The sequence below is a fragment of the Colletes latitarsis genome, unplaced genomic scaffold (genome assembly GCF_051014445.1).
Source record: "Colletes latitarsis isolate SP2378_abdomen unplaced genomic scaffold, iyColLati1 scaffold0013, whole genome shotgun sequence".
Taxonomy (NCBI): Eukaryota; Metazoa; Arthropoda; class Insecta; order Hymenoptera; family Colletidae; genus Colletes; species Colletes latitarsis.
The window spans coordinates 25,865,026-26,441,741 of record NW_027488368.1 but is presented as its reverse complement, the minus strand read 5'-3'; positions in this window follow the sequence as shown (position 1 = coordinate 26,441,741).

The window sequence follows — 576,716 nt, the reverse complement described above, 5'->3', positions numbered from 1 at the left end:
CCCTGCACAAATTGGCTACGTGTCTTTTCCGGCAAAACCAAAAAGGAGCTGCAATGCAATAAGCTGTGCGGTCCGGTACAGAATCCGCACATCTGCTTTTGCACAGGGCCAACCTGCCCTTCGGCGTCGGTTCTCGACCCTCGTGGCTGTGCAGCCGAGTCGGTTTCCAGAACGGCGTTATGGCTGCGCACGTGTCTCGAAGCAGATCTCGTTTCCCGAGTCCTGCTATGACTACGTGCGCTCAGTTTCGTGGCAGGCTCCAGCGCAGCCTCCCGACGCTTCTCGTCCATGGAGAGCAGTGCGCGGGAGTGCATCTCGATGAACCTCCGTACGTCCTCAAACGTAGGATATTCTGTCGAGAGGTTGAGCGTTTTCTGCCACTCTAACTCAAGCGCAGGCGAGAATTTTTGCTTCGCCAAATGCGCGAGTAACCAGTCCCGTTGCTGTTCGGGCGTGCCCTTCTTATCGAGGGCAGCGAGCGCCTGTGTACAACCCACGGTGATCTGCTGCATGCTAGCCAGATCACCGGTATCAATTGGTTTTAGGAACAGGAGCTTATCCAGCAATTTTCCCGTGACCATGCGTGGGAGGCCGAAGGTGTTCTTCAGCTTCGACCATGCCACTGGAAAATTACGGCCGACGATCTCGATCGAAGCAATGGACGCTAGAGCTGGTCCCTCTAGGTAGGCATTCAGGTAATGCAATCTTTGCACATCTGACAGTCCTGCATTTCGTACGACCCCGGAGGTGAACAGGTCCTCGAAATGTTCCCATTCCTGAGGATCCTCTCCGAACTTGGGTAATCGTTGCTTCGGGAGCTCGATTGGTATGTTACTTTGAACTTCCGGTGTTGCTGGTTTGGTTTCAGCGCTCAGCCGGCCAAGTTCAGTAAGGACAAGATCCTGGAAATCCTGGAAATCGTCCTCGGCATTCCTCATATAATTCAGCTTAAAGATGTCGTGAGACGGTCTTTCCGCTGGAGGAATTTGTTTCCGCACGTTAGCATACTTGGTGCGTATATCGCGCCAAGTTTCTTTAGCGTGCTCGAGTTTTTCCTCAAGCATTCGCTCTGAGTACTTCGCTCGTCCTAGTTTTTTAAGGTTTACGCCCAGCCGTTTTAGTTGACCACATAGATCGACCAAGTCTTCGATTTCGTCGTCGAGGTCGATTTCTATGGATAACTGTGCTACGGCCATAGTGTGCGTTTTCGAGGAGCAATCAACTCGAAAAAACCTCTTACGTGGTTAACTTCGCACGTGAAAAAATGTGCACCCTTTTTCCTGGCCCGATTAACCTCGTTTTAATCCGGCTCGAAGGACCTTTGTTTAAAGACCTTAACCGCCCTAAGGGGGGTTATTTTAGTCTGACGTGGTCCGGATTACGAGGGAAAGGACACTGGGAAAAAGTTTGAATAAATTGATGCACCTGATTCTTGCTCAATGAAATTAACGTTTATTTTTAATCAAAAAAAGAAAAAAAAGAAAAAGGAAAAAAAACCGCCTAGACGTCGGTCCGACGTCTGGGGGAAAAAACCTGGGCCGGCTGCTTCTGGCCAAGTTCGCGATGTGTTGTTCCGTAACAAGGAAAGACAAGGCTGGATTTAAATACCTATTAACGCTTGTCGCGTCGCCTGTCTCGCTCTATCTCGCACGCTCCTGTCTGTGCCGTTCGCACTCAAGAGCGGAGATTACAGACACGTCTCGACGAACTGAGATATGTATAAGTGGACTGTATATATGAACGTTCTCACAAATCGAGAACCGTTCGATCGCTGTGCGGAAGAAGAGATCTAATTTCTCAATTCTCCGCTTTTTAGCGATCGTTGAATGCCGCAGGAAAGGACAACAGGTGGAGGTCATAAAGCTCCAAATGCTGACCAAACCGCAGTTTCTCACCGTTCCCTGCGTACAAGACGCGGTGTGGTGTAGCCCTTAACGGCGCACGTAGCGTCTTACGTTTAAAGGAGCATACACCACGGTGCTCATTATGCGTTGCTCTACGCACAGGGTACGTACTCACTGGCGGTCAAGAAGTGTTGCTCGAGCAGGTTGAGCTAAGAAGTCCGGAATTTCTTAGCCCCGACCTGAGAAACGGTGAGCCCACGTAGGGTATCGGTCAGAGACCACCCTAGGGGTGATATACAAAACCGTGCGGACAATTCAACTTGTCGCACGACCGCGTCAAATGCAGCAGTCCGTACGACAAATTCTTACACGACCGCGAAACTCAAACGTCACGTGAAGATTAATCAGCCTCACACGACCGCGTCAAATGCAGCAGTCCGTGGAGCAATCAGTATTGAGTTGGCCGTAGCCACTGGCCGAAACTGGACTTCCGACGACCGCTGGTTGCAGCGAGACGTTGGAAAGTCAGCCTCACGACCGCGTCAAATGCAGCAGTCCGTGATAATGCCAGCCTCGCACGACCGCGTCAAATGCAGCAGTCCGTGGAGTCGTCAGTACTGATCGGGCCGTAGCCCTTGCTGAGACTGGAGTTTCGACACACGGGAAACGATTCATATCTCGATTCCCCTTTCATGACCGCGTAGCACAAACGTCACATGAAAGTTGGACGAAAACCCACACTCTTATTGTTAATAATCTCGCCAAGCGGGAACCGAAGTTTTTCAATTCCCTCACACGACCACGTAACTCGAGCGTCACGTGCTATTCGGCGAGATTGTACAGTCAATAATCGGGGCTGATAAAACGCCTCACCGATTTAGTTAATTTTGAGCAACAATTTAAAATTCTCAACAAAAGGTCCGAGTGTTCTCAGAACCTATATTCGGAGATTTGGTTTCGTCGCGGAGCGGAATCGTTTGTCGATCTGCTCGCTGCGCGGACTCGCTATCGAGTCTTTGAAGCTAAGAAGCGAACAGACATCCGCAGTCGCGGCCACGAGAGGGGTAATCACCACCTCGCGGCGCTATCCCTGCTCTTCAATGTCTATCTCTTCTTAATTTCAATATTCCTCTACCCTCTCTGTTTATGGATCTTCGACGATCGATCCCAAGTAAATATATTGGGTCGATCACGTGACTGAGAGCAACCAACACTCGCGTATGGTTTTTCTAACCTGTATCGTTCCGTGTACCGAACTACGCATCAGAGAGTCTCTGGAATGTCGCGTACACGAAAAACAATACCGTACGAGGAATTTATGGTTCTCAGTTATAATTCACGTTAACTTGAATATTTCTCTAAACGGTTCTCAAATCCGTCAATTAACGCGATATTTAAACAATCTGCCTCATACTTTCGCATTATCCGCATACTTGTTGGACAGATCCTGGGTTGTTTTCTTGTTAGGATAACGTACTAATGTGGTGCCACACAGAGATAGTCAATTCAACGTGGTTACGATCAATATTTTAGAGGTTAACACCGGTTATGTCTGGGTTGCGTCTGGTATTTGCAATCATCTTCCTCATACTTTCGCATTTTTCGCATTCTTGTCGGCAAGATCCTGGGTTTTTTTCTTGTTAGGATCACGTATTAATGTGGTGCCACACAGAAATAGCCAATTCCACCTGGATTCCATCAATATTTTAGAGGATAACGCCGGTTATGTCTGGGTTACGTCTGGTATTTGCAATCATCTGGCTCTTACTTTCGCATTAACCGCATACTTGTTGGACAGATCCTGGGTTGTTTTCTTGTTAGGATAACGTACTAATGTGGTGCCACACAGAGATAGTCAATGCAACGTAGTTTCGATCAATATTTTAGAGGATAACACCGGTTATGTCTGGGTTGCGTCTGGTATTTGCAATCATCTGCCTCATACTTTCGCATTTTTCGCATTCTTGTCGGCTAGATCTTGGGTTTTTCTCTTGTTAGGATCACGTCTTAATGTGGTGCCACACAGAAATAGTTAATTCCACCTTGATTCGATCAATATTTTAGAGGATAACACAGGTTATGTCTGGGTTACGTCTGGAATTTGCCATCATCTGGCTCATACTTTCGCATCTTTCGCAGACTCGTTGGCAAGATCCTGGGTTTTTTTCTGGTTATGATCACGTATTGATGTGGTACCGCACTGAAATCGTCAATAAAACGTGGTTCCGATTAATATTTTAGAGGATAACGCCGGTAATGTCTGGGTTAGGTCTGTTATTTGCCATCATCTAGATCATACATTCGCATTTTTCGCTTACTTGAATGGCCAGATCCTGGGTATTTTTCTGGTTAGGATCACGTATTAATTTGGTGCCACACTGAAATAGTCAATTCAACCTGTATTCGATCAATATTTTGGAGGATGACAGCGGTTAGGTCTGGGTTGCCTCTGGTGTTTGCAATCATCTGCCTCATAGTTTCGCCCCTTTCGCATACATGTTGGCCAGATCCTGGGCTATTGCTGACTTGGATCACGTAGTAATGTGGTACCACACTGAAGCTGTCAATTAAACCTGATTCCGATTAATATTTGCGAGGATAACGCCGGTTATGTCTGGGTTGGGTCTGGTATTTGCCATCATCTAGCTCATACATTCGCATTTCTCGCATACTTGTTGGACAGATACTTGGTTTTTTCTGATTTGGATCACATAGTAATGTGGTACCACACCAATACAGTCAAGTAAACCTGGTTGCGATTAATATTTTAGGGGATAACGCCGGTTATGTCTGGGTTATGTCTGCCATTTGCCATCATGTAGCTCATACTTTCGCATTTTTCGCATACTTGTTGGCCAGATCCTGGGCTTTTTCTGGTTTGGATCACGTAGTAACGTGGTACCACACCGAAGCAGTCAATTAAACTTGGTTACGATTAATATTTTACAGGAGAACTCCGGTTATGTCGGGGTTAGTTCTAGTATTTGCAATCATCTGGCTCATACTTTCGCATTTTTCGCATACTTGTCGGCCAGATACTGGGTTGTTTTCTTGTTAGGATCGCGTATTGATGTGGTGCCACACAGAAATAGTCAATTCCACCTGGATTCGATCATTATTTTAGAGGATAACATCGGTTTATGACTGTGTTACGTATGGTATTTGCAATCATCTGCCTCATACTTTCGCATTTTTCGCTTACCTGTTGGCCACATTCTGGGCTTTTTCTGATTTTTATCACGTAGTAATGTGGTACCACACTGGAACAGTCAATTGATCCTGGTTCCGATTAATATTTTAGAGGATAACGCCGGTTATGTCTGGGTTAGGTCTGCTATTTGCCATCATCTAGCTCATACATTCACATTTTTCGCATACTTGAATGGCCAGATCCTAGGCTCTCGCTGACTTGGATCTCGTAGTAATGTGGTACCAAACCGAAACAGGCAATTAAGGCTGGTTTCGATCAATATTTTAAGGGGAAACACCGGTTATGTCTGGCTTTGGTCTGGTATTTGCCATCATCTGACTCATACTTTCGCATTTTTCCCATACTTGTTGGCCAAATCCTGGGTTTTTTCTGGTTTGGATCACGTAGTAACGTGGTACCACACCGAAGCAATCAATTAAACTTGGTTACGATAAGTATTTTAGAGGAGAACGGCGGTTATGTCTGGGTTAGGACTGGTATTTGCAATCATCTGGTTCATACTTTCGCAATTTTCGCGTACTTCTTGGCCAGATCCTGGGTTTTTTCTGGTTTGGATCACATAGTAATGTGGTGCCACACCGAAACAGTCAATCAAACCTGGTTGGCGATTTATATTTTAGGGGATAACGCCAGTTATGTCTGGGTTAGATCTGCTATTTGCCATCATCTAGCTCATACTTTCGCATTTTTCGCATACTTGTTGGCCAGATGCTGTGCTTTTGCTGACTTGGATCACGTAGTAATGTGGTACCAGACTGAAGCAGTCAATTAAACCTGGTACCTATTAATATTTTAGAGGATATCACCGGTTAGGTCTGGGTTACGGCTAAGAATTGCAATCATCATCCTCTTGCTTTTGCATTTCTCGCATACTTGTTGGCCAGATCCTCGGTTTTTTCTGATTTGGAATACGTAGTAATGTGGTGCCACACCGAAACAGTCAATTAAACCTGGTTCCGATTAATATTTTAGAGGATAACGCCGGTTATGTCTGGGTTAGGCCTGGTAATTGCCATAATCTAGCTCATACTTTCGCATTTCTCGCATACTTGTTGGCCAGATCCTTGGTTTTTTCTGATTTGGATTACGTAGTAATGTGGTACCAAACCGAAACAGTCAATTAAACCTGGTTCCGATTAATATTTTAGAGGATATCACCGGTTAGGTCTGGGTTACGTCTGATAATTGCAATCATCATCCTCTTGCTTTTGCATTTCTCGCATTCTTGTTGGCCAGATCCTCGGTTTTTTCTGATTTGGATTACGTAGTAATGTGGTGCCACACCGAAACAGTCAATTAAACCTGGTTCCGATTAATATTTCAGAGGATAACGCTGGTTATGTCTGGGTTATTTCTGGTATTTGCTATCATCTGGCCCATACATTCGCATTTTTCGCATACCTGTTGGCCGGACCATGGGTTTTTTCTGGTTTGATTACATAGCAGTGTGGTACCGCACCGGAACAGACAATTAAACCTGGTTCCGATTAATAGTTTAGAGGATAACGCCGGTTATGTATGGGTTAGGTCTGCTATTTGCCATCATCTAGCTCATACTTTCGCATTTTTCGCATACTTGTTGGCCAGATCCTGTGCTTTTGCTGACTTGGATCACGTAGTAATGTGGTACCACACTGAAACAGTCAATTAAACCTGGTACCGATTAATATTTTAGAGGATAACTTCGGTTATGTCTGGGTTAGGTCTGGTAATTGCCATAATCTAGCTCATACTTTCGCATTTCTCGCATACTTGTTGGCCAGATCCTTGGTTTTTTCTGATTTGGATTACGTTGTAATGTGGTACCAAACCGAAACAGTCAATTAAACCTGGTTCCGATTAATATTTTAGAGGATAACGCCGGTTATGTCTGGGTTAGGTCTGCTATTTGCCATCATCTAGCTCATACTTTCGCATTTTTCGCATACTTGTTGGCCAGATCCTCGGTTTTTTCTGATTTGGATTACGTAGTAATGTGGTGCCACACCGAAACAGTCAATTGAACCTGGTTCCGATTAATATTTCAGAGGATAACGCTGGTTATGTCTGGGTTATTTCTGGTATTTGCTATCATCTGGCCCATACATTCGCATTTTTCGCATACCGGTTGGCCGGACCATGGGTTTTTTCTGGTTTGATTACATAGCAGTGTGGTACCACACCGGAACAGACAATTAAACCTGGTTCCGATTAATATTTTAGAGGATAACGCCGGTTATGTCTGGGTTAGGTCTGCTATTTGCCATCATCTAGCTCATACTTTCGCATTTTTCGCATACTTGTTGACCAGATCCTGTGCTTTTGCTGACTTCGATCACGTAGTAATGTGGTACCACACTGAAACAGTCAATTAAACCTGGTACCGATTAATATTTTAGAGGATAACGCCGGTTATGTCTGGGTTAGGTCTGGTATTTGTAATCATCTGAATCATACTTTCGCATTTTTCGCATTCTTCTGGGCCAGATCCTGGGTTTTTTCTGGTTTGGATCACATGGTAATGTGGTACCACACCGAAACAGTCAAGTAAACCTGGTTGCGATTAATATTTTAGGGGATAACGCCAGTTATGTCTGGGTTAGGTCTGCTATTTGCCATCATCTAGCTCATACTTTCGCATTTTTCGCATACTAGTTGGCCAGATCCTTTGCTATTGCTGACTTGGATCACGTAGTAATGTGGTACCTCACCGAAACAGTCAATTGAACCCGGTTCCGATTAATATTTTAGAGGATAACGCCGGTTATGTCTGGGTTAGGTCTGGTATTTGAAATCATCTGAATCATACTTTCGCATTTTTCGCATACTTGAATGGCCAGAACCTGGGCTTTTTCTAGTTTGGATTACGTAGTAATGTGGCACCACACCGAAACAGTCAATTAAACCTGGTTCCGATTAATATTTTAGAGGATATCTCCGGTTAGGTCTGGGTTACGTCTAATAATTGCAATCATCATCCTCTTGCTTTTGCATTTCTGGCATACTTGTTGGCCAGATCCTGGGCGTTTGCTGATTTGGATCACGTAGTAATGTGGTACCACACTGAAGCAGTCAATTAAACCTGGTACCTATTAATATTTTAGAGGATAACGCCAGTTATGTCTGGGTTAGGTCTGCTATTTGCCATCATCTAGCTCATACTTTCGCATTTTTCGCATACTTGTTGTCCAGATCCTGGGTTTTTCTGATTTTGATCTCGTAGTAATGTGGTACTACACTGACACAGACAATTATACCTGGTTCCCATTAATATTTTAGAGGATACCGGCGGTTATGTCTGGGTTAGGTCTGGTATTTGCCATCATCTGACTCATACTTTCGCATTCTTCGCATACTTGTTGGCCAGATCCTGGGTTTTTTCTGGTTTGGATCAAGTAGTAACGTGGTACCACACCGAAGCAGTCAATTAAACTTGGTTACGATAAGTATTTTAGAGGAGAACGGCGGTTCTGTCTGGGTTAGGACTGGTATTTGCAATCATCTGGCTCATACTTTCGCAATTTTCGCATACTTATTGTCGAGATCCTGGGTTTTTTCTGGTTTGGATTACATAGTAATGTGGCACAACCCCGAAACAGTCAATTAAACCTGGTTGCGATTAATATTTTAGAGGATAACGCCGGTTATGTCTGGGTTAGGTCTGGTATTTGCCATCATCTAGCTCATACTTTCGCTTTTTCCGAATATTTGTTGGGCAGATCCTGGGCTTTTGTTGATTTGGATCACGTAGTAATGTGGTTCCACACCGAAACAGTCGATTAAACCTCGTTGTGATTAATAATTTAGAGGATAACATCGGCTAGGTCTGGGTTAAGTCTGATAATTGCAATCATCATCCTTTTGCTTTCGCATTTCTCGCATACTTGTTGGCCAGAACCTGGGCTTTTTCCCGTTAGGATTACGTAGTAATGTGGTACCACACCGAAACAGTCATTTAAACCTGGTTCCGATTAATATTTTAGAGAACAACGCCGGTTAGGTTTGTGTTAGTTCTGGTATTTGCAATCATCTGCCTCATACTTTCGCATTTTTGCATTCTTGTTGGCCAGATCCCGGGTTTTCTACCGGTTAGGATCACGTACTAATGTGGTGCCACAATGAAATAGTCAATTCAACCTGGATTCGATTAACATTTTAGGGGATAACACCGGTTAGGTCTGGGTTCCGTCTGGTAATTGCAATTATCTTCCTCTTGCTTTCGCATTTTTCGCATACTTGTTGGCCAGATCCTGGGCTTGTTCTGACTTCGATCACGTAGTAATGTGGTACCACACCGAAACAGTCAATTAAACCTGGTTCCGATTAATATTTTAGAGGATAACGACTGTTATGTCTGGGTTAGTTCTAGTATTTCCAATCATCTAACTCATACTTTCGCATACTTCGCATACCTGTTGGCCAGATCCGTGGTTTTTTCTGGTTTGGATCACGCAGTAACGTGGTACCACACCGAAGCAGTCAATTAAACTTGGTTACGATTAATATTTTACAGGAGAACTCCGGTTATGTCGGGGTTAGTTCTAGTATTAGCAATCATCTGGCTCATACTATCGCATTTTTCGCATACTTGAATGGCCAGATCCTAGGCTCTCGCTGACTTGGATCTCGTAGTAATGTGGTACCAAACCGAAACGGGCAATTAAGGCTGGTTTCGATCAATATTTTAAGGGGAAACACCGGTTATGTCTGGCTTAGGTCTGGTATTTGCCATCATCTGACTCATACTTTCGCATTTTTCCCATACTTGTTGGCCAAATCCTGGGTTTTTTCTGGTTTGGATCACGTAGTAACGTGGTACCACACCGAAGCAATCAATTAAACTTGGTTACGATAAGTATTTTAGAGGAGAACGGCGGTTATGTCTGGGTTAGGACTGGTATTTGCAATCATCTGCTTCATACTTTCGCAATTTTCGCATACTTATTGTCGAGATCCTGGGTCTTTTCTGGTTTGGATTACATAGTAGTGTGGTACCACACCGGAACAGTCAATTAAACCTGGTTCCGATTAATATTTTAGAGGATAACGCCGGTTATGTCTGGGTTAGCTCTGCTATTTGCCATCATCTAGCTCATACTTTCGCATTTTTCCCATACTTGTTGGCCAAATCCTGGGTTTTTTCCGGTTTTGGTCACGTAGTAATGTGGTACCACACTGGAACAGTCAATTGATCCTGGTTCCGATTAATATTTTGGAGGATAACGCCGGTTATGTCTGGGTTAGCTCTGGTATTTGCAATCATCTGACTCATACTATCGCTTTTTTCGCATACTTCTTGGCCAGATCCTGGGTTTTTTCTGGTTTGGATCACATAGTAATGTGGTGCCACACCGAAACAGTCAATTAAACCTGGTTGGCGATTTATATTTTAGAGGATAACGCCGTTATGTCGGGGTAAGGTCTGCTATTTGCCATCATCTAGCTCATACTTTCGCATTTTTCGCATACTTGTTGGCCAGATCCTGTGCTTTTGCTGATTTAGATCACGTAGTAATGTGGTACCACACTGAAACAGCCAATTAAACCTGGTACCGATTAATATTTTAGGGGATAACGCCAGTTATGTCTGGGTTAGATCTGCTATTTGCCATCATCTAGCTCATACTTTCGCATTTTTCGCATACTTGTTGGCCAGATCCTGTGCTTTTGCTGACTTGGATCACGTAGTAATGTGGTACCACACTGAAGCAGTCAATTAAACCTGGTACCTATTAATATTTTAGAGGATATCACCGGTTAGGTCTGGGTTACGGCTAATAATTGCAATCATCATCCTCTTGCTTTTGCATTTCTCGCATACTTGTTGGCCAGATCCTCGGGTTTTTCTGATTTGGAATACGTAGTAATGTGGTGCCACACCGAAACAGTCAATTAAACCTGGTTCCGATTAATATTTTAGAGGATAACGCCAGTTATGTCTGGGTTAGGTCTGCTATTTGCCATCATCTAGCTCATACTTTCGCATTTTTCGCATACTAGTTGGCCAGATCCTTTGCTATTGCTGACTTGGATCACGTAGTAATGTGGTACCTCACCGAAACAGTCAATTGAACCCGGTTCCGATTAATATTTTAGAGGATAACGCCGGTTATGTCTGGGTTAGGTCTGGTATTTGAAATCATCTGAATCATACTTTCGCATTTTTCGCATACTTGAATGGCCAGAACCTGGGCTTTTTCTAGTTTGGATTACGTAGTAATGTGGCACCACACCGAAACAGTCAATTAAACCTGGTTCCGATTAATATTTTAGAGGATATCACCGGTTAGGTCTGGGTTACGTCTAATAATTGCAATCATCATCCTCTTGCTTTTGCATTTCTGGCATACTTGTTGGCCAGATCCTGGGCGTTTGCTGATTTGGATCACGTAGTAATGTGGTACCACACTGAAGCAGTCAATTAAACCTGGTACCTATTAATATTTTAGAGGATAACGCCAGTTATGTCTGGGTTAGGTCTGCTATTTGCCATCATCTAGCTCATACTTTCGCATTTTTCGCATACTTGTTGTCCAGATCCTGGGTTTTTCTGATTTTGATCTCGTAGTAATGTGGTACTACACTGACACAGACAATTATACCTGGTTCCCATTAATATTTTAGAGGATACCGGCGGTTATGTCTGGGTTAGGTCTGGTATTTGCCATCATCTGACTCATACTTTCGCATTCTTCGCATACTTGTTGGCCAGATCCTGGGTTTTTTCTGGTTTGGATCAAGTAGTAACGTGGTACCACACCGAAGCAGTCAATTAAACTTGGTTACGATAAGTATTTTAGAGGAGAACGGCGGTTCTGTCTGGGTTAGGACTGGTATTTGCAATCATCTGGCTCATACTTTCGCAATTTTCGCATACTTATTGTCGAGATCCTGGGTTTTTTCTGGTTTGGATTACATAGTAATGTGGCACAACCCCGAAACAGTCAATTAAACCTGGTTGCGATTAATATTTTAGAGGATAACGCCGGTTATGTCTGGGTTAGGTCTGGTATTTGCCATCATCTAGCTCATACTTTCGCTTTTTCCGAATATTTGTTGGGCAGATCCTGGGCTTTTGTTGATTTGGATCACGTAGTAATGTGGTTCCACACCGAAACAGTCGATTAAACCTCGTTGTGATTAATAATTTAGAGGATAACATCGGCTAGGTCTGGGTTAAGTCTGATAATTGCAATCATCATCCTTTTGCTTTCGCATTTCTCGCATACTTGTTGGCCAGAACCTGGGCTTTTTCCCGTTAGGATTACGTAGTAATGTGGTACCACACCGAAACAGTCATTTAAACCTGGTTCCGATTAATATTTTAGAGAACAACGCCGGTTAGGTTTGTGTTAGTTCTGGTATTTGCAATCATCTGCCTCATACTTTCGCATTTTTGCATTCTTGTTGGCCAGATCCCGGGTTTTCTACCGGTTAGGATCACGTACTAATGTGGTGCCACAATGAAATAGTCAATTCAACCTGGATTCGATTAACATTTTAGGGGATAACACCGGTTAGGTCTGGGTTCCGTCTGGTAATTGCAATTATCTTCCTCTTGCTTTCGCATTTTTCGCATACTTGTTGGCCAGATCCTGGGCTTGTTCTGACTTCGATCACGTAGTAATGTGGTACCACACCGAAACAGTCAATTAAACCTGGTTCCGATTAATATTTTAGAGGATAACGACTGTTATGTCTGGGTTAGTTCTAGTATTTCCAATCATCTAACTCATACTTTCGCATACTTCGCATACCTGTTGGCCAGATCCGTGGTTTTTTCTGGTTTGGATCACGCAGTAACGTGGTACCACACCGAAGCAGTCAATTAAACTTGGTTACGATTAATATTTTACAGGAGAACTCCGGTTATGTCGGGGTTAGTTCTAGTATTAGCAATCATCTGGCTCATACTATCGCATTTTTCGCATACTTGAATGGCCAGATCCTAGGCTCTCGCTGACTTGGATCTCGTAGTAATGTGGTACCAAACCGAAACGGGCAATTAAGGCTGGTTTCGATCAATATTTTAAGGGGAAACACCGGTTATGTCTGGCTTAGGTCTGGTATTTGCCATCATCTGACTCATACTTTCGCATTTTTCCCATACTTGTTGGCCAAATCCTGGGTTTTTTCTGGTTTGGATCACGTAGTAACGTGGTACCACACCGAAGCAATCAATTAAACTTGGTTACGATAAGTATTTTAGAGGAGAACGGCGGTTATGTCTGGGTTAGGACTGGTATTTGCAATCATCTGCTTCATACTTTCGCAATTTTCGCATACTTATTGTCGAGATCCTGGGTCTTTTCTGGTTTGGATTACATAGTAGTGTGGTACCACACCGGAACAGTCAATTAAACCTGGTTCCGATTAATATTTTAGAGGATAACGCCGGTTATGTCTGGGTTAGCTCTGCTATTTGCCATCATCTAGCTCATACTTTCGCATTTTTCCCATACTTGTTGGCCAAATCCTGGGTTTTTTCCGGTTTTGGTCACGTAGTAATGTGGTACCACACTGGAACATTCAATTGATCCTGGTTCCGATTAATATTTTGGAGGATAACGCCGGTTATGTCTGGGTTAGCTCTGGTATTTGCAATCATCTGACTCATACTATCGCTTTTTTCGCATACTTCTTGGCCAGATCCTGGGTTTTTTCTGGTTTGGATCACATAGTAATGTGGTGCCACACCGAAACAGTCAATTAAACCTGGTTGGCGATTTATATTTTAGAGGATAACGCCGTTATGTCGGGGTAAGGTCTGCTATTTGCCATCATCTAGCTCATACTTTCGCATTTTTCGCATACTTGTTGGCCAGATCCTGTGCTTTTGCTGATTTAGATCACGTAGTAATGTGGTACCACACTGAAACAGCCAATTAAACCTGGTACCGATTAATATTTTAGGGGATAACGCCAGTTATGTCTGGGTTAGATCTGCTATTTGCCATCATCTAGCTCATACTTTCGCATTTTTCGCATACTTGTTGGCCAGATCCTGTGCTTTTGCTGACTTGGATCACGTAGTAATGTGGTACCACACTGAAGCAGTCAATTAAACCTGGTACCTATTAATATTTTAGAGGATATCACCGGTTAGGTCTGGGTTACGGCTAATAATTGCAATCATCATCCTCTTGCTTTTGCATTTCTCGCATACTTGTTGGCCAGATCCTCGGGTTTTTCTGATTTGGAATACGTAGTAATGTGGTGCCACACCGAAACAGTCAATTAAACCTGGTTCCGATTAATATTTTAGAGGATAACGCCGGTTATGTCTGGGTTAGGCCTGGTAATTGCCATAATCTAGCTCATACTTTCGCATTTCTCGCATACTTGTTGGCCAGATCCTTGGTTTTTTCTGATTTGGATTACGTAGTAATGTGGTATCAAACCGAAACAGTCAATTAAACCTGGTTCCGATTAATATTTTAGAGGATATCACCGGTTAGGTCTGGGTTACGTCTGATAATTGCAATCATCATCCTGTTGCTTTTGCATTTCTCGCATTCTTGTTGGCCAGATCCTCGGTTTTTTCTGATTTGGATTACGTAGTAATGTGGTGCCACACCGAGACAGTCAATTAAACCTGGTTCCGATTAATATTTCAGAGGATAACGCTGGTTATGTCTGGGTTATTTCTGGTATTTGCCATCATCAGGCTTATACTTTCGCATTTTTCGCATACCTGTTGGCCGGACCATGGGTTTTTTTTGGTTTGATTACATAGCAGTGTGGTACCGCACCGGAACAGACAATTAAACCTGGTTCCGATTAATAGTTTAGAGGATAACGCCGGTAATGTCTGGGTTAGGTCTGCTATTTGCCATCATCTAGCTCATACCTTCGCATTTTTCGCATACTTGTTGGCCAGATCCTGTGCTTTTGCTGACTTGGATCACGTAGTAATGTGGTACCACACTGAAACAGTCAATTAAACCTGGTACCGATTAATATTTTAGAGGATAACGCCGGTTATGTCTGGGTTAGGTCTGGTAATTGCCATAATCTAGCTCATACTTTCGCATTTCTCGCATACTTGTTGGCCATATCCTTGGTTTTTTCTGATTTGGATTACGTAGTAATGTGGTACCAAACCGAAACAGTCAATTAAACCTGGTTCCGATTAATATTTTGGAGGATAACGCCGGTTATGTCTGGGTTAGGTCTGCTATTTGCCATCAACTAGCTCATACTTTCGCATTTTTCGCATACTTGTTGGCCAGATCCTGTGCTTTTGCTGACTTGGATCACGTAGTAATGTGGTATCACACTGAAACAGTCAATGAAACCTGGTACCGATTAATATTTTAGAGGATAACGCCTGTTATGTCTGGGTTAGGTCTGGTAATTGCCATCATCTAGCTCATACCTTCGCATTTTTCGCATACTTGAATGGCCAGAACCTGGGCTTTTTCTAGTTTGGATCACGTAGTAATGTGGCACCACACCGAAACAGTCAATTAAACCTGGTTCCGATTAATATTTTAGAGGATATCACCGGTTAGGTCTGGGTTACGTCTGATAATTGCAATCATCATCCTCTTGCTTTTGCATTTCTCGCATACTTGTTAGCCAGATCCTCGGATTTTTCTGATTTGGATTACGTAGTAATGTGGTGCCACACCGAATCAGTCAATTGAACCTGGTTCCGATTAATATTACAGAGGATAACGCTGGTTATGTCTGGGTCATTTCTGGTATTTGCTATCATCTGGCCCATACATTCGCATTTTTCGCATACCGGTTGGCCGGACCATGGGTTTTTTCTGGTTTGATTACATAGCAGTGTGGTACCACACCGGAACAGACAATTAAACCTTGTTCCGATTAATATTTTGGAGGATAACGCCGGTTATGTCTGGGTTAGGTCTGGTAATTGCCATCATCTAGCTCATACTTTCGCATTTCTCGCATACCTGTTGGCCAGATCCTTGGTTTTTTCTGATTTGGATTACGTAGTAATGTGGTGCCACACCGGAACATTCAAGTAAACCTGGTTGCGATTAATATTTTAGGGGATAACGCCAGTTATGTCTGGGTTTGGTCTGCTATTTGCTATCATCTAGCTCATACTTTCGCATTTTTCGCATACTTGTTGGCCAGGTCCTGTGCTTTTGCTGACTTGGATCACGTAGTAATGTGGTACCACACTGAAGCAGGCAATGACACCTGGTACCTATTAATATTTTAGAGGATAACGCCGGTTATGTCTGGGTTAGGTCTGGTAATTGCCATAATCTGGCTCATACTTTCGCATTTCTCGCATACCTGTTGGCCAGATCCTTGGTTTTTTCTGATTTGGATTACGTAGTAATGTGGTGCCACACCGAAACAGTCAATTAAACCTGGTACCGATTAATATTTTAGAGGATAACGACTGTTATGTCTGGGTTAGTTCTAGTATTTCCAATCATCTAACTCATACTTTCGCATACTTCGCATACTTCTTGGCCAGATCCTGGGTTTTTTCTGGTTTGGATCACGTAGTAATGTGGTGCCACACCGAAACAGTCAATTAAACCTGGTTGGCGATTTATATTTTAGAGGATAACGCCGTTATGTCGGGGTAAGGTCTGCTATTTGCCATCATCTAGCTCATACTTTCGCATTTTTCGCATACTTGTTGGCCAGATCCTGGGCTTTTGCTGATTTGGATCACGTAGTAATGTGGTACCACACTGAAACAGTCAATTAAACCTGGTACCGATTAATATTTTAGAGGATAACGCCGGTTATGTCTGGGTCAGGTCTGGTAATTGCCATCATCTAGCTCATACTTTCGCATTTTTCGCATTCTTGAATGGCCAGAACCTGGGCTTTTTCTAGTTTGGATCACGTAGTAATGTGGTACCACACCGAAACAGTCAAGTAATCCTAGTTGCGATTAATATTGTAGGGGATAACGCCAGTTATGTCTGGGTTAGATCTGCTATTTGCCATCATCTAGCTCATACTTTCGCATTTTTCGCATACTTGTTGGCCAGATCCTGTGCTTTTGCTGACTTGGATCACGTAGTAATGTGGTACCACACTGAAGCAGTCAATTAAACCTGGTACCTATTAATATTTTAGAGGATATCACCGGTTAGGTCTGGGTTACGTCTAATAATTGCAATCATCATCCTCTTGCTTTTGCATTTCTCGCATACTTGTTGGCCAGATCCTCGGTTTTTTCTGATTTGGAATACGTAGTAATGTGGTGCCACACCGAAACAGTCAATTAAACCTGGTTCCGGTTAATATTTTAGAAGATAACGCCGGTTATGTCTGGGTTAGGTCTGGTAATTGCCATAATCTAGCTCATACTTTCGCATTTCTCGCATACTTGTTAGCCAGATCCTTGGTTTTTTCTGATTTGGATTACGTAGTAATGTGGCACCACACCGAAACAGTCAATTAAACCTGGTTCCGATTAATATTTTAGAGGATATCACCGGTTAGGTCTGGGTTATTTCTGGTATTTGCTATCATCTGGCCCATACATTCGCATTTTTCGCATACCTGTTGGCCGGACCATGGGTTTTTTCTGGTTTGAATACATAGCAGTGTGGTACCACACCGGAACAGACAATTAAACCTGGTTCCGATTAATATTTTAGAGGATAACGCCGGTTATGTCTGGGTTAGGTCTGGTATTTGCCATCATCTAGCTCATACTTTCGCATTTTTCGCAAACATGTTGGCCAGATCCTGGGTTTTTCTGATTTTGTTCTCGTAGTAATGTGGTACTACGCTGAGACAGACAATTATACCTGGTTCCGATTAATATTTTAGAGGATAACGCCGGTTATGTCTGGGTTAGGTCTGGTATTTGCCATCATCTGACTCATACTTTCGCATTCTTCGCATACTTGTTGGCCAGATCCTGGGTTTTTTCTGGTTTGGATTACGTAGTAATGTGGCCCCACACCGAAACAGTCAATTAAACCTGGTTCCGATTAACATTTTAGAGGATCTCACCGGTTAGGTCTGGGTTACGTCTGATAATTGCAATCATCATCCTCTTGCTTTCGCATTTCTCGCATACTTGTTGGCCAGGTACTTGGTTTTTTCTGATTTGGATTACGTAATAATGTGGTACCACGCCGATACAGTCAATTAAACCTGGTTCCGATTAATATTTTAGAGGACAACGCCGGTTATGTCTGGGTTAGGTCTGGTAATTGCCATAATCTAGCTCATACTTTTGCATTTTTCGCATACTTGAATAGCCAGAACCTGGGCTTTTGCTGATTTGGATCACGTAGTAATGTGGTACCACACTGAAGGGGTCAATTAAACCTGGATCCGATTAATATTTTAGAGGATAACACCGGTTGTGTCTGGGTTGCGTCTGGTATTTGCAATCATCTGCCTCATACTTTCGCATTTTTCGCATTCTTGTCGGCTAGATCCTGGGTTTTTTTCTTGTTAGGATCACGTATTAATGTGGTTCATACAGAAATAGCCAATTCCACCTGGATTCGATCAATATTTTAGAGGATAACGCCGGTTATGTCTGGGTTACGTCTGGTATTTGCAATCATCTGCCTCATACTTTCGCATTATCCGCATACTTGTTGGACAGATCGTGGGTTGTTTTCTTGTTAGGATAACGTACTAATGTGGTGCCACACAGAGATAGTCAATTCAGCGTGGTTTCGATCAACATTTTAGAGGTTAACACCGGTTATGACTGTGTTACGTATGGTATTTGCAATCATCTGCCTCATACTTTCTCATTTTTCGCTTTCTTGTTGGCCAGATCCTGGGTTTTTTCTGGTATGGATCACGTAGTAATGTGGTACCACACCGCAACAGTCAATTAAACCTGGTTCCGATTAATAGTTTAGAGGATAACGCCGGTTATGTCTGGGTTAGTTCTGGTATTTGCAATCATCAGGCTCATACTTTCGCATTTTTCGTATACTTGTTGACCAGTTCCTGAGTCTCTTCTCGTTTGGATCACGTAGTAATGTGGTACCACACCGAAATAGTAAATAAAACCTGGTTCCGATTAATATTTTAGAGGATAACGCCGGTTATGTCTGGGTTACGTCTGGTATTTGCAATCATCTGTGTTTAAAGACCTTAGCCGCCCTAAGGGGGGTTATTTTAGTCTGACGTGGTCCGGATTACGAGGGAAAGGACACTGGGAAAAAGTTTGAATAAATTGATGCACCTGATTCTTGCTCAATGAAATTAACGTTTATTTTTAAGCAAAAAAAGAAAAAAAAGAAAAAGGAAAAAAAGCCGCCTAGACGTCGGTCCGACGTCTGGGGAAAAAAAACCTGGGCCGGCTGCTTCTGGCCAAGTTCGCGATATGTTGTCCTGTAACAAGGAAAGACAAGGCTGGATTTAAATACCTATTAACGCTTGTCGCGTCGCCTGTCTCGCTCTATCTCGCACGCTCCTGTCTGTGCCGTTCGTACTCAAGAGCGGAGATTACAGACACGTCTCGACGAACTGAGATTTGTATAAGTGGACTGTATATATGAACGTTCTCACAAATCGAGAACCGTTCGATCGATGTGCGGAAGAAGAGATCTAATTTCTCAATTCTCCGCTTTTTAGCGATCGTTGAATGCCGCAGGAAAGGACAACAGGTGGAGGTCGTAAAGCTCCAAATGCTGGCCAAACCGCAGTTTCTCACCGTTCCCTGCGTACAAGACGCGGTGTGGTGTAGCCCTTAACGGCGCACGTAGCGTCTTACGTTTAAAGGAGCATACACCACGGTGCTCATTATGCGTTGCTCTACGCACAGGGTACGTACTCACTGGCGGTCAAGGAGCGTTGCTCGAGCAGGTTGAGCTATGAAGTCCGGAATTTCTTAGCCCCGACCTGAGAAACGGTGAGCCCACGTAGGGTATCGGTCAGAGACCACCCTAGGGGTGATATACAAAACCGTGCGGACAATTCAACTTGTCGCACGACCGCGTCAAATGCAGCAGTCCGTACGACAAATTCTTACACGACCGCGAAACTCATACGTCACGTGAAGATTAATCAGCCTCACACGACCGCGTCAAATGCAGCAGTCCGTGGAGAAATCAGTATTGAGTTGGCCGTAGCCACTGGCCGAAACTGGACTTCCGACGACCGCTGGTTGCAGCGAGACGTTGGAAAGTCAGGCTCACGACCGCGTCAAATGCAGCAGTCCGTGATAATGCCAGCCTCGCACGACCGCGTCAAATGCAGCAGTCCGTGGAGTCGTCAGTACTGATCGGGCCGTAGCCCTTGCTGAGACTGGAGTTTCGACACACGGGAAACGATTCTTATCTCGATTCCCCTTTCATGACCGCGTAGCACAAACGTCACATGAAAGTTGGACGAAAACCCACAGTCTTATTGTTAATAATCTCGCCAAGCGGGAACCGAAGTTTATCAATTCCCTCACACGACCACGTAACTCGAGCGTCACGTGCTATTCGGCGAGATTGTACAGTCAATAATCGGGGCTGATAAAATGCCTCACCGATTTAGTTTATTCTGAGCAACAATTTAATATTCTCAACGAAAGGTTCGAGTGTTCTCAGAACCTATATTCGGAGATTTGGTTTCGTCGCTGAGCGGAATCGTTTGTCGATTTGCTCGCTGCGAGGACCCGCTATCGAGTCTCCAAGCTAAGAAGCGAACAGACATCCGCAGTCGCGGCCACGAGAGGCGTAATCACCACCTCGCGGCGCTATCCCTACTCTTGAATGTCCATCTTTTCTTAATTTCAATATTCCTCTACCCTCTCTGTTTATGGATCTTCGACGATCGATCCCAAGTAAATATATTGGGTCGATCACGTGACTGAGAGCAGCCAACACTCGCGTATGGTTTTTCTAACCTGTATCGTTCCGTGTACCGATCTACGCATCAGAGAGCCTCTGGAATGTCGCGTATACGAAAAACAATACATTACGAGGAATTTATGGTTCTCAGTTATAATTCACGTTAACTTGAATATTTCTCTAAACGGTTCTCAAATCCGTCAATTAACGCGATATTTAAACAATCTGCCTCATACTTTCGCACTATCCGCATACTTGTTGGACAGATCCTGGGTTGTTTTCTTGTTAGGATAACGTCCTAATGTGGTGCCACACAGAGATAGTCAATTCAACGTGGTTTCGATCAATATTTTAGAGGTTAACACCGGTTATGTCTGGGTTGCGTCTGGTATTTGCAATCATCTTCCTCATACTTTCGCATTATCCGCATACATGTTGGACAGATCCTGGTCTTTTTCTTATTTGGATAACGTATTAACGTGGTGCCACACAGAAATAGTCAATTCCACCTGGAATCGATCAATATTTTAGAGGATAACACCGGTTTATGACTGTGTTACGTATGGTATTTGCAATCATCTGCCTCATACTTTCGCATTTTTCGCTTACCTGTTGGCCACATCCTGGGTTTTTTCTGATTTGCATCACGTAGTAATGTGGTACCACACCGCAACAGTCAATTAAACCTGGTTCCGATTAATATTATAGAGGATAACGCCGGTTATGTCTGAGTTAGGTCTGGTACTTGCCATCATCTAGCTCATACTTTCGCATTTTTCGCATACTTGTCGGCCAGATACTGAGTTGTTTTCTTGTTAGGATCGTGTATTGATGTGGTGCCACACAGAAGTAGTCAATTCCACCTGGATTCGATCAATATTTTAGAGGATAACACCGGTTTATGACTGTGTTGCGTCTGGTATTTGCCATCATCTGGCTCATACTTTCGCATCTTTCGGATACTCGTTGGCCACATCCTGGGTTTTTTTCTGGTTATGATCACGTACTGATGTGGAACCACACTGAAATAGTCAATAAAACGTGGTTCCGATTAATATTTTAGAGGATTACGCCGGTTATGTCTGGGTTAGGTCTGGTATTTGCCATCATCTAGCTCATACATTCGCATGTTTCGCTTACTTGAATGGCCAGATCCTGGGTTTTTTTCTGGTTAGGATCACGTACTAATGTGGTGCCACACTGAAATAGTAAATTCAATCTGTATTCGATCAATATTTTGGAGGATGACAGCGGTTATGTCTGGGTTACGTATGGTATTTGCAATCATCTGCCTCATACTTTCGCATCTTTCGCATTCCTGTAGGCCAGCTCCTGGCCTTTTTCCGATTCGGATCACGTAGTAATGTGGTACCACACTGAAGCAGTCAATTAAACCTGGTTCCGATTAATATTTTAGAGGATAACACCGGTTATGTCTGGATTGCGCCTGGTATTTGCAATCATCTGCCTCATACTTTCGCATTTTTCGCATTCTTGTCGGCTAGATCCTGGGTTTTTTTCTTGTTAGGATCACGTATTAATGTGGTGCCACACAGAAATAGTCAATTCCACCTTGATTCGATCAATATTTTAGAGGATAACACCGGTTATGTCTGGGTTACGTCTGGTATTTGCAAATATCTGCCTCATACTTTCGCATTATACGCATACATGTTGGACAGATCCTGGGTTGTTTTCTTGTTAGGATCGCGTATTGTTGTGGTGCCACACAGAAACAGTCAATTCCACCTGGATTCGATCAATATTTTAGAGGATAACACCGGTTATGTCTGTGTTACGTATGGTATTTGCAATCATCTGCCTCATGCTTTCGCATTTTTAGCATTCTTGTCGACCAGATCCTCGGTTTTTTTCTGGTTAGGATCACGTATTAATGTGGTGCCACACAGAGATAGTTAATTCAACGTGGATTCGATCAATATTTTAGAGGTTAACACCGGTTTTGCCTGGGTAGCGTGTGGTATTTGCAATCATCAGCCTCATACTTTCGTATTTTCCGCTTACTTGTTGGCCAAGTCCTGGGTTTTTTCTGGTTTGGATCTCGTAGTAATGTGGTACCACACCGAAAAAGTCAATTCAGCCAGGTTGCGATTAATATTTTCAAGGAGAACGCCGGTTACGTCTGGGTTAGTTCTGGTATTTGCAATCATCTGTCTCATAATTTCGCATTTTTCGCATTCTTGTCAGCCAGATCCTGGGTTTTTTTCTGGTTAGCGTCACGTATTAATGTGGTGCCAGACAGAAATAGTCAATTCCACCTGGATTCGATCAATATTTTAGATGATAACACCGCTTGTGACTGGGTTACGTCTGGTATTTGCAATCATCTACCTCATACTTTCGCATTTTTTGCATACTTGAATAGCCAGATCCTGGGCTTTTTCTGTTCTGGAACACGTAGTAATGTGTTGCCACACTGTAACAGTCAACTAAACCTTGTTCCGATTAATATTTTAGAGGATAACGCCGGTTATGTCTGGGTTAGGTCTGGTATTTGCCATCATCTGGCTCATACATTCGCATTTTTCGCTTACTTGAATGGCCAGATCCTGGGTATTTTTCTGGTTAGGATCACGTATTAATGTGGTGCCTCACTGAAATAGTCAATTCAACCTGTATTCGATCAATATTTTGGAGGATGACAGCGGTTAGGTATGGGTTGCCTCTGGTGTTTGCTATCATCTGCCTCATAGTTTCGCCCCTTTCGCATACATGTTGGCCAGATCCTGGGCTATTGCTGACTTGGATCACGTAGTAATGTGGTACCACACTGAAGCAGTCAATTAAACCTGGTACCTATTAATATTTTAGAGGATAACGCCGGTTATGTCTGGGTTAGCTCTGGTAATTGGCATAATCTAGTTCATACTTTCGCATTTCTCGCATACTTGTTGGACAGATACTTGGTTTTTTCTGATTTGGATTACGTAATAATGTGGTACCACACCGATACAGTCAATTAAACCTGGTTCCGATTAATATTTTAGAGGATAACGCCGGTTATGTCTGGGTCAGGTCTGGTGTTTGCAATCATCTGAATCATACTTTCGCATTTTTCGCATACTTCTTGGCCAGATCCTGGGTTTTTTCTGGTTTGGATCACATAGTAATGTGGTACCACACCGAAACAGTCAAGTAAACCTGGTTGCGATTAATATTTTAGGGGATAACGCCGGTTATGTCTGGGTTATGTCTGCTATTTGCCATCATGTAGCTCATACCTTCGCATTTTTCGCATACTTGTTGGCCAGATCCTGGGCTTTTTCTGATTTGGATCTCGTAGTAATGTGGTACTACACTGAGACAGACAATTATACCAGGTTCCGATTAATATTTTAGAGAACAACGCCGGTTAGGTTTGTGTTAGTTCTGGTATTTGCAATCATCTGCCTCACACTTTCGCATTTTTGCATTCTTGTTGGCCAGATCCCGGGTTTTCTACCGGTTAGGATCACGTATTAATGTGGTGCCACAATGAAATAGTCAATTCAACCTGGGTTCGATTAACATTTTGGGGGATAACACCGGTTAGGTCTGGGTTCCGTCTGGTAATTGCAATTATCTTCCTCTTGCTTTCGCATTTTTCGCATACTTGTTGGCCAGATCCTGGGCTTTTTCGGAATTTTATCACGTAGTAATGTGGTACCACACTGGAACAGTGAATTGATCCTGGTTCCGATTAATATTTTGGAGGATAACGCCGGTTATGTCTGGGTTAAGTCTGCTATTTGCCATCATCTAGCTCATACTTTCACATTTTTCGCATACTTGTTGGCCAGATCCTAGACTTTTGCTGATTTTTATCACGTAGTAATGTGGTACCACACTGGAACAGTCAATTGATCCTGGTTCCGATTAATATTTTGGAGGATAACGCCGGTTATGTCTGGGTTAGGTCTGCTATTTGCCATCATCTAGCTCATACTTTCACATTTTTCGCATTCTTGTTGGCCAGATCCAGGGTTTTTTCTGGTTTGGATCACATAGTAATGTGGTGCCACACCGAAACAGTCAATTAAACCTGGTTGGCGATTTATATTTTAGAGGATAACGCCGGTTATGTCGGGGATAGGTCTGCTATTTGCCATCATCTAGTCCATTCTTTCGCATTTTTCGCATACTTGTTGGCCAGATCCTGTGCTTCTGCTGATTTTGATCACGTAGTAATGTGGTACCACACTGAAACAGTCAATTAAACCCGGCACAGATTAATATTTTAGAGGATAACGCCGGTTATGTCTGGGTTAGGTCTGGTAATTGCCATCATCTGAATCATACTTTCGCATTTTTCGCATACTTCTTGGCCAGATCCTGGGTTTTTTCTGGTTTGGATCACGTATATCGTGGTACCACACCGAAGCAGTCAATTAAACTTGGTTACGATAAGTATTTTAGAGGAGAACGGCGGTTATGTCTGGGTTTGGTCTGGTGTTTGCAATCATCTAGCTCATACTTTCGCATTTTTCGCATACATGAATGGCCAGAACCTGGGCTTTTTTTAGATTGGATCACGTAGTAATGTGGCACCACACCGAAACAGTCAATTAAGCCTGGTTCCGATTAATATTTTAGAGGATAACGCAGGTTATGTCTGGGTAAGGCCTGGTACTTGTAATCATCTGCCTCATACTTTCGCATTTTTCGCATACTTGCTGGCCAGATCCTGGGTTTTTTCTGGTTTGGATCATGTAGTATTGTGGTACCACACCGAAAAAGTCAATTAAACCTGGTTCCGATTAATATTTTAGAGGGTAACGCTGGTTATGTCTGGGTTAGTTCTGGTATTTGCCATCACCTAGCTCAAACTTTCGCATTTTTCGCATACATGTATAGCCAGAACCTGGGCTTTTTTTAGATTGGATCACGTAGTAATGTGGCACCACACCGAAACAGTCAATTAAGCCTGGTTCCGATTAATATTTTAGAGGATAACGCCGGTTATGTCTGGGTTAGGTCTGGTATTTGCAAACATCTGACTCATACTTTCGCATTTTTCGCATATTTGTTGTCTAGTTCCTGGGTTTTTTCCGGATTGGATCACGTAGTAATGTGCTACCACACTGAAGGGGTCAATTAAATCTGGTTCCGATTAATATTTTGGAGGATAACGCCGGTTATATCTGGGTTAGGTCTGGTATTTGCCATCATCTGACTCATAGTTTTGCAATCTTCGCATACTTGTTGGCCAGATCCTTGGCTTTTTCTGGTTTGGATCACGTAGTAACGTGGTACAACACCGAAGCAGTCAATTAAACTTGGTTACGATTGATATTTTAGAGGATAACTCCGGTTATGTCGGGGTTAGTTCTGGTATTTGCAATCATCTGGCTCATACTTTCGCACTTTTCGCATACTTGTTGGCCAGATACTGGGTTTTTTCCGGTTTGGGTCACGTAGTAATGTGGTACCACACTGAAACAGTCAATTAAACCTGGTTCAAATTAATATTTTAGAGAACAACGCCGGTTATGTCTGGGTTAGGTCTGGTATTTGCCATCATCCAGCTGATACTTTCGCATTTTTCGCATACATGAATGGCCAGAACCTGGGCTTTTTCTAGTTTGGATCACGTAGTAATGTGGCACCACATCGAAACTGTCAATTAAACCTGGTTCCGATTAATATTTTAGAGGATAACGCCGGTTATGCCTGGGTTAGGTCTGGTATTTGCCATCATCCAGCTCATACTTTCGCATTTTTCACATACATGAATGGCCAGAACCTGGGCTTTTTCTAGTTTGGATCACGTAGTAATGTGGTACAACACTGAAGCAGTCAATTAAACCTGGTTGCGATCAATATTTTAGAGGATAACGCCGGTTATGACTGGGTTAGGTCTGGTATTTGCCATCATCTGACTCATACTTTCGCATTTTTTGCATTCTTGTTGGCCAGATCCCGTGCTTTTGCTGATTTGGACCACGTTGTAATGTGATACCACACCGAAACTGCTGATTAAACCTCGTTGCGATTAATATTTTAGAGGATAACGCCGGTTATGTCTGGGTTAGGTCTGGTATTTGCCATCATCTGACACGTTCTTTCGCATTCCTCGCATACTTGTTGGCCAGATCCTGGGTTTTCTCCGGTTTGGATGACGTAGAAATGTGGTACCACACCGAAACTGTCAATTAAACCTGGTTGCGATTAACACTTTAGAGGATAACGCTGGTTATGTCTGGGTTAGTTCGAGTATTTGCAATCATCTGGCCCATACTTTCGCATTTTTCGAATACTTGTTGGCCAGATCCTGGGCTTTTTCTGATTTGGATCTTGTAGTAATGTGGTACCACACTGAAGGGGTCAATTAAACCTGGTTCCGATGAATATTTTAGAGGATAACGCCGGTCATGGCTGGGTAAGGTCTGGTAGTTGCAATCATGTGACTCATACTTTCGCATTCTTCGCAATAGTTGTTGGCCAGATCCTGGTTTTTTCCCCGTTAGGATTACGTAGTAATGTGGTACCGCACCGAAACTGTCAATTAAACCTGGATGCGATTAATATTTTAGAGGATAACGCTGGTTATGTCTGGGTTAGGTCTCGTATTTGCAATCATCTGGCTCATACTTTCGCATTTTCTCGCACACTTGAATGGCCAGATCCTGGGTTTTCTCTGGTTTGGATCACATAATAATGTGGTACCACACCGAAACAGTCAATTAAACCTGGTTCCGATTAATATTTTAGAGGATAACGCCGGTTATGTCTGGGTTAGGTCTGGTATTTGCCATCATCTAGCTCATACTTTCGCATTTTTCGAATACTTGTTGTCTATATCCTCGGTTTTTTCTGGTTTGGATTACATAGTAATGTGGTACAACACCGAAGCAGTCAATTAAACCTGGTTGCGATTAATATTTTAGAGGATAACGCCGGTTATGTCTGGGTTAGGTCTGGTATTTGCCATCATCTGACTCATACTTTCGCATTTTTTGCATTCTTGTTGGCCAGATCCCGGGCTTTTGCTGATTTGGATCACGTAGTAATGTGATACCACACCGAAACAGTCAATTAAACCTGGTTCCGATTAATATTTTGGAGGATAACACCGGTTAGGTCTGGGTTACGTCTGATGATTGCAATCATCATCGTTTTGCTTCCGCATTTCTCGCATACTTGTTGGCCAGATCCTGGGTTTTTTCTGATTGGGATTACGTAGTAATGTGGTACCGCACAGAAACAGTCAACTAAACCTGGTTCCGATTAATATTTTAGAGGATAACGCTGGTTATGTCTGGGTTAGTTCGAGTATTTGCAATCATCTGGCCCATACATTCGCATTTTTCGCATACCTGTTGTCCAGACGTTGGGATTTTTCTGGTTTGATTACATACTAATGTGGTACCACACCGAAGCAGTCAATTATTCCTGGTTCCGATTAATATTTTAGAGGATAAATGGCGGTTATGTCTGGGTTAGGTCTGGTATTTGCCATCATCTAGTTCATACTTTCGCATTTTTCGCAATACTTGTTGGCCAGATCCTGGGCTTTTTCTGATTTGGATCTCGTAGTAATGTGGTACTACACTGAGACAGTCAATTATACCTGGTTCCGATTAATATTTTAGAGGATAACACCGGTTAGGTCTGGGTTACGTCTGATAATTGCAATCATCATCCTCTTGCTTTCGCATTTCTCGCATACTTGTTGGGCAGATCCTGGGTTTTCTTCTGGTTTGGATCACGTAGTAATGTGGTACCACACCGAAACTGTCAATTAAACCTGGTTCCGATTAATATTTTAGAGGATAACGCCGGTTATGTCTGGGTTAGGTCTGGTATTTGCAATCATCTGATACATACTTTCGCATTTTTCGCATACTTGAATTGCCAGAACCAGGGCTTTTTCTAGTTTGGATCACGTAGTAATGTGGCACCACACAGAATCAGTCAATTAAACCTGGTTCCGATTAATATTTTAGAGGATATCACCGGTTAGGTCTGGGTTACGTCTGATAATTGCAATCATCATCCTCTTGCTTTTGCATTTCTCGCATACTTGTTGGCCAGATCCTTGGTTTTTTCTGATTTGGATTACGTAGTGATGTGGCACCACACCGAAACAGTCAATTAAACCTAGTTCCGATTAATATTTTAGAGGATAACGCCGGTTATGACTGGGTTAGGTCTGGTATTTGCCATCATCTGACTCATACTTTCGAATTTTTTGCATTCTTGTTGGCCAGATCCCGGGCTTTTGCTGATTTGGATCACGTAGTAATGTGATACCACACCGAAACTGCTGATTAAACCTCGTTGCGATTAATATTTCAGAGGTTAACACCGGTTAGGTCTGGGTTACGTCTGATAATTGCAATCATCATCGTCTTGCTTCCGCATTTCTCGCATACTTGTTGGCCAGATCGTGGGCTTTTTCTGATTTGGATCTCGTAGTAATGTGGTACCACACTGAAGGGGTCAATTAAACCTGGTTCCGATGAATATTTTAGAGGATAACGCAGGTCCTGTCTGGGTCAGGTCTGGTAGTTGCAATCATCTGACTCATACTTCCGCATTCTTCGCAATAGTTGTTGGCCAGATCCTGGTTTTTTCCCCGTTAGGATTACGTAGTAATGTGGTACCACACCGAAACTGTCAATTAAACCTGGTTCCGATTAATATTTTAGAGGATAACGCCGGTTATGTCTGGGTTAGGTCTGGCATTTGCCATCATCTAGCTCATACTTTCGCATTTTTCGCATACTTGTTGTCCATATCCTCGGTTTTTTCTGGTTTGGATTATATAGTAATGTGGTACAACACCGAAGCAGTCAATTAAACCTGGTTGCGATTAATATTTTAGAGGATAACGCCGGTTATGTCTGGGTTAGGTCTGGTATTTGCCATCATCTGACTCATACTTTCGCATTCTCCGGATACTTGAATGGCCAGAACCTGGGCTTTTTCTAGTTTGGATCACGTAGTAATGTGGCACCACACCGAAACAGTCAATTAAACCTGGTTCCGATTAATATTTTAGAGGATAACACCGGTTAGGTCTGGGTTACGTCTGATAATTGCAATCATCATCGTTTTGCTTCCGCATTTCTCGCATACTTGTTGGCCAGATCGTGGGCTTTTTCTGATTTGGATCTCGTAGTAATGTGGTACCACACTGAAGGGGTCAATTAAACCTGGTTGCGATGAATATTTTAGAGGATAACGCAGGTCCTGTCTGGGTTAGGTCTGGTATTTGCCATCATCTAGCTCATACTTACGCATTTTTCGCATACTTGGTGGCCAGATCCTGGGCTTTTACTGATTTGGATCACGTAGTAATGTGGTACCACCCTGGAACAGTCAATTAATCCTGTTTCCGATTAATATTTTAGAGGATAACGCCGGTTATGTCTGGGCTAGTTCTCGTATTTGCAATCACCTGGCTCATACTTTCTCATTTTTCGCATACTTGAATGGCCAGATCCTGGGCTTTTTCTGATTTGGATCTCGTAGTAATGTGGTACTACACTGAGACAGACAATTATACCTGGTTCCGATTAATATTTTAGAGGATAACGCCGGATATGCCTGGGTTAGGTCTGGTATTTGCAATCGTCTTGTTCATACTTTCGCATTCATCACATACTTGTTTGCCAGATCCTGGGTTTTTTCCGGTTTGGGTCACGTAGTTATGTGGTACCACACCGAAACAGTCAATTATACCTGGTTCCGATCAATATTTTAGAGGATAACGCCGGTTATGACTAGGTTAGGTCTGGTATTTGCCATCATCTGACTCATACTTTCGAATTTTTTGCATTCTTGTTGGCCAGATCCCGGGCTTTTGCTGATTTGGATCGCGTAGTAATGTGATACCACACCGAAACTGCTGATTAAACCTCGTTGCGATTAATATTTCAGAGGTTAACACCGGTTACGTCTGGGTTACGTCTGATAATTGCAATCATCATCGTTTTGCTTCCGCATTTCTCGCATACTTGTTGGCCAGATCCTGGGCTTTTTCTGATTTGGATCTCGTAGTAATGTGGTACCACACTGAAGGGGTCAATTAAACCTGGTTCCGATGAATATTTTAGAGGATAACGCAGGTCATGTCTGGGTTAGGTCTGGTAGTTGCAATCATCTGTCTCATACTTGCGCATTCTTCGCAATAGTTGTTGGCCAGATCCTGGTTTTTTCCCCGTTAGGATTACGTAGTAATGTGGTACCACACCGAAACTGTCAATTAAACCTGGTTGCGACTAATATTTTAGAGGATAACGCCGGTTATGTCTGGGTTAGGTCTGGTATTTGCCATCATCTGACTCATACTTTCGCATTCTTCGCATACTTGTTGGCCAGATCCTGGGTTTTCTCCGGTTTGGATGACGTAGAAATGTGGTACCACACCGAAACTGTCAATTAAACCTGGTTGCGATTAATATTTTAGAGGATAACGCTGGTTATGTCTGGGTTAGGTCTCGTATTTGCAATCATCTGGCTCATACTTTCGCATTTTTCGCACACTTGAATGGCCAGATCCTGGGTTTTCTCTGGTTTGGATCACATAGTAATGTGGTACCACACCGAAACAGTCAATTAAACCTGGTTCCGATTAATATTTTAGAGGATAACGCCGGTTATGTCTGGATTAGGTCTGGTATTTGCAATCATCTGGCTCATACTTTCACATTTTAAGCATACATGAATGGCCAGAACCTGGGCTTTTTTTAGATTGGATCACGTAGTAATGTGGCACCACACCGAAACAGTCAATTAAGCCTGGTTCCGATTAATATTTTAGAGGATAACGCCGGTTATGTCTGGGTTAGGTCTGGTATTTGCAATCATCTGACTCATACTTTCGCATTTTTCGCATATTTGTTGTCTAGATCCTGGGTTTTTTCTGGTTTGGATTACATAGTAATGTGGTACCACACCGAAACAGTCAATTAAACCTGGTTGCGGATAATATTTTAGAAGATAACGCCGGATATGTCTGGGTTAGGTCTGGTATTTGCCATCACCTGACTCATACTTGCGCATTTTTTGCATTCTTTTTGGCCAGATCCTGGGTTTCATACTGGTCAGGATCAGGTACTAATGTGGTGCCACAATGAAATAGTCAATTCAACCTTTATTCGATCAATATTTTAGGGGATAACACCGGTTAGGTCTGGGCTCCGTCTGGTTATTGCAATTATCTTCCTCTTGCTTTTGCATTTTTCGCATACTTGTTGGCCACATCCTGGGCTTTTTCTGATTTGGATCACCTAGTAATGTGGCACCACACCGAAACAGTCAATTAATGCTGGTTTCAATCAATATTTTAGGGGGATACACCGGTTATGTCTGGGTTAGGTCTGGTATTTGCAATCATGTGACTCATACTTTCGCATATTTCGCATACTTGTTGGCCAGATCCTGTGCTTTTGTCTGATTCGGATTACGTAGTAATGTGCTACCACACTGAAGGGGGCAATTAAACCTGGTTCCGATTAATATTTTGGAGGATAAGGACGGTTATGTCTGGGTTAGGTGTGGTATTTTCCATCATCTGACTCATAGTTTTGCAATCTTCGCATACTTGTTGGCCGGATCCTTGGTTTTTTCTGGTTTGGATCACGTAGTAGTGTGGTACCACACCGAAGCAGTCAATTAAACTTGTTTACAATTAATATTTTAGAGGAAAACTCCGGTTATGTCGGGGTTAGTGCTGGTATTTGCAATCAGCTGGCTCATACTTTCGCATTTTTCGCATACTTGAATGGCCAGTACCTGGGCTTTTTTTAGAATGGATCACGTAGTAATGTGGCACCACACCGAAACAGTCAATTAAGACTGGTTCCGATTAATATTTTAGAGGATAACGGCGGTTATGTCTGGGTTAGGTCTGGTATTTGCCATCATCTAGCTCATACTTTCGCATTTCTCGCATACTTGTTGGCCAGATTCTGGGCTCTTGCTGATTTGGATCACGTAGTAATGTGGTACCAAACCGGAACAGTCAATTAAAGCTGGTTTCGATCAATAGTTTAGGGGGAAACACAAGTTATGTCTGGGTTAGGTCTGGTAATTGCCATCATCTGACTGATAGTTTTGCAATCTTCGCATACTTGTTGGCCAGATCCTTGGATTTTTCTGGTTTGGATCACGTAGTAACGTGGTACCACACAGAAGCTGTCAATTAAACTTGGTTACGATTAATATTTTAGAGGATAACTCCGGTTATGTCGGGGTTAGTTCTGGTATTTGCAATCATCTGGCACATACTTTCGCATTCCTCGCATACTTGAATGGCCACATACTGGGCTCTTGCTGATTTGGATCACGTAGTAATGTGGTACCAAACCGAAACAGTCAATTAATGCTGGTTTCGATCAATATTTTAGGGGGAAACACCGGTTATGTCTGAGTAAGGTCTGGTACTTGCCATCATCTACCTCATACTTTCGCATTTTATGCATTCTTGTTGGCCGGATCCTGGGTTTTTTCTGGTTTGGATCACGTAGTAATGTGGTACTACACTGAAACTGTTTATTAAACCTGGTTCCGATTAATATTTTAGAGGATAACGCTAGTTATGTCTGGGTCAGGTCTGGTATTTGCCACCATCTGACTCATACTATCGCATTTTTCGCATACCTGTTGGCCAGATCCTGAGGTCTTGCTGATATGGATCACGTAGTAATGTGGTACCAAACCGAAACAGTCAAATAAAGCTGGTTTCGATCAATATTTCATGGGGAAACACCGGTTATGTCTGGGTTAGGTCTGGTATTTGCCATCATCTGACTCATAGTTTTGCAATCTTCGCATACTATTTTTTTTTTTTTTTTTTTTTTTTTTTGTCGTGGGGAAAATCTTCGAAAGACTCCCTCCCACCTGCTTGGGGAGAGGTGGGAGGGGTGTGTGGGATTCCCCGCGCCCGTACAACGACAGGCGCGGGACCTACCCACTAAAAACCCCACGGTGACCCTTCGGCACGCTTTGGGAGGATACCGGGAATCGCTCGAAGCATTCTTCCGGTATCCTCCCCGTGCCCGCGCTTTCGCGCCCATCCCCCGGGGGGACAATCGGTCCCCCCAGTAGACACACTGCCTTATAGCGGCGGGACGGGGCCACTCCATCCGGCCGCGATCCGTCCCGGGGCCGCGTTTAGTGGCGGCTGCGAGCCCCAACTCGCAACCGCCCGCGACCCCGTTTCCACCCCTCGGCGGCCGGGCGTTCATGGCCGCACCAGACCGCCGAGGGTGATCTTCGCATACTTGCTGGCCAGATCCTTGGTTTTTTCTGGTTTGGATCACGTAGTAACGTGGTACCTCACCGAAGCAGTCAAATAAACTTGGTTACGATTAATATTTTAGAGGATAACTCCGGTTATGTTGGGGTTAGTTCTGGTATTTGCAATCATCTTGTTCATACTTTCGCATTCTTCACATACTTGTTGGGCAAATACTGGGTTTTTTCTGGTTTGGATCACGTAGTAATGTGGTACCACACTGAAACAGTCAATTAAACCTGGTTCCGATTAATATTTTAGAGAACAACGCCGGTTACGTCTGGGTTAGGTCTGGTATTTGCAATCATCTGGCTCATACTTTCGCATTTTTCGCATACTTGAATGGCCAGATCCTGGGCTTTTTCTGATTTGGATCTCGTAGTAATGTGGTACTACACTGAGACAGACAATTATACCTGGTACCGATTAATATTTTAGAGGATAACGCCGGTTATGCCTGGGTTAGGTCTGGTATTTGCAATCATCTGACTCATACTTTCGCATTTTTCGCACATTTGTTGTCTAGATCCTGGGTTTCTTACTGGTTAGGATCACGTACTAATGTGGTGCCACAGTGAAATAGTCAATTCAACCTGTATTCGATCAACATTTTAGGGGATAACACCGGTTAGGTCTGGGCTCCGTCTGTTAATTGCAATTATCTTCCTCTTGCTTTCGCTTTTTTTGCATTCTTGTTGGCCAGATCCTGGGTTATTCCCGGTTTGGATTACACAGCAATGTGGTACCACACCGAGACAGTCAATTAAACCTGGTTGCGATTAATATTTTAGAGGATAACGCCGGTTATGTCTGGGTTAGGTCTGGTATTTGCCATCGACTGACTCATACTTTCGCATTTTATGCATTCTTGTTGGCCAGATCCTGGGTTTCTTACTGGTTAGGATCACGTACTAATGTGGTGCCACAATGAAATAGTCAATTCAACCTGTATTCGATCAACATTTTAGGGGATAACACCGGTTAGGTCTGGGCTCCGTCTAATAATTGCAATTATCTTCCTCTTGCTTTCGCATTTTTAGCATACTTGTTGGCCAGATCCTGGGCTTTTTCTGATTTGTATCACGTAGTAATGTGGTACCACACTGGGACAGTCAATTAAACCTGGTTGCGATTAATATTTTAGAGCATAACGGAGGTTATGTCTGGAGTAGGTCATGAATTAGGCTTCTTCGAGCTCATACTTTCGCATTTTTCGCATACTTGTTGTCTAGATCCTGGATTTTTTCTGGTTTGGATTACATAGTAATGTGGTACCACACCGAGACAGTCAATTAAACCTGGTTGCGATTAATATTTTAGAGAACAACGCCGGTTAGGTTTGTGTTAGGTCTGGTATTTGCAATCGTCTGCCTCATACTTTCGCTTTTTTTGCATTCTTGTTGGCCAGATCCTGGGTTTCTTACTGGCTAGGATCACGTACTAATGTGGTGCCTCAAAGAAATAGTCAATTCAACCTGTATTCGATCAACATTTTAGGGGATAACACCGGTTAGGTCTGGGTTAGGTCTGGTAATTGCAATTATCTTCATCTTGCTTTCGCATTTTTCGCATACTTGTTGGCCAGATCCTGGGCTTTTTCTGATTTGGATCACGTAGTAATGTGGAACTACACTGAAACTGTCATTTAAACCTGGCTACGATTAATATTTTAGAGGATAACGCCGGTCATGTCTGGGTTAGGTCTGGTATTAGCGCTCATCTGTCTCATACTTTCGCATTTTTCGCATACTTGTTGGCCAGATCCTGGGCTCTTGCTGATTTGGATCACGTAGTAATGTGGTACCAAACTGAAACAGTCAACTGAAGCCGGTTTCGATCAATATTTTAGGGGGAAATACCAGTTATGTCTGGGTTAGGTCTGGTATTTGCAATCATCTGACTCACACTGTCGCATTTTTTGCATTCTTGTTGTCCAGATCCTGGGTTTCTTACTGGCTAGGATCACGTACTAATGTGGTGCCTCAAAGAAATAGTCAATTCAACCTGTATTCGATCAACATTTTAGGGGATAACACCGGTTAGGTCTGGGTTAGGTCTGGTAATTGCAATTATCTTCATCTTGCTTTCGCATTTTTCGCATACTTGTTGGCCAGATCCTGGGCTTTTTCTGATTTGGATCACGTAGTAATGTGGTACCACACCGAAACTGTCAATTAAACCTGGTTCCGATTAATATTTTAGAGGATAACGCCGGTTATGTCTGGGTTAGGTCTGGTATTTGCAATCATCTGAATCATACTTTCGCATTTTTCGCATACTTGAATTGCCAGAACCAGGGCTTTCTCTAGTTTGGATCACGTAGTAATGTGGCACCACACAGAATCAGTCAATTAAACCTGGTTCCGATTAATATTTCAGAGGATATCACCGGTTAGGTCTGGGTTACGTCTGATAATTGCAATCATCATCCTCTTGCTTTTGCATATCTCGCATACTTGTTGGCCAGATCCTTGGTTTTTTCTGATTTGGATTACGTAGTGATGTGGTGCCACACCGAAACAGTCAATTAAACCTGGTTCCGATTAATATTTTAGAGGATAGCGCCGGTTATGTCTGGGTTAGGTCTGGTATTTGCCATCATCTGACTCATACTTTCGCATTCTTCGCATACTTGTTGGCCAGATCCTGGGTCTTCTGCGGTTTGGATGACGTAGAAATGTGGTACCACACAGAAACTGTCAACTAAACCTGGTTGCGATTAATATTTTAGAGGATAACGCCGGTTATGTCTGCGTTAGGTCTCGTATTAGCAATCATCTGTCTCATACTTTCGCTTTTTCCGCATACTTGAATGGCCAGAACCTGGGCTATTTCCAGTTTGGATCACGTAGTAATGTGGCACCACACCGAAACAGTCAATTAAACCTGGTTCCGATTAATATTTTAGAGGATAACGCCGGTTATGACTGGGTTAGGTCTGGTATTTGCCATCACCTGACTCATACTTTCGCATTTTTTGCATTCTTGTGGCCTGATCCCGGGCTTTTGCTGATTTGGATCACGTAGTAATGTGATACCACACCGAAACTGCTGATTAAACCTCGTTGCGATTAATATTTCAGAGGTTAACACCGGTTAGGTCTGGGTTACGTCAGATAATTGCAATCATCATCGTTTTGCTTCCGCATTTCTCGCATACATGTTGGCCAGATCCTGGGTTTTTTCTGATTGGGATTACGTAGTAATGTGGTACCGCACAGAAACAGTCAACTAAACCTGGTTCCGATAAATATTTTAGAGGATAACGCTGGTTATGTCTGGGTTAGTTCGAGTATTTGCAATCATCTGGCCCATACTTTCGCATTTTTCGTATACTTGTTGGTCAGATCCTGGGCTTTTTCTGATTTGGATCTCGTAGTAATGTGGTACCACACTGAATGGGTCAATTAAACCTGGTTCCGATGAATATTTTAGAGGATAACGCAGGTCATGGCTGGGTTAGGTCTGGTAGTTGCAATCATCTGACTCATACTTTCGCATTCTTCGCAATAGTTGTTGGCCAGATCCTGGTTTTTTCCCCGTTAGGATTACGTAGTAATGTGGTACCACACCGAAACTGTCAATTAAACCTGGTTGCGACTAATATTTTAGAGGATAACGCCGGTTATGTCTGGGTTAGGTCTGGTATTTGCCATCATCTGACTCATACTTTCGCATTCTTCGCATACTTGTTGGCCAGATCCTGGGTTTTCTCCGGTTTGGATGACGTAGAAATGTGGTACCACACCGAAACTGTCAATTAAACCTGGTTGCGATTAATATTTTAGAGGATAACGCTGGTTATGTCTGGGTTAGGTCTCGTATTTGCAATCATCTGGCTCATACTTTCGCATTTTTCGCACACTTGAATGGCCAGATCCTGGGTTTTCTCTGGTTTGGATCACATAGTAATGTGGTACCACACCGAAACAGTCAATTAAACCTGGTTCCGATTAATATTTTAGAGGATAACGCCGGTTATGTCTGGATTAGGTCTGGTATTTGCAATCATCTGGCTCATACTTTCACATTTTAAGCATACATGAATGGCCAGAACCTGGGCTTTTTTTAGATTGGATCACGTAGTAATGTGGCACCACACCGAAACAGTCAATTAAGCCTGGTTCCGATTAATATTTTAGAGGATAACGCCGGTTATGTCTGGGTTAGGTCTGGTATTTGCAATCATCTGACTCATACTTTCGCATTTTTCGCATATTTGTTGTCTAGATCCTGGGTTTTTTCTGGTTTGGATTACATAGTAATGTGGTACCACACCGAAACAGTCAATTAAACCTGGTTGCGGATAATATTTTAGAAGATAACGCCGGATATGTCTGGGTTAGGTCTGGTATTTGCCATCACCTGACTCATACTTGCGCATTTTTTGCATTCTTTTTGGCCAGATCCTGGGTTTCATACTGGTCAGGATCAGGTACTAATGTGGTGCCACAATGAAATAGTCAATTCAACCTTTATTCGATCAATATTTTAGGGGATAACACCGGTTAGGTCTGGGCTCCGTCTGGTTATTGCAATTATCTTCCTCTTGCTTTTGCATTTTTCGCATACTTGTTGGCCACATCCTGGGCTTTTTCTGATTTGGATCACCTAGTAATGTGGCACCACACCGAAACAGTCAATTAATGCTGGTTTCAATCAATATTTTAGGGGGATACACCGGTTATGTCTGGGTTAGGTCTGGTATTTGCAATCATGTGACTCATACTTTCGCATATTTCGCATACTTGTTGGCCAGATCCTGTGCTTTTGTCTGATTCGGATTACGTAGTAATGTGCTACCACACTGAAGGGGGCAATTAAACCTGGTTCCGATTAATATTTTGGAGGATAAGGACGGTTATGTCTGGGTTAGGTGTGGTATTTTCCATCATCTGACTCATAGTTTTGCAATCTTCGCATACTTGTTGGCCGGATCCTTGGTTTTTTCTGGTTTGGATCACGTAGTAGTGTGGTACCACACCGAAGCAGTCAATTAAACTTGTTTACAATTAATATTTTAGAGGAAAACTCCGGTTATGTCGGGGTTAGTGCTGGTATTTGCAATCAGCTGGCTCATACTTTCGCATTTTTCGCATACTTGAATGGCCAGTACCTGGGCTTTTTTTAGAATGGATCACGTAGTAATGTGGCACCACACCGAAACAGTCAATTAAGACTGGTTCCGATTAATATTTTAGAGGATAACGGCGGTTATGTCTGGGTTAGGTCTGGTATTTGCCATCATCTAGCTCATACTTTCGCATTTCTCGCATACTTGTTGGCCAGATTCTGGGCTCTTGCTGATTTGGATCACGTAGTAATGTGGTACCAAACCGGAACAGTCAATTAAAGCTGGTTTCGATCAATAGTTTAGGGGGAAACACAAGTTATGTCTGGGTTAGGTCTGGTAATTGCCATCATCTGACTGATAGTTTTGCAATCTTCGCATACTTGTTGGCCAGATCCTTGGATTTTTCTGGTTTGGATCACGTAGTAACGTGGTACCACACAGAAGCTGTCAATTAAACTTGGTTACGATTAATATTTTAGAGGATAACTCCGGTTATGTCGGGGTTAGTTCTGGTATTTGCAATCATCTGGCACATACTTTCGCATTCCTCGCATACTTGAATGGCCACATACTGGGCTCTTGCTGATTTGGATCACGTAGTAATGTGGTACCAAACCGAAACAGTCAATTAATGCTGGTTTCGATCAATATTTTAGGGGGAAACACCGGTTATGTCTGAGTAAGGTCTGGTACTTGCCATCATCTACCTCATACTTTCGCATTTTATGCATTCTTGTTGGCCGGATCCTGGGTTTTTTCTGGTTTGGATCACGTAGTAATGTGGTACTACACTGAAACTGTTTATTAAACCTGGTTCCGATTAATATTTTAGAGGATAACGCTAGTTATGTCTGGGTCAGGTCTGGTATTTGCCACCATCTGACTCATACTATCGCATTTTTCGCATACCTGTTGGCCAGATCCTGAGGTCTTGCTGATATGGATCACGTAGTAATGTGGTACCAAACCGAAACAGTCAAATAAAGCTGGTTTCGATCAATATTTCATGGGGAAACACCGGTTATGTCTGGGTTAGGTCTGGTATTTGCCATCATCTGACTCATAGTTTTGCAATCTTCGCATACTATTTTTTTTTTTTTTTTTTTTTTTTTTTGTCGTGGGGAAAATCTTCGAAAGACTCCCTCCCACCTGCTTGGGGAGAGGTGGGAGGGGTGTGTGGGATTCCCCGCGCCCGTACAACGACAGGCGCGGGACCTACCCACTAAAAACCCCACGGTGACCCTTCGGCACGCTTTGGGAGGATACCGGGAATCGCTCGAAGCATTCTTCCGGTATCCTCCCCGTGCCCGCGCTTTCGCGCCCATCCCCCGGGGGGACAATCGGTCCCCCCAGTAGACACACTGCCTTATAGCGGCGGGACGGGGCCACTCCATCCGGCCGCGATCCGTCCCGGGGCCGCGTTTAGTGGCGGCTGCGAGCCCCAACTCGCAACCGCCCGCGACCCCGTTTCCACCCCTCGGCGGCCGGGCGTTCATGGCCGCACCAGACCGCCGAGGGTGATCTTCGCATACTTGCTGGCCAGATCCTTGGTTTTTTCTGGTTTGGATCACGTAGTAACGTGGTACCTCACCGAAGCAGTCAAATAAACTTGGTTACGATTAATATTTTAGAGGATAACTCCGGTTATGTTGGGGTTAGTTCTGGTATTTGCAATCATCTTGTTCATACTTTCGCATTCTTCACATACTTGTTGGGCAAATACTGGGTTTTTTCTGGTTTGGATCACGTAGTAATGTGGTACCACACTGAAACAGTCAATTAAACCTGGTTCCGATTAATATTTTAGAGAACAACGCCGGTTACGTCTGGGTTAGGTCTGGTATTTGCAATCATCTGGCTCATACTTTCGCATTTTTCGCATACTTGAATGGCCAGATCCTGGGCTTTTTCTGATTTGGATCTCGTAGTAATGTGGTACTACACTGAGACAGACAATTATACCTGGTACCGATTAATATTTTAGAGGATAACGCCGGTTATGCCTGGGTTAGGTCTGGTATTTGCAATCATCTGACTCATACTTTCGCATTTTTCGCACATTTGTTGTCTAGATCCTGGGTTTCTTACTGGTTAGGATCACGTACTAATGTGGTGCCACAGTGAAATAGTCAATTCAACCTGTATTCGATCAACATTTTAGGGGATAACACCGGTTAGGTCTGGGCTCCGTCTGTTAATTGCAATTATCTTCCTCTTGCTTTCGCTTTTTTTGCATTCTTGTTGGCCAGATCCTGGGTTATTCCCGGTTTGGATTACACAGCAATGTGGTACCACACCGAGACAGTCAATTAAACCTGGTTGCGATTAATATTTTAGAGGATAACGCCGGTTATGTCTGGGTTAGGTCTGGTATTTGCCATCGACTGACTCATACTTTCGCATTTTATGCATTCTTGTTGGCCAGATCCTGGGTTTCTTACTGGTTAGGATCACGTACTAATGTGGTGCCACAATGAAATAGTCAATTCAACCTGTATTCGATCAACATTTTAGGGGATAACACCGGTTAGGTCTGGGCTCCGTCTAATAATTGCAATTATCTTCCTCTTGCTTTCGCATTTTTAGCATACTTGTTGGCCAGATCCTGGGCTTTTTCTGATTTGTATCACGTAGTAATGTGGTACCACACTGGGACAGTCAATTAAACCTGGTTGCGATTAATATTTTAGAGCATAACGGAGGTTATGTCTGGAGTAGGTCATGAATTAGGCTTCTTCGAGCTCATACTTTCGCATTTTTCGCATACTTGTTGTCTAGATCCTGGATTTTTTCTGGTTTGGATTACATAGTAATGTGGTACCACACCGAGACAGTCAATTAAACCTGGTTGCGATTAATATTTTAGAGAACAACGCCGGTTAGGTTTGTGTTAGGTCTGGTATTTGCAATCGTCTGCCTCATACTTTCGCTTTTTTTGCATTCTTGTTGGCCAGATCCTGGGTTTCTTACTGGCTAGGATCACGTACTAATGTGGTGCCTCAAAGAAATAGTCAATTCAACCTGTATTCGATCAACATTTTAGGGGATAACACCGGTTAGGTCTGGGTTAGGTCTGGTAATTGCAATTATCTTCATCTTGCTTTCGCATTTTTCGCATACTTGTTGGCCAGATCCTGGGCTTTTTCTGATTTGGATCACGTAGTAATGTGGAACTACACTGAAACTGTCATTTAAACCTGGCTACGATTAATATTTTAGAGGATAACGCCGGTCATGTCTGGGTTAGGTCTGGTATTAGCGCTCATCTGTCTCATACTTTCGCATTTTTCGCATACTTGTTGGCCAGATCCTGGGCTCTTGCTGATTTGGATCACGTAGTAATGTGGTACCAAACTGAAACAGTCAACTGAAGCCGGTTTCGATCAATATTTTAGGGGGAAATACCAGTTATGTCTGGGTTAGGTCTGGTATTTGCAATCATCTGACTCACACTGTCGCATTTTTTGCATTCTTGTTGTCCAGATCCTGGGTTTCTTACTGGCTAGGATCACGTACTAATGTGGTGCCTCAAAGAAATAGTCAATTCAACCTGTATTCGATCAACATTTTAGGGGATAACACCGGTTAGGTCTGGGTTAGGTCTGGTAATTGCAATTATCTTCATCTTGCTTTCGCATTTTTCGCATACTTGTTGGCCAGATCCTGGGCTTTTTCTGATTTGGATCACGTAGTAATGTGGTACCACACCGAAACTGTCAATTAAACCTGGTTCCGATTAATATTTTAGAGGATAACGCCGGTTATGTCTGGGTTAGGTCTGGTATTTGCAATCATCTGAATCATACTTTCGCATTTTTCGCATACTTGAATTGCCAGAACCAGGGCTTTCTCTAGTTTGGATCACGTAGTAATGTGGCACCACACAGAATCAGTCAATTAAACCTGGTTCCGATTAATATTTCAGAGGATATCACCGGTTAGGTCTGGGTTACGTCTGATAATTGCAATCATCATCCTCTTGCTTTTGCATATCTCGCATACTTGTTGGCCAGATCCTTGGTTTTTTCTGATTTGGATTACGTAGTGATGTGGTGCCACACCGAAACAGTCAATTAAACCTGGTTCCGATTAATATTTTAGAGGATAGCGCCGGTTATGTCTGGGTTAGGTCTGGTATTTGCCATCATCTGACTCATACTTTCGCATTCTTCGCATACTTGTTGGCCAGATCCTGGGTCTTCTGCGGTTTGGATGACGTAGAAATGTGGTACCACACAGAAACTGTCAACTAAACCTGGTTGCGATTAATATTTTAGAGGATAACGCCGGTTATGTCTGCGTTAGGTCTCGTATTAGCAATCATCTGTCTCATACTTTCGCTTTTTCCGCATACTTGAATGGCCAGAACCTGGGCTATTTCCAGTTTGGATCACGTAGTAATGTGGCACCACACCGAAACAGTCAATTAAACCTGGTTCCGATTAATATTTTAGAGGATAACGCCGGTTATGACTGGGTTAGGTCTGGTATTTGCCATCATCTGACTCATACTTTCGCATTTTTTGCATTCTTGTGGCCTGATCCCGGGCTTTTGCTGATTTGGATCACGTAGTAATGTGATACCACACCGAAACTGCTGATTAAACCTCGTTGCGATTAATATTTCAGAGGTTAACACCGGTTAGGTCTGGGTTACGTCAGATAATTGCAATCATCATCGTTTTGCTTCCGCATTTCTCGCATACATGTTGGCCAGATCCTGGGTTTTTTCTGATTGGGATTACGTAGTAATGTGGTACCGCACAGAAACAGTCAACTAAACCTGGTTCCGATAAATATTTTAGAGGATAACGCTGGTTATGTCTGGGTTAGTTCGAGTATTTGCAATCATCTGGCCCATACTTTCGCATTTTTCGTATACTTGTTGGTCAGATCCTGGGCTTTTTCTGATTTGGATCTCGTAGTAATGTGGTACCACACTGAATGGGTCAATTAAACCTGGTTCCGATGAATATTTTAGAGGATAACGCAGGTCATGGCTGGGTTAGGTCTGGTAGTTGCAATCATCTGACTCATACTTTCGCATTCTTCGCAATAGTTGTTGGCCAGATCCTGGTTTTTTCCCCGTTAGGATTACGTAGTAATGTGGTACCACACCGAAACTGTCAATTAAACCTGGTTGCGACTAATATTTTAGAGGATAACGCCGGTTATGTCTGGGTTAGGTCTGGTATTTGCCATCATCTGACTCATACTTTCGCATTCTTCGCATACTTGTTGGCCAGATCCTGGGTTTTCTCCGGTTTGGATGACGTAGAAATGTGGTACCACACCGAAACTGTCAATTAAACCTGGTTGCGATTAATATTTTACAGGATAACGCTGATTATGTCTGGGTTAGGTCTCGTATTTGCAATCATCTGGCTCATACTTTCGCATTTTTCGCACACTTGAATGGCCAGATCCTGGGTTTTCTCTGGTTTGGATCACATAGTAATGTGGTACCACACCGAAACAGTCAATTAAACCTGGTTCCGATTAATATTTTAGAGGATAACGCCGGTTATGTCTGGGTTAGGTCTGGTATTTGCCATCATCTAGCTCATACTTTCGCATTTTTCGCATACTTTTGTCTATATCCTCGGTTTTTTCTGGTTTGGATTACATAGTAATGTGGTACAACACCGAAGCAGTCAATTAAACCTGGTTGCGATTAATATTTTAGAGGATAACGCCGGTTATGTCTGGGTTAGGTCTGGTATTTGCCATCATCTGACTCATACTTTCGCATTCTCCGCATACTTGAATGGCCAGAACCTGGGCTTTTTCTAGTTTGGATCACATAGTAATATGGTACCACACCGAAACAGTCAATTAAACCTGGTTCCGATTAATATTTCAGAGGATAACGCTGGTTATGTCTGCGTTATTTCTGGTATTTGCTATCATCTGGCCCATACATTCGCATTTTTCGCATACCTGTTGGCCAGACATTGGGATTTTTCTGGTTTGATTACATAGTAATGTGGTACCACACCGAAACTGTCAATTAAACCTGGTTGCGACTAATATTTTAGAGGATAACGCCGGTTATGTCTGGGTTAGGTCTGGTATTTGCCATCATCTGACTCATACTTTCGCATTCTTCGCATACTTGTTGGACAGATCCTGGGTTTTCTCCGGTTTGGATGACGTAGAAATGTGGTACCACACCGAAACTGTCAATTAAACCTGGTTGCGATTAATATTTTAGAGGATAACGCCGGATATGCCTGGGTTAGGTCTGGTATTTGCAATCGTCTTGTTCATACTTTCGCATTCATCACATACTTGTTTGCCAGATCCTGGGTTTTTTCCGGTTTGGGTCACGTAGTTATGTGGTACCACACCGAAACAGTCAATTATACCTGGTTCCAATTAATATTTTAAAGGATAACGCCGGTTATGTCTGGGTTAGGTCTGGTATTTGCCATCATCTGACTCATACTTTCGCATTCTCCGCATACTTGAATGGCCAGAACCTGGGCTTTTTCTAGTTTGGATCACATAGTAATATGGTACCACACCGAAACAGTCAATTAAACCTGGTTCCGATTAATATTTCAGAGGATAACGCTGGTTATGTCTGCGTTATTTCTGGTATTTGCTATCATCTGGCCCATACATTCGCATTTTTCGCATACCTGTTGGCCAGACATTGGGATTTTTCTGGTTTGATTACATAGTAATGTGGTACCACACCGAAACTGTCAATTAAACCTGGTTGCGACTAATATTTTAGAGGATAACGCCGGTTATGTCTGGGTTAGGTCTGGTATTTGCCATCATCTGACTCATACTTTCGCATTCTTCGCATACTTGTTGGACAGATCCTGGGTTTTCTCCGGTTTGGATGACGTAGAAATGTGGTACCACACCGAAACTGTCAATTAAACCTGGTTGCGATTAATATTTTAGAGGATAACGCCGGATATGCCTGGGTTAGGTCTGGTATTTGCAATCGTCTTGTTCATACTTTCGCATTCATCACATACTTGTTTGCCAGATCCTGGGTTTTTTCCGGTTTGGGTCACGTAGTTATGTGGTACCACACCGAAACAGTCAATTATACCTGGTTCCAATTAATATTTTAGAGGATAACGCCGGTTATGCCTGGGTTAGGTTTGGTATTTGCAATCATCTAGTTCATACATTCGCATTTTTCGCAATACTTGTTGGCCAGATCCTGGGCTCTTGCTGATTTGGATCACGTAGTAATGTGGTACCAAACCGGAACAGTCAATTAAAGCTGGTTTCGATCAATATTTTAGGTGGAAACACCGGATATGTCTGGGTTAGGTCTGGTATTTGCAATCATCTGACTCATACTTTCGCATTCTTCGCATACTTGTTGGGCAGATCCTGGGTTTTCCTCTGGTTTGGATCACGTAGTAATGTCGTACCACACTGAAACAGTCAATTATACCTGGTTCCGATCAATATTTTAGAGGATAACGCCGGTTATGTCTGGGTTAGGTCTGGTATTTGCAATCATCTGGCTCATACTTTCGCATTTTAAGCATACATGAATGGCCAGAACCTGGGCTTTTTTTAGATTGGATCACGTAGTAATGTGGTACCACACCGAAACAGTCAATTAAGCCTGGTTCCGATTAATATTTTAGAGGAAAGCGCCGGTTATGTCTGGGTTAGGTCTGGTATTTGCAATCATCTGACTCATACTTTCGCATTTTTCGCACATTTGTTGTCTAGATCCTGGGCTCTTGCTGATTTGGATCAGGTAGTAATGTGGTACCAAACCGGAACAGTCAATTAAAGCTGGTTTCGATCAATAGTTTAGTGGGAAACACAAGTTATGTCTGGGTTAGGTCTGGTAATTGCCATCATCTGACTCATAGTTTTGCAATCTTCGCATACTTGTTGGCCAGATCCTTGGATTTTTCTGGTTTGGATCACGTAGTAACGTGGTACCACACCGAAGCTGTCAATTAAACTTGGTTACGATTAATATTTTAGAGGATAACTCCGGTTATGTCGGGGTTAGTTCTGGTATTTGCAATCATCTGGCACATACTTTCGCATTCCTCGCATACTTGAATGGCCACATACTGGGCTCTTGCTGATTTGGATCACGTAGTAATGTGGTACCAAACCGAAACAGTCATTTAATGCTGGTTTCGATCAATATTTTAGGGGGAAACACCGGTTATGTCTGGGTTAGGTCTGGTATTTGCCATCATCTACCTCATACTTTCGCATTTTATGCATTCTTGTTGGCCGGATCCTGGGTTTTTTCTGGTTTGGATCACATAGTAGTGTGGTACCACACCAAAACAGTCAATTAAACCTGGTTGCGATTTATATTTTAGAGGATAACGGCGGTTATATCTGGGTTAGGTCTGGTATTTGCCATCATCTAGCTCATACTTTCGCATTTTTCGCAAACTTGTTCGCCAGATCCTGCGCTTTTCCTGATTTGGATCACGTAGTAATGTGGTACTACACTGAAACTGTCTATTAAACCTGGTTCCGATTAATATTTTAGAGGATAACGCCAGTTATGTCTGGGTCAGGTCTGGTATTTGCCACCATCTGACTCATACTATCGCATTTTTCGCATACCTGTTGGCCAGATCCTGAGGTCTTGCTGATATGGATCACGTAGTAATGTGGTACCAAACCGAAACAGTCAAATAAAGCTGGTTTCGATCATTATTTTATGGGGAAACACCGGTTATGTCTGGGTTAGGTCTGGTATTTGCCATCATCTGACTCATAGTTTTGCAATCTTCGCATACTTGCTGGCCAGATCCTTGGTTTTTTCTGGTTTGGATCACGTAGTAACGTGGTACCTCACCGAAGCAGTCAAATAAACTTGGTTGCGATTAATATTTTAGAGGATAACGCCAGTTATGTCTGGGTTAGGTCTGGTATTTGCCATCATCTCCCTCATACTTTCGCATGTTTTCCATTCATGATGGCCAGATCCTGGGTTTTTTCCGGTGTAGATCACGTAGTAATGTGGTACCACACTGAAACAGTCAATTAAACCTGGTTCCGTTTAATAATTTATAGAACAACGACGCATTAGGTTTGTGTTAGGTCTGGTATTTGCATTCATCTGCCACATACTTTCGCTTTTTTTGCATTCTTGTTGGCCAGATCCTGGGTTTCTTCCTGGTTAGGATCACGTACTAATGTGGTGCCACAATGAAATAGTCAATTCAACCTGTATTCGATCAACATTTTAGGGGATAACACCGGTTAGGTCTGGGCTCCGTCTGATAATTGCAATTATCTTCCTCTTGCTTTCGCATTTTTAGCATACTTGTTGGCCAGATCCTGCGCTTTTTCTGATTTGTATCACGTAGTAATGTGGTACCACACTGGGACAGTCATTTAAACCTGGTTGCGATTAATATTTTAGAGGATAACGGAGGTTATGTCTGGAGTAGGTCATGAATTTGGCTTCTTCGAGCTCATACTTTCGCATTTTTCGCATACTTGTTGTCTAGATCCTGGATTTTTTCTGGTTTGGATTACATAGTAATGTGGTACCACACCGAGACAGTCAATTAAACCTGGTTGCGATTAATATTTTAGAGAACAACGCCGGTTAGGTTTGTGTTAGGTCTGGTATTTGCAATCGTCTGCCTCATACTTTCGCTTTTTTTGCATTCTTGTTGGCCAGATCCTGGGTTTCTTACTGGCTTGGATTACATAGTAATGTGGTACCGCACTGGTACAGTCAATTAATCCTGGTTCCGATTAATATTTTAGAGGATAACGCCGGTTATGTCTGGGTTAGGTCTGGTATTTGCAATCATCTGCCTCATACTTTCGCTTTTTTTGCATTCTTGTTGGCCAGATCCTGGGATTTTTCTGATTTGGATCACGTAGTCATGTGGTACTACACTCAAAACTGACTATTAAACCTGGTTCCGATTAATATATTACAGGATAACGCCAGTTATGTCTGGGTTAGGTCTGGTATTTGCCATCATCTGACTCATACTTTCGCATTTTTCGCATACTTGTTGGCCAGATTCTGGGCTCTTGCTGATTTGGATCACGTAGTAATGTGGTACCAAACCGAAACAGTCAATTAAAGCTGGTTTCGATCAATTTTTTAGGGGGAAACACCGGTTATGTCTGGGTTAGGTCTGGTATTTGCCATCATCTGACTCATACTTCCGCATTCTTCGCATACTTGTTTTCTAGATCCTGGGTCTTTTCTGGTGTGGATTACATAGTAATGTCGTACCACACCGAGACTGTCAATTAAACCTGGTTGCGATTAATATTTTAGAGGATAACGTCGGTTACGTCTGGGTTAGGTCTGGTATTTGCCTTCATCTGCCTCATACTTTCGCATGTTTTGCATTCTTGATGGCCAGATCCTGGGTTTTTTCCGGTTTGGGTCACGTAGTAATGTGGTACTACACTGAAACGGTCAATTAAACCTGGTTCCGATTAATATTTTAGAGAATAACGACGCATTAGGTTTGTGTTAGGTCTGGTATTTGCTATCATCTGCCTCATACTTTCGCTTTTTTTGCATTCTTGTTGGCCAGATCCTCGGTTTCTTACTGGTTAGGATCACGTACTAATGTGGTGCCACAATGAAATAGTCAATTCAACCTGTCTTCGATCAACATTTTAGGGGATAACACCGGTTAGGTCTGGGCTCCGTCTGGTAATTGCAATTATCTTCCTCTTGCTTTCGCTTTTTTTGCATTCTTGTTGGCCAGATCCTGGGTTATTCCCGGTTTGGATTACACAGTAATGTGGTACCACACCGAGACAGTCAATTAAACCTGGTTGCGATTAATATTTTAGAGGATAACGCCGGTTATGTCTGGTATTTGCCATCATCTGACTCATACTTTCGCATTTTATGTATTCTTGTTGGCCAGATCCTGGGTTTTTTCTGGCTTGGATCACATAGTAATGTGGTACCGCACCGAAACAGTCAATTAAACCTGGTTGCGAGTTATATTTTAGAGGATAACGCCGGTTATGTCTGGTATTGGCCATCATCTGACTCATACTTTCGCATTTCTCGCATACTTGTTGACTAGATCCTGGACTTTTTCTGGTTTGGATTATATAGTAATGTGGTACCACACCGAGACAGTCAATTAAACCTGGTTGCGATTAATATTTTAGAGGATAACGCCGGTTATGTCTGGTATTTGCCATCATCTGACTCATACTTTCGCATTTTATGTATTCTTGTTGGCCAGATCCTGGGTTTTTTCTGGTTTGGATCACATAGTAATGTGGTACCGCACCGAAACAGTCAATTAAACCTGGTTGCGATTTATATTTTAGAGGATAACGCCGGTTATGTCTGGTATTTGCCATCATCTGACTCATACTTTCGCATTTCTCGCATACTTGTTGTCTAGATCCTGGACTTTTTCTGGTTTGGATTATATAGTAATGTGGTACCACACGGAGACAGTCAATTAAACCTGGTTGCGATTAATATTTTAGAGGATAACGCCAGTTATGTCTGGGTTAGGTCTGGTATTTGCCATCATCTGACTCATACTTTCGCATTTTTCGCATACTTGTTGGCCAGATTCTGGGATCTTGCTGATTTGGATCACGTAGTAATGTGGTACCAAACTGAAAAAGTCAATTAAAGCTGGTTTCGATCAATTTTTTAGGGGGAAACACCGGTTATGTCTGGGTTAGGTCTGGTATTTGCCATCATCTGACTCATACTTTCGCATGTTTTGCATTCTTGATGGCCAGATCCTGGGTTTTTTCCGGTTTGGATCACGTAGCAATGTGGTACCACACTGAAACAGTCAATTAATCCTGGTTCCGATTAATATTTTAGAGAACAACGCCGGTTACGTCTGGGTTAGGTTTGGTATTTGCAATCATCTTGTTCATACTTTCGCATTCTTCACATACTTGTTGGGCAAATACTGGGTTTTTTCTGGCTTGGATCACGTAGTAATGTGGTACCAATCTGAAAAAGTCAATTAAAGCGGGTTTCGATCAATTTTTTAGGGGGAAACACCGGTTATGTCTGGGTTAGGTCTCGTATTTGCAATCATCTGGCTCATACTTTCGCATTTTTCGCATACTTGAATGGCCAGATCCTGGGCTTTTTCTGATTTGGATCTCGTAGTAATGTGGTACTACACTGAGACAGACAATTATACCTGGTTCCGATTAATATTTTAGAGGTAACGCCGGTTATGCCTGGGTTAGGTCTGGTATTTGCAATCATCTAGTTCATACTTCCGCTTTTTTCGCGTACTTGTTAGCCAGATCCTGGGGTCTTGCTGATTTGGATCCCGAACAGATGTGGTACCAAACCGAAACAGCCAATTAAAACTGGTTTCGATGAATATTTTAGGGGGAAACACTGGTTTTGACTGGGTTAGGTCTGGTATTTGCCATCATCTGACTCATACTTTCGCATTCTTCGCATACTTCTTGTCAAGATCCTGGGTTTCTTCTGGTTTGGATTACATAGTAATGTGGTACCACACCGAAACTGTCAATTAAACCTGGTTCCGATTAATATTTTGGACGATAACGCCGGTTATGTCTGGGTTAGGTCTGTTATTTGCTATTATCTGCCTCATACTTTCGCATGTTTTGCATTCTTGTTGGCCAGATCCTGGGCTTTTTCTGATTTGTATCACGCAGTAATGTGGTAGCGCACCGAAACAGTCAATTAAACCTGGTTGCGATTTATATTTTAGAGGATAACGCCAGTTATGTCTGGGTTAGGTCTGGTATTTGCCATGATCTGACTCATACTTTCGCATTTTTCGCATACTTGTTGGCCAGATTCTGGGCTCTTGCTGATTTGGATCACGTAGTAATGTGGTACCAAACTGAAAAAGTCAATTAAAGCTGGTTTCGATCAATTTTTTAGGGGGAAACACCGGTTATGTCTGGGTTAGGTCTGGTATTTGCCATCATCTGACTCATACTTTCGCATGTTTTGCATTCTTGATGGCCAGATCCTGGGTTTTTTCCGGTTTGGATCACGTAGCAATGTGGTACCACACTGAAACAGTCAATTAATCCTGGTTCCGATTAATATTTTAGAGAACAACGCCGGTTACATCTGGGTTAGGTTTGGTATTTGCAATCATCTTGTTCATACTTTCGCATTCTTCACATACTTGTTGGGCAAATACTGGGTTTTTTCTGGCTTGGATCACGTAGTAATGTGGTACCAATCTGAAAAAGTCAATTAAAGCGGGTTTCGATCAATTTTTTTGGGGGAAACACCGGTTATGTCTGGGTTAGGTCTCGTATTTGCAATCATCTGGCTCATACTTTCGCATTTTTCGCATACTTGAATGGCCAGATCCTGGGCTTTTTCTGATTTGGATCTCGTAGTAATGTGGTACTACACTGAGACAGACAATTATACCTGGTTCCGATTAATATTTTAGAGGTAACGCCGGTTATGCCTGGGTTAGGTCTGGTATTTGCAATCATCTAGTTCATACTTCCGCTTTTTTCGCGTACTTGTTAGCCAGATCCTGGGCTCTTGCTGATTTGGATCCCGAACAGATGTGGTACCAAACCGAAACAGCCAATTAAAACTGGTTTCGATGAATATTTTAGGGGGAAACACTGGTTTTGACTGGGTTAGGTCTGGTATTTGCCATCATCTGACTCATACTTTCGCATTCTTCGCATACTTCTTGTCAAGATCCTGGGTTTCTTCTGGTTTGGATTACATAGTAATGTGGTACCACACCGAAACTGTCAATTAAACCTGGTTCCGATTAATATTTTGGACGATAACGCCGGTTATGTCTGGGTTAGGTCTGTTATTTGCTATTATCTGCCTCATACTTTCGCATGTTTTGCATTCTTGTTGGCCAGATCCTGGGCTTTTTCTGATTTGTATCACGCAGTAATGTGGTAGCGCACCGAAACAGTCAATTAAACCTGGTTGCGATTTATATTTTAGAGGATAACGCCAGTTATGTCTGGGTTAGGTCTGGTATTTGCCATGATCTGACTCATACTTTCGCATTTTTCGCATACTTGTTGGCCAGATTCTGGGCTCTTGCTGATTTGGATCACGTAGTAATGTGGTACCAAACTGAAAAAGTCAATTAAAGCTGGTTTCGATCAATTTTTTAGGGGGAAACACCGGTTATGTCTGGGTTAGGTCTGGTATTTGCCATCATCTGACTCATACTTTCGCATTCTTTGCATACCTGTTGTCTAGATCCTGGGTTTTTTCTGGTTTGGATTACATAGTAATGTGGTACCACACCGAAGCAGTCAATTAAACCTGGTTGCGATTAATATTTTAGAGGATAACGCCGGGTATGTCTGGGTTAGGTCTGGTATTTGCCATCATCTGCCTCATACTTTCGCATGTTTTGCATTCTTGATGGCTAGATCCTGGGTTTTTTCCGGTTTGGATCACGTAGTAATGTGGTACCACACTGAAACAGCCAATTAAGCCTGGTTCCGATTAATATTTTAGAGAACAACGCCAGTTATGTCTGGGTTAGGTCTGGTATTTGCCATCATCTGACTCATACTTTCGCATTTTTCGCATACTTCTTGGCCAGATTCTGGGCTCTTGCTGATTTGTATCACGCAGTAATGTGGTACCGCACCGAAACAGTCAATTAAACCTGGTTGCGATTTATATTTTAGAGGATAACGCCAGTTATGTCTGGGTTAGGTCTGGTATTTGCCATCATCTGACTCATACTTTCGCATTTTTCGCATACTTGGTGGCCAGATTCTGGGCTCTTGCTGATTTGGATCACGTAGTAATGTGGTACCAAACTGAAAATGTCAATTAAAGCTGGTTTCGATCAATTTTTTAGGGGGAAACACCGGTTATGTCTGGGTTAGGTCTGGTATTTGCCATCATCTGACTCATACTTTCGCATGCTTCGCATACTTGTTGTCTAGATCCTGGGATTTTTCTGGTTTGCATCACGTAGTAATGTGGTACTACACTGAAACAGTCAATTAAACCTGGTTGCGATTTATATTTTAGAGGATAACGGCGGCTATGGCTGGATTAGGTCTGGTATATGCCATCATCTAGCTCATACTTTCGCATTCTTCTACATACTTGATGGCCAGATCCTGGGCTTTTTCTGATTTGGATCACGTAGTAATGTGGTACTACACTGAAAGCTGTCTATTAAACCTGGTTCCGATTAATATATTAGAGGATAACGCCAGTTATGTCTGGGTTAGATCTGGTATTTGCCAACATCTGAATCATACTTTCGCATTTTTCGCATACTTGTTGGCCAGATTCTGGGCTCTTGCTGATTTGGATCACGTAGTGTGGTACCAAACTGAAACAGTCAATTAAACCTGGTTGCGATTAATATTTTAGCGAACAACGCCGGTTAGGTTTGTGTTAGGTCTGGTATTTGCAATCATCTGCCTCATACCTTCGCTTTTTTTGCATTCTCGTTGGCCAGATGCTGGGTTTCTTACTGGTTAGGATCACGTACTAATGTGGTGCCTCAACGAAATAGTCAATTCAACCTGTATTCGATCAACATTTTAGGCGATAACACCGGTTAGGTCTGGTAATTGCAATTATCTTCCTCTTGCTTTCGCATTTTTCGCATACTTGAATGGCCAGATCCTGGGCTTTTTCTGATTTGGATCTCGTAGAAATGTGGTACTACACTGAGACAGACAATTATACCTGCTTCCGATTAATATTTTAGAGGATAACGCCAGTTATGTCTGGGTTAGGTCTGGTATTTGCCATGATCTGACTCATACTTTCGCATTTTTCGCATACTTGTTGGCCAGATTCTGGGCTCTTGCTGATTTGGATCACGTAGTAATGTGGTACCAAACTGAAAAAGTCAATTAAAGCTGGTTTCGATCAATTTTTTAGGGGGAAACACCGGTTATGTCTGGGTTAGGTCTGGTATTTGCCATCATCTGACTCATACTTTCGCATTCTTTGCATACCTGTTGTCTAGATCCTGGGTTTTTTCTGGTTTGGATTACATAGTAATGTGGTACCACACCGAAGCAGTCAATTAAACCTGGTTGCGATTAATATTTTAGAGGATAACGCCGGGTATGTCTGGGTTAGGTCTGGTATTTGCCATCATCTGCCTCATACTTTCGCATGTTTTGCATTCTTGATGGCTAGATCCTGGGTTTTTTCCGGTTTGGATCACGTAGTAATGTGGTACCACACTGAAACAGCCAATTAAGCCTGGTTCCGATTAATATTTTAGAGAACAACGCCAGTTATGTCTGGGTTAGGTCTGGTATTTGCCATCATCTGACTCATACTTTCGCATTTTTCGCATACTTCTTGGCCAGATTCTGGGCTCTTGCTGATTTGTATCACGCAGTAATGTGGTACCGCACCGAAACAGTCAATTAAACCTGGTTGCGATTTATATTTTAGAGGATAACGCCAGTTATGTCTGGGTTAGGTCTGGTATTTGCCATCATCTGACTCATACTTTCGCATTTTTCGCATACTTGGTGGCCAGATTCTGGGCTCTTGCTGATTTGGATCACGTAGTAATGTGGTACCAAACTGAAAATGTCAATTAAAGCTGGTTTCGATCAATTTTTTAGGGGGAAACACCGGTTATGTCTGGGTTAGGTCTGGTATTTGCCATCATCTGACTCATACTTTCGCATGCTTCGCATACTTGTTGTCTAGATCCTGGGATTTTTCTGGTTTGCATCACGTAGTAATGTGGTACTACACTGAAACAGTCAATTAAACCTGGTTGCGATTTATATTTTAGAGGATAACGGCGGCTATGGCTGGATTAGGTCTGGTATATGCCATCATCTAGCTCATACTTTCGCATTCTTCTACATACTTGATGGCCAGATCCTGGGCTTTTTCTGATTTGGATCACGTAGTAATGTGGTACTACACTGAAAGCTGTCTATTAAACCTGGTTCCGATTAATATATTAGAGGATAACGCCAGTTATGTCTGGGTTAGATCTGGTATTTGCCAACATCTGAATCATACTTTCGCATTTTTCGCATACTTGTTGGCCAGATTCTGGGCTCTTGCTGATTTGGATCACGTAGTGTGGTACCAAACTGAAACAGTCAATTAAACCTGGTTGCGATTAATATTTTAGCGAACAACGCCGGTTAGGTTTGTGTTAGGTCTGGTATTTGCAATCATCTGCCTCATACCTTCGCTTTTTTTGCATTCTCGTTGGCCAGATGCTGGGTTTCTTACTGGTTAGGATCACGTACTAATGTGGTGCCTCAACGAAATAGTCAATTCAACCTGTATTCGATCAACATTTTAGGCGATAACACCGGTTAGGTCTGGTAATTGCAATTATCTTCCTCTTGCTTTCGCATTTTTCGCATACTTGAATGGCCAGATCCTGGGCTTTTTCTGATTTGGATCTCGTAGAAATGTGGTACTACACTGAGACAGACAATTATACCTGCTTCCGATTAATATTTTAGAGGATAACGCCGGTTATGCCTGGGTTAGGTCTGGTATTTGCCAACATCTGAATCATACTTTCGCATTTTTCGCATACTTGTTGGCCAGATTCTGGGCTCTTGCTGATTTGGATCACGTAGTAATGTGGTACCAAACCGGAACAGTCAATTAAAGCTGGTTTCGATCAATAGTTTAGGGGGAAACACAAGTTATGTCTGGGTTAGGTCTGGTAATTGCCATCATCTGACTGATAGTTTTGCAATCTTCGCATACTTGTTGGCCAGATCCTTGGATTTTTCTGGTTTGGATCACGTAGTAACGTGGTACCACACAGAAGCTGTCAATTAAACTTGGTTACGATTAATATTTTAGAGGATAACTCCGGTTATGTCGGGGTTAGTTCTGGTATTTGCAATCATCTGGCACATACTTTCGCATTCCTCGCATACTTGAATGGCCACATACTGGGCTCTTGCTGATTTGGATCACGTAGTAATGTGGTACCAAACCGAAACAGTCAATTAATGCTGGTTTCGATCAATATTTTAGGGGGAAACACCGGTTATGTCTGAGTAAGGTCTGGTACTTGCCATCATCTACCTCATACTTTCGCATTTTATGCATTCTTGTTGGCCGGATCCTGGGTTTTTTCTGGTTTGGATCACGTAGTAATGTGGTACTACACTGAAACTGTTTATTAAACCTGGTTCCGATTAATATTTTAGAGGATAACGCTAGTTATGTCTGGGTCAGGTCTGGTATTTGCCACCATCTGACTCATACTATCGCATTTTTCGCATACCTGTTGGCCAGATCCTGAGGTCTTGCTGATATGGATCACGTAGTAATGTGGTACCAAACCGAAACAGTCAAATAAAGCTGGTTTCGATCAATATTTCATGGGGAAACACCGGTTATGTCTGGGTTAGGTCTGGTATTTGCCATCATCTGACTCATAGTTTTGCAATCTTCGCATACTATTTTTTTTTTTTTTTTTTTTTTTTTTTGTCGTGGGGAAAATCTTCGAAAGACTCCCTCCCACCTCCTTGGGGAGAGGTGGGAGGGGTGTGTGGGATTCCCCGCGCCCGTACAACGACAGGCGCGGGACCTACCCACTAAAAACCCCACGGTGACCCTTCGGCACGCTTTGGGAGGATACCGGGAATCGCTCGAAGCATTCTTCCGGTATCCTCCCCGTGCCCGCGCTTTCGCGCCCATCCCCCGGGGGGACAATCGGTCCCCCCAGTAGACACACTGCCTTATAGCGGCGGGACGGGGCCACTCCATCCGGCCGCGATCCGTCCCGGGGCCGCGTTTAGTGGCGGCTGCGAGCCCCAACTCGCAACCGCCCGCGACCCCGTTTCCACCCCTCGGCGGCCGGGCGTTCATGGCCGCACCAGACCGCCGAGGGTGATCTTCGCATACTTGCTGGCCAGATCCTTGGTTTTTTCTGGTTTGGATCACGTAGTAACGTGGTACCTCACCGAAGCAGTCAAATAAACTTGGTTACGATTAATATTTTAGAGGATAACTCCGGTTATGTTGGGGTTAGTTCTGGTATTTGCAATCATCTTGTTCATACTTTCGCATTCTTCACATACTTGTTGGGCAAATACTGGGTTTTTTCTGGTTTGGATCACGTAGTAATGTGGTACCACACTGAAACAGTCAATTAAACCTGGTTCCGATTAATATTTTAGAGAACAACGCCGGTTACGTCTGGGTTAGGTCTGGTATTTGCAATCATCTGGCTCATACTTTCGCATTTTTCGCATACTTGAATGGCCAGATCCTGGGCTTTTTCTGATTTGGATCTCGTAGTAATGTGGTACTACACTGAGACAGACAATTATACCTGGTACCGATTAATATTTTAGAGGATAACGCCGGTTATGCCTGGGTTAGGTCTGGTATTTGCAATCATCTGACTCATACTCTCGCATTTTTCGCACATTTGTTGTCTAGATCCTGGGTTTCTTACTGGTTAGGATCACGTACTAATGTGGTGCCACAGTGAAATAGTCAATTCAACCTGTATTCGATCAACATTTTAGGGGATAACACCGGTTAGGTCTGGGCTCCGTCTGTTAATTGCAATTATCTTCCTCTTGCTTTCGCTTTTTTTGCATTCTTGTTGGCCAGATCCTGGGTTATTCCCGGTTTGGATTACACAGCAATGTGGTACCACACCGAGACAGTCAATTAAACCTGGTTGCGATTAATATTTTAGAGGATAACGCCGGTTATGTCTGGGTTAGGTCTGGTATTTGCCATCGACTGACTCATACTTTCGCATTTTATGCATTCTTGTTGGCCAGATCCTGGGTTTCTTACTGGTTAGGATCACGTACTAATGTGGTGCCACAATGAAATAGTCAATTCAACCTGTATTCGATCAACATTTTAGGGGATAACACCGGTTAGGTCTGGGCTCCGTCTAATAATTGCAATTATCTTCCTCTTGCTTTCGCATTTTTAGCATACTTGTTGGCCAGATCCTGGGCTTTTTCTGATTTGTATCACGTAGTAATGTGGTACCACACTGGGACAGTCAATTAAACCTGGTTGCGATTAATATTTTAGAGCATAACGGAGGTTATGTCTGGAGTAGGTCATGAATTAGGCTTCTTCGAGCTCATACTTTCGCATTTTTCGCATACTTGTTGTCTAGATCCTGGATTTTTTCTGGTTTGGATTACATAGTAATGTGGTACCACACCGAGACAGTCAATTAAACCTGGTTGCGATTAATATTTTAGAGAACAACGCCGGTTAGGTTTGTGTTAGGTCTGGTATTTGCAATCGTCTGCCTCATACTTTCGCTTTTTTTGCATTCTTGTTGGCCAGATCCTGGGTTTCTTACTGGCTAGGATCACGTACTAATGTGGTGCCTCAAAGAAATAGTCAATTCAACCTGTATTCGATCAACATTTTAGGGGATAACACCGGTTAGGTCTGGGTTAGGTCTGGTAATTGCAATTATCTTCATCTTGCTTTCGCATTTTTCGCATACTTGTTGGCCAGATCCTGGGCTTTTTCTGATTTGGATCACGTAGTAATGTGGAACTACACTGAAACTGTCATTTAAACCTGGCTACGATTAATATTTTAGAGGATAACGCCGGTCATGTCTGGGTTAGGTCTGGTATTAGCGCTCATCTGTCTCATACTTTCGCATTTTTCGCATACTTGTTGGCCAGATCCTGGGCTCTTGCTGATTTGGATCACGTAGTAATGTGGTACCAAACTGAAACAGTCAACTGAAGCCGGTTTCGATCAATATTTTAGGGGGAAATACCAGTTATGTCTGGGTTAGGTCTGGTATTTGCAATCATCTGACTCACACTGTCGCATTTTTTGCATTCTTGTTGTCCAGATCCTGGGTTTCTTACTGGCTAGGATCACGTACTAATGTGGTGCCTCAAAGAAATAGTCAATTCAACCTGTATTCGATCAACATTTTAGGGGATAACACCGGTTAGGTCTGGGTTAGGTCTGGTAATTGCAATTATCTTCATCTTGCTTTCGCATTTTTCGCATACTTGTTGGCCAGATCCTGGGCTTTTTCTGATTTGGATCACGTAGTAATGTGGTACCACACCGAAACTGTCAATTAAACCTGGTTCCGATTAATATTTTAGAGGATAACGCCGGTTATGTCTGGGTTAGGTCTGGTATTTGCAATCATCTGAATCATACTTTCGCATTTTTCGCATACTTGAATTGCCAGAACCAGGGCTTTCTCTAGTTTGGATCACGTAGTAATGTGGCACCACACAGAATCAGTCAATTAAACCTGGTTCCGATTAATATTTCAGAGGATATCACCGGTTAGGTCTGGGTTACGTCTGATAATTGCAATCATCATCCTCTTGCTTTTGCATATCTCGCATACTTGTTGGCCAGATCCTTGGTTTTTTCTGATTTGGATTACGTAGTGATGTGGTGCCACACCGAAACAGTCAATTAAACCTGGTTCCGATTAATATTTTAGAGGATAGCGCCGGTTATGTCTGGGTTAGGTCTGGTATTTGCCATCATCTGACTCATACTTTCGCATTCTTCGCATACTTGTTGGCCAGATCCTGGGTCTTCTGCGGTTTGGATGACGTAGAAATGTGGTACCACACAGAAACTGTCAACTAAACCTGGTTGCGATTAATATTTTAGAGGATAACGCCGGTTATGTCTGCGTTAGGTCTCGTATTAGCAATCATCTGTCTCATACTTTCGCTTTTTCCGCATACTTGAATGGCCAGAACCTGGGCTATTTCCAGTTTGGATCACGTAGTAATGTGGCACCACACCGAAACAGTCAATTAAACCTGGTTCCGATTAATATTTTAGAGGATAACGCCGGTTATGACTGGGTTAGGTCTGGTATTTGCCATCATCTGACTCATACTTTCGCATTTTTTGCATTCTTGTGGCCTGATCCCGGGCTTTTGCTGATTTGGATCACGTAGTAATGTGATACCACACCGAAACTGCTGATTAAACCTCGTTGCGATTAATATTTCAGAGGTTAACACCGGTTAGGTCTGGGTTACGTCAGATAATTGCAATCATCATCGTTTTGCTTCCGCATTTCTCGCATACATGTTGGCCAGATCCTGGGTTTTTTCTGATTGGGATTACGTAGTAATGTGGTACCGCACAGAAACAGTCAACTAAACCTGGTTCCGATAAATATTTTAGAGGATAACGCTGGTTATGTCTGGGTTAGTTCGAGTATTTGCAATCATCTGGCCCATACTTTCGCATTTTTCGTATACTTGTTGGTCAGATCCTGGGCTTTTTCTGATTTGGATCTCGTAGTAATGTGGTACCACACTGAATGGGTCAATTAAACCTGGTTCCGATGAATATTTTAGAGGATAACGCAGGTCATGGCTGGGTTAGGTCTGGTAGTTGCAATCATCTGACTCATACTTTCGCATTCTTCGCAATAGTTGTTGGCCAGATCCTGGTTTTTTCCCCGTTAGGATTACGTAGTAATGTGGTACCACACCGAAACTGTCAATTAAACCTGGTTGCGACTAATATTTTAGAGGATAACGCCGGTTATGTCTGGGTTAGGTCTGGTATTTGCCATCATCTGACTCATACTTTCGCATTCTTCGCATACTTGTTGGCCAGATCCTGGGTTTTCTCCGGTTTGGATGACGTAGAAATGTGGTACCACACCGAAACTGTCAATTAAACCTGGTTGCGATTAATATTTTACAGGATAACGCTGATTATGTCTGGGTTAGGTCTCGTATTTGCAATCATCTGGCTCATACTTTCGCATTTTTCGCACACTTGAATGGCCAGATCCTGGGTTTTCTCTGGTTTGGATCACATAGTAATGTGGTACCACACCGAAACAGTCAATTAAACCTGGTTCCGATTAATATTTTAGAGGATAACGCCGGTTATGTCTGGGTTAGGTCTGGTATTTGCCATCATCTAGCTCATACTTTCGCATTTTTCGCATACTTTTGTCTATATCCTCGGTTTTTTCTGGTTTGGATTACATAGTAATGTGGTACAACACCGAAGCAGTCAATTAAACCTGGTTGCGATTAATATTTTAGAGGATAACGCCGGTTATGTCTGGGTTAGGTCTGGTATTTGCCATCATCTGACTCATACTTTCGCATTCTCCGCATACTTGAATGGCCAGAACCTGGGCTTTTTCTAGTTTGGATCACATAGTAATATGGTACCACACCGAAACAGTCAATTAAACCTGGTTCCGATTAATATTTCAGAGGATAACGCTGGTTATGTCTGCGTTATTTCTGGTATTTGCTATCATCTGGCCCATACATTCGCATTTTTCGCATACCTGTTGGCCAGACATTGGGATTTTTCTGGTTTGATTACATAGTAATGTGGTACCACACCGAAACTGTCAATTAAACCTGGTTGCGACTAATATTTTAGAGGATAACGCCGGTTATGTCTGGGTTAGGTCTGGTATTTGCCATCATCTGACTCATACTTTCGCATTCTTCGCATACTTGTTGGACAGATCCTGGGTTTTCTCCGGTTTGGATGACGTAGAAATGTGGTACCACACCGAAACTGTCAATTAAACCTGGTTGCGATTAATATTTTAGAGGATAACGCCGGATATGCCTGGGTTAGGTCTGGTATTTGCAATCGTCTTGTTCATACTTTCGCATTCATCACATACTTGTTTGCCAGATCCTGGGTTTTTTCCGGTTTGGGTCACGTAGTTATGTGGTACCACACCGAAACAGTCAATTATACCTGGTTCCAATTAATATTTTAGAGGATAACGCCGGTTATGCCTGGGTTAGGTTTGGTATTTGCAATCATCTAGTTCATACATTCGCATTTTTCGCAATACTTGTTGGCCAGATCCTGGGCTCTTGCTGATTTGGATCACGTAGTAATGTGGTACCAAACCGGAACAGTCAATTAAAGCTGGTTTCGATCAATATTTTAGGGGGAAACACCGGATATGTCTGGGTTAGGTCTGGTATTTGCAATCATCTGACTCATACTTTCGCATTCTTCGCATACTTGTTGGGCAGATCCTGGGTTTTCCTCTGGTTTGGATCACGTAGTAATGTCGTACCACACTGAAACAGTCAATTATACCTGGTTCCGATCAATATTTTAGAGGATAACGCCGGTTATGTCTGGGTTAGGTCTGGTATTTGCAATCATCTGGCTCATACTTTCGCATTTTAAGCATACATGAATGGCCAGAACCTGGGCTTTTTTTAGATTGGATCACGTAGTAATGTGGCACCACACCGAAACAGTCAATTAAGCCTGGTTCCGATTAATATTTTAGAGGAAAGCGCCGGTTATGTCTGGGTTAGGTCTGGTATTTGCAATCATCTGACTCATACTTTCGCATTTTTCGCACATTTGTTGTCTAGATCCTGGGCTCTTGCTGATTTGGATCAGGTAGTAATGTGGTACCAAACCGGAACAGTCAATTAAAGCTGGTTTCGATCAATAGTTTAGTGGGAAACACAAGTTATGTCTGGGTTAGGTCTGGTAATTGCCATCATCTGACTCATAGTTTTGCAATCTTCGCATACTTGTTGGCCAGATCCTTGGATTTTTCTGGTTTGGATCACGTAGTAACGTGGTACCACACCGAAGCTGTCAATTAAACTTGGTTACGATTAATATTTTAGAGGATAACTCCGGTTATGTCGGGGTTAGTTCTGGTATTTGCAATCATCTGGCACATACTTTCGCATTCCTCGCATACTTGAATGGCCACATACTGGGCTCTTGCTGATTTGGATCACGTAGTAATGTGGTACCAAACCGAAACAGTCATTTAATGCTGGTTTCGATCAATATTTTAGGGGGAAACACCGGTTATGTCTGGGTTAGGTCTGGTATTTGCCATCATCTACCTCATACTTTCGCATTTTATGCATTCTTGTTGGCCGGATCCTGGGTTTTTTCTGGTTTGGATCACATAGTAGTGTGGTACCACACCAAAACAGTCAATTAAACCTGGTTGCGATTTATATTTTAGAGGATAACGGCGGTTATATCTGGGTTAGGTCTGGTATTTGCCATCATCTAGCTCATACTTTCGCATTTTTCGCAAACTTGTTCGCCAGATCCTGCGCTTTTCCTGATTTGGATCACGTAGTAATGTGGTACTACACTGAAACTGTCTATTAAACCTGGTTCCGATTAATATTTTAGAGGATAACGCCAGTTATGTCTGGGTCAGGTCTGGTATTTGCCACCATCTGACTCATACTATCGCATTTTTCGCATACCTGTTGGCCAGATCCTGAGGTCTTGCTGATATGGATCACGTAGTAATGTGGTACCAAACCGAAACAGTCAAATAAAGCTGGTTTCGATCATTATTTTATGGGGAAACACCGGTTATGTCTGGGTTAGGTCTGGTATTTGCCATCATCTGACTCATAGTTTTGCAATCTTCGCATACTTGCTGGCCAGATCCTTGGTTTTTTCTGGTTTGGATCACGTAGTAACGTGGTACCTCACCGAAGCAGTCAAATAAACTTGGTTGCGATTAATATTTTAGAGGATAACGCCAGTTATGTCTGGGTTAGGTCTGGTATTTGCCATCATCTCCCTCATACTTTCGCATGTTTTCCATTCATGATGGCCAGATCCTGGGTTTTTTCCGGTGTAGATCACGTAGTAATGTGGTACCACACTGAAACAGTCAATTAAACCTGGTTCCGTTTAATAATTTATAGAACAACGACGCATTAGGTTTGTGTTAGGTCTGGTATTTGCATTCATCTGCCACATACTTTCGCTTTTTTTGCATTCTTGTTGGCCAGATCCTGGGTTTCTTCCTGGTTAGGATCACGTACTAATGTGGTGCCACAATGAAATAGTCAATTCAACCTGTATTCGATCAACATTTTAGGGGATAACACCGGTTAGGTCTGGGCTCCGTCTGATAATTGCAATTATCTTCCTCTTGCTTTCGCATTTTTAGCATACTTGTTGGCCAGATCCTGCGCTTTTTCTGATTTGTATCACGTAGTAATGTGGTACCACACTGGGACAGTCATTTAAACCTGGTTGCGATTAATATTTTAGAGGATAACGGAGGTTATGTCTGGAGTAGGTCATGAATTTGGCTTCTTCGAGCTCATACTTTCGCATTTTTCGCATACTTGTTGTCTAGATCCTGGATTTTTTCTGGTTTGGATTACATAGTAATGTGGTACCACACCGAGACAGTCAATTAAACCTGGTTGCGATTAATATTTTAGAGAACAACGCCGGTTAGGTTTGTGTTAGGTCTGGTATTTGCAATCGTCTGCCTCATACTTTCGCTTTTTTTGCATTCTTGTTGGCCAGATCCTGGGTTTCTTACTGGCTTGGATTACATAGTAATGTGGTACCGCACTGGTACAGTCAATTAATCCTGGTTCCGATTAATATTTTAGAGGATAACGCCGGTTATGTCTGGGTTAGGTCTGGTATTTGCAATCATCTGCCTCATACTTTCGCTTTTTTTGCATTCTTGTTGGCCAGATCCTGGGATTTTTCTGATTTGGATCACGTAGTCATGTGGTACTACACTCAAAACTGACTATTAAACCTGGTTCCGATTAATATATTACAGGATAACGCCAGTTATGTCTGGGTTAGGTCTGGTATTTGCCATCATCTGACTCATACTTTCGCATTTTTCGCATACTTGTTGGCCAGATTCTGGGCTCTTGCTGATTTGGATCACGTAGTAATGTGGTACCAAACCGAAACAGTCAATTAAAGCTGGTTTCGATCAATTTTTTAGGGGGAAACACCGGTTATGTCTGGGTTAGGTCTGGTATTTGCCATCATCTGACTCATACTTCCGCATTCTTCGCATACTTGTTTTCTAGATCCTGGGTCTTTTCTGGTTTGGATTACATAGTAATGTCGTACCACACCGAGACTGTCAATTAAACCTGGTTGCGATTAATATTTTAGAGGATAACGTCGGTTACGTCTGGGTTAGGTCTGGTATTTGCCTTCATCTGCCTCATACTTTCGCATGTTTTGCATTCTTGATGGCCAGATCCTGGGTTTTTTCCGGTTTGGGTCACGTAGTAATGTGGTACTACACTGAAACGGTCAATTAAACCTGGTTCCGATTAATATTTTAGAGAATAACGACGCATTAGGTTTGTGTTAGGTCTGGTATTTGCTATCATCTGCCTCATACTTTCGCTTTTTTTGCATTCTTGTTGGCCAGATCCTCGGTTTCTTACTGGTTAGGATCACGTACTAATGTGGTGCCACAATGAAATAGTCAATTCAACCTGTCTTCGATCAACATTTTAGGGGATAACACCGGTTAGGTCTGGGCTCCGTCTGGTAATTGCAATTATCTTCCTCTTGCTTTCGCTTTTTTTGCATTCTTGTTGGCCAGATCCTGGGTTATTCCCGGTTTGGATTACACAGTAATGTGGTACCACACCGAGACAGTCAATTAAACCTGGTTGCGATTAATATTTTAGAGGATAACGCCGGTTATGTCTGGTATTTGCCATCATCTGACTCATACTTTCGCATTTTATGTATTCTTGTTGGCCAGATCCTGGGTTTTTTCTGGCTTGGATCACATAGTAATGTGGTACCGCACCGAAACAGTCAATTAAACCTGGTTGCGAGTTATATTTTAGAGGATAACGCCGGTTATGTCTGGTATTGGCCATCATCTGACTCATACTTTCGCATTTCTCGCATACTTGTTGACTAGATCCTGGACTTTTTCTGGTTTGGATTATATAGTAATGTGGTACCACACCGAGACAGTCAATTAAACCTGGTTGCGATTAATATTTTAGAGGATAACGCCGGTTATGTCTGGTATTTGCCATCATCTGACTCATACTTTCGCATTTTATGTATTCTTGTTGGCCAGATCCTGGGTTTTTTCTGGTTTGGATCACATAGTAATGTGGTACCGCACCGAAACAGTCAATTAAACCTGGTTGCGATTTATATTTTAGAGGATAACGCCGGTTATGTCTGGTATTTGCCATCATCTGACTCATACTTTCGCATTTCTCGCATACTTGTTGTCTAGATCCTGGACTTTTTCTGGTTTGGATTATATAGTAATGTGGTACCACACGGAGACAGTCAATTAAACCTGGTTGCGATTAATATTTTAGAGGATAACGCCAGTTATGTCTGGGTTAGGTCTGGTATTTGCCATCATCTGACTCATACTTTCGCATTTTTCGCATACTTGTTGGCCAGATTCTGGGATCTTGCTGATTTGGATCACGTAGTAATGTGGTACCAAACTGAAAAAGTCAATTAAAGCTGGTTTCGATCAATTTTTTAGGGGGAAACACCGGTTATGTCTGGGTTAGGTCTGGTATTTGCCATCATCTGACTCATACTTTCGCATGTTTTGCATTCTTGATGGCCAGATCCTGGGTTTTTTCCGGTTTGGATCACGTAGCAATGTGGTACCACACTGAAACAGTCAATTAATCCTGGTTCCGATTAATATTTTAGAGAACAACGCCGGTTACGTCTGGGTTAGGTTTGGTATTTGCAATCATCTTGTTCATACTTTCGCATTCTTCACATACTTGTTGGGCAAATACTGGGTTTTTTCTGGCTTGGATCACGTAGTAATGTGGTACCAATCTGAAAAAGTCAATTAAAGCGGGTTTCGATCAATTTTTTAGGGGGAAACACCGGTTATGTCTGGGTTAGGTCTCGTATTTGCAATCATCTGGCTCATACTTTCGCATTTTTCGCATACTTGAATGGCCAGATCCTGGGCTTTTTCTGATTTGGATCTCGTAGTAATGTGGTACTACACTGAGACAGACAATTATACCTGGTTCCGATTAATATTTTAGAGGTAACGCCGGTTATGCCTGGGTTAGGTCTGGTATTTGCAATCATCTAGTTCATACTTCCGCTTTTTTCGCGTACTTGTTAGCCAGATCCTGGGGTCTTGCTGATTTGGATCCCGAACAGATGTGGTACCAAACCGAAACAGCCAATTAAAACTGGTTTCGATGAATATTTTAGGGGGAAACACTGGTTTTGACTGGGTTAGGTCTGGTATTTGCCATCATCTGACTCATACTTTCGCATTCTTCGCATACTTCTTGTCAAGATCCTGGGTTTCTTCTGGTTTGGATTACATAGTAATGTGGTACCACACCGAAACTGTCAATTAAACCTGGTTCCGATTAATATTTTGGACGATAACGCCGGTTATGTCTGGGTTAGGTCTGTTATTTGCTATTATCTGCCTCATACTTTCGCATGTTTTGCATTCTTGTTGGCCAGATCCTGGGCTTTTTCTGATTTGTATCACGCAGTAATGTGGTAGCGCACCGAAACAGTCAATTAAACCTGGTTGCGATTTATATTTTAGAGGATAACGCCAGTTATGTCTGGGTTAGGTCTGGTATTTGCCATGATCTGACTCATACTTTCGCATTTTTCGCATACTTGTTGGCCAGATTCTGGGCTCTTGCTGATTTGGATCACGTAGTAATGTGGTACCAAACTGAAAAAGTCAATTAAAGCTGGTTTCGATCAATTTTTTAGGGGGAAACACCGGTTATGTCTGGGTTAGGTCTGGTATTTGCCATCATCTGACTCATACTTTCGCATGTTTTGCATTCTTGATGGCCAGATCCTGGGTTTTTCCGGTTTGGATCACGTAGCAATGTGGTACCACACTGAAACAGTCAATTAATCCTGGTTCCGATTAATATTTTAGAGAACAACGCCGGTTACATCTGGGTTAGGTTTGGTATTTGCAATCATCTTGTTCATACTTTCGCATTCTTCACATACTTGTTGGGCAAATACTGGGTTTTTTCTGGCTTGGATCACGTAGTAATGTGGTACCAATCTGAAAAAGTCAATTAAAGCGGGTTTCGATCAATTTTTTTGGGGGAAACACCGGTTATGTCTGGGTTAGGTCTCGTATTTGCAATCATCTGGCTCATACTTTCGCATTTTTCGCATACTTGAATGGCCAGATCCTGGGCTTTTTCTGATTTGGATCTCGTAGTAATGTGGTACTACACTGAGACAGACAATTATACCTGGTTCCGATTAATATTTTAGAGGTAACGCCGGTTATGCCTGGGTTAGGTCTGGTATTTGCAATCATCTAGTTCATACTTCCGCTTTTTTCGCGTACTTGTTAGCCAGATCCTGGGCTCTTGCTGATTTGGATCCCGAACAGATGTGGTACCAAACCGAAACAGCCAATTAAAACTGGTTTCGATGAATATTTTAGGGGGAAACACTGGTTTTGACTGGGTTAGGTCTGGTATTTGCCATCATCTGACTCATACTTTCGCATTCTTCGCATACTTCTTGTCAAGATCCTGGGTTTCTTCTGGTTTGGATTACATAGTAATGTGGTACCACACCGAAACTGTCAATTAAACCTGGTTCCGATTAATATTTTGGACGATAACGCCGGTTATGTCTGGGTTAGGTCTGTTATTTGCTATTATCTGCCTCATACTTTCGCATGTTTTGCATTCTTGTTGGCCAGATCCTGGGCTTTTTCTGATTTGTATCACGCAGTAATGTGGTAGCGCACCGAAACAGTCAATTAAACCTGGTTGCGATTTATATTTTAGAGGATAACGCCAGTTATGTCTGGGTTAGGTCTGGTATTTGCCATGATCTGACTCATACTTTCGCATTTTTCGCATACTTGTTGGCCAGATTCTGGGCTCTTGCTGATTTGGATCACGTAGTAATGTGGTACCAAACTGAAAAAGTCAATTAAAGCTGGTTTCGATCAATTTTTTAGGGGGAAACACCGGTTATGTCTGGGTTAGGTCTGGTATTTGCCATCATCTGACTCATACTTTCGCATTCTTTGCATACCTGTTGTCTAGATCCTGGGTTTTTTCTGGTTTGGATTACATAGTAATGTGGTACCACACCGAAGCAGTCAATTAAACCTGGTTGCGATTAATATTTTAGAGGATAACGCCGGGTATGTCTGGGTTAGGTCTGGTATTTGCCATCATCTGCCTCATACTTTCGCATGTTTTGCATTCTTGATGGCTAGATCCTGGGTTTTTTCCGGTTTGGATCACGTAGTAATGTGGTACCACACTGAAACAGCCAATTAAGCCTGGTTCCGATTAATATTTTAGAGAACAACGCCAGTTATGTCTGGGTTAGGTCTGGTATTTGCCATCATCTGACTCATACTTTCGCATTTTTCGCATACTTCTTGGCCAGATTCTGGGCTCTTGCTGATTTGTATCACGCAGTAATGTGGTACCGCACCGAAACAGTCAATTAAACCTGGTTGCGATTTATATTTTAGAGGATAACGCCAGTTATGTCTGGGTTAGGTCTGGTATTTGCCATCATCTGACTCATACTTTCGCATTTTTCGCATACTTGTTGGCCAGATTCTGGGCTCTTGCTGATTTGGATCACGTAGTAATGTGGTACCAAACTGAAAATGTCAATTAAAGCTGGTTTCGATCAATTTTTTAGGGGGAAACACCGGTTATGTCTGGGTTAGGTCTGGTATTTGCCATCATCTGACTCATACTTTCGCATGCTTCGCATACTTGTTGTCTAGATCCTGGGATTTTTCTGGTTTGCATCACGTAGTAATGTGGTACTACACTGAAACAGTCAATTAAACCTGGTTGCGATTTATATTTTAGAGGATAACGGCGGCTATGGCTGGATTAGGTCTGGTATATGCCATCATCTAGCTCATACTTTCGCATTCTTCTACATACTTGATGGCCAGATCCTGGGCTTTTTCTGATTTGGATCACGTAGTAATGTGGTACTACACTGAAAGCTGTCTATTAAACCTGGTTCCGATTAATATATTAGAGGATAACGCCAGTTATGTCTGGGTTAGATCTGGTATTTGCCAACATCTGAATCATACTTTCGCATTTTTCGCATACTTGTTGGCCAGATTCTGGGCTCTTGCTGATTTGGATCACGTAGTGTGGTACCAAACTGAAACAGTCAATTAAACCTGGTTGCGATTAATATTTTAGCGAACAACGCCGGTTAGGTTTGTGTTAGGTCTGGTATTTGCAATCATCTGCCTCATACTTTCGCTTTTTTTGCATTCTCGTTGGCCAGATGCTGGGTTTCTTACTGGTTAGGATCACGTACTAATGTGGTGCCTCAACGAAATAGTCAATTCAACCTGTATTCGATCAACATTTTAGGCGATAACACCGGTTAGGTCTGGTAATTGCAATTATCTTCCTCTTGCTTTCGCATTTTTCGCATACTTGAATGGCCAGATCCTGGGCTTTTTCTGATTTGGATCTCGTAGAAATGTGGTACTACACTGAGACAGACAATTATACCTGCTTCCGATTAATATTTTAGAGGATAACGCCGGTTATGCCTGGGTTAGGTCTGGTATTTGCCAACATCTGAATCATACTTTCGCATTTTTCGCATACTTGTTGGCCAGATTCTGGGCTCTTGCTGATTTGGATCACGTAGTAATGTGGTACCAAACTGAAACAGTCAATTAAACCTGGTTGCGATTAATATTTTAGCGAACAACGCCGGTTATGTCTGGGCTAGTTCTCGTATTTGCAATCATCTGGCTCATACTTTCGCATTCTTCACATACTTGTTGGGCAGATCCTGGGTTTTTTCTGGTTTAGATCACGTAGTAATGTGGTACCACACCGAAACAGTCAATTAAACCTGGTACCGATTAATATTTTGGAGGATAACGCCGGTTATGTCAGGGTTAGTTTTCGTATTTGCAATCATCTAGCTCATACTTTCGCATTTATCGCATACTTCTTGGCCAGATCCTGGGTTTTTTCCGGTTTGGATTACGTAGTAACATGGTACCACACCGAAAAAGTCATTTAAACCTGGCTCCGATTAATATTTTAGAGGATAATGCCGGTTAGATCTGGGTTAGGTCTGGTATTTGCCATCTTCTAGCTCATACTTTCGCATTTTTCGCATACTTGTTGGCCAATTCCTGTGTTTTTGCAGATTTGGATCACCTAGTAATGTAGTATCACACTGAAAGGGTCAATTAAATCTGGTTCCAATTAATATTTTAGAGGATAACGCCGGTTATGTGTGGGTTAGGTCTGGCATTTGCCATCATCTGACTCATACTTTCGCAATCTTCGCATACTTCTTAGCCAGATCCTGGGCTCTTGCTGATTTGGATCACGCAGTAATGTGGTACCGCACTGGTACAGTCAATTAATTCTGGTTCCGATTAATATTTTCGAGGATACCGCCGGTTATTCCTGGGTTAGGTCTGGTATTTGCCATCATCTGACTCATACTTTCGCATTTTTCGCATACTTGTTTTCTAGATCCTGGATTTTTTCTGGTATGGATTACATAGTAATGTGGTACCACACCGAGACAGTCAATTAAACCTGGTTGCGATTTATATTTTAGAGGATAACGCCAGTAATGTCTGGGTTAGGTCTGGTATTTGCCATTATCTGACTCATACTTTTGCATTTTTCGCATACTTGTTGGCCAGATTCTGGGCTCTTGCTGATTTGGATCACGTAGTAATGTGGTAGCAAACTGAAACAGTCAATTAAAGCTGGTTTCGATCAATTTTATAGGGGGAAACACCGGTTATGACTGGGTTAGGTCTGGTATTTGCCATCATCTGACTCATACTTTCGCGTTCTTCGCATACTAGTTGTCTAGATCCTGGGTTTTTTCTGATTTGGATTACATAGTAATGTGGTACCACACCGAAGCAGTCAATTAAACCTAGTTGCGATTAATATTTTAGAGGATACCGCCGGTTATGTCTGGGTTAGGTCTGGTATTTGCCATCATCTGCCTCATACCTTCGCATGTTTTGCATTCTTGATGGCCAGATCCTGGGTTTTTCCCGGTTTGGATCACGTAGTAATGTGGTACCACACTGAAACAGTCAATTAAACCTGGTTCCGATTAATAATTTAGAGAACAACGACGCATTAGGTTTGTGTTAGGTCTGGTATTTGCATTCATCTGCCACATACTTTCGCTTTTTTTGCATTCTTGTTGGCCAGATCCTGGGTTTCTTCCTGGTTAGGATCACGTACTAATGTGGTGCCACAATGAAATAGTCAATTCAACCTGTATTCGATCAACATTTTAGGGGATAACACCGGTTAGGTCTGGGCTCCGTCTGTTAATTGCAATTATCTTCCTCTTGCTTTCGCTTCTTTTGCATTCTTGTTGGCCAGATCCTGGGTTATTCCCGGTTTGGATTACATAGTAATTTGGTACCACAACGAGACAGTCAATTAAACCTGGTTGCGATTAATATTTTAGAGGATAGCGCCGGTTATATCTGGGTTAGGTCTGGTATTTGCCATCATCTGACTCATACTTTCGCATTTTATGCATTCTTGTTGGCCAGATCCTGGGTTTTTTCTGGTATGGATCACATAGTAATGTGGTACCGCACCGAAACATTCAATTAAACCTGGTTGCGATTTATATTTTAGAGGATAACGGCGGTTATGTCTGGATTAGGTCTGGTATTTGCCTTCATCTAGCTCATACTTTCGCATTCTTCTACATACTTGATGGCCAGATCCTGGGCTTTTTCTGATTTGGATCACGTAGTAATGTGGTACTACACTCAAAACTGTCTATTAAACCTGGTTCCGATTAATATATTAGAGGATAACGCCAGTTATGTCTGGGTTAGGTCTGGTATTTGCCAACATCTGAATCATACTTTCGCATTTTTCGCATACTTGTTGGCCAGATTCTGGGCTCTTGCTGATTTGGATCACGTAGTAATGTGGCACCAAACCGAAACAGTCAATTAAAGCTGGTTTCGGTCAATATTTTAGGGGGTGACACCTGTTATGTCTGGGTTAGGTCTGGTATTTGCCATCATCTGACACATACCTTCGTATTCTTCGCATACTTGTTTTCTAGATCCTGGGTTTTTTCTGGTTTGGATTACATAGTAATGTCGTACCACACCGAAACTGTCAACTAAACCTGGTTGCGATTAATATTTTAGAGGATAACGCCGGTTATGTCTGGGTTAGGTCTGGTATTTGCCTTCATCTGCCTCATACTTTCGCATGTTTTGCATTCTTGATGGCCAGATCCTGGGTTTTTTCCGGTTTGGGTCACGTAGTAATGTGGTACCACACTGAAACAGTCAATTAAACCTGGTTCCGATTAATATTTTAGAGAATAACGACGCCTTAGGTTTGTGTTAGGTCTGGTATTTGCCATCATCTGACTCATACTTTCGCATTTTATGTATTCTTGTTGGCCAGATCCTGGGTTTTTTCTGGTTTGGATCACATAGTAATGTGGTACCGCACCGAAACAGTCAATTAAACCTGGTTGCGATTTATATTTTAGAGGATAACGGCGGTTATATCTGGATCAGGTCTGGTATTTGCCATCATCTGACTCATACTTTCGCATTTTTCGCATAGTTGTTGTCTAGATCCAGGATTTTTTCTGGTTTGGATTACATAGTAATGTGGTACCACACCGAGACAGTCAATTAAACCTGGGTGCGATTAATATTTTACAGGATAACGCCGGATATGTCTGGGTTAGGTCTGGTATTTGCCATCATCTGCCTGATACTTTCGCATCTTTTGCATTCTTGTTGGCCAGATCCTGGGCTTTTTCTGATTTGTATCACGCAGTAATGTGGTACCGCACTGGTACAGTCAATTAATCCTGGTTCCGATTAATATTATAGAGGATAACGCCGGTTATGCCTGGGTTAGGTCTGGTATTTGCCATCATCTGACTCATACTTTCGCATTTTTCGCATACTTGTTGTCTAGATCCAGGATTTTTTCTGGTTTGGATTACATAGTAATGTGGTACCACACCGAGACAGTCAATTAAACCTGGGTGCGATTAATATTTTAGAGGATAACGCCGGTTATGTCTGGGTTAGGTCTGGTATTTGCCATCATCTGACTCATACTTTCGCATTTTATGCATTCTTGTTGGCCATATCCTGGGTTTTTTCTGGTTTGGATCACATAGTAATGTGGTACCGCACCGAAACAGTCAATTAAACCTGGTTGCGATTTGTATTTTAGAGGATAACGCCGGTTATGTCTGTGTTAGCTGTGCTATTTGCCATCAGCTAGCTCATACTTTCGCATGTTTTGCATTCTTGATGGCCAGATCCTGGGTTATTTCCGGTTTGGATCACGTAGTAATGTGGTGCCACAATGAAATAGTCAATTCAACCTGTATTCGATCAACATTTTAGGGGATAACACCGGTTAGGTCTGGGCTCCGTCTGGTAATTGCAATTATCTTCCTCTTGCTTTCGCATTCTTCGCATACTTGTTGTCTAGATCCTGGGTTTTTTCTGGTTTGGATTACATAGTACTGTGGTACCACACCGAAACAGTCAATTAAACCTGGTTGCGATTAATATTTTAGAGGATAACGCCAGTTATGTCTGGGTTAGGTCTGGTATTTGCCATCATCTGACTCATACTTTCGCATTCTTCGCATACTTGTTGGCCAGATTCTGGGCTCTTGCTGATTTGGATCACATAGTAATGCCGTACCATACCGAAACAGTCAATTAAACCTGTTTGCGATTAATATTTTAGAGGATAACGCCGGTTATGTCTGTGTTAGCTGTGCTATTTGCCATCATCTGCCTCATACTTTCGCATGTTTTGCATTCTTGATGGCCAGATCCTTGGTTATTCCCGGTTTGGATCACGTAGTAATGTGGTACCACACTGAAACAGTCAATTAAACCTGGTTCCGATTAATATTTTAGAGAACAACGCCGGTTAGGTTTGCGTTAGGCCTGGTATTTGCAATCATCTGCCTCATACTTTCGCATTCTTCGCATACTTGTTGTCTAGATCCTGGGTTTTTTCTGGATTGGATTACATAGTACTGTGGTACCACACCGAAACAGTCAATTAAACCTGGTTGCGATTAACATTTTAGAGGATAACGCCGGTTATGTCTGGGTTAGGTCTGGTATTTGCCATCATCTGCCTCATACTTTCGCTTTTTTTGCATTCTTGTTGGCCAGATCCTGGGTTTCTTACTGGTTAGGATCACGTACTAATGTGGTGCCACAATGAAATAGTCAATTCAACCTGTATTCGATCAACATTTTAGGGGATAACACCGGTTAGGTCTGGGCTCCGTCTGGCAATTGCAATTATCTTCCTCTTGCTTTCGCATTTTTCGCATACTTGTTGTCTAGATCCTGGACTTTTTCTGGTTAGGATTACATAGTAATTTGGTACCACACCGAGACAGTCAATTAAACCTGGTTGCAATTAATATTTTAGAGGATAGCGCCGGTTATGTCTGGGTTAGGTCTGGTATTTGCCATCATCTGACTCATACTTTCGCATTTTATGCATTCTTGTTGGCCAGATCCTGGGTTTTTTCTGGTTTGGATCACATAGTAACGTGGTACCGCACCGTAACAGTCAATTAAACCTGGTTGCGATTTATATTTTAGAGGATAACGGCGGTTATGTCTGGATTAGGTCTGGCATTTGCCATCATCTAGCTCATACTTTCGCATTCTTCTACATACTTGATGGCCAGATCCTGGGCATTTTCTGATTTGGATCACGTAGTAATGTGGTACTACACTCAAAACTGTCTATTAAACCTGGTTCCGATTAATATACTAGAGGATAGCGCCGGTTATGTCTGGGTTAGGTCTGGTATTTGCCATCATCTGACTCATACTTTCGCATTTTATGCATTCTTGTTGGCCAGATCCTGGGTTTTTTCTGGTTTGGATCACATAGTAACGTGGTACCGCACCGTAACAGTCAATTAAACCTGGTTGAGATTTATATTTTAGAGGATAACGGCGGTTATGTCTGGATTAGGTCTGGTATTTGCCATCATCTAGCTCATACTTTCGCATTCTTCTACATACTTGATGGCCAGATCCTGGGTTTTTTCCGGTTTGGATCACGTAGTAATGTGGTACTACACTGAAACTGTCAATTAAACCTGGTTCCGATTAATATTTTAGAGGATAACGCCAGTTATGTCTGGGTTAGGTCTGGTATTTGCCATGATCTGACTCATACTTTCGCATTCTTCGCATACTTCTTGGCCAGATCCTGGGATTTTTCTGGTTTGGATCACATAGTAATGTGGCACCACACCGAAACAGTCGATTAAACCTGGTTGCGATTTGTATTTTAGAGGATAACGCCGGTTATGTCTGTGTTAGCTGTGCTATTTGCCATCATCTAGCTCATACTTTCGCATTTTTCGCATACTTGTTGGCCAGATCCTGTGCTTTTGCTGATTTGGATCACATAGTAATGTAGTATCACACTGAAGGGGTCAATTAAATCCGGTTCCGATTAATATTTTAGAGGACAACACCGGTTATGTCTGGGTTAGGTCTGGTATTTGCCATCATCTAGCTCATACTGTCGCATTTTTCGCATACTTGAATGGCCAGAACCTGGGCTTTTTCTAGATTGGATTACGTAGAAATGTGGCACCACACCGAAACAGTCAATTAAACCTGGTTCCGATTAATATTTTAGAGGATAACGGCGGCTATGTCTGGGTTAGATCTGGAATTTGCCATCATCTAGCTCATACTTTCGCATTTTTCGCATACTTGTTGGCCAGATCCTGGGCTTTTTCTGATTTGGATCACGTAGTAATGTGGAGCTACCCTGAAACTGTCAATTAAATCTGGGTCCGATTAATATTTTAGAGGATAACGTCAGTTATGTCTGTGTTAGGTCTGGTATTTGCCATCATCTAGCTCATACTTTCGCATTCTTCGCAAAATTGTTGGCCAGATCCTGGGTTTATTCCGGTTTGGATTACGTAGAAGTGTGGTACCACAAGGAAACTGTCAATTAAACCTGGTTGCGATTAATATTTTAGAGGATAACGCCGGTTATGGCTGGGTTAGGTCTGGTATTAGCACTCATCTGTCTCATACTTTCGCATTGTTCGCATACTTGAATGGCCAGAACCTGGGCTTTTTCTAGTTTGGATCACGTAGTTATGTGGCACCACACCGAAGCAGTCAACGAAACCTGGTTCCGATTAATACTTTAGAAGATAACGCCGGTTATGTCTGGGTTAGGTCTGGTATTTGCCATCATCTAGCTCATACTTTCGCATTTTTCGCATACTTGTTGGCCAGATCCTGGGCTTTTACTGATTTGAATCACGTAGTAATGTGGTACCACACTGGAACAGTCAATTAAACTTGGTTACGATTAATATCTTAGAGCATAACGGTGGTTATGTCTGGGTTAGGTCTGGTGTTTGCCATCATCTAGCTCATACTTTCACATTTTTCGCATACTTGTTGGCCAGATGCTGGGCTTTTACTGATTTGGATCACGTAGTAACGTGGTAGCACACTGGAACAGTCAATTAAACCTGGTTGCGATTAATATATCAGAGGACAACGCCGGTTATGGCTGGGTTAGTTCTGGTATTTGCAATCATCTGGCTCATTCATTCGCATTTTTCGCATACCTGTTGGTCAGACCCTGGGTATTTTCTGGTTTGATTACATAGTAATGTGGAACCACACCGGAGCAGTCAATTAAACCTGGGGGCGATTAATATTTTAGAGGATAACGCCGGTTATGTCTGGGTTAGGTCTGGTATTTGCCATCATCTGACTCATACTTTCGCTTTTTTGGCATTCTTCTGGCCAGATCCTGGGTTTCTTACTGGTTAGGATCACGTACTAATGTGGTGCCACAATGAAATAGTCAATTGAACCTGTATTCGATCAACATTTTAGGGGATAACACCGGTTAGGTCTGGGCTCCGTCTGGTAATTGCAATTATCTTCCTCTTGCTTTCGCATTTTTCGCATACTTGTTGGCCATATCCAGGGCTTTTTCTGATTTGGTTCGCGTAGTAATGTGGTACTACACTCAAAACTGTCTATTAAACCTGGTTCCGATTAATATATTAGAGGATAACGCCAGTTATGTCTGGGTTAGGTCTGGTATTTGCCATCATCTGACTCATACTTTCGCATTCTTCGCATACTTGTTGGCCAGATTCTGGGCTCTTGCTGATTTGGATCACGTAGTAATGTCGTACCATACCGAAACAGTCAATTAAACCTGGTTGCGATTAATATTTTAGAGGATAACGCCGGTTATGTCTGTGTTAGCTGTGCTATTTGCCATCATCTGCCTCATACTTTCGCATGTTTTGCATTCTTGATGGCCAGATCCTTGGTTATTCCCGGTTTGAATCACGTACTAATGTGGTACAACACTGAAACAGTCAATTAAACCTGGTTCCGATTAATATTTTAGAGAACAACGCCGGTTAGCTTTGTGTTGGGTCTGGTATTTGCAATCATCTGCCTCATACTTTCGCATTCTTCGCATACTTGTTGTCTAGATCCTGGGTTTTTTCTGGTTTGGATCACATAGTAATGTGGTACCACACCGAAACAGTCAATTAAACCTGGTTGCGATTTGTATTTTAGAGGATAACGCCGGTTATGTCTGTGTTAGCTGTGCTATTTGCCATCATCTAGCTCATACTTTCGCATGTTCTGCATTCTTGATGGCCAGATCCTGGGTTATTTCCGGTTTGGATCACGTAGTAATGTGGTGCCACAATGAAATAGTCAATTCAACCTGTATTCGATCAACATTTTAGGGGATAACACCGGTTAGGTCTGGGCTCCGTCTGGTAATTGCAATTATCTTCCTCTTGCTTTCGCATTTTTCGCATACTTGTTGGCTAGATCCAGGGCTTTTTCTGATTTGGATCGCGTAGTAATGTGGTACTACACTCAAAACTGTCTATTAAACCTGGTTCCGATTAATATATTAGAGGATAACGCCAGTTATGTCTGGGTTAGGTCTGGTATTTGCCATCATCTGTCTCATACTTTCGCATTCTTCGCATACTTGTTGGCCAGATTCTGGGCTCTTGCTGATTTGGATCACGTAGTAATGTCGTACCATACCGAAACAGTCAATTAAACCTGGTTGCGATTAATATTTTAGAGGATAACGCCGGTTATGTCTGTGTTAGCTGTGCTATTTGCCATCATCTGCCTCATACTTTCGCATGTTTTGCATTCTTGATGGCCAGATCCTTGGTTATTCCCGGTTTGGATCACGTGGTAATGTGGTACAACACTGAAACAGTCAATTAAACCTGGTTCCGATTAATATTTTAGAGAACAACGCCGGTTAGCTTTGTGTTGGGTCTGGTATTTGCAATCATCTGCCTCATACTTTCGCATTCTTCGCATACTTGTTGTCTAGATCCTGGGTTTTTTCTGGTTTGGATTACATAGTACTGTGGTACCACACCGAAACAGTCAATTAAACCTGGTTGCGATTAATATTTTAGAGGATAACGCCGGTTATGTCTGGGTTAGGTCTGGTATTTGCCATCATCTGCCTCATACTTTCGCTTTTTTTGCATTCTTGTTGGCCAGATCCTGGGTTTCTTACTGGTTAGGATCACGTACTAATGTGGTGCCACAATGAAATAGTCACTTCAACCTGTATTCGATCAACATTTTAGGGGATAACACCGGTTAGGTCTGGGCTCCGTCTGGCAATTGCAATTATCTTCCTCTTGCTTTCGCATTTTTCGCATACTTGTTGGCCAGATCCAGGGCTTTTTCTGATTTGGAACGCGTAGTAATGTGGTACTACACTCAAAACTGTCTATTAAACCTGGTTCCGATTAATAGATTAGAGGATAACGCCAGTTATGTCTGGGTTAGGTCTGGTATTTGCCATAATCTGACTCATACTTTCGCATTCTTCGCATACTTGTTGGCCAGATTCTGGGCTCTTGCTGATTTGGATCACGTAGTAATGTCGTACCATACCGAAACAGTCAATTAAACCTGGTTGCGATTAATATTTTAGAGGATAACGCCGGTTATGTCTGTGTTAGCTGTGCTATTTGCCATCATCTGCCTCATACTTTCGCATGTTTTGCATTCTTGATGGCCAGATCCTTGGTTATTCCCGGTTTGGATCACGTAGTAATGTGGTACAACACTGAAACAGTCAATTAAACCTGGTTCCGATTAATATTTTAGAGAACGACGCCGGTTAGGTTTGTGTTAGGTCTGGTATTTGCAATCATCTGCCTCATACTTTCGCATTCTTCGCATACTTGTTGTCTAGATCCTGGGTTTTTTCTGGTTTGGATTACATAGTACTGTGGTACCACACCGAAACAGTCAATTAATCCTGGTTGCGATTTATATTTTAGAGGATAACGGCGGTTATGTCTGGATTAGGTCTGGTATTTGCCATCATCTAGCTCATACTTTCGCATTCTTCTACATACTTGATGGCCAGATCCTGGGCTTTTTCTGATTTGGATCACGTAGTAATGTGGTACTACACTCAAAACTGTCTATTAAACCTGGTTCCGATTAATATATTAGAGGATAACGCCAGTTATGTCTGGGTTAGGTCTGGTATTTGCCAACATCTGAATCATACTTTCGCATTTTTCGCATACTTGTTGGCCAGATTCTGGGCTCTTGCTGATTTGGATCACATAGTAACGTGGTACCGCACCGTAACAGTCAATTAAACCTGGTTGCGATTTATATTTTAGAGGATAACGGCGGTTATGTCTGGATTAGGTCTGGTATTTGCCATCATCTAGCTCATACTTTCGCATTCTTCTACATACTTGATGGCCAGATCCTGGGTTTTTTCCGGTTTGGATCACGTAGTAATTTGGTACCACACTGAAACAGTCAATTAAACCTGGTTCCGATTAATATTTTGGAGAACAACGCCGGTTAGGTTTGTGTTAGGTCTGGTATTTGCAATCATCTGCCTCATGCTTTCGCATTTTTTGCATTCTTGTTGGCCATATCCTGGGCTTTTTCTGTTTTGGATCACGTAGTAATGTGGTACCACACCGAAACAGTCGATTAAACCTGGTTGCGATTTGTATTTTAGAGGATTACGCCGGTTATGTCTGTGTTAGCTGTGCTATTTGCCATCATCTAGCTCATACTTTCGCATTTTTCGCATACTTGTTGGCCAGATCCTGTGCTTTTGCTGATTTGGATCACGTAGTAATGTAGTATCACACTGAAGGGGTCAATTAAATCCGGTTCCGATTAATATTTTAGAGGACAACACCGGTTATGTCTGGGTTAGGTCTGGTATTTGCCATCATCTAGCTCATACTGTCGCATTTTTCGCATACTTGAATGGCCAGAACCTGGGCTTTTTCTAGATTGGATTACGTAGAAATGTGGCACCACACCGAAACAGTCAATTAAACCTGGTTCCGATTAATATTTTAGAGGATAACGGCGGCTATGTCTGGGTTAGGTCTGGAATTTGCCATCATCTAGCTCATACTTTCGCATTTTTCGCATACTTGTTGGCCAGATCCTGGGCTTTTTCGGATTTGGATCACGTAGTAATGTGGAGCTAGCCTGAAACTGTCAATTAAATCTGGGTCCGATTAATATTTTAGAGGATAACGTCAGTTATGTCTGTGTTAGGTCTGGTATTTGCCATCATCTAGCTCATACTTTCGCATTCTTCGCAAAATTGTTGGCCAGATCCTGGGTTTTTTCCGGTTTGGATTACGTAGTCATGTGGTACCACACCGAAACTGTCAATTAAACCTGGTTGCGATTAATATTTTAGAGGATAACGCCGGTTATGTCTGGGTTAGGTCTGGTATTTGCCATCATCTGGCTCATCCTTTCGCATTCTTCGCATACTTGTTGGCCAGATCCTGGGTTTATTCCGGTTTGGATTACGTAGAAGTGTGGTACCACACCGAAACTGTCAATTAAACCTGGTTGCGATTAATATTTTAGAGGATAACGCCGGTTATGGCTGGGTTAGGTCTGGTATTAGCACTCATCTGTCTCATACTTTCGCATTGTTCGCATACTTGAATGGCCAGAACCTGGGCTTTTTCTATTTTGGATCACGTAGTTATGTGGCACCACGCCGAAACAGTCTATTAAACCTGGTTCCGATTAATATCTTAGAGGACAACGTCGGTTATGTCTGGGTTAGGTATGGTCTTTGCCATCATCAAGCTCATACTTTCGCATCTTTCGCATACATGTTGGCCAGATCCTGGGTTTTTTCTGGTTTGGATAACGTAGTATTGTGGTACCACACCGAAAAAGTCAATTAAACCTGGTTCCGATTAATATCTTAGAGGATAACGCCGGTTATGTCATGGGTTAGGTCTGGTATTTGCCATCATCTAGCTCATACTTTCGCATTTTTCGCATACTTGTTGGCCAGATCCTGGGCTTTTGCTGATTTCGGTCACGTAGAAGTGTGGTACCAAACCGAAACAGTCAATTAAAGCTGGTTGAGAATAATATTTTAGAGGATAACGCCGGTTATGTCTGGGTTAGGTCTGCTATTCGCAATCAGCTGGCTCATACTTTCGCATTTTTCGCATACTTGTTGGTCAGATCCTGGGCTTTTTCTGATTTGGATCATGTAGTAATGTGGTACCACACAGAAACAGTCAATTAAACCTGGTTCCGATTAATATTTTTGAGGATAACGCCGGTTATGTCTGGGTTAGGTCTGGTATTTGCCATCATCTAGCTCATACTTTCGCATGTTTTGCATGCTTGTTGGCCGGATCCTGGGTTTTTTCCGGTTTGGACCACGTAGTAATGTGGCACCACACGGAAAAAGTCAACTAAACCTGGTTCCGATTAATATTTTAGAGAACAACGCCGGTTAGGTTTGTGTTAGGTCTTGTATTTGCCATCATCTAGCTCATACTTTCGCATGTTTTGCATGCTTGTTGGCCAGATCCTGGGTTTTTTCCGGTTTGGATCACGTAGTAATGTGGCACCACACGGAAACAGTCAACTAATCCTGGTTCCGATTAATATTTTAGAGAACGACGCCAGTTAGGTTTGTGCTAGGTCTGGTATTTGCAATCATCTGCCCCATACTTTCGCACTTTTTGCATTCTTGTTGCATGATCCTGGGATTTTTCTGGTTTGGATCACATAGTAATGTGGTACCACACTGAAACAGTCAATTAAACCTGGTTGCGATTTATATTTTAGAGGATATCGCCGGTTATGTCTGTGTTAGTTGTGCTATTTGCCATCATCTAGCTCATACTTTCGCATTTTTCGTATACTTGTTGGCCAGATCCTGCGCTTTTGCTGATTTGTATCACGTAGTAATGTAGTATCACACTGAAGAGGTCAATTAAACCTGGTTCCGATTAATATTTTAGAGGATAACGCCGGTTATGTCTGGGTTATATCTGGTATTTGCAATGATCTGGCTCATACATTCGCATTTTTCACATACCTGTTGGCCAGACCCTGGGTTTTTTCTGGTTTGATTACATAGTAATGTGGTACCACACCGGAACAGTCAATTAAACCAGGTTGCGATTAATATTTTAGAGGATAACGCCGGTTATGTCAGGGTTAGGTCTGGTATTTGCCATCAGCTGACGCATACTTTCGCATTCTTCGCATACTTCTTGGCCAGATCCTGGGATTTTTCTGGTTCGGATCACATAGTAATGTGGTACCACACCGAAACAGTCAATTAAACCTGGTTGCGATTTGTATTTTAGAGGATAACGCCGGTTATGTCTGTGTTAGCTGTGCTATTTGCCATCATCTAGCTCATACTTTCGCATGTTTTGCATTCTTGATGGCCAGATCCTGGGTTATTTCCGGTTTGGATCACGTAGTAATGTGGTACCACACTGAAACGGTCAATTAAACCTGGTTCCGATTAATATTTTAGAGAACAACGCCGGTTAGGTTTGTGTTAGGTCTGGTATTTGCAATCATCTGCCTCATACTTTCGCTTTTTATGCATTCTTGTTGGCCAGATCCTGGGATTTTTCTGATTTGGATCACGTAGTAATGTGGTACTACACTGAAACTGTCAATTAAACCTGGTTCCGATTAATATTTTAGAGGATAACGCCAGTTATGTCTGGGTTAGGTCTGGTATTTGCCATCAGCTGACTCATACTTTCGCATTCTTCGCATACTTCTTGGCCAGATCCTGGGATTTTTCTGGTTTGGATCACATAGTAATGTGGTACCACACCGAAACAGTCAATTAAACCTGGTTGCGATCTGTATTTTAGAGGATAACTCCGGTTATGTCTGTGTTAGCTGTGCTATTTGCCATCATCTAGCTCATACTTTCGCATGTTTTGCATTCTTGATGGCCAGATCCTGGGGTTTTTCCCGTTTGGATCATGTAGAAATGTGGCACCACACTGAAACAGTCAATTAAAGCTGGTTCCGATCAATATTTTAGAGAACAACGCCGGTTAGGTTTGTGTTAGGTCTGGTATTTGCAATCATCTGCCTCATACTTTCGCTTTTTTTGCATTCTTGTTGGCCAGATCCTCGGCTTCTTACTGGTTAGGATCACGTACTAATGTGGTGCCACAATGAAATAGTCAATTCAACCTGTATTCGATCAACATTTTAGGGGATAACACCGGTTAGGTCTGGGCTCCGTCTGGTAATTGCAATTATCTTCCTCTTGCTTTCGCATTTTTCGCATACTTGTTGTCTAGAACCTGGGCTTTTTCTGATTTGGATCACGTAGTAATGTGGTACTACACTCAAAACTGTCTATTAAACCTGGTTCCGATTAATATATTAGAGGATAACGCCAGTTATGTCTGGGTTAGTTCTGGTATTTGCCATCATCTGACTCATACTTTCGCATTTTTCGCATACTTGTTGGTCAGATTCCGGGCTCTTGCTGATTTGGATCACGTAGTAATGTGGTACCAAACTGAAACAGTCAATTAAAGCTGGTTTCGATCAATTTTTTAGGGGGAAACACCGGTTATGTCTGGGTTAGGTCTGGTATTTGCCATCATCTGACTCATACTTTCGCAATTCTTCGCATACTTGTTGTCTAGATCCTGGGTTTTTTCTGGTCTGGATTACATAGTAATGTGGTACCACACCGAAGCAGTCAATTAAACCTGGTTGCGATTAATATTTTAGAGGATAACGCCGGTTATGTCTGGGTTAGGTCTGGTATTTGCCATCATCTCCCTCATACTTTCACATTTTATGCATTCTTGTTGGCCAGATCCTGGGTTTCATACTGGTTAGGATCACGTACTAATGTGGTGCCACATTGAAATAGTCAATTCAACCTGTATTTGATCAACATTTTAGGGGATAACACCGGTTAGGTCTGGGCTCCGTCTGGTAATTGCAATTATCTTCCTCCTGCTTTCGCATTTTTCGCATAATTATTGGCCAGATCCTGGGCTTTTTCTGATTTGGATCACGTAGTAATGTGGTACTACACTCAAAACTGTCTATTAAACCTGGTTCGGATTAATATATTAGAGGATAACGCCAGTTACGTCTGGGTTAGTTCTGGTATTTGCCATCATCTGACTCATACTTTCGCATTTTTCGCATACTTGTTGGCCAGATTCTGGGCTCTTGCTGATTTGGATCACGTAGTAATGTGGTACCAAACCGAAACAGTCAATTAAAGCTGGTTTCGAACAATTTTTTGGGGGGAAACACCGGTTATGTCTGGGTTAGGTCTGGTATTTGCCATCATCTGACTCATACTTTCGCATTCTTCGCATTCTTTTTGGCCAGATCCTGGGTTTTTTCTGGTTTGGATCACATAGTAATGTGGTGCCGCACCGAAACAGTCAATTAAACCTGGTTGCGATTTATATTTTAGAGGATAACGCCAGTAATGTCTGGGTTAGGTCTGGTATTTGCCATCATCTGACTCATACTTTCGCATTTTTTGCATACTTGTTGGCCAGATTCTGGGCTCTTGCTGATTTGGATCACGTAGTAATGTGGTACCAAACTGAAACAGTCAATTAAAGCTGGTTTCGATCAATTTTTTAGGGGGAAACACCGTTTATGTCTGGGTTAGGTCTGGTATTTGCCATCATCTGACGCATACTTTCGCATTCTTCGCATACTTGTTGTCTAGATCCTGTGTTTTTTCTGGTCTGGATTACATAGTGATGTGGCACAACACCGAAGCAGTCAATTAAACCTGGTTGCGATTAATATTTTAGAGGATAACGCCGGTTATGTCTGGGTTAGGTCTGGTATTTGCCATCATCAGCCTCATACTTTCGCATGTTTTGCATTCATGATGGCCAGGTCCTGGGTTTTTTCCGGTTTGGATCACGCAGTAATGTGGTACCACACTGAAGCAGTCAATTAAACCTGGTTCCGATTAATATTTTAGAGAACAACGACGCATTAGGTTTGTGTTAGGTCTGGTATTTGCATTCATCTGCCTCATACTTTCGCTTTTTTTGCATTCATCTGGCCAGATCCTGGGTTTCTTACTGGTTAGGATCACGTACTAATGTGGTGCCACAATGAAATAGTCAATACAACCTGTATTCGATCAACATTTTAGGGGATAACACCGGTTAGGTCTGGGCTCCGTCTGGCAATTGCAATTCTCTTCCTCTTGCTTTCGCATTTTTCGCATACTTGTTGTCTAGATCCTGGACTTTTTCTGGTTTGGATTACATAGTAATGTGGTACCACACCGAGACAGTCAATTAAACCTGGTTTCGATTAATATTTTAGAGGATAACGCCGGTTATGTCTGGGTTAGGTCTGGTATTTGCCATCATCTGACTCATACTTTCGCATTTTATGCATTCTTGTTGGCCAGATCCTGGGTTTTTTCTGGTTTGGATTACATAGTAATGTGGCACCACACCGAAGGAGTCAATTAAACCTGGTTGCGATTAATATTTTGGAGGATAACGCCGGTTATGTCTGGGTTAGGTCTGGTATTTGCCATCATCTGCCTCATACTTTCGCATGTTTTGCATTCTTGATGGCCAGATCCTGGGGTTTTTCCCGTTTGGATCATGTAGAAATGTGGCACCACACTGAAACAGTCAATTAAAGCTGGTTTCGATCAATTTTTTAGGGGGAACAACCGGTTATGTCTGGGTTAGGTCTGGTATTTGCCATCATCTGACTCATACTTTCGCATTCTTCGCATACTTGTTTTCTAGATCCTGGGTTTTTTCTGGTCTGGATTACATAGTAATGTGGTACCACACCGAAGCAGTCAATTAAACCTGGTTGCGATTAATATTTTAGAGGATAACGCCGGTTATGTCTTTGTTAGGTCTGGTATTTGCCATCATCTGCCTCATACTTTCGCATGTTTTGCATTCTTGATGGCCAGATCCTGGGGTTCTTCCCGTTTGGATCATGTAGAAATGTGGCACCACACTGAAACAGTCAATTAAAGCTGGTTTCGATCAATTTTTTAGGGGGAAACACCGGTTATGTCTGGGTTAGGTCTGGTATTTGCCATCATCTGACTCATACTTTCGCATTCTTCGCATACTTGTTGTCTAGATCCTGGGTTTCTTCTGGTCTGGATTACATAGTAATGTGGTACCACACCGATGCAGTCAATTAAACCTGGTTGCGATTAATATTTTAGAGGATAACGCCGGTTATGTCTGGGTTAGGTCTGGTATTTGCCATCATCTGCCTCATACTTTCGCATGTTTTGCATTCTTGATGGCCAGATCCTGGGGTTTTTCCGGTTTGGATCACGTAGTAATGTGGTACCACACTGAAGCAGTCAATTAAACCTGGTTCCGATTAATATTTTAGAGGACAACGACGCATTAGGTTTGTGTTAGGTCTGGTATTTGCATTCATCTGCCTCATACTTTCGCTTTTTTTGCATTCATCTGGCCAGATCCTGGGTTTCTTACTGGTTAGGATCACGTACTAATGTGGTGCCACAATGAAATAGTCAATTCAACCTGTATTTGATCAACATTTTAGGGGATAACACCGGTTAGGTCTGGGCTCCGTCTGGTAATTCCAATTATCTTCTTCTTGCTTTCGCATTTTTCGCATAATTATTGGCCAGATCCTGGGCTCTTGCTGATTTGGATCACGTAGTAATGTGGTACCAAACCGACACAGTCAATTAAAGCTGGTTTCGAACAATTTTTTTGGGGGAAACACCGGTTATGTCTGGGTTAGGTCTGGTATTTGCCATCATCTGACTCATACCTTCGCATTCTTCGCATACTTGTTGTCTAGCTCCTGGGTTTTTTCTGGTTTGGATTACATAGTAATGTGGCACCACACCGAAGCAGTCAATTAAACCTGGTTGCGATTAATATTTTGGAGGATAACGCCGGTTATGTCTGGGTTAGGTCTGGTATTTGCCATCATCTGACTCATACTTTCGCATTCTTCGCATTCTTGTTGGCCAGATCCTGGGTTTTTTCTGGTTTGGATCACATAGTAATGTGGTGCCGCACCGAAACAGTCAATTAAACCTGGTTGCGATTTATATTTTAGAGGATAACGCCAGTAATGTCTGGGTTAGGTCTGGTATTTGCCATCATCTGACTCATACTTTCGCATTTTTCGCATACTTGTTGGCCAGATTCTGGGCTCTTGCTGATTTGGATCACGTAGTAATGTGGTACCAAACTGAAACAGTCAATTAAAGCTGGTTTCGATCAATTTTTTAGGGGGAAACTCCGGTTATGTCTGGGTTAGGTCTGGTATTTGCCATCATCTGACTCATACTTTCGCATTCTTCGCATACTTGTTGTCTAGATCCTGGGTTTTTTCTGGACTGGATTACATAGTAATGTGGTACCACACCGAAGCAGTCAATTAAACCTGGTTGCGATTAATATTTTAGAGGGTAACGCCGGTTATGTCTGGGTTAGGTCTGGTATTTGCCATCATCTGCCTCATACTTTCGCATGTTTTGCATTCTTGATGGCCAGATCCTGGGTTTTTTCCGGTTTGGATCACGTAGTAATGTGGTACCACACTGAAGCAGTAAATTAAACCTGGTTCCGATTAACATTTTAGAGAACAACGACGCATTAGGTTTGTGTTAGGTCTGGTATTTGCATTCATCTGCCTCATACTTTCGCTTTTTTTGCATTCATCTGGCCAGATCCTGGGTTTCTTACTGGTTAGGATCACGTACTAATGTGGTGCCACAATGAAATAGTCAATTCAAACTGTATTCGATCAACATTTTAGGGGATAACACCGGTTAGGTCTGGGCTCCGTCTGGCAATTGCAATTATCTTCCTCTTGCTTTCGCATTTTTCGCATACTTGTTGTCTAGATCCTGGACTTTTTCTGGTTTGGATTACATAGTAATGTGGTACCACACCGAGACAGTCAATTAAACCTGGTTTCGATTAATATTTTAGAGGATAACGCCGGTTATGTCTGGGTTAGGTCTGGTATTTGCCATCATCTGACTCATACTTTCGCATTTTATGCATTCTTGTTGGCCAGATCCTGGGTTTTTTCTGGTTTGGATCAGATAGTAATGCGGTACCGCACCGAAACAGTCAATTAAACCTGGTTGCGATTTATATTTTAGAGGATAACGGCGGTTATGTCTGGATTAGGTCTGGTATTTGCCATCATCTAGCTCATACTTTCGCATTCTTCTACATACTTGATGGCCAGATCCTGGGCTTTTTCTGATTTGGATCACGTAGTAATGTGGTACTACACTCAAAACAGTCTATTAAACCTGGTTCCGATTAATATATTAGAGGATAACGCCAGTTATGTCTGGGTTAGGTCTAGTATTTGCCATCATCTGACTCATACTTTCGCATTTTTCGCATACTTGTTGGCCAGATTCTGGGCTCTTGCAGATTCTGATCACGTAGTAATGTGGCACCAAACCGAAACAGTCAATTAAAGCTGGTTTCGATCAATGTTTTAGGGGGAAACACCTCTTATGTCTGGGTTAGGTCTGGTATTTGCCATCATCTGACTCATACTTTCGTATTCTTCGCATACTTGTTGTCTAGATCCTGGGTTTTTTCTGGTTTGGATTACATAGTAATGTGGTAGCACACCGAAACAGTCAATAAAACCTGGTTGCGATTAATATTTTAGAGGATAACGCCGGTTATGTCTGGGTTAGGCCTGGTATTTGCCATCATCTCCCTCATACTTTCGCATGCTTTACATTCATGATGGCCAGATCCTGGGTTTTTTCCGGTTTGGATCACGTAGTAATGTGATACCACACTGAAGCAGTCAATTAAACCTGATTCCGATTAATATTTTAGAGAACAGCGACGCATTAGGTTTGTATTAGGTCTGGTATTTGCAATCATCTGCCTCATACTTTCGCTTTTTCTGCATTCTTGTTGGCCAGATCCTGGGTTTCATACTGGTTAGGATCACGTACTAATGTGGTGCCTCAATGAAATAGTCAATTCAACCTGTAATCGATCAACATTTTAGGGGATAACACCGGTTAGGTCTGGGCTCCGTGTGGTAATTGCAATTATCTTCCTCTTGCTTTCGCATTTTTCGCATACTTGTTGGCCAGATCCAGGGCTTTTTCTGATTTGAATCACGTAGTAATGTGGTACTACACTCAAGACTGTCTATTAAACCTGGTTCCGATTAATATATTAGAGGATAACGCCAGTTATGTCAGGGTTAGTTCTGGTATTTGCCATCATCTGACTCATACTTTCGCATTCTTCGCATACTTGTTGGCCAGATTCTGGGCTCTTGCAGATTTGGATCACGTAGTAATGTGGTACCACATCGAAACAGTCAAATAAACCTGGTTGCGATTTATATTTTAGAGGATAACGCCGGCTACGTCTGGGTTAGGTCTGGTATTTGCCATCATCTGCCTCATACATTCGCATGTTTCGCATTCTTGATGGCCAGATCCTGGGTTTTTTCCGGTTTGGATCACGTAGTAATGTGGTACCACACTGAAACAGTCAATTAAACCTGGTTCCGATTAATATTTTAGAGAACAACGCCGGTTAGGTTTGTGTTAGGTCTGGTATTTGCAATCATCTGCCTCATGCTTTCGCATTTTTTGCATTCTTGTTGGCCATATCCTGGGCTTTTACTGATTTGCATCACGTAGTAATGTGGTACTACACTGAAACTGTCAATTAAACCTGGTTCCGATTAATATTTTAGAGGATAACGCCAGTTATGTCTGGGTTAGGTCTGGTATTTGCCATCACCTGACTCATACTTTCGCATTCTTCGCATACTTCTTGGCCAGATCCTGGAATTTTTCTGGTTTGGATCACATAGTAATGTGGTACCACACCGAAACAGTCAATTAAACCTGGTTGCGATTTGTATTTTAGAGGATAACGCCGGTTATGTCTGTGTTAGCTGTGCTATTTGCCATCATCTAGCTCATACTTTCGCATTTTTCGCATACTTGTTGGCCAGATCCTGTGCTTTTGCTGTTTTGGATCACGTAGTAATGTAGTATCACACTGAAGGGGTCAATTAAATCCGGTTCCGATACATATTTTAGAGGACAACACCGGTTATGTCTGGGTTAGGTCTGGTATTTGCCATCATCTAGCTCATACTTTCGCATTTTTCGCATACTTGAATGGCCAGATCCTGGGTTGTTTCTGGTTTGGATAACGTAGTATTGTGGTACCACACCGAAAATGTCAATTAAACCTGGTTCCGATTAATATTTTAGAGCATAACGCCGGTTATGTCATGGGTTAGGTCTGGTATTTGCCATCATCTAGCTCATACTTTCGCATTTTTCGCATACTTGTTGGCCAGATCCTGGGCTTTTTCTGATTTGGATCACGTAGTAATGTGGTGCTACCCGGAAACTGTCAATTAAATCTGGGTCCGATTAATATTTTAGAGGATAGTGTCAGTTATGTCTGTGTTAGGTCTGGTATTTGCCATCATCTAGCTCATACTTTCGCATCTTTCGCATACATGTTGGCCAGATCCTGGGTTTTTTCTGGTTTGGATAACGTAGTATTGTGGTACCACACCGAAAAAGTCAATTAAACCTGGTTCCGATTAATATTTTAAAGGGTAACGCCGGTTATGTCATGGGTTAGGTCTGGTATTTGCCATCATCTAGCTCATACTTTCGCATTTTTCGCATACTTGTTGGCCAGATCCTGGGCTTTTGCTGATTTCGGTCACGTAGAAGTGTGGTACCAAACCGAAACAGTCAATTAAAGCTGGTTGAGATTAATATTTTAGAGGATAACGCCGGTTATGTCTGGGTTAGGTCTGCTATTCGCAATCATCTGGCTCATACTTTCGCATTTTTCGCATACTTGTTGGTCAGATCCTGGGCTTTTTCTGATTTGGATCATGTAGTAATGTGGTACCACACAGAAACAGTCAATTAAACCAGGTTCCGATTAATATTTTTGAGGATAACGCTGGTTATGTCTGGGTTAGGTCTGGTATTTGCCATCATCTAGCTCATACTTTCGCATGTTTTGCATGCTTGTTGGCCGGATCCTGGGTTTTTTCCGGTTTGGACCACGTAGTAATGTGGCACCACACGGAAAAAGTCTACCAAACCTGGTTCCGATTAATATTTTAGAGAACAACGCCGGTTAGGTTTGTGTTAGGTCTTGTATTTGCCATCATCTAGCTCATACTTTCGCATGTTTTGCATGCTTGTTGGCCAGATCCTGGGTTTTTTCCGGTCTGGATCACGTAGTAATGTGGCACCACACGGAAACAGTCAACTAAACCTGGTTCCGATTAATATTTTAGAGAACAACGCCGGTATGTCTGGGTTAGTTCTGGTATTTGCCATCATCTGGCTCACACTTTCGCAATTCTTCGCATACTTGCTGGACAGATACTGGGTCTTTTTCTGATTTGGGTCACGTAAAAATGTGGTACCACACTGGAACAGTCAATTAAACCTGGTTGCGATTAATATTTTAGAGGACAACGCCGGTATGTCTGGGTTAGTTCTGGTATTTGCCATCATCTGGCTCACACTTTCGCAATTCTTCGCATACTTGCTGGACAGATACTGGGTCTTTTTCTGATTTGGGTCACGTAAAAATGTGGTACCACACTGGAACAGTCAATTAAACCTGGTTGCGGTTAATATTTTAGAGGATAACGCCGGTTATGTCTGGCTTAGGTCTGGTATTTGCAATCATCTGGCTCATTCATTCGCATTTTTCGCATACCTGTTGGTCAGACCCTGGGTATTTTCGGGTTTGATTACATAGAAATGTGGAACCACACCGGAACAGTCAATTAAACCAGGGGGCGATTAATATTTTAGAGGATAACGCCGGTTATGTCTGGGTTAGGTCTGGTATTTGCCAACACCTAGCTCATACTTTCGCATGTTTTGCATGCTTGTTGGCCAGATCCTGGGTTTTTTCCGGTTTGGATCACGTAGTAACGTGGCACCACACGGAAACAGACTATTAAACCTGGTTCCGATTAATATTTTAGAGGATAACGCCGGTTATGTCTGGGTTAGGTCTGGTATTTGTCATCATCTGACTCATACTTTCGCATTCTTCGCATACTTGTTGGCCAGATCCTGGATTTTTCTGGTTTGGATCACGTAGTAACGTGGTACCACACCGAAGCAGTCAATTAAACTTGTTTACGATTAATATTTTAGAGGATAACGGCGGTTATGTCTGGGTTAGGTCTGGTATTTGCAATCATCTGACTCATACTTTTGCATTTTTCGCATACTTGAATGTACAGTTCCCGGGCTTTTTCTGATTTGGATCACGTAGTAATGTGGTACCACACTGGAACAGTCAATTAAACCTGGTTCCGATTAATATTTTAGAGGACAACGCTGGTTATGTCTGGGTTAGGTCTGGTATTTGCCATCATCTAGCTCATACTTTCGCATTCTTCGCATACTTGTTGGCCAGATCCTGGGCTTTTGCTGATTTCGAAAACGTAGAAATGTGGTACCACACCGAAACAGGCGATTAAACCTGGATGCGAATAATATTTTTGAGGATAACACCGGTTAGGTCTGGGTTACGTCTGATAATTGCAGTCATCATCCTCTTTCTTTCGCATTTCTCGCATACTTGGCCAGATCCTGGGCTTTTTCTGATTTGGATCACGTAGTAATGTGGTACCACACTGGAACAGTCAATTAAACCTGGTTCTGATTAACATTTTAGAGGATAACGCCGGTTATGTCTGGGTTCGGTCAGGTATTTGCCATCATCTAGCTCATACTTTCGCATTTTTCGTATACTTGTTGGCCAGATCCTGGGTTTGTTCTGGTTTGGATCATGTAGAATTGTGGTACCACACCAAAACTGTCAATTAAACCTGGTTCTGATTAATATTTTAGAGGATAACGCCGGTTATGTCCGGGTTATTACTGGTATTTGCAATCATGAGGCTCATACATTCGCATTTTTCGCATACCTGTTGGCCAGACCGTGGGTTTTTTCTGGTTTGATTACATAGTAATGTGGTACCACACCGGATCAGTCGATTACACCTTGTTCCGATTAATATTTTAGAGGATAACGACGGTTATGTCTGTGTTAGGTCAGCTGTTTGCCATCATCTAGCTCATACTTTCGCATTTTTCGCATACTTGTTGGCCAGATCCACGGCTTTTTCTGATTTGGAGCACGTAGTAATGTGGTACCACACTGAAACTGTCAATTGAACCTGGTTCCGATTAATATTTTTGAGGATAACGCCAGTTATGTCTGGCTTAGGTCTGGTATTTGCCATGATCTGACTCATACTTTCGCATTCTTCGCATACTTGTTGGCCTGATCCTGGGTTTTTTCCGGTTTGGATTACGTAGTAATGTGGTACCACACCGAAACTGTCAATTAAACCTGGTTCCGATTAATATTTTAGAGGATAACGCCTGTTATGTCAGGGTTAGGTCTGGTATTTGCCATCATCTGACTCATACTTTCGAATTCTTCGCATACTCGTTGGCCAGATCCAGGGTTTTTTTCAGGTTTGGATTACGTAGTAATGTGGTACCACAACGAAACAGCCAATTACAGCTGGTTGCGATTAATATATTAGAGGATAACGCCGGTTATGTCAGTGTTAGTTCTGCTATTTGCCATCATCTGACTCATACTTTCGCATTCTTCGCATACTTGTTATCCAGGTCCTGGGTTTTTTCCGGTTTGGATTACGTAGTAATGTGTTTACCACACCGAAAGTGTCAATTAAACCTGGTTGCGAATTATATTTTAGAGGATAACGCCGGTTATGTCTGGGTTAGGTCTGCTATTTGCCATCATCTAGCTCATACTTTCGCATATTTCGCATACTTGTTGGCCAGATCCTGGGCTTTTTCTGATTTGGATCACGTAGTAATGTGGTACTACACTGAAACTGTCAATTGAACCTGGTTCCGATTTATATTTTAGAGGATAACGCCGGTTTTGTCTGGGTTAGGTCTGCTATTTGCCATCATTTAGTTCATATTTTCGCATTTTTCGCATACTTGTTGGCCAGATCCTGGGCTTTTTCTGATTTGGATCACGTAACAATGTGGTACCACACTGGAACAGTCAATTAAACCGGGGTCCGATTAATATTTTAGAGGATAACGCCGGTTATGTCTGGGTTAGGTCTGCTATTTGCCATCACCTAGCTCATACTTTCGCATTTTTCGCATACTTGTTGGTCAGATCGTGGGCTTTTCCTGATTTGGGTCACGTAGTAATGTGGTACTACACTGAAACTGTCAATTAAACCTGGTTTCGATTAATATCTTAGAGGATAACGCTGTTTATGGCTGGGTTAGGTCTGGTATTTGCCATCATCTGACTCATACTTTCGAATTCTTCGCATACTCGTTGGCCAGATCCAGGGTTTTTTTCAGGTTTGGATTACGTAGTAATGTGGTACCACAACGAAACAGCCAATTACAGCTGGTTGCGATTAATATATTAGAGGATAACGCCGGTTATGTCTGGGTTAGGTCTGGTATTTGCATTCATCAGACTCATCCTTCCGCATTTTTGCATACTTGTTCGCCAGACCCTGGGTTTTTTCTGGTTTGATTACATAGTAATGCGGTACCCCACCGGAACAGTCAATTAAACCTGGTTGCGATTAATATTTTAGAGGATAACACCGGTTATGTCTGTGTTAGTTCTGGCATTTGCCGTCATCTAGCTCATACTTTCGGATTTTTCGCATACTTGTGGGCCAGATCGTGGGCTTTTCCAGATTTGGGTCATGTAGTAATGTGGTACCACACCGAAACAGTCAATTAAACCTGGTTACGATTAATATTTTAGAGGATATCGCTGATTATGTCTGGGTTATTTCTGGTATTTGCAATCATCTGGCTCATGCTTTCGCATTTTTCTTATACTTGTTGACCAGATCCTGGGCTTTTTCCGATTTGGATCACGTAGTAATGTGGTGCCGCACTGAAACAATCAATTAAACCTGGTTACGATTAACATTTTACAGGATAACACTGGTTATGTCTGAGTTAGTTCTGGTAATTGCAATCATCTGGCTCATACTTTCGCATTTTTCGCATACCTGTTGGCCAGATCCTGGGTATTTTTCTGGTCTGATTACGTTGTCATGTGGTACCACACCGAAACAGTCAACTAAACCTGGTTGCGATTACGATTTTAGAGGATAACGCCGGTTATGTCTGGGTTAGGTCTGGCATTTGCCACCATCTAACTCATACTTTCGCACTTTTCGCATACTTGAATGGCCAGAACCTGGGCTTTTTCTGGTTTGGATCACGTGGTAATGTGGTAACACACTGAAAAGTCAATTGAAGCAGGTTCCGATCAATATTTTAGGGGGAGCACCGGTTATGTCTGGGTTTGGTCTGGTATCTGCAATCACTGTCTCATACTTTCATATTTTTCGCATACTTGTTGGCCAGATCCTGGGTTTTTTCTAATTTGGATCACGCAACAATGTGGTACCACACCGAAACAGTGAATTGAACCTGGTTGCGATTAATATTTTACAGGATAACGCCGGTTATGTCTGGGTTAGTTCCAGTATTTGGAATCATCTGGCTCATACTTTCGCATTTTTCGCATACTTGTTGGCCAGATCCTGGGTTCTGTCTGGTTTGGATCACGTAGCATTGTGGTACCACACCGAAAAAGTCAATTAAACCTGGTTCCGATTAATATTTTAGAGGACAGCGCTGTTTATGTCTGGTTTATTTCTGGTATTTGCAATCATCTGGCGCATACACTCGCATTTTTCGCATACCTGTTGGCCAGACCCTGGGTTTTCTCCGGTTTGATTACATAGTAATGTGGTACCACACCGGAACAGTCGATTAAACCTGGTTGTGATTAATATTTTACAAGATAGCGCCTGTTATGTCTGGGTTAGGTCTGGTATTTGCCATCATCTAGCTCATACTTTCGCATTTTTCGCATACTTGTTGGCCAGACCCTGAGTTTTTTCTGGTTTGATTACGTAGTATTGTGGTACAACAACGGAACAGTCTACTAAACCAGGTTGCGATTAATATTTTAGGGGATAACGCCGGTTATGTCTAGGTTAGGTCTGCTATTTGCCATCATGTAGCTCGTACTTTCGCTTTTCTCGCATACTTGTTGGACATATACTGGGCCTTTTTCTGGTTTGGATCACGTAGTAATGTGGTACCTCACCGAAACAGTCAATTAAACCTGGTTCCGATTAATATTTTAGAGGATAACGCCGGTTATGTCTGGGTTAGGTCTGGTATTTGCATTCATCAGACTCATCCTTCCGCATTTTTGCATACTTGTTCGCCAGACCCTGGGTTTTTTCTGGTTTGATTACATAGTAATGCGGTACCCCACCGGAACAGTCAATTAAACCTGGTTGCGATTAATATTTTAGAGGATAACACCGGTTATGTCTGTGTTAGTTCTGGCATTTGCCGTCATCTAGCTCATACTTTCGGATTTTTCGCATACTTGTTGGCCAGATCGTGGGCTTTTCCAGATTTGTGTCATGTAGTAATGTGGTACCACACCGAAACAGTCAATTAAACCTGGTTACGATTAATATTTTAGAGGATATCGCTGATTATGTCTGGGTTATTTCTGGTATTTGCAATCATCTGGCTCATGCTTTCGCATTTTTCTTATACTTGTTGACCAGATCCTGGGCTTTTTCCGATTTGGATCACGTAGTAATGTGGTGCCGCACTGAAACAATCAATTAAACCTGGTTACGATTAACATTTTACAGGATAACACTGGTTATGTCTGAGTTAGTTCTGGTAATTGCAATCATCTGACTCATACTTTCGCATTCTTCGCATACCTGTTGGCCAGACCCTGGGTTTTTTCCGGTTTGATTACATAGTAATGTGGTACCACACCGAAACTGTCAATTAAGCCTGGTTACGATTAACATTTTACAGGATAACACTGGTTATGTCTGAGTTAGTTCTGGTAATTGCAATCATCTGGCTCATACTTTCGCATTTTTCGCATACCTGTTGGCCAGATCCTGGGTATTTTTCTGGTCTGATTACGTTGTCATGTGGTACCACACCGAAACAGTCAACTAAACCTGGTTGCGATTACGATTTTAGAGGATAACGCCGGTTATGTCTGGGTTAGGTCTGGCATTTGCCACCATCTAACTCATACTTTCGCACTTTTCGCATACTTGAATGGCCAGAACCTGGGCTTTTTCTGGTTTGGATCACGTGGTAATGTGGTAACACACTGAAAAGTCAATTGAAGCAGGTTCCGATCAATATTTTAGGGGGAGCACCGGTTATGTCTGGGTTTGGTCTGGTATCTGCAATCAGTGTCTCATACTTTCATATTTTTCGCATACTTGTTGGCCAGATCCTGGGTTTTTTCTAATTTGGATCACGCAACAATGTGGTACCACACCAAAACAGTGAATTGAACCTGGTTGCGATTAATATTTTACAGGATAACGCCGGTTATGTCTGGGTTAGTTCCAGTATTTGGAATCATCTGGCTCATACTTTCGCATTTTTCGCATACTTGTTGGCCAGATCCTGGGTTCTGTCTGGTTTGGATCACGTAGCATTGTGGTACCACACCGAAAAAGTCAATTAAACCTGGTTCCGATTAATATTTTAGAGGACAGCGCTGTTTATGTCTGGTTTATTTCTGGTATTTGCAATCATCTGGCGCAAACACTCGCATTTTTCGCATACCTGTTGGCCAGACCCTGGGTTTTCTCCGGTTTGATTACATAGTAATGTGGTACCACACCGGAACAGTCGATTAAACCTGGTTGTGATTAATATTTTAGAAGATAGCGCCTGTTATGTCTGGGTTAGGTCTGGTATTTGCCATCATCTAGCTCATACTTTCGCATTTTTCGCATACTTGTTGGCCCCCCTCAGGGGCTGCCAGCCTTTCAGCTGCAGTACGGGCTTAACGAACCCGGGGTACCCGAGTCATACACACACCGTAAGCCTCCTGTTGGTCGTCACAACGACCCATTCACAATTCCCTATTGGTTTTGTGAATGGTACGTGACGGCAGGAGGAACGGGGGTCTTGGCTTAACCGCCTGGGCCACGAGTATGGCGACTCTATAAAATCGCCCTCCAATCCTAAGCTATGGTGCGCGGCGATGGGATGCATGGTTGGGGGAGAAGGCCCAATCCCAAGCGGCCACCTCCGGGGAACCTGCCGAACCCCCGGAGTATATAGGCTTACCCGGGTAAGGCGGCTCTGCCCGGGCGGACCTTTTCTTCCGACCTGCTCGTGGGAATATTATGGAGTTCAATATTAAAACGGGGATGGGACGGGGTAAGTCAGAGGGGGAGGACGAAGGCGGTGTTGGGACTGGAGTGACGGCGCTCGCGCCGCCTCCAGCGCCTGGCCCGGCTTCGTGGAAGGTGGAGGAGGACGACGAGACTGCGTCAGTCTCGTCCTTCTCCTCCACCAGGAGCCTTATAGGCTCTAAGAGGAAGAGGGCGGGGCAGGCCGTCGTCGAGGTGGGCGGGGCGATGAGCCCGTCGGTGAGGCTGAGTTGCCTCAGGGACGAGGTGACCGAGGAGATATCGGAGAGGATCTCCTCGTCCCTGAGGCGGGTGGAGAAAGTCGCCGCTGCCTGCGCCTTTAAGGGGCAGAAAAGCGGTGGCGCGGAGGCCCTGAAGGCCGCGGCGGAGGAAATGAGGGAGGCGGCGCGGGAGCTCGGAGGGCGGAACGCCCGTCTGCAGCTCCTGTTGGAGGAGGAGCGACAGGGGAGGAGGAGGGCAGAGGCGCTGTGGAACAGCGCGGCCCTCCCTCCCATCCTTCCTCCTCCTCCACCGCCGCGTCCCTCGGCGGAGGTAAATAAGCGGAGTGCGGCGGCAGTGGTGCGGGGCACCGCGGGCCCCTCCACCCGCACTCCGCCCGTGAAGAAGTCCCCGACCTCCTCAGAAGACGATCTTCTGAGGAGGATTGGGGACATGATTGATGGCAAGCTGGCCGCCTTCCGGGAGGAGCTCCTCGCCGGAAGAGCGGTCAGCAGGAAGGCGGTGCCTCCCCGACCTGTTCCGGTACAGTCGGGGAAGGCAAAGAAGGGCGGAGTGAAGGCTCCGCCCAGCGTTGCGGCACCAGGGCCCCGGGTCGCAACCCCCAAGGGGGGTGGTGTACCCGTGGTCGCGGTGGTCGCGTCCTCCACAGCACCCTCCCAAGGGGGGGTGGCGTGGAGTGAGGTGGTGGGGCGGAAGGCGAAGCGGGCGGCGAGGAAGGCCTCGCAACCGCAGGCTCCGCCTCCGCCGCCGGCGGCCAAGGTAAAGGCCGCGAAGGTCGGGAAGGCACGACCAGGTCGTCCCCCAAAAACGGCAGCGGTGACGCTGACCGTTGCGCAGGGGGGCGACCTGACCCTCGCGGAGGCGATGCGGCTCGCCAGGGAGAATATCTCCCTGGAAGAGCTGGGCATCGCCTCCGTGAGGGCGAAGAGGGCCGTGACCGGGGGTCTCTTGCTGGAGATCCCCGGTGCAGAAGGCGGCGCGAAGGCGGATCGTCTCGCCCAGAGGCTCCGGGAGCAGCTGGGCGAGCGAGGTGTCCGGGTCGCCCGGCCCACGAAGCGCACGGAGATGCGCGTTTGTGGGCTGGACGACTCGGTCAGCGCACAGGATGTGTCCCGTGCCCTTGCGAGGGCGGGGGACTGTCCTGTGGAGGACCTGCGGATCGGAGAGATCCGCAGGTCGCCCTCCGGCCTCGGGTCGGTGTGGGCCCGGTGCCCCCTCTCCGCCGCCCGTAAGGTGGCGGAATCCGGGAGAGTGTTGGTGGGGTGGGTTTCGGCGCGAGTGGAAATCCTCGCGCCGCGCCCGCTCCAGTGTCACCGCTGCCTCGAATTGGGGCACGTGAGGCAGTGGTGCACCTCGCCGGTGGACCGCAGCGGTCAGTGTTACCGCTGCGGTGCCAAAGAGCACCGTGCGAGCCAGTGCTCGGCGGCCCCCCACTGCCCGCTGTGTGCGGACATGGGGAGGCCAGCCGATCACAGGGTGGGGAGCAAGAAGTGCTCCCCCCCCTCCCGGAAGGAGAGGAAGAGGCGGGCTGCACCGGCTCCGGTGCCGAGGGCGGTGGCATCGTCCTCCATGGAGGTGGACGGTGCTACGGGGACGGACGGCCGGGAGGAGGCTGGCGCGGCCATTAATTAATGCCGCCCCGCCTCCTCCTCCAGGCCAACCTCAACCACTGCCGCGCGGCACAGGACTTGATGTCCCAAGTCCTCGCGGAGTGGGGGGTTGGCCTGGCGGTCGCCGCCGAGCCGTACCGCGTCCCTGATCACCCTCATTGGGTGGGCGACGCGGACGGCTTGGTGGCGACGGTATGGGGAGGGGGCGACGGGTCCCCACCGTTCTCCTTGTTGGAGCGCGGTCGGGGATTCGTCGCCGTGGACTGGGGGGGAGTCGCTGTGGTGGGGTGCTACATTTCGCCCCGTAGCGGTCACGCTGCGTTCGAGCTGTACTTGGCCGAGGTCGCGGCATGCGTGCAGCGCTACGCGGCCCAGCCGGTGCTGGTCCTGGGGGATTTTAATGCCAAGTCGGTGGCTTGGGGATCCCCCAGGACCTCCGTTCGCGGCGGGATCCTGGGCGATTGGGCGGCGGGGCTCGACCTCCGGGTATTGAACCGGGGGTCGGAGCACACATGCGTGCGGCGATATGGGGGGTCCATCGTGGATGTTGGATTCGCGACCCCCAACGCCGTGCGCATGGTGTCGGGTTGGCACGTGGTCGCGGGGGCAGAGACACTCTCCGATCACCGGTACATCCGGATGGAGGTCTCTGCCGCCGCGGGTGCATCCCGACACGGCCGCCTGCGTGGCACCCCACCACGCCGCTGGGCGCTTCGGCGCCTGGACAAGGACGCCCTGATGGCAGCTGCCCTCGCTGCAACTTGGCCGCAGGGAGCGGCCGAGTTGCCGAGCATAGAGGAGGAGGTCGCCCGGCTCGGAGCATTGGTCGCGGGTATTTGCGACGCGGCGATGCCTCGGGTCGGGCGGGCTTCTCCTCGCCGGGCGGTGTACTGGTGGTCGGACGCGATCGCGGAGTTGCGAGTCGCGACTGTCCGCGCCCGACGCCAGTATACCCGCGCGCGCCGTCGTCAACGTACAGGCGACGGAGTGGCGCGAGCGAGGGCAGCTGATGACCTGTATGGAGCATACCGCGTGGCGCGGGTTGCTCTGCAGGTCGCCATCAAACGGGCCAAGACCCAGGCATGGAAGGAGCTCCTCCAGACCCTTGATGACGATCCATGGGGGCGCCCATATAAGGTGGTGCTGAATAAGCTCCGCCCGTGGGCGCCCCCCGTCACCGAGGGTCTTGACCCCCGGCTGCTGGAGGACGTGGTCAATACACTCTTCCCAATTGGGGAGAGGGGACCGCGTCCTCCGGCGGCGGCGGCTGTCCCAGTGGAGTGGACGGCCGAGCTGGAGGTCACGCAGGAGGAGCTGGCAGCGGCCATCAGACGGCTCGGGGTTCGTAACACGGCCCCGGGTCCGGATGGTGTGCCCGGCCGGGTTTGGGTCTTGACCCAGGGCGTCCTTGGGGCCGACCTCAGGCGGTTGTTCGACCGCTGCCTGAGGGACGGGCGATTCCCCCCCAGTTGGAAGGTGGCGAGGATGGTCCTCCTCCGGAAGGAGGGTCGGCCCGCGGAGTCTCCCTCCGCATACCGGCCCATTTGTCTCCTCGACGAGGTGGGCAAGCTCTTCGAGCGTGTGATTGCTGCCCGCCTCGTCGGGCACCTGTCGCGGGGTGATCCCGGTCTGGCCGACTGCCAGTTCGGTTTCCGGGGGGGCCGATCGACTATCGACGCGATAGGTCGTGTGAGGGCCCTCTCGGAGGCGGCCGTCTCCCGGGGAGGGGTGGCATTGGCAATATCCTTGGATATTGCCAATGCCTTTAACACCCTCCCCTGGGAAGAGATAAGGAGGGGACTCGAATATCATCGAGTCCCCCCTTGTCTCAGGGCGGTCGTCGGGGATTATCTCCGCGGCAGGTGGATCGAGTATCCGGGCCGGGATGGTGATATGCGGAGGGAGGTGTACTGCGGTGTTCCGCAGGGGTCGGTCCTCGGGCCACTCCTGTGGAACATCGCGTACGACTCGGTGTTGCGGGCCGGTCTCCCCGACGGCGTCAGCACGGTGTGTTATGCGGATGACACACTGGTGCTGGCCGTCGGGGCGCACTGGGGGAGGGCCATGCGTCGCGCGGAGGAGGGGTCGCAACGCGTCGTCGACCGGATCAGGGGGATGGGGATGACGGTGGCGGTCCATAAGACCGAGGTGATTGCGTTTCATTCACCTCGGCAGGATCCGCCACCCCCTCTGATCCGGGTGGGTGGGGCTGACATCGAGGTGAAGCCCCAGATCAGGTATCTAGGGCTGATCCTCGATAGCCACTGGCGTTTCGAGGGGCATTTCCGCTGCCTGGTCCCCCGGTTGGAAAGGATGGTTGCGGCTCTGAGCCGGATCCTGCCCAACCTGGGGGGCCCGGCGGGCCGAGTTCGTCGCCTCTATGTGGCAATGGTCCAGTCGGTGGCCCTATACGGGGCCCCCGTCTGGGCGGACGACCTGGCTGCCTCCCGGCGCAGCATGACTATGCTGCGTCGGGTGCAGAGGCGCATGGCGCTCAGGGTCGTCCGCGGGTATCGGACCATGTCACATGAGGCGGCGACGGTTCTAGCGGGGATGCCGCCCATGGACCTGCTCGCGCGGTCGCACGCGGTGATGTACCGGCACCGCGTCGACCGTCGCGCGGGGGTGGGGGCGGTCCCGGGCGGGCAGGAACCTGCTTGGGGCGATTTGAAGCGCCAGGCCCGGCAGTCCGTGTTGCTCGCGTGGCAGGAGCGGCTGGCTCTGCCAACCGCGGGGCACCGGACTGTCGGGGCGGTTCGGCCACTCCTGAAGGAGTGGCTGGACAGAGGCCATGGCAGCCTCACCTACCGGATGGCACAGGTATTTTCCGGGCATGGCAGCTTCGGAAGATACCTGTGCCGGATAGGGAAGGAGCCGACGGCGCGTTGCTGCCACTGCGACGCTGAGCAGGACACGGCGGATCATACCCTGGAGGTATGCCCCGCGTGGGAGGGGGAGCGCCGTGTCCTGGTCGGCGTCGTCGGGCGGGATGTCTCGCTGCTGGGCGTGGTGCGCGCCATGCTCGGCAGCGAGGAGAAGTGGAGGGCCGTGGCCTCCTTCTGCGAGAACGTAATGTTGCAGAAGGAGGCCGCGGGGAGGGAGCGCGAGCTTCAGCGGCGCGCTGAAGCGCGGGCTCGTGCGGTGGCCCGAGGTCGTCGCCCGGTCGCGAGGCGTCGCGGGCGGCCGCCTCGGCGTGGCGGATGACCTAGGCTGGGAGGGGGGTCCTGAGGGGACCCTCCTCCCGCCAGGCGGCGCCGGGTCGGACCGGTTGGGGGTAGGAGTGTCTCCCCCTACCGGTCCGACGCAAGGGGAGGCACCCTCGGCGGTCTGGTGCGGCCATGAACGCCCGGCCGCCGAGGGGTGGAAACGGGGTCGCGGGCGGTTGCGAGTTGGGGCTCGCAGCCGCCACTAAACGCGGCCCCGGGACGGATAGCGGCGGGATGGAGTGGCCCCGTCCCGCCGCTATGAGGCAGTGTGTCTACTGGGGGGACCGATTGTCCCCCCGGGGGATGGGCGCGAAAGCGCGGGCACGGGGAGGATACCGGAAGAATGCTTCGAGCGATTCCCGGTATCCTCCCAAAGCGTGCCGAAGGGTCACCGTGGGGTTTTTAGTGGGTAGGTCCCGCGCCTGTCGTTGTACGGGCGCGGGGAATCCCACACACCCCTCCCACCTCTCCCCAAGGAGGTGGGAGGGAGTCTTTCGAAGATTTTCCCCACGACAAAAAAAAAAAAAAAAAAAAAAAAAAAAAAAAAAAAATACTTGTTGGCCAGACCCTGAGTTTTTTCTGGTTTGATTACGTAGTAATGTGGTACAACAACGGAACAGTCTACTAAACCAGGTTGCGATTAATATTTTAGGGGATAACGCCGGTTATGTCTAGGTTAGGTCTGCTATTTGCCATCATGTAGCTCGTACTTTCGCTTTTTTCGCATACTTGTTGGACATGCACTGGGCCTTTTTCTGGTTTGGATCACGTAGTAATGTGGTACCTCACCGAAACAGTCAATTAAACCTGGTTCCGATTAATATTTTAGAGGATAACGCCGGTTATGTCTGGGTTAGGTCTGGTATTTGCATTCATCAGACTCATCCTTCCGCATTTTTGCATACTTGTTCGCCAGACCCTGGGTTTTTTCTGGTTTGATTACATAGTAATGCGGTATCCCACCGGAACAGTCAATTAAACCTGGTTGCGATTAATATTTTAGAGGTTAACACCGGTTATGTCTGTGTTAGTTCTGGTATTTGCCATCATCTAGCTCATACTTTCGGATTTTTCGCATACTTGTTGGCCAGATCATGGGCTTTTCCAGATTTGGGTCATGTAGTAATGTAGTACCACACCGAAACAATCAATTAAACCTGGTTACGATTAACATTTTACAGGATAACACTGGTTATGTCTGAGTTAGTTCTGGTAATTGCAATCATCTGGCTCATACTTTCGCATTTCTCGCATACCTGTTGGCCAGATCCTGGGTTTTTTTCTGGTCTGATTACGTAGAAATGTGGTACCACACCGAAATTGTCAATTAAACCTGGTTGCGATTAATATTTTAGAGGATAACGCCGGTTATGTCTGGGTTAGGTCTGGTATTAGCAATCATCTATCTCATACTTTCGCATTTTTCGCATACTTGTTGGCCCGATCCTGGGTTTTTTTCCGGTTTGTATTACGTAGTAATGTGGTACCACACCGAAACTGTCAAATAAACCTGGTTGCGATTAATATTTTAGAGGACAACGCCGGTTATGTCTGGGTTAGTTCTAGTATTTGCAATCATCTGGCTCATACTTTCGCATTTTTCGCATACTTGTTGGACTGATCCTGGGAACTTGTTGATTTGGATCACTTAGCAATGCGGCACCACACCGAAACAGTCAATTAAAGCTGGTTTCGATCAATATTATAGGGGGAAACACCGGTTGTGGCTGGGTTAGGCCTGGTATATGCAATCATCTGCCTCATACTTTCGCATTTTTCCCAGACTTGAATGGCAAGATCCTGGGCTTTTTCTGATTTGGATCACGCATTAATGTGGTACCACACTGAAACAGTCAATTTAACCTGGATTCGATCAACATTTTAGGGGATAACACCGTTTAGGCCTGGGTTCCGTCTAGTAATTGCAATTATCTTCCTCTTGCTTTCGCATTTTTCGCATACTTGTTGGGCAGACCCTGGGCCTCTTCTGACTTGGATCACGTAGTAATGTGGTACCACACCGAAACAGCCAATTAAAGGTGGTTTCGATCAATATTATAGGGGGAAACACCGGTTGTGTCTGGGTTAGGCCTGGTATTTGCAATCATCTGACTCATACTTTCGCATTTTTCGCATACCTCTTGGCCAGATCCTGGGTTTTTTTTGGTTTGGATCACATAGTAATGTGGTACCACACCGAAACAGACAACTAAACCCGGTTGCGATTAATATTTTAGAGGATAACGCCGGTATTGTCTGGGTCAGTTCTGGTATTTGCAATCAGCTAGCTCATACTTTCGCATTTTTCGCATACTTGTTGGCCAGATCCAGCGTCTTTTTCTGGTTTGGTTTACACAGTAATGTGGTACCACACCGAAACAGTCAATTAAACCTGGTTGCGATTAATATTTTAGAGGACAACGCCAGTAATGTCTGGGTCAGTTCTGGTATTTGCAATCAGCTAGCTCATACTTTCGCATCTTTCGCATACTTGTTGGCCAGATCCTGGGCTCTCTCTGATTTGGATCAGGTAGTAATGTGGTACCACACCGAAACAGTCAACTAAACCTGGTTCCGATTAATATTTTAGAGGATAACGCCGGTTATGTCTGGGTTAGTTCAAGTGTTTGCAAGCATCAGGCTCATACATTCGCATCTTTCGCATACTTGTTGGCCAGATCCTGGGTCTTTTTCTGGTTTTGATTACATAGTAATGTGGTACCGCACCGAAACAGTCAATTAAACCTGCTTCCGATTAATATTTTAGAGGATAATGCCGGTTATGGCTGAGTTAGTTCTCGTATTTGCAATCATCTGCCTCATACTTTCGCATTTTTCCCATACTTGAATGGCAAGATCCTGGGCTTTTTCTGGTTTGGATCACATAGTAATGTGGTACCACACCGAAACAGTCAACTAAACCTGGATGCGATTAGTATTTTAAAGGATAACGCCGGTTATGTCTGGGTTAGGTCCGGAATTTGCAATCATCTGCCTCATACTTTCGCATTTTTCCCATACTTGAATGGCAAGATCCTCGGCTTTCTCTGATTTGGATCACGTAGTAATGTGGTACCACACTGAAACAGTCAATTCAACCTGGATTCGATCAACATTTTAGGGGATAACACCGGTTAGGTCTGGGTTCCGTCTGGTAATTGCAATCATCTTCCTCATGCTTTCGCATTTTTCGCATACTTGTTGGCCAGATCCTGGGCTTCTTCTGACTTGGATCACGTAGTAATGTGGTACCACACTGGAACGATCAACTAAACCTGGTTCCGATTAATATTTTAGAGGATAACGCCGGTTATGTCTGGGTTAGTTCCAGTGTTTGGAATCATCAGGCTCATACTTTCGCATTTTTCGCATACTTGTTGGCCAGATCCTGGGCTTCTGCTGACTTGGATCACGTAGTAATGTGGTACCACACTGGAGCAATCAACTAAACCTGGTTCCGATTAATATTTTAGAGGATAACGCCGGTTATGTCTGGATAAGGTCTTCCATTTGCCATCATCTGGCTCATACTTTCGCATTTTTTGCGTACTTGTTGGCCAGATCGTGGGCTTTTCCTAATTTGGATCACGTAGTATTGTGTTACCACACCGAAACAGTCAATTAAACCTGGCTGCGATTAATATTTTAGAGGATAACGCCGGTTATGTCTGGGTTAGGTCTGGTATTTGCCATCATCTGCCTCATACATCCGCATTTTTTGCATTCTTGTTGGCCAGATCCTGGGTTTTTTCCGGTTTCGATCACGTAGTAATGTGGTACCACACTGAAACAGTCAATTAAACCTGATCCCGATTAATATTTTAGAGAACAACGCCGGTTAGGTTTGTGTTAGGTCTGGTATTTGCAATCATCTAGCTCATACTTTCGCATTTTTCGCATACTTGTTGGCCAGATCCTGTGCTTTTGCCTTTTTTTGGATCACGTAGTAATGTAGTACCACACTGAAGGGGTCAATTAAACCTGGTTCCGATTAATATTTTAGGGGATAACGCCGGTTATGTCTGGGATAGTTCTGGTATTTGCAATCATCTGCCTCATACTTTTGCATTTTTCCCATACTTGAATGGCAAGATCCTGGGCTTTCCCTGATTTGGATCACGTAGTAATGTGGTACCACACAGAAACAGTCATTTAAACATGGTTTCGAGCAACATTTTAGGTGATAACACCGGTTAGGTCTGGGTACCGTCTGGTAATTGCAATCATCATCCTCTTGCTTTGGCATTTTTCGCATACTTGTTGGCCAGATCCTGGGTTTTGTTTGGCTTGATCACGTAGTAATGTGTTAGCACACCGAAACAGTCGTTTAAACCTGGTTGCGCTTAAAATTTTAAAGGATAACGCCAGTTATGTCTGGGTTAGGTCTGGTATTTGCAATCATCTGCCTCATACTTCCGCATTTTTTGCATTCTTGTTGGCCAGATCCTGTTTTTTTTCTGGTTTGGATCACGTATTAATGTGATACTACACTGGAACAGTCAATTAAACCTGGATTCGATCAATAGTTTACACGATAACACCGGTTAGGTTTGTGTTAGGTCTGGTATTTGCAATCATCTGCCTTATACTTCCGCATTTTTTGCATTCTTGTTGGCCAGATCCTGTTTTGTTTCTGGTTTGGATCACATAGTAATGTGGTACCACACCGAAAAAGTCAATTAAACCTGGTGCCGATTAATATTTTAGAGGATAACGCTGGTTATGTCTGGGTTATTACTGGTATTTGCAATCATCTGGCTCATACTTTCGCATTTTTCGCGTACCTGTTGGCCAGACCCTGGGTTTATTTCTGGCTTGATTACATAGTAATGTGGTACCACACCGGAACAGTCAATTAAAGCTGGTTGCGTTTTATATTTTAGAGGATAACGCCGGTTATGTCTGGGTCAGTTCTAGTATTTGCAATCATCTGGCTCATACTTTCGCATTTTTCGCATACTTGTTGGCCAGATCATGGGTTTTTCCCGGTTTGGATTACGTAGTAATGTGGTGCTACACTGAAACTGTCAATTATACCTGGTTCCGATTAATATTTTAGAGGATAACGCCAGTTATGTCCGGGGTAGGTCTGGTATTTCCCATCATCTGACTCATACTTTCGCATTCTTCGCATACTTGTTGGCCAGACCCTGGGGTTTTTCCGGTTTGGATGATGTAGTAATGTGGTACCACACCGAAACCGTCAATTAAACCTGGTTGCGATTAATATTTTAGAGGACAACGCCGGTGATGTCTGGGTTAGTTCTGCTATTTGCCATCATCTAGCTCATACTTTCGCATTTTTCGCATACTTGTTGGCCAGATCCTGTGCTTTTGCTGATTTGGATCACGTAGTAATGTAGTATCACACTGAAGGGGTCAATTAAATCCGGTTCCGATTAATATTTTAGAGGACAACACCGGTTATGTCTGGGTTAGGTCTGGTATTTGCCATCATCTAGCTCATACTGTCGCATTTTTCGCATCCTTGAATGGCCAGAACCTGGGCTTTTTCTAGATTGGATTACGTAGGAATGTGGCACCACACCGAAACAGTCAATTAAACCTGGTTCCGATTAATATTTTAGAGGATAACGACGGTAATGTCTGGGTTAGGTCTGCTATTTGCCATCATCTAACTCATACTTTCGCATTTTTCGCATACTTGTTGGCCAGATCCCAGGTTTTTTCCGGTTTGGGATACGTAGAAATGTGGTACCACACCGAAACTCTCAATTAAACCTGGCGGCGATTAATATTTTAGAGGATAACGCCGGTTATGTCTGGGTTAGGTCTGCTATTTGGCATTATCTAGCTCATACTTTCGCATTTTTCGCATACTTGTTGGTCAGATCCTGGGGTTTTGCTGATTTGGCTCACGTAGTAATGTGGTACCACACTGAAGGGGTCAATTAATCCTGGTTCCGATTAATATTTTAGAGAATAACGCCGGTTTGTCTGGGTTAGGTCTGGTACTTGCCATCATCAAGCTCATACTTTCGCGTTTTTCGCATACTTGTTCGCCAGATCCTGGGTTTTTTCTGGTTTGTATCTTGTAGTATTGTGGTACCACACCGAAAAAGTCAATTAAACCTGGTGCCGATTAATATTTTAGAGGATAACGCTGGTTATGTCTGGGTTACTACTGGTATTCGCAATCATCTGGCTCATACATTCGCATTTTTCGCATACCTGTTGGCCAGACCCTGGGTTTCTTCTGGTTTGATTACATAGTAATGTGGTACCACACCGGAACAGTCAATTACACCTGGTCCCGATTAATATTTTAGAGGATAACGACGGTAATGTCTGGGTTAGGTCTGCTATTTGCCATCATCTAACTCATACTTTCGCATTTTTCGCATACTTGTTGGCCAGATCCCAGTTTTTTTCCGGTTTGGGATACGTAGAAATGTGGTACCACACCGAAACTCTCAATTAAACCTGGCGGCGATTAATATTTTAGAGGATAACGCCGGTTATGTCTGGGTTAGGTCTGCTATTTGGCATTATCTAGCTCATACTTTCGCATTTTTCGCATACTTGTTGGTCAGATCCTGGGCTTTTGCTGATTTGGCTCACGTAGTAATGTGGTACCACACTGAAGGGGTCAATTAAACCTGGTTCCGATTAATATTTTAGAGGATAACGCCGTTTATGTCTGGGCTATGTCTGGTATTTGCCATCATCAAGCTCATACTTTCGCGTTTTTCGCATACTTGTTGGCCAGATCCTAGGTTTTTTCTGGTTTGGATCTTGTAGTATTGTGGTACCACACCGAAAAAGTCAATTAAACCTGGTGCCGATTAATATTTTAGAGGATAACGCTGGTTATGTCTGGGTTACTACTGGTATTCGCAATCATCTGGCTCATACATTCGCATTTTTCGCATACCTGTTGGCCAGACCCTGGGTTTTTTCTGGTTTGATTACATAGTAATGTGGTACCACACCGGAACAGTCAATTACACCTGGTCCCGATTAATATTTTAGAGGATAACGACGGTTATGTCTGTGTTAGGTCTGCTATTTGCCATCATCTGGCTCATACTTTCGCATTCTCCGCATACTTGTTGGCCAGATCCTGGGTTTTTTCCGGTTTGCATTATGTAGTAATGTGGTACCACACCGATACCGTCAATTAAACCTGGTTGCGATTAATATTTTAGAGGACAACGCCGGTAATGTCTGGGTTAGTTCTGCTATTTGACATTATCTGACTCATACTTTCGCCCTCTTCGCATACTTGTTGGCCAGATCCTGGGTTTTTTCCGGTTTGGATTACGTAGTAATGTGGTACCACACCGAAACTGTCAATTAAACCCGGTTGCGATTTATATTTTAGAGGATAACGCCGGTTATGTCTGGGTTAGGTCTTCTATTTGCCATCATCTGGCTCATACTTTCGCATTTTTCGCGAACTCTTTGGCCAGATCGTGGGCATTTTCCTAATTTGGATCACGTACTAATGTGTTACCACACGGAAACAGTCAATTAAACCTGGTTGCGATTAATATTTCAGAGGATAACGCCGGTTATGTCTGGGTTAGGTATTCTATTTGCCATCATCTAGCTCATACTTTCGCGGTTTTCGCATACTTGTTGGCCAGATCCTGTGCTTTTGCTGATTTGGATCACATAGTAATGTAGTACCACACTGAAGGGGTCAATTAAACCTGGTTCCGATTAATATTTTAGGGGATAACGCCGGTTTTGTCTGTGGTAGTTCCGCTATTTGCCATCATCTAGCTCATACTTTCGCATTTTTCGCATACTTGTCGGCCAGATCCTGGCTTTTTTCTGGTTTGGATTACGTAGTAATGTGGTACCACCCCGAAGCAGTCGTTTAAACCTGGTTGCGATTAATATTTTAGGGGATAACGCCGGTTTTGTCTGTGTTAGTTCCGCTATTTGCCATCATCTTGCTCATACTTTCGCATTTTTGCATACTTGTTGGCCAGACCCTGGGTTTGTTCTGGTTTGATTACATAGTAATATGGTACCACACCGGAGCAGTCAATTAAACCTGGTTGCGATTAATATTTTAGAGGATAACGCCGGTTATGTCTGTGTTAGTTCCGCTATTTGCCATCATCTAGCTCATACCTTCGCATTTTTCGCATACTTGTTGGCCAGATCCTGGCTTTTTTCTGGTTTGGATTACGTAGTAATGTGGTACCACCCCGAAACAGTCGTTTAAACCTGGTTGCGATTAATATTTTAGAGGATAACACCGGTTATGTCTGGGTTAGGTCTGGTATCTGCAATCATCTGTCTCATACTTCTAATTTTTCGTACATACTTGTTGGCCAGATCCTAGGTTTTTTCTGATTTGGATCACGTAGTAATCTGGTACCACACTGAAACAGTAAATTAAACCTGGTTCCGATTAATATTTTGGAGGATAACGCCGGTTATGTCTGGCTTAGGTCTGCTATTTGGCATCATCTAGCTGATACTTTTGCATTTTTCGCATACTTGTTGGCCAGATCCTGGGTTTTTTCCGGTTTGGATTACGTAGTAATGTGGTACCACACCGAAACCGTCAATTAAACCTGGTTGCGATTAATATTTTAGAGGACAACGCCGGTTATGTCTGGGTTAGTTCTGCTATTTGCCATCATCTGACTCATACTTTCGCATTCTTCGCATACTTGTTGGCCAGATCCTGGGTTTTTTCCGGTTTGGATCATGTAGTATTGTGGTACCACACCGAAAAAGTCAATTAAACCTGGTTCTGATTAATATTTTAGAGGATAACGCTGGTTATGTCTTGGTTATTACTGGTATTTGCAATCATCTGGCTCATACATTCGCATTTTTCGCATACCTGTTGGCCAGACCCTGGGTTTTTTCTGGTTTGATTACATAGTCATGTGGTACCACACCGGAACAGTCAATTACACCTGGTTCCGATTAATATTTTTGAGGATAACGACGGTTATGTCTGGGTTAGGTCTGCTATTTGCCATCATCTGACTCATACTTTCGGATTTTTCGCATACTTGTTGGCCAGATCCCCGGTTTTTCCCGGTTTGGGATACGTAGAAATGTGATACCACACCGAAACTGTCAATTAAACCTGGCTGCGATTAATATTTTAGAGGATAACGCCGATTAGGTCTGGGTTAGGTCTGCTATTTGCCATTATCTAGCTCATACTTTCGCGTTTTTCGCATACTTGTTGGCCAGATCCTGGGTTTTTTCTGGTTTGGATCATGTAGTATTGTGGTACCACACCGAAAAAGTCAATTAAACCTGGTGCCGATTAATATTGTAGAGGATAACGCAGGTTATGTCTGGGTTACTACTGGTATTTGCAATCATCTAGCTCATACTTTCGCATTTTTCGCAAACTTGTTGGCTAGATCCCGGGTTTTTTCCGGTTTGGGGTACGTAGAAATGAGGTACCACACCAAAACTGTCAATTAAACCTGGCTGCGATTAATATTTTAGAGGATAACGCCGGTTATGTCTGGGTTAGGTCTGGTATTAGCAATCGTCTGTCTTATATTTTCGCATTTTTCGCATACTTGAATGGCCAGAACCTGGGCTTTTTCTAGTTTGGATCACGTAGTAATGTGGCATCACGCCGAAACAGTCAATGAAACCTGGTTCCGATTAATATTTTAGAGGATAACGCCGGTTATGTCTGGGTTAGGTCTGGTATTTGCCATCATCTAGCTCATACTTTCGCATTTTTCGCATACTTGTTGGTCAGATCATGGGCTTTTGCTGATTTGGATCACGTAGTAATGTGGTATCACACTGAAGGTGTCAATTAAACCTGGTTCCGATTAATATTTTAGAGGATAACGCCGTTTATGTCTGGGCTATGTCTGGTACTTGCAATCATCTAGCTCATACTTTCGCGTTTTTCGCATACTTGTTGGCCAGATCCTGGGTTTTTTTCTGGTTTGGATCACGTAGTATTGTGGTACCACACCGAAAAAGTCAATTACACCTGGTTCCGATTAATATTTTAGAGGATAACGCTGGTTATGTCTTGGTTATTACTGGTATTTGCAATCATCAGGCTCATACATTTGCATTTTTCGCATACCTGTTGGCCAGACCCTGGGTTTTTTTCTGGTTTGATTACATAGCAATATGGTACCACACCGGAACAGTCAATTAAACCAGGTTGCGATTTATATCTTAGAGGATAACGCCGGTTATGTCGGGGTTAGTTCTAGTATTTGGAATCGTCTGGCTCATACTTTCGCATTTTTCGCATAGTTGCTGGCCAGAACCTGGGCTTTTTCTAGTTTGGATCACGTAGTAATGTGGCATCACGCCGAAACAGTCAATGAAACCTGGTTCCGATTAATATTTTAGAGGATAACGACGGTTATGTCTGGGTTAGGTCTGGTATTTGCCATCATCTAGCTCATACTTTGGCGTTTTTCGCATACTTGTTGGCCAGATCCTGGGTTTTTTCTGGTTTGGATCACGTAGTATTGTGGTACCACACCGAAAAAGTCAATTAAACCTGGTTCCGATTAATATTTTAGAGGATAACGCTGGTTATGTCTGGGTTATTACTGGTATTTGCAATCATCTGGCTCATACATTTGCATTTTTCGCATATCTGTTGGCCAGACCCTGGGTTTTTTTCTCGTTTGATTACATAGCAATATGGTACCACACTGGAGCAGTCAATTAAACCTGGTTCCGATTAATATTTTTGAGGATAACGCCGGTTATGTCTGGGTTAGGTCTGCTATTTGCCATCATCTAGCCCATACTTTCGCATTTTTCGCATACTTGTTGGTCAGGTCCTGGGCTTTTGCTGATTTGGATCACGTAGTAATGTGGTGTCACACTGAAGGGGTCAATTAAACCTGGTTGCGATTAATATTTTAGTGGATAACGCCGTTTATGTCTGGGCTATGTCTGGTATTTGCAATCATCTAGCTCATACTTTCGCGTTTTTCGTATACTTGTTGGCCAGACCCTGTGTTTTTTCTGGTTTGATTACATAGTAATGTGGTACCACTCCGGAACAGTCAACTAAACCTGGTTGCGATTTATATTTTAGAGGATAACGCCGGTTATGGCTGGGTTAGGTCTGCTATATGCATCATCTAGCTCATACATTCGCATTTTTCGCATGCTTGTTGGCCAGATCGTGGGCTTTTCCTGATTTGGGTCACGTAGTAATGTGGTGCCACACTGAAACAGTCAATTAAACCTGGTTTCGATCAATATTTGAGAGGACAACACCGGTCAGGTCTGGGTTACGTCTGGTATTTGCAATCATCTGCCTCATACTTTCGAATTTTTCGCATACTTGTTGGCCAGATCCAGGGTTTTTTCTGGTTTGGATCACACAGTAATGTGATACCACACTGGTACACAGTCCATTAGACCTGGCTTCGATCAATATTTTAGAGGATTACATCGGTTAGGTCTGGGTTACGTCTGGTATTTGCAATCATCTTCCTGATACTTTCGCGTTTTTCGCACATTTGTTGACCAGATCCTGGGTTTTTTCTGGTTTGGATCACGTAGTATTGTGGTACCACACCGAAAAAGTCAATTAAACCTGGTTACGATTTATATTTTAGAGGATAACGCCGGTTATGTCTGGGTTAGTTCTAGTATTTGCAATCATCTGGCTCATACTTTCGCATTTTTCGCATACTTGTTGGCCAGATCCTGGGTTTTTTCTGGTTTGCATCACGTAGTAATGTGGTACTAACCTGAAACTGTCAATTGAACCTAGATCCGATTAATATTTTAGAGGATAACGCCAGTTATGTCTGGGTTAGGTCTGGTATTTGGCATCATCTAGCTCATACTTTCGCATTTTTCGCATACTTGTTGGTCAGATCATGGGCTTTTGCTGATTTGGATCACGTAGTAATGTGGTATCACACTGAAGGTGTCAATTAAACCTGGTTCCGATTAATATTTTAGAGGATAACGCCGTTTATGTCTGGGTTACGTCTGGTATTTGCAATCATCTTCCTGATACTTTCGCGTTTTTCGCACATTTGTTGACCAGATCCTGGGTTTTTTCTGGTTTGGATCACGTAGTATTGTGGTACCACACCGAAAAAGTCAATTAAACCTGGTTACGATTTATATTTTAGAGGATAACGCCGGTTATGTCTGGGTTAGTTCTACTATTTGCAATCATCTGGCTCATACTTTCGCATTTTTCGCATACTTGTTGGCCAGATCCTGGGTTTTTTCTGGTTTGCATCACGTAGTAATGTGGTACTACACTGAAACTGTCAATTGAACCTGGATCCGATTAATATTTTAGAGGATAACGCCAGTTATGTCTGGGTTAGGTCTGGTATTTGGCATCATCTAGCTCATACTTTCGCATTTTTCGCATACTTGAATGGCCGGATCCTGGGCTTTTTCTGGTTTGGGTCACGTAGTAATGTGGTACCACACTGAAACATTCAATTAAAGCTGGTTACGATCAATATCTTAGGGGGTAACAGCGGCTTTGTCTGGGTTAGGTCTGGTATTTGCCATGATCTAGCTCATACTATCGCACTTTTCGCATACTTGAATGGCAAGATCCTGGGCTTTTTCTGATTTGGATCAGGTAGTAATGTGGTACCACACTGAAACATTCAATTAAAGCTGGTTTCGATCAATATTTTAGGGGATAACACCGGTTTTGTCTGGGTTTGGTCTGGTATTTGCCATCATCTAACTCATACTTTCGTATTTTTTGCCTACTTGAATGGCCAGAACCTGGGCTCTTTCTGGTTTGGATCTCGTGGTAATGTGGTGCCACACTGAAACATTCAATTAAAGCTGGTTCCGATTAATATTTTAGAGGATAACGCTGGTTATGTCTGGGTTAGTTCTGGTATTTGCCATCATCTAGCTCATACTTTCGCATTTTTCGCATACTTGAATGGCCAGATCCTGGGCTTTTTCTGGTTTGGGTCACGTAGTAATGTGGTGCCACACTGAAACATTCAATTAAAGCTGGTTACGATCAATATTTTAGGGGAAAACACCGGTTTTGTCTGGGTTAGGTCTGGTATTTGCCATGATCTAGCTCATACTATCGCACTTTTCGCATACTTGAATGGCAAGATCCTGGGCTTTTTCTGATTTGGATCACGTAGTAATGTGGTACCACACTGAAACAGTCAATGGAAGCTAGTTTCGATCAATATTTTAGGGGGAAACACCGGTTATGTCTGGGTTAGGTCTGGTATCTGCAATCATCTGTCTCAGACTTTCGTATTATTGGTACATACTTGTTTCCCAGATCCTGGGTTTTTTCTGATTTGGATCAGGTAGTAATCTGGTACCACACTGAAACAGTCAATTAAACCTGGTTCCGACTAATATTTTGGGGGGCAACGCCGGTTATGTCTGGGTTAGTTCTCGTATTTGCAATCATCTGGCTCATACTTTCGCATTTTTCGCATACCTGTTGGCCACATCCTGGGTTTTTTCCAATCTGGATCTCGTAGTAATGTGGTACTACACTGAAACTGTCAATTAAACCTGGTTCCGATTAATATTTTAGAGGATAACGCCGGTTATGTCTGGGTTAGGTCTTGTATTTGCCATCATCTGACTCTTACTTTCGTACTCTTCGCATACTTGTTGGCCAGATCCTGGGTTTTTTACGGTTTGGATTACGTAGTAATGTGGTACTCACGCCGAAACTGTCAATTAAAGCTGGTTACGATCAATATTTTAGGGAATAACACCGGTTTTGTCTGGGTTAGGTCTGGTATTTGCCATGATCTAGCTCATACGATCGCACTTTTCGCATACTTGAATGGCAAGATCCTGGGCTTTTTCTGATTTGCATCAGGTAGTAATGTGGTACCACACTGGAACATTCAATTAAAGCTGGTTTCGATCAATATTTTAGGGGATAACACCGGTTTTGTCTGGGTTAGGTCTGGTATTTGCCATCATCTAACTCATACTTTCTCATTTTTCGCCTACTTGAATGGCCAGAACCTGGGCTCTTTCTGGTTTGGATCTCGTGGTAATCTGGTAACACACTGAAGCAGTCAATGGAAGCTGGTTTCGATCAATATTTTAGGGGGAAGCACCGGTTATGTCTGGGTTAGGTCTGGTATCTGCAATCATCTGTCTCATACTTTCGTATTTTCCGTACATACTTGTTGGCCAGATCCTGGGTTTTTTCTGATTTGGATCAGGTAGTAATCTGGTACCACACTGAAACAGTCAATTAAACCTGGTTCCGACTAATATTTTGGGGGGCAACGCCGGTTATGTCTGGGTTAGTTCTCGTATTTGCAATCATCTGGCTCATACTTTCGCATTTTTCGCATACCTGGTGGCCACATCCTGGGTTTTTTCCGATTTGGATCACGTAGTAATGTGGTACCACACTGAAGCAGACAATTAAACCTGGTTGCGATTAATATTTTAGAGGATAACGCCGGTTATGTCTGGCTTAAGTCTGGTATTTGTCATCACCTAGCTCATACTTTCGCATTTTTCGCATACTTGAATGGCCAGAACCTGGGCTGTTTCTGGTCTGCATCACGTAGTAATGTGGTACCACACTGAAGCAGTCAATGAAAGCTGGTTGCGATTAATATTTTAGAGGATAACGCCGGTTATATCTGCGTTAGGTCTGGTATTTGCCATTATCTAGCTCATACTTTCGCATTTTTCGCATACTTGAATGGCCAGAACCTGGGCTCTTTCTGGTTTGGATCTCGTGGTAATCTGGTAACACACTGAAACAGTCAATGGAAGCTGGTTTCGATCAATATTTTAGGGGGAAACACCGGTTACGTCTGGGTTAGGTCTGGTATCTGCAAACATCTGTCTCATACTTTCGTATTTTTCGTACATACTTGTTGGCCAGATCCTGGGTTCTTTCTGATTTGGATCACGTAGTAATCTGGTACTACAATGAAACAGTCAATTAAACCTGGTTCCGATTAATATTTTGGGGGAGAACGCCGGTTATGTCTGGGTTAGTTCTCGTATTTGCAATCATCTGGCTCATACTTTCGCATTTATCGCATACCTGTTGGCCACATCCCGGGTTTTTTCCGATTTGGATCACGTATTAATGTGGTACCACACTGAAATATTCAATTAAACCTGGTTCCGATTAATATTTTAGATGATATCGCCGGTTATGTCTGGGGAGTTCTGGTGTGTGCAATCATTTAGCTCATACTTTCGCATTTTTCGCATACCTGAATGGCAAGATCCTGGGCTTTTTCTGATTTGGATCACGTAGTAATGTGGTACCACACAGAAGCAGTCATTTAAACCTGGTTCCGATTAATATTTTAGAGGATATCGCTGGTTATGTCTGGGTCAGTTCTGGTATTTGCTATCATCTAGCTCATACTCTCGCATTTTTCACATACCTGAATGGCAAGATCAGGGGCTTTTTCTGATTTGGATCACGTAGTAATGTGGTACCACACAGAAACAGTCATTTAAAACTGGTTCCGACTAATATTTTAGAGGATAACGCCGGTAATGTCTGGGTTAGGTGTGGTATTTGCCATCATCTGCCTCATACTTTCGCATTTTTCGCATACTTGAATGGCCAGATCCTGGGCTTTTTCTGGTTTGGGTCACGTAGTAATGTGGTACCACACTGAAACATTCAATTAAAGCTGGTTACGATCAATATTTTAGGGAATAACACCGGTTTTGTCTGGATTGCGTCTGGTATTTGCCATGATCTAGCTCATACTATCGCACTTTTCGCATACTTGAATGGCAAGATCCTGGGCTTTTTCTGATTTGGAACAGGTAGTAACGTGGTACCACACTGAAACATTCAATTAAAGCTGGTTTCGATCAATATTTTAGGGGATAACACCGGTTTTGTCTGGGTTAGGTCTGGTATTTGCCATCATCTAACTCATACTTTCGCATTTTTCGCCTACTTGAATGGCCAGAACCTGAGCTCCTTCTGGTTTGGATCTCGTGGTAATCTGGTAACACACTGAAACAGTCAATGGAAGCTGGTTTCGTTCAATATTATAGGGGGAAACACCGGTTATGTCTGGGTTAGGTCTGGTATCTGCAATCATCTGTCTCACACTTTCGTATTATTCGTACATACTTGTTTCCCAGATACTGGGTTTTTTCTGATTTGGATCACGTATTAATGTGTTACCACACTGAAATATTCAATTAAACCTGGTTCCGATTAATATTTTAGATGATATCGCCGGTTATGTCTGGGGAGTTCTGGTGTGTGCAATCATCTAGCTCATACTTTCGCATTTTTCGCATACCTGAATGGCAAGATCCTGGGCTTTTTCTGATTTGGATCACGTAGTAATGTGGTACCACACAGAAGCAGTCTTTTAAACCTGGTTCCGATTAATATTTTAGAGGATAATGCTGGTTATGTCTGGGTCAGTTCTGGTATTTGCTATCATCTAGCTCATACTTTCGCATTTTTCGCATACCTGAATGGCAAGATCATGGGCTTTTTCTGATTTGGATCACGTAGTAATGTGGTACCACACAGAAACAGTCATTTAAACCTGGTTCCGCTAATATTTTAGAGGATAACGCTGGTTATGTCTGGGTTAGTTCTGGTATTTGCCATCATCTAGTTCAAACTTTCGCATTTTTCGCATACCTGAGTGGCAAGATCCTGGGCTTTTTCTGATTTGGACCACGTAGTAATGTGGTACCACACTGAAACAGTCATTTAAACCTGGTTTCGATCAATATGTTAGGGGATAACACCGGTTAGGTCTGGATTGCGTCTGGTATTTGCAATCATCTTCTTCATGCTTTCGCATTTTTGGCATACTTGTTGGCCAGATCCTGGGTTTTTTCCGGTTTGGATTAGGCACTAATGTGATACCACACCGAAACAGTCAATTAAACCTGGATCCGACTAATATTTTAGAGGATAACGCCGGTTATGGCTGGGTTAGTTCTAGTATTTGCAATCATCTAGCTCATACTTTCGCATTTTTCGCATACCTGAATGGCAAGATCCTGGGCTTTTTCTGATTTGGACCACGTAGTAATGTGGTACCACACTGAAACAGTCATTTAAACCTGGTTTCGATCAATATGTTAGGGGATAACACCGGTTATGTCTGGGTTAGGTCTTGTATTTGCCATCATCTGACTCATACTTTCGCATTCTTCGCATACCTGAATGGCAAGATCCTGGGCTTTTTCTGATTTGGACCACGTAGTAATGTGGTACCACACTGAAACAGTCATTTAAACCTGGTTTCGATCAATATTTTAGAGGATAACGCTGGTTATGTCTGGGTTAGGTCTTGTATTTGCCATCATCTGACTCATACTTTCGCATTCTTCGCATACTTGTTGGCCAGATCCTGGGTTTTTTAGGGTTTGGATTACGTAGTAATGTGGTACTCACACCGAAACTGTCAATTAAACCTGGTTCCGATTAATATTTTAGAGGATAACGCTGGTTATGTCTGGGTTAGTTCTCGTATTTGCAATCATCTGGCTCATACTTTCGCATTTTTCGCATACCTGATGGCCACATTCTGTGTTTTTTCCGATTTGGATCAGGTAGTAATGTGGTACCGCAACGAAACGTTCAATTAAAGCTGGTTACGATCAATATTTTAGGGGATAACGCCGGTTATGTCTGAGTTAGGTCTGGTATTTGTCATTACCTAGCTCATACTTTCGCATTTTTCGCATACTTGAATGGCCAGAACCTGGGCTGTTTCTGGTTTGGATGACGTAGTAATGTGGTACCACACCGAAGCAGTCAATGAAAGCTGGTTTCGATCAATATTTTAGGGGATAACACCGGTTATGTCTGGGTTAGGTCTGGTATTTGCCATCATGTAACTCATACTTTCGCATTTTTCGCCTACTTGAATGGCCAGAACCTGGGCTCTTTCTGGTTTGGATCTCGTGGTAATCTGGTAACACACTGAAACAGTCAATGGAAGCTGGTTTCGATCAATATTTTAGGGGGAAACACCGGTTATGTCTGGGTTAGGTCTGGTATCTGCAATCATCTGTCTCATACTTTGGTATTATTCGTACATACTTGTTGGCCAGACCCTGGGTTCTTTCTGATTTGGATCACGTAGTAATCTGGTACCACACTGAAACAGTCAATTAAACCTGGTTCCGATTAATATTTTGGGGGATAACGCCGGTTATGTCTGGGTTAGTTCTCGTATTTGCAATCATCTGGCTCATACTTTCGCATTTTTGGCATACCTGATGGCCACATTCTGTGTTTTTTCCGATTTGGATCAGGTAGTAATGTGGTACCGCAACGAAACGTTCAATTAAAGCTGGTTACGATCAATATTTTAGGGGATAACGCCGGTTATGTCTGAGTTAGGTCTGGTATTTGTCATTACCTAGCTCATACTTTCGCATTTTTCGCATACTTGAATGGCCAGAACCTGGGCTGTTTCTGGTTTGGATGACGTAGTAATGTGGTACCACACTGAAGCAGTCAATGAAAGCTGGTTTCGATCAATATTTTAGGGGATAACACCGGTTATGTCTGGGTTAGGTCTGGTATTTGCCATCATGTAACTCATACTTTCGCATTTTTCGCCTACTTGAATGGCCAGAACCTGGGCTCTTTCTGGTTTGGATCTCGTGGTAATCTGGTAACACACTGAAACAGTCAATGGAAGCTGGTTTCGATCAATATTTTAGGGGGAAACACCGGTTATGTCTGGGTTAGGTCTGTTATCTGCAATCATCTGTCTCATACTTTGGTATTATTCGTACATACTTGTTGGCCAGACCCTGGGTTCTTTCTGATTTGGATCACGTAGTAATCTGGTACCACACTGAAACAGTCAATTAAACCTGGTTCCGATTAATATTTTGGGGGATAACGCCGGTTATGTCTGGGTTAGTTCTCGTATTTGCAATCATCTGGCTCATACTTTCGCATTTTTCGCATACCTGATGGCCACATTCTGGGTTTTTTCCGATTTGGATCACGTAGTAATGTGGTACCACAACGAAACGTTCAATTAAAGCTGGTTACGATCAATATTTTAGGGGATAACGCCGGTTATGTCTGAGTTAGGTCTGGTATTTGTCATTACCTAGCTCATACTTTCGCATTTTTCGCATACTTAAATGGCCAGAACCTGGGCTGTTTCTGGTTTGGATGACGTAGTAATGTGGTACCACACTGAAGCAGTCAATGAAAGCTGGTTTCGATCAATATTTTAGGGGATAACACCGGTTATGTCTGGGTTAGGTCTGGTATTTGCCATCATGTAACTCATACTTTCGCATTTTTCGCCTACTTGAATGGCCAGAACCTGGGCTCTTTCTGGTTTGGATCTCGTGGTAATCTGGTAACACACTGAAACAGTCAATGGAAGCTGGTTTCGATCAATATTTTAGGGGGAAACACCGGTTATGTCTGGGTTAGGTCTGGTATTTGCCATCATCTAGCTCATACTTTCGCATTTTTCGCATACTTGAATGGCCAGATCCCGGGTTTCTTCTGGTTTGGATCACGTAGTAAAGTGGTACCACACCGAAACTGTCACTTAAAGCTCGTTCTGATTAATATTTTAGGGGATTTCGCCGGTTATGTCTGGGTTAGGTCTGGTATTTGGCACCATCTGCCTCATACCTTCGCATTTTTCGTATACTGGTTGGCCAGATCCTTGTTTTTTTCTGGTTTCGATAACGTAATAATGTGGAACCACACTGACACAGTCAATGAAACCTGGTTTCGACCAAGATTTTAGGGGATAGCACCGTTTAGGGCTGGGATACGTCTGTTATTTGCAATCATCTGACTCATACCTTTTTTTTTTTTTTTTTTTTTTTTTTTTGTCGTGGGGAAAATCTTCGAAAGACTCCCTCCCACCTCCTTGGGGAGAGGTGGGAGGGGTGTGTGGGATTCCCCGCGCCCGTACAACGACAGGCGCGGGCACTACCCACTAAAAACCCCACGGTGACCCTTCGGCACGCTTTGGGAGGATACCGGGAATCGCTCGAAGCATTCTTCCGGTATCCTCCCCGTGCCCGCGCTTTCGCGCCCATCCCCCGGGGGGACAATCGGTCCCCCCAGTAGACACACTGCCTCATAGCGGCGAGACGGGGCCACTCCATCCCGCCGCTATCCGTCCCGGGGCCGCGTTTAGTGGCGGCTGCGAGCCCCAACTCGCAACCGCTCGCGACCCCGTTTCCACCCCTCGGCGGCCGGGCGTTCATGGCCGCACCAGACCGCCGAATCTGACTCATACCTTCGCATTTTTCGCATACTTGTTGGCCAGATCCTCGGTTTTTTCCGGTTTGGATTACGTAGTTATGTGGTACCACACCGAAACAGTCAATTAAACCTGTTTGCGAGTAATATTTTAGAGGATAGCGCCGGTTATGTCTGGGTTAGGTCTGGTGTTTGCCATCATCTAGCTCACACTTTCGCATTTTTCGCATACCTGTTGGCCAGATCCAGGGTTTTTTTTTTTTCTTGTTTGGATCACGCTGTAATGTGGTACGACAATGAAACAGTCAATTAAACCTGTTTGCGATTAATATTTTAGAGGATAACGCCGGTTAGGTCTGGGTTATGTCTGGGATTTGCCCTCATCTGGCTCGTACTTTCGCATTTTTCGCATACTAGTTTGCCACGGGTGCAGAGGCGCATGGCGCTCAGGGTCGTCCGCGGGTATCGGACCATGTCATATGAGGCGGCGACGGTTCTAGCGGGGATGCCGCCCATGGACCTGCTCGCGCGGTCGCACGCGGTGATGTACCGGCACCGCGTCGACCGTCGCGCGGGGGTGGGGGCGGTCCCGGGCGGGCAGGAACCTGCTTGGGGCGATTTGAAGCGCCAGGCCCGGCAGTCCGTGTTGCTCGCGTGGCAGGAGCGGCTGGCTCTGCCAACCGCGGGGCACCGGACTGTCGGGGCTGTTCGGCCACTCCTGAAGGAGTGGCTGGACAGAGGCCATGGCAGCCTCACCTACCGGCTTGCACAGGTATTTTCCGGGCATGGCAGCTTCGGAAGATACCTGTGCCGGATAGGGAAGGAGCCGACGGCGCGTTGCTGCCACTGCGACGCTGAGCAGGACACGGCGGATCATACCCTGGAGGTATGCCCCGCGTGGGAGGGGGAGCGCCGTGTCCTGGTCGGCGTCGTCGGGCGGGATGTCTCGCTGCCGGGCGTGGTGCGCGCCATGCTCGGTAGCGAGGAGAAGTGGAGGGCCGTGGCCTCCTTCTGCGAGAACGTAATGTTGCAGAAGGAGGCCGCGGGGAGGGAGCGCGAGCTTCAGCGGCGTGCTGAAGCTCGCGCTCGTGCGGTGGCCCGAGGTCGTCGCCCGGTCGCGAGGCGTCGCGGGCGGCCGCCTCGGCGTGGCGGATGACCTAGGCTGGGAGGGGGGTCCTGAGGGGACCCTCCTCCCGCCAGGCGGCGCCGGGTCGGCCCGGTTGGGGGTAGGAGTGCCTCCCCCTACCGGTCCGACGGAAGGGGAGGCACCCTCGGCGGTCTGGTGCGGCCATGAACGCCCGGCCGCCGAGGGGTGGAAACGGGGTCGCGGGCGGTTGCGAGTTGGGGCTCGCAGCCGCCACTAAACGCGGCCCCGGGACGGATAGCGGCGGGATGGAGTGGCCCCGTCCCGCCGCTATGAGGCAGTGTGTCTACTGGGGGGACCGATTGTCCCCCCGGGGGATGGGCGCGATAGCGCGGGCACGGGGAGGATACCGGAAGAATGCTTCGAGCGATTCCCGGTATCCTCCCAAAGCGTGCCGAAGGGTCACCGTGGGGTTTTTAGTGGGTAGGTCCCGCGCCTGTCGTTGTACGGGCGCGGGGAATCCCACACACCCCTCCCACCTCTCCCCAAGGAGGTGGGAGGGAGTCTTTCGAAGATTTTCCCCACGACAAAAAAAAAAAAAAAAAAAAAAAAAAAAAAAAATACTAGTTTGCCAGATCCTCGGCTTTTTCTCGTTAGGATCACGTATTAATGTGGTACCACATTGAAATAGTCAATTCAACCTGGATTCGATGAATATATTAGAGGGTAACACCGGTTAGGTCTGGGATAGGTCTGGTATTGGCAATGATCTGGCTCATACTTTCGCATTTTTCGCATAGTTGTTGGCCAGATCCTGGGTTCTTTTCCCGTTAGAATCACTTATTAATGTGGTACCACACTGAAAGAGTCAATTAAACCCGGTTCCGATTATTATTTTAAAGGATAACGCCGGTTATGTCTGGGTTAGTTCTGGTATATGCAATCATCTGCCTCATACTTTCGCATTTTTCGCATACATGTCGGCCAGATCCTGGGTTTCTTCTGGTTTGGATTAGGCACTAATGTGATACCACACCGAAACAGTCAATTAAACCTGGATCCGACTAATATTTTAGAGGATAACGCCGGTTATGGCTGGGTTAGTTCTAGTATTTGCAATCATCTAGCTCATACTTTCGCATTTTTCGCATACTTGTTGGCCAGATCCTGGGCTTTCTCTGATTTGGATCACGTAGTAATGTGGTACTACACTGAAACTGTCAATTAAACCTGGTTCCGATTAATATTTTAGAGCATAACGCCGGTTATGTCTGGGTTAGTTCTGGTATTTGCAGTCACCTGGCTCCTACTTTTGCATTTTTCGCATACTTGTTGGCGAGATCTTGGCTTTTTTCTGGTTTGGATTACGTAGTAATGTGGTACCACACCGAAACAGTCGTTTAAACCTGGTTGCGATTAATATTTTGGGGGATAACGCCGGTTATGTCTGGGTTAGTTCTCGTATTTGCAATCATCTGGCTCATACTTTCGCATTTTTCGCATACCTGATGGCCACATTCTGTGTTTTTTCCGATTTGGATCAGGTAGTAATGTGGTACCGCAACGAAACGTTCAATTAAAGCTGGTTACGATCAATATTTTAGGGGATAACGCCGGTTATGTCTGAGTTAGGTCTGGTATTTGTCATTACCTAGCTCATACTTTCGCATTTTTCGCATACTTGAATGGCCAGAACCTGGGCTGTTTCTGGTTTGGATGACGTAGTAATGTGGTACCACACTGAAGCAGTCAATGAAAGCTGGTTTCGATCAATATTTTAGGGGATAACACCGGTTATGTCTGGGTTAGGTCTGGTATTTGCCATCATGTAACTCATACTTTCGCATTTTTCGCCTACTTGAATGGCCAGAACCTGGGCTCTTTCTGGTTTGGATCTCGTGGTAATCTGGTAACACACTGAAACAGTCAATGGAAGCTGGTTTCGATGAATATTTTAGGGGGAAACACCGGTTATGTCTGGGTTAGGTCTGGTATCTGCAATCATCTGTCTCATACTTTGGTATTATTCGTACATACTTGTTGGCCAGACCCTGGGTTCTTTCTGATTTGGATCACGTAGTAATCTGGTACCACACTGAAACAGTCAATTAAACCTGGTTCCGATTAATATTTTGGGGGATAACGCCGGTTATGTCTGGGTTAGTTCTCGTATTTGCAATCATCTGGCTCATACTTTCGCATTTTTCGCATACCTGATGGCAACATTCTGTGTTTTTTCCGATTTGGATCAGGTAGTAATGTGGTACCGCAACGAAACGTTCAATTAAAGCTGGTTACGATCAATATTTTAGGGGATAACGCCGGTTATGTCTGAGTTAGGTCTGGTATTTGTCATTACCTAGCTCATACTTTCGCATTTTTCGCATACTTGAATGGCCAGAACCTGGGCTGTTTCTGGTTTGGATGACGTAGTAATGTGGTACCACACTGAAGCAGTCAATGAAAGCTGGTTTCGATCAATATTTTAGGGGATAACACCGGTTATGTCTGGGTTAGGTCTGGTATTTGCCATCATGTAACTCATACTTTCGCATTTTTCGCCTACTTGAATGGCCAGAACCTGGGCTCTTTCTGGTTTGGATCTCGTGGTAATCTGGTAACACACTGAAACAGTCAATGGAAGCTGGTTTCGATCAATATTTTAGGGGGAAACACCGGTTATGTCTGGGTTAGGTCTGGTATCTGCAATCATCTGTCTCATACTTTGGTATTATTCGTACATACTTGTTGGCCAGACCCTGGGTTCTTTCTGATTTGGATCACGTAGTAATCTGGTACCACACTGAAACAGTCAATTAAACCTGGTTCCGATTAATATTTTGGGGGATAACGCCGGTTATGTCTGGGTTAGTTCTCGTATTTGCAATCATCTGGCTCATACTTTCGCATTTTTCGCATACCTGATGGCCACATTCTGTGTTTTTTCCGATTTGGATCAGGTAGTAATGTGGTACCGCAACGAAACGTTCAATTAAAGCTGGTTACGATCAATATTTTAGGGGATAACGCCGGTTATGTCTGAGTTAGGTCTGGTATTTGTCATTACCTAGCTCATACTTTCGCATTTTTCGCATACTTGAATGGCCAGAACCTGGGCTGTTTCTGGTTTGGATGACGTAGTAATGTGGTACCACACTGAAGCAGTCAATGAAAGCTGGTTTCGATCAATATTTTAGGGGATAACACCGGTTATGTCTGGGTTAGGTCTGGTATTTGCCATCATGTAACTCATACTTTCGCATTTTTCGCCTACTTGAATGGCCAGAACCTGGGCTCTTTCTGGTTTGGATCTCGTGGTAATCTGGTAACACACTGAAACAGTCAATGGAAGCTGGTTTCGATCAATATTTTAGGGGGAAACACCGGTTATGTCTGGGTTAGGTCTGTTATCTGCAATCATCTGTCTCATACTTTGGTATTATTCGTACATACTTGTTGGCCAGACCCTGGGTTCTTTCTGATTTGGATCACGTAGTAATCTGGTACCACACTGAAACAGTCAATTAAACCTGGTTCCGATTAATATTTTGGGGGATAACGCCGGTTATGTCTGGGTTAGTTCTCGTATTTGCAATCATCTGGCTCATACTTTCGCATTTTTCGCATACCTGATGGCCACATTCTGGGTTTTTTCCGATTTGGATCACGTAGTAATGTGGTACCACAACGAAACGTTCAATTAAAGCTGGTTACGATCAATATTTTAGGGGATAACGCCGGTTATGTCTGAGTTAGGTCTGGTATTTGTCATTACCTAGCTCATACTTTCGCATTTTTCGCATACTTAAATGGCCAGAACCTGGGCTGTTTCTGGTTTGGATGACGTAGTAATGTGGTACCACACTGAAGCAGTCAATGAAAGCTGGTTTCGATCAATATTTTAGGGGATAACACCGGTTATGTCTGGGTTAGGTCTGGTATTTGCCATCATGTAACTCATACTTTCGCATTTTTCGCCTACTTGAATGGCCAGAACCTGGGCTCTTTCTGGTTTGGATCTCGTGGTAATCTGGTAACACACTGAAACAGTCAATGGAAGCTGGTTTCGATCAATATTTTAGGGGGAAACACCGGTTATGTCTGGGTTAGGTCTGGTATTTGCCATCATCTAGCTCATACTTTCGCATTTTTCGCATACTTGAATGGCCAGATCCCGGGTTTCTTCTGGTTTGGATCACGTAGTAAAGTGGTACCACACCGAAACTGTCACTTAAAGCTCGTTCTGATTAATATTTTAGGGGATTTCGCCGGTTATGTCTGGGTTAGGTCTGGTATTTGGCACCATCTGCCTCATACCTTCGCATTTTTCGTATACTGGTTGGCCAGATCCTTGTTTTTTTCTGGTTTCGATGGGGACCCTCCTCCCGCCAGGCGGCGCCGGGTCGGCCCGGTTGGGGGTAGGAGTGCCTCCCCCTACCGGTCCGACGGAAGGGGAGGCACCCTCGGCGGTCTGGTGCGGCCATGAACGCCCGGCCGCCGAGGGGTGGAAACGGGGTCGCGGGCGGTTGCGAGTTGGGGCTCGCAGCCGCCACTAAACGCGGCCCCGGGACGGATAGCGGCGGGATGGAGTGGCCCCGTCCCGCCGCTATGAGGCAGTGTGTCTACTGGGGGGACCGATTGTCCCCCCGGGGGATGGGCGCGATAGCGCGGGCACGGGGAGGATACCGGAAGAATGCTTCGAGCGATTCCCGGTATCCTCCCAAAGCGTGCCGAAGGGTCACCGTGGGGTTTTTAGTGGGTAGGTCCCGCGCCTGTCGTTGTACGGGCGCGGGGAATCCCACACACCCCTCCCACCTCTCCCCAAGGAGGTGGGAGGGAGTCTTTCGAAGATTTTCCCCACGACAAAAAAAAAAAAAAAAAAAAAAAAAAAAAAAAATACTAGTTTGCCAGATCCTCGGCTTTTTCTCGTTAGGATCACGTATTAATGTGGTACCACATTGAAATAGTCAATTCAACCTGGATTCGATGAATATATTAGAGGGTAACACCGGTTAGGTCTGGGATAGGTCTGGTATTGGCAATGATCTGGCTCATACTTTCGCATTTTTCGCATAGTTGTTGGCCAGATCCTGGGTTCTTTTCCCGTTAGAATCACTTATTAATGTGGTACCACACTGAAAGAGTCAATTAAACCCGGTTCCGATTATTATTTTAAAGGATAACGCCGGTTATGTCTGGGTTAGTTCTGGTATATGCAATCATCTGCCTCATACTTTCGCATTTTTCGCATACATGTCGGCCAGATCCTGGGTTTCTTCTGGTTTGGATTAGGCACTAATGTGATACCACACCGAAACAGTCAATTAAACCTGGATCCGACTAATATTTTAGAGGATAACGCCGGTTATGGCTGGGTTAGTTCTAGTATTTGCAATCATCTAGCTCATACTTTCGCATTTTTCGCATACTTGTTGGCCAGATCCTGGGCTTTCTCTGATTTGGATCACGTAGTAATGTGGTACTACACTGAAACTGTCAATTAAACCTGGTTCCGATTAATATTTTAGAGCATAACGCCGGTTATGTCTGGGTTAGTTCTGGTATTTGCAGTCACCTGGCTCCTACTTTTGCATTTTTCGCATACTTGTTGGCGAGATCTTGGCTTTTTTCTGGTTTGGATTACGTAGTAATGTGGTACCACACCGAAACAGTCGTTTAAACCTGGTTGCGATTAATATTTCAGAGGATAACGCTGGTTATGTCTGGGTTAGTTCTGGTATTTGCCATCATCTAGCTCATACTTTTGCATTTTTCGCATACCTGAATGGCAAGATCCTGGGCTTTTTCTGATTTGGATCACGTAGTAATGTGGTACCACACAGAAGCAGTCATTTAAACCTGGTTCCGATTAATATTTTAGAAGATAACGCTGGTTATGTCTGGGTTAGTTCTGGTATATGCCATCATCTAGCTCATACTTTCGCATTTTTCGCATACCTGAATGGCCAGATCCTGGGCTTTTTCTGGTTTGGGTCACGTAGTAATGTGGTACCACACTGAAACATTCAACTAAAGCTGGTTACGATCAATATTTTAGGGGATAACGCCGGTTATGTCTAGGTTAGTTCTGGTATTTGCCATGATCTAGCTCATACTATCGCACTTTTCGCATACTTGAATGGCAAGATCTTGGGCTTTTTCTGATTTGGATCAGGTAGTAATGTGGTACCACACTGAAACATTCAATTAAAGCTGGTTTCGATCAATATTTTAGGGGATAACACCGGTTTTGTCTGGGTTAGGTCTGGTATTTGCCATCATGTAACTCATACTTTGGTATTATTCGTACATACTTGTTGGCCAGACCCTGGGTTCTTTCTGATTTGGATCACGTAGTAATCTGGTACCACACTGAAACAGTCAATTAAACCTGGTTCCGATTAATATTTTGGGGGATAACGCCGGTTATGTCTGGGTTAGTTCTCGTATTTGCAATCATCTGACTCATACCTTCGCATTTTTCGCATACCTGATGGCCACATTCTGGGTTTTTTCCGATTTGGATCACGTAGTAATGTGGTACCACAACGAAACGTTCAATTAAAGCTGGTTACGATCAATATTTTAGGGGATAACGCCGGTTATGTCTGAGTTAGGTCTGGTATTTGTCATTACCTAGCTCATACTTTTGCATTTTTCGCATACCTGAATGGCAAGATCCTGGGCTTTTTCTGGTTTGGATTACGTAGTAATGTGGTACCACACCGAAACAGTCGTTTAAACCTGGTTCCTATTAATATTTCAGAGGATAACGCTGGTTATGTCTGGGTTAGTTCTGGTATTTGCCATCATCTAGCTCATACTTTTGCATTTTTCGCATACCTGAATGGCAAGATCCTGGGCTTTTTCTGATTTGGATCACGTAGTAATGTGGTACCACACAGAAGCAGTCATTTAAACCTGGTTCCGATTAATATTTTAGAAGATAACGCTGGTTATGTCTGGGTTAGTTCTCGTATATGCCATCATCTAGCTCGTACTTTCGCATTTTTCGCATACCTGAATGGCAAGATCCTGGGCTTTTTCTGATTTGCACCACGTAGTAATGTGGTACCACACTGAAACAGTCATTTAAACCTGGTTTCGATCAATATGTTATGGGATAATACCGGTTATGTCTGGGTTAGGTCTTGTATTTGCCATCATCTGTCTCATACTTTCGCATTCTTCGCATACTTGTTGGCCAGATCCTGGGTTTTTTACGGTTTGGATTACGTAGTAATGTGGTACTCACACCGAAACTGTCAATTAAACCTGGTTGCGATTAATATTTTAAAGGATAACGCCGGTTATGTCTGGGTTAGGTCTGGTATTTGCCATCATCTGACTCATACTTTCGCATTCTTCGCATACTTGTTGGCCAGATCCTGGGTTTTTTCTGGTTTGGATTACGTAGTAATGTGGTACCACACCGAAACAGTCGTTTAAACCTGGTTGCGATTAATATTTTAGAGGATAACGCCGGTTATGTCTGGGTTAGGTGTGGTATTTCCCATCATCTGCCTCATAATTTCGCATTTTTCGCATACTTGAATGGCCAGATCCTGGGCTTTTTCTGGTTTGGGTCACGTAGTAATGTGGTACCACACTGAAACATTCAATTAAAGCTGGTTACGATCAATATTTTAGGGGATAACGCCGGTTATGTCTAGGTTAGTTCTGGTATTTGCCATGATCTAGCTCATACTATCGCACTTTTCGCATACTTGAATGGCAAGATCTTGGGCTTTTTCTGATTTGGATCAGGTAGTAATGTGGTACCACACTGAAACATTCAATTAAAGCTGGTTTCGATCAATATTTTAGGGGGAAACACCGGTTATGTCTGGGTTAGGTCTGGCATCTGCAATCATCTGTCTCATACTTTGGTATTATTCGTACATACTTGTTGGCCAGACCCTGGGCTCTTTCTGATTTGGATCACGTAGTAATCTGGTACCACACTGAAACAGTCAATTAAACCTGGTTCCGATTAATATTTTGGGGGATAACGCCGGTTATGTCTGGGTTAGTTCTCGTATTTGCAATCATCTGGCTCATACTTTCGCATTTTTCGCATACCTGATGGCCACATTCTGGGTTTTTTCCGATTTGGATCACGTAGTAATGTGGTACCACAACGAAACGTTCAATTAAAGCTGGTTACGATTAATATTTTAGGGGATAACGCCGGTTATGTCTGAGTTAGGTCTGGTATTTGTCATTACCTAGCTCATACTTTCGCATTTTTCGCATACTTGAATGGCCAGAACCTGGGCTCTTTCTGGTTTGGATGACGCAGTAATGTGGTACCACACTGAAGCAGTCAATGAAAGCTGGTTTCGATCAATATTTTAGGGGATAACACCGGTTATGTCTGGGTTAGGTCTGGTATTTACAATCATCTGGCTCATACTTTCGCGTTTTTCGCATACTTGTTGCCCAGATCCTGGGTGTTTTCTGGTTTGGATCACGTAGTAATGTGGTACCACACCGAAACCGTCGATCAAACCTGGTTGCGATTAATATTTTAGAGGATAAAACCCGTTAGGTCTGTGTTACATCTGATAATTGCAATCGTCATCCTCTTGCTTTCCCATTTTTCGGATACTTGTTGGCCAGATCCTGGGTTTTTTCTGGTTTGGATCACGTAGTAATGTGGTACCACACCGAAACAGTCAATTAAACCTGTTTGCGATTAATATTTTAGAGGATAACGCCGGTTAGGTCTGGGTTATGTCTGGGATTTGCCCTCATCTGGCTCGTACTTTCGCATTTTTCGCATACTAGTTTGCCAGATCCTCGGCTTTTTCTCGTTAGGATCACGTATTAATGTGGTGCCACATTGAAATAGTCAATTCAACCTGGATTCGATGAATATATTAGAGGGTAACACCGGTTAGGTCTGGGATAGGTCTGGTATTGGCAATGATCTGGCTCATACTTTCGCATTTTTCGCATAGTTGTTGGCCAGATCCTGGGTTCTTTTCCCGTTAGAATCACTTATTAATGTGGTACCACACTGACAGAGTCAATTAAACCCGGTTCCGATTAATATTTTAAAGGATAACGCTGGTTATGTCTGGGTTAGGTCTGGTATTTACAATCATCTGGCTCATACTTTCGCATTTTTCGCCTACTTGAATGGCCAGAACCTGGGCTCTTTCTGGGTTGGATCTCGTGGTAATCTGGTAACACACTGAAACAGTCAATGGAAGCTGGTTTCGATCAATATTTTAGGGGGAAACACCGGTTATGTCTGGGTTAGGTCTGGCATCTGCAATCATCTGTCTCATACTTTGGTATTATTCGTACATACTTGTTGGCCAGACCCTGGGTTCTTTCTGATTTGGATCACGTAGTAATCTGGTACCACACTGAAACAGTCAACTAAACCTGGTTCCGATTAATATTTTGGGGGATAACGCCGGTTATGTCTGGGTTAGTTCTCGTATTTGCAATCATCTGGCTCATACTTTCGCATTTTTCGCATAGTTGTTGGCCAGATCCTGGGTTCTTTTCCCGTTAGAATCACTTATTAATGTGGTACCACACTGAAAGAGTCAATTAAACCCGGTTCCGATTAATATTTTAAAGGATAACGCCGGTTATGTCTGGGTTAGTTCTGGTATTTGCAATCATCTGCCTCATACTTTCGCATTTTTCGCATACATGTTGGCCAGATCCTGGGTTTCTTCTGGTTTGGATCGCGTAGTAATGTGATACCACACCGAAGCTGTCAACTAAACCTGGTACCGATTAATATTTTAGAGGATAACGCCGGTTATGTCTGTGTTAGGTCTGGTATTTGCCATCATCTAGCTCATACTTTCGCATTTTTCGCATACTTGAATGGCAAGATCCTGTGCTTTTTCTGGTTTGGATCACGTAGTAAAGTGGTACCACACTGAAGCAGTCATTTAAACCTGGTTTCGATCAAGATTTTAGGGGATAACAGCGTTTATGGCTGGGTTACGTCTGGTATTTGCAATCATCTGCCTCATACTTTCGCATTTTCCGCATACTTGTTGGCTAGATCCTGGGTTTTTTTCTCGTTAGGCTCACGTATTAATGTGGTGCCACACTGAAACAGTCATTTAAACCTGGTGTCGATCAGCATTTTAGGTGATATCACCGGTTAGGTCTGGGTTATGTCTGGTAATTGCAATCATCTTCCTCATGCTTACGCATTTTTCGCATACTTCATGGCCTGATCCTGTGTTTTTTTCTGATTTGGATCACGTATTAATGTGGTACCACACTGACACAGTCCATTAAACCTGGCTTCGATCAATATTTTAGGGGATAACACCGGTTAGGTCTGGGTTAGGTCTGGGATTTGCCCTCATCTGGCTCGTACTTTCGCATTTTTCGCATACTTGTTGGCCAAATCCTGGGTTTTTTCTGGTTTGGATTACGTAGTAATGTGGTACCACACCGAAACAGTCAATTAAACCTGGTTGCGATTAATATTTTAGAAGATAACGCCGGTTATGTCTGGGTTAGGTCTGGTATTTGCCATCATCTAGCTCATACTTTCGCATTTTTCGCATACTTGAATGGCCAGATCCTGGACTTTTTCTGCTTTGCATAACGTATTAATGTGGTACCACACTGACACAGTCCATTAAACCTGGTTTCGATGAACATTTTAGGGGATAACGCCGGTTGGGTCTGGGTTACGTCTGGTATATGCAATCATGTGCCTCATACTTTCGCATTTTTCGCATAGTTGTTGGCCAGATCCTGGGTTTTTTTCAGGTTTGGATAACGTATTAATGTGGTACCACACTGACACAGGCAATGAAGCCTGGTTTCGATCAATATTTTAGAGGATAACACAGGTTAGGTCTGGGTTAGTTCTGGTATTTGCCCCCTCAGGGGCTGTGTCCGGCCAGGTGTCCGGCGCAGTACGGGGCGTAGCGACCCCGAGGTACCTGATGCTAATCACACCGTAAGCCTCCTGTTGGTCGTCGCAACGACCCATTCACAACTCCATTTTTGGTTTTGTGTATGGTACTTGACGGCAGGAGGACCGGGGGTCTTGGCTTAACCGCCTGGGCTGCGAGGATGGTAACTCTATAAATTACCCTCTAATCCTAAGTTATGGTGCGCGACGATGGGATGCATGGTTGGGAGAGAAGGCCCAATCCCTAGCGACCACCTCCGGGGGCACCTGCCGAACCCCCGGAGTATTAGGGTTCCCCAGGCATGGCGGCTCTGCCTGGGGTGACTTCCTTTCCGACCACACTCGTGGGAACAATTATGGAAGTAAATCATTCTCAGAAACAAACCAACCGGACTGGAAACACGGAGAGCGGACAGGCAAGCACATCGGCAAATGGAAATGGTATTATGAACAATGGGAAGGATGGACCGCGTCCTGGTGGGTCTAACCCCACGGTCTGGAGTGTGGAGGTGGTTAATCCTTCGCTGGAGATCCACCTTGGGGGCGAAGTTGACCTCCATAGGGCCGGCCACGTCCCCATAGTCAGCTTGGAGCGGCTGAATGCCACAGAGTGGCGTAAGCCTGGGAGGGACTCACCTCCCCGGAAGAGGCACGATGCCCAGTTTGAAGAGGTGGCCTCTTCGTGCATCGAGGGGACATTTGGCCACCTCGGCCACGACTCTCAGGACGGCGGCGAGTGGGCGCCAAACCGTTACACCGCCGATGAAGGAGAGAGCGTTGACACCAGCGACGAGGATTACGGGCCTGGGAAGAGGAAGAGAAAGGGCCCCGGAGCAGGAAGGCCCAGGGGTATCTTTGTCGACCCGAAGAAGCTGGGCCCGGGCATGAAGCACCTGCCCAAGCAGGCAGACCTCCGCAATATTGCGGAGGTCATGAAGTCAGACGAACTCCTGGGCCGGCTGAAAGAGCAGTTGGAGTCCGTCGTCAGGGTGGCAGACACCGCGAGCCACTTGAAGACGACGGACATCCGCGGCCTACGTTTGGCTGCACGGGTGGCGTTGGTCAGCGCCGAAGAGCTGCACGGCAGAGCTGACCGCGCCGAAAACCCGAACAGGCCGGCCCGGGAAGTTGTCATTCGCCAAGGCGAATGGGAAAGGAGGGCGAAGGCCCTCGAGAAGAGACTGGAGGTGGCTGATTCCACCGCCACCACCCTGTCCGAAACCGCGAGGGTGAAGGACAGGGAGCTGGAGCACCTCAGGCGGGAAGTGGGGCGCCTGAGGTACAAACAGGAGCAGCGGAGGCTGCAGAGAACGGGAGAGGAGTTGGCCGGCGAGGAGCCGCTCGACCATGAGCTGCCTTGTGCCCCTCGGCCAAGGAGGAAGGACCTCCTTCCGTCCACGTTTGACGGGGGGGACCCTAGTATGGAGGTAGAGGCGGCGGTCCCTGGACCGCCGCCCGCAGATGGGGCCGCCCCACCGGTGAAGGAGAGCCCCGCGTCCGGAAGCCCCTTAATGGTCATGATGACCGAGATAGTCCAAAGGGTTTCCGAGATGGCGGGGCACATAGCGGCCGTGGAGAACCGGTTCGACGCCCGGTTGGAAGCGGTTTGGCGGGCTGTGTCCCGGCCGCCACTGGGGAAAGGCCCGGCACCCCCTCCTCCATCCGAGGGGGCGGCCCCGCCGGCTACGTTGAAAGGGAAAGAGGTGCCGAAAGGGAAGTCGAAGGGGACCGTGGCGACGAAGCTGGGGTGCGTCATGCCCCCGTGAACGCCTCCGCCCAGCCCCCCAGGAAGAAACGCGCAGCCAAGGCGCATGGTGGTACACCAGTGGCCGGGGTGTCGGTTATGGGAATGCCACCCGCCCCGAAAGATACGATGCATCCAAAGGCTACGCATCGTCAACCTCCACCACCCAAGGCGGTTAGTGGTATAATCGCTCCGCCTGCCCACATCAAAGCGAGGCCGGCTCCTGTCCCCGCTAACGAAGGGCAGGGCACTTGGGCGGAGGTGGTGAGGCGGGGAAAGAAGAAGGGTGGTGAGAAGGGCACGGCAACAACCGCATCAGCCACCAAGGACGGGAAACCGGTCATAGCGCGTCGGTCAGCTGCAAATACTGCGCTTGGCAGCATGCAGAAGAGTGGTACCCAGATAGCGGCGGTCAAGTTACCGAGGCTGCCAAAGAATGCGGCAGTCTCGGTGACCGCCGCTGCTTGGCGGGAAGTAGAACTGGGCCCCCTCCTCAACAGGGTGATGCCCGAGATCTGTAATGATCTCGGGATCACCGGGATGCGGCCCACAAGGGCGGTCACCGGGGCGTTGTTTCTAGCAATCCCCGGCGAAAAAGGAAAGGAGAAGGCGACCGCCCTGAGGGCGCGTCTTGAGGGGGCCCTACAGGTGGAGGGTGTTCGGGTGGCTTGCCCCCAAAAACAGGCCGAGATGCGTATTTCCGGCCTGTCGGAGGCAGCCACCCAGCAGGCTGTCAGGGAGGCCCTTGCCACAGCCGGGGGTTGCGGCGCAGCGGAGGTCAACGTTGGTGACCTCCGCAGGGACAGCTCGGGCATGTTTACTGCCTGGGCCCGCTGTCCCCTACGCGCCGCAACTAAGCTCGCGAAGTCCGGCCGACTGATGGTCGGCTTCTTCGAGGCCCAGCTGGCGGTGCTCGCCGCGAGGCCGCTGCAGTGCCACCGCTGCCTGGAGTTCGGACATGTCCGGCAGTGGTGCACCAGCACTGTCGATCGCAGCGGCCTCTGCTACCGCTGCGGAGGGGCCTCCCACACCGCAAGGGAGTGCACGGCCGCCCCTAAATGCCCCCTTTGTGTGGGCTTGGGGCGGCCAGCAGATCACCGCATGGGTGGGGCGGCGTGCCGTCCCCCCAAGCGCAAGGGGTAGAAAGGGAAGGGTGCGGTTGTGCCCCCATCCACGGTGCCGGCTGGTGTTGAGCCGGCGCCGGTGCCCGTCGCGATGGAGGTCCAAGCTGTGGTGTCGGGAGCTATTCCCGCCCCGGCATCTGTGGCGACGGCAGTGAAGATGGTGGGGTGTGCACCCGCACCGCAGCCAGTGACGGAGATGATGGAGGTGGATGTGGCGCCTTGCGACTCGGCACCCTCCACCTCTACGAAATCGGAAGGTGTTTTGTCCAGTGGGGGTGCTGCAGTGCCCCCACAACAAGCGGCAACCCAGTCGCCGTGCGCGTCGGAGCCCCTTTGTAGGGGGGTGATGGCCTCGTACGGCGGCAAAGATCCGGGGCACGTAGAGGCGCCCCTAAACACTGGAAGGGGAGGCCTGGAGGAGGCCGCGGGTGAGAACCGATAATGTCTCAACGCCTCCTCCAGGTCAATTTGAACCACTGGCGGGGGCCCAGGATCTTATGCTCCAATCCCTCCGACAGTGGAACATTGGGATGGCAGTGATCGCCGAGCCTATAGGGTCCCAAAGCACCCAGCTTGGGCGGGGGACATTAACGGGGTCTCGGCGATCACATGGCAGTACGGACGCGGCACGTTACCGTGTTCCGTCGTTGGCAGGGGCCACGGTTTTGTGGCGGTGAAGTGGGGGGAACTGGTGGTTGCCGGGTGTTACGCTTCGCCCGCTATGGGCCTCAGCGATTTTGAGGCGTACCTCGACGATGTGGGGAGATGTATCTCCCCACATCTCGCCAGTGGGGTACTCGTCCTGGGCGATTTTAATGCCCACGCTGCAGCGTGGGGCTGCCCCAGGACGACCGTCAAGGGCGACGCAATGCTCGTATGGGCGGCGGGTCACGGCCTCGTAGTGTTGAATGAGGGGGCCGTGAGCACGTGCGTGCACGCGCGAGGCGAGTCGATCGTCGACATATCGTTGGCGAGCCCCGCCATAGCGTGCCGTGTGTCCGACTGGAGGGTCGCGGAAGAGGTGGCCACGTTAAGCGACCACCTCTACATAACATTCTCCGTATCCGCGACCCCCGGCGTAAATGGACCCCGCCAACCGGGCAGGGAAGCACACCCGGCGCCACGCTGGTCCGCCAAAAGGCTGGACCCGGACGCCCTTGCGATGGCAGCCTCCGTTGTAGCATGGTAGGAGATGCCACGCCGGACCCTCGGCAATTCTTCTGCCGGGGCGCGTTGGTTCCGGGAGACTATAACGTCGTCAGCGGCGCGCTGAAGCTCGCGCTCGTGCGGTGGCCCGAGGTCGTCGCCCGGTCGCGAGGCGTCGCGGGCGGCCGCCTCGGCGTGGCGGATGACCTAGGCTGGGAGGGGGGTCCTGAGGGGCCCTCCTCCCGCCAGGCGGCGCCGGGTCGGACCGGTTGGGGGTAGGAGTGCCTCCCCCTACCGGTCCGACGCAAGGGGAGGCACCCTCGGCGGTCTGGTGCGGCCATGAACGCCCGGCCGCCGAGGGGTGGAAACGGGGTCGCGGGCGGTTGCGAGTTGGGGCTCGCAGCCGCCACTAAACGCGGCCCCGGGACGGATAGCGGCGGGATGGAGTGGCCCCGTCCCGCCGCTATCAGGCAGTGTGTCTACTGGGGGGACCGATTGTCCCCCCGGGGGATGGGCGCGAAAGCGCGGGCACGGGGAGGATACCGGAAGAATGCTTCGAGCGATTCCCGGTATCCTCCCAAAGCGTGCCGAAGGGTCACCGTGGGGTTTTTAGTGGGTAGGTCCCGCGCCTGTCGTTGTACGGGCGCGGGGAATCCCACACACCCCTCCCACCTCTCCCCAAGGAAGTGGGAGGGAGTCTTTCGAAGATTTTCCCCACGACAAAAAAAAAAAAAAAAAAAAAAAAAGGCAAGATGCGATCATGGGCGCCCCCGATCACAGAGAGCCTCGACCCCCAGATGCTCGGGGAAATTATGCGCGTCCTCTTCCCCGTTGGGGGAGAGGCGTTCCTGCATCCCCCCGAGCCACAGCCGGACCACCCGCCTTGGTGGTCCGACGAACTGGGGTTCACCGAGGAGGAGCTGGCCAGGGCCGTCCGGAGAATGGCTGCCAAGAAGACGGCGCCAGGACCGGACGGCATACCTGGCAGGGCCTGGGCTATAGCGGTGGGCGCTCTGGGGGCCGGATTGATACGCGTCTTTGACGCGTGCCTCCGGACCGGTCAGTTCCCCCCTATATGGAAGGTAGCGAGGTTGGTCCTCCTCCACAAGTCAGGGAAGCCCGCGGATTCTCCATCCGCGTTCAGACCCATCTGTCTGTTGGATGAGGCTGGAAAGCTTCTCGAGCGGGTCATTGTATCCCGGCTCGAGGAGCACCTGTCCCGCGTCGGCCCCGATCTGGCCGACCGACAGTTCGGCTTCCGCCGGGGCCGCTCCACAGTCGACGCCATAGCGACAGTGCGGACCCTGGCGGAATCGGCAATCTCCCGGGGGGTGTGGCGTTGGCAGTATCTCTCGACATAGCCAACGCCTTTGACACCGTCTCCTGGGGGGCGATAGGTCGGGCACTCCAGTACCACCGGGTGCCCGCCTATCTATGCCGACTGATCGGGGATTATCTGCGGGGCAGGGTAGTCCAATATCCGGGTCGAAACGAGATGGAGCAGAGAGCGGTGCACCGCGGGGTTCCACAGGGGTCGGTGCTCGGGCCGCTTCTGTGGAACTTGGCCTATGATGCGGTGCTGCGGGCTGATCTCCCCGTCGGCGTGTCGTTGGTATGTTACGCCGACGACACTCTGGTGATAGCCGGCGGGGATACGTGGAGGAGGGCCGTGGCCCTCGCGGAGGAAGGGACGGCGCGAGTCGTCGCCGAAGTAGAGCGTCTGGGGTTGCGCGTGGCACGCCAAAAGACCGAGGCCATCTGGCTGTGTAATGTCAGTGGTCGGGGGGTGCCGCGCCAGGCGTCACTGCGGCTGGGCGGAGCCCATGTCGGGGTGGGGCGCCGGATGAAGTATTTGGGGCTCACCCTCGACAGCTACTGGCGGTTCGGGCATCATTTGGAGGAGTTGGGTCCCCGTATCGAGAGGGCAGCGGCCGCGTTAGGCCGCATAATGCCTAATCTCGGGGGGCCCAACATGGTGGCACGGCGGCTGTATTTGGGAGTCGTCCGGTCCATGGCGCTTTATGGCGCGCCAATATGGGCCGGCGGTCTGATGTCCAACCGGCGGGGTGCATTTGTACTCTGTCGGTTACAGAGGTTGGTCGCCATCAGAGTCGTGCGAGGTTATCGCACGATCTCCTACACAGCCGCCACCTTGCTGGCAGGTTCCGCACCGTTTCACCTGCTGGCGAAAATGGACGCAGAGGTCTATCAAAACCACTGCGACCTTCGCCAGCGGGGCGTGGACCCGCACGGCGAGGAGGCCGCCAGGGCCCGAAGCCAGGCGCGGCGATGCGTCTATAGTCGGTGGCTGGTCTGGTTATCCAAGCCAGACCAGCGGGATGATCGCGTCGACGCGGCGGTTCGCCCAGTGTTTTATGCCTGGGTGGGCCGTAGCTGGGGAACGCTCACCTACCGCCTGACACAGGTACTGACCGGACACGGTTGCTTCGGTCGGTACCTGCATCGGATAGGGCGGGAGGCGACGGCCGCGTGCTGTCACTGCAGGGGAAGGGAGGACACCGCGCAGCACACGTTGGAAATTTGTCCGGCGTGGGCAGCTCAGCGCGATACCCTCGTTACAGCGATTGGGGCGGACCTCTCGCTGCCGGCCGTCATTCGTGCAATGGTCGGCAGTGAGGAGGCGTGGGCGGCCATGGCCTTGTTTTGTGAGGAGGTCATGGCCGCCAAGGAAGACGCCGAAAGGGCGCGAGAGGAGGTGGGGGGCAGGCGGCGACGCCGACCGTAAGACCCTCCACCGCTCCCCGTGGCAGGGGGAGCGCGAAGGGGTCGGTGATGGTGTTTGTGGTGCGAGGTGAGGGACTTTAGTCCCTCATTCCGCCTCGCACAAAGCCCATCACCGGACCGGGGGCCCGGTCGCGGCTAGTAGCAGCGGCACGAGTGGGGGCGACGTCGCGAGTGACCGCGCGGCGTCGCCGGGGGGCAATCAATTATGTTTGCCCCCCTTTGGGGGAGGAGAATCACATCTCCTCCCCCGGGAAGGGCCCGTAGTAGGGCGTTGCGCCAACGGGGAGAGTCACGGTAGTATCGTTAGTTTGGATCCCGTGACTCTCCCCAGATAAAGGGCGCAGGCGGTCACCGTGGTGTTTTAGCCGGTAAGAGTCCGGCACTACCCCCGCCACCCCCCCAGGGAGCCGGGGTGTCCATGAGGATTTCACCACGTTAAAAAAAAAAAAAAAAATAGGTTTGGTATTTGCCCTCATCTGGCTGGTACTTTCGCATTTTTCGCATACCTGTTGGCCAGATCCTGGGTTTCTTCTGGTTTGGATCACGTAGTAAAGTGGTACCACACTGAAGCAGTCAACTAAACCTGGATTCGATGAATATTTTAGAGGATAACACCGGTTAGGTCTGGGTTAGTTCTCGTATTTGCAGTCATCTGGCTCATACTTTCACATTTTTCGCATAGTTGCTGGCCAGATCCTGGGTTCTTTTCTCGTTAGGATCACGTATTAATGTGGTACCACACTGACACAGTCCGTTAAACCTGGCTTCGATCAATATTTTAGGGGATAACACCGGTTAGGTCTGGGTTAGGTCTTGGATTTGCCCTCATCTGGCTCGTACTTTCGCATTTTTCGCATACCAGTTGGCCAGATCCTCGGCTTTTTCTGGTTTGGATCTCGTAGTAAAGTGGTACCACACTGAGTCAGTCAACTAGACCTGGATTCGATGAAAATTTTAGAGGATACCACCGGTTAGGTCTGGGCTAGGTCTCGTATTTGCAATCATCTGGCTCATACTTTCGCATTTTTCGCATACTTTTTGGCCAGATTCTGGGTTTTTTCAAGTTTGGACAACGTACTAACGAGGTACCACACTGACACAGGCAATGAAACCTGCTTTCGATCAATATTTTAGGGGATAACACCGGTTAGGTCTGGGTTAGGTCTGGGATTTGCCCTCATCTGGCTCATACTTTCGCATTTTACGCATAGTTGTTGGCCAGATCCTGGGTTCTTTTCTCGTTAGGATCACGTATCAATGTGGTACGACACTGAAACAGTCAATTAAACCTGGTACCGCTTAATATTTTAGGGGATAACGCTGGTTATATCTGGGTTACGTCCGGGATTTTCCCTCATCTGGCTCGAACTTTCGCATTTTTCACATACTTGTTGGCCAGATCCTGGGTTTTTTCTGATTTGGATCACTCTGGTTGTGGTACGACACTGAAACAGTCAATTAAACCAGGTACCGATTAATATTTTATAGGATAATGCCGGTTAAGTCTGGGTTAGTTCTGGTATTTGCAATCATCTGGCCCATACTTTCATATTTTTCGCTGCTTGTTGGCCAGATCCTGGGTTTTTTCTGATTTGGATCACGCTGGTTGTGGTACGACAGTGGATCAGTCAATTAAACCTGGTTGCGATTAATATTTTAGAGGATAACGCCGGTTATGTCTGGGTTAGGTCTGGTGTTTGCCATCATGTAGCTCATACTTTCGTATTTTTCGCATACTTAAATGGCCAGATCCTGGGCTTCTTCTGCTTTGGATAACGTATTAATGTGGTACCACACTGACACAGTCCACTAAACCTGGCTTCGATCAATATTTTAGGGGATAACACCGGTTAGGTCTGGGTTAGGTCTGGTATTTGCCATCATCTAGCTCACACTTTCGCATTTTTCGCATACTTGAATGGCAAGATCCTGGGCTTTTTCTGATGTGGATCACGGAGTAAAGTGGTACCACACTGAAGCAGTCACTTAAACCTGGCTTCGATCAACCTTTTAGGGGATAACACCGGTTATGTCTGGGTTAGTTCTGGTAGTTGCCCTCATGTGGCTGGTACTTTTGCATTTTTCGCATACTTGTTGGCCAGACCCTCAGTTTTTTCTGGTTTGGATTACGTAGTAAAGTGGTACCACACTGAAGCAGTCACCTAAACCTGGATTCGATGAAAATTTTAGAGGATACCACCTGTTTGGTCTGGGTTAGGTCTCGTATTTGCCATCATGTAGGTCATTCTTTCGCATTTTTCGCATACTTCATGGCCAGATCCTGGGTTTCTTCTGATTTTGGATCGCGTAGTAATGTGGTACCACACCGATACTGTCAACTAAACCTGGTTCCGATTAATATTTTAGAGGATAACGCCGGTTATGTCTGGGTTAGGCCTGGTATTTGCAATCATCTGGCGCATTCTTTCGCATTTTTCGCATACTTCATGGCCAGATCCTGGGTTCTTTTCTCGTTAGGATCACGTATTAACGTGGTACCACACTGACACAGGCAATGAATCCTGGTTTCAATCAATATTTTAGAGGATATCACACGTTAGGTCTGGGTTAGGTCAGGGATTTGCCCTCATCTGGCTCGTACTTTCGCATTTTTCGCATAGTAGTTGGCCAGATCCTCGGCTTCTTCCGGTTTGGATCACGTGGTAAAGTGGTACCACACCCAAGCAGTCATTTAAACCTGGTTTCGATCAGCATTTTAGGGGATAACACCGGTTAGGTCTGGGTTATGTCTGGTAATTGCAATCATCTTGCTCATGCTTACGCATTTTTCGCTTACTTCATGGCCTGATCCTGGGATTTTTTCAGATTTGTATCACGTATTAATGTGGTACCACTCTGACACAGTCCATTAAACCTGGCTTCGATCAATATTTTTTGGGATAACACCGGTTAGGTCTGGGTTAGGTCTGGGATTTGCCCTCATCTGGCTCATACTTTCGCATTTTACGCATAGTTCTTGGCCAGATCCTGAGTTCTTTTCTCGTTAGGATCACGTATTAATGTGGTACGACGCTGAAACAGTCAATTAAACCTGGTACCGCTTAATACATTAGGGGATAACGCCGCTTATATCTGGGTTACGTCCGGGATTTTCCCTGATCTGGCTCGTACTTTCGCATTTTTCGCATACTTGTTGGCCAGATCCTGGGTTTTTTCTGATTTGGATCACTCTGGTTGTGGTACGACACTGAAACAGTCTATTAAACCAGGTACCGATAAATATTTTATAGGATAATGCCGGTTAAGTCTGGGTTAGTTCTGGTATTTGCAATCATCTGGCTCATACTTTCACATTTTTCGCTGCTTGTTGGCCAGATCCTGGGTTTTATCTGATTTGGATCACGTTGGTTGTGGTACGACAGTGGATCAGTCAATTAAACCTGGTTCCGATTGATATTTTATAGGATAACGGCGGTTATGTCTGTGTTAGGTCTGGTATTTACAATTATCTGGCTCCTGCTTTCGCATTATTCGCACAGTAGTTGGCCAGATCCTGGGTTCTTTTCTCGTTAGGATCACGTATTAATGTGGTACGACACTGAAACAGTCAATTAAACCTGGTACCGCTTAATATTTTAGGGGATAACGCCGGTTATATCTGGGTTACGTCCGGGATTTTCCCTCATCTGGCTCGTACTTTCGCATTTTTCGCATACTTGTTGGCCAGACCCTCTGTTTTTTCTGGTTCGGATTACGTAGTAAAGTGGTACCACACTGAAGCAGTCACTTAAACCGGGTTTCGATCAAACTTTTAGGGGATAACACCGGTTATGTCTGGGTTAGGTCTGGTATTTGCAATCATCTGGCGCATTCTTTCGCATTTTTCGCATACTGGTTGGCCAGATCCTGGTTTTTTTCTGGTTTCGTAACGTATTAATGTGGAACCACACTGACACAGTCAATGAAACCTGGTTTCGATCAAGATTTTAGGGGATAACAGCGTTTAGGGCTGGGTTACGTCTGGTATATGTAATCATCTGCCTCATACTTTCGCATTTTTCGCATACTTGTTGGGCAGATCCTGGGTACTTTTCTCGTTAGGATCGCGCAATGATGTGGTACCACACCGAAGCAGTAAATTAAACCTGGTTACGATCAACATATTAGGGGATAACGACGGTTATGTCTGTGATAGGTCTGGTATTTGCAATCATCTAGCTCATACATTCGCATTTTTCGCTTACTTGAATGGCAAGATCCAGGGCATTTTCAGATTTGGATCGCGCAGTAATGTGGTACCACACTGAACCAGCCATTTAAACCAGGTTTCGATGAACACTTAAGGGGATTACACCGTTTAGGTCTGGGATAGGTCTGGTATTGGCAATCATCTGGCTCATACTTTCGCATGTTTCGCATACCTGTTGGCCAGACCCTCGGTTTTTTCTGGATTGGATTAGGTAGTAATGTGGTACCACACCGAAACAGTCAACTAAACGTGGTAACGATTAATATTTCGGAGGATAACGCCGGTTATGTCTGGGTTAGGTCTGGTATTTGCCCTTATCTGGCTAATACTTTCGCATTTTTCGCATACTTGAATGGCCAGATCCTGGGCTTTATCTGATTTGGATCACGTAGTAATGTGGTACAACACTGAACCAGCCATTTAAACCTGGTTTCGATCAACACTTTAGTGGATAACGCCGGTTATGTCTGGGTTAGATCTGGTATTTGCAATCATCTAGCTCATACCTTCGCATTTTTCGCTTACTTGAATGGCAAGATCCGGGGCGGTTCCTGGTTTGGATCACGTAGTAATGTGGTACCACACTGAAACAGACAACTGAAGCTGGTTTCGATCAATATTTTAGAGGATAACACCGGTTATGTCTGGGCTAGGTCTGGTATTTGCCATCTTCAAGCTCATACTTTCGCATTTTTCGCATACTTGTTGGCCAGATCCAGGCCTTTTTCTGGTTTCGATCACGTAGTAATGTGGTACCACACTGAAACAGTCAATTAAACCTGGTTCCGATTAATATTTTAGAGGATAACGTCGGTTATGTCTGTGTTAGGTCTGGTATTTGCAATCATCTGCTTCATACTTTCACATTTTTCGCATACTTGCTGGCCAGATCCAGGTTTTTTTTCTGGTTAGGATCACGTATTAATGAGGTGCCACACAGAAATAGTCAGTTCAACCTGGTTTCGATTAATATGTTATAGGATGACACCGGTTAGGTTTGTGTTAGGTCTGGTATTTGCAAACATCTGCCTCATACTATCGCATTTTTCGCATTCTTGGTGGCCAGATCCTGGGCTTCTTCTGGTTTGTATCACGTAGTAATGTGGTACCACACTGAAACCGTCAATTAAACCTGGTTCCGATTAATATTTTAGAGGATAACGGCGGTTATGTCTGGGTTCGTTCTGGTATTTGTAATCATCTGGCTCATACTTTCACATTTTTCGCATTCTTGTTGGCCAGATCCTGGTCTTTTTCTGGTTTCGATCATGTAGTAGTGTTGTACCACACTGAAACAGTCAATTAAACATGGTTGCGTTTAATATTTTAGAGGATAACGCCGGTTATGTCTGGGTGAGGTCTGGGATATGCCCTCATCTAGCTTGTACTTTCGCAGTTTTCGCATACTTCATGGCCAGATCCTGGGATTTTTTCTGGTTTGGATAACGTATTAATGTGGTACCACACCGAAACAGTAAACTAAACCTGGATTCGATCAATATTTTAGAAGATAACACCGGTTATGTCAGGGTTACGTCTGGTATTTGCGATCATCTGGCTCATACTTTCGCATTTTTCGCATACTTTTTGGCCAGATTCTGGGTTTTTTCAAGTTTGGACAACGTACTAACGAGGTACCACACTGACACAGGCAATGAAACCTGCTTTCGATCAATATTTTAGGGGATAACACCGGTTAGGTCTGGGTTAGGTCTGGGATTTGCCCTCATCTGGCTCATACTTTCGCATTTTACGCATAGTTGTTGGCCAGATCCTGGGTTCTTTTCTCGTTAGGATCACGTATCAATGTGGTACGACACTGAAACAGTCAATTAAACCTGGTACCGCTTAATATTTTAGGGGATAACGCTGGTTATATCTGGGTTACGTCCGGGATTTTCCCTCATCTGGCTCGAACTTTCGCATTTTTCACATACTTGTTGGCCAGATCCTGGGTTTTTTCTGATTTGGATCACTCTGGTTGTGGTACGACACTGAAACAGTCAATTAAACATGGTTGCGTTTAATATTTTAGAGGATAACGCCGGTTATGTCTGGGTGAGGTCTGGGATATGCCCTCATCTAGCTTGTACTTTCGCAGTTTTCGCATACTTCATGGCCAGATCCTGGGATTTTTTCTGGTTTGGATAACGTATTAATGTGGTACCACACCGAAACAGTAAACTAAACCTGGATTCGATCAATATTTTAGAAGATAACACCGGTTATGTCAGGGTTACGTCTGGTATTTGCGATCATCTGGCTCATACTTTCGCATTTTTCGCATACTTTTTGGCCAGATTCTGGGTTTTTTCAAGTTTGGATAACGTACTAACGAGGTACCACACTGACACAGGCAATGAAACCTGCTTTCGATCAATATTTTAGGGGATAACACCGGTTAGGTCTGGGTTAGGTCTGGGATTTGCCCTCATCTGGCTCATACTTTCGCATTTTACGCATAGTTGTTGGCCAGATCCTGGGTTCTTTTCTCGTTAGGATCACGTATCAATGTGGTACGACACTGAAACAGTCAATTAAACCTGGTACCGCTTAATATTTTAGGGGATAACGCTGGTTATATCTGGGTTACGTCCGGGATTTTCCCTCATCTGGCTCGAACTTTCGCATTTTTCACATACTTGTTGGCCAGATCCTGGGTTTTTTCTGATTTGGATCACTCTGGTTGTGGTACGACACTGAAACAGTCAATTAAACCAGGTACCGATTAATATTTTATAGGATAATGCCGGTTAAGTCTGGGTTAGTTCTGGTATTTGCAATCATCTGGCCCATACTTTCATATTTTTCGCTGCTTGTTGGCCAGATCCTGGGTTTTTTCTGATTTGGATCACGCTGGTTGTGGTACGACAGTGGATCAGTCAATTAAACCTGGTTGCGATTAATATTTTAGAGGATAACGCCGGTTATGTCTGGGTTAGGTCTGGTGTTTGCCATCATGTAGCTCATACTTTCGTATTTTTCGCATACTTAAATGGCCAGATCCTGGGCTTCTTCTGCTTTGGATAACGTATTAATGTGGTACCACACTGACACAGTCCACTAAACCTGGCTTCGATCAATATTTTAGGGGATAACACCGGTTATGTCTGGGTTCGTTCTGGTATTTGTAATCATCTGGCTCATACTTTCACATTTTTCGCATTCTTGTTGGCCAGATCCTCGGCTTTTTCTGGCTTGGATCTCGTAGTAAAGTGGTACCACACCGAGTCAGTCAACTAGACCTGGATTCGATGAAAATTTTAGAGGATACCACCGGTTAGGTCTGGGTTAGGTCTCGTATTTGCAATCATCTGGCTCATACTTTCGCATTTTTCGCATACCTGTTGGCCAGATTCTGGGTTTTTTCAAGTTTGGACAACGTATTAATGAGGTACCACACTGACACAGTCAATGAAACCTGCTTTCGATCAATATTTTAGGGGATAACACCGGTTAGGTCTGGGTTAGGTCTGGGATTTGCCCTCATCTGGCTCATACTTTCGCATTTTACGCATAGTTCTTGGCCAGATCCTGAGTTCTTTTCTCGTTAGGATCACGTATTAATGTGGTACGACGCTGAAACAGTCAATTAAACCTGGTACCGCTTAATACATTAGGGGATAACGCCGCTTATATCTGGGTTACGTCCGGGATTTTCCCTGATCTGGCTCGTACTTTCGCATTTTTCGCATACTTGTTGGCCAGATCCTGGGTTTTTTCTGATTTGGATCACTCTGGTTGTGGTACGACACTGAAACAGTCTATTAAACCAGGTACCGATAAATATTTTATAGGATAATGCCGGTTAAGTCTGGGTTAGTTCTGGTATTTGCAATCATCTGGCTCATACTTTCACATTTTTCGCTGCTTGTTGGCCAGATCCTGGGTTTTATCTGATTTGGATCACGTTGGTTGTGGTACGACAGTGGATCAGTCAATTAAACCTGGTTCCGATTGATATTTTATAGGATAACGGCGGTTATGTCTGTGTTAGGTCTGGTATTTACAATTATCTGGCTCCTGCTTTCGCATTATTCGCACAGTAGTTGGCCAGATCCTGGGTTCTTTTCTCGTTAGGATCACGTATTAATGTGGTACGACACTGAAACAGTCAATTAAACCTGGTACCGCTTAATATTTTAGGGGATAACGCCGGTTATATCTGGGTTACGTCCGGGATTTTCCCTCATCTGGCTCGTACTTTCGCATTTTTCGCATACTTGTTGGCCAGACCCTCTGTTTTTTCTGGTTCGGATTACGTAGTAAAGTGGTACCACACTGAAGCAGTCACTTAAACCGGGTTTCGATCAAACTTTTAGGGGATAACACCGGTTATGTCTGGGTTAGGTCTGGTATTTGCAATCATCTGGCGCATTCTTTCGCATTTTTCGCATACTGGTTGGCCAGATCCTGGTTTTTTTCTGGTTTCGTAACGTATTAATGTGGAACCACACTGACACAGTCAATGAAACCTGGTTTCGATCAAGATTTTAGGGGATAACAGCGTTTAGGGCTGGGTTACGTCTGGTATATGTAATCATCTGCCTCATACTTTCGCATTTTTCGCATACTTGTTGGGCAGATCCTGGGTACTTTTCTCGTTAGGATCGCGCAATGATGTGGTACCACACCGAAGCAGTAAATTAAACCTGGTTACGATCAACATATTAGGGGATAACGACGGTTATGTCTGTGATAGGTCTGGTATTTGCAATCATCTAGCTCATACATTCGCATTTTTCGCTTACTTGAATGGCAAGATCCAGGGCATTTTCAGATTTGGATCGCGCAGTAATGTGGTACCACACTGAACCAGCCATTTAAACCAGGTTTCGATGAACACTTAAGGGGATTACACCGTTTAGGTCTGGGATAGGACTGGTATTGGCAATCATCTGGCTCATACTTTCGCATGTTTCGCATACTTGTTGGCCAGACCCTCGGTTTTTTCTGGATTGGATTAGGTAGTAATGTGGTACCACACCGAAACAGTCAACTAAACGTGGTAACGATTAATATTTCGGAGGATAACGCCGGTTATGTCTGGGTTAGGTCTGGTATTTGCCCTTATCTGGCTAATACTTTCGCATTTTTCGCATACTTGAATGGCCAGATCCTGGGCTTTATCTGATTTGGATCACGTAGTAATGTGGTACAACACTGAACCAGCCATTTAAACCTGGTTTCGATCAACACTTTAGTGGATAACGCCGGTTATGTCTGGGTTAGATCTGGTATTTGCAATCATCTAGCTCATACCTTCGCATTTTTCGCTTACTTGAATGGCAAGATCCGGGGCGGTTCCTGGTTTGGATCACGTAGTAATGTGGTACCACACTGAAACAGACAACTGAAGCTGGTTTCGATCAATATTTTAGAGGATAACACCGGTTATGTCTGGGCTGGGTCTGGTATTTGCCATCTTCAAGCTCATACTTTCGCATTTTTCGCATACTTGTTGGCCAGATCCAGGCCTTTTTCTGGTTTCGATCACGTAGTAATGTGGTACCACACTGAAACAGTCAATTAAACCTGGTTCCGATTAATATTTTAGAGGATAACGTCGGTTATGTCTGTGTTAGGTCTGGTATTTGCAATCATCTGCTTCATACTTTCACATTTTTCGCATACTTGCTGGCCAGATCCAGGTTTTTTTTCTGGTTAGGATCACGTATTAATGAGGTGCCACACAGAAATAGTCAGTTCAACCTGGTTTCGATTAATATGTTATAGGATGACACCGGTTAGGTTTGTGTTAGGTCTGGTATTTGCAAACATCTGCCTCATACTATCGCATTTTTCGCATTCTTGGTGGCCAGATCCTGGGCTTCTTCTGGTTTGTATCACGTAGTAATGTGGTACCACACTGAAACCGTCAATTAAACCTGGTTCCGATTAATATTTTAGAGGATAACGGCGGTTATGTCTGGGTTCGTTCTGGTATTTGTAATCATCTGGCTCATACTTTCACATTTTTCGCATTCTTGTTGGCCAGATCCTGGTCTTTTTCTGGTTTCGATCATGTAGTAGTGTTGTACCACACTGAAACAGTCAATTAAACATGGTTGCGTTTAATATTTTAGAGGATAACGCCGGTTATGTCTGGGTGAGGTCTGGGATATGCCCTCATCTAGCTTGTACTTTCGCAGTTTTCGCATACTTCATGGCCAGATCCTGGGATTTTTTCTGGTTTGGATAACGTATTAATGTGGTACCACACCGAAACAGTAAACTAAACCTGGATTCGATCAATATTTTAGAAGATAACACCGGTTATGTCAGGGTTACGTCTGGTATTTGCGATCATCTGGCTCATACTTTCGCATTTTTCGCATACTTGTTGGCCAGATGCTGGGTTTTTTCTGTTTTGGATCACGAAGTAATTTGGTACCACACCGATACAGTCAATTAAACCTGGTTCCGATTAATATTTAAGAGGATAACACCGGTTATGTCAGGGTTACGTCTGGTATTTGCAATCATCTGGCTCATACTTTCGCATCCTTCGCATACTTGCTAGCCGGATCCAGGTTTTTTTCTGGTTAGCATCACGTATTAATAAGGTGCCACACTGAAATAGTCAATTCAACCTGGTTTCGATTAATACTTTATAGGATGACACCGGTTAGGTTTGTGTTAGGTCTGGTATTTGCAATCTTCTGCGTCATACTTTCGCAGTTTTCGCATACTTGTTGGCCAGATCCTGGGCTTTTTCTGACTTGGATCAGGTAGTAATGTGGTACCACACCGAAACAGTAAACTAAACCTGGATTCGATCAATATTTTAGAAGATAACACCGGTTATGTCAGGGTTACGTCTGGTATTTGCCAACATCTAGCTCACACCTTCGCATTTTTCGCATACTTGAATAGCAAGATCCTGGGCTTTTTCTGGTTTGGATCACGTAGTAATGTGGTACCACACTGTAGCAGTCAATTAAACCTTGTTCCGATTAATATTTTTCAGGATAATGCCGGTTATGTCTGGGTTAGGACTGGTATTTGCCATCATCTACCTCACACTTTCTCATTTTTCGCATACTTGAATGTCCAGATCCTGGCATTTTTCTGTTTTGGATCACGAAGTAATTTGGTACCACACCGATACAGTCAATTAAACCTGGTTCCGATTAATATTTTAGAGGATAACGCCGGTTATGTCTGGGTTCGGTCTGGTATTTGCCATCATCTAGCTCACACCTTCGCATTTTTCGCATACTTGAATAGCAAGATCCTGGGCTTTTTCTTGGTAGGATCACGTAGTAATGTGGTACCACACCGAAATAATAAATGAAACCTGGCTCCGATTAATATTTTAGAGGATAACGCCGGTTATGTCTGGGATTGGTCTGGTATTTGCCATCATCTGCCTCATACTATCGCATTTTTCGCATTCTTGGTGGCCAGATCCTGGGCTTCTTCTGGTTTGGATCACGTAGTAATGTGGTGCCACACTGAAACCGTCAATTAAACCTGGTTCCGATTAATGTTTTAGAGGATAACGGCGGTTATGTCTGGGTTAGTCCTGGTATTTGTAATCATCTGGCTCATACTTTCGCATTTATCGCATACTTGTTGGCCAGATCCTGGGCTCTTTCTGATTTGGATCACGTAGTAATGTGGTACCATACAGTAACAGTCGACTAATCCTGGTTCCGATTGATATTTTAGAGGATAACGCCGGTTACGTCTGGGTTAGGTCTGGTCTTTGCCATCATCTAGCTCGTACATTCGCATTTTTCGCATACTTGTTGGCAAGATGCTGGGTTTTTTCTGTTTTGGATCACGAAGTAATGTGGTACCACACTGATACAGTGAATTAAACCTGGTTCCGATTAATATTATAGAGGATAACGCCGGTTAAGCCTGGGTTAGGTCTGGTATTTGCAATCATCTGGCTCATACTTTCGCATTTTGCGGATACATGTTGGCCAGATCGTGGGCTTTTTCTGACTTGGATCAGGTAGTAATGTGGTACCACACCGAAACAGTAAACTAAACCTGGATTCGATCAATATTTTAGAAGATAACACCGGTTATGTCAGGGTTACGTCTGGTATTTGCCAACATCTAGCTCACACCTTCGCATTTTTCGCATACTTGAATAGCAAGATCCTGGGCTCTTTCTGATTTGGATCACGTAGTAATGTCGTACCACACTGAAGCAGCCAAATAAAACTGCATCCGATTAATATTTTACAGGATATCGCCAGTTATGTCTGGGATAGGTCTGGGATTTGCACTCATCTGGCTCGTACGTTCGCATTTTTCGCAAACTTGAATGGCCAGATCCTGGGTTTTTTCTGGTTTTGATCACGTAGTAATGTGGTACAACACCGAAACAGTCAATTAAACCTGGTTCCGATTAATGTTTTAGAGAATAACGCCGGTTATGGCTGGGTCAGGTCTGGTATTTGCAATCATCTGGCACATACTTTTGCATTTTTCGCATTCCTGTTGGCCAGATCCTCGCTTTTTCTGGATTGGATCACGTAGTAATGTGTTACCACACCGAAACAGTTAATTCAACCTGGTTTCGATTAATATTTGTATAGGATGACACCGGTTAGGTTTGTGTTAGGTCTGGTTTTTGCAATCATCTCCGCCATACTTTCGCAGTTTTCGCATACTTGTTGGCCAGATCCTGGGCTTTTTCTGACTTGGATCAGGTAGTAATGTGGTACCACACAGTAACAGTCGATGAAACCTGGTTCCGATTGATATTTTAGAGGATAACGCCGGTTACGTCTGGGTTAGGTCTGGTGTTTGCCATCATCTAGCTCATACTTTCGCATTTTTCGCAAACTTGAATGGCCAGATGCTGGGTTTTTTCTATTTTGGATCACGAAGTAATATGGTACCACACCGATACAGTCAATTAAACCTGGTTCCGATTAATATTTAAGAGGATAACGCCGGCTATGTCTGGGTTCGGTCTGGTATTTGCCATCATCTAGCTCATACTTTCGCATTTTTCGCATACTTGAATGGCCAGATCCTGGGTTTTTTCTGGTTTGGCTCACGCAGTAATGTGGTACCACACTGAAACCGTCAATTAAACCTGGTTCCGATTAATATTTTAGAGGATAACGGCGGTTATGTCTTGGTTAGTTCTGGTATTTTTGATCATCTGGCTCATACTTTCGCATTTTTCGCATACTTGATGGCCAGATCCTGGGCTTTTTCTGGTTTGGATCACGTAGTAATGTGGGACCACACTGAAGCAGTCAATTAAACCTGGTTGCGATTAATATTTTAGAGGATAGCGCCGGTTATGCCTGGGTTAGTTCTGGTATTTGTAATCATCTGGCTCATACTTTCGCATTAATCGCATACTTGTTGGCCAGATCCTGGCCTTTTTCTTGGTAGGATCACGTAGTAATGTGGCACCACACCGAAATAGTAAATGAAACCTGGCTCCGATTAATATTTTAGAGGATAACGCCGGTTATGTCTGGGTTCGGTCTGGTATTTTTGATCATCTGGCTCATACGTTCGCATTTTTCGCATACTTGTCGGCCAGATCCTGGCCTTATTCTGGTTTGGATTATGTAGTAATGTGGTACCACACAGAAACAGTCAATTAAACCTGGTTGCGATTAATATTTTAGAGGATAACGCCGGTTATGTCTGGGTTAGTTCTGGTATTTGTAATCATCTGGCTCATACTTTCGCATTTATCGCATACTTGTTGGCCAGATCCTGGGCTTTTTCTGATTTGGATCACGTAGTAATGTGGTACCATACAGTAACAGTCGACTAATCCTGGTTCCGATTGATACTTTAGAGGATAACGCCGGTTACGTCTGGGTTAGGTCTGGTCTTTGCCATCATCTAGCTCGTACATTCGCATTTTTCGCATACTTGTTGGCAAGATGCTGGGTTTTTTCTGTTTTGGATCACGAAGTAATTTGGTACCACACCGATACAGTCAATTAAACCTGGTTCCGATTAATATTTAAGAGGATAACGCCGGTTATGTTTGGGTTCGGTCTGGTATTTGCCATCATCTAGCTCATACTTTCGCATTTTTCGCATACTTGAATGGCCAGATCCTGGGTTTTTCCTGGTTTGGATCACGCAGTAATGTGGTACCACACTGAAACCGTCAATTAAACCTGGTTCCGATTAATATTTTAGAGGATAACGGCGGTTATGTCTTGGTTAGTTCTGGAATTTTTGATCATCTGGCTCATACTTTCCCATTTTTCGCATACTTGATGGCCAGATCCTGGGCTTTTTCTGGTTTGGATCACGTAGTAATGTGGGACCACACTGAAGCAGTCAATTAAACCTGGTTGCGATCAATATTTTAGAGGATAGCGCCGGTTATGCCTGGGTTAGTTCTGGTATTTGCCATCATCTAGCTCATACTTTCGCATTTTTCGCATACTTGAATGGCCAGATCCTGGGTTTTTTCTGGTTTGGATCACGTAGTAATGTGGTACCACACTGAAACCGTCAATTAATCCTGGTTCCGATTAATATTTTAGAGGATAACGGCGGTTATGTCTTGGTTAGTTCTGGTATTTTTGATCATCTGGCTCATACGTTCGCATTTTTCGCATACTTGTCGGCCAGATCCTGGCCTTATTCTGGTTTGGATCACGTAGTAAAGTGGTACCACACTGAGGCAGTCATTTAAACCTGGTTTCGATCAACATTTTAGGGGATAACGCCGGTTATGTCTGGGGTAGGTCTGGAATTTGCACTCATCTGTCTCGTACTTTCGCATTTTTCGCATACTTGTTGGACAGATCCTGGGTTTTTTCTGGTTTGGATTTCGTAGTAATGTGGTGCCACACCGAAACAGTCAATTAAACCTGGTTCCGATTAATATTTTAGAGGGTAACGCCGGTTATGGCTGGGTTAGGTCTGGTAATTGCAATCATCTGGCTCATACTTTCGCATTTTGCGGATACATGTTGGCCAGATCGTGGGTTTTTTCTGGTTTGGATCACGTAGTAATGTCGTACCACACTGAAGCAGTCAATTAAACCTGGTTCCGATTAATATTTAAGAGGATAACGCCGGTTATGTCTGGGTTCGGTCTGGTATTTGCCATCATCTAGCTCATACTTTCGCATTTTTCGCATACTTGAATGGCCAGATCCTGGGTTTTTCCTGGTTTGGATCACGCAGTAATGTGGTACCCACACTGAAACCGTCAATTAAACCTGGTTCCGATTAATATTTTAGAGGATAACGGCGGTTATGTCTTGGTTAGTTCTGGAATTTTTGATCATCTGGCTCATACTTTCGCATTTTTCGCATACTTGATGGCCAGATCCTGGGCTTTTTCTGGTTTGGATTATGTAGTAATGTGGTACCACACAGAAACAGTCAATTAAACCTGGTTGCGATTAATATTTTAGAGGATAACGCCGGTTATGTCTGGGTTAGTTCTGGTATTTGTAATCATCTGGCTCATACTTTCGCATTTTTCGCATTCTTGTTGTCCAGATCCTGGCCTTTTTCTGGTTTCGAGCATGTAGTAGTGTGGTACCACACTGAAACAGTCAATTAAACATGGTTGCGATTAATATTTTAGAGTATAACGCCGGTTATGTCTGGTTGAGGTCTGGGATTTGCCCTCATCTGGCTTGTACTTTCGCAGTTTTCGCATACTTCATGGCCAGATCCTGGGATTTTTTCTGGTTTGGATTACGTAGTAATGTGGTGCCACACCGAAACAGTCAATTAAACCTGGTTCCGATTAATATTTTAGAGGGTAACGCCGGTTATGGCTGGGTTAGGTCTGGTAATTGCAATCATCTGGCTCATACTTTCGCATTTTGCGGATACATGTTGGCCAGATCCTGGGTTTTTTCTGGTTTGGATCACGTAGTAATGTCGTACCACACTGAAGCAGTCAATTAAACCTGGATCCGAATAATATTTTAGAGGATATCGCCGGTTATGTATGGGTTAGTGCTGGGATTTCCACTCATCTGGCTCGTACGTTCGCATTTTTCGCATACTTGTTGGCCAGATCCTGGGTTTCTTTCTGGATTGGATCACGTAGTAATGTGGTACCACACCGAAACAGTCAATTAAACCTGGTTCCGATTAATATTTTAGAGAATAACGCCGGTTATGTCTGGGTTAGGTGTGGTATTTGCAATCATCTGGCTCATACTTTTGCATTTTTCGCATTCCTGTTGGCCAGATCCTCGCTTTTTCTGGATTGGATCACGTAGTAATGTGGTACCACACCGAAACAGTCAATTCAACCTGGTTTCGATTAATATTTGTATAGGATGACACCGGTTAGGTTTGTGTTAGGTCTGGTATTTGCAATCATCTGCGTCATACTTTCGCAGTTTTCGCATACTTGTTGGCCAGATCCTGGGCTTTTTCTGACTTGGATCAGGTAGTAATGTGGTACCACATAGTAACAGTCGACGAAACCTGGTTCCGATTGATATTTTAGAGGATAACGCCGGTTACGTCTGGGTTAGGTCTGGTGCTTGCCATCATCTAGCTCATACTTTCGCATTTTTCGCAAACTTGTTGGCCAGATGCTGGGTTTTTTCTGTTTTGGATCACGAAGTAATATGGTACCACACCGATACAGTCAATTAAACCTGGTTCCGATTAATATTTAAGAGGATAACGCCGGTTATGTCTGGGTTCGGTCTGGTATTTGCCATCATCTAGCTCATACTTTCGCATTTTTCGCATACTTGAATGGCCAGATCCTGGCCTTTTTCTGGTTTCGAGCATGTAGTAGTGTGGTACCACACTGAAACAGTCAATTAAACATGGTTGCGATTAATATTTTTGAGGATAACGGCGGTTATGTCTCGGTTAGTTCTGGTATTTTTGATCATCTGGCTCATACTTTCGCATTTTTCGCATACTTGTTGACAAGATGCAGGCCTTTTTCTGGTTTGGATTATGTAGTAGTGTGGTACTGCACTGAAACAGTCAATAAAACCTGGTTGCGATTAATATCTTAGAGGATAGCGCCGGTTATGTCAGGGGGTAATTTCTGGTATGTGTAATCATCTGGCTCATACTTTCGCATTAATCGCATACTTGCTGGCCAGATCCTGGCCTTCTTCTTGGTAGGATCACGTAGTAATGTGGTACCACACTGAAACAGTCAAGTAAACCTGGTTCCGATTAATATTTAAGAGGATAACGCTGGTTATGTCGGGGTTCGTTCTGGTGTTTGCAATCATCTGGCTCGTACTTTCGCATATTTCGCATACTTGTTGGCCAGATCCTGGACTTTTTCTGGTTTGGATCATGCAGTAATGTGGTACCACACCGAAACAGTCAATTAAACCTGGTTCCCATTAATATTTTAGAGGATAACGCCGGTTATGTCTGGGTTAGTTCTGGTATTCTTGATCATCTGGCTCATGCTTACGCATTTTTCGCATACTTCTGGCCAGATCCTGGGTTTTTTCTGGTTAGGATCACGTATTAATGTGGTGCCACATTGAAATAGTTAATTCAACCTGGATTCGATCAATATTGTAGAGGATAACACCGGTTAGGTCTGGGTTACGTCTGGTATTTGCAATCATCTGCCCCATACTTTCGCATTTTTTGCATGCTTGCAGGCCAGATCCTGGGTTTTTTTTCTGGTTACGATCACGTATTAATGTGGTGCCACACCGAAACAGTGAGTTAAACCTTGTTCCGATTAATATTTTAGAGGATAACGCCGGTTATGTCTGGGATAGGTCTGGTATTTGCAATCATCCAGCACATACTTTCGCATTTTTCGCATACTTGATGGCCAGATCCTGGGCTTGATCTGGTTTGGATCACGTAGTAAAGTAGTACCACACTGAAACAGTCAATTAAACCTGGTTCCGATTAATATTTTATTGGAAAACGCCGGTTATGTCTGGGTTAGATCTGGGATTAGCCATCATCTAGCTCACACTTTCGCATTTTTCGCATACTTGAATGACCAGATTCTTGCCTTTTTCTGGTTTGGATCACGTAGTAATGTCGTACCACACCGATACGGGCAACTCAACCTGGTGTCGATCAATATTTTAGAGGATAACACCGGTTAGGTCTGGGTTACGTCTGGTATTTGCAATCATTAGCCTCATAGTTTCGCACTTTTCGCATGCTTGCAGGCCAGATCCTGGGTTTTTTTCTGGTTAGGATCACGTATTAATGTAGTGCCAAACTGAAATAGACATTCCACCTGGATTCGATCAATATTTTAGAGGATAACACCGGTTATGTCTGGGTTACGTCTGGTATTTGCAACCATCTGGCTCGTACTTTCGCATTTTCCGCATACTTGTTGGCCAGATCCTGGCTTTTTTTCTAGTCAGGATCACGTAGTAATGTGGTACCACACTGAAACAGTGGATTAAACCTGGTTTCGGTCAATATTTTAGAGGACAACACCGGTTATGTCTGGGATAGGTCTGGGATTTGCCCACATCTGCCTCATACTTTCGCATTTTTTGCATACTTGCAGGCCAGATCCTGGGTTTTTTTCTGGTTACGATCACGTATTAATGTGCTGCCACACTGAAATAGTTAATTCAACCTGGATTGGATCAATATCTTAGAGGATAACACCGGTTATGTCTGGGTTACGTCTGGTATTTGCAATCATCATACTTTCGCATTTTTCGCATACTTGTTGGCCAGATCCTGAGCTTTTTCTGGCTTGGATCACGTAGTAAAGTGGTACCACACCGAAACAGTCAATTAAGCCTGCTTCCGACCAATATTTTAGAGGATACCACCGGTTATGTCTGGGTTAGGTCTGGTATTTGCATTCATCTGGCTCATACTTTCGCATTTTTCGCATACTTGTTGGCCAGATCCTGGGTTTCTTCTGGTATGTATCAGGTACTAATCTGGTACCACACCGAAACAGTGAGTTAAACCTGGTTCCGATTAATATTTTAGAGGATAACGCCGGTTATGTCTGGGTAGGTCTGATATTAGCCCTCGTCTAGCTCATACTTTCGCAATGTCCGCATACTTGAATGGCCAGATCCTGGGCTTTTTCTGGTTAGGATCACGTATTAATGTGGTGGCAAACCGAAACAGTGAGTTAAACCTGATTCCGATTAATATTTTAGAGGATAACGCCGGTTATGTCTGGGTTCGTTCAGGTGTTTGCAATCATCTGGTTCCTACTTTCGCATTTTTCGTATACTTGTTAGCCAAATCGTGGGTTTTTTCTGGTTTGGATCACGTAGTAATGTGGTACCACACCGAAACAGTCCATTAAACCTGGTTCCGATTAATATTTTAGAGGATAACACCGGTTATGTCTGGGATAGGTCTGGTATTTGCCATCATCTAGCACACACTTTCGCATTTTTCGCATACTTGAATGTCCAGATCCTTGCCTTTTTCTGGTTTGCATCACGTAGTAATGTGGTACCACACCGAAACAATCAATTAAACCTGGTTGCGGTTAATCTTTCAGAGGATAACGCCAGTTATGTCTGGCTTAGGTCTGGGATTTGCCCACATCTGTCTCATACTTTCGCATTTTTCGCATACTTGTTGCCCAGATCCTGGGTTTTGTCTGGTTTGTATCACGTAGTAATGTGGTACCACACCGAAACAGTCAATTAAACCTGGTTCCGATTAATATTTTATTGGAAAACGCCAGTTATGTCTGAGTTAGTTCTCGTATTTGGAAACATCTGGCTCATACTTTCGCATTTTTCGCATACTTGTATGGCCAGATCCTGGGTTTTGTCTGGTTTGTATCACGTAGTAATGTTGTAACACACTGAAACCGTCAACTACACCTGGATTTGTTCAATACTATAGAGGATAAGACCGTTTAGGTTTCTGTGAGGTCAGGTATTTGTAATCATCTGGCTCATACTTTCGAATATTTCGCATACTCGAATAGCCAGATCCTGGGCTTCTGCTGGTTTGGATCACACGGTAAAGTGGTACCACACTGAAACAGTCAAATAAACCTGCTTTCGATCAATATTTTAGAGGATAACACCGGTTATGTCTGGGTTAGGTCTGATATTAGCCCTCATCTAGCTCATACTATCGCATTTTTCGCATACTAGTCGGCCAGATCCTGGCCTTTTTCTGGTTTGGGTCTCGTAGTAGTGTGGTACCACACTGAAACAGTCAATTCAACCTGGATTCGATCAATATTTTAGAGGATAACACCGGTTATGTCTGGGTTACGTCTGGTATTTGCAATCATCGTACTTTCGCATTTTTCGCATACTTGTTGGCCAGATCCTGGGCTTTTTCTGGTTTGGATCACGTAGTAAAGTGGTACCACACCGAAACAGTCAGTTAAGCCTGCTTTCGATCAATATTTTAGACGATACCACCGCTTATGTCTGGGTTAGGTCTGGTATTTGCATTCATCTGGCTCATACTTTCGCATTTTTCGCATACTTGTTGGCCAGATCCTGGGTTTTTTCTGGTATGTATCAGGTAGTAATCTGGTACCACACCGAAACAGTGAGTTAAACCTGGTTCCGATTAATATTTTAGAGGACAACACTGGTTAGGTTTGTGTTAGGTCTGTTATTTGCAAACATCTGCCTCATACTTTCGCATTTTCCGCTTACATGAATGGCCGGATCCTGGGCTTCTTTTCGTTTGGATCACGCAGTAATGTGGTACCACAACGAAACAGTCCATTAAACCTGGTTCCGATAAATATTTTAGAGGATAACGCCGGTTATGTCTGGGATAGGTCTGGTACTTGCCTTCATCCAGCACATACTTTCGCATTTTTCGCATACTTGATGGCCAGATCCTGGGCTTGCTCTGGTTTGAATCACGTAGTAAAGTGGTACCACACTGAAACAGTCAATTAAACCTGGTTCCGATTAATATTTTAGAGGATAACGCCGGTTATGTCTGGGATAGGTCTGGTACTTGCCATCATCCAGCACATACTTTCGCATTTTTCGCATGCTTGCAGGCCAGATCCTGGGTTTTTTTCTGGTTAGGATCACGTATTAATGTGCTGCCACACTGAAATAGTCAATTCAACCTGGATTCGATCAATATTTTAGAGGATAACACCGGTTATGTCTGGGTTACGTCTGGTATTTGCCATCATCCTGCACATACTTTCGCATTTTTCGCATACTTGATGGCCAGATCCTGGCTTGTTCTGGTTTGGATCACGTATTAATGTGCTGCCAGGCTGAAATAGTCAATTCAACCAGGATTCGATCAATATTTTAGAGGATAACACCGGTTATGTCTGGGTTACGTCTGGTATTTGCCATCATCCTGCACATACTTTCGCATATTTCGCAAACTTGATGGCCATATCCTGGGCTTGTTCTGGTTTGGATCACGTAGTAAAGTGGTACCACACTGAAACTATCAATTAAACCTGGTTCCGATTAATATTTTATTGGAAAACGCCGGTTATGTCTGGGTTAGATCTGGGATTAGGCATCATCTAGCTCATACTTTCGCATTTTTCGCATACTTGTTGGCCAGATCCTGGCTTTTTTTCTAGTCAGGATCACGAAGTAATGTGGTAACACACTGAAACAGGCGATTAATCCTGGTTTCGATCAATATTTTAGAGGATAACACCGGTTATGTCTGGGTTAGGTCTGATATTAGCCCTCATCTAGCTCATACTATCGCATTTTTCGCATACTAGTCGGCCAGATCCTGGCCTTTTTCTGGTTTGGGTCTCGTAGTAGTGTGGTACCACACTGAAACAGTCAATTCAACCTGGATTCGATCAATATTTTAGAGGATAACACCGGTTATGTCTGGGTTACGTCTGGTATTTGCAATCATCGTACTTTCGCATTTTTCGCATACTTGTTGGCCAGATCCTGGGCTTTTTCTGGTTTGGATCACGTAGTAAAGTGGTACCACACCGAAACAGTCAGTTAAGCCTGCTTTCGATCAATATTTTAGACGATACCACCGCTTATGTCTGGGTTAGGTCTGGTATTTGCATTCATCTGGCTCATACTTTCGCATTTTTCGCATACTTGTTGGCCAGATCCTGGGTTTTTTCTGGTATGTATCAGGTAGTAATCTGGTACCACACCGAAACAGTGAGTTAAACCTGGTTCCGATTAATATTTTAGAGGACAACACTGGTTAGGTTTGTGTTAGGTCTGTTATTTGCAAACATCTGCCTCATACTTTCGCATTTTCCGCTTACATGAATGGCCGGATCCTGGGCTTCTTTTCGTTTGGATCACGCAGTAATGTGGTACCACACCGAAACAGTCCATTAAACCTGGTTCCGATAAATATTTTAGAGGATAACGCCGGTTATGTCTGGGATAGGTCTGGTACTTGCCTTCATCCAGCACATACTTTCGCATTTTTCGCATACTTGATGGCCAGATCCTGGGCTTGCTCTGGTTTGAATCACGTAGTAAAGTGGTACCACACTGAAACAGTCAATTAAACCTGGTTCCGATTAATATTTTAGAGGATAACGCCGGTTATGTCTGGGATAGGTCTGGTACTTGCCATCATCCAGCACATACTTTCGCATTTTTCGCATGCTTGCAGGCCAGATCCTGGGTTTTTTTCTGGTTAGGATCACGTATTAATGTGCTGCCACACTGAAATAGTCAATTCAACCTGGATTCGATCAATATTTTAGAGGATAACACCGGTTATGTCTGGGTTACGTCTGGTATTTGCCATCATCCTGCACATACTTTCGCATTTTTCGCATACTTGATGGCCAGATCCTGGCTTGTTCTGGTTTGGATCACGTATTAATGTGCTGCCAGGCTGAAATAGTCAATTCAACCAGGATTCGATCAATATTTTAGAGGATAACACCGGTTATGTCTGGGTTACGTCTGGTATTTGCCATCATCCTGCACATACTTTCGCATATTTCGCATACTTGATGGCCATATCCTGGGCTTGTTCTGGTTTGGATCACGTAGTAAAGTGGTACCACACTGAAACTATCAATTAAACCTGGTTCCGATTAATATTTTATTGGAAAACGCCGGTTATGTCTGGGTTAGATCTGGGATTAGGCATCATCTAGCTCATACTTTCGCATTTTTCGCATACTTGTTGGCCAGATCCTGGCTTTTTTTCTAGTCAGGATCACGAAGTAATGTGGTAACACACTGAAACAGGCGATTAATCCTGGTTTCGATCAATATTTTAGAGGATAACACCGGTTATGTCTGGGTTACGCCTGGTATTTGATATCATCTGGGTCGTACTTTCGCACTTTTCGCATGCTTGCAGGCCAGATCCTGGGTTTTTTCTGGTTAGGATCACGTATTAATGTAGTGCCTCACTGAAATAGACAATTCCACCTGGATTCGGTCAATATTTTAGAGGATAACACCGGTTATGTCTGGGTTACGCCTGGTATTTGATATCACCTGGATCGTACTTTCGCATTTTTCGCATATTTGATGGCCAGATCCTGGGCTTTTTCTGGTTTGGATCACGTAACAATGTGGTACCACACATGAACAGACAATTAAGCCTGGCCTCGATCAATATTTTAGAGGATAACGATTGTTAGGTCCGGGTTAGGTCTTGGATTTGCCCTCATCTGTCTCATACTTTCGCATTCTTCGCATACTTGTTGGCCAGATCCTGGGCTTTTCCATGTTTGGATCACGTAATAATGTGGTACCACTCTGAAACAGTCGATTAAACCTGGTTTCCATCAATATTTTGGAGGATAACACCGGTTTGGTCTGGGTTAGGACTGGGTTATGCCCGCATCTGGCTCATACTTTTGCGTTTTTTTGCATACTTGTTGGCCAGATCCTGGGCTTTTTCTGGATTGGATCACGCAGTAAGGGGGTACCACACTGAAACTGTCAATTAAATCTGGTTACGATCAATATTTTGGAGGATTACACAGGTTTGGTCTGGGTTAGGTCTGGGTTATGCCCGCATCTGGCTCATACATTTGAGTTTTTTTGCATACTTGTTGGCCAGATTCTGGGTTTTTCCTGGTTCGGATCACGTAGTTATGTGGTGCCGCACAGGGACAGTCAATTATACCTGGCCTCGTTTTATATTTTAGAGGTTAACAATTGTTAGGTCTGGGTTAGGTCTGGGATTTGCTCGGATCTGGCTCAAACTTTCGCATTCCTCGCGTACTTGTTGGCCAGATCCTGGGCTATTTCTGGTTTGGATCACGTAGTAATGTGGTACCACAATAAAACAGTTGATTAAACCTGGACTCGATTAATATTCTAGAGGATAACGCCGGTTTGGTCTGGGTTAGGTCTGGGATGTGCCCCCATCTGGTTCATACTTTCACATGTTTCGCAAACTTGTTAGCCTGTTCCTGGGGCTTTTTCTGGTTTAGATCACGTGGTAATGTGGTACCACACTGAAACAGTCGATTAATCCTGGTCTCGATCAATATTTTACAGGATAACGCAAGTTAGGTCTGGGCTAGGTCTGGGATTTGCCCTTGTTACGTCGCTCGCACGACGTTTGATCTAGCATGTTTCCTATTACTATATTCTATACTTTGTTAATTAAAGTTAATATATTATTGTTCAATTCAATATATTCTCTTTTATTAGAAATAATATAATGAATTTATATTAATGTTGTAGGATTCTCATTTATTTTCAGTATTGCGAATTAATATATTAATATTCTCTTTTATTATAAATAATATTCAGTATTGCGAATTAATATTAAAGTATTCTCTTTTATTATAAATAATATTCAGTATTGCGAATTAGTATTATAAGTATTCTCTATTATTATAAATAATTGCGAATTAACATTGTAGCGTTCTCTACTATTATAAATAATTGCGACTTAACATTGTAGCGTTCTCTATTATTATAAATAATATTCAGTATTATATATTTATACCAATATTTTATGCATAATTAAAGAATGGAGCAAATGTGTACAACGGGTGTCCCAATTGAATTTGTACAATGTTCAATAAATGTTTGTTCATGATGAATGTTACTTAACTAAGCTGGTGCTTGATTGGGAATACAATTCTCCTACTCTTAATTAATAATAAAAATCCTCGCGTTTCTTCATTCTTAGTTAACAATTTAAACTCTCACATACGTCCATTCTTATTTAACAATTCAAATTCACGCGTACCTCCATTCTTTAATTATGCATAAATTATTGGTATAAATATATAATACTGAATATTATTTATAATAATAGAGAACGCTACAATGTTAAGTCGCAATTATTTATAATAGTAGAGAACGCTACAATGTTAATTTGCAATTATTTATAATAATAGAGAATACTTATAATACTAATTCGCAATACTGAATATTATTTATAATAAAAGAGAATACTTTAATATTAATACACAATAATGAATATTATTTATAATAAAAGAGAATATTAATATATTAATTCGCAATACCGAATATAAATCAGAATCCTAGAACATTAATATAAATTCGTTATATTATTTATAATAAAAGAGAATATATTGAATTGAACAATAATATATTAATTTTAATTAACAAAGTATAGAATATAGTAATAGGAAACATGCTAGATCAAACGTCCTGCGAGCGACGTAACACCTCCCGCAGGAAAAATTTCTTTCGCAATAAAATCTTTTAACTGTCTGAAGAATCATACGACTGCCACCGTGCTGAATATGAGGCAACGCGTTCCGCGTTATTTGCACATGAAGTTTGACTCACCGCATCAGTTTGTGGTGTGGCTTCGTTCAGTGGTGCGATGGCCAAATTCCTTGTGTTTGCTGGTTCTCGATTTTGACCATGGAAGAGAAGAGCAGTAGTCAATGAGCCCCATATTGCGCCCAAAAGATGTAGGCCTCAACCGTACGTTGCGTGTAATGCGAAGCCATTGACGATCGTGCTCAGGGCTCCTTTCACAAGTCGAACTATAATATAAATTCCAATCACCCCCGCGCTAAATGAACCGAAGGAAATGAACCCTTCCCACATCTTGGTCTCGACTGATTTGGCTATCTTCTCCAATGATTCTTCGTCGATGAGGTTGAACATGGAAATGGCGCCTGGTGTATATTGCCGATCCGTGGCCCCCTGTGCCAAGGAGTTGACTATCGCCCCCTTTTCGATGGGGAACATGATGTGTTCTTTCAGCTTTTCCAGGTCTTCGTGCGAGTAAATCCCGCCATTAGCGAGACTCTTGGGATCGACGTACTTCCATGTCGATTTCGTCAGCGGAGCTAAGGGTTGCGGTGGTAAACTTTCCACCAACCTCGGAGACAGCCTATACCATGTCCCCTGAAGCTTATACAAAGTGGGCATTAGTTCGTAGCAGGTTTCGCGTGTTCCTGTTCTGGAAAGGATGTGTGTGCGTGGTAAGAGAAAATAAGATGCATTATTATAAGTTACAAGAAGTTCGTTATAACATTCCTCTGTTTTTCGAGCTTGGCAGTTTACTGGAATACATTTTACTAAATGTATAGCTTCCCCCGATGGAATTATCATATAACCGGGTGCGCGGGCTATTGCGATCGCTACTTCTTCCGGCGCACTATGTATTAGTGCGAGCGCGTTTTGCAGCACACGCTGTTCCACGAGGCAACGTTGTTTCACCAAATCCTGGTACAACTGCTTAATCTGTACTTTCATATGCTTTTCCACATAGACGAATTTAGAGTTAACATACGTGAATATGTCCAAATTGCTAACCGGAATCCGTGCCTTTTCCTTGAACCTTCCGGACTTCGCGATTTCCAGGATGAATAACTTAGGATGTTCCGTTTTCGCTAGAGTATAACCACAGATAGTGGTACGGCTTGTCTCCGTCAACGCGAACATAGCATCTTCCGAGGCGACGGTGTACACTACGGGTCCCTTATCCCCCGGAGGTGTGATACGGGTGGCTTTTCCGTCGTATAAAACATCATATCCGTTAAAATTACAGGAGTCTACTGGTGCGCTGTCCCAATAGCTGAAACCGTCTTCCGAATCCAACCAATGCCCGAGCTGTAGTTTGCAACGTTGTCCCGAATGTAAAATTACCTCGTTCGTACTTAATTTTGCCGGGGCCACATAATTTTTTAATGAGATCCTAGCTACTGCTTGTACCACTATACTTGTCCACGTTCCGTATGGATCGCTGTATGTAGTTCCCGAACAGGTACCCTCCGAATTCACTATTCCGGCCAGGGTAAGGTTCCTTGTCGTTGTAGAGTTTGGCATCACGCCGGTGACCTGTATAGCGGCATTAATGAATATTGACCCCGTGTCATGCAGAGTCCTGCAGGTTTCCTTGGATATCGTGGATATGTATTGCTGCCTGCCGTTGTTTATTACTGACACATGTGAATGCATCCCGCAGTAGAAGATCGTCCTGTCAATTTCGATGTTACATTGCTCAACCGATGTCTCTTTAAAATCTGCCAATTGAAGCAGCTAAATATCCCGTACTTCGGTCGTTGGTTCGATTTCCTCAGAGTTATAGTCTGGTTCGTCGATGGCAGAGAAGGTGGTAACATTCAACGTTCGCTCCCCACAATGATAGCTAATGATGGCCAATGCGTGACCAAGAATAACATTTACGATTGCTACCCGAATATACATTGTTCGATTGTTCGCGAGAAACTGACTATCCCAAGGCACGAGCCTCATTTTATACCTAGGCCCTTTGTGGTGGGGGAAGACTTGAGTAACTCGGGCGTTCTTTTTGTCCCTACGCTTATGGTATAGTCGCTGAATATAATTTTCCTTGATATCAGATCGTATGTGGATTAATAAGACGTTTGCGTATTTGCAAATTCTTTTCTGCTCGTTCAAGTGATTAAAAGCATTTATGCCCGTTGCCCTGCCGTCATATGGCAGGCGATGTTTAGAAATAGTAGATATTTGTGATTCGAACTCGTTATTTTCGTTATGCCATACCGAAACAGATTCGGGTTTACAGGGATAATACCTTTCCTCCGCGTTCGAGTGACTTGGGGAAATTATATTCAGTACTTCTTTATGACTCGACGACGGAGAGTTTGACATAGTAGAACCGGTTTTAGAAATGATATCAGACGAAGAAACGGAGCTAAAGTGCACTTGTGATTCTGACTCTTTATCGAAAAATGCCGAAACGGATTCGGGCTCCCTAGAGTTATTAAGACTCGCCGGAGCGGATCCGGACTTACAGTGTTCAACGACGATTGCCGAAACGGATTCGGGCTTACTAGAATTATTAAGACTTGCCGGAGCGGATCCGGGCTTACAGTGTTCAACGACGATTGCCGAAACGGATTCGGGCTTACTAGAATTATTAAGACTTGCCGGAGCGGATCCGGGCTTACAGTGTTCAACGACGATTGCCGAAACGGATTCGGGCTTATTACATTCACGTGGCACATCCTTATTACTCTGAATTGATTCTACCTCTTCTATCTCCAAAAATGGCATCGGAAAAGTAACCGATTCGTTAGTTGTGTTCGCGCATTTAACATAAACGTACCCGTCGCGATTTTGGGCGAGTGAATCACAAATTAGCACTCCGCTCATAATTTCTTGTTTGCGTATAAAACCCACGGCGGGCCCGGTGGTCCCTGCTTCGATGCATGCTACCGTGCGAGCGGGAATTATTATTTGTTTTACATTGTGAAATGGGATTTCTGTTCCCTTCCATTGAATTGAGCCTTTCGCGTAGGATATTTCTGCGCCCTCCTTTAAAAAGATTGATCCCAAAATTCCACTAGTAGGTATTGGGAAATCCTCGTGAACCACACAAAACTTTACGGGGCAGGAATTGATTTTGATTAACGTTGTTTCCAGGGTTTTAACATGACCCTCTGTAATGCCACACAATTCAATTATTTCCGTCGGATCAATGGTGACCTCCTTTTTTAATGCGTTCTCTTTTATAAGATTTAGTTCTGCGCCCGTGTCGATCATAAAAATGGCAGCGTTAGTCAATTCGGGTGCGGAAACTAGAATTTGTGGCACTGTAGAATTTTTCAGTGTTCGGATACCGGCGACTCGGTAATTTCCGACGTTATCGGCCTGATTGCTTTCGAGTTTACCTCCTCCCGTCGCTGGCCGGAAGTCGAGGGGAGGGGTTGCCCGTTTCCCAAATTCCGAGCATTGAACTCCCTCTTCCTACACTCATGTATATCATGACCAGGAGTTTTGCAGTAATTACAGAATCGAGAATTAAAATTGTCGCGCCTGGGACCGGGATTACGTATGGGTGAAGTTATGCCGCGAACGGGCGTCTCGTATCGCGGAGATAACAGTTCTCGAGACGCGGAAGCTTGATATCGCGTGCGCTCCGTGCTAGAATATGACCAGTTGCTTTGTCTTGGAGGAATGCTATTCGCACGTACCGGGTGGTTAATAATATCGCGTCTTCCCTCCGAAAATTGAACGCGTTTCGGCGGCTCATAACGAGTTCTATCTAGCTCGTATTGTTTAAAAGCATCGATCGCCGCATCATATGCCGAACCTAACGTGGTATGTGGTCGCGACTTTACGTCTATACGCAAGACCGGAATTAAACCATTTACAAAACTGTCGTGCGTTAAGCGGTTTATGTCCATCGGATCTGGATTACTTCTCTCGCAATCGAGAATCGCGGTTCTTAAGTCCTTAACTCGGCTAATGTAATCTAAAATATGTTCTGACGGTCCTTGAAAAATATTTGCTAATTCCCCGCGGTAATGGTCTATAGTTTTGTTCGATTCAAAAACATCTTGTAGCCGGTTGCATAACTGTGAAATATTTCGGCAACCCTCGTCCTCTACGGCGGTATAAGCCCTTCCGCGTAATTTATTAATGACTAATTCTGTCAGAGTGCCTTCTACGTGAGACGATACAATATCTCGCGCGCGTCGACAAGCGCGATTGAAAGAAAATATTGGCATATTACATCCGTCAAAAATTGGTACTGATTCAACTGCCTCTTTTAACGAATAATTTCCCGGTTCTGGACTATCTACGTTTAATCTTGCTCGCGGTATATCCTCCATAATCCTTTCTTCTCGAAGTTCGCGTAAACGGTCAATTTCGCGCCTAGCTTCATTTAGTTCTACCCGGATTTCTTCTATATCAAAACCCGAAGGATTGGTTTTCGCAACTTTTAACTCGGAGTTTAATTTCTCTAACTCTAACTTTAATTCCGCGGCTTCCTGAATTTCGCGGCGTTGTGCTTCTAGTGCCTTGTCCTCTTTACGTAACCACTTCTCCTTTTCAGCTAACTGTTTCTGCAGGGCGATTAATTCTGCTTCCGAGACTAGAGATTGGGGACTGGCTGCCCCTTTCGAACGCGTATTCATATTATCTTTGCTGCTCATGTTGTAAAAGTTAAAATTAAAATTCGAAAACGTTTGTAGCTGCCACTAAAAATTTCTCACTGCCACCAAAAATTTACTCGTTACCTAAAATGTTTGTCCCTGACCTAATGTGCTTTTACTGTTCCGTACGGACCACTCGAAATTATTCCACCGCTGCCACCAAAAATTTGTCACGTCCCGGGTTTTCGTCGCGGTAAAATAAAAAGAGATCACCACGAGTCCGGATCGTCACGGTTTGAGTAGTCGTTTTTGGTCCACGAGGCACTTCCGTCCACGTCTAACCGGGAATTTAACGCACGGTAACAGGCTTCGAGCGTACAATAGGATAGGGACTCACCGGTCGATGATAAGTTGCCGGTACGCTGGTTGATGAAACAGCTCACGGCCGCTGGTGATGAAGAAAGCCGTCGGTAATGTGCCGGCTGTAGAACGGCGGTTGAAAAAGCAGCTCACAGCTACTGGTGATGCAGAAAGCCGTCGGTAATGTGCCGGCTGTAGAACGGTGGTTGAAAGAGCAGCTCTCAGCTACTGGTGATGCAGAAAGCCGTCGGCAATGTGCCGGCTGTAGATCTGGCGCTGCCCTGGTGTTCTTATGCCAGCTCTGGCATAGAAGGGTTGTTTGACTGCAGGCGAGGGTCGGTAACGGCTGCTGACGTCTGTTGCGTTGTGGCTGGTGTCGGTACAGCGAAATGCTGCCACGGCGTTACCCTGAATTCTTTGATGTCGGCTAACGAAGTTACAGCTGCGACGACAGGATACTGGATCTTCACTATGGAGGTGATGACTGGAACCTCGCGGATTCCCAACGGGTATCTCTCCACATCCGCCGGATTATATAGTTCCGCGAATACTTTTCGTAGCTGAATCTTACGACCCGCACGTCGTCTCTTAGGCATTGATTCTCACTAATATTGCTTTACCAATTACAAAATGAATTTACGCGATCAATGAAATACTCGCCTGAAGAATCTCTCAAAGCTGTTTAACTCTCCGTGAAACCCCGTGCCTCTGGTGGGCACAGATAGGTCCCCTTTGAATTAACACGATTCTGAGAGGAATGATGGAAAGATTCGCCACACTGTCCCGTGCCTCTGGTGGTCACAGATAGACAGGTATTGAATAGGAAATGGTATGAATTTTATAGGCGGAAACGGTTTTCCACAAATCCCGTGCCTCTGGTGGGCACAGATAAATATGTTTGAACCGTGATAGGATAATTTGGTAAAGGTGTGGTCGTTCTGGAACACACAGTCGAGTCACTATGATATTCAATCTTGACTTTAACTCGTTTAAATTCAATGCCGAAGATTCTTGACTTTGACTTATTCAAAATGAAGTTATAATAATTAATACGAAGTAAGAAGTTAGTCGTAGAATATAAGTTGCTACTTTATACGATTTGAGACCCCTTGCTCGGGCCGAGTAGTAATTAATTAATTATCGTCGAGGTTTAATTGTGTTTAAATATGTTAAAAAACTATTTAAAATCGCGTTAGTCTGAAACATTAAATTCTCGGCTGCGATTCCCGTATCCGTTTGTGTATGTGACACTGCGGAAGGTTAAGCGTTCGTCAGGTTCGTTGAACGTTCGGACGATTTAAAACCGCGGCCGTTTACGTGTTTTTGTACGCCGACCTCACGCGAAGATTCGCTTCGCACCGGTTTAAACGGTATCGTGACGTCAGCGTCGAGAGAGAGAACCGTATGATATATTGAAAAGAGATCGACAGCTGAATTCGGCAGCGCCGCGTCGCGACGACAAGGCGCGACCGAGTCTTCGTCTGTCGATCCGCGATGATATTCGCAATTATTCACGAGCCGACTGCCAACGGGAGCGGATCCCAGAAGATCTCGCTCCTCAAGTACGGACTCGCATATAACATTTGGACTTGTATAACAAAGAATTCTCTCCGTTGCTGCGGTTAGAGTTTCCCAGAACAATCTACCTGCGACAAAAGGGAGGTCGTAATACACGCTGCGCGTGGCGCGACCGCCTTCGCTAGGAAGGATTGTACGTTGCAGTCGTTGCCGCGACCGCGACGTAAGGGACTCAGGGTGCACCCACCCAGAATCCCTTTAAAGCTATACGGCTTTGGAGCCTCCCAAAGGTCATACCGTTGAATCGGTACCGCCTCGTGGAGTGCTCTTCGTGCAAAGGTCGCCGAAAAACCCTCTCCAAAAACCCGTCGGTGTACGAGTCGACCGTACACCCTACGGAGGAGTTCGGGTTCAAGGTCGCCTCACCTTCCGTCACGCCGCCTACCAAATACGGTCCCCGTGCAACACGGTCGCCGGGTAGGCTTTATAGTGCGGTTGGACCCGCGAGGGATTTTTTGCAAAGGACACTTTACTGTCACGGTCCCCGGTAGAAACGGTCGCCGTGCAGTAATTTTACAGTGTCGCAGAAAATCACCTCGCACGACGTTTCTACGTCACCCGCACGGAGAGCGTGCTCACGGGATCCACCCATTTGGAGCTTTACGACCTCCATTTGGTGACCCGTCCGTGGCTAAGTCGCTCCCGACAGATACGAGTGAATTCTCTTCTGTTCAGGGTAAAAGTCTCGCTGATAATTTCAATAAATAATTATCAGCGAACAAGTACAAATTTACAGTCCACTGATCCACGTTAAACGACAGCTGATTCCCCCCTCCCAGCGCACCGCTAGTCGCTAGGAGAGCGAGGCGAACAGCTGACGAGCGTGTGTTTACGATACGTGTACGCACGTATTTAATCTGAACGAACCTTTGTTACAGCAACCAAGGTCCATCCCAACCGGGGCCACGCCGGTGAAGCAACCCCCCGACCGGATTATAAAAAAAAAAAACTAATTCTTTTTTTGTAATTTTATATTTTTTTATTTTTTTCATTTTTTGTTAAATTTAAAATAGAAGGCTTGTCGCGAAGCGACAAGCGAAAATTACAAATAAAAACTTATCAATCACTTTCCCTAGTATTTCCCTCGTCCGGATCCCGGTTAGAACCCTTAGTTTCTAACAAATTGAATAGAGACGTTTAAGTCTTAAAATGTAGTTTATTTCGTTGTACAATTAAGGACCCTTTGCTCGAGTCGTGAAATAGAAATTATAACGTTGCGGACAATTAGCGTGACTATTAAGACGACGACTAAAGGCTACGCTCTTGATTGAGCGCTTAATTTATACGGTTTTTCCCTTCCAGGTTGGAAAGAAACGGCGTTGAGAACTCCTGGCTGGAGCGAGATGGAATTGCAACCTCAGCAGCTGGTGGTTAGCACGGTGCAGGTATTGAGAGAAAGCGATGCTGCGTCAGCAGCTACTGGTGCGAGAAGGATGGCTGCTCTGGTGCGTTCTCTCTCCCTCTAGCGACTGCTGATTCAGCGTCTGGGCTCCACGCGTGAGCTGACCGGATGCTGTTATCTTGGCACCACGTACCGGGTGCTCGGCGAAATGTGTACAACGGGTGTCCCAATTGAATTTGTACAATGTTCAATAAATGTTTGTTCATAATGAATGTTACTTAACTAAGCTGGTCCCTGATTGGCAATACAATTCTCCTACTCTTAATTAATAATAAAAATCCTCGCGTTCCTTCATTCTTAGTTAACAATTTAAACTCTCACATACGTCCATTCTTATTTAACAATTCAAATTCACGCGTACCTCCATTCTTTAATTATGCATAAAATATTGGTATAAATATATAATACTGAATATTATTTATAATAATAGAGAAGGCTACAATGTTAAGTCGCAATTATTTATAATAGTAGAGAACGCTACAATGTTAATTCGCAATTATTTATAATAATAGAGAATACTTATAATACTAATTCGCAATACTGAATATTATTTATAATAAAAGAGAATACTTTAATATCAATACACAATAATGAATATTATTTATAATCAAAGAGAACATTAATATATTAATTCGCAATACCGAATATAAATCAGAATCCTAGAACATTAATATAAATTCGTTATATTATTTATAATAAAAGAGAATATATTGAATTGAACAATAATATATTAATTTTAATTAACAAAGTATAGAATATAGTAATAGGAAACATGCTAGATCAAACGCCGTGCGAGCGACGTAACAAGGGCAAATCCCAGACCTACCCCAGACCTAACTTGCGTTATCCTCTAAAATATTAATCGAGAACAGGATTAATCGACTGTTCCAGTGTGGTACCACACTACCCCGTGTTCCAAACCTGAAAAAGCCCAGGATCTGGCCAACAAGTATGCGAAAAATGCGAAAGTATGAGCCAGATGAGGGCAAATCCCAGACCTAACCGGTGTTATCCTCTGAAATATTGATCGAGGCCAGGTTTAATTGACTGTTCCTGCGCGGTACCACATCATTATGTGATCCAAATGAGAAAAAACCCAGGATTTGGCCGACAAGTATGCAAAAAACGCAAAAGTATGAGCCAGATGAGGACAAATCCCAGACCTAACGCAGTCCTAACCGGCGTTATCCTCTAAGATATTGACCAAAACCAGGTTTAATTGAGTGTTTCAATGTGGTACCACATTAGTACGTGGTCCAAACGAGAAAAATCCCTCGACCTGGTCGACATGGTTGCTAAAAATGCGAAAGTATGAGACAGATGAGGGCAAATTCCAGACCTAACCCAGACCTAACCGGTGTTATCCTCTAAAATATTGATCGAAATCAGGTTTAATCGTCTGTTACAGTGTGCTACCACATTACTAATTGATCCAAACCAGTAAAAACCCAGGGTCAGGTCAACAAGTATGTGAAATATGCGAAAGTATAAGCCTGATGAGGGCACATCCCGGACCTAGCCCAGACATAACTTGCGTTATCCTCTAAAATATTAATCGAGACCAGGATTAATCGACTGCTTCATTGTGGTACCACATTACTACGTGATCCAAACCAGAAATAGCCCAGGATCTGGCCAACACGTATGCGAACAATGCGAAAGTATGAGCCAGATGAGAGCAAATCCCAGACCTAACGCAGACCTAACATGCGTTATCCTCTAAAATATTAATCGAGGCCAGGTTTTATTGACTGTCCCTGTGCGGCACCACATAAGTACATGATCCGAACCAGGAAAACCCCAGGATCTCGCCAACAAGTATGGAAAAGAACGCAAAAGTATGAGCCAGATGCGGGCATAACCCAAACCTAACCCAGACCAAACCGGTGTTATCCTCAGAAATATTGATCGAAACCAGGTTCAATTGACTGTTTCAGTGTGGTACCACATTACTACGTGATCCAATCCAGAAAAAGCCCAGGATCTGGCCAACAAGTATGCAAAAAATGCGAAAGTATGAGACTGATGAGGGCAAATCCCAGACCTACCCCAGACCTAACTTGCGTTATCCTCTAAAATATTAATCGGGGCCAGGTTTAATTGACTGTCCCTGTGCGGAGCCACATAACTATGTGATCCAAACCAGGAAAAACCCAGAATCTGGCCAACAAGTATAGAAAAAAACGCAAAAGGATGAGCCAGATGCCGGTATAACCCAGACCTATCCGGTGTTATTCTCTAAAATATTGATCGAAACCAGGTTTAATTGACTGTTCCAGTGTGGTACCACATTACCACGTGATCCAAACCTGAAAAAGCCAGGATCCGGCCAACAGGTGCAAAGAAACGCAAAAGTATGTGCCAGATGCGGGCATAACCCAGACCTAATCCAGACCAAACCGGTGTTATCATCTAAAATATTAATCGAAGCCAGGTTTAATTGACTGTTCCAGAGTGGTACCACATTACCACGTGATCCAAAACTGAAAAAGCCAGGGTCCGGCCAACAGGTGCAAAAAAACGCAAAAGTGTGTGCCAGATGCGGGCATAACCCAGACCTAACCCAGACCAATCCGGTGTTATCCTCGAAAATATTGATCGAAACCAGGTTTAATTGAGTGTTTCAATGTGGTACCACATTACTGCCAGATCCAAACGAGAAACAACCCACGATCTGGTCGACATGTTTGTTAAAAATGCGAAAGTATGAGCCTGATGAGGGCTGATCCCAGACCTAACCCATACCTAACATGCGTTATCCTCTAAAATATTAATCGAGGCCAGGTTTAATTGACTGTGCCAGTGTGGTACCACATTACCACGTGATCCAAATCTGAAAAAGCCCAGGATCTGGCCAACAGGTATGCGAAAAATGCGAAGGTATGAGCCAGATGTGGGCAAATCCCAGACCTTACCCAGACCTAACATGCGTTACTCTCTAAATTATAAATCGCGACCAGGTTTAATTGACTGTCCCTGTGCGGTACCACATAACTACGAGATCTAAACCAGGAAAAACCCACGACCTGGCCCTCAAGTATGCAAAAACACACAAAAGTATGTGCCAGATGCGGGCATAACCCAGACCTAAGCCAGACCAGACCGGTGTTATCCTCTAAAATATTGATCGAAACCAGGTTAGGATGTGAGAAAGGGGAGTTCTGGTGATTGGACTCCGAGGGGGGTGCGGGGGTTGGAGTGATGAGAGGGAGGGTGGTGATGATGGCGAGGGGTGGTGGGGTGGGGTCCTGCGCGTCGGAGTGGGGGGACCGAGAGGGTCCGGGGGGCGGTCGACGGACGGAGTGGTGGGTCTGTAACTATTACCGACAGTCGATAATTGGTATATACGGTCGGCAATTAGTATCTATGGTTGGTAATTAGTATCTATGGTCGGTAATTAGTGTCAACGATCGATAATTGACATCAGCGGCTGGTAATTGGCAGAGGTTAGAAAATGAAAGAGGGTAATTGTCCTGGTGTCGATGAAAAGGGAAGGGGAGATAAATTAGATGCATCTGGTAAAAAGAAGTGGTAATTATCAAAGGTAATTATCAGAGGTCGGTAAAGAGGAGGTGGGGCAAGAAATTGGACGCCTTTTGACTATTTCGAAAAAGTAATATATTTAATTTTTTATCACAATTCAGTGCAAGTATAAATTGTGTAATTTTATTCCACAAAAATTAGATACAGTTTTTATTTTTAATTATTAATAGCATCATATAAAATATTATCCAGCGCATATGCCAACAGCTCGCAATCTACAGGCGAATTTTTGTCGTAATATTCACGAAGGATTTTGTCTGCATCACGTTTACGCATAATACTATTGCGTTTTAAAATATTTGTAAATTCTTGGTATTTCTCACCAACATTGTGCGTATTTTGGCATAGCCACGAATATGCATGCTCGATACACTGTTCCAGTTCGAATAAAAATAATAGAGTTGTCGGTTTCATATACATGCAAGCATCATGCAATTTCACTTGTACAATGTTCATATCACGCATTGCAACAACCGTAAGCACCAAATCACAAATTGATAACGATGTTGGAATAGGAGCTGATAGCACATGTTGTTTGATATCCTCGCGTTTCTGAATAAACACCATCCATGTTGAGTAAGACAGCGACAATTTATTTCCTCGAGTATCGCCAAGTATAATTTCCACGGCGGATACAGGTCCTACACCGATTGCAATATCCAAATACTTGTATGCTGTGGATGTGAGGGCAAACTTCCTTCCCAGTATATGAGGCGTTGAATGCTGTTTCTTGCTACTGTTACATGTAGAAAAGTAAATAAAGAATAAAAGGTAAGTAATGACAATAAGTAATGACGATAAGAAAAGAATGCATAAGAAAAATGGTGATAATAATACTTACTCATTACTTGAGCATGCTGTATCGCAAGGAATGCAATAATTCATTTTTTCAGAAAAAATTTGAACGTAGAATTCAATAGATAATGTTTCACGACGATACTATCAAACGAGTGTGAATATTGTGCAGCACTTAAATGCAACGTTGCATCATATGTATCAGGGAAGCGGGTGGCGCGTAGTGGGGGGAGGAATTTTTTATATCACATGTTCTTCTGCGAAAAGTGCAACTTTTTGCAAAAATTGTCTTTTAGATTACCTTGAACATGTCTAAACATGCAACTTCTGCAAAGCGTATAACATTACATTCGCAGAATGATGCAACCAAATAATATTCTTCGCGACATAGATCATTTTTTTTCACGTTCACACTATACCCAATAATTTTTATGGGATCCACGAATTGTGCGAGCTATTGGGTCCTGATCATTTTACGTACACACTATTCATATTCTTATTTTATGTCGCATGTTCTTCTTCTGCGAAAAGCGCAACGTTTTTTTGCAAGACGTTTTAGATTACACTGAACATGTGCAAAAACGCAACTTCTGCAAAACGTATACATTGCATTCTCAGGCAAAGAATTCTGTAATATATATATATGGAGACCCTTACCATGGGAAAGAAATTAGATACCTTGTTTTGATGATTTAAACATATGATATATTTATTAAAGCAATGAATAATTATGTTACAAAACATTACTTTTATGGATCCACGAATTGTGCGAGTTATTGAGCCCCAACCATTTTACATACACATTGTTCCCCTTCTTACGCAATACTTTTTCAACTAGATACACGTCGGAATTTGCAACGTGTTGCAACTCGTGTTCGTAGAATCCTCCAGCAATTGGTTTTTCATAAATATCTTTCAGCAGATACGTTGCAGGATTAGTTTTCTGTACCTCGGCGATTGTAAATATTTCAGTGCTCCAATTCGGTGTGTAACTTTTTTCAAAAATTGTCTTGAATTTGCTCACGCGTACTGCATCTCCCACTTTGAGTCGTGCAGGAGCGGCAATTTTTATATGGTTATACGCCATTGTTAAGAGCTTAGCAGCGTTTCTTGGTGTAACATCAATTGGTCGCATAGCGATAGTTCGATGCTTTCGCGCGTTGTAATTTGATATGAGATGCTGCAACGAATCAATCCATTTATAATTTCCATTAAGCGTAAACAGTTTCCACATATCGTTTTTGAGTGTACGATTGAACCGCTCGACGACTGACGCCTTCATCACCGAATACGTTGAATAATGATTTATGGTGTATTTTGACAAAAGTTTTTGCATATTTGCGTTGTAAAATTCCTTTCCTTTGTCGGTCTGCAAATTTTTCGGATACCTCCCACTGTCTCGGATTATCTTTCCGATCGCTGTAGAATCTTCATTTCCATTCTTGGTTTTGAGTGGTATAGCCCACGCATGCTTACTCAGCACATCGATAACAGTGAGTATGTAATGGAAGCCTTTGTTATATCGCGTGTAAGGTCGCATCTCGACCACGTCCGCTTGCCATAGGTCGTCGTATCCATGTACTATGACGCGTCTTCGAGGAAAATGTCTTCTCGCTGGAGCATGCAATTCTTCCACAAGACATCGTTTCTCGATACTGGAGGTTTTCCTCTCGGCCATGTATGACTCGCCACTAATGCGAAGACCTAACGCACACGTCTTATCAATCAATGTTCAACGTCTCAACACCCCAACGTCCCCAACACCCCAACGTCCCCAACACCCCAACGTCCCCAACACCCCAACGTCCCCAACACCCCAACACCTCAACGCTCCAACATCTCAATGTCCCAACATCCCAACGTCCCAACGTCCCAACGTTCCAACGTCCCAACATCCAGCTATTGATGCATTTGATTTCGGAATTCGATAATATCCCTCTCCAAGTGATTCAGTTGATGTTTCAAATTCTGAACGTAATCTTGAAACATGATCATCTTCTTGTCGAATTCATCTTGTCGATTTTTTATAAATGTCATGTTTTCTTGCAAGTATAGTTTGTTGATAGCGTCACCATCCTCTACAGGTGGTGCTACTCGACGAATCTTGCGCGACTTTGCATCATAATCGGCACCGACAATACATAGAGCGTTGTTGCGCACATAATTTCTCACTACTCCATTCCAGCGATAGTATGATTCCATTGTTCCAAACGATGACCCAAACTTGTTGATTGGCATTTTGATAATGATTGACTGTATCGTCAAAGTGCAGCTTAATTTATAATGAGCTCTGCCTCGCGAAGTTCCTCGATAATCGATAACATCTCATTGTCGTGAGCATTGTAACCAGCTTGACGCGAAGCCTCGAGCAATCGAAGCTGATCTACGAGTTCGTTAGGATCATTCCAGTGAACGTATTCAATCTTGTTGCTGGTTAATCTCACCGAACTTGGTACACCCTTTCCAACTTTTCTATCTTTCAATAAAGGCTTGATTACATAGTTATACTTGTATCCTTTGTTGCCTAATGTTTTACCATACGAATCATGCTTGTACTTATGTGCACTCGTTGTCAGCTGTATGTCCCTATATTTGCATTCATCAGCCTCAGTATAAATGTCGTTATCTGGAATTTTCTTAAATATCAATTCATAAAGACCGGGTGTACCAGAATATCGTATGCCATCGATAATTATGTTATCGGCATTGTCCACATCAACATGTTTATTACCGAGCATCGGTTCATCATTACCGAGATACACGCCATACACATGATCCATACCAACCTCTATGTCTCCGCGTAATACAGGCGCGATGTATTTTTGACTCAGCGGACCTAGGTGATTCCGCAACATATTTCACCTTCCGACGTTTGCAACCGACTTCGAACAGATGTTGAGAAACTGCTTTTTGGGCTTTCAAAAACATCTTCGTTTGCTAAGCTTTTTGGACTTTCAAAAGTATCTTCGTTTCCTAAGCTTTTTGTTGCTGGTGTTGTTTTAATCGGTATAGAGGTCATCGTATTCATACCAGGTAAACTGCTTAATCTTGCTGCAGTTTTTATTGTTGGTACTATCTTAATCGGTGTAGAGGCCATCGGATTCGTATCGGGTAAACTGCTTAATCTTGCTGAGCTTTTTATTGTTGGCATCGTCTTAATCAATGTAGAGGCCGGTGTAGAAATCATGAGATTCATATCGAGTAAACTGCTTAATCTTGGTTTTTTTATTTTTAGTGGTTTCGAAAGATTTAGCCAGTAATTTGATTGTGTTTTATCCAATTCCTTGATATTCGGAGTGGCTAATGGTTCGCTTCCGGTATCTGTATTATTGTATAGATCATAATTTTTTGTCGCGTTATCAACAATTGCTTTCAGCGGTTCAGTAACAGGCTTAAAGTGTTTTTTCAGCGCAATCTCTTCCTCAATTTTACCAGTTTTCAATTCACGATACTTTTTGCGAATCAAATCACTCGTTCTCGCAATCTGTTTCGTTATCCTCTCACAATCTTCAATATTGTTGCTCATGTTGGAACACTGCTTTGTCAACGTATTGGAAATAACTGAACATGTTATGATATTGCAAAGTCATTAAATCCCTTTCTATAGCGACCATTCCATAATGCGCTGTCTTTATCAATCACTACAAATCCATATTTTTCTTGCCAACAAGCGGTACACAATTTGCAGAAATTCTCAAATGACATGTCAGTGTTAACATGATCGTTGTATACATGTTTTAGATTTGTACCATCTTGTTTGAACATGATCAGCAGGTTCGCGTTGTCGCGTATCAGATGCTTCGGTATCTTTGCATATGTCTGACAAAGATAGAAACAGTCAACGTCCGAGTGCCTACCCATTGCAAAGTATTCTCTTACCACGTTTTGCTTATCACATGCCACATCATCAAAGATAAAAATGGAATTCAGAAGTGCATCGCTCGGCGGAACGACATCGCTGTTATTCGAAAATGTAAAATAACCAATTTCGTCTATCGATGAGAATATATTTTCTAGATATCGATATTTCGGTTGGTGCAACGATTTCGAGTACACGTATACGTTTTCGAAACGAACACCGTGCGGACTTTCTAACAAACTAATCAACACGTTCGTTTTGCCGCAATTCGATGGACCGCAGATGATACCACGTATAGAGGCCGGCAGCATATTTCCATGTTTGCGTAACTCTTTCTCAGACTGTATCTTTCTGTCTAGATTAGTCACTTTGATCATAGGTGATTGGCGTATGAACTGTATATTTTATCAGCATTATACAAATGAAGATACTTTCGAAAGAGTGCTGGTCTATTTATAGCGATGCATAGAGCTGAAACGATCAGTATTCAAATATAACCTGTCGAGTCAGCAGAACACACATTGACTGTCTACCACCACCATCGATAAACAACTGTGACGAATGTCAGCAAAAATTGGGAAAGGCCTATTAAATCGCGTTATAAACACACTTCCGATTGAATTACATATTCCAGGTTATCAGTTTTGTGGCCCCGGAACACATTTAAAGAAACGTTTGGCGCGAGGCGATCAAGGTATCAATCCGCTGGATGCTGCATGTCGCGAGCATGATATAGCGTATTCACAAAATAACGATCTCGTAAAACGACACGCAGCTGACAACATCCTAGCAGCAAAAGCGCGAGAACGCATTACCGCGAGAGATTCCAGTCTCGGGGAAAAGGCTGCTGCTACAACCGTTTGGGCGGCTATGAAGGCCATAACAAAATTCGGCATGGGTTTGAAAAAGAAAAAAAAGAGTGCTGTGAAGAAGCGAATACTTCCAACGGCGAAACGTGGCGGTACCCTACCGATTTTACCACTATTGGGGGTTCTTGGCTCATTGGTCGGAGGGGCGGCAGGAGTCGCGAAGGTTGTGAATGATAAGAAGGCAATGCATCGCCAGCTAGAAGAAATGAAACGTCATAATCTCGCCATGGAAGGTCACGGACTTTATCTCGCGCCATACAAACGCGGGCGAGGAGTCTCAAAGAGGAAAAAAAAAAGTCAAAATTAAAATGCCTGAAGGCGTAACGACAAACATACAACTGCAGCAACTGGCAAAACGTATGCGTATTCCATATTTCAGAGATATTTTTATGCGCAATACTTTACCAATAGATGGGGTACGCAGGAATGAGAGCGGGATCGTAAATTTGGATACTGTTGAGGGACCAGGTACTCATTGGGTGGCATACGCAAAACGGGGAACATGCGCCATATATTTTGATAGTTTTGGCAATCTCTAACCACCGAGGGAACTGATACAATATTTGAAGAATAGTGTAATTGAGTATAATCACATGCCTTATCAGCGCTATAATCAAAGCAATTGAGGACAGCTGTGTTTACAGTTTCTGCTGACAGTTGACAATCAATTTAAGGATAATCATTGTACGCTTTAACTCCAGTATCCGTTGGAACATGTCGCTGACGCTAACGCTCACCGGGCAAAGTAGTATTCTCGCAGTAAGCTATTTTCCAGCCATCGATTTGAGCAATGGTGATTACGAACTCGGTCTTATGGACTTTGAAACATATTACACAATACCGAATGTAAATTTGTCAAATAATAAATTTTACTTTGATAATGATGATAAGGAAATCATTATTCCCGAGGGATCTTATGAACTGGACGACATTTACATGTATTTGCAACGATCGCTTTCATGGGATAATGAAGGGAACCCGCCCTTGATACTTAGAGCTAACAACAATACGATGAAGAGCGAAATCAGGTGTAATTATAGCATAAATTTTACCAAACCCAATACTATTGGCTCGTTACTGGGGTTTTCAACGAATCGGGTGCTACAACCACGAAAATGGCACGAATCGGATACATCAATCAATATAATGAATGTAAATATCATTCGCATTGAATGCAACGTGACAGCTGGCGCTTACAGCAATAACAAGTGTGCGCACACGATACATGAGTTTTCGCCTACCGTTCCACCATGATATAAGATATCGGAAAGACCAACACAGATCATTTACCTTCCGATTACTGCACGAAGCATTTCGGATTTGACGATTTGCGTTGTGAATCAAGACGATCAATTGCTCGATTTTCGAGGGAAACAGATCACCGTTCGATTGCATGTGCGGAGACAACGACTGTAGTAGGAGATGCTTGTGCTGACCGAAGGGGAACAAGTGAAACAGACGACGCATGAAAATAAAGAGAAGGCAATTCAATCGCTTGCACACCACACTGTATCGAATATTGACTGTCTAAAACCATCAGGCGAGAGGACAATTCGATCACCCACAAAACTTACTGCATCGAATGTTGAATTTCTGAAATCGTTGGGTTTTGTTGTACGAAATGGCTAATATCTTAAACATTGGAAGCGAACCGATCTTTGATGATCGCATTGTCAAGATTGAGACTCACACGTACAACCCATACGCCAACACAACGTTTGGATACAACGATGAGATACGAATACCTATACAACAGCAGGATTTATACACGCTACCATGTGAGAGCTTTCTATACGTTGAAGGAAGATTCATAGTAAAGAAGCCAAACAATGAGTTGGATGCATTCCTCGGAAATAATTGTGTTGCGTTTATGTTTGATGAAATTCGATATGAACTCAATGGTGTGGAGATCGATCGTAACAGAAACGTTGGGATAACAAGTACCATCAAAACATTTGTGTCCTCAACATATGACAAATCATTAATTTTACGGAATGCTGGATGGGCCGCACAATCAAACATACCGACAGGTTACTTTAACTTTTGTGTACCGCTCAATATGCTATTGGAGTTTTGCGAAGATTACAAACGTATAGTAGTCAACGCTCGACATGAACTCATCCTTATACGCGCTCGCAATGATAACAACTGCATCATTGCAAATTCCGCGCTGGAGCCGGAGATCGAATTACTAAGGATACAGTGGCGAATGCCGCGCATTATACTGAATGATACGAATAAACTATCGATGTTGCGGATTTTGGAAAGCGGACAATACCTAAGCATGAGTTTTCGTTCGTGGGACCTGTACGAGTACCCATTATTGCAAAGTACAACAAAACATTCGTGGGCTGTTAAAACTGCAACTCAGCTGGAGAAGCCGCGATACGTCATTTTTGCGCTGCAGACTGGTCGGAAGAACAACATGTCTAAAGATGCAAGCAATTTCGATGAATGTAACTTGACCAATGTGAAACTGTATCTAAACTCTGACTTTTATCCATATGATGACTTGAATCTTGATTTTGATAAAAACAGATATGCCATTCTTTTTGATATGTATGCACGTTTTCGTAAAGCTTATTATGGATACGACAGTTACGAAACGCTTTGCAACAGGGAGAACTTTTCGTTGTATGGACCGTTTGTAGTCATCGATTGTTCGAGACAGAACGAATCAATCAAGAGCGCTACCATAGATGTGCGAATAGAATTTGATTGTAAAGAAAACGTGCCAGCAAATACTACCGCCTATTGTCTTATTTTACATGATCGTGTTGTCGAATACTGTCCACTGTCCAACGTTGTGCGCAAGATTACATAAACTGTAACATCAGCAATGTTTGTAATATAATATATATATATATATAATATATATATATAATATATATATTACAAACATTGGATTATATATATATATATATATATATATATATATATATATATATATAACAGGCGGACACGCCGCATTGCAGCATAGTTTCAAAGATATTTTCATGATGGTACCAACATTTGTCGACATACAAGGATTCGTTAGCGACACAGAGTTTGTTGTAAAGGAAGTGGCAGTGCTGAAAAAAGGAAGCACTCTAGCGCATTATATCTTCCAAAGTCCATATCCATGGTGTTTATTATCTGCGCCCGATAAATCACGAGCTACTTGGGTGACGAAGAATCATCACGGACTGTCGTGGGACGACGGTTTTATATCCTACAGCATGAGCAAAATGCTTATTACATCGGCAATAGTAGATGAGTCAAACCCAATCGTCTATGTAAAAGGGCTTCAAAAGCGTGATTGGTTAACCAACATGGTGGCTGAACATATTAATGCTGAGAACATCGATGCTGATTATGGTGATATTGAATGCTTAAAAAATCTTGATTGTGCAAACACATGGCGATGTGGTAGCCATAAAAAGACATGCGCTATGCAAAATGTATTTAAATTATACAATTGGTGGTTAAAATATCAAAAATAAATGTACCTTTTTTGATTTGTAAAATGTATTTAAATTATGCAATTGGTGGTTAAAATATTGGAAATAAATGTATCTTTTTGAATCAATTTATGTCATTTAAAAAATACATCTAATTTCCCCATCCTCCTCCTTCCTAGCAATTTTTATAAAATTATGAACTTTCAGAATATGTCGAAAAATCTTTTAATGTTTTTGCAAGCTTCTGAAAAACATATACTTATTAGTGATGGTTGAAATATTGGATATAAATGTATTTTTTTATAAAATTATGAACTTTAGAATAAATCTAAAACCATTGATGCCGATTATGAAGATATCAAGTGTTTGAAAAATCTCGATCGTGCTAATACATTGTAATCCAACAACCATGAAAAGACTTGTGTTTTACAAAAATGTATTTAAATTATACAGCGAGTGGTTGAAATATCAGAAATAATAATTTTTTTTTTTTTTACTGTGAACTTTTCCTAATGTAAAATTAATAACAAATTGGGGTGAGGGAGATGTGTAGAGATACCATGTATATATAAATTGTTTTATTACATACTATAATTACATACATAAAAAATAGAAATAGAAATATGAATAAAAAATATAAAAATTACATAAAAATATAAATAAAAAATATATATATATATTGAAAAATGAATAAGAAATATAAAAATTACGTAAAAATATAAATAAAAATATATAATGAAAAAATGAATGAAAAAATATAAAAAATTATTAATATAAGTCGTCGCAAATTATTACTGCTTGCCTCGAAATTTTGTAGAGTGGGATTCTTTGAATTGCTGCAACGCACCCCATACAATGTAGCGGATCGGCGAGTTTATATATTTGTGTACCGCATTTACCACAATATAATATATTGTAACGGCCATCAAACATCGACGACATTGCCAAAACATGGGTCGGCTCTTTGTCATATTCCATACTTTCATAACTTGGCAGTGCGTCTAGGCATTCCTTGCAAATTCGGCATGGCTCCCGCCTCCGCCTATAGCACTTGCCTCCCCATAAGCAGTGTCTCTTATTAATAACATTGTATCTTACTGAAAGTAAGACAACTTCCGCATATGGACGAGTCCTATCTGCGCTAGCTCTTGCTGTGTGGGGGCGAGAATGTTCATATTAGAATATTATATTTTGTAATTGAGATTGTTAAAATATGATACAAACTAATGTGATAAAAATTATTTCTGCTTTACATACCTTCGACCCACTTGTCTGCAACCATTGTTAAACAAATTTTTTTTATTTTTTATGTAAAAAAATTTATGAAATCACTTTCGGCTATATATGGTATGGACTGGTCGTACAACTCTTTATATAGTGCATTACTCGGGTGGGGGAGGACTTGGTCTTCTTAGGAATGGGAGTGGTACTCGCTCGTATCTGCCAACATTAGTAGAATTGTATGCCTTCAGCTTCTCCCACAGCATTCTGCAAACTTTGCGTTCTTGGATCTTTTATGGCTTCTCCCACAGCATTCTGCAAACTTTGCATTCTTGGATCTTTTATGGTGGTACAAACATATGTATACTGGTATATCTAAAGCGGTATTTTGTAATGCCCCCATGGCAGCGTCACGGTTGAATATGGTACAACATATCGTTTGTCATCGTATGGACTCAAAGCAATTTTTGCTTCTGATACCGTGTACACTTCATGTAACATGGATCTTATACAGGATTGGTGACAAATCTTTTCAACCTCACCCATCAAACATTGCACATAATCATCAAATGTTATAGTTCGCGCTACAACATTACTCTTGACACCTTTCACCTTTTTCGTATCTTTCTTACCATCGACTTGTATGGCATACATTTTCGCTCTCAATCCAACAAATTCCGTCATAATCGCACCATTATTTTCATCTTTCATTAAACCTGGTACCTTCTTATTAGCAAGCGGAATACCATATCGATTATCTGTGGGATAATCGCTCGTGTCAAAGCGGGTAATATCGCGTATCATAAGTTCATAAATATCGTCACACTCGATGTGGTAGATTAGACTGTCTGTATCGGTGTACATAATTTTACATTTATTCCTATGTGTGGGTAACATGTAATCGTGATGGAGTTCATACAAACAAATCTTAGATATATCTAGTATACACATGCCCACATAGATTGGTTTGTTAAATTTTACGTACAATTTATGCAGTTCGATCGCAACTAGGTTTTTCGAAAATATGCTGCGACTGTGGAAATTTGGCTTAGCGATCAGTGCTTCTGCACCGTATCTCCCTCCCCATTTCGTTACTAATTTGACATCTACATGATTGCGCACATTCTCCATGGTTTTGCCAAACACTGCATTATTCATTAACTTATATAAATTTTTCTCAAAATCGTTTGTAGCAAGAGTTCTGAACTTTGTATTTAGTTCGATGTAATTGCGAAGCCATGGGGATTGGGAAAACTGTAATACGCGGTGAACTTCAGTTACGCGAAGGCCGTGACGAATACATTGCTGCAGATTGCGATAGTGTATTACGTAACGCTTCTTATCGTATAAAGTCGCTAGGAGCTTCTCCTGGCGCTTGCCAGGCGGTTTATCACGTGTTGGGCAGAACGGTAGGTCAGTGTGCGAATCATGCAGATGTTGCGGATACTCCAGGTCGACTTCCAAAATATATCCCGTCGATGAGTTTAACGCTACGGTCATTACATCTACATCTTTGTTGTTGACCCACTGAAAATTGGCGTATGGAAATGGTTGACACATTGCCCAGCCGTACAAATTATTTACATCGAAATACATTAAATATGATGACGGTTGCGATGGATCGTGCGATTGCATGTACTTGTTGGCTCGTGCGCGTCTGTTGGAACATTGACTCAAACCACCACGTATACCACGTTCGATAAATAGGACCATGTCGATATCGGTAAGAAGTTCGAAATTGATACGTGTATGCTTCAGCATGGCATCCCACGTAAAACCAGGCAAAGTATAATAGTGTGCGGGGTCGAGTCCATAACTTGCGATGCAACTATTGCGAAAATTTTCAAAAATATCAGCCAACAGCAAGACATCCGTCTTCAGATACAAATCGCTATACTCGCCGAGCGTTTCAATGGAGAACCGCTTCCACACGTTGACAGCGTGTGCGTAGTCGTTTTCGGATACTGTATCGCCAGTTAAGGAACTGTAAAATGAATTGCGTGATGGTAAACATGATTGGTCCAACTTTTCAACACAGTCAATGTTCTCGTATGGAAACACCCCTTTTTGCGTCAATAAATCAAAATCTTTCGCAGATAATTTTTGAAACTCGGACCGTGTAATTTCAAGTTTATCTTTACTAAGAAAAGATACCAATTTCTCGAGACTTGTATTTAAAAATTTAAATGAATCGATGAATTGCAATTTTATGCGCTTGCGCGAGTTTGATTCTTCATTCGCGTTTTCAACGTATTTTGTAAATGAAATGTACTTCTCTTTTGTTATCGGCAATACTGTGACATCACCCTCAAATGCTGTGGCTATCTCCTTGATAATAAAATGTGAATCATAACCGGATAAATTGTGAAAGACTATAGGGATGACAAATGCGTCTTTATAATTTAGATTGTGATTTGAATGTGCAGGACCTCTGTACCGACCGGTTAAGTGGCAATGATCGAGTACCCGCATATCGCGCGTATTAAAATTTCGTAATTGTTCAGCTGATAAATTTTCCATGGGTACATTGGTTGATAAGATGGACTTTACACGATGTGACAAATCTTGAAGTTGTCTCACAAACCATGATACGCAATCAGGATCGCGACGACATTGAAACGTAGATAACGAGTCGTCGTACGAGCACCGCACATAATATCCCACGCTAAATACTCGATGATGCTGGTACGTGTATCTTGACGCTTCTCGATCAGTATCCGTTTTCTCCAGGATGCATTCCAGATCGGCATACACGATAAACGGAACACGCTCTTTCCTGTTGTAGTTGCTGAAGCTGAGCCACTTACTGCAATCATCATTTGGCAATATGATTGCGCAATCGTTCATCTTCTCACAATCCATGGTGTGAGCTTCCAGCTTCTCATTCGAACTAAAGTAGTGTAAGCATCTGCAATAAGAGACATAATTTTTTATCTAACATAAAATATTTAAAAGATATATTATATACATACCTATCACAAAAGTATTTCCTGCCATTATGTTTACTCAATTGTGTGCATACGAGGCGAGATAAGTTCTTAATCCATGTGAAATGTCCCACGTCGTTTGCTCCTTCTAAATACAACAAATTGACATGCCTTTCCATTTTCTTATCGGTGACTCGTATTGGTAACACCTTATTCTCAATGGTATAGACATTGATAGAGATGTTGTTGATATGTTCAAACTTTTTAATTTGGTTCTATGTCATTGGAAATTCAATATCCTGGATATTCAACACTGTTGTATAATGAGGATATGACGATGCGAGAGATACGTGACTTTCGGCTGGATACAGAGCAGCCACCACCGACCACGCAAAACATGCATTGTCCGTCGAGCATACATTGATTACTGCTTTCTTTAGTCGTACCTCTCGCGGTAATTGTATGGCACATCCTGCATGCATTGGCATATATTTATTTACATTAACAATTAAATTCAGTATACGCGACAGCGCCCACCCACTATCGCGTTCCTGAAACTCGTCTAAGGATGCTAGAATGGGTTCGATGACACGTAAATCATACCATTCGCGTAGGTCAGACAAGCGAAAAAGTTCACAATTTTTCGTGTTAACACTTTTGTTTGCACATTTGTTACCAGCAACAAATTCACCGTTAAGTATAGTATTTATTTTTACATTATCATGTTTCAGCACAATGTTTCGCACATGATCGACTACAATATCCCTCGCATCTTCGAGAAAATTGCGAGGTTCTATGTGGTTAGAATTTATCACTGCACCGGTCAATATACGATTAACGAAAGCCGTATCAATTTCATGCCATCTGAGTCTTGGACTATGTCCAGCACCCGCATGTACAAATCGATTGCGTGTCGAATCTTTTAGACTTTCTAATCTAGCGATACGAGCAATCAATGATTGTTTTTCACCGATTGAGAGTCGCAGTCTCTTGATTCGGCTTCGTTCCTCCAACGAATCGAGATAGTCGCCAAATCGATGTTCCCATAAATTGTATTCTTCCATCGACCTTAATTGAGCGGCTTATTCGTACAGCTCCTGCTCTTGATGATCCATACTGCCGTCTTTTGTGTTAATGTGTATAGTGATGCATACGATATATTACAAAAAATCACTATTCCCGATGATGCTTTCGGTGATGCACGCGATATATTACAGAAATCTGTGTCAACGAATGCACTGTTATAGGTTTTGCAGAGGTTGTGTTTTTTGCGCGTGTTCGTCCACAAATGTATTGTATACGTTTTGCACATGTTCAATGTAATCTAAAACGTCTTGCAAAAAAACGTTGCGCTTTTCGCAGAAGAAGAACATGCGACATAAAATAAGAATATGAATAGTGTGTACGTAAAATGATTAGGACCCAATAGCTCGCACAATTCGTGGATCCCATAAAAATTATTGGGTATAGTGTGAACGTGAAAAAAAATGATCTATGTCGCGAAGAATATTATTTGGTTGCATCATTCTGCGAATGTAATGTTATACGCTTTGCAGAAGTTGCATGTTTAGACATGTTCAAGGTAATCTAAAAGACAATTTTTGCAAAAAGTTGCACTTTTCGCAGAAGAACATGTGATATAAAAAATTCCTCCCCCCACTACGCGCCACCCGCTTCCCTGATACATATGATGCAACGTTGCATTTAAGTGCTGCACAATATTCACACTCGTTTGATAGTATCGTCGTGAAACATTATCTATTGAATTCTACGTTCAAATTTTTTCTGAAAAAATGAATTATTGCATTCCTTGCGATACAGCATGCACAAGTAATGAGTAAGTATTATTATCACCATTTTTCTTATGCATTCTTTTCTTATCGTCATTACTTATTGTCATTACTTACCTTTTATTCTTTATTTACTTTTCTACATGTAACAGTAGCAAGAAACAGCATTCAACGCCTCATATACTGGGAAGGAAGTTTGCCCTCACATCCACAGCATACAAGTATTTGGATATTGCAATCGGTGTAGGACCTGTATCCGCCGTGGAAATTATACTTGGCGATACTCGAGGAAATAAATTGTCGCTGTCTTACTCAACATGGATGGTGTTTATTCAGAAACGCGAGGATATCAAACAACATGTGCTATCAGCTCCTATTCCAACATCGTTATCAATTTGTGATTTGGTGCTTACGGTTGTTGCAATGCGTGATATGAACATTGTACAAGTGAAATTGCATGATGCTTGCATGTATATGAAACCGACAACTCTATTATTTTTATTCGAACTGGAACAGTGTATCGAGCATGCATATTCGTGGCTATGCCAAAATACGCACAATGTTGGTGAGAAATACCAAGAATTTACAAATATTTTAAAACGCAATAGTATTATGCGTAAACGTGATGCAGACAAAATCCTTCGTGAATATTACGACAAAAATTCGCCTGTAAATTGCGAGCTGTTGGCATATGCGCTGGATAATATTTTATATGATGCCATTAATAATTAAAAATAAAAACTGTATCTAATTTTTGTGGAATAAAATTACACAATTTATACTTGCACTGAATTGTGATAAAAAATTAAATATATTACTTTTTCGAAATAGTCAAAAGGCGTCCAATTTCTTGCCCCACCTCATCTTTACCGACCTCTGATAATTACCTTTGATAATTACCACTTTTTTTCACCAGATGCATCTAATTTATCTCCCCTTCCCTTTTCATCGACACCAGGACAATTACCCTCTTTCATTTTCTAACCTCTGCTAATTACCAGACGCTAATGTCAATTATCGATCGTTGATAGTAATTATCAACCATAGATACTAATTACCGACCGTAGATACCAATTATCGACTCTCGGTAATAGTTACCGACACCCCCCACTCCGACTGTCGCCCCCCCCCCCCGAACGGACCTGCCGCGGGCCCCCCACTACGACGCGCAGGCCCCCTCCCCCTGCCCCGACCCTTATCACCCTCGCCCCCCCTTCCCCTCACCCTCATCACCCCATCACCCGCACCACCCTCGGAGCCCCCTGTCCAGAACTACCCTTTCTCGCCTACTCAGGCTCAATTGACTGTTTCAGCGTGGTACCACAATACTGCGTGATCCAAACCAAAACAAAGCCAGGATCTTGCCATTCAAGCATGTGAATAATGCGAAAGAACAAGCCAGATGATTGCAAATATCAGAAGAAACCCTGACCTAACCGGTGTTATCCTCTAAAATATTGATCGAAGCCATGTTTAATTGACTGTTTAGGTGTGGTACCACTTTACAACGTGATCCAAACCAGGAAAAGGCCAGGATCTCGCCAACAAGTATGCAAAAAATGCGAAAGTACGAGTCAGATGAGGGCAAATACCACAACCAACCCAGACATAACGGGCGTTATCCTCTAAGATATTGATCGCAACCAGGTTTAATTGACTGTTTCGGTGTGGTACCACATTACTGCGCGATCCAAACCAGAAAAAAAGCCAGGATGTTGCCATTCAAGCATGCGAATAATGCGCAAGAACAAGCCAGATGATTGCAAATATCAGAAGAAACCCTGACCTAACCGGTGTTATCCTCTAAAATATTGATCGACACCAAGTTTAATTGACTGTGTCAGTGTGGTACCACTTTACTACGTCATCCAAACCTGAAAAAGCCCAGGAGCTGGCCATTCAAGTATGCGGAAATTGCGAAAGTATGAGCTAGGTGATGGCAAATACCAGACCTAACCCAGACATAACCGGCGTTATCCTCTAAAATATTAATCGCAACCAGGTTTAATTGACTGCTTCGGTGAGGTACCACATTACTACGTTTTCCAAACCAGAAAAAGGCCAGGATCTGGCCATTCCAGTATGCGAAAAATGCGAAAGTATGAGCTAGATGAGGGCAAATCCCAGATCTAACTCAGACATAACCGGTGTTATCCTCCAGAATATTAATCCGAACCAGGTTTTACTGACTGCTTCGGTGTGCTACCACAATACTACGTGATCCAAACCAGACAAATCCCAGGATGTGGCCAACAAGTATGCGAAAAATGTGAAAGTATGAGCCAGATGATAGCAAATACCAGAACGAACCCAGACATAACCGGCGTTATCCTCTAGAATATTAATCGCAACCTGGTTTAATAGACTGTTTCAGTGTGGTACCACATTACTACGTGATCCAAGCCAGAAAAAGCCCAGGATATGGCCAACAAGTATGCGAAAAATGCGAAATTATGAGGCAGATGATTGCAAATACCAGAACAAATCCAGACATAAACGGCGTTTTCCAATAAAATATTGATCGAAAACAGGCTTAATTGACTGTTTCAGTGTGGCACCACTTTTCTACCTGAAGCAAACCAGAAAAAGGCCAGGATCTGGTCATTCAAGTATGCGAAAAATGCGAAAGCATGAGCAAGATGATTGCAAATAGCAGACGTAACCCAGACCTAACCGGTGTTATCCTCTAAAATATTGATGGAAAGCAGGTTTAATTGACCGTTTCAGTGTGGTACCACTTTACTACGTGATCCAAACTAGAAAAAGCCCAGGATTTGGCCATTCAAGTTTGCGAAAAATGCGAAAGTATGTGCCAGATGAGGGCAAATCCCAGACCTAGTCCAGACCTAACCGGTGTTATCCTCTAAAATATTGATCGAAACCAGGCTTACTTGTCTGTTTCAGTGTGGCACCCCATTAATACGTTATCCAACCCAGAAAAGACCCAGGATCTTGCCATTCAAGTATGCGAATAATGTGAAGGCATGAGAAAGATGATTTCATATAGCAGACGTAACCCAGACCTAACCGGTGTTATCCTCTAAAATATTGATCGAAAACAGGTTTAATTGACCGTTTCAGTGTGGTACCACTTTACTACGTGATGAAAAACCAGAAAAAGCCCAGGATCTGGCCATTCAACTATGCGAAAAATGCGGAAGTGTGAGCTAGATGATTGCAAATACCAGACCACACAGAAACCTAACCTGTGTTATCCTCTAAATTAACGATCACATCCAGGTTTAATGGACTGTTTCAGTGTGGCACCACATTACTACGGTACCCAAACCAGAAAAAAACGCAGGATCTGGTCATGAAGTTTGCGAAAAATGTGAAAGCATGAGCCAGATGATTGCAAATACCAGACCACACAGAAACCTAACCGGTGTTATCCTCTAGATTAACGATCACATCCAGGTTTCATTGTCTGTTTCAGTGTGGCACCACGTTACTACGTGATCCAAATCAGAGAATGCCCAGGAACTGGCCAACAAGTATGCGAAAAATGCGAAAGCATGAGAAAGATGATTGCAAATAGCAGACGTAACCCAGACCTAACCGGTGTTATCCTCTAAAATATTAATCGCAACCAGGTTTAGTTGATTGTTTCGGTCAGGAACCACATTACTACGTGATCCAAACCAGATAAAGGTCAGACTCTGTCCAACAAGTGTGCGAAAAATGCGAAAGTACGAGCCAGATGATTGCAAATATCAGACGTAACCCAGAGCTAACCGGTGTATCCTACAAAATATAGATCGAAAGCAGGTTTAATTGACCGTTTCAGTGTGGTACCACTTTACTACGCGATCCAAAACAGAAAAAGCCCAGGAGCTGGCCTACAGGAATGCGAAAGATGCGAAAGTATGAGGCAGATGATTGCAAATACCAGAACTATCCCAGACATAAGCGGCGTTATCCTCTAAAAGATTAATCGGAGGCAGGTTTAATTGACTGCTTAAGTGTGGTAACACATTACTACCTGATCCAAAACAGAAAAAGCCCAGGATCTGACAAACAAGTATCTGAAAAATGCGAAAGTATGAACAAGATGATTGCAAATATCAGACGTAACCCAGACCTAACCCAGACCTAACCCAGGCATAACCGTCGTCTCCTCTAAAATATTAATCGAAACCAGGTTTAATTGATTATATTTTAGAGTGGTACCACATTAATACGTGATCATAACCAGAATAAAACCCAGGATCTGGCCTACAAGAATGCGAAAAATGCGAAAGTACGAGGCAGGTGATTGCGATTACCAGACGTTGCCCAGCCATAACCGGTGTTATCCTGTAAAATATTGATCGAATACAGGTTGAGTTGACTATTTCAGTGTGCTACCACATTACTACGTGATCCAAAACAGAAAAAGCCCAGGATCTGGCCATTCAAGTATGCGAAAGATACGAAAGTATGAGCTAGATGATGGCAAATACCAGAGCTAACCCAGGCGTTACCGGCGTTCTCCTCTAAAATATTAATCGGAACCAGGTTTAACTGACTGCTTCAGTGTGGTACCACGTTACTACGTGATCCGAATCAGAAAATGCCCAGGAGCTGGCCTACAGGAATGCGAAAGATGCGAAAGTATGAGGCAGATGATTCCAAATACCAGACGCAACCCAGACATAACCGGTGTTATCCTCTAAAATGTTGATCGAATACAGGTTGAATTGACTATTTCAGTGTGGTACCACATTAATACGTGATCCTAACCAGAAAAAAACCCAGGATCTGGCCGATAAGAATGCGAAAAATGCGAAAGTATGAGCTAGATGATTGCAAATACCAGACGCAACCCACACCTATCCGGTGTCATCCTCTAAAATGTTGATCGAATACAGGTTGAATTGACTATTTCAGTGTGGTACCACATTAATATGTGATCCTAACCAGAACAAAACCCAGGATCTGGCCAGTCAAGTATGCGAAAAATGCAAAACTATGAGTCAGATGATTGCAAATACCCAGACGTAACCCAGACATAACCGGTGATATCCTCTAAAATATTGATCGAGTCCGCGTTGAATTGACTATTTCTGTGTGGCACCACATTAATACGTGATCCTAACCAGAAAAAATCACAGAATCTGGCTAACAAGAGTGCGAAAAATGCGAAAGTATGAGCCAGATGATTGCAAATGCCTCACCTAACCCAGACATAACATGTGTTATCCTCTAAAATATTAATCGGAACCAGGTATAATTGACTGCTACAGTGTGGTACCACATTACTACGTGATCCTAACTAGAAAAAAGCGGAGGATCTGGCCAACAAGTATGCCAAAGATGCGAATCTATGAGGCAGATGATTGCAAACACCAGAGGCAACCCAGACCTACCCGGGGTCATCCTCCAGAATATAGGTCGAATGCAGGTTGAATTGACTATTTCAGTGTGGCACCACATTAATACGTGATCCTAACTAGAAAAGAACCCAGGATCTGTCCATTCAAGTAAGCGAAAAATGCAAAACTATAAGGCAGATGATTGCAAATACCAGACCTAACACAGACATAACCGGCGTTCTCCTCTAAAATATTAATCGGAACCAGGTTTAGTTGACTGCATCAGTGTGGTAACACAACACTTCGTGACCCAAACCAGAGAGAGCCCCGGATCTGACCAACTAGTATGCGAAAAATGCGAAACTATGGGCCAGATGATTGCGAATACCAGACGTCATCCAGACATATCCGGAGTTATCCTCTAAAATATTGATCGAATCCAGGTTGAATTGATTATTTCTGTGTGGCACTAAATCAGTACGTGATCCTAACCAAAGAAAACCCGGGATCTGGTCAACAAGTTTGCGAAAAATCCGAAATTATATGGCAGATGATTGCAAATACCAGACCTAACGCAGACGTAACCGGCGTTCTCCTCCAAAATATTAATCGGAACCAGGTTTAGTTGAGTGCATCAGTGTGGTAACACAACACTACGTGACCCAAACCAGAGAAAGCCCAGGATCTGACCAACTAGTATGCGAAAAATGCAAAACTATGGGACAGATGATTGCGAATACCAGACGTCATCCAGACATATCCGGTGTTATCCTCCAAAATGTAGGTCGAATACAGGTTGAATTGACTATTTCAGTGTGGCACCACATTAATACGTGATCCTAACTAGAAAAGAACCCAGGATCTGTCCATTCAAGTAAGCGAAAAATGCGAAGGTATTAGGCAGATGATTGCAAATACCAGACGTAACCCAGACATAGCCGGTGTTATCCTCGATAATATTGATCGAATCCAGGTTGAATTGACTATTACTGTGTGGCGCCACATTAATACGAGATCCTAACTAGAAAAGAACCCAGGATCTGTCCATTCAAGTAAGCGAAAAATGCGAAGGTATTAGGCAGATGATTGCAAATACGAGACGTAACCCAGACATAGCCGGTGTTATCCTCTATAATATTGATCGAATCCAGGTTGAATTGACCATTACTGTGTGGCGCCACATTAATACGAGATCCTAACCAGAAAAAACCCCAGGATCCGGCCAACAAGTATGCGAAAAATGCAAAACTATGAGGCAGATGATTGCAAATACCAGACCTAACACAGACATAACCGGCGTTCTCCTCTAAAATATTAATCGGAACCAGGTTTAGTTGAGCGCATCAGTGTGGTAACACAACACTACGTGACCCAAACCAGAGAAAGCCCAGGATCTGACCAACTAGTAAGCGAAAAATGCGAAAATATGGGCCAGATGATTGCGAATACCAGACGTCATCCAGACATATCCGGTGTTATCCTCTAAAATATTGATCGAATCCAGGTTGAATTGATTATTTCTGTGTGGCACTACATTAGTACGTGATCCTAACCAAAAAAAACCCGGGATGTGGCCAACAGGAATGCGAAAGATTCGAAAGTATGAGCTAGATGATGGCAAATACCAGACCTAACCCAGACATAATCGGCGTTATACTCTAAAATATTAATCGGAACCAGGTTTTATTGATTATATTACAGTGTGGTACCACATTAATACGTGATCCTAACCAGAAAGAAACCCAGGATCTGGCCGACAAGAATGCGAAAATTGCGAAAGCATTAGCCAGATGATTGCGAATACCAAACGTAACCCAGACATATTCGGTGTTATCCTCTAAAATATTGACCGAATCTAGGTTGAATTGATTATTTCTGTGTGGCACTACATTAGTACGTGATCCTAACCACAAAAAACCCGGGATCTGGCCAACAAGATTGCGAAAAATGCGAAATTATGAGGCAGATGACTGCAAATACCAGACATAAACCAGGCGTTACCTGCGTTCTCCTCTAAAATATTAATCGGAACCAGGTTTAACAGACTGCTTCAGTGTGGTACCACATTACTACTTGATCCGAATCAGAAAATGCCCAGGAGCTGGCCTACAGGAATGCGAAAGATGCGAAAGTATGAGGCAGATGATTGCAAATACCAGATGCAACCCAGACATAACCGGTGTCATCTTCTGAAATATTGATCGAATACAGGTTGAATTGACTATTTCAGTGTGGTACCACATTAATACGTGATCCTAACCAGAAAAAAACCCAGGATCTGGTCAACAAGAATGCGAAAAATGCGAAAGTATGAGCTAGATGATTGCAAATACCAGACGCAACCCAGGCCTATCCGGTGTCATCCTCTAAAATGTCGATCGAATACAGGTTGAATTGACTATTTCAGTGAGGTACCACATTAATACGAGATCCTAACCAGAAAAAAACCCAGGATATGGCCAGTCAAGTATGCGAAAAATGCGAAACTATGATCCAGATGATTGCAAATACCAGACGTAACCCAGACATAACAGGTGTTATCCTCTAAAATATTGATCGAATACAGGTTGAATTGACTACTTCTCTGTGCCACCACGTTAATACGTGATCCAAACAAGAAAAAAACCCAGGATTTGGCTGACAAGAATGCGAAAAATGCGAAAGTATGAGCTAGATGATTGCAAATACCAGACGCAACGCAGACCCATCCGGTGTCATCCTCCAAAATGTTGATCGAATACAGGTTGAATTGACTATTTCTGTGTGGCACCACATTAATACGTGATCCTAACCAGAAAAATGCCCAGGATCTGGCCACTCAAGTGTGCCAAAAATGCGAAAGTATGAGCTAGATGATGGCAAATACCAGACGTAACCCAGACATAACCGTTGTTATCCTCTAAAATATTAATCGGAGCCAGGTTTAATTGACTGTTACAGGGTGGTACCACATTACTACGTGATCCTAACCAGAAAAAAGCCCAGGGTCTGGCCAACAAGAATTCGAAAAATGCGAAATTATGAGGCAGATGATTGCAAATACCATACGTAACCCAGACATAACCGGTGTTATCTTCTAAAATATAGAACGAATCCAGGTTGAATTGACTCCTTCTGCGTGGCACCACATTAATACGTGAGCCTAGCCAGAAAAAAACCCAGGATCTGACCAACATGAATGCGAAAAATGCGAAAGTATGAGCCACATGAATGCGAATACCAGTCGTAACCCAGACCTACCTGGTGTCATCCTCCAAAATTTAGGTCGAATACAGGTTGAATTGACTATTTCAGTGTGGCACCACATTAATACGTGATCCTAACTAGAAAAGAACCCAGGTTCTGTCCATTCAAGTAAGCGAAAAATGCGAAGGTATTAGGCAGATGATTGCAAATACCAGACGTAACCCAGACATAGCCGGTGTTTTCCTCTATAATATTGATCGAATCCAGGTTGAATTGACTATTTCTGTGTGGCGCCACATTAATACGAGATCCTAACCAGAAAATAACCCAGGATCTGGCCAACAAGTATACGAAAAATGCAAAACTATGAGGCAGATGATTGCAAATACCAGACCTAACACAGACATAACCGGCATTCTCCTCTAAAATAATAATCGGAACCAGGTTCAGTTGAGTGCATCAGTCTGGTAATACAACACTACGTGACCCACACCAGAGAAAGCCCAGGATCTGACCAACTAGTATGCGAAAAATTCGAAACTATGGGCCAGATGATTGCGAATACCAGACGTCATCCAGACATATCCGAAGTTATCCTCTAAAATATTGATCGAATCCAGGTTGAATTGATTATTTCTGTGTGGCACTACATCAGTACGTGATCCTAACCAATGAAAACCCGGGATCTGGTCAACAAGTTTGCGAAAAATGCGAAATTATGTGGCAGATGATTGCAAATACCAGACCTAACACAGACGTAACCGGCGTTCTCCTCTAAAATATTAATCGGAACCAGGTTTAACTGACTGCTTCAGTGTGGTACCACATTACTACGAGATCCGAATCAGAAAATGCCCAGGAGCTGGCCTACAGGAATGCGAAAGATGCGAAAGTATGAGGCAGATGATTGCAAATACCAGACGCAACCCAGATATAATCGGAGTCATCCTCTAAAATATTGATCGAATACAGATTGAATTGACTATTTCAGTGTGGTACCACATTAATACGTGATCCTAACCAGAAAAAAAACCAGGATCTGGCCCACAAGAATGCAAAAAATGCGAAAGTATGAGCTAGATGATTGCAAATACCACGACTAACCCTGACATAACCGGCGTTATCCTCTAAAATATTAATCGGAACCAGGATTAATTGACTGCTTCAGTGTGGTACCACAATACTACGTGATCCGAATCAGAAAATGCCCAGGAGATGGCCTACAGGAATGCGAAAAATGCGAAAGTATGAGGCAGATGATTGCAAAGACCAGGCGCAACCAAGACATAAACGGTGCCATCCTATAAAATATTGATCGAATACAGGTTTAATTGACTGTTTCGGTGTGGAACCACATTACTACGGGATCCAAACCAGAAAGAAACTAGGATCTGGCCAACCAGTATGCGAAAAACGCCAAAGTATGAGCCAGATGATTGCAAATACCAGAACTAACCCAGACATAACCAGCGTTATCCTCTAAAATAATAATCGGAACCAGCTTCTATTGACTGTTTCAGTGTGGTACCATATTACTACGGGATCCAAATCAGAAAAAAACCCAAGATCTCGCCAACAAGTATGCGAAAAACGCGAAAGTATGAGCCGGATGAGGGCAAGTCCCAGACCTAACCAAGATATAACCGGCGTTATCCTCTAAAATATTACTCGCAACCAGGTATAATTGACTGTTGCGGTTTGGTACCGCATTACTACGTGATCCAAACCAGAAAAAGCCCTGGATCTGGCCTACAAGTTTGCGAAAATTGCGAATGTTCGAGCCAGATGGGTGCAAATCCCATACCTAACCGAAACATAACCGGCGTTATCCTCTAAAATATTAATCGCAACCAGGTTTAATTGACTGTTTCGGTGTGGAACCACGTTATTACGGGATCCAAATCAGAAAAAACCCAGGATCTGGCCGACAAGTATGCGAAAAACGCGAAAGTATGAGCCAGATGATTGCAAATACCAGAACTAACCCAGACATAACAAGCGTTATCCTCTAAAATACTAATCGGAACCAGATTTCATTGACTGTTTCGGTGTGGTGTCGCATTACTACGTGATCCAAACCAGAAAAATGCCATGATCTGGCCAACAAGTATGCGAAAAATACGAAAGTATGAGCCAGATGATTGCAAACACCACGACTAACCCAGACATAACCGGCGTTATCCTCTAAAATATTAATCAGAACCAGGTTTAATTGACTGCTTCAGTGTGGTACCACATTACTACGTGATCCGAATCAGAAAATGCCCAGGATCTGGCCAACAAGTATGCGAAAAACGCGAAAGTAAGAGCCGGATGAGGGCAAGTCCCAGACCTAACCAAGATATAACCGGCGTTATCCTCTAAAATATTACTCGCAACCAGGTATAATTGACTGTTGCGGTTTGGTACCACATTACTACCTGATCCAAACCATAAAAAGCCCAGGATCAGGCCAACAAGTATGTGAAAAATGCGAGAGTACGAGCCAGATGAGGGCAAATACCGTAACTAACCCAGACATAACCAGCGTTATCCTCTAAAATACTAATCGGAACCAGCTTTTATTGAGTGTTTCAGTGTGGTACCACATTACTACGGGATCCAAACCAGAAAAAACCCAGGATCTGGTCAACAAGTATGCGAAAAACGCGAAAGTATGGGACAAATGATTGCAAATACTAGAACTAACCCAGACATAACCGGCGTTATCCTCTAAAATATTACTTGCAACCAGGCTTAATTGACTGTTTCGGTGTGGAACGACATTACTACGGGATCCAAATCAGAAAAAGCCCAGGATCTGGCCAACAAGTATTCGAAAATCGTGAAAGTATGAGCCAGATGATTGCAAATGCCAGAACTAATCCAGACATAACCAGCGTTATCCTCTAAAATACTATTCGGAACCAGCTCTTATTGACTGTTTCAGTGTGGTACCACATTACAACGGGATCCAAACCAGAAAAAACCCAGGATCTGGCCAACAAGTATGCGAAAAACGTGAAAGTATGAGCCAGATGATTGCAAATACCAGAACTAACCCAGACATAACCAGCGTTATCCTCTAAAATACTATTCGGAACCAGCTTTTATTGACTGTTTCAGTGTGGTACCACATTACTACGGGATCCAAACCAGAAAAAACCCAGGATCTGGCCAACAAGTATGCGAAAATTGCGAAAGTTAGAGCCAGATGGGGGCAAATCCCAGACCTAACCGAGACATAACCGGCGTTATCCTCTAAAATATTAATCGCAACTAGGTTTAATTGACTGTTTCGGTGTGGTACCGCATTACTACGTGATCCAAACCATAAAAAGCCCAGGATCAGGCCAACAAGTATGCGAAAAATGCGAGAGTACGAGCCAGATGAGGGCAAATAGCGGACCTAACCCAGACATAACCAGCGTTATCCTCTAAAATACTAATCGGAACCAGCTTTTATTGACTGCTTCAGTGTGGTACCACATTACTACGGGATCCAAACCAGAAAAAACCCAGGATCTGGCCAACAAGTATGCGAAAAACGCGAAAGGATGAGCCAGATGGGGGCAAATCCCAGACCTAACCGAGACATAACCGGCGTTATGCTCTAAAATATTAATCGCAACCAGGTTTCATTGACGGTTTCGGTGTGGTACCGCATTACTGCATGATCCAAACCAGAAAAAGGCCAGCATCTGGCCAACAAGTATGCGAAAAATGTGAAAGTATGAGCCAGATGATTGCAAATACCAGAACTAACCCAGACATAACCAGCGTTATCCTCTAAAATGCTAATCGGAACCTGCTTTTATTGACTGTTTCAGTGTGGTACCACATTACTACGGGATCCAAACTAGAAAAAACCCAGGATCTGTCCAACAAGTATGCGAAAAGTGCGAAAGTACGAGCCAGATGAGGGCAAATCCCAGACCTAAGCGAGACATAACCGGCGTTATCGTCTGAAATATTAATCGCAACCAGGTTTAATTGACTGTTTCGGTGTGGAACCACATTACTACGGGATCCAAACCAGGATAGACCCAGGATCTGGCCAACAAGTATGCGAAAAACGCGAAATTATGAGCCTGATGATTGCAAATACCAGAACAAACCCAGACATAACCAGCGTTATCCTCTAAAATACTAATCGGAACGAGCTTTTAATGACTGTTTCAGTGTGGTACCACATTACTGCCGGATCCAAACCAGAAAAAACCCAGGATCTGGCCATCAAGTATGCGAAAAATGCGGAAGTACGACCCAGATGGGGGCAAATACCAGACCTAACCCAGACATAACCGGCGTTATCATCTAAAATATTTATCGCAACCAGGTTTAATTGACTGTTGCGGTGTGGTACCGCATTACTACGTGATCCAAACCAGAAAATGGCCAGGATCTGGCCAACAGGTATGCGAAAAACGTGAAAGTATGAGCCAGATGATTGCAAATACCAGAACTAACCCAGCCATAACCCGCGTTATCCTCTAAAATACTAATCGGAACCAGCTTTTATTGACTGTTTCAGTGTGGAACTAGAATACTACGCGATCCAAACCAGAAAAAACCCAAGATCTGATCAACAAGTATGCGAAAAACGCGAAAGTATGAGGCAGATGATTGCAAATACTAGAACTAACCCAGATATAACCAGCGTTATCCTCTAAAATATTAATCGCAACCAGGTTTAATTGACTGTTTCGGTGTGGAACCACATTACTACGGGATCCAAACCAGAAAAAACCCAGGATCTGGCCAACAAGTATGCGAAAAACGTGAAAGTATGAGCCAGATGATTGCAAATACCAGAACTAACCCAGCCATAACCAGCGTTATCCTCTAAAATACTAATCGGAACGAGCTTTTAATGACTGTTTCAGTGTGGTACCACATTACTGCGGGATCCAAACCAGAAAAAACCCAGGATCTGGCCAACAAGTATGCGAAAAATGCGAAAGTACGAGCCAGATGAGGGCATATACCAGACCTAACCCAGACATAACCGGCGTGATCCTCTAAAATATTAATCGCAACCAGGTTTAATTGACTGTTTCGGTGTGGTACCGCATTACTACGTGATCCAAACCAGAATAAGGGCAGGATCTGGCTACAAGTATGCGAAAAATGCGAAAGTACGAGCCAGATGAGGGCATATACCAGACCTAACCGAGACATAACCGGCGTTATCCTCTAAAATATTAATCGCAACTAGGTTGAATTGACTGTTTCGGTGTGGTACCGCATTACAACGTGATCCGAACCAGAAAAAGCTCTGGATCTGGGCAACAAGTATGCGAAAAATGCGTAAGTACGAGCCAGATGAGGGCAAATACCAGACCTAACCCAGACATAACCGGCGTTATCCTCTAAAATATTAATCGCAACCAGGTTTAATTGACTGTTTCGGTGTGGAACCACATTACTACGGTATCCAAACCAGAAAAAACCCAGGATCTGGCCAACAAGAATGCGAAAATTGCGGAATTAAGAGGCAGATGATTGCAAATACCAGACCTAACACAGACGTAACCGGCGTTCTCCTCTAAAATATTAATCGGAACCATGTTTTATTGCCTATTTCAGTGTGGTATCACATTACTACGTGAACCAAAATAGAAAAAGCCCAGGATCTGGCCAACAAGTATGCGACAAACGTGAAAGTATGAGCCAGATGATTGCAAATTCCAGAACTAACCCAGACATAACCAGCGTTATCCTCTAAAATACTAATCGGAACCAGCTTTTATTGACTGTTTCAGTGTGGTACCACATCACTACGGGATCCAAACCAGAAAAAACCCAGGATCTGGCCAACAAGTATGCGAAAAATGCGAAAGTACGAGCCAGATGAGGGCATATACCAGACCTAACCCAGACATAACCGGCGTGATCCTCTAAAATATTAATCGCAACCAGGTTTAATTGACTGTTTCGGTGTGGTACCGCATTACTACGTGATCCAAACCAGAATAAGGGCAGGATCTGGCTACAAGTATGCGAAAAATGCGAAAGTACGAGCCAGATGATGGCATATACCAGACCTAACCCAGACATAACCGGCGTTATCCACTAAAATATTAATCGGAACCAGGTTTAATTGACTGTTTCACTGTGGTACCACGTTACTACGTGATCCAAATCAGAAAAAGCCCAGGATCTGGCCAACAAGTATGCGAAAGATGCGAAAGTGTGGGGAAGAGTATTGTAAATGCCAGACGCAACCCAGACATAACCGGTGTTATCCTGGAAAATATTGATCGAACCCAGGTGGAATTGACTATTTCTGTTGGGCACCACATTAATACGTGATCCGAATCAGAAAAAAACCCAGGATCTGGCCATTCAAGTATGCGAAAAATGCGAATGTATTAGCCAGATGATTGCGAATACCAGGCGTAACCCAGACATAACCGGCGTTATCCTCTAAAATATTAAACGCAACCTGGTTGAATTGACTGTTTCGGTGTGGAACCACATTACTACGGGATCCAAAACAGAAAAAACCCAGGATCTGGTCAACAAGTATGCGAAAAACGCGAAAGTATGAGACAAATGATTGCAAATAGTAGAATTAACCCAGACATAACCGGCGTTATCCTCTAAAATATTAATCGCAACCAGGTTTAATTGACTGTTTCGGTGTGGAACGACATTACTGCGGGATCCAAACCAGAAAAAACCCAGGATCTGGCCAACAAGTATGCGACAAACGTGAAAGTATGAGCCAGATGATTGCAAATTCCAGAACTAACCCAGACATAACCAGCGTTATCCTCTAAAATACTAATCGGAACCAGCTTTTATTGACTGTTTCAGTGTGGTACCACATTACTACGGGATCCAAACCAGAAAAAACCCAGGATCTGGCCAACAAGTATGCGAAAGATGCGAAAGTGTGAGGAAGAGTATTGCAAATGCCAGACGCAACCCAGACATAACCGGTGTTATCCTGGAAAATATTGATCGAACCCAGGTGGAATTGACTATTTCTGTGGGGCACCACATTAATACGTGATCCGAATCAGAAAAAAACTCAGGATCTGGCCATTCAAGTATGCGAAAAATGCGAATGTATTAGCCAGATGATTGCGAATACCAGGCGTAACCCAGACATAACCGGCGTTATCCTCTAAAATATTAAACGCAACCTGGTTGAATTGACTGTTTCGGTGTGGTACCACATTACTACGTGATCCAAACCAGAAAAAACCCAGGATCTGTCCAACAAGTAAGCGAAAAATACGAAAGTATGAGCCAGATGATTGCAAATACCAGACCTAACCCAGACATAACCGGCGCTATCCTCTAAAATATTAATAGCAACCAGGTTTAATTGACTGTTTCGGTGTGGCACCACATTAATACGTGATCCTAGCCAGAAAAAACCCAGGATCTGGCCAACAAGTAAGTGAAAAATACGAAAGTATGAGCCAGATGATTGCAAATTCCAGAACTGACCCAGACATAACCGGCGTTCTCCTTTAAAATATTTATCGGAACCAGGTTTTATTGATTATATTTCAGTGTGGTACCACATTAATACGTGATCCTAACCAGAAGAAAACCCAGGATCTGGCCAACAAGAATGCGAAAAATGCGTAAGTACGAGCCAGATGAGGGCAAATCCCAGACCTAACCCAGACATAACCGGCGTTACCTTCTAAAATGTTGTTGCGACGGTATGAAGATGCCGCGCAATACCGCGAAATTGCATCGTTGCAATGGTGTGAAGAGGCTTTGCGATGAGGTGAAGCTGCCACACGAAAACGAGCGGATGCGAGATCCCGAGCCTTCCGGTTGCCGAGAAACCGGCAACGATTTTGAAGATTAGAATTACGACAGATCGCAAGGCGAACAGACGTATTGAAAAGCACTGTTGTTAATAAAGTTCCTAGTTTACATTAGTGTGTTACGTTGTGCTGTTTTAATTGTGTTGTGATAATATGAGGCGAGCGACGAGCATTACTCCCCGGCGCAACAGTGGTGCCAGAAGCGGGATGTCGACCCGATCTACCGCCGGGGAGGGAGAGGCCGTTCATTCCTTGGAACTGTTGTTCGAGAGCCTGCAGAGGAGCCTCGCGGCGCAGTTCCAGGAGCAGCAGAGAACTTTCGAGTCCAGGTGGGAAGAGGTTCGGAAGCGGACCGAAGAGAGGCAGGCCGCGAAGGAGGCTGCCGCTTCGGCGAAGGAGGCTGCTGTGGAAGGAAGGATAAGGGCCATGGAAGACCGTTATCAGGTGCTTGCGGAGAATTTTAAAAGTGTGATCGATAACCTGTCGGCCGCGGCGTTCCGTAGCGAGGATCGCGAGTCCAGCCTTGTTAATAATTTTGTTAGGGATAATCCTGTTGTTGCTGGACTCGCGATGCCTTCCACTTCGCAGTCGGCTCCCCCATTGGAAGCGACTGGTGGATTTCTGGGGTACGTCCTAAAACCACCAGCGTTTGATGGAAGAGCTTGTTGGGAGGAGTACCGGGTGCAATTCGAGGCGATTGCGAAGGCGAATGGATGGGATGCACCAAGGAAAGCTTTGGCCTTGGTCGCATGTCTGGAGGGACCCGCTCGGAGTGTTTTGACTACCCTTTCCGAGGAGTCGCGTTGTGATTTTGGTGTCTTGGTTTCCGCTTTGGAGTTCCGTTTCGGAACCAAGAATTTCGCGAATCTAAATTACGTGAAATTCCAAAATTATACTCAACGGAAGAGGGAGTCGATTTCTGATTTGGCTTCGGAGATTGAGAGGTTGGCGCAGGCTTCCTTTGGTGATTGTCCAATGGAAGTCAGGGATAAGCTGGCCGCCTCTCAGTTCGTCTCCGCCCTGGCCAATGAGGAAATGAGGAGGACGCTGAGGCTAGGCGGTTTCAATACTCTCAGGGCGGCTGTGATCAGAGCCCTGGAGATTGAGGCCGTCGAGTCTGTGGCCCCTGGTCCTTGCCGTGTTAAGGACTGCATTCAGGGTGTCACTTGTTTTCCCAAGGGAAAGTTGGAGAAGAGGACTGCTGGGAAGCCGGTCTCGGAGTGCTGGAACTGCGGACAGGAGGGACATTTACAGCGGAACTGCCCGAAGAAGAGGAGGAGAGAAGAGGCCCCCTCGAAGAAGGGAAACTTGAAGAAGTCGGCGTAGAGGGGGAGACACCGGCTTCGTTTTCTTCAACCCTCGTCGTAAGGAAGACAAACTTGTCAGAAGATTCGACTAGCGTCGAGGGAACCGTCGAGGGAAGGAGGTGTCGGTTCGTCATCGACACGGGCTCAAGTGTGAACTTAATGAAATTTCACAAGAATGACAAGTCTTGCGCGGCGGGAGTACAAGAAAACATTAACATTTACTCTGTTTCCGGTGAAAAGTTACAAATTCTAGGAAAACAACGTTTCTTTGTTACCATTGGTAGCCTCCGAACCGAGGAAGATTTTCTTTTGATTGGAATGGTTGAAGAATGCATTTTAGGAACGAACTTTCTCCGAAAGCATTCTTGCCAGCTGGATTTCATCCTAGGAAAACTCCGGATTAAAGGACATCAAGATATGGATTTGAAGAGGAATCATCCTGAAGACCGGGTCTTGAGGCTTGCGGAAATGAAGAACAAAGCTTCTACTCCGGAATTTCTTCAAGATCTGTATGGACGTTGCTCTGTTGACCTTTCCGAACAGCAGAAGACTGAATTCCGAAAGTTATTAAACGAATTTCAAGACGTTTTCGCAAGGGATCCCGATCAGGTAGGAAGATGCGATATTGTTCAACACAGAATTGACACTGGGGATCATCGTCCGATTAAACAACCACCGCGGCGTTTGCCTATACATCGCCGTGGTGAAGTTGAAGAGCTGCTTGCGAAAATGGAAAGGCAGGGAGTAATTGAGAAATCAGGAAGTCCGTGGTCTTCTCCAATTGTACTGGTGAAGAAGAAGGATGGAAGCACCCGATTCTGTGTAGACTATCGTCGTCTTAACGAAGCCTCGAAGAAGGACTCCTATCCGCTTCCCAGGATTGAGGACACGCTGGACGCCCTGGCTGGTGCAACCTGGTTCTCGACGATAGATTTGCAAAGTGGTTACTGGCAAATTGCTGTACACGAAGAGGATAAGGAGAAAACCGCCTTTTGTGTTGGTGCTGGTCTTTGGCAATTCAAGGTGATGCCGTTTGGACTCTGCAATGCCCCTGCTACTTTCGAACGTCTTATGGATACAGTATTGACGGATTTAAACTGGAAAATCTGTCTGGTATACCTGGTCGATGTTATAATTTTCGGAAGAAGTTTCGAGGAGGAAATTGAAAATTTGAGGAAAGTTTTCACCCGCCTGCGCAAGGCGAAATTGGTCATGAGCCCGAAGAAATGCAATTTCTTTTGCCGGGAGGTTAAATACCTCGGTCACATGGTTTCCGAGCAAGGCGTTAAGACGGACCCCGAGAAGATAGCCGCGGTACGAGAATGGCCTGTACCCAAAAATCAGACGGAACTGCGAAGTTTCTTAGGACTTTGCACTTATTACAGGAAATTTGTCCGAAACTTTTCAGCGATTGCAAAGCCCTTGTATCGTTTGACGGAGAGTAAGGTTTCTTTCCAATGGACAGAGGAATGCCAGAAGGTATTCGAAGATTTGAAAACACATCTTGCAAAGTCCCCTATCTTGGCTTACCCCTTGCCTGATGCGGATTTCATCTTGGACACCGACGCATCGAGCAATGGAATTGGTGCAGTCCTTTCCCAGATTCAAGATGGGCAAGAAAAGGTGATTGCGTATTTCTCGAAGGTGCTGGGAAAGGCGGAAAGAAATTATTGTGTGACAAGAAGGGAACTATTAGCCATCGTAAAATCCATTGAGCATTTCCACCATTACCTCTATGCCCGCAAGTTCTTGGTGAGGACGGATCATGCTTCCTTAAGATGGCTCCTCTCTTTCAAGAATCCCGAAGGAGAAACTGCAAGATGGATAGAGCGTCTTCAACAGTACGAGTTCGAGATCAAACATCGTGAAGGAAAGAACCACGGGAATGCAGACAGCCTTTCCCGGAGACCATGCGAAGCTTTGCAATGCAAACGCTGCTTACGTCTGGAGCAAGATCGCGAAGAAGAGCATCTTGTTCTCAGGACTACCTGCGTATCTGCGAAGACGGAAGATTGGATTAAGGCCCAGGAAGAGGATGAGGATCTGCGATTTATTCGACAAGCGAAGATTGAAGAGAATAAGCCTACTTGGCAGGATGTTTCAGCACTTTCTCCTGAAGCGAAGTACTTCTGGAAAACGTGGGATTCCTTGGAAGTACAACGTGGATTATTGTTCCGGAGGTGGGAATCTGCTGATGGAAATGAGTTCAATCGGTTAGTGGTTGTACCGAAAAGCAAAATTGCCGAAGCCCTTCAGGAATGCCATGATGCGCCTTCTGGAGGACACTTTGGGGTGAGGAAGACATTGGCGAAAATTCGACAGCGCTTCTTTTGGCCGAACCACCGTCGGGACGTGGAAGATTGGTGTCGCCGGTGCCATAGCTGTTCTGCGAGGAAAGGACCTGCGGAGAAGGGAAGAGGAACCATGAAGGTTTATAACGTAGGAGCACCTTTTGAGAGGGTAGCGCTCGACGTTGTTGGTCCCCTGCCGAGGTCTTTCGCTGGGAACAGATTCGCGCTGGTTGTGATGGATTATTTTTCGAAGTGGCCAGAGGTTATTCCACTTCCCAACCAGCGGGCGACAACGATTTCCACGGCGTTGCTGAAGGAAGTGATAAGCCGACATGGAGTTCCGCTAGAGCTGCATTCTGATCAGGGTCGGAGTTTCGAATCAAGCATCTTCAGGGAACTGATGAAGATGCTTAGAATTAAGAAGACAAGGACAACTCCATTACACCCTCAGTCGGACGGGCTCGTTGAGCGGATGATTAGAACCTTGTTGCGATATTTGTCTCAGTTTGTTGCAGAACATCAAAAGGACTGGGACGAATGGATTCCAACGTTCTTGCTTGCTTATCGTTCCTCGCAACATGAAGTGACACAAAATACTCCGTCAATGGTTCTCACGGGACGGGAGCTGCGCCTTCCTCTGGATCTTCTAAGGGGAGCTGTTCCTGCTGAGAGAAAGGATGAAGATGATTTCATTGAGGAAACCAAGAAAAGGATTGAAGAAGTTCACAAATTCGTTCGACAGCGGATGCGAATTTGTTCGGAGAGGACGAAATCGTGGTATGATTCGTTCTCGAGATCAATTTCCTTTGCTCCAGGAGAGAAGGTGTGGTTATACAATCCTCGAAGGACGAAAGGAAGATGCCCGAAGCTCCAATACGACTGGGAAGGACCCTACGAGGTGAAAAATCGGCTGAATGAGTTGATCTACCGGATAGTCCGTTCCCCGAAGTCCAAACCAAGGGTGGTGCATGTGAATCGACTGGCCCGGTACGATTCACGAGAGGCCCCCTGCGCAGTAACTGCGAGGTGAGGATTGAGAAAGATGGCCGACATCTTCGCCCAAGAAGAGGACGTTTCATCGCAGAAGGCGAGGATCGGGTTTTCTTACCGGCCGCGGAGGACTCTCCATTTCCGCAGGTCAAAACGGCCGGGGAAGTGCGATTCTCCCCGGGGAAGGTCGCCCCCCAGTCATGCTCGACTCTAATAGCGGAGTGGGGCACAGACGGTCGGGCGGCGGAATTGTGGTATGTTCCACAACCGATCTTCGAGGAAATTCTCCTTGGAGATTGGGGAACATCCCATGGGAAGTTCTCTCGTGAGGCTGGGGGGGAATCCGCATCCGGGAAGACATCAAGAAAGAAGTACGCAAGTCGTAAGAGTCAAGAGGAGGGCGAGGAGCAGTCGGGATTTCCTCATCCCCGAAGATGTCTAAGTTCGGACGAAGTATTCCGAAGGTTACACCGGCGCCTTGCTCAAGGTTTTTGAGTCGTTTTCCTTGGGACGAAGGACGAATGTCAAGGTGCTGACTGTCTGATAAAGGCCACTCAGGTAAATGTTCGACCTATTAGTTTATCTACTTTACAGACAGAGGTGTACAGGTTCGACGCAGCTTCGCGACAACCCGGAGGTTAGGAGACTACGGGTTAAGTTGGCTGTTCGAACGGAATTTGCAGCGGTCGGGACGACCGCTCTGAAGGAAGAGGGAGCAGTGTTGCGACGGTATGAAGATGCCGCGCAATACCGCGAAATTGCATCGTCGCAATGGTGTGAAGAGGCTTTGCGATGAGGTGAAGCTGCCACACGAAAACGAGCGGATGCGAGATCCCGAGCCTTCCGGTTGCCGAGAAACCGGCAACGACCTTGAAGATTAGAATTACGACAGATCGCAAGGCGAACAGACGTATTGAAAAGCACTGTTGTTAATAAAGTTCCTAGTTTACATTAGTGTGTTACGTTGTGCTGTTTTAATTGTGTTGTGACAATATGAGGCGAGCGACGAGCAATACTCCCCGGCGCAACAATATTAATCGGAACCAGGTTTAATTGACTGTTTCATTCTGGTGCCACATTACTACGGGATCCAAATCAGAAAAAGCCAAGGATCTGACAAACAAGTAAGCGAAAAATGCGAAAGTACGTACCAGATGAGGGCAAATACCGGACCTAACCCAGACATAACCCGCGTTATCCTCTAAAATATTAATCGCAACCAGTTTTAATTGACTGTTTCGGTGTGGATCCACATTACTACGGGCACCACACCAGAAAAAGGCGAGGATCTGGCCAAAAAGTATGCGAAAAATGCGAAAGTACGAGCCTGATGAGGGGAAATACCAGACCTAACCGAGTCTTAAACGGCGTTATCCTCTAAAATATTAATCGCAACCAGGTTTGATTGACGGTTTCGGTGTGGCACCGCATTACTACGTGATCCAAACCAGAAAAAGGCGAGGATCTGGCCAAAAAGTATGCGAAAAAAGCGAAATTACGAGCCAGATGAGGGGAAATAGCAGACCTAACCCAGACATAACCAGCGTTAACCTCTAAAATACTAATCGGAACCAGATTTTAGTGACTGTTTCGGTGTGGTGTCGCATTACTACGTGATCCAAACGAGAAAAAGGCCAGGATCTGGCCAACAAGTATGCGAAAGACGCGAAAGTACGAGCCAGATGAGGGCAAATCCCAGACCTAACCGAGTCTTAAACGGCGTTATCCTCTAAAATATTAATCGCAACCAGGTTTGATTGCCGGTTTCGGTGTGGCACCGCATTACTACGTGATCCAAACCAGAAAAAGGCGAGGATCTGGCCAAAAAGTATGCGAAAAATGCGAAAGTACGAGCCAGATGAGGGGAAATACCAGACCTAGCCCAGACATAACCGGCGTTATCCTCTAAATTATTAATCGTAACCAGGCTTAATTGACTGTTTCGGTGTGGATCCACATTACTACGGGATCCAAACCAGAAAAGACTCAGGTTCTGGGCAACAAGTATACGAAAAACGCGAAAGTATGAGCCAGATGATTGCAAATAACAGAAATAACCCAGACATAACCAGCGTTAACCTCTAAAATACTAATCGGAACCAGATTTTAGTGACTGTTTCGGTGTGGTGTCGCATTACTACGTGATCCAAACGAGAAAAAGGCCAGGATCTGGCCAACAAGTATGCGAAAGACGCGAAAGTACGAGCCAGATGAGGGCAAATCCCAGACCTAACCAAGTCTTAAACGGCGTTATCCTCTAAAATATTAATCGCAACCAGGTTTGATTGACGGTTTCGGTGTGGCACCGCATTACTACGTAATCCAAACCAGAAAAAGGCGAGGATCTGGCCAAAAAGTATGCGAAAAATGCGAAAGTACGAGCCAGATGAGGGCAAATACCTGACCTAACCCAGACACAACCGGCGTTATCCTCTAAACTATTAATCGCAACCAGGTTTAATTGACTGTTTCGGTGTGGATCCACATTACTACGGGATCCAAACCAAAAAAGACCCAGGTTCTGGCCAACAAGTATGCGAATAATGCGAAAGTACGAGCCAGATGAGGGCAAATCCCAGACCTAACCCACACATAACCGGCGTTATCTACTAAAATATTAATCGCAACCAGGTTTAATTGACTGTTTCGGTGCGGAACCACATTACTACGGGATCCAATCCAGAAAAAACCCACGATCTGGCCAACAAGTATGCGAGAAAAGAGAAAGTATGAGTCAGATGATTGCAAATACCAGAAATAACCCAGACACAACCAGCGTTAACCTCTAAAATACTAATCGGAACCAGCTTTTATTGACCGCTTCAGTGTGGTACAACATTACTACGGGATCCAAACCAGAAAAAACCCAGGATCTGGCCAACAAGTATGCGAAAGACGCGAAAGTATGAGCCAGATGATTGCAAATAACAGATCTAACCCAGACATAACCGTCGTTATCCTCTAAAATACTAATCGCAACCAGTTTTAATTGACTGTTTCGGTGTGGATCCACATTACTACGGGATCCACACCAGAAAAAGGCGAGGATCTTGCCAACAGGTATGCGAAAAATGCGAAAGTACGAGCCTGATGAGGGGAAATACCAGACCTAACCGAGTCTTAAACGGCGTTATCCTCTAAAATATTAATCGCAACCAGGTTTGATTGACGGTTTCGGTGTGGCACCGCATTACTACGTGATCCAAACCAGAAAAAGGCGAGGATCTGGCCAAAAAGTATGCGAAAAATGCGAAAGTACGAGCCAGATGAGGGGAAATACCAGACCTAGCCCAGACATAACCGGCGTTATCCTCTAAATTATTAATCGTAACCAGGCTTAATTGACTGTTTCGGTGTGGATCCACATTACTACGGGATCCAAACCAGAAAAGACTCAGGTTCTGGGCAACAAGTATACGAAAAACGCGAAAGTATGAGCCACATGATTGCAAATAACAGAATTAACCCAGCCATAACCAGCGTTAACCTCTAAAATACTAATCGGAACCAGATTTTAGTGACTGTTTCGGTGTGGTGTCGCATTACTACGTGATCCAAACGAGAAAAAGGCCAGGATCTGGCCAACAAGTATGCGAAAAATGCGAAAGTACGAGCCAGATGAGGGCAAATACCTGACCTAACCCAGACACAACCGGCGTTATCCTCTAAACTATTAATCGCAACCAGGTTTAATTGACTGTTTCGGTGTGGATCCACATTACTACGGGATCCAAACCAAAAAAGACCTAGGTTCTGGCCAACAAGTATGCGAATAATGCGAAAGTACGAGCCAGATGAGGGCAAATCCCAGACCTAACCCACACATAACCGGCGTTATCCTCTAAAATATTAATCGCAACCAGGTTTAATTGACTGTTTCGGTGCGGAACCACATTACTACGGGATCCAATCCAGAAAATACCCAGGATCTGGCCAACAAGTATGCGAAAAAAGAGAAAGTATGAGTCAGATGATTGCAAATACCAGAAATAACCCAGACATAACCAGCGTTAACCTCTAAAATACTCATCGGAACCAGCTTTTATTGACCGTTTCAGTGTGGTACCATATTACTACGGGATCCAAACCAGAAAAAGGCGAGGATATGGCCAACAAGTATGCGAAAAAAGCGAATGTAGGAGCCAGGGGAGGGCAAATACCAGAACTAACCCAGACATAACAAGCGTTATCCTCTAAAATACTAATCGGAACCAGATTTCATTGACTGTTTCGGTGTGGTCTCGCATTACTACGTGATCCAAACCAGAAAACGGACAGGATCTGGCCAAGAAGTATGCGAAAAATGCGAAAGTACGAGCCAGATGAGGGCAAATACCAGACCTAACCCGGACATAACCGGCGTTACCCTCTAAACTATTAATCTCAACCAGGTTTAATTGACTGTTTCGGTGTGGAACCACATTACTACGGGTTCCAAACCAGAAAAAACCTGGGATCTGGCCAACAAGTATGCGAAAAACGCGAAAGTATGAGCCAGATGAGGGCAAATCCCAGACCTAACCCAGACATAACAAGCGTTATCCTCTAAAATACTAATCGGAACCAGATTTTAGTGACTGTTTCGGTGTGGTGTCGCATTACTACGTGATCCAAACCAGAAAAAGGCCAGGGTCTGGCCAACAAGTATGCGAATAATGCGAAAGTACGAGCCAGATGAGGGCATATACCAGACCTATCCCAGACATAACCGGCGTGATCCTCTAAAATATTAATAGAAACCTGGTTCAATTGACTGTTTCGGTGTGGCACCACATTAATACGTGATCCTAGCCAGAAAAAACCCAGGATCTGGCCAACAAGTAAGCGAAAAATACTAAAGTTTGAGCCAGATGGGGGCAAATCCCAGACCTAACCGAGACATAACCGGCGTTATCCTCTAAAATATTAATAGAAACCAGGTTCATTTGACTGTTTCGGTGTGGCACCACATTAATACGTGATCCTAGCCAGAAAAAACCCAGGCTCTGGCCAACAAGTAAGCGAAAAATACTAAAGTTTGAGCCAGATGATTGCAAATTCCAGAACTGCCCCGAACATAACCGGCGTTCTCCTTTAAAATATTTATCGGAACCAGGTTTTATTGATTATATTGCAGTGTGGTGCCACATTAATACGTGATCCTAACCAGAAAAAAACCCAGGATCTGGCCAACAAGAATGCGAAAAATGCGAAAGTATGAGGCAGATTATTGCTATTACCAGACCTAACCCAGACATAACCGGCGTTATCCTCTAAAATATTAATCGGAACCAGGTTTAATTGACTGTTTCATTCTGGTGCCACATTACTACGGGATCCAAATCAGAAATAGCCAAGGATCTGACAAACAAGTATGCGATAAATGCGAAAGTATGAGGCAGATGATTGCAAATTCCAGACCTATCCCAGGCATAACCGGCGTTATCCTCTAAAATACTAATCGGAACCAGATTTTAGTGACTGTTTCGGTGTGGTGTCGCATTACTACGTGATCCAAACCAGAAAAAGGCCAGGGTCTGGCCAACAAGTATGCGAATAATGCGAAAGTACGAGCCAGATGAGGGCATATACCAGACCTATCCCAGACATAACCGGCGTGATCCTCTAAAATATTAATAGAAACCAGGTTCAATTGACAGTTTCGGTGTGGCACCACATTAATACGTGATCCTAGCCAGAAAAAACCCAGGATGTGGCCAACAAGTAAGCGAAAAATACTAAAGTTTGAGCCAGATGGGGGCAAATCCCAGACCTAACCGAGACATAACCGGCGTTATCCTCTAAAATATTAATAGAAACCAGGTTCAATTGACTGTTTCGGTGTGGCACCACATTAATACGTGATCCTAGCCAGAAAAAACCCAGGCTCTGGCCAACAAGTAAGCGAAAAATACTAAAGTTTGAGCCAGATGATTGCAAATTCCAGAACTGCCCCGAACATAACCGGCGTTCTCCTTTAAAATATTTATCGGAACCAGGTTTTATTGATTATATTGCAGTGTGGTGCCACATTAATACGTGATCCTAACCAGAAAAAAACCCAGGATCTGGCCAACAAGAATGCGAAAAATGCGAAAGTATGAGGCAGATTATTGCTATTACCAGACCTAACCCAGACATAACCGGCGTTATCCTCTAAAATATTAATCGGAACCAGGTTTAATTGACTGTTTCATTCTGGTGCCACATTACTACGGGATCCAAATCAGAAATAGCCAAGGATCTGACAAACAAGTATGCGATAAATGCGAAAGTATGAGGCAGATGATTGCAAATTCCAGACCTAACCCAGGCATAACCGGCGTTATCCTCTAAAATATTGATCGAATCCAGGTTGAATTGATTATTTCTGTGTGGCACCACATTAATACGTGATCCTAACCAAAAAAAAACCCAGGATCTGGGTAACAAGTATGCGAAAAATGCGAAATTATGAGGCAGATGATTGCAAATACCAGACCTAACACAGACGTAACCGGCGTTCTCCTCTAAAATATTAATCGGAACCAGGTTTTATTGACAATTTCAGTGTGGTACCACATTACTACGTGATCCAAATCATAAAAAGCCCAGGAGCTGGCCTACAGGAATGCGAATGATGCGAAAGTATGAGGCAGATGATAGCAAATACCAGACGCAACCCAGACATAATCGGTGTCATCCTCTAAAGTAATGATCGAATCCAGGTTGAATTGACTATTTCTGTGTGGAACCACATTACTACGTGATCCAAATCATAAAAAGCCCAGGAGCTGGCCTACAGGAATGCGAAAGATGCGAAAGTATGAGGCAGATGATAGCAAATACCAGACGCAACCCAGACCTAACCGGTGTCATCCTCTAAAATATTGATCGAATACAGGTTGAATTGACAATTTCAGTGTGGCACCACATTACTACGTGATCCAAAACAGATAAAACCCAGGATCTGTCTATTCAAGTATGCGAAAAATGCGAAAGTATGAGCTAGATGATGGCAAATACAACACCTAACCCATGCATAACCGGCGTTCTCCTCTAAAATATTAATCGGAACCAGGTTTTATTGACAATTTCAGTGTGGTACCACATTACTACGTGATCCAAATCATAAAAAGCCCAGGAGCTGGCCTACAGGAATGCGAAAGATGCGAAAGTATGAGGCAGATGATAGCAAATACCAGACGCAACCCAGACATAACCGGTGTCATCCTCTAAAGTAATGATCGAATCCAGGTTGAATTGACTATTTCTGTGTGGAACCACATTACTACGTGATCCAAATCATAAAAAGCCCAGGAGCTGGCCTACAGGAATGCGAAAGATGCGAAAGTATGAGGCAGATGATAGCAAATACCAGACGCAACCCAGACCTAACCGGTGTCATCCTCTAAAATATTGATCGAATACAGGTTGAATTGACAATTTCAGTGTGGCACCACATTACTACGTGATCCAAAACAGATAAAACCCAGGATCTGTCTATTCAAGTATGCGAAAAATGCGAAAGTATGAGCTAGATGATGGCAAATACAACACCTAACCCATGCATAACCGGCGTTCTCCTCTAAAATATTATTCGGAACCAGGTTTTATTGATTATATTTCAGTGTGGTACCACATTAATACGTGATCCTAACCAGAAAAGAACCCAGGATCAGGCCAACAAGTATGCGAAAAATGCGAAAATATGAGCCAGATGATTGCGAACACCAGACGTAACTCAAACATAACCGGTGTTATTCTCTAAAATATTGATCGAATCCAGGTTGAATTGACTATTTCAGTGTGACGCCACATTAGTCGTGATCCTAACCAGAATCAAACCCAGGATCTGGCCAACAAGAATGCGAAAGATGCGAAAGTATGAGGCAGATGATTGCAAATACCAGAACTAACCCAGACATAACAGGCGTTAACCTCTAATGTGTTGATCGAATTCAGGTTTAATTGACTGCTTCGGTGTGGTACGTCATTACTACATGATCCAAATCTGAAAAAGCAAAGGACCTGGCGAACAAGTATGCGAAGATTGCGAAAGTATGAGCCAGATGATTGCAAATACCAGACTTAACACAAGCCTAAACGGTGTTATCCTGCAAAATATTGATTGAATCCAGGTTTAATTGACTGCTTCGTCCTGGTACCACGTTACTGCATGATTCAAATTAGAAAAAGCCCAGGATCTGGCGAACAAGTATTCGATAAATGCGAAAGAATGTGGCAGGTGATTGCAAATACCAGACGGTACCCAGACCTAACCTGTGTTATCCCCTAAAATATTGATCGAAACCAGGTTTAATTGTCTGTTTCTGTGTGGTACCACATTACTACGTGATCCTAACCAGAAAAAGACCCAGGATCTGGCCAGCAAGTATGCGAAAAATGCGAAAGCATAAGGCAGATGATTCCAAATACCAGACGCATCCCAGGCATAACCGGCGTTATCCTCTAAAATATTAATCGGAACCAGGTTTATTTCACTGCTACAGTGTTGTAACACATTACTACCTGATCCAAATCACAAAAAGCCAGGATCTGGCCAACAAGTATGCGAAAAATGCGAAAGTATGAGCAAGATGATTGCAAAAACCTGACGCAACCCAGTCATAACCGGCGCTATCCTCTAAAATATTAATCGCAACCTGGTGGAATTGACTGTTTCGGTGTGGTACCACATTACTACGTGATACTAACCAGAAAAAAACCCAGGTTCTGGCCAACCAGAATGCGATAAAAGCGATAGTATGAGCCAGATGATTGCGAATACCAGACGTACCCAGACATTACCGGTATTTATCCTCTAAAATATTCACCGAATCCAGGTTGAATTGACTATTTCAGTGTGGCACCACATTACTACGTGATCCAAACCAGAAGTAACCGAGGATCAGGCCAACAAGTAAGCGAAAAATGCGAAAGTATGAGCCAGATGATTGCAAATACCAGAACTAACCCAGACATAACTGGCGTTATCCTCTAAAATATTAATCGGAACCTGGTTTAATTGACTGCTCCAGTGTGGTGCCACATCACTATGTGATCCAAGCCAGAAAACGCCCTGGATCTGGCCAACAAGTATGCGAAAATTGCGAAAGTTCGACCCCAGATGGGGGCAAATCCCAGACCTAATCGAGACATAACCGGCGTTATCCTCTAAAATATTAATCGCAACCAGGTTTAATTCACTGTTTCGGTGTGGTACCGCATTACTACCTGATCCAAACAAGAAAAGCGCTGGATCTGGCCAAGAAGAATGCGAAAAATGCGAAAGTATGAGGCAGATTATTGCTAATACCAGACCTAACCCAGACATAACCGGCGTTATCCTCTAAAATATTAATCGGAACCAGGTTTAATTGACTGTTTCATTCTGGTGCCACATTACTACGGGATCAAAATCAGAAAAAGCCAAGGATCTGACAAACAAGTATGCGAAAAATGCGAAAGTATGAGACAGATGATTGGGAATACCAGACGTAACCCAGACATATCCGGTGTTATCCTCTAAAATATTAATCGCAACTAGGTTTAATTGACAGTTTCGGTGTGGTACCGCATTACAACGTGATCCGTACCAGACAAAACCCTGGATCTGGGCAGCAAGTATGCGAAAAATGCGTAAGAACGAGCCAGATTAGGGCAAATACCAGATCTAACCCAGACATAACCGGCGTTATCCTCTAAAATATTAATCGCAACAAGGTTTAATTGACTGTTAGGGGGTGGTACCACGTTAATACGTGATCCTAATCAAGAAAAAACCCAGGACCTGGCCAACAAGAATGTGAAAAATGCGAAAGTATGAGGCAGATGATTGCAAATTCCAGACCTAACCCAGGCATAACCGGCGTTCTCCTCTAAAATATTAATCGGAACCAGGTTTTATTGACAATTTCAGTGTGGTACCACATTACTACGTGATCCACACCAGAAAAAGCTCAGGATCTGGCCATTCAAGTATGCGAAAAATGAACCAGGTTTAATTGATTGCTTCGATGTGGTACCACGTTAATACGTGATCCTAACCAGAAAAAAACCCAGGATCTCGCCAACAAGAATGCGAAAAATGCGAAACTATGTGCCCGATGAATGCGAATACCAGTCGTAACCCAGATATAACCGGTGTTATCCTCTAAAATAATGATCGAATCCAGGTTGAATTGACTATTTCTGTGTGGAACCACATTACTACGTGATCCAAATCATAAAAAGCCCAGGAGCTGGCCTACAGGAATGCGAAAGATGCGAAAGTATGAGGCAGATGATAGCAAATACCAGACGCAACCCAGACCTAACCGGTGTCATCCTCTAAAATATTGATCGAATACAGGTTGAATTGACAATTTCAGTGTGGCACCACATTACTACGTGATCCAAAACAGATAAAGCCCAGGATCTGTCTATTCAAGTATGCGCAAAATGCGAAAGTATGAGCTAGATGATGGCAAATACAACACCTAACCCATGCATAACCGGCGCTCTCTTCTAAAATATTGTTCGGAACCAGGTTTTATTGATTATATTTCAGTGTGGTACCACATTAATACGTGATCCTAACCAGAAAAAAACCGAGGATCTGGCCAACAAGTATGCGAAAGATGCGAAACTATGAGGCAGATGATTGCAAATACCAGACGCAACCCAGACCTAACCGGCGTTATCCTGTAATATATTAAACGGAACCAGGTTTTATTGTCTATTTCAGTGCGGTAGCACATTAATACGTGATCCTAACCAGAAAAGAACCCAGGATCAGGCCAACAAGTATGCGAAAAATGCGAAAGTATGAGCCAGATGATTGCGAACACCAGACGTAACTCAAACATAACCGGTGTTTTTCTCTAAAATATTGATCGATTCCAGGTTGAATTGACTATTTCAGTGTGACGCCACATTAGTCGTGATCCTAACCAGAATCAAACCCAGGATCTGGCCAACAAGAATGCGAAAGATGCGAAAGTATGAGGCAGATGATTGCAAATACCAGACCTAACCCAGACATAACAGGCGTTATCCTCTAATGTGTTGATCGAATTCAGGTTTAATTGACTGCTTCGGTGTGGTACGTCATTACTACATGATCCAAATCTGAAAAAGCGAAGGACCTGGCGAACAAGTATGCGAAGATTGCAAAAGTATGAGCCAGATGATTGCAAATACCAGACTTAACACAAGCCTAAACGGTGTTATCCTGCAAAATATTGATCGAATCCAGGTTTAATTGACTGCTTCGTCCTGGTACCACGTTACTGCGTGATTCAAATTAGAAAAAGCTTAGGATCTGGCCAACAAGTATTCGATAAATGCGAAAGAATGTGGCAGGTGATTGCAAATACCAGACGGTACCCAGACCTAACCTGTGTTATCCCCTAAAATATTGATCGAAACCAGGTTTAATTGTCTGTTTCTGTGTGGTACCACATTACTACGGGATCCTAACCAGAAAAAGACCCAGGATCTGGCTAGCAAGTATGCGAAAAATGCGAAAGCATAAGGCAGATGATTCCAAATACCAGACGCATCCCAGGCATAACCGGCGTTATCCTCTAAAATATTAATCGCAACCTGGTGGAATTGACTGTTTCGGTGTGGTACCACATTACTACGTGATACTAACCAGAAAAAAACCCAGGATCTGGCGAACCAGAATGCGATAAAAGCGATAGTATGAGCCAGATGATTGCGAATACCAGACGTACCCAGACATTACCGGTGTTATCCTCTAAAATATTCATCGAATCCAGGTTGAATTGACTATTTCAGTGTGGCGCCATATTACTACGTGATCCAAACCAGAAAAAGCCGAGGATCAGGCCAACAAGTAAGCGAAAAATGCGAAAGTATGAGCCAGATGATTGCAAATACCAGAACTAACCCAGACATAACTGGCGTTATCCTCTAAAATATTAATCGGAACCAGGTTTAATTGACTGCTCCAGTGTGGTGCCACATCACTATGTGATCCAAGCCAGAAAAAGCCCTGGATCTGGCCAACAAGTATGCGAAAATTGCGAAAGTTCGATCCAGATGGGGGCAAATCCCAGACCTAACCGAGACATAACCGGCGTTATCCTCTAAAATATTAATCGCAACCAGGTTTAATTCACTGTTTCGGTGTGGTACCGCATTACTACCTGATCCAAACAAGAAAAGCGCAGGATCTGGCCAAAAAGAATGCGAAAAATGCGAAAGTATGAGGCAGATTATTGCTAATACCAGACCTAACCCAGACATAACCGGCGTTATCCTCTAAAATATTAATCGGAACCAGGTTTAATTGACTGTTTCATTCTGGTGCCACATTACTACGGGATCCAAATCAGAAAAAGCCAAGGATCTGACAAACAAGTATGCGAAAGATGAGAAACTATGAGGCAGATGATGGCAAATACCGGACCTATCCCAGACCTAACCGGTGTTATCCTCTAAAATATTGATCGAATCCAGGTTGAATTGACTATTTCAGTGTGGCACCGCATTAATACGTGATTCTAACAAGAAAAAAACCCAGGATCAGGCCATTCAAGTATGCGAAAAATGCGAATGTATGAGCTAGATGATGGCAAATACCAGACCTTACCCAGACATAACTGGCGTTATCCTCTAAAATATTAATTGGAACCAGGTTTTATTGATTATATTTCAGTGTGGTACCACATTAATACGTGATCCTAACCAGAGCAAAACCCAGGATCTGGCCAACAAGTATGCGAAAAATGCGAAAGTACGAGCCAGATGAGGGCATATACCTGACCTAACCCAGACATAACCGGAGTTATCCTGTAAAATATTAATCGCAACCAGCTTTAATTGACTGTTTCGCTGTGGAACCACAATACTACGGGATCCAAACCAGAAAAAACCCAGGATCTGGCCAAAAAGTATGCGAAAAATGCGAAAGTACGAGCCAGATGGGGGCAAATCCCAGACCTAACCGAGACATAACCGGCGTTATCCTCTAAAATATTAATAGAAACCAGGTTCAATTGACTGTTTCGGTGCGGCACCACATTAATACGTGATCCTAGTCAGAAAAAACCCAGGATCTGGCCAAAAAGTATGCGAAAAATGCGAAAGTACGAGCCAGATGAGGGCAAATACCTGACCTAACCCAGACATAACCGGCGTTATCCTCTAAAATATTACTCGCAACCAGGTTTAATTGACTGTTGCGGTGTGGTACCGCATTACTACGTGATCCAAACCAGAAATAGCCCTGGATCTGGCCAACAAGTATGCGAAAATTGCGAATGTTCGAGCCAGATGGGGGCAAATCCCAGACCTAACCGAGACATAACCGGCGTTATCCTCTAAAATATTAATAGAAACCAGGTTCAATTGACTGTTTCGGTGTGGCACCACATTAATACGTGATCCTAGCCAGAAAAAACCCAGGATCTGGCCAACAAGTATGCGAAAAATGCGAAAGTACGAGCCAGATGAGGGCATATACCTGACCTAACCCAGACATAACCGGAGTTATCCTGTAAAATATTAATCGCAACCAGCTTTAATTGACTGTTTCGCTGTGGAACCACAATACTACGGGATCCAAACCAGAAAAAACCCAGGATCTGGCCAAAAAGTATGCGAAAAAATGCGAAAGTACGAGCCAGATGGGGGCAAATCCCAGACCTAACCGAGACATAACCGGCGTTATCCTCTAAAATATTAATAGAAACCAGGTTCAATTGACTGTTTCGGTGCGGCACCACATTAATACGTGATCCTAGTCAGAAAAAACCCAGGATCTGGCCAAAAAGTATGCGAAAAATGCGAAAGTACGAGCCAGATGAGGGCAAATACCTGACCTAACCCAGACATAACCGGCGTTATCCTCTAAAATATTACTCGCAACCAGGTTTAATTGACTGTTTCGGTGTGGTACCGCATTACTACGTGATCCAAACCAGAAATAGCCCTGGATCTGGCCAACAAGTATGCGAAAATTGCGAATGTTCGAGCCAGATGGGGGCAAATCCCAGACCTAACCGAGACATAACCGGCGTTATCCTCTAAAATATTAATAGAAACCAGGTTCAATTGACTGTTTCGGTGTGGCACCACATTAATACGTGATCCTAGCCAGAAAAAACCCAGGATCTGGCCAACAAGTAAGCGAAAAATACTAAAGTTTGAGCCAGATGATTGCAAATTCCAGAACTGACCCAGATATAACCGGCGTTCTCCTTTAAAATATTTATCGGAACCAGGTTTTATTGATTATATTGCAGTGTGGTACCACGTTAATACGTGATCCTAACCAGAAAAAAACCCAGGATCTGGCCAACAAGAATGCGAAAAATGCGAAAGCATGAGGCAGATTATTGCTAATACCAGACCTAACCCAGACATAACCGGCGTTATCCTCTAAAATATTAATCGGAACCAGGTTTAATTGACTGTTTCATTCTGGTGCCACATTATTACGGGATCCAAATCAGAAAAAGCCAAGGGTCTGACAAACAAGTATGCGAAAAATGCGAAAGTATGAGCCAGATGATTGCGAATACCAGACGTAACCCAGACTTAACCGGTGTTATCCTCTAAAATACTGACCGAATCCAGGTTTTATTGACTATTTCTGCGTGGCACCACATTAATACGAGATCCTAACCAGAAGAAAACCCAGGATCTGACCAACAAGAATGCGAAAAACGTGAAAATAGTGAAACGTGAGCCAGATGATTGCAAATACCAGAACTAACCCAGACATAACCAGCGATATCCTCTAAAATACTTATCGGAACCAGCTTTTATTGACTGTCTCAGTGTGGTATCACATTACTACGGGATCGAAACCAGAAAAAACCCAGGATCTGGCCAACGAGTATGCGAAAAACGCGAAAGTATGAGCCAGATGAGGTCAAATCCCAGACCTAACCGAGACATAACCGGCGTTATCCTCTAAAATATTAATCGCAACTAGGTTAGATTGACAGCTTCGGTGTGGTACCGCATTACTACGTGATCCAAACCAGAAAAAGCCATGGATCTGGCCAACAAGTATGCGAAAATTGCGAAAGTTCGATCCAGATGGGGGCAAATCCCAGACCTAACCGAGACATAACCGGCGTTATCCTCTAAAATATTAATCGCAACCAGGTTTAATCTACTGTTTCGGTGTGGTATCGCATTACATCGTGATCCAAACCATAAAAAGCCCAGGATCAGGCCAACAAGTATGCGAAAAGTGCGAAAGTACGAGCCAGATGAGGGCAAATACCGGACCTAACCCAGACATAACCGGCGTGATCCTCTAAAATATTAATGGGAACCAGCTTTTATATTTTGCTTCAGTGTGGTACCACATTACCACGGGATCCAAACCAGAAAAAACCCAGGATCTGGCGAACAAGTATGCGGCAGACGCGAAAGTATGAGCCAGATGAGGGCAAATCCCAGACCTAACCGAGACATAACCGGCGTTATCCTATAAAATATTAATCGCAACCAGGTTTAATTGACAGTTTCGGTGTGGTACCGCATTACAACGTGATCCGAACCAGACAAAGCCTACGATCTGGCCATTCAAGTATGCGACAGATGCGAAACTATGAGCTAGATGATGGCAAATACCAGACCTTACCCAGACATAACTGGCGTTATCCTCTAAAATATTAATCGGAACCAGGTTTTATTGATTATATTTCAGTGTGGTACCACATTAATACGTGATCCTAACCAGAACAAAACCCAGGATCTGGCCAACAAGTATGCGAAAAATGCGAAAGTATGAGGCAGATGATTGCAAATACCAGAACTAACCCAGACATAACAAGCGTTATCCTCTAAAATATTAATCGTAACCAGGTTTAATTGACTGTTTCGGTGTGGTTCCGCATTACAAACGTGATCCAAACCAGAAAACGCTCTGGATCTGGCCAACAAGTATGCGAAGAATGCGAAAGTACGAGCCAGATGAGGGCATATACCTGAGCTAACCCAGACATAACCGGAGTTATCCTGTAAAATATTAATCGCAACCAGCTTTAATTGACTGTCTCGGTGTGGAACCACAATACTACGGGATCCAAACCAGAAAAAACCCAGGATCTGGCCAAAAAGTATGCGAAAAATGCGAAAGTACGAGCCAGATGGGGGCAAATCCCAGACCTAACCGAGACATAGCCGGCGTTATCCTCTAAAATATTAATAGAAACCAGGTTCAATTGACTGTTTCGGTGTGGCACCACATTAATACGTGATCCTAGTCAGAAAAAACGCAGGATCTGGCCAAAAAGTATGCGAAAAATGCGAAAGTACGAGCCAGATGTGGGCAAATACCTGACCTAACCCAGACATAACCGGCGTTATCCTCTAAAATAATACTCGCAATCAGGTTTAATTGACTGTTGCGGTGTGGTACCGCATTACTACGTGATCCAAACCAGAAATAGCCCTGGATCTGGCCAACAAGTATGCGAAAATTGCGAATGGTCGAGCCAGATGGGGGCAAATCCCAGACCTAACCGAGACATAACCGGCGTTATCCTCTAAAATATTAATAGAAACCTGGTTCAATTGACTGTTTCGGTGTGGCACCACATTAATACGTGATCCTAGCCAGAAAAAACCCAGGATCTGGCCAACAAGTATGCGAAAAATACTAAAGTTTGAGCCAGATGATTGCAAATTCCAGAACTGACCCAGATATAACCGGCGTTCTCCTTCAAAATATTTATCGGAACCAGGTTTTATTGATTATATTGCAGTGTGGTACCACATTAATACGTGATCCTAACCAGAAAAAAACCCAGGATCTGGCCAACAAGAATGCGAAAAATGCGAAAGTATGAGGCAGATTATTGCTAATACCAGACCTAACCCAGACATAACCAGCGTTATCCTCTAAAATATTAATCGGAACCAGGTTTAATTGACTGTTTCATTCTGGTGCCACATTACTACGGGATCCAAATCAGAAAAAGCCAAGGATCTGACAAAAAAGTATGCGAAAAATGCGAAAGTATGAGCCAGATGGTTGCGAATACCAGACGTAACCCAGACTTAACCGGTGTTATCCTCTAAAATACTGACCGAATCCAGGTTTTACTGACTATTTCTGCGTGGCTCCACATTAATACGAGATCCTAACCAGAAAAAAACCCAGAATCTGACCAACAAGAATGCGAAGAACGTGAAAATAGTGAAACGTGAGCCAGATGATTGCAAATACCAGAACTAACCCAGACATAACCAGCGATATCCTCTAAAATACTTATCGGAACCAGCTTTTATTGACTGTTTCAGTGTGGTACCACATTACTGCGGGATCGAAACCAGAAAAAACCCAGGATCTGGCCAACAAGTATGCGAAAAACGCGAAAGTATGAGCCAGATGAGGACAAATCCCAGACCTAACCGAGACATAACCGGCGTTATCCTCTAAAATATTAATCGCAACTAGGTTTGATTGACTGTTTCGGTGTGGTACCGCATTACTACGTGATCTAAGCCAGAAAAAGCCCTGGATCTGGCCAACAAGTATGCGAAAATTGCGAAAGTTCGATCCAGATGGGGGCAAATCCCAGACCTAACCGAGACATAACCGGCGTTATCCTCTAAAATATTAATCGCAACCAGGTTTAATTGATTGTTTCGGTGTGGAACCACAATACTACGGGATCCAAACCAGAAAAAACACAGGATCAGGCCAACAAGTATGCGAAAAGTGCGAAAGTACGAGCCAGATGAGGGCAAATACCGGACCTAACCCAGACATAACCAGCGATATCCTCTAAAATACTTATCGGAACCAGCTTTTATTGACTGTTTCAGTGTGGTACCACATTACCACGGGATCCAAACCAGAAAAAACCCAGGATCTGGCGAACAAGTATGCGGAAGACGCGAAAGTATGAGCCAGATGAGGGCAAATCCCAGACCTAACCGAGACATAACCGGCGTTATCCTATAAAATATTAATCGCAACCAGGTTTAATTGACAGTTTCGGTGTGGTACCGCATTACAACGTGATCCGAACCAGACAAAACCTACGATCTGGCCATTCAAGTATGCGACAGATGCGAAACTATGAGCTAGATGATGGCAAATACCAGACCTTACCCAGACATAACTGGCGTTATCCTCTAAAATATTAATCGGAACCAGGTTTTATTGATTATATTTCAGTGTGGTACCACATTAATACGTGATCCTAACCAGAACAAAACCCAGGATCTGGCCAACAAGTATGCGAAAAATGCGAAAGTATGAGGCAGATGATTGCAAATACCAGAACTAACCCAGACATAACAAGCGTTATCCTCTAAAATATTAATCGGAACCAGGTTTAATTGACTGTTTCATTCTGGTGCCACATTACTACGGGATCCAAATCAGAAAAAGCCAAGGATCTGACAAAAAAGTATGCGAAAAATGCGAAAGTATGAGCCAGATGATTGCGAATACCAGACGTAACCCAGACTTAACCGGTGTTATCCTCTAAAATACTGACCGAATCCAGGTTTCACTGACTATTTCTGCGTGGCACCACATTAATACGAGATCCTAACCAGAAAAAAACCCAGAATCTGACCAACAAGAATGCGAAGAACGTGAAAATAGTGAAACGTGAGCCAGATGATTGCAAATACCAGAACTAACCCAGACATAACCAGCGATATCCTCTAAAATATTAATCGCAACAAGGTTTGATTGACTGCTTCGGTGTGGTACCGCATTACTACGTGATCCAAACCAGAAAAAGCCCTGGATCTGGCCAACAAGTATGCGAAAATTGCGAAAGTTCGATCCAGATGGGGGCAAATCCCAGACCTAACCGAGACATAACCGGCGTTATCCTCTAAAATATTAATCGCAACCAGGTTTAATTGATTGTTTCGGTGTGGAACCACAATACTACGGGATCCAAACCAGAAAAAACACAGGATCTGGACAACAAGTATGCGAAAAACGCGAAAGTATGAGCCAGATGATTGCAAATACTAGAACTAACCCAGACAAAACCAGCTTTATCCTCTAAAATACTAATCGGAACCAGCTTTTATTGGCTGTTTCAGTGTGGTACCACATTACTACGGGATCCAAACCATAAAAAGCCCAGGATCAGGCCAACAAGTATGCGAAAAGTGCGAAAGTACGAGTCAGATGAGGGCAAATACCGGACCTAACCCAGACATAACCGGCGTGATCCTCTAAAATATTAATGGGAACCAGCTTTTATATTTTGCTTCAGTGTGGTACCACATTACCACGGGATCCAAACCAGAAAAAACCCAGGATCTGGCGAACAAGTATGCGGAAGACGCGAAAGTATGAGCCAGATGAGGGCAAATCCCAGACCTAACCGAGACATAACCGGCGTTATCCTATAAAATATTAATCGCAACCAGGATTAATTGACAGTTTCGGTGTGGTACCGCGTTACAACGTGATCCGAACCAGACAAAACCCTGGATCTGGGCAGCAAGTATGCGAAAAATGCGTAAGTACGAGCCAGATTAGGGCAAATACCAGATCTAACCCAGACATAACCAGCGATATCCTCTAAAATACTTATCGGAACCAGCTTTTATTGACTGTTTCAGTGTGGTACCACATTACTGCGGGATCGAAACCAGAAAAAACCCAGGATCTGGCCAACAAGTATGCGAAAATTGCGAAAGTTCGATCCAGATGGGGGCAAATCCCAGACCTAACCGAGACATAACCGGCGTTATCCTCTAAAATATTAATCGCAACCAGGTTTAATTGATTGTTTCGGTGTGGAACCACAATACTACGGGATCCAAACCAGAAAAAACACAGGATCTGGACAACAAGTATGCGAAAAACGCGAAAGTATGAGCCAGATGATTGCAAATACTAGAACTAACCCAGACAAAACCAGCTTTATCCTCTAAAATACTAATCGGAACCAGCTTTTATTGGCTGTTTCAGTGTGGTACCACATTACTACGGGATCCAAACCATAAAAAGCCCAGGATCAGGCCAACAAGTATGCGAAAAGTGCGAAAGTACGAGTCAGATGAGGGCAAATACCGGACCTAACCCAGACATAACCGGCGTGATCCTCTAAAATATTAATGGGAACCAGCTTTTATATTTTGCTTCAGTGCGGTACCACATTACCACGGGATCCAAACCAGAAAAAACCCAGGATCTGGCGAACAAGTATGCGGAAGACGCGAAAGTATGAGCCAGATGAGGGCAAATCCCAGACCTAACCGAGACATAACCGGCGTTATCCTATAAAATATTAATCGCAACCAGGATTAATTGACAGTTTCGGTGTGGTACCGCGTTACAACGTGATCCGAACCAGACAAAACCCTGGATCTGGGCAGCAAGTATGCGAAAAATGCGTAAGTACGAGCCAGATTAGGGCAAATACCAGATCTAACCCAGACATATCCGGCGTTATCCTCTAAAATATTAATCGCAACCAGGTTTAATTGTCTGTTTCAGTGTGGTACCACTTTACTACGTGATCCATACCAGAAAAAGCCCGGGATCTGGCCAACAAGTACGCAAAAAATGCGAAAGTATGAGCCAGATGCTTGGAAATACCAGGCCTAACCCATGCATAACCGGCGTTTTCCTCTAAAATATTATTAGGAACCAGGTTTTATTGATTATATTTCAGTGTGGTACCACATTAATACGTGATCCTAACCAGAACAAAACCCAGGCCCTGGCCAACAAGAATGTGAAAAATGCGAAATTATGAGGCAGATGATTGCAAATACCAGACCTAACACAGACGTAACCGGCGTTCTCCTCTAAAATATTATTAGGAACCAGGTTTTATTGATTATATTTCTGTGTGGAGCCACATTAATACGTGATCCTAACCAGAAAAAACGCCAGGCTTTGGCCAACAATTATGCGAAAGGTACGAAAGTATCAGGCAGATGATTGCAAATACCAGACGCAACCCAGACCTAACCGGCGTTATCCTGTAATATATTAAACGGAACCAGGTTTTATTGTCTATTTCAGTGTGGTAGCACATTAATACGTGATCCTAACGAGAAAAGAACCCAGGATAAGGCCAACAAGTATGCGAAAAATGCGAAAGCATAAGGCAGATTGTTGCAAATACCAGACGTAACCCAGACCTAACCGGTGTTATCGTCTAAAATATTAATCCGAGCCAGGTTTAATTGCCCTTTAGAGGGTGGTACCACATTACTACGTGATCCTAACCAGAAAAAAACCGAGGATCTGGCCAACAAGTTTGCGAAAGATGCGAAACTATGAGGCAGATGATTGCAAGTACCAGACGCAACCCAGACATAACCGGCGTTATCCTCTAAAATATTAATCGCAACCTGGTTGAATTGACTGTTCGGTGTGGTACCACATTACTACGTGATACATACCAGAGAAAACCCAGGATCTGGCCAACAAGTAAGCGAAAAATACGAAAGTATGAGCCAGATGATTGCAAACACAAGACGTAACCCAGCCATAACCGGTGTTATCGTCTAAAATATTAATCGGAAGCAGGTTTATTTGACTGCTTCAGTGTGGAACCACATTACTACGTGATCCAAATCAGATAAAGCCCAGGATCTGGCTATTCAAGTATGCGAAAAATGCGAAAGTATGAGCTAGATGATGGCAAATACAACACCTAACCCATGAATAACCGGCGTTCTCCTCTAAAATATTATTCGGAACCAGGTTTTATTGATTATATTTCAGTGTGGTACCACATTAATACGTGATCGTAACCAGTACAAAACCCAGAATCTGGCAAACAAGTATGCGAAAAATGCGAAAGTATGAGGCAGATGATTGCAAATACCAGACGTACCCAGACATCACCGGTGTTTTCGTCTAAAATATTAATCCGAGCCAGGTTTAATTGACCTTTAGAGGGTGGTACCACATTACTACGTGATCCTAACCAGAAAAAAACCGAGGATCTGGCCAACAAGTACGCGAAAGATGCGAAACTTTGAGGCAGATGATTGCAAATACCAGAGGCAACCCAGACCTAACCGGTGTCATCCTCCAAAATATTGATCGAATACAGGTTGAATTGACAATTTCAGTGTGCCACCACATTACTACGTGATCCAAACCAGTCAACACCGAGGATCAGGCCAACAAGTAAGCGAAAAATGCGAAAGTATGAGCAAGATGATTGCAAAAACCAGACGCAACCCAGTCATAACCGGCGTTATCCTCTAAAATATTAATCGCAACCTGGTTGAATTGACTGTTTCGGTGTGGTACCACATTACTACGTGATACTAACCAGAAAAAAACCCAGGATCTGGCCAACCAGAATGCGATAAAAGCGATAGTATGAGCCAGATGATTGCGAATACCAGACGTACCCAGACATTACCGGTGTTATCCTCTAAAATATTAATCGGAACCAGGTTTATTTCACTGTTACAGTGTTGTAACACATTACTACCTGATCCAAATCACAAAAAGCCAGGATTTGGCCAACAAGTATGCGAAAAATGCGAAAGTATGAGCAAGATGATTGCAAAAACCAGACGCAACCCAGTCATAACCGGCGTTATCCTCTAAAATATTAATCGCAACCTGGGTGAATTGACTGTTTCGGTGTGGTACCACATTACTACGTGATACTAACCAGAAAAAAACCCAGGATCTGGCCAACCAGAATGCGATAAAAGCGATAGTATGAGCCAGATGATTGCGAATACCAGACGTACCCAGACATTACCGGTGTTATCCTCTAAAATATTCATCGAATCCAGGTTGAATTGGCTATTTCAGTGTGGCACCGCATTAATACGCGATACTAACCAGTAAAAAACCCAGAATCTGGCCAACCAGAATGCGATAAATGCGATAGTATGAGCCAGATGATTGCGAATACCAGACGTAAGCCAGACATAACCGGTGTTATCCTCCAAAATATTGATCGGAAGCAGGTTTATTTGACTGCTTCAGTGTGGTACCACATTACTACGTGATCCAAATCATGAAAAACCCAGGAGCTGGCCTACAGGAATGCGAAAGATGCGAAAGTATGAGGCAGATGATTGCAAATACCAGACGCAACCCAGACCTAACCGGTGTCATCCTCTAAAATATTGATCGAATACAGGCTGAATTGACTATTTCAGTGTGGCACCACATTAATACGTGATTCTAACCAGAAAAAAACCCAGGATCTGGCCATTCAAGTATGCGAAAGATGCGAAAGTATGAGCTAGGTCCCCTCAGGGGCTGCCAGCCTTTCTGCTGCAGTACGGGCATAACGTACCCGGGGTACCCGAGTCATACACACACCGTAAGCCTCCTGTTGGTCGTCACAACGACCCATTCACAATTCCCTATTGGTTTTGTGAATGGTACGTGACGGCAGGAGGAACGGGGGTCTTGGCTTAACCGCCTGGGCCACGAGTATGGCGACTCTATAAAATCGCCCTCCAATCCTAAGCTATGGTGCGCGGCGATGGGATGCATGGTTGGGGGAGAAGGCCCAATCCCAAGCGACCACTTCCGGGGAACCTGCCGAACCCCCGGAGTATTAGGCTTACCCGGGTAAGGCGGCTCTGCCCGGGTGGACCTTTATTTCCGACCATCTCGTGGGATTATTATGGACACAGAAAATAAAATGGGGATGGGGCGGGATTTGTCGGTTGGGGAGGACGGAGACGGGGTTGGGGTTAGGGTGGCGGCGCTCGCGCCCCACTCAGCGCCAGGTCCGGCTTCGTGGAGGGTGGAGGAGGACGACGAGACGGCGTCGGTCTCGTCCTTCTCCTCCAGCACGAGCCACATAGGCTCTAAGAGGAAGAGGACGGGGCAGGCCGTCGTCGAGGTGGGCGGGGCGATGAGCCCGTCGGTGAGGCTGAGTTGCCTCAGGGACGAGGTGACCGAGGAGATATCGGAGAGGATCTCCTCGTCCCTGAGGCGGGTGGAGAAAGTCGCCGCTGCCTGCGCCTTTAAGGGGCAGAAAGCGGTGGCGCGGAGGCCCTGAAGGCCGGGGCGGAGGAAATGAGGGAGGCGGCGCGGGAGCTCAGAAGGCGGAACGCCCGTCTGCAGCTCCTGTTGGAGGAGGAGCGACAGGGGCGGAGGAGGGCAGAGGCGCTGTGGAACAGCGCGGCCCTCCCTCCCATCCTTCCTCCTCCTCCACCGCCGCGTCCCTCGGCGGAGGTAAATAAGCGGACTGCGGCGGCAGTGGTGCGGGGCACCGCGGGCCCCTCCACCCGCACTCTGCGCGTGAAGAAGTCCCCGTCCTCCTCAGAAGACGATCTTCTGAGGAGGATTGGGGACATGATTGATGGCAAGCTGGCCGCCTTCCGGGAGGAGCTCCTCGCCGGAAGAGCGATCAACAGGAAGGCGGTGCCTCCCCGACCTGTTCCGGTACAGTCGGGGAAGGCAAAGAAGGGCGGAGTGAAGGCTCCGCCCAGCGTTGCGGCACCAGGGCCCCGGGTCGCGACCCCTAAGGGGGGTGGTGTACCCGTGGTCGCGGTGGTCGCGTCCTCCACAGCACCCTCCCAAGGGGGGGGTGGCGTGGAGTGAGGTGGTGGGGCGGAAGGCGAAGCGGGCGGCGAGGAAGGCCTCGCAACCGCGGCCTTCGCCTCCGCCGCCGGCGGCCAAGGTAAAGGCCGCGAAGGTCGGGAAGGCACGACCAGGTCGTCCCCCAAAAACGGCAGCGGTGACGCTGACCGTTGCGCAGGGGGGCGACCTGACCCTCGCGGAGGCGATGCGACTCGCCAGGGAGAATATCTCCCTGGAAGAGCTGGGCATCGCCTCCGTGAGGGTGAAGAGGGCCGTGACCGGGGGTCTCTTGCTGGAGATCCCCGGTGCAGAAGGCGGCGCGAAGGCGGATCGTCTCGCCCAGAGGCTCCGGGAGCAGCTGGGCGAGCGAGGTGTCCGGGTCGCCCGGCCCACGAAGCGCACGGAGATGCGCGTTTGTGGGCTGGACGACTCGGTCAGCGCACAGGATGTGTCCCGTGCCCTTGCGAGGGCGGGGGACTGTCCTGTGGAGGACCTGCGGATCGGAGAGATCCTTGTTGGGAGGGAGTCTTTCGAAGATTTTCCCCACGACAAAAAAAAAAAAAAAAAAAAAAAAGAGTATGAGCTAGGTGATGGCAAATACCAGACGCAACCCAGACATAACCGGCGTTATCCTCTAAAATATTTTTCGGAACCAGGTTTAATTGACTGCTTCAGTGTGGTACCACATCACTACGTGATCCAAACCAGAAAAAGCCCAGGATCTGACCATCTAGTATGCGAAAAATGCGAAAGTATGAGCCAGATGATTGCGAATATCAGACGTACCCAGACATTATCGCTGTTATCCTCTAAAATATTGATCGAATCCAGGTTGAATTGACTATTTCTGTGTGGCACTGCATTAATACGTGGTCCTAACCATAAAAAAACCCCAGGATCTGGCCAACAAGTATGCGAAAGATGCGGAACTGTGATGCAGATGATTGCAAATACCAAAGGCAACCCAGTCCCAACCGGTTTCATCCTTCAAAATATTCATCGAATACAGGATGAATTGACTATTTCAGTGTGGCACCACATTACTACGTGATCCAAACCAGAAAAAACCGAGGATCAGGCCAACAAGTATGCGAAAAATGCTAAAGCATAAGGCAGACGATTGCAAATACCAGACGCAACCCAGACATAACCAGTGTCATCCTCTAAAATATTGATCGAATACAGGTTTTATTGACTATTTCAGTGTGGCACCGCATTAATACGTGATTCCATCCAGAAAAAAACCCAGGATCAGGCCATTCAAATATGCGAAAAATGCGAATGTGTGAGCAAGATGATTGCAAATACCAGACGCAACCCCGACATAACCGTCGTCATCCTGTAAAATATTAATCGCAACCTAGTTGAATTGACTGTTTCGGTGTGGTACCACATTACTACGTGATACAAACCAGAGAAAACCCAGGATCTGGCCAACAAGTAAGCGAAGAATTCGAAAGTATGAGCCAGATGATTGCAAATACCAGAACTAACCCAGACATAACCGGCGTTATCCTATAAAATATTAATCGGAGGCAGGTTTATTTGACTGCTTCAGTGTGGTACCACATTGCTACGTGACCCAAATCATAAAAAGCCCTGGAGCTGGCCTACAGGAATGCGAGAGATGCGAAAGGATGAGGCAAGATGATTGCAAATACCAGACCTAACCCAGGCATAACCGGCGTTAACCTCTAAAATATTAATCGGAACCAGGTTTAATTGACTGCTACAGGGTGGTATCACATTACTACGTGATCCTAACCAGAAACAAACCGAGGATCTGGTCAACAAGTATGCGAAAGTTGCGAAACTATGAGGCAGATGATTTCAAATACCAGAGGCAACCCAGACCTAACCGGTTTCATCCTCCAAAAAATTCATCGAATACAGGTTGAATTGACTATTTCAGTGTGGCACCACATTACTACGTGATTCAAACCAGAAAAAACCGAGGATCAGGCCAACAAGTAAGCGAAAAATGCGAAAGTATGAGCCAGATGATTGCAAATACCAGAACTAACCCAGACATAACCGGTGTTATCCTCTAAAATATTGATCGAATCCAGGTTGAATTGATTATTTCAGTGTGGCACCACATTAATACGTGATCCTAACCATAAGAAAACCCCAGGATCTGGCCAACAAGTATGCGAATAATTCAAAAGCATAAGGAAGATTATTCCAAATACCAGACGCAACCCAGACCTAACCGGCGTTATCCTCCTAAATATTAATCGGAAGCAGGTTTATTTGACTGCTTCAGTGTGGTACCACATTACTACGTGACCCAAATCATAAGAGCCCAGGAGCTGGCCTACAGGAATGCGAAAGATGCGAAAGTATGAGGCAAGATGATTGCAAATACCAGACGCAACCCAGACCTAACCGGTGTCATCCTCTAAAATACTGATCGAATACAGGTTTTTTTGACTATTACAGTGTGGCACCGCATTAATACGTGATTCCAACCAGAAAAAAACCTAGGATCTGGCCACTCAAGTATGCAAAAAATGCGAAAGTATGAGCTAGATGTTGGCAAATACAAGACCTAATCCATGCATAACCGGCGTTCTCCTCTGAAATATTAATCGAATACAGGTTGAATTGACGATTTCAGTGTGGCACCACATTACTACGTGGTTCAAACCAGAAAAAACCGAGGATCAGGCCAACAAGTATGCGAAAAATGCGAAAGCATAAGGCAGATGATTGCAAATACCAGACGCAACCCAGACATAACCGGTGTCATCCTCCGAAATATTCATCGAATACAGGTTTTATTGACTATTTCAGTGTGGTACCGCATTAATACGTGATTCTAACCAGAAAAAAACCCAGGATCAGGCCATTCAAGAATGCGAAAAATGCGAATGTATGAGCAAGATGATTGCAAATACCAGACGCAACCCCGACATAACCGGCGCTATCCTATAAAATATTAATCGCAACCTAGTTGAATTGACTGTTTCGGTGTGGTACCACATTACTACGTGATACAAACCAGAGAAAACCCAGGATCAGGCCAACAAGTAAGCGAAAAACGTGAAAGTATGAGCCAGATGATTGCAAATACGAGAACTAACCCAGCCATAACCAGCGTTATCCTCTAAAATACTAATCGGAACGAGCTTTTAATGATTGTTTCAGTGTGGTACCACATTACTACGGGGTCCAAACCAGAAAAAACCCAGGATCTGTCCAACAAGTATGCGAAAAACGCGAAAGTATGAGCCAGATGAGGGCAAATCCTAGACCTAACCGAGACATCACCGGCGATATCCTCTAAAGTATTAATCGCAAATAGGTTTAATTGACTGTTTCGGTGTGGTACCGCATTACTACGTGATCCAAACCAGAAAAAGCCCTGGATCTGGCCAACAAGTATGCGAAAATTGCGAAAGTACGAGCCAGATGAGGGCATATACCAGACCTAACCCAGGCATAACCGGCGCTATTCTCTAAAATATTTATCGCAACCAGGTTTAATTAACTGTTGCGGTGGGGAACCACAATACTACGGGATCCAAACCAGAAAAAACCCAAGATCTGGTCAACAAGTATGCGAAAAACGCGAAAGTATGAGACAGATGATTGCAAATACGAGAACTAACCCAGACATAACCAGCGTTATCCTTTAAAATACTAATCGGAACGAGCTTTTAATGACTGTTTCAGTGTGGTACCACATTACTACGGGATCCATACCAGAAAAAACCTAAGATCTGGCCAACAAGTATGCGAAAAACGCGAAAGTATGAGCCAAATGATTGCAAATACCAGAACTAACCCAGGCATAACCAGCGTTATCCTCTAAAATATTAATCGCAACCAGGTTTAATTGACTGTTTCGGTGTGGTACCGCATTACTGCAGGATCCAAACCAGAAAAAGGCCAGGATCTGGCCAACAAGTATGCGAAAAATGCGAAAGTACGAGCCAGATGAGGGCATATACCAGACCTAACCCAGACATAACCGGCGCTATCCTCTAAAATATTAATCGCAACCAGGTTTAATTGACTGTTTCGGTGTGGAACCACATTACTACGGGATCCAAACCAGAAAAAACCCAGTACCTGGCCAAGAAGTATGCGAAAAATGCGAAAGTACGTGCCACATGAGGGCAAATACCAGATCTAACCCAGACATAACCGGCGTTATCCTCTACAATATTTATCGCAACCAGGTTTAATTGACTGTTGCGGTTGTGGTACCGCATTACTACGTGATCCAAACCAGAAAAAGGCCAGGATCTGGCCAACAAGTATGCGAAAAACATGAAAGTATGAGCCAGATGATTGCAAATACCAGAACTAACCCAGACATAACCAGCGTTATCCTCTAAAATACTAATCAGAACCAGCTTTTATTGACTGTCTCAGTGTGGTACCACATTACTACGGGATCCAAACCAGAAAAAAACAAGGATCTGGCCAACAAGTATGCGAAAAACGCGAAAGTACGAGCCAGATGAGGGCAATTCCCAGACCTAAGCGAGACATCACCGGCGTTATCCTCTAAAATATTAATGGAAACCAGGTTTAATTGACTGTTTCGGTGTGGTACCGCATTACTGCATAATCCAAACCAGAAAAAGGCCAGGATCTGGCCAACAAGTATGCGAAAAATGCGAAAGTACGAGCCAGATGAGGGCAAATCCCAGACCTAACCGAGACATAACCGGCGTTATCCTCTAAAATATTAATGGAAACCAGGTTTAATTGACTGTTTCGGTGTGGTACCGCATTACTGCATAATCCAAACCAGAAAAAGGCCAGGATCTGGCCAACAAGTATGCGAAAAATGCGAAAGTACGAGCCAGATGAGGGCATATACCAGACCTAACCCAGACATAACCGGCGAGATCCTCTAAAATATTAATCGCAACCAGGTTTAATTGACTGTTTCGGTGTGGAACCACAATACTACGGGATCCAAACCAGAAAAAACCCAAGATCTGGTCAACAAGAATGCAAAAACGCGAAAGTATGAGACAGATGATTGCAAATACTAGAACTAACCCAGATATAACCGGCGTTATCCTCTAAAATATTAATCGCAACCAGGAATAATTGACTGTTTCGGTATGGAGCCACATTACTACGGGATCCAAATCAGAAAACACCCAGGATCTGGCCAACAAGTATGCGAAAAATGCGAAAGTACGAGCCAGATGAGGGCAATTCCCAGACCTAAGCGAGACATAACCGGCGTTATCGTCTGAAATATTAATCGCAACCAGGTTTAATTGACTGTTTCGGTGTGGTACCGCATTACAACGTGATCCGAACCAGAAAAAGCCCTGGATCTGGGCAACAAGTATGCGAAAAATGCGTAAGTACGAGCCAGATGAGGGCAAATACCAGAACTAACCCAGACATAACCGGCGTTATCCTCTAAAATATTAACCGCAACCAGGTTTAATTGACTGTTTCGGTGTGGAACCACATTACTACGGGATCCAAACCGGAAAAAAACCAGGATCTGGCCAACAAGTATGCGAAAAATGCGAAAGTACGAGCCAGATGAGGGCAATTCCCAGACCTAAGCGAGACATAACCGGCGTTATCGTCTGAAATATTAATCGCAACCATGCTTAATTGACTGTTTCGGTGTGGAACCATATTACTACGGGATCCAAACCAGGAAAGACCCAGGATCTGGCCAACAAGTATGTGAAAAACGCGAAATTATGAGCCAGATGATTGCAAATACCAGAACTAACCCAGCCATAACCAGCGTTATCCTCTAAAATACTAAACGGACCCAGCTTTTATTGACTGTATCAGTGTGGTACCACACTACTACGGGATCGAAACCAGAAAAAAACCAGGATCTGGCCAACAAGTATGCGAAAAATGGGAAAGTACGAGCCAGATGAGGGCAAATACCAGACCAAACCCAGACATAACCGACGTTATCCTCTAAAATATTAATCGGAACCAGGTTTAATTGGCTGTTTCAGTGTGGTACCACTATACTACGGGATCCAAACCAGAAAAAACCCAGGATCTGGCCAACAAGTATGCGAAAAATGCGAAAGTACGAGCCAGATGAGGGCAAATCCCAGACCTAACCGAGACATAACCGGCGTTATCCTCTAAAATATTAATGGAAACCAGGTTTAATTGACTGTTTCGGTGTGGTACCGCATTACTGCATAATCCAAACCAGAAAAAGGCCAGGATCTGGCCAACAAGTATGCGAAAAATGCGAAAGTACGAGCCAGATGAGGGCATATACCAGACCTAACCCAGACATAACCGGCGAGATCCTCTAAAATATTAATCGCAACCAGGTTTAATTGACTGTTTCGGTGTGGAACCACAATACTACGGGATCCAAACCAGAAAAAACCCAAGATCTGGTCAACAAGAATGCGAAAAAAGCGAAAGTATGAGACAGATGATTGCAAATACTAGAACTAACCCAGATATAACCGGCGTTATCCTCTAAAATATTAATCGCAACCAGGAATAATTGACTGTTTCGGTATGGAGCCACATTACTACGGGATCCAAATCAGAAAACACCCAGGATCTGGCCAACAAGTATGTGAAAAACGCAAAATTATGAGCCAGATGATTGCAAATACCAGAACTAACCCAGACATAACCAGCGTTATCCTCTAAAATACTAAACGGACCCAGCTTCTATTGACTGTATCAGTGTGGTACCACACTACTACGGGATCGAAACCAGAAAAAAACCAGGATCTGGCCAACAAGTATGCGAAAAATGGGAAAGTACGAGCCAGATGAGGGCAAATACCAGACCTAACCCAGACATAACCGACGTTATCCTCTAAAATATTAATCGGAACCAGGTTTAATTGGCTGTTTCAGTGTGGTACCACTATACTACGGGATCCAAACCAGAAAAAACCCAGGATCTGGCCAACAAGTATGCGAAAAATGCGAAAGTACGAGCCAGATGAGGGCAAATCCCAGACCTAACCGAGACATAACCGGCGTTATCCTCTAAAATATTAATGGAAACCAGGTTTAATTGACTGTTTCGGTGTGGTACCGCATTACTGCATAATCCAAACCAGAAAAAGGCCAGGATCTGGCCAACAAGTATGCGAAAAATGCGAAAGTACGAGCCAGATGAGGGCATATACCAGACCTAACCCAGACATAACCGGCGAGATCCTCTAAAATATTAATCGCAACCAGGTTTAATTGACTGTTTCGGTGTGGAACCACAATACTACGGGATCCAAACCAGAAAAAACCCAAGATCTGGTCAACAAGAATGCGAAAAAAGCGAAAGTATGAGACAGATGATTGCAAATACTAGAACTAACCCAGATATAACCGGCGTTATCCTCTAAAATATTAATCGCAACCAGGAATAATTGACTGTTTCGGTATGGAGCCACATTACTACGGGATCCAAATCAGAAAACACCCAGGATCTGGCCAACAAGTATGTGAAAAACGCAAAATTATGAGCCAGATGATTGCAAATACCAGAACTAACCCAGACATAACCAGCGTTATCCTCTAAAATACTAAACGGACCCAGCTTTTATTGACTGTATCAGTGTGGTACCACACTACTACGGGATCGAAACCAGAAAAAAACCAGGATCTGGCCAACAAGTATGCGAAAAATGGGAAAGTACGAGCCAGATGAGGGCAAATACCAGACCTAACCCAGACATAACCGACGTTATCCTCTAAAATATTTATCGCAACCAGGTTCAATTGACTGTTTCGGTGTGGTACCGCATTACTGCATGATCCAAACCAGAAAAAGGCCAGGATCTGGCCAACAAGTATGCGAAAAATGCGAAAGTACGAGCCAGGTGAGGGCATATACCAGACCTAACCCAGACATAACCGGCGCTATCCTCTAAAATATTTATCGCAATCAGGTTTAATTGACTGTTGCGGTGTGGTACCGCATTACTACGTGATCCAAACCAGAAAAAGGCCAGGATCTGGCCAACAAGTATGCGAAAAACGCGAAAGTATGAGCCAGATGAGGGCAAATCCCAGACATAACCGAGACATAACCGGCGTTATCCTCAAAAATATTAATCGCAACCAGGTTTAATTGACTGTTTCGGTGTGGTACCGCATTACTGCATGATCCAAATCAGAAAAAGGCCAGGATCTGGCCAACAAGTATGCGAAAAATGCGAAAGTACGAGCCAGATGAGGGCATATACCAGACCTAACCCAGACATAACCGGCGTGATCCTCTAAAATATTAATCGCAACCAGGTTTAATTGACTGTTTCGGTGTGGTACCGCATTACAACGTGATCCGAACCAGAAAAAGCCCTGGATCTGGGCAACAAGTATGCGAAAAATGCGTAAGTACGAGCCAGATGATTGCAAATACTAGAGCTAACCCAGATATAACCGCCGTTATCCTCTAAAATATTAATCGGAACCAGGTTTAATTCACTGTTTCGGTGTGGAACCGCATTACAACGTGATCCGAACCAGAAAAAACCCAGGATCTGGCCAAGAGGTATGCGAAAAACGCGAAAGTATGAGCCAGACGAGGGCATATACCAGACCTAACCCAGACATAACCGGCGTGATCCTCTAAAATATTAATCGCAACCAGGTTTAATTGACTGTTTCGGTGTGGTACCGCATTACAACGTGATCCGAACCAGAAAAAGCCCTGGATCTGGGCAACAAGTATGCGAAAAATGTGTAAGTACGAGCCAGATGATTGCAAATACTAGAACTAACCCAGATATAACCGGCGTTATCCTCTAAAATATTAATCGGAACCAGGTTTAATTCACTGTTTCGGTGTGGAACCACAATACTACGGGATCCAAACCAGAAAAAACCCAAGATCTGGTCAACAAGTATGCGAAAAACGCGGAAGTATGAGACAGATGATTGCAAATACTAGAGCTAACCCAGATATAACCGGCGTTATCCTCTAAAATATTAATCGCATCCAGGTTTAATTCACTGTTTCGGTGTGGAACCACATTACTACGGGATTCAAACTAGAAAAAACCCAGGATCAGGCCAACAAGTATGCGAAAAATGCGAAAGCATAAGGCAGATGATTGCAAATACCAGACGCAACCCAGACATAATCGGTGTCATCCTCCGAAATATTCATCGAATACAGGTTTTATTGACTACTTCAGTGTGGCACCGCATTAATACGTGATTCTAACCAGAAAAAAACCCAGGATCAGGCCATTCAAGAATGCGAAAAATGCGAATGTATGAGCAAGATGATTGCAAATACCAGACGCAACCCCGACATAACCGGCGCTATCCTATAAAATATTAATCGCAACCTAGTTGAATTGACTGTTTCGGTGTGGTACCACATTACTACGTGATACAAACCAGAGAAAACCCAGGATCAGGCCAACAAGTAAGCGAAAAACGTGAAAGTATGAGCCAGATGATTGCAAATACGAGAACTAACCCAGCCATAACCAGCGTTGTCCTCTAAAATACTAATCGGAACGAGCTTTTAATGATTGTTTCAGTGTGGTACCACATTACTACGGGGTCCAAACCAGAAAAAACCCAGGATCTGTCCAACAAGTATGCGAAAAACGCGAAAGTATGAGACAGATGATTGCAAATACGAGAACTAACCCAGACATAACCAGCGTTATCCTTTAAAATACTAATCGGAACGAGCTTTTAATGACTGTTTCAGTGTGGTACCACATTACTACGGGATCCATACCAGAAAAAACCTAAGATCTGGCCAACAAGTATGCGAAAAACGCGAAAGTATGAGCCAGATGAGGGCATATACCAGACCTAACCCAGAGATAACCGGCGCTATCCTCTAAAATATTAATCGCAACCAGGTTTAATTGACTGTTTCGGTGTGGAACCACATTACTACGGGATCCAAACCAGAAAAAACCCAGTACCTGGCCAACAAGTATGCGAAAAATGCGAAAGTACGTGCCACATGAGGGCAAATACCAGATCTAACCCAGACATAACCGGCGTTATCCTCTACAATATTTATCGCAACCAGGTTTAATTGACTGTTGCGGTTGTGGTACCGCATTACTACGTGATCCAAACCAGAAAAAGGCCAGGATCTGGCCAACAAGTATGCGAAAAACGTGAAAGTATGAGCCAGATGATTGCAAATACCAGAACTAACCCAGACATAACCAGCGTTATCATCTAAAATACTAATCAGAACCAGCTTTTATTGACTGTCTCAGTGTGGTACCACATTACTACGGGATCCAAACCAGAAAAAACCAAGGATCTGGCCAACAAGTATGCGAAAAACGCGAAAGTACGAGCCAGATGAGGGCAATTCCCAGACCTAAGCGAGACATCACCGGCGTTATCCTCTAAAATATTAATGGAAACCAGGTTTAATTGACTGTTTCGGTGTGGTACCGCATTACTGCATAATCCAAACCAGAAAAAGGCCAGGATCTGGCCAACAAGTATGCGAAAAATGCGAAAGTACGAGCCAGATGAGGGCAAATCCCAGACCTATCCGAGACATAACCGGCGTTATCCTCTAAAATATTAATGGAAACCAGGTTTAATTGACTGTTTCGGTGTGGTACCGCATTACTGCATAATCCAAACCAGAAAAAGGCCAGGATCTGGCCAACAAGTATGCGAAAAATGCGAAAGTACGAGCCAGATGAGGGCATATACCAGACCTAACCCAGACATAACCGGCGAGATCCTCTAAAATATTAATCGCAACCAGGTTTAATTGACTGTTTCGGTGTGGAACCACAATACTACGGGATCCAAACCAGAAAAAACCCAAGATCTGGTCAACAAGAATGCAAAAACGCGAAAGTATGAGACAGATGATTGCAAATACTAGAACTAACCCAGATATAACCGGCGTTATCCTCTAAAATATTAATCGCAACCAGGAATAATTGACTGTTTCGGTATGGAGCCACATTACTACGGGATCCAAATCAGGAAACACCCAGGATCTGGCCAACAAGTATGCGAAAAATGCGAAAGTACGAGCCAGATGAGGGCAATTCCCAGACCTAAGCGAGACATAACCGGCGTTATCGTCTGAAATATTAATCGCAACCAGGTTTAATTGACTGTTTCGGTGTGGTACCGCATTACAACGTGATCCGAACCAGAAAAAGCCCTGGATCTGGGCAACAAGTATGCGAAAAATGCGTAAGTACGAGCCAGATGAGGGCAAATACCAGAACTAACCCAGACATAACCGGCGTTATCCTCTAAAATATTAACCGCAACCAGGTTTAATTGACTGTTTCGGTGTGGAACCACATTACTACGGGATCCAAACCGGAAAAAACCTGGATCTGGCCAACAAGTATGCGAAAAATGCGAAAGTACGAGCCAGATGAGGGCAATTCCCAGACCTAAGCGAGACATAACCGGCGTTATCGTCTGAAATATTAATCGCAACCATGCTTAATTGACTGTTTCGGTGTGGAACCATATTACTACGAGATCCAAACCAGGAAAGACCCAGGATCTGGCCAACAAGTATGTGAAAAACGCGAAATTATGAGCCAGATGATTGCAAATACCAGAACTAACCCAGACATAACCAGCGTTATCCTCTAAAATACTAAACGGACCCAGCTTTTATTGACTGTATCAGTGTGGTACCACACTACTACGGGATCGAAACCAGAAAAAAACCAGGATCTGGCCAACAAGTATGCGAAAAATGGGAAAGTACGAGCCAGATGAGGGCAAATACCAGACCTAACCCAGACATAACCGACGTTATCCTCTAAAATATTAATCGGAACCAGGTTTAATTGACTGTTTCAGTGTGGTACCACTATACTACGGGATCCAAACCAGAAAAAACCCAGGATCTGGCCAACAAGTATGCGAAAAATGCGAAAGTACGAGCCAGATGAGGGCAAATCCCAGACCTAACCGAGACATAACCGGCGTTATCCTCTAAAATATTAATGGAAACCAGGTTTAATTGACTGTTTCGGTGTGGTACCGCATTACTGCATAATCCAAACCAGAAAAAGGCCAGGATCTGGCCAACAAGTATGCGAAAAATGCGAAAGTACGAGCCAGATGAGGGCATATACCAGACCTAACCCAGACATAACCGGCGAGATCCTCTAAAATATTAATCGCAACCAGGTTGAATTGACTGTTTCGGTGTGGAACCACAATACTACGGGATCCAAACCAGAAAAAAACCCAAGATCTGGTCAACAAGAATGCGAAAAACGCGAAAGTATGAGACAGATGATTGCAAATACTAGAACTAACCCAGATATAACCGGCGTTATCCTCTAAAATATTAATCGCAACCAGGAATAATTGTCTGTTTCGGTATGGAGCCACATTACTACGGGATCCAAATCAGAAAACACCCAGGATCTGGCCAACAAGTATGCGAAAAATGCGAAAGTACGAGCCAGATGAGGGCAATTCCCAGACCTAAGCGAGACATAACCGGCGTTATCGTCTGAAATATTAATCGCAACCAGGTTTAATTGACTGTTTCGGTGTGGTACCGCATTACAACGTGATCCGAACCAGAAAAAGCCCTGGATCTGGGCAACAAGTATGCGAAAAAGGCGTAAGTACGAGCCAGATGAGGGCAAATACCAGAACTAACCCAGACATAACCGGCGTTATCCTCTAAAATATTAACCGCAACCAGGTTTAATTGACTGTTTCGGTGTGGAACCACATTACTACGGGATCCAAACCGGAAAACACCCAGGATCTGGCCAACAAGTATGCGAAAAATGCGAAAGTACGAGCCAGATGAGGGCAATTCCCAGACCTAAGCGAGACATAACCGGCGTTATCGTCTGAAATATTAATCGCAACCATGCTTAATTGACTGTTTCGGTGTGGAACCATATTACTACGAGATCCAAACCAGGAAAGACCCAGGATCTGGCCAACAAGTATGTGAAAAACGCGAAATTATGAGCCAGATGATTGCAAATACCAGAACTAACCCAGACATAACCAGCGTTATCCTCTAAAATACTAAACGGACCCAGCTTTTATTGACTGTATCAGTGTGGTACCACACTACTACGGGATCGAAACCAGAAAAAAACCAGGATCTGGCCAACAAGTATGCGAAAAATGGGAAAGTACGAGCCAGATGAGGGCAAATACCAGACCTAACCCAGACATAACCGACGTTATCCTCTAAAATATTAATCGGAACCAGGTTTAATTGACTGTTTCAGTGTGGTACCACTATACTACGGGATCCAAACCAGAAAAAACCCAGGATCTGGCCAACAAGTATGCGAAAAATGCGAAAGTACGAGCCAGATGAGGGCAAATCCCAGACCTAACCGAGACATAACCGGCGTTATCCTCTAAAATATTAATGGAAACCAGGTTTAATTGACTGTTTCGGTGTGGTACCGCATTACTGCATAATCCAAACCAGAAAAAGGCCAGGATCTGGCCAACAAGTATGCGAAAAATGCGAAAGTACGAGCCAGATGAGGGCATATACCAGACCTAACCCAGACATAACCGGCGAGATCCTCTAAAATATTAATCGCAACCAGGTTTAATTGACTGTTTCGGTGTGGAACCACAATACTACGGGATCCAAACCAGAAAAAAACCCAAGATCTGGTCAACAAGAATGCGAAAAACGCGAAAGTATGAGACAGATGATTGCAAATACTAGAACTAACCCAGATATAACCGGCGTTATCCTCTAAAATATTAATCGCAACCAGGAATAATTGTCTGTTTCGGTATGGAGCCACATTACTACGGGATCCAAATCAGAAAACACCCAGGATCTGGCCAACAAGTATGCGAAAAATGCGAAAGTACGAGCCAGATGAGGGCAATTCCCAGACCTAAGCGAGACATAACCGGCGTTATCGTCTGAAATATTAATCGCAACCAGGTTTAATTGACTGTTTCGGTGTGGTACCGCATTACAACGTGATCCGAACCAGAAAAAGCCCTGGATCTGGGCAACAAGTATGCGAAAAAGGCGTAAGTACGAGCCAGATGAGGGCAAATACCAGAACTAACCCAGACATAACCGGCGTTATCCTCTAAAATATTAACCGCAACCAGGTTTAATTGACTGTTTCGGTGTGGAACCACATTACTACGGGATCCAAACCGGAAAACACCCAGGATCTGGCCAACAAGTATGCGAAAAATGCGAAAGTACGAGCCAGATGAGGGCAATTCCCAGACCTAAGCGAGACATAACCGGCGTTATCGTCTGAAATATTAATCGCAACCATGCTTAATTGACTGTTTCGGTGTGGAACCATATTACTACGGGATCCAAACCAGGAAAGACCCAGGATCTGGCCAACAAGTATGTGAAAAACGCGAAATTATGAGCCAGATGATTGCAAATACCAGAACTAACCCAGCCATAACCAGCGTTATCCTCTAAAATACTAAACGGACCCAGCTTTTATTGACTGTTTCAGTGTGGTACCACACTACTACGGGATCGAAACCAGAAAAAAACCAGGATCTGGCCAACAAGTATGCGAAAAATGGGAAAGTACGAGCCAGATGAGGGCAAATACCAGACCTAACCCAGACATAACCGGCGTGATCCTCTAAAATATTAATCGGAAACAGCTTTTATTGACTGTTTCAGTGTGGTACCACATTACGACGTGATCCAAACCAGGAAAGTCCAGGACCTGGCCAACAAGTATGCGAAAAATGCGAAAGTATGAGCCAGATGAGGGCAAATCCCACACCTAACCGAGACATAACCGGCGTTATCCTCTAAAATATTAATCGCAACCAGGTTTAATTGACTGTTTCGGTGTGGTACCGCATTACAACGTGATCCGAATCAGACAAAACCCTGGATCTGGGCAGCAAGTATGCGAAAAATGCGTAAGTACGAGCCAGATGAGGGTAAATACCAGATCTAACCCAGACATAACCGGCGTTATCCTCTAAAATATTAATCGCAACCAGGATTAATTGACTGTTTCGGTGTGGGACCACATTACTACGGGATCCAAACCAGAAAAAAACCAGGATCTGGGCAACAAGTATGCGAAAAATGCGTAAGTACGAGCCAGATGATTGCAAATACTAGAACTAACCCAGATATAACCGGCGTTATCCTGTAAAATATTAATCGGAACCAGGTTTAATTCACTGTTTCGGTGTGGAACCGCATTACAACGTGATTCAAACTAGAAAAAACCCAGGATCTGGCCAAGAAGTATGCGAAAAACGTGAAAGTATGAGCCAGATGATTGCAAATACGAGAACTAACCCAGTTATAACCAGCGTTATCCTTTAAAATATTAATCGCAACCAGGTTTAATTGACTGTTTCGGTGTGGTACCGCATTACAACGAGATCCGAACCAGAAAAAGCCCTGGATCTGGGCAACAAGTATGCGAAAAATGCGTAAGTACGAGCCAGATGAGGGCAAATACCAGAACTAACCCAGACATAACCGGCGTTATCCTCTAAAATATTAATCGCAACCAGGTTTAATTGACTGTTTCGGTGTGGAACCACATTACTACGGGATCCAAATCAGAAACAAACCAGGATCTGGCCAAGAAGTATGCGAAAAATTCTAAAGTACGAGCCAGATGAGGGCAAATACCAGATCTAACCCAGACATAACCGGCGTGATCCTCTAAAATATTTATCGCAACCAGGTTTAATTGACTGTCTCGGTATGGAGCCACATTACTACGGGATCCAAATCAGAAAACACCCAGGATCTGGCCAACAAGTATGCGAAAAATTCGAAAGTACGAGCCAGATGAGGGCAAATACCAGATCTAACCCAGACATAACCGGCGTGATCCTCTAAAATATTTATCGCAACCAGGTTTAATTGACTGTTTCGGTATGGAGCCACATTACTACGGGATCCAAATCAGAAAACACCCAGGATCTGGCCAACAAGTATGCGAAAAATGCGAAAGTACGAGCCAGATGAGGGCAAATCCCAGACCTAACCGAGACATAACCGGCGTTAACCTCTAAAATATTTATCGCAACCAGGTTTAATTGACTGTTGCGGTGTGGTACCGCATTACTACGTGATCGAAACCAGAAAAAGGCCAGGATCTGGCCAACAAGTAAGCGAAAAATGCGAAAGTACGAGCCAGATGCGAATACCAGACGTACCCAGATATTACCGGTGTTATACTCTAAAATATTGATCGAATACAGGTTTTGTTGACTATTTCAGTGTGGCACCGCATTAATACGTGATTCTAACCAGAAAAAAACCCAGGATCTGGCCAACAAGTACGCGGAAGACGCGAAAGTATGAGCCAGATGATTGCAAATACCAGAACTAACCCAGACATAACCAGCGTTATCCTCTAAAATACTATTCGGAACCAGCTTTTATTGACTGTTTCAGTGTGGTACCACATTACTACGGGATCCAAACCAGAAAAAACCCAGGATCTGGCCAACAAGTATGCGAAAATTGCGAAAGTTCGAGCCAGATGGGGGCAAATCCCAGACCTAACCGAGACATAACCGGCGTTATCCTCTAAAATATTAATCGCAACTAGGTTTAATTGACTGTTTCGGTGTGGTACCGCATTACTACGTGATCCAAACCATAAAAAGCCCAGGATCAGGCCAACAAGTATGCGAAAAATGCGAGAGTACGAGCCAGATGAGGGCAAATAGCGGACCTAACCCAGACATAACCAGCGTTATCCTCTAAAATACTAATCGGAACCAGCTTTTATTGACTGCTTCAGTGTGGTACCACATTACTACGGGATCCAAACCAGAAAAAACCCAGGATCTGGCCAACAAGTATGCGAAAAACGCGAAAGGATGAGCCAGATGGGGGCAAATCCCAGACCTAACCGAGACATAACCGGCGTTATCCTCTAAAATATTAATCGCAACCAGGTTTCATTGACGGTTTCGGTGTGGTACCGCATTACTGCATGATCCAAACCAGAAAAAGGCCAGCATCTGGCCAACAAGTATGCGAAAAATGTGAAAGTATGAGCCAGATGATTGCAAATACCAGAACTAACCCAGACAAAACCAGCTTTATCCTCTAAAATACTAATCGGAACCAGCTTTTATTGGCTGTTTCAGTGTGGTACCACATTACTACGGGATCCAAACCATAAAACGCCCAGGATCAGGCCAACAAGTATGCGAAAAATACGAAAGTATGAGCCTGATGATTGCAAATACCAGAACTAACCCAGACATAACCGGCGTTATCCTCTAAAATATTGAACGGAAGCAGGTTTAATTGACTGCTTCAGTGTGGTACCACATTACTACGTGATCCAAATCATAAAAAGCCCCGGAGCTGGCCTACAGGAATGCGGAAGATGCGAAAGTATGAGGCAAGATGATTGCAAATACCAGATGTAACCCAGACATAACCGGTGTTATCGTCTAAACTATTGATCGAATCCAGGTTGAATTGACTATTTCTGTGTAGCACCACATTAGTACGCGCACCTAACCAAAAAAAAACCAAGATCTGGCCAACAAGAATGCGAAAAATGCGAAATTTAGAGGCAGATTGTTAGAAACTAAGGGTTCTAACCGGGGTCCGGACGAGGGAAATACTAGGGAGAGTGATTGATAAGTTTTTTATTTTGTAATTTTCGGTTGTCGCTTTGCGACAAGCCTTTTATTTAATTTTAACAAAAAAAAATAAAAAATATAAATTACAAAAAAAAGAGAGAATTAGTTTATAATCCAGCCGGGGGTGGAGATTCAGCGGTGTTGCCCCGGTTGGGATGGACCTTGGTTGCTGTAACAAAGGTTTGTTCAGATTAAATACGTGCGTACACGTATCGTAAACACGCTCGTCAGCTGTTCGCCTCGCTCTCCTAGCGACCAGCGGTGCGCAGGGAGGGGGGAATCAGCTGTCGTTTAACGTGAATCAGTGGACTGTAAATTTGTACTTGTACGCTGATAATTATTTATTGAAATTATCAGCGATACTTTTGCCCTGAACAGAAGAGAATTCACTCGTATCTGTCGGGGGCGACTTAGCCACGGACGGGTCACCAAATGGAGGTCGTAAAGCTCCAAATGGGTGGATCCCGTGAGCACGCTCTCCGTGCGGGTGACGTAGGAACGTCGTGCGAGGAGATTTCCTGCGACACTGTAAAATTACTGCACGGCGACCGTTTCTACCGGGGACCGTGACAGTAAAGTGTCCTTTGCAAAAAATCCCTCGCGGGTCCAACCGCACTATAAAGCCTACCCGGCGACCGTGTTGCACGGGGACCGTATTTGGTAGGCGGCGTGACGGAAGGTGAGGTGACCTTGAACCCGAACTCCTCCGTAGGGTGTACGGTCGACTCGTACACCGACGGGTTTTTGGAGAGGGTTTTTTTGGCGACCTTTGCACGAAGAGCACTCCACGAGGCGGTACCGATTCAACGGTATGACCTTTGGGAGGCTCCAAAGCCGTATAGCTTTAAAGGGATTCTGGGTGGGTGCACCCTGAGTCCCTTACGTCGCGGTCGCGGCAACGACTGCAACGTACAATCCTTCCTAGCGAAGGCGGTCGTGCCACGCGCTGCGTGTATTACGACCTCCCTTTTGTCGCAGGTAGATTGTTCTGGGATACTCTAACCGCAGCAACGGAGAGAATTCTTTTTTATACAAGTCCGAATATTATGTGCGAGTCCGTACTTGAGGAGCGAGATCTTCTGGGATCCGCTCCCGTTGGCAGTCGGCTCGTGAATAATTACGAATATCGTCGCGGATCGACAGACGAAGACTCGGTCGCGCCTTGTCGTCGCGACGCGGCGCTGCCGATTTCAGCTGTCGATCTCTTTTCAATATATTATACGGTTCTCTCTCTCGACGCTGACGTCACGATACCGTTTAAACCGGTGCGAAGCGAATCTTCGCGTGAGGTCGGCGTACAAAAGCACGTAAACGGCCGCGGTTTTAAATCGTCCGAAAGTTCAACGAACCTGACGAACGCTTAACCTTCCGCAGTGTCACGTACACAAACGGATACGGGAATCGCAGCCGAGAATTTAATGTTTTCAGACTAACGCGATTTTAAATAGTTTTTTAACATATATAAACACAGATGGTTGCAAATGCCAGACCTAACCCAGGCATTACCGGCGTTAACCTCTAAAATATTTATCGCAACCAGGTTTAATTGACTGTTTCGGTGTGGAAACACATTACTACGGGATCCAAACCAGGAAAGACCCAGGATCTGGCCAACAAGTATGCGAAAAATGGGAAAGTACGAGCCAGATGATTGAAAATACCAGAACTAACCCAGACATAACCGGCGTTATCCTCTAAAATATTAATCGCAACCAGGTTTAATTGACTGTTTCGGTGTGGAACCACAATACTACGGGATCCAAACCAGAAAAAACCCAGGAACTGGTCAACAAGTATGCGAAAAACGCGAAAGTATGAGCCAGATGATTGCAAATACTAGAACTAACCCAGACAAAACCAGCTTTATCCTCTAAAATACTAATAGGAACCAGCTTTTATTGGCTGTTTCAGTGTGGTACCACATTACTACGGGATCCAAACTATAAAAAGCCCAGGATCAGGCCACCAAGTATGCGAAAAATGCGAAAGTACGAGCCAGATGAGGGCAAATACCGGACCTAACCCAGACATAACCGGCGTGATCCTCTAAAATATTAATCGGAACCAGCTTTTATAGACTGCTTCAGTGTGGAACCACATTACTACGGGATCCATACCAGAAAAAACCCAGGATCTGGCCAACAAGTATGCGGAAAACGCGAAAGTATGAGCCAGATGAGGGCAAATCCCACACCTAACCGAGACATAACCGGCGTTATCCTCTAAAATATTAATCGCAACCAGGTTTAATTGACTGTTTCGGTGTGGTACCGCATTACAACGTGATCCGAATCAGACAAAACCCTGGATCTGGGCAGCAAGTATGCGAAAAATGCGTAAGTACGAGCCAGATGAGGGTAAATACCAGATCTAACCCAGACATAACCGGCGTTATCCTCTAAAATATTAATCGCAACCAGGATTAATTGACTGTTTCGGTGTGGGACCACATTACTACGGGATCCAAACCAGAAAAAAACCAGGATCTGGGCAACAAGTATGCGAAAAATGCGTAAGTACGAGCCAGATGAGGGCAAATACCAGAACTAACCCAGACATAACCGGCGTTATCCTCTAAAATATTAATCGCAACCAGGTTTAATTGACTGTTTCGGTGTGGAACCACATTACTACGGGATCCAAACCAGAAAAAAACCAGGATCTGCCCAACAAGTATGCGAAAAATTCGAAAGTACGAGCCAGATGAGGGCAAATACCAGATCTAACCCAGACATAACCGGCGTGATCCTCTAAAATATTTATCGCAACCAGGTTTAATTGACTGTTTCGGTATGGAGCCACATTACTACGGGATCCAAATCAGAAAACACACAGGATCTGGCCAACAAGTATGCGAAAAATGCGAAAGTACGAGCCAGATGAGTGCAAATCCCAGACCTAACCGAGACATAACCGGCGTTAACCTCTAAAATATTTATCGCAACCAGGTTTAATTGACTGTTGCGGTGTGGTACCGCATTACTACGTGATCGAAACCAGAAAAAGGCCAGGATCTGGCCAACAAGTAAGCGAAAAATGCGAAAGTACGAGCCAGATGCGAATACCAGACGTACCCAGATATTACCGGTGTTATACTCTAAAATATTGATCGAATCCAGGTTGAATTGACTATTTCTGTGTGGCACCGCATTAATACGTGATACTAACCAGAAAAAAACCCAGGATCTGGCCAACCAGAATGCGATAAATGCGATATTATGAGCTAGATGATTGCGAATACCAGACGTAACCCAGACATAACCGGTGTTATCCTCTAAAATATTGATCGAATCCAGGTTGAATTTATTATTTCTGTGTGGCACCACATTAATACGTGATCCTAACCATAAAAAAACCCCAGGATCTGGCCAACAAGTATGCGAAAAATGCGAAAGCTTAAGGCAGATGATTGCAAATACCAGACGGAACCCAGACCTAACCGGTGTCATCCACTAAAATAATGATCGAATACAGGTTTTGTTGACTATTTCAGTGTGGCACCGCATTAATACGTGACTCTAACCAGAAAAAAACCCAGGATCAGGCCATTCAAGTATGCGAAAAATGCGAATATATGAGCAAGATGATTGCAAATACCAGACACAACCCAGACATAACCGGCATAATCCAATAAAATATTAATCGCAACCTGGTTGAATTGACTGTTTCGGTGTGGTACCACATTACTACGTGATCCAAATCATAAAAAACCCAGGATCTGGCCAGCAAGTACGCGAAAGATGCAAAACTATGAGGCAGATGATTGCAAATACCAGAGGCAACCCAGACCTAACCGGTTTCATCCTCCAAAATATTCATCGAATTCAGGTTGAATTGACTATTTCAATGTGGCACCACATTACTACCTGATCCAAACCAGAAAAAACCGAGGATCAGGCCAACAAGTAAGCGAAAAATGCGAAAGTACGAGCCAGATGCGAATACCAGACGTACCCAGATATTACCGGTGTTATACTCTAAAATATTGATCGAATCCAGGTTGAATTGACTATTTCTGTGTGGCACCGCATTAATACGTGATACTAACCAGAAAAAAACCCAGGATCTGGCCAACCAGAATGCGATAAATGCGATAGTATGAGGCAGATTATTGCGAATACCAGACGTAACCCAGACATAACCGGTGTTATCCTCTAAAATATTGATCGAATCCAGGTTGAATTTATTATTTCTGTGTGGCACCACATTAATACGTGATCCTAACCATAAAAAAACCCCAGGATCTGGCCAACATGTATGCGAAAAATGCGAAAGCTTAAGGCAGATGATTGACGCAACTCAGACCTAATCGGTGTCATCCTCTAAAATAATGATCGAATACAGGTTTTGTTGACTATTTCAGTGTGGCACCGCATTAATACGTGATTCTAACCAGAAAAAAACCCAGGATCTGGCCAACAAGTACGCGGAAGACGCGAAAGTATGAGCCAGATGATTGCAAATACCAGAACTAACCCAGACATAACCAGCGTTATCCTCTAAAATACTATTCGGAACCAGCTTTTATTGACTGTTTCAGTGTGGTACCACATTACTACGGGATCCAAACCAGAAAAAACCCAGGATCTGGCCAACAAGTATGCGAAAATTGCGAAAGTTCGAGCCAGATGGGGGCAAATCCCAGACCTAACCGAGACATAACCGGCGTTATCCTCTAAAATATTAATCGCAACTAGGTTTAATTGACTGTTTCGGTGTGGTACCGCATTACTACGTGATCCAAACCATAAAAAGCCCAGGATCAGGCCAACAAGTATGCGAAAAATGCGAGAGTACGAGCCAGATGAGGGCAAATAGCGGACCTAACCCAGACATAACCAGCGTTATCCTCTAAAATACTAATGGGAACCAGCTTTTATTGACTGCTTCAGTGTGGTACCACATTACTACGGGATCCAAACCAGAAAAAACCCAGGATCTGGCCAACAAGTATGCGAAAAACGCGAAAGGATGAGCCAGATGGGGGCAAATCCCAGACCTAACCGAGACATAACCGGCGTTATCCTCTAAAATATTAATCGCAACCAGGTTTCATTGACGGTTTCGGTGTGGTACCGCATTACTGCATGATCCAAACCAGAAAAAGGCCAGCATCTGGCCAACAAGTATGCGAAAAATGTGAAAGTATGAGCCAGATGATTGCAAATACCAGAACTAACCCAGACAAAACCAGCTTTATCCTCTAAAATACTAATCGGAACCAGCTTTTATTGGCTGTTTCAGTGTGGTACCACATTACTACGGGATCCAAACCATAAAACGCCCAGGATCAGGCCAACAAGTATGCGAAAAATACGAAAGTATGAGCCTGATGATTGCAAATACCAGAACTAACCCAGACATAACCGGCGTTATCCTCTAAAATATTGAACGGAAGCAGGTTTAATTGACTGCTTCAGTGTGGTACCACATTACTACGTGATCCAAATCATAAAAAGCCCCGGAGCTGGCCTACAGGAATGCGGAAGATGCGAAAGTATGAGGCAAGATGATTGCAAATACCAGACGTAACCCAGACATAACCGGTGTTATCGTCTAAACTATTGATCGAATCCAGGTTGAATTGACTATTTCTGTGTAGCACCACATTAGTACGCGCACCTAACCAAAAAAAAACCAAGATCTGGCCAACAAGAATGCGAAAAATGCGAAATTTAGAGGCAGATTGTTAGAAACTAAGGGTTCCAACCGGGGTCCGGACGAGGGAAATACTAGGGAGAGTGATTGATAAGTTTTTTATTTTGTAATTTTCGGTTGTCGCTTTGCGACAAGCCTTTTATTTAATTTTAACAAAAAAAAATAAAAAATATAAATTACAAAAAAAAGAGAGAATTAGTTTATAATCCAGCCGGGGGTGGAGATTCAGCGGTGTTGCCCCGGTTGGGATGGACCTTGGTTGCTGTAACAAAGGTTTGTTCAGATTAAATACGTGCGTACACGTATCGTAAACACGCTCGTCAGCTGTTCGCCTCGCTCTCCTAGCGACCAGCGGTGCGCAGGGAGGGGGGAATCAGCTGTCGTTTAACGTGAATCAGTGGACTGTAAATTTGTACTTGTACGCTGATAATTATTTATTGAAATTATCAGCGATACTTTTGCCCTGAACAGAAGAGAATTCACTCGTATCTGTCGGGGGCGACTTAGCCACGGACGGGTCACCAAATGGAGGTCGTAAAGCTCCAAATGGGTGGATCCCGTGAGCACGCTCTCCGTGCGGGTGACGTAGGAACGTCGTGCGAGGAGATTTCCTGCGACACTGTAAAATTACTGCACGGCGACCGTTTCTACCGGGGACCGTGACAGTAAAGTGTCCTTTGCAAAAAATCCCTCGCGGGTCCAACCGCACTATAAAGCCTACCCGGCGACCGTGTTGCACGGGGACCGTATTTGGTAGGCGGCGTGACGGAAGGTGAGGTGACCTTGAACCCGAACTCCTCCGTAGGGTGTACGGTCGACTCGTACACCGACGGGTTTTTGGAGAGGGTTTTTTTGGCGACCTTTGCACGAAGAGCACTCCACGAGGCGGTACCGATTCAACGGTATGACCTTTGGGAGGCTCCAAAGCCGTATAGCTTTAAAGGGATTCTGGGTGGGTGCACCCTGAGTCCCTTACGTCGCGGTCGCGGCAACGACTGCAACGTACAATCCTTCCTAGCGAAGGCGGTCGTGCCACGCGCTGCGTGTATTACGACCTCCCTTTTGTCGCAGGTAGATTGTTCTGGGATACTCTAACCGCAGCAACGGAGAGAATTCTTTTTTATACAAGTCCGAATATTATGTGCGAGTCCGTACTTGAGGAGCGAGATCTTCTGGGATCCGCTCCCGTTGGCAGTCGGCTCGTGAATAATTACGAATATCGTCGCGGATCGACAGACGAAGACTCGGTCGCGCCTTGTCGTCGCGACGCGGCGCTGCCGATTTCAGCTGTCGATCTCTTTTCAATATATTATACGGTTCTCTCTCTCGACGCTGACGTCACGATACCGTTTAAACCGGTGCGAAGCGAATCTTCGCGTGAGGTCGGCGTACAAAAGCACGTAAACGGCCGCGGTTTTAAATCGTCCGAAAGTTCAACGAACCTGACGAACGCTTAACCTTCCGCAGTGTCACGTACACAAACGGATACGGGAATCGCAGCCGAGAATTTAATGTTTTCAGACTAACGCGATTTTAAATAGTTTTTTAACATATATAAACACAGATGGTTGCAAATGCCAGACCTAACCCAGGCATTACCGGCGTTAACCTCTAAAATATTTATCGCAACCAGGTTTAATTGACTGTTTCGGTGTGGAAACACATTACTACGGGATCCAAACCAGGAAAGACCCAGGATCTGGCCAACAAGTATGCGAAAAATGGGAAAGTACGAGCCAGATGATTGCAAATACCAGAACTAACCCAGACATAACCGGCGTTATCCTCTAAAATATTAATCGCAACCAGGTTTAATTGACTGTTTCGGTGTGGAACCACAATACTACGGGATCCAAACCAGAAAAAACCCAGGAACTGGTCAACAAGTATGCGAAAAACGCGAAAGTATGAGCCAGATGATTGCAAATACTAGAACTAACCCAGACAAAACCAGCTTTATCCTCTAAAATACTAATAGGAACCAGCTTTTATTGGCTGTTTCAGTGTGGTACCACATTACTACGGGATCCAAACTATAAAAAGCCCAGGATCAGGCCAACAAGTATGCGAAAAATGCGAAAGTACGAGCCAGATGAGGGCAAATACCGGACCTAACCCAGACATAACCGGCGTGATCCTCTAAAATATTAATCGGAACCAGCTTTTATAGACTGCTTCAGTGTGGAACCACATTACTACGGGATCCATACCAGAAAAAACCCAGGATCTGGCCAACAAGTATGCGGAAAACGCGAAAGTATGAGCCAGATGAGGGCAAATCCCAGACCTAACCGAGACATAACCGGCGTTATCCTCTAAAATATTAATCGCAACCAGGTTTAATTGACTGTTTCGGTGTGGTACCGCATTACAACGTGATCCGAATCAGACAAAACCCTGGATCTGGGCAGCAAGTATGCGAAAAATGCGTAAGTGCGAGCCAGATGAGGGCAAATACCAGATCTAACCCAGACATAACCGGCGTTATCCTCTAAAATATTTATCGCAACCAGGTTTAATTGACTGTTTCGGTGTGGAAACACATTACTACGGGATCCGAACCAGACAAAACCCTGGATCTGGGCAGCAAGTGTGCGAAAAATGCGTAAGTACGAGCCAGATGAGGGCAAATACCAGATCTAACCCAGACATAACCGGCGTTATCCTCTAAAATATTTATCGCAACCAAGTTTAATTGACTGTTTCGGTGTGGTACCGCATTACAACGTGATCCGTACCAGAAAAAGCCCTGGATCTGGCCAACAAGTAATGGAAAAATGCGAAAGTACGAGCCAGATGAGGGCATATACCAGACCTAACCCAGACATAACCGGCGTGATCCTCTAAAATATTAATCCCAACCAGGTTTAATTGACTGTTTCGGTGTGGAAATACATTACTACGGGATCCAAACCAGGAAAGACCCAGGATCTGGCCAACAAGTATGCGAAATACGCGACATTATGAGCCAGATGATTGCAAATACCAGAACTAACCCAGACATAACCAGCGTTATCCTCTGAAATACTAATCGGAACCAGCTTTTATTGACTGTTTCAGTGTGGTTCCACATTACTACGGGATCCAAACTAGAAAAAAACCAGGATCTGGCCAACAAGTATGCGAAAAATGGGAAAGTACGAGCCAGATAAGGGCAAAGACATAACCCAGACATAACCGACGTTATCCTCTAAGATATTAATCGGAACCAGGTTTAATTGGCTGTTTCGGTGTCGTATCGTATTACTACGTGATCCAAACCAGAAAAAAACCAGGAACTGGCCAACAAGTATTTTTTTTTTTTTTTTTTTTTTTTTTTTTTTTTTTGTCGTTGGGAAAATCTTCGAAAGACTCCCTGCCACCTCCTTGGGGAGAGGTGGGAGGGGTGTGTGGGATTCCCCGCGCCCGTACAACGACAGGCGCGGGACCTACCCACTAAAAACCCCACGGTGACCCTTCGGCACGCTTTGGGAGGATACCGGGAATCGCTCGAAGCATTCTTCCGGTATCCTCCCCGTGCCCGCGCTTTCGCGCCCATCCCCCGGGGGGAAAATCGGTCCCCCCAGTAGACACACTGCCTCATACCGGCGGGACGGGGCCACTCCATCCCGCCGCTATCCGTCCCGGGGCCGCGTTTAGTGGCGGCTGCGAGCCCCAACTCGCAACCGCCCGCGACCTCGTTTCCACCCCTCGGCGGCCGGGCGTTCATGGCCGCACCAGACCGCCGAGGGTGACTCCCCTTGCGTCGGACCCGTAGGGGGAGGCACTCCTACCCCCAACCGGTCCGACCCGGCGCCGCCTGGCGGGAGGAGGGTCCCCTCAGGACCCCCCTCCCAGCCTAGGTCATCCGCCACGCCGAGGCGGCCGCCCGCGACGCCTCGCGACCGGGCGACGACCTCGGGCCACCGCACGAGCGCGAGCTCCAGCACGCCGCTGAAGCTCGCGCTCCCTCCCCGCGGCCTCCTTCTGCAACATTACGTTCTCGCAGAAGGAGGCCACGGTGGCCAACAAGTATGCGAAAAATGGAAAAGTACGAGCCAGATAACGGCAAATACCAGACCTAACCCAGACATAACCGACGTTATCCTCTAAGATATTAATCGGAACCAGGTTTAATTGGCTGTTTCGGTGTCGTATCGCATTACTACGTGATCCAAACCAGAAAAAGGCCAGGATCTGGCCAACAAGTATGCGAAAAATGCGAAAGTACGAGCCAGATGAGGGCAAATACCAGACCTAACCCAGATATAACCGGCGTTATCCTCTAATATACTAATCGGCACCAGCTTTTATTGACTGTTTCAGTGTGGTACCACATTACTACGTGATCCTAACAAGAAAAAGCCCAGGATCTGGCAATTCATGTATGCGAAAAATGCGAAAGTATGAGCTAGATGTTGGCAAATACAAGACCTAATCCATGCATAACCGGCGTTCTCCTCTAAAATATTAATCGGAACCAGGTCTTATTGATTATATTTCAGTGTGGTACCACATCAAAACGTGATCGTAACTTGAACAAATCTCAGGATCTGGCCAACAAGTATGCGAAAAATGCGAAAGTATGAGGCAGATGATTGCAAATACCAGACGTAACCCAGACATAACCGGTGTTATCGTCTAAACTATTGATCGAATCCAGGTTGAATTGACTATTTCTGTGTAGCACTACATTAATACGCGATCCTAACCAGAAAAAAATCCAGGATCTGGCGAACAAGATTGCGAAAAATGCGAAATTTGGAGGCAGATGATTAGAAATACCACACCGAATCCAGGCATAACCGGCGTTATCCTTTAAAATATTAATCGGAGCCAGGTTTAATTGACTGCTACAGGGTGGTACCACATTTCTACGTGATCCTAACCAGAAAAAACCCAGGATCTGGTCAACAAGTATGCGAAAAACGCGAAAGTATGACGCAGATGATTGCAAATACTAGAACTAACCCAGACAAACCAGCTTTATCCTCTAAAATACAAATCGGAACCAGCTTTTATTGGCTTTTCAGTGTGGTACCACATTACTACGGGATCCAAACCATAAAAAGCCCTGGATCAGGCCAACAAGTATGCGAAAAATGCGAAAGTACGAGCCAGATGTGGGCAAATACCGGACCTAACCCAGACATAACCGGTGTTATCCTCTAAAATATTAATCGAATCAAGGTTGAATTGACTATTTCTGTGTGACACCACATTAATACGTGATCCTACCCATAAAAAAACCCCAGGATCTGGCCAACAAGTATGCGAAAAATGCGAACGTATGAGGTAGATGATGGCAAATACCAGACGCAACCCAGACCTAACCGGTGTCATCCTCTAAAATAATGATCGAATACAGGTTTTGTTGACTATTTCAGTGTGGCACCGCATTAATACGTGATTCTAACCAGAAAAAAACCCAGATTCAGGCCATTCAAGTATGCGAAAAATGCGAATGTATGAGCAAGATGATTGCAAATACCAGACACAACCCAGACATAACCGGCATACTCCTATAAAATATTAATCGCAACCTGGTTGAATTGACTGTTTCGGTGTGGTACCACATTACACCGTGATACAAACTAGAGAAAACCCAGGATCTGGCCAACAAGTAAGCGAAAAATACGAAAGTATGAGCCAGACGATTGCAAATACCAGAACTAACCCTGACATAACCGGCGTACTCCTGTAAAATATTAATCGGAACCAGGTTTTATTGATTATATTTCAGTGTGGTACCACATTAATACGTGATCCTAACCAGAACAAAACCCAGGATCTGGCCAACACGTATGCGAAAAATGCGAAAGTATGAGGCAGATGATTGCAAATACCAGACGTAACCGAGACATAACCGGCGTTATCCTCTAAAATATTAATCGCAACCAGGTTTAATTGACTGTTTCGGTGTGGTACCGCATTACAACGTGATCCGAACCAGAAAAAGCCCTGGATCTGGCCAACAAGTATGCGAAAAATGCGAAAGTACGAGCCAGATGAGGGCTAATACCAGACCTAACCCAGGCAGAACCGGAGTTATCCTCTAAAATATTAATCGCAACCAGCTTTAATTGACTGTTTCGATGTGGAACCACAATACTACGGGATCCAAACCAGAAAAAACCCAGGATCTGGTCAACAAGTATGCGAAAAACGCGAAAGTATGACGCAGATGATTGCAAATACTAGAACTAACCCAGACAAACCAGCTTTATCCTCTAAAATACTAATCGGAACCAGCTTTTATTGGCTTTTCAGTGTGGTACCACATTACTACGGGATCCAAACCATAAAAAGCCCTGGATCAGGCCAACAAGTATGCGAAAAATGCGAAAGTACGAGCCAGATGTGGGCAAATACCGGACCTAACCCAGACATAACCGGCGTTATCCTCTAAAATATTAATCGCAACCAGGTTTAATTGACTGTTTCCGTGTGGTACCACATTACTACGTGATCCTAATCAGTGAAAGCCCAGGATCTTGCCACTCAAGTATGCGAAAAATGCGAACGTATGAGGTAGATGATGGCAAATACCAGACCTAATCCAGACATAACCGGCGTTCTTCTCTAAAATATTAGTCGGAACTAGGTTTTATTGACTATTTCAGTGTGGTACCACATCAATACGTGATCCCAACCAGAAGAAAACAAAGGATCTGGCCATCAAGTTCGCGAAAGATGCGAAAGTATGAGGCAGATGATAGCAAATACGAGACGCAACCCAGCCATAACCGGCGTTATCCTCTAAAATATTAATCGCAACCAGGTTTAATTGACTGTTTCGGTGTGGTACCGCATTACAGCGTGATCCGAACCAGAAAAAGCCCTGGATCTGGCCAACAAGTATGCGAAAAATGCGAAAGTATGACGCAGATGATTGCAAAAACTAGAACTAACCCAGATAAAACCAGCCTTATCCACTAAAATACTAATCGGAACCAGCTTTTATTGGCTGCTTCAGTGTGGTACCACATTACTACGGGATGCAAACCAGAAAAAACCCAGGATCTGGTCAACAAGTATGCGAAAAATGCTAAAGTACGAGCCAGATGAGGGCAAATACCAGACCTAACCCAGATATAACCGGCGTTATCCTCTAAAATACTAATCGGAACCAGCTTTTATAGACTGCTTCTGTGTGGTACCACATTACTACGGGATCCAAACCAGAAAAGTCCAGGATCAGGCCAACAAGTATGCGGAAGACGCGAAAGTATGAGCCAGATGAGGGCAAATCCCAGACCTCACCGATACATAACCGGCGGTATCCTCTAAAATATTAATCGCAACCAGGTTTAATTGACTGTTTCGGTGTGGTACCGCATTACAGCGTGATCCGAACCAGAAAAAGCCCTGGATCTGGCCAACAAGTATGCGAAAAATGCGAAAGTATGACGCAGATGATTGCAAAAACTAGAACTAACCCTGACAAAACCAGCCTTATCCACTAAAATACTAATCGGAACCAGCTTTTATTGGCTGTTTCAGTGTGGTACCACATTACTACGGGATGCAAACCAGAAAAAACCCAGGATCTGGTCAACAAGTATGCGAAAAATGCTAAAGTACGAGCCAGATGAGGGCAAATACCAGACCTAACCCAGATATAACCGGCGTTATCCTCTAAAATACTAATCGGAACCAGCTTTTATTGGCTGTTTCAGTGTAGTACCACATTACTACGTGATCCTAACAAGAAAATGCCCAGGATCTGGCTATTCATGTATGCGAAAAATGCGAAAGTATGAGCTAAATGTTGGCAAATACAAGACCTAATCCATGCATAACCGGCGTTCTCCTCTAAAATATTAATCGGAACCAGGTCTTATTGATTATATTTCAGTGTGCTACCACATTAATACGTGATCGTAACTAGAACAAAACTCAGGATCTGGCCAACAAGTATGCGAAAAATGCGAAGGTATGAGGCAGATGATTGCAAATACCAGACGTAACCCAGACATAACCGGTGTTATCGTCTAAACTATTGATCAAATCCAGGTTGAATTGACTATTTCTGTGTAGCACTACATTAATACGCGATCCTAACCAAAAAAAAATCCAGGATCTGGCGAACAAGATTGCGAAAAATGCGAAATTTAGAGGCAGATGATTGCAAATACCACACCGAACCCAGGCATAACCGGCGTTATCCTTTAAAATATTAATCGGAGCCAGGTTTAATTGACTGCTACAGGGTGGTACCGCATTACAACGTGATCCGAACCAGAAAAAGCCCTGGATCTGGCCAACAAGTACGCGGAAGACGCGAAAGTATGAGCCAGATGAGGGCAAATCCCAGACCTAACGCAGACATAACCGGCGTTACCCTCTCAAATATTTATCGCAACCAGGTTTAATTGACTGTTGCGGAGTGGTACCGCATTACTACGTGATCCAAACCAGAAAAAGGCCAGGATCTGGCCAACAAGTTTGGGAAGGCGCGAAAGTATGAGCCAGATGAGGGCAAATCTCAGACCTAACGAGACATAACCGGCGTTATCCTCTAAAATATTAATCGGAACCAGGTCTTATTGGTTATATTTCAGTGTGGTACCACATTAATACGTGATTGTAACTAGAACAAAACCCAGGATCTGGCCAACAAGTATGCGAAAAATGCGAAAGTATGAGGCAGATGATTGCAAATACCAGACGTAACCCAGACATAACCGGTGTTATCGTCTAAAATATTAATCGGAGCCAGGTTTAATTGACTGCTACAGGGTGGTACCACATTACTACGTGATCCTAACCAGAAAAAAACCCAGGATCTGGCCAGCAAGTTCGCGAAAGTTGCAAAACTATGAGGCAGATGATTGCAAATACCAGAGGCAACCCAGACCTAACCGGTTTCATCCTCCAAAATATTCATCGAATTCAGGTTGAATTCACTATTTCAATGTGGCACCACATTACGACCTGATCCAAACCACAAAAAACCGAGGATCAGGCCAACAAGTAAGCGAAAAATGCGAAAGTATGAACCAGATGCGAATACCAGACGTACCCAGACATTACCGGTGTTATACTCCAAAATATTGATCGAATCCAGGTTGAATTGACTATTTCTGTGTGGCACCGCATTAATACGTGCTACTAACCAGAAAAAAACCCAGGATCTGGCCAACCAGAATGCGATAAATGCGATAGTATGAGCCAGATGATTGCGAACACCAGACGTAACCCAGACCTAACCGGTGTTATCCTCCAAATTATTGATCGAAACCAGGATTAGTTGACCGTTTAAGTGTGGTACCACTTTACTACGTGATCCAAACCAGAGAAAACCCAGGATCTGGCTATTCAAGTATGCGAAAAATGCGAAAGTATGAGCTAGATGATGGCAAATACAAGACCTAACCCATGCACAACCGGCGTTCTCCTATAAAATATTATTCGGAACCAGGTTTTATTGATTATATTTCTGTGTGGTACCACATTAATACGTTATCCTAACCAGAACAAAACCCAGGACCTGGCCAACAAGAATGCGAAAGGTACGAAAGTATCAGGCAGATGATTACAAATGCCAGACGTAACCCAGACCTAACCGGCGTTATCCTGTAATATATTAAACGGAACCAGGTTTTATTGACTACTTCAGTGTGGTAGCACATTAATACGTGATCCTAACCAGAAAAGAACCCAGGATCAGGCCAACAAGTATGCGAAAAACGCGAAAGTATGACGCAGATGATTGCAAATACTAGAACTAACCCAGACAAACCAGCTTTATCCTCTAAAATACAAATCGGAACCAGCTTTTATTGGCTTTTCAGTGTGGTACCACATTACTACGGGATCCAAACCATAAAAAGCCCTGGATCAGGCCAACAAGTATGCGAAAAATGCGAAAGTACGAGCCAGATGTGGGCAAATACCGGACCTAACCCAGACATAACCGGTGTTATCCTCTAAAATATTAATCGAATCAAGGTTGAATTGACTATTTCTGTGTGACACCACATTAATACGTGATCCTACCCATAAAAAAACCCCAGGATCTGGCCAACAAGTATGCGAAAAATGCGAACGTATGAGGTAGATGATGGCAAATACCAGACGCAACCCAGACCTAACCGGTGTCATCCTCTAAAATAATGATCGAATACAGGTTTTGTTGACTATTTCAGTGTGGCACCGCATTAATACGTGATTCTAACCAGAAAAAAACCCAGATTCAGGCCATTCAAGTATGCGAAAAATGCGAATGTATGAGCAAGATGATTGCAAATACCAGACACAACCCAGACATAACCGGCATACTCCTATAAAATATTAATCGCAACCTGGTTGAATTGACTGTTTCGGTGTGGTACCACATTACACCGTGATACAAACTAGAGAAAACCCAGGATCTGGCCAACAAGTAAGCGAAAAATACGAAAGTATGAGCCAGACGATTGCAAATACCAGAACTAACCCTGACATAACCGGCGTACTCCTGTAAAATATTAATCGGAACCAGGTTTTATTGATTATATTTCAGTGTGGTACCACATTAATACGTGATCCTAACCAGAACAAAACCCAGGATCTGGCCAACACGTATGCGAAAAATGCGAAAGTATGAGGCAGATGATTGCAAATACCAGACGTAACCGAGACATAACCGGCGTTATCCTCTAAAATATTAATCGCAACCAGGTTTAATTGACTGTTTCGGTGTGGTACCGCATTACAACGTGATCCGAACCAGAAAAAGCCCTGGATCTGGCCAACAAGTATGCGAAAAATGCGAAAGTACGAGCCAGATGAGGGCTAATACCAGACCTAACCCAGGCAGAACCGGAGTTATCCTCTAAAATATTAATCGCAACCAGCTTTAATTGACTGTTTCGATGTGGAACCACAATACTACGGGATCCAAACCAGAAAAAACCCAGGATCTGGTCAACAAGTATGCGAAAAACGCGAAAGTATGACGCAGATGATTGCAAATACTAGAACTAACCCAGACAAACCAGCTTTATCCTCTAAAATACTAATCGGAACCAGCTTTTATTGGCTTTTCAGTGTGGTACCACATTACTACGGGATCCAAACCATAAAAAGCCCTGGATCAGGCCAACAAGTATGCGAAAAATGCGAAAGTACGAGCCAGATGTGGGCAAATACCGGACCTAACCCAGACATAACCGGCGTTATCCTCTAAAATATTAATCGCAACCAGGTTTAATTGACTGTTTCCGTGTGGTACCACATTACTACGTGATCCTAATCAGTGAAAGCCCAGGATCTTGCCACTCAAGTATGCGAAAAATGCGAACGTATGAGGTAGATGATGGCAAATACCAGACCTAATCCAGACATAACCGGCGTTCTTCTCTAAAATATTAGTCGGAACTAGGTTTTATTGACTATTTCAGTGTGGTACCACATCAATACGTGATCCCAACCAGAAGAAAACAAAGGATCTGGCCATCAAGTTCGCGAAAGATGCGAAAGTATGAGGCAGATGATAGCAAATACGAGACGCAACCCAGCCATAACCGGCGTTATCCTCTAAAATATTAATCGCAACCAGGTTTAATTGACTGTTTCGGTGTGGTACCGCATTACAGCGTGATCCGAACCAGAAAAAGCCCTGGATCTGGCCAACAAGTATGCGAAAAATGCGAAAGTATGACGCAGATGATTGCAAAAACTAGAACTAACCCAGATAAAACCAGCCTTATCCACTAAAATACTAATCGGAACCAGCTTTTATTGGCTGCTTCAGTGTGGTACCACATTACTACGGGATGCAAACCAGAAAAAACCCAGGATCTGGTCAACAAGTATGCGAAAAATGCTAAAGTACGAGCCAGATGAGGGCAAATACCAGACCTAACCCAGATATAACCGGCGTTATCCTCTAAAATACTAATCGGAACCAGCTTTTATAGACTGCTTCTGTGTGGTACCACATTACTACGGGATCCAAACCAGAAAAGTCCAGGATCAGGCCAACAAGTATGCGGAAGACGCGAAAGTATGAGCCAGATGAGGGCAAATCCCAGACCTCACCGATACATAACCGGCGGTATCCTCTAAAATATTAATCGCAACCAGGTTTAATTGACTGTTTCGGTGTGGTACCGCATTACAGCGTGATCCGAACCAGAAAAAGCCCTGGATCTGGCCAACAAGTATGCGAAAAATGCGAAAGTATGACGCAGATGATTGCAAAAACTAGAACTAACCCTGACAAAACCAGCCTTATCCACTAAAATACTAATCGGAACCAGCTTTTATTGGCTGTTTCAGTGTGGTACCACATTACTACGGGATGCAAACCAGAAAAAACCCAGGATCTGGTCAACAAGTATGCGAAAAATGCTAAAGTACGAGCCAGATGAGGGCAAATACCAGACCTAACCCAGATATAACCGGCGTTATCCTCTAAAATACTAATCGGAACCAGCTTTTATTGGCTGTTTCAGTGTAGTACCACATTACTACGTGATCCTAACAAGAAAATGCCCAGGATCTGGCTATTCATGTATGCGAAAAATGCGAAAGTATGAGCTAAATGTTGGCAAATACAAGACCTAATCCATGCATAACCGGCGTTCTCCTCTAAAATATTAATCGGAACCAGGTCTTATTGATTATATTTCAGTGTGCTACCACATTAATACGTGATCGTAACTAGAACAAAACTCAGGATCTGGCCAACAAGTATGCGAAAAATGCGAAGGTATGAGGCAGATGATTGCAAATACCAGACGTAACCCAGACATAACCGGTGTTATCGTCTAAACTATTGATCAAATCCAGGTTGAATTGACTATTTCTGTGTAGCACTACATTAATACGCGATCCTAACCAAAAAAAAATCCAGGATCTGGCGAACAAGATTGCGAAAAATGCGAAATTTAGAGGCAGATGATTGCAAATACCACACCGAACCCAGGCATAACCGGCGTTATCCTTTAAAATATTAATCGGAGCCAGGTTTAATTGACTGCTACAGGGTGGTACCGCATTACAACGTGATCCGAACCAGAAAAAGCCCTGGATCTGGCCAACAAGTACGCGGAAGACGCGAAAGTATGAGCCAGATGAGGGCAAATCCCAGACCTAACGCAGACATAACCGGCGTTACCCTCTCAAATATTTATCGCAACCAGGTTTAATTGACTGTTGCGGAGTGGTACCGCATTACTACGTGATCCAAACCAGAAAAAGGCCAGGATCTGGCCAACAAGTTTGGGAAGGCGCGAAAGTATGAGCCAGATGAGGGCAAATCTCAGACCTAACGAGACATAACCGGCGTTATCCTCTAAAATATTAATCGGAACCAGGTCTTATTGGTTATATTTCAGTGTGGTACCACATTAATACGTGATTGTAACTAGAACAAAACCCAGGATCTGGCCAACAAGTATGCGAAAAATGCGAAAGTATGAGGCAGATGATTGCAAATACCAGACGTAACCCAGACATAACCGGTGTTATCGTCTAAAATATTAATCGGAGCCAGGTTTAATTGACTGCTACAGGGTGGTACCACATTACTACGTGATCCTAACCAGAAAAAAACCCAGGATCTGGCCAGCAAGTTCGCGAAAGTTGCAAAACTATGAGGCAGATGATTGCAAATACCAGAGGCAACCCAGACCTAACCGGTTTCATCCTCCAAAATATTCATCGAATTCAGGTTGAATTCACTATTTCAATGTGGCACCACATTACGACCTGATCCAAACCACAAAAAACCGAGGATCAGGCCAACAAGTAAGCGAAAAATGCGAAAGTATGAACCAGATGCGAATACCAGACGTACCCAGACATTACCGGTGTTATACTCCAAAATATTGATCGAATCCAGGTTGAATTGACTATTTCTGTGTGGCACCGCATTAATACGTGCTACTAACCAGAAAAAAACCCAGGATCTGGCCAACCAGAATGCGATAAATGCGATAGTATGAGCCAGATGATTGCGAACACCAGACGTAACCCAGACCTAACCGGTGTTATCCTCCAAATTATTGATCGAAACCAGGATTAGTTGACCGTTTAAGTGTGGTACCACTTTACTACGTGATCCAAACCAGAGAAAACCCAGGATCTGGCTATTCAAGTATGCGAAAAATGCGAAAGTATGAGCTAGATGATGGCAAATACAAGACCTAACCCATGCACAACCGGCGTTCTCCTATAAAATATTATTCGGAACCAGGTTTTATTGATTATATTTCTGTGTGGTACCACATTAATACGTTATCCTAACCAGAACAAAACCCAGGACCTGGCCAACAAGAATGCGAAAGGTACGAAAGTATCAGGCAGATGATTACAAATGCCAGACGTAACCCAGACCTAACCGGCGTTATCCTGTAATATATTAAACGGAACCAGGTTTTATTGACTACTTCAGTGTGGTAGCACATTAATACGTGATCCTAACCAGAAAAGAACCCAGGATCAGGCCAACAAGTATGCGAAAAATGCGGAAGCATGAGCCAGATGATTGCGAACACCAGACGTAACTCAAACATAACCGGTGTTATTCTCTAAAATATTGATCGAATCCAGGTTGAATTGACTATTTCAGTGTGACGCCACATTAGTCGTGATCCTAACCAGAATCAAACCCAGGATCTGGCCAACAAGTATGCGAAAAATGCGAAAGTATGAGCCAGATGATTGCGAACACCAGACGTAACTCAAATATAACCGGTGATTTTCTCTAAAATATTGATCGAATCCAGGTTGAATTGACTATTTCAGTGTGACGCCACATTAGTCGTGATCCTAACCAGAATCAAACCCAGGACCTGGCCAACAAGTATGCGAAGATTGCGAAAGTATGAGCCAGATGATTGCAAATACCCGACTTAACACAAGCCTAAACGGTGTTATCCTGCAAAATATTGATCGAATCCAGGTTTAATTGACTTGTTCGTCCTGGTACCACATTACTGCGTGATTCAAACTAGAAAAAGCCAGGATCTGGCCAACAAGTATGCGATAAATGCGAAAGAATGTGGCAGCTGATTGCAAATACCAGACGGTACCCAGACCTAACCTGTGTTATCTCCTAAAATATTGATCGAAACCAGGTTTAAATGTCTGTTTCTGTGTGGTACCACTTTACTACGTGATCCTAACCAGAAAAAGACCCAGGATCTGACCTACTAGTATGCGAAAGATGCGAAACTATGAGCCAGATGATTGCAAATACCAGAACCAACCCAGACATAACCTGTGTTATCGTCTAAACTATTGATCGAATCCAGGTTGAATTGACTATTTCCGTGTAGCACCACATTAATACGCGATCCTAACCAAAAAAAAATCCAGGATCAGGCCCACAAGATTGCGAAAAATGCGAAATTTAGAGGCAGATGATTGCAAATACCACACCGAACCCAGGCATAACCGGCGTTAACCTCTAAAATATTAATCGGAGCCAGGTTTAATTGACTGCTACAGGGTGGTACCACATTACTACGTGATCCTAATCAGAAAAAAACCCAGGATCTGGCCAGCAAGTATGCGAAAGATGCGAAACTATGAGGCAGATGATTGCAAATACCAGAGGCAACCCAGGCCTACCCGGTTTCATCCTCCACAATATTCATCGAATACAGGTTGAATTGACTATTTCAATGTGGCACCACATTACTACCTGATCCAAACCAGAAAAAACCGAGGATCAGGCCAACAAGTAAGTGAAAAGTGCGAAAGTATGAGCCAGATGCGAATACCAGACGTCCCCAGGCATTACCGGTGTTATCATCTAAAATATTGATCGAAACCAGGTTTAATTGACTATTTCTGAGTGGCACTGCATTAATACGTGATACTAACCAGAAAAAACGCAGGATCTGGCCAACCAGAATGCGATAAATGCGATAGTATGAGCCAGATGATTGCGAATACCAGACGTAACCCAGACATAACCGGTGTTATCCTCTAAAATATTGATCGAATCCAGGTTGAATTTATTATTTCTGAGTGGCACCACATTAATACGTGATCCTAACCATAAAAAAACCCCAGGATCTGGCCAACAAGTATGCGAAAAATGCGAAAGCTTAAGGCAGATGATTGCAAATACCAGACGCAACCCAGACCTAACCGGTGACATCCTCTAAAATAATGATCGAATACAGGTTTTGTTGACCATTTCAGTGTGGCACCACATTAATACGTGATCCTAACCAGAAAAAACCGAGGATCAGGCCAACAAGTAAGCGGAAAATGCGAAAGTATGAGCCAGATGATTGCAAATACCAGAACTAACCCAGACATAACTGGCGTTATCCTCTAAAATATTAATCGGAACCAGGTTTCACTGACTGCTCCAGTGTGGTACCACATCACTATGTGATCGAAGCCAGAAAAAGCCCAGGATCTGACCATCTAGTATGCGAAAAATGCGAAAGTATGAGCCAGATGATTGCGAATACCAGACGTACCCAGTCATTACCGGTGTTATCCTCTAAAATATTGATCGAATCCAGGTTGAATTGACTATTACAGTGTGGCACCGCATTAATACGTGATTCTAACCAGAGAAAAACCCAGGATCAGGCCATTCAAGTATGCGAAAAATGCGAATGTATGAGCAAGATGATTGCAAATACCAGACACAACCCAGACATAACAGGCGTTATCTTCTAAAATATTAATCGGAAGCAGGTTTATTTGACTGCTTCAGTGTGGTACCACGTTACTACTTGATCCATATCATAAGAAACCCAGGAGCTGGCCTACAGGAATGCGAAAGATGCGAAAGTATGATGCAAGATGATTGCAAATACCAGACGCAACCCAGAACTAACCAGTGTCATCCTCTACAATATTCATCAACTACAGGTTGAATTGACTATTTCAGTGTGGCGCCACATTAATACGTGGCCCTAACCAGAAAAAAACCAAGGATCTGGCCATTCAAGTATGCGAAGGATGCGAAAGTATGAGCCAGATGATTGCAAATACCAGAACTAACCCAGACATAACTGGCGTTATCCTCTAAAATATTAATCGGAACCAGGTTTGATTGACTGCTTCAGTGTGATACCACATCACTACGTGATCCAAGCCCGAAAAAGACCAGGATCAGGCCATTCGAGTATGGGAAAAATGCGAAAGTATGAGCCAGATGATTGCAAATACCAGAACTAACCCAGACATAACCGGCGTTATCCTCTAAAATATTAATCGGAAGCAGGTTTATTTCACTGCTTCAGTGTGGTTCCACGTTACTACTCGATCCAAATCATAAAAAACCCAGGAGCTGGCCTACAGGAATGCGAAAGATGCGAAAGTATGAGGCAAGTTGATTGCAAGTACCAGACGCAACCCAGAACTAACCGGTGTCATCCTCTAAAATATAGATCAACTACTGGTTGAATTGACTATTTTAGTGTGGCACCACATTAATACGTGATCCAAACCAGAAAAAACCGAGGATCAGGCCAACAAGTAAGCGAAAAATGCGAAAGTATGAGCCAGATGATTGCAAATACCAGAACTAACCCAGACATAACTGGCGTTATCCTCTAAAATATTAATCGGAATCTGGTTTATTTGACTGCTTCAGTGTGGTACCACGTTACTACTTGATCCAAATCATAAAAAACCCAGGAGCTGGCCTACAGGAATGCGAAAGATGCGAAAGTATGAGGCAAGATGATTGCAAATACCAGACACAACCCAGACATAACCGGCGTTATCCTATAAAATATTAATCGCAACCTGGTTGAATTGACTGTTTCGGTGTGGTACCACATTACTACGTGATACAAACCAGAGAAAACCCAGGATCTGGCCAACAAGTAAGCGAAAAATACGCAAGTATGAGCCAGATGAATGTAAATACCAGAACTAACCCAGACATAACCGGCGTTATCCACTAAAATATTAATCGCAACCAGTTTTAATTGACTGTTCCGGTGTGGTACCACATTACTATGTAATCAAACCAGAAAATACCCAGGGCCTGTCCAACAGGTATGCGAAAAATGCGAAAGTATGAGCCAGATGAATGTAAATACCAGAACTAACCCAGACATAACCGGCGTTATCCTCTAAAATATTAATCGGAAGCTGGTTTATTTGACTGCTTCAGTGTGGTACCACGTTACTACTTGATCCAAATCATAAAAAACCCAGGAGCTGGCCTACAGGAATGCGAAAGATGCGAAAGTATGAGGCAAGATGATTGCAAATACCAGACGTACCCAGACATTACCGGTGTTATCCTCTAAAATACTCATCGAATACAGGTTTTATTTACTATTTCATTGTGGCACCGCAATAATACGTGATCCAATCCAGAAAATACCGAGGATCAGGCCATTCAAGTATGCGAAAAATGCGAAAGTATGAGCCAGATGATTGCAAATACCAGAACTAACCCAGACATAACCGGCGTTATCCTCTAAAATATTAATCGGGAGCAGGTTTATTTGACTGCTTCAATGTGGTACCACGTTACTACTTGATCCAAATCATAAAAAACCCAGGAGCTGGCCTACAGGAATGCGAAAAATGCGAAAGTATGAGCCTGATGATTGCGAATACCAGACGTACCCAGACATTACCGGTGTTATCCTCTAAAATATTGATCGAATCCTGGTTGAATTGACTATTTCTGTGTGGCACCACATTACAACGTGATCCCAACCAGAAAAAACCGAGGATCAGGCCATCAAGTAAGCGAAAAATGCGAAAGTATCAGCCAGATGATTGCAAATACCAGACGTAACCCAGACATAACCGGTGTTATCCTCTAAAATATTGATCGAATCCAGGTTGAATTGACTATTTCAGTGTGGCACCGCATTAATACGTGATTCTAACCAGAAGAAAACCCAGGATCAGGCCATTCAAGTATGCGAAAAATGCGAAAGTATGAGCTAGATGATGGCAAATACCAGACCTAACCCAGACATAGCCGGCGTTATCCTCTAAACTATTAATCGGAACCAGGTTTAGTTCACTGTTACAGTGTGGTAACACATTACTACGTGATCCAAAACAGAGAAAACCCAGGATCAGGCCATTCAAGTATGCGAAAAATGCGAAAGTATGAGCAAGATGATTGCAAATACCAGAACTAACCCAGACATAACCGGCGTTATCCTCTAAAATATTTTTCGGAACCAGGTTTAATTGACTGCTTCCGTGTGGTACCACATCACTACGTGATCCAAACCAGAAAAAGCCCAGGATCTGACCATCTAGAATGCGAAAAATGCGAAGGTATGAGCCAGATGATTGCAAATACTAGAACTAACCAAGCCATAACAGGCGTTATCCTCTAAAATATTAATTGGAAGCAGGTTTATTTGACTGCTTCAGTGTGGTACCACATTACTACGTGATCCAAATCATAAAAAGCCCAGGAGCTGGCCTACAGGATTGCGAAAGATGCGAAAGTATGAGGCAAGATGATTGCAAATACCAGACGCAACCCAGAACTAACCGGTGTCATCCTCTAAAATATTGATCAACTACAGGTTGAATTGACTATTTCAGTGTGGCACCACATTAATACGTGGCCCTAACCAGAAAAAAACCAAGGATCTGGCCATTCAAGTATGCGAAAGATGCGAAAGTATGAGCTAGATGATGGCAAATAACAGACGTAACCCAGACATAACTGGCGTTATTCTCTAAAATATTAGTCGGAACCAGGTTTTAGTGATTATATTCCAGTGTGGTACCACATTAATACGTGATCCTAACCAGAACAAAACCCAGGATCTGGCCAACAAGTATGCGAAAAATGCGAAAGTATGAGGCAGATGATTGCAAATACCTGACGCAACCCAGACCTAACCGGTGTCATCCTCTAAAATACTCATCGAATACAGGTTTTATTTACTATTTCATTGTGGCACCGCAATAATACGTGATCCAATCCAGAAAATACCGAGGATCAGGCCATTCAAGTATGCGAAAAATGCGAAAGTATGAGCCAGATGATTGCAAATACCAGAACTAACCCAGACATAACCGGCGTTATCCTCTAAAATATTAATCGGGAGCAGGTTTATTTGACTGCTTCAATGTGGTACCACATCACTACGTGATCCAAACCAGAAAATGCCCAGGATCTGACCATCTAGTATGCGAAAAATGCGAAAGTATGAGCCAGATGATTGCGAATACCAGACGTACCCAGACATTACCGGTGTTATCCTCCAAAATATTGATCGAATCCAGGTTGAATTGATTATTTCTGTGTGGCACCACATTAATACGTGATCCTAACCATAAAAAAACCCCAGGGTCCGGCCAACAAGTATGCGAAAAATGCGAAAGCATAAGGCAGATGATTGCAAATACCAGACGTAACCCAGACCTAACCGGTGTTATCCTCCAAAATATTGATCGAAACCAGGATTACTTGACTGTTTAATTGTGGTACCACTTTATTACGTGATCCACACCAGAGAAGGCCCAGGATCTGGCCATTCAAGTATGAAAAAAATTCGAATGTCTGAGCTAGATGATGGCAAATACCAGACCTAATCCAGACATAACCAGCGTTCTCCTCTAAAATATTAATCGGAACTAGGTTTTATTGACTATTTCAGTGTGGTACCACATTACTACCTGATACAAACCAGAGAAAACCCAGGATCTGGCCGACAAGTAAGCAAAAAATGCGAAAGTATGAGCCAGATGATTGCAAATACCAGAACTAACACAGACATAACTGGCGATACCCTCTAAAATATTAATCGGAACCAGGTTTAACTGACTGCCCGAGTGTGGTACCACATCACTATGTGATCGAAGCCAGAAAAAGCTCAGGATCTGACCATCTAGTATGCGAAAAATGCGAAAGTATGAGCCAGATGATTGCGAATACCAGACGTACCCAGACATTACCGGTGTTATCCTCTAAAATATTGATCGAATCCAGGTTGAATTGACTATTTCTGTGTGGCACCACATTACAACGTGATCCAAACCAGAAAAAACCGAGGATCTGACCATCTAGTATGCGAAAAATGCGAAAGTATGACCCTGATGATTGCGAATACCAGACGTACCCAGACATTACCGGTGTTATCCTCTAAAATATTGATCGAATCCATGTTGAATTGACTATTTCTGTGTGGCACCACATTACAACGTGATCCAAACCAGAAAAAACCAAGGATCTGGCCAACAAGTTTGCGAAAGATGCGAAAGTATGAGGCAGATGATTGCAAATACCAGACGCAACCCAGACCTAACCGGTGTTATCCTCTAAAATATTGATCGAATACAGGTTGAATTGACTATTTCAGTGGGGCACCACATTAATACGTGATCCTAAATAGATAAAAACCTAGGATCTGGCCATTCAAGTATGCGATGGATGCGACAGTATGAGCTAGATGATGGCAAATGCCAGACCTAACCCAGACATAACCGGCGTTATCCTCTAAAATATTAATCGGAACCAGGTTTAGTTCACTGTTACAGTGTGGTCTCACATTACTACGTGATCCAAAACAGACAAAGCCCAGGACCTGGCTATTCAAGTACGCGAAAAATGCGAAAGTATGAGCTAGATGATAGCAAATACAAGACCTAACCCATGCATAACCGGCGTTCTCCTCTAAAATACTAACCGGAAACAGGTTTTATTGATTATATTTCAGAGTGGTACAACATCAATGCGCGATCCCAACCAGAAAAAAACCAAGGATCTGGCCAACAAGTTTGCGAAAGATGCGAAAGTATGAGGCAGATGATTGCAAATACCAGACCTAACCCAGACATAACCGGTGTTATCCTCTAAAAATCGAATCCAGGTGGAATTGACTATTTCTGTGTGGCACCACATAAATACGAGATCCTAAGAAGAAAAAAACCCAGGATCTGGCCGACAAGTATGCGAAAAATGCGAAAGTATGAGGCAGATGGTTGCAAATACCAGACCTAACCCAGACATAACCGGCGTTATCCTCGAAAATATTAATCGGAACCAGGTTTAATTGACTGTTTCACCGTGGCACCACATTACTACGTGATCCAAATAAGAAAAAGACCGGGATCAGTTCAACAAGTATGCGAAAAATGCGATTGTATGAGGCAGATGATGGCAAGTACCAGACCTAACCCAGACATAACCGGCGTTATCCTCTAAAATATTAATCGGAACCAGGTTTAATTGCCTGCTTCAGTGTGGTACCAATATTACTACGTGATCCAAACCAGAAAAAGCCCAGGATCTGGCCAACAAGTATGCGAAAAATGCGAAAGTATGAGGCAGATGATTGCAAATACCAGACGTAACCCAGTCACAACCGGCGTTATCCTCTAAAATATTAATCGGAACCAGGTTTAATTGACTGCAACAGTGTGATACCACATTACTACCTGATCCGAATTAGAAAATGCCCACGAGCTGGCCTACAGGAATGTGTAGGATGCGAAAGTTCTGGCAGATGATTGCAAATACCAGACTTAACCCTTACATAACCGGCGTTATCCTTGAAGATGTTAATCGGAACAAGGTTTAATTGACTGTTTCACTGTGGTACCACATTACTACGTGATGCAAATCAGAAAAAGCCCAGGATCTGGCCAACAAGTATGCGAAAAATGCGAAGGTATGCGCCAGATGATTGCAAAAACCAGAACTAACCCAAACATAACCGGCGTTATCCTCTAAAATACTAATCGCAACAAGGTTTAGTTGACTGTTGCAGTGTGGTAACACATTACTACGTGATCCAAAACCGAAAAAGCCGAGGGTCTGGCTATTCAAGTATGCGAAAAATGCGAAAGTATGAGCCAGATGATTGCATATACCAGAACTAACCCAGACATAACCGGCGTTATTTTCGAAAAAATTAATCGGAACCAGGTTTAATTGACTGTTTCACTTTGGTACCACATTACTACGTGATCCAAACAAGAAAAAGACCGGGATCAGTTCAACAAGTATGCGAAAAATGCGAAAGTATTAAGCAGATGATGGCAAGTACCAGACCTAACCCAGACATAACCGGCGTTATTTTCGAAAAAATTAATCGGAACCAGGTTTAATTGACTGCAACAGTGTGGTACCACATTACTACGTGATCCGAATTAGAAAATGCCCACGAGCTGGCCTACAGGAATGTGTAAAATTCGAAAGTATCTGGAAGATGATTGCAAATACCAGAACTAACCCAGACATAACCGGCGTTATCCTCGAAAATATTAATCGGAACCAGGTTTAATTGACGGTTTCACTGGGGTACCACATTACTACGTGATGCAAATCAGAAAAAGCCCAGGAGCTGGCCAACAAGTATGCGAAATATGCGAAAGTATGAGCCAGATGATTGCAAAAACCAGAACTAACCCAAACATAACCGGCGTTATCCTCTAAAATACTAATCGCAACAAGGTTTAATTGACGGTTTCAGTGTGACGCCACATTAGTGCGTGATCCTAACCATAACAAAACCCCAGGATCTGGCCAACAAGTATGCAAAAAATGCGAAAGCTTGAGGCAGATGGTTGGAAATACCAGACGCAACCCAGACATAAACGGTGTCATCCTCTAAAATAATGATCGAATACAGGTTTTGTTGACTATTTCAGTGTGGCACCGCATTAATACGTGATTCTAACCAGAAAAAAACCCAGGATCAGGCCATTCAAGTATGCGAAAATTGCGAACGTATGAGCAACATGATTGCAAATACCAGACACAACCCAGATATAACCGGCATAATCCTATAAAATATTAATCGCAACCTGGTTGAATTGACTGTTGCGGTGTGGTACCACATTACACCGTGATACAAACCAGAGAAAACCCAGGATCTGGCCAACAAGTAAGCGAAAAATACGAAAGTATGAGCCAGATGATTGCAAATACCAGAACTAACCCAGACATAACCGGCGTTATCCTCTAAAATATTAATCGGAAGCAGGTTTAATTGATTGCTTCATTGTGGTACCACATTACTACGTGATCCAAATCATAAAAAGCCCCGGAGCTGGCCTACAGGAATGAGAGAGATGCGAAAGTATGAGGCAGATGATTGCAAATACCAGACGTAACCCAGACCTAACCGGTGTCATCCTCTAAAATATTGATCACCTACAGGTTGAATTGACTATTTCAGTGTGGTACCACATTAATGCGTGATCCCAACCAGAAAGAAACCTAGGATCTGGCCATTCAAGTATGCGAAAGATGCGAAAGTATGAGCTAGATGATGGCAAATACCAGACCTTACCCAGACATAACCGGTGTCATCGTCTAAACTATTGATCGAATCCAGGTTGAATTGACTATTTCTGTGTAGCACCACATTAACACGCGCTCCTAACCAAAAAACAACCAAGATCTGGCCAACAAGAATGCGAAAAATGTGAAATTTAGAGGCAGATGAATGCAAATGCCAAACCTAACCCAGGCATAACCTGCGTTAACCTCTAAAATATTAATCGGAACCAGGTGTAGTTCACTGTTACAGTGTGGTAACACATTTCTACGTAATCCAAAACATAAAAAGCCCAGGATCTGGCTATTCAAGTATGCGAAAAATGCGAAAGTATGAGCTAGATGATGGCAAACACAAGACCTAACCCATGCATAACCGGCGTTCTCCTGTAAAATATTAATCGGAACCAGGTTTTATTGATTATATTTCAGTTTGGTACCACATTAATACGCGATCCTAACCAGAACAAAACCCAGGATCTGGCCAACAAGTATGCGAAAAATGCGAAAGTATGAAGCAGATGATTGCAAATACCAGACGTAACCCAGACATAACCGGTGTTATCGTCTAAACTATTGATCGAATCCAGGTTGAATTGACTATTTCTGTGTAGCACAACATTAATACGCGCTCCTAATCAAAAAAAAACACAGGATCTGGCCAACAAGAATGCGAAAAATGCGAAAGTATGAGCCAGATGATTGCAAATACCAGAACTAACCCAGACATAACTGGCGTTATCCTCGATAATATTAATCGGAACCAGGTTTATTTGACTGCTTCATTGTGGTACCACATTACTACGTGATGCAAATCGTAAAAAGCCCAGGAGCTGGCCTACAGGAATGCGAAAGATGCGAAAGTATGAGCTAGATGATGGCAAATACCAGACCTTACCCAGACATAACCGGTGTCATCGTCTAAACTATTGATCGAATCCAGGTTGAATTGACTATTTCTGTGTAGCACCACATTAACACGCGCTCCTAACCAAAAAACAACCAAGATCTGGCCAACAAGAATGCGAAAAATGTGAAATTTAGAGGCAGATGAATGCAAATGCCAAACCTAACCCAGGCATAACCTGCGTTAACCTCTAAAATATTAATCGGAACCAGGTGTAGTTCACTGTTACAGTGTGGTAACACATTACTACGTGATCCAAAACCGAAAAAGCCGAGGGTCTGGCTATTCAAGTATGCGAAAAATGCGAAAGTATGAGCTAGATGATGGCAAATACCAGACCTAACCCAAACATAATCGGCGCTATCCTCTAAAATATTAATCGGAACCAGGATTAATTGCCTGCTTCAGTGTGGTACCACATTACTACGTGATCCGAATTAGAAAATGCCCACGAGCTGGCCTACAGGAATGTGTAAGATGCGAAAGTATCTGGCAGATGATTGAAAATACCAGACGCAACCCAGACCTAACCGGTGTCATCCTCTAACATATTGATCGAATACAGGTTGAATTGACTATCTCAGTATGGTACCACATTGGTACGTGATCCTAACCAGAAAAATACCCAGGATCTGGCCATTCAAGTATGCGAAAGATGCGAAAGTATGAGCTAGATGATGGCAAATACCAGACCTAACCCAAACATAATCGGCGCTATCCTCTAAAATATTAATCGGAACCAGGTTTAGTTGACTGTTGCAGTGTGGTAACACATCACTACGTGATCCAAAACCGAAAAAGCCGAGGGTCTGGCTATTCAAGTATGCGAAAAATCCCCTCAGGGGCTGCCAGCCTTTCAGCTGCAGTACGGGCTTAACGAACCCGGGGTACCCGAGTCATACACACACCGTAAGCCTCCTGTTGGTCGTCACAACGACCCATTCACAATTCCCTATTGGTTTTGTGAATGGTACGTGACGGCAGGAGGAACGGGGGTCTTGGCTTAACCGCCTGGGCCACGAGTATGGCGACTCTATAAAATCGCCCTCCAATCCTAAGCTATGGTGCGCGGCGATGGGATGCATGGTTGGGGGAGGAGGCCCAATCCCAAGCGACCACCTCCGGGGAACCTGCCGAACCCCCGGAGTATTAGGCTTACCCGGGTAAGGCGGCTCTGCCCGGGTGGACCTTTATTTCCGACCATCTCGTGGGATTTTTTATGGACTCAGAAAATAAAATGGGGATGGGGCGGGTTTTGTCGGTTGGGGAGGACGGAGACGGGGTTGGGGTTAGGGTGGCGGCGCTCGCGCCCCACTCAGCGCCAGGTCCGGCTTCGTGGAGGGTGGAGGAGGACGACGAGACGGCGTCGGTCTCGTCCTTCTCCTCCAGCACGAGCCACATAGGCTCTAAGAGGAAGAGGACGGGGCAGGCCGTCGTCGAGGTGGGCGGGGCGATGAGCCCGTCGGTGAGGCTGAGTTGCCTCAGGGACGAGGTGACCGAGGAGATATCGGAGAGGATCTCCTCGTCCCTGAGGCGGGTGGAGAAAGTCGCCGCTGCCTGCGCCTTTAAGGGGCAGAAAAGCGGTGGCGCGGAGGCCCTGAAGGCCGCGGCGGAGGAAATGAGGGAGGCGGCGCGGGAGCTCAGAGGGCGGAACGCCCGTCTGCAGCTCCTGTTGGAGGAGGAGCGACAGGGGAGGAGGAGGGCAGAGGCGCTGTGGAACAGCGCGGCCCTTCCTCCCATCCTCCCTCCTCCTCCACCGCCGCGTCCCTCGGCGGAGGTAAATAAGCGGAGTGCGGCGGCAGTGGTGCGGGGCACCGCGGGCCCCTCCACCCGCACTCCGCCCGTGAAGAAGTCCCCGTCCTCCTCAGAAGACGATCTTCTGAGGAGGATTGGGGACATGATTGATGGCAAGCTGGCCGCCTTCCGGGAGGAGCTCCTCGCCGGAAGAGCGGTCAGCAGGAAGGCGGTGCCTCCCCGACCTGTTCCAGTACAGTCGGGGAAGGCAAAGAAGGGCGGAGTGAAGGCTCCGCCCAGCGTTGCGGCACCAGGGCCCCGGGTCGCGACCCCCAAGGGGGGTGGTGTACCCGTGGTCGCGGTGGTCGCGTCCTCCACAGCACCCTCCCAAGGGGGGGTGGCGTGGAGTGAGGTGGTGGGGCGGAAGGCGAAGCGGGCGGCGAGGAAGGCCTCGCAACCGCAGCCTCCGCCTCCGCCGCCGGCGGCCAAGGTAAAGGCCGCGAAGGTCGGGAAGGCACGACCAGGTCGTCCCCCAAAAACGGCAGCGGTGACGCTGACCGTTGCGCAGGGGGGCGACCTGACCCTCGCGGAGGCGATGCGGCTCGCCAGGGAGAATATCTCCCTGGAAGAGCTGGGCATCGCCTCCGTGAGGGCGAAGAGGGCCGTGACCGGGGGTCTCTTGCTGGAGATCCCCGGTGCAGAAGGCGGCGCGAAGGCGGATCGTCTCGCCCAGAGGCTCCGGGAGCAGCTGGGCGAGCGAGGTGTCCGGGTCGCCCGGCCCACGAAGCGCACGGAGATGCGCGTTTGTGGGCTGGACGACTCGGTCAGCGCACAGGATGTGTCCCGTGCCCTTGCGAGGGCGGGGGACTGTCCTGTGGAGGATCTGCGGGTCGGAGAGATCCGCAGGTCGCCCTCCGGCCTCGGGTCGGTGTGGGCCCGGTGCCCCCTCTCCGCCGCCCGTAAGGTGGCGGAATCCGGGAGGGTGTTGGTGGGGTGGGTTTCGGCGCGAGTGGAAATCCTCGCGCCGCGCCCGCTCCAGTGTCACCGCTGCCTCGAATTGGGGCACGTGAGGCAGTGGTGCACCTCGCCGGTGGACCGCAGCGGTCAGTGTTACCGCTGCGGTGCCAAAGAGCACCGTGCGAGCCAGTGCTCGGCGGCCCCCCACTGCCCGTTGTGTGCGGACATGGGGAGGCCAGCCGATCACAGGGTGGGGAGCAAGAAGTGCTCCCCCCCCTCCCGGAAGGAGAGGAAGAGGCGGGCTGCACCGGCTCCGGTGCCGAGGGCGGTGGCATCGTCCTCGATGGAGGTGGACGGTGCTACGGGGACGGACGGCCGGGAGGAGGCTGGCGCGGCCATTAATTAATGCCGCCCCGCCTCCTCCTCCAGGCCAACCTCAACCACTGCCGCGCGGCACAGGACTTGATGTCCCAAGTCCTCGCGGAGTGGGGGGTTGGCCTGGCGGTCGCCGCCGAGCCGTACCGCGTCCCTGATCACCCTCATTGGGTGGGCGACGCGGACGGCTTGGTGGCGACGGTATGGGGAGGGGGCGACGGGTCCCCACCGTTCTCCTTGTTGGAGCGCGGTCGGGGATTCGTCGCCGTGGACTGGGGGGGAGTCGCTGTGGTGGGGTGCTACATTTCGCCCCGTAGCGGTCACGCTGCGTTCGAGCTGTACTTGGCCGAGGTCGCGGCATGCGTGCAGCGCTGCGCGGCCCGGCCGGTGCTGGTCCTGGGGGATTTTAATGCCAAGTCGGTGGCTTGGGGATCCCCCAGGACCTCCGTTCGCGGCGGGATCCTGGGCGATTGGGCGGCGGGGCTCGACCTCCGGGTATTGAACCGGGGGTCGGAGCACACATGCGTGCGGCGATATGGGGGGTCCATCGTGGATGTTGGATTCGCGACCCCCAACGCCGTGCGCATGGTGTCGGGTTGGCACGTGGTCGCGGGGGCAGAGACACTCTCCGATCACCGGTACATCCGGATGGGGGTCGCTGCCGCCGCGAGTGCATCCCGACACGGCCGCCTGCGTGGCACCCCACCACGCCGCTGGGCGCTTCGGCGCCTCGACAAGGACGCCCTGATGGCAGCTGCCCTCGCTGCAACTTGGCCGCAGGGAGCGGCCGAGTTGCCGAGCATAGAGGAGGAGGTCGCCCGGCTCGGAGCATTGGTCGCGGGTATTTGCGACGCGGCGATGCCTCGGGTCGGGCGGGCTTCTCCTCGCCGGGCGGTGTACTGGTGGTCGGACGCGATCGCGGAGTTGCGAGTCGCGACTGTCCGCGCCCGACGCCAGTACACCCGCGCGCGCCGTCGTCAACGTACAGGCGACGGCGTGGCGCGAGCGAGGGCAGCTGATGACCTGTATGGAGCATACCGCGTGGCGCGGGTTGCTCTGCAGGTCGCCATCAAACGGGCCAAGACCCGGGCATGGAAGGAGCTCCTCCAGACCCTTGATGACGATCCATGGGGGCGCCCATATAAGGTGGTGCTGAATAAGCTCCGCCCGTGGGCGCCCCCCGTCACCGAGGGTCTTGACCCCCGGCTGCTGGAGGACGTGGTCAATACACTCTTCCCAATTGGGGAGAGGGGACCGCGTCCTCCGGCGGCGGCGGCTGTCCCAGTGGAGTGGACGGCCGAACTGGGGGTCACGCAGGAGGAGCTGGCAGCGGCCATCAGACGGCTCGGGGTTCGTAACACGGCCCCGGGTCCGGATGGTGTGCCCGGCCGGGTTTGGGTCTTGACCCAGGGCGTCCTTGGGGCCGACCTCAGGCGGTTGTTCGACCGCTGCCTGAGGGACGGGCGATTCCCCCCCAGTTGGAAGGTGGCGAGGATGGTCCTCCTCCGGAAGGAGGGTCGGCCCGCGGAGTCTCCCTCCGCATACCGGCCCATTTGTCTCCTCGACGAGGTGGGCAAGCTCTTCGAGCGTGTGATTGCTGCCCGCCTCGTCGAGCACCTGTCGCGGGGTGATCCCGGTCTGGCCGACTGCCAGTTCGGTTTCCGGGGGGGCCGATCGACTATCGACGCGATAGGTCGTGTGAGGGCCCTCTCGGGGGCGGCCGTCTCCCGGGGAGGGGTGGCATTGGCAATATCCTTGGATATTGCCAATGCCTTTAACACCCTCCCCTGGGAAGAGATAAGGAGGGGACTCGAATATCATCGGGTCCCCCCTTGTCTCAGGGCGGTCGTCGGGGATTATCTCCGCGGCAGGTGGATCGAGTATCCGGGCCGGGATGGTGATATGCGGAGGGAGGTGTACTGCGGTGTTCCGCAGGGGTCGGTCCTCGGGCCACTCCTGTGGAACATCGCGTACGACTCGGTGTTGCGGGCCGGCCTCCCCGACGGCGTCAGCACGGTGTGTTATGCGGATGACACACTGGTGCTGGCCGTCGGGGCGCACTGGGGGAGGGCCATGCGTCGCGCGGAGGAGGGGTCGCAACGCGTCGTCGACCGGATCAGGGGGATGGGGATGACGGTGGCGGTCCATAAGACCGAGGTGATTGCGTTTCATTCACCTCGGCAGGATCCGCCACCCCCTCTGATCCGGGTGGGTGGGGCTGACATCGAGGTGAAGCCCCAGATCAGGTATCTAGGGCTGATCCTCGATAGCCACTGGCGTTTCGAGGAGCATTTCCGCTGCCTGGTCCCCCGGTTGGAAAGGATGGTTGCGGCTCTGGGCCGGATCCTGCCCAACCTGGGGGGCCCGGCGGGCCGAGTTCGTCGCCTCTATGTGGCAATGGTCCAGTCGGTGGCCCTATACGGGGCCCCCGTCTGGGCGGACGACCTGGCTGCCTCCCGACGCGGCATGACTATGCTGCGTCGGGTGCAGAGGCGCATGGCGCTCAGGGTCGTCCGCGGGTATCGGACCATGTCACATGAGGCGCCGACGGTTCTAGCGGGGATGCCGCCCATGGACCTGCTCGCGCGGTCGCACGCGGTGATGTACCGGCACCGCGTCGACCGTCGCGCGGGGGTGGGGGCGGTCCCGGGCGGGCAGGAACCTGCTTGGGGCGATTTGAAGCGCCAGGCCCGGCAGTCCGTGTTGCTCGCGTGGCAGGAGCGGCTGGCTCTGCCAACCGCGGGGCACCGGACTGTCGGGGCGGTTCGGCCACTCCTGAAGGAGTGGCTGGACAGAGGCCATGGCAGCCTCACCTACCGGATGGCACAGGTATTTTCCGGGCATGGCAGCTTCGGAAGATACCTGTGCCGGATAGGGAAGGAGCCGACGGCGCGTTGCTGCCACTGCGACGCTGAGCAGGACACGGCGGATCATACCCTGGAGGTATGCCCCGCGTGGGAGGGGGAGCGCCGTGTCCTGGTCGGCGTCGTCGGGCGGGATGTCTCGCTGCCGGGCGTGGTGCGCGCCATGCTCGGCAGCGAGGAGAAGTGGAGGGCCGTGGCCTCCTTCTGCGAGAACGTAATGTTGCAGAAGGAGGCCGCGGGGAGGGAGCGCGAGCTTCAGCGGCGGGCTGAAGCTCGCGCTCGTGCGGTGGCCCGAGGTCGTCGCCCGGTCGCGAGGCGTCGCGGGCGGCCGCCTCGGCGTGGCGGATGACCTAGGCTGGGAGGGGGGTCCTGAGGGGACCCTCCTCCCGCCAGGCGGCGCCGGGTCGGACCGGTTGGGGGTAGGAGTGCCTCCCCCTACCGGTCCGACGCAAGGGGAGGCACCCTCGGCGGTCTGGTGCGGCCATGAACGCCCGGCCGCCGAGGGGTGGAAACGGGGTCGCGGGCGGTTGCGAGTTGGGGCTCGCAGCCGCCACTAAACGCGGCCCCGGGACGGATAGCGGCGGGATGGAGTGGCCCCGTCCCGCCGCTATGAGGCAGTGTGTCTACTGGGGGGACCGATTGTCCCCCCGGGGGATGGGCGCGAAAGCGCGGGCACGGGGAGGATACCGGAAGAATGCTTCGAGCGATTCCCGGTATCCTCCCAAAGCGTGCCGAAGGGTCACCGTGGGGTTTTTAGTGGGTAGGTCCCGCGCCTGTCGTTGTACGGGCGCGGGGAATCCCACACACCCCTCCCACCTCTCCCCAAGGAGGTGGGAGGGAGTCTTTCGAAGATTTTCCCCACGACAAAAAAAAAAAAAAAAAAAAAAAAAAAAAGTATGCGAAAAATGCGAAAGTATGAGCCAGATGATTGCAAATACCAGAACTAACCCAGACATAACCGGCGTTATCCTTGAAAATGTTAATCGGAACAAGGTTTAATTGACTGTTTCACGGTGGTACCACATTATTACGTGATCCTAACAAGAAAAGAACCCAGGATCTGGCCGACAAGTATGCGCAAAATGCGAAAGTATGAGGCAGATGATTGCAAATACTAGAACTAACCCCGACATAACCGGCGTTATCCTTGAAAATATTAATCGGAACCAGGTTCTAGTGACTGTTTCACTGTGGTACCACATTACTACGCGATCCTGACAAGAATAAAACCCAGGATCTGGCCGACAAGTATGCGAAAAATGCGAAAGTATGAGGCACATGATTGCAAATACCAGAACTAACCCTGACATAACCGGCGTTATCCTCGAAAATATTAATCGGAACCAGGTTTAATTGACTGTTACACTGTGGTACCACATCACTACGTGATCCAAACCAGAAAAAGCCCAGGATCTGACCATCTAGAATGCGAAAAATGCGAAGGTATGAGCCAGATGATTGCAAATACTAGAACTAACCAAGCCATAACAGGCGTTATCCTCTAAAATATTAATTGGAAGCAGGTTTATTTGACTGCTTCAGTGTGGTACCACATTACTACGTGATCCAAATCATAAAAAGCCCAGGAGCTGGCCTACAGGATTGCGAAAGATGCGAAAGTATGAGGCAAGATGATTGCAAATACCAGACGCAACCCAGAACTAACCGGTGTCATCCTCTAAAATATTGATCAACTACAGGTTGAATTGACTATTTCAGTGTGGCACCACATTAATACGTGGCCCTAACCAGAAAAAAACCAAGGATCTGGCCATTCAAGTATGCGAAAGATGCGAAAGTATGAGCTAGATGATGGCAAATAACAGACGTAACCCAGACATAACTGGCGTTATTCTCTAAAATATTAGTCGGAACCAGGTTTTAGTGATTATATTCCAGTGTGGTACCACATTAATACGTGATCCTAACCAGAACAAAACCCAGGATCTGGCCAACAAGTATGCGAAAAATGCGAAAGTATGAGGCAGATGATTGCAAATACCTGACGCAACCCAGACCTAACCGGTGTCATCCTCTAAAATACTCATCGAATACAGGTTTTATTTACTATTTCATTGTGGCACCGCAATAATACGTGATCCAATCCAGAAAATACCGAGGATCAGGCCATTCAAGTATGCGAAAAATGCGAAAGTATGAGCCAGATGATTGCAAATACCAGAACTAACCCAGACATAACCGGCGTTATCCTCTAAAATATTAATCGGGAGCAGGTTTATTTGACTGCTTCAATGTGGTACCACATCACTACGTGATCCAAACCAGAAAATGCCCGGGATCTGACCATCTAGTATGCGAAAAATGCGAAAGTATGAGCCAGATGATTGCGAATACCAGACGTACCCAGACATTACCGGTGTTATCCTCCAAAATATTGATCGAATCCAGGTTGAATTGATTATTTCTGTGTGGCACCACATTAATACGTGATCCTAACCATAAAAAAACCCCAGGGTCCGGCCAACAAGTATGCGAAAAATGCGAAAGCATAAGGCAGATGATTGCAAATACCAGACGTAACCCAGACCTAACCGGTGTTATCCTCCAAAATATTGATCGAAACCAGGATTACTTGACTGTTTAATTGTGGTACCACTTTATTACGTGATCCACACCAGAGAAGGCCCAGGATCTGGCCATTCAAGTATGAAAAAAATTCGAATGTCTGAGCTAGATGATGGCAAATACCAGACCTAATCCAGACATAACCAGCGTTCTCCTCTAAAATATTAATCGGAACTAGGTTTTATTGACTATTTCAGTGTGGTACCACATTACTACCTGATACAAACCAGAGAAAACCCAGGATCTGGCCGACAAGTAAGCAAAAAATGCAAAAGTATGAGCCAGATGATTGCAAATACCAGAACTAACACAGACATAACTGGCGATACCCTCTAAAATATTAATCGGAACCAGGTTTAACTGACTGCCCGAGTGTGGTACCACATCACTATGTGATCGAAGCCAGAAAAAGCCCAGGATCTGACCATCTAGTATGCGAAAAATGCGAAAGTATGAGCCAGATGATTGCGAATACCAGACGTACCCAGACATTACCGGTGTTATCCTCTAAAATATTGATCGAATCCAGGTTGAATTGACTATTTCTGTGTGGCACCACATTACAACGTGATCCAAACCAGAAAAAACCGAGGATCTGACCATCTAGTATGCGAAAAATGCGAAAGTATGACCCTGATGATTGCGAATACCAGACGTACCCAGACATTACCGGTGTTATCCTCTAAAATATTGATCGAATCCATGTTGAATTGACTATTTCTGTGTGGCACCACATTACAACGTGATCCAAACCAGAAAAAACCAAGGATCTGGCCAACAAGTTTGCGAAAGATGCGAAAGTATGAGGCAGATGATTGCAAATACCAGACGCAACCCAGACCTAACCGGTGTTATCCTCTAAAATATTGATCGAATACAGGTTGAATTGACTATTTCAGTGGGGCACCACATTAATACGTGATCCTAAATAGATAAAAACCTAGGATCTGGCCATTCAAGTATGCGATGGATGCGACAGTATGAGCTAGATGATGGCAAATGCCAGACCTAACCCAGACATAACCGGCGTTATCCTCTAAAATATTAATCGGAACCAGGTTTAGTTCACTGTTACAGTGTGGTCTCACATTACTACGTGATCCAAAACAGACAAAGCCCAGGACCTGGCTATTCAAGTACGCGAAAAATGCGAAAGTATGAGCTAGATGATAGCAAATACAAGACCTAACCCATGCATAACCGGCGTTCTCCTCTAAAATACTAACCGGAAACAGGTTTTATTGATTATATTTCAGAGTGGTACAACATCAATGCGCGATCCCAACCAGAAAAAAACCAAGGATCTGGCCAACAAGTTTGCGAAAGATGCGAAAGTATGAGGCAGATGATTGCAAATACCAGACCTAACCCAGACATAACCGGTGTTATCCTCTAAAAATCGAATCCAGGTGGAATTGACTATTTCTGTGTGGCACCACATAAATACGAGATCCTAAGAAGAAAAAAACCCAGGATCTGGCCGACAAGTATGCGAAAAATGCGAAAGTATGAGGCAGATGGTTGCAAATACCAGACCTAACCCAGACATAACCGGCGTTATCCTCGAAAATATTAATCGGAACCAGGTTTAATTGACTGTTTCACCGTGGCACCACATTACTACGTGATCCAAATAAGAAAAAGACCGGGATCAGTTCAACAAGTATGCGAAAAATGCGATTGTATGAGGCAGATGATGGCAAGTACCAGACCTAACCCAGACATAACCGGCGTTATCCTCTAAAATATTAATCGGAACCAGGTTTAATTGCCTGCTTCAGTGTGGTACCAATATTACTACGTGATCCAAACCAGAAAAAGCCCAGGATCTGGCCAACAAGTATGCGAAAAATGCGAAAGTATGAGGCAGATGATTGCAAATACCAGACGTAACCCAGTCACAACCGGCGTTATCCTCTAAAATATTAATCGGAACCAGGTTTAATTGACTGCAACAGTGTGATACCACATTACTACCTGATCCGAATTAGAAAATGCCCACGAGCTGGCCTACAGGAATGTGTAGGATGCGAAAGTTCTGGCAGATGATTGCAAATACCAGACTTAACCCTTACATAACCGGCGTTATCCTTGAAGATGTTAATCGGAACAAGGTTTAATTGACTGTTTCACTGTGGTACCACATTACTACGTGATGCAAATCAGAAAAAGCCCAGGATCTGGCCAACAAGTATGCGAAAAATGCGAAGGTATGCGCCAGATGATTGCAAAAACCAGAACTAACCCAAACATAACCGGCGTTATCCTCTAAAATACTAATCGCAACAAGGTTTAGTTGACTGTTGCAGTGTGGTAACACATTACTACGTGATCCAAAACCGAAAAAGCCGAGGGTCTGGCTATTCAAGTATGCGAAAAATGCGAAAGTATGAGCCAGATGATTGCATATACCAGAACTAACCCAGACATAACCGGCGTTATTTTCGAAAAAATTAATCGGAACCAGGTTTAATTGACTGTTTCACTTTGGTACCACATTACTACGTGATCCAAACAAGAAAAAGACCGGGATCAGTTCAACAAGTATGCGAAAAATGCGAAAGTATTAAGCAGATGATGGCAAGTACCAGACCTAACCCAGACATAACCGGCGTTATTTTCGAAAAAATTAATCGGAACCAGGTTTAATTGACTGCAACAGTGTGGTACCACATTACTACGTGATCCGAATTAGAAAATGCCCACGAGCTGGCCTACAGGAATGTGTAAAATTCGAAAGTATCTGGAAGATGATTGCAAATACCAGAACTAACCCAGACATAACCGGCGTTATCCTCGAAAATATTAATCGGAACCAGGTTTAATTGACGGTTTCACTGGGGTACCACATTACTACGTGATGCAAATCAGAAAAAGCCCAGGAGCTGGCCAACAAGTATGCGAAATATGCGAAAGTATGAGCCAGATGATTGCAAAAACCAGAACTAACCCAAACATAACCGGCGTTATCCTCTAAAATACTAATCGCAACAAGGTTTAATTGACGGTTTCAGTGTGACGCCACATTAGTGCGTGATCCTAACCATAACAAAACCCCAGGATCTGGCCAACAAGTATGCAAAAAATGCGAAAGCTTGAGGCAGATGGTTGGAAATACCAGACGCAACCCAGACATAAACGGTGTCATCCTCTAAAATAATGATCGAATACAGGTTTTGTTGACTATTTCAGTGTGGCACCGCATTAATACGTGATTCTAACCAGAAAAAAACCCAGGATCAGGCCATTCAAGTATGCGAAAATTGCGAACGTATGAGCAACATGATTGCAAATACCAGACACAACCCAGATATAACCGGCATAATCCTATAAAATATTAATCGCAACCTGGTTGAATTGACTGTTGCGGTGTGGTACCACATTACACCGTGATACAAACCAGAGAAAACCCAGGATCTGGCCAACAAGTAAGCGAAAAATACGAAAGTATGAGCCAGATGATTGCAAATACCAGAACTAACCCAGACATAACCGGCGTTATCCTCTAAAATATTAATCGGAAGCAGGTTTAATTGATTGCTTCATTGTGGTACCACATTACTACGTGATCCAAATCATAAAAAGCCCCGGAGCTGGCCTACAGGAATGCGAGAGATGCGAAAGTATGAGGCAGATGATTGCAAATACCAGACGTAACCCAGACCTAACCGGTGTCATCCTCTAAAATATTGATCACCTACAGGTTGAATTGACTATTTCAGTGTGGTACCACATTAATGCGTGATCCCAACCAGAAAGAAACCTAGGATCTGGCCATTCAAGTATGCGAAAGATGCGAAAGTATGAGCTAGATGATGGCAAATACCAGACCTTACCCAGACATAACCGGTGTCATCGTCTAAACTATTGATCGAATCCAGGTTGAATTGACTATTTCTGTGTAGCACCACATTAACACGCGCTCCTAACCAAAAAACAACCAAGATCTGGCCAACAAGAATGCGAAAAATGTGAAATTTAGAGGCAGATGAATGCAAATGCCAAACCTAACCCAGGCATAACCTGCGTTAACCTCTAAAATATTAATCGGAACCAGGTGTAGTTCACTGTTACAGTGTGGTAACACATTTCTACGTGATCCAAAACATAAAAAGCCCAGGATCTGGCTATTCAAGTATGCGAAAAATGCGAAAGTATGAGCTAGATGATGGCAAACACAAGACCTAACCCATGCATAACCGGCGTTCTCCTGTAAAATATTAATCGGAACCAGGTTTTATTGATTATATTTCAGTTTGGTACCACATTAATACGCGATCCTAACCAGAACAAAACCCAGGATCTGGCCAACAAGTATGCGAAAAATGCGAAAGTATGAAGCAGATGATTGCAAATACCAGACGTAACCCAGACATAACCGGTGTTATCGTCTAAACTATTGATCGAATCCAGGTTGAATTGACTATTTCTGTGTAGCACAACATTAATACGCGCTCCTAATCAAAAAAAAACACAGGATCTGGCCAACAAGAATGCGAAAAATGCGAAAGTATGAGCCAGATGATTGCAAATACCAGAACTAACCCAGACATAACTGGCGTTATCCTCGATAATATTAATCGGAACCAGGTTTATTTGACTGCTTCATTGTGGTACCACATTACTACGTGATGCAAATCGTAAAAAGCCCAGGAGCTGGCCTACAGGAATGCGAAAGATGCGAAAGTATGAGCTAGATGATGGCAAATACCAGACCTTACCCAGACATAACCGGTGTCATCGTCTAAACTATTGATCGAATCCAGGTTGAATTGACTATTTCTGTGTAGCACCACATTAACACGCGCTCCTAACCAAAAAACAACCAAGATCTGGCCAACAAGAATGCGAAAAATGTGAAATTTAGAGGCAGATGAATGCAAATGCCAAACCTAACCCAGGCATAACCTGCGTTAACCTCTAAAATATTAATCGGAACCAGGTGTAGTTCACTGTTACAGTGTGGTAACACATTACTACGTGATCCAAAACCGAAAAAGCCGAGGGTCTGGCTATTCAAGTATGCGAAAAATGCGAAAGTATGAGCTAGATGATGGCAAATACCAGACCTAACCCAAACATAATCGGCGCTATCCTCTAAAATATTAATCGGAACCAGGATTAATTGCCTGCTTCAGTGTGGTACCACATTACTACGTGATCCGAATTAGAAAATGCCCACGAGCTGGCCTACAGGAATGTGTAAGATGCGAAAGTATCTGGCAGATGATTGAAAATACCAGACGCAACCCAGACCTAACCGGTGTCATCCTCTAACATATTGATCGAATACAGGTTGAATTGACTATCTCAGTATGGTACCACATTGGTACGTGATCCTAACCAGAAAAATACCCAGGATCTGGCCATTCAAGTATGCGAAAGATGCGAAAGTATGAGCTAGATGATGGCAAATACCAGACCTAACCCAAACATAATCGGCGCTATCCTCTAAAATATTAATCGGAACCAGGTTTAGTTGACTGTTGCAGTGTGGTAACACATCACTACGTGATCCAAAACCGAAAAAGCCGAGGGTCTGGCTATTCAAGTATGCGAAAAATGCGAAAGTATGAGCCAGATGATTGCAAATACCAGAACTAACCCAGACATAACCGGCGTTATCCTTGAAAATGTTAATCGGAACAAGGTTTAATTGACTGTTTCACGGTGGTACCACATTATTACGTGATCCTAACAAGAAAAGAACCCAGGATCTGGCCGACAAGTATGCGCAAAATGCGAAAGTATGAGGCAGATGATTGCAAATACTAGAACTAACCCCGACATAACCGGCGTTATCCTTGAAAATATTAATCGGAACCAGGTTCTAGTGACTGTTTCACTGTGGTACCACATTACTACGCGATCCTGACAAGAATAAAACCCAGGATCTGGCCGACAAGTATGCGAAAAATGCGAAAGTATGAGGCACATGATTGCAAATACCAGAACTAACCCTGACATAACCGGCGTTATCCTCGAAAATATTAATCGGAACCAGGTTTAATTGACTGTTACACTGTGGTACCGCATTACTACGTGATCCGAATAAGAAAAAACCGAGGATCAGGCCAACAAGTAAGCGAAAAATGCGAAAGTATGAGCCAGAAGCGAATAGCAGACGTACCCAGACATTACCGGTGTTATCCACTAAAATATTGATCGAATCCAGGTTGAATTGACTATTTCTGTGTGGCCCCACGTTAATACGTGATACTAACCAGAAAGAAACCCAGGATTTGGCCAACCAGAATGCGATAAATGCGAAAGCTTAAAGCAGATGAGTGCAAATGCCACACCGAACCCAGGCATAACCGGCGTTAACCTCTAAAATATTAATCGGAGCCAGGTTTAATTGACTGCTACAGGGTGGTACCACATTACTACGTGACCCTAACCAGAAAATAACCCAGGATCTGGCCAGCAAGTATGCGAAAAATGCGAAACTATGAGGCAGATGATTGCAAATACCAGAGGCAACCCAGACCTAACCGGTGTCATCCCCTAAAATATTGATCACCTACAGGTTGAATTGACTATTTCAGTGTGGCACCACATTAATGCGTGATCCCAACCAGAAAGAAACCTAGGATCTGGCCATTCAAGTATACGAAAGATGCGAAAGTATGAGCTAGATCATGGCAAATACCAGACCTTACCCAGATATAACAGGCGTGATCCTCTAAAATATTAATCGCAACCAGCTTTAATTGACTGTTTCGGTGTGGAACCACAATACTACGGGATCCAAACCAGAAAAAACCCAGGATCTGGCCAGCAAGTATGCGAAAAATGCGAAACTATGAGGCAGATGATTGCAAATACCAGAGGCAACCCAGACCTAACCGGTCTCATCCTCCAAAATATTCATCGAATACAGGTTGAATTGACTATTTCAATGTGGCACCACATTACTACCTGATCCAAACCAGAAAAAACCGAGGATCAGGCCAACAAGTAAGCGAAAAATGCGAAAGTATGAGCCAGATGCGAATACCAGACGTACCCAGACATAACCGGCGTTATCCTCTAAAATATTAATCGGAAGCAGGTTTAATTGACTGCTTCAGTGTGGTACCACATTACTACGTGATCCAAATCATAAAAAGCCCCGGAGCTGGCCTACAGGAATGCGAGAGATGCGAAAGTATGAGGCAGATGATTGCAAATACCAGACGCAACCCAGACCTAACCGGTGTCATCCCCTAAAATATTGATCACCTACAGGTTGAATTGACTATTTCAGTGTGGCACCACATTAATGCGTGATCCCAACCAGAAAGAAACCTAGGATCTGGCCATTCAAGTATACGAAAGATGCGAAAGTATGAGCTAGATCATGGCAAATACCAGACCTTACCCAGACATAACCGGTGTTATCGTCTAAACTATTGATCGAATCCAGGTTGAATTGACTATTTCTGTGTAACACCACATTATTACGCGCTCCTAACCAAAAAACAACCAAGATCTGGCTAACAAGAATGCGAAAAATGCGAAATTTAGAGGCAGATGATTCCAAATGCCAGACCTAACCCAGGCATAACCTGCGTTATCCTCTAAAATATTAATCGGAACCAGGTGTAGTTCACTGTTACAGTGTGGTAACGCATTACTACGTGATGCAAAACAGAAAAAGCCCAGGATCTGGCTATTCAAGTATGCGAAAAATGCGAAAGTATGAGCTAGATGATGGCAAATACAAGACCTAACCCATGCATAACCGGCGTTCTCCTGTAAAATATGAATCGGAACCAGGTTTTATTGATTATATTTCAGTGTGGTTCACATTATTACGTGATCCTAACCAGAACAAAACCCAGGATCTGGCCAACAAGTATGCGAAAAATGCGAAAGTATGAGGCAGATGATTGCAAATACCAGACGTAACCCAGACATAACCGGTGTTATCGTCTAAACTATTGATCGAATCCAGGTTGAATTGACTATTTCTGTGTAGCACAACATTAATACGCGCTCCTAACCAAAAAAAAAACCAAGATCTGGCCAACAAGAATGCGAAAAATGCGAAATTTAGAGGCAGATGATTCCAAATACCAGACCTAACCCAGGCATAACCTGCGTTAACCTCTAAAATATTTATCGCAACCAGGTTTAATTGACTGTTGCGGTGTGGTACCGCATTACTACGTGATCCAAACCAGAAAAAGCCCAGGATCTGGCCAACAAGTGTGCGAAAGACGCGAAGGTATAAGCCAGATGAGGGCAAATCTCAGACCTAACCCAGACATAACAGGCGTGATCCTCTAAAATATTAATCGCAACCAGCTTTAATTGACTGTTTCGGTGTGGAACCACAATACTACGGGATCCAAACCAGAAAAAACCCAGGATCTGGTCAACAAGTATGCGAAAAACGCGAAAGTATGAGCCAGATGAGGGCAAATACCAGATCTGACCCAGACATAACCGGCGTTATCCTCTAAAATATTTATCGCAACCAGGGTTAATTGACTGTTGCGGTGTGGTACTGCATTACTACGTGATCCAAACCAGAAAAAGCCCAGGATCTGGCCAACAAGTGTGCGAAAGACGCGAAGGTATAAGCCAGATGAGGGCAAATCTCAGACCTAACCCAGACATAACAGGCGTGATCCTCTAAAATATTAATCGCAACCAGCTTTAATTGACTGTTTCGGTGTGGAACCACAATACTACGGGATCCAAACCAGAAAAAACCCAGGATCTGGCCAGCAAGTATGCGAAAAATGCGAAACTATGAGGCAGATGATTGCAAATACCAGAGGCAACCCAGACCTAACCGGTCTCATCCTCCAAAATATTCATCGAATACAGGTTGAATTGACTATTTCAATGTGGCACCACATTACTACCTGATCCAAACCAGAAAAAACCGAGGATCAGGCCAACAAGTAAGCGAAAAATGCGAAAGTATGAGCCAGATGCGAATACCAGACGTACCCAGACATAACCGGCGTTATCCTCTAAAATATTAATCGGAAGCAGGTTTAATTGACTGCTTCAGTGTGGTACCACATTACTACGTGATCCAAATCATAAAAAGCCCCGGAGCTGGCCTACAGGAATGCGAGAGATGCGAAAGTATGAGGCAGATGATTGCAAATACCAGACGCAACCCAGACCTAACCGGTGTCATCCCCTAAAATATTGATCACCTACAGGTTGAATTGACTATTTCAGTGTGGCACCACATTAATGCGTGATCCCAACCAGAAAGAAACCTAGGATCTGGCCATTCAAGTATACGAAAGATGCGAAAGTATGAGCTAGATCATGGCAAATACCAGACCTTACCCAGACATAACCGGTGTTATCGTCTAAACTATTGATCGAATCCAGGTTGAATTGACTATTTCTGTGTAACACCACATTATTACGCGCTCCTAACCAAAAAACAACCAAGATCTGGCTAACAAGAATGCGAAAAATGCGAAATTTAGAGGCAGATGATTCCAAATGCCAGACCTAACCCAGGCATAACCTGCGTTATCCTCTAAAATATTAATCGGAACCAGGTGTAGTTCACTGTTACAGTGTGGTAACGCATTACTACGTGATGCAAAACAGAAAAAGCCCAGGATCTGGCTATTCAAGTATGCGAAAAATGCGAAAGTATGAGCTAGATGATGGCAAATACAAGACCTAACCCATGCATAACCGGCGTTCTCCTGTAAAATATGAATCGGAACCAGGTTTTATTGATTATATTTCAGTGTGGTTCACATTATTACGTGATCCTAACCAGAACAAAACCCAGGATCTGGCCAACAAGTATGCGAAAAATGCGAAAGTATGAGGCAGATGATTGCAAATACCAGACGTAACCCAGACATAACCGGTGTTATCGTCTAAACTATTGATCGAATCCAGGTTGAATTGACTATTTCTGTGTAGCACAACATTAATACGCGCTCCTAACCAAAAAAAAACCAAGATCTGGCCAACAAGAATGCGAAAAATGCGAAATTTAGAGGCAGATGATTCCAAATACCAGACCTAACCCAGGCATAACCTGCGTTAACCTCTAAAATATTTATCGCAACCAGGTTTAATTGACTGTTGCGGTGTGGTACCGCATTACTACGTGATCCAAACCAGAAAAAGCCCAGGATCTGGCCAACAAGTGTGCGAAAGACGCGAAGGTATAAGCCAGATGAGGGCAAATCTCAGACCTAACCCAGACATAACAGGCGTGATCCTCTAAAATATTAATCGCAACCAGCTTTAATTGACTGTTTCGGTGTGGAACCACAATACTACGGGATCCAAACCAGAAAAAACCCAGGATCTGGTCAACAAGTATGCGAAAAACGCGAAAGTATGAGCCAGATGAGGGCAAATACCAGATCTGACCCAGACATAACCGGCGTTATCCTCTAAAATATTTATCGCAACCAGGGTTAATTGACTGTTGCGGTGTGGTACCGCATTACTACGTGATCCAAACCAGAAAAAGCCCAGGATCTGGCCAACAAGTGTGCGAAAGACGCGAAGGTATAAGCCAGATGAGGGCAAATCTCAGACCTAACCCAGACATAACAGGCGTGATCCTCTAAAATATTAATCGCAACCAGCTTTAATTGACTGTTTCGGTGTGGAACCACAATACTACGGGATCCAAACCAGAAAAAACCCAGGATCTGGTCAACAAGTATGCGAAATACGCGAAAGTATGAGCCAGATGAGGGCAAATACCAGATCTAACCCAGACATAACCGGCGTTATCCTCTAAAATATTAATCGCAACTAGGTTTAATTGACTGTTTCGGCGTGGTACCGCATTACAACGTGATCCGAACCAGAAAAAGCCCTGGATCTGGCCAAGAAGTATGCGAAAAATGCGAAAGTACGAGCCAGATGAGGGCATATACCAGACCTAACCCAGACATAACAGGCGTGATCCTCTAAAATATTAATCGCATCCATGTTTAATTGACTGTTTCGGTGTGGAACCACATTGCTACGGGATCCAAACCAGAAAACACCCAGGATCTGGCCAACAAGTATGCGAAAAATGCGAAAGTACGAGCCAGATGAGGGCAAATACCAGAACTAACCCAGATATAACCAGCGTTATCCTCTAAAATACTAATCGGAACCAGCTTTTATTGACTGTTTCAGTGTGGTACCACATTACTACGTGATCCTAACCAGAAAAAGGCAGGATCTGGCTATTCATTTATGCGAAAAATGCGAAAGTATGAGCTAGATGATGGCAAACACAAGACCTAACCCATGCATAACCGGCGTTCTCCTGTAAAATATTAATCGGAACCAGGTTTTATTGATTATATTTCAGTGTGGTACCACATTAATACGTGATCCTAACCAGAACAAAACCCAGGATCTGGCCAGCAAGTATGCGAAAGATGCGAAACTATGAGGCAGATGATTGCAAATACCAGAGGCAACCCAGACCTAACCGGTTTCATCCTCCAAAATATTCATCGATTCCAGGTTGAATTGACTATTTCTGTGTGGCACCGCATTAATACGTGATTCTAACCAGAAAGAAACCCAGGATCTGGCCAGCAAGTACGCGGAAGACGCGAAAGTATGAGCCAGATGAGGGCAAATCCGAGACCTAACCGAGACATAACCGGCGTTATCCTCTAAAATATTATTCGCATCCATGTTTAATTGACTGTTTCGGTGTGGAACCACATTGCTACGGGATCCAAACCAGAAAACACCCAGGATCTGGCCAACAAGTATGCGAAAAATGCGAAAGTACGAGCCAGATGAGGGCATATACCAGACCTAACCCAGACATAACCGGCGTGATCCTCTAAAATATTAATCGCATCCATGTTTAATTGACTGTTTCGGTGTGGAACCACATTGCTACGGGATCCAAACCAGAAAACACCCAGGATCTGGCCAACAAGTATGCGAAAAATGCGAAAGTACGAGCCAGATGAGGGCAAATACCAGAACTAACCCAGATATAACCAGCGTTATCCTCTAAAATACTAATCGGAACCAGCTTTTATTGACTGTTTCAGTGTGGTACCACATTACTACGTGATCCTAACCAGAAAAAGGCAGGATCTGGCTATTCATTTATGCGAAAAATGCGAAAGTATGAGCTAGATGATGGCAAACACAAGACCTAACCCATGCATAACCGGCGTTCTCCTGTAAAATATTAATCGGAACCAGGTTTTATTGATTATATTTCAGTGTGGTACCACATTAATACGTGATCCTAACCAGAACAAAACCCAGGATCTGGCCAGCAAGTATGCGAAAGATGCGAAACTATGAGGCAGATGATTGCAAATACCAGAGGCAACCCAGACCTAACCGGTTTCATCCTCCAAAATATTCATCGATTCCAGGTTGAATTGACTATTTCTGTGTGGCACCGCATTAATACGTGATTCTAACCAGAAAGAAACCCAGGATCTGGCCAGCAAGTACGCGGAAGACGCGAAAGTATGAGCCAGATGAGGGCAAATCCGAGACCTAACCGAGACATAACCGGCGTTATCCTCTAAAATATTAATCGCAACCAGGTTTAATTGACTGTTTCGGTGTGGTACCGCATTACTACGGGATCCAAACCAGAAAAAACCCAGGATCTGGTCAACAAGTATGCGAAAAACGCGAAAGTATGAGCCAGATGAGGGCAAATACCAGATCTAACCCAGACATAACCGGCGTTATCCTCTAAAATATTAATCGCAACCAGGTTTAATTGACTGTTGCGGTGTGGTATCGCATTACTACGTGATCCAAACCAGAAATAACCCAGGATCTGGCCAACAAGTATGCGAAAAATGCGAAAGTATGAGGCAGATGTTTGCAAGTACCAGAACTTACCCAGACCTAGCCGGTGTTATCCCCTAATATAGTGATCGAAACCAGGTTGAATTGACTATTTTTGTGTGGCACCACATCACTATGTGATCCAAACCAGAAACAGCCCGGGATCTGGCCAACAAGTATGCAATAAATGCGAAAGTATAAGCCTGATGATTGCAAGTACGTGACCTAACCCAGACCTAAGCGGTGTTATCCGCTAAAATACTGATTGAAACCAGGTTTTATTGACTATTTCAGTGTGGTACCACATTAATACGTGCTCCTATCGAGAAGAAGACCCAGGATCTGGCCAACAAGGTTGCGAAAGATGCGAAGGTATGAGGCAGGTGATAGCAAATACCAGACGTGACCCAGACTTAACCGGTGTTATCCTCTGAAATATTGATCGAAACCAGCTTTAATTGACTGTTTCAGTGTGTTACTACTTTTCTACGTGATCCAAACCAGAAAAAGCCCCGGATCTGGCCATTCAAGTATGCGAAAAATGCGAAAGTTTGAGGCAGATGATTGCAAATAACAGACCTAACAGAAACCTAACCGGTGTTATCCTTTAAAGCATAGATCGAATCCTGGTTTAATTGACTGTTTCAGTGTGGTACCACATTATTGCGTGATCCAAACCAGGAAAACCTCAGGACCTGGCCGACAAGTATGCGAAAAATGCGAAAGTACGAGCCAGATGAGGGCAAATCCCAGACCTAACCCAGACATAAACGGCGTTATCCTCTAAAATATGAATCGCAACCAGGTTTTATTGACTGTTTCGGTGTGGTACCACATTATTACGTGATCAAAAACAGAAAAAGCCCAGGATCTGGCTATTCAAGTATGCGAAAAATGCGAAAGTATGAGCTAGATGATTGCAAATAACAGACGTAACCCAGACATAACCGGTGCTAGTCTCTAAAATATTGATCGAATCCAGGTTGAATTGACTATTTCAGTGTGACGCAACATTAGTGCGTGATCCTAACCAGAATCAAACCCAGGATCTGGCCAACAAGAATGCGAAAGATGCGAACGTATGAGGCAGATGATTGCAAATACCAGACCTAACCCAGACATAACTGGCGTTATCCTCTAATGTGTTGATTGAATCCAGGTTTAATTGACTGCTTCGGTGTGGTACGACATTACTACCTGATCCAAATCAGAAAAAGCGCAGGACCTGGCCAACAAGTATGCGATAAATGCGAAAGAATGTGGCTGGTGATTGCAAGTACCCGACCTAACACAAACCTAAGCGGTGTTATCCCCTAAAATATTGATCGAAACCAGGTGCAATTGTCTGTTTCAGTGTGGTAGCACTTTACTACGTGATCCATACCAGAAAAAGCCCGGGATCTGGCCAACAAGTATGCGAAAAATGCGAAAGTATGAGCCAGATGTTTGCAAGTACCCGACCTATCACAAACCTAAGCGCTGTTGTCCTCTAAAGTATTGATTGAATCCAGGATTAACTGACGGTTTCAGTGTGGTACCACATTACTACGTGATCCAAACCAGCAAAAGCCCAGGATCTGGCCACTCAAGTATGCGATAAATGCGAAAGAATGTGGCAGGTGATTGCATATACCAGACGGTACCCAGACCTAACCGGTGTTATCCTCCAAAATATTGTTCGAATCCTGGTTCAATTGACTATTTCAGTGTGGCACCACATAACTACGTGATCCAAATCACAAAAAGCCCAGGATCTGGCCAACAAGTATGCGAAAAATGCGAAAGTATGAGCCAGATGATTGCAAATACCAGACCTAACCCAGACCTAACCGGTGTTATCCCCTAAAATATTGATCGAAACCAGGTGTAATTGTCTGTTTCAGTGTGGTACCACTTTACTACGTGATCCATACCAGATAAAAGCCCGGGATCTGGCCAACAAGTATGCGAAAAATGCGAAAGCATGAGCCAGATGTTTGCAAGTACCCGACCTATCACAAACCTTAGCGGTGTTGTCCTCTAATATACTGATTGAAACCAGGTTTTGTTGACTATTGCAGTGTGGTGCCACATTAATACGTGCTCCTATCGAGTAGAAGACCCAGGATCTGGCCAACAAGGGTGCGAATGATGCGAAGGTATGAGGCAGGTGGTAGCAAATACCAGACGTAACCCAGACTTAACCGGTGTTATCCTCTGAAATATTGATCGAAACCAGGTTTAATTGACTGTTTCAGTGTGTTACTACTTTACTACGTGATCCAAACCAGAAAAAGCCCAGGATCTGGCCAACAAGTATGCGAAAAATGCGAAAGTATGAGCCAGATGATTGCAAATACCAGACCTAACCCAGACCTAACCGTTGTTATTCCCTAAAATATTGATCGAAACCAGGTGTAATTGTCTGTTTCAGTGTGGTACCACTTTACCACGTGATTCATACCAGAAAAAGCCCGGGATCTGGCCAACAAGTATGCGAAAAACGCGAAAGTATGAGCCAGATGATTTCAAATACCAGACCTAAGACAGACCTAACCGGTGTTATCCCTTAAAATATTGATCGCAACCAGGTTTTATTGATTATTTCAGTGTGGTACCACACTAATACGTGATCCTAACCAGAAAAAGACCCAGGATCTGGCCACTCAAGTATGCGAAAGATGCGAAGGTATGAGCCAGAAGATTGCAAATGCCAGACCTAACACAAACCTAAACGGTGTTATCCTCTAAAGTATTGATCAAATCCAGGTTTAATTGACGGTTTCAGAGTGGTACGACATTATTGCGTGATTCAAACCAGAAAAAGCCCGGGATCTGGTCAATAAGTATGCAAAAAATGCGAAAGTATAAGCCTGATGGTTGCAAGTACGTGACCTAACCCAGACCTAAGCGGTGTTATCCTCTAAAATACTGATTGAAACCAGGTTTTATTGACTATTTCAGTGTGGTACCACACTAATACGTGCTCCTATCGAGAAGAAGACCCAGGATCTGGCCAAGAAGTATGCGAAAAATGCGAAAGTATGGACCAGATGATTGCGCACACCAGACGTAACTCAGACATAACCGGTGCTAGTCTGTAAAATATTGATCGAATCCAGGTTGAATTGACTATTTCAGTGTGACGCAACATTAGTGCGTGATCGTAACCAGAATCAAACCCAGGATCTGGCCAACAAGAATGCGAAAGATGCGAACGTATGAGGCAGATCATTGCAAATACCAGACCTAACCCAGACATAACTGGCGTTCTCCTCTAATGTGTTGATTGAATCCAGGTTTAATTGGCTGCTTCGGTGTGGTACGACATTACTACCTGATCCAAATCAGAGAAAGCCCAGGATCTGGCTATTCAAGTATGCGAAAAATGCGAAAGTATGAGCTAGATGATGGCAGATACAAGACCTAACCCATGCATAACCGGCGTTCTCCTGTAAAATATTATTCGGAACCAGGTTTTATTGATTATATTTCAGTGTGGTACCACACTAATACGTGATCCTAACCAGAACAAAACCCATGACCTGGCCAACAAGTATGCGAAAAATGCGAAAGTATGAAGCAGATGATTGCAAATACCAGACGTAACCCAGACATAACCGGTGTTATCCTCTAAAATATTAATCGGAGCCAGGTTTTATTGACTATTTCAGTGTGGTAGCACATTAATACGTGATCCTAACCGGAAAAGAACCCAGGATAAGGCCAACAAGTATGCGAAAAATGCGAAAGCATAAGGCAGATGGTTGCAAATACCAGACGTAACCCAGACCTAACCGGTGTTATCGTCTACAATATTAATCGGAAGCTGGATTATTTGACTGCTTCAGTGCGGTACCACATAACTACCTGATCCAAATCACAAAAAGCCAGGATCTGGCCTACAGGAATGCGAAAGATGCGAAAGTATGAGGCAGATGATTGCAAATACCAGACGCAACCCAGACCTAACCGGTGTCATCCTCTAAAATATTGATCGAATACAGGTTGAATTGACTATTTCAGTGTGACACCACATTACTACGTGATCCAAAACAGGTAAAGCCCATGATCTGGCTATTCAAGTATGCGAAAAATGCGAAAGTATGAGCTAGAATATGGCAAATACAACACCTAACCCATGCATAACCGGCGTTCTCCTCTAAAATATTATTCGGAACCAGGTTTAATTGATTATATTTCAGTGTAGTACCACATTAATACGTGATCGTAACCAGAACAAAACCCAGGATCTGGCCAACAAGTAAGCGAAAAATGCGAAAGTATCAGGCAGATGATTACAAATACCAGACGCAACCCAGACCTAACCGGCGTTATCCTCTAATATATTAAACGGAACCAGGTTTTATTGACTATTTCAGTGTGGTAGCACATTAATACGTGATCCTAACCAGAAAAGAACCCAGGATCAGGCCAACAAGTATGCGAAAAATGCGGAAGTATGAGCCAGATGATTGCGAACACCAGACGTAACTCAAACATAACCGGTGTTATTCTCTAAAATATTGATCGAATCCAGGTTGAATTGACTATTTCAGTGTGACGCCACATTAGTCGTGATCCTAACCAGAATCAAACCCAGGATCTGGCCAACAAGTATGCGAAAAATGCGAAAGTATGAGCCAGATGATTGCGAACACCAGACGTAACTCAAACATAACCGGTGATATTCTCTAAAATATTGATCGAATCCAGGTTGAATTGACTATTTCAGTGTGACGCCACATTAGTCGTGATCCTAACCAGAATCAAACACAGGACCTGGCCAACAAGTATGCGAAGATTGCGAAAGTATGAGCCAGATTATTGCAAATACCAGACTTAACACAAGCCTAAACGGTGTTATCCTGCAAAATATTGATCGAATCCAGGTTTAATTGTCTGTTTTTGTGTGGTACCACTTTACTACGTGATCCTAACCATAAAAAAACCCCAGGATCTGGCCAACAAGTATGCGAAAAATGCGAAAGCTTAAGGCAGATGATTGCAAATACCAGACGCAACCCAGACCTAACCGGTGTCATCCTCTAAAATAATGATCGAATACAGGTTCCATTGACTATTTCAGTGTGGTACCACATTACTACGTGATTCAAACCAGAAAGAGCCCAGGATCTGGCCATTGAAGTATGCGAAAAAGGCGAGAGTATGAGCTAGATGATGGCAAATACCAGACGTAACCCAGACCTAACCGGTGTTATCCTCCAAAATATTGATCGAAACCAGGATTACTTGACTGTTTAAGTGTGGTACCACTTTATTACGTGATCCAAACCAGATAAAGCCCAGGATCTTGTCATTCAAGTATGAAAAAATTCGAAAGTATGAGCTAGATGATGGCAAATACCAGACCTAATCCAGACATAACCGGCGTTCTCCTCTAAAATATTAATCGCTACTAGGTTTTATTGACTATTTCAGTGTGGTACCACATTACTACGTGATACAAACCAGAGAAAACCCAGGAACTGGCCAACAAGTAAGAGAAAAATACGAAAGTATGAGCCAGATGATTGCAAATACCAGAACTAACCCAGACATAACCGGCGTTATCCTCTAAAATATTAATCGGAACCAGGTTTAACTGACTGCTCCAGTGTGGTACCACATCACTATGTGATCGAAGCCAGAAAAAGCCCAGGATCTGACCATCTAGTATGCGAAAAATGCGAAAGTATGAGCCAGATGATTGCGAATACCAGACGTACCCAGACATTACCGGTGTTATCCTCTAAAATAGTGATCGAATCCAGGTTGAATTTATTATTTCCGTGTGGCACCACATTAATACGTGATCCTAACCATAAGAAAACCCCAGGATCTGTCCAACAAGTATGCGAAAATGCGAAAGCTTAAGGCAGATGATTGCAAATACCAGACGCAACCCAGACCTAACCGGTGTCATCCTCTAAAATAATGATCGAATACAGGTTTTGTTGACTATTTCAGTGTGGCACCGCATTAATACGTGATTCTAACCAGAAAAAAACCCAGGATCAGGCCATTCAAGTATGCTAAAAATGCGAATGTATGAGCAAGATGATTGCAAATACCAGACACAACCCAGACATAACCGGCATAATCCTATAAAATATTAATCGCAACCTGGTTGAATTGACTGTTTCGGTGTGGTACCACATTACACCGTGATACAAACCAGAGAAAACCCAGGATCTGGCCAACAAGTAAGCGAAAAATGCGAAAGTATGAGCAAGATGATTGCAAATACCAGACGCAACCCAGACCTAACCGGTGTCATCCTCTAAAATAATGATCGAATACAGGTTGAATTGACTATTTCAGTGTGGCATCATATTAATACGTGATCCTAACCAGAAAAAAACCCAGGATCTGGCCATTCAAGTATGCGAAAAGTGCGAAAGTATGAGGCTGATGATTGCAAATTCCAGACGTAGCCCACTCACGAGCGGTGTTATCCTCTAAAATATTAATCGAATCCAGGTGGAATTGACTATTTCTGTCTGGCACCACATTAATACGTGATCCTAACCAGAAAAAACCCAGGATCTGGCTGACAAGAATGCGAAAAATGCGAAAGTGTGAGCCAGATGATTGCGAATACCAGACGTAACCCAGATATAACCGGTGTTATCCTCTATAATATTGATCGAATCCAGGTTGAATTGATTGTTTCTGTGTGGCACCACATTAATACGTGGTCCTAACCAAAAAAAACCCAGGATGTGGCCAACAAGAATGCGAAAAATGCGAAATTATGAGGCAGATGATTGGAAATACCAGACCTAACCCAGACGTAACCGGCGATATCCTCTAAAGTATTAATCAGAACCAGGTTCCATTGACTGTTTAAGTGTGGTACCACTTTATTACGTGATCCAAACCAGAGAAAACCCAGGCACTGGCCAACAAGTAAGAGAAAAATACGAAAGTATGAGCCAGATGATTGCAAATACCAGAACTAACCCAGACATAACCGGCGTTATCCTCTAAAATATTAATCGGAGCCAGGTTTAATTGACTGCTACAGGGTGGTACCACATTACTACCTGATCCTAACCAGAGAAAACCCGAGGATCTGGCCAACAAGTATGCGAAAGATGCGAAACTATGAGGCAGATGATTCCAAATACCAGAACTAACCCAGACATAACTGGCGTTATCTTCTAAAATATTAATCGGAACCAGGTTTAACTGACTGCTCCAGTGTGGTACCACATCACTATGTGATCGAAGTCAGAAAAAGCCCAGGATCTGACCATCTAGTATGCGAAAAATGCGAAAGTATAAGCAAGATGATTGCAAATACCAGACACAACCCAGACATAACCAGCGTTATCCTATAAAATATTAATCGCAACCTGGTTGAATTGACTGTATCGGTGTGGCACCACATTAATACGTGGCCCTAACCAGAAAAAAAACCAAGGATCTGGCCATTCAAGTATGCGAAAGATGCGAAAGTATGAGCTAGATGATGGCAAATACCAGACGTAACCCAGACATAACTGGCGTTATTCTCTAAAATATTAGTCGGAACCAGTTTTTAGTGATTATATTCCAGTGTGGTACCACATTAATACGTGATCCTAACCAGAACAAAATCCAGGATCTGGCCAACAAGTATGCGAAAACTGCGAAAGTATGAGGCAGATGATTGCAAATACCTGACGCAACCCAGACCTAACCGGTGTCACCCTCTAAAATATTCATCGAATACAGGTTTCATTTACTATTTCATTGTGGCACCGCATTAATACGTGATCCAATCCAGAAAAAACCGAGGATCAGGCCAACAAGTAAGCGAAAAATGCGAAAGTATGAGCCAGATGATTGCAAATACTAGAACTAACCCAGACATAACTGGCGTTATCCTCTAAAATATTAATCGGAACCAGGTTTGATTGACTGCTTCAGTGTGATACCACATCACTACGTGATCCAAGCCCGAAAAAGACCAGGATCAGGCCATTCAAGTATGCGAAAAATGCGAAAGTATGAACCAGATGATTGCAAATACCAGAACTAACCCAGACATAACCGGCGTTATCCTCTAAAATATTAATCGGGAGCAGGTTTATTTGACTGCTTCAGTGTGGTACCACGTTACTACTTGATCCAAATCATAAAAAACCCAGGAGCTGGCCTACAGGAATGCGAAAGATGCGAAAGTATGAGGCAAGATGATTGCAAATACCAGACGCAACCCAGAACTAACCGGTGTCATCCTCTAAAATATTGATGAACTACAGGTTGAATTGACTATTTCGGTGTGGCACCACATTAATACGTGGCCCTAACCAGAACAAAACCCAGGATCTGGCCATTCAAGTATGCGAAGGATGCGAAAGTATGAGTTAGATTATGGCAAATACCAGTCGTAACACAGACATAACTGGCGATATTCTCTAAAATATTAGTCGGAACCAGGTTTTATTGATTATATTCCAGTGTGGAACCACATTAATACGTGATACTAACCAGAAAAAAACCTACGATCTGGCCTTTCAAGTATGCGAAAGATGCGAAAATATGAGCTAGATGATGGCAAATACCAGACCTAACCCAGACATAGCCGGCGTTATCCTGTAAAACATTAATCGGAACCAGGTTTAGTTCACTGTTACAGTGTGGTAACACATTACTACGTGACCCAAAACAGAAAAAACCCAGGATCAGGCCATTCAAGTATGCGAAAAATGCGAAAGTATGAGCAAGATGATAGCAAATACCAGAATTAACCCAGACGTAACCGGTGTTATCCTCCAAAATATTGATCGGAACCTGTTTTAATTGACTGTTTCGGTGTGGTACCACATTACTACGTGATGCAAACCAGAGAAAACCCTGGATCTAGCCAACAAGTAAGCGAAAAATACGAAAGTATGAGCCTGATGATTGCAAATACCAGAACTAACCCAGACATAACCGGCGATATCCTCTAAAATATTTTTCGGAACCAGGTTTAATTGACTGCTTCCGTGTGGTACCACATCACTACGTGATCCAAACCAGAATAAGCCCAGGATCTGACCATCTAGAATGCGAAAAATGCGAAAGTATGAGCCAGATGATTTCGAATACCAGACGTACCCAGACATTACCGGTGTTATCCGCTAAAATATTGATCGAATCCAGGTTGAATTGACTATTTCTGTGTGGCACCGCATTAATACGTCATACTAACCTGAAAAAAAACCAGGATCTGGCCAACCAGATTGCGATAAATGCGATAGTATGTGCCGGATGATTGCGAATACCAGACGTAACCCAGACATAGCCGGTGTTATCCTCTAAAATATTGATCGAATCCAGGTTGAATTGACTATTTCTGTGTGGCACCGCATTAATACGTGATAGTAACCTGAAAAAAAACCAGGATCTGGCCAACCAGATTGCGATAAATGCGATAGTATGTGCCGGATGATTGCGAATACCAGACGTAACCCAGACTTAACCGGTGTTACCCTCCAAAATATTGATCGAAACTAGGATTACTTGACTGTTTAAGAGTGGTACCACTTTATTACGTGATCCAAACCAGAGAAAGCCCAGGATCTGACCATTCAAGTATGAAAAAAATTCGAAAGTATGAGCTGGATGATGGCAAATACCAGACCTAATCCAGACATAACTGGCGTTCTCCTCTAAAATATTAATCGGAACTAGGTTTTATTGACTATTTCAGTGTGGTACCACATTACTACGTGATACAAACCACAGAATTCCCAGGATGTGGCCAACACGTAAGCGAAAAATACAGAAGTACGAGCTAGATGATGGCAAATACAAGACCTAACCCATGCATAACCGGCGTTTTCCTATAAAATACTCACCGGAACCAGGTTTTATTGATTATATTTCAGGTTGGTACCACATTAATACGTGATCCTAACCAGAACAAAACCCAGGATCTGGCCATTCAAGTATGCGAAAAATGCGAAAGTATGAGCAAGATGATTGCAAATACCAGACGTAACCCAGACCTAACCGGTGTTATCCTCCAAAATATTGATCGGAACCAGGTTTAATTGACCGCTTCAGTGTGGTACAACATCACTACGTGATCCAAGCCAGAAAAAGCCCAGGATCTGACCTACTAGTATGCGAAAAATGCGAAAGTATGAGGCAGATGATTGCAAATACCAGACGCAACCCAGACCTAACCGGTGTTATCCTGTAAAATATTGATCGAATACAGGTTGAATTGACTATTTCAGTGTGGCACCACATTAATACGTGATCCTAAACAGAAAAAAACCTAGGATCTGGCCATTCAAGTATGCGATGGATGCGACAGTATGAGCTAGATGATGGCAAATACCAGACCTATCCCAGACATAACCGGCGTTATCCTCTAAAATATTAATCGGAACCAGGTTTAGTTCACTGTTACAGTGTGGTAACACATTACTACGTGATCCAAAACAGAAAAAGCCCAGGACCTGGCTATTCAAGTACGCGAAAAATGCGAAAGTATAAGCTAGATGATGGTAAATACAAGACCTAACCCATGCATAACCGGCGTTCTCCTCTAAAATACTAACCGGAACCAGGTTTTATTGATTATATTTCAGTGTGGTAACACATTAATACGTGATCCTAACCAGAACAAAACCTAGGATCTGGCCAACAAGAATGCGAAAAATGCGAAAGTATGAGCCAGATGATTGCGAATACCAGACGTAACCCAGACATAACTGGTGTTATCCTCTAAAATATTGATCGAATCCAGGTTGAATTGACTATTTCTGTGTGGTACCACATTAATACGTCATCAAAATCAGTAAAAGCCCAGGATCTGGCCAACAAGTATGCGAAAAATGCGAAAGCATGAGGCAGATGATTGCGAATACCAGACGTAACCCAGACATAACTGGTGTTATCCTCTAAAATATTGATCGAATCCAGGATGAATTGACTACTTCTGTGTGGTACCACATTATTACGTGATCCTAACCAAAAAAAAACACAGGATCTGGCCAACAAGAATGCGAAAAATGCGAAAGTATTAGCCAGATGATTGCAAATACCAGACGTTACCCAGGCATAACCGGTGTTATCCTCAAAAATATTAATCGGAACCAGGTTCTGGTGACTATTTCAGTGTGGTACCACATTACTACGTGATCCAATCCAGAAAAAGCCCAGGATCTGGCCACTCAAGTTTGCGAAAAATGCGAAAGTGTTAGCCAGATGATTGCGAATACCAGACGTAACCCAGATATAACCGGTGTTATCCTCTATAATATTGATCGAATCCAGGTTGAATTGATTGTTTCTGTGTGGCACCACATTAATACGTGATCCTAACCAAAAAAAACCCAGGATGTGGCCAACAAGAATGCGAAAAATGCGAAATTATGAGGCAGATGATTGGAAATACCAGACCTAACCCAGACGTAACCGGCGATATCCTCTAAAGTATTAATCAGAACCAGGTTCCATTGACTGTTTAAGTGTGGTACCACTTTATTACGTGATCCAAACCAGAGAAAACCCAGGCACTGGCCAACAAGTAAGAGAAAAATACGAAAGTATGAGCCAGATGATTGCAAATACCAGAACTAACCCAGACATAACCGGCGTTATCCTCTAAAATATTAATCGGAGCCAGGTTTAATTGACTGCTACAGGGTGGTACCACATTACTACCTGATCCTAACCAGAGAAAACCCGAGGATCTGGCCAACAAGTATGCGAAAGATGCGAAACTATGAGGCAGATGATTCCAAATATCAGAACTAACCCAGACATAACTGGCGTTATCCTCTAAAATATTAATCGGAACCAGGTTTAACTGACTGCTCCAGTGTGGTACCACATCACTATGTGATCGAAGCCAGAAAAAGCCCAGGATCTGACCATCTAGTATGCGAAAAATGCGAAAGTATGAGCAAGATGATTGCAAATACCAGACACAACCCAGACATAACCAGCGTTATCCTATATCTGGCTATTCATTTATGCGAAAAATGCGAAAGTATGAGCTAGATGATGGCAAATACAAGACCTAACCCATGCATAACCGGCGTTCTCCTGTAAAATATTAATCGGAACCAGGTTTTATTGATTATATTTCAGTGTGGTACCACATTAATACGTGATCCTAACCAGAACAAAACCCAGGATCTGGCCAGCAAGTTTGCGAAAGATGCGAAACTATGAGGCAGATGATTGCAAATACCAGAGGCAACCCAGACCTAACCGGTTTCATCCTCCAAAATATTCATCGATTCCAGGTTGAATTGACTATTTCTGTGTGGCACCGCATTAATACGTGATTCTAACCAGAAAGAAACCCAGGATCTGGCCAACAAGTACGCGGAAGACGCGAAAGTATGAGCCAGATGAGGGCAAATCCGAGACCTAACCGAGACATAACCGGCGTTATCCTCTAAAATATTAATCGCAACCAGGTTTAATTGACTGTTGCGGTGTGGTATCGCATTACTACGTGATCCAAACCAGAAATAACCCAGGATCTGGCCAACAAGTATGCGAAAAACGCGATATTATGAGCCAGATGATTGCAAATACCAGAACTTACCCAGACATAACCAGCGTTATCCTCTAAAATACTAATCGGAACCAGCCTTTATTGACTATTTCAGTGTGGTACCACATTACTACGGGATCCAAACCAGAAAAAAACCAGGATCTGGCCAACAAGTATGCGAAAAATGGGAAAGTACGAGCCAGATAAGGGCAAATACCAGACCTAACACAGACATAACCGACGTTATCCTCTAAGATATTAATCGGAACCAGGTTTAATTGACTGTTTCGGTGTCGTATCGCATTACTACGTGATCCAAACCAGAAAAAGGCCAGGATCTGGCCAACAAGTATGCGAAAAATGCGAAAGTATGAGGCAGATGTTTGCAAGTACCAGAACTTACCCAGACCTAGCCGGTGTTATCCCCTAAAATAGTGATCGAAACCAGGTTGAATTGACTATTTTTGTGTGGCACCACATCACTACGTGATCCAAACTAGAAAAAGCCCGGGATCTGGCCAACAAGTATGCAATAAATGCGAAAGTATAAGCCTGATGATTGCAAGTACGTGACCTAACCCAGACCTAAGCGGTGTTATCCGCTAAAATACTGATTGAAACCAGGTTTTATTGACTATTTCAGTGTGGTACCACATTAATACGTGCTCCTATCGAGAAGAAGACCCAGGATCTGGCCAACAAGGTTGCGAAAGATGCGAAGGTATGAGGCAGGTGATAGCAAATACCAGACGTGACCCAGACTTAACCGGTGTTATCCTCTGAAATATTGATCGAAACCAGCTTTAATTGACTGTTTCAGTGTGTTACTACTTTTCTACGTGATCCAAACCAGAAAAAGCCCCGGATCTGGCCATTCAAGTATGCGAAAAATGCGAAAGTTTGAGGCAGATGATTGCAAATAACAGACCTAACAGAAACCTAACCGGTGTTATCCTTTAAAGCATAGATCGAATCCTGGTTTAATTGACTGTTTCAGTGTGGTACCACATTATTGCGTGATCCAAACCAGGAAAACCTCAGGACCTGGCCGACAAGTATGCGAAAAATGCGAAAGTACGAGCCAGATGAGGGCAAATCCCAGACCTAACCCAGACATGAACGGCGTTATCCTCTAAAATATGAATCGCAACCAGGTTTTATTGAATGTTTCGGTGTGGTACCACATTATTACGTGATCAAAATAGAAAAAGCCCAGGATCTGGCTATTCAAGTATGCGAAAAATGCGAAAGTATGAGCTAGATGATTGCAAATAACAGACGTAACCCAGACATAACCGGTGCTAGTCTCTAAAATATTGATCGAATCCAGGTTGAATTGACTATTTCAGTGTGACGCAACATTAGTGCGTGATCCTAACCAGAATCAAACCCAGGATCTGGCCAACAAGAATGCGAAAGATGCGAACGTATGAGGCAGATGATTGCAAATACCAGACCTAACCCAGACATAACTGGCGTTATCCTCTAATGTGTTGATTGAATCCAGGTTTAATTGACTGCTTCGGTGTGGTACGACATTACTACCTGATCCAAATCAGAAAAAGCGCAGGACCTGGCCAACAAGTATGCGATAAATGCGAAAGAATGTGGCTGGTGATTGCAAGTACCCGACCTAACACAAACCTAAGCGGTGTTATCCCCTAAAATATTGATCGAAACCAGGTGTAATTGTCTGTTTCAGTGTGGTAGCACTTTACTACGTGATCCATACCAGAAAAAGCCCGGGATCTGGCCAACAAGTATGCGAAAAATGCGAAAGTATGAGCCAGATGTTTGCAAGTACCCGACCTATCACAAACCTAAGCGCTGTTGTCCTCTAAAGTATTGATTGAATCCAGGATTAACTGACGGTTTCAGTGTGGTACCACATTACTACGTGATCCAAACCAGCAAAAGCCCAGGATCTGGCCACTCAAGTATGCGATAAAAGCGAAAGAATGTGGCAGGTGATTGCATATACCAGACGGTACCCAGACCTAACCGGTGTTATCCTCCAAAATATTGTTCGAATCCTGGTTCAATTGACTATTTCAGTGTGGCACCACATAACTACGTGATCCAAATCACAAAAAGCCCAGGATCTGGCCAACAAGTATGCGAAAAATGCGAAAGTATGAGCCAGATGATTGCAAATACCAGACCTAACCCAGACCTAACCGGTGTTATCCCCTAAAATATTGATCGAAACCAGGTGTAATTGTCTGTTTCAGTGTGGTACCACTTTACTACGTGATCCATACCAGATAAAAGCCCGGGATCTGGCCAACAAGTATGCGAAAAATGCGAAAGCATGAGCCAGATGTTTGCAAGTACCCGACCTATCACAAACCTTAGCGGTGTTGTCCTCTAATATACTGATTGAAACCAGGTTTTGTTGACTATTGCAGTGTGGTGCCACATTAATACGTGCTCCTATCGAGTAGAAGACCCAGGATCTGGCCAACAAGGGTGCGAATGATGCGAAGGTATGAGGCAGGTGGTAGCAAATACCAGACGTAACCCAGACTTAACCGGTGTTATCCTCTGAAATATTGATCGAAACCAGGTTTAATTGACTGTTTCAGTGTGTTACTACTTTACTACGTGATCCAAACCAGAAAGAGCCCCGGATCTGGCCATTCAAGTATGCGAAAAATGCGAAAGTTTGAGGTAGGTGATTGCAAATAACAGACCTAACAGAAACCTAAACGGTGTTATCCTCCAAAATATTGATCAAATCCAGGTTTAATTGACTGTTTCGGTGTGGTACCACATAACTACGTGATCCAGATCACAAAAAGCCCAGGATCTGGCCAACAAGTATGCGAAAAATGCGAAAGTATGAGCCAGATGATTGCAAATACCAGACCTAACCCAGACCTAACCGTTGTTATTCCCTAAAATATTGATCGAAACCAGGTGTAATTGTCTGTTTCAGTGTGGTACCACTTTACCACGTGATTCATACCAGAAAAAGCCCGGGATCTGGCCAACAAGTATGCGAAAAACGCGAAAGTATGAGCCAGATGATTTCAAATACCAGACCTAAGACAGACCTAACCGGTGTTATCCCTTAAAATATTGATCGAAACCAGGTTTTATTGATTATTTCAGTGTGGTACCACACTAATACGTGATCCTAACCAGAAAAAGACCCAGGATCTGGCCACTCAAGTATGCGAATGATGCGAAGGTATGAGCCAGAAGATTGCAAATGCCAGAACTAACACAAACCTAAACGGTGTTATCCTCTAAAGTATTGATCAAATCCAGGTTTAATTGACGGTTTCAGAGTGGTACGACATTATTGCGTGATTCAAACCAGAAAAAGCCCGGGATCTGGTTAATAAGTATGCAAAAAATGCGAAAGTATAAGCCTGATGGTTGCAAGTACGTGACCTAACCCAGACCTAAGCGGTGTTATCCTCTAAAATACTGATTGAAACCAGGTTTTATTGACTATTTCAGTGTGGTACCACATTAATACGTGCTCCTATCGAGAAGAAGACCCAGGATCTGGCCAAGAAGTATGCGAAAAATGCGAAAGTATGGACCAGATGATTGCGCACACCAGACGTAACTCAGACATAACCGGTGCTAGTCTGTAAAATATTGATCGAATCCAGGTTGAATTGACTATTTCAGTGTGACGCAACATTAGTGCGTGATCGTAACCAGAATCAAACCCAGGATCTGGCCAACAAGAATGCGAAAGATGCGAATGTATGAGGCAGATCATTGCAAATACCAGACCTAACCCAGACATAACTGGCGTTCTCCTCTAATGTGTTGATTGAATCCAGGTTTAATTGGCTGCTTCGGTGTGGTACGACATTACTACCTGATCCAAATCAGAGAAAGCCCAGGATCTGGCTATTCAAGTATGCGAAAAATGCGAAAGTATGAGCTAGATGATGGCAAATACAAGACCTAACCCATGCATAACCGGCGTTCTCCTGTAAAATATTATTCGGAACCAGGTTTTATTGATTATATTTCAGTGTGGTACCACACTAATACGTGATCCTAACCAGAACAAAACCTATGACCTGGCCAACAAGTATGCGAAAAATGCGAAAGTATGAAGCAGATGATTGCAAATACCAGACGTAACCCAGACATAACCGGTGTTATCCTCTAAAATATTAATCGGAGCCAGGTTTAATTGACTGTTAGGGGGTGGTACCACGCTAATACCTGATCCTAACCAAAAGAACCCGGAATCTGGCCAACAAGAATGCGATAAATGCGAAAGTATGAGCTAGATGATTGCAAATTCCAGACCATACCCAGGCATGACCGGCGTTATCCTCTAAAATATTAATCGCAACCAGGCTTAATGCATGCGGAAGTATGAGCCAGATGATTGCGAACACCAGACGTAACTCAAACATAACCGGTGTTATTCTCTAAAATATTGATCGAATCCAGGTTGAATTGACTATTTCAGTGTGACGCCACATTAGTCGTGATCCTAACCAGAATCAAACCCAGGATCTGGCCAACAAGTATGCGAAAAATGCGAAAGTATGAGCCAGATGATTGCGAACACCAGACGTAACTCAAACATAACCGGTGATATTCTCTAAAATATTGATCGAATCCAGGTTGAATTGACTATTTCAGTGTGACGCCACATTAGTCGTGATCCTAACCAGAATCAAACACAGGACCTGGCCAACAAGTATGCGAAGATTGCGAAAGTATGAGCCAGATTATTGCAAATACCAGACTTAACACAAGCCTAAACGGTGTTATCCTGCAAAATATTGATCGAATCCAGGTTTAATTGACTTGTTCGTCTTGGTACCACATTACTGCGTGATTCAAACTAGAAAAAGACCAGGATCTGGCCAACAAGTATGCGATAAATGCGAAAGAATGTGGCAGATGATTGCAAATACCAGACGGTACCCAGACCTAACCTGTGTTATCCCCTAAAATATTGATCGAAACCAGGTTTAATTGTCTGTTTTTGTGTGGTACCACTTTACTACGTGATCCTAACCATAAAAAAACCCCAGGATCTGGCCAACAAGTATGCGAAAAATGCGAAAGCTTAAGGCAGATGATTGCAAATACCAGACGCAACCCAGACCTAACCGGTGTCATCCTCTAAAATAATGATCGAATACAGGTTCCATTGACTATTTCAGTGTGGTACCACATTACTACGTGATTCAAACCAGAAAGAGCCCAGGATCTGGCCATTGAAGTATGCGAAAAAGGCGAGAGTATGAGCTAGATGATGGCAAATACCAAACGTAACCCAGACCTAACCGGTGTTATCCTCCAAAATATTGATCGAAACCAGGATTACTTGACTGTTTAAGTGTGGTACCACTTTATAACGTGATCCAAACCAGATAAAGCCCAGGATCTTGCCATTCAAGTATGAAAAAATTCGAAAGTATGAGCTAGATGATGGCAAATACCAGACCTAATCCAGACATAACCGGCGTTCTCCTCTAAAATATTAATCGCTACTAGGTTTTATTGACTATTTCAGTGTGGTACCACATTACTACGTGATACAAACCAGAGAAAACCCAGGAACTGGCCAACAAGTAAGAGAAAAATACGAAAGTATGAGCCAGATGATTGCAAATACCAGACGCAACCCAGACCTAACCGGTGTCATCCTCTAAAATAATGATCGAATACAGGTTGAATTGACTATTTCCGTGTGGCACCACATTAATACGTGATCCTAACCATAAGAAAACCCCAGGATCTGTCCAACAAGTATGCGAAAATGCGAAAGCTTAAGGCAGATGATTGCAAATACCAGACGCAACCCAGACCTAACCGGTGTCATCCTCTAAAATAATGATCGAATACAGGTTGAATTGACTATTTCAGTGTGGCACCATATTAATACGTGATCCTAACCAGAAAAAAACCCAGGATCTGGCCATTCAAGTATGCGAAAAGTGCGAAAGTATGAGGCTGATGATTGCAAATTCCAGACGTAGCCCACTCACGAGCGGTGTTATCCTCTAAAATATTAATCGAATCCAGGTGGAATTGACTATTTCTGTCTGGCACCACATTAATACGTGATCCTAACCAGAAAAACACCCAGGATCTGGCTGACAAGAATGCGAAAAATGCGAAAGTGTTAGCCAGATGATTGCGAATACCAGACGTAACCCAGATATAACCGGTGTTATCCTCTATAATATTGATCGAATCCAGGTTGAATTGATTGTTTCTGTGTGGCACCACATTAATACGTGATCCTAACCAAAAAAAACCCAGGATGTGGCCAACAAGAATGCGAAAAATGCGAAATTATGAGGCAGATGATTGGAAATACAAGACCTAACCCACGCATAACCGGCGTTCTCCTGTAAAATATTAATCGGAACCAGGTTTTATTGATTATATTTCAGTGTGGTACCACATTAATACGTGATCCTAACCAGAACAAAACCCAGGATCTGGCCAGCAAGTTTGCGAAAGATGCGAAACTATGAGGCAGATGATTGCAAATACCAGAGGCAACCCAGACCTAACCGGTTTCATCCTCCAAAATATTCATCGATTCCAGGTTGAATTGACTATTTCTGTGTGGCACCGCATTAATACGTGATTCTAACCATAAAGAAACCCAGGATCTGGCCAACAAGTACGCGGAAGACGCGAAAGTATGAGCCAGATGAGGGCAAATCCGAGACCTAACCGAGACATAACCGGCGTTATCCTCTAAAATATTAATCGCAACCAGGTTTAATTGACTGTTGCGGTGTGGTATCGCATTACTACGTGATCCAAACCAGAAATAACCCAGGATCTGGCCAACAAGTATGCGAAAAACGCGATATTATGAGCCAGATGATTGCAAATACCAGAACTAACCCAGACATAACCAGCGTTATCCTCTAAAATACTAATCGGAACCAGCTTTTATTGACTATTTCAGTGTGGTACCACATTACTACGGGATCCAAACCAGAAAAAAACCAGGATCTGGCCAACAAGTATGCGAAAAATGGGAAAGTACGAGCCAGATAAGGGCAAATACCAGACCTAACACAGACATAACCGACGTTATCCTCTAAGATATGAATCGGAACCAGGTTTAATTGACTGTTTCGGTGTCGTATCGCATTACTACGTGATCCAAACCAGAAAAAGGCCAGGATCTGGCCAACAAGTATGCGAAAAATGCGAAAGTATGAGGCAGATGTTTGCAAGTACCAGAACTTACCCAGACCTAGCCGGTGTTATCCCCTAAAATAGTGATCGAAACCAGGTTGAATTGACTATTTTTGTGTGGCACCACATCACTACGTGATCCAAACCAGAAAAAGCCCGGGATCTGGCCAACAAGTATGCAATAAATGCGAAAGTATAAGCCTGATGATTGCAAGTACGTGACCTAACCCAGACCTAAGCGGTGTTATCCGCTAAAATACTGATTGAAACCAGGTTATATTGACTATTTCAGTGTGGTACCACATTAGTACGTGCTCCTATCGAGAAGAAGACCCAGGATCTGGCCAACAAGGTTGCGAAAGATGCGAAGGTATGAGGCAGGTGATAGCAAATACCAGACGTGACCCAGACTTAACCGGTGTTATCCTCTGAAATATTGATCGAAACCAGCTTTAATTGACTGTTTCAGTGTGTTACTACTTTTCTACGTGATCCAAACCAGAAAAAGCCCCGGATCTGGCCATTCAAGTATGCGAAAAATGCGAAAGTTTGAGGCAGATGATTGCAAATAACAGACCTAACAGAAACCTAACCGGTGTTATCCTTTAAAGCATAGATCGAATCCTGGTTTAATTGACTGTTTCAGTGTGGTACCACATTATTGCGTGATCCAAACCAGGAAAACCTCAGGACCTGGCCGACAAGTATGCGAAAAATGCGAAAGTACGAGCCAGATGAGGGCAAATCCCAGACCTAACCCAGACATAAACGGCGTTATCCTCTAAAATATGAATCGCAACCAGGTTTTATTGACTGTTTCGGTGTGGTACCACATTATTACGTGATCAAAAACAGAAAAAGCCCAGGATCTGGCTATTCAAGTATGCGAAAAATGCGAAAGTATGAGCTAGATGATTGCAAATAACAGACGTAACCCAGACATAACCGGTGCTAGTCTCTAAAATATTGATCGAATCCAGGTTGAATTGACTATTTCAGTGTGACGCAACATTAGTGCGTGATCCTAACCAGAATCAAACCCAGGATCTGGCCAACAAGAATGCGAAAGATGCGAACGTATGAGGCAGATGATTGCAAATACCAGACCTAACCCAGACATAACTGGCGTTATCCTCTAATGTGTTGATTGAATCCAGGTTTAATTGACTGCTTCGGTGTGGTACGACATTACTACCTGATACAAATCAGAAAAAGCGCAGGACCTGGCCAACAAGTATGCGATAAATGCGAAAGAATGTGGCTGGTGATTGCAAGTACCCGACCTAACACAAACCTAAGCGGTGTTATCCCCTAAAATATTGATCGAAACCAGGTGTAATTGTCTGTTTCAGTGTGGTAGCACTTTACTACGTGATCCATACCAGAAAAAGCCCGGGATCTGGCCAACAAGTATGCGAAAAATGCGAAAGTATGAGCCAGATGTTTGCAAGTACCCGACCTATCACAAACCTAAGCGCTGTTGTCCTCTAAAGTATTGATTGAATCCAGGATTAACTGACGGTTTCAGTGTGGTACCACATTACTACGTGATCCAAACCAGCAAAAGCCCAGGATCTGGCCACTCAAGTATGCGATAAATGCGAAAGAATGTGGCAGGTGATTGCATATACCAGACGGTACCCAGACCTAACCGGTGTTATCCTCCAAAATATTGTTCGAATCCTGGTTCAATTGACTATTTCAGTGTGGCACCACATAACTACGTGATCCAAATCACAAAAAGCCCAGGATCTGGCCAACAAGTATGCGAAAAATGCGAAAGTATGAGCCAGATGATTGCAAATACCAGACCTAACCCAGACCTAACCGGTGTTATCCCCTAAAATATTGATCGAAACCAGGTGTAATTGTCTGTTTCAGTGTGGTACCACTTTACTACGTGATCCATACCAGATAAAAGCCCGGGATCTGGCCAACAAGTATGCGAAAAATGCGAAAGCATGAGCCAGATGTTTGCAAGTACCCGACCTATCACAAACCTTAGCGGTGTTGTCCTCTAATATACTGATTGAAACCAGGTTTTGTTGACTATTGCAGTGTGGTGCCACATTAATACGTGCTCCTATCGAGTAGAAGACCCAGGATCTGGCCAACAAGGGTGCGAATGATGCGAAGGTATGAGGCAGGTGGTAGCAAATACCAGACGTAACCCAGACTTAACCGGTGTTATCCTCTGAAATATTGATCGAAACCAGGTTTAATTGACTGTTTCAGTGTGTTACTACTTTACTACGTGATCCAAACCAGAAAAAGCCCCGGATCTGGCCATTCAAGTATGCGAAAAATGCGAAAGTTTGAGGTAGGTGATTGCAAATAACAGACCTAACAGAAACCTAAACGGTGATATCCTCCAAAATATTGATCAAATCCAGGTTTAATTGACTGTTTCGGTGTGGTACCACATAACTACGTGATCCAGATCACAAAAAGCCCAGGATCTGGCCAACAAGTATGCGAAAAATGCGAAAGTATGAGCCAGATGATTGCAAATACCAGACCTAACCCAGGCCTAACCGTTGTTATTCCCTAAAATATTGATCGAAACCAGGTGTAATTGTCTGTTTCAGTGTGGTACCACTTTACCACGTGATTCATACCAGAAAAAGCCCGGGATCTGGCCAACAAGTATGCGAAAAACGCGAAAGTATGAGCCAGATGATTTCAAATACCAGACCTAAGACAGACCTAACCGGTGTTATCCCTTAAAATATTGATCGAAACCAGGTTTTATTGATTATTTCAGTGTGGTACCACACTAATACGTGATCCTAACCAGAAAAAGACCCAGGATCTGGCCACTCAAGTATGCGAAAGATGCGAAGGTATGAGCCAGAAGATTGCAAATGCCAGAACTAACACAAACCTAAACGGTGTTATCCTCTAAAGTATTGATCAAATCCAGGTTTAATTGACGGTTTCAGAGTGGTACGACATTATTGCGTGATTCAGACCAGAAAAAGCCCGGGATCTGGTCAATAAGTATGCAAAAAATGCGAAAGTATAAGCCTGATGGTTGCAAGTACGTGACCTAACCCAGACCTAAGCGGTGTTATCCTCTAAAATACTGATTGAAACCAGGTTTTATTGACTATTTCAGTGTGGTACCACATTAATACGTGCTCCTATCGAGAAGAAGACCCAGGATCTGGCCAAGAAGTATGCGAAAAATGCGAAAGTATGGACCAGATGATTGCGCACACCAGACGTAACTCAGACATAACCGGTGCTAGTCTGTAAAATATTGATCGAATCCAGGTTGAATTGACTATTTCAGTGTGACGCAACATTAGTGCGTGATCGTAACCAGAATCAAACCCAGGATCTGGCCAACAAGAATGCGAAAGATGCGAATGTATGAGGCAGATCATTGCAAATACCAGACCTAACCCAGACATAACTGGCGTTCTCCTCTAATGTGTTGATTGAATCCAGGTTTAATTGGCTGCTTCGGTGTGGTACGACATTACTACCTGATCCAAATCAGAGAAAGCCCAGGATCTGGCTATTCAAGTATGCGAAAAATGCGAAAGTATGAGCTAGATGATGGCAAATACAAGACCTAACCCATGCATAACCGGCGTTCTCCTGTAAAATATTATTCGGAACCAGGTTTTATTGATTATATTTCAGTGTGGTACCACACTAATACGTGATCCTAACCAGAACAAAACCCATGACCTGGCCAACAAGTATGCGAAAAATGCGAAAGTATGAAGCAGATGATTGCAAATACCAGACGTAACCCAGACATAACCGGTGTTATCCTCTAAAATATTAATCGGAGCCAGGTTTAATTGACTGTTAGGGGGTGGTACCACGCTAATACCTGATCCTAACCAAAAGAACCCGGAATCTGGCCAACAAGAATGCGATAAATGCGAAAGTATGAGCTAGATGATTGCAAATTCCAGACCATACCCAGGCATGACCGGCGTTATCCTCTAAAATATTAATCGCAACCAGGCTTAATTGACTGTTTCGGTGTGGTACCACATTACTACGTTATTCTAACCAAGAAAAAACCCAGGACCTGGCCAACAAGAATGCGAAAAATGCGAAAGTATGCGGCAGATGATTGCAAATACCAGACGCAACCCAGACCTAACCTGCGTTATCCTGTAATATATTAAACGGAACCAGGTTTTATTGACTATTTCAGTGTGGTAGCACATTAATACGTGATCCTAACCGGAAAAGAACCCAGGATAAGGCCAACAAGTATGCGAAAAATGCGAAAGCATAAGGCAGATGGTTGCAAATACCAGACGTAACCCAGACCTAATCGGTGTTATCGTCTACAATATTAATCGGAAGCTGGATTATTTGACTGCTTCAGTGCGGTACCACATAACTACCTGATCCAAATCACAAAAAGCCAGGATCTGGCCTACAGGAATGCGAAAGATGCGAAAGTATGAGGCAGATGATTGCAAATACCAGACGCAACCCAGACCTAACCGGTGTCATCCTCTAAAATATTGATCGAATACAGGTTGAATTGACTATTTCAGTGTGACACCACATTACTACGTGATCCAAAACAGGTAAAGCCCATGATCTGGCTATTCAAGTATGCGAAAAATGCGAAAGTATGAGCTAGATGATGGCAAATACAACACCTAACCCATGCATAACCGGCGTTCTCCTCTAAAATATTATTCGGAACCAGGTTTAATTGATTATATTTCAGTGTAGTACCACATTAATACGTGATCGTAACCAGAACAAAACCCAGGATCTGGCCAACAAGTAAGCGAAAAATGCGAAAGTATCAGGCAGATGATTACAAATACCAGACGCAACCCAGACCTAACCGGCGTTATCCTCTAATATATTAAACGGAACCAGGTTTTATTGACTATTTCAGTGTGGTAGCACATTAATACGTGATCCTAACCAGAAAAGAACCCAGGATCAGGCCAACAAGTATGCGAAAAATGCGGAAGTATGAGCCAGATGATTGCGAACACCAGACGTAACTCAAACATAACCGGTGTTATTCTCTAAAATATTGATCGAATCCAGGTTGAATTGACTATTTCAGTGTGACGCCACATTAGTCGTGATCCTAACCAGAATCAAACCCAGGATCTGGCCAACAAGTATGCGAAAAATGCGAAAGTATGAGCCAGATGATTGCGAACACCAGACGTAACTCAAACATAACCGGTGATATTCTCTAAAATATTGATCAAATCCAGGTTGAATTGACTATTTCAGTGTGACGCCACATTAGTCGTGATCCTAACCAGAATCAAACACAGGACCTGGCCAACAAGTATGCGAAGATTGCGAAAGTATGAGCCAGATTATTGCAAATACCAGACTTAACACAAGCCTAAACGGTGTTATCCTGCAAAATATTGATCGAATCCAGGTTTAATTGACTTGTTCGTCTTGGTACCACATTACTGCGTGATTCAAACTAGAAAAAGACCAGGATCTGGCCAACAAGTATGCGATAAATGCGAAAGAATGTGGCAGATGATTGCAAATACCAGACGGTACCCAGACCTAACCTGTGTTATCCCCTAAAATATTGATCGAAACCAGGTTTAATTGTCTGTTTTTGTGTGGTACCACTTTACTACGTGATCCTAACCATAAAAAAACCCCAGGATCTGGCCAACAAGTATGCGAAAAATGCGAAAGCTTAAGGCAGATGATTGCAAATACCAGACGCAACCCAGACCTAACCGGTGTCATCCTCTAAAATAATGATCGAATACAGGTTCCATTGACTATTCCAGTGTGGTACCACATTACTACGTGATTCAAACCAGAAAGAGCCCAGGATCTGGCCATTGAAGTATGCGAAAAAGGCGAGAGTATGAGCTAGATGATGGCAAATACCAGACGTAACCCAGACCTAACCGGTGTTATCCTCCAAAATATTGATCGAAACCAGGATTACTTGACTGTTTAAGTGTGGTACCACTTTATTACGTGATCCAAACCAGATAAAGCCCAGGATCTTGCCATTCAAGTATGAAAAAATTCGAAAGTATGAGCTAGATGATGGCAAATACCAGACCTAATCCAGACATAACCGGCGTTCTCCTCTAAAATATTAATCGCTACTAGGTTTTATTGACTATTTCAGTGTGGTACCACATTACTACGTGATACAAACCAGAGAAAACCCAGGAACTGGCCAACAAGTAAGAGAAAAATACGAAAGTATGAGCCAGATGATTGCAAATACCAGACGCAACCCAGACCTAACCGGTGTCATCCTCTAAAATAATGATCGAATACAGGTTGAATTGACTATTTCCGTGTGGCACCACATTAATACGTGATCCTAACCATAAGAAAACCCCAGGATCTGTCCAACAAGTATGCGAAAATGCGAAAGCTTAAGGCAGATGATTGCAAATACCAGACGCAACCCAGACCTAACCGGTGTCATCCTCTAAAATAATGATCGAATACAGGTTGAATTGACTATTTCAGTGTGGCACCATATTAATACGTGATCCTAACCAGAAAAAAACCCAGGATCTGGCCATTCAAGTATGCGAAAAGTGCGAAAGTATGAGGCTGATGATTGCAAATTCCAGACGTAGCCCACTCACGAGCGGTGTTATCCTCTAAAATATTAATCGAATCCAGGTGGAATTGACTATTTCTGTCTGGCACCACATTAATACGTGATCCTAACCAGAAAAAAACCCAGGATCTGGCTGACAAGAATGCGAAAAATGCGAAAGTGTTAGCCAGATGATTGCGAATACCAGACGTAACCCAGATATAACCGGTGTTATCCTCTATAATATTGATCGAATCCAGGTTGAATTGATTGTTTCTGTGTGGCACCACATTAATACGTGATCCTAACCAAAAAAAACCCAGGATGTGGCCAACAAGAATGCGAAAAATGCGAAATTATGAGGCAGATGATTGGAAATACCGGACCTAACCCAGACGTAACCGGCGATATCCTCTAAAGTATTAATCAGAACCAGGTTCCATTGACTGTTTAAGTGTGGTACCACTTTATTACGTGATCCAAACCAGAGAAAACCCAGGCACTGGCCAACAAGTAAGAGAAAAATACGAAAGTATGAGCCAGATGATTGCAAATACCAGAACTAACCCAGACATAACCGGCGTTATCCTCTAAAATATTAATCGGAGCCAGGTTTAATTGACTGCTACAGGGTGGTACCACATTACTACCTGATCCTAACCAGAGAAAACCCGAGGATCTGGCCAACAAGTATGCGAAAGATGCGAAACTATGAGGCAGATGATTCCAAATACCAGAACTAACCCAGACATAACTGGCGTTATCCTCTAAAATATTAATCGGAACCAGGTTTAACTGACTGCTCCAGTGTGGTACCACATCACTATGTGATCGAAGCCAGAAAAAGCCCAGGATCTGACCATCTAGTATGCGAAAAATGCGAAAGTATGAGCAAGATGATTGCAAATACCAGACACAACCCAGACATAACCAGCGTTATCCTATAAAATATTAATCGCAACCTGGTTGAATTGACTGTATCGGTGTGGTACCACATTACTACGTGATACAAACCAGAGAAAACCCAGGATCTGGCCAACAAGTAAGCGAAAAATACGAAAGTATGAGCCAGATGATTGCAAATACCAGAACTAACCCAGACATAACCGGCGTTATCCTCTAAAATATTAACCGGAAGCAGGTTTATTTGACTGCTTCAGTGTGGTACCACGTTACGACTTGATCCAAATCATAAAAAACCCAGGAGCTGGCCTACAGGAATGCGAAAGATGCGAAAGTATGAGGCAAGATGATTGCAAATACCAGACGCAACCCAGAACTAACCGGTGTCATCCTCTAAAATATTGATCAGCTACAGGTTGAATTGACTATTTCAGTGTGGCACCACATTAATACGTGGCCCTAACCAGAAAAAAACCAAGGATCTGGCCATTCAAGTATGCGAAAGATGCGAAAGTATGAGCTAGATGATGGCAAATACCAGACGTAACCCAGACATAACTGGCGTTATTCTCTAAAATATTAGTCGGAACCAGGTTTTAGTGATTATATTCCAGTGTGGTACCACATTAATACGTGATCCTAACCAGAACAAAATCCAGGATCTGGCCAACAAGTATGCGAAAACTGCGAAAGTATGAGGCAGATGATTGCAAATACCTGACGCAACCCAGACCTAACCGGTGTCATCCTCTAAAATATTCATCGAATACAGGTTTCATTTACTATTTCATTGTGGCACCGCATTAATACGTGATCCAATCCAGAAAAAACCGAGGATCAGGCCAACAAGTAAGCGAAAAATGCGAAAGTATGAGCCAGATGATTGCAAATACTAGAACTAACCCAGACATAACTGGCGTTATCCTCTAAAATATTAATCGGAACCAGGTTTGATTGACTGCTTCAGTGTGATACCACATCACTACGTGATCCAAGCCCGAAAAAGACCAGGATCAGGCCATTCAAGTATGCGAAAAATGCGAAAGTATGAACCAGATGATTGCAAATACCAGAACTAACCCAGACATAACCGGCGTTATCCTCTAAAATATTAATCGGGAGCAGGTTTATTTGACCGCTTCAGTGTGGTACCACGTTACTACTTGATCCAAATCATAAAAAACCCAGGAGCTGGCCTACAGGAATGCGAAAGATGCGAAAGTATGAGGCAAGATGATTGCAAATACCAGACGCAACCCAGAACTAACCGGTGTCATCCTCTAAAATATTGATGAACTACAGGTTGAAATGACTATTTCGGTGTGGCACCACATTAATACGTGGCCCTAACCAGAACAAAACCCAGGATCTGGCCATTCAAGTATGCGAAGGATGCGAAAGTATGAGTTAGATTATGGCAAATACCAGTCGTAACACAGACATAACTGGCGATATTCTCTAAAATATTAGTCGGAACCAGGTTTTATTGATTATATTCCAGTGTGGAACCACATTAATACGTGATACTAACCAGAAAAAAACCTACGATCTGGCCTTTCAAGTATGCGAAAGATGCGAAAATATGAGCTAGATGATGGCAAATACCAGACCTAACCCAGACATAGCCGGCGTTATCCTGTAAAACATTAATCGGAACCAGGTTTAGTTCACTGTTACAGTGTGGTAACACATTACTACGTGACCCAAAACAGAAAAAACCCAGGATCAGGCCATTCAAGTATGCGAAAAATGCGAAAGTATGAGCAAGATGATAGCAAATACCAGAATTAACCCAGACGTAACCGGTGTTATCCTCCAAAATATTGATCGGAACCTGTTTTAATTGACTGTTTCGGTGTGGTACCACATTACTACGTGATGCAAACCAGAGAAAACCCTGGATCTCGCCAACAAGTAAGCGAAAAATACGAAAGTATGAGCCTGATGATTGCAAATACCAGAACTAACCCAGACATAACCGGCGATATCCTCTAAAATATTTTTCGGAACCAGGTTTAATTGACTGCTTCCGTGTGGTACCACATCACTACGTGATCCAAACCAGAAAAAGCCCAGGATCTGACCATCTAGAATGCGAAAAATGCGAAAGTATGAGCCAGATGATTGCGAATACCAGACGTACCCAGACATTACCGGTGTTATCCGCTAAAATATTGATCGAATCCAGGTTGAATTGACTATTTCTGTGTGGCACCGCATTAATACGTGATACTAACCTGAAAAAGACCAGGATCTGGCCAACCAGATTGCGATAAATGCGATAGTATGTGCCGGATGATTGCGAATACCAGACGTAACCCAGACTTAACCGGTGTCACCCTCCAAAATATTGATCGAAACTAGGATTACTTGACTGTTTAAGAGTGGTACCACTTTATTACGTGATCCAAACCAGAGAAAGCCCAGGATCTGACCATTCAAGTATGAAAAAAATTCGAAAGTATGAGCTAGATGATGGCAAATACCAGACCTAATCCAGACATAACTGGCGTTCTCCTCTAAAATATTAATCGGAACTAGGTTTTATTGACTATTTCAGTGTGGTACCACATTACTACGTGATACAAACCACAGAATTCCCAGGATGTGGCCAACACGTAAGCGAAAAATACAGAAGTACGAGCTAGATGATGGCAAATGCAAGACCTAACCCATGCATAACCGGCGTTTTCCTATAAAATACTCGCCGGAACCAGGTTTTATTGATTATATTTCAGGTTGGTACCACATTAATACGTGATCCTAACCAGAACAAAACCCAGGATCTGGCCATTCAAGTATGCGAAAAATGCGAAAGTATGAGCAAGATGATTGCAAATACCAGACGTAACCCAGACCTAACCGGTGTTATCCTCCAAAATATTGATCGGAACCAGGTTTAATTGACCGCTTCAGTGTGGTACAACATCACTACGTGATCCAAGCCAGAAAAAGCCCAGGATCTGACCTACTATTATGCGAAAAATGCGAAAGTATGAGGCAGATGATTGCAAATACTAGACGCAACCCAGACCTAACCGGTGTTATCCTGTAAAATATTGATCGAATACAGGATGAATTGACTATTTCAGTGTGGCACCACATTAATACGTGATCCTAAACAGAAAAAAACCTAGGATCTGGCCATTCAAGTATGCGATGGATGCGACAGTATGAGCTAGATGATGGCAAATACCAGACCTATCCCAGACATAACCGGCGTTATCCTCTAAAATATTAATCGGAACCAGGTTTAGTTCACTGTTACAGTGTGGTAACACATTACTACGTGATCCAAAACAGAAAAAGCCCAGGACCTGGCTATTCAAGTACGCGAAAAATTCGAAAGTATGAGCTAGATGATGGCAAATACCAGACCTAATCCAGACATAACTGGCGTTCTCCTCTAAAATATTAATCGGAACCAGGTTTTATTGATTATATTTCAGTGTGGTAACACATTAATACGTGATCCTAACCAGAACAAAACCTAGGATCTGGCCAACAAGAATGCGAAAAATGCGAAAGTATGAGCCAGATGATTGCGAATACCAGACGTAACCCAGACATAACTGGTGTTATCCTCTAAAATATTGATCGAATCCAGGTTGAATTGACTATTTCTGTGTGGTACCACATTAATACGTCATCAAAATCAGTAAAAGCCCAGGATCTGGCCAACAAGTATGCGAAAAATGCGAAAGCATGAGGCAGATGATTGCGAATACCAGACGTAACCCAGACATAACTGGTGTTATCCTCTAAAATATTGATCGAATCCAGGATGAATTGACTACTTCTGTGTGGTACCACATTATTACGTGATCCTAACCAAAAAAAAAACACAGGATCTGGCCAACAAGAATGCGAAAAATGCGAAAGTATGAGCCAGATGATTGCAAATACCAGACCTTACCCAGGCATAACCGGTGTTATCCTCAAAAATATTAATCGGAGCCAGGTTCTGGTGACTATTTCAGTGTGGTACCACATTACTACGTGATCCAATCCAGAAAAAGCCCAGGATCTGGCCACTCAAGTATGCGAGAGATGCGAAAGTATGAGGTAGATGATGGCAAATACCAGACCTAACCCAGACATAATCGGTGTTATCCTCTAAAAATCGAATTCAGGTGGAATTGACTATTTCTGTGTGGCACCACATTAATACGTGATCCTAACAAGAAAAAACCCCAGGATCTGGCCAGCAAGTATGCGAAAAATGCGAAAGTATGAGGCAGATGATTGCAAATACCAGAACTAACCCAGACATAACCGGCGTTATCCTCGAAAATATTAGTCGGAACCAGGTTTAATTGACTGTTTCACTGTGGCACCACATTACTACGTGATCCAAATAAGAAAAAGACCGGGATAAGTTCAACAAGTATGCGAAAAATGCCAATGTATGAGGCAGATGATGGCAGGTACCAGACCTAACCCAGACATAACCGGCGTTATCCTCTAAAATATTAATCGGAACCAGGTTTAATTGCCTGCTTCAGTGTGGTACCAATGTTACTACGTGATCCAAATCAGAAAAAGCCCAGGATCTGTCCAACAAGTATGCTAAAAATGCGAAAGTATGAGGCACATGATTGCAAATACCAGAACTAACCCTGACATAACCGGTGTTATCCTCTAAAATATTGATCGAATCCAGGAGAAATTGACTGTTTCACTGTGGTACCACATTACTACGTGATCCGAATCAGAAAATGCCCAGGACCTGGCTATTCAAGTACGCGAAAAATGCGAAAGTATAAGCTAGATGATGGTAAATACAAGACCTAACCCATGCATAACCGGCGTTCTCCTCTAAAATACTAACCGGAACCAGGTTTTATTGATTATATTTCAGTGTGGTAACACATTAATACGTGATCCTAACCAGAACAAAACCTAGGATCTGGCCAACAAGAATGCGAAAAATGCGAAAGTATGAGCCAGATGATTGCGAATACCAGACGTAACCCAGACATAACTGGTGTTATCCTCTAAAATATTGATCGAATCCAGGTTGAATTGACTATTTCTGTGTGGTACCACATTAATACGTCATCAAAATCAGTAAAAGCCCAGGATCTGGCCAACAAGTATGCGAAAAATGCGAAAGCATGAGGCAGATGATTGCGAATACCAGACGTAACCCAGACATAACTGGTGTTATCCTCTAAAATATTGATCGAATCCAGGATGAATTGACTACTTCTGTGTGGTACCACATTATTACGTGATCCTAACCAAAAAAAAAACACAGGATCTGGCCAACAAGAATGCGAAAAATGCGAAAGTATGAGCCAGATGATTGCAAATACCAGACGTTACCCAGGCATAACCGGTGTTATCCTCAAAAATATTAATCGGAGCCAGGTTCTGGTGACTATTTCAGTGTGGTACCACATTACTACGTGATCCAATCCAGAAAAAGCCCAGGATCTGGCCACTCAAGTTTGCGAAAAATGCGAAAGTATGAGCTAGATGTTGGCAAATACCAGACCTAACCCAGACATAACCGGTGTTATCCTCTAAAAATCGAATCCAGGTGGAATTGACTATTTCTGTGTGGCACCACATTAATACGTGTTCCTAACGAGAAAAAAACCCATGATCTGGCCAACAAGTATGCGAGAAATGCGAAAGTATGAGGCAGATGATTGCAAATACCAGAACTAACCCAGACATAACCGGCGTTAACCTCGAAAATATTAATCGGAACCAGGTTTAATTGACTGTTTCACTGTGGTACCACATTACTACGTGATCCGAATCAGAAAATGCCCACGAGCTGGCCTACAGGAATGCGTATGATGCGAAAGTATCTGGCAGATTATTGCAAATACCAGACTTAACCCTGACATAACCGGCGTTATCCTCGAAAATATTAATCGGAACCAGGTTCTAGTGACTATTTCAGTGTGGTACCACATTACTACGTGATCCAATCCAGAAAAAGCCCAGGATCAGGCCATTCAAGTATGCGAAAGATGCGAAAGTATGAGCTAGATGATGGCAAATACCAGACCTAACCCAGACATAATCGGCGTTATCCTCTAAAATATTAATCGGAACCAGGTTTAGTTGACTGTTGCAGTGTGGTACCGCATTACTACGTGATCCAAATAAGAAAAAGACCAGGATCTGTCCAACAAGTATGCTAAAAATGCGAAAGTATGAGGCAGATGATTGCAAATTCCAGACGCAACCCAGACCTAACCGGTGTCATCCTCTAAAATATTGATCGAATACAGGTTGAATTGACTATCTCAGTGTGATACCACATTGGTCCGTGATCCTAACCAGAAAAAAACCCCGTATCTGGCCATTCAAGTATGCGAGAGATGCGAAAGTATGAGGTAGATGATGGCAAATACCAGACCTAACCCAGACATAATCGGTGTTATCCTCTAAAAATCGAATTCAGGTGGAATTGACTATTTCTGTGTGGCACCACATTAATACGTGATCCTAACAAGAAAAAACCCCAGGATCTGGCCAGCAAGTATGCGAAAAATGCGAAAGTATGAGGCAGATGATTGCAAATACCAGAACTAACCCAGACATAACCGGCGTTATCCTCGAAAATATTAGTCGGAACCAGGTTTAATTGACTGTTTCACTGTGGCACCACATTACTACGTGATCCAAATAAGAAAAAGACCGGGATAAGTTCAACAAGTATGCGAAAAATGCCAATGTATGAGGCAGATGATGGCAGGTACCAGACCTAACCCAGACATAACCGGCGTTATCCTCTAAAATATTAATCGGAACCAGGTTTAATTGCCTGCTTCAGTGTGGTACCAATGTTACTACGTGATCCAAATCAGAAAAAGCCCAGGATCTGTCCAACAAGTATGCTAAAAATGCGAAAGTATGAGGCACATGATTGCAAATACCAGAACTAACCCTGACATAACCGGTGTTATCCTCTAAAATATTGATCGAATCCAGGAGAAATTGACTACTTCTGTGTGGCACCACATTAATACGTGATCCTAACAAGAAAAAACCCAGGATCTGGCCGACTAGTATGCGCAAAATGCGAAAGTATGAGGCAGATGATTGCAAATACCAGAACTAACCCCGAGATAACCGGCGTTATCCTCGAAAATATTAATCGGAACCAGGTTCTAGTGACTATTTCAGTGTGGTACCACATTACTACGTGATCCAATCCAGAAAAAGCCCAGGTTCTGGCCATTCAAGTTTGCGAAAAATGCGAAAGTATGAGCTAGATGTTGGCAAATACCAGACCTAACCCAGACATAACCGGTGTTATCCTCTAAAAATCGAATCCAGGTGGAATTGACTATTTCTGTGTGGCACCACATTAATACGTGTTCCTAACGAGAAAAAAACCCATGATCTGGCCAACAAGTATGCGAGAAATGCGAAAGTATGAGGCAGATGATTGCAAATACCAGAACTAACCCAGACATAACCGGCGTTATCCTCGAAAATATTAATCGGAACCAGGCTTAATTGACTGTTTCACTGTGGTACCACATTACTACGTGATCCGAATCAGAAAATGCCCACGAGCTGGCCTACAGGAATGCGTATGATGCGAAAGTATGTGGCAGATTATTGCAAATACCAGACGTAATCCAGACCTAACCGGTGTCATCCTCTAAAATATTGATCGAATACAGGTTGAATTGACTATCTCAGTGTGGTACCACATTGGTCCGTGATCCTAACCGGAAAAAAGCCCCGGCTCTGGCCATTCAAGTATGCGAAAGATGCGAAAGTATGAGCTAGATGATGGCAAATACCAGACCTAACCCAGACATAATCGGCGTTATCCTCTAAAATATTAATCGGAACCAGGTTTAGTTGACTGTTGCAGTGTGGTACCGCATTACTACGTGATCCAAATAAGAAAAAGACCAGGATCTGTCCAACAAGTATGCTAAAAATGCGAAAGTATGAGGCAGATGATTGCAAATTCCAGACGCAACCCAGACCTAACCGGTGTCATCCTCTAAAATATTGATCGAATACAGGTTGAATTGACTATCTCAGTGTGATACCACATTGGTCCGTGATCCTAACCAGAAAAAAACCCCGTATCTGGCCATTCAAGTATGCGAGAGTTGCGAAAGTATGAGCTAGATGATGGCAAATACCAGACCTAACCCAGACATAATCGGTGTTATCCTCTAAAAATCGAATTCAAGTGGAATTGACTATTTCTGTGTGGCACCACATTAATACGTGATCCTAACAAGAAAAAACCCCAGGATCTGGCCAGCAAGTATGCGAAAAATGCGAAAGTATGAGGCAGATGATGGCAGGTACCAGACCTAACACAGACATAACCGGCGTTATCCTCTAAAATATTAATCGGAACCAGGTTTAATTGCCTGCTTCAGTGTGGTACCAATGTTACTACGTGATCCAAATCAGAAAAAGCCCAGGATCTGTCCAACAAGTATGCTAAAAATGCGAAAGTATGAGGCACATGATTGCAAATACCAGAACTAACCCTGACATAACCGGTGTTATCCTCTAAAATATTGATCGAATCCAGGTGAAATTGACTACTTCTGTGTGGCACCACATTAATACGTGATCCTAACAAGAAAAAACCCAGGATCTGGCCGACAAGTATGCGCAAAATGCGAAAGTATGAGGCAGATGATTGCAAATACCAGAACTAACCCCGAGATAACCGGCGTTATCCTCGAAAATATTAATCGGAACCAGGTTCTAGTGACTATTTCAGTGTGGTACCACATTACTACGTGATCCAATCCAGAAAGAGCCCAGGTTCTGGCCATTCAAGTTAGCAAAAAATGCGAAAGTATGAGCTAGATGATGGCAAATACCAGACCTAACCCAGACATAACCGGTGTTATCCTCTAAAAATCGAATCCAGGTGGAATTGACTATTTCTGTGTGGCACCACATAAATACGTGATCCTGAGAAGAAAAAAACCCAGGATCTGGCCGGGAAGTATGCGAAAAATGCGAAAGTATGAGGCAGATGATTGCAAATACCAGAACTAACCCAGACATATCCGGCGTTATCCTCGAAAATATTAATCGGAACCAGGTTCTAGTGACTATTTCAGTGTGGTACCACATTACTACGTGATCCAATCCAGAAAAAGCCCAGGTTCAGGCCATTCAAATTTGCAAAAAATGCGAAAGTATGAGCTAGATGATGGCAAATACCAGACCTAACCCAGACATAACCGGTGTTATCCTCTAAAAATCGAATCCAGGTGGAATTGACTATTTCTGTGTGGCACCACGTAAATACGTGATCCTAAGAAAAAAAAAACCCAGGATCTGGCCGGGAAGTATGCGAAAAATGCGAAAGTATGAGGCAGATGATTGCAAATACCAGAACTAACCCAGACATAACCGGCGTTATCCTCGAAAATATTAATCGGAACCAGGTTCTAGTGACTATTTCAGTGTGGTACCACATTACTACGTGATCCAATCCAGAAAAAGCCCAGGTTCTGGCCATTCAAGTTTGCACAAAATGCGAAAGTTTGAGCTAGATGATGGCAAATACCAGAACTAACCCGGACATAACCGGCGTTATCCTCGAAAATATTAATCGGAACCAGGTTTAATTGACGGTTTCACTGTGGTACCACATTACTACGTGATCCAAATCAGAAAAAGCCCAGGATCTGGCCAACAAGTATGCGAAAAATGCGAAAGTATGAGGCAGATGATTGCAAATACCAGACGTTACCCAGGCATAACCGGTGTTATCCTCCAAAATATTGATCGAATCCAGGTGAAATTGACTATTTCTGTGTGGCACCACATTAATACGTGATCGTAACCAAAACAAAACCCAGGATATGGCCATTCAAGTATACGATAAATGCGAAAGTATGAGGCAGATGATTGCAAGTACCAGAACTGACCCCGACATAACCGGCGTTATCCTCGAAAATATTAATCGGAACCAGGTTCTAGTGACTATTTCAGTGTGCTACCACATTACTACGTGATCCAATCCAGAAAAAGCCCAGGTTCTGGCCATTCAAGTTTGCGAGAGATGCGAAAGTATGAGCTAGATGATGGCAAGTACCAGACGTTACCCAGGCATAACCGGTGTTATCCTCCAAAATATTGATCGAATCCAGGTGAAATTGACTATTTCTGTGTGGCACCACATTAATACGTGATCCTAACAAGAAAAAAACCCAGGATCTGGCCGACAAGTATGCGCAAATAGCGAAAGTATGAGGCAGATGATTGCAAATACCAGAACTAACCCTGACATAACCGGAGTCATCCTCGACAATATTAATCGGAACCAGGTTCTGGTGACTATTTCAGCGTGGTACCACATTACTACGTGATCTAATCCAGAAAAAGCCCAGGATCTGGCCATTCATGTTTGCGAAAAATGCGAAAGTATGAGCTAGATGTTGGCAAATACCAGACCTAACCCAGACATAACCGGTGTTATCCTCTAAAAATCGAATCCAGGTGGAATTGACTATTTCAGAGTGGCACCACATTAATACGTGTTCCTAACAAGAAAAAAACCGAGGATCTGGCCGGCAAGTATGCGAAAAATGCGAACGTATGAGGCAGATGATTGCAAATACCAGAACTAACCCAGACATAACCGGCGTTATCCTCGAAAATATTAATCGGAACCAGGTTTAATTGACTGTTTCACTGTGGCACCAAAATTACTACGTGATCCAAATAAGAAAAAGAACGGGATCAGTTCAACAAGTATGCGAAAAATGCGAATGTATGAGGCAGATGATGGCAAGTACCAGACCTAACCCAGACATAACCGGTGTTATCCTCCAAAATATTGATCGAATCCAGGTGAAATTGACTATTTCTGTGTGGCACCACATTAATACGTGATCCTAACAAGAAAAAAACCCAGGATCTGGCCAGCAAGTATGCGAAAAATGCGAAAGTATGAGGCAGATTATTGCAAATACCAGAACTAACCCAGACATAACCGGCGTTATCCTCGAAAATATTAATCGGAACCAGGTTTAATTGACGGTTTCACTGTGGTACCACATTACTACGTGATCCAAATCAGAAAAAGCCCAGGATCTGGCCAACAAGTATGCGAAAAATGCGAAAGTATGAGGCAGATGATTGCAAATACCAGACGTTACCCAGGCATAACCGGTGTTATCCTCCAAAATATTGATCGAATCCAGGTGAAATTGACTATTTCTGTGTGGCACCACATTAATACGTGATCCTAACAAGAAAAAAACCCAGGATCTGGCCGACAAGTATGCGCAAATAGCGAAAGTATGAGGCAGATGATTGCAAATACCAGACGTTACCCAGGCATAACCGGTGTTATCCTCTAAAATATAGATCGGAACCAGGTTTAATTGACTGCTTCAGTGTGGAACCACATTAATACGTGATAGTAACCAAAACAAAACCCAGGATATGGCCATTCAAGTATACGATAAATGCGAAAGTATGAGGCAGATGATTGCAAGTACCAGAACTGACCCCGACATAACCGGCGTTATCCTCGAAAATATTAATCGGAACCAGGTTCTAGTGACTATTTCAGTGTGCTACCACATTACTAAGTGATCCAATCCAGAAAAAGCCCAGGTTCTGGCCATTCAAGTTTGCAAAAAATGCGAAAGTATGAGCTAGATGATGGCAAGTACCAGACGTTACCCAGGCATAACCGGTGTTATCCTCCAAAATATTGATCGAATCCAGGTGAAATTGACTATTTCTGTGTGGCACCACATTAATACGTGATCCTAACAAGAAAAAAACCCAGGATCTGGCCGACAAGTATGCGCAAATAGCGAAAGTATGAGGCAGATGATTGCAAATACCAGAACTAACCCTGACATAACCGGAGTTATCCTCGACAATATTAATCGGAACCAGGTTCTGGTGACTATTTCAGCGTGGTACCACATTACTACGTGATCCAATCCAGAAGAAGCCCAGGATCTGGCCATTCATGTTTGCGAAAAATGCGAAAGTATGAGCTAGATGTTGGCAAATACCAGACCTAACCCAGACATAACCGGTGTTATCCTCTAAAAATCGAATCCAGGTGGAATTGACTATTTCTGAGTGGCACCACATTAATACGTGTTCCTAACAAGAAAAAAACCGAGGATCTGGCCGGCAAGTATGCGAAAAATGCGAAAGTATGAGGCAGATGATTGCAAATACCAGAACTAACCCAGACATAACCGGCGTTATCCTCGAAAAAATTAATCGGAACCAGGTTTAATTGACTATTTCACTGTGGTACCACATTACTACGTGATCCGAATCAGAAAATGCCCACGAGCTGGCCTACAGGAATGCGTATGATGCGAAAGTATCTGGCAGATTATTGCAAATACCAGACGAAATCCAGACCTAACCGTTGTCATCCTCTAAAATGTTGATCGAATACAGGTTGAATTGACTATCTCCGTGTGGTACCACATTGGTCCGTGATCCTAACCAGAAAAAAGCCCCGGCTCTGGCCATTCAAGTATGCGAAAGATGCGAAAGTATGAGGCAGATGATTGCAAATACCAGAACCAACCCCGACATAACCGGCGTTATCCTCGAAAATATTAATCGGAACCAGGTTCTAGTGACTATTTCAGTGTGGTACCACATTACTACGTGATCCAATCCAGAAAAAGCCCAGGATCTGGCCATTCAAGTTTGCAAAAAATGCGAAAGTATGAGCTAGATGATGGCAAATACAAGACCTAACCCAGACATAACCGGTGTTATCCTCTAAAAATCGAATCCAGGTGGAATTGACTATTTCTGTGCGGCACCACATAAATACGTGATCCTAAGAAGAAAAAAACCCAGGATCTGGCCGGGAAGAATGCGAAAAATGCGAAAGTATGAGGCAGATGATTGCAAATACCAGAACTAACCCAGACATAACCGGCGTTATCCTCGAAAATATTAATCGGAACCAGGTTTAGTTGACTGTTACAATGTGGTACCGCATTACTACGTGATCCAAATCAGAAAAAGACCAGGATCTGGCCGACAAGTATGCGCAAAATGCGAAAGTATGAGGCTGATGATTGCAAATACCAGACGTTACCCAGGCATAACCGGTGTTATCCTCCAAAATATTGATCGAATCCAGGTGAAATTGACTATTTCTGTGTGGCACCACATTAATACGTGATCCTAACAAGAAAAAAACCCAGGATCTGGCCGGCAAGTATGCGAAAAATGCGAAAGTATGAGGCAGATGATTGCAAATACCAGAACTAACCCAGACATAACCGGCGTTATCCTCGAAAATATTAATCGGAACCAGGTTTAATTGACTGTTTCACTGTGGTACCACATTACTACGTGATCCGAATCAGAAAATGCCCACGAGCTGGCCTACAGGAATGCGTATGATGCGAAAGTATCTGGCAGATTATTGCAAATACCAGACTTAACCCTGACATAACCGGCGTTATCCTCGGAAATATTAATCGGAACCAGGTTCTAGTGACTATTTCAGTGTGGTACCACATTACTACGTGATCCAATCCAGAAAAAGCCCAGGATCAGGCCATTCAAGTTTGCAAAAAATGCGAAAGTATGAGCTAGATGATGGCAAATACCAGACCTAACCCAGACATAACCGGTGTTATCCTCTAAAAATCGAATCCAGGTGGAATTGACTATTTCTGTGCGGCACCACATAAATACGTGATCCTAAGAAGAAAAAAACCCAGGATCTGGCCGGGAAGAATGCGAAAAATGCGAAAGTATGAGGCAGATGATTGCAAATACCAGAACTAACCCAGACATAACCGGCGTTATCCTCGAAAATATTAATCGGAACCAGGTTTAATTGACTGTTACAATGTGGTACCGCATTACTACGTGATCCAAATAAGAAACAGACCAGGATCTGTCCAACAAGTATGCTAAAAATGCGAAAGTATGAGGCAGATGATTGCAAATACCAGACGTTACCCAGGCATAACCGGTGTTATCCTCCAAAATATTGATCGAATCCAGTTGAAATTGACTATTTCTGTGTGGCACCACATTAATACGTGATCCTAACAAGAAAAAAACCCAGGATCTGGCCGACAAGTATGCGCAAATAGCGAAAGTATGAGGCAGATGATTGCAAACACCAGAACTAACCCTGACATAACCGGAGTTATCCTCGAAAATATTAATCGGAACCAGGTTCTGGTGACTATTTCAGTGTGGTACCACATTACTACGTGATCCAATCCAGAAAAAGCCCAGGTTCTGGCCACTCAAGTTTGCAAAAAATGCGAAAGTATGAGCTAGATGATGGCAAATACCAGACCTAACCCAGACATAACCGGTGTTATCCTCTAAAAATCGAATCCAGGTGGAATTGACTATTTCTGTGTGGCACCACATTAATACGTGATCCTGACAAGAAAAAAAGCCAGGATCTGGCTGGCAAGTATGCGAAAAATGCGAAAGTATGAGGCAGATTATTGCAAATACCAGAACTAACCCAGACATAACCGGCGTTATCCTCGAAAATATTAATCGGAACCAGGTTTAATTGACGGTGCACTGTGGTACCACATTACTACGTGATCCAAATCAGAAAAAGCCCAGGATCTGGCCAACAGGTATGCGAAAAATGCGAAAGTATGAGGCAGATGATTGCAAATACCAGACGTTACCCAGGCATAACCGGTGTTATCCTCCAAAATATTGATCGAATCCAGGTGAAATTGACTATTTCTGTGTGGCACCACATTAATACGTGATCCTAACAAGAAAAAACCCAGGATCTGGCCGACAAGTATGCGCAAAATGCGAAAGTATGAGGCAGAAGATAGCAAATACCAGAACTAACCCCGACATAACCGGCGTTATCCTCGAAAATATTAATCGGAACCAGGTTCTTGTGACTATTTCAGTGTGGTACCACATTACTACGTGATCCAATCCATAAAAAGCCCAGGATCTGGCCATTCAAGTTTGCGAAAAATGCGAAAGTATGAGCTAGATGTTGGCAAATACCAGACCTAACCCAGACATAACCGGTGTTATCCTCTAAAAATCGAATCCAGGTGGAATTGACTATTTCTGTGTGGCACCACATTAATACGTGTTCCTAACAATAAAAAAACCCAGGATCTGGCCGGCAAGTATGCGAAAAATGCGAAAGTATGAGGCAGATGATTGCAAATACCAGAACTAACCCAGACATAACCGGCGTTATCCTCGAAAATATTAATCGGAACCAGGTTTAATTGACTGTTTCACTGAGGTACCACATTACTACGTGATCCGAATCAGAAAATGCCCACGAGCTGGCCTACAGGAATGCGTATGATGCGAAAGTATCTGGCAGATTATTGCAAATACCAGACGCAATCCAGACCTAACCGGTGTCATCCTCTAAAATATTGATCGAATACAGGTTGAATTGACTATCTCCGTGTGGTACCACATTGGTCCGTGATCCTAACCAGAAAAAAGCCCCGGCTCTGGCCATTCAAGTATGCGAAAGATGCGAAAGTATGAGGCAGATGATTGCAAATACCAGAACCAACCCCGACATAACCGGCATTATCCTCGAAAATATTAATCGGAACCAGGTTCTAGTGACTATTTCAGTGTGGTACCACATTACTACGTGATCCAATCCAGAAAAAGCCCAGGATCTGGCCATTCAAGTTTGCAAAAAATGCGAAAGTATGAGCTAGATGATGGCAAATACCAGACCTAACCCAGACATAACCGGTGTTATCCTCTAAAATATTAATCGGAACCAGGTTTAGTTGACTGTTGCAGTGTGGTACCGCATTACTACGTGATCCAAATAAGAAAAAGACCAGGATCTGTCCAACAAGTATGCTAAAAATGCGAAAGTATGAGGCAGATGATTGCAAATTCCAGACGCAACCCAGACCTAACCGGTGTCATCCTCTAAAATATTGATCGAATACAGGTTGAATTGACTATCTCAGTGTGATACCACATTGGTCCGTGATCCTAACCAGAAAAAAACCCCGTATCTGGCCATTCAAGTATGCGAGAGATGCGAAAGTATGAGCTAGATGATGGCAAATACCAGACCTAACCCAGACATAATCGGTGTTATCCTCTAAAAATCGAATTCAGGTGGAATTGACTATTTCTGTGTGGCACCACATTAATACGTGATCCTAACAAGAAAAAACCCCAGGATCTGGCCAGCAAGTATGCGAAAAATGCGAAAGTATGAGGCAGATGATTGCAAATACCAGAACTAACCCAGACATAACCGGCGTTATCCTCGAAAATATTAGTCGGAACCAGGTTTAATTGACTGTTTCACTGTGGCACCACATTACTACGTGATCCAAATAAGAAAAAGACCGGGATAAGTTCAACAAGTATGCGAAAAATGCCAATGTATGAGGCAGATGATGGCAGGTACCAGACCTAACCCAGACATAACCGGCGTTATCCTCTAAAATATTAATCGGAACCAGGTTTAATTGCCTGCTTCAGTGTGGTACCAATGTTACTACGTGATCCAAATCAGAAAAAGCCCAGGATCTGTCCAACAAGTATGCTAAAAATGCGAAAGTATGAGGCACATGATTGCAAATACCAGAACTAACCCTGACATAACCGGTGTTATCCTCTAAAATATTGATCGAATCCAGGAGAAATTGACTACTTCTGTGTGGCACCACATTAATACGTGATCCTAACAAGAAAAAACCCAGGATCTGGCCGACAAGTATGCGCAAAATGCGAAAGTATGAGGCAGATGATTGCAAATACCAGAACTAACCCCGAGATAACCGGCGTTATCCTCGAAAATATTAATCGGAACCAGGTTCTAGTGACTATTTCAGTGTGGTACCACATTACTACGTGATCCAATCCAGAAAAAGCCCAGGTTCTGGCCATTCAAGTTTGCGAAAAATGCGAAAGTATGAGCTAGATGTTGGCAAATACCAGACCTAACCCAGACATAACCGGTGTTATCCTCTAAAAATCGAATCCAGGTGGAATTGACTATTTCTGTGTGGCACCACATTAATACGTGTTCCTAACGAGAAAAAAACCCATGATCTGGCCAACAAGTATGCGAGAAATGCGAAAGTATGAGGCAGATGATTGCAAATACCAGAACTAACCCAGACATAACCGGCGTTATCCTCGAAAATATTAATCGGAACCAGGCTTAATTGACTGTTTCACTGTGGTACCACATTACTACGTGATCCGAATCAGAAAATGCCCACGAGCTGGCCTACAGGAATGCGTATGATGCGAAAGTATGTGGCAGATTATTGCAAATACCAGACGTAATCCAGACCTAACCGGTGTCATCCTCTAAAATATTGATCGAATACAGGTTGAATTGACTATCTCAGTGTGGTACCACATTGGTCCGTGATCCTAACCGGAAAAAAGCCCCGTCTCTGGCCATTCAAGTATGCGAAAGATGCGAAAGTATGAGCTAGATGATGGCAAATACCAGACCTAACCCAGACATAATCGGCGTTATCCTCTAAAATATTAATCGGAACCAGGTTTAGTTGACTGTTGCAGTGTGGTACCGCATTACTACGTGATCCAAATAAGAAAAAGACCAGGATCTGTCCAACAAGTATGCTAAAAATGCGAAAGTATGAGGCAGATGATTGCAAATTCCAGACGCAACCCAGACCTAACCGGTGTCATCCTCTAAAATATTGATCGAATACAGGTTGAATTGACTATCTCAGTGTGATACCACATTGGTCCGTGATCCTAACCAGAAAAAAACCCCGTATCTGGCCATTCAAGTATGCGAGAGTTGCGAAAGTATGAGCTAGATGATGGCAAATACCAGACCTAACCCAGACATAATCGGTGTTATCCTCTAAAAATCGAATTCAGGTGGAATTGACTATTTCTGTGTGGCACCACATTAATACGTGATCCTAACAAGAAAAAACCCCAGGATCTGGCCAGCAAGTATGCGAAAAATGCGAAAGTATGAGGCAGATGATGGCAGGTACCAGACCTAACCCAGACATAACCGGCGTTATCCTCTAAAATATTAATCGGAACCAGGTTTAATTGCCTGCTTCAGTGTGGTACCAATGTTACTACGTGATCCAAATCAGAAAAAGCCCAGGATCTGTCCAACAAGTATGCTAAAAATGCGAAAGTATGAGGCACATGATTGCAAATACCAGAACTAACCCTGACATAACCGGTGTTATCCTCTAAAATATTGATCGAATCCAGGTGAAATTGACTACTTCTGTGTGGCACCACATTAATACGTGATCCTAACAAGAAAAAACCCAGGATCTGGCCGACAAGTATGCGCAAAATGCGAAAGTATGAGGCAGATGATTGCAAATACCAGAACTAACCCCGAGATAACCGGCGTTATCCTCGAAAATATTAATCGGAACCAGGTTCTAGTGACTATTTCAGTGTGGTACCACATTACTACGTGATCCAATCCAGAAAGAGCCCAGGTTCTGGCCATTCAAGTTAGCAAAAAATGCGAAAGTATGAGCTAGATGATGGCAAATACCAGACCTAACCCAGACATAACCGGTGTTATCCTCTAAAAATCGAATCCAGGTGGAATTGACTATTTCTGTGTGGCACCACATAAATACGTGATCCTGAGAAGAAAAAAACCCAGGATCTGGCCGGGAAGTATGCGAAAAATGCGAAAGTATGAGGCAGATGATTGCAAATACCAGAACTAACCCAGACATATCCGGCGTTATCCTCGAAAATATTAATCGGAACCAGGTTCTAGTGACTATTTCAGTGTGGTACCACATTACTACGTGATCCAATCCAGAAAAAGCCCAGGTTCAGGCCATTCAAATTTGCAAAAAATGCGAAAGTATGAGCTAGATGATGGCAAATACCAGACCTAACCCAGACATAACCGGTGTTATCCTCTAAAAATCGAATCCAGGTGGAATTGACTATTTCTGTGTGGCACCACGTAAATACGTGATCCTAAGAAAAAAAAAACCCAGGATCTGGCCGGGAAGTATGTGAAAAATGCGAAAGTATGAGGCAGATGATTGCAAATACCAGAACTAACCCAGACATAACCGGCGTTATCCTCGAAAATATTAATCGGAACCAGGTTCTAGTGACTATTTCAGTGTGGTACCACATTACTACGTGATCCAATCCAGAAAAAGCCCAGGTTCTGGCCATTCAAGTTTGCACAAAATGCGAAAGTTTGAGCTAGATGATGGCAAATACCAGAACTAACCCGGACATAACCGGCGTTATCCTCGAAAATATTAATCGGAACCAGGTTTAATTGACGGTTTCACTGTGGTACCACATTACTACGTGATCCAAATCAGAAAAAGCCCAGGATCTGGCCAACAAGTATGCGAAAAATGCGAAAGTATGAGGCAGATGATTGCAAATACCAGACGTTACCCAGGCATAACCGGTGTTATCCTCCAAAATATTGATCGAATCCAGGTGAAATTGACTATTTCTGTGTGGCACCACATTAATACGTGATCGTAACCAAAACAAAACCCAGGATATGGCCATTCAAGTATACGATAAATGCGAAAGTATGAGGCAGATGATTGCAAGTACCAGAACTGACCCCGACATAACCGGCGTTATCCTCGAAAATATTAATCGGAACCAGGTTCTAGTGACTATTTCAGTGTGCTACCACATTACTACGTGATCCAATCCAGAAAAAGCCCAGGTTCTGGCCATTCAAGTTTGCGAGAGATGCGAAAGTATGAGCTAGATGATGGCAAGTACCAGACGTTACCCAGGCATAACCGGTGTTATCCTCCAAAATATTGATCGAATCCAGGTGAAATTGACTATTTCTGTGTGGCACCACATTAATACGTGATCCTAACAAGAAAAAAACCCAGGATCTGGCCGACAAGTATGCGCAAATAGCGAAAGTATGAGGCAGATGATTGCAAATACCAGAACTAACCCTGACATAACCGGAGTCATCCTCGACAATATTAATCGGAACCAGGTTCTGGTGACTATTTCAGCGTGGTACCACATTACTACGTGATCTAATCCAGAAAAAGCCCAGGATCTGGCCATTCATGTTTGCGAAAAATGCGAAAGTATGAGCTAGATGTTGGCAAATACCAGACCTAACCCAGACATAACCGGTGTTATCCTCTAAAAATCGAATCCAGGTGGAATTGACTATTTCAGAGTGGCACCACATTAATACGTGTTCCTAACAAGAAAAAAACCGAGGATCTGGCCGGCAAGTATGCGAAAAATGCGAAAGTATGAGGCAGATGATTGCAAATACCAGAACTAACCCAGACATAACCGGCGTTATCCTCGAAAATATTAATCGGAACCAGGTTTAATTGACTGTTTCACTGTGGCACCAAAATTACTACGTGATCCAAATAAGAAAAAGAACGGGATCAGTTCAACAAGTATGCGAAAAATGCGAATGTATGAGGCAGATGATGGCAAGTACCAGACCTAACCCAGACATAACCGGTGTTATCCTCTAAAAATCGAATTCAGGTGGAATTGACTATTTCTGTGTGGCACCCCATTAATACGTGATCCTAACAAGAAAAAAACCCAGGATCTGGCCAGCAAGTATGCGAAAAATGCGAAAGTATGAGGCAGATTATTGCAAATACCAGAACTAACCCAGACATAACCGGCGTTATCCTCGAAAATATTAATCGGAACCAGGTTTAATTGACGGTTTCACTGTGGTACCACATTACTACGTGATCCAAATCAGAAAAAGCCCAGGATCTGGCCAACAAGTATGCGAAAAATGCGAAAGTATGAGGCAGATGATTGCAAATACCAGACGTTACCCAGGCATAACCGGTGTTATCCTCCAAAATATTGATCGAATCCAGGTGAAATTGACTATTTCTGTGTGGCACCACATTAATACGTTATCCTAACAAGAAAAAAACCCAGGATCTGGCCGACAAGTATGCGCAAATAGCGAAAGCATGAGGCAGATGATTGCAAATACCAGACGTTACCCAGGCATAACCGGTGTTATCCTCCAAAATATTGATCGAATCCAGGTGAAATTGACTATTTCTGTGTGGCACCACATTAATACGTGATCCTAACAAGAAAAAAACCCAGGATCTGGCCGACAAGTATGCGCAAATAGCGAAAGTATGAGGCAGATGATGGCAGGTACCAGACCTAACCCAGACATAACCGGCGTTATCCTCTAAAATATTAATCGGAACCAGGTTTAATTGCCTGCTTCAGTGTGGTACCAATGTTACTACGTGATCCAAATCAGAAAAAGCCCAGGATCTGTCCAAGAAGTATGCTAAAAATGCGAAAGTATGAGGCACATGATTGCAAATACCAGAACTAACCCTGACATAACCGGTGTTATCCTCTAAAATATTAATCGGAACCAGGTTTAATTGACTGTTTCACTGTGGCACCACATTACTACGTGATCCAAATAAGAAAAAGAACGGGATCAGTTCAACAAGTATGCGAAAAATGCGAATGTATGAGGCAGATGATGGCAAGTACCAGACCTAACCCAGACATAACCGGCGTTATCCTCTAAAATATTAATCGGAACCAGGTTTAATTGCCTGCTTCAGTGTGGTACCAATATTACTACGTGATCCAAATCAGAAAAAGCCCAGGATCTGTCCAACAAGTATGGTAAAAATGCGAAAGTATGAGGCACATGATTGCAAATACCAGAACTAACCCTGACATAACCGGTGTTATCCTCTAAAATATAGATCGGAACCAGGTTTAATTGACTGCTTCAGTGTGGAACCACATTAATACGTGATCGTAACCAAAATAAAACCCAGGATATGGCCATTCAAGTATACGATAAATGCGAAAGTATGAGGCAGATGATTGCAAGTACCAGAACTGACCCCGACATAACCGGCGTTATCCTCGAAAATATTAATCGGAACCAGGTTCTAGTGACTATTTCAGTGTGCTACCACATTACTACGTGATCCAATCCAGAAAAAGCCCAGGTTCTGGCCATTCAAGTTTGCAAAAAATGCGAAAGTATGAGCTAGATGATGGCAAGTACCAGACGTTACCCAGGCATAACCGGTGTTATCCTCCAAAATATTGATCGAATCCAGGTGAAATTGACTATTTCTGTGTGGCACCACATTAATACGTGATCCTAACAAGAAAAAAACCCAGGATCTGGCCGACAAGTATGCGCAAATAGCGAAAGTATGAGGCAGATGATTGCAAATACCAGAACTAACCCTGACATAACCGGAGTTATCCTCGACAATATTAATCGGAACCAGGTTCTGGTGACTATTTCAGCGTGGTACCACATTACTACGTGATCCAATCCAGAAGAAGCCCAGGATCTGGCCATTCATGTTTGCGAAAAATGCGAAAGTATGAGCTAGATGTTGGCAAATACCAGACCTAACCCAGACATAACCGGTGTTATCCTCTAAAAATCGAATCCAGGTGGAATTGACTATTTCTGAGTGGCACCACATTAATACGTGTTCCTAACAAGAAAAAAACCGAGGATCTGGCCGGCAAGTATGCGAAAAATGCGAAAGTATGAGGCAGATGATTGCAAATACCAGAACTAACCCAGACATAACCGGCGTTATCCTCGAAAAAATTAATCGGAACCAGGTTTAATTGACTATTTCACTGTGGTACCACATTACTACGTGATCCGAATCAGAAAATGCCCACGAGCTGGCCTACAGGAATGCGTATGATGCGAAAGTATCTGGCAGATTATTGCAAATACCAGACGAAATCCAGACCTAACCGTTGTCATCCTCTAAAATGTTGATCGAATACAGGTTGAATTGACTATCTCCGTGTGGTACCACATTGGTCCGTGATCCTAACCAGAAAAAAGCCCCGGCTCTGGCCATTCAAGTATGCGAAAGATGCGAAAGTATGAGGCAGATGATTGCAAATACCAGAACCAACCCCGACATAACCGGCGTTATCCTCGAAAATATTAATCGGAACCAGGTTCTAGTGACTATTTCAGTGTGGTACCACATTACTACGTGATCCAATCCAGAAAAAGCCCAGGATCTGGCCATTCAAGTTTGCAAAAAATGCGAAAGTATGAGCTAGATGATGGCAAATACAAGACCTAACCCAGACATAACCGGTGTTATCCTCTAAAAATCGAATCCAGGTGGAATTGACTATTTCTGTGCGGCACCACATAAATACGTGATCCTAAGAAGAAATAAACCCAGGATCTGGCCGGGAAGAATGCGAAAAATGCGAAAGTATGAGGCAGATGATTGCAAATACCAGAACTAACCCAGACATAACCGGCGTTATCCTCGAAAATATTAATCGGAACCAGGTTTAGTTGACTGTTACAATGTGGTACCGCATTACTACGTGATCCAAATCAGAAAAAGCCCAGGATCTGGCCGACAAGTATGCGCAAAATGCGAAAGTATGAGGCTGATGATTGCAAATACCAGACGTTACCCAGGCATAACCGGTGTTATCCTCCAAAATATTGATCGAATCCAGGTGAAATTGACTATTTCTGTGTGGCACCACATTAATACGTGATCCTAACAAGAAAAAAACCCAGGATCTGGCCGGCAAGTATGCGAAAAATGCGAAAGTATGAGGCAGATGATTGCAAATACCAGAACTAACCCAGACATAACCGGCGTTAACCTCGAAAATATTAATCGGAACCAGGTTTAATTGACTGTTTCACTGTGGTACCACATTACTACGTGATCCGAATCAGAAAATGCCCACGAGCTGGCCTACAGGAATGCGTATGATGCGAAAGTATCTGGCAGATTATTGCAAATACCAGACTTAACCCTGACATAACCGGCGTTATCCTCGAAAATATTAATCGGAACCAGGTTCTAGTGACTATTTCAGTGTGGTACCACATTACTACGTGATCCAATCCAGAAAAAGCCCAGGATCAGGCCATTCAAGTTTGCAAAAAATGCGAAAGTATGAGCTAGATGATGGCAAATACCAGACCTAACCCAGACATAACCGGTGTTATCCTCTAAAAATCGAATCCAGGTGGAATTGACTATTTCTGTGCGGCACCACATAAATACGTGATCCTAAGAAGAAAAAAACCCAGGATCTGGCCGGGAAGAATGCGAAAAATGCGAAAGTATGAGGCAGATGATTGCAAATACCAGAACTAACCCAGACATAACCGGCGTTATCCTCGAAAATATTAATCGGAACCAGGTTTAATTGACTGTTACAATGTGGTACCGCATTACTACGTGATCCAAATAAGAAACAGACCAGGATCTGTCCAACAAGTATGCTAAAAATGCGAAAGTATGAGGCAGTTGATTGCAAATACCAGACGTTACCCAGGCATAACCGGTGTTATCCTCCAAAATATTGATCGAATCCAGTTGAAATTGACTATTTCTGTGTGGCACCACATTAATACGTGATCCTAACAAGAAAAAAACCCAGGATCTGGCCGACAAGTATGCGCAAATAGCGAAAGTATGAGGCAGATGATTGCAAACACCAGAACTAACCCTGACATAACCGGAGTTATCCTCGAAAATATTAATCGGAACCAGGTTCTGGTGACTATTTCAGTGTGGTACCACATTACTACGTGATCCAATCCAGAAAAAGCCCAGGTTCTGGCCACTCAAGTTTGCAAAAAATGCGAAAGTATGAGCTAGATGATGGCAAATACCAGACCTAACCCAGACATAACCGGTGTTATCCTCTAAAAATCGAATCCAGGTGGAATTGACTATTTCTGTGTGGCACCACATTAATACGTGATCCTGACAAGAAAAAAAGCCAGGATCTGGCTGGCAAGTATGCGAAAAATGCGAAAGTATGAGGCAGATTATTGCAAATACCAGAACTAACCCAGACATAACCGGCGTTATCCTCGAAAATATTAATCGGAACCAGGTTTAATTGACGGTGCACTGTGGTACCACATTACTACGTGATCCAAATCAGAAAAAGCCCAGGATCTGGCCAACAGGTATGCGAAAAATGCGAAAGTATGAGGCAGATGATTGCAAATACCAGACGTTACCCAGGCATAACCGGTGTTATCCTCCAAAATATTGATCGAATCCAGGTGAAATTGACTATTTCTGTGTGGCACCACATTAATACGTGATCCTAACAAGAAAAAACCCAGGATCTGGCCGACAAGTATGCGCAAAATGCGAAAGTATGAGGCAGAAGATAGCAAATACCAGAACTAACCCCGACATAACCGGCGTTATCCTCGAAAATATTAATCGGAACCATGTTCTTGTGACTATTTCAGTGTGGTACCACATTACTACGTGATCCAATCCATAAAAAGCCCAGGATCTGGCCATTCAAGTTTGCGAAAAATGCGAAAGTATGAGCTAGATGTTGGCAAATACCAGACCTAACCCAGACATAACCGGTGTTATCCTCTAAAAATCGAATCCAGGTGGAATTGACTATTTCTGTGTGGCACCACATTAATACGTGTTCCTAACAATAAAAAAACCCAGGATCTGGCCGGTAAGTATGCGAAAAATGCGAAAGTATGAGGCAGATGATTGCAAATACCAGAACTAACCCAGACATAACCGGCGTTATCCTCGAAAATATTAATCGGAACCAGGTTTAATTGACTGTTTCACTGAGGTACCACATTACTACGTGATCCGAATCAGAAAATGCCCACGAGCTGGCCTACAGGAATGCGTATGATGCGAAAGTATCTGGCAGATTATTGCAAATACCAGACGCAATCCAGACCTAACCGGTGTCATCCTCTAAAATATTGATCGAATACAGGTTGAATTGACTATCTCCGTGTGGTACCACATTGGTCCGTGATCCTAACCAGAAAAAAGCCCCGGCTCTGGCCATTCAAGTATGCGAAAGATGCGAAAGTATGAGGCAGATGATTGCAAATACCAGAACCAACCCCGACATAACCGGCATTATCCTCGAAAATATTAATCGGAACCAGGTTCTAGTGACTATTTCAGTGTGGTACCACATTACTACGTGATCCAATCCAGAAAAAGCCCAGGATCTGGCCATTCAAGTTTGCAAAAAATGCGAAAGTATGAGCTAGATGATGGCAAATACCAGACCTAACCCAGACATAACCGGTGTTATCCTCTAAAAATCGAATCCAGGTGGAATTGACTATTTCTGTGCGGCACCACATAAATACGTGATCCTAAGAAGAAAAAAACCCAGGATCTGGCCGACAAGTATGCGCAAAATGCGAAAGTATGAGGCAGATGATTGCAAATACCAGAACTAACCCCGACATAACCGGCGTTATCCTCGAAAATATTAATCGGAACCAGGTTCTAGTGACTATTTCAGTGTGGTACCACATTACTACGTGATCCAATCCAGAAAAAGCCCAGGTTCTGGCCATTCAAGTTTGCAAAAAATGCGAAAGTATGAGCTAGATGATGGCAAATACCAGACCTAACCCAGACATAACCGGTGTTATCCTCTAAAAATCGAATCCAGGTGGAATTGACTATTTCTGTGTGGCACCACATTAATACGTGATCCTAACAAGAAAAAAAGCCAGGATCTGGCTGGCAAGTATGCGAAAAATGCGAAAGTATGAGGCAGATGATTGCAAATACCAGAACTAACCCAGACATAACCGGCGTTATCCTCGAAAATATTAATCGGAACCAGGTTTAATTGACGGTTTCACTGTGGTACCACATTACTACGTGATCCAAATCAGAAAAAGCCCAGGATCTGGCCAACAAGTATGCGAAAACTGCGAAAGTATGAGGCAGATGATTGCAAATACCAGACGTTACCCAGGCATAACCGGTGTTATCCTCCAAAATATTGATCGAATCCAGGTGAAATTGACTATTTCTGTGTGGCACCACATTAATACGTGATCCTAACAAGAAAAAACCCAGGATCTGGCCGACAAGTATGCGCAAAATGCGAAAGTATGAGGCAGAGAATAGCAAATACCAGACCTAACCCAGACATAACCGGTGTTATCCTCTAAAAATCGAATCCAGGTGGAATTGACTATTTCTGTGCGGCACCACATAAATACGTGATCCTAAGAAGAAAAAAACCCAGGATCTGGCCGGGAAGAATGCGAAAAATGCGAAAGTATGAGGCAGATGATTGCAAATACCAGAACTAACCCAGACATAACCGGTGATATCCTCGAAAATATTAATCGGAACCAGGTTTAATTGACTGTTACATTGTGGTACCGCATTACTACGTGATCCAAATAAGAAAAAGACCAGGATCTGTCCAACAAGTATGCTAAAAATGCGAAAGTATGAGGCAGATGATTGCAAATACCAGACGCAACCCAGACCTAACCGGTGTCATCCTCTAAAATATTGATCGAATACAGGTTGAATTGACTATCTCAGTGTGGTACCACATTGGTCCGTGATCCTAACCAGAAAAAAACCCCGTATCTGGCCATTCAAGTATGCGAGAGATGCGAAAGTAAGAGCTAGATGATGGCAAATACTAGACCTAACCCAGACATAATCGTCGTTATCCTCTAAAATATTAATCGGAACCAGGTTTAGTTGACTGTTGCAGTGTGGTAACACATTACTACGTGATCAAAAACCGAAAAAGCCGAGGTTCTGGCTATTCAAGTATGCGAAAAATGCGAAAGTGTGAGCCAGATGATTGCAAATACCAGTACTAACCCAGACAAAACCGGCGTTATCCTTGAAAATGTTAATCGGAACAAGGTTTAATTGACTGTTTCACGGTGGTACCACATTACTACGTGATCCAAATCAGAAAAAGTCTAGGATCTGGCCATCAAGTATTTGATAAATGCGAAAGTATGAGGCAGATGATTGCAAATACAAGACGTAAACCAGACATAACCGGTGTTATCCTCTAAAATATTGATCGAATCCAGGTGAAATTGACTATTTCTGTGTGGCACCACATTAATACGTGATCCTAACAAGAAAATGACCCAGGATCTCGCCGGCAAGTATGCGAAAAATGCGAAACTATGAGGCAGATGATTGCAAATACCAGAACCAACCCCGACATAACCGGCGTTATCCTCGAAAACACTAATCGGAACCAGGTTTAATTGACGGTTTCACTGTGGTACCACATTACTACTTGATCCAAATCAGAAAAAGCCCAGGATCTGGCCAACAAGTATGCGAAAAATGCGAAAGTATGAGGCAGATGATTACAAATACCAGACGATACCCAGGCATAACCGGTGTTATCCTCCAAAATATTGATCGAATCCAGGTGAAATTGACTATTTCTGTGTGGCACCACATTAATACGTGATCCTAACAAGAAAATGACCCAGGATCTGGCCTGCAAGTATGCGAAAAATGCGAAAGTATGAGGCAGATGATTGCAAATACCAGAACTGACCCAGACATAACAAGCGTTATCCTCGAAAATATTAATCGGAACCAGGTTTAATTGACTGTTTCACTGTGGCACCACATTACTACGCGATCCAAATAAGAAAAAGACCGGGATCAGTTCAACAAGTATGCGAAAAATGCGAATGTATGAGGCAGATGATGGCAAGTACCAGACCTAACACAGACATAACCGGCGTTATCCTCTAAAATATTAATCGGAACCAGGTTTAATTGCCTGCTTCAGTGTGGTACCAATATTACTACCTGATCCAAACCAGAAAAAGCCCAGGATCTGGCCAACAAGTATGCGAAAAATGCGAAAGTATGAGGCAGATGATTACAAATACCAGACGTTACCCAGGCATAACCGGTGTTATCCTCCAAAATATTGATCGAATCCAGGTGAAATTGACTATTTCTGTGTGGCACCACATTAATACGTGATCCTAACAAGAAAAAAACCCAGGATCTGGCCGACAAGTATGCGCAAATGGCGAAAGTATGAGGCAAATGATTGCAAATACCAGAACTAACCCTGACATAACCGGAGTTATCCTCGAAAATATTAATCGGAACCAGGTTCTGGTGACTATTTCAGTGTGGTACCACATTACTACGTGATCCAATCCAGAAAAAGCCCAGGATCAGGCCATTCAAGTTTGCAAAAAATGCGAAAGTATGAGCTAGATGATGGCAAATACCAGACCTAACCCAGACATAACCGGTGTTATCCTCTAAAAATCGAATCCAGGTGGAATTGACTATTTCTGTGCAGCACCACATAAATACGTGATCCTAAGAAGAAAAAAACCCAGAATCTGGCCGGGAAGAATGCGAAAAATGCGAAAGTATGAGGCAGATGATTGCAAATACCAGAACTAACCCAGACATAACCGGCGTTATCCTCGAAAATATTAATCGGAACCAGGTTTAATTGACTGTTTCACTGTGGTACCGCATTACTACGTGATCCAAATAAGAAAAAGACCAGGAACTGGCCATTCAAGTTTGCGAAAAATGCGAAAGTATGAGCTAGATGTTGGCAAATACCAGACCTAAACCAGACATAACCGGTGTTATCCTCTAAAAATCGAATCCAGGTGGAATTGACTATTTCTGTGTGGCACCACATTAATACGTGTTCCTAACAAGAAAAAAACCCAGGATCTGGCCGGCAAGTATGCGAAAAATGCGAAAGTATAACTAGATGATGGGAAATACCAGACCTAACCCAGCCATAACCGCCGTTCTCCTCTAAAATATTAATCGCAACCTGGTTGAATTGACTGTTTCACTGTGGTACCACATTACTACGTGATCCGAATCAGAAAATGCCCACGAGCTGGCCTACAGGAATGGGTATGATGCGAAAGTATCTGGCAGATTATTGCAAATACCAGACGCAATCCAGACCTAATCGGTGTCATCCTCTAAAATATTGATCGAATACAGGTTGAATTGACTATCTCCGTGTGGTACCACATTGGTCCGTGATCCTAACCAGAAAAAAGCCCCGGCTCTGGCCATTCAAGTATGCGAAAGATGCGAAAGTATGAGGCAGATGATTGCAAATACCAGAACCAACCCCGACATAACCGGCGTTATCCTCGAAAATATTAATCGGAACCAGGTTCTAGTGACTATTTCAGTGTGGTACCACATTACTACGTGATCCCAAAAAGAAAAAGACCAGGATCTGTCCAACAGGTAAGCTAAAAATGCGAAAGTATGAGCTAGATGATTGCAAATACCAGAACTAACCCAGACATAACCGGCGTTATCCTCGAAAATATTAATCGGAACCAGGTTTAATTGACTGTTTCACTGTGGTACCACATAACTACGTGATCCAAACCAGAAAAAGCCCAGGATCTGTCCATTCAAGTTTGCGAAAAATGCGACAGTATGAGCTAGATGATGGCAAATACCAGACCTATCCCAGGCATATCCGCCGTTCTCCTCTAAAATATTAATCACAACCTGGTTGAATTGACTGTTTCGGTGTGGTACCACATTACTACGTGATCCAAACCAGAAAATACCCAGGATCTGGCCATTCAAGTTTGCGAAAAATGCGAAAGTATGAACTAGATGATGGGAAATACCAGACCTAGCCCAGACATAACCGCTGTTCTCCTCTAAAATATTAATCGGAACCTGGTTGAATTGACTGTTTCGGTGTGGTACCACATTACTACGTGATCCAATCCAGAAAATACCCAGGATCTGGCCAACAAGTAAGCGGAAAATACGAAAGTTTGAGCCAGATGATTGCAAATACGACAACTAACGCTGACATAACCGGCGTTATCCTCAAAAATATTAATCGGACCAGGTTTAATTGATTGCTTCAGTGTGGTACCACATTACTGCGTGATCCGAATCAGAAAATGCCCAGGAGCTGGCCTACATGAATGCGAAAGATCCGAAAGTATGAGGCAGATGATTGCAAATACCAGACGTAACCCAGACATAACCGCTGTCATCCTCCAAAATATTGATCGAATACAGGTTGAATTGACTATTTCAGTGTGGCACCACATTAATACGTGATCCTAACCAGAAAAAAACCCAGGATCTGGCTATTCAAGTAAGCGAAAAATGCGAATGTATGAGGCAGATGATTGCAAATACCATACGTAACACAGACATAACCGGTGTTATCCTCTAAAATATTGATCGAATCCAGGAGGAATGACTATTTCTGTAGGGCACTACATCAATACGCGATCCTAACAAGAAAACAACCCAGGATCTGTCCCACAAGTATGCGGATAATGCGAAAGTGTGCGGCAGATGATTGCAAATACCAGACGCAACCCAGACATAACCGGTGTTATCCTCTAAAGTATTATTCGGAACCAGGTTCTATTGACTGCTTCACTGTGGTACCACTTTACTACGTGATCCAAATCAGAAAAAACCCAGGATCTGTCCATTCAAGTAAGCGAAAAATGCGAATGTATGAGCTAGATGATGGCAAATACCAGACCTAACCCAGACTTAACCGGCGTTCTCCTCTAAAATATTAATCGGAACCAGGTTCTATTGACTATTTCAGTGTGGTACCACATTACTACGAGATCCAGACCAGAAGAAACCCAGGATCTGGCCAACAAGTAAGCGGAAAATACGAAAGTATGAGCCAGATGATTGCAAATACCACAACTAACCCAGACATAACCGGCGTTATACTCAAAAATATTAATCGGAACCAGGTTTAATTGACTGCTTCAGTGTGGTACCACTTTACTACGTGATCCGAATCGGAAAATGCCCAGGAGCTGGCCTACAGGAATGCGAAAGATGCGAAAGTATGAGGCAGATGATTGCAAATACCAGACGCAACCCAGACCTAACAGGTGTTATCATCTAAAATATTGATAGAATCCAGGTGGAATTGACTATTTCTGTGTGGCACCACGTTAATACGTTATCCAAATGAGAAAAAGACTAGGATCTGACCAACAAGTATGCGGATAATGCGAAAGTATGAGGCAGATGATTGCAAATACCAGACGCAACCCAGACATAACCGGTGTTATCCTCTAAAATATTAATCGCAACCTGGTTGAATTGACTTTTCGGTGTGGTACCACATTACTACGAGATCCAAACCAGAAAAAGCCCAGGATCTGGCCAACAAGTAAGCGGAAAATTCGAAAGTTTGAGCAGGTGATTGCAAATACCACAACTAACGCAGACATAACCGGCGTTATCCTCAAAAATATTAATCGGACCAGGTTTAATCGATTGGTTCAGTGTGGTACCACATTACTACGTGATCCGAATCAGAAAATGCCCAGGAGCTGGCCTACATGAATGCGAAAGATGCGAAAGTATGAGGCAGATGATTGCAAATACCATACGTAACCCAGACATTACCGCTGTCATCCTGCAAAATATTGATCGAATACAGGTTGAATTGACTATTTCAGTGTGGCACCACATTAATACGTGATCCTAACAAGAAAAAAACCCAGGATCTAGCCGACAAGAATGCGAAAAATGCGAAAGTATGAGGCAGATGATTGCAAATACCAGACGCAACCCAGACATAACCGGTGTTATCCTCTAAAATATTAATCGCAACCTGGTTGAATTGACTTTTCGGTGTGGTACCACATTACTACGTGATCCAAACCAGAAAAAGGCCAGGATCTGGCCAACAAGTAAGCGGAAAATTCGAAAGTTTGAGCAGGTGATTGCAAATACCACAACTAACGCAGACATAACCGGCGTTATCCTCAAAAATATTAATCGGACCAGGTTTAATCGATTGGTTCAGTGTGGCACCACATTAATACGTGATCCTAACAAGAAAAAAACCCAGGATCTGTCCAACAAGTATGCGGATAATGCGAAAGTATTAGCCAGATGATTGCAAATACCAGAACTAACCCAGACATAACCGGCGTTCTCCTCTAAAATATTAATCGGAACCAGGTTCTATTGACTATTTCAGTGCGGTACCACATTACTACGTGATCCAAAACACAAAAAGCCCCGGGTCTGGCTATTCAAGTATGCGAAAAGTGCGAAAGTATGGGCTTGATGATGGCACATACCATACCTAAACCAGGCATAACCGGCGTTCTCCTCTAAAATATTAATCGGTGCCAGGTTTAATTGACTATTTCAGTGTGGTACCACATCAATACGTGATCATAACCAGAAAAAAACCCAGGATCTGGCCAACAAGTATGCGAAAGATGCGAAAGTATGAGGCAGATGATTGCAAATACCAGACGCAACCCTTGACATAACCGGTGTTATCCTCTAAAATATTAATCGGAACCAGGTTCTATTGACTGTTTCGGTGTGGTGCCACATTACTACGTGATCCAAACCAGAAAAAGCCCAGGATCTGGCTATTCAAGAATGCGAAAAATGCGAAAGCATGAGGTAGATGATTGCAAATACCAGACGTAACCCAGTCACAGGCGGTGTTATCCTCTAAAATATTGATCGAATCCAGGTGGAAGTGACGATTTCTGTCTGGCACAACTTTAATACGTGATCCTAACCAGAAAAAAACCGAGGATCTGGCTGGCAAGAATGCGAATGTGCGAAAGTATTAGCCAGATGATTGCGAATACCGGACGTAACCCAGACATAACCGGTGTTATCCTCTATAATATTGATCGAATCCAGGTTGAATTGACTACTTCTGTTTGGCGCCACGTTAATACGAGACCCTAAACAGAAAAACACCCAGGATCTGGCCAACAAGTATGCGAATAATTCGAAATTATGAGGCAGATGATTGCAAATACCAGACCGAACACAGACGTAACCGGCGTTCTCCACTAAAATATTAATCCGAACCAGGTTTAATTGACTACTTCAGTGTGGTACCACATCACTACCTGATCCAAACCAGAAAAAGCCCAGGATCTGACCAACTAGTATGCGAGAAATGCGAAAGTATGAGCCAGATGATTGCGAATACCAGACGTAACCCAGACATAACCGGTGTTATCCTTTAAAATATTGATCAAACCCAGGTTGAATTGATTATTTCTGTGTGGTACCACATTAATTCGTGATCCTATCCAAAAAAAACCAAGGATCTGGCCAACAAGAATGCGAAATATGCGAAATTATGAGGCAGATGATTGCAAATACCAGACGTAAACCAGACATAACCGGCGTTATCCTCTAAAATATTAATCGGAACCAGGTTCTATTGACTATTTCAGTGCGGTACCACATTACTACTTGATCCAAACCAGAAAGAGCACACGATCTGGCCAACAAGTAAGCGGAAAACACGAAACTATGAGCCAGATGATTGCAAATACCACAACTAACCCAGACATAACCGGCGTTATCCTCAAAAATATTGATCGGAACAAGCTTTAATTGACTGTTTCAGTGTTGTACCACATTACTACATGATCCGAATCGGAAAATGCCCAGGAGCTGGCCTACAGGAATGCTAAAGATGCGAAAGTATGAGGCAGATGAATGCAAATACCAGACCTAACCCAGACATAACCGGCGTTCTCCTCTAGAATATTAATGCAACCTGGTTGAATTGACTGTTTCTGTGTGGTACCACATTACTACGTGATCCAAACCAGAAAAAGCCCAGGATCTGGCCATTCAAGTATCCGAAAAATGCGGAAGTATGAGCTAGATGATGGCAAATACCAGACCTAAATCCGGCATAACCGGCGTTCTCCTCTAAAATATTAATCGGAACCAGGTATTATTGATTACATATCAGTGCGCTACCACATTACTACGTGATCCAAATCCGAAAAAGCACAGGATCCGGCCGACAAGAATGCCAAAAATGCGAAAGTATGAGGCAGATGATGGCAAATACCAGACCTAACCCAGACGTAACCGGCGTTCTCGTTTAAAATATTAATCGGAACCAGGTTTAGTTGACTGTTCCAGTGTGGTAACACATTACTACGTGTCCAATAATGAAACAGCAGAGGATCTGGCTATTCATGTATGCGAAAAATGCGAAAATATAAGCTAGATGATGGCAAATACCGGACCTAGATCCGGCATAACCGGCGTTCACCTGTAAAATATTAATCGGAACCAGGTATTATTGATTACATATCAGTGCGCTACCACATTACTACGTGATCCAAATCCGAAAAAGCACAGGATCTGGCCGACAGGAATGCGAAAAATGCGAAAGAATGAGGCAGATGATGGCAAATACCAGACCTAACCCAGACGTAACCGGCGTTCTCCTCTAGAATATTAATGCAACCTGGTTGAATTGACTGTTTTGGTGTGGTACCACATTACTACGTGATGCAAACCCGAAAAAACCCAGGATCTGGCCAACAAGTAAGCGGAAAATACGAATGTATGAACCAAATGATTGCAAATACCAGAACTAACCCAGACATAACTGGCGTTATCCTCAAAAATATTAATCGGAACCAGGTTTAATTGACTGCTTCAGTGTGGTGCCACATTACTACCTGATCCGAATCACAAAATGCCCAGGAGCTGGCCTACAGGAATGCGAAAGATGCGAAAGTATGAGGCAGATGAATGCAAATACCAGACGCAACCCAGACCTAACCGGTGTCATCCTCTAAAATATTGATCGAATACAGGTTGAATTGACTATTTCAGAGTGGTACCACATTAATACGTGATCGAAACCAGAAAAAACCCAGGATCTGGCCATTCTAGTAGGCGAAAAATGCGAAAGTAAGAGCTAGATGCTGTCAAATACCAGACCTAACCCAGACATATCCGTCGTTATCCTCTAAAATATTAGTCGGAACCAGGTTTTATTTACTATTTCGGTGTGGTACCACATTACTACGTGATCCGAATCGGAAAATGCCCGGGAGCTGGCCTACCGGAATGCGAAAGATGCGAAAGTATGAGGCAGATGATTGCAAATACCATACGTAACACAGACATAACCGGTGTTATCCTCAAAAATATTGACCGAATCCAGGTGGAATTGACTATTTCTGTGTGGCACCACATCAATACGCGATCGTATCAAGAAAACAACTCAGGATCTGTCCAACAAGTATGCGGATAATGCGAAAGTATGAGGCAGATGATTGCAAATACCAGACGTAACCCAGACATAACCGGTGTTATCGTCTAAAATATTGATCGAATCCTGGTGGAATTGACTATTTCTGTGTGGCACCACATTAATACGTAATCCTAACAAGAAAAAAACCCAGGATCTAGCCGACAAGAATGCGAAAAATGCGAAAGTATGAGGCAGATGATTGCAAATACCAGAAGCAACCCTGGACATAACCGGTGTTATCCTCTACAATATTAATCGCAACCAGGTTCTATTGACTGTTTCAGTGTGGTGCCACATTACTACGTGATCCAAACCAGAAAAAGCCCAGAATCTGGCCATTCAAGTATGCGGAAATTGCGAAAGTAAGAGCTAGATGATGTCAAATACCAGACCTAACCCAGACGTAACCGGCGTTCTCCTCTAGAATATTAATGCAACCTGGTTGAATTGACTGTTTTGGTGTGGTACCACATTACTACGTGATGCAAACCCGAAAAAACCCAGGATCTGGCCAACAAGTAAGCGGAAAATACGAATGTATGAACCAAATGATTGCAAATACCAGAACTAACCCAGACATAACTGGCGTTATCCTCAAAAATATTAATCGGAACCAGGTTTAATTGACTGCTTCAGTGTGGTGCCACATTACTACCTGATCCGAATCACAAAATGCCCAGGAGCTGGCCTACAGGAATGCGAAAGATGCGAAAGTATGAGGCAGATGAATGCAAATACCAGACGCAACCCAGACCTAACCGGTGTCATCCTCTAAAATATTGATCGAATACAGGTTGAATTGACTATTTCAGAGTGGTACCACATTAATACGTGATCGAAACCAGAAAAAACCCAGGATCTGGCCATTCTAGTAGGCGAAAAATGCGAAAGTAAGAGCTAGATGCTGTCAAATACCAGACCTAACCCAGACATATCCGTCGTTATCCTCTAAAATATTAGTCGGAACCAGGTTTTATTTACTATTTCGGTGTGGTACCACATTACTACGTGATCCGAATCGGAAAATGCCCGGGAGCTGGCCTACCGGAATGCGAAAGATGCGAAAGTATGAGGCAGATGATTGCAAATACCATACGTAACACAGACATAACCGGTGTTATCCTCAAAAATATTGACCGAATCCAGGTGGAATTGACTATTTCTGTGTGGCACCACATCAATACGCGATCGTATCAAGAAAACAACTCAGGATCTGTCCAACAAGTATGCGGATAATGCGAAAGTATGAGGCAGATGATTGCAAATACCAGACGTAACCCAGACATAACCGGTGTTATCGTCTAAAATATTGATCGAATCCTGGTGGAATTGACTATTTCTGTGTGGCACCACATTAATACGTAATCCTAACAAGAAAAAAACCCAGGATCTAGCCGACAAGAATGCGAAAAATGCGAAAGTATGAGGCAGATGATTGCAAATACCAGAAGCAACCCTGGACATAACCGGTGTTATCCTCTACAATATTAATCGCAACCAGGTTCTATTGACTGTTTCAGTGTGGTGCCACATTACTACGTGATCCAAACCAGAAAAAGCCCAGAATCTGGCCATTCAAGTATGCGGAAATTGCGAAAGTAAGAGCTAGATGATGTCAAATACCAGACCTAACCCAGACATATCCGTCGTTATCCTCTAAAATATTAATCGGAACCAGGTTTTATTTACTATTTCGGTGTGGTACCACATTAGTACGTGATCCAAACCAGAAGAGACTCAGGAACAGGTCAACAAGTATACGAAAAATGCGAAAGTATGAGCCTGATGATTGCAAATACCAGAACTAACCGAGACATAACCGGCGTTATCCTCAAAAATATTAATCGGAACCAGGTTTAATTGAGTGCTTCAGAGAGGTACCACATTACAACGTGATCCAAATCAGAAAAAGCCCTGGATCTGGCCAGCAAGTATGCGAAAAATGCGAAAGTGTGAGGCAGATGATTGCAAATACCATACGTAAATCAGACATAACCGCTGTCATCCTCCAAAATATTGATCGAATACAGGTTGAATTGACTATTTCAGTGTGGCACCACATTAATACGTGATCCTAACCAGAATAAAACCCAGGATCTGGCCATTCAAGTAAGCGAAAAATGCGAATGTATGAACTAGATGATGGCAAATGCCAGACCTAACCCAGATATAATCGGCGTACTCCTCTAAAATATTAATCGGAACCACGTTTTATTGACTATTTCAGTGTGGTACCACATCAATACGTGATCATAACTAGAAAAAAACCCAGGATCTGGCCAACGAGTCTGCGAATGATGCGAAAGTATGAGCCAGATCATGACAAATACCAGACCTAACCCAGACATAGCCGGCGTTATCCTCTAAAATATTAATCCGAACCAGGTTTAATTGACTGTTGCGGTGTGGTACCACATTACTACGTGATCCAAACCAGAAAGAGCCCACGATCTGGCCATTCAAGTACGCGAAAAATGCGAAAGTAAGAGCTAGATGATGTCAAATACCAGACCTAACCCAGACATAACCGGTGTTATCCTCTAAAATATTGATCGAATCCAGGTGGAATTGAATATTTCTGTGTGTCACCACATTAATACGTGATCCTAACAAGAAAAAAAACCAGGATCTGTCCAACAAGTATGCGGATAATGCGAAAGTATTAGCCAGATGATTGCAAATACCAGAACTTACCCAGACGTAACCGGCGTTCTCTTCTAAAATATTAATCGGAACCAGGTTCTATTGACTATTTCAGTGCGGTACCACATTACTACGTGATCCAAAACACAAAAAGCCCAGGGTCTGGCTATTCAACTATGCGAAAAATGCGAAAGTATGAGCTAGATGAATGCGAATACCAGAACTATCCCAGACATAACCGGTGTTATCCTCTAAAATATTGATCGAATCCACGTTGAATTGACTATTTCTGTGTGGCACCACATTAATACGTGATCCTAACCAAAAAAAAACCCATGATCTGGCCAACAAGTGTGCGAAAAATGCGAATGTATGAGGCAGATAATTGCAAATACCAGACGTAACCCAGACATAACCGTCGTTCTCCTCTAAAATATTAATCGGAACCACGTTTTATTGACTATTTCAGTGTGGTACCACATCAATACGTGATCATAACTAGAAAAAAACCCAGGATCTGGCCAACGAGTCTGCGAATGATGCGAAAGTATGAGCCAGATCATGACAAATACCAGACCTAACCCAGACATAGCCGGCGTTATCCTCTAAAATATTAATCCGAACCAGGTTTAATTGACTGTTGCGGTGTGGTACCACATTACTACGTGATCCAAACCAGAAAGAGCCCACGATCTGGCTATTCAACTATGCGAAAAATGCGAAAGTATGAGCTAGATGAATGCGAATACCAGAACTATCCCAGACATAACCGGTGTTATCCTCTAAAATATTGATCGAATCCACGTTGAATTGACTATTTCTGTGTGGCACCACATTAATACGTGATCCTAACCAAAAAAAAACCCATGATCTGGCCAACAAGAATGCGAAGAATGCGAAAGTATGAGCAAGATGAATGCGAATACCAGTCGTAACCCAGACATAACCGGTGTTATCCTCTAAAATATTGATGGAATCCAGGTGGAATTGACTATATCTATGTGGCACCACATTACTACATCATCCCAACCAAAAAAAAACCCATGATCTGGCGAACAAGTATGCGAAGAATGCGTAAGTATGAGCTAGCTGATGGCAAGTAGCAGACCTAACCCAGACATAACCGGCGTTATCCTCTAAAATATTGATCGAATCCAGGTTGAGTTGACTATTTCTGTATGGCACCACATTACTACGTGATCACAAACCAGAAAAAGCACAGGAGCTGGCCTACAGGAATGCGAAATATGCGAAAGTATGAGCTAGATGAATGCGAATACCAGAACTAACCCAGACATAACCGGCGTTATCCTCGAAAATATTAATCGGTACCAGGTTTAATTGACTGTTTCACTGTGGTACCACATTAGTACGTGATCCAAATCAGAAAAGCCCAGGATCTGGCCAACAAGTGTGCGAAAAATGCGAATGTATGAGGCAGATAATTACAAATACCAGACGTAACCCAGACACAACCGGTGTTATCCTCTAAAATATAGATCGGAACTAGGTTTAATTGACTGCTTCAGTGTGGAACCACATTAATACGTTTTCGTAACCAAAACAAAACCCAGGATATGGCCATTCAAGTATACGATAAATGCGAAAGTATGAGCCAGATGATGGCAAATACCAGACCTAACCCAGACATATCCGGCGTTATCCTCTAAAATAGTAATCGGAACCAGGTATAGTTGACCGTTACAGTGTGGTAACACGTTACTACGTGATCACAAACCAGAAAAAGCCCAGGATCTGGTTATTCAAGTATGCGAAAAATGCGAAAGTATGAGTCAGATGTTTGCAAATACCAGACGTAACCCAGACATAGCCGGTGTTGTCCTCCAAAATATTAATCGGAACCAAGTTTAATTGACTGTAACAGTGAGGTACCTCATTACTACGTGATCATAAACCAGAAAAAGCCCAGGAGCTGGCCTACAGGACTGCGAAAGGTGCGAAAGTATGAGCTAGATGAATGCGAATACCAGAACTATCCCAGACATAACCGGTGTTATCCTCTAAAATATTGATCGAATCCACGTTGAATTGACTATTTCTGTGTGGCACCACATTAATACGTGATCCTAACCAAAAAAAAACCCATGCTCTGGCCAACAAGAATGCGAAGAATGCGAAAGTATCAGCAAGATGAATGCGAATACCAGTCGTAACCCAGACATAACCGGTGTTATCCTCTAAAATATTGATCGAATCCAGGTGGAATTGACTATATCTATGTGGCACCACATTACTACGTCATCCCAACCAAAAAAAAACCCATGATCTGGCCAACAAGTATGCGAAAAATGGGTAAGTATGAGCTAGCTGATGGCAAGTAGCAGACCTAACCCAGACATAACCGGCGTTATCCTCTAAAATATTGATCGAATCCAGGTTGAGTTGACTATTTCTGTATGGCACCACATTACTACGTGATCACAAACCAGAAAAAGCACAGGAGCTGGCCTACAGGAATGCGAAATATGCGAAAGTATGAGCTAGATGAATGCGAATACCAGAACTAACCCAGACATAACCGGCGTTATCCTCGAAAATATTAATCGGTACCAGGTTTAATTGACTGTTTCACTGTGGTACCACATTAGTACGTGACCCAAATCAGAAAAGCCCAGGATCTGGCCAACAAGTGTGCGAAAAATGCGAATGTATGAGGCAGATAATTGCAAATACCAGACGTAACCCAGACATAACCGTCGTTCTCCTCTAAAATATTAATCGGAACCAGGTTTAATTGATTATATTTCAGTGTGGTACCACATTAATACGTGATCCTAACCAGAACAAAACCCAGGATCTGGCCATCATGTATGCGAAAAATGCGACAATATGAGGCAGATGATTGCAAATACCAGACGTAACCCAGACACAACCGGCGTTATCCTCTAAAATATAGATCGAATCCAGGTTGAATTGACTATTTCAGTGTGGCACCACATTAACAGGTGATTCTAACCAGAAAAAACCAAGGTTCTGGCCATTCAAGTATGCGAAAGATGCGAAAGTATGAGCTAGATGATGGCAAATACCAGACCTAACCAAGACATAACCGGCGTTAGCCTTGAAAATGCTAATCGGAACCAGGTTTAATTGGCTGTTTCACTGTGGTGCCACATTACTACGTGATCCAAATCAGAAAAAGCCCAGGATCTGGGTATTCAAGTATGCGAAAAAAGCGAAAGTATGTGGCAGATGATTGCAAATACCAGACGTAACCCAGACATAACCGGTGTTATCCTCTAAAATATAGAATGAATCCAGGTTGAATTGACTATTTCAGTGTGGCACCACATTAATAGGTGATTCTAACCAGAGAAAACCCGGGATCAAGCCACTCAAGTATGCGAAAGATGCGAAAGTATGAGCTAGATGATGGCAAATACCAGACCTAACACAGACATAACCGGTGTTATCCTCTAAAATATTAATCGGAAGCAGGTTTATTTGACTGCTTCAGTGTGGTAACACATTACTGCGTGACCACAAACCAGAAATAGCCCAGGAGCTGGCCTACAGGAATGCGAAAGATGCGAAAGTATGAGCCAGATGATTGCAAATACCAGACCTAACCCAGACATAACCGGTGTTATCCTCTAAAATATTGATCGAATCTAGGTTGAATTGATTATTTCTGTATGGTACCACATTAATACGTGATCTTAACCAAAAAAAACCCAGGATCTGGCCATCAAGTATACGAAAAATGCGAAATTATGAGGCAGATGATTGCAAATACCAGACCTAACACAGACGTAACCGGCGTTCTCTTCTCAAATATTAATCGGAACCTGGTTTTATTGACTATTTCAGTGTGGTGCCACATTACTACGTAATCCACACCAGAAAAAGTCCAGGATCTGGCCACTCAACTATGCGAAAAATGCAAAAGTATGAGCTAGATGATGGCAAGTACCAGACCTATCCCAGGCAAAACCGGCGTTATCCTCGAAAATATTAATCGGATCCAGGTTTAATTGACAGCTTCAGTGTGGTACCACATTATTACGTGATCCAAACCAGAAAAAGCCCAGGATCTGGCCAACATGAATGCGAAGAATGCGAAAGTATGAGGCAGATGATTGCAAATACCAGTCCTAACACAGTCATAACCGGCGTTACCCGCTAAAATAAGAATCGGAACCAGGTTTAATTGAATATTTCTGTGTGGCACCACATTAATGCCTGATCCTAACAAGAAAAAAACCCTGGATCTGGCCAACAAGAATGCGAAAAATGCGAAAGTATGAGGCAGATGATTGCAAATACCAGACGTAACCCAGACACAACCGGTGTTATCCTCTAAAATATTGATCGAATCCACGTTGAATTGACTATTTCTGTGTGGCACCACATTAATACATGATCCTAACCAGAAAAAAACCCAGGATCTGGCCAATAAGTATGCGAAAATTGCGAAAGTATGAGGCAGATGATTGCAAATACCAGACCTAGCACAGACATAACCGGCTTTATCCTCTAAAATATTAATCGGATCCAGGTTTAATTGACTGTAACAGTGAGCTACCACATTACTACGTGATCATAACCAGAAAAAACCCCAGGATCTGGCCAACGAGTATGCGAAAGATGCGAAAGTATGAGCCAGATGATGGCAAATACCAGACCTAACCCAGACATAACCGGCGTTATCCTCTAAAATATTAATCGGAACCAGGTTTAGTTGACTGTTACAGTGTGGGAACACATTACTACGTGTTCCAGAACAGAAAAAGCCCAGGATCTGGCTATTCAAGAATGCGAAAAATGCGAAAGTATGAGGTAGATGATTGCAAATACCAGACGTAACCCAGTCACAGGCGGTGTTATCCTCTAAAATATTGCTCGAATCCAGGTGGAATTGACGATTTCTGTCTGGCACCACATTAATACGTGATCCTAACCAGAAAAAAACCCGGGATCTGGCTGGCAAGAATGCGAAAAGTGCGAAAGTATTAGCCAGATGATTGCGAATACCGGACGTAACCCAGACATAACCGGTGCTATCCTCCATAATATTGATCGAATCCAGGTTGAATTGACTACTTCTGTTTGGCGCCACGTTAATACGAGATCCTAAACAGAAAAAAACCCAGGACGTGGCCAACAAGTATGCGAATAATTCGAAATTATGAGGCAGATGATTGCAAATACCAGACCGAACACAGACGTAACCGGCGTTCTCCAATAAAATATTAATCCGAACCAGGTTTAATTGACTATTTCAGTGTGGTGCCACATTACTACGTAATCCACACCAGAAAAAGTCCAGGATCTGGCCACTCAACTATGCGAAAAATGCAAAAGTATGAGCTAGATGATGGCAAGTACCAGACCTATCCCAGGCAAAACCGGCGTTATCCTCGAAAATATTAATCGGATCCAGGCTTAATTGACAGCTTCAGTGTGGTACCACATTATTACGTGATCCAAACCAGAAAAAGCCCAGGATCTGGCCAACATGAATGCGAAGAATGCGAAAGTATGAGGCAGATGATTGCAAATACCAGTCCTAACACAGTCATAACCGGCGTTACCCGCTAAAATAAGAATCGGAACCAGGTTTAATTGAATATTTCTGTGTGGCACCACATTAATACCTGATCCTAACAAGAAAAAAACCCTGGATCTGGCCAACAAGAATGCGAAAAATGCGAAAGTATGAGGCAGATGATTGCAAATACCAGACGTAACCCAGACACAACCGGTGTTATCCTCTAAAATATTGATCGAATCCACGTTGAATTGACTATTTCTGTGTGGCACCACATTAATACATGATCCTAACCAGAAAAAAACCCAGGATCTGGCCAATAAGTATGCGAAAATTGCGAAAGTATGAGGCAGATGATTGCAAATACCAGACCTAGCACAGACATAACCGGCTTTATCCTCTAAAATATTAATCGGATCCAGGTTTAATTGACTGTAACAGTGAGCTACCACATTACTACGTGATCATAACCAGAAAAAACCCCAGGATCTGGCCAACGAGTATGCGAAAGATGCGAAAGTATGAGCCAGATGATGGCAAATACCAGACCTAACCCAGACATAACCGGCGTTATCCTCTAAAATATTAATCGGAACCAGGTTTAGTTGACTGTTACAGTGTGGGAACACATATTGCTACGTGTTCCAGAACAGTAAAAGCCCAGGATCTGGCTATTCAAGAATGCGAAAAATGCGAAAGTATGAGGTAGATGATTGCAAATACCAGACGTAACCCAGTCACAGGCGGTGTTATCCTCTAAAATATTGATCGAATCCAGGTGGAATTGACGATTTCTGTCTGGCACCACATTAATACGTGATCCTAACCAGAAAAAAACCCGGGATCTGGCTGGCAAGAATGCGAAAAGTGCGAAAGTATTAGCCAGATGATTGCGAATACCGGACGTAACCCAGACATAACCGGTGCTATCCTCCATAATATTGATCGAATCCAGGTTGAATTGACTACTTCTGTTTGGCGCCACGTTAATACGAGATCCTAAACAGAAAAAAACCCAGGACGTGGCCAACAAGTATGCGAATAATTCGAAATTATGAGGCAGATGATTGCAAATACCAGACCGAACACAGACGTAACCGGCGTTCTCCAATAAAATATTAATCCGAACCAGGTTTAATTGACTACTTCAGAGTGGTACCACATCACTACCAGATCCAAACCAGAAAAGGCCCAGGATCTGACCAACTAGTATGCGAGAAATGCGAAAGTATGAGCCAGATGATTGCGAATACCTGACGCAACCCAGACCTAACCGGTGTCATCCTCTAAAATATTGATCGAATACAGGTTGAGTTGATTATTTCAGTGTGGTACCACATTAATACGTGATCGAAACCAGAAAAAACCCAGGTTCTGGCCATTCAAGTATGCGAAAAATGCGAGAGTATGAGCTAGATGATGGCAAATACCAGACCTAACACAGACATAACCGGCGTTCTCCTCTAAGATATTGATCGACTCCAGGTGGAATTGACTATTTCTGTGTGGCACCACGTTTATACGTTATCCAAATAAGAAAAAGACCAGGATCTGTCCAACAAGTATGCGGATAATGCGAAAGTATGAGGCAGATGATTGTAAATACCAAACGTAACCCAGACATAGCCGGTGTTATCCTCTAAAATATTGATCGAATCAAGGTGGAATTGACTACTTCTGTGTGGCACCACATTAATACGTGATCCTACCCAGAAAAAAACCGAGGATCGGGTCGACAAGGATGCTAAAAATGCGAAAGTGTGAGGCAGATGACTGCAAATACCAGAACTAGCTCAGACATAACCGGCGTTATCCTCGAAAATATTAATCGGAACCAGATTTAATTGACTGCTTCAGTGTGGTACCACATTAGTACGTGATCCAAATCAGGAAAAGCCCAGGATCTAGCCGACAAGAATGCGAAAAATGCGAAAGTATGAGGCAGATGATTCCAAATACCAGACGCAACCCTTGACATAACCGGTGTTATCCTCTACAATATTAATCGGAACCAGGTACTATTGACTATTTCTGTGTGGCACCACATTAATACGTGATCCTAACAAGAAAAAAACCCAGGATCTGGCCAGTCAAGTATGCGAAAAATGCGAATGTTTGGGCCAGATGATGGCAAATACCAGAACTAACCCAGACATAACCGGCGTTATCCTTGAAAATGCTAATCGGAACCAGGTTTAATTGACTGTTTCACTGTGGTACCACATTACTACGTGATCCAAATCAGAAAAAGCCCAGGATCTGGCCAACAAGTATGCGAAAGATGCGAAACTATGAGCCAGATGATTGCAAATACCAGAACTAACCCAGACATAACCGACGTTATCCCCGAAAATATTATGCGGAACCAGGTATAATTAACCGTTTCACTGTGGTACCACATTACTACGTGATCCAAATCAGAAAAAGCCCAGGATCTGGCCAACAAGTATGCGAAAAATGCGAACGTATGAGGCAGATGATTGCAAATACCACAACTAACCCAGACATAACCGGCGTTATCCTGTAAAATATTAATCGGAACCAGGTTTAACAGACTGCTTCAGTGTGGTACCACATTCCTACCTGATCTGAATCAGAAAATGTCCAGGAGCTGGCCTGCAGGAATGCGTAAGATTTGAAAGTATCAGGCAGATGATTGCAAATACCATAACTAACCCAGGCATAACCGGTGTCATCCTCTAAAGTATTGATCGAATACAGGTTGAGTTGACTATCTCAGTGTGGTACCGCATTGACACGTGATCCTAACCAGAAAAAAACCCAGGATCAGGCCATTCAAGTATGCGAAAAATGCGAATGTATGTGCTAGATGATGGCAAATACCAGACCTGAGCCAGACGTAACCGGTGTCATCCTCTAAAATATTGATCGAATACAGGTTGAATTGACTATCTCAGTGTGGTACCACATTGACACGTGATCCTGCCAGAAAAAAACCCAGGATCTGTCCATTCAAGTATGCGAAAAATGCGAAAGTATGAGGCAGATGATTGCAAATACCAGACGTAACGCAGACATAATCGGCGTTATCCTCTAAAATATTAATCGCAACCTGCTTGAATTGACTGTTTCGGTGTGGTACCACATTACTACGTGATCCAAACCAGAAAAAGCCCAGGATCTGGCCAACAAGTAAGCGGAAAATACGAAAGTATGAGCCACTTGATTGCAAATACCAGACCTAACCCAGGCATACCGGCGTTATCCTTCTAGAATATTGATCGAACCCAGGTTGAATTGATTATTTCTGTGTGGCACCACATTAATACGTGATCCCAACCAAAAAAAAACCCAGGATCTGGCCAACAAGTATGCGAAAAATGCGAAAGTATGAGCCAGATGATTGCAAATACCAGAACTTTCCCAGACATAACCGGCGTTATCCTTGAAAATGCTAATCGGAACCAGGTTTAATTGACTGTTTCACTGTGGTACCACATTACTACGTGATTCAAATCAGAAAATGCCCAGGATCTGGCCAACAAGTATGCGAAAGATGCGAAACTATGAGCCAGATGATTGCAAGTACCAGACCTAACCAAGACATAACCGGTGTTATCCTCTAAAATATTGATCGAATCCAGGTGGAATTGCCTATTTCTGTGTGGCACCACATTAATACGTGATCCTAACCAGAACAAAACCCAGGATCTGGCCATTTAAGTATGCGAAAAATGCGAAAGTATGAGCCAGATGATGGCGAATACCAGAACTAACCCAGACATAACCGGTGCTATCGTCGAAAATATTAATCGGAACCAGGTTTAATTGACTGCTTCAGTGTGGTACCACATTCCTACGTGATCTGAATCAGAATATGCCCAGGAGCTGGCCTACAGGAATGCGTAAGATGCGAAAGTATCAGGCAGATGATTGCAAATAACATAACTAACCCAGGCATAACCGGTGTCATCCTCTAAAGTATTGATGGAATACAGGTTGCGTTGACTATCTTAGTGTGGTACCATATTGACACGTGATCCTAACCAGAAAAAGCCCAGAATCTTGCCATTCAAGTATGCCAAAGATGCGAAAGTATGAGCTAGATGACGGCAAATACCAGACGTATCTCAGGTATAACCGGCGCTCTCCTCTAAAATATTAATCGGAACCAGGTTTTATTGATTACATTTCAGTGTGGTACCACATTAATACGTGATCCTATCCAGAACAAAACCGAGGATCTGGCCATTCAAGTATGCGAAAAATGCGAAAGTATGAGCCAGATGATTGCAAATACCAGAACTAACCCAGACATATCCGGCGTTATCCTTGAAAATGCTAATCGGAACCAGGTTAAATTGACTGTCTCACTGTGGTACCACATGACTACGTGATCCAAATCAGAACAAGCCCAGGATCTGGCCAACAAGTGGCGAAAATTGCGAAAGTATGGGGCAGATGATTGCAAATGCCGGACGCAACCCAGACATAGCCGGTGTCATCCTCTAAAATATTGATCGAATCCACGTTGAATTGATTATTTCAGTGTGGCACCACATTAATACGTGATCCTAACCAAAGAAAACCCACGATCTGTCCAACAAGAAAGCGAAAAATGCGAAATTATGTGGCAGATGGTTGCAAATACCAGACCTAACCCAGACGTAACCGGCGTTCTCCTCTAAAATGTTAATCGGAACCAGGTTTTATTGACTATTTCAGTGTGGTACCACATTACTACGTGACCCAAACCAGAAAAAGCCCAGGATCTGGCCATTCAAGTATGCGCATAATGCGAAAGTATGAGCCACATGATTGCAAATACCATAACTAGCCCAGACATAACCGGCGTTATCCTCTAAAATATTAATCGGAACCAGGTTTAATTTACTGCTTCAGTGTGGTACCCCATTACTACGTGATCTGAATCTGAAAATGCCCAGGAGATGGCCCACAGGAATGCGAAAGATGCGAAAGTATGAGGCAGATGATTGCAAATACCAGACCTAACACAGTCATAACCGGCGTTATCCTCCAAAATATTAATCGGAAGCAGGTTTATTTGACTGCTTCAGTGTGGTAACACATTACTGCGTGACCACAAACCAGAAAAAGCCCAGGAGCTGGCCTACAGGAATGCGAAAGATGCGAAAGTATGAGCCAGATGATTGCAAATACCAGACCTAACCCAGACATAACCGGTGTTATCCTCTAAAATATTGAGCGAATCTAGGTTGAATTGATTATTTCTGTATGGTACCACATTAATACGTGATCTTAACCAAAAAAAACCCAGGATCTGGCCATCAAGTATACGAAAAATGCGAAATTATGAGGCAGATGATTGCAAATACCAGACGTAACCCAGACACAACCGGTGTTATCCTCTAAAATATTGATCGAATCCACGTTGAATTGACTATTTCTGTGTGGCACCACATTAATACATGATCCTAACGAGAAAAAAACCCAGGATCTGGCCAATAAGTATGCGAAAATTGCGAAAGTATGAGGCAGATGATTGCAAATACCAGACCTAACACAGACATAACCGGCTTTATCCTCTAAAATAGTAATCGGAACCAGGTATAGTTGACCATTACAGTGTGGTAACACGTTACTACGTGATCACAGACCAGAAAAAGCCCAGGATCTGGCTATTCAAGTATGCGAAATATGCGAGAGTATGAGGCAGATGATTGCAAATACCAGACCTAACACAGACATAACTGGTGTTATCCTCTAAAATATTGATCGAATCAAGGTGGAATTGACTATTTCTATGTGACACCACATTAATACGTGATCCCAACCAAAAAAAACCCATGATCTGGCCAACAAGTATGCGAAAAATGCGAAAGTATGCGCTAGATGATGGCAAGTAGCAGACCTAACCCAGACATAACCGGCGTTATCCTCTAAAATATAGATCGAATCCAGGTTGAATTGACTATTTCAGTGTGGCACCACATTAATAGGTGATTCTAACCAGAAAAAACCCAGGATCTGGCCATTGAAGTATGCGAAAGATGCGAAAGTATGAGCTAGATGATGGCAAATACCAGACCTAACCCAGACATAACCGGTGTTATCCTCTAAAATATTAATCGGAAGCAGGTTTATTTGACTGCTTCAGTGTGGTAACACATTACTACGTGATCACAAACCAGAAAAAGCCCAGGAGCTGGCCTACAGGAATGCGAAAGATGCGAAAGTATGAGCCAGATGATTGCAAATACCAGACCTAACCCAGACATAACCGGTGTTATCCTCTAAAATATTGATCGAATCTAGGTTGGATTGATTATTTCTGTGTGGCACCACATTAATACGTGATCCTAACCAAAGATAACCCAGGATCTGGCCAACAAGAAAGCGAGAAATGCGAAATTATGTGGCAGATGATGGCAAATACCAGACCTAACCCAGACATAACCGGCGTTATCCTTCTAAAATATTCTTCGAATCCAGGTTGAATTGATTATTTCTGTATGGTACCACATTAATACGTGCCCTTAACCAAAAAAAACCCAGGATCTGGCCATCAAGTATACGGAAAATGCGAAATTATGAGGCAGATGATTGCAAATACCAGACCTATCACAGACGTAACCGGCGTTCTCTTCTGAAATATTAATCGGAACCAGGTTTTATTGACTATTTCAGTGTGGTGCCACATTACTACGTGATCCACACCAGAAGAAGCCCAGGATCTGGCCATTCAAGTATGCGAAAAATGCGATAGTATGAGCAAGATGATGGCAAGTACCAGACCTATCCTAGGCAAAACCGGCGTTATCCTCGAAAATATTAATCGGAACCAGGTTTAATTGACAGCTTCAGTGTGGTACCACATAATTACGTGATCCAAACCAGAAAAAGCCCAGGATCTGGCCAACATGAATGCGAAAAATGCGAAAGTATGAGGCAGATGATTGCAAATACCAGTCCTAACACAGACATAACCGGCGTTACCCTCTAAAATAAGAATCGGAAGCAGGTTTATTTGACTGCTTCAGTGTGGCACCACATTACTACATGATCACAAACCAGAAGGTGCCCAGGAGCTGGCCTACAGGAATGCGAAAGATGCGAAAGTATGAGCCAGATGATTGCGAATACCAGACCTATCCTAGACATAACCGGTGTTATCCTCAAAAACATTGATCGAATCCAGGTGGAATTGACAATTTCTATGTGACACCACATTTATACGTGATCCTAACCAAAAAAAACCCATGATCAAGCCATTCAAGTATGCGAAAGATGCGAAATTATGAGCTAGATGATGGCAAATACCAGACCTAACCCAGACATAACCGGTGTTATCCTCTAAAATATTGATCGAATCTAGGTTGAATTGATTATTTCTGTGTGGCACCACACTAATACGTGATCCTAACCAAAGAAAACCCAGGATCTGGCCAACAAGAAAGCGAAAAATGCGAAATTATGTGGCAGATGATGGCAAATACCAGACCTAACCCAGACATAACCGGCGTTATCCTTCTAAAATATTCATCGAATCCAGGTTGAATTGATTATTTCTGTATGGTACCACATTAATACGTGACCTCAACCAAAAAAAACCCAGGATCTGGCAATCAAGTATACGAAAAATGCGAAATTATGAGGCAGATGATTGCAAATACCAGACCTAACACAGACATAACCGGTGTTATCCTCTAAAATATTGATCGAATCCAGGTGGAATTGACTATTTCTGTGTGGCACCACATTAATACGTGATCCTAACCAGAACAAAACCCAGGATCTGGCCATTCAAGTATGCGAATAATGAGAAAGTATGAGCGAGATTATAGCAAGTACCAGACCTAACCCAGACATAACTGGCGTTAACCTCTAAAATATTAATCGGAACCAGGTTTAATTGACTGCTTCAGTGTGGTACCACATTAATACGTGATCGTAACCAAAACAAAACCCAGGATATGGCCATTCAAGTATGCGAAAACTGCGAAAGTATTAGCCAGATGATGGCAAATACCAGACCAAACCCAGACATAACCGGCGTTATCCTCTAAAATAGTAATCGGAACCAGGTATAGTTGACCGTTACAGTGTGGTAACACGTTACTACGTGATCACAAACCAGAAAAAGCCCAGGATCTGGCTATTCAAGTATGCGAAATATGCGACAGTATGAGGCAGATGATTGCAAATACCAGACCTAACACAGACATAACTGGTGTTATCCTCTAAAATATTGATCGAATCAAGGTGGAATTGACTATTTCTATGTGGCACCACATTAATACGTGATCCCAACCAAGAAAAACCCATGATCTGGCCAACAAGTATGCGAAAAATGCGAAAGTATGCGCTAGATGATGGCAAGTAGTAGACCTAACCCAGACATAACCGGCGTTATCCTCTAAAATATAGATCGAATCCAGGTTGAATTGACTATTTCAGTGTGGCACCACATTAATAGGTGATTCTAACCAGAAAAAACCCAGGATCTGGCCATTCAAGTATGCGAAAGATGCGAAAGTATGAGCTAGATGATGGCAAATACCAGACCTAACCCAGACATAACCGGTGTTATCCTCTAAAATATTAATCGGAAGCAGGTTTATTTGACTGCTTCAGTGTGGTAACACATTACTACGTGATCACAAACCAGAAAAAGCCCAGGAGCTGGCCTACAGGAATGCGAAAGATGCGAAAGTATGAGCCAGATGATTGCAAATACCAGACCTAACCCAGACATAACCGGTGTTATCCTCTAAAATATTGATCGAATCTAGGTTGGATTGATTATTTCTGTGTGGCACCACATTAATACGTGATCCTAACCAAAGAAAACCCAGGATCTGGCCAACAAGAAAGCGAGAAATGCGAAATTATGTGGCAGATGATGGCAAATACCAGACCTAACCCAGACATAACCGGCGTTATCCTTCTAAAATATTCTTCGAATCCAGGATGAATTGATTATTTCGGTATGGTACCACATTAATACGTGACCTTAACCAAAAAAAACCCAGGATCTGGCCATCAGGTATACGGAAAATGCGAAATTATGAGGCAGATGATTGCAAATACCAGACCTATCACAGACGTAACCGGCGTTCTCTTCTGAAATATTAATCGGAACCAGGTTTTATTGACTATTTCAGTGTGGTGCCACATTACTACGTGATCCACACCAGAAGAAGCCCAGGATCTGGCCATTCAAGTATGCGAAAAATGCGAAAGTATGAGCTAGATGATGGCAAGTACCAGACCTATCCTAGGCAAAACCGGCGTTATCCTCGAAAATATTAATCGGAACCAGGTTTAATTGACAGCTTCAGTGTGGTACCACATAATTACGTGATCCAAACCAGAAAAAGCCCAGGATCTGGCCAACATGAATGCGAAAAATGCGAAAGTATGAGGCAGATGATTGCAAATACCAGTCCTAACACAGACATAACCGGCGTTACCCTCTAAAATAAGAATCGGAAGCAGGTTTATTTGACTGCTTCAGTGTGGCACCACATTACTACATGATCACAAACCAGAAGGTGCCCTGGAGCTGGCCTACAGGAATGCGAAAGATGCGAAAGTATGAGTCAGATGATTGCAAATACCAGACCTATCCTAGACATAACCGGTGTTATCCTCAAAAATATTGGTCGAATCCAGGTGGAATTTACTATTTCTATGTGGCACCACATTTATACGTGATCCCAACCAAAAAAAACCCATGATCTGGCCAACAAGTATGTGAAAAATGCGAAAGTATGAGCTAGATGATGGCAAGTAGCAGACCTAACCCAGACATAACCGGCGTTATCCTCTAAAATATTGATCGAATCCAGGTTGAGTTGATTATATTTCAGTGTGGTACCACATTAATACGTGATCATAACCAGAACAAAACCCAGGATCTGGCCAACAAGTATGCGAAAAATGCGACAGTATGAGGCAGATGATTGCAAATACCAGACGTAACCCAGACACAACCGGCGTTATCCTCTAAAATATAGATCGAATCCAGGTTGAATTGACAATTTCAGTGTGGCACCACAATAATAGGTGATTCTAACCAGAAAAAACCCAGGATCTGGCCATTCAAGTATGCGAAAGATGCGAAAGTATAAGCTAGATGATGGCAAATACCAGACCTAACCAAGACATAACCGGCGTTATCCTTGAAAATGCTAATCGGAACCAGGTTTAATTGACTGTTTCACTGTGGTGCCACAGTACTACGTGATCCAAATCAGAAAAAGCCCAGGATCTGGCTATTCAAGTATGCGAAAAATGCGAAAGTATGTGGCAGATGATTGCATATGCCAGACGTAACCCAGACATAACCGGTGTTATCCTCTAAAATATAGATTGAATCCAGGTTGAATTGACTATTTCAGTGTGGCACCCCATTAATAGGTGATTCTAACCAGAAAAAACCGGGGATCAAGCCATTCAAGTATGCGAAAGATGCGAAAGTATGAGCTAGATGATGGCAAATAACAGACCTAACCCAGGTATAGCCGGTGTTGTCCTCTAAAATATTAATCGGAAGCAGGTTTAGTTGACTGCTTCAGTGTGGTAACACATTACTACGTGATCACAAACCAGAAAAAGCCCAGGAGCTGGCCTACAGGAATGCAAAAGATGCGAAAGTATGAGCCAGATGATTGCAAATACCAGACCTAACCCAGACATAACCGGTGTTATCCTCTAAAATATTGATCGAATCTAGGTTGAATTGATTATTTCTGTGTGGCACCACATTAATACGTGACCCTAACCAAAGAAAACCCAGGATCTGGCCAACAAGAAAGCGAAAAATGCGAAATTATGTGGCAGATGATGGCAAATACCAGACCTAACCCAGACATAACCGGCGTTATCCTTCTAAAATATTCATCGAATCCAGGTTGAATTGATTATTTCTGTATGGTACCACATTAATACGTGACCTTAACCAAAAAAAACCCAGGATCTGGCCATCAAGTGTACGAAAAATGCGAAATTATAAGGCAGATGATTGCAAATACCAGTCCTAACACAGACATAACCGGCGTTAGCCTCTAAAATAAGAATCGGAACCAGGTTTAATTGAATATTTCTGTGTGGCACCAAATTAATACCTGTTCCTAACAAGAAAAAAACCCAGGATTTGGCCAACAAGAATGCGAAAAATGCGAAAGTATGAGGCAGATGATTGCAAATACCAGACGTAACCCAGACATAACCGGCGTTATCCTCTAAAATAGTAATCGGAACCAGGTATAGTTGACCGTTACAGTGTGGTAACACGTTACTACGTGATCACAAACCAGAAAAAGCCCAGGATCTGGCTATTCAAGTATGCGAAATATGCGAAAGTATGAGCTAGATGAATGCGAATACCAGAACTAACCCAGACATAACCGGCGTTATCCTCGAAAATATTAATCGGTACCAGGTTTAGTTGACTGTTTCACTGTGGTACCACATTAGTACGTGATCCAAATCAGAAAAGCCCAGGATCTGGCCAACAAGTATGCGAAAAATGCGAAAGTATGAGGCAGATGGTTGCGAATACCAGAAGCAACCCAGACATAACCGGTGTCATCCTCCAAAATATTGATCGAATACAGGTTTAATTGACTATTTCTGTGTGGCACCACATTAATACCTGATCCTAACAAGAAAAAAACCTAGGATCTGGCCGACAAGAATGCGAAAAATGCGAAAGTATGAGGCAGATGATTGCAAATACCAGACGTAACCCAGTCATAACTGGTGTTCTCCTCTAAAATATTGATCGGAACCAGGTAATGTTGACCGTTACAGTGTGGTAACACGTTACTACGTGATCACAAACCAGAAAAAGCCCAGGATCTAGCTATTCAAGTATGCGAAATATGCGAAAGTATGAGCTAGCTGATGGCAAATACCAGACCTAACCTTGACATAACCGGTGTTATCCTCTAAAATATAGATTGAATCCAGGTTGAATTGACTATTTCAGTGTGGCACCACATTAATAGGCGATTCTAACCAGAAAAAACCGGGGATCAAGCCATTCAAGTATGCGAAAGATGCGAAAGTATGAGCTAGATGATGGCAAATAACAGACCTAACCCAGGTATAACTGGTGTTATCCTCTAAAATATTAATCGGAAGCAGGTTTAGTTGACTGCTTCAGTGTGGTAACACATTACTACGTGATCACAAACCAGAAAAAGCCCAGGAGCTGGCCTACAGGAATGCAAAAGATGCGAAAGTATGAGCCAGATGATTGCAAATACCAGACCTAACCCAGACATAACCGGTGTTATCCTCTAAAATATTGATCGAATCTAGGTTGAATTGATTATTTCTGTGTGGCACCACATTAATACGTGATCCTAACCAAAGAAAACCCAGGATCTGGTCAACAAGAAAGCGAAAAATGCGAAATAATGTGGCACATGATGGCAAATACCAGACCTAACCCAGACATAACCGGCGTTATCCTTCTAAAATATTCATCGAATCCAGGTTGAATTGATTATTTCTGTATGGTACCACATTAATACGTGACCTTAACCAAAAAAAACCCAGGATCTGGCCGACAAGAATGCGAAAAATGCGAAAGTATGAGGCAGATGATTGCAAATACCAGACGTAACCCAGTCATAACTGGTGTTCTCCTCTAAAATATTGATCGGAACCAGGTAATGTTAACCGTTACAGTGTGGTAACACGTTACTACGTGATCACAAACTAGAAAAAGCCCAGGATCTAGCTATTCAAGTATGCGAAATATGCGAAAGTATGAGCTAGCTGATGGCAAATACCAGACCTAACCTAGACATAACCGGTGTTATCCTCTAAAATATTGATCGAATCCAGGTGGAATTGACTATTCCTGTGTGGCACCACATAAATACGTGATCCTAACCAAAAAAAAACCCATGATCTGGCCAACAAGAATGCGAAGAATGCGAAAGTATCAGCAAGATGAATGCGAATACCAGTCGTAACCCAGACATAACCGGTGTTACCCTCTAAAATGTTGACCGAATACAGGTTGAGTTGACTATTTCTGTGTGGCACCACATTAATACGTGATCCTAACAAGAAAAAGCCCAGGATCTGGCCGACAAGAATGCGAAAAATGCGAAAGTATCAGCAAGATGAATGCGAATACCAGTCGTAACCCAGACATAACCGGTGTTATCCTCTAAAATATTGACCGAATCCAGGTTGAGTTGACTATTTCTGTATGGCACCACATTACTACGTGATCACAAACCAGAAAAAGCCCAGGAGCTGGCCTACAGGAATGCGAAATATGCGAAAGTATGAGCTAGATGATTGCGAATACCAGAACTAACCCAGACATAACAGGCGTTATCCTCGATAATATTAATCGGAACCAGGTTTAATTGACTGTTTCACTGTGGTACCACATTAGTACGTGATCCAAATCAGAAAAGCCCAGGATCTGGTCAACAAGTGTGCGAAGAATGCGAATGTATGAGGCAGATAATTGCAAATACCAGACGTAACCCAGACATAACCGTCGTTCTCCTGTAGAATATTAATCGGAACCTGGTTTAATTGATTATATTTCAGTGTGGTACCTCATTAATACGTGATCCTAACCAGAATAAAACCCAGGATCTGGCCAACAAGTATGCGAAAAATGCGACAGTATGAGGCAGATGATTGCAAATACCACACGTAATCCAGACACAACCGGCGTCATCCTCTAAAATATTGATCGAATCCAGGTGGAATTGACTATTTCAGTGTGGCACAACATTAATAGGTGATTCTAACCAGAAAAAACCCAGGACCTGGCCATTCAAGTATGGGAAAGATGCGAAAGTATGAGGTTGATGATGGCAAATACCAGACCTAACCCAGACATAACCGGCGTTTTCCTCTAAAATATTAATCGGAACCAGGTTTAATTGCCTGTTTCAGTGTGATACCACATTACTACGTGATCGCAAACCAGAAGAAGCTCAGGATCTGGCCTACAGGAATGCGAAAGTTGCGAAAGTATGAGGCAGATGATTGCAAATACCAGAAGCAACCCAGACATAACCGGTGTCATCCTCCAAAATATTGATCGAATACAGGTTTAATTGACTATTTCAGTGTGGCACCACATTAATACGTGATCGCAAACCAGAAGAAGCTCAGGATCTGGCCTACAGGAATGCGAAATATGCGAAAGTATGAGCTAGATGATTGCGAATACCAGAACTAACCCAGACATAACCGGCGTTATCCTCGATAATATTAATCGGAACCAGGTTTATTTGACTGCTTCAGTGTGGCACCACATTACTACGTGATCACAAACAAGAAGAAGCCCAGGAGCTGGCCTACAGGAATGCGAAAGTTGCGAAAGTATGAGGCAGATGATTGCAAATACCAGACCTAACACAGACATATCCGGCGTTATCCTCTAAAATATTAATCGGAACCAGGTTTAATTGCCTGTTTCAGTGTGATACCACATTACTACGTGATCACAAACCAGAAGAAGCTCAGGATCTGGCCTACAGGAATCCGAAAGTTGCGAAAGTATGAGGCAGATGATTGCAAATACCAGAAGCAACCCAGACATAACCGGTGTCATCCTCCAAAATATTGATCGAATACAGGTTTAATTGACTATTTCAGTGTGGCACCACATTAATACGTGATCCAAATCAGAAAAAGCCCAGGATCTGGCCAACAAGAATGCGAAAAATGCGAAAGTATGAGGCAGATGATTGCGAATACCAGAACTAACCCAGACATAACCGGCGTTATCCTCGAAAATATTAATCGGATCAAGGTTTAATTGACTGTTTCACTGTGGTACCACATTAGTACGTGATCCAAATCAGAAAAGCCCAGGATCTGGCCAACAAGTGTGCGAAGAATGCGAAGGTATGAGGCAGATAACTGCAAATACCAGACGTAACACAGACATAACCGTCGTTCTCCTGTAAAATATTAATCGGAACCAGGTTTAATTAATTATATTTCAGTGTGGTTCCTCATTAATACGTGATCCTAACCAGAACAAAACCCAGGATCTGGCCAACAAGTATGCGAAAAATGCGACAGTATGAGCTAGATGATTTCAAATACCAGACCTAACCCAGACATAACCGGTGGTATCCTCTAAAATATTAATCGGAAGCAGGTTTATTTGACTGCTTCAGTGTGGTACCACATTACTACGTGTCCACAAACCAGAAAAAGCCCAGGAGCTGGCCTACAGGAATGCGAAATATGCGAAAGTATGAGCTAGATGATGGCAAGTAGCAGACCTAACCCAGACATAACCGGCGTTATCCTCTAAAATATTGATCGAATCCAGGTGGAATTGACTATTTCTGTGTGGCACCACATTAGTACGTGATCCTAACAAGAAAAAAGCCCAGGATCTGGCCGACAAGAATGCGAAGAATGCGAAAGTATCAGCAAGATGAATGCGAATACCAGTCGTAACCCAGACAAAACCGGCGTTATCCTACTAGAATATTGATCGAATCCACGTTGAATTGACTATTTCTGTGTGGCACCACAATAATACGTGATCCCAACCAAAAAAAAACCCAGGATCTGGCCAACGAGTATCCGAAATTGCGAAATTATGAGGCAGATGATTGCAAATACTAGACCTAACACAGACGTAACCGGCGTTCTCCTCTAAAATATTAATCGGAACCAGGTTTTACTGACTATTTCAGTGTGGTACCACATTACTACGTAATCCACACCAGAAGATGCCCAGGATCTGGCCATTCAAGTATGCGAAAAATGCGAAAGTATGAGCTAGATGATAGCAAGTACCAGACCTAACCCAGACATAACCGGCGTTATCCTTGAAAATATTAATCGGAACCAGGTTCTAGTGACTATTTCAGTGTGGTACCACATTACTACGTGATCCAATCCAGAAAAAGCCCAGGTTCTGGCCATTCAAGTTTGCAAAAAATGCGAAAGTATGAGCTAGATGATGGCAAATACCAGACCTAACACAGACATAACCGGTGTTATCATCTAAAAATCGAATCCAGGTGGAATTGACTATTTCTGTGTGGCACCACATTAATACGTGTTCCTAACAAGAAAAGAACCCAGGATCTGGCCGGCAAGTATGCGAAAATTGCGAAAGTATGAGGCAGATGATTGCAAATACCAGAACTAACCCAGACATAATCGGCGTTATCCTCGAAAATATTAATCGGAACCAGGTTTAATTGACTGTTTCACTGTGGTACCACATTACTACGTGATCCGAATCAGAAAATGCCCACGAGCTGGCCTAAAGGAATGCGTATGATGCGAAAGTATCTGGCAGATTATTGCAAATACCAGACGCAATCCAGACCTAACCGGTGTCATCCTCTAAAATATTGATCGAATACAGGTTGAATTGACTATCTCCGTGTGGTACCACATTGGTCCGTGATCCTAACCAGAAAAAAGCCCCGGCTCTGGCCATTCAAGTATGCGAAAGATGCGAAAGTATGAGGCAGATGATTGCAAATACCAGAACCAACCCCGACATAACCGGCGTTATCCTCGAAAATATTAATCGGAACCAGGTTCTAGTGACTATTTCAGTGTGGTACCACATTACTACGTGATCCAATCCACAAAAAGCCCAGGATCTGGCCATTCAAGTTTGCAAAAAATGGGAAAGTATGAGCTAGATGATGGCAAATACCAGACCTAACACAGACATAACCGGTGTTATCCTCTAAAAATCGAATCCAGGTGGAATTGACTATTTCTGTGCGGCACCACATAAGTACGTGATCCTAAGAAGAAAAAAACCCAGGATCTGGCCGGGAAGAATGCGAAAAATGCGAAAGTATGAGGCAGATGATTGCAAATACCAGAACTAACCTAGACATAACCGGCGTTATCCTCGAAAATATTAATCGGAACCAGGTTTAATTGACTGTTACAATGTGGTACCGCATTACTACGTGATCCTAACAAGAAAAAACCCAGGATCTGGCCGACAAGTATGCGCAAAATGCGAAAGTAGGAGGCAGATGATTGCAAATACCAGAACTAACCCCGACATAACCGGCGTTATCCTCGAAAATATTAATCGGAACCAGGTTCTAGTGACTATTTCAGTGTGGTACCACATTAGTACGTGATCCAATCCAGAAAAGGCCCAGGTTCTGGCCATTCAAGTTTGCAAAAAATGGGAAAGTATGAGCTAGATGATGGCAAATACCAGACCTAACCCAGACATAACCGGTGTTATCCTCTAAAAATCGAATCCAGGTGGAATTGACTATTTCTGTGTGGCACCACATAAATACGTGATCCTAAGAAGAAAAAAACCCAGGATCTGGCCGGGAAGTATGCGAAAAATGCGAAAGTATGAGGCAGATGATTGCAAATACCAGACCTAACCCAGACATAACCGGTGTTATCCTCTAAAATATTGATCGAATCTAGGTTGAATTGATTATTTCTGTGTGGCACCACATTAATACGTGATCCTAACCAAAGAAAACCCAGGATCTGGCCAACAAGAAAGCGAAAAATGCGAAATTATGTGGCAGATGATGGCAAATACCAGACCTAACCCAGACATAACCGGTGTTATCCTCTAAAATATTGATCGAATCTAGGTTGAATTGATTATTTCTGTATGGTACCACATTAATACGTGACCTTAACCAAAAAAAACCCAGGATCTGGCCATCAAGTATACGAAAAATGCGAAATTATAAGGCAGATGATTGCAAATACCAGTCCTAACACAGACATAACCGGCGTTAGCCTCTAAAATAAGAATCGGAACCAGGTTTAATTGAATATTTCTGTGTGGCACCAAATTAATACCTGTTCCTAACAAGAAAAAAACCCAGGATCTGGCCAACAAGAATGCGAAAAATGCGAAAGTATGAGGCTGATGATTGCAAATACCAGACGTAACCCAGACATAACCGGCGTTATCCTCTAAAATAGTAATCGGAACCAGGTATAGTTGACCGTTACAGTGTGGTAACACGTTACTACGTGATCACAAACCAGAAAAAGCCCAGGATCTGGCTATTCAAGTATGCGAAATATGCGAAAGTATGAGCTAGATGAATGCGAATACCAGAACTAACCTAGACATAACCGGCGTTATCCTCGAAAATATTAATCGGTACCAGGTTTAGTTGACTGTTTCACTGTGGTACCACATTAGTACGTGATCCAAATCAGAAAAGCCCAGGATCTGGCCAACAAGTATGCGAAAAATGCGAAAGTATGAGGCAGATGATTGCGAATACCAGAAGCAACCCAGACATAACCGGTGTCATCCTCCAAAATATTGATCGAATACAGGTTTAATTGACTATTTCTGTGTGGCACCACATTAATACCTGATCCTAACAAGAAAAAAACCCAGGATCTGGCCGACAAGAATGCGAAAAATGCGAAAGTATGAGGCAGATGATTGCAAATACCAGACGTAACCCAGTCATAACTGGTGTTCTCCTCTAAAATATTGATCGGAACCAGGTAATGTTGACCGTTACAGTGTGGTAACACGTTACTACGTGATCACAAACCAGAAAAAGCCCAGGATCTAGCTATTCAAGTATGCGAAATATGCGAAAGTATGAGCTAGCAGATGGCAAATACCAGACCTAACCTAGACATAACCGGTGTTATCCTCTAAAATAGAGATTGAATCCAGGTTGAATTGACTATTTCAGTGTGGCACCACATTAATAGGTGATTCTAACCAGAAAAAACCGGGGATCAAGCCATTCAAGTATGCGAAAGATGCGAAAGTATGAGCTAGATGATGGCAAATAACAGACCTAACCCAGGTATAACCGGTGTTGTCCTCTAAAATATTAATCGGAAGCAGGTTTAGTTGACTGCTTCAGTGTGGTAACACATTACTACGTGATCACAAACCAGAAAAAGCCCAGGAGCTGGCCTACAGGAATGCAAAAGATGCGAAAGTATGAGCCAGATGATTGCAAATACCAGACCTAACCCAGACATAACCGGTGTTATCCTCTAAAATATTGATCGAATCTAGGTTGAATTGATTATTTCTGTGTGGCACCACATTAATACGTGACCCTAACCAAAGAAAACCCAGGATCTGGCCAACAAGAAAGCGAAAAATGCGAAATTATGTGGCAGATGATGGCAAATACCAGACCTAACCCAGACATAACCGGCGTTATCCTTCTAAAATATTCATCGAATCCAGGTTGAATTGATTATTTCTGTATGGTACCACATTAATACGTGACCTTAACCAAAAAAAACCCAGGATCTGGCCATCAAGTATACGAAAAATGCGAAATTATAAGGCAGATGATTGCAAATACCAGTCCTAACACAGACATAACCGGCGTTAGCCTCTAAAATAAGAATCGGAACCAGGTTTAATTGAATATTTCTGTGTGGCACCAAATTAATACCTGTTCCTAACAAGAAAAAAACCCAGGATCTGGCCAACAAGAATGCGAAAAATGCGAAAGTATGAGGCAGATGATTGCAAATACCAGACGTAACCCAGACATAACCGGCGTTATCCTCTAAAATAGTAATCGGAACCAGGTATAGTTGACCGTTACAGTGTGGTAACACGTTACTACGTGATCACAAACCAGAAAAAGCCCAGGATCTGGCTATTCAAGTATGCGAAATATGCGAAAGTATGAGCTAGATGAATGCGAATACCAGAACTAACCCAGACATAACCGGCGTTATCCTCGAAAATATTAATCGGTACCAGGTTTAGTTGACTGTTTCACTGTGGTACCACATTAGTACGTGATCCAAATCAGAAAAGCCCAGGATCTGGCCAACAAGTATGCGAAAAATGCGAAAGTATGAGGCAGATGGTTGCGAATACCAGAAGCAACCCAGACATAACCGGTGTCATCCTCCAAAATATTGATCGAATACAGGTTTAATTGACTATTTCAGTGTGGCACTACATTAATACGTGATCGCAAACCAGAAGAAGCTCAGGATCTGGCCTACAGGAATGCGAAATATGCGAAAGTATGAGCTAGATGATTGCGAATACCAGAACTAACCCAGACATAACCGGCGTTATCCTCGATAATATTAATCGGAACCAGGTTTATTTGACTGATTCAGTGTGGCACCACATTACTACGTGATCACAAACAAGAAGAAGCCCAGGAGCTGGCCTACAGGAATGCGAAAGTTGCGAAAGTATGAGGCAGATGATTGCAAATACCAGACCTAACACAGACATATCCGGCGTTATCCTCTAAAATATTAATCGGAACCAGGTTTAATTGCCTGTTTCAGTGTGATACCACATTACTACGTGATCGCAAACCAGAAGAAGCTCAGGATCTGGCCTACAGGAATCCGAAAGTTGCGAAAGTATGAGGCAGATGATTGCAAATACCAGAAGCAACCCAGACATAACCGGTGTCATCCTCCAAAATATTGATCGAATACAGGTTTAATTGACTATTTCAGTGTGGCACCACATTAATACGTGATCCAAATCAGAAAAAGCCCAGGATCTGGCCAACAAGAATGCGAAAAATGCGAAAGTATGAGGCAGATGATTGCGAATACCAGAACTAACCCAGACATAACCGGCGTTATCCTCGAAAATATTAATCGGATCAAGGTTTAATTGACTGTTTCACTGTGGTACCACATTAGTACGTGATCCAAATCAGAAAAGCCCAGGATCTGGCCAACAAGTGTGCGAAGAATGCGAAGGTATGAGGCAGATAACTGCAAATACCAGACGTAACACAGACATAACCGTCGTTCTCCTGTAAAATATTAATCGGAACCAGGTTTAATAAATTATATTTCAGTGTGGTACCTCATTAATACGTGATCCTAACCAGAACAAAACCCAGGATCTGGCCAACAAGTATGCGAAAAATGCGACAGTATGAGCTAGATGATTTCAAATACCAGACCTAACCCAGACATAACCGGTGGTATCCTCTAAAATATTAATCGGAAGCAGGTTTATTTGACTGCTTCAGTGTGGTACCACATTACTACGTGACCACAAACCAGAAAAAGCCCAGGAGCTGGCCTACAGGAATGCGAAATATGCGAAAGTATGAGCTAGATGATGGCAAGTAGCAGACCTAACCCAGACATAACCGGCGTTATCCTCTAAAATATTGATCGAATCCAGGTGGAATTGACTATTTCTGTGTGGCACCACATTAGTACGTGATCCTAACAAGAAAAAAGCCCAGGATCTGGCCGACAAGAATGCGAAGAATGCGAAAGTATCAGCAAGATGAATGCGAATACCAGTCGTAACCCAGACAAAACCGGCGTTATCCTACTAGAATATTGATCGAATCCACGTTGAATTGACTATTTCTGTGTGGCACCACAATAATACGTGATCCCAACCAAAAAAAAACCCAGGATCTGGCCAACGAGTATCCGAAATTGCGAAATTATGAGGCAGATGATTGCAAATACTAGACCTAACACAGACGTAACCGGCGTTCTCCTCTAAAATATTAATCGGAACCAGGTTTTACTGACTATTTCAGTGTGGTACCACATTACTACGTAATCCACACCAGAAGATGCCCAGGATCTGGCCATTCAAGTATGCGAAAAATGCGAAAGTATGAGCTAGATGATAGCAAGTACCAGACCTAACCCAGACATAACCGGCGTTATCCTTGAAAATATTAATCGGAACCAGGTTCTAGTGACTATTTCAGTGTGGTACCACATTACTACGTGATCCAATCCAGAAAAAGCCCAGGTTCTGGCCATTCAAGTTTGCAAAAAATGCGAAAGTATGAGCTAGATGATGGCAAATACCAGACCTAACACAGACATAACCGGTGTTATCATCTAAAAATCGAATCCAGGTGGAATTGACTATTTCTGTGTGGCACCACATTAATACGTGTTCCTAACAAGAAAAGAACCCAGGATCTGGCCGGCAAGTATGCGAAAATTGCGAAAGTATGAGGCAGATGATTGCAAATACCAGAACTAACCCAGACATAATCGGCGTTATCCTCGAAAATATTAATCGGAACCAGGTTTAATTGACTGTTTCACTGTGGTACCACATTACTACGTGATCCGAATCAGAAAATGCCCACGAGCTGGCCTAAAGGAATGCGTATGATGCGAAAGTATCTGGCAGATTATTGCAAATACCAGACGCAATCCAGACCTAACCGGTGTCATCCTCTAAAATATTGATCGAATACAGGTTGAATTGACTATCTCCGTGTGGTACCACATTGGTCCGTGATCCTAACCAGAAAAAAGCCCCGGCTCTGGCCATTCAAGTATGCGAAAGATGCGAAAGTATGAGGCAGATGATTGCAAATACCAGAACCAACCCCGACATAACCGGCGTTATCCTCGAAAATATTAATCGGAACCAGGTTCTAGTGACTATTTCAGTGTGGTACCACATTACTACGTGATCCAATCCAGAAAAAGCCCAGGATCTGGCCATTCAAGTTTGCAAAAAATGGGAAAGTATGAGCTAGATGATGGCAAATACCAGACCTAACACAGACATAACCGGTGTTATCCTCTACAAATCGAATCCAGGTGGAATTGACTATTTCTGTGCGGCACCACATAAGTACGTGATCCTAAGAAGAAAAAAACCCAGGATCTGGCCGGGAAGAATGCGAAAAATGCGAAAGTATGAGGCAGATGATTGCAAATACCAGAACTAACCTAGACATAACCGGCGTTATCCTCGAAAATATTAATCGGAACCAGGTTTAATTGACTGTTACAATGTGGTACCGCATTACTACGTGATCCTAACAAGAAAAAACCCAGGATCTGGCCGACAAGTATGCGCAAAATGCGAAAGTATGAGGCAGATGATTGCAAATACCAGAACTAACCCCGACATAACCGGCGTTATCCTCGAAAATATTAATCGGAACCAGGTTCTAGTGACTATTTCAGTGTGGTACCACATTAGTACGTGATCCAATCCAGAAAAGGCCCAGGTTCTGGCCATTCAAGTTTGCAAAAAATGCGAAAGTATGAGCTAGATGATGGCAAATACCAGACCTAACCCAGACATAACCGGTGTTATCCTCTAAAAATCGAATCCAGGTGGAATTGACTATTTCTGTGTGGCACCACATAAATACGTGATCCTAAGAAGAAAAAAACCCAGGATCTGGCCGGGAAGTATGCGAAAAATGCGAAAGTATGAGGCAGATGATTGCAAATACCAGACCTAACCCAGACATAACCGGTGTTATCCTCTAAAATATTGATCGAATCTAGGTTGAATTGATTACTTCTGTGTGGCACCACATTAATACGTGATCCTAACCAAAGAAAACCCAGGATCTGGCCAACAAGAAAGCGAAAAATGCGAAATTATGTGGCAGATGATGGCAAATACCAGACCTAACCCAGACATAACCGGCGTTATCCTTCTAAAATATTCATCGAATCCAGGTTGAATTGATTATTTCTGTATGGTACCACATTAATACGTGACCTTAACCAAAAAAAACCCAGGATCTGGCCATCAAGTATACGAAAAATGCGAAATTATAAGGCAGATGATTGCAAATACCAGTCCTAACACAGACATAACCGGCGTTAGCCTCTAAAATAAGAATCGTAACCAGGTTTAATTGAATATTTCTGTGTGGCACCAAATTAATACCTGTTCCTAACAAGAAAAAAACCCAGGATCTGGCCAACAAGAATGCGAAAAATGCGAAAGTATGAGGCAGATGATTGCAAATACCAGACGTAACCCAGACATAACCGGCGTTATCCTCTAAAATAGTAATCGGAACCAGGTATAGTTGACCGTTACAGTGTGGTAACACGTTACTACGTGATCACAAACCAGAAAAAGCCCAGGATCTGGCTATTCAAGTATGCGAAATATGCGAAAGTATGAGCTAGATGAATGCGAATACCAGAACTAACCCAGACATAACCGGCGTTATCCTCGAAAATATTAATCGGTACCAGGTTTAGTTGACTGTTTCACTGTGGTACCACATTAGTACGTGATCCAAATCAGAAAAGCCCAGGATCTGGCCAGCAAGTATGCGAAAAATGCGAAAGTATGAGGCAGATGATTGCGAATACCAGAAGCAACCCAGACATAACCGGTGTCATCCTCCAAAATATTGATCGAATACAGGTTTAATTGACTATTTCTGTGTGGCACCACATTAATACCTGATCCTAACAAGAAAAAAACCCAGGATCTGGCCGACAAGAATGCGAAAAATGCGAAAGTATGAGGCAGATGATTGCAAATACCAGACGTAACCCAGTCATAACTGGTGTTCTCCTCTAAAATATTGATCGGAACCAGGTAATGTTGACCGTTACAGTGTGGTAACACGTTACTACGTGATCACAAACCAGAAAAAGCCCAGGATCTAGCTATTCAAGTATGCGAAATATGCGAAAGTATGAGCTAGCTGATGGCAAATACCAGACCTAACCTAGACATAACCGGTGTTATCCTCTAAAATATAGATTGAATCCAGGTTGAATTGACTATTTCAGTGTGGCACCACATTAATAGGTGATTCTAACCAGAAAAAACCGGGGATCAAGCCATTCAAGTATGCGAAAGATGCGAAAGTATGAGCTAGATGATGGCAAATAACAGACCTAACCCAGGTATAACCGGTGTTGTCCTCTAAAATATTAATCGGAAGCAGGTTTAGTTGACTGCTTCAGTGTGGTAACACATTACTACGTGATCACAAACCAGAAAAAGCCCAGGAGCTGGCCTACAGGAATGCAAAAGATGCGAAAGTATGAGCCAGATGATTGCAAATACCAGACCTAACCCAGACATAACCGGTGTTATCCTCTAAAATATTGATCGAATCTAGGTTGAATTGATTATTTCTGTGTGGCACCACATTAATACGTGACCCTAACCAAAGAAAACCCAGGATCTGGCCAACAAGAAAGCGAAAAATGCGAAATTATGTGGCAGATGATGGCAAATACCAGACCTAACCCAGACATAACCGGCGTTATCCTTCTAAAATATTCATCGAATCCAGGTTGAATTGATTATTTCTGTATGGTACCACATTAATACGTGACCTTAACCAAAAAAAACCCAGGATCTGGCCATCAAGTATACGAAAAATGCGAAATTATAAGGCAGATGATTGCAAATACCAGTCCTAACACAGACATAACCGGCGTTAGCCTCTAAAATAAGAATCGGAACCAGGTTTAATTGAATATTTCTGTGTGGCACCAAATTAATACCTGTTCCTAACAAGAAAAAAACCCAGGATCTGGCCAACAAGAATGCGAAAAATGCGAAAGTATGAGGCAGATGATTGCAAATACCAGACGTAACCCAGACATAACCGGCGTTATCCTCTAAAATAGTAATCGGAACCAGGTATAGTTGACCGTTACAGTGTGGTAACACGTTACTACGTGATCACAAACCAGAAAAAGCCCAGGATCTGGCTATTCAAGTATGCGAAATATGCGAAAGTATGAGCTAGATGAATGCGAATACCAGAACTAACCCAGACATAACCGGCGTTATCCTCGAAAATATTAATCGGTACCAGGTTTAGTTGACTGTTTCACTGTGGTACCACATTAGTACGTGATCCAAATCAGAAAAGCCCAGGATCTGGCCAACAAGTATGCGAAAAATGCGAAAGTATGAGGCAGATGGTTGCGAATACCAGAAGCAACCCAGACATAACCGGTGTCATCCTCCAAAATATTGATCGAATACAGGTTTAATTGACTATTTCTGTGTGGCACCACATTAATACCTGATCCTAACAAGAAAAAAACCCAGGATCTGGCCGACAAGAATGCGAAAAATGCGAAAGTATGAGGCAGATGATTGCAAATACCAGACGTAACCCAGTCATAACTGGTGTTCTCCTCTAAAATATTGATCGGAACCAGGTAATGTTGACCGTTACAGTGTGGTAACACGTTACTACGTGATCACAAACCAGAAAAAGCCCAGGATCTAGCTATTCAAGTATGCGAAATATGCGAAAGTATGAGCTAGCTGATGGCAAATACCAGACCTAACCTAGACATAACCGGTGTTATCCTCTAAAATATAGATTGAATCCAGGTTGAATTGACTATTTCAGTGTGGCACCACATTAATAGGTGATTCTAACCAGAAAAAACCGGGGATCAAGCCATTCAAGTATGCGAAAGATGCGAAAGTATGAGCTAGATGATGGCAAATAACAGACCTAACCCAGGTATAACCGGTGTTATCCTCTAAAATATTAATCGGAAGCAGGTTTAGTTGACTGCTTCAGTGTGGTAACACATTACTACGTGATCACAAACCAGAAAAAGCCCAGGAGCTGGCCTACAGGAATGCAAAAGATGCGAAAGTATGAGCCAGATGATTGCAAATACCAGACCTAACCCAGACATAACCGGTGTTATCCTCTAAAATATTGATCGAATCTAGGTTGAATTGATTATTTCTGTGTGGCACCACATTAATACGTGATCCTAACCAAAGAAAACCCAGGATCTGGCCAACAAGAAAGCGAAAAATGCGAAATTATGTGGCAGATGATGGCAAATACCAGACCTAACCCAGACATAACCGGCGTTATCCTTCTAAAATATTCATCGAATCCAGGTTGAATTGATTATTTCTGTATGGTACCACATTAATACGTGACCTTAACCAAAAAAAACCCAGGATCTGGCCATCAAGTATACGAAAAATGCGAAATTATAAGGCAGATGATTTTGCAAATACCAGTCTTAACACAGACATAACCGGCGTTAGCCTCTAAAATAAGAATCGGAACCAGGTTTAATTGAATATTTCTGTGTGGCACCAAATTAATACCTGTTCCTAACAAGAAAAAAACCCAGGATCTGGCCAACAAGAATGCGAAAAATGCGAAAGTATGAGGCAGATGATTGCAAATACCAGACGTAACCCAGACATAACCGGCGTTATCCTCTAAAATAGTAATCGGAACCAGGTATAGTTGACCGTTACAGTGTGGTAACACGTTACTACGTGATCACAAACCAGAAAAAGCCCAGGATCTGGCTATTCAAGTATGCGAAATATGCGAAAGTATGAGCTAGATGAATGCGAATACCAGAACTAACCCAGACATAATCGGCGTTATCCTCGAAAATATTAATCGGTACCAGGTTTAGTTGACTGTTTCACTGTGGTACCACATTAGTACGTGATCCAAATCAGAAAAGCCCAGGATCTGGCCAACAAGTATGCGAAAAATGCGAAAGTATGAGGCAGATGATTGCGAATACCAGAAGCAACCCAGACATAACCGGTGTCATCCTCCAAAATATTGATCGAATACAGGTTTAATTGACTATTTCTGTGTGGCACCACATTAATACCTGATCCTAACAAGAAAAAAACCCAGGATCTGGCCGACAAGAATGCGAGAAATGCGAAAGTATGAGGCAGATGATTGCAAATACCAGACGTAACCCAGTCATAACTGGTGTTCTCCTCTAAAATATTGATCGGAACCAGGTAATGTTGACCGTTACAGTGTGGTAACACGTTACTACGTGATCACAAACCAGAAAAAGCCCAGGATCTAGCTATTCAAGTATGCGAAATATGCGAAAGTATGAGCTAGCTGATGGCAAATACCAGACCTAACCTAGACATAACCGGTGTTATCCTCTAAAATATAGATTGAATCCAGGTTGAATTGACTATTTCAGTGTGGCACCACATTAATAGGTGATTCTAACCAGAAAAAACCGGGGATCAAGCCATTCAAGTATGCGAAAGATGCGAAAGTATGAGCTAGATGATGGCAAATAACAGACCTAACCCAGGTATAACCGGTGTTATCCTCTAAAATATTAATCGGAAGCAGGTTTAGTTGACTGCTTCAGTGTGGTAACACATTACTACGTGATCACAAACCAGAAAAAGCCCAGGAGCTGGCCTACAGGAATGCAAAAGATGCGAAAGTATGAGCCAGATGATTGCAAATACCAGACCTAACCCAGACATAACCGGTGTTATCCTCTAAAATATTGATCGAATCTAGGTTGAATTGATTATTTCTGTGTGGCACCACATTAATACGTGACCCTAACCAAAGAAAACCCAGGATCTGGCCAACAAGAAAGCGAAAAATGCGAAATTATGTGGCAGATGATGGCAAATACCAGACCTAACCCAGACATAACCGGCGTTATCCTTCTAAAATATTCATCGAATCCAGGTTGAATTGATTATTTCTGTATGGTACCACATTAATACATGACCTTAACCAAAAAAAACCCAGGATCTGGCCATCAAGTGTACGAAAAATGCGAAATTATAAGGCAGATGATTGCAAATACCAGTCCTAACACAGACATAACCGGCGTTAGCCTCTAAAATAAGAATCGGAACCAGGTTTAATTGAATATTTCTGTGTGGCACCAAATTAATACCTGTTCCTAACAAGAAAAAAACCCAGGATCTGGCCAACAAGAATGCGAAAAATGCGAAAGTATGAGGCAGATGATTGCAAATACCAGACGTAACCCAGACATAACCGGCGTTATCCTCTAAAATAGTAATCGGAACCAGGTATAGTTGACCGTTACAGTGTGGTAACACGTTACTACGTGATCACAAACCAGAAAAAGCCCAGGATCTGGCTATTCAAGTATGCGAAATATGCGAAAGTATGAGCTAGATGAATGCGAATACCAGAACTAACCCAGACATAACCGGCGTTATCCTCGAAAATATTAATCGGTACCAGGTTTAGTTGACTGTTTCACTGTGGTACCACATTAGTACGTGATCCAAATCAGAAAAGCCCAGGATCTGGCCAACAAGTATGCGAAAAATGCGAAAGTATGAGGCAGATGATTGCGAATACCAGAAGCAACCCAGACATAACCGGTGTCATCCTCCAAATATTGATCGAATACAGGTTTAATTGACTATTTCTGTGTGGCACCACATTAATACCTGATCCTAACAAGAAAAAAACCCAGGATCTGGCCGACAAGAATGCGAAAAATGCGAAAGTATGAGGCAGATGATTGCAAATACCAGACGTAACCCAGTCATAACTGGTGTTCTCCTCTAAAATATTGATCGGAACCAGGTAATGTTGACCGTTACAGTGTGGTAACACGTTACTACGTGATCACAAACCAGAAAAAGCCCAGGATCTAGCTATTCAAGTATGCGAAATATGCGAAAGTATGAGCTAGCTGATGGCAAATACCAGACCTAACCTAGACATAACCGGTGTTATCCTCTAAAATATAGATTGAATCCAGGTTGAATTGACTATTTCAGTGTGGCACCACATTAATAGGTGATTCTAACCAGAAAAAACCGGGGATCAAGCCATTCAAGTATGCGAAAGATGCGAAAGTATGAGCTAGATGATGGCAAATAACAGACCTAACCCAGGTATAACCGGTGTTGTCCTCTAAAATATTAATCGGAAGCAGGTTTAGTTGACTGCTTCAGTGTGGTAACACATTACTACGTGATCACAAACCAGAAAAAGCCCAGGAGCTGGCCTACAGGAATGCAAAAGATGCGAAAGTATGAGCCAGATGATTGCAAATACCAGACCTAACCCAGACATAACCGGTGTTATCCTCTAAAATATTGATCGAATCTAGGTTGAATTGATTATTTCTGTGTGGCACCACATTAATACGTGACCCTAACCAAAGAAAACCCAGGATCTGGCCAACAAGAAAGCGAAAAATGCGAAATTATGTGGCAGATGATGGCAAATACCAGACCTAACCCAGACATAACCGGCGTTATCCTTCTAAAATATTCATCGAATCCAGGTTGAATTGATTATTTCTGTATGGTACCACATTAATACGTGACCTTAACCAAAAAAAACCCAGGATCTGGCCATCAAGTGTACGAAAAATGCGAAATTATAAGGCAGATGATTGCAAATACCAGTCCTAACACAGACATAACCGGCGTTAGCCTCTAAAATAAGAATCGGAACCAGGTTTAATTGAATATTTCTGTGTGGCACCAAATTAATACCTGTTCCTAACAAGAAAAAAACCCAGGATCTGGCCAACAAGAATGCGAAAAATGCGAAAGTATGAGGCAGATGATTGCAAATACCAGACGTAACCCAGACATAACCGGCGTTATCCTCTAAAATAGTAATCGGAACCAGGTATAGTTGACCGTTACAGTGTGGTAACACGTTACTACGTGATCACAAACCAGAAAAAGCCCAGGATCTGGCTATTCAAGTATGCGAAATATGCGAAAGTATGAGCTAGATGAATGCGAATACCAGAACTAACCCAGACATAACCGGCGTTATCCTCGAAAATATTAATCGGTACCAGGTTTAGTTGACTGTTTCACTGTGGTACCACATTAGTACGTGATCCAAATCAGAAAAGCCCAGGATCTGGCCAACAAGTATGCGAAAAATGCGAAAGTATGAGGCAGATGGTTGCGAATACCAGAAGCAACCCAGACATAACCGGTGTCATCCTCCAAAATATTGATCGAATACAGGTTTAATTGACTATTTCTGTGTGGCACCACATTAATACCTGATCCTAACAAGAAAAAAACCCAGGATCTGGCCGACAAGAATGCGAAAAATGCGAAAGTATGAGGCAGATGATTGCAAATACCAGACGTAACCCAGTCATAACTGGTGTTCTCCTCTAAAATATTAATCGGAAGCAGGTTTAGTTGACTGCTTCAGTGTGGTAACACATTACTACGTGATCACAAACCAGAAAAAGCCCAGGAGCTGGCCTACAGGAATGCAAAAGATGCGAAAGTATGAGCCAGATGATTGCAAATACCAGACCTAACCCAGACATAACCGGTGTTATCCTCTAAAATATTGATCGAATCTAGGTTGAATTGATTATTTCTGTGTGGCACCACATTAATACGTGACCCTAACCAAAGAAAACCCAGGATCTGGCCAACAAGAAAGCGAAAAATGCGAAATTATGTGGCAGATGATGGCAAATACCAGACCTAACCCAGACATAACCGGCGTTATCCTTCTAAAATATTCATCGAATCCAGGTTGAATTGATTATTTCTGTATGGTACCACATTAATACGTGACCTTAACCAAAAAAAACCCAGGATCTGGCCATCAAGTGTACGAAAAATGCGAAATTATAAGGCAGATGATTGCAAATACCAGTCCTAACACAGACATAACCGGCGTTAGCCTCTAAAATAAGAATCGGAACCAGGTTTAATTGAATATTTCTGTGTGGCACCAAATTAATACCTGTTCCTAACAAGAAAAAAACCCAGGATCTGGCTAACAAGAATGCGAAAAATGCGAAAGTATGAGGCAGATGATTGCAAATACCAGACGTAACCCAGACATAACCGGCGTTATCCTCTAAAATAGTAATCGGAACCAGGTATAGTTGACCGTTACAGTGTGGTAACACGTTACTACGTGATCACAAACCAGAAAAAGCCCAGGATCTGGCTATTCAAGTATGCGAAATATGCGAAAGTATGAGCTAGATGAATGCGAATACCAGAACTAACCCAGACATAACCGGCGTTATCCTCGAAAATATTAATCGGTACCAGGTTTAGTTGACTGTTTCACTGTGGTACCACATTAGTACGTGATCCAAATCAGAAAAGCCCAGGATCTGGCCAACAAGTATGCGAAAAATGCGAAAGTATGAGGCAGATGGTTGCGAATACCAGAAGCAACCCAGACATAACCGGTGTCATCCTCCAAAATATTGATCGAATACAGGTTTAATTGACTATTTCTGTGTGGCACCACATTAATACCTGATCCTAACAAGAAAAAAACCCAGGATCTGGCCGACAAGAATGCGAAAAATGCGAAAGTATGAGGCAGATGATTGCAAATACCAGACGTAACCCAGTCATAACTGGTGTTCTCCTCTAAAATATTGATCGGAACCAGGTAATGTTGACCGTTACAGTGTGGTAACACGTTACTACGTGATCACAAACCAGAAAAAGCCCAGGATCTAGCTATTCAAGTATGCGAAATATGCGAAAGTATGAGCTAGCTGATGGCAAATACCAGACCTAACCTTGACATAACCGGTGTTATCCTCTAAAATATAGATTGAATCCAGGTTGAATTGACTATTTCAGTGTGGCACCACATTAATAGGTGATTCTAACCAGAAAAAACCGGGGATCAAGCCATTCAAGTATGCGAAAGATGCGAAAGTATGAGCTAGATGATGGCAAATAACAGACCTAACCCAGGTATAACCGGTGTTATCCTCTAAAATATTAATCGGAAGCAGGTTTAGTTGACTGCTTCAGTGTGGTAACACATTACTACGTGATCACAAACCAGAAAAAGCCCAGGAGCTGGCCTACAGGAATGCAAAAGATGCGAAAGTATGAGCCAGATGATTGCAAATACCAGACCTAACCCAGACATAACCGGTGTTATCCTCTAAAATATTGATCGAATCTAGGTTGAATTGATTATTTCTGTGTGGCACCACATTAATACGTGATCCTAACCAAAGAAAACCCAGGATCTGGCCAACAAGAAAGCGAAAAATGCGAAATTATGTGGCAGATGATGGCAAATACCAGACCTAACCCAGACATAACCGGCGTTATCCTTCTAAAATATTCATCGAATCCAGGTTGAATTGATTATTTCTGTATGGTACCACATTAATACGTGACCTTAACCAAAAAAAACCCAGGATCTGGCCATCAAGTATACGAAAAATGCGAAATTATAAGGCAGATGATTTTGCAAATACCAGTCTTAACACAGACATAACCGGCGTTAGCCTCTAAAATAAGAATCGGAACCAGGTTTAATTGAATATTTCTGTGTGGCACCAAATTAATACCTGTTCCTAACAAGAAAAAAACCCAGGATCTGGCCAACAAGAATGCGAAAAATGCGAAAGTATGAGGCAGATGATTGCAAATACCAGACGTAACCCAGACATAACCGGCGTTATCCTCTGAAATAGTAATCGGAACCAGGTATAGTTGACCGTTACAGTGTGGTAACACGTTACTACGTGATCACAAACCAGAAAAAGCCCAGGATCTGGCTATTCAAGTATGCGAAATATGCGAAAGTATGAGCTAGATGAATGCGAATACCAGAACTAACCCAGACATAATCGGCGTTATCCTCGAAAATATTAATCGGTACCAGGTTTAGTTGACTGTTTCACTGTGGTACCACATTAGTACGTGATCCAAATCAGAAAAGCCCAGGATCTGGCCAACAAGTATGCGAAAAATGCGAAAGTATGAGGCAGATGATTGCGAATACCAGAAGCAACCCAGACATAACCGGTGTCATCCTCCAAAATATTGATCGAATACAGGTTTAATTGACTATTTCTGTGTGGCACCACATTAATACCTGATCCTAACAAGAAAAAAACCCAGGATCTGGCCGACAAGAATGCGAAAAATGCGAAAGTATGAGGCAGATGATTGCAAATACCAGACGTAACCCAGTCATAACTGGTGTTCTCCTCTAAAATATTGATCGGAACCAGGTAATGTTGACCGTTACAGTGTGGTAACACGTTACTACGTGATCACAAACCAGAAAAAGCCCAGGATCTAGCTATTCAAGTATGCGAAATATGCGAAAGTATGAGCTAGCTGATGGCAAATACCAGACCTAACCTAGACATAACCGGTGTTATCCTCTAAAATATAGATTGAATCCAGGTTGAATTGACTATTTCAGTGTGGCACCACATTAATAGGTGATTCTAACCAGAAAAAACCGGGGATCAAGCCATTCAAGTATGCGAAAGATGCGAAAGTATGAGCTAGATGATGGCAAATAACAGACCTAACCCAGGTATAACCGGTGTTATCCTCTAAAATATTAATCGGAAGCAGGTTTATTTGACTGCTTCAGTGTGGTAACACATTACTACGTGATCACAAACCAGGAAAAGCCCAGGAGCTGGCCTACAGGAATGCAAAAGATGCGAAAGTATGAGCCAGATGATTGCAAATACCAGACCTAACCCAGACATAACCGGTGTTATCCTCTAAAATATTGATCGAATCTAGGTTGAATTGATTATTTCTGTGTGGCACCACATTAATACGTGACCCTAACCAAAGAAAACCCAGGATCTGGCCAACAAGAAAGCGAAAAATGCGAAATTATGTGGCAGATGATGGCAAATACCAGACCTAACCCAGACATAACCGGCGTTATCCTTCTAAAATATTCATCGAATCCAGGTTGAATTGATTATTTCTGTATGGTACCACATTAATACGTGACCTTAACCAAAAAAAACCCAGGATCTGGCCATCAAGTATACGAAAAATGCGAAATTATAAGGCAGATGATTGCAAATACCAGTCCTAACACAGACATAACCGGCGTTAGCCTCTAAAATAAGAATCGGAACCAGGTTTAATTGAATATTTCTGTGTGGCACCAAATTAATACCTGTTCCTAACAAGAAAAAAACCCAGGATCTGGCCAACAAGAATGCGAAAAATGCGAAAGTATGAGGCAGATGATTGCAAATACCAGACGTAACCCAGACATAACCGGCGTTATCCTCTAAAATAGTAATCGGAACCAGGTATAGTTGACCGTTACAGTGTGGTAACACGTTACTACGTGATCACAAACCAGAAAAAGCCCAGGATCTGGCTATTCAAGTATGCGAAATATGCGAAAGTATGAGCTAGATGAATGCGAATACCAGAACTAACCCAGACATAACCGGCGTTATCCTCGAAAATATTAATCGGTACCAGGTTTAGTCGACTGTTTCACTGTGGTACCACATTAGTACGTGATCCAAATCAGAAAAGCCCAGGATCTGGCCAACAAGTATGCGAAAAATGCGAAAGTATGAGGCAGATGGTTGCGAATACCAGAAGCAACCCAGACATAACCGGTGTCATCCTCCAAAATATTGATCGAATACAGGTTTAATTGACTATTTCTGTGTGGCACCACATTAATACCTGATCCTAACAAGAAAAAAACCCAGGATCTGGCCGACAAGAATGCGAAAAATGCGAAAGTATGAGGCAGATGATTGCAAATACCAGACGTAACCCAGTCATAACTGGTGTTCTCCTCTAAAATATTGATCGGAACCAGGTAATGTTGACCGTTACAGTGTGGTAACACGTTACTACGTGATCACAAACCAGAAAAAGCCCAGGATCTAGCTATTCAAGTATGCGAAATATGCGAAAGTATGAGCTAGCTGATGGCAAATACCAGACCTAACCTTGACATAACCGGTGTTATCCTCTAAAATATAGATTGAGTCCAGGTTGAATTGACTATTTCAGTGTGGCACCACATTAATAGGTGATTCTAACCAGAAAAAACCGGGGATCAAGCCATTCAAGTATGCGAAAGATGCGAAAGTATGAGCTAGATGATGGCAAATAACAGACCTAACCCAGGTATAACCGGTGTTATCCTCTAAAATATTAATCGGAAGCAGGTTTAGTTGACTGCTTCAGTGTGGTAACACATTACTACGTGATCACAAACCACAAAAAGCCCAGGAGCTGGCCTACAGGAATGCAAAAGATGCGAAAGTATGAGCCAGATGATTGCAAATACCAGACCTAACCCAGACATAACCGGTGTTATCCTCTAAAATATTGATCGAATCTAGGTTGAATTGATTATTTCTGTGTGGCACCACATTAATACGTGATCCTAACCAAAGAAAACCCAGGATCTGGCCAACAAGAAAGCGAAAAATGCGAAATAATGTGGCACATGATGGCAAATACCAGACCTAACCCAGACATAACCGGCGTTATCCTTCTAAAATATTCATCGAATCCAGGTTGAATTGATTATTTCTGTATGGTACCACATTAATACGTGACCTTAACCAAACAAAACCCAGGATCTGGCCGACATGAATGCGAAAAATGCGAAAGTATGAGGCAGATGATTGCAAATACCAGACGTAACCCAGTCATAACTGGTGTTCTCCTCTAAAATATTGATCGGAACCAGGTAATGTTAACCGTTACAGTGTGGTAACACGTTACTACGTGATCACAAACTAGAAAAAGCCCAGGATCTAGCTATTCAAGTATGCGAAATATGCGAAAGTATGAGCTAGCTGATGGCAAATACCAGACCTAACCTAGACATAACCGGTGTTATCCTCTAAAATATTGATCGAATCCAGGTGGAATTGACTATTCCTGTGTGGCACCACATAAATACGTGATCCTAACCAAAAAAAAACCCATGATCTGGCCAACAAGAATGCGAAGAATGCGAAAGTATCAGCAAGATGAATGCGAATACCAGTCGTAACCCAGACATAACCGGTGTTACCCTCTAAAATGTTGACCGAATACAGGTTGAGTTGACTATTTCTGTGTGGCACCACATTAATACGTGATCCTAACAAGAAAAAGCCCAGGATCTGGCCGACAAGAATGCGAAAAATGCGAAAGTATCAGCAAGATGAATGCGAATACCAGTCGTAACCCAGACATAACCGGTGTTATCCTCTAAAATATTGACCGAATCCAGGTTGAGTTGACTATTTCTGTATGGCACCACATTACTACGTGATCACAAACCAGAAAAAGCCCAGGAGCTGGCCTACAGGAATGCGAAATATGCGAAAGTATGAGCTAGATGATTGCGAATACCAGAACTAACCCAGACATAACAGGCGTTATCCTCGATAATATTAATCGGAACCAGGTTTAATTGACTGTTTCACTGTGGTACCACATTAGTACGTGATCCAAATCAGAAAAGCCCAGGATCTGGTCAACAAGTGTGCGAAGAATGCGAATGTATGAGGCAGATAATTGCAAATACCAGACGTAACCCAGACATAACCGTCGTTCTCCTGTAGAATATTAATCGGAACCTGGTTTAATTGATTATATTTCAGTGTGGTACCTCATTAATACGTGATCCTAACCAGAATAAAACCCAGGATCTGGCCAACAATTATGCGAAAAATGCGACAGTATGAAGCAGATGATTGCAAATACCACACGTAATCCAGACACAACCGGCGTCATCCTCTAAAATATTGATCGAATCCAGGTGGAATTGACTATTTCAGTGTGGCACAACATTAATAGGTGATTCTAACCAGAAAAAACCCAGGACCTGGCCATTCAAGTATGCGAAAGATGCGAAAGTATGAGGTTGATGATGGCAAATACCAGACCTAACCCAGACATAACCGGCGTTTTCCTCTAAAATATTAATCGGAACCAGGTTTAATTGCCTGTTTCAGTGTGATACCACATTACTACGTGATCGCAAACCAGAAGAAGCTCAGGATCTGGCCTACAGGAATGCGAAAGTTGCGAAAGTATGAGGCAGATGATTGCAAATACCAGAAGCAACCCAGACATAACCGGTGTCATCCTCCAAAATATTGATCGAATACAGGTTTAATTGACTATTTCAGTGTGGCACCACATTAATACGTGATCGCAAACCAGAAGAAGCTCAGGATCTGGCCTACAGGAATGCGAAATATGCGAAAGTATGAGCTAGATGATTGCGAATACCAGAACTAACCCAGACATAACCGGCGTTATCCTCGATAATATTAATCGGAACCAGGTTTATTTGACTGCTTCAGTGTGGCACCACATTACTACGTGATCACAAACAAGAAGAAGCCCAGGAGCTGGCCTACAGGAATGCGAAAGTTGCGAAAGTATGAGGCAGATGATTGCAAATACCAGGCCTAACACAGACATATCCGGCGTTATCCTCTAAAATATTAATCGGAACCAGGTTTAATTGCCTGTTTCAGTGTGATACCACATTACTACGTGATCGCAAACCAGAAGAAGCTCAGGATCTGGCCTACAGGAATCCGAAAGTTGCGAAAGTATGAGGCAGATGATTGCAAATACCAGAAGCAACCCAGACATAACCGGTGTCATCCTCCAAAATATTGATCGAATACAGGTTTAATTGACTATTTCAGTGTGGCACCACATTAATACGTGATCCAAATCAGAAAAAGCCCAGGATCTGGCCAACAAGAATGCGAAAAATGCGAAAGTATGAGGCAGATGATTGCGAATACCAGAACTAACCCAGACATAACCGGCGTTATCCTCGAAAATATTAATCGGATCAAGGTTTAATTGACTGTTTCACTGTGGTACCACATTAGTACGTGATCCAAATCAGAAAAGCCCAGGATCTGGCCAACAAGTGTGCGAAGAATGCGAAGGTATGAGGCAGATAACTGCAAATACCAGACGTAACCCAGACATAACCGTCGTTCTCCTGTAAAATATTAATCGGAACCAGGTTTAATTAATTATATTTCAGTGTGGTACCTCATTAATACGTGATCCTAACCAGAACAAAACCCAGGATCTGGCCAACAAGTATGCGAAAAATGCGACAGTATGAGGCAGATGATTGCAAATACCACACGTAAGCCAGACACAACCGGCGTTATCCTCTAAAATATTAATCGGAAGCAGGTTTATTTGACTGCTTCAGTGTGGTACCACATTACTACGTGACCACAAACCAGAAAAAGCCCAGGAGCTGGCCTACAGGAATGCGAAATATGCGAAAGTATGAGCTAGTTGATGGCAAGTAGCAGACCTAACCCAGACATAACCGGCGTTATCCTCTAAAATATTGATCGAATCCAGGTGGAATTGACTATTTCTGTGTGGCACCACATTAGTACGTGATCCTAACAAGAAAAAAGCCCAGGATCTGGCCGACAAGAATGCGAAGAATGCGAAAGTATCAGCAAGATGAATGCGAATACCAGTCGTAACCCAGACAAAACCGGCGTTATCCTACTAGAATATTGATCGAATCCACGTTGAATTGACTATTTCTGTGTGGCACCACAATAATACGTGATCCCAACCAAAAAAAAACCCAGGATCTGGCCAACGAGTATCCGAAATTGCGAAATTATGAGGCAGATGATTGCAAATACTAGACCTAACACAGACGTAACCGGCGTTCTCCTCTAAAATATTAATCGGAACCAGGTTTTACTGACTATTTCAGTGTGGTACCACATTACTACGTAATCCACACCAGAAGATGCCCAGGATCTGGCCATTCAAGTATGCGAAAAATGCGAAAGTATGAGCTAGATGATAGCAAGTACCAGACCTAACCCAGACATAACCGGCGTTATCCTTGAAAATATTAATCGGAACCAGGTTCTAGTGACTATTTCAGTGTGGTACCACATTACTACGTGATCCAATCCAGAAAAAGCCCAGGTTCTGGCCATTCAAGTTTGCAAAAAATGCGAAAGTATGAGCTAGATGATGGCAAATACCAGACCTAACACAGACATAACCGGTGTTTTCATCTAAAAATCGAATCCAGGTGGAATTGACTATTTCTGTGTGGCACCACATTAATACGTGTTCCTAACAAGAAAAGAACCCAGGATCTGGCCGGCAAGTATGCGAAAATTGCGAAAGTATGAGGCAGATGATTGCAAATACCAGAACTAACCCAGACATAATCGGCGTTATCCTCGAAAATATTAATCGGAACCAGGTTTAATTGACTGTTTCACTGTGGTACCACATTACTACGTGATACGAATCAGAAAATGCCCACGAGCTGGCCTACAGGAATGCGTATGATGCGAAAGTATCTGGCAGATTATTGCAAATACCAGACGCAATCCAGACCTAACCGGTGTCATCCTCTAAAATATTGATCGAATACAGGTTGAATTGACTATCTCCGTGTGGTACCACATTGGTCCGTGATCCTAACCAGAAAAAAGCCCCGGCTCTGGCCATTCAAGTATGCGAAAGATGCGAAAGTATGAGGCAGATGATTGCAAATACCAGAACCAACCCCGACATAACCGGCGTTATCCTCGAAAATATTAATCGGAACCAGGTTCTAGTGACTATTTCAGTGTGGTACCACATTACTACGTGATCCAATCCAGAAAAAGCCCAGGATCTGGCCATTCAAGTTTGCAAAAAATGGGAAAGTATGAGCTAGATGATGGCAAATACCAGACCTAACACAGACATAACCGGTGTTATCCTCTAAAAATCGAATCCAGGTGGAATTGACTATTTCTGTGCGGCACCACATAAGTACGTGATCCTAAGAAGAAAAAAACCCAGGATCTGGCCGGGAAGAATGCGAAAAATGCGAAAGTATGAGGCAGATGATTGCAAATACCAGAACTAACCTAGACATAACCGGCGTTATCCTCGAAAATATTAATCGGAACCAGGTTTAATTGACTGTTACAATGTGGTACCGCATTACTACGTGATCCTAACAAGAAAAAACCCAGGATCTGGCCGACAAGTATGCGCAAAATGCGAAAGTATGAGGCAGATGATTGCAAATACCAGAACTAACCCCGACATAACCGGCGTTATCCTCGAAAATATTAATCGGAACCAGGTTCTAGTGACTATTTCAGTGTGGTACCACATTAGTACGTGATCCAATCCAGAAAAGGCCCAGGTTCTGGCCATTCAAGTTTGCAAAAAATGCGAAAGTATGAGCTAGATGATGGCAAATACCAGACCTAACCCAGACATAACCGGTGTTATCCTCTAAAAATCGAATCCAGGTGGAATTGACTATTTCTGTGTGGCACCACATAAATACGTGATGCTAAGAAGAAAAAAACCCAGGATCTGGCCGGGAAGTATGCGAAAAATGCGAAAGTATGAGGCAGATGATTGCAAATACCAGAACTAACACAGACATAACAAGCGTTATCCTCGAAAATATTAATCGGAACCAGGTTTAATTGACGGTTTCACTGTGGTACCACATTACTACGTGATCCAAATCAGAAAAAGCCCAGGATCTGGCCAACAAGTATGCGAAAAATGCGAAAGTATGAGGCAGATGATTGCAAATACCAGAACTAACCCCGACATAACCGGCGTTATCCTCGAAAATATTAATCGGAACCAGGTTCTAGTGACTATTTCAGTGTGGTACCACATTACCACGTGATCCAATCCAGAAAAAGCCCAGGATCTGGCCATTCAAGTTTGCAAAAAATGGGAAAGTATGAGCTAGATGATGGCAAATACCAGACCTAACCCAGACATAACCGGTGTTGTCATCTAAAAATCGAATCCAGGTGGAATTGACTATTTCTGTGTGGCACCACATTAATACGTGATCCTAACAAGAAAAAAACCCAGGATCTGGCCGACAAGTATGCGCAAATAGCGAAAGTATGAGGCAGATGATTGCAAATACCAGAACTAACCCTGACATAACCGGAGTTATCCTCGAAAATATTAATCGGAACCAGGTTCTGGTGACTATTTCAGTGTGGTACCACATTACTACGTGATCCAATCCAGAAAAAGCCCAGGATCTGGCCATTCAAGTTTGCGAAAAATGCGAAAGTATGAGCTAGATGTTGGCAAATTCCAGACCTAACCTAGACATAACAGGTGTTATCCTCTAAAAATCGAATCCAGGTGGAATTGACTATTTCTGTGTGGCACCACATTAATACGTGTTCCTAACAAGAAAAAAACCCAGGATCTGGCCGGCAAGTATGCGAAAAATGCGAAAGTATGAGCCAGTCGATTGCAAATACCAGAACTAACCCAGACATAACCGGCGTTATCCTCGAAAATATTAATCGGAACCAGGTTTAATTGACTGTTTCACTGTGGTACCACATTACTACGTGATCCGAATCAGAAAATGCCCACGAGCTGGCCTACAGGAATGCGTATGATGCGAAAGTATCTGGCAGATTATTGCAAATACCAGACTTAACCCTGACATAACCGGAGTTATCCTCGAAAATATTAATCGGAACCAGGTTCTGGTGACTATTTCAGTGTGGTACCACATTACTACGTGATCCAATCCAGAAAAAGCCCAGGAGCAGGCCATTCAAGTTTGCAAAAAATGCGAAAGTATGAGCTAGATGATGGCAAATACCAGACCTAACCCAGACATAACCGGTGTTATCCTCTAAAAATCGAATCCAGGTGGAATTGACTATTTCTGTGCGGCACTACATAAATACGTGATCCTAAGAAGAAAAAAACCCAGGATCTGGCCGGGAAGAATGCGAAAAATGCGAAAGTATGAGGCAGATGATAGCAAATACCAGAACTAACCCAGACATAACCGGCGTTATCCTCGAAAATATTAATCGGAACCAGGTTTAATTGACTGTTACAATGTGGTACCGCATTACTACGTGATCCAAATAAGAAAAAGACCAGGATCTGTCCAACAAGTATGCTAAAAATGCGAAAGTATGAGGCAGATGATTGCAAATACCAGACGCAACCCAGACCTAACCGGTGTCATCCTCTAAAATATTGATCGAATACAGGTTGAATTGACTATCTCAGTGTGGTACCACATTGGTCCGTGATCCTAACCAGAAAAAAACCCCGTATCTGGACATTCAAGTTTGCAAAAAATGCGAAAGTATGAGCTAGATGATGGCAAATACCAGACCTAACCCAGACATAACCGGTGTTATCCTCTAAAAATCGAATCCAGGTGAAATTGACTATTTCTGTGTGGCACCACATTAATACGTGATCCTAGCAATAAAAACCCCAGGATCTGGCCGACAAGTATGCGCAAAATGCGAAAGTATGAGGCAGATGATTGCAAGTACCAGAACTAACCCTGACATAACCCGAGTTATCCTCGAAAATATTAATCGGAACCAGGTTTAATTGACTGTTTCACTGTGGTACCACATTACTACGTGATCCAAATAAGAAAAAGACCGGGATCAGTTCAACAATTATGCGAAAAATGCGAATGTATGAGGCAGATGATGGCAAGTACCAGACCTAACCCCGACATAACCGGCGTTATCCTCCAAAATATTAATCGGAACCAGGTTTAATTGCCTGCTTCAGTGTGGTACCAATATTACTACGTGATCCAAATCAGAAAAAGCCCAGGATCTGTCCAACAAGTATGCTAAAAATGCGAAAGTATGAGGCACATGATTGCAAATACCAGAACTAACCCTGACATAACCGGTGTTATCCTCCAAAATATTGATCGAATCCAGGTGAAATTGACTATTTCTGTGTGGCACCACATTAATACGTGATCCTAACAAGAAAAAAACCCAGGATCTGGCCGACAAGTATGCGCAAATAGCGAAAGTATGAGGCAGATGATTGCAAATACCAGAACTAACCCTGACATAACCGGAGCTATCCTCGAATATATTGATCGGAACCAGGTTCCGGTGACTATTTCAGTGTGGTACCGCATTACTACGCGATCCAAATAAGAAAAAGACCGGGATCAGTTCAACAAGTATGCGAAAAATGCGAATGTATGAGGCAGATGATGGCAAGTACAAGACCTAACCCAGACATAACCGGCGTTATCCTCGAAAATATTAATCGGAACCAGGTTTAATTGACTGTTACAATGTCGTACCGCATTACTACGTGATCCAAATAAGAAAAAGACCAGGATCTGTCCAACAAGTATGCTAAAAATGCGAAAGTATGAGGCAGATGATTGCAAATACCAGACGCAACCCAGACCGGTGTCATCCTCTAAAATATTGATCGAATACAGGTTGAATTGACTATCTCAGTGTGGTACCACATTGGTCCGTGATCCTAACCAGAAAAAAACCCCGTATCTGGCCATTCAAGTTTGCAAAAAATGCGAAAGTATGAGCTAGATGATGGCAAATACCAGACCTAACCCAGACATAACCGGTGTTATCCTCTAAAAATCGAATCCAGGTGAAATTGACTATTTCTGTGTGGCACCACATTAATACGTGATCCTAACAAGAAAAACCCCAGGATCTGGCCGACAAGTATGCGCAAAATGCGAAAGTATGAGGCAGATGATTGCAAGTACCAGAACTAACCCCGACATAACCGGCGTTATCCTCGAAAATATTAATCGGAACCAGGTTCTAGTGACTATTTCAGTGTGCTACCACATTACTACGTGATCCAATCCAGAAAAAGCCCAGGTTCTGGCCAGTCAAGTTTGCAAAAAATGCGAAAGTATGAGCTAGATGATGGCAAATACCAGACCTAACCCAGACATAACCGGTGTTATCCTCTAAAAATCGAATCCAGGTGGAATTGACTATTTCTGTGTGGCACCACATTAATACGTGATCCTAACAAGAAAAAAACCCAGGATCTGGCCGACAAGTATGCGCAAATAGCGAAAGTATGAGGCAGATGATTGCAAATACCAGAACTAACCCTGACATAACCGGAGTTATCCTCGAAAATATTAATCGGAACCAGGTTCTGGTGACTATTTCAGTGTGGTACCACATTACTACGTGATCCAATCCAGAAAAAGCCCAGGATCTGGCCATTCAAGTTTGCGAAAAATGCGAAAGTATGAGCTAGATGTTGGCAAATACCTGACCTAACCCAGACATAACCGGTGTTATCCTCCAAAAATCGAATCCAGGTGGAATTGACTATTTCTGTGAGGCACCACATTAATACGTGATCCTAACAAGAAAAAAACCCAGGATCTGGCCGGCAAGTATCCGAAAAATGCGAAAGTATAAGGCAGATGATTGCAAATACCAGAACTAACCCAGACATAACCGGAGTTATCCTCGAAAATATTAATCGGAACCAGGTTTAATTGACTGTTTCACTGTGGTACCACATTACTACGTGATCCAAATAAGAAAAAGACCGGGATCAGTTCAACAATTATGCGAAAAATGCGAATGTATGAGGCAGATGATGGCAAGTACCAGACCTAACCCAGACATAACCGGCGTTATCCTCCAAAATATTAATCGAAACCAGGTTTAATTGTCTGCTTCAGTGTGGTACCAATATTACTACGTGATCCAAATCAGAAAAAGCCCAGGATCTGTCCAACAAGTATGCTAAAAATGCGAAAGTATGAGGCACATGATTGCAAATACCAGAACTAACCCTGACATAACCGGTGTTATCCTTCAAAATGTTGATCGAATCCAGGTGAAATTGACTATTTCTGTGTGGCACCACATTAATACGTGATCCTAACAAGAAAAAAACCCAGGATCTGGCCGACAAGTATGCGCAAATAGCGAAAGTATGAGGCAGATGATTGCAAATACCAGAACTAACCCTGACATAACCGGAGCTATCCTCGAAAATATTAATCGGAACCAGGTTCTGGTGACTATTTCAGTGTGGTACCGCATTACTACGCGATCCAAATAAGAAAAAGACCGGGATCAGTTCAACAAATATGCGAAAAATGCGAATGTATGAGGCAGATGATGGCAAGTACCAGACCTAACCCAGACATAACCGGCGTTATCCTCGAAAATATTAATCGGAACCAGGTTTAATTGACTGTTACAATGTCGTACCGCATTACTACGTGATCCAAATAAGAAAAAGACCAGGATCTGTCCAACAAGTATGCTAAAAATGCGAAAGTATGAGGCAGATGATTGCAAATACCAGACGCAACCCAGACCTAACCGGTGTCATCCTCTAAAATATTGATCGAATACAGGTTGAATTGACTATCTCAGTGTGGTACCACATTGGTCCGTGATCCTAACCAGAAAAAACCCCGTATCTGGCCATTCAAGTTTGCAAAAAATGCGAAAGTATGAGCTAGATGATGGCAAATACCAGACCTAACCCAGACATAACCGGTGTTATCCTCTAAAAATCGAATCCAGGTGAAATTGACTATTTCTGTGTGGCACCACATTAATACGTGATCCTAACAAGAAAAACCCCAGGATCTGGCCGACAAGTATGCGCAAAATGCGAAAGTATGAGGCAGATGATTGCAAGTACCAGAACTAACCCCGACATAACCGGCGTTATCCTCGAAAATATTAATCGGAACCAGGTTCTAGTGACTATTTCAGTGTGCTACCACATTACTACGTGATCCAATCCAGAAAAAGCCCAGGTACTGGCCATTCAAGTTTGCAAAAAATGCGAAAGTATGAGCTAGATGATGGCAAATACCAGACCTAACCCCGACATAACCGGTGTTATCCTCTAAAAATCGAATCCAGGTGGAATTGACTATTTCAGTGTGGCACCACATAAATACGTGATCCTAAGAAGAAAAAAACCCAGGATCTGGCCGGGAAGTATGCGAAAAATGCGAAAGTATGAGGCAGATGATTGCAAATACCAGAACTAACCCAGACATAACCGGCGTTATCCGCGAAAATATTATTCGGAACCAGGTTTAATTGACGGTTTCACTGTGGTACCACATTACTACGTGATCCAAATCAGAAAAAGCCCAGGATCTGGCCAACAAGTATGCGAAAAATGCGAAAGTATGAGGCAGATGATTGCAAATACCAGACGTTACCCAGGCATAACCGGTGTTATCCTCCAAAATATTGATCGAATCCAGGTGAAATTGACTATTTCTGTGTGGCACCACATTAATACGTGATCCTAACAAGAAAAAAACCCAGGATCTGGCCGACAAGTATGCGCATATAGCGAAAGTATGAGGCAGATGATTGCAAATACCAGAACTAACCCTGACATAACCGGAGTTATCCTCGAAAATATTAATCGGAACCAGGTTCTGGTGACTATTTCAGTGTGGTACCACATTACTACGTGATCCAATCCAGAAAAAAACCCCGTATCTGGCCATTCCAGTTTGCAAAAAATGCGAAAGTATGAGCTAGATGATGGCAAATACCAGACCTAACCCAGACATAACCGGTGTTATCCTCTAAAAATCGAATCCAGGTGAAATTGACTATTTCTGTGTGGCACCACATTACTACGTGATCCAATCCAGAAAAAGCCCAGGATCTGGCCATTCAAGTTTGCGAAAAATGCGAAAGTATGAGCTAGATGTTGGCAAATACCAGACCTAACCCAGACATAACCGGTGTTATCCTCTAAAAATCGAATCCAGGTGGAATTGACTATTTCAGTGTGGCACCACATAAATACGTGATCCTAACAAGAAAAACCCCAGGATCTGGCCGACAAGTATGCGCAAAATGCGAAAGTATGAGGCAGATGATTGCAAGTACCAGAACTAACCCCGACATAACCGGCGTTATCCTCGAAAATATTAATCGGAACCAGGTTCTAGTGACTATTTCAGTGTGCTACCACATTACTACGTGATCCAATCCATAAAAAGCCCAGGTTCTGGCCATTCAAGTTTGCAAAAAATGCGAAAGTATGAGCTAGATGATGGCAAATACCAGACCTGACCCAGACATAACCGGTGTTATCCTCTAAAAATCGAATCCAGGTGGAATTGACTATTTCTGTGTGGCACCACATAAATACGTGATCCTAAGAAGAAAAAAACCCAGGATCTGGCCGGGAAGTATGCGAAAAGTGCGAAAGTATGAGGCAGATGATTGCAAATACCAGAACTAACCCAGACATAACAAGCGTTATCCTCGAAAATATTAATCGGAACCAGGTTTAATTGACGGTTTCACTGTGATACCACATTACTACGTGATCCAAATCAGAAAAAGCCCAGGATCTGGGCAACAAGTATGCGAAAAATGCGAAAGTATGAGGCAGATGATTGCAAATACCAGACGTTACCCAGGCATAACCGGTGTTATCCTCCAAAATATTGATCGAATCCAGGTGAAATTGACTATTTCTGTGTGGCACCACATTAATACGTGATCCTAACAAGAAAAAAATCCAGGATCTGGCCGACAAGTATGCGCAAATAGCGAAAGTATGAGGCAGATGATTGCAAATACCAGAACTAACCCTGACATAACCGGAGTTATCCTCGAAAATATTAATCACAACCAGGTTCTGGTGACTATTTCAGTGTGGTACCACATTACTACGTGATCCAATCCAGAAAAAGCCCAGGATCTGGCCATTCAAGTTTGCGAAAAATGCGAAAGTATGAGCTAGATGTTGGCAAATACCAGACCTAACCCAGACATAACCGGTGTTATCCTCTAAAAATCGAATCCAGGTGGAATTGACTATTTCTGTGCGACACCACATAAATACGTGATCCTAAGAAGAAAAAAACCCAGGATCTGGCCGGGAAGAATGCGAAAAATGCGAAAGTATGAGGCAGATGATTGCAAATACCAGAACTAACCCAGACATAACCGGCGTTATCCTCGAAAATATTAATCGGAACCAGGTTTAATTGACTGTTACAGTGTGGTACCGCATTACTACGTGATCCTAACAAGAAAAAACCCAGGATCTGGCCGACAAGTATGCGCAAAATGCGAAAGTATGAGGCAGATGATTGCAAATACGAGAACTAACCCCGACATAACCGGCGTTATCCTCGAAAATATTAATCGGAACCAGGTTCTAGTGACTATTTCAGTGTGGTACCACATTACTACGTGATCCAATACGGAAAAAGCCCAGGATCAGGCCATTCAAGTTTGCAAAAAATGCGAAAGTATGAGGTAGATGATGGCAAATACCAGACCTAACCCAGACATAACCGGCGTTATCCTCTAAAAATCGAATCCAGGTGGAATTGACTATTTCTGTGCGGCACCACATAAATACGTGATCCTAAGAAGAAAAAACTCCAGGATCTGGCCGGGAAGAACGCGAAAAATGCGACAGTATGAGGCAGATGATTGCAAATACCAGAACTAACCCAGACATAACCGGCGTTATCCTCGAAAATATTAATCGGAACCAGGTTTAATTGACTGTTACAATGTGGTACCGCATTACTACGTGATCCAAATAAGAAAAAGACCAGGATCTGTCCAACAAGTATGCTAAAAATGCGAAAGTATGAGGCAGATGATTGCAAATACCAGACGCAACCCAGACCTAACCGGTGTCATCCTCTAAAATATTGATCGAATACAGGTTGAATTGACTATCTCAGTGTGGTACCACATTGGTCCGTGATCCTAACCAGAAAAAAAACCCGTATCTGGCCATTCAAGTTTGCAAAAAATGCGAAAGTATGAGCTAGATGTTGGCAAATACCAGACCTAACACAGACATAACCGGTGTTATCCTCCAAGAATCGAATCCAGGTGGAATTGACTATTTCTGTGTGGCACCACATTAATACGTGATCCTAACAAGAAAAAAACCCAGGATCTGGCCGGCAAGTATCCGAAAAATGTGAAAGTATGAGGCAGATGATTGCAAATACCAGAACTAACCCAGACATAACCGGAGTTATCCTCGAAAATATTAATCGGAACCAGGTTTAATTGACTGTTTCACTGTGGCACCACATTACTACGTGATCCAAATAAGAAAAAGACCGGGATCAGTTCAACAATTATGCGAAAAATGCGAATGTATGAGGCAGATGATGGCAAGTACCAGACCTAACCCAGACATAACCGGCGTTATCCTCCAAAATATTAATCGGAACCAGGTTTTATTGCCTGCTTCAGTGTGGTACCAATATTACTACGTGATCCAAATCAGAAAAAGCCCAGGATCTGTCCAACAAGTATGCTAAAAATGCGAAAGTATGAGGCACATGATTGCAAATACCAGAACTAACCCTGACATAACCGGTGTTATCCTCCAAAATATTGATCGAATCCAGGTGAAATTGACTATTTCTGTGTGGCACCACATTAATACGTGATCCTAACAAGAAAAAAACCCAGGATCTGGCCGACAAGTATGCGCAAATAGCGAAAGTATGAGGCAGATGATTGCAAATTCCAGACCTAACCCAGACATAACCGGCGTTATCCTCGAAAATATTAATCGGAACCAGGTTTAATTGACTGTTACAATGTCGTACCGCATTACTACGTGATCCAAATAAGAAAAAGACCAGGATCTGTCCAACAAGTATGCTAAAAATGCGAAAGTATGAGGCAGATGATTGCAAATACCAGACGCAACCCAGACCTAACCGGTGTCATCCTCTAAAATATTGATCGAATACAGGTTGAATTGACTATCTCAGTGTGGTACCACATTGGTCCGTGATCCTAACCAGAAAAAAACCCCGTATCTGGCCATTCAAGTTTGCAAAAAATGCGAAAGTATGAGCTAGATGATGGCAAATACCAGACCTAACCCAGACATAACCGGTGTTATCCTCTAAAAATCGAATCCAGGTGAAATTGACTATTTCTGTGTGGCACCACATTAATACGTGATCCTAACAAGAAAAACCCCAGGATCTGGCCGACAAGTATGCGCAAAATGCGAAAGTATGAGGCAGATGATTGCAAGTACCAGAACTAACCCCGACATAACCGGCGTTATCCTCGAAAATATTAATCGGAACCAGGTTCTAGTGACTATTTCAGCGTGCTACCACATTACTACGTGATCCAATCCAGAAAAAGCCCAGGTTCTGGCCATTCAAGTTTGCAAAAAATGCGAAAGTATGAGCTAGATGATGGCAAATACCAGACCTAACCCAGACATAACCGGTGTTATCCTCTAAAAATCGAATCCAGGTGGAATTGACTATTTCAGTGTGGCACCACATAAATACGTGATCCTAAGAAGAAAGAAACCCAGGATCTGGCCGGGAAGTATGCGAAAAATGCGAAAGTATGAGGCAGATGATTGCAAATACCAGAACTAACCCAGACATAACCGGCGTTATCCTCGAAAATATTATTCGGAACCAGGTTTAATTGACGGTTTCACTGTGGTACCACATTACTACGTGATCCAATCCAGAAAAAGCCCAGGTTCTGGCCATTCAAGTTTGCAAAAAATGCGAAAGTATGAGCTAGATGATGGCAAATACCAGACCTAACCCAGACATAAACGGTGTTATCCTCTAAAAATCGAATCCAGGTGAAATTGACTATTTCTGTGTGGCACCACATTAATACGTGATCCTAACAAGAAAAAAACCCAGGATCTGGCCGACAAGTATGCGCAAATAGCGAAAGTATGAGGCAGATGATTGCAAATACCAGAACTAACCCTGACATAACCGGAGTTATCTTCGAAAATATTAATCGGAGCCAGGTTCTGGTGACTATTTCAGTGTGGTACCACATTACTACGTGATCCAATCCAGAAAAAGCCCAGGATCTGGCCATTCAAGTTTGCGAAAAATGCGAAAGTATGAGCTAGATGTTGGCAAATACCAGACCTAACCCAGACATAACCGGTGTTATCCTCCAAAAATCGAATCCAGGTGGAATTGACTATTTCTGTGTGGCATCACATTAATACGTGATCCTAACAAGAAAAAAACCCAGGATCTGGCCGGCAAGTATCCGAAAAATGCGAAAGTATAAGGCAGATGATTGCAAATACCAGAACTAACCCAGACATAACCGGAGTTATCCTCGAAAATATTAATCGGAACCAGGTTTAATTGACTGTTTCACTGTGGTACCACATTACTACGTGATCCAAATAAGAAAAAGACCGGGATCAGTTCAACAATTATGCGAAAAATGCAAATGTATGAGGCAGATGATGGCAAGTACCAGACCTAACCCAGACATAACCGGCGTTATCCTCCAAAATATTAATCGAAACCAGGTTTAATTGCCTGCTTCAGTGTGGTACCAATATTACTACGTGATCCAAATCAGAAAAAGCCCAGGATCTGTCCAACAAGTATGCTAAAAATGCGAAAGTATGAGGCACATGATTGCAAATACCAGAACTAACCCTGACATAACCGGTGTTATCCTCCAAAATATTGATCGAATCCAGGTGAAATTGACTATTTCTGTGTGGCACCACATTAATACGTGATCCTAACAAGAAAAAAACCCAGGATCTGGCCGACAAGTATGCGCAAATAGCGAAAGTATGAGGCAGATGATTGCAAATACCAGAACTAACCCTGACATAACCAGAGCTATCCTCGAAAATATTAATCGGAACCAGGTTCTGGTGACTATTTCAGTGTGGTACCGCATTACTACGCGATCCAAATAAGAAAAAGACCGGGATCAGTTCAACAAGTATGCGAAAAATGCGAATGTATGAGGCAGATGATGGCAAGTACCAGACCTAACCCAGACATAACCGGCGTTATCCTCGAAAATATTAATCGGAACCAGGTTTAATTGACTGTTACCATGTCGTACCGCATTACTACGTGATCCAAATAAGAAAAAGACCAGGATCTGTCCAACAAGTATGCTAAAAATGCGAAAGTATGAGGCAGATGATTGCAAATACCAGACGCAACCCAGACCTAACCGGTGTCATCCTCTAAAATATTGATCGAATACAGGTTGAATTGACTATCTCAGTGTGGTACCACATTGGTCCGTGATCCTAACCAGAAAAAAACCCCGTATCTGGCCATTCAAGTTTGCAAAAAATGCGAAAGTATGAGCTAGATGATGGCAAATACCAGACCTAACCCAGACATAACCGGTGTTATCCTCTAAAAATCGAATCCAGGTGAAATTGACTATTTCTGTGTGGCACCACATTAATACGTGATCCTAACAAGAAAAACCCCAGGATCTGGCCGACAAGTATGCGCAAAATGCGAAAGTATGAGGCAGATGATTGCAAGTACCAGAACTAACCCCGACATAACCGGCGTTATCCTCGAAAATATTAATCGGAACCAGGTTCTAGTGACTATTTCAGTGTGCTACCACATTACTACGTGATCCAATCCAGAAAAAGCCCAGGTTCTGGCCATTCAAGTTTGCAAAAAATGCGAAAGTATGAGCTAGTTGTTGGCAAATACCAGACCTAACCCAGACATAACCGGTGTTATCCTCCAAAAATCGAATCCAGGTGGAATTGACTATTTCTGTGTGGCATCACATTAATACGTGATCCTAACAAGAAAAAAACCCAGGATCTGGCCGGCAAGTATCCGAAAAATGCGAAAGTATAAGGCAGATGATTGCAAATACCAGAACTAACCCAGACATAACCGGAGTTATCCTCGAAAATATTAATCGGAACCAGGTTTAATTGACTGTTTCACTGTGGTACCACATTACTACGTGATCCAAATAAGAAAAAGACCGGGATCAGTTCAACAATTATGCGAAAAATGCAAATGTATGAGGCAGATGATGGCAAGTACCAGACCTAACCCAGACATAACCGGCGTTATCCTCCAAAATATTAATCGAAACCAGGTTTAATTGCCTGCTTCAGTGTGGTACCAATATTACTACGTGATCCAAATCAGAAAAAGCCCAGGATCTGTCCAACAAGTATGCTAAAAATGCGAAAGTATGAGGCACATGATTGCAAATACCAGAACTAACCCTGACATAACCGGTGTTATCCTCCAAAATATTGATCGAATCCAGGTGAAATTGACTATTTCTGTGTGGCACCACATTAATACGTGATCCTAACAAGAAAAAAACCCAGGATCTGGCCGACAAGTATGCGCAAATAGCGAAAGTATGAGGCAGATGATTGCAAATACCAGAACTAACCCTGACATAACCAGAGCTATCCTCGAAAATATTAATCGGAACCAGGTTCTGGTGACTATTTCAGTGTGGTACCGCATTACTACGCGATCCAAATGAGAAAAAGACCGGGATCAGTTCAACAAGTATGCGAAAAATGCGAATGTATGAGGCAGATGATGGCAAGTACCAGACCTAACCCAGACCTAACCGGCGTTATCCTCGAAAATATTAATCGGAACCAGGTTTAATTGACTGTTACAATGTCGTACCGCATTACTACGTGATCCAAATAAGAAAAAGACCAGGATCTGTCCAACAAGTATGCTAAAAATGCGAAAGTATGAGGCAGATGATTGCAAATACCAGACGCAACCCAGACCTAACCGGTGTCATCCTCTAAAATATTGATCGAATACAGGTTGAATTGACTATCTCAGTGTGGTACCACATTGGTCCGTGATCCTAACCAGAAAAAAACCCCGTATCTGGCCATTCAAGTTTGCAAAAAATGCGAAAGTATGAGCTAGATGATGGCAAATACCAGACCTAACCCAGACATAACCGGTGTTATCCTCTAAAAATCGAATCCAGGTGAAATTGACTATTTCTGTGTGGCACCACATTAATACGTGATCCTAACAAGAAAAACCCCAGGATCTGGCCGACAAGTATGCGCAAAATGCGAAAGTATGAGGCAGATGATTGCAAGTACCAGAACTAACCCCGACATAACCGGCGTTATCCTCGAAAATATTAATCGGAACCAAGTTCTAGTGACTATTTCAGTGTGCTACCACATTACTACGTGATCCAATCCAGAAAAAGCCCAGGTTCTGGCCATTCAAGTTTGCAAAAAATGCGAAAGTATGAGCTAGATGATGGCAAATACCAGACCTAACCCCGACATAACCGGTGTTATCCTCTAAAAATCGAATCCAGGTGGAATTGACTATTTCAGTGTAGCACCACATAAATACGTGATCCTAAGAAGAAAAAAACCCAGGATCTGGCCGGGAAGAATGCGAAAAAAGCGAAAGTATGAGGCAGATGATTGCAAATACCAGAACTAACCCAGACATAACCGGCGTTATCCTCGAAAATATTATTCGGAACCAGGTTTAATTGACGGTTTCACTGTGGTACCACATTACTACGTGATCCAAATCAGAAAAAGCCCAGGATCTGGCCAACAAGTATGCGAAAAATGCGAAAGTATGAGGCAGATGATTGCAAATACCAGACGTTACCCAGGCATAACCGGTGTTATCCTCCAAAATATTGATCGAATCTAGGTGAAATTGACTATTTCTGTGTGGCACCACATTAATACGTGATCCTAACAAGAAAAAAACCCAGGATCTGGCCGACAAGTATGCGCAAATAGCTAAGGTATGAGGCAGATGATTGCAAATCCCAGAACTAACCCTGACATAACCGGAGTTATCCTCGAAAATATTAATCACAACCAGGTTCTGGTGACTATTTCAGTGTGGTACCACATTACTACGTGATCCAATCCAGAAAAAGCCCAGGATCTGGCCATTCAAGTTTGCGAAAAATGCGAAAGTATGAGCTAGATGTTGGCAAATACCAGACCTAACCCAGACATAACCGGTGTTATCCTCTAAAAATCGAATCCAGGTGGAATTGACTATTTCTGTGCGGCACCACATAAATACGTGATCCTAAGAAGAAAAAAACCCAGGATCTGGCTGGGAAGAATGCGAAAAATGCGAAAGTATGAGGCAGATGATTGCAAATACCAGAACTAACCCAGACGTAACCGGCGTTATCCTCGAAAATATTAATCGGAACCAGGTTTAATTGACTGTTACAATGTGGTACCGCATTACTACGTGATCCAAATAAGAAAAAGACCAGGATCTGTCCAACAAGTTTGCTAAAAATGCGAAAGTATGAGGCAGATGATTGCAAATACCAGACGCAACCCAGACCTAGCCGGTGTCATCCTCTAAAATATTGATCGAATACAGGTTGAATTGACTATCTCGGTGTGGTACCACATTGGTCCGTGATCCTAACCAGAAAAAAACCCCGTATCTGGCCATTCCAGTTTGCAAAAAATGCGAAAGTATGAGCTAGATGATGGCAAATACCAGACCTAACCCAGACATAACCGGTGTTATCCTCTAAAAATCGAATCCAGGTGAAATTGACTATTTCTGTGTGGCACCACATTACTTCGTGATCCAATCCAGAAAAAGCCCAGGATCTGGCCATTCAAGTTTGCGAAAAATGCGAAAGTATGTGCTAGATGTTGGCAAATACCAGACCTAACCCAGACATAACCGGTGTTATCCTCTAAAAATCGAATCCAGGTGGAATTGACTATTTCAGTGTGGCACCACATAAATACGTGATCCTAACAAGAAAAACCCCAGGATCTGGCCGACAAGTATGCGCAAAATGCGAAAGTATGAGGCAGATGATTGCAAGTACCAGAACTAACCCCGACATAACCGGCGTTATCCTCGAAAATATTAATCGGAACCAGGTTCTAGTGACTATTTCAGTGTGCTACCACATTACTACGTGATCCAATCCAGAAAAAGCCCAGGTTCTGGCCATTCAAGTTTGCAAAAAATGCGAAAGTATGAGCTAGATGATGGCAAATACCAGACCTGACCCAGACATAACCGGTGTTATCCTCTAAAAATCGAATCCAGGTGGAATTGACTATTTCAGTGTGGCACCACATAAATACGTGATCCTAAGAAGAAAAAATCCCAGGATCTGGCCGGGAAGTATGCGAAAAGTGCGAAAGTATGAGGCAGATGATTGCAAATACCAGAACTAACCCAGACATAACAAGCGTTGTCTTCGAAAATATTAATCGGAACCAGGTTTAATTGACGGTTTCACTGTGATACCACATTACTACGTGATCCAAATCAGAAAAAGCCCAGGATCTGGGCAACAAGTATGCGAAAAATGCGAAAGTATGAGGCAGATGATTGCAAATACCAGACGTTACCCAGGCATAACCGGTGTTATCCTCCAAAATATTGATCGAATCCAGGTGAAATTGAGTATTTCTGTGTGGCACCACATTAATACGTGATCCTAACAAGAAAAAAACCCAGGATCTGGCCGACAAGTATGCGCAAAATGCGAAAGTATGAGGCAGATGATTGCAAATACGAGAACTAACCCCGACATAACCGGCGTTATCCTCGAAAATATTAATCGGAACCAGGTTCTAGTGACTATTTCAGTGTGGTACCACATTACTACGTGATCCAATCCAGAAAAAGCCCAGGATCAGGCCATTCAAGTTTGCAAAAAATGCGAAAGTATGAGGTAGATGATGGCAAATACCAGACCTAACCCAGACATAACCGGCGTTATCCTCTAAAAATCGAATCCAGGTGGAATTGACTATTTCTGTGCGGCACCACATTAATACGTGATCCTAAGAAGAAAAAAACCCAGGATCTGGCCGGGAAGAATGCGAAAAATGCGAAAGTATGAGGCAGATGATTGCAAATACCAGAACTAACCCAGACATAACCGGCGTTATCCTCGAAAATATTAATCGGAACCAGGTTTAATTGACTGTTACAATGTGGTACCGCATTACTACGTGATCCAAATAAGAAAAAGACCAGGATCTGTCCAACAAGTATGCTAAAAATGCGAAAGTATGAGGCAGATGATTGCAAATACCAGACGCAACCCAGACCTAACCGGTGTCATCCTCTAAAATATTGATCGAATACAGGTTGAATTGACTATCTCAGTGTGGTACCACAATGGTCCGTGATCCTAACCAGAAAAAAACCCCGTCTCTGGCCATTCAAGTTTGCAAAAAATGCGAAAGTATGAGCTAGATGATGGCAAATACCAGACCTAACCCAGACATAACCGGTGTTATCCTCTAAAAATCGAATCCAGGTGAAATTGACTATTTCTGTGTGGCACCACATTAATACGTGATCCTAGCAAGAAAAACCCCAGGATCTGGCCGACAAGTATGCGCAAAATGCGAAAGTATGAGGCAGATGATTGCAAGTACCAGAACTAACCCTGACATAACCGGTGTTATCCTCTAAAATATTGATCGGAGCCAGGTTCTGGTGACTATTTCAGTGTGGTACCACATTACTACGTGATCCAATCCAGAAAAAGCCCAGGTTCTGGCCATTCAAGTTTGCAAAAAATGCGAAAGTATGAGCTAGATGATGGCAAATACCAGACCTAACCCAGACATAACCGGTGTTATCCTCTAAAAATCGAATCCAGGTGGAATTGACTATTTCTGTGCTTCACCACATAAATACGTGATCCTAAGAAGAAAAAAACCCAGGATCTGGCCGGGAAGAATGCGAAAAATGCGAAAGTATGAGGCAGATGATTGCAAATACCAGAACTAACCCAGACATAACCGGCGTTATCCTCGAAAATATTAATCGGAACCAGGTTCTAGTGACTATTTCAGTGTGGTACCACATTACAACGTGATCCAATCCAGAAAAAGCCCAGGATCAGGCCATTCAAGTTTGCAAAAAATGCGAAAGTATGAGGTAGATGATGGCAAATACCAGACCTAACCCAGACATAACCGACGTTATCCTCTAAAAATCGAATCCAGGTGGAATTGACTATTTCAGTGTGGCACCACATAAATACGTGATCCTAAGAAGAAAAAAACCCAGGATCTGGCCGGGAAGTATGCGAAAAATGCGAAAGTATGAGGCAGATGATTGCAAATACCAGAACTAACCCAGACATAACCGGCGTTATCCTCGAAAATATTAATCGGAACCAGGTTCTAGTGACTATTTCAGTGTGGTACCACATTACTACGTGATCCAATCCAGAAAAAGCCCAGGATCAGGCCATTCAAGTTTGCAAAAAATGCGAAAGTATGAGGTAGATGATGGCAAATACCAGACCTAACCCAGACATAACCGACGTTATCCTCTAAAAATCGAATCCAGGTGGAATTGACTATTTCTGTGCTTCACCACATAAATACGTGATCCTAAGAAGAAAAAAACCCAGGATCTGGCCGGGAAGAATGCGAAAAATGCGAAAGTATGAGGCAGATGATTGCAAATACCAGAACTAACCCAGACATAACCGGCGTTATCCTCGAAAATATTAATCGGAACCAGGTTTAATTGACTGTTACAATGTGGTACCGCATTACTACGTGATCCAAATAAGAAAAAGACCAGGATCCGTCCAACAAGTATGCTAAAAATGCGAAAGTATGAGGCAGATGATTGCAAATACCAGACGCAACCCAGACCTAACCGGTGTCATCCTCTAAAATATTGATCGAATACAGGTTGAATTGACTATCTCAGTGTGGTACCACATTGGTCCGTGATCCTAACCAGAAAAAAACCCCGTATCTGGCCATTCAAGTTTGCAAAAAATGCGAAAGTATGAGCTAGATGATGGCAAATACCAGACCTAACCCAGACATAACCGGTGTTATCCTCTAAAAATCGAATCCAGGTGGAATGGACTATTTCAGTGTGGCACCACATTAATACGTGATCCTAACAAGAAAAACCCCAGGATCTGGCCGACAAGTATGCGCAAAATGCGAAAGTATGAGGCAGATGATTGCAAGTACCAGAACTAACCCCGACATAACCGGCGTTATCCTCGAAAATATTAATCGGAACCAGGTTCTAGTGACTATTTCAGTGTGCTACCACATTACTACGTGATCCAATCCAGAAAAAGCCCAGGTTCTGGCCATTCAAGTTTGCAAAAAATGCGAAAGTATGAGCTAGATGATGGCAAATACCAGACCTAACCCAGACATAACCGGTGTTATCCTCTAAAAATCGAATCCAGGTGGAATTGACTATTTCAGTGTGGCACCACATAAATACGTGATCCTAAGAAGAAAAAAACCCAGGATCTGGCCGGGAAGTATGCGAAAAATGCGAAAGTATGAGGCAGATGATTGCAAATACCAGAACTAACCCAGACATAACCGGCGTTATCCTCGAAAATATTATTCGGAACCAGGTTTAATTGACGGTTTCACTGTGGTACCACATTACTACGTGATCCAAATCAGAAAAAGCCCAGGATCTGGCCAACAAGTATGCGAAAAGTGCGAAAGTATGAGGCAGATGATTGCAAATACCAGACGTTACCCAGGCATACCCGGTGTTATCCTCCAAAGTATTGATCGAATCCAGGTGAAATTGACTATTTCTGTGTGGCACCACATTAATACGTGATCCTAACAAGAAAAAAACCCAGGATCTGGCCGACAAGTATGCGCAAATAGCGAAAGTATGAGGCAGATGATTGCAAATACCAGAACTAACCCTGACATAACCGGAGTTATCCTCGAAAATATTAATCGGAACCAGGTTCTGGTGACTACTTCAGTGTGGCACCACATTACTACGTGATCCAATCCAGAAAAAGCCCAGGATCTGGCCATTCAAGTTTGCGAAAAATGCGAAAGTATGAGCTCGATGTTGGCAAATACCAGACCTAACCCAGACATAACCGGCGTTATCCTCCAAAATATTAATCGGAACCAGGTTTAATTGCCTGCTTCAGTGTGGTACCAATATTGCTACGTGATCCAAATCAGAAAAAGCCCAGGATCTGTCCAACAAGTATGCTAAAAATGCGAAAGTATGAGGCACATGATTGCAAATACCAGAACTAACCCTGACATGACCGGTGTTATCCTCTAAAATATTGATCGAATCCAGGTGAAATTGACTATTTCTGTGTGGCACCACATTAATACGTGATGCTAAAAGAAAAAACCCAGGATCTGGCCGACAAGTATGCGCAAAATGCGAAAGTACGAGGCAGATGATTGCAAATACCAGAATTAACCCCGACATAACCGGCGTTATCCTCTAAAATATTAATCGGAACCAGGTTTAATTGCCTGCTTCAGTGTGGTACCAATATTACTACGTGATCCAAACCAGAAAAAGCCCAGGATCTGGCCAACAAGTATGCGAAAAATGCGAAAGTATGAGGCAGATGATTGCAAATACCAGACGTAACCCAGACACAACCGGCGTTATCCTCTAAAATATTAATCGGAACCAGGTTTAATTGACTGCAACAATGTGGTACCACATTACTACGTGATCCGAATTAGAAAATGCCCACGAGCTGGCCTACAGGAATGTGTAAGATGCGAAAGTTCTGGCAGATGATTGCAAATACCAGACTTAACCCTGACATAACCGGCGTTATCCTTGAAGATGTTAATCGGAACAAGGTTTAATTGACTGTTTCACGGTGGTACCACATTATTACGTGATCCAAATCAGAAAAAGCCCAGGATCTGTCCAACAAGTATGCTAAAAATGCGAAAGTATGAGGCAGATGATTGCAAATACCAGGCGTTACCCAGGCATAACCGGTGTTATCCTCCAAAATATTGATCGAATCCAGGTGAAATTGACTATTTCTGTGTGGCACCACATTAATACGTGATCCTAACAAGAAAAAAACCCCGGATCTGGCCGACAAGTATGCGCAAAATGCGAAGGTATGAGGCAGATGATTGCAAATACCAGAACTAACCCTGACCTAACCGCAGTTATCCTCGAAAATATTAATCGGAACCAGGTTCTGGTGACTATTTCAGTGTGGTACCACATTACTACGTGATTCAATCCAGAAAAAGCCCAGGATCTGGCCATTCAAGTTTTGCGAAAAATGCGAAAGTATGAGCTAGATGTTGGCAAATACCAGACCTAACCCAGACATAACCGGTGTTATCCTCTAAAAATCGAATCCAGGTGGAATTGACTTTTTCTATGTGGCACCACATTAATACGTGTTCCTAACAAGAAAAATACCCACGATCTGGCCGGCAAGTATGCGAAAAATGCGAAAGTATGAGGCAGATGATTGCAAATACCAGAACTAACCCAGACATAACCGGCGTTATCCTCGAAAATATTAATCGGAACCAGGTTTAATTGACTGTTTCACTGTGGTACCACATTACTACGCGATCCTGACAAGAATAAAACCCAGGATCTGGCCGACAAGTATGCGAAAAATGCGAAAGTATGAGGCACATGATTGCAAATTCCAGAACTAACCCTGACATAACCGGCGCTATCCTCGAAAATATTAATCGGAACCAGGTTTAATTGACTGTTTCACGGTGGTACCACATTATTACGTGATCCAAATCAGAAAAAGCCCAGGATCTGTCCAACAAGTATGCTAAAAATGCGAAAGTATGAGGCAGATGATTGCAAATACCAGGCGTTACCCAGGCATAACCGGTGTTATCCTCCAAAATATTGATCGAATCCAGGTGAAATTGACTATTTCTGTGTGGCACCACATTAATACGTGATCCTAACAAGAAAAAAACCCAGGATCTGGCCGACAAGTATGCGCAAAATGCGAAGGTATGAGGCAGATGATTGCAAATACCAGAACTAACCCTGACCTAACCGCAGTTATCCTCGAAAATATTAATCGGAACCAGGTTCTGGTGACTATTTCAGTGTGGTACCACATTACTACGTGATTCAATCCAGAAAAAGCCCAGGATCTGGCCATTCAAGTTTGCGAAAAATGCGAAAGTATGAGCTAGATGTTGGCAAATACCAGACCTAACCCAGACATAACCAGTGTTATCCTCTAAAAATCGAATCCAGGTGGAATTGACTTTTTCTGTGTGGCACCACATTAATACGTGTTCCTAACAAGAAAAAAACCCAGGATCTGGCCGGCAAGTATGCGAAAAATGCGAAAGTATGAGGCTGATGATTGCAAATACCAGAACCAACCCCGACATAACCGGCGTTATCCTCGAAAATATTAATCGGAACCAGGTTCTAGTGACTATTTCAGTGTGGTACCACATTACTACGTGATCCAATCCAGAAAAAGCCCAGGATCTGGCCATTCAAGTTTGAAAAAAATGCGAAAGTATGAGCTAGATGTTGTCAAATACCAGACCTAAGCCAGACATAACCGGTGTTATCCTCTAAAAATCGAATCCAGGTGGAATTGATTATTTCTGTGTGGCACCACATTAATACGTGTTCCTAACAAGAAAAAAACCCAGGATCTGGCCGGCAGGTATGCGAAAAATGCGAAAGTATGAGGCAGATGATTGCAAATACCAGAACTAACCCAGACATAACCGGCGTTATCCTCGAAAATATTAATCGGAACCAGGTTTAATTGACTGTTTCACTGTGGTACCACATTACTACGTGATCCGAATCAGAAAATGCCCACGAGCTGGCCTACAGGAATGCGTATGATGCGAAAGTATCTGGCAGATTATTGCAAATACCACACTCAACCCTGACATAACCGGCGTTATCCTCGAAAACATTAATCGGAACCAGGTTCTAGTGACTATTTCAGTGCGGTACCACATTACTACGTGATCCAATCCAGAAAAATCACAGGATCAGGCCATTCAAGTTTGCAAAAAATGCGAAAGTATGAGCTAGATGATGGCAAATACCAGACCTAACCCAGACATAACCGGTGTTATCCTCTAAAAATCGAATCCAGGTGGAATTGACTATTTCTGTGCGGCACCACATAAATACGTGATCCTAAGAAGAAAAAAACCCAGGATCTGGCCGGGAAGAATGCGAAAAATGCGAAAGTATGAGCCAGATGATTGCAAATACCAGAACTAACCCAGACATAACCGGCGTTATCCTCGAAAATATTAATCGGAACCAGGTTTAATTGACTGTTTCACTGTGGTACCAGATTACTACGTGATCCGAATCAGAAAATGCCCAGGTTCTGGCCATTCAAGTTTGCAAAAAATGCGAAAGTATGAGCTAGATGATGGCAAATACCAGACCTAACCCAGACATAACCGGCGTTATCCTCTAAAAATCGAATCCAGGTGGAATTGACTATTTCTGTGCGGCACCACATAAATACGTGATCCTAAGAAGAAAAAAACCCAGGATCTGGCCGGGAAGAATGCGAAAAATGCGAAAGTATGAGGCAGATGATTGCAAATACCAGAACTAACCCAGACATAACCGGCGTTATCCTCGAAAATATTAATCGGAACCAGGTTTAATTGACTGTTACAATGTGGTACCGCATTACTACGTGGTCCAAATAAGAAAAAGACCAGGATCTGTCCAACAAGTTTGCTAAAAATGCGAAAGTATGAGGCAGATGATTGCAAATACCAGACGCAACCCAGACCTAACCGGTGTCATCCTCTAAAATATTGATCGAATACAGGTTGAATTGACTATCTCAGTGTGGCACCACATTGGTCCGTGATCCTAACCAGAAAAAAACCCCGTATCTGGCCATTCAAGTTTGCAAAAAATGCGAGAGTATGAGCTAGATGATGGCAAATACCAGACCTAACCCAGACATAACCGGTGTTATCCTCTAAAAATCGAATCCAGGTGAAATTGACTATTTCTGTGTGGCACCGCATTACTACGTGATCCTAACAAGAAAAAACCCAGGATCTGGCCGACAAGTATGCGCAAAATGCGAAAGTATGAGGCAGATGATTGCAAATACGAGAACTAACCCCGACATAACCGGCGTTATCCTCGAAAATATTAATCGGAACCAGGTACTAGTGACTATTTCAGTGTGGTACCACATTACTACGTGATCCAATCCAGAAAAAGCCCAGGTTCTGGCCATTCAAGTTTGCAAAAAATGCGAAAGTATGAGCTAGATGATGGCAAATACCAGACCTAACCCAGACATAACCGGTGTTATCCTCTAAAAATCGAATCCAGGTGGAATTGACTATTTCTGTGTGGCACCACATAAATACGTGATCCTAAGAAGAAAAAAACCCATGATCTGGCCGGGAAGTATGCGAAAAATGCGAAAGTATGAGGCAGATGATTGCAAATACCAGAACTAACCCAGACATAACAAGCGTTATCCTCGAAAATATTAATCGGAACCAGGTTTAATTGACGGTTTCACTGTGGTACCACATTACTACGTGATCCAAATCAGAAAAAGCCCAGGATCTGGCCAACAAGTATGCGAAAAATGCGAAAGTATGAGGCAGATGATTGCAAATACCAGACGTTACCCAGGCATAACCGGTGTTATCCTCCAAAATATTGATCGAATCCAGGTGAAATTGACTATTTCTGTGTGGCACCACATTAATACGTGATCCTAACAAGAAAAAAACCCAGGATCTGGCCGACAAGTATGCGCAAAATGCGAAGGTATGAGGCAGATGATTGCAAATACCAGAACTAACCCTGACCTAACCGCAGTTATCCTCGAAAATATTAATCGGAACCAGGTTCTGGTGACTATTTCAGTGTGGTACCACATTACTACGTGATTCAATCCAGAAAAAGCCCAGGATCTGGCCATTCAAGTTTGCGAAAAATGCGAAAGTATGAGCTAGATGTTGGCAAATACCAGACCTAACCCAGACATAACCAGTGTTATCCTCTAAAAATCGAATCCAGGTGGAATTGACTTTTTCTGTGTGGCACCACATTAATACGTGTTCCTAACAACAAAAAAACCCAGGATCTGGCCGGCAAGTATGCGAAAAATGCGAAAGTATGAGGCTGATGATTGCAAATACCAGAACCAACCCCGACATAACCGGCGTTATCCTCGAAAATATTAATCGGAACCAGGTTCTAGTGACTATTTCAGTGTGGTACCACATTACTACGTGATCCAATCCAGAAAAAGCCCAGGATCTGGCCATTCAAGTTTGAAAAAAATGCGAAAGTATGAGCTAGATGTTGTCAAATACCAGACCTAAGCCAGACATAACCGGTGTTATCCTCTAAAAATCGAATCCAGGTGGAATTGATTATTTCTGTGTGGCACCACATTAATACGTGTTCCTAACAAGAAAAAAACCCAGGATCTGGCCGGCAGGTATGCGAAAAATGCGAAAGTATGAGGCAGATGATTGCAAATACCAGAACTAACCCAGACATAACCGGCGTTATCCTCGAAAATATTAATCGGAACCAGGTTTAATTGACTGTTTCACTGTGGTACCACATTACTACGTGATCCGAATCAGAAAATGCCCACGAGCTGGCCTACAGGAATGCGTATGATGCGAAAGTATCTGGCAGATTATTGCAAATACCACACTCAACCCTGACATAACCGGCGTTATCCTCGAAAACATTAATCGGAACCAGGTTCTAGTGACTATTTCAGTGCGGTACCACATTACTACGTGATCCAATCCAGAAAAATCACAGGATCAGGCCATTCAAGTTTGCAAAAAATGCGAAAGTATGAGCTAGATGATGGCAAATACCAGACCTAACCCAGACATAACCGGTGTTATCCTCTAAAAATCGAATCCAGGTGGAATTGACTATTTCTGTGCGGCACCACATAAATACGTGATCCTAAGAAGAAAAAAACCCAGGATCTGGCCGGGAAGAATGCGAAAAATGCGAAAGTATGAGCCAGATGATTGCAAATACCAGAACTAACCCAGACATAACCGGCGTTATCCTCGAAAATATTAATCGGAACCAGGTTTAATTGACTGTTTCACTGTGGTACCAGATTACTACGTGATCCGAATCAGAAAATGCCCAGGTTCTGGCCATTCAAGTTTGCAAAAAATGCGAAAGTATGAGCTAGATGATGGCAAATACCAGACCTAACCCAGACATAACCGGCGTTATCCTCTAAAAATCGAATCCAGGTGGAATTGACTATTTCTGTGCGGCACCACATAAATACGTGATCCTAAGAAGAAAAAAACCCAGGATCTGGCCGGGAAGAATGCGAAAAATGCGAAAGTATGAGGCAGATGATTGCAAATACCAGAACTAACCCAGACATAACCGGCGTTATCCTCGAAAATATTAATCGGAACCAGGTTTAATTGACTGTTACAATGTGGTACCGCATTACTACGTGGTCCAAATAAGAAAAAGACCAGGATCTGTCCAACAAGTTTGCTAAAAATGCGAAAGTATGAGGCAGATGATTGCAAATACCAGACGCAACCCAGACCTAACCGGTGTCATCCTCTAAAATATTGATCGAATACAGGTTGAATTGACTATCTCAGTGTGGCACCACATTGGTCCGTGATCCTAACCAGAAAAAAACCCCGTATCTGGCCATTCAAGTTTGCAAAAAATGCGAGAGTATGAGCTAGATGATGGCAAATACCAGACCTAACCCAGACATAACCGGTGTTATCCTCTAAAAATCGAATCCAGGTGAAATTGACTATTTCTGTGTGGCACCGCATTACTACGTGATCCTAACAAGAAAAAACCCAGGATCTGGCCGACAAGTATGCGCAAAATGCGAAAGTATGAGGCAGATGATTGCAAATACGAGAACTAACCCCGACATAACCGGCGTTATCCTCGAAAATATTAATCGGAACCAGGTACTAGTGACTATTTCAGTGTGGTACCACATTACTACGTGATCCAATCCAGAAAAAGCCCAGGTTCTGGCCATTCAAGTTTGCAAAAAATGCGAAAGTATGAGCTAGATGATGGCAAATACCAGACCTAACCCAGACATAACCGGTGTTATCCTCTAAAAATCGAATCCAGGTGGAATTGACTATTTCTGTGTGGCACCACATAAATACGTGATCCTAAGAAGAAAAAAACCCATGATCTGGCCGGGAAGTATGCGAAAAATGCGAAAGTATGAGGCAGATGATTGCAAATACCAGAACTAACCCAGACATAACAAGCGTTATCCTCGAAAATATTAATCGGAACCAGGTTTAATTGACGGTTTCACTGTGGTACCACATTACTACGTGATCCAAATCAGAAAAAGCCCAGGATCTGGCCAACAAGTATGCGAAAAATGCGAAAGTATGAGGCAGATGATTGCAAATACCAGACGTTACCCAGGCATAACCGGTGTTATCCTCCAAAATATTGATCGAATCCAGGTGAAATTGACTATTTCTGTGTGGCACCACATTAATACGTGATCCTAACAAGAAAAAAACCCAGGATCTGGCCGACAAGTATGCGCAAATAGCGAAAGTATGAGGCAGATGATTGCAAATACCAGAACTAACCCTGACATAACCGGAGTTATCCTCGAAAATATTAATCGGAACCAGGTTCTGGTGACTATTTCAGTGTGGTACCACATTACTACGTGATCCAATCCAGAAAAAGCCCAGGATCTGGCCATTCAAGTTTGCGAAAAATGCGAAAGTATGAGCTAGATGTTGGCAAATACCAGACCTAACCTAGACATAACCGGTGTTATCCTCTAAAAATCGAATCCAGGTGGAATTGACTATTTCTGTGTGGCACCACATTAATACGTGTTCCTAACAAGAAAAAAACCCAGGATCTGGCCGGCAAGTATGCGAAAAATGCGAAAGTATGAGCCAGATGATTGCAAATACCAGAACTAACCCAGACATAACCGGCGTTATCCTCGAAAATATTAATCGGAACCAGGTGTAATTGACTGTTTCACTGTGGTACCACATTACTACGTGATCCGAATCAGAAAATGCCCACGAGCTGGCCTACAGGAATGCGTATGATGCGAAAGTATCTGGCAGATTAATGCAAATACCAGACTTAACCCTGACATAACCGGCGTTATCCTCGAAAATATTAATCGGAACCAGGTTCTAGTGACTATTTCAGTGTGGTACCACATTACTACGTGATCCAATCCAGAAAAAGCCCAGGATCAGGCCATTCAAGTTTGCAGAAAATGCGAAAGTCTGAGGTAGATGATGGCAAATACCAGACCTAACCCAGACATAACCGGTGTTATCCTCTAAAAATCGAATCCAGGTGGAATTGACTATTTCTGTGCGGCACCACATAAATACGTGATCCTAAGAAGAAAAAAGCCCAGGATCTGGCCGGCAAGTATGCGAAAAATGCGAAAGTATGAGCCAGATGATTGCAAGTACCAGAACTAACCCAGACATAACCGGCGTTATCCTCGAAAATATTAATCGGAACCAGGTTTTATTGACTGTTACAATGTGGTACCGCATTACTACGTGATCCAAATAAGAAAAAGACCAGGATCTGTCCAACAAGTATGCTAAAAATGCGAAAGTATGAGGCAGATGATTGCAAGTACCAGAACTAACCCCGACATAACCGGCGTTATCCTCGAAAATATTAATCGGAACCAGGTTCTAGTGACTATTTCAGTGTGCTACCACATTACTACGTGATCCAATCCAGAAAAAGCCCAGGTTCTGGCCATTCAAGTTTGCAAAAAATGCGAAAGTATGAGCTAGATGATGGCAAATACCAGACCTAACCCAGACATAACCGGTGTTATCCGCTAAAAATCGAATCCAGGTGGAATTGACTATTTCAGTGTGGCACCACATAAATACGTGATCCTAAGAAGAAAAAAACCCAGGATCTGGCCGGGAAGTATGCGAAAAATGCGAAAGTATGAGGCAGATGATTGCAAATACCAGAACTAACCCAGACATAACCGACGTTATCCTCGAAAATATTATTCGGAACCAGGTTTAATTGACGGTTTCACTGTGGTACCACATTACTACGTGATCCAAATCAGAAAAAGCCCAGGATCTGGCCAACAAGTATGCGAAAAGTGCGAAAGTATGAGGCAGATGATTGCAAATACCAGACGTTACCCAGGCATACCCGGTGTTATCCTCCAAAATATTGATCGAATCCAGGTGAAATTGACTATTTCTGTGTGGCACCACATTAATACGTGATCCTAACAAGAAAAAAACCCAGGATCTGGCCGACAAGTATGCGCAAATAGCGAAAGTATGAGGCAGATGATTGCAAATACCAGAACTAACCCTGACATAACCGGAGTTATCCTCGAAAATATTAATCGGAACCAGGTTCTGGTGACTACTTCAGTGTGGCACCACATTACTACGTGATCCAATCCAGAAAAAGCCCAGGATCTGGCCATTCAAGTTTGCGAAAAATGCGAAAGTATGAGCTCGATGTTGGCAAATACCAGACCTAACCCAGACATAACCGGCGTTATCCTCCAAAATATTAATCGGAACCAGGTTTAATTGCCTGCTTCAGTGTGGTACCAATATTGCTACGTGATCCAAATCAGAAAAAGCCCAGGATCTGTCCAACAAGTATGCTAAAAATGCGAAAGTATGAGGCACATGATTGCAAATACCAGAACTAACCCTGACATAACCGGTGTTATCCTCTAAAATATTGATCGAATCCAGGTGAAATTGACTATTTCTGTGTGGCACCACATTAATACGTGATGCTAAAAGAAAAAACCCAGGATCTGGCCGACAAGTATGCGCAAAATGCGAAAGTATGAGGCAGATGATTGCAAATACCAGAACTAACCCCGACATAACCGGCGTTATCCTCTAAAATATTAATCGGAACCAGGTTTAATTGCCTGCTTCAGTGTGGTACCAATATTACTACGTGATCCAAACCAGAAAAAGCCCAGGATCTGGCCAACAAGTATGCGAAAAATGCGAAAGTATGAGGCAGATGATTGCAAATACCAGACGTAACCCAGACACAACCGGCGTTATCCTCTAAAATATTAATCGGAACCAGGTTTAATTGACTGCAACAATGTGGTACCACATTACTACGTGATCCGAATTAGAAAATGCCCACGAGCTGGCCTACAGGAATGTGTAAGATGCGAAAGTTCTGGCAGATGATTGCAAATACCAGACTTAACCCTGACATAACCGGCGTTATCCTTGAAGATGTTAATCGGAACAAGGTTTAATTGACTGTTTCACGGTGGTACCACATTATTACGTGATCCAAATCAGAAAAAGCCCAGGATCTGTCCAACAAGTATGCTAAAAATGCGAAAGTATGAGGCAGGTGATTGCAAATACCAGGCGTTACCCAGGCATAACCGGTGTTATCCTCCAAAATATTGATCGAATCCAGGTGAAATTGACTATTTCTGTGTGGCACCACATTAATACGTGATCCTAACAAGAAAAAAACCCCGGATCTGGCCGACAAGTATGCGCAAAATGCGAAGGTATGAGGCAGATGATTGCAAATACCAGAACTAACCCTGACCTAACCGCAGTTATCCTCGAAAATATTAATCGGAACCAGGTTCTGGTGACTATTTCAGTGTGGTACCACATTACTACGTGATTCAATCCAGAAAAAGCCCAGGATCTGGCCATTCAAGTTTTGCGAAAAATGCGAAAGTATGAGCTAGATGTTGGCAAATACCAGACCTAACCCAGACATAACCAGTGTTATCCTCTAAAAATCGAATCCAGGTGGAATTGACTTTTTCTATGTGGCACCACATTAATACGTGTTCCTAACAAGAAAAATACCCAGGATCTGGCCGGCAAGTATGCGAAAAATGCGAAAGTATGAGGCAGATGATTGCAAATACCAGAACTAACCCAGACATAACCGGCGTTATCCTCGAAAATATTAATCGGAACCAGGTTTAATTGACTGTTTCACTGTGGTACCACATTACTACGCGATCCTGACAAGAATAAAACCCAGGATCTGGCCGACAAGTATGCGAAAAATGCGAAAGTATGAGGCACATGATTGCAAATTCCAGAACTAACCCTGACATAACCGGCGCTATCCCCGAAAATATTAATCGGAACCAGGTTTAATTGACTGTTTCACGGTGGTACCACATTATTACGTGATCCAAATCAGAAAAAGCCCAGGATCTGTCCAACAAGTATGCTAAAAATGCGAAAGTATGAGGCAGATGATTGCAAATACCAGGCGTTACCCAGGCATAACCGGTGTTATCCTCCAAAATATTGATCGAATCCAGGTGAAATTGACTATTTCTGTGTGGCACCACATTAATACGTGATCCTAACAAGAAAAAAACCCAGGATCTGGCCGACAAGTATGCGCAAAATGCGAAGGTATGAGGCAGATGATTGCAAATACCAGAACTAACCCTGACCTAACCGCAGTTATCCTCGAAAATATTAATCGGAACCAGGTTCTGGTGACTATTTCAGTGTGGTACCACATTACTACGTGATTCAATCCAGAAAAAGCCCAGGATCTGGCCATTCAAGTTTGCGAAAAATGCGAAAGTATGAGCTAGATGTTGGCAAATACCAGACCTAACCCAGACATAACCGGTGTTATCCTCTAAAAATCGAATCCAGGTGGAATTGACTTTTTCTGTGTGGCACCACATTAATACGTGTTCCTAACAAGAAAAAAACCCAGGATCTGGCCGGCAAGTATGAGAAAAATGCGAAAGTATGAGGCAGATGATTGCAAATACCAGAACCAACCCCGACATAACCGGCGTTATCCTCGAAAATATTAATCGGAACCAGGTTCTAGTGACTATTTCAGTGTGGTACCACATTACTACGTGATCCAATCCAGAAAAAGCCCAGGATCTGGCCATTCAAGTTTGAAAAAAATGCGAAAGTATGAGCTAGATGTTGTCAAATACCAGACCTAAGCCAGACATAACCGGTGTTATCCTCTAAAAATCGAATCCAGGTGGAATTGATTATTTCTGTGTGGCACCACATTAATACGTGTTCCTAACAAGAAAAAAACCCAGGATCTGGCCGGCAGGTATGCGAAAAATGCGAAAGTATGAGGCAGATGATTGCAAATACCAGAACTAACCCAGACATAACCGGCGTTATCCTCGAAAATATTAATCGGAACCAGGTTTAATTGACTGTTTCACTGTGGTACCACATTACTACGTGATCCGAATCAGAAAATGCCCACGAGCTGGCCTACAGGAATGCGTATGATGCGAAAGTATCTGGCAGATTATTGCAAATACCAGACTTAACCCTGACATAACCGGCGTTATCCTCGAAAATATTAATCGGAACCAGGTTCTAGTGACTACTTCAGTGTGGTACCACATTACTACGTGATCCAATCCAGAAAAGTCCCAGGATCAGGCCATTCACGTTTGCAAAAAATACGAAAGTATGAGCTAGATGATGGCAAATACCAGACCTAACCCAGACATAACCGGTGTTATCCTCTAAAAATCGAATCCAGGTGGAATTGACTATTTCTGTGCGGCACCACATAAATACGTGATCCTAAGAAGAAAAAAACCCAGGATCTGGCCGGGAAGAATGCGAAAAATGCGAAAGTATGAGGCAGATGATTGCAAATACCAGAACTAACCCAGACATAACCGGCGTTATCCTCGAAAATATTAATCGGAACCAGGTTTAATTGACTGTTACAGTGTGGTACCGCATTACTACGTGATCCAAATAAGAAAAAGACCAGGATCTGTCCAACAAGTATGCTAAAAATGCGAAAGTATGAGGCAGATGATTGCAAATACCAGTACTAACCCAGACAAAACCGGCGTTATCCTTGAAAATGTTAATCGGTACAAGGTTTAATTGACTGTTTCACGGTGGTACTACATCACTACGTGATCCAAATCAGAAAAAGTCTAGGATCTGGCCAACAAGTATTTGATAAATGCGAAAGTATGAGGCAGATGATTGCAAATACCAGACGTAAACCAGACATAACCGGTGTTATCCTCTAAAATATTGATCGAATCCAGGTGAAATTGACTATTTCTGTGTGGCACCACATTAATACGTGATCCTAACAAGAAAAAAACCCAGGATCTGGCCGACAAGTATGCGCGAAATGCGAAAGTGTGAGGCAGATGATTGCAAATACCAGAACTAACCCTGACATAACCGGCGTTATCCTCGAAAATATTAATCGGAACCAGGTTCTAGTGACTATTTCAGTGTGTACCACATTACTACGTGATCCAATCCCGAAAAAGCCCAGGATCTGGCCATTCAAGTTTGCGAAAAATGCGAAAGTATGAGCAAGATGATGGCAAATACCACACCTAACCCAGACATAACCGGTGATATCCTCTACAAATCGAATTCAGGTGGAATTGACTATTTCTGTGGGGCACCACATTAATACGTGATCCTAACAAGAAAAAGACCCAGGATCTGGCCGACAAGTATGCTAAAAATGCGAAAGTATGAGGCAGATGATTGCAAATACCAGGCGTTACCCAGGCATAACCGGTGTTATCCTCCAAAATATTGATCGAATCCAGGTGAAATTGACTATTTCACTGTGGCACCACATTAATACGTGATCCTAACAAGAAAAAGACCCAGGATCTGGCCAGCAACTATGCGAAAAATGCGAAAGTATGAGGCAGATGATTGCAAATACCAGAACTAACCCAGACATAACCGGCGTTATCCTCGAAAATATTAATCGGAACCAGGTTTTATTGACTGTTTCACTGTGGCACCACATTACTACGCGATCCAAATAAGAAAAAGACCGGGATCAGTTCAACAAGTATGCGAAAAATGCGAATGTATGAGGCAGATGATTGCAAATACCAGACGTAACCCAGACACAACCGGCGTTATCCTCTAAAATATTAATCGGAACCAGGTTTAATTGACTGCAACAATGTGGTACCACATTACAACGTGATCCGAATTAGAAAATGCCCACGAGCTGGCCTACAGGAATGTGTAAGATGCGAAAGTTCTGGCAGATGATTGCAAATACCAGACTTATCCCTGACATAACCGGCGTTATCCTTGAAGATGTTAACCGGAACAAGGTTTAATTGACTGCTCCACGGTGGTACCACATTATTACGTGATCCAAATCAGAAAAAGCCCAGGATCTGTCCAACAAGTATGCTAAAAATGCGAAAGTATGAGGCAGATGATTGCAGATACCAGGCGTTACCCAGGCATAACCGGTGTTATCCTCCAAAATATTGATCGAATCCAGGTGAAATTGACTATTTCTGTGTGGCACCACATTAATACGTGATCCTAACAAGAAAAAAACCCAGGATCTGGCCGACAAGTATGCGCAAAATGCGAAAGTATGAGGCAGATGATTGCAAATACCAGAACTAACCCTGACATAACCGGAGTTATCCTCGAAAATATTAATCGGAACCAGGTTCTGGTGACTATTTCAGTGTGGTACCACATTACTACGTGATCCAATCCAGAAAAAGCCCAGGATCTGGCCATTCAAGTTTGCGAAAAATGCGAAAGTATGAGCTAGATGTTGGCAAATACCAGACCTAAGCCAGACATAACCGGTGTTATCCTCTAAAAATCGAATCCAGGTGGAATTGACTATTTCTGTGTGGCACCACATTAATACGTGTTCCTAACAAGAAAAAAACCCAGGATCTGGCCGGCATGTACGCGCAAAATGCGAAAGTATGAGGCAGATGATTGCAAATACCAGAACTAACCCAGACATAACCGGCGTTATCCTCGAAAATATTAATCGGAACCAGGTTTAATTGACTGTTTCACTGTGGTACCACATTACTACGTGATCCGAATCAGAAAATGCCCACGAGCTGGCCTACAGGAATGCGTATGATGCGAAAGTATCTGGCAGATTATTGCAAATACCAGACTTAACCCTGACATAACCGGCGTTATCCTCGAAAATATTAATCGGAACCAGGTTCTAGTGACTATTTCAGTGTGGTACCACATTACTACGTGATCGAATCCAGAAAAATCCCAGGATCAGGCCATTCAAGTTTGCAAAAAATGCGAAAGTATGAGCTAGATGATGGCAAATACCAGACCTAACACAGACATAACCGGTGTTATCCTCTAAAAATCGAATCCAGGTGGAATTGACTATTTCTGTGCGGCACCACATAAATACGTGATCCTAAGAAGAAAAAAACCCAGGATCTGGCCGGGAAGAATGCGAAAAATGCGAAAGTATGAGGCAGATGATTGCAAATACCAGAACTAACCCAGACATAACCGGCGTTATCCTCGAAAATATTAATCGGAACCAGGTTTAATTGACTGTTACAATGTGGTACCGCATTACTACGTGATCCAAATAAGAAAAAGACCAGGATCTGTCCAACAAGTATGCTAAAAATGCGAAAGTATGAGGCAGATGATTGCAAATACCAGGCGTTACCCAGGCATAACCGGCGTTATCCTCGAAAATATTAATCGGAACCAGGTTTAATTGACTGTTTCACTGTGGTACCACATTACTACGTGATCCGAATCAGAAAATGCCCACGAGCTGGCCTACAGGAATGCGTATGATGCGAAAGTATCTGGCAGATTATTGTAAATACCAGACTTAACCCTGACATAACCGGCGTTATCCTCGAAAATATTAATCGGAACCAGGTTCTAGTGACTATTTCAGTGTGTACCACATTACTACGTGATCCAATCCCGAAAAAGCCCAGGATCTGGCCATTCAAGTTTGCGAAAAATGCGAAAGTATGAGCAACATGATGGCAAATACCACACCTAACCCAGACATAACCGGTGTTATCCTCTAAAAATCGAATCCAGGTGGAATTGGCTATTTCTGTGCGGCACCACATAAATACGTGTTCCTAACAAGAAAAAAACCCAGGATCTGGCCGGCAGGTATGCGCAAAATGCGAAAGTATGAGGCAGATGATTGCAAATACCAGAACTAACCCAGACATAACCGGCGTTATCCTCGAAAATATTAATCGGAACCAGGTTTTATTGACTGTTTCACTGTGGCACCACATTACTACGCGATCCAAATAAGAAAAAGACCGGGATCAGTTCAACAAGTATGCGAAACATGCGAATGTATGAGGCAGATGATTGCAAATGCCAGACGTAACCCAGACACAACCGGCGTTATCCTCTAAAATATTAATCGGAACCAGGTTTAATTGACTACAACAATGTGGTACCACATTACTACGTGATCCGAATTAGAAAATGCCCACGAGCTGGCCTACAGGAATGTGTAAGATGCGAAAGTTCTGGCAGATGATTGCAAATACCAGACTTATCCCTGACATAACCGGCGTTATCCTTGAAGATGTTAATCGGAACAAGGTTTAATTGACTGTTTCACGGTGGTACCACATTATTACGTGATCCAAATCAGAAAAAGCCCAGGATCTGTCCAACAAGTATGCTAAAAATGCGAAAGTATGAGGCAGATGATTGCAAATACCAGGCGTTACCCAGGCATAACCGGTGTTATCCTCCAAAATATTGATCGAATCCAGGTGAAATTGACTATTTCTGTGTGGCACCACATTAATACGTGATCCTAACAAGAAAAAAACCCAGTATCTGGCCGACAAGTGTGCGCAAAATGCGTAAGTATGAGGCAGATGATTGCAAATACCAGAACTAACCCTGACATAACCGGCGCTATCCTCGAAAATATTAATCGGAACCAGGTTCTGGTGACTATTTCAGTGTGGTACCACATTACTACGTGATCCAATCCAGAAAAGTCCCAGGATCAGGCCATTCAAGTTTGCAAAAAATACGAAAGTATGAGCTAGATGATGGCAAATACCAGACCTAACCCAGACATAACCGGTGTTATCCTCTAAAAATCGAATCCAGGTGGAATTGGCTATTTCTGTGCGGCACCACATAAATACGTGATCCTAAGAAGAAAAAAACCCAGGATCTGGCCGGGAAGAATGCGAAAAATGCGAAAGTATGAGGCAGATGATTGCAAATACCAGAACTAACCCAGACATAACCGGCGTTATCCTCGAAAATATTAATCGGAACCAGGTTTAATTGACTGTTACAATGTGGTACCGCATTACTACGTGATCCTAAACCAGAAAAAGCCCAGGATCTGGCCATTCAAGTATGCAAATAATGAGAAAGTATGAGCGAGATTATAGCAAGTACCAGACCTAACCCAGACATAACCGGCGTTAACCTCTAAAATATTAATCGGTACCAGGTTTAATTGACTGCTTCAGTGTGGAACCACATTAATACGTGATCGTAACCAAAACAAAACCCAGGATCTGGCTATTCAAGTATGCGATAATGCGAAAGTATGAGTCAGATGATTGCAAATACCAGACGTAACCCAGACATAGCCGGTGTTATCCTCTAAAATATTAATCGGAACCAGGTTTATTTGACTGTAACAGTGAGGTACCTCATTACTACGTGATCATAAACCAGAAAAAGCCCAGGAGCTGGCCTACAGGAATGCGAAAGGTGCGAAAGTATGAGCTAGATGAATGCGAATACCAGAACTATCCCAGACATAACCGGTGTTATCCTCTAAAATATTGATCGAAACCACGTTGAATTGACTATTTCTGTGTGGCACCACATTAATACGTGATCCTAACCAAAAAAAAACCCATGATCTGGCCAACAAGAATGCGAAGAATGCGAAAGTATCAGCAAGATGAATGCGAATACCAGTCGTAACCCAGACATAACCAGTGTTCTCCTCTAAAATATTGATCGAATCCAGGTGGAATTGACTATATCTATGTGGCACCACATTACTACGTCATCCCAACCAAAAAAAAACCCATGATCTGGCCAACAAGTATGCGAAAAATGCGTAAGTATGAGCTAGCTGATGGCAAGTAGCAGACCTAACCCAGACATAACCGGCGTTATCCTCTAAAATATTGATCGAATCCAGGTTGAGTTGACTATTTCTGTATGGCACCACATTACTACGTGATCACAAACCAGAAAAAGCACAGGAGCTGGCCTACAGGAATGCGAAATATGCGAAAGTATGAGCTAGATGAATGCGAATACCTGAACTAACCCAGACATAACCGGCGTTATACTCGAAAATATTAATCGGTACCAGGTATAATTGACTGTTTCACTGTGGTACCACATTAGTACGTGATCCAAATCAGAAAAGCCCAGGATCTGGCCAACAAGTGTGCGAAAAATGCGAATGTATGAGGCAGATCATTGCAAATACCAGACGTAACCCAGACATAACCGTCGTTCTCCTCTAAAATATTAATCGGAACCAGGTTTAATTGATTATATTTCAGTGTGGTACCACATTAATACGTGATCCTAACCAGAACAAAACCCAGAATCTGGCCATCAAGTATGCGAAAAATGCGACAATATGAGGCAGATGATTGCAAATACCAGACGTAACCCAGACACAACCGGCGTTATCCTCTAAAATATAGATCGAATCCAGGTTGAATTGACTATTTCAGTGTGGCACCACATTAACAGGTGATTCTAACCAGAAAAAACTCAGGTTCTGGCCATTCAAGTATGCGAAAGATGCGAAAGTATGAGCTAGATGATGGCAAATACCAGACCTAACCAAGACATAACCGGCGTTATCCTTGAAAATGCTAATCGGAACCAGGTTTAATTGGCTGTTTCACCGTGGTGCCACATTACTACGTGATCCAAATCAGAAAAAGCCCAGGATCTGGCTATTCAAGTATGCGAAAGATGCGAAAGTATGAGCTAGATGATGGCAAATACCAGACCTAACCCAGACATAACCGGTGTTATCCTCTAAAATATTAATCGGAAGCAGGTTTATTTGACTGCTTCAGTGTGGTAACACATTACTGCGTGACCACAAACCAGAAAAAGCCCAGGAGCTGGCCTACAGGAATGCGAAAGATGCGAAAGTATGAGCCAGATGATTGCAAATACCAGACCTAACCCAGACATAACCGGTGTTATCCTCTAAAATATTGAACGAATCTAGGTTGAATTGATTATTTCTGTATGGTACCACATTAATACGTGATCTTAACCAAAAAAAACCCAGGATCTGGCCATCAAGTATACGAAAAATGCGAAATTATGAGGCAGATGATTGCAAATACCAGACCTAACACAGACGTAACCGGCGTTCTCTTCTCAAATATTAATCGGAACCAGGTTTTATTGACTATTTCAGTGTGGTGCCACATTATTACGTGATCCAAACCAGAAAAAGCCCAGGATCTGGCCAACATGAATGCGAAGAATGCGAAAGTATGAGGCAGATGATTGCAAATACCAGACGTAACCCAGACACAACAGGTGTTATCCTCTAAAATATTGATCGAATCCACGTTGAATTGACTATTTCTGTGTGGCACCACCTTAATACATGATCCTAACCAGAAAAAAACCCAGGATCTGGCCAATAAGTATGCGAAAATTGCGAAAGTATGAGGCAGATGATTGCAAATACCAGACCTAACACAGACATAACCGGCTTTATCCTCTAAAATATTAATCGGATCCAGGTTTAATTGACTGTAACAGTGAGGTACCACATTACTACGTGATCATAAACCAGAAAAAGCCCAGGATCTGGCCATTCAAGTATGCGAATAATGAGAAAGTATGAGCGAGATTATAGCAAGTACCAGACCTAACCCAGACATAACCGGCGTTAACCTCTAAAATATTAATCGGAACCAGGATTAATTGACTGCTTCAGTGTGGTACCACATTAATACGTGATCGTAACCAAAACAAAACCCAGGATATGGCCATTCAAGTATGCGAAAAATGCGAAAGTATGTGCCAGGTGATGGCAAATACCAGACCTAACCCAGACATAACCGGCGTTATCCTCTAAAATAGTAATCGGAACCAGGTATAGTTGACCGTTACAGTGTGGTAACACGTGACTACGTGATCACAAACCAGAAAAAGCCCAGGAGCTGGCCTACAGGAATGCGAAAGATGCGAAAGTATGAGGCAGATGATTGCAAATACCAGACCTAACACAGACATAACCGGTGTTATCCTCTAAAATATTGATCGAATCCAGGTGGAATTGACTATTTCTGTGTGGCACCACATTAGTACGTGATCCTAACCAGAACAAAACCCAGGATCTGGCCATTCAAGTATGCGAATAATGAGAAAGTATGAGCGAGATTATAGCAAGCACCAGACCTAACCCAGACATAACCGGCGTTAACCTCTAAAATATTAATCGGAACCAGGTTTAATTGACTGCCTCAGTGTGGTACCACATTAATACGTGATCGTAACCAAAACAAACCCAGGATATGGCCATTCAAGTATGCGAAATATGCGAAAGTATGAGCCAGATGATGGCAAATACCAGACCAAACCCAGACATAACCGGCGTTATCCTCTAAAATAGTAATCGGAACCAGGTATAGTTGACCGTTACAGTGTGGTAACACGTTACTACGTGATCACAAACCAGAAAAAGCCCAGGATCTGGCTATTCAAGTATGCGAAATATGCGACAGTATGAGGCAGATGATTGCAAATACCAGACCTAACACAGACATAACTGGTGTTATCCTCTAAAATATCGATCGAATCAAGGTGGAATTGACTATTTCTATGTGGCACCACATTAATACGTGATCCCAACCAAAAAAAACCCATGATCTGGCCAACAAGTATGCGAAAAATGCGAAAGTATGCGCTAGATGATGGCAAGTAGCAGACCTAACCCAGACATAACCGGCGTTATCCTCTAAAATATTGATCGAATCCATGTTGAATTGACTATTTCAGTGTGGCACCACATTAATAGGTGATTCTAACCAGAAAAAACCCAGGATCTGGCCATTCAAGTATGCGAAAGATGCGAAAGTATGAGCTAGATGATGGCAAATACCAGACCTAACCCAGACATAACCGGTGTTATCCTCTAAAATATTAATCGGAAGCAGGTTTATGTGACTGCTTCAGTGTGGTACCACATTACTACGTGACCACAAACCAGAAAAAGCCCAGGAGCTGGCCTACAGGAATGCGAAATATGCGAAAGTATGAGCTAGATGATGGCAAGTAGCAGACCTAACCCAGACATAACCGGCGTTATCCTCTAAAATATTGATCGAATCCAGGTGGAATTGACTATTTCTGTGTGGCACCACATTAGTACGTGATCCTAACAAGAAAAAAGCCCAGGATCTGGCCGACAAGAATGCGAAGAATGCGAAAGTATCAGCAAGATGAATGCGAATACCAGTCGTAACCCAGACATAACCGGCGTTATCCTACTAGAATATTGATCGAATCCACGTTGAATTGACTATTTCTGTGTGGCACCACAATAATACGTGATCCCAACCAAAAAAAAACCCAGGATCTGGCCAACGAGTATCCGAAATTGCGAAATTATGAGGCAGATGATTGCAAATACCAGAACTAACCCAGACGTAACCGGCGTTATCCTCGAAAATATTAATCGGAACCAGGTTTAATTGACTGTTACAATGTGGTACCGCATTACTACGTGATCCTAACAAGAAAAATCCCAGGATCTGGCCGACAAGTATCCGCAAAATGCGAAAGTATGAGGCAGATGATTGCAAATACCAGAACTAACCCCGACATAACCGGCGTTATCCTCGAAAATATTAATCGGAACCAGGTTCTAGTGACTATTTCAGTGTGGTACCACATTACTACGTGATCCAATCCAAAAAAGAACCCATGATCTGGCCAACAAGTATGTGAAAAAAGCGAAAGTATGAGCTAGATGATGGCAAGTAGCAGACCTAACCCAGTCATAACCAGCGTTATCCTCTAAAATATTGATCGAATCCAGGTTGAGTTGACTATTTCTGTATGGCACCACATTACTACGTGATCACAAACCAGAAAAAGCACAGGAGCTGTCCTACAGGAATGCGAAATATGCGAAAGTATGAGCTAGATGAATGCGAATACCAGAACTAACCCAGACATAACCGGCGTTATCCTCGAAAATCTTGATCGGAACCAGGTAATGTTGACCGTTACAGTGTGGTAACACGTTACTACGTGATCACAAACCAGAAAAAGCCCAGGATCTAGCTATTCAAGTATGCGAAATATGCGAAAGTATGAGCTAGCTGATGGCAAATAGCAGACCTAACCCAGAAATAACCGGCGTTATCCTCTAAAATATTAATCGGAAGCAGGTTTATTTCACTGCTTCAGTGTGGCACCACATTGCCACGTGATCCACACCAGAAGAAGCCCAGGATCTGGCCATTCAAGTATGCGAAAAATGCGATAGTATGAGCTAGATGATGGCAAGTACCAGACCTATCCTAGGCAAAACCGGCGTTATCCTCGAAAATATTAATCGGAACCAGGTTTAATTGACAGCATCAGTGTGGAACCACATAATTACGTGATCCAAACCAGAAAAAGCCCAGGATCTGGCCAACATGAATGCGAAAAATGCGAAAGTATGAGGCAGATGATTGCAAATACCAGTCCTAACACAGACATAACCGGCGTTACCCTCTAAAATAAGAATCGGAAGCAGGTTTATTTGACAGCTTCAGTGTGGCACCACATTACTACATGATCACAAACCAGAAGGTGCCCAGGAGCTGGCCTACAGGAATGCGAAAGATGCGAAAGTATGAGCCAGATGATTGCGAATACCAGACCTATCCTAGACATAACCGGTGTTATCCTCAAAAATATTGATCGAATCCAGGTGGAATTGACTATTTCTATGTGGCACCACATTTATACGTGATCCCAACCAAAAAAAACCGTTGATCAAGCCATTCAAGTATGCGAAAGATGCGAAATTATGAGCTAGATGATGGCAAATACCAGACCTAACCCAGACATAACCGGTGTTACCCTCTAAAGTATTGATCGAATCTAGGTTGAATTGATTATTTCTGTGTGGCACCACACTAATACGTGATCCTAACCAAGGAAAACCCAGGATCTGGCCAACAAGAAAGCGAAAAATGCGAAATTATGTGGCAGATGATGGCAAATACCAGACCTAACCCAGACATAACCGGCGTTATCCTTCTAAAATATTCATCGAATCCAGGTTGAATTGATTATTTCTGTATGGTACCACATTAATACGTGACCTTAACCAAAAAAAACCCAGGATCTGGCCATCAAGTATACGAAAAATGCGAAATTATGAGGCAGATGATTGCAAATACCAGACCTAACACAGACATAACCGGTGTTATCCTCTAAAATATTGATCGAATCCAGGTGGAATTGACTATTTCTGTGTGGCACCACATTAGTACGTGATCCTAACCAGAACAAAACCCAGGATCTGGCCATTCAAGTATGCGAATAATGAGAAAGTATGAGCGAGATTATAGCAAGTACCAGACCTAACCCAGACATAACCGGCGTTAACCTCTAAAATATTAATCGGAACCAGGTTTAATTGACTGCTTCAGTGTGGTACCACATTAATACGTGATCGTAACCAAAACAAAACCCAGGATATGGCCATTCAAGTATGCGAAAAATGCGAAAGTATGAGCCAGATGATGGCAAATACCAGACCAAACGCAGACATAACCGGCGTTATCCTCTAAAATAGTAATCGGAACCAGGTATAGTTGACCGTTACAGTGTGGTAACACGTTACTACGTGATCACAAACCAGAAAAAGCCCAGGATCTGGCTATTCAAGTATGCGAAATATGCGACAGTATGAGGCAGATGATTGCAAATACCAGACCTAACACAGACATAACTGGTGTTATCCTCTAAAATATTGATCGAATCAAGGAGGAATTGACTATTTCTATGTGGCACCAAATTAATACGTGATCCTAACCAAAGAAAACCCAGGATCTGGCCAACAAGAAAGCGAGAAATGCGAAATTATGTGGCAGATGATGGCAAATACCAGACCTAACCCAGACATAACCGGTATCCTTCTAAAATATTCTTCGAATCCAGGATGAATTGATTATTTCTGTATGGTACCACATTAATACGTGACCTTAACCAAAAAAAACCCAGGATCTGGCCATCAAGTATACGGAAAATGCGAAATTATGAGGCAGATGATTGCAAATACCAGACCTATCACAGACGTAACCGGCGTTCTCTTCTGAAATATTAATCGGAACCAGGTTTTATTGACTATTTCAGTGTGGTGCCACATTACTACGTGATCCACACCAGAAGAAGCCCAGGATCTGGCCATTCAAGTATGCGAAAAATGCGAAACTATGAGCTAGATGATGGCAAGTACCAGACCTATCCTAGGCAAAACCGGCGTTATCCTCGAAAATATTAATCGGAACCAGGTTTAATTGACAGCTTCAGTGTGGTACCACATAATTACGTGATCCAAACCAGAAAAAGCCCAGGATCTGGCCAACATGAATGCGAAAAATGCGAAAGTATGAGGCAGATGATTGCAAATACCAGTCCTAACACAGACATAACCGGCGTTACCCTCTAAAATAAGAATCGGAAGCAGGTTTATTTGACTGCTTCAGTGTGGCACCACATTACTACATGATCACAAACCAGAAGGTGCCCAGGAGCTGGCCTACAGGAATACGAAAGATGCGAAAGTATGAGTCAGATGATTGCAAATACCAGACCTATCCTAGACATAACCGGTGTTATCCTCAAAAATATTGATCGAATCCAGGTGGAATTGACTATTTCTATGTGGCACCACATTTATACGTGATCGCAACCAAAAAAAACCCATGATCTGGCCAACAAGTATGTGAAAAATGCGAAAGTATGAGCTAGATGATGGCAAGTAGCAGACCTAACCCAGACATAACCGGCGTTATCCTCTAAAAATTGATCGAATCCAGGTTGAGTTGATTATATTTCAGTGTGGTACCACATTAATACGTGATCCTAACCAGAACAAAACCCAGGATCTGGCCAACAAGTATGCGAAAAATGCGACAGTATCAGGCAGATGATTGCAAATACCAGACGTAACCCAGACACAACCGGCGTTATCCTCTAAAATATAGATCGAATCCAGGTTGAATTGACTATTTCAGTGTGGCACCACAATAATAGGTGATTCTAACCAGAAAAAACCCAGGATCTGGCCATTCAAGTATGCGAAAGATGCGAAAGTATGAGCTAGATGATGGCAAATACCAGACCTAACCAAGACATAACCGGCGTTATCCTTGAAAATGCTAATCGGAACCAGGTTTAATTGACTGCTTCAGTGTGGTACCACAGTACTACGTGATCCAAATCAGAAAAAGCCCAGGATCTGGCTATTCAAGTATGCGAAAAATGCGAAAGTATGAGGCAGATGATTGCATATACCAGACGTAACCCAGACATAACCGGTGTTATCCTCTAAAATATAGATTGAATCCAGGTTGAATTGACTATTTCAGTGTGGCACCACATTAATAGGTGATTCTAACCAGAAAAAACCGGGGATCAAGCCATTCAAGTATGCGAAAGATGCGAAAGTATGAGCTAGATGATGGCAAATAACAGACCTAACCCAGGTATAACCGGTGTTATCCTCTAAAATATTAATCGGAAGCAGGTTTATTTGACTGCTTCAGTGTGGTAACACATTACTACGTGATCACAAACCAGAAAAAGCCCAGGAGCTGGCCTACAGGAATGCAAAAGATGCGAAAGTATGAGCCAGATGATTGCAAATACCAGACCTAACCCAGACATAACCGGTGTTATCCTCTAAAATATTGATCGAATCTAGGTTGAATTGATTATTTCTGTGTGGCACCACATTAATACGTGATCCTAACCAAAGAAAACCCAGGATCTGGCCAACAAGAAAGCGAAAAATGCGAAATTATGTGGCAGATGATGGCAAATACCAGACCTAACCCAGACATAACCGGCGTTATCCTTCTAAAATATTCATCGAATCCAGGTTGAATTGATTATTTCTGTATGGTACCACATTAATACGTGACCTTAACCAAAAAAAACCCAGGATCTGGCCATCAAGTATACGAAAAATGCGAAATTATAAGGCAGATGATTGCAAATACCAGACGTAACCCAGACATAACCGGTGTTATCCTCTAAAATAGTAATCGGAACCAGGTATAGTTGACCGTTACAGTGTGGTAACACGTTACTACGTGATCACAAACCAGAAAAAGCCCAGGATCTGGCTATTCAAGTATGCGAAATATGCGAAAGTATGAGCTAGATGAATGCGAATACCAGAACTAACCCAGACATAACCGGCGTTATCCTCGAAAATATTAATCGGTACCAGGTTTAGTTGACTGTTTCACTGTGGTACCACATTAGTACGTGATCCAAATCAGAAAAGCCCAGGATCTGGCCAACAAGTATGCGAAAAATGCGAAAGTATGAGGCAGATGATTGCGAATACCAGAAGCAACCCAGACATTACCGGTGTCATCCTCCAAAATATTGATCGAATACAGGTTTAATTGACTATTTCTGTGTGGCACCACATTAATACGTGATCCTAACAAGAAAAAAACCCAGGATCTGGCCGACAAGAATGCGAAAAATGCGAAAGTATGAGCCAGATGATTGCAAATACCAGACGTAACCAGACGTAACTGGTGTTCTCCTCTAAAATAATGATCGGAACCAGGTAATGTTGATCGTTACAGTGTGGTAACACGTTACTACGTGATCACAAACCAGAAAAAGCCCAGGATCTAGCTATTCAAGTATGCGAAATATGCGAAAGTATGAGCTAGCTGATGGCAAATACCAGACCTAACCCAGATATAACCGGCGTTATCCTCTCAAATATTAATCGGAAGCAGGTTTATTTGACTGCATCAGTGTGGTACCACATTACTACGTGACCACAAACCAGAAAAAGCCCAGGAGCTGGCCTACAGGAATGCGAAATATGCGAAAGTATGAGCTAGATGATGGCAAGTAGCAGACCTAACCCAGAAATAACCGGCGTTCTCCTCTAAAATAATGATCGGAACCAGGTAATGTTGATCGTTACAGTGTGGTAACACGTTACTACGTGATCACAAACCAGAAAAAGCCCAGGTTCTGGCCATTCAAGTTTGCAAAAAATGCGAAAGTATGAGCTAGATGATGGCAAATACCAGACCTAACACAGACATAACCGGTGTTATCATCTAAAAATCGAATCCAGGTGGAATTGACTATTTCTGTGTGGCACCACATTAATACGTGTTCCTAACAAGAAAAGAACCCAGGATCTGGCCGGCAAGTATGCGAAAATTGCGAAAGTATGAGGCAGATGATTGCAAATACCAGAACTAACCCAGACATAACCGGCGTTATCCTCGAATATTAATCGGAACCAGGTTTAATTGACTGTTTCACTGTGGTACCACATTACTACGTGATCCGAATCAGAAAATGCCCACGAGCTGGCCTACAGGAATGCGTATGATGCGAAAGTATCTGGCAGATTATTGCAAATACCAGACGCAATCCAGACCTAACCGGTGTCATCCTCTAAAATATTGATCGAATACAGGTTGAATTGACTATCTCCGTGTGGTACCACATTGGTCCGTGATCCTAACCAGAAAAAAGCCCCGGCTCTGGCCATTCAAGTATGCGAAAGATGCGAAAGTATGAGGCAGATGATTGCAAATACCAGAACCAACCCCGACATAACCGGCGTTATCCTCGAAAATATTAATCGGAACCAGGTTCTAGTGACTATTTCAGTGTGGTACCACATTACTACGTGATCCAATCCAGAAAAAGCCCAGGATCTGGCCATTCAAGTTTGCAAAAAATGGGAAAGTATGAGCTAGATGATGGCAAATACCAGACCTAACACAGACATAACCGGTGTTATCCTCTAAAAATCGAATCCAGGTGGAATTGACTATTTCTGTGCGGCACCACATAAGTACGTGATCCTAAGAAGAAAAAAACCCAGGATCTGGCCGGGAAGAATGCGAAAAATGCGAAAGTATGAGGCAGATGATTGCAAATACCAGAACTAACCCAGACATAACCGGCGTTATCCTCGAAAATATTAATCGGAACCAGGTTTAATTGACTGTTACAATGTGGTACCGCATTACTACGTGATCCTAACAAGAAAAAACCCAGGATCTGGCCGACAAGTATGCGCAAAATGCGAAAGTATGAGGCAGATGATTGCAAATACCAGAACTAACCCCGACATAACCGGCGTTATCCTCGAAAATATTAATCGGAACCAGGTTCTAGTGACTATTTCAGTGTGGTATCACATTACTACGTGATCCAATCCAGAAAAGGCCCAGGTTCTGGCCATTCAAGTTTGCAAAAAGTGCGAAAGTATGAGCTAGATGATGGCAAATACCAGACCTAACCCAGACATAACCGGTGTTATCCTCTAATAATCGAATCCTGGTGGAATTGACTATTTCTGTGTGGCACCACATAAATACGTGATCCTAAGAAGAAAAAAACCCAGGATCTGGCCGGGAAGTATGCGAAAAATGCGAAAGTATGAGGCAGATGATTGCAAATACCAGAACTAACCCAGACATAACAAGCGTTATCCACGAAAATATTAATCGGAACCAGGTTTAATTGACGGTTTCACTGTGGTACCACATTACTACGTGATCCAAATCAGAAAAAGCCCAGGATCTGGCCAACAAGTATGCGAAAAATGCGAAAGTATGAGGCAGATGATTGCAAATACCAGACGTTACCCAGGCATAACCGGAGTTATCCTCCAAAATATTGATCGAATCCAGGTGAAATTGACTATTTCTGTGTGGCACCGCATTAATACGTGATCCTAACAAGAAAAAAACCCAGGATCTGGCCGACAAGTATGCGCAAATAGCGAAAGTATGAGGCAGATGATTGCAAATACCAGAACTAACCCTGACATAACCGGAGTTATCCTCGAAAATATTAATCGGAACCAGGTTCTGGTGACAATTTCAGTGTGGTACCACATTACTACGTGATCCAATCCAGAAAAAGCCCAGGATCTGGCCATTCAAGTTTGCGAAAAATGCGAAAGTATGAGCTAGATGTTGGCAAATACCAGACCTAACCCAGACATAACCGGTGTTATCTTCTAAAAATCGAATCCAGGTGGAATTGACTGCTTCAGTGTGGCACCACATTACTACGTGATCACAAACCAGAAGAAGCCCAGGAGCTGGCCTACAGGAATGCGAAACTTGCGAAAGTATGAGCCAGATGATTGCAAATACCAGACCTATCCTAGACATAACCGGTGTTATCCTCTAAAATATTGATCGAATCCAGGTGGAATTGACTATATCTATGTGGCACCCCATTAATACGTGATCCCAACCAAAAAAGAACCCATGATCTGGCCAACAAGTATGTGAAAAATGCGAAAGTATGAGCTAGATGATGGCAAGTAGCAGACCTAACCCAGGCATAACCAGCGTTATCCTCTAAAATATTGATCGAATCCAGGTTGAGTTGACTATTTCTGTATGGCACCACATTACTACGTGATCACAAACCAGAAAAAGCACAGGAGCTGGCCTACAGGAATGCGAAATATGCGGAAGTATGAGCTAGATGAATGCGAATACCAGAACTAACCCAGACATAACCGGCGTTATCCTCGAAAATATTAATCGGTACCAGGTTTAATTGACTGTTTCACTGTGGTACCACATTAGTACGTGATACAAATCAGAAAAGCCCAGGATCTGGCCAACAAGTATGCGAAAAATGCGAAAGTATGAGGCAGATGATTGCGAATACCAGAAGCAACCCAGACATAACCGGTGTCATCCTCCAAAATATTGATCGAATACAGGTTTAATTGACTATTTCTGTGTGGCACCACATTAATACCTGATCCTAACAAGAAAAAAACCCAGGATCTGGCCGACAAGAATGCGAAAAATGCGAAAGTATGAGGCAGATGATTGCAAATACCAGACGTAACCCAGTCATAACTGGTGTTCTCCTCTAAAATATTGATCGGAACCAGGTAATGTTGACCGTTACAGTGTGGTACCACGTTACTACGTGATCACAAACCAGAAAAAGCCCAGGATCTAGCTATTCAAGTATGCAAAATATGCGAAAGTATGAGCTAGCTGATGGCAAATAGCAGACCTAACCCAGATATAACCGGCGTTATCCTCTAAAATATTAATCGGAAGCAGGTTTATTTGACTGCTTCAGTGTGGCACCACATTGCTACGTGATCACAAACCAGAAGAAGCCCAAGAGCTGGCCTACAGGAATCCGAAAGTTGCGAAAGTATGAGGCAGATGATTGCAAATACCAGACGCAACCCAGACATAACCGGTGTCATCCTCTAAAATATTGATCGAATACAGGTTGAATTGCCTATTTCAGTGTGGCACAACATTAATACGTGATCATAACCAGAAAAAAACCCAGGATCTGGCCATTCAAGCATGCGAAAGATGCGAAAGTATGAGCTAGATGATTTCAAATACCAGACCTAACCCAGACATAACCGGTGGTATCCTCTAAAATATTAATCGGAAGCAGGTTTATTTGACTGCTTCATTGTCGTACCACATTACTACGTGACCACAAACCAGAAAAAGCCCAGGAGCTGGCCTACAGGAATGCGAAATATGCGAAAGTATGAGCTAGATGATGGCAAGTAGCAGACCTAACCCAGACATAACCGGCGTTATCCTGTAAAATATTGATCGAATCCAGGTGGAATTGACTATTTCTGTGTGGCACCACATTAGTACGTGATCCTAACAAGAAAAAAGCCCAGGATCTGGCCGACAAGAATGCGAAGAATGCGAAAGTATCAGCAAGATGAATGCGAATACCAGTCGTATCCCAGACATAACCGGCGTTATCCTACTAGAATATTGATCGAATCCACGTTGAATTGACTATTTCTGTGTGGCACCACATTAATACGTGATCCCAACCAAAAAAAAACCCAGGATCTGGCCAACGAGTATCCGAAATTGCGAAATTATGAGGCAGATGATTGCAAATACTAGACCTAACACAGACGTAACCGGCGTTCTCCTCTAAAATATTAATCGGAACCAGGTTTTACTGACTATTTCAGTGTGGTACCACATTACTACGTAATCCACACCAGAAGATGCCCAGGATCTGGCCATTCAAGTATGCGAAAAATGCGAAAGTATGAGCTAGATGATGGCAAATACCAGACCTAGCCCAGACATAACCGGTGATATCATCTAAAAATCGAATCCAGGTGGAATTGACTATTTCTGTGTGGCACCACATTAATACGTGTTCCTAACAAGAAAAAAACCCAGGATCTGGCCGGCAAGTATGCAAAAAATGCGAAAGTATGAGGCAGATGATTGCAAATACCAGACGTAACCCAGACATAACCGTCGTTGTCCTGTAAAATATTAATCGGAACCAGGTTTAATTAATTATATTTCAGTGTGGTACCTCACTAATACGTGATCCTAACCAGAGCAAAACCCAGGATCTGGCCAACAAGTATGCGAAAAATGCGACAGTATGAGGCAGATGATTGCAAATACCACACGTAAGCCAGACACAACCGGCGTTATCCTCTAAAATATAGATCGAATCCAGGTTGAATTGACTACTTAAGTGTGGCACCACATTAATAGGTGATCACAAACCAGAAGAAGCCCAGGAGCTGGCCTACAGGAATGCGAAAGATGCGAAAGTATGAGGCAGATGATTGCAAATACCAGACGTAACCCAGACATAACTGGTGTTCTCCTCTAAAATAATGATCGGAACCAGGTAATGTTGACCGTTACAGTGTGGTAACACGTTACTACGTGATCACAAACCAGAAAAAGCCCAGGATCTAGCTATTCAAGTATGCGAAATATGCGAAAGTATGAGCTAGCTGATGGCAAATACCAGACCTAACCCAGATATAACCGGCGTTATCCTCTAAAATATTAATCGGAAGCAGGTTTATTTGACTGCTTCAGTGTGGTACCACATTACTACGTGACCACAAACCAGAAAAAACCCAGGAGCTGGCCTACAGGAATGCGAAATATGCGAAAGTATGAGCTAGATGATGGCAAGTAGCAGACCTAACCCAGACATAACCGGCGTTATCCTCTAAAATATTGATCGAATCCAGGTGGAATTGACTATTTCTGTGAGGCACCACATTAGTACGTGATCCTAACAAGAAAAAAGCCCAGGATCTGGCCGACAAGAATGCGAAGAATGCGAAAGTATCAGCAAGATGAATGCGAGTACCAGTCGTAACCCAGACATAACCGGCGTTATCCTACCAGAATATTGATCGAATCCACGTTGAATTGACTATTTCTGTGTGGCACCACATTAATACGTGATCCCAACCAAAAAAAAACCCAGGATCTGGCCAACGAGTATCCGAAATTGCGAAATTATGAGGCAGATGATTGCAAATACTAGACCTAACACAGACGTAACCGGCGTTCTCCTCTAAAATATTAATCGGAACCAGGTTTTACTCACTATTTCAGTGTGGTACCACATTACTACGTAATCCACACCAGAAGATGCCCAGGATCTGGCCATTCAAGTATGCGAAAAATGCGAAAGTATGAGCTAGATGATGGCAAGTACCAGACCTAACCCAGACATAACCGGCGTTATCCTTGAAAATATTAATCGGAACCAGGTTCTAGTGACTATTTCAGTGTGGTACCACATTACTACGTGATCCAATCCAGAAAAAGCCCAGGTTCTGGCCATTCAAGTTTGCAAAAAATGCGAAAGTATGAGCTAGATGATGGCAAATACCAGACCTAACCCAGACATAACCGGTGTTGTCATCTAAAAATCGAATCCAGGTGGAATTGACTATTTCTGTGTGGCACCACATTAATACGTGTTCCTAACAAGAAAAGAACCCAGGATCTGGCCGGCAAGTATGCGAAAAATGCGAAAGTATGAGGCAGATGATTGCAAATACCAGAACTAACCCAGACATAATCGGCGTTATCCTCGAAAATATTAATCGGAACCAGGTTTAATTGACTGTTTCACTGTGGTACCACATTACTACGTGATCCGAATCAGAAAATGCCCACGAGCTGGCCTACAGGAATGCGTATGATGCGAAAGTATCTGGCAGATTATTGCAAATACCAGACGCAATCCAGACCTAACCGGTGTCATCCTCTAAAATATTGATCGAATACAGGTTGAATTGACTATCTCCGTGTGGTACCACATTGGTCCGTGATCCTAACCAGAAAAAGCCCCGGCTCTGGCCATTCAAGTATGCGAAAGATGCGAAAGTATGAGGCAGATGATTGCAAATACCAGAACCAACCCCGACATAACCGGCGTTATCCTCGAAAATATTAATCGGAACCAGGTATAATTGACTGTTACAATGTGGTTCCGCATTACTACGTGATCCTAACAAGAAAAAACCCAGGATCTGGCCGACAAGTATGCGCAAAATGCGAAAGTATGAGGCAGATGATTGCAAATACCAGAACTAACCCCGACATAACCGGCGTTATCCTCGAAAATATTAATCGGAACCAGGTTCTAGTGACTATTTCAGTGTGGTACCACATTACTACGTGATCCAATCCAGAAAAAGCCCAGGATCTGGCCATTCAAGTTTGCAAAAAATGGGAAAGTATGAGCTAGATGATGGCAAATACCAGACCTAGCCCAGACGTAACCGGTGTTATCCTCTAAAAATCGAATCCAGGTTGAATTGACTATTTCTGTGTGGCACCACATAAATACGTGATCCTAAGAAGTAAAAAACCCAGGATCTGGCCGGGAAGTATGCGAAAAATGCGAAAGTATGAGGCAGATGATTGCAAATACCAGAACTAACCCAGACATAACAAGCGTTATCCTCGAAAATATTAATCGGAACCAGGTTTAATTGACGGTTTCACTGTGGTACCACATTACTACGTGATCCAAATCAGAAAAAGCCCAGGATCTGGCCAACAAGTATGCGAAAAATGCGAAAGCATGAGGCAGATGATTGCAAATACCAGACGCTACCCAGGCATAACCGGTGTTGTCCTCCAAAATATTGATCGAATCCAGGTGAAATTGACTATTTCTGTGTGGCACCACATTAATACGTGATCCTAACAAGAAAAAAACCCAGGATCTGGCCGACAAGTATGCGCAAATAGCGAAAGTATGAGGCAGATGATTGCAAATACCAGAACTAACCCTGACATAACCGGTGTTATCCTCGAAAATATTAATCGGAACCAGGTTCTGGTGACTATTTCAGTGTGGTACCACATTACTACGTGATCCAATCCAGAAAAAGCCCAGGATCTGGCCATTCAAGTTTGCGAAAAATGCGAAAGTATGAGCTAGATGTTGGCAAATACCAGACCTAACCCAGACATAACCGGCGTTATCCTCGAAAATATTAATCGGAACCAGGTTTAATTGACTGTTTCACTGTGGTACCACATTACTACGTGATCCGAATCAGAAAATGCCCACGAGCTGGCCTACAGGAATGCGTCTGATGCGAAAGTATCTGGCAGATTATTGCAAATACCAGACGCAATCCAGACCTAACCGGTGTCATCCTCTAAAATATTGATCGAATACAGGTTGAATTGACTATCTCCGTGTGGTACCACATTGGTCCGTGATCCTAACCAGAAAAAAGCCCCGGCTCTGGCCATTCAAGTATGCGAAAGATGCGAAAGTATGAGGCAGATGATTGCAAATACCAGAACCAACCCCGACATAACCGGCGTTATCCTCGAAAATATTAATCGGAACCAGGTTCTAGTGACTATTTCAGTGTGGTACCACATTGCTACGTGATCCAATCCAGAAAAAGCCCAGGATCTGGCCATTCAAGTTTGCAGAAAATGCGAAAGTATGAGCTAGATGATGGCAAATACCAGACCTAACCCAGACATAACCGGTGTTATCATCTAAAAATCGAATCCAGGTGGAATTGACTATTTCTGTGCGGCACCACATAAATACGTGATCCTAAAAAGAAAAAAACCCAGGATTTGGTCGGGAAGAATGCGAAAAATGCGAAAGTATGAGGCAGATGATTGCAAATACCAGAACTAACCCAGACATAACCGGCGTTATCGTCGAAAATATTAATCGGAACCAGGTTTAATTGACTGTTACAATGTGGTACCGCATTACTACGTGATCCTAACAAGAAAAAACCCAGGATCTGGCCGACATGTATGCGCAAAATGCGAAAGTATGAGGCAGGTGATTGCAAATACCAGAACTAACCCCGACATAACCGGCGCTATCCTCGAAAATATTAATCGGAACCAGGTTCTAGTGACTATTTCAGTGTGGTACCACATTACTACGTGATCCAATCCAGAAAAAGCCCAGGTTCTGGCCATGCAAGTTTGCAAAAAATGCGAAAGTATGAGCTAGATGATGGCAAATACCAGACCTAACCCAGACATAACCGGTGTTATCCTCTAAAAATCGAATCCAGGTGGAATTGACTATTTCTGTGTGGCACCACATAAATACGTGATCCTAAGAAGAAAAAAACCCAGGATCTGGCCGGGAAGTATGCGAAAAATGCGAAAGTATGAGGCAGATGATTGCAAATACCAGAACTAACCCAGCCATAACAAGCGTTATCCTCGAAAATATTAATCGGAACCAGGTTTAATTGACGGTTTCACTGTGGTACCACATTACTACGTGATCCAAATCAGAAAAAGCCCAGGATCTGGCCAACAAGTATGCGAAAAATGCGAAAGTATGAGGCAGATGATTGCAAATACCAGACGTTACCCAGGCATAACCGGTGTTATCCTCCAAAATATTGATCGAATCCAGGTGAAATTGACTACTTCTGTGTGGCACCACATTAATACGTGATCCTAACAAGAAAAAAACCCAGGATCTGGCCGACAAGTATGCGCAAATAGCGAAAGTATGAGGCAGATGATTGCAAATACCAGAACTAACCCTGACATAACCGGAGTTATCCTCGAAAATATTAATCGGAACCAGGTTCTGGTGACTATTTCAGTGTGGTACCACATTACTACGTGATCCAATCCAGAAAAAGCCCAGGATCTGGCCATTCAAGTTTGCGAAAAATGCGAAAGTATGAGCTAGATGTTGGCAAATTCCAGACCTAACCTAGACATAACCGGTGTTATCCTCTAAAAATCGAATCCAGGTGGAATTGACTATTTCTGTGTGGCACCACATTAATACGTGTTCCTAACAAGAAAAAAACCCAGGATCTGGCCGGCAAGTATGCGAAAAATGCGAAAGTATGAGCCAGTTGATTGCAAATACCAGAACTAACCCAGACATAAGCGGCGTGATCCTCGAAAATATTAATCGGAACCAGGTTTAATTGACTGTTTCACTGTGGTACCACATTACTACGTGATCCGAATCAGAAAATTCCCACGAGCTGGCCTACAGGAATGCGTATGATGCGAAAGTATCTGGCAGATTATTGCAAATACCAGACTTAACCCTGACATAACCGGCGTTATCCTCGAAAATATTAATCGGAACCAGGTTCTAGTGACTATTTCAGTGTGGTACCACATTACTACGTGATCCAATCCAGAAAAAGCCCAGGATCAGGCCATTCAAGTTTGCAAAAAATGCGAAAGTATGAGCTAGATGATGGCAAATACCAGACCTAACCCAGACATAACCGGTGTTATCCTCTAAAAATCGAATCCAGGTGAAATTGACTATTTCTGTGTGGCACCACATTAATACGTGATCCTAACAAGAAAAACCCCAGGATCTGGCCGACAAGTATGCGCAAAATGCGAAAGTATGAGGCAGATGATTGCAAGTACCAGAACTAACCCCGACAAAACCGGCGTTATCCTCGAAAATATTAATCGGAACCAGGTTCTAGTGACTATTTCAGTGTGCTACCACATTACTACGTGATCCAATCCAGAAAAAGCCCAGGTTCTGGCCATTCAAGTTTGCAAAAAATGCGAAAGTATGAGCTAGATGATGGCAAATACCAGACCTAACCCAGACATAACCGGTGTTATCCTCTAAAAATCGAATCCAGGTGGAATTGACTATTTCAGTGTGGCACCACATAAATACGTGATCCTAAGAAGAAAAAAACCCAGGATCTGGCCGGGAAGTATGCGAAAAATGCGAAAGTATAAGGCAGATGATGGCAAGTACCAGACCTAACCCAGACATAACCGGCGTTATCCTCCAAAATATTAATCGGAACCAGGTTTAATTGCCTGCTTCAGTGTGGTACCAATATTACTACGTGATCCAAATCAGAAAAAGCCCAGGATCTGTCCAACAAGTATGCTAAAAATGCGAAAGTATGAGGCAGATGATTGCAAATACCAGAACTAACCCAGACATAACCGGCGTTATCCACGAAAATATTATTCGGAACCAGGTTTAATTGACGGTTTCACTGTGGTACCACATTACTACGTGATCCAAATCAGAAAAAGCCCAGGATCTGGCCAACAAGTATGCGAAAAATGCGAAAGTATGAGGCAGATGATTGCAAATACCAGACGTTACCCAGGCATAACCGGTGTTATCCTCCAAAATATTGATCGAATCCAGGTGAAATTGACTATTTCTGTGTGGCACCACATTAATACGTGATACTAACAAGAAAAAAACCCAGGATCTGGCCGACAAGTATGCGCAAATAGCGAAAGTATGAGGCAGATGATTGCAAATACCAGAACTAACCCTGACATAACCGGAGTTATCCTCGAAAATATTAATCGGAACCAGGTTCTGGTGACTATTTCAGTGTGGTACCACATTACTACGTGATCCAATCCAGAAAAAGCCCAGGATCTGGCCATTCAAGTTTGCGAAAAATGCGAAAGTATGAGCTAGATGTTGGCAAATATCAGACCTAACCCAGACATAACCGGTGTTATCCTCTAAAAATCGAATCCAGGTGGAATTGACTATTTCTGTGTGGCACCACATTAATACGTGTTCCTAACAAGAAAAAAACCCAGGATCTGGCCGGCAAGTATGCGAAATATGCGAAAGTATGAGGCAGATGATTGCAAATACCAGAACTAACCCAGACATAACCGGCGTTATCCTCGAAAATATTAATCGGAACCAGGTTTAATTGACTGTTTCACTGTGGTACCACATTACTACGTGATCCGAATCAGAAAATGCCCACGAGCTGGCCTACAGGAATGCGTATGATGCGAAAGTATCTGGCAGATTATTGCAAATACCAGACGCAATCCAGACCTAACCGGTGTCATCCTCTAAAATATTGATCGAATACAGGTTGAATTGACTATCTCCGTGTGGTACCACATTGGTCCGTGATCCTAACCAGAAAAAAGCCCCGGCTCTGGCCATTCAAGTATGCGAAAGATGCGAAAGTATGAGGCAGATGATTGCAAATACCAGAACCAACCCCGACATAACCGGCGTTATCCTCGAAAATATTAATCGGAACCAGGTTCTAGTGACTATTTCAGTGTGGTACCACATTACTACGTGATCCAATCCAGAAAAAGCCCAGGATCTGGCCATTCACGTTTGCAAAAAATGGGAAAGTATGAGCTAGATGATGGCAAATACCAGACCTAACCCAGACAAACCGGTGTTATCCTCTAAAAATCGAATCCAGGTGGAATTGACTATTTCTGTGCGGCACCACATAAATACGAGATCCTAAGAAGAAAAAAACCCAGGATCTGGCCGGGAAGAATGCGAAAAATGCGAAAGTATGAGCTAGATGATTGCAAATACTAGAACTAACCCAGACATAACCGGCGTTATCCTCGAAAATATTAATCGGAACCAGGTTTAATTGACTGTTTCACTGTGGTACCAGATTACTACGTGATCCGTATCAGAAAATGCCCACGAGCTGGCCTACAGGAATGCGTATGATGCGAAAGTATCTGGCAGATTATTGCAAATTCCAGACTTAACCCTGACATAACCGGCGTTATCCTCGAAAATATTAATCGGAACCAGGTTCTAGTGACTATTTCAGTGTGGTACCACATTACTACGTGATCCAATCCAGAAAAAGCCCAGGATCAGGCCATTCAAGTTTGCAAAAAATGCGAAAGTATGAGCTAGGTGATGGCAAATACCAGACCTGACCCAGACATAACCGGTGTTATCCTCTAAAAATCGAATCCAGCTGGAATTGACTATTTCTGTGTGGCACCACATTAATACGTGATCCTAACAAGAAAAAAACCCAGGATCTGGCCGACAAGTATGCGCAAATAGCGAAAGTATTAGGCAGATGATTGCAAATACCAGAACTAACCCTGACATAACCGGAGTTATCCTCGAAAATATTAATCGGAACCAGGTTTAATTGACTGTTTCACTGTGGTACCACATTACTACGTGATCCGAATCAGAAAATGCCCGCGAGCTGGCCTACAGGAATGCGTATGATGCGAAAGTATCTGGCAGATTATTGCAAATACCAGACTTAACCCTGACATAACCGGCGTTATCCTCGAAAATATTAATCGGAACCAGGTTCTAGTGACTATTTCAGTGTGGTACCACATTACTACGTGATCCAATCCAGAAAAAGCCCAGGATCAGGCCATTCAAGTTTGCAAAAAATGCGAAAGTATGAGGTAGATGATGGCAAATACCAGACCTAACCCAGACATAACCGGCGTTATCCTCTAAAAATCGAATCCAGGTGGAATTGACTATTTCTGTGCGGCACCACATAAATACGTGATCCTAAGAAGAAAAAAACCCAGGATCTGGCCGGGAAGAATGCGAAAAGTGCGAAAGTGTGAGGCAGATGATTGCAAATACCAGAACTAACCCAGACATAACCGGCGTTATCCTCGAAAATATTAATCGGAACCAGGTTTAATTGACTGTTACAATGTGGTACGGCATTACTACGTGATCCAAATAAGAAAAAGACCAGGATCTGTCCAACAAGTATGCTAAAAATGCGAAAGTATGAGGCAGATGATTGCAAATACCAGACGCAACCCAGACCTAACCGGTGTCATCCTCTAAAATATTGATCGAATACAGGTTGATTTGACTATCTCAGTGTGGTACCACATTGGTCCGTGATCCTAACAAGAAAAACCCCAGGATCTGGCCGACAAGTATGCGCAAAATGCGAAAGTATGAGGTAGATGATTGCATGTACCAGAACTAACCCCGACATAACCGGCGTTATCCTCGAAAATATTAATCGGAACCAGGTTCTAGTGACTATTTCAGTGTGGTACCACATTACTACGTGATCCAAATAAGAAAAAAACCCAGGATCTGGCCGACAAGTATGCGCAAATAGCGAAAGTATGAGGCAGATGATTGCAAATACCAGAACTAACCCAGACATAACTGGCGTTATCCTCGAAAATATTAATCGGAACCAGGTTTAATTGACTGTTTCACTGTGGTACCACATTACTACGTGATCCGAATCAGAAAATGCCCACGAGCTGGCCTACAGGAATGCGTATGATGCGAAAGTATCTGGCAGATTATTGCAAATACCAGACTTAACCCTGACATAGCCGGCGTTATCCTCGAAAATATTAATCGGAACCAGGTTCTACTGACTATTTCAGTGTGGTACCACATTACTACGTGATGCAATCCAGAAAAAGCCCAGGATCAGGCCATTCAAGTTTGCAAAAAATGCGAAAGTATGAGCTAGATGATGGCAAATACCAGACCTAACCCAGACATAACCGGTGTTATCCTCTAAAAATCGAATCCAGGTGGAATTGACTATTTCTGTGCGGCACCACATAAATACGTGATCCTAAGAAGAAAAAAACCCAGGATCTGGCCGGGAAGAATGCGAAAAATGCGAAAGTATGGGGCAGATGATTGCAAATACCAGAACTAACCCAGACATAACCGGCGTTATCCTCGAAAATATTAATCGGAACCAGGTTTAATTGACTGTTACAATGTGGTACCGCATTACTACGTGATCCTAACAAGAAAAAACCCAGGATCTGGCCGACAAGTATGCGCAAAATGCGAAAGTATGAGGCAGATGATTGCAAATACCAGAACTAACCCAGACATAACCGGCGTTATCCTCGAAAATATTAATCGGAACCAGGTTTAATTGACTGTTACAATGTGGTACCGCATTACTACGTGATCCTAACAAGAAAAAACCCAGGATCTGGCCGACAAGTATGCGCAAAATGCGAAAGTATGAGGCAGATGATTGCAAATACGAGAACTAACCCCGACATAACCGGCGTTATCCTCGAAAATATTAATCGGAACCAGGTTCTAGTGACTATTTCAGTGTGGTACCACATTACTACGTGATCCAATCCAGAAAAAGCCCAGGATCAGGCCATTCAAGTTTGCAAAAAATGCGAAAGTATGAGCTAGATGATGGCAAATACCAGACCTAACCCAGACATAACCGGTGTTATCCTCTAAAAATCGAATCCAGGTGAAATTGACTATTTCTGTGTGGCACCACATTAATACGTGATCCTAACAACAAAAACCCCAGGATCTGGCCGACAAGTATGCGCAAAATGCGAAAGTATGAGGCAGATGATTGCAAGTACCAGAACTAACCCCGACATAACCGGCGTTATCCTCGAAAATATTAATCGGAACCAGGTTCTAGTGACTATTTCAGTGTGCTACCACATTACTACGTGATCCAATCCAGAAAAAGCCCAGGTTCTGGTCATTCAAGTTTGCAAAAAATGCGAAAGTATGAGCTAGATGATGGCAAATACCAGACCTAACCCAGACATAACCGGTGTTATCCTCTAAAAATCGAATCCAGGTGGAATTGACTATTTCAGTGTGGCACCCCATAAATACGTGATCCTAAGAAGAAAAAAACCCAGGATCTGGCCGGGAAGTATGCGAAAAATGCGAAAGTATGAGGCAGATGATTGCAAATACCAGAACTAACCCAGACATAACCGGCGTTATCCTCGAAAATATTATTCGGAACCAGGTTTAATTGACGGTTTCACTGTGGTACCACATTACTACGTGATCCAAATCAGAAAAAGCCCAGGATCTGGCCAACAAGTATGCGAAAAATGCGAAAGTATGAGGCAGATGATTGCAAACACCAGACGTTACCCAGGCATAACCGGTGTTATCCTCCAAAATATTGATCGAATCCAGGTGAAATTGACTATTTCTGTGTGGCACCACATTAATACGTGATCCTAACAAGAAAAAAACCCAGGATCTGGCCGACAAGTATGCGCAAATAGCGAAAGTATGAGGCAGTTGATTGCAAATACCAGAACTAACCCTGACATAACCGGAGTTATCCTCGAAAATATTAATCGGAACCAGGTTCTGGTGACTATTTCAGTGTAGTACCACATTACTACGTGATCCAATCCAGAAAAAGCCCAGGATCTGGCCATTCAAGTTTGCGAAAAATGCGAAAGTATGAGCTAGATGTTGGCAAATACCAGACCTAACCCAGACATAACCGCTGTTATCCTCTAAAAATCGAATCCAGGTGGAATTGACTATTTCTGTGTGGCACCACATTAATACGTGTTCCTAACAAGAAAAAAACCCAGGATCTGGCCTGCAAGTATGCGAAAAATGCGAAAGTATGAGGCAGATGATTGCAAATACCAGAACTAACCCAGACATAACAAGCGTTATCCTCGAAAATATTAATCGGAACCAGGTTTAATTGACGGTTTCACTGTGGTACCACATTACTACGTGATCCAAATCAGAAAATGCCCACGAGCTGGCCTACAGGAATGCGTATGATGCGAAAGTATCTGGCAGATTATTGCAAATACCAGACTTAACCCTGACATAACCGGCGTTATCCTCGAAAATATTAATCGGAACCAGGTTCTAGTGACTATTTCAGTGTGGTACCACATTACTACGTGATCCAATCCAGAAAAAGCCCAGGATCAGGCCATTCAAGTTTGCAAAAAATGCGAAAGTATGAGCTAGATGATTGCAAATGCCAGACCTAACCCAGACATAACCGGTGTTATCCTCTAAAAATCGAATCCAGGTGGAATTGACTATTTCTGTGCGGCACCACATAAATACGTGATCCTAAGAAGAAAAAAACCCAGGATCTGGCCGGGAAGAATGCGAAAAATGCGAAAGTATGAGGCAGATGATTGCAAATACCAGAACTAACCCAGACATAACCGGCGTTATCCTCGAAAATATTAATCGGAACCAGGTTTAATTGACTGCTACAATGTGGTACCGCATTACTACGTGATCCAAATAAGAAAAAGACCAGGATCTGTCCAACAAGTATGCTAAAAATGCGAAAGTATGAGGCAGATGATTGCAAATACCAGACGCAACCCAGACCTAACCGGTGTCATCCTCTAAAATATTGATCGAATACAGGTTGAATTGACTATCTCAGTGTGGTACCACATTGGTCCGTGATCCTAACCAGAAAAAACCCCCGTATCTGGCCATTCAAGTTTGCAAAAAATGCGAAAGTATGAGCTAGATGATGGCAAATACCAGACCTAACCCAGACATAACCGGTGTTATCCTCTAAAAATCGAATCCAGGTGAAATTGACTATTTCAGTGTGGCACCACATAAATACGTGATCCTAAGAAGAAAAAAACCCGGGATCTGGCCGGGAAGTATGCGAAAAATGCGAAAGTATGAGGCAGATGATTGCAAATACCAGAACTAACCCAGACATAACCGGCGTTATCTTCGAAAATATTATTCGGAACCAGGTTTAATTGACGGTTTCACTGTGGTACCACATTACTACGTGATCCAAATCAGAAAAAGCCCAGGATCTGGCCAACAAGTATGCGAAAAATGCGATAGTATGAGGCAGATGATTGCAAATACCAGACGTTTCCCAGGCATAACCGGTGTTATCCTCCAAAATATTGATCGAATCCAGGTGAAATTGACTATTTCTGTGTGGCACCACATTAATACGTGTTCCTAACAAGAAAAAAACCCAGGATCTGGCCGGCAAGTATGCGAAAAATGCGAAAGTATGAGGCAGATGATTGCAAATACCAGAACTAACCCAGACATAACCGGAGTTATCCTCGAAAATATTAATCGGAACCAGGTTTAATTGACTGTTTCACTGTGGTACCACATTACTACGTGATCCAAATAAGAAAAAGACCGGGATCAGTTCAACAATTATGCGAAAAATGCGAATGTATGAGGCAGATGATGGCAAGTACCAGACCTAACCCAGACATAACCGGCGTTATCCTCCAAAATATTAATCGGAACCAGGTTTAATTGCCTGCTTCAGTGTGGTACCAATATTACTACGTGATCCAAATCAGAAAAAGCCCAGGATCTGTCCAACAAGTATGCTAAAAATGCGAAAGTATGAGGCAGATGATTGCAAATACCAGACGCAACCCAGACCTAACCGGTGTCATCCTCTAAAATATTGATCGAATACAGGTTGAATGGACTATCTCAGTGTGGTACCGCATTGGTCCGTGATCCTAACCAGAAAAAAACCCCGTATCTGGCCATTCAAGTTTGCAAAAAATGCGAAACTATGAGCTAGATGATGGCAAATACCAGACCTAACCCAGACATAACCGGTGTTATCCTCTAAAAATCGAATCCAGGTGAAATTGACTATTTCTGTGTGGCACCACATTAATACGTGATCCTAACAAGAAAAACCCCAGGATCTGGCCGACAAGTATGCGCAAATAGCGAAAGTATGAGGCAGATGATTGCAAATACCAGAACTAACCCTGACATAACCGGAGCTATCCTCGAAAATATTAATCGGAACCAGGTTCTGGTGACTATTTCAGTGTGGTACCGCATTACTACGCGAACCAAATAAGAAAAAGACCGGGATCAGTTCAACAAGTATGCGAAAAATGCGAATGTATGAGGCAGATGATGGCAAGTACCAGACCTAACCCAGACATAACCGGCGTTATCCTCGAAAATATTAATCGGAACCAGGTTTAATTGACTGTTACAATGTCGTACCGCATTACTACGTGATCCAAATAAGAAAAAGACCAGGATCTGTCCAACAAGTATGCTAAAAATGCGAAAGTATGAGGCAGATGATTGCAAATACCAGACGCAACCCAGACCTAACCGGTGTCATCCTCTAAAATATTGATCGAATACAGGTTGAATGGACTATCTCAGTGTGGTACCGCATTGGTCCGTGATCCTAACCAGAAAAAAACCCCGTATCTGGCCATTCAAGTTTGCAAAAAATGCGAAAGTATGAGCTAGATGATGGCAAATACCAGACCTAACCCAGACATAACCGGTGTTATCCTCTAAAAATCGAATCCAGGTGAAATTGACTATTTCTGTGTGGCACCACATTAATACGTGATCCTAACAAGAAAAACCCCAGGATCTGGCCGACAAGTATGCGCAAAATGCGAAAGTATGAGGTAGATGATTGCATGTACCAGAACTAACCCCGACATAACCGCCGTTATCCTCGAAAATATTAATCGGAACCAGGTTCTAGTGACTATTTCAGTGTGGTACCACATTACTACGTGATCCAATCCAGAAAAAGCCCAGGATCAGGCCATTCAAGTTTGCAAAAAATGCGAAAGTATGAGCTAGATGATGGCAAATACCAGACCTAACCCAGACATAACCGGCGTTATCCTCTAAAAATCGAATCCAGGTGGAATTGACTATTTCTGTGCGGCACCACATAAATACGTGATCCTAAGAAGAAAAAAACCCAGGATCTGGCCGGGAAGAATGCGAAAAATGCGAAAGTATGAGGCAGATGATTGCAAATACCAGAACTAACCCAGACATAACCGGCGTTATCCTCGAAAATATTAATCGGAACCAGGTTTAATTGACTGTTACAATGTGGTACCGCATTACTACGTGATCCTAACAAGAAAAAACCCAGGATCTGGCCGACAAGTATGCGCAAAATGCGAAAGTATGAGGCAGATGATTGCAAATACGAGAACTAACCCCGACATAACCGGCGTTATCCTCGAAAATATTAATCGGAACCAGGTTCTAGTGACTATTTCAGTGTGGTACCACATTACTACGTGATCCAATCCAGAAAAAGCCCAGGATCAGGCCATTCAAGTTTGCAAAAAATGCGAAAGTATGAGGTAGATGATGGCAAATACCAGACCTAACCCAGACATAACCGGCGTTATCCTCTAAAAATCGAATCCAGGTGGAATTGACTATTTCTGTGCGGCACCACATAAATACGTGATCCTAAGAAGAAAAAAACCCAGGATCTGGCCGGGAAGAATGCGAAAAATGCGAAAGTATGAGGCAGATGATTGCAAATACCAGAACTAACCCAGACATAACCGGCGTTATCCTCGAAAATATTAATCGGAACCAGGTTTAATTGACTGTTACAATGTGGTACCGCATTACTACGTGATCCAAATAAGAAAAGGACCAGGATCTGTCCAACAAGTATGCTAAAAATGCGAAAGTATGAGGCAGATGATTGCAAATACCAGGCGTTACCCAGGCATAACCGGTGTTATCCTCCAAAATATTGATCGAATCCAGGTGAAATTGACTATTTCTGTGTGGCACCACATTAATACGTGATCCTAACAAGAAAAAAACCCAGGATCTGGCCGACAAGTATGCCAAAAATGCGAAAGTATGAGGCAGATGATTGCAAATACCAGGCGTTACCCAGGCATAACCGGTGTTATCCTCCAAAATAGTGATCGAATCCAGGTGAAATTGACTATTTCTGTGTGGCACCACATTAATACGTGATCCTAACAAGAAAAACCCCAGGATCTGGCCGACAAGTATGCGCAAAATGCGAAAGTATGAGGCAGATGATTGCAAGTACCAGAACTAACCCCGACATAACCGGCGTTATCCTCGAAAATATTAATCGGAACCAGGTTCTAGTGACTATTTCAGTGTGCTACCACATTACTACCTGATCCAATCCAGAAAAAGCCCAGGTTCTGGCCATTCAAGTTTGCAAAAAATGCGAAAGTATGAGCTAGATGATGGCAAATACCAGACCTAACCCAGACATAACCGGTGTTATCCTCTAAAAATCGAATCCAGGTGGAATTGACTATTTCAGTGTGGCACCACATAAATACGTGATCCTAAGAAGAAAAAAACCCAGGATCTGGCCGGGAAGTATGCGAAAAATGCGAAAGTATGAGGCAGATGATTGCAAGTACCAGAACTAACCCCGACATAACCGGCGTTATCCTCGAAAATATTAATCGGAACCAGGTTCTAGTGACTATTTCAGTGTGCTACCACATTACTACCTGATCCAATCCAGAAAAAGCCCAGGTTCTGGCCATTCAAGTTTGCAAAAAATGCGAAAGTATGAGCTAGATGATGGCAAATACCAGACCTAACCCAGACATAACCGGTGTTATCCTCTAAAAATCGAATCCAGGTGGAATTGACTATTTCAGTGTGGCACCACATAAATACGTGATCCTAAGAAGAAAAAAACCCAGGATCTGGCCGGGAAGTATGCGAAAAATGCGAAAGTATGAGGCAGATGATTGCAAGTACCAGAACTAACCCTGACATAACCGGAGTTATCCTCGAAAATATTAATCGGAACCAGGTTTAATTGACTGTTTCACTGTGGTACCACATTACTACGTGATCCGAATCAGAAAATGCCCACGAGCTGGCCTACAGGAATGCGTATGATGCGAAAGTATCTGGCAGATTATTGCAAATACCAGAACCAACCCCGACATAACCGGCGTTATCCTCGAAAATATTAATCGGAACCAGGTTCTAGTGACTATTTCAGTGTGGTACCACATTACTACGTGATCCAATCCAGAAAAAGCCCAGGATCAGGCCATTCAAGTTTGCAAAAAATGCGAAAGTATGAGCTAGATGATGGCAAATACCAGACCTAACCCAGACATAACCGGTGTTATCCTCTAAAAATCGAATCCAGGTGGAATTGACTATTTCTGTGCGGCACCACATAAATACGTGATCCTAAGAAGAAAAAAACCCAGGATCTGGCCGGGAAGAATGCGAAAAATGCGAAAGTATGAGGCAGATGATTGCAAATACCAGAACTAACCCAGACATAACCGGCGTTATCCTCGAAAATATTAATCGGAACCAGGTTTAATTGACTGTTACAATGTGGTACCGCATTACTACGTGATCCTAACAAGAAAAAACCCAGGATCTGGCCGACAAGTATGCGCAAAATGCGAAAGTATGAGGCAGATGATTGCAAATTCGAGAACTAACCCCGACATAACCGGCGTTATCCTCGAAAATATTAATCGGAACCAGGTTCTAGTGACTATTTCAGTGTGGTACCACATTACTACGTGATCCAATCCAGAAAAAGCCCAGGTTCTGGCCATTCAAGTTTGCAAAAAATGCGAAAGTATGAGCTAGATGATGGCAAATACCAGACCTAACCCAGACATAACCGGTGTTATCCTCTAAAAATCGAATCCAGGTGGAATTGACTATTTCTGTGTGGCACCACATAAATACGTGATCCTAAGAAGAAAAAAACCCAGGATCTGGCCGGGAAGTATGCGCAAAATGCGAAAGTATGAGGCAGATGATTGCAAGTACCAGAACTAACCCCGACATAACCGGCGTTATCCTCGAAAATATTAATCGGAACCAGGTTCTAGTGACTATTTCAGTGTGCTACCACATTACTACGTGATCCAATCCAGAAAAAGCCCAGGTTCTGGCCATTCAAGTTTGCAAAAAATGCGAAAGTATGAGCTAGATGATGGCAAATACCAGACCTAACCCAGACATAACCGGTGTTATCCTCTAAAAATCGAATCCAGGTGGAATTGACTATTTCAGTGTGGCACCACATTAATACGTGTTCCTAACAAGAAAAAAACCCAGGATCTGGCCGGCAAGTATGCGAAAAATGCGAAAGTATGAGCCAGATGATTGCAAATACCAGAACTAACCCAGACATAACCGGCGTTATCCTCGAAAATATTAATCGGAACCAGGTGTAATTGACTGTTTCACTGTGGTACCACATTACTACGTGATCCGAATCAGAAAATGCTCACGAGCTGGCGTACAGGAATGCGTATGATGCGAAAGTATCTGGCAGATTATTGCAAATACCAGACTTAACCCTGACATAACCGGCGTTATCCTCGAAAATATTAATCGGAACCAGGTTCTAGTGACTATTTCAGTGTGGTACCACATTACTACGTGATCCAATCCAGAAAAAGCCCAGGATCAGGCCATTCAAGTTTGCAGAAAATGCGAAAGTATGAGGTAGATGATGGCAAATACCAGACCTAACCCAGACATAACCGGTGTTATCCTCTAAAAATAGAATCCAGGTGGAATTGACTATTTCTGTGCGGCACCACATTAATACGTGATCCTAACAAGAAAAACCCCAGGATCTGGCCGACAAGTATGCGCAAAATGCGAAAGTATGAGGCAGACGATTGCAAGTACCAGAACTAACCCCGACATAACCGGCGTTATCCTCGAAAATATTAATCGGAACAAGGTTCTAGTGACTATTTCAGTGTGCTACCACATTACTACGTGATCCAATCCAGAAAAAGCCCAGGTTCTGGCCATTCAAGTTTGCAAAAAATGCGAAAGTATGAGCTAGATGATGGCAAATACCAGACCTAACCCAGACATAACCGGTGTTATCCTCGAAAATATTAATCGGAACCAGGTTTTATTGACTGTTACAATGTGGTACCGCATTACTACGTGATCCAAATAAGAAAAAGACCAGGATCTGTCCAACAAGTATGCTAAAAATGCGAAAGTATGAGGCAGATGATTGCAAATACCAGACGCAACCCAGACCTAACCGGTGTCATCCTCTAAAATATTGATCGAATACAGGTTGAATTGACTATCTCAGTGTGGTACCACATTGGTCCGTGATCCTAACCAGAAAAAAACCCCGTATCTGGCCATTCAAGTTTGCAAAAAATGCGAAAGTATGAGCTAGATGATGGCAAATACCAGACCTAACCCAGACATAACCGGTGTTATCCTCTAAAAATCGAATCCAGGTGGAATTGACTATTTCAGTGTGGCACCACATTAATACGTGATCCTAACAAGAAAAACCCCAGGATCTGGCCGACAAGTATGCTAAAAATGCGAAAGTATGAGGCAGATGATTGCAAATACCAGACGCAACCCAGACCTAACCGGTGTCATCCTCTAAAATATTGATCGAATACAGGTTTAATTGACGGTTTCACTGTGGTACCACATTACTACGTGATCCAAATCAGAAAAAGCCCAGGATCTGGCCAACAAGTATGCGAAAAATGCGAAAGTATGATGCAGATGATTGCAAATACCAGACGTTACCCAGGCATACCCGGTGTTATCCTCCAAAATATTGATCGAATCCAGGTGAAATTGACTATTTCTCTGTGGCACCACATTAATACGTGATCCTAACAAGAAAAAAACCCAGGATCTGGCCGACAAGTATGCGCAAATAGCGAAAGTATGAGGCAGATGATTGCAAATACCAGAACTAACCCTGACATAACCGGAGTTATCCTCGAAAATATTAATCGGAACCAGGTTCTGGTGACTACTTCAGTGTGGTACCACATTACTACGTGATTCAAATCAGAAAAAGCCCAGGATCAGGCCAACAAGTATGCGAAAAATGCGAAAGTATGAGGCAGATGATTGCAAATACCAGACGTTACCCAGGCATACCCGGTGTTATCCTCCAAAATATTGATCGAATCCAGGTGAAATTGACTATTTCTGTGTGGCACCACATTAATACGTGATCCTAACAAGAAAAAAGCCCAGGATCTGGCCATTCAAGTTTGCGAAAAATGCGAAAGTATGAGCTCGATGTTGGCAAATACCAGACCTAACCCAGACATAACCGGTGTTATCCTCTAAAAATCGAATCCAGGTGGAATTGACTATTTCAGTGTGGCACCACATAAATACGTGATCCTAAGAAGAAAAAAACCCAGGATCTGGCCGGGAAGTATGCGAAAAATGCGAAAGTATGAGGCACATGATTGCAAATACCAGACGTTACCCAGGCATACCCGGTGTTATCCACCAAAATATTGATCGAATCCAGGTGAAATTGACTATTTCTGTGTGGCACCACATTAATACGTGATCCTAACAAGAAAAAAACCCAGGATCTGGCCGACAAGTATGCGCAAATAGCGAAAGTATGAGGCAGATGATTGCAAATACCAGAACTAACCCTGACATAACCGGAGTTATCCTCGAAAATATTAATCGGAACCAGGTTCTGGTGACTACTTCAGTGTGGTACCACATTACTACGTGATCCAAACCAGAAAAAGCCCAGGATCTGGCTAACAAGTATGCGAAAAATGCGAAAGTATGAGGCAGATGATTGCAAATACCAGACGTAACACAGACACAACCGGCGTTATCCTCTAAAATATTAATCGGAACCAGGTTTAATTGACTGCAACAATGTGGTACCACAATACTACGTGATCCGAATTAGAAAATGCCCACGAGCTGGCCTACTGGAATGTGTAAGATGCGAAAGTTCTGGCAGATGATTGCAAATACCAGACTTAACCCTGACATAACCGGCGTTATCCTTGAAGATGTTAATCGGAACAAGGTTTAATTGACTGTTTCACGGTGGTACCACATTATTACGTGATCCAAATCAGAAAAAGCCCAGGATCTGTCCAACAAGTATGCTAAAAATGCGAAAGTATGAGGCAGATGATTGCAAATACCAGGCGTTACCCAGGCATAACCGGTGTTATCCTCCAAAATATTGATCGAATCCAGGTGAAATTGACTATTTCTGTGTGGCACCACATTAATACGTGATCCTAACAAGAAAAAAACCCAGGATCTGGCCGACAAGTATGCGCAAAATGCGAAGGTATGAGGCAGATGATTGCAAATACCAGAACTAACTCTGACCTAACCGCAGTTATCCTCGAAAATATTAATCGGAACCAGGTTCTGGTGACTATTTCAGTGTGGTACCACATTACTACGTGATTCAATCCAGAAAAAGCCCAGGATCTAGCCATTCAAGTTTGCGAAAAATGCGAAAGTATGAGCTAGATGTTGGCAAATACCAGACCTAACCCAGACATAACCGGTGTTATCCTCTAAAAATCGAATCCAGGTGGAATTGACTTTTTCTGTGTGGCACCACATTAATACGTGTTCCTAACAAGAAAAAAACCCAGGATCTGGCCGGCAAGTATGCGAAAAATGCGAAAGTATGAGGCAGATGATTGCAAATACCAGAACTAACCCAGACATAACCGGCGTTATCCTCGAAAATATTAATCGGAACCAGGTTTAATTGACTGTTTCACTGTGGTACCACATTACTACGTGATCCGAATCAGAAAATGCCCACGAGCTGGCCTACAGGAATGCGTATGATGCGAAAGTATCTGGCAGATTATTGCAAATACCACACTTAACCCTGACATAACCGGCGTTATCCTCGAAAACATTAATCGGAACCAGGTTCTAGTGACTATTTCAGTGTGGTACCACATTACTACGTGATCCAATCCAGAAAAATCCCAGGATCAGGCCATTCAAGTTTGCAAAAAATGCGAAAGTATGAGCTAGATGATGGCAAATACCAGACCTAACCCAGACATAACCGGTGTTATCCTCTAAAAATCGAATCCAGGTGGAATTGACTATTTCTGTGCGGCACCACATAAATACGTGATCCTAAGAAGAAAAAAACCCAGGATCTGGCCGGGAAGAATGCGAAAAATGCGAAAGTATGAGGCAGATGATTGCAAATACCAGAACTAACCCAGACATAACCGGCGTTATCCTCGAAAATATTAATCGGAACCAGGTTTAATTGACTGTTACAGTGTGGTACCGCATTACTACGTGATCCAAATAAGAAAAAGACCAGGATCTGTCCAACAAGTATGCTAAAAATGCGAAAGTATGAGGCAGATGATTGCAAATACCAGGCGTTACCCAGGCATAACCGGTGTTATCCTCCAAAATATTGATCGAATCCAGGTGAAATTGACTATTTCAGTGTGGCACCACATTAATACGTGATCCTAACAAGAAAAAAACCCGGGATCTGGCCGACAAGTATGCTAAAAATGCGAAAGTATGAGGCAGATGATTGCAAATACCAGGCGTTACCCAGGCATAACCGGTGTTATCCTCCAAAATTTTGATCGAATCCAGGTGAAATTGACTATTTCTGTGTGGCACCACATTAATACGTGATCCTAACAAGAAAAAAACCCAGGATCTGGCCGACAAGTATGCTAAAAATGCGAAAGTATGAGGCAGATGATTGCAAATACCAGGCGTTACCCAGGCATAACCGGTGTCATCCTCCAAAATATTGATCGAATCCAGGTGAAATTGACTATTTCTGTGTGGCACCACATTAATACGTGATCCTAACAAGAAAGAAACCCAGGATCTGGCCGACAAGTATGCGCAGAATGCGAAAGTATGAGGCAGATGATTGCAAATACCAGAACTAACCCTGACATAACCGGAGTTATCCTCGAAAATATTAATCGGAACCAGGTTCTGATGACTATTTCAGTGTGGTACCACATTACTACGTGATCCAATCCAGAAAAAGCCCAGGATCTGGCCATTCAAGTTTGCGAAAAATGCGAAAGTATGAGCTAGATGTTGGCAAATACCAGACCTAAGCCAGACATAACCGGTGTTATCCTCTAAAAATCGAATCCAGGTGGAATTGACTATTTCTGTGTGTCACCACATTAATACGTGTTCCTAACAAGAAAAAAACCCAGGATCTGGCCGGCAAGTATGCGAAAAATGCGAAAGTATGAGGCAGATGATTGCAAGTACCAGAACTAACCCCGACATAACCGGCGTTATCCTCGAAAATATTAATCGGAACCAGGTTCTAGTGACTATTTCAGTGTGCTACCACATTACTACGTGATCCAATCCAGAAAAAGCCCAGGTTCTGGCCATTCAAGTTTGCAAAAAATGCGAAAGTATGAGCTAGATGATGGCAAATACCAGACCTAACCCAGACATAACCGGTGTTATCCTCTAAAAATCGAATCCAGGTGGAATTGACTATTTCAGTGTGGCACCACATTAATACGTGTTCCTAACAAGAAAAAAACCCAGGATCTGGCCGGCAAGTATGCGAAAAATGCGAAAGTATGAGCCAGATGATTGCAAATACCAGAACTAACCCAGACATAACCGGCGTTATCCTCGAAAATATTAATCGGAACCAGGTGTAATTGACTGTTTCACTGTGGTACCACATTACTACGTGATCCGAATCAGAAAATGCTCACGAGCTGGCCTACAGGAATGCGTATGATGCGAAAGTATCTGGCAGATTATTGCAAATACCAGACTTAACCCTGACATAACCGGCGTTATCCTCGAAAATATTAATCGGAACCAGGTTCTAGTGACTATTTCAGTGTGGTACCACATTACTACGTGATCCAATCCAGAAAAAGCCCAGGATCAGGCCATTCAAGTTTGCAGAAAATGCGAAAGTATGAGGTAGATGATGGCAAATACCAGACCTAACCCAGACATAACCGGTGTTATCCTCTAAAAATAGAATCCAGGTGGAATTGACTATTTCTGTGCGGCACCACATTAATACGTGATCCTAACAAGAAAAACCCCAGGATCTGGCCGACAAGTATGCGCAAAATGCGAAAGTATGAGGCAGACGATTGCAAGTACCAGAACTAACCCCGACATAACCGGCGTTATCCTCGAAAATATTAATCGGAACCAGGTTTTATTGACTGTTACAATGTGGTACCGCATTACTACGTGATCCAAATAAGAAAAAGACCAGGATCTGTCCAACAAGTATGCTAAAAATGCGAAAGTATGAGGCAGATGATTGCAAATACCAGACGCAACCCAGACCTAACCGGTGTCATCCTCTAAAATATTGATCGAATACAGGTTGAATTGACTATCTCAGTGTGGTACCACATTGGTCCGTGATCCTAACCAGAAAAAAACCCCGTATCTGGCCATTCAAGTTTGCAAAAAATGCGAAAGTATGAGCTAGATGATGGCAAATACCAGACCTAACCCAGACATAACCGGTGTTATCCTCTAAAAATCGAATCCAGGTGGAATTGACTATTTCAGTGTGGCACCACATTAATACGTGATCCTAACAAGAAAAACCCCAGGATCTGGCCGACAAGTATGCTAAAAATGCGAAAGTATGAGGCAGATGATTGCAAATACCAGACGCAACCCAGACCTAACCGGTGTCATCCTCTAAAATATTGATCGAATACAGGTTTAATTGACGGTTTCACTGTGGTACCACATTACTACGTGATCCAAATCAGAAAAAGCCCAGGATCTGGCCAACAAGTATGCGAAAAATGCGAAAGTATGATGCAGATGATTGCAAATACCAGACGTTACCCAGGCATACCCGGTGTTATCCTCCAAAATATTGATCGAATCCAGGTGAAATTGACTATTTCTCTGTGGCACCACATTAATACGTGATCCTAACAAGAAAAAAACCCAGGATCTGGCCGACAAGTATGCGCAAATAGCGAAAGTATGAGGCAGATGATTGCAAATACCAGAACTAACCCTGACATAACCGGAGTTATCCTCGAAAATATTAATCGGAACCAGGTTCTGGTGACTACTTCAGTGTGGTACCACATTACTACGTGATTCAAATCAGAAAAAGCCCAGGATCAGGCCAACAAGTATGCGAAAAATGCGAAAGTATGAGGCAGATGATTGCAAATACCAGACGTTACCCAGGCATACCCGGTGTTATCCTCCAAAATATTGATCGAATCCAGGTGAAATTGACTATTTCTGTGTGGCACCACATTAATACGTGATCCTAACAAGAAAAAAGCCCAGGATCTGGCCATTCAAGTTTGCGAAAAATGCGAAAGTATGAGCTCGATGTTGGCAAATACCAGACCTAACCCAGACATAACCGGTGTTATCCTCTAAAAATCGAATCCAGGTGGAATTGACTATTTCAGTGTGGCACCACATAAATACGTGATCCTAAGAAGAAAAAAACCCAGGATCTGGCCGGGAAGTATGCGAAAAATGCGAAAGTATGAGGCACATGATTGCAAATACCAGACGTTACCCAGGCATACCCGGTGTTATCCTCCAAAATATTGATCGAATCCAGGTGAAATTGACTATTTCTGTGTGGCACCACATTAATACGTGATCCTAACAAGAAAAAAACCCAGGATCTGGCCGACAAGTATGCGCAAATAGCGAAAGTATGAGGCAGATGATTGCAAATACCAGAACTAACCCTGACATAACCGGAGTTATCCTCGAAAATATTAATCGGAACCAGGTTCTGGTGACTACTTCAGTGTGGTACCACATTACTACGTGATCCAAACCAGAAAAAGCCCAGGATCTGGCCAACAAGTATGCGAAAAATGCGAAAGTATGAGGCAGATGATTGCAAATACCAGACGTAACACAGACACAACCGGCGTTATCCTCTAAAATATTAATCGGAACCAGGTTTAATTGACTGCAACAATGTGGTACCACATTACTACGTGATCCGAATTAGAAAATGCCCACGAGCTGGCCTACAGGAATGTGTAAGATGCGAAAGTTCTGGCAGATGATTGCAAATACCAGACTTAACCCTGACATAACCGGCGTTATCCTTGAAGATGTTAATCGGAACAAGGTTTAATTGACTGTTTCACGGTGGTACCACATTATTACGTGATCCAAATCAGAAAAAGCCCAGGATCTGTCCAACAAGTATGCTAAAAATGCGAAAGTATGAGGCAGATGATTGCAAATACCAGGCGTTACCCAGGCATAACCGGTGTTATCCTCCAAAATATTGATCGAATCCAGGTGAAATTGACTATTTCTGTGTGGCACCACATTAATACGTGATCCTAACAAGAAAAAAACCCAGGATCTGGCCGACAAGTATGCGCAAAATGCGAAGGTATGAGGCAGATGATTGCAAATACCAGAACTAACCCAGACATAACCGGTGTTATCCTCTAAAAATCGAATCCAGGTGGAATTGACTTTTTCTGTGTGGCACCACATTAATACGTGTTCCTAACAAGAAAAAAACCCAGGATCTGGCCGGCAAGTATGCGAAAAATGCGAAAGTATGAGGCAGATGATTGCAAATACCAGAACTAACCCAGACATAACCGGCGTTATCCTCGAAAATATTAATCGGAACCAGGTTTAATTGACTGTTTCACTGTGGTACCACATTACTACGTGATCCGAATCAGAAAATGCCCACGAGCTGGCCTACAGGAATGCGTATGATGCGAAAGTATCTGGCAGATTATTGCAAATACCACACTTAACCCTGACATAACCGGCGTTATCCTCGAAAACATTAATCGGAACCAGGTTCTAGTGACTATTTCAGTGTGGTACCACATTACTACGTGATCCAATCCAGAAAAATCCCAGGATCAGGCCATTCAAGCTTGCAAAAAATGCGAAAGTATGAGCTAGATGATGGCAAATACCAGACCTAACCCAGACATAACCGGTGTTATCCTCTAAAAATCGAATCCAGGTGGAATTGACTATTTCTGTGCGGCACCACATAAATACGTGATCCTAAGAAGAAAAAAACCCAGGATCTGGCCGGGAAGAATGCGAAAAATGCGAAAGTATGAGGCAGATGATTGCAAATACCAGAACTAACCCAGACATAACCGGCGTTATCCTCGAAAATATTAATCGGAACCAGGTTTAATTGACTGTTACAGTGTGGTACCGCATTACTACGTGATCCAAATAAGAAAAAGACCAGGATCTGTCCAACAAGTATGCTAAAAATGCGAAAGTATGAGGCAGATGATTGCAAATACCAGTACTAACCCAGACAAAACCGGCGTTATCCTTGAAAATGTTAATCGGAACAAGGTTTAATTGACTGTTTCACGGTGGTACTACATTACTACGTGATCCAAATCAGAAAAAGTCTAGGATCTGGCCAACAAGTATTTGATAAATACGAAAGTATGAGGCAGATGATTGCAAATACCAGACGTAAACCAGACATAACCGGTGTTATCCTCTAAAATATTGATCGAATCCAGGTGAAATTGACTATTTCTGTGTGGCACCACATTAATACGTGATCCTAACAAGAAAAAAACCCAGGATCTGGCCGACAAGTATGCGCAAAATGCGAAAGTATGAGGCAGATGATTGCAAATACCAGAACTATCCCTGACATAACCGGCGTTATCCTCGAAAATATTAATCGGAACCAGGTTCTAGTGACTATTTCAGTGTGTACCACATTACTACGTGATCCAATCCCGAAAAAGCCCAGGATCTGGCCATTCAAGTTTGCGAAAAATGCGAAAGTATGAGCAAGATGATGGCAAATACCACACCTAACCCAGACATAACCGGTGATATCCTCTACAAATCGAATTCAGGTGGAATTGACTATTTCTGTGTGGCACCACATTAATACGTGATCCAATCCCGAAAAAGCCCAGGATCTGGCCATTCAAGTTTGCGAAAAATGCGAAAGTATGAGCAAGATGATGGCAAATACCACACCTAACCCAGACATAACCGGTGTTATCCTCTAAAAATCGAATTCAGGTGGAATTGACTATTTCTGTGTGGCACCACATTAATACGTGATCCTAACAAGAAAAAGACCCAGGATCTGGCCAGCAAGTATGCGAAAAATGCGAAAGTATGAGGCAGATGATTGCAAATACCAGAACTAACCCAGACATAACCGGCGTTATCCTCGAAAATATTAATCGGAACCAGGTTTAATTGACTGTTTCACTGTGGTACCACATTACTACGTGATCCGAATTAGAAAATGCCCACGAGCTGGCCTACAGGAATGTGTAAGATGCGAAAGTTCTGGCAGATGATTGCAAATACCAGACTTATCCCTGACATAACCGGCGTTATCCTTGAAGATGTTAATCGGAACAAGGTTTAATTGACTGTTTCACGGTGGTACCACATTATTACGTGATCCAAATCAGAAAAAGCCCAGGATCTGTCCAACAAGTATGCTAAAAATGCGAAAGTATGAGGCAGATGATTGCAAATACCAGGCGTTACCCAGGCATAACCGGTGTTATCCTCCAAAATATTGATCGAATCCAGGTGAAATTGACTATTTCTGTGTGGCACCACATTAATACGTGATCCTAACAAGAAAAAAACCCAGGATCTGGCCGACAAGTATGCGCAAAATGCGAAAGTATGAGGCAGATGATTGCAAATACCAGAACTAACCCTGACATAACCGGAGTTATCCTCGAAAATATTAATCGGAACCAGGTTCTGGTGACTATTTCAGTGTGGTACCACATTACTACGTGATCGAATCCAGAAAAAGCCCAGGATCTGGCCATTCAAGTTTGCGAAAAATGCGAAAGTATGAGCTAGATGTTGGCAAATACCAGACCTAAGCCAGACATAACCGGTGTTATCCTCTAAAAATCGAATCCAGGTGGAATTGACTATTTCTGTGTGGCACCACATTAATACGTGTTCCTAACAAGAAAAAAACCCAGGATCTGGCCGGCATGTATGCGCAAAATGCGAAAGTATGAGGCAGATGATTGCAAATACCAGAACTAACCCAGACATAACCGGCGTTATCCTCGAAAATATTAATCGGAACCAGGTTTAATTGACTGTTTCACTGTGGTACCACATTACTACGTGATCCGAATCAGAAAATGCCCACGAGCTGGCCTACAGGAATGCGTATGATGCGAAAGTATCTGGCAGATTATTGCAAATACCAGACTTAACCCTGACATAACCGGCGTTATCCTCGAAAATATTAATCGGAACCAGGTTCTAGTGACTATTTCAGTGTGGTACCACATTACTACGTGATCCAATCCAGAAAAATCCCAGGATCAGGCCATTCAAGTTTGCAAAAAATGCGAAAGTATGAGCTAGATGATGGCAAATACCAGACCTAACCCAGACATAACCGGTGTTATCCTCTAAAAATCGAATCCAGGTGGAATTGACTATTTCTGTGCGGCACCACATAAATACGTGATCCTAAGAAGAAAAAAACCCAGGATCTGGCCGGGAAGAATGCGAAAAATGCGAAAGTATGAGGCAGATGATTGCAAATACCAGAACTAACCCAGACATAACCGGCGTTATCCTCGAAAATATTAATCGGAACCAGGTTTAATTGACTGTTACAATGTGGTACCGCAGTACTACGTGATCCAAATAAGAAAAAGACCAGGATCTGTCCAACAAGTATGCTAAAAATGCGAAAGTATGAGGCAGATGATTGCAAATACCAGGCGTTACCCAGGCATAACCGGTGTTATCCTCCAAAATATTGATCGAATCCAGGTGAAATTGACTATTTCAGTGTGGCACCACATTAATACGTGATCCTAACAAGAAAAAAACCCGGGATCTGGCCGACAAGTATGCTAAAAATGCGAAAGTATGAGGCAGATGATTGCAAATACCAGGCGTTACCCAGGCATAACCGGTGTTATCCTCCAAAATTTTGATCGAATCCAGGTGAAATTGACTATTTCTGTGTGGCACCACATTAATACGTGATCCTAACAAGAAAAAAACCCAGGATCTGGCCGACAAGTATGCTAAAAATGCGAAAGTATGGGGCAGATGATTGCAAATACCAGGCGTTACCCAGGCATAACCGGTGTCATCCTCCAAAATATTGATCGAATCCAGGTGAAATTGACTATTTCTGTGTGGCACCACATTAATACGTGATCCTAACAAGAAAAAAACCCAGGATCTGGCCGACAAGTATGCGCAGAATGCGAAAGTATGAGGCAGATGATTGCAAATACCAGAACTAACCCTGACATAACCGGAGTTATCCTCGAAAATATTAATCGGAACCAGGTTCTGATGACTATTTCAGTGTGGTACCACATTACTACGTGATCCTAACAAGAAAAAGACCCAGGATCTGGCCAGCAAGTATGCGAAAAATGCGAAAGTATGAGGCAGATGATTGCAAATACCAGAACTAACCCAGACATAACCGGCGTTATCCTCGAAAATATTAATCGGAACCAGGTTTTATTGACTGTTTCACTGTGGCACCACATTACTACGCGATCCAAATAAGAAAAAGACCGGGATCAGTTCAACAAGTATGCGAAAAATGCGAATGTATGAGGCAGATGATTGCAAATACCAGACGTAACCCAGACACAACCGGCGTTATCCTCTAAAATATTAATCGGAACCAGGTTTAATTGACTGCAACAATGTGGTACCATATTACTACGTGATCCGAATTAGAAAATGCCCACGAGCTGGCCTACAGGAATACGTAAGATGCGAAAGTTCTGGCAGATGATTGCAAATACCAGACTTATCCCTGACATAACCGGCGTTATCCTTGAAGATGTTAATCGGAACAAGGTTTAATTGACTGTTTCACGGTGGTACCACATTATTACGTGATCCAAATCAGAAAAAGCCCAGGATCTGTCCAACAAGTATGCTAAAAATGCGAAAGTATGAGGCAGATGATTGCAAATACCAGGCGTTACCCAGGCATAACCGGTGTTATCCTCCAAAATATTGATCGAATCCAGGTGAAATTGACTATTTCTGTGTGGCACCACATTAATACGTGATCGTAACAAGAAAAAATCCCAGGATCTGGCCGACAAGTATGCGCAAATAGCGAAAGTATGAGGCAGATGATTGCAAATACCAGGCGTTACCCAGGCATAACCGGTGTTATCCTCCAAAATATTGATCGAATCCAGGTGAAATTGACTATTTCTGTGTGTCACCACATTAATACGTGTTCCTAACAAGAAAAAAACCCAGGATCTGGCCGGCAGGTATGCGCAAAATGCGAAAGTATGAGGCAGAGGATTGCAAATACCAGAACTAACCCAGACATAACCGGCGTTATCCTCGAAAATATTAATCGGAACCAGGTTTAATTGACTGTTTCACTGTGGTACCACATTACTACGTGATCCGAATCAGAAAATGCCCACGAGCTGGCCTACAGGAATGCGTATGATGCGAAAGTATCTGGCAGATTATTGCAAATACCAGACTTAACCCTGACATAGCCGGCGTTATCCTCGAAAATATTAATCGGAACCAGGTTCTAGTGACTACTTCAGTGTGGTACCACATTACTACGTGATCCAATCCAGAAAAGTCCCAGGATCAGGCCATTCAAGTTTGCAAAAAATGCGAAAGTATGAGCTAGATGATGGCAAATACCAGACCTAACCCAGACATAACCGGTGTTATCCTCTAAAAATCGAATCCAGGTGGAATTGACTATTTCTGTGCGGCACCACATAAATACGTGATCCTAAGAAGAAAAAAACCCAGGATCTGGCCGGCAAGTATGCGAAAAATGCGAAAGTATGAGCCAGATGATTGCAAATACCAGAACTAACCCAGACATAACCGGCGTTATCCTCGAAAATATTAATCGGAACCAGGTTCTAGTGACTATTTCAGTGTGTACCACATTACTACGTGATCCAATCCCGAAAAAGCCCAGGATCTGGCCATTCAAGTTTGCGAAAAATGCGAAAGTATGAGCAAGATAATGGCAAATACCACACCTAACCCAGACATAAACGGTGTTATCCTCTAAAAATCGAATTCAGGTGGAATTGACTATTTCTGTGTGGCACCACATTAATACGTGATCCTAACAAGAAAAAGACCCAGGATCTGGCCAGCAAGTATGCGAAAAATGCGAAAGTATGAGGCAGATGATTGCAAATACCAGAACTAACCCAGACATAACCGGCGTTATCCTCGAAAATATTAATCGGAACCAGGTTTTATTGACTGTTTCACTGTGGCACCACATTACTACGCGATCCAAATAAGAAAAAGACCGGGATCAGTTCAACAAGTATGCGAAAAATGCGAATGTATGAGGCAGATGATTGCAAATACCAGACGTATCCCAGACACAACCGGCGTTATCCTCTAAAATATTAATCGGAACCAGGTTTAATTGACTGCAACAATGTGGTACCACATTACTACGTGATCCGAATTAGAAAATGCCCACGAGCTGGCCTACAGGAATGTGTAACATGCGAAAGTTCTGGCAGATGATTGCAAATACCAGACTTATCCCTGACATAACCGGCGTTATCCTTGAAGATGTTAATCGGAACAAGGTTTAATTGACTGTTTCACGGTGGTACCACATTATTACGTGATCCAAATCAGAAAAAGCCCAGGATCTGTCCAACAAGTATGCTAAAAATGCGAAAGTATGAGGCAGATGATTGCAAATACCAGACGCAACCCAGACCTAACCGGTGTCATCCTCTAAAATATTGATCGAATACAGGTTGAATTGACTATCTCAGTGTGGTACCACATTGGTCCGTGATCCTAACCAGAAAAAAACCCCGTATCTGGCCATTCAAGTTTGCAAAAAATGCGAAAGTATGAGCTAGATGATGGCAAATACCAGACCTAACCCAGACATAACCGGTGTTATCCTCTAAAAATCGAATCCAGGTGGAATTGACTATTTCAGTGTGGCACCACATTAATACGTGATCCTAACAAGAAAAACCCCAGGATCTGGCCGACAAGTATGCTAAAAATGCGAAAGTATGAGGCAGATGATTGCAAATACCAGACGCAACCCAGACCTAACCGGTGTCATCCTCTAAAATATTGATCGAATACAGGTTTAATTGACGGTTTCACTGTGGTACCACATTACTACGTGATCCAAATCAGAAAAAGCCCAGGATCTGGCCAACAAGTATGCGAAAAATGCGAAAGTATGATGCAGATGATTGCAAATACCAGACGTTACCCAGGCATACCCGGTGTTATCCTCCAAAATATTGATCGAATCCAGGTGAAATTGACTATTTCTCTGTGGCACCACATTAATACGTGATCCTAACAAGAAAAAAACCCAGGATCTGGCCGACAAGTATGCGCAAATAGCGAAAGTATGAGGCAGATGATTGCAAATACCAGAACTAACCCTGACATAACCGGAGTTATCCTCGAAAATATTAATCGGAACCAGGTTCTGGTGACTACTTCAGTGTGGTACCACATTACTACGTGATTCAAATCAGAAAAAGCCCAGGATCAGGCCAACAAGTATGCGAAAAATGCGAAAGTATGAGGCAGATGATTGCAAATACCAGACGTTACCCAGGCATACCCGGTGTTATCCTCCAAAATATTGATCGAATCCAGGTGAAATTGACTATTTCTGTGTGGCACCACATTAATACGTGATCCTAACAAGAAAAAAGCCCAGGATCTGGCCATTCAAGTTTGCGAAAAATGCGAAAGTATGAGCTCGATGTTGGCAAATACCAGACCTAACCCAGACATAACCGGTGTTATCCTCTAAAAATCGAATCCAGGTGGAATTGACTATTTCAGTGTGGCACCACATAAATACGTGATCCTAAGAAGAAAAAAACCCAGGATCTGGCCGGGAAGTATGCGAAAAATGCGAAAGTATGAGGCACATGATTGCAAATACCAGACGTTACCCAGGCATACCCGGTGTTATCCTCCAAAATATTGATCGAATCCAGGTGAAATTGACTATTTCTGTGTGGCACCACATTAATACGTGATCCTAACAAGAAAAAAACCCAGGATCTGGCCGACAAGTATGCGCAAATAGCGAAAGTATGAGGCAGATGATTGCAAATACCAGAACTAACCCTGACATAACCGGAGTTATCCTCGAAAATATTAATCGGAACCAGGTTCTGGTGACTACTTCAGTGTGGTACCACATTACTACGTGATCCAAACCAGAAAAAGCCCAGGATCTGGCCAACAAGTATGCGAAAAATGCGAAAGTATGAGGCAGATGATTGCAAATACCAGACGTAACACAGACACAACCGGCGTTATCCTCTAAAATATTAATCGGAACCAGGTTTAATTGACTGCAACAATGTGGTACCACATTACTACGTGATCCGAATTAGAAAATGCCCACGAGCTGGCCTACAGGAATGTGTAAGATGCGAAAGTTCTGGCAGATGATTGCAAATACCAGACTTAACCCTGACATAACCGGCGTTATCCTTGAAGATGTTAATCGGAACAAGGTTTAATTGACTGTTTCACGGTGGTACCACATTATTACGTGATCCAAATCAGAAAAAGCCCAGGATCTGTCCAACAAGTATGCTAAAAATGCGAAAGTATGAGGCAGATGATTGCAAATACCAGGCGTTACCCAGGCATAACCGGTGTTATCCTCCAAAATATTGATCGAATCCAGGTGAAATTGACTATTTCTGTGTGGCACCACATTAATACGTGATCCTAACAAGAAAAAAACCCAGGATCTGGCCGACAAGTATGCGCAAAATGCGAAGGTATGAGGCAGATGATTGCAAATACCAGAACTAACCCAGACATAACCGGTGTTATCCTCTAAAAATCGAATCCAGGTGGAATTGACTTTTTCTGTGTGGCACCACATTAATACGTGTTCCTAACAAGAAAAAAACCCAGGATCTGGCCGGCAAGTATGCGAAAAATGCGAAAGTATGAGGCAGATGATTGCAAATACCAGAACTAACCCAGACATAACCGGCGTTATCCTCGAAAATATTAATCGGAACCAGGTTTAATTGACTGTTTCACTGTGGTACCACATTACTACGTGATCCGAATCAGAAAATGCCCACGAGCTGGCCTACAGGAATGCGTATGATGCGAAAGTATCTGGCAGATTATTGCAAATACCACACTTAACCCTGACATAACCGGCGTTATCCTCGAAAACATTAATCGGAACCAGGTTCTAGTGACTATTTCAGTGTGGTACCACATTACTACGTGATCCAATCCAGAAAAATCCCAGGATCAGGCCATTCAAGCTTGCAAAAAATGCGAAAGTATGAGCTAGATGATGGCAAATACCAGACCTAACCCAGACATAACCGGTGTTATCCTCTAAAAATCGAATCCAGGTGGAATTGACTATTTCTGTGCGGCACCACATAAATACGTGATCCTAAGAAGAAAAAAACCCAGGATCTGGCCGGGAAGAATGCGAAAAATGCGAAAGTATGAGGCAGATGATTGCAAATACCAGAACTAACCCAGACATAACCGGCGTTATCCTCGAAAATATTAATCGGAACCAGGTTTAATTGACTGTTACAGTGTGGTACCGCATTACTACGTGATCCAAATAAGAAAAAGACCAGGATCTGTCCAACAAGTATGCTAAAAATGCGAAAGTATGAGGCAGATGATTGCAAATACCAGTACTAACCCAGACAAAACCGGCGTTATCCTTGAAAATGTTAATCGGAACAAGGTTTAATTGACTGTTTCACGGTGGTACTACATTACTACGTGATCCAAATCAGAAAAAGTCTAGGATCTGGCCAACAAGTATTTGATAAATACGAAAGTATGAGGCAGATGATTGCAAATACCAGACGTAAACCAGACATAACCGGTGTTATCCTCTAAAATATTGATCGAATCCAGGTGAAATTGACTATTTCTGTGTGGCACCACATTAATACGTGATCCTAACAAGAAAAAAACCCAGGATCTGGCCGACAAGTATGCGCAAAATGCGAAAGTATGAGGCAGATGATTGCAAATACCAGAACTATCCCTGACATAACCGGCGTTATCCTCGAAAATATTAATCGGAACCAGGTTCTAGTGACTATTTCAGTGTGTACCACATTACTACGTGATCCAATCCCGAAAAAGCCCAGGATCTGGCCATTCAAGTTTGCGAAAAATGCGAAAGTATGAGCAAGATGATGGCAAATACCACACCTAACCCAGACATAACCGGTGATATCCTCTACAAATCGAATTCAGGTGGAATTGACTATTTCTGTGTGGCACCACATTAATACGTGATCCAATCCCGAAAAAGCCCAGGATCTGGCCATTCAAGTTTGCGAAAAATGCGAAAGTATGAGCAAGATGATGGCAAATACCACACCTAACCCAGACATAACCGGTGTTATCCTCTAAAAATCGAATTCAGGTGGAATTGACTATTTCTGTGTGGCACCACATTAATACGTGATCCTAACAAGAAAAAGACCCAGGATCTGGCCAGCAAGTATGCGAAAAATGCGAAAGTATGAGGCAGATGATTGCAAATACCAGAACTAACCCAGACATAACCGGCGTTATCCTCGAAAATATTAATCGGAACCAGGTTTTATTGACTGTTTCACTGTGGCACCACATTACTACGCGATCCAAATAAGAAAAAACCGGGATCAGTTCAACAAGTATGCGAAAAATGCGAATGTATGAGGCAGATGATTGCAAATACCAGACGTAACCCAGACACAACCGGCGTTATCCTCTAAAATATTAATCGGAACCAGGTTTAATTGACTGCAGCAATGTGGTACCACATTACTACGTGATCCGAATTAGAAAATGCCCACGAGCTGGCCTACAGGAATGTGTAAGATGCGAAAGTTCTGGCAGATGATTGCAAATACCAGACTTATCCCTGACATAACCGGCGTTATCCTTGAAGATGTTAATCGGAACAAGGTTTAATTGACTGTTTCACGGTGGTACCACATTATTACGTGATCCAAATCAGAAAAAGCCCAGGATCTGTCCAACAAGTATGCTAAAAATGCGAAAGTATGAGGCAGATGATTGCAAATACCAGGCGTTACCCAGGCATAACCGGTGTTATCCTCCAAAATATTGATCGAATCCAGGTGAAATTGACTATTTCTGTGTGGCACCACATTAATACGTGATCCTAACAAGAAAAAAACCCAGGATCTGGCCGACAAGTATGCGCAAAATGCGAAAGTATGAGGCAGATGATTGCAAATACCAGAACTAACCCTGACATAACCGGAGTTATCCTCGAAAATATTAATCGGAACCAGGTTCTGGTGACTATTTCAGTGTGGTACCACATTACTACGTGATCGAATCCAGAAAAAGCCCAGGATCTGGCCATTCAAGTTTGCGAAAAATGCGAAAGTATGAGCTAGATGTTGGCAAATACCAGACCTAAGCCAGACATAACCGGTGTTATCCTCTAAAAATCGAATCCAGGTGGAATTGACTATTTCTGTGTGGCACCACATTAATACGTGTTCCTAACAAGAAAAAAACCCAGGATCTGGCCGGCATGTATGCGCAAAATGCGAAAGTATGAGGCAGATGATTGCAAATACCAGAACTAACCCAGACATAACCGGCGTTATCCTCGAAAATATTAATCGGAACCAGGTTTAATTGACTGTTTCACTGTGGTACCACATTACTACGTGATCCGAATCAGAAAATGCCCACGAGCTGGCCTACAGGAATGCGTATGATGCGAAAGTATCTGGCAGATTATTGCAAATACCAGACTTAACCCTGACATAACCGGCGTTATCCTCGAAAATATTAATCGGAACCAGGTTCTAGTGACTATTTCAGTGTGGTACCACATTACTACGTGATCCAATCCAGAAAAATCCCAGGATCAGGCCATTCAAGTTTGCAAAAAATGCGAAAGTATGAGCTAGATGATGGCAAATACCAGACCTAACCCAGACATAACCGGTGTTATCCTCTAAAAATCGAATCCAGGTGGAATTGACTATTTCTGTGCGGCACCACATAAATACGTGATCCTAAGAAGAAAAAAACCCAGGATCTGGCCGGGAAGAATGCGAAAAATGCGAAAGTATGAGGCAGATGATTGCAAATACCAGAACTAACCCAGACATAACCGGCGTTATCCTCGAAAATATTAATCGGAACCAGGTTTAATTGACTGTTACAATGTGGTACCGCAGTACTACGTGATCCAAATAAGAAAAAGACCAGGATCTGTCCAACAAGTATGCTAAAAATGCGAAAGTATGAGGCAGATGATTGCAAATACCAGGCGTTACCCAGGCATAACCGGTGTTATCCTCCAAAATATTGATCGAATCCAGGTGAAATTGACTATTTCAGTGTGGCACCACATTAATACGTGATCCTAACAAGAAAAAAACCCGGGATCTGGCCGACAAGTATGCTAAAAATGCGAAAGTATGAGGCAGATGATTGCAAATACCAGGCGTTACCCAGGCATAACCGGTGTTATCCTCCAAAATTTTGATCGAATCCAGGTGAAATTGACTATTTCTGTGTGGCACCACATTAATACGTGATCCTAACAAGAAAAAAACCCAGGATCTGGCCGACAAGTATGCTAAAAATGCGAAAGTATGGGGCAGATGATTGCAAATACCAGGCGTTACCCAGGCATAACCGGTGTCATCCTCCAAAATATTGATCGAATCCAGGTGAAATTGACTATTTCTGTGTGGCACCACATTAATACGTGATCCTAACAAGAAAAAAACCCAGGATCTGGCCGACAAGTATGCGCAGAATGCGAAAGTATGAGGCAGATGATTGCAAATACCAGAACTAACCCTGACATAACCGGAGTTATCCTCGAAAATATTAATCGGAACCAGGTTCTGATGACTATTTCAGTGTGGTACCACATTACTACGTGATCCTAACAAGAAAAAGACCCAGGATCTGGCCAGCAAGTATGCGAAAAATGCGAAAGTATGAGGCAGATGATTGCAAATACCAGAACTAACCCAGACATAACCGGCGTTATCCTCGAAAATATTAATCGGAACCAGGTTTTATTGACTGTTTCACTGTGGCACCACATTACTACGCGATCCAAATAAGAAAAAGACCGGGATCAGTTCAACAAGTATGCGAAAAATGCGAATGTATGAGGCAGATGATTGCAAATACCAGACGTAACCCAGACACAACCGGCGTTATCCTCTAAAATATTAATCGGAACCAGGTTTAATTGACTGCAACAATGTGGTACCATATTACTACGTGATCCGAATTAGAAAATGCCCACGAGCTGGCCTACAGGAATACGTAAGATGCGAAAGTTCTGGCAGATGATTGCAAATACCAGACTTATCCCTGACATAACCGGCGTTATCCTTGAAGATGTTAATCGGAACAAGGTTTAATTGACTGTTTCACGGTGGTACCACATTATTACGTGATCCAAATCAGAAAAAGCCCAGGATCTGTCCAACAAGTATGCTAAAAATGCGAAAGTATGAGGCAGATGATTGCAAATACCAGGCGTTACCCAGGCATAACCGGTGTTATCCTCCAAAATATTGATCGAATCCAGGTGAAATTGACTATTTCTGTGTGGCACCACATTAATACGTGATCGTAACAAGAAAAAATCCCAGGATCTGGCCGACAAGTATGCGCAAATAGCGAAAGTATGAGGCAGATGATTGCAAATACCAGGCGTTACCCAGGCATAACCGGTGTTATCCTCCAAAATATTGATCGAATCCAGGTGAAATTGACTATTTCTGTGTGTCACCACATTAATACGTGTTCCTAACAAGAAAAAAACCCAGGATCTGGCCGGCAGGTATGCGCAAAATGCGAAAGTATGAGGCAGAGGATTGCAAATACCAGAACTAACCCAGACATAACCGGCGTTATCCTCGAAAATATTAATCGGAACCAGGTTTAATTGACTGTTTCACTGTGGTACCACATTACTACGTGATCCGAATCAGAAAATGCCCACGAGCTGGCCTACAGGAATGCGTATGATGCGAAAGTATCTGGCAGATTATTGCAAATACCAGACTTAACCCTGACATAGCCGGCGTTATCCTCGAAAATATTAATCGGAACCAGGTTCTAGTGACTACTTCAGTGTGGTACCACATTACTACGTGATCCAATCCAGAAAAGTCCCAGGATCAGGCCATTCAAGTTTGCAAAAAATGCGAAAGTATGAGCTAGATGATGGCAAATACCAGACCTAACCCAGACATAACCGGTGTTATCCTCTAAAAATCGAATCCAGGTGGAATTGACTATTTCTGTGCGGCACCACATAAATACGTGATCCTAAGAAGAAAAAAACCCAGGATCTGGCCGGCAAGTATGCGAAAAATGCGAAAGTATGAGCCAGATGATTGCAAATACCAGAACTAACCCAGACATAACCGGCGTTATCCTCGAAAATATTAATCGGAACCAGGTTCTAGTGACTATTTCAGTGTGTACCACATTACTACGTGATCCAATCCCGAAAAAGCCCAGGATCTGGCCATTCAAGTTTGCGAAAAATGCGAAAGTATGAGCAAGATAATGGCAAATACCACACCTAACCCAGACATAAACGGTGTTATCCTCTAAAAATCGAATTCAGGTGGAATTGACTATTTCTGTGTGGCACCACATTAATACGTGATCCTAACAAGAAAAAGACCCAGGATCTGGCCAGCAAGTATGCGAAAAATGCGAAAGTATGAGGCAGATGATTGCAAATACCAGAACTAACCCAGACATAACCGGCGTTATCCTCGAAAATATTAATCGGAACCAGGTTTTATTGACTGTTTCACTGTGGCACCACATTACTACGCGATCCAAATAAGAAAAAGACCGGGATCAGTTCAACAAGTATGCGAAAAATGCGAATGTATGAGGCAGATGATTGCAAATACCAGACGTATCCCAGACACAACCGGCGTTATCCTCTAAAATATTAATCGGAACCAGGTTTAATTGACTGCAACAATGTGGTACCACATTACTACGTGATCCGAATTAGAAAATGCCCACGAGCTGGCCTACAGGAATGTGTAACATGCGAAAGTTCTGGCAGATGATTGCAAATACCAGACTTATCCCTGACATAACCGGCGTTATCCTTGAAGATGTTAATCGGAACAAGGTTTAATTGACTGTTTCACGGTGGTACCACATTATTACGTGATCCAAATCAGAAAAAGCCCAGGATCTGTCCAACAAGTATGCTAAAAATGCGAAAGTATGAGGCAGATGATTGCAAATACCAGGCGTTACCCAGGCATAACCGGTGTTATCCTCCAAAATGTTGATCGAATCCAGGTGAAATTGACTATTTCTGTGTGGCACCACATTAATACGTGATCCAAACAAGAAAAAAACCCAGGATCTGGCCGACAAGTATGCGCAAAATGCGAAAGTATGAGGCAGATGATTGCAAATACCAGAACTAACCCTGACATAACCGGAGTTATCCTCGAAAATATTAATCGGAACCAGGTTCTGGTGACTATTTCAGTGTGGTACCACATTACTACGTGATCCAATCCAGAAAAAGCCCAGGATCTGGCCATTCAAGTGTGCGAAAAATGCGAAAGTATGAGCTAGATGTTGGCAAATACCAGACCTAAGCCAGACATAACCGGTGTTATCCTCTAAAAACCGAATCCAGGTGGAATTGACTATTTCTGTGTGGCACCACATTAATACGTGTTCCTAACAAGAAAAAAACCCAGGATCTGGCCGGCAGGTATGCGCAAAATGCGAAAGTATGAGGCAGATGATTGCAAATACCAGAACTAACCCAGACATAACCGGCGTTATCCTCGAAAATATTAATCGGAAACAGGTTTAATTGACTGTTTCACTGTGGTACCACATTACTACGTGATCCGAATCAGAAAATGCCCACGAGCAGGCCTACAGGAATGCGTATGATGCGAAAGTATCTGGCAGATTATTGCAAATACCAGACTTAACCCTGACATAACCGGCCTTATCCTCGAAAATATTAATCGGAACCAGGTTCTAGTGACTATTTCAGTGTGGTACCACATTACTACGTGATCCAATCCAGAAAAATCCCAGGATCAGGCCATTCAAGTTTGCCAAAAGTGCGAAAGTGTGAGCTAGATGATGGCAAATACCAGACCTAACCCAGACATAACCGGTGTTATCCTCTAAAAATCGAATCCAGGTGGAATTGACTATTTCTGTGTGGCACCACATTAATACGTGTTCCTAACAAGAAAAAAACCCAGGATCTGGCCGACAAGTATGCGCAAAATGCGAAAGTATGAGGCAGATGATTGCAAATACCAGAACTAACCCAGACATAACCGGCGTTATCCTCGAAAATATTAATCGGAACCAGGTTTAATTGACTGTTACACTGTGGTACCGCATTACTACGTGATCCAAATAAGAAAAAGACCAGGAACTGTCCAACAAGTATGCTAAAAATGCGAATGTATGAGGCAGATGGTTGCAAATACCATTCGCAAACCAGACCTAACCGGTGTCATCCTCTAAAGTATTGATAGAATACAGGTTGAATTGACTATTTCAGTGTGGTACCACATTAATACGTCATCAAAATCAGAAAAAACCCAGGATCTGGCCAACAAGTATGCGAAAAATGCGAAAGTATGAGGCACATGATTGCAAATACCAGACGTAAACCAGACATAACCCGTGTTATCCTCTAAAATATTGATCGAATCCAGGTGGAATTGACTATTTCTGTGTGGCACCACATTGATACGAGTTCCAAACCAGAAAACGCCCATGATCTGGCCATTCAAGTAAGCGAAAAATGCGAATGTATGAGCTAGATGATGGCAGATACCAGACCTAACCCAGGCATAACCGGCGTTCTCCTCTAAAATATTAATCGCAACCACGATTTATTGGCTATTTCAGTGTGGTACCACATCAATACGTGATCATAACCAGAAAAAAACCCAGGATCTGGCCAACGAGTATGCGAAAGATGCGAAAGTATGAGCTAGATGATGGCAAATACCAGACATAACCCAGACTTAACCGGCGTTCTCCTCTACAATATTAATCGGAACCCGGTTCTATTGACTATTTCAGTGTGGCACCACATTACTACGTGCTCCAAACCAGAAAACGCCCAGGATCTGGCACCACATTACTACGTGCTCCAAACCAGAAAACGCCCAGGATCTGGCCACTCAAGTATGCGAAAAATGCGAAAGTATGAGCTAGATGATGGCAAATACCAGACCTAACCCAGACATATCCTCCGTCCTCCTCTAAAATATTAATCGCAACCTGGTTGAATTGACTGTTTCGTTGTGGTTCCACATTACTACGTGATCCAAACCAGAGAATACCCAGGATCTGGCCATTGAAGTTTGCGAAAATTGCGAAAGTATGAGCTAGATGATGGGAAATACAATACGTAACCCAGACATAACCGCTGTCATCCACCAAAATATTGATCGAATACAGGTTGAAGTGACTATTTCAGTGTGGCATCACATCACTACGTGATCCAAACCAGAAACAGCCCAGGATCTGACCAACTAGTATGCGAAAAATGCGAAAGTATGAGCCAGATGATTGCAAATACCAGACGTAACTCAGACATAACCGGTGTTATCCTCTAAAATATTAATCGAATCCAGGTGGAATTGACTATTTCTGTGTGGCACCACGTTAATACGTTATCCAAATGAGAAAAAAACTAGGATCTGACCAACAAGTATGCGGATAATGCTAAAGTATGAGGCAGATGATTGCAAATACCAGACGCAACCGAGACATAACCGGTGATAACCTCTAAAATATTGAACGAATCCACGTTGAATTGACTATCTGTGTGTGGCACCACATTAATACGTGATGCTAACCAGAAAAAAACCGAGGATCTGGTCGACAAGAATGCTAAAAATGCGAAAGTATGAGGCAGATGACTGCAAATACCAGAACTAACCCAGACATAACCGGCGTTAACCTCGAAAATATTAATCGGAACCACGTTTTATTGACAATTTCAGTGTGGTACCACATCAATACGTGGTTATAACCAGAAAAAACCCAGGATCTGGCCAACGAGTATGCGAAAGATGCGTAAGTATGAGAGAGATGATGGCAAATACCAGAACTAACCGTGACGTAACCGGCGTTCTCCTCTAAAATATTAATCGGTACCCGGTTCAATTGACTATTTCAGTGTGGTACCACATTACTACGTGATCCAAACCAGAAAGAGCCCACGATCTGGACATTCAAGTATGCGAAAAATGCGTAAGTATGAGCTAGATGATGGCAAATACCAGACCTAATCCAGACATAACCGTCGTTATCCTCTAAAATATTAATCGCAACCTGGTTGAATTGACTGATTCGGTGTGGTACCACATTACTACGAGATCCGAATCGTAAAATGCCCAGGAGCTGGCCTACAGGAATGCGAAAAATGCGAAAGTATGGGCCAGATGATTGCAAATACCAGTCGCAACCCAGACCTAACCGGTGTCGTCCTCTAAAATATTGATCGAATACAGGTTGAATTGTCTATTTCAGTGTGGTACGACATTAGTACGTGATCCAAATCTGAAAAAGCCCAGGATCTGGCCAACAAGTATGCGAAAAATGCGAAAGTATCAGGCAGATGGTTGCAAATACCATACGTAACACAGACATAACCGGTGTTATCCTCTAGAATATTGATCGAATCCACGTTGAATTGACTATCTGTGTGTGGCACCACATTAATACGTGATTCTAACCAGAAAAAAACCGAGGATCTGGTCGACAAGAATGCTAAAAATGCGAAAGTATGAGGCAGATGACTGCAAATACCAGAACTAACCCAGACATAACCGGCGTTAACCTCGAAAATATTAATCGGAACCAGGTTTAATTGACTGCTTCAGTGTGGTACCACATTACTACGTGATCCAAATCAGAAAAAGCCCAGGATCTGGCCAACAAGTATGCGAAAAATGCGAAAGTATGAGGCAGATGATTGCAAATACCAGACCTAACTCAGAAATAAACGGCGTACTCCACCAAATATTAATCGGAACCACGTTTTATTGACAATTTCAGTGTGGTACCACATCAATACGTGGTTATAACCAGAAAAAACCCAGGATCTGGCCAACGAGTATGCGAAAGATGCGTAAGTATGAGCCAGATGATGGCAAATACCAGAACTAACCGTGACGTAACCGGCGTTCTCCTCTAAAATATTAATCGGTACCCGGTTCAATTGACTATTTCAGTGTGGTACCACATTACTACGTGATCCAAACCAGAAAGAGCCCACGATCTGAACATTCAAGTATGCGAAAAATGCGAAAGTATGAGCTAGATGATGGCAAATACCAGACCTAATCCAGACATAACCGTCGTTATCCTCTAAAATATTAATCGCAACCTGGTTGAATTGACTGATTCGGTGTGGTACCACATTACTACGAGATCCGAATCCGAAAATGCCCAGGAGCTGGCCTACAGGAATGCGAAAAATGCGAAAGTATGGGCCAGATGATTGCAAATACCAGTCGCAACCCAGACCTAACCGGTGTCGTCCTCTAAAATATTGATCGAATACAGGTTGAATTGACTATTTCAGTGTGGTACGACATTAGTACGTGATCCAAATCTGAAAAAGCCCAGGATCTGGCCAACAAGTATGCGAAAAATGCGAAAGTATCAGGCAGATGGTTGCAAATACCATACGTAACACAGACATAACCGGTGTTATCCTCTAGAATATTGATCGAATCCACGTTGAATTGACTATCTGTGTGTGGCACCACATTAATACGTGATTCTAACCAGAAAAAAACCGAGGATCTGGTCGACAAGAATGCTAAAAATGCGAAAGTATGAGGCAGATGACTGCAATTAGCAGAAATATCCCCGTCATAACCGGCGTTATTCTCGAAAATATTAATCGGAACCAGGTTTAATTGACTGCTTCAGTGTGGTACCACATTACTACGTGATCCAAATCAGAAAAAGCCCAGGATCTGGCCAACAAGTATGCGAAAAATGCGAAAGTATGAGGCAGATGATTGCAAATACCAGACCTAACTCAGAAATAAACGGCGTACTCCACCAAATATTAATCGGAACCACGTTTTATTGACAATTTCAGTGTGGTACCACATCAATACGTGGTTATAACCAGAAAAAACCCAGGATCTGGCCAACGAGTATGCGAAAGATGCGTAAGTATGAGCCAGATGATGGCAAATACCAGACCTAACCCAGGCATAACCGGCGTTCTCCTCTAAAATATGAATCGGAACCAGGTTCTATTGACTATTTCAGTGTGGTACCACATTACTACGTGATCCGAATCGGAAAATGCCCAGGATCTGGCCAACAAGTAAGCGGAAAATACGAAAGTTTGAGCCAGATGATTGCAAATACGACAACTAACGCTGACATAAGGGCGTTATCCTCAAAAATATTAATCGGAACCAGGTTCTAGTGACTATTTCAGTGTGTACCACATTACTACGTGATCTAAACCACAAAAGGCCCCCGATCTGGCCATTCAAGTTTGCGAAATTGCGAAGGTATGAGCTAGATGATGACAAATACCAGACCTAACCCAGACGTATCCGGCGTTCTCCTCTAAAATATTAATCGGTATCAGGCTCTAGTGACTATTTCAGTGTGGTACCACATTACTACGTGATCCAATCCAGAAAAAGCCCGGGATCTGGCCAACAAGTTTGCGATAAATGCGAAAGTATGAGGCAGATCCCCTCAGGGGCTGCCAGCCTTTCAGCTGCAGTACGGGCTTAACGAACCCGGGGTACCCGAGTCATACACACACCGTAAGCCTCCTGTTGGTCGTCACAACGACCCATTCACAATTCCCTATTGGTTTTGTGAATGGTACGTGACGGCAGGAGGAACGGGGGTCTTGGCTTAACCGCCTGGGCCACGAGTATGGCGACTCTATAAAATCGCCCTCCAATCCTAGGCTATGGTCCGCGGCGATGGGATGCATTGTTGGGGGAGAAGGCCCAATCCCAAGCGACCGCCACCGGGGAACCTGCCGAACCCCCGGAGTATTAGGCTTACCCGGGTAAGGCGGCTCTGGCCGGGTGGACCATTATTTCCGACCATCTCGTGGGATTATTATGGACACAGAAAATAAAATGAGGATGGGGCGGGTTTTGTCGGTTGGGGAGGACGGAGACGGGGTTGGGGTTAGGGTGGCGGCGCTCGCGCCCCACTCAGCGCCAGGTCCGGCTTCGTGGAGGGTGGAGGAGGACGACGAGACGGCGTCGGTCTCGTCCTTCTCCTCCAGCACGAGCCACATAGGCTCTAAGAGGAAGAGGACGGGGCAGGCCGTCGTCGAGGTGGGCGGGGCGATGAGCCCGTCGGTGAGGCTGAGTTGCCTCAGGGACGAGGTGACCGAGGAGATATCGGAGAGGATCTCCTCGTCCCTGAGGCGGGTGGAGAAAGTCGCCGCTGCCTGCGCCTTTAAGGGGCAGAAAAGCGGTGGCGCGGAGGCCCTAAAGGCCGCGGCGGAGGAAATGAGGGAGACGGCGCGGGAGCTCAGAGGGCGGAACGCCCGTCTGCAGCTCCTGTTGGAGGAGGAGCGACAGGGGAAGAGGAGGGCAGAGGCGCTGTGGAACGGCCCATTAGTCTCCTCGACGAGGTGGGCAAGCTCTTCGAGCGTGTGATTGCTGCCCGCCTCGTCGAGCACCTGTCGCGGGGTGATCCCGGTCTGGCCGACTGCCAGTTCGGTTTCCGGGCGGGCCGATCGACTATCGACGCGATAGGTCGTGTGAGGGCCCTCTCGGAGGCGGCCGTCTCCCGGGGAGGGGTGGCATTGGCAATATCCTTGGATATTGCCAATGCCTTTAACACCCTCCCCTGGGAAGAGATAAGGAGGGGACTCGAATATCATCGAGTCCCCCCTTGTCTCAGGGCGGTCGTCGGGGATTATCTCCGCGGCAGGTGTATCGAGTATCCGGGCCGGGATGGTGATATGCGGAGGGAGGTGCACTGCGGTGTTCCGCAGGGGTCGGTCCTCGGGCCACTCCTGTGGAACATCGCGTACGACTCGGTGTTGCGGGCCGGCCTCCCCGACGGCGTCAGCACGGTGTGTTATGCGGATGACACACTGGTGCTGGCCGTCGGGGCGCACTGGGGGAGGGCCATGCGTCGCGCGGAGGAGGGTTCGCAACGCGTCGTCGACCGGATCAGGGGGATGGGGATGACGGTGGCGGTCCATAAGACCGAGGTGATTGCGTTTCATTCACCTCGGCAGGATCCGCCACCCCCTCTGATCCGGGTGGGTGGGGCTGACATCGAGGTGAAGCCCCAGATCAGGTATCTAGGGCTGATCCTCGATAGCCACTGGCGTTTCGAGGAGCATTTCCGCTGCCTGGTCCCCCGGTTGGGGCGATTTGAAGCGCCAGGCCCGGCAGTCCGTGTTGCTCGCGTGGCAGGAGCGGCTGGCTCTGCCAACCGCGGGGCACCGGACTGTCGGGGCTGTTCGGCCACTCCTGAAGGAGTGGCTGGACAGAGGCCATGGCAGCCTCACCTACCGGCTGGCACAGGTATTTTCCGGGCATGGCAGCTTCGGAAGATACCTGTGCCGGATAGGGAAGGAGCCGACGGCGCGTTGCTGCCACTGCGACGCTGAGCAGGACACGGCGGATCATACCCTGGAGGTATGCCCCGCGTGGGAGGGGGAGCGCCGTGTCCTGGTCGGCGTCGTCGGGCGGGATGTCTCGCTGCCGGGCGTGGTGCGCGCCATGCTCGGCAGTGAGGAGAAGTGGAGGGCCGTGGCCTCCTTCTGCGAGTACGTAATGTTGCAGAAGGAGGCCGCGGGGAGGGAGCGCGAGCTGAAGCTCGCGCTCGTGCGGTGGCCCGAGGTCGTCGCCCGGTCGCGAGGCGTCGCGGGCGGCCGCCTCGGCGTGGCGGATGACCTAGGGTGGGAGGGGGGTCCAGAGGGGACCCTCCTCCCGCCAGGCGGCGCCGGGTCGGACCGGTTGGGGGTAGGAGTGCCTCCCCCTACCGGTCCGACGCAAGGGGAGGCACCCTCGGCGGTCTGGTGCGGCCATGAACGCCCGGCCGCCGAGGGGTGGAAACGGGGTCGCGGGCGGTTGCGAGTTGGGGCTCGCAGCCGCCACTAAACGCGGCCCCGTCCCGCCGCTATGAGGCAGTGTGTCTACTGGGGGGACCGATTGTCCCCCCGGGGGATGGGCGCGAAAGAGCGGGCACGGGGAGGATACCGGAAGAATGCTTCGAGCGATTCCCGGTATCCTCCCAAAGCGTGCCGAAGGGTCACCGTGGGGTTTTTAGTGGGTAGGTCCCGCGGCTGTCGTTGTACGGGCGCGGGGAATCCCACACACCCCTCCCACCTCTCCCCAAGGAGGTGGGAGGGAGTCTTTCGAAGATTTTCCCCACGACAAAAAAAAAAAAAAAAAAAGTATGAGGCAGATGATTGCAAATACCAGACGCAATCCTTGACATAACCGGTGTTATCCACTAAAATATTAATCGGAACCAGGTTTTATTTACTATTTCGGTGTGGTACCACATTACTACGTAATCCAAATCAGAAGAGACTCAGGAACTGGTCAACAAGTATACGAAAAATGCGAAAGTATGAGCCAGATGATGACAAATACCAGACCAAACCCAGACATAGCCGGCGTTATCCTCTAAAATATTAATCCGAACCAGGTTTAATTGACTGTTGCGGTGTGGTACCACATTACTACGTGATCCAAACCTGAAAAAACGCAGGATCTGGCCAACAAGTAAGCGAAAAATGCGAAAGTAAGAGCTAGATGATGTCAAATACCAGACCTAACCCAGACATAACCGGTGTTATCCTCTAAAATATTGATCGAATCCAGGTGGAATTGAATATTTCTGTGTGGCACCACATTACTACGTGATCCCAATAAGAAAAAGACCAGGATCTGTCCAACAGGTCTGCTAAAAATGCGAAAGTATGAGCTAGATGATTGCAAATACCAGAACTAACCCAGACATAACCGGCGTTATCCTCGAAAATATTAATCGGAACCAGGTTTAATTGACTGTTTCACTGTGGTACCACATTACTACGTGATCCAAACCAGAAAAAGCCCAGGATCTGTCCATTCAAGTTTGCGAAAAATGCGACAGTATGAGCTAGATGATGGCAAATACCAGACCTATCCCAGGCATATCCGCCGTTCTCCTCTAAAATATTAATCACAACCTGGTTGAATTGACTGTTTCGGTGTGGTACCACATTACTACGTGATCCAAACCAGAAAATACCCAGGATCTGGCCATTCAAGTTTGCGAAAAATGCGAAAGTATGAACTAGATGATGGGAAATACCAGACCTAACCCAGACATAACCGCCGTTCTCCTCTAAAATATTAATCGCAACCTGGTTGAATTGACTGTTTCGGTGTGGTACCACATTACTACGAGATCCAGACCAGAAGAAACCCAGGATCTGGCCAACAAGTAAGCGGAAAATACGAAAGTATGAGCCAGATGATTGCAAATACCACAACTAACCCAGACATAACCGGCGTTACACTCAAAAATATTAATCGGAACCAGGTTTAATTGACCGCTTCAGTGTGGTACCACATTACTACGTGATCCGAATCGGAAAATGCCCAGGATCTGGCCAACAAGTAAGCGGAAAATACGAAAGTTTGAGCCAGATGATTGCAAATACGACAACTAACGCTGACATAAGGGCGTTATCCTCAAAAATATTAATCGGAACCAGGTTCTAGTGACTATTTCAGTGTGTACCACATTACTGCGTGATCTAAACCACAAAATGCCCACGATCTGGCCATTCAAGTTTGCGAAGTTGCGAAGGTATGAGCTAGATGATGGCAAATACCAGACCTAACCCAGACGTATCCGGCGTTCTCCTCTAAAATATTAATCGGTATCAGGCTCTAGTGACTATTTCAGTGTGGTACCACATTACTACGTGATCCAATCCAGAAAAAGCCCGGGATCTGGCCAACAAGTTTGCGATAAATGCGAAAGTATGAGGCAGATCCCCTCAGGGGCTGCCAGCCTTTCAGCTGCAGTACGGGCTTAACGAACCCGGGGTACCCGAGTCATACACACACCGTAAGCCTCCTGTTGGTCGTCACAACGACCCATTCACAATTCCCTATTTGTTTTGTGAATGGTACGTGACGGCAGGAGGAACGGGGGTCTTGGCTTAACCGCCTGGGCCACGAGTATGGCGACTCTATAAAATCGCCCTCCAATAATAAGCTATGGTCCGCGGCGATGGGATGCATTGTTGGGGGAGAAGGCCCAATCCCAAGCGACCACCTCCGGGGAACCTGCCGAACCCCCGGAGTATTAGGCTTACCCGGGTAAGGCGGCTCTGCCCGGGTGGACCTTTATTTCCGACCATCTCGTGGGATTATTATGGACACAGAAAATAAAATGAGGATGGGGCGGGTTTTGTCGGTTGGGGAGGACGGAGACGGGGTTGGGGTTAGGGTGGCGGCGCTCGCGCCCCACTCAGCGCCAGGTCCGGCTTCGTGGAGGGTGGAGGAGGACGACGAGACGGCGTCGGTCTCGTCCTTCTCCTCCAGCACGAGCCACATAGGCTCTAAGAGGAAGAGGACGGGGCAGGCCGTCGTCGAGGTGGGCGGGGCGATGAGCCCGTCGGTGAGGCTGAGTTGCCTCAGGGACGAGGTGACCGAGGAGATATCGGAGAGGATCTCCTCGTCCCTGAGGCGGGTGGAGAAAGTCGCCGCTGCCTGCGCCTTTAAGGGGCAGAAAAGCGGTGGCGCGGAGGCCCTAAAGGCCGCGGCGGAGGAAATGAGGGAGACGGCGCGGGAGCTCAGAGGGCGGAACGCCCGTCTGCAGCTCCTGTTGGAGGAGGAGCGACAGGGGAGGAGGAGGGCAGAGGCGCTGTGGAACGGCCCATTTGTCTCCTCGACGAGGTGGGCAAGCTCTTCGAGCGTGTGATTGCTGCCCGCCTCGTCGAGCACCTGTCGCGGGGTGATCCCGGTCTGGCCGACTGCCAGTTCGGTTTCCGGGGGGGCCGATCGACTATCGACGCGATAGGTCGTGTGAGGGCCCTCTCGGAGGCGGCCGTCTCCCGGGGAGGGGTGGCATTGGCAATATCCTTGGATATTGCCAATGCCTTTAACACCCTCCCCTGGGAAGAGATAAGGAGGGGACTCGAATATCATCGAGTCCCCCCTTGTCTCAGGGCGGTCGTCGGGGATTATCTCCGCGGCAGGTGTATCGAGTATCCGGGCCGGGATGGTGATATGCGGAGGGAGGTGTACTGCGGTGTTCCGCAGGGGTCGGTCCTCGGGCCACTCCTGTGGAACATCGCGTACGACTCGGTGTTGCGGGCCGGCCTCCCCGACGGCGTCAGCACGGTGTGTTATGCGGATGACACACTGGTGCTGGCCGTCGGGGCGCACTGGGGGAGGGCCATGCGTCGCGCGGAGGAGGGGTCGCAACGCGTCGTCGACCGGATCAGGGGGATGGGGATGACGGTGGCGGTCCATAAGACCGAGGTGATTGCGTTTCATTCACCTCGGCAGGATCCGCCACCCCCTCTGATCCGGGTGGGTGGGGCTGACATCGAGGTGAAGCCCCAGATCAGGTATCTAGGGCTGATCCTCGATAGCCACTGGCGTTTCGAGGAGCATTTCCGCTGCCTGGTCCCCCGGTTGGGGCGATTTGAAGCGCCAGGCCCGGCAGTCCGTGTTGCTCGCGTGGCAGGAGCGGCTGGCTCTGCCAACCGCGGGGCACCGGACTGTCGGGGCTGTTCGGCCACTCCTGAAGGAGTGGCTGGACAGAGGCCATGGCAGCCTCACCTACCGGCTGGCACAGGTATTTTCCGGGCATGGCAGCTTCGGAAGATACCTGTGCCGGATAGGGAAGGAGCCGACGGCGCGTTGCTGCCACTGCGACGCTGAGCAGGACACGACGGATCATACCCTGGAGGTATGCCCCGCGTGGGAGGGGGAGCGCCGTGTCCTGGTCGGCGTCGTCGGGCGGGATGTCTCGCTGCCGGGCGTGGTGCGCGCCATGCTCGGCAGTGAGGAGAAGTGGAGGGCCGTGGCCTCCTTCTGCGAGTACGTAATGTTGCAGAAGGAGGCCGCGGGGAGGGAGCGCGAGCTGAAGCTCGCGCTCGTGCGGTGGCCCGAGGTCGTCGCCCGGTCGCGAGGCGTCGCGGGCGGCCGCCTCGGCGTGGCGGATGACCTAGGGTGGGAGGGGGGTCCAGAGGGGACCCTCCTCCCGCCAGGCGGCGCCGGGTCGGACCGGTTGGGGGTAGGAGTGCCTCCCCCTACCGGTCCGACGCAAGGGGAGGCACCCTCGGCGGTCTGGTGCGGCCATGAACGCCCGGCCGCCGAGGGGTGGAAACGGGGTCGCGGGCGGTTGCGAGTTGGGGCTCGCAGCCGCCACTAAACGCGGCCCCGTCCCGCCGCTATGAGGCAGTGTGTCTACTGGGGGGACCGATTGTCCCCCCGGGGGATGGGCGCGAAAGCGCGGGCACGGGGAGGATACCGGAAGAATGCTTCGAGCGATTCCCGGTATCCTCCCAAAGCGTGCCGAAGGGTCACCGTGGGGTTTTTAGTGGGTAGGTCCCGCGCCTGTCGTTGTACGGGCGCGGGGAATCCCACACACCCCTCCCACCTCTCCCCAAGGAGGTGGGAGGGAGTCTTTCGAAGATTTTCCCCACGACAAAAAAAAAAAAAAAAAAAAGTATGAGGCAGATGATTGCAAATACCAGACGCAACCCTTGACATAACCGGTGTTATCCTCTAAAATATTAATCGGAACCAGGTTTTATTTACTATTTCGGTGTGGTACCACATTACTACGTGATCCAATCCAGAAAATACCCAGGATCTGGCCATTCAAGTTTGCGAAAAATGCGAAAGTATGAACTAGATGATGGGAAATACCAGACCTAACCCAGACATAACCGCCGTTCTCCTCTAAAATATTAATCGCAACCTGGTTGAATTGACTGTTTCGGTGTGGTACCACATTACTACGAGATCCAGACCAGAAGAAACCCAGGATCTGGCCAACATGTAAGCGGAAAATACGAAAGTATGAGCCAGATTCCCTCAGGGGCTGCCAGCCTTTCAGCTGCAGTACGGGCTTAACGAACCCGGGGTACCCGAGTCATACACACACCGTAAGCCTCCTGTTGGTCGTCACAACGACCCATTCACAATTCCCTATTGGTTTTGTGAATGGTACGTGACGGCAGGAGGAACGGGGGTCTTGGCTTAACCGCCTGGGCCACGAGTATGGCGACTCTATAAAATCGCCCTCCAATCCTAAGCTATGGTGCGCGGCGATGGGATGCATGGTTGGGGGAGAAGGCCCAATCCCAAGCGACCACCTCCGGGGAACCTGCCGAACCCCCGGAGTATTAGGCTTACCCGGGTAAGGCGGCTCTGCCCGGGTGGACCTTTATTTCCGACCATCTCGTGGGACTATTATGGACACAGAAAATAAAATGGGGATGGGGCGGGTTTTGTCGGTTGGGGAGGACGGAGACGGGGTTGGGGTTAGGGTGGCGGCGCTCGCGCCCCACTCGTCGCCAGGTCCGGCTTCGTGGAGGGTGGAGGAGGACGACGAGACGGCGTCGGTCTCGTCCTTCTCCTCCAGCACGAGCCACATAGGCTCTAAGAGGAAGAGGACGGGGCAGGCCGTCGTCGAGGTGGGCGGGGCGATGAGCCCGTCGGTGAGGCTGAGTTGCCTCAGGGACGAGGTGACCGAGGAGATATCGGAGAGGATCTCCTCGTCCCTGAGGCGGGTGGAGAAAGTCGCCGCTGCCTGCGCCTTTAAGGGGCAGAAAAGCGGTGGCGCGGAGGCCCTGAAGGCCGCGGCGGAGGAAATGAGGGAGGCGGCGCGGGAGCTCAGAGGGCGGAACGCCCGTCTGCAGCTCCTGTTGGAGGAGGAGCGACAGGGGAGGAGGAGGGCAGAGGCGCTGTGGAACAGCGCGGCCCTCCCTCCCATCCTCCCTCCTCCTCCACCGCCGCGTCCCTCAGCGGAGGTAAATAAGCGGAGTGCGGCGGCAGTGGTGCGGGGCACCGCGGGCCCCTCCACCCGCACTCCGCCCGTGAAGAAGTCCCCGTCCTCCTCAGAAGACGATCTTCTGAGGAGAATTGGGGACATGATTGATGGCAAGCTGGCCGCCTTCCGGGAGGAGCTCCTCGCCGGAAGAGCGGTCAGCAGGAAGGCGGTGCCTCCCCGACCTGTTCCGGTACAGTCGGGGAAGGCAAAGAAGGGCGGAGTGAAGGCTCCGCCCAGCGTTGCGGCACCAGGGCCCCGGGTCGCGACCCCCAAGGGGGGTGGTGTACCCGTGGTCGCGGTGGTCGCGTCCTCCACAGCACCCTCCCAAGGGGGGGTGGCGTGGAGTGAGGTGGTGGGGCGGAAGGCGAAGCGGGCGGCGAGGAAGGCCTCGCAACCGCAGCCTCCGCCTCCGCCGCCGGCGGCCAAGGTAAAGGCCGCGAAGGTCGGGAAGGCACGACCAGGTCGTCCCCCAAAAACGGCAGCGGTGACGCTGACCGTTGCGCAGGGGGGCGACCTGACCCTCGCGGAGGCGATGCGGCTCGCCAGGGAGAATATCTCCCTGGAAGAGCTGGGCATCGCCTCCGTGAGGGCGAAGAGGGCCGTGACCGGGGGTCTCTTGCTGGAGATCCCCGGTGCAGAAAGCGGCGCGAAGGCGGATCGTCTCGCCCAGAGGCTCCGGGAGCAGCTGGGCGAGCGAGGTGTCCGGGTCGCCCGGCCCACGAAGCGCACGGAGATGCGCGTTTGTGGGCTAGACGACTCGGTCAGCGCACAGGATGTGTCCCGTGCCCTTGCGAGGGCGGGGGACTGTCCTGTGGAGGACCTGCGGATCGGAGAGATCCGCAGGTCGCCCTCCGGCCTCGGGTCGGTGTGGGCCCGGTGCCCCCTCTCCGCCGCCCGTAAGGTGGCGGAATCCGGGAGGGTGTTGGTGGGGTGGGTTTCGGCGCGAGTGGAAATCCTCGCGCCGCGCCCGCTCCAGTGTCACCGCTGCCTCGAATTGGGGCACGTGAGGCAGTGGTGCACCTCGCCGGTGGACCGCAGCGGTCAGTGTTACCGCTGCGGTGCCAAAGAGCACCGTGCGAGCCAGTGCTCGGCGGCCCCCCACTGCCCGCTGTGTGCGGACATGGGGAGGCCAGCCGATCACAGGGTGGGGAGCAAGAAGTGCTCCCCCCCCTCCCGGAAGGAGAGGAAGAGGCGGGCTGCACCGGCTCCGGTGCCGAGGGCGGTGGCATCGTCCTCCATGGAGGTGGACGGTGCTACGGGGACGGACGGCCGGGAGGAGGCTGGCGCGGCCATTAATTAATGCCGCCCCGCCTCCTCCTCCAGGCCAACCTCAACCACTGCCGCGCGGCACAGGACTTGATGTCCCAGGTCCTCGCGGAGTGGGGGGTTGGCCTGGCGGTCGCCGCCGAGCCGTACCGCGTCCCTGATCACCCTCATTGGGTGGGCGACGCGGACGGCTTGGTGGCGACGGTATGGGGAGGGGGCGACGGGTCCCCCCCGTTCTCCTTGTTGGAGCGCGGTCGGGGATTCGTCGCCGTGGACTGGGGGGGAGTCGCTGTGGTGGGGTGCTACATTTCGCCCCGAAGCGGTCACGCTGCGTTCGAGCTGTACTTGGCCGAGGTCGCGGCATGCGTGCAGCGCTACGCGGCCCGGCCGGTGCTGGTCCTGGGGGATTTTAATGCCAAGTCGGTGGCTTGGGGATCCCCCAGGACCTCCGTTCGCGGCGGGATCCTGGGCGATTGGGCGGCGGGGCTCGACCTCCGGGTATTGAACCGGGGGTCGGAGCACACATGCGTGCGGCGATATGGGGGGTCCATCGTGGATGTTGGATTCGCGACCCCCAACGCCGTGCGCATGGTGTCGGGTTGGCACGTGGTCGCGGGGGCAGAGACACTCTCCGATCACCGGTACATCCGGATGGAGGTCTCTGCCGCCGCGAGTGCATCCCGACACGGCCGCCTGCGTGGCACCCCACCACGCCGCTGGGCGCTTCGGCGCCTGGACAAGGACGCCCTGATGGCAGCTGCCCTCGCTGCAACTTGGCCGCAGGGAGCGGCCGAGTTGCCGAGCATAGAGGAGGAGGTCGCCCGGCTCGGAGCATTGGTCGCAGGTATTTGCGACGCGGCGATGCCTCGGGTCGGGCGGGCTTCTCCTCGTCGGGCGGTGTACTGGTGGTCGGACGCGATCGCGGAGTTGCGAGTCGCGACTGTCCGCGCCCGACGCCAGTACACCCGCGCGCGCCGTCGTCAACGTACAGGCGACGGCGTGGCGCGAGCGAGGGCAGCTGATGACCTGTATGGAGCATACCGCGTGGCGCGGGTTGCTCTGCAGGTCGCCATCAAACGGGCCAAGACCCAGGCATGGAAGGAGCTCCTCCAGACCCTTGATGACGATCCATGGGGGCGCCCATATAAGGTGGTGCTGAATAAGCTCCGCCCGTGGGCGCCCCCCGTCACCGAGGGTCTTGACCCCCGGCTGCTGGAGGACGTGGTCAATACACTCTTCCCAATTGGGGAGAGGGGACCGCGTCCTCCGGCGGCGGCGGCTGTCCCAGTGGAGTGGACGGCCGAGCTGGGGGTCACGCAGGAGGAGCTGGCAGCGGCCATCAGACGGCTCGGGGTTCGTAACACGGCCCCGGGTCCGGATGGTGTGCCCGGCCGGGTTTGGGTCTTGACCCAGGGCGTCCTTGGGGCCGACCTCAGGCGGTTGTTCGACCGCTGCCTGAGGGACGGGCGATTCCCCCCCAGTTGGAAGGTGGCGAGGATGGTCCTCCTCCGGAAGGAGGGTCGGCCCGCGGAGTCTCCCTCCGCATACCGGCCCATTTGTCTCCTCGACGAGGTGGGCAAGCTCTTCGAGCGTGTGATTGCTGCCCGCCTCGTCGAGCACCTGTCGCGGGGTGATCCCGGTCTGGCCGACTGCCAGTTCGGTTTCCGGGGGGGCCGATCGACTATCGACGCGATAGGTCGTGTGAGGGCCCTCTCGGAGGCGGCCGTCTCCCGGGGAGGGGTGGCATTGGCAATATCCTTGGATATTGCCAATGCCTTTAACACCCTCCCCTGGGAAGGGATAAGGAGGGGACTCGAATATCATCGAGTCCCCCCTTGTCTCAGGGCGGTCGTCGGGGATTATCTCCGCGGCAGGTGGATCGAGTATCCGGGCCGGGATGGTGATATGCGGAGGGAGGTGTACTGCGGTGTTCCGCAGGGGTCGGTCCTCGGGCCACTCCTGTGGAACATCGCGTACGACTCGGTGTTGCGGGCCGGCCTCCCCGACGGCGTCAGCACGGTGTGTTATGCGGATGACACACTGGTGCTGGCCGTCGGGGCACACTGGGGGAGCGCCATGCGTCGCGCGGAGGAGGGGTCGCAACGCGTCGTCGACCGGATCAGGGGGATGGGGATGACGGTGGCGGTCCATAAGACCGAGGTGATTGCGTTTCATTCACCTCGGCAGGATCCGCCACCCCCTCTGATTCGGGTGGGTGGGGCTGACATCGAGGTGAAGCCCCAGATCAGGTATTTAGGGCTGATCCTCGATAGCCACTGGCGTTTCGAGAAGCATTTCCGCTGCCTGGTCCACCGGTTGGAAAGGATGGTTGCGGCTCTGGGCCGGATCCTGCCCAACCTGGGGGGCCCGGCGGGCCGAGTTCGTCGCCTCTATGTGGCAATGGTCCAGTCGGTGGCCCTATACGGGGCCCCCGTCTGGGCGGACGACCTGGCTGCCTCCCGGCGCAGCATGACTATGCTGCGTCGGGTGCAGAGGCGCATGGCGCTCAGGGTCGTCCGCGGGTATCGGACCATGTCACATGAGGCGGCGACGGTTCTAGCGGGGATGCCGCCCATGGACCTGCTCGCACGGTCGCACGCGGTGATGTACCGGCACAGCGTCGACCGTCGCGCGGGGGTGGGGGCGGTCCCGGGCGGGCAGGAACCTGCTTGGGGCGATTTGAAGCGCCAGGCCCGGCAGTCCGTGTTGCTCGCGTGGCAGGAGCGGCTGGCTCTGCCAACCGCGGGGCACCGGACTGTCGGGGCGGTTCGGCCACTCCTGAAGGAGTGGCTGGACAGAGGCCATGGCAGCCTCACCTACCGGATGGCACAGGTATTTTCCGGGCATGGCAGCTTCGGAAGATACCTGTGCCGGATAGGGAAGGAGCCGACGGCGCGTTGCTGCCACTGCGACGCTGAGCAGGACACGGCGGATCATACCCTGGAGGTATGCCCCGCGTGGGAGGGGGAGCGCCGTGTCCTGGTCGGCGTCGTCGGGCGGGATGTCTCGCTGCCGGGCGTGGTGCGTGCCATGCTCGGCAGCGAGGAGAAGTGGAGGGCCGTGGCCTCCTTCTGCGAGAACGTAATGTTGCAGAAGGAGGCCGCGGGGAGGGAGCGCGAGCTTCAGCGGCGCGCTGAAGCTCGCGCTCGTGCGGTGGCCCGAGGTCGTCGCCCGGTCGCGAGGCGTCGCGGGCGGCCGCCTCGGCGTGGCGGATGACCTAGGCTGGGAGGGGGGTCCTGAGGGGACCCTCCTCCCGCCAGGCGGCGCCGGGTCGGACCGGTTGGGGGTAGGAGTGCCTCCCCCTACCGGTCCGACGCAAGGGGAGGCACCCTCGGCGGTCTGGTGCGGCCATGAACGCCCGGCCGCCGAGGGGTGGAAACGGGGTCGCGGGCGGTTGCGAGTTGGGGCTCGCAGCCGCCATTAAACGCGGCCCCGGGACGGATAGCGGCGGGATGGAGTGGCCCCGTCCCGCCGCTATGAGGCAGTGTGTCTACTGGGGGGACCGATTGTCCCCCCGGGGGATGGGCGCGAAAGCGCGGGCACGGGGAGGATACCGGAAGAATGCTTCGAGCGATTCCCGGTATCCTCCCAAAGCGTGCCGAAAGGTCACCGTGGGGTTTTTAGTGGGTAGGTCCCGCGCCTGTCGTTGTACGGGCGCGGGGAATCCCACACACCCCTCCCACCTCTCCCCAAGGAGGTGGGAGGGAGTCTTTCGAAGATTTTCCCCACGACAAAAAAAAAAAAAAAAAAAAAAAAAAAAAAAAAAAAAGTATGAGCCAGATGATTGCAAATACCACAACTAACCCAGACATAACCGGCGTTACACTCAAAAATATTAATCGGAACCAGGTTTAATTGACCGCTTCAGTGTGGTACCACATTACTACGTGATCCGAATCGGAAAATGCCCAGGATCTGGCCAACAAGTAAGCGGAAAATACGAAAGTTTGAGCCAGATGATTGCAAATACGACAACTAACGCTGACATAAGGGCGTTATCCTCAAAAATATTAATCGGACCAGGTTTAATTGATTGCTTCAGTGTGGTACCACATTACTGCGTGATCCGAATCAGAAAATGCCCAGGAGCTGGCCTACATGAATGCGAAAGATGCGAAAGTGTGAGACAGATGATTGCAAATACCATACGTAACCCAGACATAACCGCTGTTATCCTCCAAAATATTGATCGAATACAGGTTGAATTGACTATTCCAGTGTGGCACCACACTAATACGTGATCCTAACCAGAAAAAAACCCAGGATCTGGTTATTCATGTAAGCGAAAAATGCGAATGTAAGAGCTAGATGATTGCAAATGCCAGACCTAACCCAGATATAATCGGCGTACTCCATTAAATTTTTAATCGGAACCACGTTTTATTGACTATTTCAGTGTGGTACCACATCAATACGTGATCATAACCAGAAAAGAAACCCAGGATCTGGCCAACGAGTCTGCGAAAGATGCGAAAGTATGAGCCAGATGATGACAAATACCAGACCTAACCCAGACTTAGCCAGCGTTATCCTCTAAAATATTAATCCGAACAAGGTTTAGTTGACTGTTACAGTGTGGCAACACATTACTACGTGTTCCAGAACAGAAAAAGCCCAGGATCTGGCTATTCAAGTATGCGAAAAATGCGAAAGTATGAGGCAGATGATTGCAAATATCATACGTAACACAGACATAACCGGTGTTATCCTCTAAAATATTGATCGGAACCAGGTTCTATTGATTATATCAGTGTGGTGCCACATTACTACGTGATCCAAACCAGAAAAAGCCCAGAATCTGGCCATTCAAGTATGCGGAAAATGCGAAAGAATGAGGCAGATGATTGCAAATACTATACGTAACACAGACATAACCGGTGTTATCCTCTAAAATATTGATCGAATCCAGGTGGAATTGACTATTTCTGTGGGGCACCACATCAATACGCGATCCTAACAAGAAAACAACCCAGGATCTGTCCCACAAGTATGCGGATAATGCGAAAGTGTGCGGCAGATGATTGCAAATACCAGAACTAACCCAGACGTAACCGGCGTTCTCCTCTAAAATACTAATCGGAACCAGGTTCTGTTGACTATTTCAGTGTGGTACCACATTACTACGTGATACAAACCAGAAAGTGCCCACGATCTGGACATTCAAGTATGCGAAAAATGCGAAAGTATGAGCTAGATGATGGCAAATACCAGACCTAATCCAGACATAACCGGCGTTATCCTCTAAAATATTAATCGCAACCTGGTTGAATTGGCTGTTTCGGTGTGGTACCACATTACTACGAGATCCAAACCAGAAGAAACGCAGGATCTGGCCAACAAGTAAGCGGAAAATACAAAAGTATGAGCCAGATGATTGCAAATACCACATCTAACCCAGACATAACCGGCGTTATACTCAAAAATATTAATCGGAACCAGGTTTAATTGACTGCTTCAGTGTGGTACCACTTTACTGCGTGATCGAAGCCAGAAAACGCCCAGGATCTGGCCACTCAAGTATGCGAAAAATGCGAAAGTATGAGCTAGATGATGGCAAATACCAGACCTAACCCAGACATATCCGCCGTTCTCCTCTAAAATATTAATCGCAACCTGGTTGAATTGACTGTTTCGGTGTGGTACCACATTGCTACATGATCCAAACCAGAAAATACCCAGGATCTGGCCATTCAAGTTTGCGAAAAATGCGAAATATGAAATAGATGATGGTAAATACCAGACCTAACCCAGACATAACCGCCGTTCTCCTCTAAAATATTTATCGCAACCTGGTTGAATTGACTTTTCGGTGTGGTACCACATTACTACGAGATCCAAACCAGAAAAAACCCAGGATCTGGCCAACAAGTAAGCGGAAAATACGAAAGTATGAGCCAGATGATTGCAAATACCAGAACTAACCCAGACATAACCGGCGTTATCCTCGAAAATATTAATCGGAACCAGGTTTAATTGACTGCTTCAGTGTGGTACCACATTACTACTTGATCCAAATCAGAAAAAGCCCAGGATCTGGCCAACAAGTATGCGAAAAATGCGAAAGTAAGAGCTAGATGCTGTCAAATACCAGACCTAACCCAGACATATCCGTCGTTATCCTCTAAAATATTAATCGGAACCAGGTTTTATTTACTATTTTGGTGTGGTACCACATTACTACGTGATCCGAATCGGAAAATGCCCAGGAGCTGGCCTACCGGAATGCGAAAGATGCGAAAGTATGAGGCAGATGATTGCAAATACCATACGTAACACAGACATAACCGGTGTTATCCTCAAAAATATTGACCGAATCCAGGTGGAATTGACCATTTCTGTGTGGCACCACATCAATACGCGAGCCTAACAAGAAAACAACTCAGGATCTGTCCAACAAGTATGCGGATAATGCGAAAGTATGAGGCAGATGATTGCAAATACCAGACGTAACCCAGACATAACCGGTGTTATCCTCTAAAATATTGATCGAATCCTGGTGGAATTGACTATTTCTGTGTGATACCACATTAATACGTGATCCTAACAAGAAAAAAACCCAGGATCTAGCCGACAAGAATGCGAAAAATGCGAAAGTATGAGGCAGATGATTGCAAATACCAGACGCAACCCTTGACATAACCGGTGTTATCCTCTAAAATATTGATCGAATCCTGGTGGAATTGACTATTTCTGTGTGATACCACATTAATACGTGATCCTAACAAGAAAAAAACCCAGGATCTAGCCGATAAGAATGCGAAAAATGCGAAAGTATGAGGCAGATGCCCTCAGGGGCTGCCAGCCTTTCAGCTGCAGTACGGGCTTAACGAACCCGGGGTACCCGAGTCATACACACACCGTAAGCCTCCTGTTGGTCGTCACAACGACCCATTCACAATTCCCTATTGGTTTTGTGAATGGTACGTGACGGCAGGAGGAACGGGGGTCTTGGCTTAACCGCCTGGGCCACGAGTATGGCGACTCTATAAAATCGCCCTCCAATCCTAAGCTATGGTACGCGGCGATGGGATGCATGGTTGGGGGAGAAGGCCCAATCCCAAGCGACCACCTCCGGCGAACCTGCCGAACCCCCGGAGTATATAGGCTTACCCGGGTAAGGCGGCTCTGCCCGGGCGGACCTTTTCTTCCGACCTGCTCGTGGGAATATTATGGAGTTCAATATTAAAACGGGGATGGGACGGGGTAAGTTAGAGGGGGAGGACGAAGGCGGTGTTGGGACTGGAGTGACGGCGCTCGCGCCGCCTCCAGCGCCTGGCCCGGCTTCGTGGAAGGTGGAGGAGGACGACGAGACTGCGTCAGTCTCGTCCTTCTCCTCCACCAGGAGCCTCATAGGCTCTAAGAGGAAGAGGGCGGGGCAGGCCGTTGTCGAGGTGGGCGGGGCGATGAGCCCGTCGGTGAGGCTGAGTTGCCTCAGGGACGAGGTGACCGAGGAGATATCGGAGAGGATCTCCTCGTCCCTGAGGCGGGTGGAGAAAGTCGCCGCTGCCTGCGCCTTTAAGGGGCAGAAAAGCGGTGGCGCGGAGGCCCTGAAGGCCGCGGCGGAGGAAATGAGGGAGGCGGCGCGGGAGCTCAGAGGGCGGAACGCCCGTCTGCAGCTCCTGTTGGAGGAGGAGCGACAGGGGAGGAGGAGGACAGAGGCGCTGTGGAACAGCGCGGCCCTCCCTCCCATCCTCCCTCCTCCTCCACCGCCGCGTCCCTCGGCGGAGGTAAATAAGCGGTGTGCGGCGGCAGTGGTGCGGGGCACCGCGGGCCCCTCCACCCGCACTCCGCCCGTGAAGAAGTCCCCGTCCTCCTCAGAAGACGATCTTCTGAGGAGGATTGGGGACATGATTGATGGCAAGCTGGCCGCCTTCCGGGAGGAGCTCCTCGCCGGAAGAGCGGTCAGCAGGAAGGCGGTGCCTCCCCGACCTGTTCCGGTACAGTCGGGGAAGGCAAAGAAGGGCGGAGTGAAGGCTCCGCCCAGCGTTGCGGCACCAGAGCCCCGGGTCGTGACCCCCAAGGGGGGTGGTGTACCCGTGGTCGCGGTGGTCGCGTCCTCCACAGCACCCTCCCAAGGGGGGGTGGCGTGGAGTGATGTGGTGGGGCGGAAGGCGAAGCGGGCGGCGAGGAAGGCCTCGCAACCGCAGCCTTCGCCTCCGCCGCCGGCGGCCAAGGTAAAGGCCGCGAAGGTCGGGAAGGCACGACCAGGTCGTCCCCCAAAAACGGCAGCGGTGACGCTGACCGTTGCGCAGGGGGGCGACCTGACCCTCGCGGAGGCGATGCGGCTCGCCAGGGAGAATATCTCCCTGGAAGAGCTGGGCATCGCCTCCGTGAGGGCGAAGAGGGCCGTGACCGGGGGTCTCTTGCTGGAGCGAGGTGTCCGGGTCGCCCGGCCCACGAAGCGCACGGAGATGCGCGTTTGTGGGCTGGACGACTCGGTCAGCGCACAGGATGTGTCCCATGCCCTTGCGAGGGCGGGGGACTGTCGTGTGGAGGACCTGCGGATCGGAGAGATCCGCAGGTCGCCCTCCGGCCTCGGGTCGGTGTGGGCCCGGTGCCCCCTCTCCGCCGCCCGTAAGGTGGCGGAATCCGGGAGGGTGTTGGTGGGGTGGGTTTCGGCGCGAGTGGAAATCCTCGCGCCGCGCCCACTCCAGTGTCACCGCTGCCTCGAATTGGGGCACGTGAGGCAGTGGTGCACCTCGCCGGTGGACCGCAGCGGTCAGCGTTACCGCTGCGGTGCCAAAGAGCACCGTGCGAGCCAGTGCTCGGCGGCCCCCCACTGCCCGCTGTGTGCGGACATGGGGAGGCCAGCCGATCACAGGGTGGGGAGCAAGAAGTGCTCCCCCCCCCCTCCCGGAAGGAGAGGAAGAGGCGGGCTGCACCGGCTCCGGTGCCGAGGGCGGTGGCATCGTCCTCCATGGAGGTGGACGGTGCTACGGGGACGGACGGCCGGGAGGAGGCTGGCGCGGCCATTAATTAATGCCGCCCCGCCTCCTCCTCCAGGCCAACCTCAACCACTGCCGCGCGGCACAGGACTTGATGTCCCAAGTCCTCGCGGAGTGGGGGGTTGGCCTGGCGGTCGCCGCCGAGCCGTACCGCGTCCCTGATCACCCTCATTGGGTGGACGACGCGGACGGCTTGGTGGCGACGGTATGGAGAGGGGGCGACGGGTCCCCACCGTTCTCCTTGTTGGAGCGCGGTCGGGGATTCGTCGCCGTGGACTGGGGGGGAGTCGCTGTGGTGGGGTGCTACATTTCGCCCCGTAGCGGTCACGCTGCGTTCGAGCTGTACTTGGCCGAGGTCGCGGCATGCGTGCAGCGCTACGCGGCCCGGCCGGTGCTGGTCCTGGGGGATTTTAATGCCAAGTCGGTGGCTTGGGGATCCCCCAGGACCTCCGTTCGCGGCGGGATCCTGGGCGATTGGGCGGCGGGGCTCGACCTCCGGGTATTGAACCGGGGGTCGGAGCACACATGCGTGCGGCGATATGGGGGGTCCATCGTGGATGTTGGATTCGCGACCCCCAACGCCGTGCGCATGGTGTCGGGTTGGCACGTGGTCGCGGGGGCAGAGACACTCTCCGATCACCGGTACATCCGGATGGAGGTCTCTGCCGCCGCGAGTGCATCCCGACACGGCCGCCTGCGTGGCACCCCACCACGCCGCTGGGCGCTTCGGCGCCTGGACAAGGACGCCCTGATGGCAGCTGCCCTCGCTGCAACTTGGCCGCAGGGAGCGGCCGAGTTGCCGAGCATAGAGGAGGAGGTCGCCCGGCTCGGGGCATTGGTCGCGGGTATTTGCGACGCGGCGATGCCTCGGGTCGGGCGGGCTTCTCCTCGCCGGGCGGTGTACTGGTGGTCGGACGCGATCGCGGAGTTGCGAGTCGCGACTGTCTGCGCCCGACGCCAGTACACCCGCGCGCGCCGTCGTCAACGTACAGGCGACGGCGTGGCGCGAGCGAGGGCAGCTGATGACCTGTATGGAGCATACCGCGTGGCGCGGGTTGCTCTGCAGGTCGCCATCAAACGGGCCAAGACCCAGGCATGGAAGGAGCTCCTCCAGACCCTTGATGACGATCCATGGGGGCGCCCATATAAGGTGGTGCTGAATAAGCTCCGCCCGTGGGCGCCCCCCGTCACCGAGGGTCTGGACCCCCGGCTGCTGGAAGACGTGGTCAATACACTCTTCCCAATTGGGGAGAGGGGACCGCGTCCTCCGGCGACGGCGGCTGTCCCAGTGGAGTGGACGGCCGAGCTGGGGGTTACGCAGGAGGAGCTGGCAGCGGCCATCAGACGGCTCGGGGTTCGTAACACGGCCCCTGGTCCGGATGGTGTGCCCGGCCGGGTTTGGGTCTTGACCCAGGGCGTCCTTGGGGCCGACCTCAGGCGGTTGTTCGACCGCTGCCTGAGGGACGGGCGATTCCCCCCCAGTTGGAAGGTGGCGAGGATGGTCCTCCTCCGGAAGGAGGGTCGGCCCGCGGAGTCTCCCTCCGCATACCGGCCCATTTGTCTCCTCGACGAGGTGGGCAAGCTCTTCGAGCGGGTGATTGCTGCCCGCCTCGTCGAGCACCTGTCGCGGAGTGATCCCGGTCTGGCCGACTGCCAGTTCGGTTTCCGGGGGGGCCGATCGACTATCGACGCGATAGGTCGTGTGAGGGCCCTCTCGGGGGCGGCCGTCTCCCGGGGAGGGGTGGCATTGACAATATCCTTGGATATTGCCAATGCCTTTAACACCCTCCCCTGGGAAGAGATAAGGAGGGGACTCGAATATCATCGGGTCCCCCCTTGTCTCAGGGCGGTCGTCGGGGATTATCTCCGCGGCAGGTGGATCGAGTATCCGGGCCGGGATGGTGATATGCGGAGGGAGGTGTACTGCGGTGTTCCGCAGGGGTCGGTCCTCGGGCCACTCCTGTGGAACATCGCGTACGACTCGGTGTTGCGGGCCGGCCTCCCCGACGGCGTCAGCACGGTGTGTTATGCGGATGACACACTGGTGCTGGCCATCGGGGCGCACTGGGGGAGGGCCATGCGTCGCGCGGAGGAGGGGTCGCAACGCGTCGTCGACCGGATCAGGGGGATGGGGATGACGGTGGCGGTCCATAAGACCGAGGTGATTGCGTTTCATTCACCTCGGCAGAATCCGCCACCCCCTCTGATCCGGGTGGGTGGGGCTGACATCGAGGTGAAGCCCCAGATCAGGTATCTAGGACTGATCCTCGATAGCCACTGGCGTTTCGAGGAGCATTTCCGCTGCCTGGTCCCCCGGTTGGAAAGGATGGTTGCGGCTCTGGGCCGGATCCTGCCCAACCTGGGGGGCCCGGCGGGCCGAGTTCGTCGCCTCAATGTGGCAATGGTCCAGTCGGTGGCCCTATACGGGGCCCCCGTCTGGACGGACGACCTGGCTGCCTCCCGGCGCAGCATGACTATGCTGCGTCGGGTGCAGAGGCGCATGGCGCTCAGGGTCGTCCGCGGGTATCGGACCATGTCACATGAGGCGGCGACGGTTCTAGCGGGGATGCCGCCCATGGACCTGCTCGCGCGGTCGCACGCGGTGATGTACCGGCACCACGTCGACCGTCGCGCGGGGGTGGGGGCGGTCCCGGGCGGGCAGGAACCTGCTTGGGGCGATTTGAAGCGCCAGGCCCGGCAGTCCGTGTTGGTCGCGTGGCAGGAGCGGCTGGCTCTGCCAACCGCGGGGCACCGGACTGTCGCGGCGGTTCGGCCACTCCTGAAGGAGTGGCTGGACAGAGGCCATGGCAGCCTCACCTACCGGATGGCGCAGGTATTTTCCGGGCATGGCAGCTTCGGAAGATACCTGTGCCGGATAGGGAAGGAGCCGACGGCGCGTTGCTGCCACTGCGACGCTGAGCAGGACACGGCGGATCATACCCTGGAGGTATGCCCCGCGTGGGAGGGGGAGCGCCGTGTCCTGGTCGGCGTCGTCGGGCGGGATGTCTCGCTGCCGGGCGTGGTGCGCGCCATGCTCGGTAGCGAGGAGAAGTGGAGGGCCGTGGCCTCCTTCTGCGAGAACGTAATGTTGCAGAAGGAGGCCGGGGGGAGGGAGCGCGAGCTGAAGCTCGCGCTCGTGCGGTGGCCCGAGGTCGTCGCCCGGTCGCGAGGCGTCGCGGGCGGCCGCCTCGGCGTGGCGGATGACCTAGGCTGGGAGGGGGGTCCTGAAGGGACCCTCCTCCCGCCAGGCGGCGCCGGGTCGGACCGGTTGGGGGTAGGAGTGCCTCCCCCTACCGGTCCGACGCAAGGGGAGGCACCCTCGGCGGTCTGGTGCGGCCATGAACGCCCGGCCGCCGAGGGGTGGAAACGGGGTCGCGGGCGGTTGCGAGTTGGGGCTCGCAGCCGCCACTAAACGCGGCCCCGGGACGGATAGCGGCGGGATGGAGTGGCCCCGTCCCGCCGCTATGAGGCAGTGTGTCTAATGGGGGGACCGATTGTCCCCCCGGGGGATGGGCGCGAAAGCGCGGGCACGGGGAGGATACCGGAAGAATGCTTCGAGCGATTCCCGGTATCCTCCCAAAGCGTGCCGAAGGGTCACCGTGGGGTTTTTAGTGGGTAGGTCCCGCGCCTGTCGTTGTACGGGCGCGGGGAATCCCACACACCCCTCCCACCTCTCCCCAAGGAGGTGGGAGGGAGTCTTTCGAAGATTTTCCCCACGACAAAAAAAAAAAAAAAAAAAAAAAAAAAAATTATGAGGCAGATGATTGCAAATACCAGACGCAACCCTTGACATAACCGGTGTTATCCTCTAAAATATTAATCGGTACCAGGTTTTATTTACTATTTCGGTGTGGTACCACATTACTACGTAATCCAAATCAGAAGAGACTCAGGAACTGGTCAACAAGTATACGAAAAATGCGAAAGTATGAGCCTGATGATTGCAAATACCAGAACTAAGCGAGACATAACCGGCGTTATCCTCAAAAATATTAATCGGAACCAGGTTTAATTGATTGCTTCAGAGAGGTACCACATTACAACGTGATCCAAATCAGAAAAAGCCCAGGATCTGGCCAACAAGTATGCGAAAAATGCGAAAGTGTGAGGCAGATGATTGCAAATGCCATACGTAACCCAGACATAACCGCTGTCATCCTCCAAAATATTGATCGAATACAGGTTGAATTGACTATTTCAGTGTGGCACCACATTAATACGTGATCCTAACCAGAATAAAATCCAGGATCTGGCCATTCAAGTAAGCGAAAAATGCGAATATATGAGCTGGATGATGGCAAATGCCAGACCTAACCCAGATATAATCGGCGTACTCCTCTAAAATATTAATCGGAACCACGTTTTATTGACTATTTCAGTGTGGTACCACATCAATACGTGATCATAACCAGAAAAAAACCCAGGATCTGGCCAACGAGTCTGCGAAAGATGCGAAAGTATGAGCCAGATGATGACAAATACCAGACCAAACCCAGACATAGCCGGCGTTATCCTCTAAAATATTAATCCGAACCAGGTTTAATTGACTGTTGCGGTGTGGTACCACATTACTACGTGATCCAAACCTGAAAAAACGCAGGATCTGGCCAACAAGTAAGCGAAAAATGCGAAAGTAAGAGCTAGATGATGTCAAATACCAGACCTAACCCAGACATAACCGGTGTTATCCTCTAAAATATTGATCGAATCCAGGTGGAATTGAATATTTCTGTGTGGCACCACATTAATACGTGATCCTAACAAGAAAAAAACCCAGGATCTGTCCAACAAGTATGCGGATAATGCGAAAGTATTAGCCAGATGATTGCAAATACCAGAACTTACCCAGACGTAACCGGCGTTCTCCTCTAAAATATTAATCGGAACCAGGTTCTATTGACTATTTCAGTGCGGTACCACATTACTACGTGATCCAAAACACAAAAAGCCCAGGGTCTGGCTATTCAAGTTTGCGAAAAATGCGAAAGTATGGGCTTGATGATGGCACATACCATACCTAAACCAGGCATAACCGGCGTTCTCCTCTAAAATATTAATCGGTGCCAGGTTTAATTGACTATTTCAGTGTGGTACCACATCAATACGTGATCATAACCAGAAAAAAACCCAGGATCTGGCCAACGAGTATGCGAAAGATGCGAAAGTATGAGCCAGATGATGGCAAATACCAGACCTAACCCAGACATAACCGGCGTTATCCTCTAAAATATTAATCGGAACTAGGTTTAGTTGACTGTTACAGTGTGGCAACACATTACTACGTGTTACAGAACAGAAAAAGCCCATGATCTGGCTATTCAAGAATGCGAAAAATGCGAAAGTATGAGGTAGATGATTGCAAATACCAGACGTAACCCAGTCACAGGCGGTGTTATCCTCTAAAATATTGATCGAATCCAGGTGGAATAGACGATTTCTGTCTGGCACCACATTAATACGTGATCCTAACCAGAAAAAAACCCAGGATCTGGCTGGCAAGAATGCGAAAAGTGCGAAAGTATTAGCCAGATGATTGCGAATACCGGACGTAACCCAGACATAACCGGTGTTATCCTCTATAATATTGATCGAATCCAGGTTGAATTGACTACTTCTGTTTGGCGCCACGTTAATACGAGATCCTAAACAGAAAAAAACCCAGGATCTGGCCAACAAGTATGCGAATAATTCGAAATTATGAGGGAGATGATTGCAAATACCAGGCCGAACACAGACATAACCGGCGTTCTCCACTAAAATATTAATCCGAACCAGGTTTAATTGACTACTTCAGTGTGGTACCACATCACTACCTGATCCAAACCAGAAAAAGCCCAGGATCTGACCAACTATTATGCGAGAAATGCGAAAGTATGAGCCAGATGATTGCGAATACCTGACGTAACCCAGACATAACCGGTGTTATCCTTTAAGATATTGATCAAACCCAGGTTGAATTGATTATTTCTGTGTGGTACCACATTAATTCGTGATCCTATCCAAAAAAAACCCAGGATCTGGCCAACAAGAATGCGAAAAATGCGAAAGTATGAGGCAGGTGGTTGCAAATACCAGACGCAACCCAGATAAAACCGGTGTTATCCTCTAAAATATTAATCGGAACCAGGTTCTATTGACTAGTTCAGTGTGGTATCACATTACTACGTGATCCAAACCAGAAAAAGCCCAGGATCTGGCCATTCAAGTATGCGAAAAATGCGAAAGTATGAGCTAGATGATGGCAAATTCCAGACCTAACCCAGACATAACCGGCGTTATCCTCTAAAATATTTATCGCAACCTGCTTGAATTGACTATTTCAGTGTGGTACCACATCAATACGTGATCATGACCAGAAAAAAACCCAGGATCTGGCCAACGAGTCTGCGAAAGATGCGAAAGTATGAGCCAGATGATGACAAATACCAGACCAAACCCAGACATAGCCGGCGTTATCCTCTAAAATATTAATCCGAACCAGGTTTAATTGACTGTTGCGGTGTGGTACCACATTACTACGTGATCCAAACCTGAAAAAACGCAGGATCTGGCCAACAAGTAAGCGAAAAATGCGAAAGTAAGAGCTAGATGATGTCAAATACCAGACCTAACCCAGACATAACCGGTGTTATCCTCTAAAATATTGATCGAATCCAGGTGGAATTGAATATTTCTGTGTGGCACCACATTAATACGTGATCCTAACAAGAAAAAAACCCAGGATCTGTCCAACAAGTATGCGGATAATGCGAAAGTATTAGCCAGATGATTGCAAATACCAGAACTTACCCAGACGTAACCGGCGTTCTCCTCTAAAATATTAATCGGAACCAGGTTCTATTGACTATTTCAGTGCGGTACCACATTACTACGTGATCCAAAACACAAAAAGCCCAGGGTCTGGCTATTCAAGTTTGCGAAAAATGCGAAAGTATGGGCTTGATGATGGCACATACCATACCTAAACCAGGCATAACCGGCGTTCTCCTCTAAAATATTAATCGGTGCCAGGTTTAATTGACTATTTCAGTGTGGTACCACATCAATACGTGATCATAACCAGAAAAAAACCCAGGATCTGGCCAACGAGTATGCGAAAGTTGCGAAAGTATGAGCCAGATGATGGCAAATACCAGACCTAACCCAGACATAACCGGCGTTATCCTCTAAAATATTAATCGGAACTAGGTTTAGTTGACTGTTACAGTGTGGCAACACATTACTACGTGTTACAGAACAGAAAAAGCCCATGATCTGGCTATTCAAGAATGCGAAAAATGCGAAAGTATGGGCTTGATGATGGCACATACCATACCTAAACCAGGCATAACCGGCGTTCTCCTCTAAAATATTAATCGGTGCCAGGTTTAATTGACTATTTCAGTGTGGTACCACATCAATACGTGATCATAACCAGAAAAAAACCCAGGATCTGGCCAACGAGTATGCGAAAGTTGCGAAAGTATGAGCCAGATGATGGCAAATACCAGACCTAACCCAGACATAACCGGCGTTATCCTCTAAAATATTAATCGGAACTAGGTTTAGTTGACTGTTACAGTGTGGCAACACATTACTACGTGTTACAGAACAGAAAAAGCCCATGATCTGGCTATTCAAGAATGCGAAAAATGCGAAAGTATGAGGTAGATGATTGCAAATACCAGACGTAACCCAGTCACAGGCGGTGTTATCCTCTAAAATATTGATCGAATCCAGGTGGAATAGACGATTTCTGTCTGGCACCACATTAATACGTGATCCTAACCAGAAAAAAACCCAGGATCTGGCTGGCAAGAATGCGAAAAGTGCGAAAGTATTAGCCAGATGATTGCGAATACCGGACGTAACCCAGACATAACCGGTGTTATCCTCTATAATATTGATCGAATCCAGGTTGAATTGACTACTTCTGTTTGGCGCCACGTTAATACGAGATCCTAAACAGAAAAAAACCCAGGATCTGGCCAACAAGTATGCGAATAATTCGAAATTATGAGGGAGATGATTGCAAATACCAGGCCGAACACAGACATAACCGGCGTTCTCCACTAAAATATTAATCCGAACCAGGTTTAATTGACTACTTCAGTGTGGTACCACATCACTACCTGATCCAAACCAGAAAAAGCCCAGGATCTGACCAACTATTATGCGAGAAATGCGAAAGTATGAGCCAGATGATTGCGAATACCTGACGTAACCCAGACATAACCGGTGTTATCCTTTAAGATATTGATCAAACCCAGGTTGAATTGATTATTTCTGTGTGGTACCACATTAATTCGTGATCCTATCCAAAAAAAACCCAGGATCTGGCCAACAAGAATGCGAAAAATGCGAAAGTATGAGGCAGGTGGTTGCAAATACCAGACGCAACCCAGATAAAACCGGTGTTATCCTCTAAAATATTAATCGGAACCAGGTTCTATTGACTAGTTCAGTGTGGTATCACATTACTACGTGATCCAAACCAGAAAAAGCCCAGGATCTGGCCATTCAAGTATGCGAAAAATGCGAAAGTATGAGCTAGATGATGGCAAATTCCAGACCTAACCCAGACATAACCGGCGTTATCCTCTAAAATATTTATCGCAACCTGCTTGAATTGACTGTTTCTGTGTGGTACCACATTACTACGTGATCCAAACCAGAAAAAGCCCAGGATCTGGCCATTCAAGTATCCGAAAAATGCGATAGTATGAGCTAGATGATTGCAAATACCAGACCTAAATCCGGCATAACCGGCGTTCTCCTCTAAAATATTAATCGGAACCAGGTATTATTGATTACATATCAGTGCACTACCACATTACTACGTGATCCAAATCCGAAAAAACACAGGATCTGGCCGGCAAGAATGCGAAAAATGCGAAAGTATGAGGCAGATGATTACAAATACCAGACCTAACCCAGACATAACCGGCGTTTTCCTCTAAAATATTAATCGGAACCAGGTTTAGTTGACTGTTGCAGTGTGGTAACACATTACTACGTGTCCAATACTGAAACAGCAGAGGATCTGGCTATTCAAGTATGCGAAAAATGCGAAAGTATAAGCTAGATGATGGCAAATACCAGACCTAAATCCGGCATAACCGGCGTTCACCTCTAAAATATTAATCAGAAACAGGTATTATTGATTACATATCAGTGCGCTACCACATTACTACGTGATCCAAATCCGAAAAAGCACAGGATCTGGCCGACAGGAATGCGAAAGATGCGAAAGTATGATGCAGATGTATGCAAATACCAGACGCAACCCAGACCTAACCGGTGTCATCCTCTAAAATATTGATCGAATACAGGTTGAATTGACTATTTCTGTGTGGCACCACATCATTACGCGATCCTAACAAGAAAACAACCCAGGATATGTCCAACAAGTATGCGGATAATGCGAAAGTATGAGGCAGATGATTGCAAATACCAGAACTAACCCAGACATAACCGGTGTTATCCTCTAAGATATTGATCGAATCAAGGTGGAATTGACTATTTCTGTGTCGCACCACATTAATACGTGATCCTAACAAGAAAATAACTCAGGATCTAGCCGACAAGAATGCGAAAAATGCGAAAGTATGAGGCAGATGGTTGCAAATACCAGACGCAACCCAGATAAAACCGGTGTTATCCTCTAAAATATTAATCGGAACCAGGTTCTATTGACTAGTTCAGTGTGGTATCACATTACTACGTGATCCAAACCAGAAAAAGCCCAGGATCTGGCCATTCAAGTATGCGAAAAATGCGAAAGTATGAGCTAGATGATGGCAAATTCCAGACATAACCCAGACATAACCGGCATTATCCTCTAAAATACTTATCGCAACCTGCTTGAATTGACTGTTTCTGTGTGGTACCACATTACTACGTGATCCAAACCAGAAAAAGCCCAGGATCTGGCCATTCAAGTATCCGAAAAATGCGATAGTATGAGCTAGATGATTGCAAATACCAGACCTAAATCCGGCATAACCGGCGTTCTCCTCTAAAATATTAATCGGAACCAGGTATTATTGATTACATATCAGTGCGCTACCACATTACTACGTGATCCAAATCCGAAAAAGCACAGGATCTGGCCGACAGGAATGCGAATGATGCGAAAGTATGAGGCAGATGTATGCAAATACCAGACGCAACCCAGACCTAACCGGTGTCATCCTCTAAAATATTGATCGAATACAGGTTGAATTGACTATTTCAGTGTGGTACCACATTAATACATGATCCTATAACGAATGAACCCAGGATCTGGCCGAGAAGAATGCGAAAAATGCGAAAGTATGAGGCAGATGACTGCAAATACCAGAACTAGCTCAGACATAACCGGCGTTATCCTCGAAAATATTAATCGGAACCAGATTTAATTGACTGCTTCAGTGTGGTACCACATTAGTACGTGATCCAAATCAGGAAAAGCCCAGGATCTAGCCGACAGGAATGCGAAAAATACGAAAGTATGAGGCAGATGACTGCAAATACCAGACACAACCCAGATATAACCGGTGTTATCCTCTAAAATATTAATCGGAACCAGGTTCTATTGACTAGTTCAGTGTGGTATCACATTACTACGTGATCCAATCCAGAAAAAGCACAGGATCTGGCCATTCAAGTATGCGAAAAATGCGAAAGTATAAGCTAGATGATGGCAAATACCAGACCTAACCCAGACATAACCGGCGTTATCCTTTAAAATATTAATCGCAACCTGCTTGAATTGACTGTTTCGATGTGGTACCACATTACTACGTGAGCCAAATCCGAAAAAGCCCAGGATCTGGCCGAGAAGAATGCGAAAAATGCGAAAGTATGAGGCAGATGTTAGAAACTAAGGGTTCTAACCGGGGTCCGGACGAGGGAAATACTAGGGAGAGTGATTGAGAAGTTTTTATTTTGTAATTTTCACTTGTCGCGAAGCGACAAGCCGTTTATTTAAATTTAACAAAAAAAAAAAATGAAAAAAATAAAAAAAATATAAATTACAAAAAAAAGAATTATTTTTTAATCCAGCCAGGGGGGTGGCTTCACCGGCGTTGCCCCGGTTGGGATGGACCTTGGTTGCTGTAACAAAGGTTTGTTCAGATTAAATACGTGCGTACACGTATCGTAAACACGCTCGTCAGCTGCTCGCCTCGCTCTCCTAGCGACCAGCGGTGCGCAGGGAGGGGGGAATCAGCTGTCGTTTAACGTGAATCAGTGGACTGTAAATTTGTACTTGTACGCTGATAATTATTTATTGAAATTATCAGCGATACTTTTGCCCTGAACAGAAGAGAATTCACTCGTATCTGTCGGGGGCGACTTAGCCACGGACGGGTCACCAAATGGAGGTCGTAAAGCTCCAAATGGGTGGATCCCGTGAGCACGCTCTCCGTGCGGGTGACGTAGGAACGTCGTGCGAGGAGATTTCCTGCGACACTGTAAAATTACTGCACGGCGACCGTTTCTACCGGGGACCGTGACAGTAAAGTGTCCTTTGCAAAAATCCCTCGCGGGTCCAACCGCACTATAAAGCCTACCCGGCGACCGTGTTGCACGGGGACCGTATTTGGTAGGCGGCGTGACGGAAGGTGAGGCGACCTTGAACCCGAACTCCTCCGTAGGGTGTACGGTCGACTCGTACACCGACGGGTTTTTGGAGAGGGTTTTTTGGCGACCTTGGCACGAAGAGCACTCCACGAGGCGGTACCGATTCAACGGTATGACCTTTGGGAGGCTCCAAAGCCGTATAGCTTTAAAGGGATTCTGGGTGGGTGCACCCTGAGTCCCTTACGTCGCGGTCGCGGCAACGACTGCAACGTACAATCCTTCCTAGCGAAGGCGGTCGCGCCACGCGCAGCGTGTATGACGACCTCCCTTTTCTCGCAGGTAGATTGTTCTGGGAAACTCTAACCGCAGCAACGGAGAGAATTCTTTGTTAAACAAGTCCAAATATTATGTGAGTCCGTACTTGAGGAGCGAGATCTTCTGGGATCCGCTCCCGTTGGCAGTCGGCTCGTGAATAATTACGAATATCGTCGCGGATCGACAGACGAAGACTCGGTCGCGCCTTGTCGTCACGACGCGGCGCTGCCGAATTCAGCTGTCGATCTCTTTTCAATATATTATACGGTTCTCTCTCTCGACGCTGACGTCACGATACCGTTTAAACCGGTGTGAAGCGAATCTTCGCGTGAGGTCGGCGTACAAAAACACGTAAACGGCCGCGGTTTTAAATCGTCCGAACGTTCAACGAACCTGACGAACGCTTAACCTTCCGCAGTGTCACGTACACAAACGGATACGGGAATCGCAGCCGAGAATTTAATGTTTTCAGACTAACGCGATTTTAAATAATTTTTTAACATATTTAAACATACCGCCCCCCTTGCACGAATTGTGCAATACCCGGAGAACGCGGTAGTCCCGTACGGTCACTTTTTTACGCGGAGAGAGAGAACTCGCGCACTTTTAATTGTAAAAAATCAAAAGTACTTACAATTGACCAGCTGCAGCTTGATGTATGTAGCGCATGGAGGTCATGAGCATTTGGTCCGCCATGGCCTTTGCCATGGCGATCTGACCGTACGGCTGCCAGGCCCTTTTTTTCCGCTTGGCCTGCGGGCCTGTAGGAGCTGGCGGCTGCAGGCCGCTACTGGACGGTCCAGGATTGGCCGGGGTCTTGTTCGCCGGCTTCTTCCGCTTTCTTTTCGGCCGCGGAGCCTGTCCAGCGGGGGCGGCCACCGTCGATGTTGGCGCGGGCGTTGCGGCTGGCGGTGTTTCCGCGGCCTTGTCGGCCCTCCAATTACAGGACCGGAGGTTGCCCTCTGGTCCCCATCGAAGGATATATTGCCCTCCGGGCACCCGGCAGTGGTATTTCCGCGCCGTTGTTAAAATCCTGGCCGGGATTCGAAAGGATTCCCGGCCGAAGCAAAGGGTGACGTCCGGTTCACTCGGGGTTTCCGCGGTGGAGACCCCAGGGTCCGACGTCCCGAGGCTGGACGTTTCCCCGAGTTTTAATATCCGCCCGAACCTCTCATCGATCTCGGGGTCGCCCGAGATCGAAATCTCTTCCACTCGACTCGTTTCGGAACTTGTGTCGCTCATCGTCGTTTTGGAACTGAGCGGTTTTCGATTCCGCGAATTCCGTTACGATTCGGGGGCGCTCGGATTACTCGTTACGCCCTACCAATAATCCAACTCAGATTGGTGGATTCGTAACCCCCACTAATCCGTTTGAACTTTTAGTGACAACGGTCAGGTGAGAATCAACACCGTTTATTTCTAGAAACGGTCGTTTCTCACCTTTCGATCACTATCGGCCGTTGGATGTTATGGTTTTTATGTGACCTCGTCGGCGTCGCTAACCGTTGCCGACTCGGTTTCTTCCACAGGCAGCTTACACAACCGCGTAATTGGTCGCGTAAAAATGGATTTTTCCGTGCGTATTTTAACAACACGTGCATTTCCATCCCTGCCGGTGAATACCTCCTCTACTCGTCCCATTTCCCATTGATTCGGGGGGAGGAGAGGATTTTGCACTAAAACTAAGTCGTTTAGTTTTAATGTTTTTTGGGCTGTACGCCACTTATAACGATTCTGGAGGTGCGTGAGATAATCACGTGTCCAATGCCTCCAGATTTGTTCGTGGAATTTTTGAATCGCCCTCCATCGTGTCAAACGGGAGAGTTTCTCAGTTTCCACTGATTGTGTCGGAAGCGCGTTCAGCGGACTTCCGACTAAGAAATGCCCCGGTGTGAGCGGCGCGTAATCGTCCGGGCTATCACTCAAAGCGGCAATCGGTCGCGAGTTTAAACTCGCTTCGATTTTACAAAGCAATGTTTGTAACTCTTCGCTTGTGGGAGTGAATTCACCCAGAGTCCGCTTCAGGTGAAATTTCACTGATTTCACACCGGCCTCTTGCATGCCACCGAAGTGCGGTGCACTCGGTGGGTTAAATTTCCATCTAATTCCTTTTTGACTGCATTTATTACGCATTTCTTGCGTGTTATACACTGCTTCGAAATTTTCACGTAATTCTCGATCTGCCCCGACAAAGTTCGTTCCATTGTCACTGAAAATGCAGGACGGAACTCCCCTTCGTGCAATGAATCGATCTAATGCTGCCAAAAAGGCACTCGTCGTATAATCGTGGACGAGTTCGATGTGGATGGCCCGTGTCGCGTAACAGACAAAAACTGCTATGTACGCTTTGTGGGCGGTTTTTCCTCGACCGGCGGAGTCGCGGACACGAAAAGGTCCCGCATAATCCACTCCGCAGTTCGAAAATGCTCTCGCCTCGCGGCAACGCTCAGGTATTAAATCCTGCATGATTTGCGTGGAGGTTTTTGCCCTCCATCTAACGCATCGCATGCATCCATGGATTACCGTTCGCGCTGCATTTCGACAGCCGAGAATCCAAAATCTTTGTCTTACTGTGTACATGGTCAACTGCAATCCCCCGTGCAACGTGTCAATGTGGCACTGCCGAATTATCATCGTGGAAACGTGATGTTTCGGCAAAATTATGGGGTGCTTGGTTTCCCATGACAGTGTTGTATTTTCCAGTCTGCCTCCGACTCTCAAGACGTCTTTGTCATCGAGAAAAGGGTTCAGACTTTTTAATGTTGATTTTGCTGGGATTTTTCGGTGGTTTTTCAAACACCGGTATTCCTTTGCAAAATGCGTGCGCTGGATGTAGCGGACAATTCTCTCGCTTGCGAGCTGCATCTCAGACGCGTCAACGATCTTCGCATCATACGACCTTCGTTCACCTTGCATCGGTCCCCTCAGTCGGAGACAGTATGCGGTTACGCGAAGTAGCTTATTCCAGGTCGAGAATCGAAATACAAATTCCCATTCTTTCTCCGGAATTGCTACGTGGGCGTGCACTTTGCGCTTCCCTTCTTCGGTCTCGATGGACGAAGGCGTTTTCGGCCAACAATCTTTCGATTCCGTTAGCCAACTTGGTCCTGAAATCCACAGCTTAGATTGAAGGAGTTCCGCAGCTTCCACTCCGCGCGAATTCAGATCCGCGGGATTGAAGCGGGTGGGAACGTGCCTCCATTCAGCCTTCGGAAGTAACGTTTGGACCTTTGACACACGGTTGGCGATTAAAACCTTCCATGTGGAGGCGTGCTTTCTCAACCATGCCAATGCGATCGTGGAATCTGTCCAGCAGATTATTCTGTCGACCTTCAATGAAAGTGACTTCTCCACGTGCACAATAAGCTCGGCGAGCAGCACGGCGCCGTTCAATTCCAGTACAGGAATTGACTGCGTTTTAATTGGAGCCACTCGCGTTTTTGCCATTATCAATGTCGAGGAGGTGACATTGCTCATTGTGGTCACTCGTAAGTAAGTGACCGCTGAGTAGGCTGCGAGCGAAGCGTCACAAAATCCATGAATTTCCACGGAAATTGTGTCGGCTCCATAATTAATCCATCTGGGGATTTTTAGCTTATTTAAGCTGCTCCAATCCACGCAAAACGTATTCCACGTATTGAGCGTATTCGCTGAGATTTGATCATCCCACTGGATTTTTTCCAGCCATTGGGATTGCATCAGAATCTTTGCGCGAATCACGACTGGTGATAACCAGCCGAGCGGATCGAACAACTTAGCAATCTCCGAAAACAAATTCCGTTTTGTCATCGGCAAGGCAGACGGCTGAAACCGTTGCAGATTGAAATAAAAATAATCGCCGGACGGTATCCAGCGTAAACCTAATACCTTTAATTCGCTGTCATCGAACAAGGTAAGGTCGACGGCGTGGGAGTGAGCGCTTTGGGGGATATTTCGCAATAACAATGGCGAATTTCCTGCCCATTTTCGCAGCTTAAACCCACCTCTTTGTAGGAGCTCGCAAACTTGGTTACGAATTTTCTCCAACAAAGACGTATCGGGTGCTCCCATAAAAACGTCGTCTACATAAATGTCCTGCTCGAGTATCGGGGCGGCAAGGGGGTACCTGTGCCCGTCCTGATTTTTTAACTCAAGGAGGGTTCGCATCGACAGGTATGGTGCACACGCCGTACCGTACGTTACGGTATTTAATTCGAACGCATTGAGCTGTTCGTTTTCGGGTGTGCGCCATAGGATGCATTGAAAACGACGATCCTGCGGGGCGACGAGAATCTGTCGGAACATTTTCTCAATGTCAGCCACCAACACGTATTCATACAGACGCCATCGGGTCAAGACTGACGTGATGTCGTTCTGTAATTTTGGACCTACGTGTAGGATGTCATTTAATGAACGACCGCCGGTAGTTCGGCTTGTCGCGTTAAATACGACTCTTAATTTAGTCGTTGCACTCTCGGTGCGTATGACCGCTCGATGCGGAATATAGAGTCTGGTCTCGTCAATAGGCTCTATGCGAGTCATATGACCCAGCTCCTCATATTCCTCGAGAAACGTCGTATATTCTCTTACGAGGGTCTGGTCGGTGTCCAATTTTTTCCTCAACCTCCCAAGGGCGGAGAGAGCGATTCGATAGGAGTTTCCTAACGCTTCGTCCGGTCTCGGGTAAGAAAAAGGCAATCGGACGACAAACCGTCCTGTCGCATCTCGAGCGACGGTTTTTTGGAAGTGCGTTTCACACTCCTCCTCCGCCTTGGTGTGTACCGAGGTCGAAGGGAGTTCTTCGACTTCCCAAAACTTGCGAATCGCCGTGTCCAGCGATTCGAGGACGTTACAGTGCAACGTCCGCAAAGTTTTGTTTTTACTGCCCTTAGCATTTATTGGGCCGGAAAGAATCCAGCCAAATGCAGTTTCTTGGGCGATTGGACCTGTACTGCTTATTCGACGGAAACCCGGTCGAATAATTTGCGCGTACAGGTCCGCACCGATCAACACTTCAATCGGTTGACCGGAAGCTGGATTTGGATCTGCAAGCGGCAGATCCCGCAGCGCGTCGCATTTGAGTGCACCGGCCAAGGGCGAGGCGTAGCTCGTAATTTTGTGTACGATGTACGCTCTCGTCTCGACTATCGGCGCGGTATCTTGTACCGTTCCCAAATGCATCTGTACGCTGTATTTAATCTGTTGGGTTCGGCCGCCCCCCAAGCCCGTCACTGTGGCTGGGGATTTCCTCCGCGAGAATTTGAGGTCATTGGTCAAATTCGCGGAGATGAAGGACGACTCGGAACCCTGATCGATCAGTGCGCGCGCGATTCGCGACGCACCGTTCTCTCCGTACACACGCACGCTCGCCGTGGCTAACAACACAGCCTTCGGTACGTCTGCACCGAGCGCGGTACAATGTGACGTACCGGGCTGTGACGTCGTTGCCTGTGACGTCGTGGTACGAGCTGCTCGTTCGGCAGGTTGCGGCCGGCTCGGTGGAGCCGTATAACGCTTTTTCGGGCGTTTGTCCGACGAAACCGTTGTCGCAGGTTTGCGACTTTCGGTTTCGCTCCGAAAGGTCTCAAAATGCAGCAGAGCATGATGTCTGCCCTTGCACTTCGGGCACCCCTCCTCGGATGGACAACGCGCGTTTCCATGCTGAGGTGACAAGCAGAGAATGCACCGCTGGCTATCTTTTATAAACTGATAGCGGCGGTTCGGCGTCAAGTTTCTGAATGCACCACATTTGGTCATTCTGTGCTCAAGGCCACAAAATCCGCACGTCACTGTTTTCTCAGCTGGACTTTCTAGAACGGAGTTGTGACTCCGTACTTTATGTTTCGGTGGGTGTTCGGTCGCAGGCTTGCTCGGACCTTCATCTAACATAGTTAGAGCCCTTGCATGCCCCTCCAGGAACTCTATCAGCTCGACATGCGAGGGATAGTCCGGGGTGAGACGCTGCGACCTTTCCCACTCAGCTTTCAGAGGCCCTTCTAAATGGCTTCGAATAGTATGGGCTAGCAGCCAATTTCGCTGCTGTAAAATCGTGCCCTGTTTTTCGAATGCCGCAAGGGCCTGTTTGAAAACGACGACGACCTGATTTAGGCTATCGAGATCATCTCTTTTGATCGTTTTCAGTTTGGTCAGTTGATTAAGCAATTTGGCGGTCACGATACGTGGTAACCCGAATTGTTCTTTCAGGGTTTTCCACGCCACTTCGAAATTCTCATCGGTAACTTCGAGGTGCGCGATCGCTGCCAACGCTTTATCCTCCAGACAGGCGTTCAGATATTGCAATCGATGCACATCTGCAAGCCTCGGATTATTTATTATGCCGGAGGTGAACAGATCCGCGAAATGTCTCCATTTACGTGGGTCACCTCCGAACTTGGGGAGCCGTTGTTTTGGAAGTTCGATAGCGACATCATGGGGGCTGACCGACGTGGGTGCCGCTTTTGATTCAGCGGCCAGTCTGGTCAGCTCCGTGGTAACGTACGCCTGGAATTCCATATATTCCGTCTCCTTATTCTCTACGCCACCTTTTGCGAGGAAGTCGCACGTGTTGCGTTTCGCAGGGGCATATTTTCTCCGAATCGACAAGTACTGCTCAATAGCTTCCTTGTATTGTTCGGATACGGTGGCGAGCTTTGTCCTGAGGAGCTCCTCAGTGAACTGAGCTCGGCCACGTTTCTTTAAGTAAGAGATCGACCTTGACATCATGTCGAACCGGGTGATCAGGTCGTCGAGATCGCCTTCGAACTCGCTTCGACCTTCATCCTTGGCGACAGACATGGTGATCTCTAATTCGAGGATTTTACAATCTACTCGAAATTAAGTGGTCCCGTAAGCAGCGACTTACGTGAACGTACTGCAACTCTTTCCTTTTCTTTCAACCTCAATCCGGCTCGAAGGACCGTTTGTTAGAAACTAAGGGTTCTAACCGGGGTCCGGACGAGGGAAATACTAGGGAGAGTGATTGAGAAGTTTTTATTTTGTAATTTTCACTTGTCGCGAAGCGACAAGCCGTTTATTTAAATTTAACAAAAAAAGAAATGAAAAAAATAAAAAAAATATAAATTACAAAAAAAAGAATTATTTTTTAATCCAGCCAGGGGGGTGGCTTCACCGGCGTTGCCCCGGTTGGGATGGACCTTGGTTGCTGTAACAAAGGTTTGTTCAGATTAAATACGTGCGTACACGTATCGTAAACACGCTCGTCAGCTGCTCGCCTCGCTCTCCTAGCGACCAGCGGTGCGCAGGGAGGGGGGAATCAGCTGTCGTTTAACGTGAATCAGTGGACTGTAAATTTGTACTTGTACGCTGATAATTATTTATTGAAATTATCAGCGATACTTTTGCCCTGAACAGAAGAGAATTCACTCGTATCTGTCGGGGGCGACTTAGCCACGGACGGGTCACCAAATGGAGGTCGTAAAGCTCCAAATGGGTGGATCCCGTGAGCACGCTCTCCGTGCGGGTGACGTAGGAACGTCGTGCGAGGAGATTTCCTGCGACACTGTAAAATTACTGCACGGCGACCGTTTCTACCGGGGACCGTGACAGTAAAGTGTCCTTTGCAAAAATCCCTCGCGGGTCCAACCGCACTATAAAGCCTACCCGGCGACCGTGTTGCACGGGGACCGTATTTGGTAGGCGGCGTGACGGAAGGTGAGGCGACCTTGAACCCGAACTCCTCCGTAGGGTGTACGGTCGACTCGTACACCGACGGGTTTTTGGAGAGGGTTTTTTGGCGACCTTGGCACGAAGAGCACTCCACGAGGCGGTACCGATTCAACGGTATGACCTTTGGGAGGCTCCAAAGCCGTATAGCTTTAAAGGGATTCTGGGTGGGTGCACCCTGAGTCCCTTACGTCGCGGTCGCGGCAACGACTGCAACGTACAATCCTTCCTAGCGAAGGCGGTCGCGCCACGCGCAGCGTGTATGACGACCTCCCTTTTCTCGCAGGTAGATTGTTCTGGGAAACTCTAACCGCAGCAACGGAGAGAATTCTTTGTTAAACAAGTCCAAATATTATGTGAGTCCGTACTTGAGGAGCGAGATCTTCTGGGATCCGCTCCCGTTGGCAGTCGGCTCGTGAATAATTACGAATATCGTCGCGGATCGACAGACGAAGACTCGGTCGCGCCTTGTCGTCACGACGCGGCGCTGCCGAATTCAGCTGTCGATCTCTTTTCAATATATTATACGGTTCTCTCTCTCGACGCTGACGTCACGATACCGTTTAAACCGGTGTGAAGCGAATCTTCGCGTGAGGTCGGCGTACAAAAACACGTAAACGGCCGCGGTTTTAAATCGTCCGAACGTTCAACGAACCTGACGAACGCTTAACCTTCCGCAGTGTCACGTACACAAACGGATACGGGAATCGCAGCCGAGAATTTAATGTTTTCAGACTAACGCGATTTTAAATAATTTTTTAACATATTTAAACACAGATGATTGCAAATACCAGACCTAACCCAGACATTACCGGCGTTACGCTCTATAATATTAATCGGAACCAGGTTTAAATGACTGCTTCAGTGTGGTACCATATTACTACGTGATCAAAACCAGAATAAGCCCAGGATCTGACAAACAAGTATGCGAAAAATGCGAGAGTATGAGCTAGATGATGGCAAATACCAGACCTAACCCAGACATAACCGGCGTTCTCCTCTAAAATATTAATCGGAACCAGGTTCCATTGACTATTTCAGTGTGGTACCACATTACTACGTGATCCAAATCTGAAAAAGCCCAGGATCTGACCATTCAAGTATGCGAAAAATGCGTAAGTATTTTCTAGATGATGGCAAATACCAGACCTAACCCAGACATAACCGGCGTTCTCCACTAGAATATTAATCGCAACCTGGTTGAATTGACTGTTTTGGTGTGGTACCACATTACTACGTGATCCAAACCAGAAAAAACCCAGGATCTGGCCAACAAGTAAGCCGAAAATACGAAAGTATGAGCCAAATGATTGCAAATACCACAACTAACCCGGACATAACTGGAGTTATCCTCTAAAATATTAATCGGAACCAGGTTTATTTGACTGCTTCAGTGTGGTACCACATTACTTCGTGATCCGAATCACAAAATACCCAGGAGCTGGCCTACAGGAATGCGAAAGATGCGAAAGTATGAGGCAGATGATTGCAAATACCAGAACTAACCCAGACGTAACTGGCGTTCTCCTCTAAAATATTAATAGCAACCAGGTTCTATCGACTATTTCAGTGTGGTACCACATTACTACGTGATCCAAACCAGAAAGTGCCCAGGATCTGGCCATTCAAGTATGCGAAAAATGGGAAAGTATGACCTAGATGATGGCAAGTACCAGACCTAACCCAGACATAACCGGCGTTCTTCTCTAAAATATTAATCGGAACCAGGTTCCATTGACTATTTCAGTGTGGTACCACATTAGTACGTGATCCAAATCTGAAAAAGCCCAGGATCTGGCCATTCAAGTATGCGAAAAATGCGAAAGTATGAGATACATGATGGCAAATACCAGGCCTAACCCAGACATAACCGGCGTTCTCCTCTAGAATATTAATCGCAACCTGGTTGAATTGACTGTTTTGATGTGGTACCACATTACTACGTCATCCAAACCAGAAAAAACCCAGGATCTGGCCAACAAGTAAGCGGAAAATACGAAAGTATGAGCCAAATGATTGCAAATACCACAACTAACCCAGACATAACGGGCGTTATCCTCAATAATATTAATCGGAACCAGGTTTAATTCACTGCTTCAGTGTGGCACCACATTACTACGTGATCCGAATCACAAAATGCCCAGGAGCTGGCCTACAGGAATGCGAAAGATGCGAAAGTATGAGGCAGATGATTGCAAATACCAGACGTAACCCAGACATAACAGGTGTTATCCTCTAAAGTATTGATCGAATACAGGTTGAGTTGACTATTTCAGTATATTACCACATTACTACGTGATTCAAAACAGAAAAAGCCCAGGATCTAGACATTCAAGTATGCAAAAAATGCGAAAGTATGAGCCAGATGATTGCAAATACCACAACTAACCTAGACCTAACCGGTGTCATCCTCTAAAATATTGATCGAATCCACGTGGAATGGACCATTTCTGTGTGGCACTACATTAATACGTGATCCTAACAAGAAAAAAACCCAAGATCTGGCCGACAAGAATGCGAAAGATGCGAAAGTATGAGGCAGATGATTGCAAATACCAGACGTAACCCAGACATAACAGGTGTCATCCTCTAAAATATTGATCGAATACAGTTTGAGTTGACTTTCTCAGTGTGGTACCACATTGACACGTGATCCTAACCTGAAAAAAACCCAAGATCTGGCCATTCAAGTATGCGAAAAATGCGAAAGTATGAGCTAGATGATGGCAAATACCAGACCTAACCCAGACATAACCGGTGTCATCCTCTAAAATATTAATCGAATACAGGTTGGATTGGCTATCTCGGTGTGGTACCACATTGACACGTGATCCTATCCAGAAAAAAACCCAGGATCTGGCCATTCAAGTATGCCAAAGATGCGAATGTATGAGCTAGATGATGGCAAATACCAGACGTAACTCAGGCATAACCGGCGCTCTCCTCTAAAATATTAATCGGAACCTGGTTTTATTGATTACATTTCAGTGTGGTACCACATTAATACGTGATCCTAACCAGAACAAAACCCACGATCTGGCCATTCAAGTATGCGAAAAAAGCGAAAGTATGAGCTAGATGATGGCAAATACCTGACCTAACCCAGACATAACCGGCGTTATCCTCTAAAATATTAATCGCAACCTGGTTGAATTGACTGTTTCGGTGTGGTACCACATTACTACGTGATCCAAACCAGAAAAAGCCCAGGATCTGGCCATTCAAGTATGCGAAAAATGCGAAAGTATGAGCTAGATAATGGCAAATACCAGACCTAACCCAGACATAACCCGTGTCATCCTCTAAAATATTGATCGAATACAGGTTGAATTGGCTATCTCAGTGTGGTACCACATTGACACGTGATCCTAACCAGAAAAAAACCCCGGATCTGGCCATTCAAGTATGCGAAAGATGCGAAAGTATGAGCTACATGATGGCAAATACCAGACCTAACCCAGACATAATCCGCGTTATCCTCTAAGATATTAATCAGAACCAGGTTTAGTTGACTGTTGCAGTGAGGTAACACATTACTACGTGATCCAAAACTGAAAAAGCCGAGGAACTGGCTATTCAAGTATGCGAAAAATGCGAAAGTGTGAGCTAGTTGATGGCAAATACCAGACCTAACCCAGACATAACCTGCGTTATCCTCTAAAATATTAATCGCAACCTGCTTGAATTGACTGTTTCGGTGTGGTACCACATTACTACGTGATCCAAACCAGGAAAAACCCAGGATCTGGCCATTCAAGTATGCGAGAAATGCGAAAGTATGAGTTAGATGATGGCGAATACCAGACGTAACCCAGACATAACCGGTGTTATCCTCGAAAATATTAATCGGAACCAGGATTTATTGATTACATTTCAGTGTGGTGCCACATTAATACGTGATCCTAACCAGAACAAAACACAGGATCTGGCCATTCAAGTATGCGAAAGATGCGAAAGTATGAGCTAGATGAATGCGAGTACCAGAACTAACCCTGACATAACCGTCGTTATCCCCGAAAATATTAAGCGGAACCTTGTTTAATTGACCGTTTCACTGTGGTACCACATTACTACGTGATCCAAATCAGAAAAAGCCCAGGATCTGGCCAACAAGTATGCGAAAAATGCGAAAGTATGAGCCAGATGATTGCAAATACGACAACTAACCCAGACATAACCGGCGTTATCCTGTAAAATATTAATCGGAACCAGGTTTAATAGACTGCTTCAGTGTGGTACCACATTCCTACGTGATCTGAATCAGAAAATGCCCAGGAGCTGGCCTACAGGAATGCGTAAGATGCGAAAGTATCAGGCAGATGATTGCAAATACCATAACTAACCCTGGCATAACCGGTGTCATCCTCTAAAGTATTGATCGAATACAGGTTGAGTTGACTATCTCAGTGTGGTACCACATTGACACGTGATCCTAACCAGAAAAAGCCCAGGATCTGGCCATTCAAGTATGCCAAAGATGCGAAAGTATGAGCTAGATGATGGCAAATACCAGACGTAACTCAGGCATAACCGGCGCTCTCCTCTAAAATATTAATCGGAACCAGGTTTTATTGATTACATTTCAGTGTGGTACCACATTAATACGTGATCCTAACCAGAACAAAACCCAGGATCTGGCCATTCAAGTATGCGAAAAATGCGAACGTATGAGGCAGATGACTGCAAATAGCAGACGTAACCCAGACATAACCGGTGTTATCCTCTAAAGTATTGATCGAATACAGGTTGAGTTGACTATCTCAGTGTGGTACCACATTGACACGTGATCCTAACCAGAAAAAGCCCAGGATCTGGCCATTCAAGTATGCCAAAGATGCGAAAGTATGAGCCAGATGATTGCAAATACCAGAACTTACCCAGACATAACCGGCGTTATCCTTGAAAATGCTAATCGGAACCAGGTTTAATTGACTGTTTCACTGTGGTACCACATTACTACGTGATCCAAATCAGAAAAAGCCCAGGATCTGGCCAACAAGTATGCGAAGGATGCGAAACTATGAGACAGATGATTGCAAGTACCAGACCTAACCAAGACATAACCGGTGTTATCCTCTAAAATATTGATCGAATCCAGGTGGAATTGCCTATTTCTGTGTGGCACCACATTAATACGTAATCTTAACCAGAACAAAACCCAGGATGTGGCCATTCAAGTATGCGAAAAATGCGAAAGTATGAGCCAGATGATTGCAAATACCAGAACTAACCCAGACATAACCGACGTTATCCCCGAAAATATTATGCGGAACCAGGTTCAATTGACCGTTTCACTGTGGTACCACATTACTACGTGATCCAAATCAGAAAAAGCCCAGGATCTGGCCAACAAGTGTGCGAAGAATGCGAACGTATGAGGCAGATGACTGCAAATACCAGACGTAACCCAGACATAACCGGTGTTATCCTCTAAAGTATTGATCGAATACAGGTTGAATTGACTATCTCAGTGTGCTACCACATTACTACGTGATTCAAAACAGAAAAAGCCCAGGATCTGGCCATTCAAGTATGCGAAAAATGCGAAAGTATGAGCCAGATGATTGCAAATACCACAACTAACCCAGACATAACCGGCGTTATCCTGTAAAATATTAATCGGAACCAGGTTTAACAGACTGCTTCAGTGTGGTACCACATTCCTACGTGATCTGAATCAGAAAATGTCCAGGAGCTGGCCTGCAGGAATGCGTAAGATTTGAAAGTATCAGGCAGATGATTGCAAATACCATAACTAACCCAGGCATAACCGGTGTCATCCTCTAAAGTAATGATCGAATACAGGTTGAGTTGACTATCTCAGTGTGGTACCACATTGACACGTGATCCTAACCAGAAAAAAACCCAGGATCTGGCCATTCAAGTATGCGAAAAATGCGAATGTATGTGCTAGATGATGGCAAATACCAGACCTAACCCAGACATAACCGGTGTCATCCTCTAAAATATTGATCGAATACAGGTTGAATTGACTATCTCAGTGTGATACCACATTGACACGTGATCCTAACCAGAAAAAAACCCAGGATCTGGCCATTCAAGTATGCGAAAAATGCGAAAGTATGAGGCAGATGATTGCAAATACCAGTCGTAACCCAGACATAACCGGCGTTATCCTCTAAAATATTAATCGCAACCTGCTTGAATTGACTGTTTCGGTGTGGTACCACATTACTACGTGATCCAAACCAGAAAAAGCCCAGGATCTGGCCAACAAGTAAGCGGAAAATACGAAAGTATGAGCCACTTGATTGCAAATACCAGACCTAACCCAGGCATACCGGCATTATCCTTCTAGAATATTGATCGAACCCAGGTTGAATTGATTATTTCTGTGTGGCACCACATTAATACGTGATCCCAACCAAAAAAAAACCCAGGATCTGGCCAACAAGTATGCGAAAAATGCGAAAGTATGAGCCAGATGATTGCAAATACCAGAACTTACCCAGACATAACCGGCGTTATCCTTGAAAATGCTAATCGGAACCAGGTTTAATTGACTGTTTCACTGTGGTACCACATTACTACGTGATCCAAATCAGAAAAAGCCCCGGATCTGGCCATTCAAGTATGCGAAAGATGCGAAACTATGAGCCAGATGATTGGAAATACCAGACCTAACCAAGACATAACCGGTGTTATCCTCTAAAATATTGATCGAATCCGGGTGGAATTGCCTATTTCTGTGTGGCACCACATTAATACGTGATCCTAACCAGAACAAAACCCAGGATCTGGCCATTCATGTATGCGAAAAATGCGAAAGTATGAGCCAGATGTTTGTAAATACCAGAACTAACCCAGACATAACCGGCGTTATCCTTGAAAATGCTAATCGGAACCAGGTTTAATTGACTGTTTCACTGTGGTACCACATTACTACGTGATCCAAATCAGAAAATGCCCAGGTTCTGGCCAACAAGTATGCGAAAGATGCGAAACTATGAGCCAGATGATTGCAAGTACCAGACCTAACCAAGACATAACCGGTGTTATCCTCTAAAATATTGATCGAATCCAGGTGGAATTGCCTATTTCTGTGTGGCACCACATTAATACGTGATCCTAACCAGAACAAAAGCCAGGATCTGGCCATTTAAGTATGCGAAAAATGCGAAAGTATGAGCCAGATGATTGCAAATACCAGAACTAACCCAGAAATAACCGACGTTATCCCCGAAAATATTAAGCGGAACCAGGTTTAATTGACGTTTCACTGCGGTACCACATTACTACGTGATCCAAATCAGAAAATGCCCAGGATCTGGCCAACAAGTATGCGAAAAATGCGAACGTATGCGGCAGATGACTGCAAATACCAGACGTAACCCAGACATAACCGGTGTTATCCTCTAAAGTATTGATTGAATACAGGTTGAATTGACTATTTCAGTGTGTTACCACATTACTACGAGATTCAAAACAGAAAAAGCCCAGGATCTGGCCATTCAAGTATGCGAAAAATGCGAAAGTATGAGCCAGATGGTTGCAAATACCACAACTAACCCAGACACAACCGGCGTTATCCTGTAAAATATTAATCGGAACCAGGTTTAATATACTGCTTCAGTGTGGTACCACATTCCTACGTGATCTGAATCAGAAAATGTCCAGGAGCTGGCCTGCAGGAATGCGTAAGATGCGAAAGTATCAGGCAGATGATTGCAAATACCATAACTAACCCAGGCATAACCGGTGTCATTCTCTAAAGTATTGATCGAATACAGGTTGAGTTGACTATCTCAGTGTGGTACCACATTGACACGTGATCCTAACCAGAAAAAAACCCCGGATCTGGCCATTCAAGTATGCGAAAGATGCGAAACTATGAGCCAGATGATTGGAAATACCAGACCTAACCAAGACATAACCGGTGTTATCCTCTAAAATATTGATCGAATCCGGGTGGAATTGCCTATTTCTGTGTGGCACCACATTAATACGTGATCCTAACCAGAACAAAACCCAGGATCTGGCCATTCATGTATGCGAAAAATGCGAAAGTATGAGCCAGATGTTTGTAAATACCAGAACTAACCCAGACATAACCGGTGTTATCCTCGAAAATATAAATCGGCACCAGGTTTAGTTGACTGTTTCACTGTGGTACTACATTACTACGTGATCCAAATCAGAAAAAGCCCAGGATCTGGCCAACAAGTAAGCGGAAAATACGAAAGTATGATCCACTTGATTGCAAATACCAGACCTAACCCAGGCATACCGGCGTTATCCTTCTAGAATATTGATCGAACCCAGGTTGAATTGATTATTTCTGTGTGGTACCACATTAATACGTGATCCCAACCAAAGAAAACCCAGGATCTGGCCAACAAGTAGGCGAAAAATGAGAAAGTATGAGTTAGATGATGGCGAATACCAGACGTAACCCAGACATAACCGGTGTTATCGTCGAAAATATTAATCGGAACCAGGTTTAATTGACTGCTTCAGTGTGGTACCACATTCCTACGTGATCTGAATCAGAAAATGCCCAGGAGCAGGCCTACAGGAATGCGTAAGATGCGAAAGTATCAGGCAGATGATTACAAATAACATAACTAACCCAGGCATAACCGGTGTCATCCTCTAAAGTATTGATGGAATACAGGTTGCGTTGACTATCTCAGTGTGGTACCGCATTGACACGTGATCCTAACCAGAAAAAGCCCAGGATCTGGCCATTCAAGTATGCCAAAGATGCGAAAGTATGAGCTAGATGACGGCAAATACCAGACGTATCTCAGGCATAACCGGCGCTCTCCTCTAAAATATTAATCGGAACCAGGTTTTATTGATTACATTTCAGTGTGGTACCACATTAATACGTGATCCTATCCAGAACAAAACCGAGGATCTGGCCATTCAAGTATGCGAAAAATGCGAGAGTATGAGCCAGATGATTGCAAATACCAGAACTAACCCAGTCGTAACCGCCGTTCTCCTCTAAAATGTTAATCGGAACCAGGTTTTATTGACTATTTCAGTGTGGTACCACATTACTACGTGACCCAAACCTGAAAAAGCCCAGGATCTGGCCATTCAAGTATGCGCATAATGCGAAAGTATGAGCAACATGATTGCAAATACCATAACTAGCCCAGACATAACCGGCGTTATCCTCTAAAATATCAATCGGAACCAGGTTTAATTTACTGCTTCAGTGTGGTACCCCATTACTACATGATCCGAATCTGAAAATGCCCAGGAGCTGGCCCACAGGAATGCGAAAGATGCGAAAGTATGAGGCAGATGATTGCAAATACCAGACCTAACACAGTCATAACCGGCGTTATCCTCTAAAATAAGCATCGGAACCAGGTTTAATTGAATATTTCTGTGTGGCACCACATTAATACCTGATCCTAACAAGAAGAAAACCCAGGATCTGGCCAACAAGAATGCGAAAAATGCGAAAGTATGAGGCAGATGATTGCAAATACCAGCCGTAACCCAGACATAACTGGTGTTATCCTCTAAAATATTGATCGAATCCACGTTGAATTGACTATTTCTGTGTGGCACCACATTAATACGTGATCCTAACCAGAAAAAAACCCAGGATCTGGCCAACAAGTATGCGAAAATTGCGAAAGTATGAGGCAGATGATTGCAAATTCCAGACCTAACCCAGACAGAACCGGCGTTACCCTCTGAAATATGAATCGACGCCAGGTTTAATTGATTGTTACAGGGTGGTGCCACATTACCACTTTATCCAAATCAGAAAAAACCCAGGATCTGGCCATTCAAGTATGCGAAAGATGCGAAAGTATGAGCTAGATGATGGCAAGTACCAGACCTAACCCAGACATAACCGGCGTGGACCTCTAAAATATTAATCGGAACCAGGTTTAATTGACTGCTTCAGTGTGGTACCACATTAATACGTGATCCTAACCAAAACAAAAGCCAGGATATGGCCATTCAAGTATGCGAAAAATGCGAAAGTATGAGCCAGATGATTGCAAATAACAGAACTAACCCAGACATAACCGGCGTTATCCTTAAAAATGCTAATCGGAACCAGGTTTAATTGACTGTTTCACTGTGGTGCCACATTACTACGTGATCCAAATCAGAAAAAGCCCAGGATCTGGCTATTCAAATATGCGAAAAATGCGAAAGTATGAGGCAGATGATTGCAAATACCAGACGTAACCCAGACATAACCGGTGTTATCCTCTAAAATATAGATTGAATCCAGGTTGAATTGACTACTTCAGTGTGGCACCACATTAATAGGTGATTCTAACCAGAAAAAACCCGGGATCAAGCCATTCAAGTATGCGAAAGATGCGAAAGTATGAGCTAGATGATGGCAAATACCAGACCTAACCCAGACATAACCGGTGTTATCCTCTGAAATATTAATCGGAAGCAGGTTTATTTGACTGCTTCAGTGTGGTAACACATTACTACGTGATCACAAACTAGAAAAAGCCCAGGAGCTGGCCTACAGGAATGCGAAAGATGCGAAAGTATGAGCCAGATGATTGCAAATACCAGACCTAACCCAGACATAACCGGTGCTATCCTCTAAAATATTGATCGAATCTAGGTTGAAGTGATTATTTCTGTGTGGCACCACATTAATACGTGAGCCTAACCAAAGAAAACCCAGGATCTCGCCAACAAGAAAGCGAAAAATGCTAAAGTATGAGCTAGATGATGGCAAGTAGCAGACCTAACCCAGACATAACCGGCGTTATCCTCTAAAATATTGATCGAATCCAGGTTGAGTTGACTATTTCTGTATGGCACCACATTACTACGAGATCACAAACCAGAAAAAGCACGGGAGCTGGCCTACAGGAATGCGAAATATGCGAAAGTATGAGCTAGATGAATGCGAATACCAGAACTAACCCAGACATAACCGGCGTTATCCTCGAAAATATTAATCGGTACCAGGTTTAATTGACTGTTTCACTGTCGTACCACATTAGTACGTGATCCAAATCAGAAAAGCCCAGGATCTGGCCAACAAATGTGCGAAAAATGCGAATGTATGAGGCAGATAATTGCAAATACCAGACGTAACCCAGACATAACCGTCGTTCTCCTCTAAAATATTAATCGGAACCAGGTTTAATTGATTATATTTCAGTGTGGTACCACATTAATACGTGATCCTAACCGGATCAAAACCCAGGATCTGGCCATAAAGTATGCGAAAAATGCGACAATATGAGGCGGATGATTGCAAATAACAGACGTAACCCAAACACAACCGGCGTTATCCTCTAAAATATAGATCGAATCCAGGTTGAATTGACTATTTCAGTGTGGCACCACATTAGCAGGTGATTCTAACCAGAACAAACCCAGGATCTGGCCATTCAAGTATGCGGAAGATGCGAAAGTATGAGCTAGATGATGGCAGATACCAGACCTAACCAAGACATAACCGGCGTTATCCTTGAAAATGCTAATCGGAACCAGGTTTAATTGACTCTTTCACTGTGGTGCCACATTACTACGTGATCCAAATCAGAAAAAGCCCAGGATCTGGCCAACAAGAATGCGAAAAATGCGAAAGTATGAGGCAGATGATTGCGAATACCAGAAGCAACCCAGACATAACCGGTGTCATCCTCCAAAATATTGATCGAATACAGGTTTCATTGACTATTTCTGCGTGGCACCACATTAATACCTGATCCTAACAAGAAAAAAACCCAGGATCTGGCCGACAAGAATGCGAAAAATGCGAAATTATGTGGCAGATGATGGCAAATACCAGACCTAACCCAGACATAACCGGCGTTCTCTTCTCAAATATTAAACGGAAGCAGGTTTATTTGACTGCCTCAGTGTGGCACCACATTACTACGTGATCACAAACTAGAAAAAGCCCAGGAGCTGGCCTACAGGAATGCGAAAGATGCGAAGGTATGAGCCAGATGATTGCAAATACCAGACCTAACCTAGACATAACCGGTGTTATCCTCTAAAATATTGATCGAATCAAGGTGGAATTGACTATTTCTATGTGGCACCACATTAATACGTGATCCCAACCAAAAAAAACCCATGATCTGGCCAACAAGTATGCGAAAAATGCGAAAGTATGAGCTAGATGATGGCAAGTAGCAGACCTAACCCAGACATAACCGGCGTTATCCTCTAAAATATTGATCTAATCCATGTTGAGTTGACTATTTCTGTATGGCACCACATTACTACCTGATCACAAACCAGAAAAAGCACAGGAGCTGGCCTACAGGAATGCGAAATATGCGAAAGTATGAGCTAGATGAATGCGAATACCAGAACTAACCCAGACATAACCGGCGTTATCCTCGAAAATATTAATCGGTACCAGGTTTAATTGACTGTTTCACTGTGGCACCACATTAGTACGTGATCCAAATCAGGAAAGCCCAGGATCTGGCCTACAAATATGCGAAAAATGCGACAGTATGAGGCAGACGATTGCAAATAGCAGTCCAAACACAGTCATAACCGGTGTTACCCTCTAAAATAAGAATCGGAACCAGGTTTATTTGATTATTTCTGTGTGGCACCACATTAATACCTGATCCTAACAAGAAAAAAACACAGGATCTGGCCAACAAGAATGCGAAAAATGCGAAAGTATGAGGCAGATGATTGCAAATACCAGACCTAGCCCAGACATAACCGGTGTTATCCTCTAAAATATTGATCGAATCTAGGTTGAATTGATTATTTCTGTGTGGCACCACATTAATACGTGATCCTAACCAAAGAAAACCCAGGATCTGGCCAGCAAGAAAGCGAAAAATGCGAAATTATGTGGCAGATGATGGCAAATACCAGACCTAACCCAGACATAACCGGCGTTATCCTTCTAAAATATTCTTCGACTCCAGGTTGAATTGATTATTTCTGTATGGTACCACATTAATACGTGATCCTAACCAAAGAAAACCCAGGATCGTGCCATCAAGAATACGAAAAATGCGAAATTATGAGCCAGATGATGGCAAATACCAGTCCAAACCCAGACATAACCGGCGTTATCCTCTAAAATAGTAATCGGAACCAGGTATAGTTGACCGTTACAGTGTGGTAACACGTTACTACGTGATCACAAACCAGAAAAAGCCCAGGATCTGGCTATTCAAGTATGCGAAATATGCGACAGTATGAGGCAGATGATTGCAAATACCAGACCTAACACAGACATAACCGGTGTTATCATCTAAAATATTGATCGAATCAAGGTGGAATTGACTATTTCTATGTGGCACCACATTAATACGTGATCCCAACCAAAAAAAACCCATGATCTGGCCAACAAGTATGCGAAAAATGCGAAAGTATGAGCTAGATGATGGCAAGTAGCAGACCTAACCCAGACATAACCGGCGTTATCCTCTAAAATATTGATCGAATCTAGGTTGAATTGATTATTTCTGTGTGGCACCACATTAATACGTGATCCTAACCAAAGAAAACCCAGGATCTGGCCAACAAGAAAGCGAAAAATGCGAAATTATGTGGCAGATGATGGCAAATACCAGACCTAACCCAGACATAACCGGCGTTATCCTTCTAAAATATTCTTCGAATCCAGGTTGAATTGATTATTTCTGTATGGTACCACATTAATACGTGATCCTAACCAAAGAAAACCCAGGATCTGGCCAACAAGAAAGCGAAAAATGCTAAATTATGAGGCAGATGATTGCAAATACCAGACCTATCACAGACGTAACCGGCGTTCTCTTCTGAAATATTAATCGGAACCAGGTTTTATTGACTATTTCAGTGTGGTGCCACATTACTACGTGATCACAAACCAGAAGGTGCCCAGGAGCTGGCCTACAGGAATGCGAAAGATGCGAAAGTATGAGCCAGATGATTGCAAATACCAGACCTATCCTAGACATAACCGGTGTTATCCTCTAAAATATTGATCGAATCCAGGTGGAATTGACTATTTCTATGTGGCACCACATTAATACGTGATCCCAACCAAAAAAAAACCCATGATCTGGCCAACAAGTATGTGAAAAATGCGAAAGTATGAGCTAGATGATAGCAAGTAGCAGACCTAACCCAGTCATAACCGGCGTTATCCTCTAAAATATTGATCGAATCCAGGTTGAGTTGACTATTTCTGTATGGCACCACATTACTACGTGATCACAAACCAGAAAAAGCACAGGAGCTGGCCTACAGGAATGCGAAATATGCGAAAGTATGAGCTAGATGAATGCGAATACCAGAACTAACCCAGACATAACCGTCGTTCTCCTCTAAAATGTTAATCGGAACCAGGTTTAATTGATTATATTTCAGTGTGGTACCACATTAATACGTGATCCAAATAAGGAAAAGCCTAGGATCTGGCCATTCAAGTATGCGAAAAATGCGAAAGTATGAGCTAGATGATGGCAAGTACCAGACCTATGCCAAACATAACCGGCGTTATCCTCTAAAATATTGATCGAATCTAGGTTGAATTGATTATTTCTGTGTGGCACCACATTAATACGTGATCCTAACCAAAGAAAACCCAGGATCTGGCCAACAAGAAAGCGAAAAATGCGATATTATGAGGCAGATGATTGCAAATACCAGACCTAACATAGACGTAACCGGCGTTCTCTTCTAAAATACTAATCGGAACCAGGTTTTATTGACTATTTCAGTGTGGTACCACATTACTACGTGATCCTAACAAGAAAAAGCCCAGGATCTGGCCGACAAGAATGCGAAGAATGCGAAAGTATCAGCAAGATGAATGCGAATACCAGTCGCAACCCATACATAACCGGTGCTATCCTCTAAAATATTGACCGAATCCAGGTTGAGTTGACTATTTCTGTATGGCACCACATTACTACGTGATCACAAACCAGAAAAGGCCCAGGAGCTGGCCTACAGGAATGCGAAATATGCGAAAGTATGAGCTAGATGAATGCGAATACCAGAACTAACCCAGACATAACCGGCGTTATCCTCGAAAATATTAATCGGAACCAGGATTAATTGACTGTTTCACTGCGGTACCACATTACTACGTGATCCAAATCAGAAAAAGCCCAGGATCTGGCCAACAAGAATGCGAAAAATGCGAAAGTATGAGGCAGATGATTGCGAATACCAGAAGCAACCCAGACATAACCGGTGTCATCCTCCAAAATATTGATCGAATACAGGTTTCATTGACTATTTCTGCGTGGCACCACATTAATACCTGATCCTAACAAGAAAAAAACCCAGGATCTGGCCGACAAGAATGCGAAAAATGCGACAGTATGAGGCAGATGATTGCAAATACCAGACGTAACCCAGTCATAACTGGTGTTCTCCTCAAAAATATTGATCGGAACCAGGTAATGTTGACCGTTACAGTGTGGTAACACGTTACTACGTGATCACAAACCAGAAAAAGCCCAGGATCTAGCTATTGAAGTATGGGAAATATGCGAAAGTATGAGCTAGCTGATGGCAAATACCAGACCTAACCTAGACATAACCGGTGTTATCCTCTAAAATATTGATCGAATCCAGGTGGAATTGACTATTCCTGTGTGGCGCCACATTAATACGTGATCCTAACCAAAAAAAAACCCATGATCTGGCCAACAAGAATGCGAAGAATGCGAAAGTATCAGCAAGATGAATGCGAATACCAGTCGTAACCCAGACATAACCGGTGTTATCCTCTAAAATATTGACCGAATACAGGTTGAGTTGACTATTTCTGTGTGGCACCACATTAATACGTGATCCTAACAAGAAAAAGCCCAGGATCTGGCCGACAAGAATGCGAAGAATGCGAATGTATGAGGCAGATAATTGCAAATACCAGACGTAACCCAGACATCACCGTCGTTCTCCTGTAGAATATTAATCGGAACCTGGTTTAATTGATTATATCTCAGTGTGGTACCTCATTAATACGTGATCCTAACCAGAATAAAACCCAGGATCTGGCCAACAAGTATGCGAAAAATGCGACAGTATGAGGCAGGTGATTGCAAATACCACACGTAATCCAGACACAACCGGCGTTATCCTCTAAAATATTGATCGAATCCAGGTGGAATTGACTATTTCAGTGTGGCACCACATTAATAGGTGATTCTAACCAGAAAAAACCCAGGATCTGGCGATTCAAGTATGCGAAAGATGCGAAAGTATGAGCTAGATGATGGCAAATACCAGACCTAACCCAGACAGAACCGGCGTTTTCCTCTAAAATATTAATCGGAAGCAGGTTTATTTGACTGCTTCAGTGTGGCACCACATTACTACGTGATCACAAACAAGAAGAAGCCCAGGAGCTGGCCTACAGGAATGCGACAGTTGCGAAAGTATGAGGCAGATGATTGCAAATACCAGACGTAACCCAGACATAACTGGTGTTATCCACTAAAATATTGATCGAATCCACGTTGAATTGACTATTTCTGTGTGGCACCACATTAATACGTGATCCTAGCCAGAAAAAAAACCAAGGATCTGGCCAAGAAAAATGCGAAAATTGCGAAAGTATGAGGCAGATGATTGCAAATACCAGACCTAACACAGACATATCCGGCGTTATCCTCTAAAATATTAATCGGAACCAGGTTTAATTGCCTGTTTCAGTGTGATACCACATTACTACGTGATCGCAAACCAGAAGAAGCTCAGGATCTGGCCTACAGGAATGCGAAAGTTGCGAAAGTATGAGGCAGATGATTGCAAATACCAGAAGCAACCCAGACATAACCGGTGTCATCCTCCAAAATATTGATCGAATACAGGTTTAATTGACTATTTCTGTGTGGCACCACATTAATACGTGATCCTAACCAGAAAAAAACCCAGGATCTGGCCGACAAGAATGCGAAAAATGCAAAAGTATTAGCCAGATGAATGCGAATACCAGATGTAACCCAGACATAACCGGTGTTATCCTCTAAAATATTGATCGAATCCAGGTTGAGTTGACTATTTCCGTATGGCACCACATTGCTACGTGATCACAAACCAGAAAAAGCCCAGGAGCTGGCCTGCAGGAATGCGAAAGATGCGAAACTATGAGCTAGATGAATGCGAATACCAGAACTAACCCAGACATAACCGGCGTTATCCTCGAATATATTAATCGGAACCAGGTTTAATTAATTATATTTCAGTGTGGTACCTCATTAATACGTGATCCTAACCAGAACAAAACCCAGGATCTGGCCAACAAGTATGCGAAAAATGCGACAGTATGAGGCAGATGATTGCAAATACCAGAAGCAACCCAGACATACCCGGTGTCATCCTCCAAAATATTGATCGAATACAGGTTTAATTGACTATTTCTGTGTGGCACCACATTAATACCTGATCCTAACAAGAAAAAAACCCAGGATCTGGCCGACAAGAATGCGAAAAATGCGAAAGTATGAGCCAGATGATTGCAAATACCAGACGTAACCCAGACATAACTGCTGTTCTCCTCTAAAATATTGATCGGAACCAGGTAATGTTGACCGTTACAGTGTGGTAACACGTTACTACGTGATCACAAACCAGAAAAAGCCCAGGATCTAGCTATTCAAGTATGCGAAATATGCGAAAGTATGAGCTAGCTGATGGCAAATACCAGACCTAACCCAGATATAACCGGCGTTATCCTCTAAAATATTAATCGGAAGCAGGTTTATTTGACTGCTTCAGTGTGGCACCACATTGCTACGTCATCACAAACCAGAAGAAGCCCAGGAGCTGGCCTACAGGAATGCGAAAGATGCGAAAGTATGAGGCAGATGATTGCAAATACCAGACGCAACCCAGACATAACCGGTGTCATCCTCTAAAATATTGATCGAATCCAGGTGGAATTGACTATTTCTGTGTGGCACCACATTAGTACGTGATCCTAACAAGAAAAAAGCCCAGGATCTGGCCGACAAGAATGCGAAGAATGCGAAAGTATCAGCAAGATGAATGCGAATACCAGTCGTAACCCAGACATAACCGGCGTTATCCTACTAGAATATTGATCGAATCCACGTTGAATTGACTATTTCTGTGTGGCACCACATTAATACGTGATCCCAACCAAAAAAAAACCCAGGATCTGGCCAACGAGTATCCGAAATTGCGAAATTATGAGGCAGATGATTGCAAATACTAGACCTAACACAGACGTAACCGGCGTTCTCCTTTAAAATATTAATCGGAACCAGGTTTTACTGACTATTTCAGTGTGGTACCACATTACTACGTAATCCACACCAGAAGATGCCCAGGATCTGGCCATTCAAGTATGCGAAGAATGCGAAAGTATGAGCTAGATGATGGCAAGTACCAGACCTAACGCAGACATAACCGGCGTTATCCTTGAAAATGCTGATCGGAACCAGGTTTAATTCACTGTTTCACCGTGGTACCACATTACTACGTGATCCAAATCAGAAAAAGCACAGGATCTGGCCAACAAGTATGCGAAAAATGCGAAAGTATGAGGCAGATGAATGCAAATACCAGACGTAACCCAGACATAACCGGTGTTATCCTCTAAAATATTGATCGAATCCAGGTTAAGTTGACTATTTCTGTATGGCACCACATTACTACGTGATCACAAACCAGAAAAAGCCCAGGAGCTTGCATACAGGAATGCGAAAGATGCGAAAGTATGAGCCAGATGATTGCAAATACCTGACCTAACCCAGACATAATCGGTGTTATCCTCTAAAATATTTATCGAATCTAGGTGGAATTGACTATTTCAGTGTGGCACCACGTTAATAGGTGATTCTAACCAGAAAAAACCCAGGATCTGGCCATTCAAGTATGCGAAAGATGCGAAAGTATGAGCTAGATTATGGCAAATACCAGACCTAACCCGGACATGACCGGCGTTATCCT